Source organism: Poecilia mexicana, unplaced genomic scaffold (assembly GCF_051168715.1).
Source record: "Poecilia mexicana isolate PSO_F unplaced genomic scaffold, ASM5116871v1 scaffold_20, whole genome shotgun sequence".
Classification (NCBI taxonomy): Eukaryota; Metazoa; Chordata; class Actinopteri; order Cyprinodontiformes; family Poeciliidae; genus Poecilia; species Poecilia mexicana.
In genome coordinates this window covers 3,441,075-4,017,790 of record NW_028263389.1, presented here as the reverse complement: position 1 = coordinate 4,017,790, position 576,716 = coordinate 3,441,075, and the positions used below count along the sequence as shown (strand labels likewise).

General features: G+C 39.5%; 6 protein-coding genes, 1 long non-coding RNA gene and 2 other non-coding genes across 16 annotated transcripts in view; 4 read left to right on the top strand and 5 right to left on the bottom strand.

Moving 5' to 3' along the window:
- Positions 1-98,636: 98,636 nt before the first annotated feature.
- On the top strand, positions 98,637-101,897 carry fzd8a (frizzled class receptor 8a). Its single transcript, XM_014976011.2, has one exon. It carries the CDS (start codon positions 99,265-99,267, stop codon positions 100,999-101,001), a length of 1,737 nt encoding a protein of 578 aa, XP_014831497.2. The 5' UTR covers positions 98,637-99,264; the 3' UTR covers positions 101,002-101,897.
- A 4,468-nt stretch (positions 101,898-106,365) lies between these two features.
- Positions 106,366-111,928, bottom strand: gjd4 (gap junction protein delta 4). The gene is made up of 2 exons (XM_088001479.1): positions 110,384-111,928; positions 106,366-110,247 (listed from the first exon to the last, which is right to left on the bottom strand). The coding sequence occupies exons 1-2, from the start codon at positions 110,445-110,447 to the stop codon at positions 109,037-109,039; spliced, it is 1,275 nt and encodes a 424-aa protein (XP_087857605.1). The 5' UTR covers positions 110,448-111,928; the 3' UTR covers positions 106,366-109,036.
- Positions 111,929-112,073: 145 nt separating this feature from the next.
- Positions 112,074-140,881, bottom strand: ccny (cyclin Y). 5 transcript variants are annotated; one of them, XM_088001478.1, is made up of 13 exons: positions 139,721-140,116; positions 138,574-138,612; positions 126,326-126,400; positions 124,467-124,487; positions 122,372-122,406; positions 122,264-122,287; positions 121,535-121,635; positions 121,354-121,389; positions 120,765-120,822; positions 120,332-120,451; positions 117,784-117,950; positions 116,194-116,356; positions 112,074-115,728 (listed from the first exon to the last, which is right to left on the bottom strand). In XM_088001478.1, exons 3-13 carry the CDS (start codon positions 126,390-126,392, stop codon positions 115,615-115,617), a joined length of 906 nt encoding a protein of 301 aa, XP_087857604.1. In that variant the 5' UTR covers positions 126,393-126,400; positions 138,574-138,612; positions 139,721-140,116; the 3' UTR covers positions 112,074-115,614. The 5 variants fall into 5 exon arrangements, with proteins under 5 accessions (XP_087857604.1, XP_014864208.1, XP_014864209.1 ...); XM_015008722.2 differs by lacking the exons at positions 138,574-138,612; positions 139,721-140,116 and adding an exon at positions 140,123-140,881; XM_015008723.2 differs by lacking the exons at positions 124,467-124,487; positions 138,574-138,612; positions 139,721-140,116 and adding an exon at positions 140,123-140,880.
- Positions 140,882-143,088: 2,207 nt separating this feature from the next.
- On the bottom strand, positions 143,089-150,854 carry LOC106930896 (uncharacterized). 2 transcript variants are annotated; one of them, XM_015008730.2, is made up of 7 exons: positions 150,785-150,854; positions 150,572-150,650; positions 150,317-150,487; positions 149,961-150,092; positions 148,316-148,405; positions 144,303-144,453; positions 143,089-144,001 (listed from the first exon to the last, which is right to left on the bottom strand). In XM_015008730.2, the coding sequence occupies exons 2-7, from the start codon at positions 150,633-150,635 to the stop codon at positions 143,857-143,859; spliced, it is 753 nt and encodes a 250-aa protein (XP_014864216.2). In that variant the 5' UTR covers positions 150,636-150,650; positions 150,785-150,854; the 3' UTR covers positions 143,089-143,856. The 2 variants fall into 2 exon arrangements, with proteins under 2 accessions (XP_014864216.2, XP_014864215.2); XM_015008729.2 differs by lacking the exon at positions 150,785-150,854 and having other exon boundaries at positions 150,572-150,770.
- Positions 150,855-152,307: 1,453 nt separating this feature from the next.
- cul2 (cullin 2) lies at positions 152,308-164,162 on the top strand. Of its 2 annotated transcripts, XM_015008727.2 has the most exons (22): positions 152,308-152,402; positions 152,470-152,589; positions 153,576-153,714; positions 154,027-154,129; positions 154,229-154,323; positions 156,171-156,276; positions 156,419-156,501; positions 156,792-156,888; positions 157,958-158,068; positions 158,937-159,099; positions 159,208-159,332; positions 159,468-159,575; positions 159,709-159,768; positions 159,867-159,995; positions 160,126-160,212; positions 160,367-160,519; positions 160,616-160,693; positions 160,777-160,843; positions 161,457-161,659; positions 161,777-161,878; positions 161,962-162,078; positions 163,374-164,162. In XM_015008727.2, exons 3-22 carry the CDS (start codon positions 153,596-153,598, stop codon positions 163,503-163,505), a joined length of 2,238 nt encoding a protein of 745 aa, XP_014864213.1. In that variant the 5' UTR covers positions 152,308-152,402; positions 152,470-152,589; positions 153,576-153,595; the 3' UTR covers positions 163,506-164,162. The 2 variants fall into 2 exon arrangements, with proteins under 2 accessions (XP_014864213.1, XP_087857446.1); XM_088001320.1 differs by having other exon boundaries at positions 152,314-152,589.
- Positions 164,163-165,055: 893 nt separating this feature from the next.
- On the top strand, positions 165,056-165,127 carry trnaw-cca (transfer RNA tryptophan (anticodon CCA)). Its single transcript has one exon. It is a non-coding gene; the product is annotated as a tRNA-Trp (tRNA).
- Positions 165,128-171,222: 6,095 nt separating this feature from the next.
- On the top strand, positions 171,223-560,981 carry LOC106931385 (partitioning defective 3 homolog). 2 transcript variants are annotated; one of them, XM_088001334.1, is made up of 24 exons: positions 171,223-171,631; positions 213,913-214,014; positions 283,973-284,147; positions 303,402-303,586; positions 308,406-308,543; positions 331,115-331,221; positions 332,658-332,741; positions 337,785-337,910; positions 342,088-342,315; positions 343,514-343,713; positions 346,850-346,989; positions 347,224-347,352; positions 362,803-362,988; positions 363,293-363,463; positions 375,657-375,795; positions 390,035-390,221; positions 402,901-403,049; positions 413,356-413,586; positions 419,332-419,542; positions 444,436-444,555; positions 457,678-457,980; positions 534,396-534,516; positions 546,954-547,078; positions 555,798-560,981. In XM_088001334.1, exons 1-24 carry the CDS (start codon positions 171,512-171,514, stop codon positions 556,252-556,254), a joined length of 4,134 nt encoding a protein of 1,377 aa, XP_087857460.1. In that variant the 5' UTR covers positions 171,223-171,511; the 3' UTR covers positions 556,255-560,981. The 2 variants fall into 2 exon arrangements, with proteins under 2 accessions (XP_087857460.1, XP_087857461.1); XM_088001335.1 differs by lacking the exon at positions 308,406-308,543.
- On the bottom strand, positions 200,847-200,918 carry trnaw-cca (transfer RNA tryptophan (anticodon CCA)). Its single transcript has one exon. It is a non-coding gene; the product is annotated as a tRNA-Trp (tRNA).
- Positions 560,982-570,975: 9,994 nt separating the features above from the next.
- The window catches only part of LOC148153312 (uncharacterized), a 9,359-nt gene continuing 3,618 nt past the window's right edge, over positions 570,976-576,716 (bottom strand). The window contains exons 2-3 of the long non-coding RNA XR_015761699.1: positions 572,390-572,476; positions 570,976-572,303 (exon numbers count right to left, since the gene is read on the bottom strand). This is a non-coding gene — a long non-coding RNA (uncharacterized LOC148153312). The remainder of the gene's footprint in view (positions 572,304-572,389; positions 572,477-576,716) is intronic.

Genomic DNA, 576,716 nt, shown 5'->3' with positions numbered 1-576,716 from the left:
GTGGAAGGTAGATTGACAGAAAGGTAGATAAGGAAGTTAGGTGGGAAGGTTGGAAGGAAGCTAGGTAGGTAGGTAGGAATGCCTACCTACCAACAATCAACTCACAATAAAAAAATCTATTTACTTCCACTGTACTGTTGTGCATTACTTTGATTTGGTCCACCACATGACATCCCTAATGAAATAATAAGCTTTGTTGTTGTAATGTGACAAAACGTGATGAGGTTTAAAAAAAAAGGTCTTTATACTGCTCCAAAGCATTTAATCCATATCGACATGATAGTTACAGTTTTTGACTGCGGCAGAGGAAAGGAAACCACTATTTCAGCTGCTCACAAATCAAAAGCAGGTCTCCATTGGCTTACCCATTTACACAGGAAATCAATCTATTTGTACTACGTCCAATTTGCTGCTCACTTTACTTGCATGCTTCTATTTTTCTTTTTTTTCTTCTTTTTTTTTATTTATGACAAAAAATGGACACCGGTGTCTTCAGTTTCACTACCAGAGGAAGTCTGCATCCTCTGGACAAAGTGAAAAGCCAGCTCCAGTCCAATTTGCTGCAGGTTTCCCTGAGGAGAAGGAAGCAGTGTTGATTTTGGCACACGCTCCCAGACCCAACCAACAAATCCTGCCTTTTTTTTTTTTCTCCCCCAGACGAGTTGGCTTGGGAACTCACTGGAGAACCGGGAAAGAAGAAGAAAAAGAAGAAGAGGAAGGAGGGAGAGAGAGAGAAAGAGGGGTGAAAAACAGCCCCGGGGCTGGAGGGAAGATATTGTATGCATGTGCACTCAAGCACAAGGTTTGTGGCCAGCTGCTTAAGGATTTTTTTTCTTTTTCTGGGGAGTCAAGATTATCCACAGAGTCAATAGAGTGAGGGAGGAAGATGAGGAGAGAGAGGCTGCTTATGCCAGTGTTACTCAATTCTGCTGCTGGGGGGAACAGAGAGACACTGTCAGCACTGTTTTGTTTTATACTCTTTAGTGCAGGACACACAAACCCTCTTACGCGCAGATCTGTGAGAATTAATTTTGAACTCGGTACACCTTGATAAATCTTTACAACCGGATTGGAGGCCATGAATCTCTTCAGGTCCTGCATGGCACATTCGCTTTTAAGCTCCAAATCCCTCCTACCCGTCACTTTCTTTCTAACGATGACGCCTCTCGGGACGTTATCTTTTAATATTTCTCAGAGTTTCTTTTCCAGCTTTATTTATTTTTTATTATTATTATTTTGATGTATTAAACGTGACTGAGGGGGGGGGAGAAGGCGCAGGCGTTTCCTCGTCTCGGTTTGAAACTGAGCGGTTGCCAAGGTTGCGGCTTCCACATTTTCACAGCCATGCCTGTCAAAGGGCTGAAAGGGGGGCTAAAGCCCTTGGAAAAAAAAATAAATAAAAAAACAAAACACCTTCTGGCCGGCTCCTCCATTCTGCATTCGGTGAAAACCCGCTAAAGGCGACACAAGGAGGAAGAGGGACGGAACCGGGGTCTGCGTTTCACTGATATACCAAACGGTACCGTTGCTGTCGCTCTAGGAATAATTGCGAGGGACAGGCTGTGGATGCCAGAGTGCGGCCCAGCATAATACCTCCGCTTGAGGCTTCCTCTCACAGCCTGGTGCTGAGGCCTCGATGGCGGCGCCATGCAAAGCCAGTTAGCAAAGCCAGTTAACTACCTAAAGCAGGCTGAGGCGGCGGTTCGTTTTCCAAACTTTAACCCGCTTTAGCTCCTGCCTTGTCCGAAAACGATTGAGACATTCCGCACGTCTCGGCTGAAGAGTCCTTTTTTTTTGTTTTTTGTGGCGCCGTGGCGTGGATGGACAGCCCCATTCAGGCAGCCTTTCAAGGGTTTTGTCAAGCAAGGAATTTAGATTGGAGTTCTTACATGACCTTTCGCGAGGGTCACTGGGTGGGATCTGTTGGGAGCTTTTGTTGGCACACCTGGGTGATGGAGGCTGGACAGAGCAACAGGCTCCTCTTTCAAGTTTTTTCTTAGTGGGCCTACAATGGGCAGAAAAAGAAAAGAAATCCTAGACTGAGCAAGAAGGACCGGAGAAAAAGGAAACAATTTCATCAGACATATGTAACGGTTTTGTCAAACAGATACTGGAGGTTAGTACCGCTCCACAAACGCACACAAGAACAAGAACATACTGAAACCTTTTCACACAAAACTAAGTATTTTGGGGGGATCAATGTGATTTAAATTTATTTTATAGGGGCAGTGTAATGTAAAATCAACTTTTTTGAGCTTTATGTCATGTTGCAATGTCATTCCCTCATCAAAAACATACAAGGAGTGTTGCTTTGATTCTTTCATGCATGTTTGAGAAATCCTTCAATCTCCGTGGCAACCACAGCTGTGCAAAACACCTGGGTGGATGTAGCTCCGCCTTGAGGACAAAGCTCCTCCTTGGAGTTGCAGTTTCCAAACTTTGGAGCTTCTGCCTTACAGAGCAGCTCCTTCAGACTAGCCAGAAGCAAGTAGCAAACATTTTACAAGCTACTTCTCAGTGCAACGCTGGTAATAATGTTGTTAAAGGGTTAATAGAGGAGTGATATTGCAATGACTTCCTGAAAGTGGAGTTTCAGAAAGAGTAGGAGTTTCTTAAAGGTGTTAAATTCTATCTATTATTCAACAATTCAACATGCTTGTCCCTAGTGAGGTTGTGAGGGGTGCTGGTGCCTATCTCCAGCAGTCCATGGACAGGTTGCCAGTCCATTACAGGGCAACAATCATGCACACACTCACACCTAAGGAGAATTTAGTGACAATCAACCTCACGGTCATGTTTTTGGACTGTGGGAGGAAGCCAGAGTACCCGGAAGGAACCCACGCATGCACATGTAAACTCGATGCAGAAAGACCCCAGGCCGGGATTCGAACCCAGGACCTTCTTGCTCCAAGGCAACAGGGGTGCCAACTGCACCACTGTGCAGCCCAGGCATTAAATCACAAAATCAAATTTCTTCTAAGTCATATTTGATATAAACAGCATTTTTACAACAACTAAAGTTACTTGTTTGTGCTATAAAATGGATCTATATGCCTGGAAAACACATAATACTGCCCCTTAAAAATCTTCATACAGTTATATTCTGTCATTGTATAAAGAAATATACAAGTCCCATTTGTAGTTGTATGTATGGAATACGGCAACATATGGACAAATGAGAACAATGGAACCACTTGTCCTCTTTGGGTTCATATTTCCTCCTTTTATGGGACAACAAGTCAAAAGAAATACAGCCTACAGATGACTAGCTTGGAATTTTAACAGAGTTTAAGAGTTCTACACATTTTGACTGACCAACACAGGCAGTTCATAAGTCACATGATAAAAGAATAAAAGAAAACTTAAAGAGGGAATCTGAAACTGAAGTATTGATGTCACCACGGTGATATATACTTTAATATTGACATTACTGGTATTTTGGATCAATCTGCCCACCTCTAGTTTGAACATCCTGTTTGATCTAGATCCTTCATGCAGTTCTGAAGATCGAATCTATTAAAATCTCCTGTCATGTTAAAGGTCACCCATTAGCTATTTCAGACAAAATATGCTCTAGAATTTCTTTACCAATAAAGCAAAAAAAAAAAAAAAATAAATAAATAAATGTTTAAACGTATAAAAGCTACAAATTTGCAGTCTACCACATCTAATCTTAGCATTAAGCAGCCACATGTTGAGCAGATGTTACCTGCATAAACAAACACAGCTGAGTTAGAGGCTTCTCGCAACCACTAAGTGTTGCATCCTTACCAGGAAATATGGGAAATCTGAAAATAGGCCCCAAGGCTCCCGGTGTTATTGTAGGGATTGAGGTGGATGATGGCGAAAACCCATCCAGAAGCCACAGGGTGACGGCGTTGGAGCAGACTTTGTTTGGATAAACGCATTCGGAGATTACATGGTTTGCTAGAACACCGCTACTTGTTTTGGCTTCGTCAAACTTTTGGGCGTGTTTTCCTTCAAAACGGTGAAGGCATGGAGAAAGGAGAACCCAAATTAGTTCTGCATGTGATGAAAATCTGAAGAATCGGGTCAATCAAAACCTGTGAGTAACAAGTGACGGTGGATTAAGCTAAGCTACAGTGTAACAACTTCTGAGTGTGGACTTCTGTTTGATTGATTCAAAAAGCATCTACAAACTTCTAATGGCATTAGAGAGTGGAGGACCTTTGGGGAAGTCACCCACATTGCTTCTGTGAGTGCAGAGCTCTTCATAAAGGTAGAGTTCAATGGGTTTAGCTCCAGTGAATACCGTCCAATTCACACCTGGCGTCTGCTTTTCTCCTTTCTGAGCAGAAGCCACATCTAAAAACCTATTTTTTGTTTCTCCTGTCTACCTTTTTAAATGGCATTTGGAGGAATTGATGGCTCATTCTATGATTAATCTATCATATGTAGATGAGTAAGTACCACAGGTTTCTGAGGTAGCTGTACTCAAAACTTTACTTGAGAAATCTCTTGATCAGCATGACTTCATAAATTACAGATCTATAGACATGTTTATGTTATCATTTACATCTGGAATTTTCACGCATGCACACACAACGCCGAAGGGCAAAAAAGAAGATTTTTTACTAGTAGCTTGGCAGCACGGCAAAGCTATCACTGCTTAGCAGCCAAGATAAGCGGTGGTAGCTTAGCCGCACTGCAGCGGTGGAACAATTCCATAAAAATAAAACCAGGAGATGTTGGCATTTAATTTTTTGTAGTGTTCCACAATAAAGAAAAAAATAATGCAGAAAAACAGTTGAACAACTCAAAACAACACATTTTTTTCTCTCTCTCTTCGTGTCGGCTAGCCTACACAGAGACCTGTTGCCACAGCAACTGACAGCTAATGTATCGGGAGCAAATACCAAAAAACATGCTGATGGTTACCACACCAAAAAAACAAAACAGTTACAGTATGTTTTCAGGTTTGATGTTTATTTTGTGATTATAAATAAGTGATTGTCTGAACACAGCGGTGGTAGCTTAGCTAATTTAAACACCTGCTCCACTGATGATCTGACAGAATGTTGTGTGTTTTTTTTAACCGAGTCCAAACGCACATAATTCCACTGCACATCTACATGCTAAGGTTGTCATAGTCAAGCTAGCATAACTGACCTATCCCCTTTACCCTTGCTATTTTTTTTATTAAAACTTTTTCCTGACCTTGTTATCTAGTTGTAATGTTGATTACTAGCAAAGCAGTGCATCCCTTTAACATTCTTACTGTATATCACACATACATTTAAGATTCAACACGTTATGTTGACAACTTGATAACTAAAACCAATGGTAGTTGTTGGCAAGCAGTTTATTTGCCCTCCAGCATGGGGATGGGGGGCAGGGTCTTGCCTGTGTGATGTCACACTGTATTTGTATCTAATCTTCCTGTCTTCCTGTGTAAATTTCTTGAAAAAAATAGTAGCTAATCAAGTGTGTGAGCATCTAAAACGTATTGACCAATTTGAAGAGCTCCAGGTTTAAAAACCTATCATAGCACTGAAACAACACTTGTGAAAGTTATATCAGGACATGTCAAATAAATTACATCTTAAACAAGTTGCTAGGATTTCCTCCTTTCATCTCCAGAATATTACTGAAATTAGACATATCCTACAGTGGAATGGGGCTGAGCAAAGTATTGTCACGTATTAGAATGTCTCAAACTCCAGATCCAAGTCCAATTGAAACTCTGTGGCAAGACTTTAAAAATTGAGAAAAAGTGAAAAAGCTTAAAAGAATTTATATTTTTGCCTCATACTATATGTCTAATTAGCATCTTGTGTGGATCAGGTTGTATTGAACATTATCCAAAAGTATTTTTGTTGATGCTCCTATACAGCACAGCTCCCATTTGACCTATAAGCAACAAACATACATCCCAGAACATGGGCAAAGACTTTCAGCTCGTTTCTTAGCCTTCACTAGAGGCTGTTTTCATTCTTATGGTTGAGTGAGATGATATTAGAGGACTGGTTTTTGGCTTTAAAAATAACTCCTGCGGCCGGTACTTGGAGGCATTTTCCTGTAATTCAGTTGGAAGTCCTTCATTTTGCTGGCTCTGAAGAGCAGAAGGGGAGAAAGTGGGCGAGCGAGGGAGAGAAGAGCCTACTGTTTAGAAAGCAAAGTGTGTGGTCGTGGCATCGTGTCACACCTAACCGGCAGAACCCCGATGAAACCAACAGGAAAAAGCTCCTTATGCTATATTTGGTAAAGCAAAATAACTTCTTTGGAGAAGCTGGGCTGCTGTAAATACTCACAAAATATAGTCCGTGTTTATCTAAATGTTCTTTAACACATTGGCTTCATAGCCTACTGCTTGACCGCATTTTCTGCTTTGCAATTCATGTCATAAAATAAAGATTCTAACTTGTAGAAATGTTTGCTTTTGTAGAGCTAAAAATTAACTTTTACTCCTTCCACCATCTTCACCACCCTCCAGCAATATTTCATCAAAATAATGCGCTCTCTTTGAACAACCTGAGCATATGGTATTTCTGATTAGCAACACTGATCTATTATTTTCTTGTAGATATACAGTGGACCCCTCGTTTTCGCTGGTCTTGGGGACATCAACTATCCATGAATATTACAGACCTCATTCTTAAAACATGTACAAATATGTTGAACACCATATATATCTTAATATGTATATTAATACGCATAGCAGAAGCAGTTTTGGTCCTGCTACAGAAGCTAATGCCTGACTGGCTTCCTTACCTCCGCTCTGACTCAGGGTACCGCAAATGGGAAATAAATGACACTCCCCGATTGGCCACTTATTAATACCTAGCATTTCCGCTTGGTATTTCAGACTGCTACCTATGCTGCATTGTTGTTTTGTTACGCTCTATGAAAAAAATCCAAGCCAACAAGTGGCTTTTCAGTCCCGTCTCACAGGTCACCAGTTCTACTTTCTTTTACATCTTTTTCAGCACCAGGGCACCAACATCACCGGTTTGCCTAATATCTCAGGAAAACTCATCGTTTACCATTTCTGAAAATGTGAGGACGACAGGAAAATTTGAAGACAGCTCGGCACAGTCACTTTCCGTCTGTCAATTATTTTTCCCAACTTTTGGTAAGTCGATAACTGGATTGTGGTCTGCGGATGCGTCAGTTTCCTGCTGCGATACTGAGAAGAGGGTAGAATGGGTGGTCAGGAAAGAGAGAAAGAGGTGGAAAACATAAGAAAACAGCAGCCCTTATGAATTGTATGAGCTCCCATGTAGTTGAATTATAGATTTGCTCTGGTGTTTTTCTGCTGGAGTGATTGACAGAAGGGGTAGTAGGCACATCTTTAGACTGCATGCCCCTGCCATGAAAATAAAACCTCCAACTGCACCACAATAGCTCAACAATACTCTGAATACCTACAGCTGGAATTGAAACATCTTGATTGACCTCGTTTGCTTCATCCAGTAATTATTTAAAAAAATAAAAATAAAAAATCAGGCACTCCTTACTGCACACTGATGCTTAACTGAGATTTATAAAATTCCAACAGTGAAAGCTGCAGTATGTAATTTTTATGAAAAATGTCTTTTTTCAATTCTTGTTAAAACTGCCACTATGTTGTGATACTATAACAAAAGACAAAATCTGAAAAGATAAATCTCCTCCACCTTCACCCTGAGTTAGTATTGCTGTCTGAAGAAATGCACCACTCCCAACCAGAAATAACCAATCAGAGCCAGGAGGAGATTCTTAGTGCTGCCAATCAACCTCATGTACTCGCTGCTAAATGTGCCAATGATGGAAGAAGAACTTACCATTACAGGAAAACTGTTTAATGCTAACTACCCTAGCATTCCCAACAGGCTTTGCTTTCAGGAAGAAGTTGTAGGGTGATTGACAGCACCAAGATCCTCCTCCTGGCTCTGATTGGTTGCTTCTGACCGGGAGCCGTGTATTTCTGCAGTTAGTACTGGGAGCACTGGGACAAGGCATAGGAGCTCGATTTTTTTTTTCACAGATTATCTGTCTCATACTATACTGTCAGAACATAGTGACAGTTTCAACAAATATGTCTTAAAAATCTATTTTTTATAAAAGTTACATACTCCAGCTTTAACATTAAAAATATTAAAAATAAATGGAAATGTTTTTTAAAGATGGAAGAATGCCGTCTGGCAGCACCCAGGAGGTGGTTAGGAGAAAAAGGGCCAGAATAATTTGTTCAATGTGCTCTTAAAACAACCCATCAATGCCCATTAAATCAGTAGGAGACATTCAAACACAGGTACAGTAAAATGATAAGACTGTTATTCATTCAAAATTGTAAAGTACTGATATATTTACCTGTGTTGGTGAGTTATTTGTTGTTTCATTCAAGTATTCAAACTATCTGTGCAAAACACAGATAGTCTGTCTGTTGAGATGACAGTCTGGGGAATATACAGAACGTAAACAAATCTGAAGTAAGACAACATCTGGCCTAGATAACGGTATAAAGATGTTAGACAGCTCCATAGAAATTGTTTATTCAGTTATTCATGCATTGCATATGTGTAACTGAACCTGGGCCTGCGTATGTTAAAGCCTGGATACTGTTTTGTGAATTATGTGTTATTCTTAAAAAAAAAAAAAAAAAAAAAAACTTTTACACTTGACGAAAACCCTCCAGTGCAGTCAAACAGTGTTTTCACTCCAGACTTAAAGGAGGTACTATTACTTTGGTAGATATGCTCTCTACCTCGAAGCAAAATGCATTCATCTCCTAGTTTCTCATCAGCTAATGTTAGCATTTCTCACGGTAACATTGGCTAACCACAGAGTCCTCGGGAAGAAACATGCAAAATGTGAATTAAGCAAACACTAAAACTGTGTGTGTTTAGCAATAAGTAATAAAGCTTTGTGTTGTTGGTGACAAACCGCCATCAGCATAGCGTTTTTTTACAGACTTAGTGTTGAGTTGTAGCAGCCGATTGAAGCTAACCAACAGTTAGGGGAGCACAATCATGACTAATTGTTAATTATGATACATTGACGCTTTATTTACTTTAATAAAGTGTCAAAATTGCGCTCAGTTTTTGACACTTTCCTATTTACAATTTTTCACATGGAGAGGCATTGTGTAATAAACGATTTCTGAACAAATATGTCACTTGTGCCGTGTGTGCTGAAGTTAGAACTCATAACTGTTTTGTCTGAGTTCATCTCTACTTTTGTTGCTGTTGTGCTTTTAAGTCTGACGATTTTGCCCCAGGTTAACTTATGTGTAATTTTTTTTCTCTTTCTACTAAATAATGCCTCTAAACTTTGTTTCTGTCTGTATTCTGAGCATTCCACCTTTGCGTCTGAGACTTCTGGTATAATCTAAAGCACTGCAGGAGTTCTTTTCAGGAAAATGAAAGCACAGGTTATTTTTATCCGTTTATGACAACAGTTTTGACTTGCTGATTACATTTATTTTTGGTATTCTTTCTTTCTTCCTTTCTATGCAGGTATTCTCTGATGATCAACAAGAAAGAGGACAATGAGGAGAATTTCAAGTTGTCTTTGTTTCCTGAAAGTAAAGTAGGATTTCTTTAAGGGTTTAAATGCTGGTTAATACTGTGTTGTTTGCAACAGCATCTTGCTAAAAACGTTAAATATATTTCTGTGTTCCAGAAAACCTTTCCACATAATCAGTCCAAGTCTTACTTAACAGCAACCACAATATCTGTCAAATCATTATTTCAATGAACCAATCGAACTTTCAGTTCTATAGAGTTAGTGTAATCACAACACCAGCTGCATTTCATTAACCAAAAAATTGTACAAATTGAAAGTACAGAAATAAATTCGCTCAACTGAGCGACACTTTCGAAAAACTCACGTTTTTCCATAAAACTGTTTTGCGCTTTTCAGCCGCACCAATGTATTTTGCAAAAGTGCAATGGAAACACTTTTCTCACAACATGATCAACAGTGAGATTTTACTACTGGTGGAAACAACGAAGAAGACGACAGGAAGTGGTAGGAAGATTATGTTTTCGGGTTTTTTTTGGATAATGTGTCGCTGTGTAGGTTCTTTAAATCAGCAGTATGTCAAGAAAATTTGCAGATATCTCTAATGTAAACACAGCTACTGATCAATTGGCCCTGAAACATAAGCTAAAGCTAATGAGGTGTTTGGAAGGGAGTCAAGATACTGATGTTTAAATTTAATTTAAATGTGTCTAAACCTCGTTTAGAGGTCTTAATTAAGGTCCTGTGCACACTAACCTAAACGTTTTAGCTAAATTAGCACCACTGCATTCAAACCTTTATGGAAAACGCGCAATCCACAACAGCTTCCATTTCGCAAACGGAAGCTGTTGTGGATTGTGGATGAATACATTTGGAAGACACTGCACATTGTACTGACCAATCTTTTGTGACTGAACACACAAATTTCCCAAGATTCCAACTCTGTTTTTTACCTCACATTCTTCCTTCAATGAGCCGATACCCAAAACTCCCAGGGCCCAGTGATTGAAAGCTCAGAAGGACCAGGTGTCAAAGTCTTATAAAGAATGTATCAGAGAATACATATCACATGAAGATTACATCTGAACGATGCTGGTCTCTCAGCATTATGCAGAAATACGTTAATTCAACTCTTTAAAGTTATGAGATCGATCAGAGAAACTCAAATTTCTCTTTGGCCAGTGATTGTGTGACACGCATCTGACAGAGAAACAACTTTCCTCCACCATTAAATGGTTTTCATCTCAGGCGATTCGGCGTGTCCACTTTAAATATTCTGAAAAATATCGACGCGTAAAACTTCTCTTCCCTCTCCCAGACGTCTGTAACCTAGGCCCCGAAAATAAGAGGAGAGGGAAGAGTCTGAGACAAACATATTCATAAATCTTCCTCTCTGCATGCCTTCGGCCCCCCTGCTGTTGCTCTACACCAGCCTCTTTGCATGGATGTAAAAATCATTTTCCTCTGCCGCTTTGGCATCTCAGGAAGTGTCTCTTCAAATAATCAACTTATATCAAAAACGAAAAAGAAAATCCCTCTGCACCTAGACGAACTCCCACAGCGCCACCGGCCGCTCCACTCCAGACTCAAGTGGAGGATTGGTGACACGCTACCGACGGGGGGAAGAAAAAAAAAAGTCCATCCGTTCTGGCGAGATAGGGGGAAATCAGAAATAGAATATATTTACCGTTCATCTACTGAGAAAGAAAAAAGGGCAAAGCGCGCAGATGTCCGCTTCAGTTCTGTCTCAAGTTGAAAAACCTATTTCACATACTTTAAATTGTGTTTGCAGAGGTTTGATTTACCCCGAATTTCCATGGTGGACCGGAGGGTGGAGTGAGGAAGGGAGAGGTGGGGGAGTGGATGGGGGGGGATTCAGCTGCACAAATAAATTTGTCATCAGGTCTAAAGCTTTTTTGGCAGGCTATCCTTGAGCCAGCCAAGGTCCTTGAAGTAGGAAAGACTTTTCCTGCTGCTCTCCTCCTCTGCATCCCAGCAGGTCTGAGGATTAAATTCACGCCCTGCCGTCAAAGACTCTGACAGGCCTTAAAGTGGGAGGGTGTGTGTGTGTGGGGGGGGGAGCGGTTCTTCTCCAGCTCCCCTAGATATGGCTCCCAGAGGACGGCGAGATGGGGCCGTTTTCATTGGCAGCGGTGCCCCAGTGAGCTGGCATAATGCAACTCCGGGCTTAGAAGCTACGCTTGCCACTGTTCGCTACGTCTCTCTTTATCTCGTCTTTTCTTCCTCCCTTAGCCGTGTCGTTCATGCGTGTCACCACCCTCGTGCTCATTCTGCCTCGGATTCAAAAGCGCCCGTCTCCTGACATCATCATGTCAGTCCATCTTTGTTGTTCTCTCGCTGCGTTTTGTCTCTTAAAGTGGTTAGCGCTGTGAACAACGTTGTTGACTTTTACTGGGATTCAGGGCAGGAACTTTTCACTCTGGTTCTCAGGACTAAATCCTGGATTCTACTCTGATGAGCAGCTGTAATTATCACATTTTTCTTAGGTAGCTAATTCATGAGAAGAAAAGCATAAGTAGGGACAAGATAAATTGTCTCAGGAGTTATCGCGATAAACGATGCCATTGTAGTTTTGAGACCATTTTCGAGCAACATAATGGTAGTGGCATAACAACGCAAGAACACACTCTCAAAGATCAATGAACTTTAAATTTAAATGAATGTTTAGCCCTGGAAGTGGAATACATTTTAAAGACCCAAAATAAATAAGATGGCCTGTTAAAGAGTAGTCTTTTTGTCCTCCAGCGTTCTGCGCATGCACAAAATGTCCCCATGTCAACAACAACATGCAGCAGGTCAATTCTAAAACAGCGCAGAAAGTCGATGACGTTGTTCACAACTTCTTCTGTTCGCCGATCGGCCCGGTTGAAATTTAACCGGAGGATTTCGTATCGAGGCAACAGCCAGGAATATCAATGAAGCAAATTAAGTTATGCCCAACTAAACTAGGGATAACTTAATTGTTAACATGTTTTGTAGATACATACAAAACATGCAACGCCAGAATTTATTTTTTCACGATGATTGCGTACCGTTTATAGATATAAATATAAAATGCTGATCACATTTCGAAATTACAAACAGTATCCCTTATTTTAGCCGAGAAAAATAAATTAAATCATAAGCTTAACAAAAGTACTTGTTAAGCGTCAGCAGGAACGCTTAAAGTTAGTAGGTGCCTTTCTAAAATAATGGCCAAAGTCTTTTTGTTTTTAATCAGAAGTGATTTTGGCAGAAAAATAAATTCACTTTTGTAAAAAATGTGGGGGGTTTAGGAAGGTGACATATTCCATGAATATGAACTAATGACAGGACTCGATTCTTTATAAACAGTATCCCTTTTAACACAGACGCTTGAATCAAACAGCATGAGTATAAACCAAAAACTAAAAACTAAATTCAAGCTGACATCAGGTTTCTGTCCTCTTCCATGGTTAAGGTGAGCCTGCTCCCCCTTGGCACCAGCGCTCCAATTATCGATAAAAACAGAGATTTCCATTAAGTTCTGTGTGACTCATTGTCCAGCTCTCTCCTTCAGTTGCAGCGCCTGGCCCCAGAGACAAACTTTAGAGTGTTTGTGGGAGGGTTAATGAATTTAAATCAGTGTTTGCTGCAAACACAGCTTCGATATCCATTGCAGTGGCCTTGAGATCGGCAGCCTCAAGGTTAGAGTTAGGTCTTCACTGAGACAAAGCTTTTGATTAAGAAGGCAAACATCAGACACTTCAAGAATAGACCTAGGAACTAACTAAACAGAAATGTGGACACAGCAAAAAGGCCATAGTTAGCATAACTAAGGACTAACAGAGTCAGATATGCTAGCATCATCCAAACACTCAGATATTTAGAGATGCACCAATAGTTTGGTCAGTTTTCATTTTGCACAGCAGATGGCCTTCATGTTTCTGCTCTTCACATAGTAGCTGCATTTCTCTTACAAAAACTTTGTCGATATTCTACTGACGCCATTAAAAATAAAAACGCAATTCCGCATTTGTTTTAAAACAAAAAAAACTCTTATTTTAAATCGCTGTGTTTCCGTAAGTAAACTTATTTTCATAATTCCAATTTGTGCAACTTTATGGTCAACAGAAACACAGCTAGTGTGTGGTGTTTCTGTTTATTTCATCAAGAACTCCATAGTAAACAATATTACATGTTAAAAACAAATCAACTATTTTGTACGTAGGTTTTCTAGCCACAGGCTAATTTGCAAACCCAGTCATTGGTGGAACTTTATTTAAAAGACACTAAAACTAAATTTAGTAAGATTGTCTGTTGTCCACCTCTGTCACAGATTTTAAATGTTCATGTCTAATATTTTATTCTTGTACCTGACCTGTCACTTGGTCAAAAGCCGGATGTTGCCACAGGCGCAAACCACAAAGACGACGACAACAGGAAGTGGTAGGAGTTTGTTTTTTCATGACTTATTGCAAACAAACTTATTCATATGCGATTTAATTAATGGAAAAACTAATTACAAAATTGTGTTTGTTTGACATTATCGGAATATAGACAAAGTTTTACGCACATTTGTAACAGAAACACAGCTAAAGTAGCATAGCTAGCGCTAGATTTCAGCCGGTTAGCCCCTGATAGCTGAAAACTCTCAACCAAACCCCTCTAGTTGGCTGAAACCAAGATTAACCAGTCCCAGAGTTTGCTGATTTCCATTTCACAGCTGCAGGTGGAGTATGACATTTGAGAAAGAGTGCTGGCAAAGAAGAGTCAATAACGCATAAGAAGAGCCAAATGTGACAAATCATATTTGCACACAAGCTGCTTCTTTTGGACCAACATTTAAATAGTTTCTATTACTCCCATGTACCTCTGTGCCTACTAGACAAATACTTGTCATGCATGGGTCTACCCGCTCTCACGGCTCCCGTTTGCCGAAATAAATAGTATTTTCTGGGGAATAAGCCAACTCATCCGGGGATTCAGGTTTGAGAGGGAACGGCAATTTGTGGCGATCATGCAACACTAATTTATAATGACACCCCTGGAAACGTCGCCTCGTTTGATTTGCAATGCTAACGCGCCTCTGGACAGCGCTAACGCGTCTCGGCGGCGGAGTGCACAGGGGGGCCTAATTGCGCAGAGGTGGCCAGTAGCGACATGAGAGCCTGTAATTGGGGGACACGCTCGGTGTGTGTGAAGAGCCATTTGCATATCACTTCCACTGTCTCTGTGAAGCGGTAGAACGTTATTAACTGGAACGCTCGCGGTGTTCATGGTCGGCCCATTCTGAATTTATTTACTCTCCCTTCAATTTGTGAGACTTTTGGTCTAAATCTATACAGCTCCATCTCTGTGAACCAGATTGGATCAAAATGTGGCGCTTTGCTCATGATTTTGTTCTTTCAGAAATTAGTCAAAGCAGAGAAATGTAGTCAGGTAAATATTAGATGAGTCTGGCAATGTTTAAAGTCGTAGAGTGACGTTTTAGGGCCTTTGTAGGTAGAAAAAAGGGGAGCAAATTCCCACCAAAAACCCTTTTGAGGTTAATCTTACAAATTATTTAGAAAGAAAACTTCTAGAAAAATTCTGGGTTTGAAAAGCTAATTTTCAACTTTAGGAACTCAAAAGATTTTCTAGAACATTTTGAGATTCAGCTAAAAATTTATGAGTCTTTTTTCTGCAATTTTTGTACTTTTGGGTGCCAAAATTTACCTGTTTTTTCTAGAAAATTTCTGAACTCATCTCAAAATTTCAGATGCTCTCACTAATTTTTCACTTTTGAAGCTCAGAAATGTTCTTATTTTCCTACGACATTTCTGAAATTATTCTCAACCTTTTTGAGTGTTTTGGCAGGAATGTACTCCATCTTCTTTCCTAGTGACTCTAATACGCCGTCGTAAGATCTAAGAAATGCAGCCGGAAGGCCTTGGAAAAATGCTGAACTCAAACAGAATGACTTTATTCTTGATTTTGTGAAAATCCCCCTTCACAGGTAACCCATGAAGTGAGACTCCGGGTGTTTAGAAAACATTAAGTTGTTAAGAACCAAATAGAAGGAGAACGAATTCAACCAGATTGTTATGCGATAATTTAGAAGGACAAAAAATGGGTGTGAGTGAGTGTGACTTTAGCGGCTCCACAGGAGCCAAAAAGGAGCAGCCTCATTACTCAGCTTTTTAAAAAACCAGAAGACTAAACTTTCTCCACTTGGCTGGAGCGGTTCCCTTTTAGATCTTCTGGGGCTTGTTAGGTGAAACAATACACCTAGCAGCGGTAGAGTTGTCCAAAGCCTCCTCCCCTCCGAACAATGAGCCTGTTGTGCTTTCGCTCAATGGTGAGGAGCGGTCCTAGGAGACGGCGAAGGCAGCTGTGGTGGGATCCTGGGACAAGGGCTACGACTCAAGGAAGGCGGAGTGGTGCATTGGTTTTTTTTTTTTCCTTTTTTATTGGAGAGCAGTGTGAGGTTACAGAGTGTAGCGGGGACTTGTGTGTTGTGGGAACTCCTGATTCCCCCTCCCGCTCCGTCCACCCCTCCTCCCCTCCAATCTTTTCTTGACTCCAGAAAAGGCCGAGGCGACAGGGCTGGCATTTGCAATGCAGATTGTGTTTGGGAGAAAGGAAAACAGGAGCCAGGAATCAATGGTCCGGTATCAATCCGCTGACTGCTAATGTCCTTCACAATCTGATTTTTGACCCAGACAAACCCCCATTGTTGTCCTCTGGACCCCACCTATCTCCCTGCACTCCACTTGGCTGCCAAGCAATGCCACGTTAAGTGAGGAAAATCCACAACTCTGTGTTCCCCCTTAAGAGAGACGCTCTGAGTTGTCATTTAGAAATGTGTTTAGCTGGTTCGGGGCCGTGGCACAATGGGTCAAGCCCCCCCCCCCCGAAAAACAAAGGAGCGGAGGAAGGGCAGGACGGATGAGCGGGGGGAAACCAGCCAGTGTTTAAACACAGGACTCACCCCTTGTGGTCATTGTCATAATATCCCAATTTGTGTCACAAGTCTGGTTAAAGTGATACGGTGAATCAAAAAGAGAAAAAGAGAACGTCAGGTTACAGCGGCCAGCTGCAAGGAAGAGAACGACGACAGAAATTCCTGCTCATTACACCTGAGCAATACACAAGGAAACAAACAAATAAAGACTAAACAGGAACTTTACCAACACAACACGTAAGCTAACTAAAAGAAATGTATACTTTTTTATTGATAGTACTGAAAAACTCCATATGTCTCACTAGCTCCGTTTCCATTACCAATGTGCTCATGCCTTCGTCTGTATTCTAATACCAAAAAACACAATTTTGCAATTGCAGTGTTTCCACTAAAATTACACGTGAAAAGCTTCTTCATGAGACAAGTCATTAAAATCATGTCAGCGCCGAATGTAAAACAGTTACATGAGATATATTCAAAATTTATCCATGGCACTAGCACTTATCATGCATCAGTCATCTGAGGAAACGTTAGCATCTTAGTCAGGTGGAGCGACAAACCGCTTATACTTGGGAGTGGCTACGTATGCAGCATTTTGGAGAAAGTGTAGTCAGAGATTTTACAGAAGAGTTATAGACTCAACACAATGCAATGACACAAAACCTTTTATGATCAGTGCAATGCGAGGAGAGCCAGCTGCACGTTGTCCAAAAAAGAAACTACAAACCACGAAGAAGACAATGTCCTGTCTTCTTCTTCGTGGGTTTTGCATGTACTCGCATACCGACTGTTGATCAATTGGCTAGCTTGATGCTAGGAAAGTCCTTCCATTGCTGTTCTGCAAAATACATCTATTTCAATACAATGAGATTTTTTGAAATTGTCATGTTTCCAACAAGCAAATTTATTTTTGTAATTTCAATTTGCGCAATTTTAAGGTTAACAGAAATGCAGCTACTGTGCTTACAAAGAAGGTTTTATCCTTCTGTAAAATTGCTTCCCATAGATGGTAATGGAGAGCATCTTAACCGTGTGTTTTGCACACCTCTCTCTAACCCATCATCCAAAGTATTAAAAATGTTCAACCTGTGTTCATCTTAGTTGTTTTACAATGAAAAAAATCTTAACTGCAAAGGACATTTAACCCTCAGGGGGTATAAATAAATTTAAATCTTAACATTTTGGGCAAAACCTTTATGCGGAATAGTTTTTGAAAGATTAAAGCCTCTTTTAGCGGATAATAAAAACTAAAAAAAATTTAAAGGCACGTGGAGCCTTTGTTTACAGAGCGAGCCGAGGTCAAGTGGCAGCTGGACCCACCGGTGGGTCCGTCGGGTTCTAGGGGTTAACCATGATGTTTTTCTTTTTTTTTTTTCATAAATGTACCTCTCCGGCCATTCACACGGAAAAAATGCATACAATTAGCAAACCTGCAAGTCTTACTGAAAACATCGCAGTTATTTCTAGCCATTAGTGATGTGGTTTGAAGCAGCAAACCGCTTCCAAGCCCTTGACCTCTGGGGTTTTCAGGGGCAGGAGCGCAGAGCAGAATACGAGCGAGGGAGCAAATTGGCCGAGATGCTATTCCTGAAGCCAAAAGTTCAGCATGTGCAGGGGGCGGCTGGCCTCGGACTTTTCATTAGGCGGCAAGATTGAGATGGAGGGTCGTCCGGTGGCACCTCAGCTCTCATTTGGGGGTTTGGGGCTGAACGTCTGGGAAGAAGAAAAAAAAAAAAAAAAAGGTCCATATGTGGATGGCGTGACCTCTCAACTCGCTCAGGGACCGACCGAAGGCCTCCAATCATAACATCGCCTCGAGGTAATGAGAGAACCGGGAGCATTTTGCTGTTGTGCTCTGGTTTTTGCTGTCCGCTGACCGTATGGGTGACATTTTACTCACTGAAAACGGCTGCATGGTTTCAGGCAAACACTCATTTTTATTCCTTCTGTGTTCACAGGTAGGAAGAAGAATAATAAAGAAAAAGGAAAGGAGTTGTTTGTACGCTCCCCTCTCTCTAACCCGCAGCACATATGCATGATTTCCAATCAGGCTGCACCTGAATAAAAATGCTTTTTACGCTGGATTAGCCTCCACTCAGTGGTATTATTTGACAGCGTGTCAGTTTTTTCCTGTCCGTGAGAAGGCTGTTCAGTCCTGCTGTTTATTTATGAGCAGCTTGCGGCACGGTGTTTTTAATCATTTATGAAACTACGACGGACCGCAAAAGAAGTCAACACAATGCCGGATCGTCGTCCCAGCCAAAAGCAGTGGGAGAAAAAAAAAAAGATATATATATATATATATATATATATATATATATATATATATATATATATATATATATATATATATATATTCTTGGAGAAGAGAAATAAAATGCAAACATTTGTGTGTGGGGGGAGTTGAGAGAAGATGTACAAGGGGTTTACATGCAGATCTGATTGGTCGGGTTTTACTTTTATAATAGAGTGTTAGAGCCACTGTAGATAGGGAAAACAAAAAATGTCGGAAATTTGAGGGGGGGAAAAAATCAAGAAAATTTCAAACTAAAAAAATCCCAAAAGTCAAACATTTTCAACTTTTGAAACTCAGAAGTTTTCATGTCTTGTTCTAGAAAATTACTGAGATTTATCTAAAATCGTTTGAGTTTTTTCAAGAAAATATTTGACTTTTTTTGGCAGAAAATTTACTCTACAATCGCCCTAATACTCCGCCTTTACTTCCTGAACTTACTTTATCTAACATTTTCAGTCACTGATAACTACATCAAATAATAACCTTTGCGTAACTAAGATGAGATTCTCAATCAGTTTTCAATCCCAAAGTTGTAAAGTTCACATAGAAATTGCTACGTTTACTGCTCAGCCTAAAGCGGTCAGATTTTCAAAGGAAACAAGGAATCGCTTGATTAACAGGAAATGATATGCTCTCTTTTTTTCTTTGTAAACTCATTTTCTTAACCTCCGGTGTCTGGGACAATCGTCTTAAAAAAATACAGGAAAAGGAACATTTAGCAGGTCACACACACAGACGCATGTGTGTTTTAACATTTTTCATAGCGTGTGTCCCAGTTTTCAAAATATACTATGTTGTGAGGACCATTGCTCCTTATGAGGCCACAGCTGATGTGGGTGTGTTTAGTGTTAAGGTATGAACTGAGTTTAAGTTAGTATTAGAGTTAAACATGTACTGGTTATGGTTAGGTTTAGGCTGTAGAAATGACTGAAAACTGACGGGAAGTCGATGCAAAGTCCTTGTGAATATAGAAACGTGTGTGTGTGTGTGTGTGTGTGTGTGTGTGTGTGTGTGTGTGTGTGTGTGTGTGTGTGTGTGTGTGTGTGTGTGTGTGTGTGTGTGTGTGTGTGTGCGGGTGTGTCAGCACAGCTCTCCAGAGTCAATTTAAGCAGTGTGAGATCATAAACCCAGTCAATTAGTCCCTATAAAGACACCGGCTCACACTTCATAAATCATCTCAGGGTTTGGGCTGAGGTATAATTAAAGGGACTCAAACTGGTCCAGGCTGCTTATGCAGGCTTAAAACAGCATGGAGAAGCATTTAAGGATAATCCAGGTCTGGATAAGAGTAGACCGAAGTTTGCTTCCAGACGGTCTTTCCTATTCTAAAATAAAAGTTAACTTTTTTTTTTAGATTTAACTTTCAAATAAGTATATAAAAAAGGTAATGAACATTGATAAACTAACTCCACCATGTTGGAGTAATGTTTGGACGCTCTTGAAAAAGACATGAAATATTTTGAATATTGTTTTAATGACATGAGATCTAATGCCAAGAGATAATGTTAACCTCCACAGAAATATTTGAACATTGCTGTCATTTTACCCACTAACGAGTAAATTGGGGTCGATGGTTGTAAAAATGGAGTGTTCCATCGTTCTTTTACAGAAGGAGCGACTCTCAGACCACGCACATGGAAATGCTTTCAGTGAGAAAACCCACAACTCTTTTGGAAAACATCCCAGACAAACTGCATGTTGAATTTGCAGTTGATCTTTGTCTCATGTTAAAAACTGTTTGATAATTTGAAACATTTAACATTGAAATGAGTTCTGTGTCCTCTCTGGCACTACCTAGCTTGCTTCCTTTCTAGCTTTCTACCTAGCTTCCCTCCCTCTTAGCATACTTCCTATCTAGGCTCCTTCCTCCTTAGCTTATTTTCTTACTTCCTCTCTTCCTAATTTCCTTCCTATCTAGGGCCCTTCCTTCCTAGATTATTTCCCTTGCTTCCTTTCTACCTAGCCTCCTTCCTTTATTATTTTCATCTTTTCTAGATTCCATCACTCCTACAGACTCTCCTTTCTTGCTTGTTTCCTTCCTTCTCTGCTTCCTTCCTATATAGCTTAGTTCCTCCCTACCTATCGACTTTCCTTCCTTTCTTCCTATCTACATTCCCATCTATCTTCCTTCCGGCACAAACATAATAATGTGCTCCAAATCTGAACATAACCAAAAAGAAGCAGTTGTAAAGAAGTTGAAATATATCCTTTAAACTTCATAGTCATCTTGATAATAGTTTACGTTCCTTGATTTTTGTTGAGTACTCGTAATAATACATCGGCTCTTAATACTTAAATTTGCACTCTCATAAGTACACACTTGAGTATGCGTGTGAACATGCACAAATATGTGCTGTTCTGCTCTGGGCTCTGCTTCAGCATGACTTGGTCATGAACGAAACACTTCGGCCTCGTTTCTCCTCCAGATGACAGGACTTGACAGATGTTGAGGCACAGCTGCATTACTAAAGTGCCTCCGAATTGTTTGGAAATGTCTTTGCTGTCGCCATGCCAGCATCCAGTTAAAAAGCCTAAGGAAAACTTCCCGCATACAGAAGACGGGACATCTGTGTTACTGAAGGGCAATACACAAGACACCCGCAGCTCTTGGAGTAGACACTTGGTCTAAGCAGTAGCCAGTCCAAAAGGTTAGCCAATTTGCCTTACAGCGAATGGAGCCAAGCGACTCGTCCTGTATTGTCATCCAAACGCTGGCTATTCACCGAATCCCGATTCTCTCTTTAAATGAAGTTGGAGCTTCAATTAGCAGGTTCATGAATGGCTGACAGAAACAAATGTGAAACAGTATATTACTGTACATTAAAGGCCCTTTTAAGACCGTCGATGCCCAGCTATGTCACCGAAACAAAAGCGTGATGAACTGGAATATATAGCAGCCATTTACATCTCAACAGTTTCCCAAAATGAGCGTGCACAGCAGCATGAAAACATCAGTTCAGAGTAAACGCCTTGATCTTTCTGAGACAATATGCACCCAACAGGAGGAAAAGATGGATTGAGGAGCACAGGGTCACCACCGTTTGTGTGACAGTTCTCCGTGTTTACAGAGAAGGGATCTATTTTTTTTTCTTTTTTACGATGCCATCTGCACCAAAGGCAAGAAAGCCCCATATTGTGTGTACATGCAAAGCTTGCGTGAATAATTACTGTGTTAAGGGGTAAATGACAATGCCATGTGAACTTCCCACACTGTTTTTTTTTTTTTTTTTTTTAGTTTGGGTTTTCGCACCAACCAAAACAAGAATGCACTGGGCATTTTGTAGTTGAGACAAAACACTGAACTCAATCACAAACTTCAATCTGTTTTGTTCTTAGCTTTTTGGGTCTCCTAAAAAGTGCTACATAAATGTAATACATTATTATTGTATTACTATTATTCTTTTATCTGGTTGACCATATCAACATCAACTAGTACATATTTATAAAAAAAAAATATGATGAAACTGATGTATAGTTTTCCAATTTTTTTCAGACAAATGTCAAAAGACTGTAGAGACTAGTTAGAACCAAACCCAAACATTAGCACTCAACATTAGCATCTGCAGATGCTAAACTCTCCTAAAGATATCATATTTAGGATGTTAGCATCTCCATCTTTAGACGTTAGCATCTAAATCTTTAGATGTCAACATCTAAAGATTTTAGATGCCAATATTGGGTTTAGCTAATTTTAGGTTTAGCATCTTCAGAAGCTGCATTAAAGTAGAGTCTTTTACGCTACTTTTTAAATTAGAAACAGGATATGCTAATTTTGGGTTTCTTCTTAGCAAACTAGTTCAAGGTCAGTTGAATTGGACAGAGAGCAACTGTGGACTTCAGTCCACAATGCTACCCACATTATGACACAGCCAGTTTTATCTGTCACTGTGTAGATGGTATGCATAGAATGATTGGTTTTGGTTTCTTCTATCCAAGTTCTTTCTTCTACATGTTTGTGGTGTCTCCTACATAGCTTTTAATAACTAGGAAACCCATAGCAAGATTTTAGGGAGTGAATGGCTTTATGATTCACTGTATGTACCATTTTGAGCAACCCAACCAACTGCTTTTATGCATTAGGCCTAAAAATAAGGTATCAGTTTTGAATTATTTTAGTCAAGAGATGGAGCCTAGAGAGTTCGAAACTTATGATCATGCACATGCTATATTCGTACATAAGGTGCAAATGTGCTTTTTGGCAAATACAAATATATAATTGGCTGCATCCATATTCTTAGAGAGGTTATCAGTTCAGAACGTGCGACAGTCTCTAGATGTGAACGCCAACATATTCTTTTTTTCTTTAGATCTTCATTTGGTAGCATTTAAGCATTAAATACAACAAACTGGAAATAAAAAAAAATAACCTTGAGAGACGGCATTCTCTACTGACTGAAATCTTACCACTGCATCTCTTCCCTGTCCCAAATTTTGCTGCCGCACACTTTTCATCTGCTTGCAAACTCATGCATTCCCATTGTGCCTGCGCCGCATCCTGCTCACCTCACAATAACTGTCATCCCTGCTGCTTAATCACATCAATTTGTGTTGCCGTGGCTGCACAGTGGTGGTGGTTGTTGTTGTTTTGCTGTTTGTGGGCATGCCCAGAGGAGGAGTTCTCTTGAGCGGTTTACGAAGAGGGTTCCTCCTTTTTCTTTTTTTTTTTCTTTTTTTTTTTCCAAAGACTCGATGCAGGCAGCTCATTAGCCACCTTTCTCCTCATCCTCCCCAAACAGCCTGGTTTGCATAGTGAGGCAAATGGAAAGCGAAGGTGTTCTAGGCAGAAAAAAACGGAGCCCGGAACTCCCACTTACCTCCTGATTGGCATTTTTCTGTCAGAGCCTTTTTCGTGTAGGTAGAGGCATAAACATCCACTAACCATACCCCTCCCAAAACATTCCTGTCTGTCTACAACACTTAGGCTGAGGATTCACCTAAAAGGCTCTTGCCTTTACTTTGCAGACAGTGTTTTGCAGGCTGTGTTAAAGTCATTAAAGTATCTACATAAAGCAAGGCTGCAAAAGAAAATACGATTAGATACCTGTTTGCATTTCAATGATGCAGGAAGACGTGCTGCTTCAGATGAATGGTGTTTCAACATCAGCTTCTTTAGTTTCTGATAGAGAGGGAAACTCAATTTGATCACCAGCTGAAAAAAGGCTGCCATAAAAAAATTTCTGGACATGTCCAAACATTCAGAAGTGTGTTTAGGACACAATATGACGTCATATGGGTTACTGCTACAGAGTATTGGCAGATGCTAATCAAACATTCTACCAATATAACGGTGAAGCAGAGGTGATGTGTCTGAACCAATGTAAGAGTCAAAGATTCATCCCCAGGTGGTCAGTTAAGTGTGAAAAAAAAAAAACTGTAAAATGAGACAGCAGCTGCGTTTCCATTACAAATGTACGCAAGACTTTGTCGATATTCCATTAATCTTCAAGAATAATACATTTTCAATTGCAGTGTTTCCAATTAAAATCATACGTGAAGAAGTTTGTTCATTTGATAAGTCATTGAAAAACATGCTGCGACATCACCCGCCAAATATTTCCCGTTGTCGTCTTCGTGATTTGCATCAACACTAACATCTGTTTTTTGATCATGTAACTCGTGTGATGCAAAAAAAGTGTTTTCACTGCAGTTTATTACTAAAACAAGAAGTTTTAGTGCTACAATGAGCTGGTTTTTCAGCCGTTTCAAAATTGGTGCACACAAAACCAGAGTTTTTTTTTTTTTTTTTTTTTTAACTGTAGTGTTTCCATGAAGCATATTTATTTGACTAAATTTGATGCTTTCCTTCTTGTCTTTAATACAGTAATAATTCAAATGTAACCTGTCTTTCTGGAAACAGTGAATATTTAATGGTAAATGTATGATACGTTCAGTACTATTCTTTGTAAATTTTTCACTATATCCGTAGGGAGATGGTATACGTTTGGCAGTACAAGTTGAGAAAATACATTTATTATGTAACCTTCTATATTCTGTGAATGTCTGTGAGGTAATATGTCACAATTATTTCCAAAGCACAGATTAATATTCAGTGTGAAGCTGCAATGTGTCTTTTGTGAAGCATCTGACCTCCAGAAGCGTATTTTTGAGTTGCTTGGAGACCGTTTCGACAAGTGCTGATGTTGGGTGGGCGGCAGAGGCTTAGCAAATTAGCAGTAGTCTCCATTAGAGGTAGTCTCCGTCATTATAGGTAGAATAAGTTCACTGCGGCTTTCTGACATAAGAGGAAATGAGCTGACATGGTCTCCAGGGCCTCCCTCAGCTCTCGGTTGGAAAACGATGGAGGTGATGGAATTTCAGGTCTGGAAAAAGCCATAACTCTGGAGCTGCTGTGAACGTATGCACCTCTTAAAGGCTTGGCAGCGCTTACAAAAGTAAACACGATCAGTTTAACTACTTTGTCAAATTTTCCTGAGGCTGTCCGAGACTTCTTAATGCCCTGCGTAAATTACAGTCTGTATTTAAAAGGGCTTTTCCCCCCAGACCCTTCCAGAGAGTAATAGCGAGTCTGTTAATCATTTCTATTTGTGTAAGCACAATTTAACACCACTGGATTTATTAGCATGCATCATTTGGATTTAGAAGACTTTTTAAAAGAATTGCTTTCCAATCTGTCCTTTATGTGAACCTTAAAGTCACATTTTAAGCAACACAAGTGAAAGGAAAGTGAAAGCTGGAAAAATCTAACAAAATCTGTCTTAAAGGGGTAGCATCATGTAAAATCTACATTTTTGAGCTTTACATCATCCCATAATGTTATTCCCTTATCAGAAACATGCCTGTTTCTGTTGCCTTGATTCTTTTATGCATGTTTGACAAATCCTTTAATCTCCCATGGCAACCATTCAGCTGTGCAAAACTCCTTGGTGGACCTAGCTCGTTATATAAGCTACTTCTCTGGTAAAAACGTTAAAAGGTTAATAGAGGAGCCATATTATGATGACTTCCTGAAGGTTGAGTTTCAGAAAGTGTAGGAATTTCTTAAATAGACACACGCCCAATTTTAAGGCGCTAAATTAAGAGGTTAAATTTCTTTTGAGTCATATTAGATATATGCAACAATTTTATAACTGAAGGTAACACAGCTACTTGATTGTACTATAAAATGTCACTATGTGCCCTGGAAATTATATAATACTGCCCCTTTAATTCTCATAATTCTTGCAGATTATTGATGTTGTGTTGCTGCAACACCTCCAGGCAACCCCAGAAACATCTTTTAATCGGCTCTGGGTGCATGTAAACAGTCATTAAGACAGTGGGGAGCCCTATTCATGCCTTTCAGCTGCTTGATAGATGCAGGACGCTTTGCCAATGTCTACACAAGCTGTTCTCCAACATAACGGCATCAACACTTTTACAGGAAAAAAAAAAAAGGAGAAAAACTTACTGTGCACCTTTTTCGACTGATGCATACACACAGCACAACAAACATCTACTGAGGATGCGTACGAGGCGAGGGGATCCACTCAGGCTGAAGATAATGTCTTTTTTTTTCTCTCTTCTTCTCTGGAGTTTCTATGGCAGATGTGCTCGCGCTGTAAAAGTGAAAGGGATGCATTGGGGGCTTGTTAATTAGCAGAGTGTTTTTGAAAGGCCTTGCGTCCCGTCTTGGCTGGCAGGTTGGCAGCACCTGATTAGTGGGGAATAGCGAAGCGCTGGAACGACACTCTAGTTCCCCAAAATAAAGACAAGAAAAACTCTCCATCTTTCTCTCTCAGGCACACACACACACACACACACACACACATATTCAGAGAGCCCATATGCTGACCTCGTTTTTTTTTCCCCCTCCCGTCTTCACCTGACAAATTGCATTCTTCGTGTAAAAAGCACATACCCTGCAGAGGGAATCCGTGTGTCTAAAGCTGCCTTTTGAACTGGAAAATGCTGAGGAGATCATTAGACGAGTCACATTGTTTTCTGACATGAAACATACTCAGTTTAAAACGGAGTCAATTACGACGCTTTGCTGAACTCTTCGTACCACTTGAACCTTTCCATATTCCGTCACTTTCCAAGCCCAAACATTATGCGATTTTATGTGACGAGCCGACAGAAAGAAGCGCTTCGCTACAGGGCAAAAAGGACGTTATTCATTTTCTTTGTTTACAAGTGAAATTGGAAAGGGTTTGATTTGATTCCTCCTGATTTATTACTTCCTGAAAGCACTTTTTGCTGCAGCTGTTTTAGAGAATACACAGACAGAATAGAGATGCAGACTGTAAACAATGATAAACGTCTAGGAGGTTTTCTTCCAGGACAGCACTGAATTTAACTTGATCCATCTTCCATAACTAGTCCCTGTAGATGCTGAAGGAAAGCTTCTCCACAACATAACGATGATGCTCCCATGTTCTATTGTTAGAAATGTGGTTTTAGAGTAATGTGCATTGTCATTTTTCCATGTATGAGAGTGTTTCCCACACCCAATAGTCTGGTAGACTCTGACCAAAATTGTTGCATTTGTTACATTTTTAGCTGGCACTGTTCACTTTCACACTGTACTGTGTCAAGCAAACCGAACTGATTGAAAAACCTGTTCCAGCTCTCGCCTGTGGAGGCGCTGCACCAAGTAACAATGAAGGAAACGACACAAAAACCTCTTAAGATAGTAATGAATGAAGTGGTGTCAGATTTTAGTGGTTGCAGGATTTCTCTTTGGTCTTTGGATAATGTGCCAAACAAACGCAGCTCAACAACGGGAACAATTTTTCTTGCTAGCGCTAGATAAGCACGTTCGTTTCAATTGTATTTACCCAGAATGCCCTGCGCTTTAGTCCTCTTCCTGCTTTTTTTTTTGGTTCACTTGGCGTTCACATGCATTTGAACCGCACCAGAGTCCAGTTTGACCCACTTATAATCCTTGATCTCGAGTTTGCTTTATTGATCCATATCAAGAGTTCGATCGCATGTTCACACCTCAGGCAAATGTATTGGACTTTCTAATGAATTTGTTGTTTTACTTGAGTTCTACGAAATATATGTAATTTCCTTCATGGAAAAGTTTTTAAAATTTTTTATCAGTCATTTTTTCACAACCCAAACAGGGGTGTGTGCTGTGTCGAGGCCCACTGTATGTTCAGCAAGTTACAGACCAGTGCAGATAAAAATAAGTATTTGGTCACTGTGATCATTACTGGCACTTTTCCACACCCCGTCCTACATATGTATTATTCTTAAATCACTGCTTTAGCATATGTCAGTGAAACAGACATATGCATGTCACCAGACAGCCAAAATGCCAGGTTGTATAAATGATGCTCGCGGAGCCGGGTGAACCCTTCAATCTCTGAATGACAGCGTTTCTCTAGGATAAAGGATAAAATTATAGCTTTGGGGGAAAGATGCACATTACCGTCTTGGTGGATGCTGGATGCACTTGGAGAGGGAAGTCGTGAATAAGTTTAGGCTGCCTTGCACACATACACGCACACCTCCCAAAAACCACAACAACGCATCCTGCAGTCCTGTGTAGTAAAACCGGCTCCATCTATCAGGAGCTATGTCTGAAAAAGAAAACTGCGGAAAGCTTTTGCACCGTCATGTTCTAAATTAATAAATAATCCAAGGTGTTGGCAGTTTGCATTGTGATAAGCAGTTTGTGTTGCTAGTGCAGACTATATGACCTCCCAGAGGAGTATGTGATTCAGACTATTTGTGTTTTTAGGACTTTTTATCCCCCTTGTTGCCCTCAATGTCAAGACCACCATGGAAAGTCTCTCCTCGGGGGAAATATCACCAATCAGTGCCTCGTTTCTTTAGGTCAGGCAAAACTACAGAAACCTAAAACGTTGTGGACTTTCTGTGTCTGGTTCTCATTATGTGTTAAAACTAAGGCAGTTAATCGATTAGCAAAAATGAATTAATCGCAAATATGTTAAAATATTAATAGCAATTGATTGCGGTTAATGAGTTTTCAAAGTAAGCTTATAATAAAGACTTATTCCATCTTCAATTAAATCACAAAAAATGACAAGTGGGACTTTTTACTCATTCACAAATTTAGCCTAAAAAATGCTGAATAAAACTTAACTAAGGCACATTATTATAAAATTTTTGGTTTAGAACATTCACTATTTTAAAAAAAAAGTATCAATTAGTGTGAGCTGTAGTTTTGAACCTTTCAGAATATTTGTTTTGCTTTGCAACCAGGTCAATCAGTTTATTTGTATTGCACATTTCAGCAGCAAGGCGGTTCAAGGTGCTTTACATAATAAAAAAAAAAAAAAAAAGATCTGTGCTTTCTCCCTGAATCACATCCTGCATCCTCAACAATATTTACAGGTCCACATTTTTTTTAGCAATAGCCTCCAATATTTTGCTGGTAAGTGATGAATTGCTTTGGTAGTGATTAAATTCTCCTAGTTTGACTGAGTGAAGGGGGCTCTTTTCAAATTAACTGTTGCCTTAATTTATTTTATTGCGTCAAATAAAAAAAACGCATTAATTTCAACAGCCCCTAGCTAAGACATCTGTTCAGAGACTTTATATGAAACAAGCTGTATGACAATTCTGTGTTAGCTTCAAAACGAGCTAGTCCATGCTCAATTTTTAACAAATGAATGTTGGAGGCTCCACACATGGAACAGGCCAGGAATGGTTGGTTAGTCAATAAACTGTGTGAATGAAAATATGCAGGGATTTCAAAGGCTCATATTAGTTTCTGATGATATATCTAGCTTGTTGGATTGTTTGGAGGAGTTGCTGACAAAGCTGTTTAATCTTTGTCAGGCAAACAGAAAAAGTAAAGATCATGCAGGGGAAACAAATCAAATTTGCCTGGATTCAGCAACTTGTCTTGTGAACGATATATTCCCAAAAGAACATGTGAGAAAAAGATCTTTCACAAGAAAACACCTCAGAAAGCCAGGTGTGTAAAACACAAGAGCAAGATTCAAGCAATTAGCAGTGGAACATGATGTGCAGCACTGATTTAGTGGAAGCTGTGTAGTTGATCTGGAATAGTTTTATTAAGCCACAAACGCTTAAAAACTTATGATGAAGCCACAGTTCGGTGGAGAACACATCAAAACTGAATATTCTTTTTTCTTTAGTTTTCTTTTTTAAACAGTCTGGTTTTGGAATTCCTTCACATGTACTGAAATTCCAGCCGCCACGATTCCACTGACCACATAATTGTGCAAATTGGAATAACAAAAATAAATGTGCTTTATGGAAAAACAAAAATTAAAAAGGTTTCGCGAAATACACCAATTTTGATGTGGCTGAAACCTCATTGTTCCACAAAAACCTTTTTAGAGAAAAACTGCTATGGAAACATTTTTCGTGTGTGATTTTAATTGTGTTGCTTAATGGAAATTTTGCAATTGTGAAATTGTGATTTTTCAACATTAGCTGAATTTACATAACATAGACTATTGTCCCTAATTCAACCAAGGTGGTTTATAAATATTGTAAATGCCTGTTGATGTATATTCTACACATACCAAGTATGTTATTGGAACCATTTTTCTGCCATCTCATGGTTAGAGTTTTGCCCAATTATATCAAATTTGGCTAAATGCTATACTACATACTGAATCTATTCAACAGCAAGTAAACAAATAGTCTGATTTTTGTAAAGTCTTAAATTAATTCAGGCAGTAATAAGTTAACATTTTTAGCACACTTTGAAGGTAATTGGGAACAGAATGACTACAAAGTGAGACATATGTATAAAAAAAAAAACAAAACAAAAAAAAACATACAAATTAGACTGCTCCATTATCTTTCTTTAAAATATATTTGCCACTTTTAAATGTATACGCCAAAAGCTTCAAGTCGCCATGCTGAAAAGTGTTAAAAAATCTGATTTTCCTCATGCATGGTAGAAAGCCACAGCAGAAAATCTCTACTTAGTAAAACCTGCATGTTAGGTTTGACTCTGCCCTACAGCAGGAGGAGACGTCTCACCTGCTTACTCAGGTGGCTGCTTGAGCAAAATAATATCCCAGCTTTCTCACTGAGTTTAATGCATTTTTTATCAACGTTAAGAGGAATGTCTTCTAATTTGCTCTGCTGTGGGGAGACAATTATTTCTAACACCTTAAAACAAAAAGTAGTTTTTTTTTTTTTTACAACTAATCAGGTCTTTCAGTGTGATTTATAAGAGCAAATATTAAAATATAAAGTTGTGGGTAGGTTTGAGCTGATCACAGGTGTTTGGTTTTTAACAGGGAGTGCTTTTAAGGAGTGTTAAGTAGGAAAGGAAACCAGCAACAATTCACACCTGGCAATAAATCCACCATGAGCAATCAGGTTACAGTTACCAGCTTTACACATTAATAAACACATGGGCATATCGGAGTAGGGTTTCAGCTGAGCCACAAAGAGTTATGATACAATTTCTCCAACATCTCAGACACGGTCAGTCACTTGAACTTCGTTATTATTTAGACATTAAGAAGCAATCTTGAAGATGTTTTTCAGGAAAAAAAAACACCTTTTAAAGTTTAGATCAACTGTTGAGTCTTTCCTCATGCAAAGCCCTTTTTTTTTAGTTTTGATATTATTCCTAAATCACAATATTCCATGTGAGCCTTGACGAAGTTGATTTTGGAAAAAAGAAACAGCTGCATTTCCACTACAAATGTTCACAAATAACTGCCAACTTTTTGTGAACCGTGCGATGCGGTGAGCTTCACATTGTCTGACAAAAACCATGTCCTGTTGTCTTCGTCGTTTTTGCCAGTAGCAACATCCTGCTGTTGATCATGTGACCCACCTGGTTTGAAAAAAGTGTTTCTGTTGCAGTTTTGCAAAATACACCTATATCAATAGGGCTGAAAAACCACCTCATCCTAGCGCAATAAAAGTTTTACCGAAACTTTTGAGACTGTGTGTTTCCATTAATCAAATTTATTTTTGAAATTTCAATTTGCGCAATTCTATGATTGATGGAAACAATCAACAGCTACTGAAACATCAGCTGTGAATACTTAGCTTTACGCTCAACCATCTTTATTGTTGCAAAGCTTTTCCAGTAGCTATACACCTTATCTGTTGATAAGGAAGCACAATACATGCAATAGTAACACCTTTTCAGTTAATGATATAGATTGGAAGCATCTTGGGACGAAGGGGGAAAGGGAACGAAGCAGCCAGGCCAGATGGGGGAATCTATATCTGGAGTGGCACAGGTTACTAGAACCTCCCTTTGCCGGTCACCGGTTCAAGAACTGGACATCTGTCACAGTCTCTTGACGGCAGAGCCGACCGCTGTCAGAGCTGCAATGAAATATGTATGAAACAAGAATGTAAAGCAGCAGTACACCTGCTTGCTAATAAATGTTTCGATCCAGCAGCGCCAAATGTGGAATACATTTACTCAACATTATGTTTTCATGCCGTCAATCTGATGCATTCTGGATCCTCGACGCAGTCGTACGGCATCAGAACGAGGCAAAGATTAAATTGTGTTGAAGATTCAAGGTGGTCCAACAAGCCTCCGGCAACATGCCCTCCTCACAAGCATGAACACAAAACTGTAGCTTTCTGAGCAACCACCAGCACTTATTGGGGAAAAAAACCCAAAAAACAACAGACACCATATTTGCGGTACAAAGGTAGTGGACCGCTAAGCTTTTCTTCCTAATTACCTTACAAAAAGCGGGTGCCTCGCATGGTGAGCCAGAGCTAAGTGACCTGAACAGGAGTAAGCAGTTAGCAGCCAAGGGCAAAGCCAGCTAATGTAAACCAAATCCTGTACCTGGGGAGCGCAGGCTATTCAGGCTAATCCGCAAGCCTGGAGGCTGCCGCTTTAATAGGGACACTGTGGAGCTCGTCATTGTCCTCTCCACTCAGGAAGCCCGAATGCAACACGCTGGCCACACCGAGCCGCAAAACGCCCATTCACCCGCCGCTTCCTAATTATCTGTTACACGAACTGGTCACAGCTTAAAACGAGAAAAAAAATTTTAAAAAAGAAAAATATTGCACACTTTTGTCTGCCAAACTTTTGTCACTTTTCGGTTTGCCAAAAGTTGACGATGCGTTACTTTAAAAAATAAAAAAAGGCAACAAAACTCGTAACCCACAAACGGAAACAAAGTGCGTCTCAGGTGCGGGCTTGTAGAACAGCGGCAGATCTTCGAATCGAGGTAAAGTGCAGAGAGCGAAGCGAAAGGAAATATAAATAGACTGAAGGGAATGCTGCTGGTGCTGCTGCTGGATGTGTAGTGGATGTATTATCAAACGTGCCTTTCTCCGCAGGCCTGTCATTTGGCGCCAGCCACAAAGAGAAGCGCCAGGAACTGTCAACAGCAACCTTTTACATATCAACCCGCTGATGCATCTCATTGGTCTCAGTGTGTTTTACCAGATGTATTTTTGTTAAAATTTCACATCCCTTTTTTCTATTATATGTTTGCCTGTAAGCTAGTCCTCTACACATACAGTGCCTTGCAGAAATACTTATTCCTCTTGAACTTTGTCACCTAATCCGAAACTGCAATATTGCACAAACTGAAAAGGACACCAAGTTTTAATAATGTTTTTAACATGTTAAATTGCGGAGTTTGAATGCATTCAATCCAGTCTAATTGGACACTCCTGGCTAAAATCTACCACAAAAAGTTTGTAGTTTTTTCCCCCCCAATTTTACTTTGGGAAAATAATTCAAGCTCAGTCAGATTGGATGGCAAGGCAAGGCAAGGCAATTTTATTTATATAGCACCTTTCAGTCAAAGACAATTCAAAGTGCTTTTACAGAGAAACAATACCAATCAGACAAGAAACACAAAAAAAAAAAAAATAATAAAATTCAAGAATAGGCAACTTCAAATAGAAATGTTTTTAACCTTGTTTTAAATAAACTCAAAGTTGGGGCAGACTTGCAGTGAGCCGGAAGCTTATTCCAGAGGGCTGGAGCATAAAAACTAAAAGCTGCTTCCCCGTATTTTGTTCTAACTCTCGGAATGACTAATAGGTTTGACTCAGTTGATCTTAAAGGTCTGGGAGGTATGTAGGGCTGGAGAAGATCCGTAATATAATCTGGGGTTTTGTTGTGTAGAGTTTTATACACCAATAAAGAGATTTTAAATTCTATTCTTTTAGCAACTGGGAGCCAGTGCAACGATCTCAGAACTGGACTGATGGAAAGTAGAGGTCCAAATCCATAATATTGATAATATCAATGCCAAGTCATTATTAGATTGAACCTAGTGTAGTAAAATCATTAATTTAATTTAAGATTCCCTTTTAAAATTTTACTTTGTTTTGTGGTTGTAGTTTTTTTTTTTTTTTTGCTTCAATTTTCTCTTTTTTGCTTTAATTTTTTTGTTTATTTGGGGGATTGGGAGCACAAATTAGTATTTTGTTCTATTATTTCTGTTTTTATTTCTGTTTATCAAAGTGCCTTTTGAACACCACAAATGCCTGTTGATGTATATTCTGCACATACCGAGCATTGTACTTCACTTTGTTTCCATCTAGTGCAGTGTTTCTGAATTCCGGTCCTCAGGCCCCCCTGCCCTGCATGTTTTAGGTGTTTCCCTTCTGCTACACACCTGGATTGAATCTCTGGGTGATTAACGGGCTTCTGCGGTACTTGATAGGCATGCAATCATCTGAATCAGCTGTTTTGGAATAGAGGCACATCTAAAACATGCAGAGCATGAGGACTGGAATTGAGAAGCACTGATCTAGTGTTTGGAGTTTTACCCAAAGGTACCTGATTTTCCTAAATGCCATACTATATACCAAAATTCATGTATGATGTAGGGGCCGTATTCAAAATTATAATTTCTTCTAAGGTTTTAACAAAACAATTCAAAGGAAAACACAAAAAAACTACCTAAATGTCAGAAGTTAGACACATCAAAATTAAATAATAAAAAGTATCAGTATCGATATTGATGATACAGATACTGCAATAGAAATACAATGAACATTTGTGGCTCAATCGTGAGAGCTACACCTTCAGCTTCACCTCACTTTTTAAATTTACACATACACTTTTATTCATATATACACTATAAATAACTACTTATTTATTTGTTTTCTTAATCTGGGACCTGATGCCGAATTTCATACCACAAACAAACCTGGTATGACAATAAAAAATTCTTGACTTCTGAAGTCCTTCAAACTGTTTGAACATTTGTATCTGTCCTGTATGTGTTTACGAATGTGTCCGTTTGTACGTTTCTGCATGAGGACAGCAGAGAAGTGTGTTACACACACATTTACCCCTGCTGCCATGGGAGCCCGGAGTACGCCAGGGGCTGCTGAGGTTACACGGCAGGGGAGAGAGCTTGTGAAGAGCTGCCTGAGTAAAAGCCGCTGATTATCCGTGCCAATAATTCACACCTCCTTGACCTTGGTGCTCAATCTATACACCCCAGTATCGGACCCAAGTGGCACAGTGGAGGCAAGCTTGCCTCTTTACAGGCCAATACAACGCTAATGTTTTTGGTTCGTTTTCCTCTTCACATTTCTGCCCTCGTCCTACATCTGGCTGTCACTTTTGGCCCAGATATCATTCCATAACACTTGGAAAAAGAAATGGCAGTTTGAAAATCTTTTTTCTGCTCATTTGCAATTAACACATTGACAGTACTTAGTCTTTGATGTAGTTTTTCTGGACTTGTTATGAAGTCCACTAAAAACACTTGTCTTTCAAATTAGTGTTCCCTGTAGATAATAACTGTCTTCAGAACTAATGTCAGCATATATTAAGAACAGTTGTTCTGTGGAGACAACAAACATGTAGAACAAGGCTCTATGTTAGATGAAAACAAAGTTTTACATTTTGCCATTCGTGCAGAATGCTGTGTGTGACAGAAAACTAACACTTGCACATCACCTAGAAAACACCATGCTTATTGTAAAGAACAGGAATGGGCTTACACAAAGTAGCACATTGTTTTTTGAGAGGGAGGAAAATGATGCACAACTATCAAAATATTCCACAAATATGAGTTTGGAAGATTCACATGTTTTTATTTAAGCTCAACTTTAAAACACGGTGGTTGCAGTTGATGAGAAAATGAATGGATGTCAAAAAAATTTAAATAAAAAAAGACTTGAGATTTGAGCCGAGGTCTGCCATTCAGCAGGATCAATGGCCACAAACACGTTTCCTAAAACAAAAAGGTTTTAGGAAACACATGTGCCACCTGTTCATACAGAAACTGCATTTTAGGGAAACAAAGTGGGTTTTTTTTTTAACAGGTTCCAAAGTGAAAATTTCTACTTCCTGAAAATGCAACTTTTAACCTGACTCCAAACTCATCATACATGAACAACAACAATGGTAGATTGCATGCTAGAATCCAACCTGATGCGGAGCAGAAGCTCAACTTTGTCGTCAATCTACGCAAAAAACTTCATCGCGTTTGTTTTTTGGCATTTTTGTTTTCTTGTTAGATTTACCATGATCCGCATGTGGAGACGCAAATGTTCCATACTGTGTGTTTAGCCTTACTTCCAGGTCTGGGACAGTACAGTTAATATTTTGTGTTTCTTTTTGGATAAAAGCATTTATGAAAACTGTGCTATGTGGACAAGTGCCTTAGACTTCCTGAATATAAATGCATGTCACAGTCATTTTGAAAACAACGTATGATTTTCCTTCCACTTCAAAAAAGCAAACTCTTGTCCACATAAAAAAAGCTAGGGCTCGGTTCGGTGGAAGTTAACTCTGGTGTGGTTCGAATGCATATGAGAACGCCAAGCGAACCGGAAACCGCACCAAAACCAAGACGCGGACTACAGCGCAGGGCATTCTGGGTAAATACAACCAAAACAAATGCACAAGTCTGGCGTTAGGAGAAATGCTTTGTGGTCTTTTACCAACACCAAAAAAAATCCCACAACCTCTAAAATCTGATGCCACTCCATTTTCGTTTACATTTTGTGACACAGAAAGTTGTGCTCAGTGTCTTCTTCAGAGGTTTTCATGTCATTTCCATCAATGGTTCTTGACGAAATGCCACCACAGGTGAGGGGGAGAACAGCTTTTTCAAAGGATTTCGTTCATTTGACACAGTAAAGTGTGAAGGTGAACCACAGCAGATGAAAATGTAGTAAACGTTATAATTTTTGGTCCCCGATCGAACAGAGTCTACCTGCCAATCAGGTGTGACAATATCCTTAATCTGCTGCAAACAATGCTAAAAGGAAAGCTTCCCAGGATCTATGTAAACTCTACATTACACTCAAATGAATCTCCTAACATTTGCTCTGTCACGGCCCGGTGAGTCTCTGTTATAACTGCGCAAACAGAGTGTGTGTTAGCTAACTTTTAGCGGGGCACGGCTCCCCCTGTCTGAACAGTTAGCTTCTGTTGTTAGCGCTCATCATCATCACAGGAATGTCAGCCTTTGATAGCTCCTTCTCGGTGGTGGCGTCACAGGGTACGGTCTCCTTACAGTTTAATTATCGGGGACTTTTTTTTGAGTTGCTACTCTGCTACTTTGATTCCCCCCCTCTCGTTTTGCTGTAATTATTTAATTATTATTTTCTATGAGTATGGAAATGCTTCCTGCTGCACAGTTTTTAACATTTATTCCCAAAATCTGAGGGAGGCCGCATTGAAGTCGCCGTCGATGTGGTGACACGGCGCTCTACGGCCGGATGGAAGAGACCGGCGGGACCAGTGGGCGGGTCCTTGGGGGCCCTCTGCGGGGTGATAAGAATGCATTCTGTAGGCTTAATTGAAAGTAGAGGCGTCATGTTCCACACAGACAGCCGCATGTAATTATTCCAGTCTGCCAGGCTTCACTTTGCCTGTCAGCTACCTGCCTGGGCTGCATGCTGCTGCCGCTTGAGGGTGCATAGAGAGAGAGAGAGAAAGCAAGGGGGGAGATGAGGAGGTGAGATAGAGGAATGGAGACGGGAAGAGTTTTTTTTTTTGTGTGTGTGTTCATGTGCGCTCGGCCGGGATGGGGAGTTTCACTGGAGGGGTGCATAAAAAGCAGTGATCTTCCAATTTGTCTCTGCTGCTCGTCCTTTTTTTCTCTCTCTCTCCTTCTCTATCTTTAACTCTCTTTCTACCTACTTTTCTCTGGTGCCAGCACCCCTCCAGTCAATCTCCTCTCCTCCTCCCCTCTCTGTCTCTCTCTCTGTTACTGTCTCCATATCTCCTTTCTTCAGGAAGAGACACAGGAGGAGGAGGAAGAAGAAGAAGAAGAAGAAAAAACCCATACAGAAACAGAGGCATAGAAAGGAAGAGCGAGCGACAGTAAATGTAGGCCCTCTGCAGATAGCCAATGCTGCTAAACATAGCCTGCCTGGTTCAACATCAGCTTTCACTTTGGGGAACCTCAGAGTATTTTGTTCCTCCATGTGGCAATTAGGATGTCAAATCAAAACTTTGGGAAGGCAAACAGCAGAGCGAGCCTCCTCGCTGCTATTTCCAGACACAGCAGTCTCTGCCTCCAACCTCTCTCCCTTCACAGCCGTCCTGATCTCCCAACGATTATACAAACTCTGGAGCTGCTCAGAGAGTATATATATATATATATATATATATATATATATATATATATATATATATTCCCACATAGACGCATATTGATAGTCTTATGGAAATTATCACATATTCCGTGACAATGCCGAGTTCTGTGACCCGGCGATCGGAGGAGCCATAAATCAGGGGGGATTGAGCAGAGGCCTGACCCATGACCCGCTCCGACACTAGGCTCCGTCCTTACCGTCAGTCAAGCTTTTATCTCTGCTCGACCTTTAGGCCTCACCCCAACAACGGGGCATGACCGAAGCCCACATCCCCAATCACATGGCTTTTTTTTTTTTTTTTTGGGCCCGCACTTTACATCGTGACACCGACGTTTGGCCCTACCCTGCCGCAGGACACATCACTCCTGTCCAGATTTGGTTTTGCTTTTCTTGCAATGTAGAGCCTAATTATGTCAGGTATACTCACAGACTCCAGCAGGATCATTTTCATGAAGGTCTAACTGCCTTCTTTCCGTTTGTCTACCTCAAACAACAGTCTGGCCTTAATTCCAGCTGACTCGTTCCATTAAAAGGGGAATGTTATGTAAAACTGACATGACATCATATAATGTTATTCCCTCATCAAAAACATACTTGGAGTGTTGCCTTTCCTGCATGTTTGAGAAATCCTTTAATGTCCCGTGGCAACCATTCAGCTGTGCAAAACGCCTGCGTCGACCTAGCCCCGCCTTCGAGGACAAAGCTCCACCTCCTCAGAGCTGCAGTTTCTAAGCTTCCTAGCTTCCGTCTCTCAGAGCAGCCCTCCCCAGCAACACCCTCGCTCATTTAGTCCCTTTAGACTAGCCAGCCAGCAGCAGTTAGCAAACACCTGGTGGAACTGCTGAGCTCATACAAGCTACTTCTCAGTGCAACTCTGGTAAAAACGTTGTTAGGGTTAATAGATAAGCCATGTCATAACTTACTGAAATCGGAGTTTCAGAAAGAACAGGAGTTAAACTATGAAGTCAATTTTTAAGCCATATTTAATATATATAGCATTTTTGTAACAACTGAAGGCAACAGTCACTTGATTATGCTGTAATTACAGACTGTGCCTGGAAAATATGTAATACTGTCCCTTTAAGGAAAATGATTCACATTTTATTCCCCCTTGGCATTTTATTTGTTGTCTGCCTGACATATATGCCTTCATATTGCACATAAAGTATCATGCCAACATTACTCCACATACATTTCTCACTCCAAAGCAAAAACTTTATATTCATCGGAACTGCATGTGATAAATCCGACTTTCATACACAGCACAGACAACCTGTAGATAAACGGCCTCAAATTTCTGACCAATCACACAACAAACCACACAGAGCTGTCTGCGAAATAGTTTGAGTCAGGCCTGGTATTGAGAAGGGGAGGATAACGCCTATCTATGAATTAAATTACCATTTTTGTCACACAACTAAGTAAAAAGCTGGCTTTGATGCATCAGATGAAGTATTGAAGCGATTTTTACAATTATTCTTCAAAAGAATGCATCTTAATGTGTCTCAGTGGCCCAATTGGTCTAGTCGTAGATCTAAATCAGACTTTCTGTAAAAGTTTCAATATTGCTGTTCACAGATACACCAGAAATGACTTTAGCCATTTTCAAAAGATTAAGGTAGGAAAACAAATGTATACGTAGATGTGGAAAGATGTTGACCCAAATTCCTGTTAGTGTAATTGTAACACAAGTTGGTCGTAAAAAAATTTGTGACTCAGAGTTGATGAATCCAATAGACATCACTAAAGACAAAGGAAAATGGGGCATTTCCCTTCCACACAAGTCTGTCTATCATATACCATCCTCATGAAATATGCTGAAATCTGGGGATTATGCAGTGATAAAACGTGACAGTACTCCACCGCTACGGATACTTTCCAAGAACCTGGATTTCACGACCAGATTTTGAGCCTCTAAGGTTTATCTAAACACTCCAGGTATTGTTTGTTCTGCTCAGTGTAAGCGTTGACGTCTCCCTAGTTTACAGGAACTTTCAAAGGCAAAACCACATGAAAGCAATGTCTGCTTTATTGCAATAATTGTTTTCTCTCCTTTACTTTCCACGACCACAAACACAGTAAATTATCATGACTCGCACCCCATTCAGACAAATTTAAAGACAGACAAGCAAATAGTGTAAATTGCTACTAAAATTAGAAAGGTCTTTGTGAATCAGTTGCCCAAAGCTCAATCTGCAAGGCTCCAAACATGTCTTCAGCATGTGTTTTTGTGTGTATGTGAGAGTGATTGCTCAAGTCAGTGTGAGTAAGTTTACTTTACACCACATAAAATCAAGTTTTGTAACAGACTTGCTAAATGGGAAGTGGGCCATGCTGCTTGTGTCCTGAGGAGGCTGACCAACGACTGGAGACACTCAGGAATTCAGGCTGTGACTTTGGACTCGCTTTGGGTCACTGCTTACAAAGCACCACCCTCTATCCTCCACCCTCCACCAAAACCCCCTAATTTACCCTCCTTTTGTCCTTGTCCTTAGGTCCCCTTCAGGATCAAAAATATTGCATCAACACCCTTGTTAAATGCAGTGTTTTAGAACACTAACGACCCTCTGATCATTCTTTTAAAATGTTGAGGCAACCAGATGAACATTGTTAATAATTTGCCTCTATTTTTAAAACCTCAGCTATGCAACTCCTCATACTTATTTTTGTAGGGTGGGCATTGCAAAAAAAATAAAAATTAAACATGCTTCAACAACTGCTGGTATGTTGTACCAGCAGGTGGCGATACTTTTGACATTTGCATCAAAACTCAAACGAATACAGCCTGAGCATGGCTAAAGCTGTGCTAGGCCCCAAATTATGTTGAACTTTAAGGAAACTAAGATTTAAACGTTTTTAAGTGACTTTTTCTTTTTGAGTAACAGAGTAACATGTGCTCTGTTACTCACATTACAGCGCACATGCCAGATCTTCCCACTTTGATAGAAAAATATCGCCATTAGGGTTTTAACCCTTTATCTAGCTCTTAAGACAAGTCCATGCCTGATTTGGGTTCACAAGGCGAGAGATGATTTCTGTCAAAAAAGAAGAAAGAATGATTGCCATTTTTTTTTGTTTTTGCAGTCTTACATGAACCGACTGTTTAGACAGTCTCATTATTCTCACAGTACAAATCATTCATCTGTCACTAACAGTTTTTCCCCACACCGAAAACCTGAAATGCTGTCAGATATTTAAGTACTTACTGACCTACCTAAAAAAATTTAAACAAAAGCCGCTGATGCCTCTTTAATGCTTTTATAAGCAAAAGTTCCTACCCATCAACATAGCAGAAAAACTCAAAATCGACTTAATTTCTTCCTTCAAAATTAAAGTCTCATACATTCATGCAACAGATTAACAAAAACGCACATCGTTGCAGCAGAATAATTTACAATGACTTCATGAAATGAAGCTACATGTTTGTCAGTGTATTGATGATTTCAACAATGGCACTTGACAAAATGTTATGAAGCTGAATGAAAACAGTAGACTGTTTTCATTCAGCTGTTGATTATATGATGCATTTTTGATGTTTTTTCCATGTTTTCATGATGTAAAGCACTTTGAACTGTCATGTTGCTGAAATGTGATTGACTGATTGATTGCTAGACAGACGACTTAATATTGTGAGATCTTTTGATACGAGATCTACTTACACCCCTAATAGGTTGTATTTGTTGATACTGTGAAGCATAAGGCTTTTTTTTTTAATTACCCCTGACGGCATCTTTTATTAAAGCAACTCTTTCAAAACTATGTCAAATTTTCCTGACAGGTAAATGAAAACACAGCTTGTCGAGGCGTTTTTTTGGCTGCGAGATGATTTTTGCTTTTCTCCCTCATGACTTGAGCGAGAATTGAATTACGAACCGTCTTAGCAGGTAGACAGATGGTTCATCTATTATCCAGTTATTCCCCCCCTCTACTCCCACCCCAAATATTTCTTAAAGTGTCTCTTATTTCCCATGCAGTTTCCCCATCATACTCTATTCACTTTACGACCATATTCGGCGTGTCCTCTCACTCACCCGCTATAAAGTATTTGCTACAACAGGAAACAGAAAAAAAAAACATAACAACCGACAGCTGTTGATACATTCCTGACTCTGCTTGGTTATAAGATTGCAAACCAGTCCTATTCCGGACATTATTCCAGGGTGATACCATCAGTAGAGTACTAAATTATGATTTTTTTTAGTACGATGATTAAGCAAGTTCAGACAGAACTGATGAATCTATATGAAACGACGTATTTTATCCATCCTCAAAGACATGATGACAACAGCTGTAGCTCTGCCATTGCAAACTTCAAGTAAGCAGACACTGTACTCTTACAGTGTTTAAAGGTAATAAATGAACTGAATTGATCCTGTATTTTTCTACACTAGTTGGCTGCTGCACTCTATAGATGTTGCTTTCAGTTTCACCAACATAATTTCTGATTGTCTTAGTTCATACGATTTCAAAGCCTTTCCTTGACATGTGGACTTGGAGGTCAGAGGACAAAAAAAAAAAAAAAAAAAAAAAGTGGCATACGAAAGGCTCCAGGTCATTTTGTGCATTCCCCTACTCCTATTTCACACCCAGACATTCCCATTTTGCCTCATGATACTTCTTCTTACCTATGAACAAACTATTTTATACCTACAAACTTAACCATCACATTTTTGATTTATTTTTTTTTACATTTCTTTGTATTCAACTACTGTCATAACCCATGAAGCTCAATAGTTATGTTGCATATCAATGTCTTCTATTTACAGTGGAGAGGTTAGGGACCACAGCTGCCTGTGAATAGCTAAGATCTGTTATCAACTTTCAAGATAACAGTTATGAGCTGCTAAAATATTTTATCAATCATATCAAAGCAGTTTTTATCTGTATACTGTCAAATCACATCATTGTGAAAGCATGTTCAACATTGTTTTATTTCAAGGAGTACTCAATGAATGCAGTGACTGCTATTTATTATTTTAAGTCTGTTAACAGGTATTTTTTTTATTGATGCATTCTGCTTCAAATGGCCCTTTGAGGACATTTGTGATCTTGATATAGATTAATCGATTTAGCTGACGTTTAAGAGGTCAAAAGATGCACCACAACTTGCCACTGCTAATTAGCATTCCACTTTGGATGACACATTGGTATTTGGAGATTTTGTACATCAAGTTTATATGTCAAATTCTGCAAAATTAGTCCACATTTTCCACACCATAGCTTCAGTAACTAAAGCTCTAAAAAGTAAAAGTTTAGTAAGCTGAAACCCCTTAGGTAGCCAGCTCTGTTAGCTGTTAGCTTAGTTAGCCAACGTGCAGTCTGGGATTCTGTGAGCATGTCGACTGTTGGCATGCCAATTATTACCACTAATAAAGAGGGCTATTACCAGGGCTGCACAGTGGCACAGTAGGTAGCACTGTTGCCTTACAGGAAGAAGGTTCTGGGTTCAATTCCCAGCCCAGGTTCCCTATGCATGCATGGGTTCTCTCTGGCAGCCATGTTCTCTAAATTCTCTCTAAATCCTCCTAAGGTGTGTGTGTGTGTGTGTGTATGCATGCATGGTTGTTAGTCTGTCTCTGTGACAGACTGGCAACCTGTTCAGGGTGTACCCTGCCTGCTGGAAATAGGCACTAGCACCTATCCTAACCCCATTAGGGACAAAGGTGTAAAGAAAATAGTCTCTGGTTTTCACTCTATGGCTTTCTAATAGGTCGACTTTCCCTCTCTCTCTTTTTTTTTTTTTTAAATAAGAGTAACTAATGTGAGAGGTCTTGGAATGTACGTTAATGTCAAACTTTCAAAAATGGAAGGTTATCAAAACTTTTCTAGTTTTTTTTTATGCAGAGGCAGCAATGATTTCATATTGCTTTCTTATGAAACTGAGAACAAGTGTAAGCAAAGCTCCAGAATGAACTGCCAGCCTCCAGGAAACATCAGGGCACACCTGGCTTTAATAAGCCCGATGAAGCAGCAGGCACACCTGCGTTCAGGATCATCAAACAAGTGGAAAGAAAAACTCTAAAACCGCAATAGAAGAAAACATTCTTTACATTTACATTTCCTTCCTGACAGAACAATCAAAAATAATTCATTCAGAGATTGTTGGTTGGCTCTCAATGCAAAGCTTTTAAATTTGCCTTTGCTTCTTTGTAACTATAGGTTGTATTCCCGTTTCTCTCTTTAGGCCAGGGCTGTATAGCCTCTGGATTAAAGTTGACGTTGCAGGATATTTACAGCCTTCGAGCAGCCTCCTCTCAGTCTGACGGCAAGCTCCAGTGAAAAGCCTTCACGCAGCTGGAATCTCAGGGGCCCCAGCCTTCAGAGCCCCTCAGCATTAACCACGCCAGTTTACAGTTATATCTCTGGGATTTTCTCCCTCTTTTTTCCTGTGTTCCATATATATATATATATATATATATATATATATATATAATTTTTTTTTTTTTTTCCTTTTTCATTTCAGCAGCAAGAAAAACAGCTTATTTACTGTAGGGATCACTGGAGACAGATTAAATTTTATTGGTTGCATTGTTTAGGCTTGTACACAATCATTTGACCAGAAAATACATCGATACTGATTATGCTCTCTATCAATTAGATGCTGCCTGTAGACTTGATTGTTGTTTAAATTGACTCGTTTGATGTGCACTGCCTTGCAGAAGCAGTGAGGTTTGTTGTACTTTATTAGGATTGATGGTGGGTAAAAATAAGTCTTGGACAATCACAATTTTTCATAGTAAACATATTCCTAAAGGGGCTACTGATGTAAATTTTTCACCAAGTGTTGGTAATAAACCCAAGTAATCCACACATAGAAAGAAACTAAAACAAGTTCAGAAGTAGAAAAATGTGAAATGACAGGGACACGCGCAGAAAGAGAGATGGAAATCCAAGACACCAGCTGGAATCTATCAGTAGCTTCGTTTCCATTAACCATATAATAGTCCAATATGACATTTCGAAAATAACTTCACTTAATGGAAATGCAGAACTTCGATGGACTGGCAACCTGTCAAGGGTGATCCCGCCTCTCGCACATTGACCACTGGAGATAGGCACATGGACGGACGGACGGGCGGTTGGAAATGCTGCAATTTTTTGTTTTTGACAAAAAGTTTTGGTGCTTGGATGAGGTGGGGGTTTCTTTGGCCGTTTCAAAATTGGTTTATTGCGTAAAACTGTGACAAAAACACTTTTTTCACATCACATGATTCACCTGATCAACAACTGGATGTTGCCACTGGGGAAAACCAAAGAAACAGACAGCAAGTAGTTGGAGGATCTTGGCGTGGCATGTTTTTTACTGTCTTAACACATGAACAAACGTATTCACGTGTGATTTTAATTATGTTTTTTTACGGAAAAACAGTAATTACAAAGTTGTGTTTTCTCATCCTTAGCAGAACATCAACAAAGTTTTGTGCACATTAGTAATGGAATCACAGCTAGTAATCAGAAAGCCGACCTCCGCCTCATCAGTGCAGCTTCACATTAGCTGGTTCAGTCCAAACTGAAGGCTATAAAAAGTTGTCATTACCAAGGTGTCACACGAGTAACATCTCATGATGGTAAATATGTTCACTATTAAAAAAATTGATATACCCCTACATTATTTTACCCACTCTATGGTACCAATACCATCTTGAACTTCTGAAGGTATTTGGTTGCTTTGCAGTGTATTTAGCAACATTGTACATCGTGTTCAGTGTAAGACGGTAAGATGAATTTTTTAGATATACTGCAATTCTGAAGTTGCTTGACCAAATCTCCAGACCCATTTTAGGAGTAACTGCTTCCACATCAATAAAATGGAAACAGTCAGGCTCTGAAGTTGTTTCACAGGGAATTTTGAAGCTGGGCTTAAAGGGACAAAAGTCACTTATTTCCATGGCAAATCTGGGCCAATTTCTGCCAAGACTGACTCCATCCCTTAGGCTCAATAAAGGAAGGCTGGTAAAATCTGATTTACATCACAGCCGCCCGGGCTTCCGCAAAGCAGCAGCGACCCTCATATCCCATAGCGGGTGCTCCGGCGAACCGCTGTACATCGCACGGTGGCCGAAGTTGTGCGGGAGCAGGAACAACTGAGGAGGGAGGAGCAAATCCAAAGGGGCCTGTGGCAAAATAGGAGTGTAGAAAAGAAAGAAGGGGGGAAGAAAAAAAGTGAGGGAGCGAGGGGGAAGGAGAGGTCAGGAGGGCAACGTGGGGCACTCCCAATCAACACTGTGTAAACAGGCCTCCTCCTGGAGTGGACAGGTTGCAGCGAGGGGGAGTCCTCCACGGGCCACTGAGGCTGTCAGCAAAGTAGATAACTGATGGCAGGAATGTGGCATTTGTTCTTAAAAACAGGGAGAGAGGGAAGAAGAAAGAGAGGGAGGGAGGAGAGGAGGAGTTCAACTAGTGGCAGAAAGCGGGGGCTGCCAATTAACATCCACTTGATGCATTCATACAGCCGGGCCTCTGGCTCCTTAAGCCCTGCAGCTGCATTTGTGCTGGCAGGCTGTGTCCCGGTTTCCCTGGCCCTGCACACTCACCCACACACACAAACTCACACACACATCCCTTCAGCAACACAACGGCCCCAGCTCCCAACACTTTTCCATACAGACATTGTTAGACAGTTCAGTCATGGCTTTGAAAACACTTAGTCAAAGGGAAGAACTTATTAATTTGTTAAGATGTTTTGTCCTTCAGAATGTACAAGCCAATGAACTTTACAAATGAGCATGCAAGATGGCAGTGGACATGCCACCAGGGAAGAACACTTAGGGTGTTTTCACACCTGATAGTCCGGTAGACTCCATCCGACCGGGGATGAGAACGGTAACATTTAGTACATTTTCAACTGGTGCATTTCGCTTTCACTGTACTGTGTCAAATGAACAAAAGCCTTTAAAAAACCCATTCGTTCTTTCTCACCTAGAACTACAGAAGGAAATGACACAAAAATCTCAGAAGAAGATGCAAACGTAACTTCCTTCTTTGGAAAATGTCAACAGAAATGGAGTGTTTTAGCAGTTGTACGATTTCCCTTTTGTCTTTGGTAAAAGTCCACAAACCACTTCTCCCTCTAGCGCTAGACTCTCACGTTTGTTTTGGTTGCATTTACCCAGAATGCCCTGAACTATAGTTCACTTCCTGCAATTGGAGTGGTCTCCGGTTCGCTTGCATACACAGATTAATTTAAACTGCACCAGAGTTCACTTCACCCGAACTGGAACCTCGATTCTCGGCCCGCATCAGAGTTCAATTCCCCAAGCAAACCAGACCTTCCAGACGAACAAATACACGTTCGATTAAAGCAGACTAAACAGGACTGGTGTGATGCACCATTAAGCTTCCTGTTTAAACCTCAGCATGCCTGATCCTCCAGTCTATTACAGTGTGCTAAATGCCAGCTCCATTTCTACTTAGACATGCTCCATTTGCATAAAGATTGTGCCCAGGAAGACTGACACCAATTTAAGATTTAAGCCACGCTGATGGGATTAATGTGATTCACGAATCAAAGTCCTGTCTCCAGCCTCTGCATGTGTTCCGTCTGCCCAGAGAGCTGCATTCATCTCTTTCTGATCCTACAACAGTTATTAGCTTGTCCTCCCATCAGGAGCATACATAATGAAAATCAGAGCATGCTGACCCTGGGCTTGTGCTCTAAAAAGAGAAGTGGGCTTTCCCTCAGTCTGCAAATGGAGCCGCGATCCCTCGGGTTGACCCTCCCCTACCACCACCCGTCGTGATGGCCTTTGAGGCCAAGTGAGGTGTAAACAAATCTAATATACACTGCATTGTGCCGCACCCCAAGGGTCCTGGTGAAGTTACTCTGGAGGTACAAATCACTCCGGGTCACGGCTTGCTTACTTTTTCTTGCTCCGGTTCCCCAAAGGACTTCAGTCACCCGCAATGTGAATGCTACCCAGCCATCCTGCGCTACCATCGCATAGGTTTATTTACATTTGTGTGAAACAGATTGATTGAATGGGCCCCTTTTGGGGATGGAAGCTACACACAAGCCTGCTTAGTGTTCACAGAAGAGACCACCATGTAGAGAAGGAAAGACTCGTACCTTCAGTTTCCTAAAACTGTGTTATTTTAGAACTCACAACTTGTAAGACATGGGCTCAAACTCCAACTAGCCTAAGATTTTGTGAAAATTTCAGAGGCGTTGAGGAGATTTAGAATTTTGTGTGGGCTACTAATCCACTTTCATAAATAGTGCAATGACAGAGGGCATAAAAAATCTTAAGTGTAGAATATTCTAGTCCAGGTTTAATAAACCATATACTATGATTATACTAAAACAGTCTTGAAGAAGCTAAATATCTAAAATACCTCCATTTTCACAATTAGAAGAAAAAGTTCAGCTTAGAATTAGTTTCGAGTTGTCTAATGGTGCTTTCACACCGAATGCTTTGAAAAATCAGTTTGTTCACTTCCACCAAACTGAGACCTAGGTTTTAAGAGGGCCCAAAGTTTGTTTTTTGATCCACATCAAAGTTCAATTCCACATTAGTTGTGTTACTGACGGGGCCCAAAGTTTGTCAAGAAAACAGTCTCGACAACATTACACCACTAGCAGAAGCTGAAACTGTTGCTACAAGGATGCAGAGTGCTACAAGGACTCTGCATCAATGGCAGAGTTGTTTATGTCCAGCTCTCAAGATCTGGTGTGCTGTCTGCTTTAAACATTTTCCTGCTTAAACAAACTTGAATTGAATGAATGGTTCATTGCCAGGCCTGTGTAGAACTTGAATCAAGCGTATCACTTGTGTTAAAGTAGTGACAGGTCTAAACATACTGGACACCGGCTCTTGGGAACTGGAGTTGAACACCTGATTAATGGTTTTGTGTCGTTTACGCACAATTCTGACTCCAAAACCTGAATGTAGCAGACTCGTCAGGCCATGTAACCTTTTCCCAAAGCGTTATTGTCCAAATTTGGTAAACTAGTAAAAAAAATTTAGTCTCAGCTCAAAATATTTCAAATCCCCAAATAATCTTAACCATATCTAAATGCCAAAGTGCGTTGAGTTGATTCCACGATTGGGTGTTTTGGTTTTCATGTTACTAATCACCAAGTGTCTGGTGATTGCATGTAATAGCTTGAACTTACATCACAGGAGAAAATCACACACTGACAGCAACCAGGTAGCGCTGCGAGACATACTTTTACACTGACAACACATTGTGCTGTTTTAATATGAGCCGCTGTTACGCCCGTAGCATGCAAGGATTTCAAACAGCAGCTACTCTGGCGAAGGGATTGTGTTTCAGGTTAATTGCTCAAGAAACATAATCTAGCTCACTGAAAATATTGTTTTTCTGCTAAGCCATGTTTGATTAGAAAAAGGAAGCGCTGACCCGGGAGGACATCATTAACAGCTCATAGCCTCTGTTTACTGAGCGAACAGAGAGAAACTTTTAAAGAGATGTCACTGATCAATCCATCGTTTGGCTGTTTGGCATGTTTCCCGCTGTGACATTTTAATATTAAACAGACATCCACAGATCTGCATTCCTTATTAAGTAATTTTTATAAATTGCCTCTGATTCTTGGTAGTTTCCAGACATTGCTGCACTGTTTATTTTAAGCCTATGCAGTAACTGTGCACAATGTTGTGTAAACAGGACTGTGCAATGAGTGTCGTGGGTCAGCAGGGCAGAGGACAACCATCCATTTCCTGGAAAAACTCTCCCCCTGTTGAACCTCGCAGACTGTTATCAGGTCACCTCAGGTTCAGCCTCAAGGCGCAGCCCGCCGCCTGTCTGCACGTTTCCTACAAAATACCAGAACAGCAAAAAGAATGTGATGGAGGGAATACAAATCACACCACTGGATGGCTTGAAGTAAACTGGTCACCTATCGGCCAAAGATGTGAAGATATAATCCAGTGCATTTGAATTCTGCCAACCTGAAACTATATTTTCTTTTAACCATTTTTGGAGGGAATTGTTTGCATTTCTAGAAATTTTTGCAATTTCTCTTATAAAAAGTCTAAATGACCGAGTCTCTTAAGACCACGGGCAGGTTAAAAGCATTGCTAAGTATTGATTCCTTGTAGTATTTAAGAGTGGACTTTGACTGGACCATTCTAAGTGCATCGCTGCAGCTCCTCCAAAGTAACTCATGGGCCTCCTGTCCGTTTCTCTGCATAAAGCTTCCCCAGTTAGGACAGATACGTTTCAAATGGTTTGGGTTGTGGCAAACTCTTTATGTTTCAACTGATTGATGGAACTGAATGCCTTGAGATGTCCACAGTTTGGGATTTGATCGTATAACCCAACTCTGTTTTTAACTACAGGACGACACATTTTGAAGTTTGGTATAATTAACATATATTAATTATCAACTTAGAGTATGTAAAAGGTTGATTTTCAAAAATTCTTTGAATTTGTAAGAACGTTTGCTTTTACCACTTGGTTCAGTAAACTATCAGTAGGAGACAAAAACTGAATGAAACATTTATTGGTATCAGCTACAATTACTAAATGATCTAAAACAAACATATTTAAAGAAAGTAAATACACAAAAGGCAGAAAATGTTCTCCTCTCCCCTCATCAGCCAGTTCATGGTAAGTTTGAGCTCCTGGAAAGAGATTCAGACAGCCTACAGCAAAGACCAAAAGATGGAAAAGCTCCGTCACTACTCAAGCCATTATTCAGCTAAATTTAAAATGTGACTGTATGCGATTGCTGTGTCATTTTAATTATCTTCCTTTGAGTTTTCTTTACTGGTTTGGATACTGTTGTGGACCGACTGTGTGTTTGTGCGAGTGTGTTTTTTTTTTACGTGGCTACAGGAGAAATTCTCCTACTGGATGCATAATACCATGACAATGATTGTTGCTGTAATGTAAATGTGTGGGTTCAGCTGTGCAGGGATTCTTGTATTGATGGAAGGAACCAGAATGGCAGTTTCAGCATCATTGGATGTCAACAAAAGCTTCTTTATGCCCTGTTATGTCACTGAGAAGAAGCGTCCTAGCTTGCACTCGGAACCTGTTAGGGAACGCACAGTTCAGTGGAGCAGCAGTGTGTGCATGTACGTGTGTGTGTGTGTGTATAGTGTTTGAACAAGTGAAAATAATTTTTACGGGCAAACGAGTCAATTCATAGGAATTTGTTTGGTGTAGCTGAAAAATGGTCGTTACTGCAGATGCACTTCACTCATTTTGAATCCTCTATAACTTGATCTGACAGGTCTGTTAGGGCTCAGATGGTTAAGCTAATGCAAGCAGCAATGCAGCCCAACTAGTCAGAAAGTTAGCAGACACGGTCTGCTCACTGGCACCTGCTAATGTTTGCGTGAACGACGGCTTGATTCTTGTGTGTTTATCATGAGCCAGGTAAAACAAAAAGAAAATGTTTTCTGAAGTGTTAGCAGCGGTGCCACGTCAAGGCAGTCATAGTTCTATTTAATGCAGACACCAAACGCAACAGCGTTGTGCCCGCACAGCTTCCATCAAACTAGCATAGCTCCCAGGCCTACAGCTAAGCTAAGCTTAAGCAAAAAGTGAAGATTTTCCAGGATCCCACTCACATGAACAGTCGGTTAAACTTGTCTTACAAAGCTCGGATCAGTCAAATCAGAAGATGTACGTCCCACTTGACAACCATTTAAGGTCATCAAGTGGAACCATAGTTTGACTGTGTGGTTATCTGACAAGGATTAAGATCTCAACATGACGTTTTCAGTTCATCTAAAAGTGCTGAATAGAGCCAAAGAGGTAGAGACAGTGGAGATGTGACATCTGTGACCTCAAAACGCAGAAGAAACCAAGCTAGCAAAAGCAGGAAGTATGTCTGGGTTTATATTCACAAGAATTTATCTGCTTTTAGACTTTAAGACTGAGAATGGGAGGCAGACAAGGGCCGTGTAATTATCTCGGAAGAGGTTTCCCAGACCTGACTCGACTATGGTGAGATAGGTACGTCTAGCGGGCACATCCTGAGGCTAGCTAGCTGGTGTAATTACAGTGCTATCTTACACCATCAGGTATTTAAGTAAAACAGTTTTGTCTGCGTCCGTACAAAAACCACATTAGGGTTTTTTTTTTCTCTCCTGCTCTTCCCAATTCACAAACCTCAAAACAGCAGCTCCCATGTGCACAAAACCTACTGAGAGGTTCCTCCAAATGTGAAAAGCCATTTTTGCGCTCACTTGTGGTAAATTGTCTCTAAAGCTGTAAAACCTTTGGAAGATCAGCGCTGTAAAACGCATGGGTTTATGGGTAAATGAAAGAGCCAGAGTCGTATTTCCATTCTGAGGTTTTAGTATAATGAAAATTCAACTTTTACAACAAACAGACGAACCAGACGTCTAGAAAACACCTTCCTTAAGCTGTTAAAGTGCCCAACTACAATTCTTATCACATATAATTGATTTATGTTATATCTTAGGTTGATTTATTCAATCTATTTTTTGATCCAAGTAAAGCAATGCTGTCTTTTGGTTGCATTAGTTTAATAAACATTTTTATTGAGCGGAAGATTCCATGTTTATGGGAAATGGAAGAACTGTGCAGCCTGTTCCGAATGGGGAAAAAAAAAAAAAAAAACATCTGACAGTCTGGCAGACCTGATTGGATTGCAATATTTGTTACATTTTCAACTGGTGTGGTTCGCTTTCACGCTGCACTGTGTTCAACAATACAAATCATTTGAAAAACCTGTTCCCCTCCTGACCTGTGGTGGCGCTCCACCAAGGACCACTGAATGAAATAGCACAAAAACCAGCAAAGACGACACAAGCACAACTTCCTTCTTCACAAAATATAAACCAAAATGGAGTGTTGACTGATTTTAGACGTTTTTTGCAAAAGACTAGAAGCCATTTCTCCCGCTAGCGGTAGACACAAGCGTTTGTTTTAGTTGTAATTACCCAGAATGCCTGCTTTCAGAGCCGTCTCTGGCTTTTCTGGTCCAATCAAGAGTTTGATTGCACATTCACACCTCCCCAAACAAACTGGACCTTCTAGGCAAACATACCAGAGCTCGATTAAAGTAGACTAAACAGGACTGGTGTGAATCCACCCAAAAAACACTTCTATGCAGACATTGAACTAAACCACAGGAAAACTGCTACAAATCCGCTTTTATTAAGATTTATATAAACAACTCTTCTCAGTTCTACATAATCTTTGACTAGAGCCTCGGGTTGCAAATGGACAAAGCATGAAACACTTGGATCATTTGCCACACTTTGTACCCGTACAGGTGAAGTTGATAGAGCAACACGTGGGCCTTTAACTGTTGTTCAAAGTTGCATGTTTTAACGAGAAAAGTCTGAACCCCAGCTCAGACAAGAGCATTCCACATCAACAGATTTAGCTTTGTTCATCATCTATCAAGGAATGTCAGCCGTTGGATCTGCGAAATGCCATTTGCTGAATGCTGTCAGACTTCCCAAACCAATTAAACTGAACTGACAGGACACACACACACACACTCATGCACGCGCACACACAGAATGGGATTATTTTCATGCAATGCAGTCATTGGAACATTCACAAACTGTGTGTGTGTGTGTGTCAGCTTGGTCAAGAAGCCATGGATATTAATAGTAGCAGGAGGCTTAAATAGGGAGAAGATGGCTGAGATGAATATATAAACCGTCTTTTGTTTGTTTTGTCTTTTTTTTTTTTTAATAAAGCACTGCAGCAAAGCCTTCTCTCATGGCAGCCTGATGAAATCCGAGTAAATTTAAAAGCGCCGCATGAATAAGTTACATGTCAGACGTTTAGCACAAAGCTTGTTTGCAGCCTGTAGATGAGCGAATCAAATGTTCCTACCGGGCACATGCATTTTAAATGACACGTCGGCGCTCATTAGTTTTTCATACCGTTTACAGACCCGCTGGAGTGTGGAAAAGCTCTCCAAATTAAGCTCGCTTTCTGTATTTTTTTTTTTTTTTCTGGACGCAAATATTGTAGGCCAATCTATAAAGTATGCTGTTGGATGTCCGTATACTCCCAGGGCCGTGAGGAGGATTTATTTATTTTTTTTATTTTTTTTTTTTTTCCCAGGAGCGCAACTTTCGAGGGTGAGATGTTTATTGGAAATTCAATGAAACAGACCATCGCTAATGGAGTCTCCAACACATTACGAATTAAGCAGATACCATTCAGAAAGGGGCTGGAATCCAAAAAAGTTTGAATTTTTGTTTTTGTATTCATTCCCCCCCCCCCCGACATGCAGGAAATGTGAAACAAAACATCATGAAATCAGAACAGAGTACATTTTTGATCACTTTGATAAAACTGAAAATATTTCTGCCTTCACAGTTTTGTTCTTGTCACATTTCCAACGCGTGTCAAAAGTTCCCTCTACAAAAAAAAAAAAAAAAAAACACCAGCCTCTCTACCTTCAGCTTCTGGATTTTGGCAGTGGTCAGCTTTGTGTGTGCGTTTTTTTTTTCTTCTCTCTGCACACTTCTATCTGCAGCAGCTAATAAGACTATTTCAGCCTCTACACCTGCAATGACGGCTGAGATGCTCTCCTCAATAATGCATTAGACAGGCAGGCGAAGACCCTTGGGCCCACCACCACCAATACTAGCAGCAGCAGCAGCCTCTTTTTCTTCCATCCCCTCTCTGCCCCCCTGCACACACTGTACAGTCGAATACAGTTGAAGATGCAGCCTGACTCAAAGGTGAATGAGGCCTATTGATTTGTGGACACAGAGCTCCACTTCTCATCTTCCCCTGGCCTGCCTGCAAAATGGATTGGGGTGAGGATGATGTCGAAGGTGGTTGGTTGGAGGAATACGCGCACGCACACACACAACCAGAGGGAGATGGAGAGAGTTAGAGAGAAGGTGTGTGTGGGGGGTGAGGTGGGTATGGCGTTTGGTGAACACAACTGGGGAATTGGGAGTTTTTTTTGTTGCTCTTGTCAGCTGTGCTGCCACTGCTGCAGAGAGAGGTTGGGGTTAGCATTAGTCGTGTTTCCATTACAAATTTGCAAAAAACTTTTGATATTCCGCTAACGTTGGGAAAAGAAATGCAGCAATTGCAAAATTCCTGCGTTCTTCTGTTAAACGATAAACGCATCTGAAATCACACGTGAAGAAGTCCATTCATGCGATAAGTCATTAATCGATCTTAATGGGTTTTCATCTGGTTACACAAAGATATAATAAGATAAACTTTATGCATTTCATTTGGATTTAAAGTGACAGACCAACAAATTACAAAGAAGTTCTTCCAGAATTATGATGAAAACAAACACAAAGAAAATGAATTTATCCTATTTTTATGTGTATACATGTTGTATATTTGTATCTTTTTCATATTTATATGTAAATGTTTTATTTTTTTTGCACCTTTGTGAAAGGAATTTTCTAGCCTGTGAACTTGTTTACTGGCGATGGTAATGAAATTATTCTAAGTTAAATGTTCAAGACTTTACTTCTTACTGACTTTTTGTTTCAAAAGGTCAAAGCATTTTTGAACCTAAACGTGTTTTATTTCGCTGGACTGAGTGTAAAAACGTATCTTCAGACTGTAAATGTCTCAAACTTTTGGTCTTTCATATCAAATCCCCAAAAAATACACAACAATTTTTGGCTCCAAAAATTGGAGAAAACTTTCCTCCTACCCCCCTTTTTTTTTTTCCCCCCCATTTTCCATAAGTAAAAATACCAAAGCGGATGTAGTAAATGGGCAAAAGACCAATGACATGACGTCAGGCCTGTGCCTGAAGGTAAATTTGCACAAGTTCGCAGGAATAAAGATAAACAGTCGGGCGGCTGAAGTTAACCAGAGCAGAGCCGAGATAAAGACCATTGTTTCCCTGTCTGTCTCCGTCCACTGGAGGCTCCCCAAGTGGACGCCGCCATTGATAACGACATAATGCTTTCCCTCCCCGCCGCAACAATGGCTCCCTCAGCCCAGATGGCAAATTAGTACCAATTGTTCAGAAACAATGCAGACGGCTGATGACAGACGCTCGGAGTGTGCGGCGGAGACAGCAGTCCGGATGTCGCTTCCTTCATGTTTACGAGTTCGTCAACGGAGAAGGGTGACTCGTTACCGGGTGGAGTTGAGGAAAAGACGGCCTTTAGAACACAAACTGCACCACTTTCTCTGCAACGGAAGGATCTGAGGAAATGAAATGGATGCTAATGTCTAACAGAAGTTTCCAAATACTTCCTTCTCCCGTGCAAGCTGAAAAGCGAAAGTGTACGTGTTTGGGTTGGTCAGTTGTTAACAATGGCACAGAGCGAGATGAGGTAGCAGTGCCCTGGATTATATTTAGAAAAAGAGGGAGAAGAAGAAGAAGAAAAAGAAGAAGAAGAAGAAGAGAAAGAAAAAACACTACCAGAGTTCTGCTGGGGAAAAAAAAAAAAAACATAAAATGAAGAAGCCGCAGCTTCTGTTCAAACAAGCGGGACTTATTTTAGATTGGCTGGTGAGCGGATCCAGGACACACACACACACACACATACACACACTTCCACAGCCAACAGCTGCAGCCTCCACCAGAACCACAATCTATTACCATTAGGCAATAAATCAAACAACAAGAGGCGGCCGCCAAGAATAACAGCCGTAAAATAGAGTAAGATCACCCTATTAAAACGCAGCTCGCTTTCGCAGTATGCAATTAGTTTTTATTTTATATGGCGCGCTGCTCAGGCACAAGAAACCAGAGAGGAAATATTTAAAACGTAAAAAGAGGAAATACGACTGCCGACGTTGGTTATTGCTTCCTAGCTTCATCTTATAACCACGCATTATGGGACAGAGGTTATGTTTCCTACAAGAGAGTACTGAGAGGGAAATAAAATTTAATTATTTCAATTTATCTCCTCTTTCACTGAGCTGATATCACATACGACGCATTACCAGAAAAACAACTCAGGCCAAAATGTGATATTCATGTTACATAAATTTATTGCACAATGCAAGGAGTTTACTTCTGTTCATTTTAAAGAGCTAATCCAAAGTCTAAATCCAGTTTATCAAGAAACCAGAATGTTTGCATAAGACCGGTGACTTAACAGTTCAGTCAAACATGTTGATGCTCTGCAGACGGTGGCACAAGGATCAATTAAATGTTTGGAGTTTTCATGAGGAATAAAGTCTCAAGAGCGAACACATACAGACGTATGGTGAACATGCGATATAACTGTTCTGCTAAGCCACTCCTGAAACAAAGATCAAAAGCGTCTTACCTTTTATATGGGAGTAAAGTTTACACTCCATTTAAAGTTGCGTGAAGTCCGGTGTGAAGTTTCCACAGTCGGTGATGATGATGTCTGCAAATAACAGCGATGGATGACAAATCTGTTTCTCCTGGCCCATTTGAAGTTCACTTTTGCTTCAAAATTCAATGCGACTATTATTGTGTTCAAGTTGTGCTACAAGGAGTTAGCTTATTACCAAAGCTTTCATGTTTTAGCACCTCGATGCTAAACATCAGGAACAAACAAACGGCGACAGGTACAGACGTTCCCATTACTAATGTCAGAATCAATGATGTTCATTTCTAAAGAAGTATTGTTTCCATGAATGATCAGATGTCCCTGAAACATGTGAAAGCTGAATGGATGTAATAGCAACCTGATGGCTGAATAACCTAGATTGAAAATTAAAAACAGTAAATATCTTTGTTGTTGAGCTCATATGCCAATTTTTTTCCATTATTTAGCAACAAAATTGTTTTTAGAATTGGGAATGTTGCTTATTTTGTTATGTGGTTTTCAGTGAAAACTAATTACAGACCCTGCGAGTAGCTTGATTAAAAAATTTTATTTGAGTCCGACCACCAGTAAAATCTCAGTGACTGAGGACTTGGGCACAATCACTGTGACTGCAAAAACACAAAGTTTTACACAATATTTTTGGCCTGGTTTCTATTGCAAATATTTTAGTACACCTGAAATAAAACAAAACTAACTCAAGTAACTTTTCAGCAAGATATAGGAGCTTGTTTTAAGTTAACAATTCATTAATATTGACGAAAACGTACTGGTTCCATTGGCAGATGTTTTTACTTATGGGGAAAAATGTCTTGCCATCCTCTTGATTTCTACAGAATTTATGAGACACTCTCTACAGCCTGGAGGCGATGATGCTTGATTGAAAACCCTTTTTTCCCCTTGACCTGGTCTTGGACTCGGTCTGGGCCACACTGTATGTCAATGTACGTCACACGAAATGGTCCGGCGAAGCAACAAAACGCCATAAATCAAAACACCTGTTACTAGCAAACCAGCACTTTCAAAGTCTCTCAGCTTCTTTGAACGTGCCCACCTTCTTTTAGCCTCCTTTTTATGGCAGTGATTTACAGCCGGCACAAAACTTGATAAATAGTCAGCAAGCGGGGTAGAGAGACAGAAAGAGCCCTGTCTGGATCAACGGCAGGAGAATCTAACCTCCGGGGGGAGGAGGAGAGAGAAGGGCGGACGGAGGCGACATGTTGAAGCACGTCAGCTTAAAAGCAGGTGTAAGGAGCCCCTCAGCACATCCTGGCATCCACTTCCTGCCATTTGTTCTCCGTCTCGGAGATTAAAAAAAAAAACTCTGAAACCACAGTCTGTTGGATCTGTATACGTTTTTCCTTATTTTGGTCACATTTGACTGCAATTACTGTTTGAATTTGTCCTGATTCGACCTGTGAAGGTTTCCCTTCTGTTTTCAGGATTTCAGCTGTTGAGAGGAACAAACATTGCCACCTGAGGCTCCCACACACACCAGATTTGTCATTATTTGGAAAACTCCCTCAGTAATTAAGTCATTTTGTACATTTTTGCTCTTCAGGAGTGAAATTGTGTATACAGATGGGTATACTGGACTATGCAAGTCTGAGTTAATTCTGTGTTTACTCTCAATGTATCACTCGTAATGTTTTTTTGGATCAAACTGAGGAAGCTTCAACACGTCACTACCATAAATGTGTCACTGTGTTTGTTTTAGCTGAGCCACATTCAAATTTCTGCTCCAATCAAACGACAACAATCACTTCATGGACAACAGTAGCTGTGTTTTTATTAACCATATAATTGCGTAACTTGACATTTCAAAAATAAATTTGCTTGATGGAAACATGTCAATTTGGAAAAAATCTAATTTTTCTATAAGTTAGGATGATGTGGTCTTTCAGCTGCATCAAAATTTGGTTTATTTCACAAAACTGGAATGGAAACACTTTTTTGGCATCACACTTGTCACGTCAATAACCAGATGTTGCTACTGGCACAAACCACAAAGACGAAAACACCAGGAAGTGGTAGGAGGAGGATGGCACGTGTTCTTTTAACGACTTATCGCATGAACAAGCTTGTTCACATGTGATTTATATTGCGTTTCTTATTTAAACAGAAACACCGTAGTTCAGATATTATGTTTTTTGTACATTAGCAGAATACTGAAAGTTTTGAGCACATTTGTAATGAAAACGCACCTGCTAAGCCACTCTTTACTTATATCTGAGTTAATTCAACAGCTTCCCCCTTCATCTTCCTCTTCCTCCTAAAACACAGATTAATTTCAGCTTAGCAGAAGGTTACAGATTAAGAACTACCACCAGCATTACGTGCGTGTGCATGTGTGAATGCCCGTCTTCGTTTCCTACACCGGCTGCCAAATCCACTTCCTTAAACATGTCAGACATAATCCTGCTCCAGCCGGAGGGGCAGAGGCTGGATGGAGTAGACCAATAAAACGTATCTGTCCAGGTGTGATCGTCTTCACTGCTGTATGAAAGGGACGTTTAGAAAAATGCTAAATTACCCGCTTTAGCTGGCACTTTGAGAGACCACAGCTATTTTTTTTTAAAGCAAACAGCCACAGTGGCTGTGGATAGTGGATGTGGGTTTGAGGTGCTCCTGTCTACTGCCAGAGGTTGACTTGACTTTAAGTGGAAAACCACAGATGTCAACAAAGCTTTTACTGGAGTCTGACATTGAGCTTCTTTTTCCCTCTTTGGTGCTTAAAGCGTACCTAACTCTCAAATCAACTTTTCTTTTCCTCCCTGGTAAACTAAACTAAACCTGCTAAATATGATATTTGGGGCAAACCTTTGACATTTTCGTGTAAAGTTTGTTTTGTTTTGTGTCGTTTTTGCCTCAAACTGTCTCGGTGCTGGGATCCTTCGGTCGAGCAGTGCTTAGGGAGTTGAGGTTTCCTATTGGTTGCAGCAATAAAACTTGTTACAGCTACATCATAGCCCGACGTTCAAGTATAAAAACATCTCACTCAGACACACCGCCCCGCCCGGTGGTGAGTCAGGAGTTGGAATAGTAAGCATCAATAGAGTTTTTCAGGTTAGCATTTTATTACCGATTAGCATAGCGTTTTATTTTAGCATTTAGAACATTTAGTCATCAAATTACATTGTTGACAGATTTTGTGATGCTTGTTAAATTTATAGATCAGATCTAACAGCTAAAGGTCAGTATGTTACATTTAGCTTTAGCGTTGTAGTTGGTTCTAGTACAGGAGGTTTAGCTGCTTAATCGTGTGTATTGTGTCTTTTAACAGCAGGGGTAGGCTGCCCTCAGTCAGAGCAGAGTTTCTAGTAGAGCTGCTTAATTTGAATCCTATGGAAGTAAATAGGTGCCATCAGGATTTGAATTAAAAATGCCTCTGAAATTTGAATGTTGTATATTTGTACTTACTTTTTCACTGTATTCAGAATATATTTAAACACTGAAAAAGTACAAATATTAAAACTTAATATATATAAATTTAAAAATATTCTGAATATATCAAACTATATTCAGAATATATTTTAACACTGAAAAAGTAAGTGCAAATATACAACATTCAAATTTCAGAGGTATTTTTAATTCAAATCCCGATGGCACATATCTACTTCCATAGAATCCTAATCACTGCAATATTATTGAGTGTAGAATATCAATATTACAAAAGACTGCTAGGATGCAACATTTGACTGGCTGTCATATTCCAAGTGGTGTGCATTCACACTGTATGCTGCTGCTATTTGCCAGCCTGAATGGATTCCCAGTAGCTGCATTTCCACTGATCATAATAGCACAATTTGACAAATGGAAAATAATTTTGCTTAATCAAAATACAACAATTTTATTTTTAGAAAAAGGTTTTTGCTCTAGAATGCGTTTCTTTTTTTTTCTTTTTTGATGCATCAAAAAAGTGTTCAATGATATCCATATAAATACAGACTGTGGGAGAACCACAGCGCTGGTCCTGTTGGACCTCAGTGCAGCTTTTGACACTGTTGTTCATGAAATTTTACTGAATCGACTGGAGAGTTGGGTTGGACTCTCCGGTCCAGTGCTCCACTGGTTTGAATCTTGCATAAAAAACAGGGATTTCTTTGTTTCAATCGGAAACTTCTCATCAGAGAGGTCAAAGGTCACATGTGGGGTACCCCAAGGTTCAATCCTAGGACCCCTTCTTTTCAATATTTATATGCTCCCACTGGCTCAGGTTATAGCAGGAAATAGGATCAGCTACCATAACTACGCGGATGATACACAGCTCTACATCACGATGTCACCAGGTGACTCTGAACCCATCCAGTTACTGAACAGATGCTTAGCACAGATCAATGTGTGGATGTGCCAAAACTTTCTCCAGCTTAGAAATAAAACTGAATTTATTATCTTTGGACCTAAAGAGGAGCGAACTAGAATCAGTGCACAGCATCAGTTATTACAACTAAAACCTAGTCATCAGGCCAGAAACCTAGGAGTAGTGATGGACTCTGACCTGAATCTTCAGAGCCACATTAAGACAGTCACAAAGTCGGCCTTCTATCACCTGAAGAACATCTCCAGGATTAGAGGACTAATGTCTCGGCACGTTCTAGAGAAACTCATCCATGCGTTTATCTTTAGCCGCATTGATTACTGCAACAGCGTCTTCACAGGTCTGAATAATAAATCAATCAAACAGCTGCAGCTGATCCAGAACGCTGCTGCTCGCGTTCTCACTAAAACCAGGAAGCTAGAGCACATAACACCAGTTTTAAAGTCCCTACACTGGCTCCCGGTAGCTCAGAGAATAGAGTTTAAAATACTGTCATTAGTATATAAATCACTGAACGGTTTAGCACCACAATACCTTAAAGATCTGTTATTGCTGTACTAACCATCTAGACCCCTCAGATCTTCGGGTTCTGGTCTGCTCTGCATCCCCAGAACCAAACGAGGAGAAGCAGCATTCAGTTTCTATGCCCCACAAATTTGGAATAAACTTCCAGAAAACTGTAAAACAGTTGAAACACTGGGCGCCTTTAAATCTCAACTTAAATCCCACCTGTTTAGAGTTGCTTATGGCTAAATTAGGATTAGAATATATTTTTAATGTTTTTATCTGATGTTTTTTTTTTTTTTTTTTTAATCTATTTAGGCGACGGGGCCTGGATAATACTCATGTTATAATGCACAAAAATCCGTGTGATGGGTGGATGGAGCCTGGTGCTGCAAGGTTGGAGACCTTGTCCTGTTAGGCGACGGGGCCTGGATAATACCCGTGTTAAATGGACGGCGGAGTCCAGCGACGACAGCCGCTTAAATTCTGTAACAATTCCAAAATCTCTCTCTTTTTCTTACCGTTTATTCAATGTCACATGCCGTTTTTATTTTGTTTTTAATTATGTAAAGCACCTTGAAATGCCTTGATGGTGAAATGTGCTATACAAATAAAATTTGATTGATTGAATTTGAAAACTGGTTTATTTCACAAAGCTGCAATGGAAACTCTTTTTTCCACATCAACAACTGGATGTTGCCACTGACGACAACCACAAAGAGAACCACAAGTAAGTGTGATTGTAAGATCACAGCAGCATGTTATTTAATGACTTATTGCGTGAACAAATGTAATTACGTGTGATTGCCTTTAAGCACGTTTCTTATTTAATGGAAATACCGCAATTGAGAAATTGTGTTTTTTCAACAAAGTTTTGCCACATTCGTAATGGAAACTGTTACGGTATTGTCTGCAATGCCGCCATGGTCCTTCAAATTACCTTAGAAACTATCTGGGCATGTGTTTTCAGCAAAGTAGTCAGAAATTAAGAAATGCTGGCATGCCATCAATAATCTGTGATATTAAAATGCTGATTTAGTGCAATTTTTTGTTTCTGTTTAAATAATAATCCTCAACGTATTAACCTAATTTCTCCCCAAACCATAATGATAAAAAGGACAGATTTGAATTTTGGTTTGTACTTTTAACACAAGAACAAAAAAGGTTCATCGGTCATGAATCTACACTTATTTAAATTCCGTCAAAGCAGCAACACGTACCATAACTTTCGGGGTGTGTCGCTGTGCATCTAGAAATTTACATTGGGCGTTTTCATTTTCACTATTCACTGTTTGTGCATTTAACATGCATCTCTTGCTCTCTCACAGAGGTAAAAGGGAATAGATGAGCCACTCTCTGTAAACAACACAGAGGAAACGATGAAAGGAGGACGTGACAGGCTGGCAGGAATAGACAGAAGATACTGTCTTTAAAATAAAGAAGTCAGCCTCTCCATTCCATCTGTCACTGACTCCAACCTGCCATCTCCTCCATCTCAGGTTGTCTTCTTGGCATCCCGTGCCGTGCTCAGGCTGAATCAAAACTAAAACAGCGAACGCAGTAATTCAGAGCCTTCTCTGTTTTGTTTTGGGGTTTTTTTTGGGGGGGGGGGTTTGCAAAGGCAGCACATGGGTAATTCGGAGGCAGTTTCGAAAAAATAAATGAGAAAGTGTTGAGAAACACGACTGGATGTTTAAACTGTGCCTCCGGTTTTACATTATGCACACCTGAATCAAATAAATAGCTCGTTACCGAGGCTTCTGCAGAGCTGAGTGACTGAATGCTGATGAATTCCTGGGAATAACTGGCCAAGGTTTTATTACAAATATGTGGAGAACTTCGTAGACATTTCGCTAATGTTGGAAAAAACACAATTTTGCAATTGAGGTGTTTCTATTAATTAAAATCACATGTAAATGAGTTTGTTCATGAGTTGTTGAACATTATTATGCTCCCATCACTTACCACCATCTTCTTTATCATTTCCACCAGTAGCAACATCTGGCTCTTCATCACGTGATTTGTGTGAAGCGAATAAATTGTTTCCATTGCAGTTTTACGAAATACGCAAATATCGATTGAAAAACATAAACATTTTTCAAAACCCACGAATTTCCATTAAGCAAATCTATTTTTGTGATTCCAATTTCACATTTATACGGTCAATGGAAACATAGCTACTGTCAGGGCCAATGAGGACACAAATAAAGGAAAGAGGAAGGCAGGTATAGTTCTTGATTTAAAAATAAAACAATAAAATGTAGCTTTTTTTTTTCTTTTTTTTTTACAAAACTTACATGCTGCATCTTTAAGTTTTAAAACTACCATTTACAAGCTGCAATTGGCACGTACCTAAATAGATGGCCCCAATACGTGATCTGATACCCTCAAGAATCAACCAGCTAATATCAGCTTGTTGTTTCAGTGTCACTTCAATAAAGGTCCAAAAAGCAAAAATTAATAATGTTCTACGTAAAAAACATATTTAGCTACTACTAAGTCCACCAGATGTTGACATATTTCTGCTTATGTCAATATATCCCAATCAAAAAGGCAATGAATTAATGTGCCACAGTAATATGAAAATCATAAGATGTTTTTTTTTCTCACAAAGTGAGGTACTTTCGCATACCTTTGGGATCTGCAACATAGCTCTATGTAAAAAAAATGAATGGTATGAATCTTCATATCATTGGGTAAAAAAATAAAATAAAACTGAAACATAGATGTTTTCCCTGCATGCTCACATAAGACAGAGAAAAGACCTGTGGCCACGTTGCCTTTGTTTTACAGTCCCAGAGTTTTTTTAGGATTTTTGCAGTTCTCCCATGCAGCTGTATTCCAGGCATTAAACGCATTCTGAAGCATATCACCCCGCTATGTAACTCAATCTTTCACAGAGGTTCAAAAACAAACCTTACCTCCTCCAAGTAAGGCTGGAAGTAGCATCTGTCAATATAGTGGAACTGAAGGGCTTGGTTATACAGCTGGCTGGCCGGGAGCCACGTCTCCAAAAGACATCAGAGGGCGAGCAGTGAAAGGAGAAGACGAAAAGTAAGAATTTGGTTGTTTTGCTTTGGCCAGGCCCTTCCTTGGTCATGCTAGGCAGCAGCTGTAAGCGTAGCAGTCAAAACAAATCGAGATGCCAAGGTGCTTTTCCACACACGCCTCGGTCCACGAACCTGCGGACAATGGAACCTGCGGACCTGCATTTGTGTCCTGTAAATTGTCTTTCGTAGCTCTCGTCTCTACGAAACCTCACCAACTTCACATGTTATGAAATAATCCTCCGGTGAGCAGTCACAATCGTTAAAAAAAAAGAAAAAGAAAAAAAAAATTGGACTGAGCAGAAGGTTCTGGTATGGAAAGCGAGTCTTTTAAACGTCTATTAAAGGTATAAAAATCACGAGGTAATTCGAGATAGTCTCATGTTTTTTCTGATATTACCTACATATAGTGCTTTGCCAAATATTTTGTGTATATTTTTGGATTTTAAGTGAAAGGTCAAAAGTAGTTTTACAAATGAAAGTCTAAAATTCAGCCCCCAGGACTCTGACGGAACTAAAAGAAGGTCCACTTACCTTCAGGAACAAACATTTTAAAGGTCACAGTGCACAGCAGAAAGGGGGAGAAGTTTAAAGCTTTGCTAGCTTATGCCACAAAGTCAAAAACGTTTGTTAAGAAGTTTTTCTTTGACATTTTGTCTTTTTTTTAGTTCATGAGAATGGAAATGTATTGATGAAATGTTTACCGTTTGGGTGTGTTTTCTGCGGCAGCCATCTTGGGTCCTTGCTAAAACCCAGCTCCTTTATAGGAAGTGAGGCGATAAGAGCTGGAGTTTGATTGGTTGAAGCTTAAAGGGTTTAAAAGAACAAAATGACTTGGAAATTGGACTGATATTTTATTATTCATAAATACTTGTTAATGTTTACATTATGTATGTGAAAGTCAACCTTGTTTGTTTTATTTCCCCCTTTCTTGAAGGCTGTGGTGATTAACCAAATTAAATTGAGAAGGTGGGCTTTGACTTGTATGCATGCAGGTGGACTGGTGGAAGGGCCGCCATTTTGGAAACTGCTGTTATTCCAGAGCACTAATAAAACCAGCTTTGTTTGCTGCTCAGTCAAATCTGGCTGATGACTTGAAAACTTGAAAATTATTGTTTACAACTGCTCTCCATTCAAAACGTCTGAGCTTGAGCAAATTTGCATGAATATGCAATTATAATGGAGACATACCCCAAAAAGCTAGCAGCTGTATTTGTAGTAGAGATTGCTCCAAAAATATCAATATCAATACTAAGTTGATATTCATATTAGTTTGATACACACTTTCTAAATTTGTATTTGTTGTAAAATAAATAAATAAAAAAGTTATCCATTGCATTGTTGTATCACATAAAATGTAAATAATTACTTTTTCAAGACCAGGTGAACGGGTCTGTAGCTGCATTTCCACTGACCATAAAATTACAATTACGAAAATAAATTTGCTTAATGTGAACACGACAATTTCAGGAAAAATTTTAGATAAAAAATGGATGAGGTCTTTTTTCAGCATTATGGAAATAGATGTATTTGGCAAAACTGCAATGGAAACACTTTTCACATCACACAAGTCACTTTATCAACGGCCGGATGTTTACTACTGGCAAAAATGTCAAAGAAGACGACAGGCAGTGGTAGGAGGGATGACGGTTAGTTTTTACAGCAATGAAAAAGGTCAGAAAAAGTTATTTGTCATTCAAACATGTTGAATCTATCGCTCTATTGTAAAATCTCAGACTGCAATTTCTCCAAAACGCTGCTTACGTAGTCGGTCCTAAATTGGCGGGGCTTCTCACTCCAAAACCTGAATAAGACGCCGACGTCTAAACTCATAAAGATGGATGATGAGCGCTAGCGCCATGGCTGAGTTATGAATATATATTATGTAACTGTTTACTTCTGTCGCTGCCATGACTTTTAATGACTTTTAACAAGCTTATTTGCGTGTGGTTTCAATTTAATTTCTTATTTAACGGAAACACAGCAATTGCAACATTGTATTTTTTTCGACATTAAAAGGAAATACTCAAATATTTGTGCACATTTGTAATGGAAACACAACTTATGTGTTTGCCATCTCCTCGCCCAGTGGGCCAAACTCCTCAGGCTGCAGAAAAATCAACCCCACGATTAAAACAAAACACCACACGGACCCGCAGTTCCACTCAGGAACCTACACCTAAGCTTTTCCACTCTCCCTCCTCGCCCCACAGCAGTCCCCCTTTTTTTTACTCCCTCTTCCCTCCCTCTTTCCTGATCCCGTTCCCACCTCCTTTCTTCTTCTTCTTCTTCTTTTTTTTCACATGCTTTTACAGTGAGGTATACGCTGAAAGCTCTCTTTGTTGCCACGGTCTGTGGCGTTTGAATGGTACCAAACAAGCGCCCAAGTGCACCGAGCCCCCAAGACGGCCGCTGAATAGAATTCTTCCCCTGACTTCTCCCTGGCCGAGTGACAATGACTGGGACCACTCCTTTCTAGTCGAGCCCCGCACTAATGGCTAAGACAATATTTGCAGGAATGAGGAGGATTTAATTTGCATTCAGGCTGTCTCCCGACTCCTTTTCAGCAGGACTCGGGCCTTCTTAGTTCAACTGCGCCGCGGCTTCTGAAAGTCCCGCATTCTGCCGATTTCGCTTTGATTTCTGTTTTTCCTCTCTGTCCCTCTGTTTCTTTCACCCCGCAACCCTGTCTTCTTTTTTTCTCTCTCTTTTTTTTTAATCTTTCAAACACCATTTGCTGCCCAGCGCTTTGGTTCTCTAATTCAGACTCGCTCGGAAGGGGAACAGGTGTGGCTAGAAAGGCGGATGACGTGGTTTGTCGTACGTTGTATTGCGGATACCGTCCCAAACCGCTCTAATCCTCCTGCCCGCTCGGTTGCGCTAATTGAACCGGTTTCTGCATTATCCTCAGGTGAAACACGGCCTTATCAACGTCCTCAAGATCTTAAAGGGTCCACATGAAACGGCGAATCATTGTAACCGCTTCCGGGATTAAATATTGAAGCTTTTTTTTTTTCTTTATCATAAACTGATATTAAAGCTATTGTTGCAGATTCAAATTTAGCTCCAGGCTGCAGAAATAATTCCTCGACCAGCCCCTGATTAAATAAAGTAATTAGTAGAGTTGTTTTAAAACTGCGGCGCTTTTAGATTACAAAAGAAAAATACAAGAGGCGAACGCGGGCCTTAATGCTGACTGACAGCAGAGCAGGCGGTGAGATGTCGTGAAAAACACTGAACTGTTTTTTTAATTTTTTTTCCTGCAGGCTTTTTGAAGTCCTTTAGAGCTGCTTCAGCACACACATTACGCTACGCACACAGTGCTAATTATCACGGCAATGTTTTTTTTTCTTTTTTACTCATTTGATGCAGAAAATTAAAATACTCCTGAGGGATGTTTCCATAGAAATCTGCCTCCCCACTCCCTTCCTTCACAAAATGCTTGTTGCATCAATTGCTGCTGAATAACTGACTGTTTTTCTTTTCATATTATTACTATTTTCTTGGCTGTCTAGAGGCTCGGCGCGGCGGGACGACAAAAAGGACTGAAGAGTGCAACGTCAGCTGGGATATTACACCAAGGGAACCTGGAATGCCGCCATAAGCCGTCCGTCCGCACAGACGGATCATTTGCATACTTAAGGACGGCAGTGAAATCTATATTTGTGTTGCTGAGCTCTGGAGCAAGTGATCTGAAAACAAACAGAAAAAAATTGTCATTTCAGGGTCCCATGCTTTTCCTATTTTTATTGGAATTTATCGCAGATATTTCTACAGCAAAAATAAAAAAAACAGAAACAGGAAGGAAGGAAGGAATGAAGGAAGGAAGGAAGGAAGGAACAACAGAAAAGGGGGGGGCAACATTTAGACAGTAGGAAAGGAAATAAATTCTGAATATGCTAATATTTTTCTAAGCTCTTATTGGCTTTTCCCTGTTTATCAAGGCCAGAGCCATTACTTGAACATTACATAATTAATTATGTTAAAGTCGCAGTATTATATATATATATATATATATATATATATATATATATATATATATATATATATATATATATATATATAAACTTTTTTTGAGATTTGCATAATGTTATAAATTATTCCCTGGAGTGTTGCCTTGATTCTGTTGTGCATGTTTGAGAAATCCACCTTGGAGCTGCAGTTTCCAAGCTACCAAGCGTCTCCTCCCCTGTTACTCCCTCACTCAGCTCCTTCAGACTAGCCAGAAGCAATTAGCAAACACCTGATGGAACTGTCCATCTGCTGAGCTCATTATAGGAGCTACTTCTCAGTACAATTCTGGTAAAAATGTTGCTAATGGGTTAAAGGATGTGTGATGTGGATGTGTGATGTGATGACTTCCTGAAGGCGGCGTTTCAGAAAGAGCTGCGTTTCTTAAAGAGATAGACGCCCAATTTCAAGGTGTTAAATTAGGAAGCAAAATTTCTTTTTAGTCATACGTGATATATGCAGCATTTTTATAACAACTGAAGTTAGCATAGTTACTTTATTATCCTATAAAATGCTACGATGTGCCTGGAAAAACATAATACTGTCCCATTAACACCCAGTTGAAACATACCCTCATACCTACATAGTGTGTCTGATTATCTTCATTTCAAACAGTTACGTGGATTGTAACGCATTAAAAATTTGAATGCAGTTACTGTTAAAATTACAGTTAAAACTACATTGTTGTGTTTTTGTTGTTGTTGTTTTTTTTTTTTACAGAGAGGTTCTGAGCCGGAACCTTTGTATGTTGTGTTTCTGGTACACCCGTTAACCTCACGCACATGAGATATATGGAAACAATAGCACCAGATGACAAAGCTCCCTCTCTTAGCCCACTGGGAGTTCATTTCTGCCTCAACAAACGATATGAAGGGACGCTGGAAAAGGTTATTGTTTGGTTCAAGTTGAGAAAAAAGGAGTTTGCCCATCAGCAAAGCTATTCAAGGCTAAAATACCATCTCAATGCTAAACATGAGACAGACTTCCCCAAACGCCAATGTCAGCGTCCACAGTCCACATTTCTAAAGAAGATTTTTTTTTTTTCAAAGGAGTTGCATTTCACCAGCAATTTGCTCCACTCTGATGGTTGAATAACCGAAGTAACAGATTAAAAACAATAAATATCTTTGTCGTTGTGCTCATATGTACATTTATTCAATAATTTACCAGCAATAGGAGTTTTTGTTTTGAAAATGTTTATTTAATGTTTTCAATTAAAATGCAAACAAGACCCTGCAATTAACTCGATTAAAAATGTTAATCAAGTCCTACCACTACTTTTAATGTAGGCAATGTAAATAAAGTGAGAGTTGGTTATTAATTGTTGGATGTTCTCCTGCATCTATTGTTTCCCTTGAACTCTGGAGTTTGTTCACATTGGCTATTCTCTTTCCTCCCCTGGTTTTGACAAAACAAAAAAGCATTACTAATTTTGCTTTAAATATGGGGACTTTTGCATTGACTTCCATTCAGTTTTCATTCCTTTCTACAGCCCAACGTTGACCTTTAAACCGAAACCTAACCATTACCAGTAGACCCCTAACCCTAAACTTAACCTATGCTCAATTCATATCTTAGTCCTTAACTCTAACCCCTAGCACAAAAACTGCACTTTTTCTAATAGGGTCTGGGATTTTGGGCCCCATAAGGAACGGTGGATCCTCACAATGTAGTATTTTGTTGAAAAAATGGCCCTTACTAGGCGTGAAGCGCTAAAGCACACACACACACACACACACACACACACACACACACACACACACACACACACAGCCTTCAGAAAGGCAAGTTTCTTTGACAATAATTTGTCCTCTAAGATTGTGAGACTGACATTGTTCCCACCTTTTAACTTAGAGGCAGCAAAACGCTCTTGTTTTAAAGACATCGCTCTGCTGGAGAAGTAGATGTAGCCTCTGTCAAGAGGTTTGTGCCTCTGGGAACGTGAGATGGTAAACAGACGTTTGACAGAACTCTCAAACGCACACGCACACATACACACACACGTCTATAAAGCAGTTTCTGTTTGCATATTCTCTTTGAGATGTCTGTGCGGGGCCCAACGAGGGGAGCGTTTGTGCAGCTTTGCCTGGAATGTGTGTTTTAGTCATAAATATTCAGCTGACAAATGAATAATCATAATAGCGGTAGATATGTAATTTAGGATGGGATTCTGACTGACCCCATGGATGACCCTTTCAAAATAATGGCTCATACAGCTGAATAATTTAACATCACATGCAGGCTGTGGACATAATAAAATTTCTTGACATTTACGGCAACTTAGTATTATTTCACATATGCTTAAGTGCTGTGTGATCATTTCTAGTGAACACATGATACGGTGTCTTGAAAAAGCATTCATAGCCCTGGATTTATTTTTGAATTTTTTGACATTTATACCAGGAATCCCAATGAGGTTTTCATGTGACTGGCCAATACAGAGAAGTGCAAAGTATAAGTTGCTCTTCCTTGGTGAAGGACATGACTTGGTTGTCTTTAAATAGGGCTAAAGTGTCTCCACTTTGAGATAATTGAGAGAGGAAATATCCATAAAATGCTTAAAGATGGGTGCATTGTTTTATAACTTAACTCTGTGTTGTACTTAGTCTTCATGGTGCTGTTTATTTCAGTAATGTTTTCCAGTGGTGGCCACATTTTCGCTAATGCGCTGAAAATGGAGCTAATTTTTCCTTTAGTTCTTTTGCTAACTCAGACCATGTTTAGCACATTTAGCTTCCCCTGAATTTATTTGGCTGTTTAGTCAACTTTCAGCTGAATAAAGTTTGACATCTCTGTGTTGAAGCTTTTTCGACTGTTAAGAATTTGTCAAGTAATTAGTTATTTGTATTTTTATGCTCTTATTTTGAAGTGGGCAAAAACTGCTAAAGCAGCAGTTCCTTTTCCTCTCCTCACGTTGTCCACCTGTTTTTTTTGTTTTGTTTTTTGTTTTTTTTGCCATGGCGAAATGTCAACAAAGCAAACATGACAACTTAAACTTAATATATGTACTTGGATAAACTTAATTTCATTACTTGTGACAAACCAACTCATTTTTTTCACCTGTTTTCTTTGTGTGTGTGTGTGTGTGTGTGTGTGTGTGTGTGTGTGTGGGTGTGTGTGTGTGTGTGTGTGTGTGTGTGTGTGTGTGTGTGTGTGTGTGTGTGTGTGTGTGTGTACATTGACAACGTGTTGGTCTATTAAATAAAAAAGCATATTAAACACAGCAATGTTTGTATCTAAAAGGTGAAAAAGTGTTTAAAAAAAATAAGTTTAAGGTGTGTTCATGCCCTGCGATCGGATTTCCCTCAGCAGCTGTCCTCGTCGTTCCCAAAACTCCCTGCAAATAAATTCTCATCGTCCGAGCGAAGAACGAAAACACGAGATTCACGATGACGGGTGCACTCGGAAACTCGTGCGCAGCGGAGAAAATAACAACTCCACCTCTTTTCTAACCCTTCCCACCTTCTGGATAGTAGAGAGAGAGAGAGAGAGAGAGAGCTGCTGTCAAATCCAATCTAGATGTCGAAACGTTGAAGCCTCCACATTTACACCTTCAACATTTACCTTCATAAAATCATAAAAAAGAAATGATGTACAGCTTGCAACAAAAAAAACCCCAAAACAACAGAAGGTCAAATTGGAGCCACTGACTTGTTATGAGAGAGGGTGACGGGTGTTGATTGAATGCGAGTTGGAGCGGAGAGGCCGCCTCAGACGGGCGGAGCGTCCACGCCAGGTCTCAGACTGAGGGGGACCGAGCTCCGAGCACTATTTTTCCGCCTGCGGTCATATTGACTCCAGCCAGGCTGTCAGCTGTGATATGACCGCAGGCTATGCGCGCACCCAGGCTGCCTCGCTGGTTGCTCTGTGAATCAGACGTGAAGGTGGTGGTGGGAGAGGAGGGCGGGAATGGATGCTCAGAGAAATAAAAATAAATAAATAAAAACCCTGTGAGTGTGTTTAGTTTCCACAGGGCAAATACCCGCGCTCCCATCTAGCAAATTAACGAGATGAAGTCAAGACGATAACGATTCTGACAGCCTGTCTGTCCGCCGGAACGCGGGCGGGGGCCGCTCGCGCCGACGCGGCAGGAATTCCGATGAGCCGCGGCCGAGGGCTAGCTGGTGTTTCCAGAAGCCGGTTTAATGAAGCTAAACAGTTCAAATCTGCATTCCTGTCCCGCTAGTCAAGACAAGCCTGTGTTACTGGGCACTTCTCTTTTTTTTTTTTTTTTAGTTCAATATTCCTGTACATCATAATGAGGTTTTAGGAAGAAAATAACTCGGAAGCAGAGATTTGCTGAACATTTCTTGCTGGACAAGAGTTCCACTCGAACTCCTGTCTCTGGATTTAGTCCATAGGGGCTTGCCGTAGGTGAAAAAGTTGTGTCCTTTTTCACACAGTGTAAGAGTCATAGACATAATATAAGGATAGACGCCTCATGGACCGCTCTCGCCTATTGTCGCTGACGAGATTTAGGGCGGCCATCTTGGAGCGGTACTCCGCTCCACTCAGCCTTATGTGTTTAGCAGGCACAATGATGTATCAGCGCATTTAATCGATCATAACACACTTTTTTGTTTCTGTAAACCATATTGAAACATCTATCAAAGCAACATTTATAAACAATTGTATTTTTAAGTATGTTTTTAATACATAGTTCATTATATTTAAATATGCTTAGTGGCTATAACAATAGAATAGGAATGGAATATTCTGATATCGATGTATGAAGAGCATATTACAAAGCACACAGCCGTTCATAATTTATTTAATACATTTAGTAATATCAATACATATTTATATAACTATACAAACACTAATAAATAAAGATTAATAATGGCACAAATAAATAATGATTAATACTGAATTATATATATATATATAAAAAATAAAAAAAATATATATATATTATATAATATATATAATATATATATATAATTATATATATATATATATATATATATATATATATATATATATATATATATATATATATATATATATATATGTTTATATGTATATAATATGTTTTTCAGCCGACGAGTCCAAAATCCGATGTGAGATTCATCCGTGCTGCAGTGAATCCGTCTCTCTTTATAGATTTCTCCCTCTTCTTCCTCACACCGTGTCTTTAGGAAACTTTCAAAACAAAAACGGAAGATTTAGGATGTATCTTACTTTTGACAGAGTGAAAGAATATAAATAATAGTCTTTACCACCTGTGTAAACTTTGCCGGTGAATGTTATAACACATAATATAAGTTTTATAATATGTGTTATATTGTTTCATTTCTAATATAGGCCCTTGTGTCAGATAATCTAAGCCAATGTTAGAGAATAATTATTTTTTTTTAGATTTACGGAATCTCAGTTAGCCTTCATAGCGGGGCTGAACCCGTATTACACCAAGCACTGTAGCTAATATTAGCTGGTATCTCGCCGGTGGACATAAATACAGTAAAGTAATATTCTAATCACAATATATACACAATAATATGTCCATCTTACTTGTGAAATGTTGTCTGTGGAGCCCTCACGTCAATAATCCATCGACCAGAACAACAATATCCCTCAGTGCTGAGGCATCTTCTGCTGTTTTGATTGAGCAAAGTAGGAGGGTATACCGCTCCAAGATGGCCGCCGTATTTCCTGCGCCGGAGCGGTCCATGAGGCGTCTATGCTTATATTATGTCTATGGTAAGAGTACTGAAAGATAAGCATTATATTAGAGAATGTTCCACACAAGGTTATGTTAGAGTAGTAGGAATCTGATGTTTGTAGACATCCACCATCCAGTATGGAAAATAGCAAAAAGAAATTTGACTTTCAACTCAAAATTCTGATTTCTTTTCTCACAATTTTGACTTTTTACTCAGAATTTTGATTTTCAACTAAAAAAATTCAGAATTCTGATTCTAGTGTCCCAATTCTGCCTGGAAACTCAAAATTCCAACTTTTTTCTCAGAATTCCTGCTAATCTCAGAACTCTATCTTTTCCCTCAAAATTCCGACTTTAAACCTAGAATTCTGACTTTGATCTCAGAAGATTAAAGTCAGGATTCTAAGGAAAAAAGTCTGAAAGTCCAAAAGTTTCTTCAACTTCCATACATATTGATTATAACTTGACAAATACATTTTTGAAGCTCTCTTTTTTTTTCCTGCACAGCTTGTACGTTCACGTCTTCAAGCTCAACTTATTTGTCAGGATAAGAATCCATCACACTCAGCGAGACACACACGTATCCCTGTTAAAATGAGAAATGCACAGCAAGATATTTGACATCGCAAAACGGCGCATTGGGGCATTTCAAAGAGAACCTGTGATCGCTTGCATCACGTTCCAAAAGCCGGGCGTGGGCCAATCAGATACGGGAAGAGCTCCACTCGTTAGCCTGTTGATCTCCCAGGCTCACTGTGTGTACATACTGGATGGTCCCCAAAGAGGAAACATTATCAGGCTCCGGTGGGGCCTCTGCCTGAGAGCCAAGTTCATTTGCTCTTGTTCCTCATATGCATTTGGCTCCAGCATGCTGGGGGGGGGGGGGATCTTTGATGTCTCGCCTGAATATCAAAGCAGGAGAGAAATCTGCCACGTCTCCCAACAGTGATCATAATAGTTTATTACGTATTTTGTCAAAAGAACAGAGCCAAACAAACAAACAAAAAAAGCCATGAGAGAAGAGCCATACCATGCTGATTTTGTCCGTCTAAACTCATGGCGGAAAAATGACTTTGCTCTTGATTTAATCCTTGTTATACCTACATTTAATATGGATTTAACTGTTAGAAGAGAAACAAACATTTAACATGTCAACAGGCCAAGTAAAAAGGCAGTTCGTAACCAAGTGGTGGTTCCCCGGACGTGTAGCTGCATCTTCTCCTTCAAGCTGTCAGAAATAGCTTAAAGATGTGTAAGGTTCGAACAGTAGCAGTAAAATCGCAAACAGCTGCCACATAACTCTGTCCTGTCCAACAGCAACAAATCACGGCAGATTTATGTCTTCTCAGTTCACGTAAAGCACGTCAGACAGGAGCTGATTTCCACCCATCGGGTTGTGTCATGGTTTTTCTCCTTGTGCTCTGCTTATGTTACGCTTATTTATACTCAGAGGTGGGTAGTAACCACTTACACTTACTCAGTTACACTCACTTGAGTATTTTTTTGGATAAGAATTAAGTTTTAGGAGGTTGTACTTTTTTTTACTTTTGCTGAAATACTTTATGAAAACTATAGTTACTCTTCAATGGAGATTTCTGGATACTTTATCCACTGTGAATAACTTCACTAAATGAAGAAGAAACAAAATGCATCAGGTACAGACACAAATACAGGTAAAGTTAAAGTAAATCTTCCTGTTTGTGCTCGAGCTTTTGTTATTCTGATGTTATTTTCTAACTGCTGAGTCATTTGATACTGGAAGTAATATAGTACTAACATGACATATATTTGCATTACATATGATTTATTATTACTATTATTATTTTTAGAAAGACTTGGCAAAGTGTTTCTTCTGTTGGAATCTTATTTTGTAACCATGTTATTATTATTTTTCATTTTAGTCTTCACTATGCCAGAATTTGGATAGAAATTTACATGTTTGACAAGTGATGGCATTTTTAAATATAAAATCGGATGATTTTACTCAAGTCGTCTTTTTATGCTGTTGTCACACCTGATAGTCCAGTGAGCTGGGTTTGACTGGGGACAAAAATTGTAACATTTGTTACATTTTCAGATAGTGTAGTTCTCTCAGTGATGCAGTTGCCATATTCACGGGAGGAGGAGGAAGGAGTGCGAGGACGCAGTGGTGGCCGGAGTCAGCGCAGGTTACCACTAAAGGCTTTTCTATCAGCCCCCAATTAGATCTAATTGGATTGCTCGTCACCCTATAAATTAGCTCGCCTAATAAGGCTTCCTGCTTACAGACAACTGCATGCAAAAATAATGAATAAATACCGTGTTTGAGGTGTGACGCTCTGTTGTTTCACACTTGGAGAAGCTCGACAGCAATAGCAATTAAGCGGCGGCGCGGGCATCAAAGTCCACAGCAGAGAATGAGAAGAGAGAGAGAGAGGGAAAAGAGGAGGGAATCATGGAAGCAAACAGACACGACTACAGGTAAGGGAATGCGATGTTTGTTGCGTATTTAACAAAGAACATTGGTGTAAAAGTAACACAATCTATTTAGTTTTTTTAGTAGCTGTTTTGTGTAGATGGAGTTTTGCATTAAAACAGGAAATGGCTGAGAATTCAAACAACCAAATGAACATGTGGTAGAGTTAGAAACTGTTATTCTCTGCTGATGTGGATATAAGAGCCTGGTTGGATGAAGCCTGATATTTGAGTTATTGGCAGCCCGTTATAGAGATTCCTTATGCTACTGAAACTGGGGTAAGAATCATCCAAAGCCTTAGTAGAAACTGGAAGGAAAGTGGGGAACCTTCATCTCTGGGAAAGAAATGTGAAAGCAAGAGTTTCTCCATGTCCACAAAGTGACGGGAACTCAAAGGTTTGGATCCACTGCCAAAGATTGGATTTTGGGCCAAAGGAGGAAGGTCATGTGGTCTGATGAGTCCAGATTCACCATTTTGTTCCAGAATGACGAGCTTGACAGAATAAGAAGAAAGAAAGTTGAAGTGATGCTCCCGTCATGTACCGGAGAATTTGAGGAAAGGTTCGTCTTTCTTTGTTCCCATACAATCTTGGTGAAAAATTAATGCAACTCTGGTTGGATATCAGAATGATGCAACACTGAATGCGGCTCGAAATCAAAGCTAAGGGTAGTGCAACAAAATATTACATTACATGCAGTGCCAGTTGAAAGTTTAAATTTTATCATTGGGGTAATTTATCTTCTTTGGGGCCTGAGGTGGAATGATATTAGAACCTACAGATCTAAATTGTAAAGAGTAGGATTAAGTTCAAAAGTTTGAAATAATTGTCTGTCTGTGGTAATCCAAATCCGGTTCTTATTTTTATCCAAACATTGAACGGTTGGGGTTGAGGTGATGACCAAAAGAAACCAACATCTGAAGGTTTCTTGAGCATGTTCAAGAAACCTTCAGATGTTGTAGAAAGGCTGTATAAATATCAAATTTGACTTAAAAGAATTTTGACTTCGTAATTTAATGCCTTGAAATTGGACCTCTGTTTCTTTAAGAAACTCCTGCTCTTTCTGAAACTCCACCTTCAGGAAGTTATCACAACATGGCTCCTCTATTAGCTCTTTAACAATGTTTTACTAGCATTGCACTGAGAAGTAGCTTGTATAATGAGCTCAGCAGGTGCACAGCTCCACCAGGTGTTTGCTCATTTCTGCTGGCTAGTCTGAAGGAGCTGAGTGGGGGAGTTGTGTGGGACAGCTGCTCACAGAAGCATAAGCTTGGAAGCAGCTTTGCAAAATGACTGGGTGGACATGCCACCGTCTTTGAGGACGAAGCTCCACCTCAGAGCTGCAGTTTCCAAGCGACTCCTCCACTCAGCTCCTTCAGACTAGCTGATTAGCAATTAGCAAACACCTGGTGGAACTTTGTTTCTGCTGAGCTCATTATAGGAGCTACTTCTCAGTGCAACACTGGTAAAAACATCGTTAAAGGCTTAATAGAGGAGCCATGTTGTGATGACTTCCTGAAGGCGGAGTTTCAGAAAGAGCAGGAGTTTCTTAAAGAGACAGAGGCCCAATTTCAAGGGTAACATAGTTACTTGATTGTGCTATAAAATGATTCTATATGGCTGGAAAACACATAACACTGCCCCCTTTAAACTAAATCATGCATCTCCATTGATTTGTGGTTTATTTTCTGTGTAGCTGATGAACCAGAACATGTCCGGCTGACACTCATTCCTTCCTTGTTAGGTTTTTGGTTTTACACACATTCGTTATTTTGGCGCACAGAAGTTAAATACCTCAAGTAGACGCAATGAGGTACCCAACCCAGTTGCCGCCTCGCCGTTGACTCTGCGACAAGCAGCAGACGACCCGAACCGGGGGCGGGGTGGAATAGGTGGCTAGGCTCCCACCTCCTACCCCCCGAAGATACAGAGCAGGATAAAAACCTGGACTGGAGAATTGATTGAACTCCCAGCTCCCTCTCAAGAAAATTCTGCGCCGCAGAAATTCAGAGAAAGAGAAACTAGTCACGCATTTAACAGCTATTGTCCACGGACACGGGAGCTTTTAATGCCCCCCGGAGCCCTCCGAGGACGTGCCGAGCAAGTAGCGCCTTTTAAATCAAATCAAATCTCCGCGCACCGTGGCAGCAAAAGCCTTGGCCTTCAATACAGAGGAAGACTGTCTTATCCTCGTAATTACATTGGGATACAGAGATTGCGTTGCCCCAAGGGCTAAAAGTCTCCCATCACCAGAACTTCTCGGCAGCTCTGCGTCGAGATGGATGTGGCTCGCGAGGCGGCCGCAGTCATGCTGCGTTTGATCCCCGTAAAGTAGGAGAGAAGGAGAAGGGGGAAAAAAAGAATCAAGCTCAGGCATGAAATACTGAATTCCTCTAAGCTTTCATCCCTTTTGAGATGGATGAACATGTGTACATAGCGCTGCTTACGAAGACACTTGCCACGACTTAATGAAAAGACCGATGTAAAAATACTGGAGCAGGACGGGGATTTCTGGCTTCGATAGATTCTGACTTGATAGTTCTGTCTGCTTATAAAAAATTTTCTACTTTTATTTTGAAAAATAAAATGGCCAAATAATTTTTGAGTCAAGATCCTAAGGAGGTATGCACTTTTTTATGCTTTTCAGCTAAAAATATATATATATTTTTACTTTTTGTTGTTATTTTACTGCAAACTCAACACAACTGACCTGTACTGCATCCAGACTCAGGTTCTTATTTGCTGAGTTATCCTCAGAGAGATCTATCTGTTCACAGTGCGTTGAAACCATTTGCAATAGGTCATGGACGCAGGGTCATGGACGCAGGGTCAAATGGGGCACACTGGGAACTGTCCCATTAAGTGTCATTTGCCAAAACAAACAACACTAGGGGGAGATCCAGGGTAATATATGGCTTAACCACTCTGCATTTTGTACTTTTTACGTCTCTTTGCGTCTCAATTACAGTCCTTTTCTCAGTTGGTGTTATGGTTATAAGTGAAATTTGTATAAACTGCTCAGATGTTTTTAAGATCAGACTTGTTTAGAGTTGGTAAAAGTTCACATAAATGTAATACACACTGCTATCAGGAGGTTTCCCTCGTTTTTCCATTCGACGCATGTTCCCACATGTGTGCCACTGATTGTTGCAGGTGTAGATATCTGTGTCTGTGCGTGTCTGTAAATGTTCAGGTTTGTCCCGAATATTGAAAGAGATTTGAAGATTTCAGAACTAATGAGGGGGGAAAAAACACCAATTCATCAGGTTTAAGATCTTTACCGTAGCTAAGCACTGACATTTTGAGTTCCCTTTACAGGGAATGTACAGTAGCTCATTGTGAGCCTACAAGACAGAGAGCTGATGAAACCTGATTTCACTCCTAGAGCAGAAAAAAAGTATCTCAAAGAGTGTCAATAGAAATTACATCTGGCTTTAACTAGACTAATCAAACACACAACTATGATCTAAATCATCCAGGTTAATCTCTGGTCGGACCAGATTTCAGATAAGCTGACTTCTGAGGGTAGTTGCTTAAACTCGATTTTATTTTGGGGTAATAAAACAAATTGCACAGATATCCAGCCCACATAAGCACTAGTTTGTGTTTGTCTGTTATGTATCGTCCCAACAAATTTTGTAAAGTCCCTGTGTCTGTCGAATAGAGCAAAAGAATCCCCTTTCTCGCTTCAATTTATTTGTAAAGGTCACCATTTTCAGCTTGACCGTTGAGATAATAAAAGTGAAAAATACTCCAGTGTAGGTTTGACATCTCTTTAGGTGTCATTGTAAACGGAACTGGCTTTTTTTTTTGCTATTCAGCCAGAGTTAATGTTCGCCAAGGTGTGGAGGCCACAGGTTATGGGAACCCACTCTGTGGTCAAACCCTGGAACGCCGGACAAACAAGAGGACGCCGGAAACAAATGAAACCCGACCCCGGCCCATTTATAGTCTGTAGGGCCTGGAGAGACAACGCCACAAGCATGGGGACACACAATACACTCTCACTCTGTTGTCTTTCCCTTTTCACTTCAAAAGTTCAAATTACCTCCACTTCCTACGTGAACCCTCCGCAAAGCGTCGCTGCTCCGGAATGATATAACCCAAACAACCGTTGCGTCCTTTTTGTGTATCTTTTAGCTTCCTGAAGAGAATCCGTTCTATACTTCCCCCCCTTCGGTCATGCCTCACTTTCCCCAAAATAAACACCCAAAGGCAGAGGAGTCAAAACGCTGCAGAGCTGAAGAGCATTTAATATTTCGCTCTTTTATGCAAAAACTACATCTTCTGTCAGTTCGGCGGCTCTGCCTGCTCCGGATCCCCTGCCTCGTTGTCAGATTAGGGAGCGAGTCGTTCATGAATATACAGCTGGTTACCCGCAATTTCTAACATTAGTCCCCGTTTGGCTTAGAGCCAGTACAGTAAGGGCAAGTAGAGTAAATACAGACAGGCCTTGCAGATGCTAATGCACTTAGCGCTAGCGGTAAACAAAATGAGATTAGCGGGGAGGGAAGGCAAACTCTGAATTTGATTTACTCAGGCTTAGCGTAAACAGCTTGTCAGACTTTTGCTCGGCTGCTGTGAAAAGGCGGCAGAGTGTGTGTTGGGCTAACAGGCGCTGTAAGTGTTTCTTGATATTCATGAAATTACCAAGGCGACTGTTACAGCAGCTGGAAGTTGGTGTGAAGGGGGAACGCTTTTTTTTCTTTTTGTTTTCCGAAATTTATTTTCTTTTTCCATCTGTTGTCGTCTTAAAGGAATGGTTTAGAATTTTTAAAAAGGGTTCTGTTAAAATGTTAAAAGTGATTAATACCATACATGCAGGCTAAAACTCCCTGGGTGTCTTCATTTAGCATAAATCCAGATTAGCTGCTGGTACCACACAGGAACAGAATTTAGAATTAGACTTTCTAGGGGCCCAAAATTGTATTTTATTTCCTCTTTTTTTAAATTAAATCAAAGTTTTTTTTTAACTTGTTATTTTATATGTTTCCTAAAAACACTTATAATTCTGTAAAAATTCAAAATCTTACCAAATAATTTTGGTCTAGTTTCTGGTGAAAACATCTTAGTACACTTGAAATAAGACAAAAATTGCTTATAAGTACATTTTCAGTAAGATATAAGAGCTTGTTTTAAATAAATTTCTTAATATTGACTAAAAGGTCCTAGTTCCATTGGTAGATACTTTCACTTATAGCAAGACATTTTTCCATAAGTGAAATAATCTGCCAATGGAAGAAGTAGTTTTTCATCAAAATTAATGATTTGTTAACTTAAAAAAGTTACTATATCTTGCTGAAAAGTTACCTATAAGTTAGATTTGCCTTATTTCAAGTGTATTAAGACATTTGGACTAGAAAATAGAGACAAATACTTGATAGGATTTTGTGTTTTTGCAGTGATGAAGATGATTGTTCAGTAAAGGACGTTTTAGGAAAGGAAGAACAGATTGGTTTAGGTGACCCGGGTGCCTGGCTAGGAACCAGGATAAGCAGAAGATAATGGATGGGTGGAAGAACATCACAGATACCCATAAGCATCCTCTTCAAGAGACGGTAGTACAGCAACAGAGTGTTTTCAGTCAGACAGCTAAGCAACTATTTGAAAATTGTAATTTGTTGCAAAAACAATGGGAATTTTTAGATTTCTTTAAATTTTTCATTTGTAGACATATTGAAAAATATCACACTTTTAGAAAGACCAAAAACTAAATCAGACTGGAGAAAAAAACGATCATTATGTGTACCAGGCCTAAAAGTCTTGAAAATACGAAAGGCTAATGGCTAATGGCTAACTATAACTTAAAGCAGACTTTTACCATGATAAAACTCCACAATAAAAAAAATTAAATTTCATCAACCTTGAGACAATCCACAGATTTTCAGTATTAACATAGAACATGATCATTATTTACACATAATAAAATGAAGGTTGGAGGTGGCGCTCCACCAGTAATCGTCTCTCATGAAACATGGAATAGCACTTGGATTTTTGCTCAATAAAAGTTTAAAATTAAGTAAAATTGTGTTCACTTAAACTGTTGTAACAATATAGATTTTTTTTTTTACTCCAGCCACCATTCTGTTACATTAAGCACTTTCTTAGCATGTGTTTCACAGAGGAAGATTTTTGACGGTGCGCAGTCCCCAACTTCTACTTCCTGTAAACAATCATTTAATACTTTGCAAATAATCTCCCAGTGCCAATGTGATCACGGCCTAAAGGTCCATTTAACATTATTTGTATTCTCGCCTTTGACATTTTGAGATTGGAATGCTTCATCCCATTTGAAATCCCAAACTGTTACTTTAAGACGTGTTGAATTAAACACAGTTTGTTTTGGTAAGAGTTCCCTCTGAATTCAGTAAAACTAAAACATGCGAGTTTGGTTGATAGAGGAAGCAGAGGAGGAAGACACACTCATGTGTCCGTGTGACTCTGGAACATTCTACAGGAAAATCTGGAGATAACCCATAAGGAATGGAGGACGCCATTCCTTATGGGAATAAAACAGGCAGGCAAATTAGAAGGAGCCGACTTGCTGGTCTTGTTAAGTGATAAACAGGATTTTCTTAGAATTTGTTTTATTGCATCTTATATTCACTCTATAGCCATTATTTTGGTTGTTGGTGGTTCTGATGACCACACCGGTCATATTATTTTAATCTCCAACGATAAAGTGTCCAACGTCTTTCTATGAAAAGACCGGCTAATTGCGTGTCAATAATTCAGCGCTTAATTTTAATGACCAGGCGAGTTCATTTATCCGCCGTCTGGGTTGCCCGGCTGCCTCACGATGTGATTAAACAGGGTTAGAAGATAAAACTTGCGCACAGGGTAGGGGGTCTGGGGGAAGGGATAGGGAGATAAATACTGTTGGGATTTTCTTTACTCTTCCTTCCTTCACCTTTCCCAGATGGCAGGAAGGTCTTGCAAGACTCCTGAATCGACAGTCAGGAACGTTTGGGACCGTCATGGTGGAGAGGGACAAGATGGAGAAGGAACAGCAGGAGAGCCGGGGGTGGGGGGGGACAGTCTCGGGATGCACTTGATGTCCGTGTGAGAAGCAGGTTGGGATATTCTCATTAAAAAGGTGTTTCTGCTGAAGTTTGCACACAAAAAAGTGTCCAGTAGAGGGTCTGACTTGGTCCGGGTAGGGGAAACAGAGATGTAAATTTGACCCTGTAGGCAGAAATTCACTTTCGATTCTGCATTAATCCAGGAAAAGATGCAGTCTGTTAATGAAAAAGAAAAAAAAGCAGTAGGTGTCGTTGCAAATCGAACAGCAGAAGTCTTAGAAGTGGAAGATCTCCCTTAAGGTCTCGGTTGGAGGGAGATGAAGGCATCGCCGACCACTCCTCACAAAAGAAGCACTTCCTCCGGGCCTAATGGCCTCTGAGCTGCAGCTTTTGTCCCCTGATTAGCCACCCCATTCAGGGCTCAGCCCCCTAATTGCATAGCCTGTTTAGCTATCCGGCATTACAGTGAGAATTAATGAGACACAATTATTGCACCCAGGGAAAAAAAAAAAAGAAAAAAAATGGAATCTCTGGTCCTGGTGACCGCTCTGATCGGCGGAGAGAGTAAAACCTCCTTAAGCCTCCTGTCAAAAAAAAAAAAAAAGAAAGGAAAAAGTGGAACACAACTCCCCAACCCCCCACTTCTTCTCAGGAGAGAGAGAGAGAGAAAAAATACATGTATTTATTCGAAGCTAGCTCATAATTAGGCCCTAGAGTGAATGAATGAGCAGGAGAGGATGTAGGAGAAGGAGAAGGAGAGCAGAGAGCAGTGTGGGGGTGGCGGAGAAAGCAGCATTCAATAGCAAAAAGGCTGACTGATACAAAAGGCAGAAGAATGACGGGCACAAGAGTGAGACCTGCTCAGAGGAACGAGGAGGAGGAGGGAGACGGAAAGGATGGACGAGGGAGGCAGGGGGGAGGAGAACGTGAGCGAGTTTGGCTGCGGATAAGATTTCCTCATTGGGGAGAGCAGAACGAACTGATGTGAAGCAAAACAGATGAAACACGGAGTTCCTTTAGATCGAGACTAAAACCCCACCTGCTTAGAGCTGCTTTAGAACCATAATAAATGGAACTTTGACCAACATGTTTGATACGTGTCGATGATTCTGATGATGGCACTCGACAAAGTGCAATGTTTGTTACTGTGTCATGTTTTTATGACTTGGTATTTTTGTGTTTTTATGATGTAAATCACTTTGAACTGGACTGTTGCTGAAGTGTTCTCTACAAATAAACTCGATTGATTGATTGATTGATTGATTGATTGATTGATTCTAAGGGTTAACAGGGACCAGAGTGAAGTTGCCTCTCAACCCAACCTCTCCTTCATATCTAATAAAATTGGTGTCAGATGTTTGTACAGTGGCGCAGTTGGTAGAGCTGTTGCCTTGTAGCAAGAAGGTTCTGGGTTCGATTCCCAGCCCGGGGTCTTTCTGCATGGAGTTTACATGTTCTCCCTGTGCATGGTGGGTTCTCTCCAGGTACTCCGGCTTCCTCCCACAGTCCAAAAACATGACTGTTAGCTGCAGGTTAGTTGGTTCTGTCTCTGTGTTGCCCTGCGACAGACTGGTGACCTGTCCAGGGTGTACCCCGTCTCTTGCCTGAAACGTTTGCTGGAGATAGGCACCAGCAACCCTCCAGTCCCCACTAGGGGCAAGGGTGTTAGAAAGTGGGTGGATGGATATTTGTACAGCAAACATTTCTGTCTGTGCCACTACGATTTCAAGAAATATTAATAAATGAAAGGTCAACCAGCCCCCACACTCAAACACTGAGCATGCTCAGTACCTGTGACGTTACTGCGTCCTCTGCTGCACATGCGGGACTCTTCTAGGTTGTTTGCAGTTCACATGGAAGATCACAAAGCAGTCGCATAAATTTGGAAATGTGAGCAACCAAACAAATAAAATATCAGCTTTCACAAAAAAAGGGAACTGAGCTTTGAGGCCTGCAGTGGGATAGTCACTTATTACTCTACAGGTGCTGATTGTCCGTTATGCCACAATTCACAATTGGTTGTCACAATTGGACATGTTTATTTGAGGTAATATTTGTTTATTGGGGCGACTGATTTATTTTTAATTCAAATAATCTTGCAACTATGACCAAAGCAAGAAATTAGCCCACAAAGAACCAGAAACCAATTGGACCAATTGGACTTTTTACATCTCAAAACCAGCTCCGACTTAGCAAAAGAACAGTTCTGAAAAACATCAGAGTGATTTAAGTAAGCGTTACTTTATGAAGCTTCAGGTTGTCATGACATTAGCATAGGCTGATGATGATTTGCACAGGAAGTGAAGATAGGAGGTGGTGTGCCATCAGTGATCTTTCTGTGAGAAACCCATACTAAGAAGAATCCAGTAAAGCATTTTTAGTCAGCAGGCTGTAGCAAAAAAAAAAAAAAAAAGCAATTTTATTCAATATGACATTGCCTTTTTTTTTTTTTAATCAGACATTTGTTTGCACATCCCATTGCGGGTATGTGTTTTATACCGGAAGATTATTTGTAACGGACCAACTCCTGCCTTCGTTTCCTGTGAATAACTGAATTCTGTATAAATTAAAAGTTGTTTTTTTTATTTAGTGCCAGTAAGACATTAACTGCGCAACAGAGGCTCATTTAAACAATCTCTCACTATCATTTTAGCTAGCAGGTTGTCTTAAAAAAAAAAAAAAAAAAAAAAAAAAACTCACATGGCCCACAAGTGCTTGTTAGGGCAACAAGTGTGGGGAAAGCTCTCTTACGAGGTTTTTAAGTTCCGAATTTGCCCGAGATTAGCCTGAGTAAAGAGGATTACTGCTTTTTGCCTGGAATATTTTCAACACTAGCACAGAAATTTCTGGAATGTTCAGAGGGGTTTTTAGTGCGTCGTGTTTACCCACCTGTCAGTCTGTTTTTCCTTTTCTTTCACAGAACCAAAACACACACAAACACACACACAAGCACACACACCTCATCCTGCCCCGATCACTGACTCCAGTGTCGTTGACTGTTCAAACTCTAGTACATTAGCCACAGTGTTATCTGCGCAGGGAGCTTTGGCCAGCTCAGACCGCTTTACCTGAATGGCCTTTGTTTCTCTTATGACCCCCCCCCCCCCCCCAACCACCGCCTCCCCCTGCACCCCCAGCCCCTTTAGAGCAGGTCACAGCCTGAAGCGATTCCACCCTGGATCAGGCCCTCCTCAGGTTTCCACCCCTGCTCTCGGAAAAATGGGTGGGGGCGAAGAAGAAAAAGGAGGGAGGAGGAGAGGCGCAGCGAGATGTGAAACGGGAGGTCAGGGGCTCAGGTGAACTTAGCATGTAGGCTGTCAATCAGACGTGATACGGCGTAGCTCAGGGGAAGCTTGACCTTCTATTTCGCTGCCCTCTCTCCTCATCCCGTAATGCTTTAGGCACAGCCATGTCTTTCATAGCATATTAATATATACTCTGCGTAATCCAGAGTTCTGCTTCTTTGCTTTTTTTTTCCTTTTTATTGTTGGGTTTGTGTATCAGAATATTTTATTGTGGTTCTGTGTATCAGTTATCTCTGAGAAAATTACCAATCAATCTTGTGGCTACAAAACTTATTAGTGGCATTTTCATTGGCCTCAAAATTGCACAAATTGGAATTACAAAAATACATTTGCTTAATGGAAACACAGGAATTTTGAAAAAAAAAAAACATGATTTTTGAAAAATCATGTTTTCATTATTATTGCAAGTTCCTCACTGTTCCGATGCGGTCACTGGACGTACAACAAAGCTCCCTGAATGAGAGTCTAGGTCCTGTTGTCTGTTTGAATTATTTCAGTAGCGTTGTGATTTCAGTTGATCCGATCAGCATTTGCAGTAGAGGCAATAAGGTTAGAGGTGGAGGAGAGTGCCAGGAGTGAGCTTTAATCTATTGCTTTTGTTGCACATTGCACAGTTAGATTGGCTGTGCAAGCATTAGGTCCAACAGAGGGAGCATATTAACCGTGACATTTTCAATTTCTGTATGTAACAGTTGATCAGTTAAGGTAATAGAAGTGTAGTGGGCATAGAAGATTTGTACTTCAAAGTTGAAGAGACAAAAATCTTTACCACAGTCTGTGGTGTGAAAGCGCTTCCTGTTTTCTGGCATCATGGCTGAGAAACTAGTTTCCCAGAGCTACATAGCTCTACGTTGATTAGAGGTAATCATTGACCAAGTTGTCCCTAAACAAGGGGCTTTACAATTTTAAGTTCAAGTAAGAATGAAAAAACTTGGAATAAACTAATCAAGTTGTCTAAAGGGCAACATGAATCAACAGGACAAGACATGCCTTGAAAATTCTTTCCATTCCCCCACTTTTTAAAACTGTTCCAGTGGTGTCTGGTCAGCAACCATTGCTGCAAGACATGATATTCAAAAATCTGTTTTGAACGTGTTCTCATTTTGAACCACTGGCACCTCTGATAAATGGCTGGAGTGAAGCAATCTCCTCTCTTTGAAGCTGTAGCGTAGATGTAATAGTTGGGGGCTAGCATCATGCTAGCAGCTGGAGTAACTTTCTAGTGTACAGTTTAGAGAGTTGTGCCGCTACGTCTCCCCGGGATATTTGCTGTGACTGTAGGCATACAAGGTGGCGTCATTGTAGGACAGTGCCAGCTTTGTACAATGTGGTGAGGACACAAGGCGCGAGAAAAATAGCCGGGAGGAAGTACAAAGAGTGCTGCATGATTACGGTTGCCTTCACAATGATCCCAACATCTGCTGGGGCATGCAAGCTCCTATGATGCATACATAGTTTCTCTCTGGGTATTCTGATTTACTCCAAAACATCCAAATTAGGTTAATCAGAGGCTTTCATTTGTTCCTAATGTGTGAGTGTTTGCATATCAAGATGTAGCCTCGAAAGACGAAGGTTTAGAAAGTTACCTTATATATTGGTGATACATGGTCAAAAACTCAAATGGTGTAATAAAACAAAAATTAGGGACAGTATAACATTTATAGTGTTTTGCGTCGATTGATGAAACCTCTAGTATCTGGGACACTGTGTGAACTGTGTGAACTCCTGTAATTATCTATGGCATGTTGTTCATCATCAATTCAAATGGATTAACCAAGTGGAAGCGCAGTGCCTCAGAGTGCTAATGCGGAATGGTGGGTTGAAACTTGTTGAAGAACTTCACAGAGACTAGGAACGACTAGAGATCTTGGAGCAGATAAGGTCATCAGTGGTCTACCATTACGCTTTAGATATTTAGACAAACACCATCACCACCGCACACATGCAAACAACACACTCACACCCATTCCTGACTCACCGTATTCTGGTGTTGCTTTTCATCATGTGCTTCCTGCCAGGAACAGATTCTCTAATAAAAAAAATCTAATTGACGGTTTTCTCATGTAAAACCGACGTGAAGTCTAGATTATTACTGTAAATACAGAGCGCATTTACATAAATAAACACTTCTTAATTAGACCGCTAATGAGCAGTATGGAGTGCTCAGGGTACCTCGCGAGGGCCATCGCTCGGCTTCTGATGTGCTCCCTGAGAGCAACTGGGAGGTTTGATCGGAGCCCGCCAAGAGCGAGTCACGTTCTCCGCAAGGTCGTTTTGTGTTTTACACATCTGCTGCCTCGCCGCTTCTTCCGTCTCTCACCTTCTGGATACGGTTCCCCACTTCACTACCTTGTCGTTTTCTGCCTCTCGCTCCCTGCTTCCTTCTGTCTGGCGGTCAACCCTGCCCCAGCCATCTGTCTCGCAGCACGCCACACATGGAGACGGAGGTAGACGGGGGACGTGGAAGGAGAGTTAAAGACAAACATAAAGCGAGAGGCAAATATGGAGAAGATGCTGACAGTCTTCATCCTGGTGAGTCTTTTTTCTGAGAAAGCTGAGAAATTGTGACAGTTTTCCTACCTAAAAAAAGTTTTCCATTTCTTTTTGCTAGCTTACTAATGGTAGTTGTAATCTCTTGCTTTCGCCCATTTTGTGTGAGGTGTGGTAAGGAAACTCCTTTATATAGGCCATTTATATGGAGTATGGCTTGGTCTGAAACCGGATTGCACCTTAATGCATTAATTTATATTATAAATTACATAAATTTGAACTCATTAAAATTTTTTACACAATCTTTTGTTGTTGTTTTACGAGCACGTCTATTGCAGGTTTATAAGTGCTTTCAAGCTGAATGTGTAGAACTTTGCACCAATCTGATGGTTGAATAACCTAAAGAACAAATTAAAAACAATAAATATTTTTGTTGTTGAGCCTATATGTCTATTTAGTCAATAATTTAGCAGCAAAAAGGTTTTTTGAATTGAAAATGTTGTTTATTTTGTCGTATAGTTTTTGACTAAAATGCGATAAACTAAGTAACTCGATTAAAGCTTTTAATCAAGTTCACTAAACATATCAGATCTTACACAAAACATGGATCAAATCATTCTGCAAGAAACTCATATTGTGAGCTTATACTGAGATCGAATAGGTGGGCTATTTGCTACTAACGAGTCTTGCGGAGGCCAGTTGACTGGACTTTATAGATTTTTATTTGTAACAGATTGCGAAAACTAAGTATTATCTTCTTTCTGCTTTACAATCTTGGACAACTCAGTGGTGATCTATCACGTATCAAAATATGACAAACTCAAAACAACCTTTGCAAACCACTCCATCTTTTAAAATAGAGAGATTTATAGACATCTATTAAATCTTTGAGGTGGGGGTGGTAGAGTTGAAGTGAAACATTATTTGGTTCCTCATACATCCCTGTACATATAAAAACTTGTATCTTGTTGCCTACTGACTATTGTTTAGTCAGTAAGACTACCTAAAAAAAGGGTTTCTATTTCTTTTTGCTAGCATGCTAATGATAGTTGCAATTTCTTGGTTTCACCCATCTTGTGAGACACCTTGGTAAGGAGACTCCTTTGTATAGGCCATCAAAGGATGACCTATAATCCTTTGATCACCAGGATTATAGGCAGTCCTATATCCTTTGGACCTAAGTCTTTGGACCAAAGACTTTGGTCTTTGGCTCTGACCAAAGTCTTCTCTTTGGTCAAAGCAAAAAGGAAGACTTTCATACCCTTCAATATTAGACCCATTTTTACTTGCCATGTTCCAAATCATGTTTATAGATGCACCAAAAACCATTACTTTGTGCTGCTAAAGTAAACAAGTGTGTGTACGCGTCCTGAGCAGAATAACTCTCTGTGGGCCTGCTTTCCTCTCTGGATGAAGAGAACAAGTTGCTCGATGTCGAACAGGAGGGAAGGTAAATCTAACTGTCAAATATCTGGAGACACGGCGGCCGAGCACAGGGTCGGCCAGATTCCTGTCGCATCAGATGTCTGAAGAGCAGCAAACAATCACAAAGCAACTCATGCACACACACTAGCAACTTGGCTCAGGGAAACAGGGAGTTCCTGCCAACAACAGTCTGCTTCTTGGCTGCAGGAGAGTCAGCCAGGACCCCTCCATGAAGATAATGTGATTTTTGTTTTTAATTGGTTAAGCCATAAGTATACCTACCTTATTGGATTTTACAGGCTTCCACAGATGTTTAAGAACTAAACATTAGTTTTAAATTACAGATTTTCCAAGAGATTGCTTGCCATTTTTGTGCATTTAAAGTCGACTCGAGCAAGTCGTTTACATAAAACTTAGTGCTGTTCAGGGGCCCAATCTCCCCGCCAAGTTTCTATAAAGGCAGACGCCAATACCAGTCGGGCCGAAAATACTTCAAAATGAATACGTGAACAGTCTACTGAAAGTAGGCCGTTTAAAGTGTTTGAAAATATGCCGTGTCTTTCTCGCCAAGCACCGAACAGATTGATTAGCAGCGACTAACAAACAAACTTTTTGACGTACGTTTGAGATCATTTTCGGTGTACTTTGGTGTGTTCTTATGACGCTTTGGATTATGGGGATAGAGAGAGCTTTTCTCAACATTGGTCAGCAGCTAAGGAGATACAGCGCCCTACTAAATATTCCCTCATTCCAATCTTAAGCTAACGTCTTTTATTTCATTCTTTCGCAAATAAAAGTCTGAATTCACCCTCCCTGACAAAATAAAAGTTTCACTGCAAATAGAGCTCCGAGTCGTATACGGTGGCTTGTAAAAGTATTTATACCCCTAGAACTTTTCCATATCTTATCACATGGCAACCACCAACTTAAATATATGTTAGAGATGTGCCGATCAGGTTTTTTCCTGCCGATACTGATACCGATCACCCATGAGGGCCGATCACCGATGCCGATCACCGATACCGATCACATAATTTTTTTTTATTTTTATCATAAACACTTATGTGGAAAAAGGAACCATGAAGTCACCTTAATTTAGACAAAAACATGTTTTAATAACTTTTTCCAAGAAGAAAACTAAACAAAACAGGCATTGTGCAAATTGTACTGCTATTGATAATACTATCTTTAACAGACTGATAACATATGAAGGCTCTGAAGAGGCTAAATAATGCAAAGAGCCAAAATAAAACCTCTCAACATTGCCAAAAGATTCAAGTATAAAACTTAACATTCAAAGGCAAAAACAGTTTCCATTACAATAAACAATCCAGAGTTACTGAATGAAAACTTCCTGATAGCATGGCGGCTAGCTGATTACTGCTAGCTCTGAGTGGCTGTTTCTGACTGAGCGGAGTAATTATGCGGAACAGGGAGGAGATTGATTATTTTTTTTAGAGATTATCTGTCTCATGTTAGGACAGCGAAAGTTTTAATACGTATGTAAAATTTATTTTTTAAGTTAGATGCTGCAGCTTTAAACAGAGATTAGGTGTGAGAGTCACTACCAGGTGGAGCAGAAGCGAAGCTCCGTCTAAATTACTACCTGTAGCGTAGCAGCGGTTCAACACGAGAGCAGAACCAGCGTTTTACATCGCAGCTCGAAGACTTAAATAATTTTCCAGGTTATTTGTTTAGCTTTCTGACCGTCATGCTAATCCGGGTGAGTGTTTGTAGCTGTGCTCTGCTTTACCTGCTATCTGATCCTCCGTATGTCTTTTTTGCTGCAGTGAGCCTCGATGTAGCCAAACTCCTCAAGTATGGCATTGTTTTTATTCCATATTAGATTCTTTGTGTTGATGCATTTTGACCTGCTTCAATTTTCCGCCGCAACACAAACTTCCCCATTCACTCAGTGCGTTATAGTTACACATCGATTAGGATTTGTTGCTGCGCGTTTGCGCAGAGAGAAGGAAAGAGGAGACCAGCTGCACAGGCAGGCTGCAAAATGAGAAGCAGGTGATCGGTATCGGCAACAAGAGCCAATGATCGCCGATCACCGATCATGCACTTTTTCACGAAAATCGGCCGATTATGATCGGTGACCGATCGATCGGCACACCTCTAATGTCATTGGAATTTTACGTGAAAGACCAACACAAAGTGGTATACAGTTGCGAAGTAGAGGGAAAATTATACGATTCAAAACTTTTTTCACAAATAATGACTGACCTTTTCAAGCCACCGTATTCTTATTATCTTGACTTTAATCTTGTACGACTTTATTCTCGTATTATTTTGACTTTCTTTTCGCACAACTTTGTACTCATAATATTTCAAATATATTCTCATAGTACTACAACATTTCTTTTGTAATATTTGGTTGGGGCTGGCTACATTCTCATAATACTAGACTTTCCCTTAGGAATTTTATTTCTAGTGTCATAGCATGCCCCTACTGCTCTGTCGCATAAACTCAGATTGTGTTTTTTTCTGTTACTTTTCATTCCCTTCTACTTCTTTTGTTACCTTTTTCGCTCTGAGTTCATACCTCTCACTCCACACTCACAGAGATGGATGTTGGCTGTGAGGAAGGATTTACTGGGGCCCCCTGTCCTCCCAGCAGTAGGCTGATTGGGAGGGCTGGCTTTGTTTGTTAAGGTAATAGGGCCTAGGTGAGCTAATTCACAGGCTACATGATGTACGCTCTGTCACCTTGGGAGTAACCCCCGTGTAAAAGGGAGATGACGGCAGGGGCCTGGGACTCAACGTGGGGGAGGGGACGGTTGTCTGTCCAAAATCCCCTCAGCCTTGTTCGGTCTCCTCCAGCTCCACCTGAAAGTGATTACCAGGCCAGCCATGAGCAAACAAGCCCCATATGGACGGGCTGTGGTTGGAGCCGAGGCTGGAGCCCCGGGAGAACCTCCTCCGCCGCTTTTTGGAGAGGAGACGCCTGTGCAAACACAGCTAATGAAGTCTTAACAAGCAGCCCCGGGTTAGCGTGAGCCCACTAAATGCCATCGAGGCTCTTGGAATTGTGTCCAGCAGATTGGCCAAATCTCCTCCAAGCTTTCTTTTACAAGATAAAGTTGCATTAGCATATCTCTGTCTCTGCGATCTTTGAGGTGAGTCCAGGATCCTGGCAAGCGGTCGCACTTGTGCGCTTCCTTTCTTCAGCGCTGCCACTTGATTCTGTAAAAGGGCTTTAAATTGAACACATTAACTTGGGATCTTGACATGATGGTGGATTTTATTCATTGGTCACAGACGGATTCTTTAAGACCTCAACCTTGGGGAGGGATGTTCTCACAGCAGTGCGGGAGATGAGTGCCTGTCCTCTGAGTAAATGATTGAACAGACCCAACAGTCTCTCTCCCACACTCTGACCGGCACCTTACCCTCCCAACTCCCTTCACTTTGAGTCCCGAGTTTCACACACATCTGGAAAAATATCCATCCTGTGCACAAACACTTACTTGCATACCTCCATGGCCCTGGCATCTCCAGTTCTTGTTTCCTAATCAAAAGCAAACACCGATTAGCAGAGCTCCTTCCTTGTTATCTCATGCTGGCAAGCCACTTAATCAATTTGTGTTCTCCTGGGAAAACACAAAAAAGCTGCCTCACATGATAAAGATAACTAAACTTTAACTAGCAAACTATCAACTCCACGCCGTAATGCAAGATTACACCATCTGCTTTTTATCGACCTTTTAGCATAATTAAATTTATTAGGGAATAGAATTATAGTTCTCAAACTGTGCCATAAGTACTACCAGAGATACTCGGGCTGGCTTTTGTGTGACATTATGGTGTCAGCAATGTTAATACTGGGTAAACTTTAAACTGCAAGCTAACCTGTGAGCTAATAAACTTAAGCATTAAAAATATTAATTATTCCAGAACACTGATATTTGTTTCAATCAAAAGCTATTCTTACAAGAAGTGCAGTGGAGACTATTTTTTAAAAAAAATTAACAGCAGAAACTGAAGCAGACGTCAGAGAACCCAGAACAAAGCCAATCTCACATTTACAAAATAGCGTCCTGATGATCCTCAAAACTTTGGGAAAATATATTTTTTGGACTGACAAGTTAAAAGTGGAACTACCAGTAGCCAGATATAGTATTGAGATGCCTTGTTGCTTCATGACTTGAAAAACTTAATGGATAAAACTACACATTTTGATCCAGCATAGGTTAGCTAGTGTATGTGCTCAGATACAAGGCTAGCTACTACTAGCATACAAGCTAATAATGTATTTTGTACATTCTGACACTTTAGCAACACATCAATCACAGAAACTGTTACTACTACAACCACTAATTTCATCAAGATACAAACCAGCTGAATTTCACAATGGCTTATTGCAACTACTGCCACGTTTTTAATGCGTGTCAGCCATATTGGAACTTGTTGCTGGTTTATGGAGAACCCTCTAACTTTATCGTGGGGAATCCTGACTTCAGAGAGATTTTTATCAGTTTTTTTTGTTTGTTTTTTTACTTCGCAAATACCAACTTTTAAATACAAATTAAAGCATTCCTGTGAAACCACACCCTTCAACCATATAAACAAATTGTATGAATAAGAACTGCTTTTACATTGTTGTGTTTTTAGTTTTTAAGAAGAAAGGATGCTGCTGTTGTCACAGTGATATGAGGAAGTGATAGCATTCACCACTTGCAATGAAATGTTTGAGAACTTCTGGTTAAAGCATGCTTTAAAATATGTGTTATGTATTTACCTTTATTTTCTTATTTAACTTAACAGACGGCATTTTGTAAATATTCTTTTAAATTATAAAAACTACACAATGATCGAATAATATTTACACATCTGTTGAGCCTACTGGCGAGGGGAAAACTATCTAATATCAGATTAAATTATCCCATGAAGTAAATGTAAATCATGTTTCAATCACATTCTAGGCTAAACTTTTGGATAACAACTAGAAATAATTATTTCTAATCTTAAGAGTCAATTGTTTTTTCAAGACTTTTAACACTTGCTGAACTTAAGTTTCTAGATAATGTGATGCTGCTTTCTCATCCTCATATCTGATATATACTTCCATGTCCATAGCTGATGAAGGGATAGTATTATTTGTATGTGTCTTTGTCTGAAATGTGCTGAACTGCGACTACAAGGATGTGCCAACTAAAAATAATCTGACTTGTGAATGCCTCTGGAGAAGATATGTGAAATAAAGTCTTAACATAAACTCTAATTTTATTACAGCAATATATGCAAAATGAGGAAAAGTTCAGCAATTACTTTCAGCAGAATGTTGAGAGAGTTATTTTTGTTTTGGTGAGGGGTCACAAGTTCTCATATTTTACTCACACCTTCAGGCTGAAGCAGAAGTCAGAACCAAAATAAATACAAAACGGATAGCGATAGCTTTAAGATAATAATAATAATATACAGCTGAATTAGATTATATATGAAAAATGATGTATTTTATGATTAATTTATAAAAAAAAATAAACAGAATATGTCTTTGCTGAAGTACAGGTTTGTTTACAGATGGAAATGCATAGGTGTAAAATAGAATAATAGATTGAAAAAGGGAAAGTTAGCTTCACAGATGTTTGTTTTTAGCTTCCTTACCATTCTGCTCATTGTGAGGCGGTAAGATAACTCTGGGTTCTTATCCAGGTTTGGGTCCAGTGGCTAAAAGTATCACTGTGCTGTAAGTAAAAGCATTCTACCATTGTTGAAACGACTCAAAAAAAAAAAAAAAAAAAAAAAAAAAAAAGGCGCACATGCAGAGAATAAAGAACGTAACCAGCTGTGTCTAGATTTATGATGCAGTTATTTCAGACATCGTAGAAGAGAGTTCAAGAGTCGGAATAGAGCTGCGGAGCTTCTGGAGGAAGTCATTTGATTTATTGTTTTAAAGCAAAAGTTGGTCGGATGAAGAGATGGAACCGAGTAGGGAGGGGAGGGCGAGGCATTCACTACAGTGGGATTACTGTCACTTCACAGCCGAGATCCTTGTCAGGCTCTGCCAGCGTGCTCGCGCTGTTATCAGGGCTCTGCCGCTGTGTCCGCGCGCACTGCCGCTTGGTCTTTGCCTCGCGCAATTACGCCTCCCGCGGAGCTCCATGCAAGCGTTAAACGAAACATTAGCACCTCATTTAAAATCTTAAAAACAGCGTTTCACGGGGACAGACAGCTCCCTGGGCAGGCTTATCATGCGCAAATTAGCCAATTTACCAAACCGGCGGTCTCTTTCTCTCTAGCACTCACACATAGTAACGGTCCTCAGTACGGAAGCCTGAGGACCGTTGACTGAGATATAACTGAGATATAAATATATCAATTGAGTTTTAATTACGCAACAGCTACATCGTGGGTTTACAACTATGAAATAGCCACGGAATAGTTAATTGTAAACAAGACTTATTAATGGACTTATTATAGAATGGCCTTGCTCTCAGCACTCTTCCATAATTAATTAAAGGGGGAGTATTATGTAAAACGTTTTGAGCTTTACGTCATGTTATAATGTTACTCCATCATCAATAACATAAGTCAAGTGTTGCCTAGATTTTTTCATGCATGCTGGAGAAATCCTTTAATCTCCCGTGACTCCCCCCACTCAGTTCCTTCAGACTAGTGGCAACAGCAATTAGCAAACACCTGACGGAACTGAATATCCGCTGGGCTTATCATATGAACAACTTCTGAGTGCTAACTCAAATTTCTTTATCATTTTTGATAGATACAGCATTTTTATAATATCTGAACAGTTACTTAATTATGCTATAAAATTACACAATATCACCCCTTTAATAAGAAAGTATTTTATAATTCTAGCTATATATATATATATATATATATATATATATATATATATATATATATATATATATATATATATATATATATATATATATATATATATATATATATAGCTATATATTTTTCATCACTATACAGGAAATGAAAATAAATAACTGTGACTGATGTGTTTAGAAAACGCGTATTTAACCACAGAGAATATGTCCTTCTTAGCAGATGTATGGGACTAGAGCAGAAATTGTGCATCATTACGGCTTGTGTATGTAAACAGTGAGTGACTGGAGAGGGAAGCTCCGCCTCTGCCGCTCTGTGATTCGCCGAGCCGCGCAGGGGGCGTGTCCAGCCAGGCTCCCGTATAAATGAGCGACGCTCCGTCGTGGAGCTCATGATTTGTATGGAAGCGCCGCGCGACGTTGTGGCGGGGGGAGCAGACTGAATGCAGTCATCGTGTTTCTGGACGGAAAGAAAAGGAGGCCGCCACGTTTCTGTTTTACGTCGCCCGGACAGCCGCGCGCCCTGGTTGCTGTGTTTTTATTTTTCTCTCCCCTCTCTCTTTTTTCTTTTTTTTTTCTTTTTGTCTTTTTTTGGAGGACTGACTGGATACTGACAGCAGCTGCTGTGGAGCTGAAATCTCATCTCAGCCATCTTTGACTACCCCCCCACCCCTCTCTCCCTCCTCCTCCTCCTGCTGCTGCTCCTCCTCGGCTCAAAGTAAACACGGCTTGCACGTCGCGTGCAACTCCATGCAGGATCCCGAGGCAGGCGAGATGGGCTCGGCGCGCGACATCTGACCCGATCTGCTCGCATCCGAGCCGCACAGGGGAGGGGACGCGACTCGCCGGAGTCATGGACCTGCTCGGGATCTACCTGCTCCTCTGCCTCGCTCTCCTTCCCCGATCCAGCGGCACCGCGGCCAAGGAGATCACCTGCCAGGAAATAGTCGTGCCCCTGTGCAAGGGGATCGGCTACAACTACACCTACATGCCCAATCAGTTCAACCACGACACGCAGGACGAGGCCGGTCTGGAGGTGCACCAGTTCTGGCCTCTGGTGGAGATCCAGTGCTCGCCGGACCTGAAGTTCTTCCTCTGCAGCATGTACACCCCGATCTGCCTGGAGGACTACAAAAAGCCCCTTCCGCCGTGCCGGAGCGTGTGCGAGAGAGCCCGGGCCGGCTGCGCGCCGCTCATGAGGCAGTACGGCTTCCCCTGGCCGGACAGGATGAAGTGCGACCTGCTGCCGGTGCAGGGGAACCCGGACACCTTGTGCATGGACTACAACCGGACGGACTCCACCACGGTCTCCCCCGTGCTGTCGAAGCCCACCAACCACCCGGGGAAAGGGTCTAGCCCGGCTAAAAGCAAGCCCGGCAGACTCGGAAAGTACAAGCCGCCCAACGCTCCGTGCGAGCCGGGCTGCAAGTGTCTGGAGCCCATGGTGCCGGTGAACACCGACCGCCACCCGCTGTACAACCGAGTCAAAACCGGCCAAATCACCAACTGCGCCATGCCGTGCCACAACTCGTACTTTACGCACGACGAGCGGGCGTTCACCGCCTTCTGGATCGGACTCTGGTCAGTGTTGTGCTTCGTGTCGACTTTCGCCACCGTGGCCACGTTCCTCATCGACATGGAGCGCTTCAAGTACCCGGAGAGGCCGATCATCTTCCTGTCCGCCTGTTACATGTTCGTATCGGTGGGCTACATCGTCCGGCTGATCGCGGGGCACGAGAAGGTGGCGTGCAACCGGGAGTTCGAGCTGGAGCACATCCACTACCAGACCACCGGCCCCGCGCTCTGCACCGTCGTCTTCCTGCTCATCTACTTCTTCGGCATGGCCAGCTCCATCTGGTGGGTCATCCTGTCCCTCACCTGGTTCCTCGCAGCCGGGATGAAGTGGGGCAACGAGGCGATTGCCGGCTACTCCCAGTACTTCCACCTGGCCGCCTGGCTCATCCCCAGCATGAAGTCCATCGCGGTGCTGGCGCTCAGCTCCGTGGACGGAGACTCCGTGGCCGGGATCTGCTACGTCGGGAACCAGAACTTGGACAACCTGCGCGGCTTCGTCCTGGCGCCTTTGGTGATTTATTTATTCATCGGGACCATGTTCCTCCTAGCCGGATTCGTGTCGCTGTTCCGGATCCGCAGCGTCATCAAGCAAGGCGGCACCAAGACCGACAAGCTGGAGAAGCTGATGATCCGGATCGGGATCTTCACGGTGCTCTACACGGTGCCGGCGACTGTGATCGTCGCCTGCTACTTTTACGAGCAGCACAACCGGCAGAGCTGGGAGATTACGCACAACTGCTCCAACTGCCTGCTGGAGCGGGACCGCCGCAGTCCGGACTACGCGGTGTTCATGCTCAAGTACTTCATGTGCCTTCTGGTGGGCATCACGTCCGGCGTGTGGATCTGGTCCGGGAAGACCGTGGACTCTTGGAGGACTTTCTGCACCCGCTGCTGCTGGGGCAGCAAGGGCACGGGGGGCTCCATGTACAGCGACGTTAGCACGGGACTGACGTGGAGGTCGGGCACGGCCAGCTCCGTATCCTGCCCCAAGCAGATGCCGCTGTCCCAGGTCTGAATGTGGGAAGGGGGTGGGAGGGATGTTGGGGTGTTAAAGCGGCTTAGAGGACTACTAATTGTTTGGGAGATAACCCATCACATGGTGTTCTGAAACAATTTGCATTGTAATGAACTGCTGCTGAGCTGTACCTGGCATTCACACCAAGCTAATTCCCTTCTGTTTATATGTATTAGACAGGGCCGGTCCAAGGTTATGTGAGGCCCAAGGTAGAATTTCATTTCGAGGGTGAGAATAGAGGGGCTCCATCACATTTATCACAACTATTATGCACTTGAGTGAGTTGGAGCAACTCGGGGTAAAGTTTAAAGTTTCAATCCCAAACTTTAAAGAAAAGTTGACATATGGACGAAAAGTCACAGAAAGGACAAAGTTGCAGAAATTAATTAAAATATGATACTCGTTAAATTATTAAAGTGTTTGCAAGCTGGTTCTGTGTATTGTCAAGTGCTCTTTGGGGGAGGGGAGGAGGTCCTAGTTTGCATATACCTTGGGTCGGCTCTGGTAGAGGTACAGACTGAGAAAACAGGGCATTACTTATTGAGTGTAAGCAATTTTTTTACAACGATTTTATCTACTTTCTGGCAGATAAAAATGCAGAATTCAATCACAGAGGGAAAGAGAGAGAGAGAGAGGAAAAAGGAGGGGAGGGGGGTAAATTAAAGCCTTAATCGTGCCCAAGTATTTTTTTTCTTTTTTTTTTTTACGGGTCCTTCATTTTGTAATTTCAAATGTATTTATATAAAGCTAATGTAAAATACAACTGTGTATATTTGTGTATAAAGGAAACCTTTATAAGATATTGTAAATGTGTACAAAGTGTAGAGATGCCTCTTTTTTTCTGACAAAGCAAATATGACTTTTATTTTGACAATAAAACATTGGATAAATGTCAAGCTTGCGCTGTCTTTCCCACCGTACTTAAGCGAATTCCTGAAGTTTTTGAAGTTTTGAGCAATAAACATGGAGTTTTGTTTACCTAAAATTGAATGTAAAGAAGCAAATTACAACATTCATCTATTTGTTTTGAACGCCTTAACTGGTGGTGTAGTCATGGATCCATTGACTTACATGCAAAAGTTTTAAGAGTGACAGTTAAGGGGTCGAACTCTGATTCTTGGTTTGCTTCCTAAAGATACTACAGCTTTTTTGTAAAACGTCTTAAATCCCAAAGTTATCGGTACCCCTCCCCCCCCACTAACCCAGGACTTTTAGGACCTCTCTGCATCCCGTGCTGCTTTGCAGAAAAGGGAAGCCCTTTCTAACCATCAGAGACCGGTAATTAGAGGCAGGGGTTGAGTTGGAGCATCTCCATAATTGTTAAAAGTCCTCTTCACATGCTTGCTGAAGCCTGCTTTCTTAATTTAGTAAAGGAGGGAGGGAGTTGTGTGAATGGTGGTGGGTGGCAGGGGGTGAGGGGGGGGATATAAATGCATGGAACGGACCCTTTTCATCTGCAGAAACTTTGATCTTTCTTTTCTTTAACAGCCTGGAATAAAGGTGGTGAGCATTAGAAGTGTCTGTCTGATGTAGCCCAAGGTTCCCCCTAAACGTCCCCATTTGGACGCTTTGATGGACGTCTTACAATTGAGAGCGTTTTTTTTTTTTTGAAACCCCTTCTTCTTTTTCCAGAGAGGGGAGGTATTTGTGGGAGCTGAAACCTGCCAGAGCCCCTGCTTCTTGTGTTGTTTTCCTTGCAGCGTCTCAATTGAAACATCTCTCTCGGCTCAAGCTGTGTCAGTGAGTGCAGGGGCCTTGACATGAATGATGCTGAAATAGCAAAGAAAGCCCCACAGGTGGTCTGTTCACATGATCTCACATCTTTAAGGACCCTTAATCAAGGCTCTTTTTTTTTTGCTACAAATGTATCTGGTTTGGTCCCAATTAACCCAATGTGCTGGCATGGGATGATACACTGTAACCCTGTGGAGCATTGCCTTTGATTTGCCGCTCGGTGGTCACAGGAGAGGGTTTTTTTTGTAGTTTGGGACTTCGCTTTGACTCGGTTCCTTGACACTCGCATGGTAAATTCAACTTCCATTGGGTTCAGCACAGATGTGCATCTGTTTGCAGCATAAATCAGCCGTGTAAACCTGTAAGAAAGGACATCAGGCAAGAAATACTTCTTCTCTAGTGCACAAAAGGGCTAGCAAAGAGAGTTTTGCACAAAAGACTAACAGGTTGGAGTAATTTTACTCATCATTTGTGGATTTCTTTAAAAACTTGTGGTTCTGACTCAAAGAAATTGGATCCTGTGGCTTGTTTTTTTTTTTTTTTCTAATTTTCCTTTCAACTCCAAGTGTAACAACTCTGGCACAAATGTGTGTCTCCATCTAGTGGTGAAACCAGTACAGCACAGTCTGGTTTCACCACTAGATGAAACTCTCCAGAAAGTCCAACTCTAACTTGACACTTAACTGAACTGAACTTTTGCATTCGGAGTTAAAATTAAGATAATCGAAATTAATCAAAGTGACTAAGTCATGCAACTGTAAATATCTAATAAACATTTCCTTAAATAAGTTAAGGTGTTCCAAATGCTTTCCAAATTAACTTATTGGAACTCTTGGTTAAAAAAATAAAATAAAATAAAAAAAAAAATCTCTTAAGAAAAAAATATTGATTCAGGAAAACAACCTCAAACTGAAAAATCTGGAAAATCCAATCTTTAATTTGAGTAAAGTCTACATTCTTGCACAGAATGTAGACAATGTTTATAGCTCCATACCAAATACCATAATTTTGTGTCTGTTTCCTAAATAAACAAAGTGTAAAAACATATAATTTGAGGTGAAATCGAAATAAAATCTTATTTGAGGTAGAGTGGAGAAACTGCAATACAAAAATAAATAAAAACTTAAAGTATCAATCCGATTCTGATACTGACTTCTTTATCGGTATTTTTGGATCGATCCTCCCACCTTGTGATGCTGCCACCATGCTGTAGTGTATTTTGACTTCCTTCAAGCTGAGTTCCTTCTTCCCTCTGAGGCTCCACTGAGATGAAACTATGCACAGGTGGATTTTGTTTTAAAAATTTCAGATCACTTAGAAGTTTGAAAAGTATTTATTACTGTCCATCAATTACACCATTATACAACACTCTGTTGGGGTACATATCAGTAAAATATATTAACGTTTATGGTTGTCATGTGAGTAGTTTCCATGGCGTGGATATTTTTTTGCAAATTTGTGTTAATATGAGTAAGTGGAAGTGAAATATTCGTTGTACTTTTGTATACAAAGAACATGGAACCCATTTAGTTCAGTGTCGGGCTTTTTAAACTCTTACTCCATAAATTTTATTGTTCCCTTTTTAACATTAGAGACACCAGATGTTGGTGAATAAAATGGCCGTCGTTTGTTTTTTTTTTTTTGTTTTTTTTTTAAAGTTCCATCAAGACGAAACGTTATAGTTTCAGTGCGACGTGTCGCGAGTCATCCGAGTTAATCTGGAAACCGGTTTTAATCGGTTTCTAGATTAAAACCGATCCAAACAGAATCAGTTGTTTCTTTGATCTTTTGATTTGAAGACAGATTGCCACTGATGTTGTGCAGAAAGAACATAAAGTGTGATTAATTCTGCGTATAGGTCACGGTGTTTTATATATATAAAATGGGATCATTTTAGGAGTGAGCGCTGATTAAATAAGTGGCCCGCTCTCTGTGGTTTAGTAACACTGCACCCCCGCTGCCTCATCCAGCTCAAGAACCCGCTCCTCCACCGCATCCACCCCAAACCCAGCAGGAGTGGAACACAGTGTCCCTTTAGTTTCCCCTCTGACTGACTGACGCGGACATAAAAGCGGGGGGTGGGTTGACTGCTTTCATCCGAAGCGCCGGCTGTTTTCCCAGATTCGGCCCGGTGCGGGCGTGCTGAGCGAACCTCCAACCCAACAAAACAGTCCCGCTCGCGCGCTGCGCGCCGTGATGGATATGATGTCACAGGGGTGGTAACGGATGAATATTGAGCAGAACAATCTAACGTGATGAATGATCGGTCATGTAGTTTTTTTAACACTACATTTAACCGTTTTTGTTTCAGTCTTTAGAGCCAAGTAACCTGGCTGTTCTCCTCCCAGCCTCTTATAAAAGGACTTTGATGTGTCAAATTGGTGGACTGTCCCATTAATGTTGCAAATAGTACTGAAAGTTACATATTAGAGAGAAGCAGTTTCTATTGCCATCACTATCTAGTGTTATTATGGCAACGAAGGCCATCAGAAAGACACAGAGTGGCCTTTGCAGTCCACAAGATTACATTATCAGTGTATGAATGTGTATGAAGTCAGACAACTATGGCCGTAAAGCGTAAAACACTGACGGGTCAGTGTGACTAGAAAAGCTCCATGTGAATTCTGTGTATTTATTAGTGCATTCATAAATATAGGGGGTGCTAAATGTAAAATTTAAATGCAAAAGATTCAGCAGAAAGTTTTTTGATATTTAGATTTACATTTAGATCCAACATATAGATATATTTAGGGTTTAGATTGAATTTTTAGATTTAGATTTGAGGATTCAGATAGACATTTAACATTTAAATAGAAAGTTAACATTTAGATTTACATATTTCAATAGCAATTTTATATTTACAATTAACATTTAGGTATAGCATTTATAGATTTAACATTTAGTCACATAAATATATTTAGCATTTAGAGATAGATTTAACAGATTTGATGTCTAAAATTTAGATGTAATATTTAGATTTGCTCATATTTTGTTAAATGTAAATATGATAATATACAACTGTTTTTATTTAAGCATTTCCATTTTAAATATCAAAGTGAGCTAAATGAGAGAAAAGTAAACTAAGCTTTTTTTTATAATCTGATAATATTTTTTGCATTCAAATTTTACTCTTGGCGCCCCACACCCCATACTAAAAGTGTTTTGTTTTTACTAGGTTACATTGTATGTAACTAAATGTGGATGTACTGACAGATCCTGACACACGAGGGAGCCATTAACCTGTTATAGAACATAAACATGGACATGGATGTCATATTAATTTGCTTATTATTAATGATTTACTTAAATTGTCCCTACTCTACGCAATGATTAAATGAAAATAAATGAAATAAATTTACAGTTGAAACAGAAAACAGCCTTCAATACCATTAGCATATCAGAGGGACACAGAGATAGCTACTCATACGAATGGGCTTTGTGCAGCACTAATTAAGGTCCCACCAGCAACAACAGTTGGAAATTTAGTCACTGTATGAAGAGATTTTCATCCTGTATTTCAGAAAATTATCCTCGCTTTCCGTGTCAAAAACAAAACAAACATAAAACCAGAAAGCAAAATTAAAAACCCCAAAACATAAGCTTTAAAAGAAGAGGAAAGCTTTCATAAAACACAGTAGAACACAACAGAAGATTTTATTGGATGCAAATATGAAAAAAGATCCATCTAATCATCACTTTTTAAACACTAGCAACATTTTAAGCCCTTTTACTGACTGCTTTAGTTTGGCAGATATTAGGGGAGAAAAAAAGTTGCTTTTAAAACATTTATTAACCCGAGTTACAGCATATGATTAAACGAATGAAAAACACGTCATGTCTTAATGTTGTCATCCTCACAGTACCAGTCTGCTGTTATCATTCTGTGTCACCAGGGGGCAGCAGAATTTCAAAACACCGGTGTTGGAGAAGCAGCGAACACAAAACTTGATTGGAAAATAACACCTACAAGACGTATGCTTCGTGGAGGGAAAAAATCGCATCTGTCTCAAGTGTTTGTATGGCTCAGAACCATACAAACGTAATGAAAGCTGTGGCTGTTTCACACAAAATTATAAGAGAAGAAACAAAAAATTATTCAAAATCTGGGATTTATTGTGTTTGAGATTAAACTGCATGCGTCAAAGAAGGATTTATATCTCTTAATCTAAAAAAAAAATCCTACATTCCCACCACTCATTTTTATGTATTGTGTGGTGATTTTATAGAAAAATAAACCAACAGAAAGTAGTAGGTTGGAAAATTTTCTTCAAATAAGAGTTCAGGAAGTATTTGTATTCTTTGTGACACTAAAAAGTAAAACGTAGTTCAACCAGTGGCCTTCAGAAGTCACATAATTAGAAAACAGTCCATCTGCATGTAATGTCATCTCAGAGGTTTGTTGGAGAACACCAGTGAACAGAAGCATAGCAGTCAATGATAGAGTTCTGCTGAAGCTTAAAGCAGAGTTCGGTCCCGAGTACCTAAAATATCCTAAAGTTCAAATAATGTTCAGTTCATTATCTGAAGAAAAATGGAAGTAGCAGTGCATTAGTACGGTATAACACAGCTAGTGCACTACTCTTCCTGATCTGAAGTGTTGTTGAAGAAAAAAATAATCTGAAATCTGCAAAGCTCATTAGACACTACGAAGCTGTTAGAGATTATACATTGAGCCAAGACTGATTAATACGTCTCTTGAGATTTTTTTTAAGTCTAAAACAATTTCAAAACTTTGCATCCTTGTTTTTCTTCCACTTCCTAATTAAGTAGTACTTTGTTTTAATGTCCAACATAAAATCCAAATGTATAATACTAAAGGTTGTGATTGTAACGTGTCAAAATCTAGAAAGTTTAAGATGTTTTGTGAATATTTTTGCAACCTATTGTACATTAAGAGTAGCATATACACTGGCACAGTATCACAAAAATCTATGTTTATAAAACCTCAAATTGTTTTAGATTTTTTTTTTTTTGGTACAAGAATTTTAGCACTTAAGAATTTCATCAGAGAATTTAATTTAGATTAAAAGCCAGCCCAACTGAACAATGAAAGCATACACCAAAGACACTTTGGTGGAAGAATAAAAAAACTGTTCATCATTCATGCTTTTGTCTTTGGTTAAAAAAAAAAAAGGAAAAGCCATTTCACAGTCAGTGTTCAGCTCTCTTTACGAATCCAACATATGAGTCAGGAAGCTTTTGTTGTCCTCTTCAAAAAGACCACAAGACGAAGAAGGAGATCAAGAGCTATCTCTTTACACAAAGATAAGCCCCTCAGCTCTACAGCAACTCAGTCATATCAATGATTCATTTCAGTCATTTTGTGTAAACCGTTTAAAGTGGTTTCACTGGCTGTGTAAACACAGCGACACATCATCCTGTCCTTAACGGGGGAGTGTCACATTAATTTCGGGTTCGATCAAGGTGAAACTAAAGCCATAGCCGAAGCAGAGTGCAGAGATCCTGCGGGGGCAACAGCTAACACTCCTCTATTTCCAGTGTGGAAGTGTGCTGAGGTTTGTGCTCCTCTTGATCCCCTGGAGGCCCTGAAATAGAGTGACAAGCTGTCGCCGTAAATACTGGGCCCCTGCGGGGGAGCATAATTACTTAGTGATCCTATGTCAGCCTTTAGGGGCCTTCGTAGTGTCCTTCACTTTGCAGGAGGAATCTCTTTCCATCTATGGGCCGGGTGATGGCATTGCCTCTCGTTTTAGTTGAACCATCTGACCTGGTCCACTGGACTTTGACCTCACTGATCCATGCTCAAAAGCAGGGCTATCTATGTTGGGAATCATATGAAGGGATTTGAGAAGGGGCGGCGAACAGAGTCCAGGTCAAGACTTGGCTTTGTTGTGGACAGTGTTGGGGGGAAAATCCGTATGGAAACAAACAGGTGGGCTGCATTCTTTTAGGGTTTTGGGTTTGCTCAAGGTCGTCTTATTAGCCAGCGTCCAATCAGCTAGAAAGGGAAAAATCTGATTTTTCCCAATCAGTAAACACACCATGCATAACAACTACCAGGTTATACAAATACTGAAAATCTTTTATAGTTGCTATAGAGTGAAAAAGACTCAGTTATTTAGTAATTTTGTACTTCTGCAGTGGTTCACAACTGACTTGTTTGAAGTGCAGAAAGCAGCAGCCCATTCTGATTGGTGCATCTCTAATTATGATGTGTTGTGTCTCATGTTTATGTCTCCATTTCAGATTCTCAAACTAAACAGCAGCCTGGGTTTAAAGGAAAAAAAGAGGTAGACACATCACTGTAGTAAGGGGAACTACAGCGATGTGTGCCTAAAGCTCATACCCACTCTGATCTTTTCTCCTGACCACCTTCAACACTTTGAGGCTCAACACCATTTCCAAGTTCAAACAGCGAATACTGACCCACTCTCCGGGTACAGACTGAAGTTGTCATGGAAACATCCTTGACTGGTGCTACCGATTCCCCAGAGGGTCGTTTGAGGTCCAACCTGGGTGGAGGTGGGGGTTTAAGTCTGCTGTGTTTGCTGACTCTAATGGGTCTTGGCGTCCCTATGGTCTCCTGGGGGCAGAGGGCGACCTCGCTGCCATTCCTCTCCAGAACCTCCTCTTGGGAGATCAAGATGCCATTGTGATCACTGATGCAGCATGGAGGCTCTGAAGAGAAGGGGTGTGAGCAGTGTCCCAGGGTGGACGCCTTCGGACTTGAATGAAATTTCTCACCACTCCCGTGCCTCTTACTGAAACTTTCTGTTTTCTCGAGTTGGGCCTCTGTATCTTGTTGAGTAGTGGATGTGCTAGGATCTCTGCAAGTGGATGCCACACCAGCAGAGCGGAAGCAGCGCTCCTCTTCAAATATTTTCTCAACCATCATCTTCCTCTTGGTGTTGTGCTTCAGCGATCGCTTGACGGCCCAAATGAAATCCAGAAAATTGAGGAAAAGGGACAGAGCAGCCACAGCGAGCATCAAGTTCAGCATCACCGTCTTCTCGGTGGGCCTGGAGATGTAGCAGTCCACCTGGGTGGTGCATGGAGTGTGCTGGCACAGGAATCTCCTGGGGATGTAGAACCCGAACATGTAATAGTGAGCGGCCCCAAAGCCGGCTTCCAACAGCGTCCGGAACAGCAGATGGAGGATGTAGGCCCCCGTGAAGCACCGCAGCCCCCCTCTCTGCTCAACCACCACTGGCACCTTATTCACACACATTTTGTTGAACTGTTCCTTGTGGTCCTTGAACAGTTGAAAAGCTTTGGCATGTCCAGTTGAGTTCAGAGCCAAGGAGAGAGCGTTGGACACCTTGTGGATAACGTAGATGATGAAGATGACGTGAGGCAGACACAAGGTGACGAGCTGCACCAGCCAGAAACGGAAGAGGGAGACGGGCGAGAAAAGATCATAGCAGACGTTTGCACAACCGGGTTGGATGGTGTTACAGACAAATCTCTCCTGTTCATCCTGGTACAGAGGGTATCCAGCAAAGAGGAGGATCAGGACCCGGAGGAAGATCATTACAATGAGCCACAACTTTCCTGTGAAAAAAAATAAATCAAACACTAATATGAGAAGAAACACAACCTTTGAAAATGGTTGCTTTGATATTGCTTTATTTTAGCCTAAAACATCCAGATTGTTTAAGCGATATAAAGACAAGAGAAATTGACTTACCCATCAAAGTGATGCTGTGACTGATAGAGATAAAGAGGACCTCAGAGACACTTGATTCTACCATGGTTACTGGGCGTAAAGCTCTAAAAGCTCTCTCAAAATAAAGTTGGAAAAAGTCCTGCAGGTGACACTTCACTCTACATCTTTCAACTCATCCATCTTCCACCTCTACCATTCCTGCCAAAGGTCAGCTGGAGCGTGTGCTCAGTCCTTAAGGTTGAAATCCTTCCTGACCGACTCCAACAAACCAACAGTTTGACAGACCAAATGAAGTGCTCCGTCTTACTTCTTCATCTGCCCTTTGCAGCCAAACCGCCTGTCGCCAGAAAACAGAAGACAGGAGCACGCTCTATTGTCGGTCTATTCTTAACACATTTGCAGAAGCATGTTGCCGTCCTGGCATCGCAGAGATATTTTTGTGCTGTTGGCTCATTCTTACATCAAGCCTCTTGGCTTACTCGCTCCAAACTGGACTGGTCCTGAGTTTTTGGGGGTAATGACAAGCATGCTCACATCGACTCCTTCATAATCCTGGAGGAACTTGCTGTAACATAGATCAGCCACAGAACATACAGGTACGCAGACTTTGGAATCTTGCTCATGAAATAAAACCCGGTTTTAAATTGTTGTTTCCCCTTATGTGACCCTAGTTTATCGGGGAAGAAGGATTACAGCTGCTTCTTGCAGGTTGCATGGGAAATAAAAGTGTAATTAATCATTAATCAGATGGGAGACAGAAGCTTATTTTAGGACCACTGTTTACTTTACTAAAGACAGAATCAGAAACAATAGAGATCTCACAATTTAAAACTCAATGGTGGGAGAATTTGAGTTTTCCTAAAACTGACAAACTTACGTAAATGTTATTTTATGAAATACTTTATTGAAAAAGCATATGAATGCCAAATCAGACAAAGTGGGTGAGAATTCAAGCATTTCTCGTTGGTTGGATCCCCCACCCTCCATTTCCTTTATGCTCTTTTGCAGTTCATATTTTATATTAACTTTAACTTAAACAAGAGGACATCTGTATTTTTGTATGCAAACAACATTTAAACTCAGAAATTCACACTGAAATATCTCTATATATTACAATACACTGATGAAATCAGCTAACCATAGTGGAAATATTTAATTAAGGGAAGCACAGACTTCCATTTTTAGAGTCTCTCATAAGGCAGAGACGTCTCGCCAGAAGTTAACTACACTTTTATTGTGTGTGTATGTTGCTACAGTTATGAGACACATCTCACAGGCTTTAATTATTAAAGCTCTGTGGATTATTCCACTCGCAGTCGTGAGTCAGGATTAGCGCAGTTTATTTAAATTCAATTCGACTAACATTTTCACTCAGTTTGCATAGCGGCAGTCTGGGACTTTTCAAACTATGACTGACATGAAACAATGTGAGATTAATGATGTCTTGGTCGGATTTCATCATTTTGAAACGCATTCCACTGATCTGTTCCTTCAGATCAATCAAAGCTCCACTCCAGCAAGAGGAGCTCCAAAGTTATTTACATAAAGTTGGGTTGTGCACAAGAACGACATCGATGATAAATAGGTCAGGAGAAAGAAAAAAATAAAAAATAACACGTGATTGTTTTGCAGGAACCTATTTGTCTTTAGGTGGTGTTAAATTTAAATTAAGCAACAACAAAAAAAAGTACAGATAAAGTCAGACAGGATGTACTGCAAGAGTTGATTTGTTTTAATTCTTGCTGTATTTTCTTCCTAAACATTGCTTCAGAGGAGGAATGGAGACATAGAAATCACAGTTGAGAACACACAGAAAAAAAAAAAACAACTATTTGGCAAATTGAGAACAAGAACAAAAGCAAATTAGACTCACTGGGATACACAAAACAAAACTACAGAATACAACTCACTGAAAATGTCCATTGATGAGACGGGGGAAAAAAAGAAGAAAAAGTTCAGATACAGTAGTGGACAGTTAGAATGGGAATTATGATCGAAACTGAGCATCTCAAACACAAAAACATTTGAAATAGAAAGGAATGAAAGTAAAGAAATAAGTAACTATGCAGAGGTAGAGCTCAGTGCTGCGACACTCATCTAGCAACAAACCATTGAAGCGCCACAACCCCTCTGGTCTTCACTGTCAGAGTAGTACGTTTTCCACCTTAAAACTCAACAAAGCTGGCCACACGGCAACAACGCTCAGTTCTTGGCGTTTAAAACACCGGGGCCTCAACGTATGTACACACATATATGAAATAAATACAATATACAATCTTTGAGGACAGTTTGAGCAACTCTACTAACATCACTTTCCTACAAACACTTATATTTGGAAGTCATTCAAAGCCTCACCGCAAACCCTTTCAAAGAGCAGACTCCTCATTAACTAATGTGTAAGTGGACTGAGTTAGAGCAACATACTGGAAAACATCTTCCTTCATTTCTCCTCGACTTTGGTTCGGTACTTTCCCTTCTCGCTCATGGAGGTCAGACGTGAACGGCTGACTGGTTCCTTAGCGGTTTGACAAACGGTGCAACGGAAAACAACGCGGTGGAGGCCGTCAATGAAATGCACATAACGTGGAAAGTACAATACAAGTTGAAAATGAAACTTCTTCAGACCTTTGTCTTTTTGAAAAAGGCAATAGAAACTGACTGCTCAATATTTAACTTTTTTTTTTTTAGGCTACGTTATTTCATTAGTAATATCTCGAAGGAATGCGAGTCCAGTTGATCATAAGGCAAACAAGCACTGGTGTAAAGAAAAGAGAAGAAAAGGTTTCTCCCACAAGTTCACCAATATTGTCGAACAATTACAAGTGTTCAGTCTGTAGCATCTTTTTTTCTTTTTCTCTGTTTGTTCTCTACTAGAAGAAGAGAAGTGTGGAAAAATACTGCTTTTATCCAGAAAATATAAATGCTTTGGAATCCGGAAACTGACAAAAACAAGTAGAAGCTTATTACAAGATGGACTAGAATTGTTGGGTCAAAACAAAACTTTCTGTATTAAAATTTCTTAGTTAAGGTGTGACCGAAATGTTTAGATCAGTAACATTGTTTATTGAAAAGATAAGCCAAAGATTTCTGATCCAACTACCTAATGTAGCTAGCTGAGAAGGTGATAGCTTCTTAGCTAACAGTACAAGCTTTAGAAATGTCAAATTAAAATATGATGTATACAGGACATTCAGGGAAGCAAACTATGATATTAGTTAACAGAGAAGACAAATAACACCATTTACGTCAATTAACACTATTAGAACAAGAGGGAGCCTGAATACTGAATGAAAAAGAAAGGAAACAAATGTTAGCTACATAGCTAATGCTAACCATTTCTAGATAAAACTTGTACTGAAGTTAATTACTATACGACGCCATATAATTCTAATTTTTATGTTGTGTGCAACAAGCAACTATTAAATAACTATTGTACTCTATATTAGATAACATAGAAAACAGGAAATAAATTAGCTAGCTAACAACAACTGAAAGCAAAGGCGGGAAAATGAATGGATGGCAATAAAAATAAATGGAGAAATACCAACTTTACATTACTCAATATTTGGTCATGTATAGCTTTAACCATTGTTGACCTTTACGCTACTAAATTTATTTTTTGTCAGTTTCAGGGCTCAGTACAAAGAAAAAATGAAAAGTTGCATTTGGCAGTGTGGTTCAAGAAGTCTTTTGGAAAAAGTGTAAAAGTTTGGTGAATATTTAGTGAGATCAACACACCATTTACAAAAAGTAACACATTCAAAGGTGACCGATTTCTATTATGCAAATGTTAACGAGATAGACAAAAAAAAATAAAAAATAAAAATCTTGAGTGGTGTGTCCCATTTTAATTTTAATACTTCACTTTTTTTCTTTACTTGATTTGTCACAGGAGCACAAAATCATACATATAATATTCACTGCCTCCCTCCTCCATAAAAACTGATATAAATATTTCTAACATCACTCTGCTGCCTTTTTTCCCTGTTTTTACAATATACCTTTCAGTGAGTCTAAAGGTCTTTCACAATTTCACAATTTATTTACACTGTACAAAGAAAAGTCTGAAAGTCTTTTTTTTTAATATACAATCTCTCATTTTCTGAGCAGTGTTTTAATCAGCGCTGAATGTTTTTTCTTTTATTATTCTTGGTCTTCATTAGACCAACAAAACCCCTGAAGAATCATATTTAAGTGGCTTTGAAATGTAAATTCCATATTGTGCCATTTCTTTTTAAGATGGAAGAGCCATACAAAACGGTGAAGCAGAAAAATTGAATTTGTTCACGTCCTGATAGAGAGAGAGGGGAAGAGGTGTTAATTACAGGCACCACAGGTCAGGACAATGGCAGTGGACACAACATAAGCTCTACAGTATGTCTCGCATTCGTCTTCAAGGTAATCTTCTCCAGAGAGGGTATGCTTTTTATCGTACGCCATCCAAAACACAGAGATGGACTGGATATTGCTTTATTGGATAGAGCTTGGTGAGTCTCTGCACATGGAGGTTGAATTAGCATTCCCTGACGAAAGATTCTTAAGGTAAAATCTGATCTAAATAGGTGTGTGATGAATTCTCTGGATAAATTTAGCCAAATGACCGCAGTTTCAATAAATACTCGGCGGGTTAGTTTGATGATATGTAGTCTACTGAAATGTATCACCTCTGCTCTCACCCAGGCAATGGAATGTACAATCGTTTTCTGAGCGTTTGATGGGAATGCAAAAAATAAGAAATCACAAACATTGTGAGGAAATGTGTCGGTATGAGGCGTAAAATAATGCTCCAGTAACAAATTCGATTAAACCAGAGGTTTCAAAGTAAAGAAATCCAATCAGCCTCCATTAATCAGACGTACAAACCAGTTGAGCTTCAAAGAAAACAAACACTTTTGCCACTTTTTTTTTTCTTTCTCTTGTGTCTTCCTATTGAAGTGCTTTCCAACTTCCCAGTCTCTCAATTTATCTCCATTAACCTCCTTTTCTCTTGCAACTTAGCTCTTCATTTCACATCTTTCAGCTCAGTTTGATTCAGGCAACCAGTGGGACCTTTTATGTACAACAGCCAGGAAAAGGGCAATCTCACTTGTCAAAGTGCCAGTCTGAATGGAAGTTTGTGTGTTGTGTGGGCGTAAATGTTCCAGACAGACCCACAGGCCTGCAGTCGGAGGAACCGCTCGCCTCCCTGCTTTTCAGGCAACAATATGGCAAAGGTCTATTTATTCCTCTGATCCTCTGAAGGTGGCCAGGTGTTAGGAAATGATAGCCGGACACCACCGCACCACCATCAGGTTGTCCGCACTCACCGATCGCTTCTTGGCCAGTTTCCTCACGTCCTTGTACTTATCGCACAACCGTGCGATGGCCTGCAAGACGAAACAAGAAACGCAGAGAGTACTTGAACTGCTTCCCAGAATACTCGCATATCGAAATCTATCGAGGAATTGGATGACAATCGGACCATTTTCGGTTTGATCGTCCTACATCTTTTTTCCCCAAAACAGTGAATAAAACCTCAAGTGTACCGAACAACACTCTTTGGTGATGATCTAAACTTGGCTTTTATTTTGTTTAGTGCAGCAAACTTGCTATATAATCTCCTTTTTAAATTTTCCACCTCCTTCTGTAATAGCACATGTTGGATTTGGGAATGCATAGAAGCTGAGTTTTACAATTACTAATGATAACCAACAAAAAATGTCTTTTAATATATTTATAAAAGAAGAAGAAGAAGATCTTTATTAGACCCTTAGGGGGAAATTGACATTTCAGTACAACAAAAGAACAAAAACCAGACACACATAAGACCTGGGTAGACGGGCGGTCCTCACCTCTAGTTTCTGGGCCTTGTCCCTGCTGAGCGGTTCCAAGGGGAAGCTGAGGTTGTTGGCCTCAGCCAGGGAGCGCAGGTCGAAGTAATACTTGGCGTAAACGCTGGACGGTACGTTGATGTTAAACTGCAGCAGCTCCAGGAACTGACGCTCCAGCTCGTTCCTTTAGAAGACAAAGGGAACGAAAAGTGTCTAGTGAGGAACGCTTTCTAGTTGGACCAAATTAAAATAACCATTATGTTGACTTCTGTCCACAAAGAACTCCAAAGACGGCAGGAGTCCGACTGAAGTGGAAACTGATAACTTTGATAATACGCCAAACAAGCTTTTTCAAATATCGAACAGGAATGCTTTACAAGTCAGCGCTCTGAGTGTTGTGTGTGAGGAGGAGAATTAATCCCAACTCCAGATTATGTTTTTGTCATGCATACTTGCTCCTCGACAGCTCTGCGATCCCTTCTGCGCTGCGATGACAGCAGCTTTCATCTGTTTCTCCTCGGTCGTGACCGACTCTTTTCTGCTCTGTGGCTTCCATCCACCTCTCCTTCCCAGTCTTTGTTCCTCACCCACGCACATTTCGATGCACGCAGCTAAAATTAGACGCCATTGTTGCCAAACTCTGCCTAATAATGCTGCTTCGTTTTCTTCTCTCTCGTTTATTTTTGGATTTGCCCGCTCAACGTTCTCCATAACTTCCCAGCAGCGAGCAGGTGGAAAGGGAGATTCAGCGGTTACAGAGGAGGAATTCTGCAGCATAGAACTGGTCTGATTCTGAGTCACAGTCTGGTAAATCCCACCCACCCCCCGATCTTAGAGTGCGACAGGAGCAAACACTCAGCTGTATTGTCTGGAGTCAGCTCCAGACAGGTGGACTGTGGTCACTTCAGCCCGAAGACGAGAATAGATCTCCGCCGGCTCAGCAGAATGTGCAGAGGTCAGAGGTTAATGCAGGGGTAGAATGTCTACATATCATCATTTGCACCCTCAGGATAATCCTGCCAAGATTCCATAGGGTTAAAAAACCATGTGGGATATGAAGGATACGAGGTTTCATGGCTAATTTGAACTTAAGTAATGTCTATAAAAAAAACTGATGTTATATTTAATTTCTCCTCAGAGCCCCTTATTTTGATGAGTATGTAGTTTTCATACTTGCAACGAACTGTAACTGAAGAGGAAGGAAAGCAATTCATTGTTTTTCAATTTTTTTAAACCAAATTAAAAAAATCAGAGTTATGAACATCTCATGGAGCAATGTTGAAATGATCATCTGAAAAATGTAGCCAACCAGAAGTTTGTTAGCCAAACATTGAAGAAATGGGTGTTTAAATGTAAAAACTGCCCTTAACGTAAACTATAAGGAATACTAGAGAAAAAACACTTTTTGGACAATATTTTGTCAAATAGCGCAATTTGAGGGCATTTCACACAATTATGCGTTACTTTTAATCAACAGTATACCTATGGTTTGATCTCTGCTTTTATCGCCTCTTTCTCACAGATGTTCTGTTCAAAAGGTGACCTGCTGCTGAGCTCAGACAGAAACATGAGGAAAATCTGATGATTTTCTCTGTCTTTTCAAAGACTTACATGTCCTCTACTGTGATATCCTTGAGAATTTGGCAGTAGTCAACATTCCACACCGCCTGGTCGTCCCAAACTTTGGAAGCTAAGAGGATCGCTCCCAGCACGATGCGCTTCCAATTGGCAGGGCAGATGTCAATCTCAGCGTAGGTTAAGAGCCTTTCCAAATAAACCTGAAACAGAGAAAGTTTTCCATTTTTAAGATCAGACAAGTTAAAAGTCATCTTCCCTCATATGAATTACATCATTTTAACAGCTTCTGTGCTGCTTCAGAGTTTTCCAGGCCCCTAGTGACTCTTCTTCCTCAAAGATCCAGCCTGGAGCTTCCTCATAAAATATCCATGCCAATCAAAGCGCTGCATCTCTATGTTCCCTTCCAACTTCACTAGGTTTCCACACTTCCCACAGTCTACACAGCTCCCCACACGGGCCCCAGGTTAAAAGGATTACCACCGGCGCCGATTCAATGGATCACCTGATCATTTTGTTAGAATTAAAGACATTGGTGAGTTGAAATTTAAACACACATCAAAGCTGGACTCCTTTGCTAAAGGAGAAATAACATGTTTATTAAGAGGAGCTGACTGATATAGTATCAATTATTCATATCAGTTTGTTTTCGCATTAATAATTTGCAATTTTAAAATAAAATTCGGAATATTCCAATCTTTCTTAACATTGTTAATGTAGACTCAGACTGAAACAAAAAATGATTTTTCAAAGGGGCAGTATTATGTACTTTCCAGGCATTTAATGCCATTTTGTAACTATGTTATCTACAGTTGTTATAAAAATGCTACACATATCAAACATGACTTAAAATAAATATGACTTCATAATTTACTGTCTTGAAATTGGGCCTCTGCTTCTTTAAGAAACTCCTTCTCTTTTGGAAAAATTGCCTTCAGAAAGTCATCACAACAGCACCCCCCCATTGATCCTTTAATAAAGTTTTTACTAGGGTTTCACTGATAACTGGTTCATATAATGAGCTCAGCAGATGCGCAGTTCCACCAGGTGTTTGCTAATTGCTGCTGGCTAGTCTGAAGGAGCTGAATGGGGGAGTCGCAGGCAGGGTTGATCTGTGAGGAAGAAGGTTGGAAGATTGGAAGCTGCAGCTCTAAGGAGGAGCTATGTCTTGAAGGTGGAGCTAGGTCCAACCAGGCATTTTGCACAGCTGAGTGGTTGCCACGGGAGATGAAAGGATTTCTCAAACATGCATGACAGAATCAAAGCAACACTCCAGGTTGTCATTCCTTATGACAATAATTGCCATAAGGAATAGTATCATTTTGCAGTCATGTTTGAACAGCTCAGGTGGCTAATTAGATGAATCCTGCCGGTGGGGGCTTTGTGCGTGCAGGCGGTGTCAGCCCGGTCCTGCTGTAGGTCAGACCCGGCAGCAAGCGGGAAGCCCATTGAAGGAAGCCCCCACCCACCAATGAAACGAGAGCCAAACCCCATGCTGACTTACTCACAATACAAACAAATGAATAAGCACAAATGGTTAAACGCTGTGGTTGGCAGGAGATTTTATGATGCTACACAATGATGTTTTATCCTAACATCTGCTGGAATCGCTCAGATTACTGTGGATTGGTCTCAGTATCACTCGAATAAATACGTTTTTTTTTCTCTCTCTGCTTAAGAAAACCCAGCAATAGATATAAACTAGTTGAATGCATCAGCTAAAACAGAATTTGCAGAAAACATAGTGATATAAACACTTGAATTTTGTCACTTTTTTTGTTGTACTGTTGGAAGACACTGCAGGGGAATATTATCTGTACATGATCCACATTTGCTTTGCACAGACCTGCTGGTTGCTCTTGTTTTCTGCTTTTCCCATCTTTTAATGAAGCCTCTAATCTCCTTCCCAGTGAAGCAACAACTACAAAGCAAAGACAGAATCCACAGCTTCTATCTGTATTTCCCTAAGGTTTAAGTCAGCTGAACTAACTTTATTACCACCAGCCAACTGCTCTGTCAGTTACTGGTAGTCTTCCAGATTTTACATGGAGGAAGCAGAGCATATGTAGTTTTAAGCCATGTGTCAGCATTAAAGATTTTTTTATGAATAGCCATGCAGAATAAAACATATACAGTGTAATAATTACAGTCATTCTTAAAAACAAATCCATTAAGCATATGTCAAAAAGGAAAGCAGATTAAACAAGGTCAGACAGACAGCTGTACAAACCTCTGAAAATGTCCTTTCTTTTACTTTTGTCTATTCAAAATAAATAAATAAATCCATGATGTGTTGGATTTACATTCAGATGTGAAAGAGTTTCCAAATTTGTTGTCTAAATATCCAGCAGGAAAGTTTCCTAAAGTTAGAGGAAGGTCCAGTCTAGAAATTAAATTTGGTTACCACTCATAAGCGCAAGTAGCAATACTAAACTGTTTACTTCTGATTCTAAGTACAGCTTCACGAACCCAGAAGTGGACTGGTTATTTTGGAGAAGTCAAAACAGCAGAGAATCAGAAAGCAGCAACAACCCCTCCTAGTGTCTGCGCACATTTTAGCACCCTCAAGTATTTTGGAACCTACCAAAGTGACAATAGCACACTCGGCAGTGAGCTGCGCGGCGCTGAACAGCGTCCGGACGAAGCGATAGATCTGCTTCTGCTCAGGGTCGTATTTGTCATAATCAGCAGGGACCTCAGACTTCTGGGAATGGAGAAAGAAAAAAGAAAAAATCAGACAAGTAATATAAAAAAACAACCTATTTCCACCTCATCAGGTTTTTTAGAGTAGAAAATAGAATAGAGAATGCATTTGGCAAAGTATCAGAGTACATTTTGAGAGTAAATCATTGCAAATGCGCTCAGATGGGAACAGATGAGAACGATCCAGCTGGATTCCTCAGATTTTCCCCCATGTTGTACTCATTGGTATTCATTTGCTGTTTGTTCTGCTGATGAATGCTGACATCGCTACGGTTTGCCCCTAATGGGAGTTTTGTCTGCAGCTGAGGCCATACCGAGAGAGGATGCAGCTTCTCGTCAAAAATGTCTAACAACATTCGTCCGTCGATGTCTCTGGAAGGAGAAAGAGAAGGAAAAACATCAAGGTAGAAAAAAAATATAGAATGTAAAACCTGAGATGAATAGCAATCTGCCTCTTCAATAAGCCCCTTTATTGGCATTTATATGTTTTTCATTCTCATATGATGAACTGAAACACTGGACTGAATCCAGAGAAATTTGTTTTTCTATCAGATTTGCATTTATAAATGCTTCAAGCAGGATTGACGAAATTTGATAAATTGTAAAAAAGATTCTGCATCACTCTCAGTTGTGTGTATTATTGCTTCTAATTAATAAAAGAACACTGGTCCATCAAAGAAACATTGATGGCAGAATTACTAAACGTAGAAATGTGAGACTTTTAGCTGGTTCCATTCACTACCATTATTTTTTTCCCCACAGTTTCCAAGTAAAATACAAGAAGAAATGATGATATACACCCTATAATATGTGTTTTTGTTGGCTTTTTTTTTTTTTTTTTTTTTTTTTTACAGGACTGCAACATTCAGTGGAAAATTTAAAAAGGTAGAATATTTTCCACACCTGTTTTTTATGTGGTAGTAGATCGCCAGGGCTACACTGCAAAAAACAAACCAACCAAAAAAAGGCAGATTAAAAATAATCTCCGCTATAAAGAAGCAGAAAAAGATAAAATTCGGAATATTTCTGTAAATAATTAATGAACTAAAGTGAGGAGGAATCCTGAGATAGTGAGGCGAGTTACCATTTGATGGTGTATTTGAGGTTGGGCTGACTGACTGTGCTGTCGTCCAGAAATATGGTGGAACAGGAGCTGTACTTTCGTCTCAGTGGACCTGGATGATGCTGCAGCACACAATCATACAAAACGCACATACATACACACACACGCAAACACATATATGTGGATTGATCAATGTCTTTAAAGGTATACTTGGGAACATTTAATGGCTTTATAACAGAGAAGGAAAGAAGTGCAGCTTGAGTGCTTTACATGGCTGCATGCATGATTTAGATTCATGATGTAGTCCCTCTTAGAGAAGAATAACAGTGTAATTTCAAGTTGCTCGAATCATTTTTTTTTTTTGTTTATATGTTTACAATATTATATTGCAGATTTACCTACTTGGATTACTGGGTGACTGTGCACACATATCGAAAATATTAAATGTATACGGTGAGGTAGAGAGGAACTGCACCACACACAAAAAACTTTTTTCTTTTTTTTTACAAGAAAACATATATACATGTATATGTATATATATACATATACATGTATATATATACATGTATATATATACATGTATATATATACATATATATATGTATATATATACACATATATTTTGTGTATAGAAAATATACACAAAAACAACAAAAAAAGGATTTTAAACAGTGTGATTACAGGCATATAGGATCTGTGAAATTGACAAATACAAGACATCGGGGTGACTCTGGATGGACATTACTTTACCTTGTTTTCCGAAATGTGTGTGAACTTGCAAAGCATACAAGATATTTGAATTACAAAACGGTTCTTTTTTAGTTAAACAGTAAAACAAATGCATGTTATTCCACTTACATGGTTGATGTAAAGGCTCTTCCGCTTTTCTCGAACTGGAAGGAAAGATGAGAGAACAGCGTCAGCGCAGTACCTCACCCCAACAGACAGGGAGCAGCATCTCTCTAAAGTTCTCTTGTACAGATTTTTACCACAACATTTGAAGAATGGCTTGTTATTCTATTGAATATTTTAAAAAGCAATAGTAAATTGCATTTTAATAAGACAACATAACAAAGCTTGTGCATGGTTTTTACTGTGGTATTAAAATCCAAATCAAGTTAGATTTGATTTGGATTAGAAATAAAAATAAATCTGGTTATTTGTGTTGCCAATTTAATGGATATTTCTATTTGTTAGTTTTATAGATGTCCATTTTGGGTTGTTTTTTGTGGTGTGTAGCATGTTCTACACACAGCTAACTCCAGTGACTCAATTCCTGTATGTTTATCTACAGTGTTTGACTGGAGGTTGATGTGCTTCATGGCAACATTAGGCTTTCTGTAATATTAATCTGATACGACTGCACCAAAGTATCATAATATGTCAAACAGGAAATTGTGGAAAACGCCAGTCTTTAAATTGAGAAAAACTGGAAACTGTGGCAAATCTTGTCATGACCAGCATGTTGGCGCGATTGTGAAGAAAGTAGAAAAAAATTGGATCGGACAGTGACTCATTTTTTGTTTTGTTTTGTTTTAATTTTATTGTTTGAGTTACTTGTTCTCCTTTTCTGAGGAGGGGCATTGAAATCGAAGCAAATCCTAAAGTGAACAGAAGATTCACACTTAGTCACAACTTTAGTTTCCATGTTTTGAATAACAAACCAGCACTTAATTGGCTGAGAAAGACTGAGAAACAACCTGATTTAGAGCAACCCCTGACACATATCGGCACAGGTCTGCCATGATTTGAGATTATAAGTATAAGTTTTACATCCCTGGCACTTTAAAGGTTGTGGTGGGAAAAAAAAGAGTAAAATCAGAACTAAAAATGTAAGTTTCTGTAAAAAGGAATATTTCAGCAACTACAAGTGCAGAGTGTTAAGAGGTGTTTGCTTCTACAAACTCTTGAACCGCCACTACACATTTACAGAGAGATGACCAAGTCAGAATTAGTCTGCATAACAGTAAATGATCGACTGTATTTTAACCTATTCCACAAATCTGGAGCAAACTTCCAGAAAACTGCAAAAATGCTGAAACATCAAGGCTAAAAACCAGTCTGTATAGAGTTGTATTTGATTAGTAGTAACTGGAACATTGATCAACATATTTAGTGTACATAATGATTTTGATGACATATGACAACATGCAATGTTTATTCCTTGTTCATCATTGTTTATTGGATGGTGTGATGTAAAGCACTTTGAACTGCCTCGTTGGTGGAATGTGCTACACAAACTTGAATTGACAATTATTTTCTTCTGGTTAAACCACCAGATTAAACAATCATTTGAGAGCCTATTGTTGCCATGACGTTTGTGGAGAAGTGTAAAGTTGTAGACAGAAATGTACTCTAAATATATTACGTACAAGGAGGAAAATGACTGCTAGCAAAAGCAAACGGGAGCAGTTGGGAGGGAAAGTAGGAGTAGCAGAATTACACACATGAAACAAAGTACTGAGGTACCTCACATTTCTTATCCCGGTTTTCTTCTGTATCTTACCTCCAATACACCGATGCTCTCACAGTAATGCACATTTTCCACTGACAAGTCTGGAGTACAACTGGTTTATGCAGCAAGCAACAATTTTATTTTTATGAAAGAAAATTAAAACATGCATAACACATTACATTACGTTGATTTTGGAGGTTTTGACGCTCTAACTACAGTTGTACTAATGGACCAACATGTGCAGTGGAAGAAATGTACACACGAAATGACAGAAGTAGCTCAGCTTGAAACACAAAAAACTACCTTCACATTCACGGCATGATGACGCATAAAACGTAGACAACACTGGCCAATAAAACTAAACAAAACAAAACATGAAGGCGGTACAGCTTTAGATACCAGGAAGGAGCCGTTCTCTTCAGAGTTAAGCCCAAACAGACAGTAAAGCAGGGCGGTGTTTACCAGCCCTGTTGGGACCGGACACACAGACATGCTTACCTCGCTTGTTGGGCAGCAAAACTGAAAAACAAAAGTCCAAGTTGGCTTCATGCTTTTCGTCATGACAGATGTTCAAAAGAAAATGCACAATGAAGTAACAAATGGTGAGTCTGCAAACATCAAGGATGTGGTTTTGGTGAGGTTTTAGAAAAAGTTGTATTTAATTATTCAATAAGTCCAGATTGGGTAAGCCTTTCATTCTACTGAAGTTATAAAGTGCTGAGAACAAAGGCCAGCAGATCTTCCCACAAGAGCGTAATCATGGCCAACAGAGGAGTGAGGAGTTCCAGCACATTATCCCTGATCAATACACCATGCTCCAGGCAACAGGCTGCAAAGTTCAACTGGCTTTTCTCCAGGATTAAAGATATTAAACAGCATTAGAATACTTTTCACTAAAGTAAAGAGGCTGTGTCTGAATTGGAAGAAAATCTGAAAATAGCAACACAGTATGAGACAACAACAGTGTCTTTCGACAGTAAGGGTCCTTAGCTACAGTTCTTGACAGTCAGTATTTGGTAGTACTAAAATGCTTGGATGGATTCTTGCTCCAACCCACCTGAGTTAAATAGATCAATTGCCTCTGTGGCATGTCATCAAGTTGTGTACAGGCCCGATAGTGACTCGTCCTTTTGATTCAAGGTGTATTGGAACAGGAATGCATCTAAGGCATCTAAAGCTTTTTACACTTTTAGCAACCATTGTCAAGTCTCACCAGATTGAGACATGACAATGGCTCTAGCCGAGTTGGGTGGGTCTCCTGGGCAGTGTGATCCTCACTATGGGGGGGACCATCAGTGCGCGGACTTGTGGTTGATGCTCCAATGACGTCATTTTGATTGTGAAAAATTGACACTGGTCGGCCAGTTTTCCCGAAATCTCTCTGTATATTTGTTTGATGAGGTTTGCCTTGACAAGTTGACGCTGTATGTGGTCTTCCGCCATAATCAATAAAAAGGTTTGGACCTCAAGGTTTGACAATGGAATTATTACTTTGAAGCTCGCCATCTCGCAAACTACTACAATTTTGTCATAGATTGAAAATGGTATTTGATTTGTTGTTGCAGACGTAAATCCGCAGACGATCATTGAACACAGTCTGCTGCCAATCAAATCGCTTGGCCGCAATATCCAACAAGATCCGGATTGTACCACCCCCAAGGTGGTTCCAAAAACCTGGTAAGGGTTCACTGGGGAAGAACCGGTTAAAGCCACGGTCAACAGTGAGGAGTTAAGCACCTCTGCTCTAAAGGCTAAAACTCATGCAAGACCATCACAGATGGTAAAATATGTAGTTAACACGGCTAACTTGATAGCATATTGGCTTTCCACTAAAACCATAATCTCTGGATGCATTCCACTAAAACCTCCCCTTCAGTTCCGAGTTTCTCTCCAAAGACTTTGGAAATCCAAAAGAATGACCAGAACAAACTTTCATCTTCTCTTTGTAAGAGTATCAGCACTGATGAAATAAATAAACAGTACTTCAAAAATGTATGAAACTGAAATGTTCAAAGTCTGTTCTTAGGAAATTTACTTAGAGGCACATATGCATTTTGCAATGGTCCACATTTCAAAATATTTTCTCCTTTTGTGATTTATGCGTGTTTAAAGATGGTTGTATATGAAATTTTACAGAAAAATCAGTTTCCTTACATCAGATTTCCTTACATCAGGTTTGGACCAGGTTAGCATGCTATGCTAACCTGGTCCAAACACATTGCTGTATTTAGCACAAAAACACAAATACTTATTTGTAGATGAAAATGTTACGCAATTCCTAGTCAGCTCAAGGAGTAGAGACATTTTGGACGCAACATTCAGAGAAATGAGAAGTCCCAGTATGGGTCACAACTTACCATCGGTTTGTGACTTGCTAAGAAAGATGGTGCTGGCTCGAGGATGATCTGAAGGATTATATTCCATGGGCAGATCTGTAATTACAAAAAAGGAAAACTTAAGTTTCAAAATCCCAATCCCACTTGGAATACGATGGACAAACACAATGAAACACAAAAATAGATACTAACATATTTTTCCGGTAATTGTAAGATTATATTTTTGTTAATTTATTTGAAGTCAAATGTATTTAACTTGGACAAACAAAACGTGCTGCGTTCAAATTCAAGTCTGAAATTGGCTCTAGGGGTGAAGTGTCTACGTTGTAATGAAGCGAACTAAACGAAAAGGTAATCTGTCAGCTGACAGTGTGCTGCATCAGTGCTGTGCTGTGTAAACAGCGGTTTGGAAATCGATGAACTCAGCAAACACAGCAGAGTATTATAGATCTGGATTAGATCAGCATGTGCTGATCACACCGGAGCCGGCAGAATGAAAACAAAGCCTTCAGTGGGGAGATTTTATGAACTGCAGTACTGTTGTGTTGAGATAAACAGTAAAATGTCTGCACAGGTAACTACTCAACCTTTTAGCTCTACTTTTTCGTAACAGTCAGCCAGGTACAGTTATTCTGCAATGAAAGACAATTAAAGCAACATTGACGAGACAATCACCAGGGCACAGTGCTTTAGTGCTCACTGCCAAGAAAATGTAGCCATGACATTTTTTACAACCTTTAATCAATTTCATTAGAATTGCAAACACACACCACCACAAGGCAGAACCTAATTGGCTGAATCTAATTAATGGATGTAATTATAGTGCAATTTGGAAACTGCAGAAGACTTGAGGGGAAAGGGGTTTCTTCACCCAGAAGGATAACATCCCCAAATATACAATAAATAAATAACAATAAACAGGCTTAGATTGCTGCTTCAAATACTTTGAGACTCACTTCAGTATGCTTGTCAGTGAAAGATAAAAATACAGACTGCATCAATAATGGTTATTTTAATACTTCTCATATTGTTTTCTTTCTCTTCTTATAATAGTATAATTGTGTTTCTTTTTTTTTTCGTGTACTTACATTTTTGAAAAGAATCTATGGAACCTGCAATTGGTTCCATCTAAAATAACTTTTAGACCAGTCTAGCTAATTTACTGTATTTTCTCCTTTTTTATTTACATTTTTCTTGTTGCAAATGTTGCTGGCACTTTATAATTATTGTACATATATGGTATTTTTGTGTGACTGGACATGGACTGGATGGCTGTAAGTAAGTTGTGATTTATGAGACTAGTAAAGTTTTCCTGAGTACAGTCCCTGATGTTCAACGGTCAGTTTCTGTTTCCGTCACTGAATATAACAGTATCAAGTTTTGTGTCCTACATTTTACCCTGATTAAAACCCACAGGAACAAGCATGTTGGAAAGGGTCATTTTATTTAGAAGAAACAGGCAAAGTTGGTTATTGAAACTCTACACTGTAAAAATTCATCTGGGTGTGGTGAGTTAATATCCCGAATAGCACAACACCAGACATTTGTTCAGATTCTCTAAAGATCATTAGAAAATATAACATGACCTACTTACTTCCAAGTCATAAAACACCAGTAGTGTCAATAACGACATTCTGACCCTAGACCACATATGTCAGAGTCAAGGCCCGCGGGCCACATCCGGCCCGCGAGAAGGTTTTTTGCGGCCCCTGGGATGATCTTGATTTATTATTAGAACCGGCCCGCAGACCGCAGCAAGCCGGCACCCCGTCTGAAAAAAAATATCTTCCTTATTTGAACTGTAAGTAGTTCTTTAAATGTTCTGTGAGATGATGTACTTACCCATGTATCCATAACAACCGGAACTTTCAATATCCACCAAGTTATTGCCGAAATATACCGTCTATTAAACGAGTGCCCCCCGGATTAATTACATTCTCTGCAGCTGCAGCTGCGAAGTTACCGTATTAACCCGATACTTGCTGGAAAGTGCAACGTCTCCCCTTTCAGAAACCGTTGGAATTTTTCCACTTAGCGCTACGTGTGGCGGAATTACGGTACTGCAAATTTAGATGTGTCGCCGGCGACACATCTAAATTTGCAGTACCGTAATTCGCCGGCGACACATCTAAATGCCTTGACTCTGACATATGTGGATTAATAGATTTTTGCACTTTATTTTATTGTATTTCAATCCAATTATATTTTAAAAATATTTCAGTTGTGTCTGTTGAAAATTAAAGATTACTGACACAGCCATAAGAAAATATTGCTTTATTTATCTGATCATATTGGAATATATTTGTTAGGTTTTCAGTAGGTTCAATTAGGTTAACTAGACTATATGCGTCATTTAAAAAAATTTCAATGAACATTCGATCAGTCCGGCCCTCGGCTTGTAGCTAAATTTTTTATTTGGCCCTCCGTCCATTTGACTTTGACACCCCTGCCCTAGACGGTTTTACAGCTAAATTGAAAGCAGCTTCAGACTATGACTCTGTGTGTTATGTCAGTAAGACAGGAAGGGTAAGACAGGGCTAACGCCTCTATACATCATAGAGAAAGAGAATATGAAACAGATAACTAAGAAAGGCTGACAAGCAGAAAAGTAAGAAATTAAAAGACCAGAATGTGGATATAATAAAAAAACAATGAAAAAAGGTTATCTACAGGTTCTAGCAATTCCAAAATAAGACTTTTTAAGGCCTTTTTAATGCAATCCTGAATGAAATTTAAGATTGTGCTTCTCAGTCTCACTTAAGGCTCTCCGTAGTGCCACACTTAAACATTGTTTTACACTTAGCTTCGTATGGGCTGGCAGTAAGCCAGTGGTGAAATCGTCCAGCCAACTACTGAAAAATTTGCACTTACTCGCAAAAAAGCTGGCAAGTTAGCTAGCAAGGATATTTTTAGCAAAAAGCCCATGGGTAAAAAAAAAACAAAACTACATATACGAGATGTCACAACTAAATGCAAGACCTGTGACTAACATATTTAAGGCCATTTGCATTTTTTTAAATTAATTTAGGGCATTTAAAGGCCTTAATTTTAGATAAATTAATGTAAGAGGTTCCATGGATGCACGCACACCCTAATAAACCAGAGGAGAGCAGAATTCTTGAGATGGGGCAAATGTAAGAGATGGGTCTCGCATTTACATCAACCTTTAAACACTCTGTGATGCCAATTATAGAGCATACGTATCATCAGTGCATTGCAGGTAACACACAAGCCATTGCCATTGTCTCCTTACTCTTTTGAACTTCAGTGTTTTTGAGCTGAAGAGCCACTTAAAGAGCCTCAAAGGGCACTGATACATGCACAGGGACACACGCTGCTGTGATGTTGGCGGAATAAACCCTCCATGCTGAATAAAGACAGGTGTGTAGGAAGACATTAAGAGGACTGAAGGTGGGTTATGGATGCTGCTTTCAGAGTTAGTGACCTCGATAGTGTTGGCAAGAGCTTTCCTTCTCTGCAGCCAGGATTTATAACATTTCCTCCGACTTCCAGACAGCATCGCATACACACAGGAAGATGACAACATCCACAGACAGAAGGTGTGTCCCTGTCCGCAGCTGCTACTGGTAACCCCCCTTTATTTATTTCTAGCCTCTCCAAAAACTCCAGCCCATTTCTCCAACCTGGGGAGAAGAAAGAGCTCAACATCCTCTGTTTCAGGAAGTGATGAGGAAATGGAACAAGAGGTGGTGATTACATAGTGTGAGGGAGGCAAACCGAACAAAGAGTGGAGGGAACAGGTCGGTGTGTGTATTGGTGGGAGGAACTTCTACATTTACCCATTTTCACAGTTACTAAATCCTTTCACTCTTTATAAACTTCAGCATCTCAACCATTTAAAAAAAACGCACAAGTGTAGTTATTAGACTGAGAAAGTCTATCCAATAGGCAAGAAAAGGTCCAGTTCTACACAATTTATATGAATAACAATTAAAATCAAATACTGCCTCCAAGGACTAATTTGTGATGGCTACATTCCACATACTGATGATGCAGTTTCGATTGTGATTTTATATATTATGCAGCTCTAATTTGGACTTAGCATCACAAATAAGCAGTTAGCAAGGTTAGCAACAGTAGCTGTGTGTCCATTACAAATATGTGCAAAACACTACGTATATAATCTTACATATGCATATATATAAATGGCATTGTTGGAAAATTATAGCACCTAGATTCAAAACTTTCAAATAACAAACCAAACTCATATTTTGTATTCCTGAACAACTTGGTAACGCTCGGTTCTTCCCACAATGTTTTTGCTTATATTTGCACCTGCCTTACTGGGGAATGACAGATTAGTTCAAGACTTCTCAACAGTACTTTTATAACATTTACACCAGATGTGTTGCGTTGTTCCCGGCACCCTGCCAACAGAGATCCTTCTGAAGGAGACTTCAGTTTCCAACATGATCCTTGAAAGGACACGCACTGCTGGTTTCTGGTTGACCTGTATGAGTTGGAGGGTCCAAATGGTGCAGTGTGGCAGTGTGCAGCTGGCAGCAGCATGCTTTCAATGCCAGGAAACCCAATAATAAAGTATCGGAGATGTTACTGGTACTTTGGGAATTGCTGTGATTAATGCATCGCATGGCTGAATTGTGAGTATCGTATTCACTCCAGACTCTTGTGATTGCTTTCAATCCCACTTTCAGTTTCTGAGAACATTTGTCATGCAATTAATTGATTAATTGCTTATTGCAACAGGCTTAAGACAAGGATCCACAAAGAACTAATTATGAATCTATTTCATAATCAAAAAAGCCTGGAAGCTGAAAACTAGTAAGATGAGAAACACAACAGATGTTCAACAGTGATGAGAAGATGGGGAGGAAAAGATTCACTTATTCTACACCAAACAGAGCGAGATCCACCCTTCCTCTTTCTCCTCTATCCCAGCCCTCACATCTTCTTGCTCACTGTAGCTAGGCAACGCTGGCTTGAAACAACTCAGATGGTAGAGGCGGACCCATCAAAGGCAAAGGCACACAGCTGAGCTTGCCGTCTTCTCTTCTCTTGCTTAATCTCTCTCTGCCTAGAACACCTGTTTGAACACTGCATTGTGCTTTTAGCAGCTGGCTCTTGCTCTGTTTTCCAACAAAGACGTAGCAGTGGGTGGCAGTACCAAATCGACTGTTGAAACATTTTCAAATGAACCACACAAGTAGCACATGCTTCTTGTTGTGTCCAGATCTTAATCACTTCAGTGTCGCTCAAAAGTTTGGGCTCGAATAAAAAGTAATGCAGCTGAAAACAAACACTTTCTACTGCAGTTTAAAGCTGGTTTGTTTCATTGTATTTCTGTATTTTTCTTGACTAAATTTGTCTAAGACCTTAGTTGAGTTAAGGTCATTTTAAAAATTTGCGTGGCAACTACATTTTCAAAGAAATTATACAGATGCACATTATGTAGATTATGAGACGCGGAGTAAAGTCTGGAAATACAAATATTTGCAGCTTTCTTTTGGCATACACTTAATCCAATTCCAGACTTCTTTGCGGTAGCTTAGCAGTAGCATAGCATCCTCTCTAGTGACACCTAAAATGTGTAATGTCAATGCTCATTGCTAGATATGTTCCAGAAAAGGTGATGAAAATATATGATATATTATTGTTACCAAAAACAAGGTATAAGGATTCTCTTTTGTGGCAAAAGTGGTAGAAACTGATCCGATTTCATCTTCCCAATCTGGCACAAAACTTTGCACTGCAACACTACAAACACACACAAAGGCAGTGGCTTTTACCTTTGCCCCTCTCATGCCATGGTTTGACAATGTTTTGCCAGTGAGGCAACAAGGCAATCAATAGTATAATGATTAATGTTAAAGAACAGAATAGGGTTGTAGCTGAATACATTTGCCTGGACAAAGTTATTGCTCACACCTCCTTTCCAAAATGTTTAAGCAACTCAATCCAAGTAGGAAATTATTACGTTGCTTACAATTTTTCATGACAAATTCCTCATACAAAATTTGATTTACTGTTGCCACAAAAAATGAATGATTTTTAAACCCCTGTAAAACTCTCTGCATTGTTGGGAATGCAGCTTTACTATTTTCTCCAATGAGAGAAGGTCAAATAAGAGCATCAATAAGTTTGAAAATATTATTGAATGCAGTTAATGTGTGCAATTTAGTGATACAAATCACACTTCAAATGACTGGTGTCCTAAAAAAGCATATTGATAAAATGGTATGTTTTTCCAAGAGCAGTATTTGTGTGTATGGTTGCAATGACACACAGTCACAGCCATAAAGTTACCTGAAAAAGTAGCAAGAAGTAGTTCTTTTCATCACTTTTGTCGCTATCAAAGTACTATCACAAAATAGCGCGATGAAACTTTAAGTTCTTATCTTCCATCCCTAAATTCAAGCTATATATGTAGCTTCCATCAAGCATGCTTTAACACTCCCACTTTTATTATTATTATTATTTACAATAAATAATCCAACATATTTAGAATCCAGACAGAAATTATATCAATCACAAAATGTACTTTTATTTTAAAGGTACTGGATTAATACCAACTAGCCTTCATCACACACTGTTCAATTTCCATACAGGGCAGCAAAATGGAGCTCATAATAACAGATCTATGTGTAATCATTAAGAGGTGTTGAACTTGTGAAAGCTGGTCAAGCGTAATGTATTTTCCCTGACCACACTCAGTTGTCCTCCCTTAGCTCTTCTTTTATACAAAATCCATATGACAGCGTAACGTTTCAAGAGTGTTAAAATTGTGAGGGAGCGAGGAACGACATTGGTGTCAAGCCCTGTCAGGCTGTTGACTGTTTTCTGTGTTTAGTGGCTAAACACAGAAAACAGTCATGACTACATGACTCTTCCCAAACAACAAGGCTTTATTTACTACTCTAACCTCAGAAAGATGTGTGGTGTTGTCTACGCAATCCAATTGGTATCTTAAGGTAGTCATACTCCTTTAAGGCGTTTCAAAGCCTGCATTTATGAGGCTTAGAAATATTCTGACAGTGTTGAAAAATGAAAATCAAACACCCGTTGTTAGCCGAGCTTAATTTGATAGTGTGACCACTCTGTTTTTAGGATGACATTGAAGTCACAATGCATAATTTCGAGGTGAGAACTGTAATTTTACTCTTACAAGTTCTGCAAAAGGTCTTATTTTGCAGAACTGCATAAGACCACACACCATGTTGAATACATTCTGTGCCACATTTAGATGTCACTGTCCCTTTTGCAGCCTTTCCCATTATATCTTTGTAAATCTGCAGAAATGTAGGCCTCCCACTTCCAACTATGCCCACACACTACATGAATTTCCACTGCGACTCTTTTTCCAAGCGTACGTGTAGCTGAAAGCACCACTTCAGCGAGGTGGGGTGGGGGGCTATGGATGCACTATATGATTGAAGCAGAACTCCAATTTTGCCAATAGAGTCTCTTGAGAATTTCTTAAGAAAGATGTTCTTGATCTAGTGTAACAGATGAACACCTAATAAATGAAGTCTCAGAACATTTTAAGGGGGAGAGGATGGGGAGGGCTATAATTTAAAGACACATGTAATCCCAGAGGAGGCTCAGTGCAGACTTCCGACAAACACATTAATGTCTGTTTGAACAAGGTTGGCCTTTCAAACCCATAACAGCTTTGCTGCTTTTATAAATGTTAGCATCTCCCTCTAATCACACAGCAACATAACATAGTATTAATCTCAACACAAGATAGAATGAAACTGTCACAATTAATACTACATGCAGCAGTTAATTTGCACTTAAAGAAAAAAAATGGTCCCTTTCAAATAATTTATTTCTTGAGGAAAATATCCAAGCAGTGACAGAGTATTAATTATATGCATAGATTCAATGAGGAAGTGTAAACAGATGGCACATAGTCAAATTTGCTGCCCTACATTTCAGTGTTTGTCTGGAAATCCCTTTGATGCATCACACTCAACCAGGAACAGCAGTGATTTATATGAAGGACTAGTCTGGATTTTAGTACATTTCTGTTAATGTACAAAACAAATAATCATCAACCTGACTGTGATTCTTTATTTGTTTTGGCTAGAAATGAAACAAGACATAGACCGGTGAATGGAATCAAATCATTGTAAGCTTGACCGGGCACTGAATGGTGACCGACTGGTCAGAAAGTCAATAAACCAATATTTTTCCCCAAACTGTAGCTGCATTTCCATTACAAATGTGTGCAAAACTTTGTCAATATTCTGCCAATGTGACCCCCCCCCACACACACACACACAGCTTTGCAATTGCAGTGTTTCCATTAAATAGGAAATGCAATTAAAATCACACGTGAATAAGTTTGTTTACATGATAAGTCGTAAAAGAACATGATGCACCATCATCCTCCAACTACTTCCCGTAGTCTTCTTCTCCGTGGTTTGTGCCAGAGGCAACATTCAGTAGTTGATCATGTGACTGCAAAAAAAAAGTGCTTACATTGCAGTTTTGCAAAATAAGCCAATCTTCATACAGCCAAAAAAATAAATAACACCTTGTTTTTGCACCAAAAATTTTTTTAATGAAAAGATGGAAGTTTTTTTTTTTTTGTTGTTGGTTTTTTTTTTTTTTTTTTTTCAAAATTGGAATGTTTCCATTAAGATAATTTATTTTGATTTTTAAAGATTTGGCAGCCGTTTTTTGATTTTGTTCAGACATTGCCGTCCCGTATGGTGCCCAACTAAATTTTTGCTTTTGCCTGACCTTTTTTATTTACATTATCATATTATTTATCAAATTATTTATTTTGTCATTAATACCCATTGATGTACCTTTTTCTTAAATCCTTCCCCCCCCTTTTTTTTTTTTTCCCCCCTTTCTTTCACTATTAAGACCTAGATTTATATCATTGTACTTTGCACACAAGACTAATGTATTTTTTATTTCTTCTTCTAACATATCTACTTTCTGTTTTTTCTTGTTTTCTTTTCTTAGTCCTCTGGATTTTATTTGGGAAGGCTTATCCATGTGTTCTGTACGACTTTTGTTCGGTTCTGTTATAGAAAAAAAGTATTCATATCTTGTTCATATACTTTTGCACATTTTGTATTTTGTTGTTAAAACCTAATAAAAAAAATAAAATAAAAAAAAGATAATTTATTTTGGAAATATCAAATTGGACAATTATATAGCCAATGGAAACACAGCTATTGTTCAGTGAAAAGTAAGCACTACCAAGTCACTCTGTCTTGATTGTGTGGAAGCTATTACTATGTAAAGATGACTTTAACCATTTTTAGTTTTAAAGGACAAAGGAAGTAAAGCAAGTTTGGTCTGTTTTAAAGCTAAAAAAGGGTTACAACAGAAATAGAAGGCAATTTTAAAGGAAAGTGTTTTTTCTACAAAGACACTTTTGTTCTTTGTTCTTTTGTTCGGGTTGCAAGACAGCGAGAGAGAACAAGACTTCAGTAGATTAAAGGAAAGCTAAAATGACAGTAGCAACTTTCGGTCGTTGTCAAGGAACATGCTGAATTTGGAAATGTTGGCAGCCTTGTAGACATTTCAGTATTAGTAGACATATAATATACACACCAAAATCACAGATAAATGAGTCACAGAGTTATCAGTTTTAGGTGATATGGATGTACACAATACACAATATAACATATCACTTATATTTTGATATGTTTTTCAGCCATATTGTCTAGCCCTATGTGGTTATTAATTATATTTAGTGAAGATAGAAAAAAATAATTTCTTAAGTTCTGGTTGGTGTTTCTATGCTATGGAGTGCTTGGCAAAACAGGAAATCACAATGCATAAAGTTTAACTTAACACATTTTTTGTTAAAGCTCAGTTACTGTAAAGTGCACATTTTGTCTTAATGTCACTCTGGTAAATATTAGATCTGGGTTAACTCGTCTGGAATACAGTTAGGAAACTCCCCAGACTCATTAACTACACATGAATAATCCATGTACAGATTATAATTAGCCTGCAAGTGGGACTCATCAATGTGTGTGTGTGTGTGTGTGTGTGTGTGTGTGTGTGTGTGTGTGTGTGTGTGTGTGTGTGTGTGTGTGTGTGTGTGTGTGTGTGTGTGTTCCAGAAATAGCTAACTTCACTACTGATGAGACTGAGCTCGGAGCCATCTCTTATTTACAGATGTCACTTTTAAATAAAACTCAAAGAAATCGCTGCCATTTTATCAAACTCTTTTAAATTTGACTCATTAAAAATACACTTGAAAAAGTATTTGATTTGATTAGAGGTAAAGTAGCCCATGTGTTGATTTAGAGGGTTTAGAAATTAAAAGGCCGTTAATGTATGCCTTATGTGCTGATTTTACATGTCTTTAGGTAAAATAATATTATACTAAACCAATCTGTTGAATAAAATCTACCTTATAGTACAATTTTCTTCAGGTACTGCAGAATCTTTCAGATCAAACAGTTTCAGACTAGAGGACATCTTGATTGTGAAATCTCGTTATTGCCTCCACAAACAAAAGAGGAGCAGCAGAGGTCTTTTATGAACAATTTTCTCTCACTAGTAGTCAATTACTCAGCATCTGAATTACAACCAGAAGACCTGCCCTCAGGCCCAACATACGAGTGCTAACAGACATGTCTTTATCTCAGTGAAGGCTGTGATAAAAACACCACAACGGTGAAACCACTGGGAAAAACCAGAAGCACAAGCAGTCAATCAGATCTGGTTATTTAACTGAAAACTGTTCAAAGACAAGCTATTACAAATGTGCACAAAACTTTATTGATATCCCACTTATGTGGAAAAAACACAATTTCACAACTACAGTGTTTCCATTAAAGAAGAAACACAAATAAAATCACAGACGACTAAGTTTGTTTGCGCGATAAGTGGTTAAATGTCATGTGGCGCCAATATCCTACTACTACTTCCTGTAGTCTTCTTTGTCTTTTACGCCATTAGTAACATTCGGTTGTAGATCAAGTGATTCGTGTGATGTGAAAAAAGTGTTTACATTACAAAATACACTAATTTTAAAACTGAAGAGAAGCCATCGCTGTGATTTACATTAAGTGGGATGGAGAAAGAAGCACAACGTAGCAAAATAAACTTTAATTTTGAACAGAACACTCAACATTGGAACTGGATGATATTTTAAATAGCCAAAATAACAACAACTCAAAACAACAAACAAAAACCAAACACAAGCGAAACCATAAATAAAACGAATCATGATGTCTCTGTAAACAAAATTGCCCTTCATCAGAAAGGAAATGATCAAGCTCATTTCAATTTATCATACAATTAATTGACTAATTGCTTATTGCAACAGGCTTACTTTAGAGATGTGATTTCTTTTATTTAAAAAAGGATATAGTAGAAGTTAACGTTTTCCTATTTTTACAACCAGCGGAGCCCATTTGTTCAGAATTATTGGAGGGAAAATAAATAAGTGAGAGAAAAGGATTTGTTTTAACCTTTGATAATTAGAACCTTTATGTAAAAGAACTGAACCCACGTCAGCATCCTATTTTTTTCCAGACATTTCCCTTATATAAAATGTAAAGCAAACTGACTCATTCAATGATTATTTACCAAGACGCTAATGACGACATGCTTCAGGACTTCAACCACGCCTCATTATTAACTTAAGGGAGCTTGCACTGGAGAAAGGAAACTTAGACAAACATTGTTCCACAGAGCATAAAGCTTCTCTCTCTTATCTCCTTATGTGAGGAAATGTCAGCTTATTGTCTATCAGCTTCAAATTAACAAGAATATTCTGCTCCAACAGGGAGAATTAAAGCCAGTTCCTACTGTTAAAAAAAAAAAAAAAAAACGGAAGCAATTTCCTTTACTGTGGTGACATGCTGGGAAAACTTCCTTTTCTTCATTTACTCCCACTTCCTCAAATTTCCAAGCTAATCACTGTGGTTATACTCTGGTGGCCCCAAAAAAAGAAAGAAAAAGAAAGAAACCCTCTATCTGGGTGGTCTGATGGAGATTTATAAAGTTGTTCGATTTGCTACCATAGCAAAGCCTCAATCTTTCACTTTTGCTGAATCAACATCCACCCAGGATCAATGCTGTCAAATCCCAAACAGTATAAAGTGATAGAAAACTATTGCATCATCTAACATTTTCTTTCTTTTTTTTTCTTTATTTTAGAAAAAAATCCAATGTTAATATCAATCATGTGATACTTATAATAAACTCTCATCTATGACGTCTGGAAACATGAAAAACTAAGAACTGGTTGAGAATATTAACATTTTTCCCCCACTGTTGGTGTAAGAAATGTAGAGAATTACCTTATACTTTGTTTTTAGAGCTGCAGTTGTAGCAGGACTCTGGATGTATGTGACAATAGATTTACAGACAAAAGAAAAAATAATAATTGTGAAATAGGTTTTATCATCATTTTTGTCATCATTGCAATACAAAAACACAAACTTCCAGAAAACTGCAAAACTGCCAAATTCAACCTAAAATCCTACATTTAGAGCTGATAACTGCAACACCGATGAACATGTTTGATGTATATTTGCTTCACGATTTTGATTATGGCTTTTGAATAAATTTAATGGGATAATTTTACTATTAAGCTCCCAAAATGACAGCTCAATCCTCTTAATTTAAGTTTGAACAGAATCAGTTTTTATGTTAAAGAGAAAAGTCAACCTAGCAGTGCCTTTAAAAGCAGCCATAATAATAAAAATAGCCTTACGGAAATGCTTTTCAGTCAAAATATCAGATTTGTTCTGCTTTCTAAAATTAAAGACATTAAAATGTGGCAATGAATGTGGCTGCTTTGAAGGAATTTATTCATAGCAGAGCAAAGAATAAAACGGATATTACGAAAACGCTGTGCAATGACAATCGATTGGCTGATTGTTGAATGATGTCATGATCCAAGTATATTTTAAAACTTCACTTATGCCACAAAATGCTAAACACCTATAAGCCAAAGAAAAACCAAAAATTGATCTGATATGTGGTCAGATACTGAATTGATTCTGGCCTTGGATATTTATTTATTTCAATTTTAGAATGCATTTAGAAGTTTTAAAAATAATTTAAGTAGAGAGTTTTTTTTTATTTTGCTTCGAGCCACAATATCGTTTCTGTTTTTGTGAAAATCTAACAAACAAGACTTGAGTTGAATAAAACGACTACTATTACAAATTGTATTAAAGCAGAACATGTGTCAATTAAAAAAGTCTGCAGAATGGCAATCCTGATAAGGTTTTTAGAAAAAGAGCATGTTATGTTAGAACGCTGAAAAAGTATAAATGTCAGCTTGGGGCCATAAAATAGAAGAATTCCAGCTTTCAGAGAGCTCTAATTGTCTTAATTTGATTTGATAGTTTCTAAAATAAAAATAAAAATACATTTTTCTCCAGAAGGTTTTCTGGGAATCTGTTTTCATATGACTGTAAGTATATTGAAGTCTCTCACCTCTCTGTTCATTATTATCACATGTATTCCCACTGGAACAGTAACTCACACTAACACCTTAATAAGCTGCTACAGGCTCCTGCATCCCGGATCCACTCCCACAAAGATGGAGGCTGAGAAAAACTCGAGATAAAAGTAAAACCAACAGAAATGTAAAATGTGTCAAAAAAAAAAAACCCTGCAGAAATGTGCGTATTGATTTGATGAGTGGGTGTGTCTTTGCACAGCTGTGGCAAGCTAAGCTCTCATATTAATACTCCAGCAGAAGTCTGCAGAGATGCTATAGGTAAACCACTACATCCACTGTAACGGTATTTAAATACTCTAAAAATGAATTTTCATTTAGCAATATACTCAAAAACTCAGTGAACTTCACTTCAGACCTGTCAGTCTGCGTCTTACCGTCAATATTTTCTCTGTCGCTGATGTGCTGGAGATTGCAGCCCGTGTCCTCACGACTCAGCTCCGGCTCCGGTCGGTAGGGCTCCAGCCTAGAGTGGTTGCTCCTCCGGTGTTTGGGGCTCGACGACACGCAGCAGGAGGTTGTATTCCCCATTTTGTACGCGGGCCCCGGTGACAGTCTTCGCCGCCCCAACTGCTTTATTTACCGTCCTGTCGGTGTTGCTGGAGAAGGGGGGGAGAAACGGGGCGGTAACGCTATGAGCTGCTCCCCCGGTATCCGCTAGCGCTACACGCCCTTCTCCGGTGTTCCAATGGCGTCCCGAAGGTTGAGCGGAGCCATTAAAACTGATGAGAAACGCGAAGCTCGGGTCGGTAAATCAGAAGAGGAGCCCAGCGTCCTCCTCCGAACCTTCAAGCGGGCACAGGCAGCGCCTCTAAGAGCTTCGGCTTCCCCTCGACTCCCTAGCCTCGTATTTCTTGACAGGACTCACAACTATCGTTACAAAGGCATTTTCGTGTCCCGAAACTTTTTATCGACATAAATAAAGGTTACAACGCCGTTCCTAAACAATTCGAAAATAAATTTCAGCGTTGACTGCTACATTGTTGCCACTGTACAGTAGATTGCTGTTGCAGCTACATCCGCTGCTCTGCTGCATTCATGTACTTCGCATAAAGTAGGATTTTTTTTAAAAGCGCTATTATTTATTTTCTTCTGAACAAGTTCGATGTAGCTAGCACCTGAAAAATAAAGTAGCAAGTGAATAAAATCACTAGTTTTATGTTTAAAAACACCAAATGCAGTTAGTCCTAGTTATGATAAACATAGTTAAAACTATGCTTAAAAACAAGTAGCTTTCTTACGGTTTACCTTACATTTTAAAATTGGTAAATAAAAAAACACACTGGATAAGACAATGAATAGATTTTATTTGCTAACCACCTTGCTTTTATATTTCCCAAAACATAATGATGTCGTATGTCGAAGAACGAATGGAAATTACAACATTTATGTCGGTACTTGAACACATCCACATTGTGGCCGTGATAGAAACGTTTCCGGTTCAAGTGGGTGGTTACAACTGAGTAATAAATAGACTACAGTGATCGTCCCCTGGGTTTTACAGTTGGATTAGTGCAGATGTGCTTCTGAAGACGGTCTATTTTCACAGTGATCCTTTTTTTAATGTTTACAGGCAATGTAATAAATACTATTGTAATAATAAGTGACCTATACCGGTGTTGCTGGGGATGGACGCAGCAACTCCAATATTTTTCCTTGGAATACGTTGTTTAATCTCTCTGTAGGATTTTGTGTTAGACAAATATGACAAAAAAGTTTTATTCTCCAAAATGTTCTTTTATACACAAAATTTTATGATGCATACAGTGGCGGCCTCGGTATTATATGGGCCCCTGGGTGAGAGTATTGGATTTAAAGTCTCTTTAACAGTTTGCAGATTTAAATAAATTGACAGTTGGGTACACAATAACCTAAACGGTTTTCTGTTTTGTCAATTTCTCCCCTCCTCCCCCCTAAAAATTAAAATAATATCCTTGTTTTTCTTAATTTGTATCATTTTATCTTTTTTTTATGAACTATGGAAATAAATACAAAGAAAGTGCTCAAATCTCTCATTTAATTTAAGAGTTTGTCTTACACACTATTTCCATTGGTTGTAGTTGTGAATCCAGTTTGAATTAGGAGACTCCATGAAATAAATGTATCTATTTGCTAAAAAGTGAAAACCATTTTATACAGATTTATTGCACACAGTGTGATAATCACGCGGTAGCTGCATTCAATTACGATGGTATGGCACATCCTACTGGTAATCCAAGTACATTGCACTTTTTGATATGGGGTGAGTTTTGTGTTTGAGTGATGCTTTTTATGACTGAATGTTTTACAGTTCAGTCAGTAAAACGTTGTGTGTGTGTGTGTGTGTGTGTGTGTGTGTGTGTGTGTGTGTGTGTGTGTGTGTGTGTGTGTGTGTGTGTGTGTGTGTTAATTGACTTACCATTTTAACATATTTTATCGATGTTGCCATGTTTGACAATGTGTGATTGGATCCAGGAAATAACCTAAAAATCAAACGTACGTCTTACTCCAGCTCGGTGAGTTTTCCAGTGTGGTTTTGTTTCAATCAGTTGTGTTTCAGATCTCCAGCAGTACAAAATTAATCAAAGTCATAATCTGTGTTTATTCTGTCAGTAAGTCTTCCATAATTACAATCTATGCTCCCTACACGTTGCTCACGGCAAAATTCCACACTTGTCCACACTTGGGTGTTTAGATTAATATGGTTTCCATGGGAGACAGTAAATCTTGTTTTCTAGGTAGGAGCATGCTGTTCTCTTCAAATATCCTATCTCACTGCGTACTGCATATCAAAAAACTAGAATGTTGTTGTTTTTTTATGCTGGAAAATGTGACAAAACATGTGATAGTGGTAGAAACATTGAAGGACAAAATAAATGAGTAGTCACACAAGGTTGAATATGAAGATGGTAAAAGCTCTCTTATGCACTTGTTGAGGTATGAGTCAGTATAAAAGCCTCAAAGTTTAATAATCTTGGGTAAAATAAAAATACATCAGTTTTATAGTAAAGAAAAAAAATTATAACGGAGGATGATAGCATTTATAAAATAAAGCTATCATCTTTCTTTTTAATGCTTTGTTCCTGAAGGTTCTGTTTTGGGAACTACTCTGGAACATGTGAAGAATCACATGGGATTAATAAAGCATTTTTTAACTGAATTAATTTATGATATACCACTTCCTCCGCATTAAATAAAACTCCTTAAATTTTCAAATTTTTATCAACATGTTTAAATCTCCTCTTAAAATCTTACTCTCTCAACTTTTCCAAATGTAAACCTAAAAACTGAAGAACACATACAATAAATTGCATCCGCACTGGCATGGTATCGAGATGAAATAACTATTTGGGCAAAGTCGGTGTAAAAGTCTAAGATCTTTTAATATGGTGAAACTAAACCCATCAAACAGTGTTTGCAGAGAATAAAAATACATAACAAAATAAATAAAACACAAAATCCGGCAGGCAAAATTGGTTTAAACAGTATTGTTAATATGAACCTCCTTTCCTCACTCACCAAACAAATGAGAAGATTTTATTAACAAAATATACATCTAACATAAAACTGTTGAGGGAAAAAAAAAAAAAAAAAAACCTGCCCAAAAATAAATAAGCAATGATATTTGTCTTGAGTCTGGTTTTCAGCTAAAATATGAAATATCCTGCAACTATAATTCAAGATTTTTTTTTAGAGTGGAATAATAGTAAATTTATTTTCTTGAAATACATTCTCAAGTTTTTTTCTTCTCACAACATCAGCTGGCGATACAAAACAATGCCTGCCGAGCTAATCACGCGGAATACACAATGCGACACAAATAAAATGAGATAGTGGCATGAATAAAGGCAGTGACTTCTATTTTCGCTCAACTTCACCCATTTGTGACCAGTAAACACCGGCGTGCGCTTACAAACCTTCCCTCCTAATGCTCGCTCTTGTTTGTCCTCTGCTGGTGTTGGATAATTACGACCCTTGAAATCCTGACATCATTGTGTGAACACAGAAAATTAACGACGAGGAGTGCTTTGTGTCAGCGCGTTTTGTTATTCCAGACTCCATTCAAAAACACGCCACTGAAACAGACAAAAGTCCACAGGATCCCAAGATGCCCATCTCCTCTGCGACGCAGTCACTCCACTTTGTGTCCGTAGATGTCTTTCAGGGCTCTGAGCTCCTCTATGAGAGTCTTGTTTTGCTGCTCCAGCACGGCCACACGGTTTTCAAGGCACGAGACGTACTCCTTCTTCTTTCGCCGGCACTCTCGCGCAGCTTCCCTGGAAGTGACAGCGGCAACGATTAGAGGCCTGGACATATTTGGCTCCTCTCCCCGGATTAAACGGAGGGCGTATTGGAGCCATAAATAATGAAAGCTTCTTTGTAATGTTTAGGTCATGACTGCCACGATGACACTAAAGTAGAACTGCACTTTGGTTGGATGGATGATTGAAACGATGCAAAGAAGATAGCATTTTGTGGCTGGAAAACCACAACAGTCATTCTTTCCTTCAAACATATGTCACAGAAAAGCTAACAGATTAATTACCTAACAAGAGAGAATGACTGGTCCCCCTCTACCTGTTTTTCATTAGGCGGAGCTCCCTCTTCTGCAAGGAGTCCTCTAAAGGCTTCTGAGGGCTGTAACTCCCAAACCCGGATTCTGTCTTCAACAGCTTAGAAGTGGGGTTGCGCAGCTGGGAGTTGGTAAAGTCGCCACCAGCAACAGAGCCTGGGAAGAGGCAGAATAAATACAGTACGTCAAACTACAAGATTGATCTACAGGGGGTACAGGATATTGGTTGCTCTGTAACTAACAAGTTAAAAATAATGGGACATAAGATAGTGTGTTATAGACTAAAAGACAAGTGAAATGATTGCAAATCTGTAAAAAATAAAAATAAAAAAATCCCCAAAAACAGCTTTTGTGTTTGTGCAGCAAATAAAATTATACCAACCATTTATCAATGTCTGAAAAGAATGAGTGTTTCCAATAACAGATGTTTGCTGTGTATGGGTTTCAACTGCGCCACTTTTCATGTCAACGCCGTCGATCGTCACCAGCTGCGCTTCCATTGCAAATGTGCACAAATCTCTGTCTGTATTCTGTTAATGTCGAAAAAACTGAATTTCGCAATTGTGGTGTTTCCATTAAATAAGAAATTAAATCAAAATTTCTTTGAATAAGCTTGTACATGCCACAAGTCATTAAAACTTAAGGCAGTGACAGATGTAGACAGTTACATGAGATATATTCATAATTCAGCCATGGCATGGAGGAGAATTCAGCCTGGGAGCAGCTACATATTTTTTGTCAGCGATTCTACACGTTCGAATGAAGCACAACTTCTTATGAACTGTGTGCTGGTGGAGCCAGCTGCACATTTCCCTTAAAAAATAAATACAATTAATCATCCTTCCACTTCCTGTTGTCTTCATGTCTTTCATCAGTAGTGACATCCGGCTGTTGATCATGTGACTCCTGTGATACAAAAACAGTGTTTCCACTGCAGTTTTGCGAAACACATCCATTTCGATATGGCCGAAAAACCACATCATCCTAGCGCAAAAACTTTTGATCAAAAATATTTGTTTGTTTTTTTTGTTGTTGTTTTAAATTGGCGTGTTTCCATTTCCATAAGGTTGTGCAAATGGAAATCACGGAAATAAATTTAAATTTGCAACAGCCAATTTCTTATGAAATTAAATTCCTCCTACTCAACTGCACAGTAAAGACACCCACGTCTCCTCTGACCGCTGATGTATGAAAAGGGAAAATATGTTTCCATTTTTAAAACGAAGAAATTATTAATAAAATAAATAAAATTGTGAAACCTGAAATGTCAAGCTTCATGCCAATTTGTGTCATTTAAATCAACAATATTTAAAGGTAACAGATAATGTAAGTCACAGTGAAGTTTAAACTGGCCTTATATGAACAAAATTAAGGCAGAACGCTTACAAAATTCAACCAATCAGAACCCACCACAAAGCCCCACCCCTCACACGATTCAGGGAAATAGCAACAAGTTGCACCAGAGAACAACCCCGTTTCCTGTAAAAGGTTCCTGAAAACAAATGGAAACTTTAGTCTTTTTTGTGATAATTTTCCACACTTTACATGGGATAATTATTATTATTTTAATTTTCAAACTGTTTTGGTTCAAAAAGTCTGATTCCAATTTTTCCTTTCATCTAGAACAACCAGCTTCAAACCAGCTTCAGTCACTTAGTTAATCCATTTAGTTTGGATTAACTGACTGAACCTTTTCCAAGCAAATCAAATGCATAAGTGCATTTTCAACAAATCAAAGATAACAAAGGCAGTAATATAGAAAATGAAACAAGTGAAAAGACATTGCTTATCTATCGTTCTGTCAACAGAACTCTCCCCTCATGTCGTAACACTCTGCTGACTAATTCAGTCATATGTGGCGCTTGCAAAAAATGAGCCGCATCTAATCACAGTGAGTCCTGCGACTGACGTCAGGGTACATCTTATTTGCTGTTTCACATTTACAAGTTGCTGCTGGGGGGTCTGTTCCAGGAAAAGCAGTGACGTCAGCCACTGCTGCTATGCAAGTGAGCGAGTAAGTGAGTGAGTGAGTGGGTGAGTGGATAGCACACAGCACTGAAGCATTTCACAGATGATGACCGAGAGAAACGCAGAGTGAAGAACACAGAGAAAACACAGAGCTTTTCCAAAGTGTTTATCAAAGTAAGCTTGTTGGATTTTAGCATGTTATACATCCCAATAAAATATTTTATATTACTTTTTTCAAGCGAGTAATCTAAATGTTATTTGATGAAGTCAACAAGACTACAGGTGCTGGTCATAAAATTAGAATATTGTGATAAAGTTCATTATTTTCCATAATGTCATGATAAAAATTAAATTGTCATATATTTTAGATTCATTGCACACCAACTGAAATATTTCAGGTCTTTTATTGTTTTAATTTTGATGATTTTGGCAAACAGCTCATGAAAACCCAAAATCCCTGTCTCAAAAAATTAGAATATTATGAAAAGGTTCTCTGAACGAGCAATAAAAATAATCATCTGAATCAACAAAGTAACTCTAAACACCTGAAAAAGATTCCTGAGGCCTTTAAAAACTCCCAGCCTGGTTCGTTACTCAAAACCGCAATCATGGGTCAGATTGCTGACCTGACTGCTGTCCTGAAGGCCATCACTGACATCCTCAAGCAAGAGGGTGAGAAACGGAAAGAAATTTCTGAACGAATCGGCTGTTTGCAGAGTGTTATATCAAGGCAGCTCAGTGGGAAGTCAGTAGGAAGGAAAAAGTGTGGCAGAAAACGCTACACAACGAGAAGAGGTGACCGGACCCTGAGGAAGATTGTGGACAAGGGCCGATTCCAGACCTTGTGGGAAGCAGTGGACTGAGTCTGGAGTAGAAACATCCAGAGCCACTGTGCACAGGCGTGTGCAGGAAATGGGCTACAGGTGCCGCATTCCCCAGGTCAAAGGTCAAGCCACTTTTGAACCAGAAACAGCGGCAGAAGCGCCTGACCTGGGCTACAGAGAAGCAGCACTTTGGACCACTGTTGTTCAGTGGTCCAAAGTACTTTTTTCGGATGAAAGCAAACTTTGCATGTCATTCGGAAATCAAAGTGCCAGACTCTGGAGGAAGACTGGGGAGAAGGAAATGCCAAAATGCCAGAAGTCCAGTGTCAAGTACCCACAGTCAGTGATGGTCTGGGTGCCACGTCAGCTGCTGGTGTTGGTCCACTGGGTTTTATCAAGGGCAGGATCAATGCAGCAGCTATCAGAAAATTTTGGAGCACTTCATGCTTCCATCTGCTGAAAAGTTTTATGGAGATGAAAATTTAATTTGGTCTGGAATCGGCCCTTCTCCACAATCTTCCTCAGGGTCCGGTCACCTCTTCTCGTTGTGTAGCGTTTTCTGCCACACTTTTTCCTTCCTACTGACTTCCCACTGAGCTGCCTTGATATAACACTCTGCAAACAGCCGATTTGTTCAGAAATTTCTTTCTGTTTCTCACCCTCTTGCTTGAGGATGTCAGTGATGGCCTTCTGGACAGCAGTCAGGTCAGCAGTCTGACCCATGATTGCGGTTTTGAGTAACGAACCAGGCTGGGAGTTTTTAAAGGCCTCAGGAATCTTTTTCAGGTGTTTAGAGTTACTTTGTTGATTCAGATGATTATTTTTATTGCTCGTTCAGAGAACCTTTTCATAATATTCTAATTTTTTGAGACAGGGATTTTGGGTTTTCATGAGCTGTTTGCCAAAATCATCAAAATTAAAACAATAAAAGACCTGAAATATTTCAGTTGGTGTGCAATGAATCTAAAATATATGACAATTTAATTTTTATCATGACATTATGGAAAATAATGAACTTTATCACAATATTCTAATTTTATGACCAGCACCTGTACATTTCTCAAGGAAAATCACATTTAAAAAAAGAAGAAGAAAGAAAACAAATCAATTTTTCCGTTCCAAAGCTCTCCACCTCATTCCAAATCCAACTAGTTTAAGTTAAACATATGGCTATTCAAAAATTCATAAAATAATATTTCATCTTAGTTACAATGTAAAACATATACCTGCTTCTGTCTCATCTCCAGTTACAGCCATGCTGTATCCAATCCCACGTTCCCAAGAAGAGACTGTCTTCTTCAAAGTCTTCTCCAGCACTGAAATGTCACCACAAGCAACAGTGAGACTATATATGCAGTTTACAATTAGAGGCATTGACATCACTATGACATCACTGACTTCTTGATGTCAACAGTATGGTTTGTTCTCCTCTCCTCCCCAGCTGCCCGAAGCAGCGCTATGAGTCAGGGACTCTGCTGTTTGTGTTTCCTCAGCTTGGGCTTATGAATTGATCCTGGTCTTTGAATGCAGGCTGTGATTATTAAGAATCACTTTTTAGCTTAGCGCTTCCAATCATAAGTGAGGCAAAAAACTAATTTTTTTTCATCTATAAATAAAAACAGCGCTCTGCCCATCAGGTTTTTTTTTTTAGTGTGCTCATAAATAAATCAAACTACTAATAGGTTTTAGAGTAAATAGTGGCGCTTATAATACCAGAACCTTTTCTTTATGGTTAATACCAAAGGAAAATGCTCCCTCTACAGGTAGTGCAGAGGTACAGACAGAGCAATGTGTGATAGAGGAAATTGCTCATTTACCTCGAAGTCAGAGTATCTGGAAGTTTCAGCAACTCCAAAATAGACCAAAAAAAAAAAGAAAAAAGAAAGGAGGATCCACCAGGGTTGGGGGAAGTTTTGTTCTGCTTCTTGGATTCAGAGCAGAACCAAAGAGCATAGCAAGAAGAAGGAAATTCAAACCATCTCTACTATCGATAACAATGGGCATATTCCCGACTCCAACATCTCTGTGCCCAACTTTCCAACTATATGGCTAGAAAAAGAGAGGATTTATAGAGGAGCGGCAAAAGCAAATGAGATAGAATAGCAGAGCTTGGAAACAACTGATGGTGTAACCAAGACTTGGATATTGAGCTGTTAGCTTTCACAACAGTGACGAGACTGTGATACAGTAACAGTCTTCAGTCAGAGGCTTCTTTCTATTTGTTGTAAGACTGACTGCTACCTAAGATCCCTCCTGCCTACCGCATCACCATCCCCAATGACTCCCTGAAAATGCTTGGATGATTTGAGTTACTAAGAATTGGTCTTCATTGGGTATTTCAGCAGATTAATAATTCCCCCCAAAAATCTTCTAATAAGCACATAAGCTCTTCACCAGATCAGACCCAGGAATAATCTAGGGAGCCAATCTAGAGATCGCTTTCTCCTCACCCAAAACTTAATAAATGTTATCGGACAATGCTATCTGCTGCCCTTTTGGTAAATGGTAGTTGACTAGCATCGGTATTGATGCCAGTGAATCTCCAAATTAATTTATCAACTTTGGATACTTTTTCACACTTTATTCATCTTTACCGGAGAAGGTGCCAAAAATCCCATATATATATGAATGTGACGGTTTCCATTTGGTTCCAGCTCATGTCTTTTTATGTAACCTGAGAAATGTGTGGTGACATTTAGGAAGGTGATGTGGGAAAATCCTATTTTCACATCTACAGAGGCAACTGTGAGCATCTATTCATCAATAACTGAAAGGAAAAAGTCACTATCGCCTTGCAGAGAGAGGAGGAATGGAAAAGGGGAAGGAAGAATGGAAGGGAAGAAGGAAGGAATGAATGAAAGAAGGAGTTACCTTGTGCCATAACAAAACTGTTTGGTCCATGCAGTGAATCCATGTCCTCTGCTGATGGCTGCTCTTTGGTTCTGCTTACAGGAACAGATGCCAGGGTTAGCGTACTGTCTTGCTTTACCTGGGCAGGAACGCCTTGACAATAACAAAACAAAACAAATAAATGCTTTAAAGACAGGACAGTTGTATTTCTCAGCTGAGATTGTTGCAACCGGTTTCATCTCGTGGTGATTAAGTTTGAAATTTATAAAATATTACACAGTTGTTGCAAGACACAGCTTCGACACAACGCCCCTTGCGTGGATCTTAGATATTTTGGATCATTCTATGGAGTAGTCTAGATGAAGACGAGATGTTACCTGATAGTGAGTACATCCAACGCTGCTGCATACAGTTGTACATCTCCTCATAAAGCGGAAACGCAGTGGCAGGTGGAGGCTGCGGCATCTGGACGCAGCCCATGGAAGAGGACGGCAGGTTTGGCATTGTGTTAAGAACGTAACCGACAGGAGGTGCCTGAAAAAGCCCAGCTGGGACAAGCAGAATGGGTAAAGGCTGACATATAACATCATAATATAATAACTGTTCGTGATCATGTTTTCAGACATACTTACTGTGCTGGTTTTCCATAGTTCGCTGGAAAACCTGATCGTTTCCCTCTGACTTAATTTGGTACATTGTGACTGAGTAAGCCTGCAAGGGAAACCCAGTGGGACAGAATGTTAAACAGTTTGTCTTTGGTTCTGCATCTTTATGCAGGATATCTTTTTAAATCTCTACAACACACAGCTATTAATGTCTACATTGCTGGAGTCAAAAGGGCGTACCTCACAATGGAAAGATGTCCAAATTGTGCCTAATTAAACATATTCCCTCCCTGGAGGGAAAATGTTTAATTGGTGTTATATGGTATTGTTGGCGTTATATGGTATCAGGTGTGAATGGGGAGCAGGTGAGTTGAGTTATTTTGGTTTTACAGTTACATAAGCTGTAAACTGATTTGATGCGTTGCATCAAAGTGTCATATCTTCAGTGCTGTATTATGAAAATAAATATTTACAAAAGTCTGAATGGTGTGATCACTTTTGTGTTTGATGTCTATCAATCTAATAACCCATGACTAATGAAATGCTTGCTCACATAGCTATTTGTTTAATCAATGGCAAATGTTTGCCACGTGCTTTTGGATTGTTACCAAGTAATTTCTTGGTGATGAATTTACAATTGAACACTTCTGCTATTTAAAATTAAGGCAATTTATCGGAAAGAGGAACCTGTCTTATATTAAACTGCACGTTTAAGAGAAGTATGGTTATTACAACAAAAGGCTCATTTGGGGATAAAAATGTCTTAAGTTCTGGTGGCTTTGGTAAGATGGGGTGTCCAAAGTCGGTCCTCGAGGGCCGGCACCCTGCATGTTTTAGTTCTCTCCCTAGTGGTAGTAACAATTTCTTCAGCAAGTCAGTGTTCTCCTTAGGCCTTCTAACGAGCTATCATTTGATGCAGGTGTGTAAAACCAGGGAGAGAACTAAAACATGCAGGGTGCCGGCCCTCGAGGACCGACTTTGGACACCCCTGAGAGCGTTCAGGGGAAACCTAGCTATGAAAATATGATGCACTTCAGGAAAATTCACAAGTATGGTCAGGATAGCACAAAGCTAACTGATGTTGCAACTAGCATTACTGCCTGGGGCGCTAAGTTTTGCAAACACCAGCAAGCTAAAGTTTAAAGTTACACTGTAAAGTTAATAGTAAAGAGCTAATGTACTAACGTTGCCTAACATTGCTTACTTTTAATAACAACAGTAAATGGCATGACTCACGATAAAGACTGCTTAATTTCGCCGGAGCGTGGCCTCAGTTGAAGTTAAATTTTTTTTTAATCAGTCTGTTTTCGCAAAATTTAATTGGTGCTTTATTCTGTTGCCAAGTAACTGTTTGACCGTTTTCTTGTTTTGGTTTTGTTCGTTCCATATTCAAAGCCCATGAGCAAGAAACATACAGTTAACGACATGTTGTCTATTTGTACTGAAAAACAACAACAATAATAACAATGACTATAATAATAATGATAATAATAATAATAATAATAATAATAATAATAATAATAATAGGAAGAAGAAGAAGAAGATACACGAACATAATTGATATAATTGATAATAGAATATTAAAAGGAAAAGTAATTTTTATTTTATAAATTACTCATTATTATTATTATTATTATTATTATTATTATTATTATTATTATTATTTTACTTTTTTTTTCTTCTTTTTTCTATTATGCTGAAAATAAAAGTTTTATGAAACGCGTCCAAAGAGGTTCCCGTAGTTTTGGGCGATACCATTTAAAACGAGGGTGTTTTTGTTATTTGGGACTGACTCGGTCAGTCTATTTCTCATTAGTATAAGCAACTGAAAAACTGTTCCTAAGTCTAAGTCTAATTTGTAAGCAAACTCGCACGTTGAAAATCATAAAATAGCATTTTAAATATATTTACTTGTTTCTTTACAGCGTATTCCCAACTAGTCGAAATGGTTTGAACCTGGAGGTACTAGGGAAGACTTGTAAAGCGAAATCAAGTCCGTGACAGCGGAGAAAGCTGACTTTTATAAAAGTAACTACTGTACAGAGGTTGGTACCACTTTCACGACTTTTCTTGATCTGAGCGTGCTGTTCTGTGTGACTGTAGCGACATGTTTTGCTGAGCTGTCAGAGTGACTGTGCTGAAACTACTAAGATGACAATTTGCTAGTGATAGCCAAGCTACCGTTAGCTAGCTACTAGCCGGCTAGTAGCTAGCTGTTCCCTAGAAATTGAATGGCACGGAGCAGGAAGAAGAAGTAGCATGTTAGCGAGAAGCTAGTTAGCCTTTTAGCTCGCCAGCCTATTTTGGGATTGTCATTCCGCTAGCCAGCAACCTTTACTTAGCTACGTTTATAGTGATGGTGAGAAGGGTGTTTATCAAGCGACAGTAATGTGTATTTTTCCGAGACGAGTAATTGTGTCCAATTAGTAGCTAGAACCAAAAGCTGTCATGACGCTGCAGTGTTATTTTTGTCTTTAAATGAACTGTTATAGCAACACGGGGCCTCCGTTTTGGTACACGATGTAATGAGTTTTCTGGGACACACCTGAGTGTTCATTGTGTTCTTGGGGGGCGTTGTTGCTGTGGTAATGTTGGGTACTTCACGGTGATGAATGTTTAGATGCATTCGGTAACCCGGACCTTCGATAATGACGATTTGAACAGAGGTTGCAAGGCAAACTTGGATCTTCTTACACTGATTTAGTTTCAGTATTAGTTTTGTTTTGTGTAGTTTTCAATAACGTAGTATTTTTTTTTAGCCCTATTCTCAGTCTTAAACGTGCATTTGGTTTCCTATTACCATGCATTTAATGTCAATTATACTGTCATAATCGACTTTCTTTTCCTTGACACTATGTTTTAACACATCATTCTAACTTGCCAGTCTTAGGCATTGTCATAGGACTTATAATGGTCCTCTAAATTAAAAGATCAATTGCAAGGTCAAAGGTTAGATAATCTTTTTTATTCCCACCACCCCAAATGCATTTTCATCTAGTTTTATTTTGCTATAATTTTATTTTTTTTTTAGGGTGAAATAGAAGCTGTACCATGTCTTTGAAGCCGCGGGTGGTGGATTTTGACGAGACATGGAACAAGCTACTAACTACAATCAAGGCTGTTGTGATGCTCGACTACGTGGAAAGAGCCACGTGGAATGATAGATTCTCGTATCCTTTATATCGCAGTGTTTCATAATGCAACTTGAAGGTTAATAAAGAGGCTGAATATGAATTTAATTGGCTGAATTTTATTCACATATAGTTTGAAAAGCTTCAGCAATTGTTCTAAATCAGACAAATTTAATCATGTGACGCATTTGCGTTGGACGTTTTTGCATAAATACGGCAGTCAAGGTCATCTCACGCTGACCATTGCCTGCTTGGTAGCAAAACTATATAACATAATTGTCGTAAATAATCACAGTCAGGATTGTTACTTGTGCAATTAACGACGTGTTCATCCTGAACTCCCAACTCCAGTGATATTTATGCCTTGTGCGTTGCATACCCAGAGCCTTTGGGTGAAAGATTATACACAGAAACCAAGGTTTTCCTCGAGAACCATGTCAGGCAGTTGTACAAGGTAAGAACTCGCCGAACCCTCCGCTGCTGACCTGTTCATCTCCTGTTGAACACCTTCTGTACTCATTTGTGTGTGTGTTTTTCTTTTTTTCTTTTTTAGAAAGTCCTGGAATCAGAGGAAAAGGTTTTAGTTATGTACCACAGGTACTGGGAAGAGTACAGCAAAGGAGCTGACTACATGGACTGCTTGTACAGGTGAGATGCTGCTGTTTACGGAACTTTTAACGTTCCAGTTTATTTTTAAAGGAAAATGTGTGATGTTGCATTGTCTTTAGAGATTCGCTAATCAGAAAATTGTTGCTAGAAAACATTTTAGCTTCTATTTGGCCAAATTTAAGGATTAGGTTTGTTTTCCCAGTTAAAAAAAAAAGCGCTGGATGTTTGTGGGATTTAAAAATGAAAGTGAAACAAACTTGACCTGTAAAAAGAAAGATATGAATTATCTACCTGACAACAGTTTACTTTTCATTGAAAGTCATCTCGGAAAAACAAACCATCCTTCTGTATCAGCTAACATTTGCCACAGAGCCAATTTTTTTTATAATTTTTTGAGCTGCACTCGGGGACCACACAAAATGATTCCCAAGTCCAAAAGTGGCTCCTGAGGCCGCACTTTGGTCACCCCTACTCTAGAGGATGAAGCTCTTCACTCCAACTCTCTGAGATTTCCTAAAAGTTTGCCAATATTTCCAAATCCAGCAATTTTAACCACTTTACTGATATTGAAAGCGAGACTTTGAGCTATTTCCTATAAGTAACAAGTTCCACATTGAAGGTGACTGTTGTTACTGCAACCTCCAAACGTGATGTGTTCATTTACTGGAAAAAGACCCAGAGTGTTTTGAGTTCTCCACTCCTGTTAGTGTCACCTTTTCATCATAAACAGAGTCAGCTTATCACTTTGTTGTCCTTAATCATTTATCAACTTAATTTAGTCTTTTCACATGTTTATGGAGGGTTTTTGTTTTTTACCAGCACAGATTATCGTCTCAGCTGCCTAAATGCAGAGGGTGTCTCTTCTCTCTTTTCACAAGCAACAGTAATCCTCCCATTATGGTTTTTATTTATTAGTTGTTTTTTTTTATTGCTTTGAAAACGACCTGCGCCAGACGCCAGCAGACACATTAAGCGTCTCGATTCGAGTCGGTGTTTCTTTTTAAAGAACTTTCAGGTCTATTTTTATTTGTGTTTCTTCACAAGAGTGACTGTGCATCTAAATGCCTGTTATTTATAGTGTTACCTCATAACACTATAAGTGGCTCTCTGTGTGGGGGGATCAGTTTGTATTTTAGAAAAAAAATAATTTTTGTGTGCTATTTTTTTTTTTGACATCATACTATATCACAGATAGCACATCTGTGAAAAGATGCAACTTAAAGTGGCCATGTTCAGCCAATGGGGATCAGCTTGGTGGCTGGGTAAATTTGAAAATCAGATTAAATATGATTACCGTGTGCAGTTTAGAATTAATAACCACACATTTCAAGTAAGAGACACCCATTTCATATGGGAATGTTTTTCAAGACTATTTGTGTTTGTGCAGCCATGAATGCTGTGCTATGGAGTTACAGCCATACATTTGCCTAAAAAAAAATAAGATTTTTTTAAATCATAATCTTTATCGGTATTACAAATGTACAACAAAATATCACAATAAAAGTCCGGTTAACAACAGTCACTCCACTTTTGCCAACTTAACTTTGTCGTATTTTAACGACTTTTCAGACAAAAATAAAAAATCGGAATTGGCAACATCGATGATCGGTTAGAAAACCGCACCCCTACTTAGAAACTTAATGCTTGTCCATGTCAAACAGCAGAATTTAACCTTAACCTTTCACACCTTGTTATACCTTGAAACAAGTAACACAAACACCCTGCTGGTCTCTGAGTTTACCGGAATCCGTTGGAAAGCAGCTACCAAAACAAGACTGTTATTTCTGGTTTTCACTGGGGGAAGAAAAACCAAACTAAAACATGCTGTCACTGATTAAATTAGTCGACTAATTTCATCATTTTACGCCTGTCCCCATGCTGTCCAGGTATCTGAACACACAGTTTATCAAGAAGAACAAGCTAACAGAAGCAGACCTGCAGTACGGCTATGGGGGAGTGGACATGAATGAGCCGCTGATGGAGATCGGAGAGGTACTCACCCATTCTTCCACATGTAGCTTATTGTTTTTTGGTCTCTTTTGTGTCTCCCACTTGATTGAGATCACATGAAATTATTTGTTATTTCTGTTGTGAGACAATAATACAGTGACAAAATGCTGTCTTGTTATTGCAGCTGGCTCTAGATATGTGGAAGAAGCTGATGATTGAACCCCTGCAGGCCGTCCTCATCCGGATGTTGTTGAATGAAATAAAAAAGTGAGCTATCAAAAAAAATATATATACATTTTTAACTTTGGTTCTCAAACGTATTGATGTGATTATAGTAGATTCTGTATAGAACTTTTAGTTTACGTTAAAAGCAATGAGTTTTGAGTGCCTTTCAGCAACTGTTGTGCCAAAAAAAAAAAAAAAAAAAAATACAATCCATAAAAACATGTCTGCTCTTGTTTGCAACACTTTCGCATGAGTTGTATAAACAAAGCTTTCTTCGCCCCTGTCTGGAAACGCACGTCATGATCAGGTCTTCAACTTGTGCTGTCTTGCAGTGATCGCTGCGGTGAAAACCCCAACCAGAAGGTAATCCACGGGGTCATCAACTCTTTTGTTCATGTTGAACAGTACAAGAAGAAGTTTCCGCTAAAGGTGAGCCGACAAGCAAACAACCCGTTCTCCCAGTCTGCACTGTATTCAAGCTTTTTTTTTTTTTTTTTGTAGTTGTTTTTTTTTCTTTTTATGTATATGGTGCCATTAAAAGACACAAGGGTCAAAATCCAGTGCTAAAAATGCGAGGTCTGCTAAATTGCTTGCACAGCGACAGAAATGAGCACTGAACACGCCAAAATGTTATTGCTAGGTTTGTGCTGTGAACATGGGATTCACAACAGATGTTGGTAACAATCCAAGAAATGCATATGTAAATCAGAACTGGAACTATTCCATAAAATACATCCAGATTTAAGCTTCCAGTTTCATTCCTGTACTTGAGATAATTATTTTTGCTAAAACATTCGTCCTTGTTTTATCTCCAGTTTCCTTATCTCGTCATCCTTTTGTTAATTATTTGAAGTTTCCTGGTATCATATCTGGAAAGATGGAATCAAGTCATGCTGCCCCTTCCCTTCCCCCTCTCAAAAAATGTACTCTTGTGTTGTCTTAATTTATTCACCGAACATGGTGTTTAGTTGTGGTCCCACCTTGACCAGAAGAGATTTTTATTTTATTTTTTCTCAGTATTTCATTTACCATATTTTCTAGACAATAAGTCGCACTGGAATATAAGTTGCATAAGTCAAAAAATGTGTCATGAACACATTTTTTTGTTCATGAAAAAATGAGTTAAAAAAAAGGGTAAAAACACATGAGTTGCTCTTGAGTTTAAGTCACTGGGCCAAATTATGAAAAAAATCTATATACAGGTCATTATGTGGATCGCTTGTTTCCATGGAACCTGAAATATTCCCCATGTACTGCACTTTATCATACATATTCTCAATTGTTGGACAGATTTACTTTATTGCTGTTTATGTGTAAATTACTGACAGCAGAAGTAAATTTCATGTCAGTCATTCAAAGTCTATTTACTGAGGAAAGACATTCACATATATTTTTGACTATACTTGTTTCCCCCACTGTACGATTCTGTTAATGTCAACAAAAGAATATGTTTCTCAGTTGTATTTTTGTATTTTTTTTTTTTATTTCTGTGTTGCAGTTTTATCAAGAAATCTTTGAAGGGCCTTTTCTGATAAAAACAGGAGAGTATTACAAACAGGAAGCCTCCAATCTTCTCCAGGAATCCAACTGCTCACAGTATATGGAGAAGGTAAGTCGCTGGAGAGAGAGAACGCGAGGCGACTTTCAGCGGTCGAGTCTGAGTTCACATAGTTTCTTAATGTTCAACCAGGCTGTTTATAATCTTGAGTATTAGCTCAAACATTAAGCCACTAAAAGTGATATCATGGATCTGATATTGTGTTGACCTCTGGCTTTGATTCTGTTCCCTTGATCCTCAGTCCTATTTCTTACCAAGGTGATCCTTTTATAGTGGATGACAGTAGGACCGCAACTAACGAGTATTGTAGTAATCAATCACTCTGATGATTAATCGGCTAGGAAAAGCTCGCACATTCTACAAATATTCATTTAATCAGCTTTTTTATAGAATATTAAAAATACATTAAAAGAATGAGCAGCACAGGAAATAAACATTTTATTGACTAAAATGCAACAACATAGCATTCCTTTCCTGAATTTTAACCGCGTGAAGCTTAAATGATGTCACTTGGGGAGTTTTAGGTAAAACATATACATACAAAGGTGTATTTATCTTGAATGCAAAATGTGTATATATCTTGTACAGTTTTGGCTTAATTACTGCTCTGGATATGTTGCTCTTTCAGCAATTGGGCCTTTTCTTTTTTTAGTCTGTATGCTCCAGTCAACATTTAATTAATTACTAAATTAGTTGACAATTACTTCAACAGTCGATTAATCACAATTAATACGATTAATCATTTCAATCTTCCTGTCCAGTCAGTCAGTGTGGAGTAAAACCAACATTCCTGTCTGGACAAGCTCAGTGTTGTTGATTCATCTAAAACAACTTCCTGCTATGAGATGAAAAACTCTTCTTTCCCTATAAAGTGATGGGAAAACTTTTTGCATGTCTCTGCGTCGCTCTCGTCTCGCAGGTCCTGGGCCGATTGAAAGACGAAGAAGTCCGATGTCGGAAGTACCTGCACCCCAGCTCCTACGCCAAAGTCATTCATGAATGCCAGCAGAGGATGGTGGCCGATCACCTGCAGTTCCTACACGGGGAGTGCCAGAACATCATCCGGCAAGAGAAGAGAGACGGTCAGTACGCTTTATGCTTTCTTTCTTTTTTTTCTTTGATGTCCTGACGCCGTTCGCACGCCGCAACCTCAGCTAACAGCGACCTGCGAAATGGTTTGTTCTGTTCAGACATGGCCAACACGTACACCCTGTTGCGGGCCGTGTCAAACGGGTTGCCTCACATGATCCAGGAGCTGCAGGTCCACATCCACAACGAGGGCATCAGAGGCACCAGTAATCTCTCTCAGGAAAATGTTAGTACCTCGCCACACGTTATGGGTTTTGGGGGGTTTTTTCACCGGATTTTCAAAATGCCTTGCCAAAATTTGTTGTGTGTTTTTGATTTTTAGCCTTTTAATGGGAACTATTTCTGCTCCATCTCCCTTTAGATGCCGACCCTTTTTGTGGAGTCCGTGCTTGAGGTTCACAGTAAATTTGTTCAGCTCATTAACACAGTCCTCAACGGAGATCAACACTTCATGAGCGCGCTTGATAAGGTACAACCACAAATAGCTGTTGCCTCATTGCAGAGTGGTCTTTCAGCAGGTTGTTTTTTTGTTTTTTTTTGCCTTGATTATAATTGCCTTTCTACCAATTTAATCTATCTCGCCGTCTCTTTCCCTCTTGTAGGCTTTGACGTCTGTGGTGAACTTTAGGGAGCCGAAGTCCATCTGCAAAGCCCCAGAACTTGTGAGTACACACATACACATACACTTGAATTCTCATGTCGAGTTGTACGCGCAGAGCCTTGACCGAGTCACCCCCTTCCTGCTGCTATCTCTGTCCAGCTGGCAAAATACTGCGACAATCTGCTGAAGAAATCTGCAAAGGGGATGACGGAAAACGAGGTGGAGGACAAGCTGACCAGTTTCATCACAGTGTTCAAGTACATAGACGACAAAGACATCTTTCAAAAGGTACAGGAAGCTTTTTCTGCTACAGTATACCCAACTGTGACTCAGTTTGAAGCTTTAAATGGATCCAAAAAGTTAACTCATCACATCTGGGCTTGTTTTTTTTGTTGTTTTTGTTTGTTTGTTTTTTCAGTTTTATGCCAGAATGTTAGCAAAGCGGTTAATACACGGTTTATCATTGTCAATGGATTCAGAAGAAGCTATGATCAACAAACTAAAGGTAAATAAACATATTTCTTGAGTGTTTAAACAAGCTTTTTCATAATTTTTTTTCTTCAGCAGTAGACTCTTGTGTAATGTCATTAGAGGTCATTGTAATTATGTGGATTACCTTATTATAATGACCTATGACCTCATTCCTGTCCATTTTGCAGCAAGCTTGTGGCTACGAGTTCACCAGCAAACTTCACAGAATGTACACAGACATGAGCGTGAGCGCCGACCTCAACAACAAGTTCAACAATTTTATCAAGACGCAGGAGACGGTGGTGGACCTGGGGATCAGTTTCCAGATCTACGTATTACAGGTCTGCTATGAGGAAGCCAGAAACGGGCGGTTGAAAAGATGCCAGAAATATTAGTTTTTCTGACACTTTTGGCATATCGTCCACTTTTTTTTGCAGGCCGGTGCTTGGCCTCTCACACACGTCCCCTCGTCGACATTCGCCATCCCTCAAGAACTAGAGAAGAGCGTTCAGATGGTGAGTGGAGCTGCTGAGATTTGTACTGGTAGAGGAAGAAGCGCCTTCTGATCATCTCTGTCCGTTTTCACCCTGTTTTGCAGTTTGAATTGTTCTATAATCAGCACTTCAGTGGGAGGAAGTTGACTTGGCTGCACTATCTCTGCACAGGTAACAGAAAACGATGGCAGATTTAGTAAAACAATTCAGCATGTTCTGGTTAAACTTAAAGGAAAAAACATAATGTTATTCAAACCTTTTAAAAGCTCTTGTTGCGGAGTGTCCATACATCTTTAAATTAAGGCCTTAAATTCATTTTTAAAAAGTAAGCTAGACTTTGACATGTCAATCACAGGTTTTAAACTTTGCCTTGCTGGATTATTTAATCTCATATATTCAATGTATTTTTTTTGGAGGCGGGGGGGCTAAGTTTTGTTAGGCAAAAGTTTTAATCGCACTCAAGACAAGTGAAGCTACTTCTAACTTTGCTAACATACCTTTTGCATGCTAGCTAGCTTTTTTGCATTTATGATGGGCAATTGCAAATTTCTCACCAGTCGGCTAGATGAAGTTTGCACATTTCTGTGGCGATACAGGTCTTGCATATCATTCATAACAGTCTCTAAAAATCTTAAATTTAAATTGATTAGACCTACAGAAACTCTTTGTAGCTATAGCCGAACACTTCTCAACAATCTTGTGCAAACGTCACTGGACTCTATTTAAAAGTAATGAGATGAGAGTTTCTGAACTTTGGCGTTATGCTTGTTACCCCTTCTTGCAGGCGAAGTCAAAATGAACTACTTGTCCAAACCCTACGTTGCCATGGTAACCACATACCAGATGGCTGTGCTTCTGGCCTTCAACAACAGCCAGACAGTAACATACAAGGAGCTGCAGGACGGCACCCAGATGAACGAGAAGGAGCTGCAGAAGACCATCAAGTCCCTGATGGACGTCAAGATGCTAAACCACGACTTGCAGAAGGTCTGACGCGAAACGATGTTTGGCTAAAGTTGCCTTTTACCCTGAGATGGGCGGTGAGGTACACTCAGGTTTTGGTTTCAGACAGTGTAAGTTGTGTACGTTTTCCCCTGTGCGCAGGAGGAGATTGAAACAGAGTCGACGTTTTCACTAAATATGAGTTTCACCAGTAAACGGACAAAGTTCAAGATTACGACGTCGATGCAGAAAGACACGCCGCAGGTAAGCCTACTGCCGGATGCCAGCCTGGTGAGAAACAGTCCAAGTGATAACCAACTGAACCGCCGCGTGTCTGTAACGTTCAGGAGATGGAGCAGACGAGGAGCGCCGTCGACGAGGACCGCAAAATGTATTTACAAGCTGCTATAGTGAGGATCATGAAGGCGCGGAAGGTCCTCCGACACAACGCCCTCATCCAGGAGGTGAGTGGGTGGATAGGGTCAAGACCTTTTCAATTTGAACTGTCAGGATTTATGAACATTAGCAAGGCTAAAGGTTAAACGTATGTGCCACAAAACAAAGCGATCAGGAGCGATCTGGAATTGTTCGCTCATTGTTGCAATAGCTCTATTACACTAGTTCTGAATTGTTCTTTTCATTTGATCTTTGTAGCTCTTTTGATTGAGGCGTTGCATGTTTGGTTTTGGATGCAGTGTCGCTGGAAGGATTTTTTTTCTCTTCTTTTTTTTCAAATACTTGTTATGATGTGCGACTCCAGTCAGTCAGAGGCCTCTTCAGATTCATTGTGAGATTGACTACTACTGGAGATCCTTCCTGCCTGCAGCATCATCATCCGCAATGATTGTTTTGACGATATTTGAGTGATATGATGCAACATTTAATTATTATTTGGAATAACTTAAGTATTTTTGAGTTGAATTAAATTTAGTTCTAATATATTAAAAGCATACTTGCCTAACTAAGTATAATTGATGAGTTGTCTCAACCAGATTCCTTAAAACAGTAAAAGTAAAATGTGAATAAACATACATTTTAATAAATTTAAACATGGCATCTATCTGTATGTAATTAAATTTTGTTATAAGTTAGGGCTTCAACAAATAATTATTTCAGTAATAAATTATTCTGGCGATTAATCGCATAAAATAAATTGGCAAATTCTACACATTTTTCATTTAACCTCTTAAACCTTTTTTGTACAATGTTAAAGATACTTGTAAAAGATGCATATAAATAAATAAATCCTTTTTAAACTAAGAAAAACATTTTCTTGCCTAAAATGCAATAGCTTAGCATTTCTTTAGCGAATTTAAACCAGGTGAAGTTAAAAGTGGTTCAGATTGAACAGTTTTGGATAAAACATATTTATAGTCAAATGTGTTTTTATCATAAATGCAAAATGTATTCTACACTTTTGACTTAATCACTGCTTTGGGTATTTTGTTCTTTCAGCAATTGACTTCTTTTTTCTTTTGTTTTTTTTGGAGTTTGTATACACCCAGTCAACGATTAGTCGATTACTAGATTAGTAATCAATTTGCAGTGATTAATCTGATACATCATCTCATTCTTAGTACAAATCCAGCTGTTCTCTGAAGGTCTTGGAGGTTTGTTAGAGAATATTATGGAACAAAGAGCAACCCGAAGATCAACGAACACATAGAGAACAGTGACAGTCTAAAAATCACCCAATGCCTTGTGTATTTTTATTTATTTATTTTTAATTTAATTCAATTTTTTTTTTAAACCTGTTCAGGTAATCAATCAGTCCAAAGCCAGGTTCAACCCCAGTATCAGCATGATCAAGAAGTGCATCGAGGTGCTCATCGACAAACAGTACATCGAGCGGAGTCAGACGTCGGCCGACGAGTACAGCTATGTCGCGTAGGCCCTGGGAGTCGACGACGAAGGGAGCATCTCCAAACAGAGACTCACCTATGAGACAGGTTTCAAATTATGAACAAAAACCACAGCAACAGACTCATTCATCTAATTTAGAATTTTGAACTGCAGGCTGTCTGCGACGATCAAAAGCAGGACTTTGTGCCTCCATCTACAAAAAAAAAAGGAAAAAAAAAAAAAAGACTTGATGACATCATGTCAGCGCCAGACAGCCGGCTCACACCACCACTCTGATAGGCCCCTTTCCTGCCCTCGCCCATTCGAACCTTTCCCACTTTCTGGTTTTTAAACTGTTTACAGCATCACCAGTGCCACGCACCTGTGCGTCCAACGTCAAAAAGAACATGCCTCTCTAGCTGTTGGAAAAGAAAGATCAGACAAGCCTATTTGTTGAAAGAGTACAGAGGAGGGGGACAAAAAGACATATTGATGGCGACATATTAAACATGCTTTCTTTTCTCACGTTTGCAGTTGTGTGTTTTTTTTCTTTCTTTGTTAAATGTACTGAACTTAGGAAAAAAATATTGTAATAAAACTGGTATACTGACTATTGTTATCTTTCACATGTAAAGAGAAATGAGTGACAAACATGACAGCTGCTTGTCAAATAAATAAATAAAAACACTGAAAGCTTTTATGTAAATACCTGTGATATGTCCATTAGAGAATTCTCACAGAATGTGGTTGACGAGTCTATGCTGCTGTGCTAAAATTAAATTCTTGCGTAGTTTTTGTGAGAATGTAGTTGAGTTTTTCATCTTTTTGCTATTGGCTGGTGTGTATCTGATTTACTTTACCTTAATAACGAGCCTCTTTCCGTTTTTATTCGGAGTAATAAAAGGCTCTATCTAGTATACTGCCACCTACTGGACAGCTACTGTAGGTTTAATATCCTCCCAGTTCATCCTTACTCCCTTATAATTAAAAAAAAAACACAAACTCGAAGTACGGCTGTAATTAAAGTTTTTAAATAATGATTTTATGTTGTAAAGTATTTACTGTAATAAGTGAGAGCTTTTTACCTTATATTTGAAAAAATGTCGCCATGATGGATTCACAGCACTATTTGTATCAATGTTAAAATAATTTCAACAAAATTATTTAAATTTTAAAATTATAGAAAAAACTGTTTTCATTCATGTTTGTCATTCATATATTAAGTCAGAAATCATATCAACTTAAGTGGATTTTAAATACTGTAACAAGTACATTAATATAAGCAATTTTTACGCACTTGTCCGCGTTTAATTGTAATTAGCGTGCATTTATTTTTCGTCTCGCGCAGAGTGCGCGTGAGCGTGCGAAAGAAGAAAAGCTTTAAGAGGCAGCTGTCCTTGGTGCTGACGTAAGCTTAAAAAAAATAAAATATCAAGTTCCCTGTTCAGGACTGATTTTCTTCGGAAATTGTTCGTCTTTGAAGGAGATATCATGGCTAAATCTCACGGTAAATATCTTATTTATATTTTTTAAAAATGGACATCAAAATGACCTCTACTCTGGTTGTATGATCCTCTTTCAGGCGGATAGGCGGTTAGTGGCCTCGTGGCGCAACGGTAGCGCGTCTGACTCCAGATCAGAAGGTTGCGTGTTCAAATCACGTCGGGGTCATCCCTTTTCTCCTCTCGAAACAGACCACATTGAAATCCATACGTATACGCTTAATATTAATGGAAGATGCCGTTATAAAATATTCATAGTCAGATGCTACACCGAATGACTCACTTGGATACTTGTTTTTCCATCCACATGCTCCTCTGGTTAATAATTAGCAGCAACCAGGCCCTGTAGAGGACATACTAATCAACTGGAAGAAGGTGGAATGAGACCCAAATCTGTGGTTGTATCATAGCGAAACGTGAACTACTCCTTCAACACACTGTAAATATCTGTTTATTTCAGAACAAGTATGTGGAACGGCATCTGGTTGCCTTTGTTAACCCATAAAACCTGAGGACCGAAACAGTAACATCAACTCTCAACATTCACATGAGCCCCAAAAACCACAAACAAGGCAGTTAAGGATTTTTTTTTTCGAAAACTGTACTGAATCCTTAAAAGAAGACCAGGCAGAAGGAAACTTGACTCTAAATGTCAAGTCTAAATGCTTCTCCTGTTGATAATTACAATTTGTAAATAAGAGCAAACCTAAGCTATTAACATTAAAATGTTGTCAAAGCTGCAAACAGTTTCAGGGGTAGAAGATAAACAAGATAAGACATGTCACAATTAAAAGCAACGACCAAAATTACTTGTTTTTGGGCTTGACGTGCTCCCGCCTCATTAAACGTTGAATGTTTTGGTGTCTTACTCACGATTGTAGATTAACATTGCCTTGAGCTAATGATTTTTTTTTTCATACAGTTGAACTCCTGTAGCAGCAGCTCGTAGTGGAGCTTTGCAACCTGCTGTGCGAGCCTCAGCGTGTGTCAGGCCCTTCATTAAAGCAATGTCAGACATTGCCGAGTGTGTGGGAATTTTTTTTTTTAGAACTTCGATCCTTCAGGTTTTAAATCGTATAATCAAGCGAGGCACCTAGCCAACGTAACATTCCCTCTGAATGTTCTTGTACAGATTCAGCTGCTTTGTTCTGATGTTCTGATGAGCAACTGTATCAAGATGGGCGGGGGGAAAAAAAACACTTAAGCAGTTGTCTTTTGGTTCGTATTTAATTAATTTCAGACTTATTCAACGAAAGCGTTAATGTCAATTAATGCAGTATGGAGTGGATACATTGTTTTTAGAGCAATGAGGACTGTATAAAAGTACACGTCAGTTTGTAGTTTCATGTTTGCAATTAAAATCTTGAAACATGTATATAATTTTTTGATCTATCACATAAAATTCATAAAGAAAATACAATGAATTTTGTTGTTGTAACTTGAGAAAATATGAACGGGTCCATGTGGTATGCATGCCTTCACGAGGTACTGCGGTTTCTCCTAAACTCAGAGACGTATTGCCAAAGAGAGTTGCTGTCAAGTCACATTTATTTGTGTAGCACCTTTCAGCAATGAGACAGTTTTATGATCTTCTACATCGTAAAAATATCATAGGTTCACTAATTCTGAAACAAACAATGAAACATTACATTTTGTCAGATGCCATCATTAAAATGATCAAGCAAATACAGGTGCTGGTCATAAAATTAGAATATTGTGATAAAGTTCATTATTTTCCATAATGTCATGATAAAAATTAAATTGTCATATATTTTAGATTCATTGCACACCAACTGAAATATTTCAGGTCTTTTATTGTTTTAATTTTGATGATTTTGGCAAACAGCTCTTGAAAACCCAAAATCCCTGTCTCAAAAAATTAGAATATTATGAAAAGGTTCTCTGAACGAGCAATAAAAATAATCATCTGAATCAACAAAGTAACTCTAAACACCTGAAAAAGATTCCTGAGGTCTTTAAAAACTCCCAGCCTGGTTCGTTACTCAAAACCGCAATCATGGGTCAGACTGCTGACCTGACTGCTGTCCAGAAGGCCATCACTGACATCCTCAAGCAAGAGGGTGAGAAACAGAAAGAAATTTCTGAACGAATCGGCTGTTTGCAGAGTGTTATATCAAGGCACCTCAGTGGGAAGTCAGTAGGAAGGAAAAAGTGTGGCAGAAAACGCTACACAATGAGAAGAGGTGACCGGACCCTGAGGAAGATTGTGGAGAAGGGCCAATTCCAGACCTTGGGGGAAGCAGTGGACTGAGTCTGGAGTAGAAACATCCAGAGCCACTGTGCACAGGCGTGTGCAGGAAATGGGCTACAGGTGCCGCATTCCCCAGGTCAAAGGTCAAGCCACTTTTGAACCAGAAACAGCGGCAGAAGCGCCTGACCTGGCTACAGAGAAGCAGCACTTTGGACCACTGTTGTTCAGTGGTCCAAAGTACTTTTTTCGGATGAAAGCAAACTTTGCATGTTATTTGGAAATCAAAGTGCCAGACTCTGGAGGAAGACTGGGGAGAAGGAAATGCCAAAATGCCAGAAGTCCAGTGTCAAGTACCCACAGTCAGTGATGGTCTGGGTGCCATGTCAGCTGCTGGTGTTGGTCCACTGGGTTTTATCAAGGGCAGGATCAATGCAGCAGCTATCAGAAGATTTTGGAGCACTTCATGCTTCCATCTGCTGAAAAGTTTTATGGAGATGAAAATTTAATTTGGTCTGGAATCGGCCCTTCTCCACAATCTTCCTCAGGGTCCGGTCACCTCTTCTCGTTGTGTAGCGTTTTCTGCCACACTTTTTCCTTCCTACTGACTTCCCACTGAGGTGCCTTGATATAACACTCTGCAAACAGCCGATTCGTTCAGAAATTTCTTTCCGTTTCTCACCCTCTTGCTTGAGGATGTCAGTGATGGCCTTCTGGACAGCAGTCAGGTCAGCAGTCTGACCCATGATTGCGGTTTTGAGTAATGAACCAGGCTGGGAGTTTTTAAAGGCCTCAGGAATCTTTTTCAGGTGTTTAGAGTTACTTTGTTGATTCAGATGATTATTTTTATTGCTCGTTCAGAGAACCTTTTCATAATATTCTAATTTTTTGAGACAGGGATTTTGGGTTTTCATGAGCTGTTTGCCAAAATCATCAAAATTAAAACAATAAAAGACCTGAAATATTTCAGTTGGTGTGCAATGAATCTAAAATATATGACAATTTAATTTTTATCATGACATTATGGAAAATAATGAACTTTATCACAATATTCTAATTTTATGACCAGCACCTGTACACATGAGGTGTTCCACTTAACACTTATCAATGGCAGACCCTAACAGATGGGGTTTTAGCCTCGATTTGAATGAACTCAGTCTTTTGGCTGTTTTGCAGTTTTCTGGAAGTTTGCTCCAAATTTGTGATGCTTCACAAGATTCCAGCTTGCTCCTCCGTAAATACCATAAAGTATGCCTTGAATCCGCCAACAACATGTAAGTTCTTGCATCATCTGAAGTCCAGGAGCAACCAAACTTTTGTTGCTCTTTGGTATTTTCTTGTCAGATCACATTTATTTTTGTGTGTACATGTTTAAGTTTGCTCATAGAAAATTACCTTCCATCAAAAGAACCCACAAGGACTTCTTAACAGCTTCTTAAATACTTTGGTAGAAAGCTGTACTTGAGTCCGCAGGGTAACTTCAAGGAACTATTGGTTTTTTCCAAGTGAGTCAATGTCAAAGCGACCTTTGTAAGTAGTGACACCTCATAGAGTGATGTATAGTACATTAGGACGTACTATGAACGCCCATTCTTCAGACCGTGTTCCAGCACACAGGGTAAACATCTCCATGACAGTCAGAACATACACAGAGACAGGCATTCGGTGTTTACGTCGTCTCCTTTGTAATGCCAGTCTGCTTTCCATGCGGGGCATGTCTGGAAATGTATAAACGAAGAAGGTGCGCTTCCCTCACTTCAGTAACCAACGGGGGGGGGGGGGGGGGGGAGGGAATGTAAGTGGGAAAACATAAATAGAAACATACTTTCAGGATAATGAATGCTCACATTTGTTTTGACTTTTTATCACAAAAACCAGAGCAGGGCTCTATAACAACCAATCTTCAATTCCCTGTCAAAGATTTTTTTTTCATAGTTTTAGTTATTCCCAAAGGTAGACTTCTTCATTTGGAGGGCCTAAGGCAAAACGCCGGCATTGTTTCAGTCCTTACTTCTCTAAAAACAAGAAAAACAGCAATCTGTGCCATTACAGAAACTGTAAAATTATAATAAGTGATATTAACTCTCTACTGATGGTTAAAAAAAAAAAAACGTGCACATACAGTATATAGGTGTTGTTTTCCTATTGAGTATTTTGCTCCCAGTCACCACTAGGTGGAGTTAGTTACATAAAAGTGAAAGCAGGTGTGTTGGTATACGTCATCGTCAAGATCTAGGAAGAAATAACCTGTGGAAACAGTTCAGCTCTGCTTCTCATGCATTTCCTGTCAAATTTAAAAGTGTCACAGAACTCATAGCATTTGCAAACGAGCATACCATAAAACATCTTCCTCCAGAGTCAGATGTATCAGTATAGGTACAGTTGAGGCAGAATTTGTTAGCTTGTACCTCTGCAGGGTGAACCCTGGCCACTACAAACAGAAGAAATAAGGAAGTCACAGAGCATGGTCTAAAGTTATTATTGCAATAAACAAAGACATCTGACACCAGGCAAACACTTGGTGCTAGTTTAGAAACTTTGGCCCACGTGACACCCTGATGGCTTGTGCTAACACTACACGGTTTTGGACCTGCCTTGTCCATACTGAGCCGACGTTCATGTTCATTCATTTGGACTACATTGGATCATAAAGAGTCAGAGCTGCAGGGAGCGAGGGAAGCTCCACAGAAAGGTTTCAGCTTTTCTCTGTAAATTGGGTCATACGTTTTATCTATCCTTTGGCATAGTCCTTATCCAGCTATGCAGGTCAATAATTCATACACAGTATAATTCCTCCCATTAGTAAGTGCTCTGATCTGACATTACAACTGCAGATAAGACACCCAAAATCTTTCTTGTTTGTTAAAATTGCTATTTATCCAGCAGGTTGAGTGGGGATTATTATGTAGGCTTTTTGCATGTATTTGATATGGAAATGGCTTCACATTAGCAAACATATTCTCATGTTTTGGCTTTTTTTTAAATGGGGATCAAAGTGAAAATAAAATGTTCTAATATTTTACATCCTCCCCTCAAATCAGATTTGCAGTTCCTTGCAAAAGCATCATACCCCTTTGTCCTTTTACATTTTTCCACTTTACAACAACTAGCTAGTTAAATGTTTACATGGTGCATAGTAATGTATATTAAGGTATATTTGGTGTGTGAACTATTAAAATAGGCAGCTGTAAACATTTTTTGTGACAGACTCATGTATTTGTGGATCTGAGCTGTTCGAAGGTGCCTTTGAAATACCCCTGAAAATACTAAGGATTCAATGTACATCAATACACTTTGATCTAAACTATTCCATTGTTGCTTAGTCCACATGTTCAGGCTTCTTGTCTTGTGAAAAAAATGTCAAACCACTATATTTCCTCTATAATACTGCATATTTTGGTATTAATTCAATATCAAATAAATACAGGGGCCGGATTGCCAATGTTTTTATTATTTAAGTGGATGTATCATCAAACTTTTGTCCTCAAGGTGTACAAAATACTTTATAATAACATATTAATACGATCAACAGAAACTGGAAAAAACCCAAAGTATCAATCTTACCACGCTAATATTGATCCTATACTGACTTAGTATCAATATTATCGTTATTTTGGATCGATCTGACTGCCTCTATTTCATCTCACCTAACCAGAATCCCTGCACTTACATTTTTATTTAGCCGTCTTTACATGTCTTGAACTGAACTGAACTCAGTTTGACTTATATTTGAAACCCAAGTCAGGTTGAAAGAAAAAAAAAAGTGTAGTCCTTGAAAAGATGAATTGTACTGCGTCAGATGTTTGCAAGAAATAAGACTCCAAAGTGCATTACAGTTATAATACCAAACATTTTTGACAAAAGAAAAAAGTTTGGTATGTAACACTTTCAATCATTAAAAACAACAGACTCCAAGCTAAAAGTAGAAGTGTAAAAGTGGGATTTCATAGACGGATGGCTCTGCCTGGCCTCAGAGCGCTCTTGAAGTACATTCTTCGTGCCTGCTCGAACATGTGGCTCTCACGTAGTGTCAGTTGTCAGCTGTGCACTCGGAGTCGGGAAAGGCTTTTTAGTTGGGAACTTTCAAGCAAGTGAAGTGAGTCAGTTAGCGCGGCACGAGGGAGGACGCCACCCAGCCCCGCCGCTGGGATCCTGCGCGTGGAGCTTCTGCCCGCTTCTCCTCTGAGGACTCGGCAGCACAGCGAAGAGCGATTTTTCTCTCGGGGGATTTTACTTGTTTCACCTTCACCCATTTCCACTCGCTTGCACACACACACGGGATGGTTGTTGTCGTCGTTCGGACGCGGCTTTTTCCTCTTTGGGATTAACAGCAGCGGGGGAGACATGAAAGTGACGGTGTGTTTCGGGAGGACGCGCGTGGTCGTTCCGTGTGGAGATGGGAACGTTAAAGTGCAAAACCTTATCGAACAAGCAGCCATGAGGTATAAAAAGGCCATTGCAAAGGTAGGTCTCCCCCGCCTTTTTCTCATTTCTCTCTCTCTTACACGCACACTCTCTCTCTCCTCCGTGGAAGTGATTTTGTAACGTCTGCTTTGCGAGTTCCTGGAGCGGTGCACTGGATTCACACCGGGGAGCCTCAACATGGCGCTTTCTTTTTTCTTTTTCCCTCGGGAACGAGTTGAGACCCCCAGGGGTCCCTCCTGGAGAACTTCCCCTTCCAACCCAAATTTTTTTTGACAAAACTAGCAATGACAGCTAAATGACTCTAAAATAATACTCAAACTTCTCCGACACGTGAATGTCTGATTTAAACTTTTAGTTTTTTCCCATGAGAAAGTTGAAGCAACAAAGTAAGAAATTATGCAATAAATTCAGAGTGAGCAGGATTTCCAACTGGGTGGGGGGAAGACCCGCGCTGTGTGACTGCGGGTATTTGTGTGTAATTACACAAGGAGGGTTGCTCAGGGAGATCAGGTGAATTAGGCAATAACTAATTTCCATATCGTCTGCTCAGGAGCATCCAGGATCTGCATGCTGCATAATCCACTCTGACATTCTCTCTTTGGGCCCTGGGTTTACACGGTTTAGAAAAAAAAAAGTTCAATGTGATCAAGTTTAATGTGATAGCTTTGTTGTTTTCTTGTGGCTTCGCTCTAAACCCCAGTAAAAGACAAATAAAAGAATTCCTGCTTGGTACTGTTACCATGGTGTGTGACAGCACTTTGCCAATTGGTTCTATTATCATTGGAGTCACGTCAGAGGGGGGTCTACCTCTCTCAAATTTCTAATTAGACATGTTTGAGATTCTTCTGGCATGATTACTTTGGCTTGGTTTAAGCAAAACTGTAGAACATGGCCTGATTTCCTTTATTTAAAACCATTGCCAAACAACTCGTAGTTGCCCAATTAGTCTTTTTCTGTAGGTTTGATCAAAAATCTTAGTAGGTTAGTGTCTGTAGAACTCAACAGGTAGGCCAAATTCCAAAACCTTCTCTGGCATCTATTTATTTATTTATTTATTATTACTATTTGCTGAAGGTGAGATGGCTCTTTGCCCAAGTTGTGACTCTGTTAGGGGAAGGCACAAGAGATCAAAAAGAAATCGTCATCAGTTGTGGGTACGGAAAAGACTGAGTTGTCCTGAGAGACAGGACTGCAGCTTTTCTCATGATGTTTGTACCTGGACAGACCTTAATTGAAGTTTTCAGACGCCTGACTGAATTTGATCAGTGTATAGTTACATTCACACATTAGGTCTTGACATTTACAATTTTTTGCTGAAATCCAATTTTTTTTGCGTGGACATTCATACTATTAACTATGGTAAATGCGATAACATTAAAACTTCTCCATGAACGGTTTTACGACCCAAAGTGACCCGCATGCGCAGAAAAAGGACGCTGACACAACACAGCAGCGTAATGTCTACGATAGTAATAACAGATGTCTCACGTCAATGACGAAAAGTCAGATTAAACAAGTCATGACTATTCAGTCTGCAGACGCTTTCAAAGCTATTGGATATGTATCTAAATTAGAAATGACACAAACCATTTTTCTTTTTTTTGTTGGTGAAAAGATTAAAATCTGGCTGTTGCCATGAAAAACTTTGATAAGTAATATTCCAATTTTTCCAACATGTTTCTTCATGCTGGAAGTAATATTAATGTTTTGGAGCCCTGACTTATGTCTGGTCTGTGGAGGGAGCTAAAGATTGGGGTTATAGTCAAAAGAAGGGGCACCAGAACTGTTGCTGGTCTCCTGAGAAAGCCCGTCAGCTTTACAGTGAAACAACTATTAATCTGATCAGCGTTATTGGTCATCCTGAGGAGCATTTCCTCCCTAGATCTACACCGGTAACCATGCAGACGTCTCCCTCCTCTTCTTACCAGAGCTTCATGGCTTTCCTCACCTCAGCAGAATGCAGGCGACTCATCCATTGATCCATGCAGCCATGTATTTGAAAAGATCCGGTGTAGTTTCCCCTTGGAAAATGCTTGGCTTTGCTTGTGTAAGACAAGGCCTTTCATACCACACAAAATATGTAATCTCTCCGAGTTTCATAGGTTTACAGCTGCTGACGTCTTGCTCGTCATCTATAGAATTGCAGTGGGTTTCTTTCGATGCAGTCTCTTCTGACATCTTGTGATGGGAAAGTATTGCTCAGTGTTTTCTATGGTTTGACACAATAAGCTGAGACCTTAGAGAAAGTGAAAAAAAAATGTCTTTCCCGGAGTGTAGGGTCTCAGATTTCAAACCCCTCTCTGAAGAGATGCTTCTGGAAAACGTGACGGACTGTAAAAAGACTTCACATTCAATAGCAGTACACATTTTTGTCTCAGATGTCTGATGTGTACTCCGTTTGAATCCACTTACAATGCCTTGCAGAAGATTTCGCACCCGTCAAACTTTTTTTTTTAATTTTTTTGCACTTGATTGCTGTCCAATCACAGACTTCAATGTATTTTATTGGGATATCCTATGACAGATAGACTATAACAGTAATGTAAATAACAGTAAGGAAAATGATCCCTTGTCTTCAAATATCCTTAAAAATAAGATATGCATTTACATTCAGCTTCCTTTGCACTGCCACTAAATGCACCAGTTCAGTGCATCAATCCAATTTAAACTTAGCCACAAACCACGTAGGAGGACATTGCAAACATGTGCAAGAAAGATACTCTGGTCAGATGAGAACACTGTTGAAGTCTTGCATGCAAAACTCCAGATGTAGTGGGAAAATACCACTACACATCAGTCTAAAAACACAATTTCCATGGTGAAACATGGAAGTACTCTAGATCATGCTCTGTGGATGCTTATTTTTGAAAGAGAAGACAATGGGAAGACAGATAGAGGTAAATACAGGGCAGTTTTTGGAGGAAACCTGTTGGATGCTGCCAAAGACTTAATGCCTAGTTCACACAGGAAGATTTTAAAAACCAATATTTATTCAGATCTTTCCATTCCAGAAATCTTAAGAATGGCTGGGATGGCTCTAAAGATAATTTTAAGCGATATTCCTGCATTGTGTGGAAAGACGTGGTGACCACTCCAATCTAAAATTGGGGATATTCAACACGTTGAATTGTCATGGCCCAATATTGGAGGGTGACTGGCATCCCCCAAGGATATTCAACAACGCAGCCTGTTGAATGTGACGTGTAACCAATCAAAAAACGAGGTGACGGAAACACGAAGAGGAATTAATAATACACAGAGGATGAAACAGACTACCGTGACACAACCGAAAGTCCTGTTGGACATTGGAGACATCTTTGAATTGTTTCCTTGGTTAAACATAGTCCACAAACTATCACCAATGCTGCTTCTTCTTCTTCTTCTCATTCTATATTTGTTGCTTAGATTGAATATCAGTCATAATAGGCTTACCATCCACTTTGTATTTGATTGCAGCAGCTGAGCTCAGTCATTGTACATCCTGTGCTGATGCTTCCCCAGGGACTCTTGATGCTTTTGTCACAACCTCTGTGGGGAGCAAAAAAGAGGCATCGGTCGCCCTTTCAAGCGCTATTACCTTCAGCTCCAATCTGGTGTACAATCTGCACAATCAAGGAAGATTAGAGCTGCTCAGTCTCTTATGTTGCTTTCTGCTCTCAGAGCTTTTGTCTATACTGCTTTTCTCCTCAAAAAGCAGAAGCAATAAGAAGATGTGATTGGCAGCTACAGATCGCAACTCGTCATCTTGAAACTAGAGTCCCCTAATGGACGCTGTGCGGTAAATAACAAAAGAGTATGCAGATGTTCACTCACCCCATCCATGGTTTGTGGTCCGACACTGAGCTTCTAATTCTTCGAAAAGCTGCATTTCAGGGTGGTTATTCATCCTCTGCTTTTCCCACAGTTGCTGAGGCTAAATGTACGATAAAGCCTTAAAGCACATAATTGGCCTTTTTTACTCCCCCCAGATTCCCTAAATACAGACTTGATGACATGTCACAACACAGCCAGACTGTTAGGATATACAAATGGAGAATTTTCTTATTGGAACAAGATTATAAATCAAGACTGTAAGTTGCCTATTTCCATACTAGTGTTTCATTTAAGCAGCTACATTATCTGCATGTGAAGAACATGTGTCCTTTGAGCCAGAAATTTAAGGGAAGCTTCATCCTTTAAGCCAGTGATTTGTTATAGATCATAAAGATGCACATCACATCATCCGTCATGCAATAAGAAGTTTATAGATTAGAGGGGTGCATCAATAAATCGACCTGGATTTGGAAGATTGGAGATTGGTGATTGGCCAATACTTATAAGTGAAACCACCAATCTTAACTACATCTGCAAAGGTCTGAAAATCAATCAGTTTCCCCTTTTGGCTCTGCCATAGGAGGGGATTGACAGACAGGTTGGTTTACCAGGTTCACAATAGTCACGTCACTGTTGCCAATTTAGCAACTCCTTCAGAATATTTAGTGACTTTTCAGACAAAAAAAATGATATTGGTAAAAATTTGAATCTCTATATATCTAGTTTTTTAAAGATCGGTCAATTGAGTCTTTCACACCATTCAGCAATTTTGCATGAAAAAGGTGTTTTTCATGCAACCAAATGGTTCTGAAAACATTTGGTTGCACTGGATTTTACTTAGCAGTATCATATTAAAATGCTCATCACACTTTCCAGAATTTTCTATGCAAATTGAAAACCACTCTGTGCTAATCCGTCAGGTTTGAGAAGCGTGCACGCTTTTGCAAGGCACTCCAGCTTCGAGTCCACACATTTTCCCATGTTTCGGTTTGGAATACTGTGTTGTTGTTCTCATGGCAGTCCTGAGCAACACTTTGAGCTCCAGGGGTGTTGCAACAGCACCCAGCAAGTTTGTCTGTGTATTTAAAGTGACATTGCACACAAGTTAGAAATTACTTGGAGTTAAGCCAGAAGAATGAACCAATCAGAGCCAAAAACTTTCTCTGCAGGAAGAGTATTTATTTGTTTCCTTTGAGAAGATAGCAACCTCTGTGTGCCGTAAGTGTGAAGCTAGTGGTTAAATTTTCATTTAGCTAAATGAACAACATTATTTTCCACATCTAGCTAAACATACCTCTTTTGTTTTTGTCTGTCTCTTTTGTGTGAAGCTTGTTATGGGGTATTTTTTAATTTAGCTAAATGCACATCACTATTTTCCAAGTCTATTTAAACACACCTCTGTTGTCTCTTTTGTTGAGTAGCTAGGTTAGATTTCCCCTCCAACTACTCCAAACAAACAAACATATTGAAAGAAACACTTCTGGGATTTGGTTTTACTGCAGACAAGACGGAGTCTAAAGTTCAGTTTTTAATCCTGAAATCCTCAGGTATAGACCTGTCATGGACCCATCCTGGTGATCCTGTGCAGAAAAGGCCACCAGTTAGAATGTGAGAAGTGCCTTAAAAGAGTTGTCAGTCCTCATTAGCTCACTTCACTTAGATGTTATGTAACAGACTGTAGCTGCAGCATGAATGGGGGAAACAATTCAGGTGGAGGATAGGGATTTTACATGTTGGAGAAAGCTATATTGGATAAAGACTAGTGATAAGTGCTAGCTAGTAAATGCAACGACCAAGCTAAAGTAAAATTTCTAACCTCAAAGGAAGCCAAATGACTAGAAGAAGAGGCTGCATGAACATCGTCACCCTCTGTAGATCACAGCATTACACTTCTCGTTTCGTACTCATTTTGTTTCAGGGAGCAGTCCAGTACCAATCCCCACGTAGAACATCACTCCTGCTGCTCCACAAGTCATGGGTTTCAGTTAGCCCAGCCATCCAGAAGAGATTTAAAGCGCCTCAAATATGCAAAGCCCTACTTCACTATTACTGAAGATCTAAGTGAACGATTGAGCTGATCACATCCATTTTGAACTAAACATGCTTTTGAAAAACTGGCTGTTGGTGCTATAATCAAAGATACCGTGCAGCGAATGTAAACACTGAGAAAGGGAATCACTCTGGTGACAGCCTGCAATTATGAGGAGGCTTGTAAATTGCTTGTTTGGTCATGTTTGTAGTTAGAAACTCTGGTGACTTGAAATTCATCAGTTAGATCAATTTTTTAAACTAATTTGTATGCAAGTCTGGTAATGCTACAGTCAGAAAAAAAATGAACTCAGATCTGTCCTGACATACAATTTTCCATGTTATTACATTCCTGATGGAGAACTGAAAGCTGAAATATGGACAATCACAAACGTCATTCATTTTGTTGGGGATTATGTAACAAGCCACACAAAGTAACACGTTATTGTCAAGGGAAAGGAAAATGAAACAAAATCTTTTACAAATAGAAATCTGAAAAGTGTGGTGTGCTTTTTTATTCTGAATGATATTTTTTTTACACATTCTTCTTTTCAAAACAGCTCAAACTCCAATTGGATCGAGAGCATCAATTTTCAAGCTTTGCCCAAATTTCTCAATCAGATTGGATATTGATATTGACCCAAATTTTCATATCGGTGCATCCGTACTCACAAGCTTTCATGTCCCTGCTTTTGGAAAAGCGGGCTCATAACATCACAATACCACCACCAGAGCTACTAAGCTGTTTCACCATGCTGAAACCCACAGGGAAGACTGATTAAACAACAGTCTGGCAAACGTTCCCTGCTGATGTGAATGGCATCGCAGACTTTGACTTCAGTCTCCGTGAACCTTGTGTAATCCAAACTCTTCCCCACCCAGGTGCAAGGATTTCAGGCGCAAACACAGGTGTTGATGTACACATTTGTATGCCGATTGTAGGAGGGTCTGCAAAGAGCACAGGGAGCAAAATTGGGAAAACGACTGAGCAGAAAAAGTAGGCAAAGTACCACAGTGGTGACTGCTAGAGTCTGGGTATGCCATGGGCATGCCAAGGATTGGTTTTCCTGCTATGCCCTGTCTAACCAGCGGTGAGAATGTTCAGGGTCAGGATCTGTTTTGCATGGTGGTGTAGTTTCTCAGATTCTTGGGTTTCTGTTTGGTTTTTGCTGTTTGCTTTCAGTGCCCTTGGAGCTGAATAGCAAAACATCATTTTCATGCCAAACTATTTCAACTTGAGGTTACAATACATGTTGACTGTAAATTCTTACGTTTTGCATACTAAACGTATCTTGTCATCTGTTCCTTAGGGATTGTCTGGTGGAGGTAATGCGGCGTTCTTTTAAGGTTTTCAAAGTGCCGCTCAGGAATCCCAGACCTGAAATCTGTGGACAACTAAATCTGCCTTTCATACCAACAGAAGTCTCATTTCTTTTCCATATCTTAACTTATTGGCTAATTCTAAGAAAACACAATTAAAACAGAAATATAGAACAAAATGCACTGCATGAAATCTCACGTATCTTTAATGGTATGTTTAAGTTGGGAAAGGACTTAATAGACAAAGAATGGAAGTTTTGAACTTCCTGTTTATTTAAGATAGTAAAATACTCCAGTATGTACCAGTTCAACTTTTTTTTGTCAAGAGGAAAAAGTTTCTGAATCATGTTACGTCAGGCAAAGTCTTATTGGTATGAAGATATTTGACCTACCACTTTCATCTTCACCAAGCATAAGTTGCATTTTTTTTAGACACGTGGAATGAAAATGAAGCTGACGAACGTGTTATTAGTTGTGGTTTGCAAAATTTACATCAGTTTCTCTGTGGTATTTACTCTGTGTATTCCAAGCTTTGTTTATTTTTTATCTGACCAGATCTTTGTCTGTTTCCATCCTCTGAATACCAAAAGTGAAAAGTGCACAGAGAGCATATAATATTATCTGAGAACCAGTTATATCAGTTTGCCTGAAGACTGGAATGTTTTTTACATGTTTTTACATGCTGTGTGGCATACGTTTTGACAGATTTGAAAACTGTGATAGGAAACACACAACTCAGTTTTGACCCCCCGTTAATTTTTTCAAATGACCAAGAAAAATAGGAATTGCCACCTCTGTTTTATTTTTTTGTATATATATGACATGCTGGTACCAATTTTTTCCAAGTTTTTCTTTAAGTACTACAGTTAGCAGCACTGTAGTACTTGCCGCCTTCCTGTTAATTATTCATACGAGCAGAGATGACATCATCTTGTGTATAAGACAGGAATATCTTGAAACTGAGAATTTGCTAATTTAAAACAAAATCAAAACAACTTCAGTGAGCTGACATCTTAAACTGTCTTTAGCATTGCTAACATGCTAGCGATTAGCACCACTAGCATTATTAGCATTAGTAGGCCCTAGGAAGTTCAAACCCTTATACAAGACTGAAATTTGTGAAATGCTCCAAACATTTCCAGTATTATATTGTAAGGAGATGTTAGAACCCCAAGAATAAGCTTGCTATTTGGCATTTAGTGTCTTATTTCATGTTTTTCTCACCTCATTTAAAATTTTTCACTAATAATTCTCCTTTCCTAGCTTTCAAACTATCAGTGAGAGATTTAAAAAGGAGCAATCAAACCAAATCAAGTGGCTTAACAACGACTGGATACTTGGATAAGTTCGGGTAACATGGGGGGGGGTAGGAAGGGTTAGGTTTTTGAAGCTGGTCAGGACCATTTAAGATACAAATCTCCATATGAAGAGAACGGAGGGAAGACTGGCCTCTGCAGGTGTTAAAGTCTTTTATATTAACTTTTAGCACCAGATTTTTCTTTGCTAAAACAACATCATCCTCTCCTCTCGTGCCTTTCTGCCACAGCTTTTCCAAACGCTTATATCAAGGACAAAGGTGATGATGTAATGTTGGCTCACTGCCGTCTTTCCCAGACCTTTTACCGTGGCTCTAATCCCGCCTCGTATTGTGACTAAGAAATAAGTAGTTGCAAACATATGAGGCAATTCATTTCAATTGATTAAATGTGTTAGCTGTTGCTGCACTGTCAAGAGTTGTGTTTGCAAAAGAAGCAGTGGAGCATGGTTCCAGAACAAAGGAGCTAAACACGGCAGTAAAAGGTGTTGGGCGAACGTTTCTTTTTACCCAGAATTCAATTTCTCAAACGGAAAAAAAAAAATAGAAATAACAAAACACGCTCAGGCCTCTGGACAGAAAGAGCCCTTGGGGAAAGAGGTAAATTGTCTAATTTAATGTGTGTTTCTTCTTTGCTGATGGAGCAAGCACAAAGAACAGAGAGGTAAAATAATAAAATAATTGTTCTACTTTTTTAGACCTCATAATTTTACAATGTCATCAGTTGAGGTCTCTCCACCCTCTGTTTAAAGAAGACATGCCTCAAAGTGGGTTGAAAAGTAATGGATGTAGATTAAAGGCTATCGTACAGCAGAAGACTTGTTTCTTTCATTTGATTTAAGATAATTGAGCTAATGCTGGTGTATGTTTTGTTCTGTAGACAAATACTTTCCTCTAAGCATGATTACAGTGTTCTGCAAAAGCTTCTCTGGTTTGTCATGTTATGAGTACAAACTTCAATGAATTTCATCCAGATTTTATGCAGTCAACCAACACAACATCCAAATATTTTCTCTTCAGAAAATGGAGTAACTTGCACACAGGTGGCTTCTGAGAGCAACTTATGAAACATGGAGGTAGTAGTAGCATCATGCAGTGGAGTTGTTTTTTTACTAGGGGCAGGGAGAGGGGTCAGAGGTGATGGTCAGATTGATGGAGCTAAAGATAGGACATTCCCAGCAGAGACCTTGTTAGGGGCTGCAAAAGTTTTGAGACTGGAGTGTGGGTGCCTCTTTCAGTAATGGCCCTAAACATGTAGACTTAAACATCATTGTTGAACTACAGCATAATGGATAAGTAGAATCCCCAATATGCAGCCTACAACAAAACCAAGACAGCTATTTCAATCTATATCTTTTTGGCCCTACAGTGACACATATGACTTCTAATCATAAATCTTGGACAAATCATTAATTAAGATTATTCTGAATTATAACCTTTTTCCATGTTCATCAGATCCACACATATCTCACCGTGCAATTATTTGACTGTATTAAAAGAAATGGAGGTACAAAACAATAAAAATTAAAAAAAAATTAACCAAAAGGTAAGGGTCTGTTTTGATTGTTTGAGTTCAATGAGGAGCAAATATTAGGCAGGAATTATGTTGTAAGGTAACCAAACTATAGGAACAACAGAAGAAGAAGAAAATATTTTTGAAAAGGTGCATAGAAATAAATTATAGCCTCTAAATATTGGTTCAAAACAGTCAAAGTAAAACCAGACATGGAGCCGCAGCTACTTCCTATCTCGTCTTAACATAACAAAATCTAAAGAATCAGGGCTACTTGACAACAATCTTGATCACATCTTATTTTTCATTTGTAGAGTCTTTCAAAGGAATTGGATTTTTCTTTGGTGGACAAAAACAATCTGAGGCAGGTCTGCTTTGGAGCACATGGTTGGGACAGCTGGCCAGTTTGCCTCTGGATGCAACAGAGCAGCTTGGATTACAGCACACTCAGGGGTAGAATGACTGCCTTTCCTCATCACATCATTAGAAGACTGCTTTATCATCAAAGAGAATATATGGTTATTGGTTCTAAAGTAAGAATCAATAAAAGTTCAGGTCAATGACTCCAGCCCTAAAGCATTTGACTAGAAGACACTATACCTTGAAACGATCAGCTTGCCTTTCTGATCTGTATGCTCGTCTGTTCATAAAATCCTGTGAGAATAGACTTTAATGCCCTGCACTCTAATACTCTGTCAATCCACCAATACCTCCCCAACTACTTTTTGTTGTTATTATTTCAATATACAGGTGCTGGTCATAAAATTAGAATATTGTGATAAAGTTCATTATTTTCCATAATGTCATGATAAAAATTAAATTGTCATATATTTTAGATTCATTGCACACCAACTGAAATATTTCAGGTCTTTTATTGTTTTAATTTTGATGATTTTGGCAAACAGCTCTTGAAAACCCAAAATCCCTGTCTCAAAAAATTAGAATATTATGAAAAGGTTCTCTGAACGAGCAATAAAAATAATCATCTGAATCAACAAAGTAACTCTAAACACCTGAAAAAGATTCCTGAGGTCTTTAAAAACTCCCAGCCTGGTTCATTACTCAAAACCGCAATCATGGGTCAGACTGCTGACCTGACTGCTGTCCAGAAGGCCATCACTGACATCCTCAAGCAAGAGGGTGAGAAACAGAAAGAAATTTCTGAACGAATCGGCTGTTTGCAGAGTGTTATATCAAGGCACCTCAGTGGGAAGTCAGTAGGAAGGAAAAAGTGTGGCAGAAAACGCTACACAATGAGAAGAGGTGACCGGACCCTGAGGAAGATTGTGGAGAAGGGCCAATTCCAGACCTTGGGGGAAGCAGTGGACTGAGTCTGGAGTAGAAACATCCAGAGCCACTGTGCACAGGCGTGTGCAGGAAATGGGCTACAGGTGCCGCATTCCCCAGGTCAAAGGTCAAGCCACTTTTGAACCAGAAACAGCGGCAGAAGCGCCTGACCTGGCTACAGAGAAGCAGCACTTTGGACCACTGTTGTTCAGTGGTCCAAAGTACTTTTTTCGGATGAAAGCAAACTTTGCATGTTATTTGGAAATCAAAGTGCCAGACTCTGGAGGAAGACTGGGGAGAAGGAAATGCCAAAATGCCAGAAGTCCAGTGTCAAGTACCCACAGTCAGTGATGGTCTGGGTGCCATGTCAGCTGCTGGTGTTGGTCCACTGGGTTTTATCAAGGGCAGGATCAATGCAGCAGCTATCAGAAGATTTTGGAGCACTTCATGCTTCCATCTGCTGAAAAGTTTTATGGAGATGAAAATTTAATTTGGTCTGGAATCGGCCCTTCTCCACAATCTTCCTCAGGGTCCGGTCACCTCTTCTCGTTGTGTAGCGTTTTCTGCCACACTTTTTCCTTCCTACTGACTTCCCACTGAGGTGCCTTGATATAACACTCTGCAAACAGCCGATTCGTTCAGAAATTTCTTTCCGTTTCTCACCCTCTTGCTTGAGGATGTCAGTGATGGCCTTCTGGACAGCAGTCAGGTCAGCAATCTGACCCATGATTGCGGTTTTGAGTAATGAACCAGGCTGGGAGTTTTTAAAGGCCTCAGGAATCTTTTTCAGGTGTTTAGAGTTACTTTGTTGATTCAGATGATTATTTTTATTGCTCGTTCAGAGAACCTTTTCATAATATTCTAATTTTTTGAGACAGGGATTTTGGGTTTTCATGAGCTGTTTGCCAAAATCATCAAAATTAAAACAATAAAAGACCTGAAATATTTCAGTTGGTGTGCAATGAATCTAAAATATATGACAATTTAATTTTTATCATGACATTATGGAAAATAATGAACTTTATCACAATATTCTAATTTTATGACCAGCACCTGTACACTTGTGCTTCCATCCTTATTTACCGGACACACACCCATTTGTCATGACAGAGTAGTCAATGGAGAATAATAGGTGTTTTAGGAAAGCTTAGCATTAAGACTGTTTCATGTAATTCCTTCAACCAAACTGGTTGTTTGGTAGGTAGAGTGTAGAAGTCAGGGGAATCCCCGTCACTGTAACCAACACAACATATCGTATTAGTAGTAGACTCTCCTTTTTTGTGTTTTTTTTTGTTTTTTGGTTGCCACTTTAGAAGTTTCAACGTAATGTGGTTTTCAGAATAATAAGAAATACAAATAATTATTTCTGAACTCCAAAAACACCATACAGTGGTCCTCTTGTGGCCATATCTGAAACATTAAAACCAGGCTCACTCAAAGCATGTATCCATTGTCAGCACAGACTTGTTCTTACATGGTTGCTAGTGCTTATCTCTGCGGCTCATTGGGTGAGAGCTGGGGTACACCCTGAACAGGTTGCCATCACAGGGCAACATAGAGAGACACACCTAGGACAATTTAGATTTACCAATCATCTTAACAAGAAGCCGGTATACTCATAGAGAATGCATTCATGCGTAGGTTGATCAAAGTGTGGAACAAGCCAACAAAAGCTTAGCTTTTTGTTGAGTAGTTGGTATAAAGACTAGGTCTTATGTCCCAGACAATAAAGGCCAGCATGATATTAGATGGATCTCATGCAGGAAGGGCTGGTATTAAGCTTCATTCTGCTGTTGTGAAGGAGAAAAACTCTTCAGCTTCCAAGTGCATTCTTCAAAGCAGCTTTCACACCTCCCATTGTTTATGCTTAACACGTTTTAACAAGAAGGTTTCTTAACTTCAAACACAAATTACTTTGCAGTTTAGTAATGGTGGAGCACAATTTTAAAGTCAGCAACTGTTTCTACTTATTGACATGAAGTTTGACATGCATACAAAAAGCTAGCAAACTGTTAACAGCTATCATGTGGAGTACTTCTTTCACCTGCCTGTATGTTTTTAATGATGATAATGTTACTCGGTCCAGTATTAAGTTCTTTGTTTTTATTAAACATAATCTAATACTAGAAGTGCTACAGATATATAACAATGTCATCTGAGGTAGTGGTTCTTGACACAAAGTCAAAGGTCTAGTACTGCATCTTGGGTCTTCTCATACCAGACTAGAGAGAGGGAATAAATAATACATAGTATTTCACTCTGTGAAACCTGTTTTCTTTTCATCCTCCAAAACACACCCATGCATGTCGTTTGTTCATATTAGCATGCATCAGTAAATTTAATTACTCAGTTAAAATTAGAATTAAGTCTATTATAACACAAAGCTACCATGTAAACTATCATTTTTTCAGTTTAAAATCAACAGCATACTCTTTTCACACAACCTCAGTTACAGTAAATGGAATTCAGCATACCAGTTGTTTCCTCTGACCATATAATTGTGCAATTTCACATTTCTAAAATAAATTTGTTTAATGGAAACAGGGCAATTTTGAAAAAAACTCTTGTTTTTCGATAAAATGTTTTGCCGATGGGATGAGGTGTTTTCTTTCGGCTATTTCGAAAGTTTTCAAGTGCCCAAATGCAAAATATGCCTATCTGTTATTACCCGGCAAACTAGTTAAGGTTTCCGTTCAGGAGGAGATGACACAGTTAGTCGTTTGCAGTTTTAAAATCGTGTTTATTTTAGTAGCATTGATGGGTAAAAGTCCTACAAGTTTTATTAGGACTTTTGTGTCTTTTTCAATAAGAAACATTTCCAAGCAGGAATACTTGTCCTCGCCTTCTTCCCCACAGTGCAAAGCAGCAGATGGAAGAGGGCCAAGGCTGATTACTCTATGCTCCACACAGCTGAAAACCAAATATAGATAACCAGAAAGAATCTATTTTATAAATCGGACCGTTAAAAACTCAAGAAAACCCTCTGCCAGTAATTAACAGCAATGCTTTTGGTATGGCATACATGATGGAGGTTCCAGCTCAGATTCCATTTTATTTTAGTAAATATTCCTTGTTTTTCTCATCTCACATCTCTGTGAGATGGCAATCTGTGTCTCAAACTATTTAAATTGGAGCAAGTTGTAGCATGGGCCAACTATGTGGTTTGCAGTGTTTCGACACGCAGACCATGCCAGGCTTTCTTGGGAGTGATCCACTGTTTTGTTAACAGCGTGCATCAGTTTCAATGCGCTTTGTTAGCGCCGCGGAAGCTCACAGGGTTTGTCAAAACATTAACAACCAGCCTGTATTTAAACAGGGGACACCTAATGCATTTCCTCTGAAGCCATTTTTGTTCCTGATAATGTAAGACGTTCACCTCTGTCACATTGTGAGCCTTGTCTGGTTTATAGTGACACAGCTGGGATGCATGCGCTGCTTTATCATTGCCTAATACATACTGAAACGGTTCCAAAAACATAAAAAAAAAAGTTTTAAAACCTCATAACTATCCAAAAAGCTTGCCAGCAGAGATAACACTCCAGGAGGCTTTTTTATTTAAACTGTTTCCAGTTAGACTTTTATGGCCTAAGAAGCACAGGTGGAGCTAATCACTGGGGGTCCTGTTGGTCTGTTCAGTTCAGTTCAGTTATCTCTGTAACATAAGAGAGTAAAGTAAGTACCTTCTTATTTTTCTTCTTTGATTTAACTGGTGGTTGCTAAAGTAAGTATTGACATCTTGGTTATTTTAAGAACACACCTGGACAGGATACAGCCCTAATCAGTATCATTAATCAGACCTAGTTGCTTGGAAAGTGCTAGCTTTGTAGTACCTAATTTGCTTCCAGCACATTCACTTTTACTTGTGCTTCTTCTGTCTGACAAAAATGTAAGTCCTGTCTCTCCTCTTAACTTACTTTTACCTCCAGAAAATATGTAGCTCTTGTTGAATTTTTCCACTAGCTTGAATGCTAGCTTTTTCACAGCACAACTAAAGATGCTAGGTGCTACTAAGAGCTCGCAGCTATGTTTATCTTTCAAAAATGTAGTCTTGTCCTGTTTAATATCACAATTTAACAACATGAAAGTCATTATTTAACAGTTTTACTCCATTTTATTACAGTCTTCTAAGTTTTAGTTATTTTGACTGAAAATGTATTAAATAAGGCCTGGGCTTAAGCAATTAATGTCTTGCGAAGTAAGTCTTACTTCTAAAATTGCAATCTTTACTCGCAATGGTATGTGAAGAAGAAAGGCAGTCCTCTTACAAACAGATTCCTAAAATATTTGAGTATCTATTTGGAAACTTTTGACTGGGCTGATTGAAATTTGAAGGATTTCTCATGAATATTCAAATTTATCAAAGTGTTTTGCTGTTTTTCCTCTTTTTTTGTTGTCTTTTGATCCTAATCATTTATTGTTCAATATTTATTGCTTAAAGCACCGCTCAGTCATCAGTTGCTAAAGAAAGCTCTTATAAAGCAATCTAACCTGTTAACCTATATTTTCATTTTGCATATTTTGCAGATGTTCAGTCTAATAGGCTAAGCCCTATCCTTACTCTAATTCACAAAAGCGTTTGCAACATAAAAGTAAGACTAGTTTCTCCTCAGCTGGACATCTGATTTTTTAGCTTTATTGACTGGAAAAAGCGCTAGAAGTGCCAATGTCAAACGCTGTTGTAACACAGACATTTGTCGCTGATTTGGATTCTACTGCTCTGAGCTCATCCTAGTTCACTAAGATGTACTTTCATCCCTAAGCTGGGTGTTGCACATATCTTAATTTTAGCATAGACCTTGTGGTTTTGCAGATGAACTTTAAATTCAGCCCATCTGGTTTTAATGGCTGCCGTACAGCTTTCGCGTGGAGAATTTCACTGATGAATATGTAAAGTTGTGGATTTATCTGCGCAGCATAATTTCCTGCCCAGACATTTTTCTGGTCACCGAACATGCTGTGGGATGATAAGTCTTTGCTTGGATCATAAATCGAGGTCATTTGGTGCAGGCGAAGGAAGTGGAACTCTGTAGAAGTAAAATTAGGATCAGTGTGTCGTTCATGTTCACCTGTTTTGTTTTTTCATATACGTTTAGGAAAAAATACACACTGATTCAGACTTTTTATAGCTGCATTTTAAAGCATGTTGCCTGAAACTAAAAGATGACTTGGCAACAGAATCTTAAAATATATGAAAAAGATGTAGTCATATGTGGCTCAAGTCAAATGTATTTATAGCAAATTTAAACAATAAAGTAATTCAAAGTGCTTTACACCATAAAAACACAACACCGTAGCCAATTATGGAACAGCAATAAACATTACACTTTGTCAAATGCCATCATATTAATCTAGGTCAGCTTTTAGGCTTGATTTAAAGAAACTCAGTGTTTTGACAGTTTTCTGGAAGCTTTTTCCAGATTTCTGGTGCGTATAAACTAAATGCTACTTCTCTATGTTTGATTCTGGGGATGCAGAGCAGGCCAGAAACAGAAAACCTGAATGGTATGGAAGGTTAATAGAACAGCATGTCTTTTGTATTTTGATGCTAAATTGTTCAGTGGTTTCTAACCTAACAAGTACTTTAAAGTGTAGTTTGTGAGCTAGAGGGAGCCAGTGTATGAATTTTAAAACTAAGATAATGTGCTCTATTTTCCTAATTTTTGTAAAAGTATCAATACGACTAAAGATAAACGCACAGAAGAGTTTCTCTAGATCTTGTTGGGACATTAGTCCTTTAATCCCGGAAATGTTCTGCAGGTGATAGAAGACCACCTTTGTCACTGTCTTTATGTGAATCTCAAGGTTCAGGTTTGACTCCACCACTAAACCCAGAATTCAGGCTTGATCACTAGTTTCTAGCTCTAATGACTGAAGCTGTGTGCCGACTCTAGATCATTTCTCCTTAGATCTATAGATGATAACTTCAGTTTTGTTTCTGTTCCTACTGGAAAATGTTGTGGCACATCCACACATTGGCGGATGTGTGGTGGATTTGGCTGATTTAAGGGTTTGATGGGAAACGATGGCTTTTCTGTATCTTTTGCAGTGAAAAGTGTTGGCCGAACCTGATGACAGATCGGGTTCTGCTCATCTGTTTCCTTGGACAGAGGATCCTGAATGGCCAGAGACATGGCAACATTCTCACAGCCTATCATTAAGGATGGGTTACGCCCGAGGGAAGGATAAAACCTGTAGTATCTGTTTCCTGAAAACATATTTCCCAAAACCCGAGCTAAGAAAATCTGACCAGAAATGATGTCTGCTAAGTTTCTGTTTTGGATAAAATGAATAAAAACATTTTTTTAAAAATCAACTAACAGACATACTATATTGAATAATATTTTCACTTGAGAGTGGTGTTCCAGTTGAATGATAAAACAGTAAAAGAATGTGTACTATAATTAAAACATGCTGCAAAATGAGGAACCATTTTTGACATTTTGGTAACTCTTTAAACTTGTAATGTACCATAGAAGGACATAATTTAGCTTTTATTTTGATGGGTGCAAAGTCTGTACAAAAATCTGTAAATAGATGCCTGTAAACTGCATATAATCTCACTTTAACTTCTGTAAAAAAAAATCACCAATCAGATTTAGATGGGCGATTTTGTCTGGCTTTTATAAAGCTGACCTTTGTACACCAGTTTTAGCAGTGACAGCTAAAACTAGGGCAGCACACTTATTTGAAATACGTGCAACTTCAGTATGTGATTAGTCACAATTTTTCTCGTTTTTCTCTTTTTGTGTTATCAAGATGTTTGCAGCATTTTCCATGGATTTAAACAAAGATCCATGACACCAAGGTCAGTGAGAGTTCAACAAACTGTCCAAAGAAACTGTCAGGCAGAGCATTAAGGCATGTCACTTGAGATATAAGAAATTACCTAAAAAATCTGACAAAATTTCCAAATTCCCAATTCTGTTATGTCTGTGACATAACAGAGAGCTCAAAAATAATAAAACAATATATTTGTTGTACTCCTTTCAGCCTTTCTGTTATCTGCTGAAAGTCTCATTCTCTCGCTCCGAATAAGTGAACCGCATACAAGTCTCAAAAGTATTTTGTTTGCTTTTACTTCATTTTAACCGTCAACCCCTCATCTCCAAATCTTGGAAATTACAAACATGGAGTGAGTCTTATTTAGAGAAGTAACTTCCACACCCACAGGAGTATTGTTGTAGTAACTGTTAAAAAAGTGATTTTTGGGTTTCTAAGTTTAGAACTGGCCATGCTGAAAAACTTTGGCTTTACTATATGTTGTTGCAGTCACTATTTAGCAGTGTTTATAGTGTTTGACTGGCGCTCTGCTGACTCAAGGCCTTTTAGATTATATGCTGTTTTTTTTCTGGCATAGAACCTAAAATGTAAGCCTTAGGTCAGTATCATCCACTTTTGGAGTAGGTCAGTAAGACACAACACTCATTGCATCACTGATTCAGTGTCCCTTTGTTTGTGTTTGGGGAGAGCTGAGTTTTTTTTTTTTTTTTTTCTCATATGTGTGCTGTCAGGTTTTAGGTGAAAGACCTGGTTTGGCCGGTTTGTTCCCTACCACGTCTGTCAACCGAATAGCTTCCCCTGTAATACTACTGTTTGTGATGACTAAGTAACGCTTAAAACTACCTCCCATTTTCCCAAGAAACACTTAAAACTCATCTCTTCAACTCCCCAAAAATGTACAAGTCTTCCCCAGAGTGCTACTAGATTAATAAGTCTAGAGTTTGTTTTAGCAATGCTGAGTCACTGGTGATGAAACCCACTGAAGTTCCTGATTGAAATTGTACGTTTTAGTCAGTCAGTGAATTGAAATGAAGACACGACACACAGATTAATAGATGTACCTCGTAGATTACTGTCATCTCTGCAGTCTGCTAAAGAGTATAGAGAAACACTCCCCAGCTCTGTCAATGAGGTGGATTTAGATTCTGTTCTGGAGGGCAATCACTAGGAAAAGCTCTGCTCTCTGATCTAAACACACACTAGTGCTTTGAAGTCTCATCTTTTCAGCCTAGTATTTACAAAAGGTCTGCTATTCCTTATCTCTACAAATGAACCTTAAAGCCTCTGCTGCCGTTTCCACTCCACCGTACCCCTGATATTGCCACCACCAACCACAGATGCACCACAGATAGTTAGCACAGAACAATGCCATTCTCTCTGTCCAGGGCCACTCCTTTCTCACCAAGTCTACAACCGTGGTGGTCCTTTGGAGCACCGATGTCCTCTTCCATCATTCCCTGCTTTTATTGTGCGCAGCCAGAGCAAAGGCAGTGGATGGAGGAGGAGTTACGGCCGTTGGACAATGGGATAGCAGTGGGCAGTTAAATGGAGACAATGTGGCCCGCAATAGGGCTGGCACAAGAAGTGAGCGATGTGCCAAAAGATTGATGCTTTTTGGGTGGAACACAACATCTGAATCGTTGGATTTATTACATGTATGAAGAGCAGCTGTTAAATCTTGTCTCGCGTTCTCGATATAATTTATGTCCCGGCTTCGAGTGGATCATGAATATGAAGTTTTCCATCTGAGCTGAGCAGAGAAGTCTTGTGTTGTCTTCAGCGCCACACTTCAGGTCAAGCAGGGACGTTCAAATTGGTCACGTTTTGGTTTTATGTTGGTGTGTTCTTCGGTTGTGACGCTAACTGACAAACGAATGAAGTGGGCTTTTATTGTATTGTTTATCATATACAATACATTTAACGTGTGCAGTTTAGATAACACGTCTTTATGGGACTGGGGTTCTGAAAGAAGAACGTTACTAATGGGAATGTTTCTAAATAGCATTATTTTTGTTTGTGGGGCTATAATTGCTGTGAAATACTTTCAGTCATACAGTTAAGAAGTAGTAGTTATTGTTAAGAAGTAGTAGTTATTGTCACTTATAGTTATCACAATAGTACTGCAAAGTGACGTGATGAAACTAAACTATCGCCACCCCTATCACTGATATCTCTTGTGCTGCTTCATATTAAATGCAAGTTGTTTTTTCAGCTTTTTCTCATGCCGTTTGGTCACAATCAATGAGAAGGAAAGTATTAAAGTCACTTTGTATTACAGTCTTGTTTAAAACTTCTGCAGGTCCTGAAATTATTCATAGTATGTGTGAGCTTTTTCTTTCTCCCTTCTATGTCCCTAATTCACTTGTCTGCAGCTACTGGGCTCATTAGATAAAAACCTTGCAGCAGGAGCCTCTGGTGATTTCTCTCAGCATCCTATGTTCTCATTTAACTACTTCTTTTTACTGTTCTGATTTTAACCCAGAAAAAAAACTTTGTTTCACGTCTTTTAATTTCTAATAATTTCTTTTCCTGCATTTCCCAACTGACAGATTGTTAAACCGTTGCTCGTAATGGGGGACCTTGAAGTATTGCTGTTGTACTGAAAAGTGCAAAAAAAAGTTCCAGCTGCTAACAAGGGATTCTATGCATATTTTCTTTTTGTCTGTATGTGAGAGAAATTGTGCACCAGAGCAGGGATTGAAGTGAACTGATGCGACCCTTTACTCCAGAGGGTTCAGAGAGGGAGGGGAGGGACATCTGATCCTCACCACAAAGGATCAGTGAAGAACAGAGCAAACATGGTAGTACCGGGGGAGTTACGCACTGACAAAAAGGTGCAATTGTTGACATTCTAAGTGCAGTTTCTTTAAAAATTTAATAAACCTGGAATTTGTTAAGCTTTTGTCACTTTGCAGCAACAAATGTCATTTTTTTATTACACACAAACACAAATCAATGAATTACTATGAAGAGGAAGAAAAAGTAGTCATTGTTTTAAAACATTTGGTGTGCATTTGTATATACTACCTTTGATTTGATAATCCTAAAGAATAAGTAGTGTATCAGAGGTTTTTATTTGATTAAGCTTAATCAAAAAACATATTTTTTTATTAAAAGAAACTAATCAGAAACATAATGGTTGCTATATTTCGTCCAATCCAATATGCTGAACTAACCATTGTATTTTTTAAACATGGCGTGAAATCAGACTGATGAAACTTTTGAAGCGTTTTTACCCTATAATTATTTTTTTCATTAAGAAAACATATTTATTTACAAATACAAAGGAACAGAACACAATATGAAAAACTATGCGCTTCTACTAAGCTGCTCCTCCACGTTGTAACCACTATTCTTATAGACTCTAGGGGGCAGTGTAGAGCGACTTGGCAAGCGTAACATGTTTTAGAAGTAGTAAAAAAAACAACAACAAAAAACAACAAACCCTGTTTGTAGCAACACCTGTCATTTTGGGGCGAATCATTACGAGGTCTTTCTTTGTGCACCTCCGCTGGAAGCAGCTCCTGCTTGTCCGCCATGTTTTTCCTCACGGAACTGTCCGCATAGTTGAAAAAAAATAAAATAAATACAATAAAATTCAGAGATGCGCAGCGCGGAGAATTTGGTAAGCACGGACGCCGTGCGGATGGATGTTGCTGCTTTACGCAGAACAGATTAATGGACTCCAGCTGCGGGTAAGTTCTGCAGTAGCAGTGACTCTTGAAATGGGAAGAAAGAGTTTGGTAGAGAGAAGCATTTTTGGTACGCAGGGGCCAGTCACTCAGTGATTTGCTATAACTACAAATAACAGGCATATTTTGTGTCATACACCACCAATGTGTATACATTTGGAAAACATTTTTGGTAGATGTATACTGACTGAATTGTAGATTAAATAGCAGTTATTGGCTACTCTTGTCGGAGTTGACAGCGCAGACAGATGTTTGATGTTATCGCACGTGAAGAGCTCAGCTGCACAACTCCCTGACCGTCTCACAAACATTTCACACAGGGCTTTGCATTTCTGTGGCTTATGTTTTGCTTTCTTTGTTAGCTTTCTTTATTTCATTGTGTTTTTTTGCCAGACTTGTTTGTGACTGAACTTGCATTCCTCCATTGAGAATCTGTAGACTTGCCCTGGTGCATATTTTGAAGTAAGAAAGCATTAACATGACTGGGTTAACCGCACTGCTGTTTACAGAAAACAAATGGGACTGATGCTTTTACAGTCCTGCACCAATAGGACGGAGCTTACAGCTATATTGAGGTTGTGACAAATTTGTGGATAACAATAAAACAAGCAAACATTTGGTTGATAAAGACAATTTTGTTTGCACACGTGCGTCAGTTAGTTTGACAGGACTTCCACATCTGTGAATGATTTTTTTTTTTACCAACCGTGCGTGATCTTGTGTTCTGTGGTTTCGGTCCCCGTTGCTTCTTTTTAATTTGGTCTTTAGCACGTACACGCCTTAGGAGTATTCAGCATGCTTCTCTTTTTAGCAGGTGTTTAGAAGAGAAAGGCAAAAACAAATTCTCCAGAGATGAATAATGTAAACTGAAATGACACTCTTAAGACTTGGACTGCAGTTTTATAATCAACAATGCCTTTTTCTCCATACCTACCTTCTCAGTCATGGTGTAAATCACCATCAGTTCACAGATGGTGTAAAGTATATAGGCAAGACTCATTATGAGATTTGTACTGTAAATTTGAGAAAAAATACATTTTACATTATGGTGTTGAGATACAAAATGAAAAATACAAACTATATCATAATGTGATTGGTTCTATTTAAAACAAAAAAGATTGACGATCCCTAATATTGCTAAAATATTAGGGATCCCCACTAGGGACAAAGGTGTTAGAAAGTGGATGGATGGAAAATTATTAGCAAACTACCGGATAACTTTGTGGCCTGCAGATGTGGTGCTCTGTCCCACTGACATGTGAGACCTTTTGAGAAGTGAGTTGAGTTCAGCTATACTTCATTCTCAGCAGATCTCTGTTCTGCATATGTTTTTGTTGGACCTCTTATCTTTGCAGACACAGTAATACAATGTTGTGTCTCAGTCAATATGCAGTTAAAGTGAAAAGCAAGGTTTTAGTGTCATGGATTATTGTTTCACATCCAACTTAAAAAATACATTTTAATATTTCCAGTTATATTTGAAGTGGCAGGATATCCTTTGGTTTGATTACTTGACTATGATGTTCTAAAATACCCAGTGGAGTGAACAGTGAACCGTTGCTTTTCCATGAGATTTTTGTGTAATTTCCAAACTGACTCGATGGGACTGATTGTAGCTTATTGTAATTAATTTCTCTTTGTATTAGATTATGTTCAGAATATTTTATTCCAGCCTAAATCCAGATAATGGTTATTAATTATTTATAAGGCACAGTGGTGATTTCAAACTATGTGTGTAAGACCACATTGTCTTTAAAACAGGGTTTTGTTGTAACAAAATAATTGAAATTTTAACAATTTCAACTGTATTTAGCATCTGATTTTAGTGATTGGCACAATTATGGTTAGCATTACTAAAGATGCTGTCACACTGTTCCCTAGCTTGTGATATGGTGCTTTTAAAAATATGTTTGTGTGGAATATGAAGTTTTCCTGATAAAATATGCGTTTCACTTATGACATGTTTTAGGGAAAAAACTATGTTGTGTTCCTGTGGTTGTCACAGTGTTCTGCTGCACGATGGCCGGGTGTATATTTGATGCATTTGACTAAGCCCAATGTTGGACTCATCTGAACAGTCAACCTAAACAAGTTGGCAATTGAGAAACTTAGCTGAGATTTTAAAGGCTACTCTTCACTTTCCTCTTGCTACTGTTCTAGAAAGACCAGATTTGTGGAGAGCACAAATAATAATAATCAGTCATGTCAACCGCTTCTCCCAGATGGGGTGTGGGTCTCTCCTTGCGTTGTTGCCAGTTTCTTGATCTCCAAGTGGACCCCATTTACAAATTAGGCAACTTCCGAAGACATTCAGTTCCACAGGATGTCTTTTAGGATTATCACTCTAAAGTTGGGTAGAGGGGGAGGACTGCATACCACAGTGTTTTGAGCTATAATGTTTAGAAAAAGCAAGAGGACCGTTTATTCTTGTACGCTTGCAGGAAGACCAATGGTAAGAACAAAAGGAGTCGTCTTTGAAGTTTAATCAGATGGCCACAGGCAAATCGTAGCTGAACGTTTACTCTTTAATCGTTTTAATGATGATTAGGTGTAATTATAATGCTACTTAATGAGAGCCTCCTGTGATAATGTCTGTCTTAATTTGTCAGTGAAACCTTCATCACAGCAGTGCATCCAGTACAGGCAGAGCCATAAAGCAGCTTAAAGCAGCTTTAGTGGCTTGTGTGAACCCACACACTCACACTCCGACCTGCTCCTAGTATGTAGACCAGATGCTCTGCTTTCCTCGTTGGACTTAATATAAAGTGGGGGTTAGGAGGGGTACGCAGCTGTAGACTTACAGTCTCAAGGTTTAGGGACAGCAAATCCACTACTCCAGCAGATCAAAGAGTTGGAAGGATGACTACAGGGTTTATTCCTGCATATGATTCATGATCAGTCAAAAAAAAGAAAAATCAGATGTTGTATGACTTAAGAATGACTATATATTTTTGCTTACAGCATAGAAGATCATTTTTATTACCATTTCCTTCAGTTTTTTTTTTTTTGAGAGAGAAATTTGAGACATCAAAACATTGACAGATTGACAGCTGTTGAACTTTTCTGGGTTAGAAATGAAATTATTTTCAAACAGGTTTTGAAATTCCTCCATTTTAGTCAGAAATGTTTCTTATAAATGAACAACAGATGAGGCTCGTTTGTTAGATTAAAAGTAACTTTTGAATCAATCAATTTTATTTATATAGCACATTTTAGCAACAAGGCAAAAGTACAAAGCCATAAAATACACCATGCAGTACACCAGCTTTTGAGTAATAACCTTTTGCCAGGTACTAAACATGTTTTTCATTAAGCTCACGTTTTTTTTTCTTCTTAAAGATGTTTTCGTTAGCTGTAAGGCGAAAATCATCTCCTTACAGATTATTTTCTCCTTGCAGATATTAATCAGGCCTTAATTTCTGATGAACAGAAATTAAGGCCTAAAAGCATCCATTATTAATGTAATGGTTATCCTTGTCTTATGAAATCCAAATAAAATACAGCTGGTAGCTATAAAACATAGAAATATTCAAGGTGTATCCCTTTGGTAGCGAACTGCTTGGGTGGAGCAGAGTAATTCAATCTGGAAAGACTCAGACGAAGAAAAAGGAACAATTAAAAGATTTAATGACAGCAATGAATAACAGTTCTTTGGCGCTCGGGCCCCGGCAGCTGATCTGAGCCGAGATTTGATGTGAACTCGATGAACATCCCGATAACCGATTAGGGATGCTCTCCCCCGGGGCCCGACACTGGTGGTGGAGGTCTGGAAAGAGTGCCATCCTGGAGCCAAAGGATGAGGGTGGAGAAGGGGAGGTGGTGGGTTGAACGCAGCTGGGAAGCGGCCGATGACTTGGGTGTGGATCCTTTTATGCTGAACTTGATTGATGATTGGACACGTCAGGTGAGGTCCAGCGCTGAGGTCGGAGATGAGCATGACGCCGATGGACGAACGGAGGGGATGGAGTCTTCCAGTTTGAATTTTCGCTATTAGCTCCATTAGTAAAGTAGTGTAAATAGTAAAGCTTTAAAATTAGTTTTTTTAATTTTTTTTTAAATATAAGTAGTACCAAAACATTAAGGGCATTAAATGTGACTCTTTTCGTACTTTTCATTCTCTACGATGACACACTCCAGTGGATAATTGCGTACAGTAGGCCTCTGGCGGGTGGAGAGCCGTAAGCGCGTGTGCAGCAGCGTCTCAAATTTCTCTGTTTTGAGCTTGGCAGGCTGCAGCTGTATTGCATGGGCAGCACATAAATTATACACAAACCCTGGAAGAGACTTCGCCTTAGAAAAAAAAAACAAAACAAAACAAAAAAAAACATTGTATGGCTTCCCTCACAAGACAGCTGCAATCTTCTTACACATAAACTGTAATCACACAGTTTAAGCCTAGCATTTTTCGCTTGGACAAAATGTTATTCCCTGAAGCAACGTTGAGTCTATTTTAGCTGGATAAATCACACTAAAGTCTACTGAAAAGTACATTTTCTCTGCTTAACAGTTTGTGGAAGTTCAACTCTGACTGAGTCATGGTATTGTGAACAGCAAAATATTGGTATAAGGCTGAGTAAATTTGCACCTTTTTGACTGATCTGAGGTCAAAAGCTGCGTTTCCTTTACAAATGTGGAGAAACGATTGTCGGTATTCTGTTAATGTAAAAAAACCCAAAAAACTATTTTGCAGTTGCGGTGCTTCCATTAAATAAGAAACACAATTAAAATCACACATGAATAAGTATGTTCATGCAATATCTCATTAAAAACATGCATCCTCCTACCACTTCCTGTCATCATCTTTGTCTTTTCTAACTTTTTAGATGATACTAAAGTATCTTCTATTGTGTGTATTAATGCATGTCAAGATGCATATGGTGCTATTAAGATAGCAAATTATTTGCATTTCATATGGGATCTCAAGTATTTGTGGATTTTAACTATGAAGTTGAAGGTTTTTGACTTTTGAAACGTGGACTTTTTTTTTCTATGAAATCTCTGAGATTATTCTCAAAATGTGACTTTTTTTTCTGTTGTTGGGTGAAAATTTGCTCCTTATTTCTGTCTAAAGTGGCCCTAATTCACCGATGTACATTTCTAATGTTTGAGAGTAAATAAAGACTGAGAACATGCAAGATATCCTATAGTAGACAGAAGTTGAAAGCTTAAAGAAATACAAAATTCAGCCTTCCTGTTATCTGCTGAAAGTGTTGTTCTCTCTCACAAGACTTTAAGCAGATAAGTCTTGAGAAAATGGCTAACTTAAAAACTCTTTTTCCTAAGTAGCAACTTTCACTAACTAGAGAAAGGTGGGATAAAAACTTTCCAACCTGTCTGGTTACTGGTTCGGCCTGATCAAGATAAAAATCAGTTGATTTTGAACAGTAGTCGGTTTCGGAGTGCAACTATATTTTGTTTATTTCACATGAATAATTTTGTTACTTCCCCACAGTTAAAAAAACATAAGGAACTTAAAGAGCACAAATCACTGTGCTCTGTATTGCACAGTATGTGCAATCTGAATGTGAGCCAAAGACATTTTGCTGGTAACATGCTGCTTTTGCTTTAACAAATTCTGCTGAAGCTATGAATATTTTGGAAATGATAAGGAGCTTGTGGAGTTTGTGCATTTGTGTGTGTGTGTGAATGTGTGTTGTCGCCAGTTGTGACAGTGGTGTTTATGACACACAAGGGAGAACATTCACTCCATAAATTGCTGCAATTATTGAGCTGTAGAGTCAAAACTCTGAGTGGGAGGTTGAAGTTGAGAAACATCAGTGATTCATGGTATTGTTAGCATTTCTAAAGGTCAGATGTCACAGGCTAATGGTTGGGTCCATTAGCCTGTGTTCAGACAGTTAAAAGTTGGGAGTTAGTAGAAATATCTCCAAAGAACTTGTTGCTCAACCTGTTTGCTGGTTATTACAGATACTTTACACTAGAACTGGAGCATAAATTACCAGATCATTTCATCCCTGCACCCTATGTCTTAATCTTAGCCAGAGGTTTTTGTGTGTTCTTGCTGTGCGGATCAGGATTTCTTAGTTGGGTTTCTGATGCATGCAGAGGTCAGAGTAGGTTTCATCTGTCAACCTCACATTTTTGTGTGACACAAGTGAAAACTTCACCCACAAATATTGTGACAAACAGTTGTAAAGTCTAGGTCGGTGCACAGTATGTATTAAATTTGGTTGTATAAAAGGTTTTTACTAGCAGTAAAGAAGCTAAACAGTGTTTTTATTTATTTTTAATCTTTCTCGGTGCATATTGTCTTTCATAAGTCTTCCTTCCTCTTAAACCTTTTCACATTTTGTCCAGTTTACAATAACAAACTTTATTGTATAAACTGTACTAATACATGTGATACACCAAAAATACATTAACATAAATTATTTACAAGTGGGAGGAAAATATACAGCTTTTCACATTTATTTTACAAGTAAAAATCTGAAAAGTGTAGTGGGCATTAGAATTAACTTTGCACATACAGAATATTCTTTTTTATACAGAAAAACGTAGAGCGTTTGTAAACGCCAATTTCAATATGCTAGCATGATTCTGACACAACATCCTCTTCCTCTGGGAAGACGTGTTCAGTGACATGTTTTTCTGCCTCATATATCATTCTGTGTTTTGTTCATGTCCATGTGCCAAGTTTTTCCAAGCCTTGTGTGAAAGAAATGCCAAAATATTAACAGTGAATCAAAAGTTTAAATGGTAAAGAATGTTTGAATGCTGCCAAGTCGGGCAAGTAAATGTAAGTTGGATTAAGGATTCTAGCTTACATTTGTGAGATTTTTGCAAGTTTTGTGATGTCTGCAAAATTTTTAAAAGTTTCCCTGTCGTCATTTCCCCCTACAGTCCAGGTGATGTTTGAACATTCACAGTGGCTGTAGTTCCCTTGTGGTGGAAGCAGAGTGTACCAGTGATGTGCTGGAAACAAGCTGTAGGGGAAATGTGCCCCGTATCGACGGGGAAACTGTATTTACTAAAGTAGTTTTTAATAAATTTAACCAAAACTGCCGAGTCAGAAGGATTTGTGTTGAATGTTTCCCTGTTCTCCAAGATCTCTCTTCAGATTTCCCTCACTTAGTTGAAAACCGTATCTTCTGTCAAGCACTAATTTAATGTAGGGGCTGTAACCAACAATTATTTTAGTAATCGATTATTCTGACAATCAGAAATGATTATTAGATCAGTATTTATTTAAATTTTAAAAAGCACCAAGTCATTGTGACGTCCCTTTTGTAAGCTGCTTGCATTTTCATCATATTTCATTCCCCTTCTCAGTTTACAGAAGAGAACGCGATAAAGTCATCTTTGGATGATAACATTCACGATCACAATTACTGTCTACTCGTGCTCTGTGAAAGCATGCTGTTCAACCAGTTCCATCTTTACAGGATTTTCTTTAAATGCATACTAAATCCACGCTGCCTCCATCACTTTCTAATCGGGTTTGCTGTTGAATTCATTCAGGATGGTTTCTGCGAGCGTGAAAAGCTTTGACCCCGACGTGATTTGAACACGCAACCTTCTGATCTGGAGTCAGACGCGCTACCGTTGCGCCACGAGGTCCTGTTGCCAACTCAGACGTGGGCAGTGATATTAGCCCGGTGGGAATAGCGACACTTGCTGTAATAGCGCCGGATAGCAACACACTTGCACACGCGCTCAGCCTTTGTCATTTTCCCACTCTTCTCCTTATGCCGTGGTCCCTCGAGGGCAGCAGCAGGCTTTGTACCGTTTTCTTTTTGACAGGAACAGACAACCCCACTCTGCTACAAAGACATAAAGACGCCAAGACCTTCTGCTTGTCTTGATGTGACACAACAACAACCTCTCTGTTTCCCTTCACCTCTGACACTAGATCATCGAGGCAGATACATGAACAGACAAAGGAGGCAGTCTTCTTGGGGGGAATGAAGGAGTAATTAAAAAAAAGTGACTAAGAAGGTCACTGGCAGGGGAACAAAATGACTGCTTTCCAGTTCTCATACACATATTGTTGCACCTTCCTTATCTGCTCCCATCTGCTCTGTTTATGCAAAATCCCTTTCACTTGCAGGTGTGTTCAGTTTCATAGTAGGGATTATGCTATGGTCTTCTACTGTTCATATTAGGTAGTTATTGTCATAATGATGTCTTACTTTAGTGGTTTAAGTATATAGTATGATGCTATCGCCATATCTGTCATTAGTCTAGTTGTGTTAAGAGATGCACCGATTCGATTTTAATATCTCTATTGGTCCTGATATTGGATAAAAGTTCTATATCAGGTGTTGGTGACAATGTGCCTGATCCATAAGGGCAGATCTATTCAGTATAGCTCAATAAGGGCAGAACTATTCAGTATAATTCTATGCTTTGTGCTCTGAGCGATGCCATGTGTTGTTTATTTTACATTATATTTAGAATTCTTAATTGCACTTTCTTTTTTACATGTCTGACTAAGCTTGTGAAGCTATTGGTTTAATATTTAAGTGTGCTGTGCTGGTGCAGAGTTATCAAATAAATGTGCAAATCTGTACATTTCTGTTAAAAAAAAAAAAATAGAATCAACTTTAGGCCCATGGTTGCTTCCTGTGCTGAACTGGGAGAAGAGGTCACACTTCAGAGTGCTGGTAGTTGTTACACTGGTTTTTGTACAGGTTTTCTGTAAGCCATGCTGTTTGCAGTATATTGTTCTCATGTGTCATTGTTCTCACACACATTCCGGACACCACTTATTCTGTTCCAGACGTGATAATTGTTCTTATTATCTTTTTAATCTCAGTTTTTTCCCCCCCACAATATCCTTTGGATAAAATTCTTTAACACTGTCACACTTGATTAAGGTTACAGTGAAACATAATTCTGTGTTATTGTTGACTACTGTGATGATGATACCAGTTGCAATAAACAGCCTCAAAATGATATCTCTTAGTATTTCAGTCACTAAAATCTATAGACACTTTGCATGTTGTTGTTTACATCTGGAAATTTTGTGTATTTTGGCCAAGAGGACGATTCTTTTACTTGTCAGCCACAGTTGCGCTGCTGTGGCAGGACAATTTTGATAAAAAAAATTTTTACCTGGAGATTTAGGTATTATTAATTTAGTGCCGTGCACCACATCCAAGGGAAAATAACACAGAAAAACAACTTAAAACCACTCATATTCTTCTTTTTTTTTTCTTCGCTCTTTGTGTCAGCTACCCCAGACACAGCGCATCAGGAACCAACAACAGTGTATCAGGATTCAACATCCAAAACATGCAAACTTTTCCCACACAAAAATATAGAACTTTCACAATCTGTTACATTGTTATGTTTTGAGATTTGATGTTTATTTTGTGATTATTAATAAATGATTACCTAATTTAAACCCCTACTTTACCAATGATCTGTCAGAGTTGGTGTGTGGGGTCGCCTTTTTCTTTTCTTTTTTTTTTTTTTTTTTTAAACTGAACCGAAACATGGTCCAGCAAGGGAGGACCTACTTCCCTCCCTCGCTCTATTTTTTATTTTTATTAAAACTTTTTTTCTGACCTTATCTAGCTGTCGTCATGTTTACAATTAGTAACAAAGCACCACGTCTCTTTTTCTTATATATATATATTATGCATACATTTAAGATGTAGCGCGTTATGTTGACAACTTGACAGCTAAGGTCATGACAGTCATTCAGCTAGCAGTTTTTTCCCCTCCAATAGGGTCACATTGCAACTCGTCTATATTGATTTTGGGCATCAGTAACAGTAAAAATTCATAAATGGATTACCTTTCAAGTGACAAAAAATTGCATCCAAGCTTGCCTTTCAAACAATGACAGACTACACTGCTTTTGAATAGATTTTATAGGTTAAAAAAAATTTACATTTTTTGCCAAAATGGGAGAAAAAGTACGTTGTTTGCTAAAGCAGTTTCTGTCCACATGCAGCCTCAGGAGTGAAAGAGCCAATGCTTGTTTCCAAAACTGCCAGAGCATAGATGGTGTGTTTAAAGAATTATATTTGGGGCATGCCATTAGCAATGCATAAGGAGAGCAGTGACTGACCTGCGAAGCAGGTCAGTCACTGCCTCCATGCATTGCATGGCAGGCACCTATTGTTCTACACCCAATAGAACGCCTGGATATTATTATTATTATAACAACTTCTTCCATTACCGTTAATGCGGCTCGTACCGCTGCGTGCCCACCCACAAAAGTGGTATCAAAACGTGTGTCTCGATCCCGGCATTGGAGCTATTACTTTTATTGGGGATCGGAGTTACGACGGCGACGTAAAAAGCGAAAAACGAGCGAAATTTCCAACTGCCGAAACCTTAGAGTGTAACTGAAACCAACTGCCGCTTTTTAGAGTGAGAAAAAGAGTGGAATTTTGACCCCAAAATAATTTTGAAATCGCTCTCATGGGTGCAAAAATTGCTCTATTGGTATGAAAGTCGGTCATGACATTGATACGAATGCCTGCTCCGGTAAAATGTTTTCAAAATTTCCCTAGGGCTTATGGTTTTCGGTCCAGGTGCTTCAGAGCAAAGTTTTGGGACAGGATAACTGACGCTCCTCTCCAGTGTTTTACATACATTTCTGAAAAATCTCTGAGCTCAGCGCACACCATTTTTCTCTCATCACTGCAATTACTGTGATTGAGCTACAGATATGAATCGCGGTAATAGATGAGATGAGAAATAGCCCTCTCATATGCTTCAAACGGTTTTTGGATCGGACTTACGGAACCCGAACGGGAAGCAGTCGTTCGGACTGCTTTTTCCATTAAAACTGACTGGGTGTCTCATAAAGATAGATAAGTCTGACACACACAGGGCACTTTCATCACTATAGCAACAGAATGCAGAGAGGGAGAACTGCTGGGGTTTGGACTACAAAGACTCTGTAGTTCTAAATATGGCGGAACACTTTAATGCAGAGGGCAGAGCAGAAGGTCAGAACTACAACATGGCGGAACACTCAATTATTACAGAGGAGGCCTGAGCTGGCAGTTAGAACTACTTCCTGTTTTGGGCATTATACAGGTGGATTAACCAAACCACTGTTACACATTGGATTAGTGTGGTTATGAAAATTAAGTTTACTGAAAGTTTCAAAATAAAACTCTGAAAATTGCACTGACAAAAGTGCATCGCCGTAGGCGATGCAAAAATGAAAATCTTTTTTTTATGTTTTTTTTCTCAGGATAGTGAACTGCCTTGCGCAGCAAGGCAGTTCATTAACATTAGCATTTCATGGTTGTCTTAAAGATTGAAATCCTTCCCCAGCTTTCTGTCTCACACACACAGCAGTTGGCTGAGGGCCAATCGCTAGAGCAACAGAATCCAGAGAAAGGCTGCTGGTTTGGACTACAAACCAGCAGCCATAACTGCCATAACTGTAGTTCTATCTATGGCCAAGACTCAGTTAAAATAGAGGCCTGACCAGCATGTCAGAACTACAACATGGCGGAACACTCAATTATTACAGAGGAGGAGTTGGCTGGTATTATAAACAACTTGTGCTTTGAGCATTATATAACTGATTTAACCTGATCACTATTACACATGAAATTAGTGTGGCAATTTCAAATGAAGCTTATTGAAATTTTTCAAAATAAAAGCCTTGACAATTTTTACATCATGTAATTGCTCTTTTTACATACATTTCTGCAAAAAGTTCTGAGCTCAGCGCACACCATTTTTCTCTCATCACTGCAATTACTGTGAATGAGCTACAGATATGAATCGCGGTACTAAATGAGACGACAAATAGCCCTCTCATACGCTTCAAACGGTTTTCGAATACGTATCACGGTTCCCGAATGGAAAGGAGTTGTTCGAACAGCTTTTTGGAGTGAAACTGGCTGGCTCAAACAGATAGAATTGTTTCTCCCCCTGTCTGGAGAAACACAGGGGGAGGCTTGATCACTATAGCAACAGAACACAGACAAAAGCCAAACTGCTCCTTAGGACTACAAAAACACCATCTTTGTAGTTCTAAACACGATGGAACACTTTACTACAGAGGCCTGAGCAGAAGGTCGGAAGGTCAACATGGTGGAACCCTCAATCATTACAAAGGAGGGCTGAGCTGGCAGTTAAGAAGTACATAATGGTGGAACTCTGACTTATTACAGAAAGAAGGTGAGCAGAATGTTATAACTACAGACAGGGCAGAATGTTCTGGGCATTATATATAAACTGGTTTAACCCAACCACTGTTAGATATTGGATTAGTGTGGCCATTTAAAATGAAGCTTACTGAAAATTTCAAAATAAAAGCCTGAATATTCCTCTTGGGCCTTTATTATGTTTTTCTCTCAGGTTAGTGCAGAGACAACTACAGATTTAAATCGTGTTTCCATCGGAGACAAGAAATTGCCCTCTTATATGCTTCAAAAAGTTTTCGGATTGCTCTTATGGATGCTGAACAGTAAGCCGCTTTGATCAGAAAAACTAACTGCTTCAAACAGTTAGAATTCTCTCTCCCTGTGTGTCTCACTAACATGATAGTTGAGCTGCTCTTTAGAACTACAATGACTGAAGGTCAGAACTACAACATGGCGGAACTTTCAGATACCACAGATTAGGGCTGAACTGGCATTTAGAACTACTTGCTGTTTTGGGCATTATATAGTTGGATTAACCCAACCACTGTTACACATTTTATTGCTGTGGTCAATTAAAATGAAGCTTAATGAAAATTTCAAAATAAAAGCCTTGATATTTTTCACATCAGCTTTGGGCTTTATGTGAAATGTTTAAACAAACTACTTTTACACATTGAATTGGTGTGGTGGTTAAAATGAAGCCTACTGAAAGTTTCAAAATAAAAGTCTGCATATTCCTCTCATGCTAGTGCAACGCCGTAGGCGTTGCAATAATATTAAGCTTTTTTCGCATTTTTTTTCCTCAGGATAGTGAACTGCCTTGCGCAGCAAGGCAGTTCATTAACATTAGCACAAGTTTAGCATTTTACTGCCCCCACTAGTGCACTGCCTTGCGCAGCAAGGCAGTGCATTAGCATTAGCATTAGCCTTTTCCCTAAAGGTAGCTATTAGATAATTTTCTTACTTATTAGCGATGTTCAGTATACTGAATGGAGTAAATCAATGACAGAAAACATGCTAGTGATGCCACACATCCTACATGAATATTAGTCTTCATGCTAATATTAGCATTTTGGCTTATGCATTAATTTCAACATACTGAATGGTACAGGTACAGTTTAGTCAACATGTTTCTGACTCACCACAGGTTATTGACTACATTGCAGCTTTCTTTAGCATTAATGCTAATTTTTTGCATCAGAAGGCTTGATTAAAAAGCGACGGGCACACTTTGGCATGCCCCTCAAAATTTCTGCGGAATTTTCTAGTATTATTTATTATTCTTCCGTCACCGTTAATGCGGCTCGTACCGCTGCGTGCCCACCCACAAAAGTGGTATCAAAACGTGCGGCTCGGTGCCGAGATGTGAGCTATTATTTTTATTGGGGATCGGAGTTACGATGGCGACGTAAAAAGCGAAAAACGAGCAAAATTTCCAACTGCCAATCTTCGATGAATCTTAGAGTGTAACTGACACCAACTGCCGCTTTTTTAGAGTGAGAAAAAGAGTGGATTTTTGACCCCAAAATAATTTTGAAATCGCTCTCATGGGTGCAAAAATTGGTCTATCGGTATGAAAGTCGGTCATGACATTGATACGAATGCCTGCTCCGGTAAAATGTCTTCAAAATTTCTCTAGGGCTGACGGTTTTCTGTCAAGGTGCTTCAGAGCAAAATCAAGTGACAGGGTACCTTCAGGCACTCCACCATTCATTTTCAGACTTTTCTGAAAAATTTCTGAGCTCAGCGCACACCATTTTTCTCTCATCACTGCAATTACTGTGATTGAGCTACAGATATGAATCGCGGTAATAGATGAGATGAGAAATAGCCCTCTCATATGCTTCAAACGGTTTTTGGATCGGACTTACGGAACCCAAACGGGAAGCAGTCGTTCGGACTGCTTTTTCCATTAAAACTGACTGGGTGTCTCATAAAGATAGATAAGTCTGACACACACAGGGCACTTTCATCACTATAGCAACAGAATGCAGAGAGGGAGAACTGCTGGGGTTTGGACTACAAAGACTCTGTAGTTCTAAATATGGCGGAACACTTTAATACAGAGGGCAGAGCAGAAGGTCAGAACTACAACATGGCGGAACACTCAATTATTACAGAGGAGGCCTCAGCTGGCAGTTAGAACTACTTCCTGTTTTGGGCATTATACAGGTGGATTAACCAAACCACTGTTACACATTGGATTAGTGTGGTTATGGAAATTAAGTTTACTGAAAGTTTCAAAATAAAACTCTGCAATGTCCACTCACGACGAATATTAAGCTTTTTTATGTTTTTTTGTCTCAAGATAGTGAACTGCCTTGCGCAGCAAGGCAGTTCATTAACATTAGCATTAATGTTAATTGAAGTCCTTCCCCAGCTTTCTGTCTCACACACACAGCAGTTGGCTGAGGGCCAATCGCTATAGCAACAGAATCCAGAGAAAGGCTGCTGGTTTGGACTACAAACCAGCAGCCATAACTGCCATAACTGTAGTTCTATCTATGGCCAAGACTCAGTTAAAACAGAGGCCTGGGCAGCATGTCAGAACTACAACATGGCGGAACACTCAGTTATTACAGAGGAGGAGTTGGCTGGTATTATAAACTACTTGTGCTTTGAGCATTATATAACTCATTTATCCTGATCACTATTACACATGAAATTAGTGTGGCAATTTCAAATGAAGCTTTATTGAAGCTTATTGAAAATTTTCAAAGTATAAGTCTTGACAATTTTTACATCATGTAATTGCTCTTTTTACATACATTTCTGAAAAAGCTCTGAGCTCAGCGCACACCATTTTTCTCTCATCACTGCAATTACTGTGAATGAGCTACAGATATGAATCGCGGTACTAAATGAGACGACAAATAGCCCTCTCATATGCTTCAAACGGTTTTCGAATACGTATCACGGTTCCCGAATGGAAAGGAGTTGTTCGGACAGCTTTTTGGAGTGAAACTGGCTGGCTCAAACAGATAGAATTGTTTCTCCCCCTGTCTGGAGAAACACAGGGGGAGGCTTGGTCACTATAGCAACAGAACACAGACAAAAGCCAAACTGCTCCTTAGGACTACAAAAACGCCATCTTTGTAGTTCTAAACACGATGGAACACTTTACTACAGAGGCCTGAGCAGAAGGTCGGAAGGTCAACATGGTGGAACCCTCAATCATTACAAAGGAGGGCTGAGCTGGCAGTTAAGAAGTACATAATGGTGGAACTCTGACTTATTACAGAAAGAAGGTGAGCAGAATGTTATAACTACAGACAGGGCAGAATGTTCTGGGTATTATATATAAACTGTTTAACCCAACCACTGTTAGACATGGGATTAGTGTGGCCATTTAAAATGAAGCTTACTGAAAATTTCAAAATAAAAGCCTGAATATTCCTCTCAGGCCTTTATTATGTTTTTCTCTCAGGTTAGTGCAGAGAGAACTACAGATTTAAATCGTGGTTCCATCGGAGACAAGAAATTGCCCTCTGATATGCTTCAAAAAGTTTTCGGATTGCTCTTATGGATGCTGAACAGTAAGCCGCTTTGATCAGAAAAACTAACTGCTTCAAAGAGTTGCTGCACTCCTCTCATGCTAGTGCAACGCCGTAGGCGTTGCAATAATATTAAGCTTTTTTCGCAGTTTTTTTCCTCAGGATAGTGAACTGCCTTGCGCAGCAAGGCAGTTCATTAACATTAGCACAAGATTGTGCACAACATTAGCACAAAATTTAGCATTTTACTGCCCCCACTAGTGCACTGCCTTGCGCAGCAAGGCAGTGCACATCCTAACATCCTACATGAATATTAGTCTTCACGCTAATATTAGCATTTTGGCTTATGCATTAATTTCAACATACTGAATGGTACAGGTGCAGTTTAGTCAACATGTTTCTGACTCACCACAGGTTATTGACTACATTGAAGCTTTCTTTAGCATTAATGCTAATTTTTTGCATCAGAACGCTTGATTAAAAACCGACGGGCACACTTTGGCATGCCCCTTAAAATTTCTGCGGAATTTTCTAGTTCATGATTACAGTTCTATTGTTATCTGATAATGGAGCAGTTCCCATCCAACTAACACCCCACGGGTCAGAGAGATCCTCTGTTGCCACACCGACCCGTAAAAGAGAGTGGTGTTCTCTCTGTGCAGACTTCCAGTGATGTCAAATGGAACTTGACGTTACACTGCAATAAATCACACTCTGAGGAAAACATAAGTGCATGTGTAAAGAGTCCTGATGTCAGTCCTGATGTCTCCACTCCACTCTGTAAAATAATGGACTGTTTTTGGGGTTTTTTTTCCTGCAGAGATGTGGTAACAGTTTGAGGTTAACTCTTATGTTTGCTAAGACTTTATCAGCTCAGTGCTGTCCTCCCTGTACCAGCTGTTACTATGTGCTGCAGTCATAGAAATGGCTGCATCATAAAGCTCCCTTTGTTAAAATGATCATCTCCCTCTTTTCAGTTTCTCTTCTTTACATTTGTACTGGTTTCCAGTTCACCATTTGCTTAGACCCTGTCAGATGGAAGACTGTATGCAAAAACAAAACTGTATGATTAAGTACACTTCAACACTTCTCTCTTACAAACATGACTGTAGGAGGCATTAGTTGTCATAATTTAAGTCAGTGATTATTTATTTTGGGAAGTAACCAATACGGATATTATTGTTTATAATTTTTCCAACTGTAAATGTCCTAATGCACATTTTTTAAGCTTGCCAACATGTTTTGTGTAAAGTGTCTTGAAAAAGTGTTCATGACCCTTGAACTTTTCCCGTCTTTCCCTCGATGTACAAACTACCATAGAGCTATGAAGTTGAACAGAATAATCTGAAAAATGTGGCATCACATTCATCCGTCTTTGCTCTGATTGCCTTAAGTAAAATCCAGGGTGACCACAAAAAGATTCTCACAATCATAGTGGACAAAAATTACACATGTAGAAGAAGCTCCTTTGACAAGTTGAGTAGAAAATTAAAGGGACAGCTTTGGTGTTAAATAATGTTTTAAGGTTATTCCCTCATCAAAAACATGTCTGGAGTGTTGTCTTGATTTTATTTATTTTTTTCATGCATATTTGAGAAATCCTGTAATCTCCCGTTCATCCATTCAGCTGTGCAAAACACCTGGGTGAACCTAGCTCCGCCTTCAAGGATAAAGCTCCTCCTCGGAGATGCAGTTTCCAAGCTTCCGATCCTCCACCTCATAGATTAGCTCCTTCAGACTAGCCAGAAGCAATTAGCAGACACTGTGCATCTGCTGAGCTCATTATATGAGCTCCTTCTCAGTGCAACACTGGTAAAACAATTGAAGTTAAAATAGTTACTTGTTTGTGTCCCCCCCCCTCCACCCTTTTTTTTTAACATTTACAGTGCAACTTCCTCCTTTTCTCTTGAAAATCACCCATAACTTGACATTATAACATCACAGAATGTGAAGTTCAGAGGGTAATTTCGCAAGTTACTGTATTTGCGTGTCATCACCACGTGCGTGTGAGCCAAAAGGATGACAATATAAAACACAACCACAATACATTAGAGAGCTGTTTTCCGTTTGCATGAAGCAAAGCACTGCAGATAAAATGTTCCAAGATATGTCTTCACAAGTCCAACCTAAATAGAGCATATGAAAGCTGTTTTCCCCCCCTCCCCCTTCGATCCATCCCAAGTGTAATGCTGAGATTAATTTGTGTGGTTGAGCTTCCCCCAGAATATTTGTTCCTTGTAATCCATCTGTGGAACATGTTTGGATCAAGATTTTACCAAGCAGACATAGACTTAGTCAGCATTTGAACACATCTTTTTTGAATACCGAGGGTCACTTTGTGGCTTGTAATAACTTCCAGAGAGGTTGGATTTCAGCTGTTTTTGTCTCTCCTGGGTTTTGGTCAACTTTTATCAGGCTGCATCGCAGAAGTAGTTTATTGAATTTTGTCTTCCTGATTGGACTCCTTCAAAGCACAAAGTATATTTCATTACGTTTAAATCTGGAACATAGAGAATATTTTCTTTCAACTGGAGAGTAAGATGTGTGTTATGTGTACTCTGTATGGTAACTTTTAGCTTGTCTTCCCTTTTGATTTAGATCAAATCTGCCAGATTCTTTTTTTTGTCTTCTAGAATTAACTTCAGTTGTTTTTTTTTTCTTCTTCTCTCTTTTAATGATCTCAAAAGGAAAAAAAAGATACCACACGATTGTTTCCCTCTCAATTTGGACCATTATCCCTGGTGAACCACAATTCAGTACAACACGAAGGCATTTAACCAAAATGCCTTCAAATTATGGAGACAGTTTAGTTTGGATGAGAGAGAAGTAGTGAAAATGAAGGATCCCAAAAAAAGAGATGAAAGACGTGCCTGTTTCCAAATTTACTTTAGAAAGAAGGGCAGTCACTGAACTTACTATTTTCTCTGTTATGTTGTGTCTTCGGGGCTAGAATAAGTAGAAGTAGTTGGTATCCTATAGGTTTTTGGCAAAATCCCATTTTTCTTTAGGAAAAAATGCAGAATGGCATTAAAATGTTTTTTCTTCCCAAGACTTCATGCTTGATCACTTATTAAATAAACTCAACAGAGACGATATGACACTGTGTGAGAGAGGAGCCTTTGTGAAACGAGATTTTACTAATATTTCATCAAAAGACAAATTGATGACTGAGTTGACAATTTAAGCTAGCTTTAGCCTCCTATATTAGCCTGACTCTGAGATTCCAAACGGCTGCCGACATTTCCATGGACATCTTTTATGGAACTATCAGCATGTTCCATAAAAGTTGGGAGAGAGTCTGTAAACTCTGAAGAAGAAAAAAACAAAGCAACTTTGCTGTAATACTCACCAAATCTCAGCAATCTATCATAACTGTTATTGATGTCAGTGTTTAAATTTCCCCCACTTATAAGGAGCTACAATACTCCACTATAAAGGAACTGCTTTATTTTTGTTTTTCAACCGATAAGGTCATATATTATGTGACAGATCGTACAAGACGTTTTTCTTGAAAACGTTAAATATGTTTTCTTTCATTCTGTGAGAGACAATGACTCATCCTTGCTCCTTCCTAATTTATCACATAGATAATAGATTGGACTGAATATCAGTTGAGTGGTGAATTGAATTGTTTTAAATCCTCATCAGTTCTTCGTGTGTTTTTAATACGTCGTCACTTTCCTAAAATAATGGCCCAAGTCATTTTTTGTCAAGGGATTATTTCGTGCCATTATTTTAGGAAGGTGACAATATTGGATCATTATCAGTGTTTCAAAATGCATATCAGCCACAAATCAGAGGTGGCTAACACTAGACCACAGATTACATTCCAACAGAACCAGTCTTCTACTTTGCATAATTGTTAAATTTAGATGTAAAAGTTTGACATTGTAACTAGGGGTGCATTGATTTCCTTAATTTTAGGAGATTGGACGATAGTTGCATGAGAAACCGGTCTTATCCAGTGATCTTATCTACCTTTGCAAATGCCTGAAAATCAGCTACTGTCCCCTGTTGCTTTGTTGTAAGAGAAGTTTGACTGATGGAACCGCTCACCAGGTCACAGCTGCACCTGCGCTAACAGTAGTGAGCCCCACTGTTGCCAACTTAGACAAAAAGAATCGGCCAAAAAGACCAAAAAATTACAGGAAATTGCAATTGGTGCACTCCTAATTTTAATAAGAACTTTTTATCTGTAATTCTGTGGCATACATGATTAGCCATCAACCAACCTGAAAATTGTACATTTTAAATGAATGTTTCAGCTTTTAGCTGCAGCTGAATATGTTTTGAGGGTTAGTTCAATAGACAATTTATCATATAACATGTCTTAATGAATAAAATGAGAATGAGAGCATGATGGAGCCTTTTTAAAGTTTATAATTGACCTGTTTACATTATAAATGGTTATGCCTTTAGTGAGTTTGAATGTATCGTAAGAAAAGCACTTTGGAAATGAAATCTGGATAAACAACTCTGCAAATTGCCATAAAGAGTAAAGCTGGGCTATGAACGTAGACTGACTTTATCAGGTATCACTGAAGTTTCAGCTCAGCGTTATTCATGCCTGAACCATTTCCATACAGCAGATACAAAACAGGAAATGACAGCTACTTTTACTTCAGCATAGAAGAATGAAGACTTATTTATTTTTATTCATTCAAATATATAAATAAGAACGGCCCTTAATCACATAACATAGATTGCCCCAAATAGAAAGGTCTAGACTACTTGTTTAGGGAATGACCACACTCCACAGTTTCAATCCCTAACCATGTCACATCCTATATGTGCGCCAGCGAACCGGATCATAATATAAACCCCATGATGATCAGACCAGCTGATTCCTAAGAAGACACAAGCTGGTAATTCACTTGGCCGCGCAGTGTTTTGTGGCTTAACTCGCATAACGCAGCAAATCCTGTGTCTATATGGTTCAAATGAAGCAAATCTCATTACAGAGCTTATGAACTATCTTTTTTTTTTCCCCAGGACCCCAGCTACTGGGTTCAGGTCCACAGACTGGAGCATGGCGATGGAGGCATTTTGGACCTTGATGACATGCTGTGTGACGTGGTAGATGACAAGGATAGGGTAAGTCCAGTTATATTTTACTATGCAAATAAGTATGTATTTGCATTGCATCACTGATATTTCATTTCTTTTTAAACTTCAATCAGCTTCTGTCTCTTTTCTAATTTGTCAGTCACATTTCCTTCAAATCATATTAGAACTTGCCACACAAACTGAAAGGCTTGCTTTACTAAGGCTGCAGTGTCATGTGTTCTTGATCTAGTCCCCATTAAACAGCACAGAACTTCTGAACACAAATCATTTCCTTGATTTAATTATTTCAACCTGTTTTGAGCTTCCCACTAGTGGAAGGTTTAATGACGCCGTGTTACTTTAAGGCCCTAATTTGCTTTGTTTGTGTGATTTCATTTGCCAGTATGTGGTAGAAACATGGTGTCAGGATCATGATCACAGTACTCACTCTTTCACTGCCCTGTCTGGGCCGTTACCCACAATGCCACTGGATTCTTCCCATGGGAGCAGTGGTGACTACACCTTAGTCACCGTTAGCTTTAATGTTGGGCCAGTTGGTGAGCTATTCCCAAATTTGAAGTTATTGATGGGTAACTTGCAAACCTGACTTTATTTGTTTAGATAAAATGCTGTTTAATTTGGTCATCATGTCTATTAGTTTTTTAAAGCTTTAAAGGGGGTTAGTACATTAGTACAATGTAAAATTGACTTTGATCTCTTGTGGCAACCATTCAGATGGGTGGACCTAGCACCACCTTCACCTCACTCAGCTCCTTCAGACTAGCCAGCAGCAATTAGCCAGCACCTTGTGGAACTCCGCTTCTGTTGAGCTCATTATATGAGCTACTTCTCAGAGTAACGCTGGTAAAAACGTTGTTGGAGTTAATAGGAGTCATGTCATGATGACTTCCTGAAAGCGGAGTTTCAGAAAGAGCAGGAGTTTTTAAAGAAACAGAGGCACAATTTCAAGGCATTAAATCAGAAAGTAAACATTCTTTTCATATTTTATATTGCATTTCTAACAACTGAAGGTAGCATAGTAGCCTAACTATGCTATAAAATGTCGCTATGTTCATGGAAGTCACACACTGCCCCTTTTAAAACTTAAAGGGACAAAACAGAACTACTGTGATTTACTCTGTTCAACCTTCCTGTTATTTTATGTTGGTGTGGTGGCAGTGCCTATAGTACATTCACTAAACAGAAAATCAACCAACTCTAGTCACCAGCTAATTTCTTTGTACATATCTACCTATACCTTTGAAGTGTTATTATTATTCGTTCATATATTTTTGCACTTAAGTAGTGCAAAAATATATGCACTACTTACTTAAGTGCATAGTAGTAAGACACTACTTACTTAAGTGTCTTAAAGGCAGGATTGCAACATTTAGCCTAAATTAATCAACATAGTGCCATTGGATAAAATATTTGCAAGATCTGAAATTTAAACATTCATATTCTTTTTAATTGAACAGTTAATCCATGTGACTAACTTTACAAATGCTCTTAGGTCTAAAGGAGCATTTTTTCCCCGCTGAGCCAGACAAAAACCCATTTATGCATAAGTTCCTACTCACCTGATAATAACCGGTAGCTGCCATGGTTACACATTAGATTGGATCAAGGAGGATAGCAGCTGTTTTGCACCTGTTGCCACATACACACCTTTCTCCCGTTTTCCTTCTAATCTCAGCAGCTTTCTCTGTCTCCTTTGGCCTGTCATCTGTAACCATCGGAAACCAGATGACTGATTATGAAAAGAGAAGAGATTTAGAATAAATTTGGTAATTTTATTAAAAAGAAGAAAAATAGTATAAAAATCATGGACTCATGGATACTTCTTTTTTTTTTATTTCATCAGTTTACTCTTATGCTGTATGCACTCCCTCTAGTGGCCGTGTAAGCTCATTACACTCTCCATTTTCTCAGATTTTCTAAGAAAATAGATAAATGTTTCTCTCTTTTTTTTCTTATTTTGTTCTATGCATTCCCTAAATACTTGGCTGCACAAGCCTTTCTTTAAAAGTAAATAGTGACAACTGATATGAAAGACTTCCTGTAGTGACATGTTGGTAGTTGTAGTATAACAGAGTGCAGAGTTCAGCTGGGGCAGATCTGGGTCAGCCAGCTTTGTTCAGGTAGGGTACATATATGTGTGTGTGTGTGTGTGTGTGTGTGTGCACGCACACCTGTGTGGGGAGTTTATCTCTCTCTGTGGGTGTTTGCTTCTTTGTGTGTGTACAGTTGTAGAAGTAAAGCCAGTCTGTCCAGTTATTTCCATTCGCCACTACCTCCTTTCCTGTTTTTTTGCTGTCGAAACTCTTGACAAGCAAGAACAAAGTCAAGCTGTTAAGTTTCTGTAACGAACAACAGCCGTCCTCCTGTTCATGCAAGTATCACTGCTTCAGGCTACTTGTCATGTGGGGTAATATATGTAACATATGTATGTGGAGTCAGAAAAAGATTGCTGATTTTATCTAGAGTAAGTAAGCAGTAGTTTACACTGAAGAATTGTTCCCATTTTTAAAATCTGTGTGCTGGATCTGTGCAGCCAAGTGGGATAAATTTAACACTGAATAAAAGTCTTGCTATTTAAAAGCCGAGTTGCACTTTTTAAATTTAATTAAAATTTAATTTAGAAGGATATGACTTCAGTGTTGCTTTAGTATAAATGATGATAAGCAAGACATCATTTTAAGTTTAGTTTAAATCCTTTTTGTTGCTGCATGATGTATTTCACTAACAAATGTACTCTGACATTGGAAACACATCTGTATCTTAACCACAGAATTTTACAAAATGCAAAGTTTTTAAAATCTCTACTTGGAGGGCGAGGGGGGATTTTGTTCTGATGTCATCAACCTGTGTCTCTTCTGGTTGATGACATCAACAAACACAGGAAATCTATCAGTAAACGCTTTAGTGAATTTTTGTGAATGAGTGAATATATTCGAGTAACTTGTTTGAGTTCCAATGATCCTCATCCCATAATGGACGTGTCAGGAAAATTGCTGTTCATCTTCAGATCTTTAAAAGTTAACACTTTGTTTTGTGTTTGAATTTTTCCGCCTGGATGATTCTTGAACAGAATAAATATCTTTATTATCGTGCCACCATAAATAGTTGTGGCACATTTTGAAGTCTTCCTGTTGTAGTTCATCTGAACAACCTTTTTCTCCCCTACAGCTAACAGATGGGATGATTTTTCCCCCTCCTTGCATTCATAATTCCTCTAGTATTTAGTGAGATTATGGCAGTGGTACATGCCGTACTGCATGGCGGGGTTAACTGGTAGGCCTGGGTTTGTTTTAAATCTGCCTGGCAATTATTTTTGATGGAAGTAGTTATACAGCAGCTTTTATAAAAGCTTGGCATAAAATGATCACTAAGGATCTTTGATAGTAAAAACTGGCAATTTCAGGCTGCCCTTGTAGTTTTCACAAAACACTCCCATGTGTTTTATTGCTGCCAAGCACATAAAAAAAAATCCACAAAGTGTTCTCATATATGGCTCCAAGGTGCACAATGCAAGTAAACACCTCTGAAGGACAGAAAAAACACAAAGACTTACCCAAAAGAACTAGATGATGTCACAACAACACATTAAGGCCATTGTATATATAAAAAAAAGAGTAGCATCAAATTTCTGTCAAATTTTCTTTAGATTAATTTCAGAAACTTTCAGAAGACTCAAATTTTTTTTCTAGAAACTTTGAAACTAATCTAAAAATTTGCTGAGTTTGCAAATTTTAAACTTTTCAAACTGAAAAATGTGCTTTTGGGTTTTTTTTTTTTGGGTGGAGATTTACTCCTCTTTTTTCTATTTACATTGGCCTTAATATGCCATTACCTCATTACTTGACTTGCAAAGCAAATAGTAAAACCAATGATGGTGTGTTGTTCCACAGGAGGCAGCCATAAGCTTTTGTAGATTTTCCAGGAAATTACGCTACGAAGTAGCTTCATCGTTAACACCAATTCATTTCCGCATTTTAGTAAAACGTGCAGGGTGACACTTTTTAATTTGGTGTGAAGTGAGTGTAAAACAACGACATCGGTGTTGTTTGTGCTGTGATTAGTTCAGGAATATTCATCTGAACTGGTGATGTGTGTGTGGGTGTCGATGTGTGTTGCTTGGCTCAGGTTCAGGAGTTCTACTATGAGACGTGATTCATATGCGCTTGCTGAGCTGCTGCAAGCTGCAACCTGTCGGTTTCTGCTTCACAGATTGTCACACCGATGATCTAACTTCCATTTCACATGACCAATAAATTAGGACTGTTTTGCCACAGTTGGGTAGGTTTTGGGTTTTTGTTACACACCTGACCTCGCTACAGTTTCCAAGGTTTGTTCCAGTGGTTCTAAAGCTGTCAAAATAACAAAATGTCAGGTATTAGCTTAGATTTCCAATGTTGAAATTCACTGTTTGTTTATTTACTAAGCAACCTCCTTCTGCTTTGACAAGAAGAGATAAGACGTTAAATCTCATCTTTCCACTGAATTTTGGTGCAGATATTTTGGTTATTTCCTTCTCTACTTTTGTGGTCCAGCACTGCCACCAGCTGACTTAAAAAGGTTGAGGCTCATTTTGTTTTGGGTGTGTCTGGATGCATTTTGTTGAATAGTTTCCAGAAAACCATGTTAGTTATCCTCTAGGAAGCCTTGTGTACTATTGATTCTTTTTCAGCTCTAACAAATCCTTTAAAAGTTGCTTGCTGTCATGCTGATTGTGTCAAAAAGTATTGTTAACCTCACTGTATCAGTAAAGACATATAAAACAAAATCTCTCGTTGCATGCTATAAGGCAGTTTGATTTAGCTTTACCTAGACTTTGAACCCCCTTGAAATACTAGCCATACCAATGTAACTTTCGCATTTTGCAATAGACACATGATCAATATCAATAGAAAGTATGTGACTTCAAGAAATTGTGGCTAAAAGAGCAAATGTCACGTCACTAGTGTGGCAATATTAAAAACGAAAAACAAATCGATTATAGAGATCGACTAAATGCCAATACCGTGATATTTTTTTCCTTATAAAAACTCAGAGGTTTGTGGCAGAGATGGGGAACCATGTTAGAATTCATGGGAAAGATGGACAGAGCTCTATAAAGGATAATCCTGCAAGAAAACATGTTGGGTAGGACAGAAGAGGCCAAAAATCAGGCTTGGTATGGAAGGGGTTAATCAGAGAAGCTTTGAGATCCATGATAAACGTGGAGAAGCTGCATAAATCTATAGATCAGTTGGGAGAGTCACTTGACAGACCAACTCTTAGTCCATGGCATAAAAGCCCCTCACACACAGCTTGCTGTTCACGTTTCATAATTTATGAACGGCGGTGATGGCCCACTGTCTGTGAACTTTAGAGTCACAGACATACAAGGTAAATGACCTCTGTGTTCTGTATTTATTGTAACTAATTATTTACTGCGTACCACATACCATGCTCGTTACACCAGTTCATTGCCGCATTACTCAGCTGCAGTAACCGCTCCAATTATTCTACTCCACACTTCAAAACAAACTAAGAATAGATTGCGGAACGCCACAATTAGCACAAGGTGTCAACTCTCTCTCACTGCCTCAGATGCATTTTTGAAAGAACTTCCCTGTGAGAGACAGACTTTCATGAATGATTGCTTTTACTTCGTGTGAATTCTCGTGCCGACTGTAACTGTATTGTCGAAGCTTTAAACATACCAGCAAAATATTGCAGCAATTGATTGCAGACGTCATTTTCATACGTCTGTATGTTTTCAGCTATGACATGACATTTGGAGGCCCAACTCAAAGGGCTGAAAGGATCTGCCAGTGTTTTCACTGAACGGTCATTAATAAGCTGTTTGGTTAGAATCATTTGTTTGACATGTCAAAGATGTCTTAAAGGGCAGTATTATATAAAGTTCACTCTTTTTGAGCTTCCATCATGTTATAATGTTGTTTCCTCATAAAAATATATCTGGAGTGTTGTCTTAGTTCTTCATTCTTAACATTTTAACGCTGGTAAAAATGTTGTTAATAAAGGAGCCATATTATGATAACGTCCTGAAGGCGGAGTTTCGGAAAGAGTGGGAGTTTCTTAAAGGATTTTTTAAGCATTAAATTTCTTTAAAGTCATGTTTAACATATGTAGCATTTTAATTACAACTGAAGTTAACAGCTACTTGATTGTGCTATAAAATGTCACTATGTGCTTGAAGAATGAATAATACCACCCCTTTCAATACTGGTTCATGAATTTTATTTAAAAAGTAAGCACATTGGTAAATCATCTGTGAATAGACTCTTTGACGTTTTGATGGTTGTCATTCTCAAACTTGGTTATTTTGGCTCCATCCAGATGAGGTACACACTGAACAGTCCATCACTGTGTACTCCAGTCCTTAAAATGCATTTTTTCCTCTACAGCATAACTCTGAATCCATTGAAATAAGAAAAAAAACAACAACAAAACAAAACAGCAGTCTAGTATTAAAGATGAAGGAAGACAAGGCACAACTATAAAAATGTAATTCTGGAATAATTCCTAATGATCGCCAAGCAGCTTTGATTCAAACTAATAAAGCATGCAGCAGATGGCAGTGTCACCATTAAATTGTGAGAGGATAGCCTTGAGTAAGACATTTACAATACGGCTCTGTGCAAATAGCACCATAAAAGCGACAAAATGCCTATAATGTGGCCAATTAGGGTAAATGAAAGTAAAATCTAATGGTTGTTGCATGCAAAATGAGAAATAACACCAGCAATCATATTGTTATTGTACTCCTCGGTGCTGTTGATGCTGCAGAGAACAAACTTCTCTTACAATTACTAACAAATCTCTTTTGTATAATCATATGAGAAGGTAGATTGCATGCTGCATCGCAGAGAATGTCATCAAGGAACAGAAAATATATAATACTTGCAAAAATACATACCCTAGATATACTAATGCTTCATTAGGAAAACACTTTTCAGGGCAATCCTCAAGAGAAACTTTAGATCTTTAGATATTCACATTTAATTTGAGCTTGCTTTTTAAAAAAAAAAAAAAAAAAAAAAAAAGCAACACCTCTCTAATGCTTTAGTTTGCCTTGGAATGCGACTGTCTGGATGTAGCTAATAGCAGGTGCACTGGTAGATGTGTACCTGCAGAAAGATGTTGCAGTTACTCATTGGAACCACAAGGAGGCAGCATAACCTAAGTGACAGTCACTTCTAAACATTTCCCTGCATGTATTAGTATATTCATGCTATTTGCTTCATATTAACAGACAGATTTCTAAGGTAACACAGGCACTCAATGATATATAAACCAAAAAGAAAAAAAGGAAAAAAAATGGAACCTGATTGATCTGTTAAGGTCTAACTGCTTTCTTCATTGGTCCTGTTTTCTTTGTCTTTGTAATGTCACATTGCTGGCCCCTGTGGTTGGGCTCTTTGGACAACTGGCATTTTCTTGGCCTCCGAAGTTGGCATTGCCATGGAAACTGCGGTCGGGTGCCAAGTGGGCACCTGTGCTGGGTCGAGATCAAGCAGTGAGTGAAATTAGCCAAGGCTAAAGCAGGGTCCCACAGCTGCCCCCTGGCACCACAACACTGCCAAGGGAAATCAAAGACTAATTATCGTGTGTGTGTGTATGAGGGAAAGAGAGAGTGAGAGAGTCTGATTGGCTGGTTCCTGTTATCGCTTTTTAAACTGTATGACGCGTTCAGTTCACACCTAAGTATGTGGCTTTTACACAGGGGAACAAAATGTGTTTGGTCAGAATTTTTCTTGTCAGGGTTAGCAAAGAGTTGCGGCGGGACATGTTTGCCTTGTAGACAAGAACAGAGTGATATATGTGCCAGGCTGTGTGGCCTATGTAGACACTTGGAAATCTGATTCTTAAGAACAGAAGACACAAAAGATACTCACAGGAAGGCTGTTTTGAAAACAACAAAAAACGAGGTACAAAGTTTTGCTTTTTACATCAAATCGGCCTCCATGCTTCTTGTTTAATTACAATTAAAGTGAGCTGAATGCCCAATCAGTAGATCATAGAATTGGGCACTTTGAGTCATGTCATTAAATAATTAAGTTTTATGTTTTTCCAACATACATAATTCCATTTATTTTGATTGTTACAATGATTTTAATAGAACTGTGATAGATTTAGTTTGTTCAGAGTGTAAAATAGTGTAAGAAGTCATAATCATAAAAAAAACGTTTTATATCTAAAAATGTTAGTTTGAGTTACACTATTATTGGTATTTCTATCAGACATGTTAAGTAATTAGTTATTGTGGCAGCAAGTCATATGTATGTTTAAAAAACTGTTGAATTAATGAGGGTTTGCACCAGTGGTGCTGCCCTCTGGTGGTTCAAACTAAACATGCTACTCATGCCTTTCAGTTGTCTTAGCAATTGGTTTTAAGGATAATACATACAATACATAATGTATGTATATATATATATATATATATATATATATATATATATATATATATATATATATATATATATATGTGTGTTATGATTCATTCAGAGATTTTTAATGCCAATTTCTCTGACTCTGATCAGAAAAAACACTAAACAGACACATTTTCTAAGAGTGCTTCTTAGTACTTTTGCTTTGGAAGGTAATAGTTTTGATGAATCCATTCTATAAAGAAGTGAAATAATAAAATAATCCTCAAAACCAACAGAAACGTTTTTAAAAAGACAAGCGCCACACATACAGGAAAGTACTGGAAACATGTTTGGAGACATAACTATTTTAATAATATATTGCTTAACGTTTTTCACTCTTAAAAATATAAGTAAATCTCATTCTTGCATTTTCAAGCAACTCCCATCTATTTATCAATTGATGGAAGCTGAGAACCTGTGTATCCACAGCAGTGTTACCTAACTAATTATGTAGTTATTTTAGAGAGATGCTCAGGGTGGCAAAAGGAATTGGGCTTCTCCTCCTGCATCAGCTCAGTACCCATATAAAACAAAGGAATAGATTTATTTGCTAATAAAAATGTAAGCCTTGAACAACATGCATGATTACAAATGTGGGTAGAATTCTTGGCTGGCACTGATGAGGTTTTTATTTATCCCCTCGTTTGTTTTTCTGTTCCTTTTTTTAAAGTGTATTTTTTATATTAGTCAACTCCTTTGTTTCGGTTCGCAGCTGTTTTAGGTTTGCCAATGTTCAGTTAAGTTGTAAATAGAGAGCTTGTTCAAAAACACTAATAAAAAGAGAGAAACAGACAAAAAACACCATGTATGTTTAGTTCTCTGTTTAGTGAAATCAGGGTTTTTGAAGGCAATTTGCTTTTCTTGGTTTTCTTTGAGGTAACAAAAATCAGGGAAGTACATTTTTAGCAGTAAAAACAAATTGAAAACCATGCATCACATTCTTTCCAATCAAAATTATGCACATGTTGATCTATCACATAAAGTCCTCATGAAAGAAATTGCCTGTCATTGTAATCCGACATGTAAAAATTAAGAATAAAGCACAGGCGAACCATTTATTTTCCACGGAGGACCACATTGCTTGAATATAGCATATTTATTTGAGTGATCTTTGTGTAACGTGGAGATAAGGTGCTGATTATGTGGAACAAAGTTCAGCTGCTGGTTTCAAATTGAAAGCATAAGCAAGGCAGCGTGTTTACATATACAGTTTCAGTAGATTTAGACACACTGAGCCACTAGTATGGATAACATGAGACGAGTCTTGTTGACAAAACCATAGCTTCAGCTGCAGAGCATATGCAGTATGACATACTCCTTCTTGGGCCCCGGGTAACAATGTTATGACTCCATATTGCAGAGCAGCAGGCAGCTCCTCCGTCCTCTGCTTGGTTTTTTTCCTGTAAAACTGCTGAAACGAGGTCATGTCACCAAGCCTGTCTAACAGCTTGGAGGAAATCCACCAAGTCACGTAGGTGTCTTTGATTTCTCCTTCATGACAGCTCCCCCCAGCCCCACAGGGAGAGTTTTCTGCACACATGCCAAATAGCTCCTGACATGGCATCAGCCTGCCACAATCTCTACTGAAAATACCAAGACGATTCACCAAAAAACCATGGGTAGGCAGCGCCACAGGAACATACGTATTTAAAACACAACTTTGTAGTCAAAAGCCATCGCTCCCCCATGCTCACACTGTCAAAGAGAAAACCCATTACAGACGACGGTGTTCATGCACGTGTCATGCAGGAAGATGTTGGTTCTGGTTGACAGCTGTCATGGCTGCTTTGGTTCCAGCGTCTGGATACGTTGCCAAACAAGCCTATTATCTGCGGCGGTGGAGCCCTGTGTAGGGGCTCGGCAATGCCTCGGGGGGCTGATTTGGGTCAGCTGCTACGAGACGGGCCCTAAACGGAGGTGACAGATACAGGCCCCCTTCTGGGATCCAGCCAGCCTTCCAGAGACCCCTGCAGGGGGTATATTTAAGAGCAGTAATATAACAAAGGAGTCGTTTTCTTCGTCATGTGGTGAGTGCTGTACCCGCAGGACTGACACTAAGCAGGGGAAGAGGTACTGACCTGGTTTCCACTTTAAAAAAGGATGGGTTGCATTTTTGTTGTTTCTGCTACAGTGCCTTGCAAAAATTTGTAGAACCCTTGAACTTGGTCACGCTACAAGCACGAGTGACTGAACAGCAATTTTGAAAGAATTACCAAATTTTCTTCAAAGGATTTACATAGGAATATTGATTGGACCAGGTTAACTTGTGAACATGGTTTGATATAAACATTTGATATAAACATTGCAGCACTCTCTTTTACTTAGGTGTATCTGTCTCATTACCTCTGACCAGCTTCTATTTCCTGCTGCATTGAATCATCCCAACAGCACTGTGATGTTACCACTATGTTTCACAACTGGAATACTGTGTGCAGTATTGGTTTTCCACCATGCATAAAATCTTGCATATACAGTGGTCACCCAGCCAGTTGCGGTTCAGTATTCAAGAATTCACCTACGCATGGATTAATTTTGTGTAATGTGACTCCAAATTATAGGTAGAAAATTTTCCTGTTTGAAGGATTTTGCGTAGGTCATGTCTAAAATACTGGAAAGAAAGCTTGTGAACTAAAATACCTCGTCACAATGCTACTTCACACATTATTGACTGGTATTTTCAATTGATTGATTGTATCCCCTTAGAGCAGACAAAAGGAAGATTGTGTCTATTATAGTATACTTATTGTTTGAACTATTAAAATACATCTTTCGGAGCGTCTATAGAGGGGTTCTTGGGTATTCACAGATATTAGATGATGGTCTCCAACCCCCACAATTACCAGTAAGTATCTGACAAGAGCACCTTCTTTCCCATGTTTGCTATGTCCCCTACGTGGCTCATTGCAAACTGAACTATACTTTTTGGCTTTCTTTCATCAGCGACTTACTTTTTGCCACTCTTCCATGAATACTATATATTTGGAGTCATAGGTAATGGTTGTAGATGTCCACAGGTACTACAAAACCTACCATGGACTTCTTGCCTTCTACTGTTATTGTCTACTTTATTTGAGGTGGACAGCCAATTATGCCATTTATTTTTTATTTTTGTTCTTTGTTCTTCATCACTAATGTTCTCCAAAGAACCTCTGAAGTCTTCACAGAAGAGCTGAGTTTATCCTGAGATTGAATTAGCACAGGTACACTAAGTTCACCGATCCTCTGATTCGTATAGTATGTATTGTATTTATCATTTTCCTTCAACTTTTCTGTAGTGTACTGTTTCTTGTTTTGTTACGTAAAATCACAGTGAAATTCTTAGAGATTTGTGTTTATAATGTGAAAAAGTTCAATGAATAGTTTTAGACAGACTATCATCTGGTGAACCTTCTCGCCTCACGGGGAAACGATGTATTCTTCAGTTGTCTTTAAAATGATTGCCTACTTAGAAGTTACTTATCCAAAGTCAGAAAGAGACTGCAATCTCAAATAGGAGATTTCAATCAACTCTCAGATGTGTCCTCTTTTGAATATAAACCTACTTCCCTCTCACATATCTCCCTCTCAACTCCTTGTTAAACTAAGCAAAGTGTCTTCTCTGCATGACAAGTATCCCTCTGTAGCTTTTGTCTCAAGGGTCTCCACATTGTGAGTGGCTGTTCTCAATACTTGAATACTTCCCTCAGAACCGTATATAATTACCCTCGCACATCCAAAGTCACTCCAAGGTTGCTTCTTAAAATTGGCTCTTGCATAGACATCGGACAGCAAAGCTCTTTTAGACTGGCTTAATTTATAGCTGGCTATATGAGATATGCCAGGCTAGTTGGGATGTTCAGCGGTGGCAGGGTTTAAATTTTGTACTAATTAGAATAGCTGTGGAAATGGTTGAGGGCCGAATAGAAGATGGATTTTAGTAAGTAACTCTTTATAATTACTTCTGAAGAAACAGCGTGCGTCTTGCATACCTCGTCATGAAAATAACAATTGAATGCAGACAAACTGATGCTAATGAGGACAAAAAGAAATATTTAAAAGGGGCAAAAAAGCATTAGATGAAGAGTGGCATCAAAATGTAGGAAGGTAGAAAAGATTAGAAGTGAGGAGAAGTGGTAAGCATACATTGCCACAAGCTAAGGAGAGTCTGTCATGCAGCTGGCACTGCACCAAGCTGTAGTTGACTCTGGCACAGAGAGGGAGTGTGGCAGCGCCAGGACCAGGAAGCTAAGCCTGCTTAGGAGAGCTTTAGACAGGCATATTGTAGCAGACAGCTGAACACCCTCCAACATGATGCCCGTGAGCTCCCATTTCCTCTCCCCTCATGAGAGAAGGCTAAACACCTCTTCAGCCTCTCTGAACACTGAACCTTGCTTCCTTCCACAACATCCTGTCAAGGTTGTTTGTCAATGAAAGTTTAGTTTTAAGCTTTTGGATTGTTTTGTTTTTACATTTGGAGAACTGCTGTTTGTTTTTATCACGACTGGAAAGAGTGTAGTTTATATTGATGCATCCATTGATTTTAACAGATTAAAAGTTTTAATACAATTAGATATTTTTTGAGTTTTTTTTACATATAGAATTTCAACAGGAACTTTTGCATTTGTGTGTTTCTGGTACACCCGTAAATCAGACGCACAACCAACATCTACAAACAACTGCGATGGACAACCAAGCTGCTCCTATTAGTCCACTTGTGGCTCATTTCTTTTTCATAAAGTGATCTGCTGTGACTCTGGAAAATACTCTTATTGTGTTCAAGCTGTATAAACAGAAGTTAGCATATTATCGACGCTATTCCTGCCTAAAATACCAGCCTGATGTAAAAGATCAGCAAGAAACAATCAGCACCAAGCACAGATGGCCCCAATGCTAATGTCAGCATCCACAGTCCATATTTCTAAAAGCTGTTTCTAAAGCAGTTCCATGAATGATCAGGGGTTCCTGAAACACTTGAAAGTTGAATGAGTATAATATCACTTTGCACAATCTAATGGAGGAATAACTAAAATAATAGAATATCTTTATTGTTGAGCTCATGTTTCAATTTAGTCAAAGGATTTTGAATTTAGAAAGTTGCTTATTTTGTCAGTATATGGTTTTCAAATGAAGTTGTGATTAGCCTAAAAAGTTTAATCCAGTCCCACCGCTATCTAAAAGATAATGAAATATAAAACTACATACTTTTAGATAAATCTGAGGAATATGCCGCAGGCAAAGTTGCAGTTTCTGAACTCTAGTTTTTAAGGTTTCAGATATTGATAATGTCTTGCACTAGCACAGCTAGCCTTTCTAACTGTAAACATCTGTCTTTTTGTGTACACCCAATCACATAGATATCCTTACTCAAATTTTGAGACTTTCAGAAGCACATCAATATTTCTAAATCTAGCATGTTGTATAACAGGTGGAGGTTAAAGTTTAAAGGGAAAAACCAGAGCAAATTTAATCTTGTATCTGTTAAAAGTCCTGCTCTCTCTCACTTTCTTGCAGCACAAAAGAACAGCAGACATAACTTCAAAACAGTTTCCTAATGGTTCCCTCCAACTATGTATTGTGTTGTTGTTAGCTTCATCTTACAGCTCTTACAGATTCATTGGTCAGAAAAAAAATCTTACTCTCGACTGTCCGACTGGGTAGCCACCTGTCGGAGTAGTTCAATCTAAAAATCATTCAGTTCCATCCACCATCCAGTTTCTTTATGCATCTCTGATTATGGGTTATTCTAAGTTGATAGGTCACTATTGGTAAACATACAAAGAGAAATTTCAACATCAAAACAGATTTTTTCTGCAACACTTCTTACATTCCCTCCACTGAATCTCAAAACTCTCGTGCCCTCATTGTCTTCCTTCTTCTGTCTGCCTGAACTAGAAGTCATGAATACTAAAAGCTGCATGCATTCATTATGGGGAGTATCTGAAGGTCAGTGGGCCAATTTGTGAGAAAGTGTCTCTGTGTCTTTGTCTGCCGCCATGCTTTTTTTTGTCCAGAGGGAATTATTTAGGAATTACTGTCTTAAGACCTCTTCACCACCATGCCGTCCTTCTTCTGGAGCATTTTTAAAAAAGCTCATTCATCACACATAGTGTGTGTGTTTGTGTGTACTGTATGTGTGGAGCTGGTACTTTATGGGGAGTCTTAAGTCTCTTCATTGATGCCTTATGTCTCCTCTATAACAGATGTACCACAGCCTAAGGCTTTGGAGTTGCAGCTTGTTATCTGAGTGAGCGTGTGTGTGTGCAGGAACGCTTCATGCTATTCCCATTTAGATGTCAGCAGGGAGTTCACCTATAAAAGATCAAATAATAGGTAGTCATTTATCTCTAAAGACGCTCCTCCGTCCGCACAGACACAACTGCACACACATGATGATGTACTATTTTATTGCTCCATTGTTCCGGAGCTACCGTTCTGTAGTCGTGCATTAATGTAAATGTGTACCTTTGCACTTTTGTTATTGCCTCCTGTTAGTAATGTCTGCTTTTCTTCTTTAAAGGCCATTAGACTGTAAAAGCTCTGATTCACTTGCCGACACTGTGTGTGGCCTCACCTTCTGATGACACCCCCAAAGGACACAGAAATGGCCCTCTCCGCTGCCTCCAGGAAACTCTCTATTATTTTAAGTGACTACAGAGTCGACATGCTATGGAGCGTACATCGTTTGTGTAGCCCATTTGCCTCCTGTTTGTCTAAAACGATCTGCATCTTCATGGATGTTCTTTTATGACAGCTGGGATTATTAGAGGTGAAGGCTGAAGAAAGGCTGGTCGATGGGAATGCCTGAAAAGACGTATTTTGATTATGACCTGGATCAATTCTTTTGATGTACCGCACAGTGAGCAGCTTGAGCGTCCTGCTCTGATTTGTGGGAGCACAAACACCAGCGGCATAGCTCAGTCTTTTAGGCACTTTACAGAGAAAAATATTCACCCTAGGGACACCGACAATGAAACGACTTATGATTGTCGATTATTGCTTTCATAGATTAAAATTGGTTTGAATCAATTAATGTCCGCTTAGACCTTCTGTCAGTGTTGTAGTTTGTCCACCATCCAGCAGAGGGCACTGCTGGTCATCCATAAACAAAGCCGGTTGATACAGAATAGAAAGAAGAAAGATGGCGTAGATATCCCAGAACAGAAAACAGTCGAAATGGAGTCTATTGCAGCTGACACAAATGTTAAAATGTAATTGTTTTTTTTAAATTCAGTTTTTTAGTGCTTAATATATTTAGTGAAGGGTTTTTTATTACAAATATACAAATGTACCAAAATTACCAATGAGAAAAAGAACAGAATAATCAAATACCTACTCCATAATCATAAGCAAACCTAGTATGTTCAAGTACTGTACAAAGAGCGCAAAACAATATATACTGCTTACGATACCAGATCAACCAGCATAACTGGAAACCATCTATTCCTGAACCTCCATTGAGAGGTGGTTTAATTAAAATTTAGCCCTTCAGTTATTGAAAGACTGTCGACACGTTTGATACATGACCAAAGTCAGTTTTTTAACAAAATGTCTGCTTATCAATTAGTCAATAAGTTCAATCAGCTTAAGATTAACTCCTTAATGAATAACTTGCATCCCTTATTGGCGCCCCTTCTGCCACCAGCAGACACATCAGGGAGAACATTGTGAAAAAGTTTAAACCTGAGTTATGAAAATTCAAGATTTTGGTCACCGTGACAACTGCTAAATGTTTGAAAGTTAGATGGTAAAGAGTGGTGGTGGTGTTTTTTTTCACATGAAACATGTCAGAAATGTATTTATTTTCTCCACGTTTCTTATCAAAAGGGGCAACTTAGATATTTCAGATGTGTGCATGTTTTTGGATAAATGTAAAATGGCTGCTTATTAAGCTGAGCACTAGGTTTGACTCATCCTTACCAGCTTGACCTCTCCATCAAACTGTGATGTGATGTTGGCTCTCTATCACCTAAGAGTGACTTTGCAGACTTCTTCTGGTGATCAGGCCTTTGGCAAGAAATGGAAGCTTCCAAGGAAATCAAAGATAACAAGATAAGATTTTTTTTCTTTTCTTTTCTTTTTTTTTTCTTTTCTTCTCTTTTCTATAGCTTACAAATCTAACCAAACACTATTTATGCCACAGATTTTGGTCTGCTTCTGTTTCCTTTATCTTTAAACTCTGCATTTCAGTGCCACTGTGTGGGCAGAGCTCATGGATAAAAAGCACAGATATGGAAACATTACTTTTATTACAAGTCCAATGATAATGAGTGTTGCTGCCAGTGACAACCGGATGCTAATTATTCACGACAGAGGAAAAAAAGCAGAAGTGACAGATGTGTTGCTTACTCGTTTTCAGATATGCCCCTTGGATCTCAGCGTAACACCCCCTCTCCCTGCCTCATTCCCTGGAACTAACTCTTTGATTTACTATTCTTTCATTTTTAAACTGCAGGGTTGTGGTAATTGATTAGAGTTTTCAGCAACAAGTAGTAGAATTGTTGTTTGTGTGGCGTGTTTGGTTCTATTCGTATGTTAAATCAATTACATACTAATAAATGAAAAGTACAATCTTTTGTGTGCGCAGAGACTTTGATAGAGCATACATCAATAGTTGTATTCTGTTCTGTTTCTCATTGAAACATACATTATTACAAACTGAATAAGGTTTTACCACTGTACGTTTAAAGATAAACGAACAAAATAAGAAGCACTTATGGTTTTGATTTGGCTCCTCTTTTCTCTTTTTTCATCACAAGTTATAAAAATGTCTGTATAGATGTATTTTTTTTCACACCCCCTTACCTCACAAACAACTCCCCTTGTGGCTTGGCCTTTGTCTGTGTGTGCGCCGTCACTCTGCCATGTTCCAATTAGCCGCCGCGTTAGCCGAGGTGTGGCACCTGTGACCACAGAAGGTGCTGTGGGAGTTCCCCTTCTCCCCTCTTAACACAACATTAAGAGAACTGATCCCTTCTTTTGTTTGACAAAGACCTCACTATCAGGGGCAGATCTAGAAAAAATATTTATGGGGTGGCAAGAGGGGGGCAGGGATTTTTTTAGGGGTGGCAGTATATATATATATATATATAAAAAAATTCCCTTCTCACCCTCCGCGGGTGGTCTCTTTCATCCTCTGAGCTCGGGTCCTCTACCAGAGCCCTGGGAGCTTGAGGGTTCTGCGCAGTATCTTGGCTGTGCCTAGAACTGCACATTTCTGGACTGAGATGTCTGATGTTGTTCCTGGGATCTGTTTGAGCCACTGCTCCAGTTTGGGGGTGACTGCCCCGAGGGCCCCAATGACCACAGGCACCACTGTGGTCTTCACCTTCCAGGCCTTCTCCAGTTCCTCTCTGAGGCCCTGGTATTTCTCCAGTTTCTCGTGCTCCTTTTTCCTGATGTTGTGGTCACTTGGTATTGCTACATCCACCACAACGGCTTTCCTCTGTTCTTTATCCACCACCACAATGTCCGGTTGGTTCGCCATTACCATCTTGTCTGTCTGGATCTGGAAGTCCCACAGGATCTTAGCTCGGTCATTCTCCACCACCTTTGGGGGTGTTCCCCACTTTGACCTCGGGGCTTCCAGTCCATATTCTGAACAGATGTTCCTGTACACTATGCCCGCCACTTGGTTATGTCGTTCCATGTACGCTTTCCCTGCCAGCATCTTGCACCCTGCTGTTATGTGCTGGACTGTCTCAGAGGCCTCCTTGCACAACCTACACCTTGGGTCTTGTCTGGTGTGGTAGATCTGAGCCTCTATTGCTCTGGTGTTTAGGGCCTGTTCCTGGGCGGCCAGGATGAGGGCCTCTGTGCTGTCCTTGAGTCCAGCTTTCTCCAGCCATTGGTAGGATTTCCTGATATCAGCCACTTCAGTTATTTGTCGGTGGTACATCCCATGTAGGGGCTTGTCTTCCCATGATGGTTCCTCCAGCACCTCGTCCTCTGTTCCCCATTGTCTGAGACATTCGCTGAGCACATCGTCCATTGAGGCTTTGTCCTTGATGTATTTATGGATCTTGGATGTTTCTTCCTGGACAGTGGCTCTCACACTCACTAGTGTATATATATATATATATATATATATATATATATATATATATATATATATATATATATACACACACACACAAAATACTGTTTTTAACTTGCATTGTTTCAAAATGAGCTTCATGTAGCACCGATGCTTAAATACAATTTCTTACTGTAGTATAGTTAATTATTTTTACGTTTTTCATACTCCTGCTAATTGATATACATTACTGGACTGGACAGAGCCTATTGGTCGTTATGTGATTCAGTGTGTCCAGCAAACCATTTTATCCCAATACAGGACAAGGAGAAATCTGTCACGAAAATATTAGTAGCGCCATCATTTGTTATTAGATATATCTATTAAATACGACTTAAAATAAAGATTAGAAAACTGATGTTTGATCAATTCTCCATGATACAAATCTATAAACAGTTTACTTTCTGTTAGTTCTGTCAAGATGCAAGAAGGGGAGAATTTCTATTTATATTGGTCAATCGTTTTATTTTAAATATGCTGTAGGAGCCGTAGTTTGACGACTGTTATAAATATCACCACGGTTTGCGAACACAGGGGATTAGCTCAGTTTTTGTCACGTTTTTAGGAATTGCAGCAGCTGCAGTGCGCCACAATAAAGGTACAATAAAGCTGATAAACAGGTGAAAAACCAAACTAAACAGAACCACTTCTGATTGTTTTCCAAGCCAAACATCCAATAAAAGTTCCACCAAGCCACTACTAAGGCACTGGGGTCATGTTTCTCGACACAGGCAAAAGAAGGTTCAATTTCCAAACTTATTGATTGTTCTTGGCGATTTATTTTCCTTTTTCACCAAACAGAGTTCAAACTTTCATTTGTTCTCATGCTACCACTCTTGCTCTGGTAAAAACCATCGGCCCCAAACCCAAATGCCTGCTGGTCCTTCACCAGGCCCCTGCACTTATAGAAAGTGGACTGACCCACATTACTTCCTGTCTAAATTTAGAAAATAAATAAGAAAAATAATAAAACAAAAAATAAATAAAATCAACAATTATCAACCTACAAATAAACTCTGTAAATAATAAAAAAAATAGAAATTTAAGAATAAAGTAACAAAATTCAAATGGATAAAGAAATAGCTCCAACAACTTCTATTCCGCCTTTTCTCGCTCTGTATGTCAGCATTACACACGGACCCGTTGCCATGGCAACCGACAACAGCTCAACGAGCAGATAGAGCAGAGATTACCGATCAGGGGAATCAACACCAAAAAGCAAACATTTCCCACACAAAAAAGTAGCAAAAACACTAAAACAGAACATCCAGTCTGTTACATTATGTTGTCAGGCATAATGACAACATTATGTTGTCATTATGCCTGACAACATATTGTGATTATTAACAAGTTTTTGTCTGATCACCGCGGTGGTTGATTAGCTGATTTAAACACCTGTTCTACTGATGACTTGGTGGGCGGGTTGACCAGTTTTAGTGCTAACAGAACCAAAACACACCGAACTGCACAGCACATGTTAATGTTATCAAAGTCAATACCAGGCCAGCAACAGTTAGGCTAGTATAACTGACCCACTGCTCACTTGTTCAATCTTTTCTTTAAATTAAAACGTTTTCCTCACCTGTGAAATCTGAAGCCCTTATTACCATTATCTATGGTTTAATTAACTGCTAAACATTGCGTCCGTTGTTCTGATTCTTTGCGCGATTGGAGTAGTTTCCTGACCACCGATATTCCTGACTCAATGGACAGCAACTGCGCATGTGTGACTTACGATAAATCACGTAATGTCCAGTCCAGTAAAATTTATCCATCAATGCTGCTGCCTCGCGCTCTGTCCTTCTCTCGCACTTCCCGCTACTTAGCAGTGGGTGTCAGGTTACATTGTGTTGCATTCAGTGTTGTCGGAAAAAAAAGAGTTTTATGTGCTTAATGTCCGATTTGCCATAACTATTTATTGAATTCATTGTCGCTAGCTGGGGTGGCAACAGGGGTGGCAAGGCTCTCGTTTGGGGTGGCAACTGCCACCCCATGCCACTCCAGTAGATCCGCCCCTGCTCACTATGACACGCCGCTCCAGAGCCAACCATAATATTTTGTCCTGTGGCGGAGAAAATGAGTTCTACTGCAGGCGGGGAGGCAACGTCTCACCCGTTACTTGGGAGGTGGAATAAATCACGGACTCGAAGCTAAAACACTTAATGTCGCAGTTTGATTTGATATAAGAAGGGTGCTTATATCGGGCAAGTTGTATTTGCTGTTCAAGGCTCGGATAGAGCCTGCTTATTATTCTCACCTGCAGAGATTTTTGCAACATATGTCTGTGTTCACGTACCAAAAGAATGATTGCGGAAGATTGCGGAAAGATTTTTAAAGTATAATTGTATTCACTATAATAATGCCTCCCTTACCTTAAATAAAATCCATTGCACGAAACTCCCTTTGTAATCACCTAATTTGTAAAAAGCATCAAATCTAAGTCTTATGTTCTGTGAAGGCCTCTGATTTGTTAGACAACAGTGTCAAAAAGGCCAATAAATACAGCAGAGAAAACTTAAGTTATAGATTAATATCTCAAACTTAGAGGAAGTAAGCTAAAGGTGGGCGATATGGACTTTTATCATGACATTTTGCTGTAGTATTGTGATATGGATAAAAGTGAAAATAAGAACCATTTAGCACGTCTTTTTTTAGGTAACTGTATGGCTGTGACCGGAAGGGCCACAAACACAAATACTCCTTTTGAAAAACATCGAAGGTTATTTGAAATAACCTCCTTCAGGATGCCACCTCATTGAAGGAGTGTAATTTATATCATACACTTCATTTTAATCATATTTTTAAATGTACTGGTATTTATTGATGGGGGGAACAGTGGAGAAAATGGTAAAAATAACATTTTAGTCCGTTTTTTTCCCTCCTCTACTTTGTGTTAATCTATCACATGAAATCCCAGTAAATTTCATTTTAGTTTGTAGTTGTAATATGATGACACGAAAAACCCAGGGGGCATGAAGGTTTTTGAAAGACGCAGACATCCGACCCTGTCCACTGAGCGCGTTCTGCTCCCTAATTGTGATGCTGATTGCGGCCTTGTCTGCAGAGCGTCCTCGACTTCCAGCGGGCGGTTTGGCAGGGACCGGCGTCCTTCCAGATCTTCCTCTCAACACAATCGACTGTTGTGCCACTCTTCATTAGACACTGGCGAGAAACTTCTTCCCACTTTCAGAAAAGCTGCTTATTATTCTCCCCACTTTGTCGCCCGCCTACATAGTTTGCACTTTGCAGGCAGCATGTTTTCATAGGATCAAGAATGCCAATCACCGTGGATACGTTTCAACATGTTGCTTTTATGTTTTGTCATTATTTTTCTGTCACATTTGAAGTAGGAAATGATGGAACAGGTAGAGCGAGAGAGAGAGAGAGAGAGAGAGAGGAGCGTGAGGGGGTTATTTTATTGTAGCGTACGAAGATGTTATTTGATATGAATACCAAAGATTTCAGTCTGTGTGAGCAGGTGATGCTGCCTGTGGCGTTCAGCACACACTGACAGGTGGTCCCTGTGGTGTGTACGCTTGACTTTCCATAAGTTTGGCTGTGTTTAAACTTGCGAACGTGCACCGCTCTTTGTCTGTGCTTTCGCTTTGCTTGGGTTATGCATTATACAGTGTGTTTATTTGTTTCTGCAGATGAATCCACCGCATCAGACTGTGACAACACGTCTGTTGTTTAACACGCGTAACGTCTCGTCCATTTAAATGAGGTTGATCTCATTGGGGGGATCTGCTGTTTTAACGCTGAGTAGAGCAGAACAACCTTGGCTTGTATTTCAAAAGCTGCTGGCTTAAAGAGAGAAAATAAGATGAAATATTAAAAGGTGCAGAACTTGGAGTCCCTAAAATATATATTTTTAAATGATGTGGCTTTTGTTAGGGTGGAATGTTTCTTTGTTTAATTATTGCAAGTAAAAAATTTAACTCCGGAAAGAAAAATGTGAAAACTGAAGCTATGTTTACAGCAGACCACTGCCTGGAAACTGCTGGTATGTTTATGTTGATTATGAAAAAATACACCAGTATGGTTCCGCGTCTTGGATGCCAAGACACCTCGAGTCAGCTGTACTTGTCATGCCAGGCCACTAGATGGCACTGTCATCGACCGTGCATGTGGTTTTGACCCTTAGTTTCGACCATTAGCTTACACCTCACTGTAAGCAATGATCCGTTTTGAACGAAGTGTTGATGTAACACATCTATTCCTTGTCAGAAATTGTGCTAAACAGAACAGGTTAAGTAGCACAACACAGCACACTGCTATCAGCCATTGTAATTTTTGTTATCTGCCTTGCATGCGTGGAATAAACATTACAGATGTAGGTTCTGTACAAGCGCACTTTCACACCTGCCAAGCAATAAGCACTAAAAATGTGTAAAGGTAAGTTTGAATTAGTTTACTTTAAATGTTTTTCACTGCACTACTGAACAATCGACTTAATATATCCATAAAGGGTTTGTATACATATCATATATCTAAAAACTTACCAGTACATATTTAATGCACTCTAAAATGGGTACATCTTTAACTTTTTCACATGTCTTCATGTTTCAACAACTATTTGAAGGCAACAGGTTGAACTGAATACAGATTTTAGTTCATAAAAATTAAACCATATGTCATTTCCTTCCACTTCATCAATTTTATGATGCTTTCTCCTCATCCATCATATAAAATCCCAATAAAACCCGTCAATGTTTGTGTTTGTGTGGTGACAAAATGTAGAATCTATCAGAAATAAAGTGAGCTGTCAAAAACCTGATAAAGTCTCAATATCTTGTCAATAAGCTCATTGGCTGAACTCCACAAAAAGCTAATTTCTCTGAAAGTACAACTGGGAATTCTTGATCTATACCAAACATTCCTCGTTCCACACAAACTGTGTCAATGACTGCATACATAAGAAGTAGCATAAGAGCCTCTCCAGGGTGTCAGAGTGATCCACTGGCTGAAATGGGAGCCTCTTGGATTGTTATGTCTTGAGGCGTTCTTCTGCTTGCAATTTGCTCCAAGTGCAGCAGGGGGCACTGTGGTGCCACTGTTGCCCCTTCCACGCAGCCAAACCGTTAAAGAGGGTCACATTTGTGTATAAGCACCAACTTTTTCTACTTTTTACAAATTGTCACTCCCAGAAAATTAAATTGAAACCATCCGCACAGTTTTCAGATTTTAAATGACATTAATTTGTCCAAATTCACGCTTCGTATCATTCCGAACATCTGTCATTTCAGGTGTGACTATTTTGAGCGTATTACCTCTGCATTTATTGTTAGAAACGTGGCTTGATTGTGGTGCTCGGTGTGTGGAGGTTTGCAGGCATAACAAGCATGTGCCGTTCCTCTGCACATATCAGTAACATCAGATTACCGTCATGTTAAAGCACGCCCTCCTCATTCGAGAAGTGATGGGAAAAGCAACAGTGCAAGTCATGTGAGCTGCTTATTGCCAAATAGTTCATCAGGGGTAATCCAGAAAAATTTAACTGAATTTATAACCGATATATAATGTCTCAACCTCTAAGGAGAGCTGGTGTCAAAGAGAGAGAAGAAAAGAAAATTGTGAAGTGTCGAAGTTTCCAGGTGTGTGGTCACATCAGCCGTCACAGATCACTTAACAGGCTTGAGATCGACACCAGCCTTCCTCTCTCCCGCTGTCACCTTGATGTAGAGAAAGTGGGAAGACTTTCTTTCTTCTGAGGCAGATGGGGAGGGGGGGATGCCCCATTTATTATCCACTGTCCCCCTCCTCCTCCTCCTCTTCCTCTTCCTCTTCCTCAGACAGTTGCCTTACACCAAGCGTGAAATGGCTCCAAATGGTTTCCTTTGTCTATTGGCAGTTCTGCTGCCATGCTTTACACTAAACCTGGTGTCTGTTGGCATAGTGGGAGTTATACAGTACCTCATCCACGCTCAGTTGTGTCACTAAAATTAGCAGTATGGGGACACCATACACAGGAGAAGGATGTTTACGTCCACACTACGGTGTTGCTAAAATACACATCACCATTTGAACTTTTTCTTTCATGCTACGACTAGGGATTCACAATATATCTGCACTGACACTGTTACTGGCCACCATTAATCATTTATTTTAAACATTTGTATTGGTCCTACAAACACAGCAGCTTATATTTATTTCCATCTTCTTGCCTTTTGTTTTTGGAGGAGGTGGTTCATGCAACACTAGATGTAATGATGATATAAATGCATAAATTGAAATTAAGAAAATAAGTCAATTAAAAAAAACATATTTTTGACACGGTTTTTGTGCTAGGATGAGGTTATTTTTTTGGTTGTATCAAAATTAGTGTATTTTGCAAAACTGCAATGGAAACACTTTTCTCGCATCATACGAGTGACGTGATCAACATCCGGATGTAAAGATGAAGAAGACGATGACAACAGGAAAAGGTTGGAGGTCATTATGGCTTTTAATGACTTATTGCATGAACAAGCTTGTTTTTATTGAATAGAATGTTTAATGGAAACACCACAATTACAATTTTTTTAATTTAGCAGAACATCAACAAGGTTTTGTGCACATTTGTAATGGAAACGCAGCTACTAACAGTGATGCATCGCTGGTTTGTGAGTAGTTTAACTGAGGCAGTGTTGATTGGTTGGTGAAGTGTATATATAATGTATATTATATCATATCTAATTTGTCTTCCAGCATGACAACGAGCCAAAAAAAACAAACAAACAAACAAACCCACAACCAAAGCTATGAAAGCACAGATGAGATAACATTTGTGTACTAAAATAGCCTAGTCAAAGTCCAGACATAATTCGAACTGAGAATGTGCAACAAGACTTTAACTTAAAAAGCTATGTTTACTGTTTTGTAATTTTGAAACGATTTGGTTAAAAGTTGTATCTACAAAGTTCTGAGTAAGGAAAGCTGAAAACGAACGCATATTACATTTTTCTGATTTGACTTATTTAAATAACTTAAATCTATGAATTATTTTTCATCCACTCCTAGTTAATGAGTGGATGAAAAGAAAAAGAGTCCTTTTGCATTGAAAATTAATTCCGTCATTGGTAATCAATGCTCCATCAAATAAAAACATGTCCCTATGAGATAAAAACCAAATAAATATTAATCAATCAAAAAGTATTTATTTCTTAATGGTGTTTTCATTTATTTTATAAAGCTGCTTTACGTATTTCATGAACTTTTATTTTTTATCTTTTTATTTCAGACTTTCTATTTCACGTTCTCATTTTCAGATGCTGTGATTATGTGTACCATAAAGTTTCCCATTTTCATCTAGGAAGCCCTTTTTTTGGTGCCCTCCTAAGGTCCTGCATGACTGATTAAAGTGGCCTGAACGGAGCACCCTTGGTTTCTTAGTAAATCACTTTCATCAGTCACACAGACGCTTTGTACATTAGTCCTGCTGCTCATCCCTTCTACTGTAAAACCGTCTCTCCTTCCTTCTGCACGGAAATCTCCACTCAGCATACTTTAGCAAACTTCCCCACAACTGCTTTAAAGCCCTAAGCCCTCAGCCTCCCGACTCCCACCATACACATCTTTGAAGCATCACTCATTGGCAGTACTGCGCAGCTCTAAAAGCTTATGCACTGAAAGCCTAATGGCCCCAGCGCTGGTTAACTTTCAGGCTAATACCCCGGTTGATGAACTCCGGCAGTCATCACCACTGTGTCTCATCCCTGCTTAAACCTGCATTGTGCTGGTGAGGTTTAGAGATGAGAAGTGAGAGGATTGTCAATAGATAGCGTGAGAGGGAGGAAAGCTGAGTGGGAGGGTAGGTTCTTAGGCGAAACCTGTGAAGAGGGGTAGAAGTTGGATCCGAAAACTCTGGAATAATGAACTTTGCAGAATCTGACGAGTGAAAACGGTTGTGAGCAGACTTGAGGCGTTTTGAGTGGTGGATTACCTACGGGGTTATGCACAGTCACATAACCCTGACTGACAGGGATTCCTGCTGCACCTTAGCATGAGTCAGGCACCCCTGACTGGGACTCAATGGCATTACTATGTAGAACATAAGAAGAACATCTTTATGTTGACATAAGACTGTTTCTTTAAAGCTGTTGAGATTAAAGTACTCCAGTGGATCCGACCTGACACAAATTCCTGCACAAAATATCAAACGTGACTGCTGTTCATCCAAAAAGACAACTTTGGTCTCATTTTCTTGCTGATGACCACTTCAGCAGGAAAGTGGCCTGCTGAAGGACACTTTCCTGGCCTTCAGCTAGGTAAGTAAGAGAAACTCAGGTGAGAGTTTCTCTTACCTGAGAAACTCTCAGGTAAGAGTTTCTATGTCTCTTACCTGAGACTGTAGAAACTAATAAAGGATTGGATTATATAAATTATGTTTACATATTTGGACTCTTGTGACAGATGCTAAACATCAGAACATGTTGTTTTATGGCTCGCTGCTTAAGTATAACATCCTTCTGGCTGTAATAACTATATTTAATCAGAAGAAAACAGGAAAAACATTTTTCAGCTCAAATTGACCCAGTACATTCAGTCTCATCTTAGCCAGGACAGCAATACAAGAGTCTTAGTTCTGTAAATGAAGGACAAAAGCAGCAGTAGGATGATTTAGTGCTGCATGAGTGAAAGAAGCTTGGTAATTACATTTATAGGTAGCAGCACAACATACCAAAGAGTTATTGAAAAGATGATTCTCTTAAAGAGGATGAATCTTCCTGTGTGATAAATGTCTAAAGTACCAAGCCAACATATATCCAGAGAGTGATGTCTTAGTTGGATTGTTTTTTACCCCTCAGGCATTTTAACATATAAATGCTTGCAGTTGTGGAAAAAACGACAAAACGAATATAGATGTTTAAGACAATGTCAAGTTTTACTACATAGCACGTTTAAGAACATCAGTTGACTAAAGTGCTTCACTTTGATCATAAAACAAAATAGTAGTTTTTGATTGTTGAAATTGAGATATTGCTTCAATTTGGCAAGAAGTTGCAGTGGATCTGTTTGTCTAAGGTGGCTGTCTAGGAGAGCACCCAGTTTCTTTTCTGCAGTTTGACTACTACAAGTAGTTAAAAAAAAAACTCATAGTTTTATTTTTTATTTTTTAACTACTTGCAGTAGTTAAAAAAACTTTTTTTAAAAAAAAAAACTACTATAAGTAGTAAAAAAAAAACAAGTTGACTAAGAAGACTAAGTTGACCTTAGTCTTCTTTTATTCATGGTTAGAAAGTTTTATCGTCACCCAAGTTTTAATTTCAAAGTTTTAATTTCAGCCAGACTGTTTAATAGGGGTGTCAGTGCATTAGTGTTTCTGGATGCAATCGGCAAACCAATGAAAACGTTCATTGTCTCTCCTAAAAACGTTTTCATTGGTTTGCCGACCCCTAGAATCTATTCTAGGGGCCGAGAAATGGTATCGGGGGAACCCCAAGACGGAGAGAGACTGCTGAAGAGGAATAAGCCTCTAAATTGACAAACGCTTGTGCATGTGATGTATGACTTGCACCTGGAGAGAGCTGCACCTTTAACACTGACAATATGTTCCAACCAGATTAACACGATGTTGTCTGTGGTGACAAAAGTTGCTGATAAATCTAAAAGCACCAAATCAGCAGGATTTCCTGGGTCTGCTGAAGAATGCCATTAAAAACTCTTGGTCAGTCACTGATTAGATCAGATTAAACTGAAAATCTTCTGGCACCAATCACCAGCTAAGTTACCAGTTTACTGCAACCAAACTAAACGTCACACTAAAACTGATGAAATATGCATGTAAGAATCTCATATTTGTTGCAAGTTTGTTCAGGAAAGTTGGGCTTAAGAAACATTTGGCCAAAGCTTCATCATTAGTTGACTCATACATTATATGTGAGGAGTTTTGTTGCCACTCCAAATCATGTTTTTTTCCCCTCTTGCATTTATCTCAACACTTCCTCGTTGTGTTGTAACACAGCTTCACCTTCCTCTGAAATGTCTCTCTGTGTATCTCATAAAGATTCTAGTTTAGTACGGTCTAGATACCCACATAGAGTTGATAAGTTATTGTCCGTGTTTTAGCTTGGGTGAGTGGGGAATATTCTACACATCACCTCTCTGCCCACACAGCCACTGATATGTAGATGATTGTGCAATAAATGACTGTAAATTGTCCTGAGATTGCCATTTTTTCCCCCATCAGGATGAGCAGGTCCCTCAGCCTCCGTGTAATGTGAGTGTGTTATATGGTTGTTTGTGTGAGGGTGTGAGATGTATTCACATTGAAACATTTGATACTTAGATTTTTGTCTGTTTCTTCACATTTTCAGAAGGGTTTCCTGCCAGCATTCGGTTACTTTTCTGCATAGCTAATATGTTTTTCCTCCTCCTCATGTGTGTCTGAGCACAAATGAGCAAAAGCTTGTTTACCAGACTGCTTTATGTGCTTGTCACCTTGCATATCTCCCCTGCCTTCTCCATTCTCCTACATTAGCTCATGGTACAGATAAAGAGCCGAGATAGCACACCCTATCGAATCAAACAAGCTGAGGAGTGGGCTTGGAGGGCAAACTCCATCCTTCCTTCCACTCCTCTCCCTCATTCTGCCTTCCATCCATCCCCATGTTAAACCAATTAACAGTAATTACTAGGCCACCCCAGGCACAGCTTCTTTCTGCTAGCCTGGCTATTTTGTACTCATCACCACACCAACACAAAGGGAGGCTCTGAGATGCTTCAAGAAGAAGGTCATTACTGTTTATTAGGGAGGGAAGGTTGATTTCCCTTGATGTTCCCAGATGATGAGGCCTGGTGAAGTTTTGATGGCGTGTTCATACAGCTGACTTTGCATATCAGCCCAGATTTTTGTTACTGGTGTGTTAGTATCATCTACATATTCTGTCGTTTAGTTGCAGTTCATTACATTGTTACGTTCATGTTTTGATAAGATTGTTATGGCATTAAAACAAACCAACTGCACACTCAAAGCTCAATATGTAGAAATGTGCTATTCCAAAAACTGTCATGCTCAAATGAAAAGAAATTGCTTTTGAAAATTCAAATCACACCTGATACCATCCAGGCTCAAATCTGCCATGACCAAAAAATACCAAAAAATAAGCTCTTGCTCCAAAATGGACGTCTTTAAGCTTTTCTTCAACACAACAAACCAACTGCTAGAACCTATCAGGTGGTTTGTTTTAGCAGCTACATGTCTCTAGCAGCTAGATGTTTGAAACATGGACAGAATTGGTTGTTGTATTATCCTGAACACACATGAAAACGGGTTTTACAATAGACAAGGCAGGTGAACATTTGGTTTCTCAAACCAAAGTTTATAGTTTAAGTAGGTGGATTTGTTTTCACTACCAGCATTTGGAAATGAACCTTTCATGAGGCAAAGTCACCATTAGAAAACTATTTCCAGGTTAAGACAACCGACGTACAACCCTCAAAGCTAATCAGATTCCAACAGTTCGATATGACCGATCATGATCAGTAATTATTGAAACTAGAAAACTCCAGTTCCCCTAGAGTTTATTTTAATCAAATTATTTGTACCCCTTTTATTTAGTTTTCAAATACGCACATGCTTCCACAGACAGATCCACGATTATTAAGAGAAGACCTGGGCTGTACTCTGGTTGGTATTAGATGTGAGCACGAGGTCACAGTCCTCTCTATTACCTAGTGACACTTCCTGTGATGAAGTGGGTTAATGTGCACAAACCCAGTTGACACTTGACTCGTGATTATGATTATTCACACACACTCATACACGCACACATATGTCTGCACAGCTTCACCCACATGTCCTCCTGTTTCACAGGGACCATGATCTCATCATATGAGAAATCCCCCAATGCCATGTGGGGTGGACACCTAGTTCCTGAATAATTTAAGCAGTTATATATTGGGAGTCTTGATATTAGTGGATGATGCCACCCCTTGCAATTATGTCAGCTTCAATAATAGATGAGAGGTGGGAGTGTTGGTGCCCATTCAATAGTTCTGGGAATAGGGCTGGCATGGTAACATTATCTGACTAATAACTGATGAGAAAATAACTTTTTACCTTAATTTTGTGAAGACATGTTAGGACTTGGTGTGTCTGAGGGTAGACGTCAGATGGTAATTGCTTTTCTTATCTGCTGACTTGAGAACAAAAATAATCATTGCACTTTTCACTCTTTACATTTTACATTGTTACAAGCACAAATTCAGTGTATTCCATTAGGGATTTATACAACAGAAAAAAAACAAAACATATTTGTTCAACAAATAGGAGTTCATGAGCCTCCTGGTTGCTACTCTGATTGGTCCAGTTGGTCCACCAAATGTTTTTTTTGCAAAGGAAATTGGTTGGACTTTATTTTATTGAGAGGTATTAGAAGTGAGGGGTATTGAAAGCAAACACACCCCACATTTTCTGTTTTTATATTTTATTTTTTTGAAAGACATATATTGTTTTTTTTTTTTTAATTATGTTCTGCTTTGTGTTGGCCTGTTGCATAAAATCCTCTTTTTTGTAGCTTGACGAAATGTGAAAAGGTTCCAGGGGATATGAATACTTTATAAGTTACTGTGTAATACTCACCTACCTGACTTGTCTTTGCATCATGTTTTTTGTGTTGGTGCTCAGTGAAGCATATATAACCTGGTCAAGAAAATCCATCTGCTATTTAGTTGGGGAGTCTTTTTTTATTGCCTCTCCTTTCTGTTTTTAACACACAGTCACCTACACAAACACACACACACACACACACACACACACACACACACACACACACACACACACACACACACACACACACACACACACATATACACCCTTGTATTTCAATCAATCTGAGGACTTTGAATTGACTTCCATTTATTTTAGTTACTCCATTTATACCTAACCCTCACACTTACCCTAACCCCTAGTCTATTCCTAACCAAAACTTCATTCACACCATACTTCTAAATCTAGAAGAGCTTAGTACAAATCAGAAAAAAGGCAGGACCACAAAAATGTCCTCACTTTTCAGCATGAACACGCACACACATGCAGACAGTCAGTTGCTCAGGGTTCAGCTTGCATCTCCCAGCTGCAGGTGGCTCAGAGGTCTTATGGCTTCAGGGCTGTAGGGGAGGCACTGACCTGTAAAAACCTCCAGCTCCATAATGTTCACTCCAGTCCATGGCTAATTTAATAAAGGCCATTCAGACAGACTGTAACCAACATCTGTCTGTGTTCACGCATCACCTCTCGGAGTCACAGGGGCCACAATTCACGCTCGGTTACCGCTTCATTTAAGTTTTGAGCAAACTGCCATTTAGTGCTCCACAGTACTTTGGTTTTTAGTGGTTAACTGTGGCTAAATGCTATAATATCATCTTTTACTGTGTGTTGTGACTATTGAGAAATTTCCACACTGTGAGGGCCTTTAATGATGTGTCAGTGTTTAATGTTATAGTTTTAAAGTGGAGAAGAAACTGTAAGAACATGAAACGATACGTTGGAAATGCTTAACTGCTGAGGCAGTTCGCAAGTTTTCTGCGATGCCAGGTGGAAGGAGCAATATGGCAGTCATTTATTTTGAGTAAAAAAATAGGTTAAAGTTGACAGGAAATTTGAAAATATGACAGTTATTGGAAGACATTATTAAAAATAGTTTAACACCAACTATAAAGTCTTAAAAAAGGCAAACAAAAAAATTACAGTTAGAATAAATATTAATTTTCCCACTTTAATTGTTTTACCCTAATTAAAGTGTCCAAATTTTTTGACCCTTTATCCGTGCCCCGTCACTTTATCTGCTGAGGTTGTTGCTGTGTGGGCCGGTAAATACAGGAAGTGGTTACAGAGTTCTGGTGAATAAATAGACCCCAGACCTCATTCTCCCTGTGTTCAGACTGACCGGACTATGTTGCTGTTGGGCTTCCCGTAATGCCTTGGGGGAAACCCTGTGAGGTAAGTCCTAACTTCTTTGAGCACAATCAGAAAATAAATCCCAGATTTGGGTCAAATTCAACACATTTTGCCATTTTTCTTAGTATGAGATGATATACTCAAAACAAGTATTCAACAGGTAATGTTTCTGCCATGAGATGGAAGCTGATGCTCATCTTCATTCATCCTACTTTTCTTCTGCCATCTGTGGGTGACAGAGAAGAGGTCTTTGTCTGAAAATACATGGGGTGCCGGGTGGAGAAGATGTAGAGGATGGGAAAAGGGGGGAGGTGAAAGGGGTAATAGGAAGGATATCAAGTTTCTTTCCTCCCCCTTTACTCCTCATGCTGTCTCCTTGTTTCCTGCTTATCAGTCCTCTGCACTTCCAAATTAAATTTGTCCACAGATGGGGTGAATAGTGTGGTGGTGGGTGGGGTGGGCTATATGGAGGCCCCTGAAGAGCTGAGCTGGTCGTGATGATGACAAGCCAGATGCAATCAGGGATTGGTCCCGGTCCATGTATGAGTCTGCGTGTGTGTGTGTGTGTGTGTGTGTGTGTGTGTGTGTGTGTGTGTCTAAGAGGAAGGTGAAAGGAGCACCCTTCCACAGAGATAAACATAGTGTAGCATCAGTGGGGCCCTCGGGGCAGAGCAAGTGCCCACTTCCTGTCTGCTCTTTGTCCACTCACAGAGGATTGATTTATCTCTCCTCCACAAGCTGACACATCAAGAGGAAGATGTTGCGCTGTATTTTACCGGCTCAGTTCGAGCTGCAGCTTCTGTCAGAGAGCAGATGGACAGCAAATGAAAGCAAAAGCATCTCGAGTGAATGCACTCAAGTCGCAACTGTCGAGCTCTGAAACAAAGGCAAGAGTTCAGAAACACGTTGCGTAAGATATCTTCTGTTACTCTGTTCTCATCCGTATTTAGACGAAACAAAAGTACTTTGCTGGTATTGCTGTATTGTACACTACTGAGGTATGTCTTCTTTTGACACAGCCAGTCATAATATAATTTAGGAATGGGGGCTACATAAGTATTTTTGTGTGTAATAAATAAATAAATAAATAAATAAAAACTAAAAATAAAAATAAACACAAATTGTATTTTGTGTGTATTTGCTAGTAATTGCTAGTTTTGCACATAATGTAGTAAAAAATTAAAACAAAAAAAAAATACTACTTGTCCTGTGTTACAATGTGATCAGAAAACCTGAGCGCAAGTATTGCAAGTTCATCATTGTTTGCTAGCTTTCTTGGTTTACTCGGATTCCTTTGTAAAAAAGGTCAGCTCCCCGTGGGATCCACTGTGAAAAATAACCCCAATATTTGGATTCTGCTTCTGACAGCTACAAGTGCCGTGTCCAATTTCTGTTGTCGTAGACAGGATACAAACAAACCCAAAGCTTTTGTTAGACGTGAAGCCTTCAGCATAAAGGTTACTCCTAATTGAGGAAGCATTCAGCCTTCTGTTGAGATAAGAAGCAATATAGGCGGCTTGGAGACGTGTTCCGCATTGGGACAGAGCGTTATAATAGGCGTCTGGTATGCCAACGCACAACCTTCCACCCACTCAAACCTAAAATTGCGAATACAAAAAACAAAAAGCAAAAAAAAAAGCAGCTAAACAGAGACGGCGTGACGCAGACACACGCTAGCAGTTTGGAACGGACACACATGGGTCCCTGGATGGCCTGTATTGGTCCTTGGTGATGAATGGGACAAGAGGCTTGAGAGAGAGCGAGGCCTGGGTTGGCTGCATGACAGAGCCATTGATTCTGCCTCTGTCACTCACACACACATGTGCACACGCGCATTGTCTGTGCACTCAGTGACAATGCTCCTTTTCAGACCTCTTAATCCGCCTGACATTGACTAATTGAATTCATTAACTGTCTAGCTGCAGGCCTTTCTTTGTGTTGCTAGTTATTTACAGGTCCATTTAAAAAGTAACAATCCAGGAGGAAATGTCAGGTTATAGCTGGAATGACATTACGTGAAAGCACCGGCTGTGAGGGCTTATTCCTCTGTGTGTGCATGTGTGTGTGTGTGTGTGTGTGTGAGTGTGCGTGTGTTCATCATTAAGTGTCACACTTTGAATACATGTGTACTGTTTAACATCCATGAATGATTTAGCGCACAGCCTAGAGAAAGTGGAGGAAAGCCCACAGTTCCTCCAAACAACTTTGTTTTATGACTAGATAATGACAAAGAAATAAATCATAACCTACTTAACAGTTTGAGCGTGCGCGTGTTTAAGTGTGCACGCATGTCACGCAGGGTTAACCAGCCTATAGGTGGAGGGGTCTTTAGGGAGGGCTTTAATTCCAAGCCAAATAAAATCTTACATCAAGTGTGGTTTCAAAAGTTATCCCCGAGGCCCACTTAGGAAAATATCACTGCCCCATATTCCAGATCCAGGGAGTTTTCAACTCTGGGAAACTGCCTTCACTTCACATCCTTAGGTTATTATCTAAACTGTTTGGACATGTAATGAAATATGCTGTTCATACATTCTCGTTATTTTGCCAAGATTTATTGAATTATCTTCAGAGTGGGAAAATTTCAGAAGGTGCAGCTCATTTGTTTTACTATGTTTACTAAGTTTTTTTTTTTCTTTAAGACAAGTAATTTAGAGTCTTTGGCACTTTTTCAATTTTTTAGCTTGCTACAAACACCACTTTTATTAATAAAGAAAAAAAAAGTTTTGTCTAAGTATTGTCTTGCATGTCCATACATTTTTCCATCCCCAAGCCATCATAGTTTGTTCGGGGTGATTTTAAAAGTTTAATTTATCTGAGCTGTGGAGCTCTACAGCTCCTCCAGAGTCAAAAAGGTTCTTCATGATGGTGTTCAGTAATGCTCTCCAACAAACTACCTTCAATGAAACCCTTGAATTAACCCAGTTCACATTACGCACAGGTGACATCTATGTACTATCCAGGCAACTTTGGAAGACATTTGGGTGTTTCAGATTAAAAAGGCTGAATACATGAGCACTACATTTTCATTTTCAACAAAAATGTAACACTACATATCCTGAAGTGAACAATTAAATTTGTGGCTGAGATGTGACAAATGGGGGGAAGAAAGATCAAGGGTAATGATACATTTGCAAGGCAACATATGTTTGATAATGAAATTCAATTTAACCCAGGGTTTAGGAAACTATTGCATTCCAAATCTGGAGAAGTTCTTATATTTGCTTCTCTCTTTGAGCACTATCTCTTCTCCAACAATAGTTAAAATCACAAGTTTGTCAGACAGTTAAAGCTATTTGTATGGTCATTTCTTTAAGTTTCAAGCCAGTATACGCAAACAGTCCAAAAGTGCCAAACCAAATGGGATCTCATCTAGGATGGGATCAAAAAAGAGGATGACGTTTTGTAGAAGAAACTGGAAACGTCCATGAATTCAAAGTATTGATTCATCATCCAGAGATCTGTTACCCCCTTCCAATAGGACTTCAAAAACAGAGTAGCTGCACAACAAAAGTGAAAGACTACAGAGTAGTTTTTCAAAGACCATACAACATATGAAGCCCAATTAACTATAGGACAGTGAGCCTGGCTTAGGACTACAAAGCCTTTTGTTCTGGAAACCATGTGCATACAAAGTATTTCAGAGGTTAGAAGTTGCAACTGAATAATCTGCCTGTCTGAATGAAACCGTTCAGACGACTGACAATTTCAGGTAGAAATACAGTGAAAGTAAAAATAATCATGGTTAAGACACAAGACCTTTGTGACAGACAGAAATTGAAGGTGTTCAGAGATGGATGGAGACATTAGTTCCTTAATGAGAAACATCTGCAAGGTGATGTGAGCCCGTCTAGCTGTTATACCTTATAGTAAATGACATCAAGTTAACTTTCCTTTGAAGATAATAGAAAGCATGTAGAATTATTAGGAACGTAATCATACTTTCAGCTCATGAGACAAGACCGAACATGATGCTGGGTTCACAGCAACGAGACTTGAGGAAATTAAGTTTCACAAACTTAATCAGTGCTTTAGTAGCCAAGTGTTGGTGCCAATCTCAAACATAGTGTCAAGTGTAGCATGCATTTTCATATCCAGGAATCTCTATAATAGTTTTGTCAATGTTAGATCTTGTTATAACCCATTCTTTACTAGATTTCCACTGTGTCCGTATTACTGTTGATGCTTTTAAAGTATAGAAAATTACCGTAAGAACTGCTTGGATTTGAAAATTTTACCTCTAGAGCAGCGGAAACTGCTGTTCTTAAATGATATTCCTGCACAGATCTTCATGCATTTAGAAGTGAAATTAAGTCTGCCACTCTTTGGTTTCAATAGAACTGAATCAATAAATCAAAACTTTAATCTTCCTGGAGATCAAAAGAAAGAAAACAATATAAAGAAACTCAAAAATCCAAAAGAAACCGAGGGAAAAATGGATCATCAATAAATTATCCAACTTTTTGTGATAATGTGATCATTTAAAATCATGCTTCCAAAGTAAGACATTTGTAGTTGTCAGAATTAAGAGAACTACACAGTTCTCTTAATTGTTCTCTAGGACACATCTCTCTTGATGGGTCCACTTCTTCTGATTGTTGATTTCAGGAGGAACAGGATCAAATCAAACCCCATTTCCATCATGGGAGAAGAAGTGGAGGTGGTTGAAGAATATAAAGAGTTCAGTGTCCATCTGGACAACAGACTGGACTGAGACGCAACAGTGAAGCGCCAGTGGACAGCTCCACATCTCTCTTCACCCGAGTGTCCAAGACATACGGCCGCAGATTCGACAAAACCATGACAGTCAATCATCAAACTGCGGCCTAGGGTGTCCTGGTGCCAAGTGCACATATACCCTTATATGCCTGAACGTGGTGTTTGTTATGGAAAATCTGTGACAAGCACAGAAGTCCAACAACAGAACACCACTCGAGTTCAGATCGGGGCGGCAGTTCCTCCCAACCACGCCCCTCCAGGTCTCACTGTCATTGCCCACGTGAGCGTTGAAGCCCCCCAGGCACAACAAGAGAGTCCCCAGGAGGGCCACTCTCCAGTACCCCCTCCAAGGACTCTAAGAAGGGTGGGTAATCTGAACTGTCGTCCAGCCCGTAAGCACAGTCAGAACCCACAGGTGTAAACCTACAATCCCAAAGAAATGGTGCTGCCGCTCCATATTTGATGGGTTGTAAACGACCCACTCGAACACATTTGTTCTGTACGGTGCAGAAACGTAAACAATAGACAGAACGCAATGTCTTCCAGCTTTTTCTGTGTAACTGAGAGCCTGACACCAACAGCAGCACAACCTCAGCAGCCCACATTGCTGATAGCCAGGAAGGAGATAAATGAGTCCATTTCTATGCTTTCCTGTAAACTGGTTATGAGTCTGTTGGTTTTTAACTTTTCTTGTATTTTAACTATTAAATCAACTGGTAAACACATGTTTAAATCTGTTTTTAAAAGAATAGTAGCTTCTCTCTTATGTCTCCATCAGATGAGCAGCATTAGCAGCTTTTGGTGACATTATTATTAATAATAATTAGATTGTTTTTGAATACGATGCAGGATTTAAAATGAACTGATGAAGATGGTCTATGTGTCTAGTCTGGCCTGGGAGAGATGTCTGTGGTTCCCTTCTGGACCTGTTACCCCATCAACCTGATGTGGAAGATTAGCTGGGCAAATGACTTTCCATGCAATTCAGCTTGATTCTCATCTCCCTTCAGAGCTCTGTCTGAGATTTCTACCATTGGCCTCGGTTTCTCTGGTAGCATTTCAATCGGGCCAGTTAGCGAACAGAAGGAGAAGTTGTGAACGATGATATCGATTTTCTGGGCTCCTTTAGGGTTATAACAGTTAATTGAACCGGACTGCAGTGAAAATCAAGAGATTAGCAAGTTAAACTTAACTGCAAATGCAATGAATTGGTTCTAAATATTAAGGATACAATTTGATCCTGTAGCTAGTAGAACTTTATTTTAGCAAGGACATAATATTGACACTTTCTTGTTGCGACACTATTTTTAGGTACAGTAGCGTTGTCACTCCGCTGGTCTGTGGTTGCTTTTCCATAAATCTTACCAGCTTTTAAACAACACTGCCTACTGCTGACAAACACTCACGCACACATACTTGCACACAACCCGACATCACTATCCAGCTCTTATGCAAGTCACCACATCACAGGTAAACAGTCCTGCCTCCCTCAGTAATAAATTGCTGGCTGGCGGAGAAGAGCTCATATAGATATCCATTAGACCTCCCCAATTGTCTTACTGCCAGCTTTGGATGGCGTCTCGATGAGTTTAATTGAGCCCTGAGTGGCATTCATCAGAGTCTATTGTCATTCTTCTTTTTTTGCCTTTCTCACTGGAGGTAATTGACTGCAGAATAATGCTACCCGATCAGTCCATCTATGGGGCGACAAGCCGTAGATTGATTAGGTCTAAGGCGGCGCGGCGAGCCGCACAGTGACTGTGATATTGTTATTCTCCAATATGAAACCGCTCTAATGGAGCTGGACAGAGACTGATGATCAGAGGGGATGGGATGGAATAAGAAAAGCACTGAAACATTACCACAGCTCATTTATGTAAGAGGCACATTTTGCAGAGCGAAAAGGTTGAGTCGTTCAGTGTTTCCTCTCTTTATATTTATGGAGAAAGAAAGCAATATTTAGGGTTATTTTACTGACACTGGTTAAATGTCTTATTCTTGGTGCACTACGAATGGCACCTTTTGAAAAGTGCTCAACCTAAATGCATACTGAAGGTCATAAAAGTATAATTTCTTCTAGTGTGTCTCCTTTTGTAGAAGTCAGGAAGCTGTGGTTTAATTTAGTGCCTTGAAAAATTATTGATAAATTTAAAACTTAGTATTCTGTCATGTGAAAACTACAGTTCCCTGTATTTTATTGGAATGCCTTGTGAAAGACCCAATGAAGTTCGGTACATTATTATATTGGTTTCCATTGTAAAATTGGCCCATCCAACCAACCCACGCACCGTTCCTGGACCCCCTTCAGTTGTAGGTCCATAGGACAATGAAGACAAAGCAGTACATGTCACTGCTTGCTATAAGCATAAGACAAACCATGTCACATTTGTTGTTGGACTTGTATGATTCCTTTCACTAACTACTTTTCATCAATCATAAAATCACATCTGGAAAATTAAGTATGGATTCTCTCAGCAAGAAGAGAACCTGCTCAGGTTCTCTTATTTTGTTGAAGTTGAAGGTTTCACCCATTTTTTTTATTTTTTATTTTTGGTTTGTTTATTTTAAATTGGTGTATGAAACTGTTATTCCAAAAAAGTGTGTTCACCTTTTTCAAGGTGAAGATCAAGGCTTCTGGATTATGATGTCCTTGATATATATGGTGGTTATGAAAAAAGAGGGGAACAGAAGCAAAGGAAAACTACAAATAACAGTGAGTTTTTTTGTTTTTTTTTCTGACGAAAGTGACAGTGACAGTGGGCTTATTGCCCAGTCAAACACACAGTCACTGCCCCACACAGCCTGACCCAGTAATGTGGAGGCCAATGAAATGTGCTCATTGGGAGCAGGGGACATGGCCGTCGGTTCGGTAACTGAGCGAAACGGTCTCATTCTGCTGCTGTCATACGCAGAAAGCAGCAGACTTCAATCACAACCACGTCGGGGTCCTCTGAGGTTTGGTGGCGGCAGCTTTGACACTGAAGATAAGGATTTATGCTGCTCCATTGTGATATCCAAATGGATGTGACATGCAATTTCACCTGGAGTGAGCACAAACTGCGGTTTCATAGAGTTATACTTTCCTTGTTTTGCTTCAGGTGTGCAACAGGGAGGGAATGTTTGAGACTTAAATTGACAGAGATAGAAAGTGACCTGCGTCCAACCTCCTTTCTTGCGAAGGGTATCCGTAATGGTTTGATCCTCTGTTTCCCCATCCTGTAATCAAACTGTGGTGTAAAAAGACTTTGAGGAAAGCAGCTGGGGACCTAAAATGAGCTCATCTTTCTGTGGAAAGTTGTATTTTTTAGCGATGTTGCCTAGAAATGGCTCAGATAGCAGAGCATTTTAACACAACTCTTCACTGAGTTTTTGCACAACTGCAGGCCCCTGAATTTGGATATACTTTTTCAATTCCTGGTTTTAAAAAAAAGGTAATCAGGAGGACTTAATTTGGCCTTGTCTGGAGTGGTTCAGTCAGCCTTAGAACAGATACTAAATAATACAGATCAAACCTGGTCTTGCAGTGCACCGGAACCTCTCATTTATCATATTCCTTACATGCTTTTCATGTCATGGATTATAGGGATTTGATGAGCAACCAGGGCTTTATAAAATGCCCCTCTCCATGAAGTCTTGTGACTGCACAAGCAAGATACCAGCAGCACAATGTTAAAAGGATTAATAAGCAGTTCAGTGTGAAGAATTCTGCATGAACTTATTTTGGCATCCCGGCATCCTTCCTATCATTGGCATGTTTGTAAAGAGTGAATGAAACTTTATTTTCTTGGCCGAATTGAAAAGCAGAAGAAAGTAAATACCACATCAATGGTGTGTCTGCTCTCGCTGCTCCTTCCTCCTCCTATCATCAAACCGAATGTCCTTGGGGGGTGGGTTTGGAGAGTTGAGGCAAACCCTGTTTTCTGAAACCTTATCTGCTCTGCAGACTGCCCCCCCTTTGCAAAAGCCCCACAAAGACTCCAAGAAACACAGAAATTAACATAATTTCCAATTTTCCATGCACATTTTTGCCATTCTTTAATATATTCCTTTGACGTATCGAGCAGTATTTCTCTACTGCCGAGCCGAAATCCAAAGCACACCTTGAGAAATACGCCGTTCTCTTAGGACTGCACGTTGCTTTGAATATCGGGTTCAAAGACAGGTGTTAATGGCTTCAGAGAATGAATTCAGCTAGGAACAAAACACTCCGCAGTCTTTTACGGAAAACTGTTGTGACAAGCAAAAAACGGCTCAAATTAATCCCTGTTTGTTGTTTCTTCTGAAAAAAATAAATTATTAATAATCACAGTTGATATTACTTGTGTTACAAAGTTTAGTCCTTTTCTTTTACATCTCCTTTTTATATGATAAACTCTTCCTAAGCTTTTCGATATGTACTGCAGACGACACCAATTAGCATTAAAATGCCATTTAGCATTAAAAAGCTAATTGGTGTTGTCGGGATGATCTTTCTTGTGAAAGTGATCGTCTCATGAAGTCAAGATCATTTTGTCTTGTGGAGTTAATTTTATATACACAAAGTTAAAGTGTTGTCCTTTACTTTTAACACCCTTGAATTCATGTTTGTGACTTATTTTGAAGTAAAACAGGAAATACCTGTGGAGAGGTTGTGTTCAGATCTTTGCTCCATGAGTGCACATTATTTTGTTGGATTTGCTTGTGTGAGAAAACAAGGTTTTACTACTTTCTTAAAGAAAAGGCAAATTAGTTGATGGAAATTAACATTTAAGCACTCTTTGGGATGTTTTCTTTTCAATTAGCTTGATTAGCATGACTAGCTTTATAAAAACACCCTTTTCCACTGAAGAACTAACTCAAACTTCCAAAACGCTTTGACATATTATATGACAGACAGAAGTTAATAGCTCAAAAGAATAAAATAGAGCAACTTTGACGTTCTCTGTTTGCCCTCTGCTAATGTTTTGCTCTCTCTCACCCTCTCGCAGCTTGAATGAAGGCAAATGTCTCGCAGTTCCTTAGAAAATGTTGTTGACTTTTGAGTAGCTTCTTATATCTTTGTGCTTTCTATGTGTAAGCACATCATTGTCTCTGAAAATAGCTAACTTTGAGCCTTTACTCAACAACTTGCTTTCGCTATGTTATGTTTCCTGATTCCAGCCAATAACTTGTTGCATCTCTACTTTCAATGCCAGAGTGATTGAGAAGATAGGAATACTTTGTTAGCACTGTGAAACATGCAGACTCCATGGCTTGTGATTTGCTGCTAATTACTTGGAGGTCTAATAATAAACCGCTAATTGGTATTTTTAATGAGACTTGGTTGGATTTCATCATCTGTCTAAAATCAAAATTACTCAGACTGGTCCAACTTGAGATATAAAATTCTACACTCAGAAGAATCTTTAAAACACAGTTTGATATTTTCAAAACATTGATGGCATTTGAGTGTAGAAAGATGAAGCCTGTCCATTGTGTTTTTGGCATACGTCCACCTTAGCTTTAGAAAAGCAACATGCCCTGTAATTTTTGAACATATCAAACCTACATTGGCATGTCCAATACTGATTACAGATTTTTTTGTCATTTTTGAAATGTTTTTTTTCCATTTGTGGGGAAAAGGGGGATTTTTTTCCTTTATTCCCCCCCATTTTTCCCAAACACATTGCCTAAGTCAAGTGTATCGTCTTGTCCTCTGAGCTGGATGATTTGTTACACCCCTACATAGCATGTTTTACTTCACCTCGCTGAACACGGATTTTGGTTTTTGAATTATTCATTTTAATCCTTTCTCATTTTTTTTCCACCCGCTACCTTGACTGTTTTTTTTTCAGTTTTGTTTTCCTCTCACCTTTCTTCTGACTCAGTCCCTGGTATCCTGGAACTCATCTGTATTCCTTGTTCCATCACAGTGCAGTTTTTTTTTTTTTTTTTTAGTACCCTGGTCCTATCCTCTTGCTCTTCTTTCCTAATAAGTGATGCTGCGTTGCCTAGATACTTGTCTTCTCCTCTCCATATGAGGGAGGCTGGCTTTGGGAAAGATGGGATGGAGAAGGAGAGGGGGAGGATACAGAGAGACGGTTGAGCGAGACAGGCCAACAACAATCACCAAAGGGCTATGAACCCACTGAAGGAAGACGGGTAGTTTAAAAAAAACAAGAACTGTGAAGAAACGGAAAACAGAGAGGGGTTGCTGTCAGTCAGTCTCCATCTCAGTCTGTTTCTTTTTTTTTTTTTATCATATGTATAAGAAGTTCTGACCTAAAATAACAGCTGAACTTGTGTGTATGTTTGTCTTTTGCCTGATTCATTTAAAAAAGAATGACACTAGTATTGATGGATAACCATATCTTTAATCACTACACACTCTTTCTTTCCCCGTCGATCCTCACATTCTGGTCTTTGCACTCATGCTCACCCCCCTGCTGCTCATTCTCCCCCCACTCCCTGTTTTTTTTTTTTTTTTGACCAATGCCAGTCTCCGTTTCCAAGACAACCACTCCATCATCCTCTCATGGCTTAGCTGCCAATAGTATTACTGATGATTTGCGTGTGTGTGATAAGTATTACTGTGCCCTGCTGTGCTCCTCTCCTCCTCCTGTTTGGTAAGACTTTGAAGGTTTAGAGCCGGTCAAGATTGAAAATTGATTTCTGATGCATTATGTCGAGACGTAATCCATACACAGAGGCTGCTGAGGAGTTTTTCTGGTAAACTCATTAAAAGTTTCAGGACTGATAACTATAATAAGAGCCTCCTCATACCATTCTTGTTTAACTTTTAGTATAAGGAAAAGGTCAATATACCTATGATTGTTTTATCCTGCACTTTCACTGAGTGTGTCTGCGACTGTGAGTTTATAATTTTTTTCTTTTTTATTGAATCTCTGTTTATTCAACACCAGAATTTTACATTATTGGTGAAAGGTGTACTTACACATATTATTAATGTGATTATCATATTAATTTAGGCATTTAATGATGCTTTTGAAAATTTTTACGTGCATGCAATGACTAATTCATTTACTGTGGGGGTTTCCTGATCCATTTGAAAACACCAACAAGCTTCAGGGTTTCTGGCTGGAAATTTGATGCGTTTTCTTTTTAGAAACAACAGAGTTTATTTAAACTGGTGGGTTTACTACAGTTCAGCTGGCCTTTATGGATAGTCCATACATTTACAATATGGCTTTGTAAAAACTTGATGTTGACCTGATTTTTGCAATACAAATCTCTTTGGGGTGTTTGGTTTGTGATTTTTCCATTGGAAAACCAAATGTGCCCAGTTATAAACCGAACTGTAAACTTCAGATAAAAGGAAATTGGTGAGAATCTTCAAAAAGACGACCTTAAGATTTCCACATTCTCTGTCCAGAGGAAAGGAAAGTTTCACATCTATGTGGATTAGGGAAAAAAAAGCCAGACACTTTTAGCTTAATGTGAACATGTTCTATAGAGAGATCAAACATGGTGGTGATAACATCATCTGTTTTGTGTCCAGTGGTAGGAGGCGGTGAAAACTTAAATGCAACAGGTTGTTCCAAGAAGACAACAAGCCTATCACACACCAAACTGGGTTTGTAATGGATAAATATGGTTATCATTGAGCTTCTAATTCTCTACTGATAGTGAATTAGCTTGTTGATGGCTAATTGTGATTCTTTTGACTGTGAGGCTCACAGGAAATTCAATCTACCATTGATTCTGGTCTCTAAGGTCATTCAAGTTGTTTGTTGAATTATTGCACAGTTCCAGAAAAGATGTAATCCAGTTTGTATCCTCAAGGGCCACAGACATACTTATACTCTAGAAGTTGTTTGATTTGCTGGTTAATTATTTCTTGAAAAGGAGTTTTAGGGATATTTTTTTCTATGCATAATCTTCCTATCCTTCCTAATTTCTTCAGCTTGTTTTCATTTTAACAGTGAAATGCCATGTCTTCACTCCCACCCAGCCTTATTTTGTCTGAAGTTTTTATTTGTAGCTCTTTCTGTCCTTCCTTCCTCCTTCAAACAACCGAAGACCACCATGTTTCTTTGTGTATTTGATATAAGGAGGAGGGGGATCGGCAGCAGACAGTGCTAATAGGCCTGCTTGGCCTAATGTTGGTCTCCACAGTCACTGCTTCCATATTATTCTGCTGCCACATGTCCAAAGGGAGCACTGTAAGATTTCAGCATAAGTGAAGAGAAGACAGGAGGAGCAAGTGAACGAAAAGGAAGAAAGGATGCCTTTACAACAGATATTAAGCGTTTTTTTGTAGAAAACAACTCGGATGAAAGGGTTATTTGGTTTATCTTAAGTACATAGATCCTTGTAAAAATTGAGACTTTACCGATTGGCATCTTATCAGACAGGACAAAAAAAAAAAAAACAATATTCATTAAGGCCAAAATGAATTAGGAAAAGTAGTTTTTAAAAACATTGAAATCGAGACCTTTCTCAAATTTCTTGTTGGGGAAAAGTGTTTTATACTTTGTTCATTAAAGCCAAAGCCTGTTGACCACATAATTGCGGAAACTAAACGATTTTTTGGCTGTGTCAACATTTTTGCATCACACAAGTTGTATGATCAACAACCTGATGTTACTACTGGTGGAAATGACACAGAAAATGACAGTATGACTTATTACTTGAGCAAACATATTCACATGATTTGTATTGTTTATTTGATGGAAACAACACAATTATGAAATCATGTTTTGTTTTTATTTTTACTTTTAGTGGAATATAGACTGAATTCTCTGCACGTTTGTAATAGAACCGCAGCAACTAAAGCATTCACAGTTTGATCAACAGCTAAAATGGACTTGGTGAAAACATGATTCATTAATATGCAATGCTGCAATATACATAAATATACATACTTGAATGATGTTCCAAAAAATGTTTTTTTCTTAAGTTTATACCTACATATCATGGTTTTGTAATTGTGTTTCCTAAAGCTTACTAGCAGCTTTAGGAAACATTTTTATTTCCAGATTTACTGATTTCTATGGGTGAATTCACTGTAGTGACAATGTCAAACCTAAGAAATTTGGTTTGACATTGAGTTGATTTATCATAAAACAATAGAGCTTGTGTTTTATATGTGCCAGCTAATCTAAAAAATATTCTCCATTCAGGTGTCATAAAGAAATGCAGTCCCAGACTCTTTTCTCTCTCTCTCTCTCTCTCTCTCTCTTTCTCTCTCTCTCTCTCTCTCTCCCTTCAAGTAACCTCTGTCCCCTCCTCCCATGAATGCCCCTCTCCCTCCACCACCTCTCAATATTACATCTCTAATACTTCCTTTCCAAGTGCAAATATTTGAGTCTTCCGTCAAATCCCTAATCACACCGATCAATCTCCTGGATATTACCGTTCGTTTGAAGGCTTTTGGATATATCTAATGATTTAGCTTTTTTTTCCCCCCCGTCTCCCTCACAGATGTATTAGGTTAGAGCTTTTTCAGGCACTTTGTAAAAAGAAAAGAAAAGAAAGAAAAGTATATTCATCATTTCTCACTTGTTTTATAAAGTTGTTGCAACAAAATTGCCATCTTACAGCATTTTTCTCGTGCAAACCCTCCCCCCTCCCAAAATCCCCCCCCCAGCCCGACATGATTGTAGTACATTCACTTAGTGCCTCGTGTTGACCTTTTGAGACATAAATACAATTAAAATGCAAAGAACACAAATGAACTTGTGGCTGGGGAAAAAAAAAAGTGCACAAAAATAACAAGGCTGCGTGTTTTGAGGGTGGAAAACAAGAAACTGTCTGGAGCCTGCATATTATCAGGCTAATTAGGCAGAGCAGGGCATTCCGAATGCATAGCTAATGAGCACCTTCTCCATCTCTGTCGGGATCACCCAGCACATCTAATGGTCACATAAATTCTCATTTATAGGTCATAATCTGTCATTTATGTAGACGAACCGCCCCAATTAGAGACTGGGGTCCTTCAGACTGATGCCTCTCTTGGGGATTCGCAGCTCTGGTTTCCCTTCCACTCACAAAAGCCTGTTAGAGACAAACCTCGACCCGGAGCGTCATAATTGACCCTGGTAAGACCAGGAATAACCTGGCTCATAAAAGGTGCAGGTACGAGCAAATGGTTCCAGGTGCTTATGGTGAGGTGCTTATGTGTGTCTGTTTTTCTGTCCGTTTGTGGTAAGGAAAAAAAAAAAAACAGCAGAGTGGCAGGAAGCTAACATGAAAGCTTTGACGAAGTGAGTGAGGGGATGAATAGCAGGAACTTTGCTGGCCTTTGCTATTCCGCTGCTGCCATTTTGGTTGACAATTACCATTGTATCATCATTTGCCAAAAGTATTCATATAAAGCATGTGGACAGAATTAGAATTGTAAATAGATCATAAACCTGGACTCCATTCTGCTCCACTCTAATTAGAAGAAAAAATGTAAATTGCCAATGAGCGGGGACATTTAACTCTGTCCCACTGGAACCAGTTAAAGGCCAAACAGAAACTTTTCCATGACCCATGGCTGTGATATGTGAATTTGTCCCCAAATGTAGGGGAAAAAAAAAAAAAACCATAAACCAACTACTGAGGGACTGTGCTGGGTAAGTTTTAATTTGCAAATCTTGTAAATGTACTTAGTAAACAGCACATTTAAAAGATGTTTCCCATTGTTCCCACATTTCTACACTGTATTAATCACATGCAGTATAATTTCAGGCTTAGGATATTAACCTGATTCTTAACACTTTTTGGCCTCCCTAATCATTGTTCAGAAAGGACCTATTAGTCTTAAAGTCTTAAAGTCTTATTTTTCTTGTATTTCATTAGGTGGAATGTAGAAACTATAGTGTGATGAAACTAAAATGCTTAGAAACATTTAGTGCATTTTAGGAAGTTACAGTATCATCAAAATGTAATTTCATTCATTAATTGGCTTAAAGTGAAATTCACAGATTCATTACACAAAGATCTTTTTTTTAAAAAGCCTTGAAATATAATTTTAATGATCAGTGCTTATAGTTAACAAATGGCCATACAAATTAAATGGACAACACTTATTATACCTGTATAGTGAGCTCTGTTTACCTACAAATTTTTTATGTCTAGTCAGTCTTCCCATCCAGATTCCAAAATAAGCTACAAAGAAAGCTCTAGTTTATCAGTTTTTGACTTTTTTTGTCTGGGCCACCAAACTGGTTTCCCATAGAAAAAATCTAGTTCCAGTACGTAACTGTTTCTAGAGCTCACTTGGCAACAATTCTTTGTGTTCTTTCTTACCAGGTGCTAGACTTGGTCCCAAAAAAACCAGAGGACTGAACAATAAATGAACAAGATGGAACTCTGATTGGACATTCAAGTGGTGTTTAAAGTAGATCCATTGTTGTACAGTTAAGAACCAGCACAAGCCCCGGTTAAGAAATGGAACTTTTTGGGAGGCAAAAGCCCTACCTGTCTGGTACGAGTCTGTCTGTCACTACATTAAGTTTACCTAATTTCTTGCGGAAATTCAGCTTAAAAAACTTGCATGAACGGTGAGTAATAATGTCATTTCAGCTGAAGTTGAGCTTGCTCTAATATAACCAGGAAAAACTAATGGGTGAACATTGAACAGCCCACACTTTGATGACCTGGAGATGAACCTGTGTTGTTAGCCCCTGTTGACCCATTCCACATACGGTCCTCACTGCTGCTGCTGCTTTTCCAGAAAGTCAATTCTGATCCTTTTATCTCCAGCTGTCCCAGGAGACCCCTCCCCTGTTCTCTACAGTCTCATCAGGGTCACATTTTGTCTTTCTGTAACTTATTTTTCTTCGATGGCTGTCAGGGAAAGAGCTCAGAAACCTCAGAGGGCTGCCTTTCAGAAAAGAAAACCAACAATGACGTCTTACCCCTGTCATCCCTGTCAAATGGTCAGTGCACATGGTTGGCCTCAGAAAGGAAGGCCGTTTGGTAGCTCAGCTCTAGGTAGATTGCAGTGGAAAAAGTAGGCCAATCATTTTATATCCTACTTTGTTTTTCAGTCAGATAATAGATTGCGCCATAGAGTGCAGTAATAACTAATGTACAGAGAAAGGGAGGATTCATTTTCCTGCACAGCCAATATTGTGTTTCTTCAGGTATTACTTACAGAAAGGAAGCTGAGCAAGTGGGATACATTCCGAGCTCAAGTTGTGGGCAAATGCTGGAACCCAAAACATATCTGAAGCAGAAAGCCAATACAGTTCAGTTACAATGTGGGTGTTTTTGGATTTTCTGTATGTAAAGCACCCTCTTGAGAGGTACTAATTTTTTTCTACGGGGAAGACGAGACAGTGGTGTTTTGGTTAAACTCTAGATTTGTGGGAAAAAATCTGAACAGGTAATTTGATTTCGTTCTAGGACTGAAGCAAAACATTCTTATACTTGTTTAAATAAAATTAAATCTCAAGTGACTGATCGCAACAACTGAACTTTCTAGACTGAAAGGTCAGGTTATGAATGGTTACACAACTAAATAATACTAGTACAGCATATGTATAATATTAGATATGCTGTAATATGTAATATTATCAGATCTTCACTCAAAAATCAGTTGGAAGTGTACTAAAAAATGGCTTTTTCTTTGGACAAAACCAATAGTAACAGCCAATAGCAAACAAATATTTTCTTCAGTTTGGGTATTAGTAGGCTGCAGAGGAGTGTAAATAAAAAAAAAAAATACTGTATTCTTTGTGAGCAATTGTTTTATGTCCCTGATATGAACATGTTTTAGAGTTTAGAGCTTGAAAGTTACATGTATTCTTGTCTGAGGCTCTTATTTTGATGTCATACATGAAGAAGTTCTTAAGTTGCTTCCCAGCTAACAACATCAAGTCATCAGACTGACTGAAAACACTTTTGAGTTTTAAGTAGAAAAAAGAACAGTGACAGAAAAGATGGTTTAAGAGTACCGCATTTTATAAAGTATTTATTGCAAATGTAGCTAAAGCTGTACATCTTCTAGATTACGAACGTCACTATTTCCCTGTGTTTTAATGGAGCCTGGAAAACATTTCGGTATCTTGGTTTTAAAATCTAGGAAGTCTGTTGTGTGAGGATATAAGAAAGCTTTCATTGTTTTCTTTGTTTTGTTTTTTTGTCACTAGAAATGTGTTGGCTTAGGACGACAAACATGAAAACTGCAATGTATCAGCAAGTCAAACCTGAACTGGATTATTGCATTTCTATTATCACATTTCTACTTGCTCTCATGAGTCCCACTTCTTTAACTGGAGACAGTTAAATGCTAACATTAGCTGGCTGAAATGGTATTTTCTTTCTCCTTGTTTGCCTCTATAAATCTGGTGGTGGAGATATTTAGGGTGACTTGAACACATAATGTTTGCTGATGGGTTCCACCTCTGACTTCAGCTTTAAAGGACAGTACTTCTCCTATGCAGAGTGATAATTATCAACAATTATGTCAGAGCTTCTTGCAATGTGTGTATTTTTTTTATATAAGTTACTATGACTTTTAGCATCTTAACTTGTTGATGCAGCATTACCAACACTATGCTCTTTATTGTGATTGTTGGCTAAGAATGATTATGCAAAGATTCTTAATTGGCCTAATGAATAGGTGAACAGGTACATCTAAAGCCAAACTCAACATTTGTATAGCTTTTACCAGTGTGTCTATCTGTTTACTTAGCAGAAACAAAAGTCTTATTGAGGTTTGGATGTGGGCCTGTCTTTGCTATTATATTCCTATTGACATTCATTTCTCTGTTGATATTTCAGTCTCCAATGATTACTGGTTGTCTCTGAATAATGCATATTAAGTAATGAGCTGGCCAAATGGATCAGTGGACAGACAGTTAGGCCTTGTATAAAGCAATCAATTATTCGATCAATAGACCTTATTAGTCCATCATATAGTTAAGCTGTGTATGGGCCTCCTGATGGAGTGAATAATTCACAGGACACAGAGGGGAAATGGGAAGGCTGGCTCTGTTCAAGGCTGTCTCATGTCTGCCATTATATTATCGGATAAAATGAGAATTTAGAGACTTTACCTGTCCATGCATCTCCATTAAATATAAAAATGTTTGTGACAAAGTAGTGACTAAGACTATCTTTTATCAAAGTTAATATCTGAAGAAGAGTCATTAATCTTGCTTGTAGGACTTTTTTTTTCTTTTTTACATTGAAAGATTTTTTGGCAGTTAATATAAAGCAAACCTTACTTATTATATTTCCAGTTTGAGTACTACAATTTTGTATGCCATTATTGTTGCAATAACTAAGACTAAATCTTAAGCTTAAATGTGTAAAATATTTTGTCCATCTCTCTTTTGTGCTTAAAGAATGGCACTAATGAACGTTAGTACTTTAGACGTGTGCGATGTGACCATTGTCCAATTGTGTTGAAAATTACCCCAAATTGGGGACTGTTTTATCATTATGCTAAAGAATGGAATTCGTTTGAGGTAAAAAAAAAAAAAAACCTTTGCTGCACATGTGAAACTTCACGTAGCTTTCAAAGTGTTTTACTTGGAGTCTTGCTGCGAGTTTTGTAAGATTTCCAAAACACGTTTTCAGATCTTGGTCGGCGGTCGAGATTCCGACATACGGTGGTTTGTGCTTGGTCTGGTGTTAATAGGCACCGTTACATAGACCTAACGCAAACTTGCTCAAGGGGGCAGCGTAAGGGATCTGGAGCACAGCCCAAACAAGTGGCGCCAGTCACTCATGGCGATAATCTGGTTGAGGCGGAGCCTTTGAAGATCACAGTGCTGTTCTGTAACTTCCCCTCAACCCCCCATGGGAGTCTTTAAAAATCATATAAACCCATATCAAGCCAAACTTCATTCAAAAACCATTTGTATTTTGCGCATTTTTCCACACAATATTTTCCTCGTGCATAAATCTGAATCTGACTTGATTAATCAACATGATACCAACTTACAATCATGAAGTCCTTTGGGAATACTATCTCCGTCCCCATTAGCTTGTGCATGAACACAATTCACTATTCCCTGTTTGGTATTCTAAATCCCCTTCCTGTTTTAAGTGTTCATGTTTCCTGTTGCTAATTGCATCCAGCTTTCTGGAATCAGACCTTAATGGCTGTGTAGGTGTTAATTGGTTTGAAGGACTGCTAACAGGAGCCAAAGCAGAGAGAGGTGAATTAGGACAGAGCATGGTGCACATAAAGTAGCACAGTGTGGCCTGAACCCTGTTATGCCTTGGATAGAGGTATTCTGGCTAATGTCACTTTTGGCCGAGGTCAGTAATGAAGCGACACATGATACAAACTCATATTTATTTTCTCAGTTTCAAGACAAAGTATTTTGTTCATTAAAGTTAAATTTACCCCCAGTTTCAGTGGGACAAGGCAGTAGGGTTTTTTCATAATTCATGAAGGGAAGTACCCCAAGCTGCAGAGATAAAGTTGAGATACTCAGAGGCAGCAGTGCAGAGTTAAAATACAGGAGATAAATTTAGGAAAAGGGAAATAAGAGAGAGAAAGTTTAGACAGACAAGAGTAGAAAGTGCGAGTTGACATTCTAAGGTGGTGGACAGGAGTAGAGAACAGAGCCTCTCATCTTTACCTCTGACAGTGTCTGACAGCATGATCCATCACCTGATTTGCATTCTTGCCACCCTGCGTGTCGGCACAGAGCTCTGCCATCTTGTGAAGAGCTGATCTTTATTTTACTTCGACATCAGATTCCCTTCATCTCCCCCCTCATCCCACAGCTGAGAACCTCTTTTGCGTTTTGCTAAGTCTTTGTGTTGCGGGTGAGCCAGAACAGTTGGATCTTTCTCTTTATGCACCAGGTTGTTTCATAGTTGTGTTGTGTTCTTGGAGGATTTTTCCCTTTAGGCTGCTACTCTCACAACTGTTTGATAAGTTTCAAACTCAGGGCCAAGTCTTGACAGATTGTGCCTACAATGACCTTTCTGATGATATATCGGTGACAGGTGTAACTTCTTGTAATTGTTAGGTACTTTAAACTTGTCTTCCCACGGGCATTATATGCAAATTGTGAGAGATCTGTTTAAATTAAAAGGCACTGAAAAGTTTTGATACCCATTAAGTCAGATTAGAACTTGCCTCAACTCCAGAGGCACACAAGTACGCGTACATAGGGCACAAGACATTGTCTAGACGTGCCATTGCGGTGAAAACATGGATTGTTGTTTTCTATCGAGGACACAGACTTTGCTTTAAACAGCCACAAACGGGTGCTGTGGTTTCTTGCATGAACATGTCATCAACCCTGCCAATTAAGAGTTGATTAGGCGGTGGGGAATTCCTGAGAGGTAACAACTCTGTGCTTCACCCTGCTTACCAGCCTCAACCCACACCGCTCAGCAAGCATACAACCTTTCTGAGTGAAGGCAATGTCATTATTTTGAAGCAAGCCGCTGAGTACTTAACTTTAAAAGGATTAGTTTAGATTTTTTTTTTAGAGAGAGAGAGCTCCTGTGATGTTATTATTAGTAATAGCTTCTTTATCTGTAATATAAAGATGCACCATCACCGTTAACTTGTTGGAACCAAAGTAAATCCTCAGAGGTGTTGGACTCTAACACTGTATCACTCCGTCTTATCAGGTGATTTGCCAAATCTGTTGTAAGTCTAGCGCAATAATTTTCAAACAGCTGTGAGACGTGGGAAGCACAAGAACATATCATATCCAGTGCTGCTACAAAACTGAAGCAAAATCCTTAGATTTACTCTGTTCTTGCCGGAGCTAGAGTGGACTTTGTTGGGATTCATGCAGAAAGTCAAGTTGCAGTCATATGGTTATCTTGTCATTAGAGGTGAAACGGTACCTAAAACTCACAAGATGAGACAAGATACAACATTAAGTTCACAAAATTGAGATGGGAGAAGATGGCAGTCTCCCTGTTAATATTACTCTGGGTATTGTGATGTAGCTCATCATAATTCTAGGCATCCATTGTTATAGTGATGCTTTCTGCCACCTGAACAACTTACAGTGCTTACTACTGGAAACTCAAAATGCTGCCACACTAATGATTTAAGCATATTTGGAGCATCTTCTATTTAAACTTCATCAGGCGAAGACATTCATACTGTAACTGGCTGGAGCTCGTGAGATAGCAGTCACTTCAGCGAGAAGCATTGTGATGTTTTGATATCAAGAAACCTGAGGATATTAAGGGGAATTTGTAGAATATTATGTTCTATCATTTCTTGCGGTATGTCTCTTGTTCGAAGTGCTGCAATTGTATTGATTTTAAAGGTGTGCAATTCTGTGTTGTGTCAGGATGGAATATGTTAGTTTTGCTTTATTCCTTTTTTTAATTTTGAAAAATCATATTATTACATGAGGGATTAGCATCAATGGGGAAGAAGCAGCAGTTGAAGCTGACATTCATGAAACACTTAAAGTTGCTGCTGCTAATGCCTTTTTCTCTGAAAATAGTTATCTCGGTCACCAGTTGATCATAAAGCTTCGCCTCAATAACAATCTTTCATACATCATAAGAGATTATTCTTTTTCTTTATTTCTTTCAAAAACTAAAAAGAAAACAACCTTCGACATGGTGCATTGAGCCAAAAGTTGTCTTAGTGTCCTGGTGCAAGAAGAGCTACTGCAAATGTCCAGGCAGCCATCCCAGAACAGTAGTTATGAAGTGTAGCTGTGTTTTCAAAAAAAAACAAAAAAACAATTTCATGTTTCTTATGTTTAAAGACACAAATCAAACAATCACAAACAAGTCTTTTCAGTCACTTTTAAATTAAACTCTGACTAAATCCAATACCCTACTTTTCCAGCACCTTTTGTATACCCTCTTCCAGCTTTTTTCCTCAGATTTCTTGCATCTCCATATTTTTAGTCAACCTTTGGGACTCTAGATTAACCCCCCTCCCACACTCCTCTAGCTTCAAAGCCCTGAACTTGCCCAGTTCAGGTCTGTGTTCTGTTCAGCTCCACACAGCTTCTCAAGGTTAGGCCAAGGAGAAGCTGCTGAAACCCAGCTCTTACCATCTGTTTCATTTGGAAGCTGACCCACATCTGACCATGCAGCTACAGCAGGTACAGACAATGCCAGACCTGACTGACTCCAGGCAGAATGATTCAAATCACACAGTCTTACATGTGTTTTCAGAATACCAGGGCTTAAGTAAGTGTGAGAACCGCAGAATCAGACTTTTTTTTTTTGACAAGGTCTGTTATTTGTTGTTTTTTTGCTGAAGATGGCTTGGGAACAACTCCACACTCTAGCACAACATAACCCTAAACAATTCTAAGTGTCTCCAAGTATTTCTTTCCACATCTGACAGCCGAGGAGCTTTTCTTGTCTTGCATAAATATTATTCTGGCCTCAGAGGAAGCTCAAGCCATGGGAACCCCCTGGCCTCTATTTATCACTGCCCTCTGTCTCCAAGGTTGCCAAGTCAAACTAACCAGTCCTTTCACCTCTAACAAACTAACTAACCCATGAACTGTGAAGTCCCAATTCATCACCGCCTCGATAAGGGCTATCTTTAATTACACCGTGCTCCGCTCATGTGGATCTTTATCTCTTTTAACTCTCCTAACGGACTCCCATCCATCTATCTATCCGTCCATTCCCAGCCATCCCTCCCAGCTCAGGCTATAGCATGTCACTGTCCCAATGCTCGGGACTCAGTAAGTCGATCCAACAGGAAATCAATAGCAGGGCCTAATGCTGAATAATTGAGGTTACGGGAGTTCAGCAGCACTCCCTAGACAAACACCCCCACCCCGTCGTGTAATCTCCTATTATGCACAGGGCAGGGCGTGCTATGTAGTCATTTCCAACATTGAGCATACAAATGCATTTATTACTGACCATCCTGGCACTATTTTTCCTTGCTGTCCTGTCGCAAATTTACAATTTCACACAAAGATGAGGTGTTTTCATTCTCTGTTTCTCATACCAACATATGAAATTTGTGGTATGGAGTTGTTGTTTTTTAATTAGGACAGCTAATGTCATTTGTCATTCCTCTTTGCTTTGGAGAACTAAGCTGCAGAGTAAGGGGAAGAGTGCAGCTACTTTCAAGGTTTTTGGAGTGCTCCGTGCACTAGAGGGCACAAGCTGTCTTGAAAAGATGCCGACCTTCTGCTGGAAGGAACAAAGCAGCTGAGCCGAGTGTTGGACTCCACTCAGAAACTGCCTGCAAGTCATAACAGAGGAGCTTGGAAAGAAACAAACAAATAAATCAATATTAAACTGTACTTCTGCATTACTTTTATTTACTTGATATGCTTTTTTTTTTTTTCTTTTGTCAGGAGCTGGAAATTTGGATTCTTTTATTAGATGGTTGTGCATTGAAAAATAGTTTGTTTCCATTTGGGTTGTTGTTGCTTTCATTAGAATTGTTATTAAAAAGTAAAAAAAAAAAAAGCATTTCCATTAGGCATGGGTTGTTGTGAGTTGGAGTATGATGATACTCCTGATGTGTCACATCACTGTTATTGTCAGGTCGTTATCATAAATAGGAACTCCATTTTAATAGCTTATCTGGCTTAATAAGGTTGAATTAATTAAAACGTTAAACTATGCATAGCATGACCTAACTGCTATAAAAACTTAGAATGAAAAGTTATTTCTTCTCTTGAATAATTAATCCTGTATATTAATCACTGCAGTTATAAAAATGTCATTCATAATATTAGTATTTTGTTATTTCTAATTGTCAAACATGGTGAGTAACTACCTGAGTGAAGTTGCTTCCCCTCCACTTTCTTCAAATTGATCAGATTTTGTGCTGGTTTGTGCAGGAAAAAAGTTTTGTTTGTGCCGCTATCATTTTAAAGGTATTAAGAAATGTTTCCTGAGGTCAGTCCACATTTACAAAGTCGAGCACATTTGGTGTCAATCAACTGTTCTACGTATATTTTAGACGCAGAAACATGGCACAGTTGATTGACACTAGGTCTGTTGGATTATTTTAAATGTGGACTGGTTGACCTTTGATGACCTCTTGATATATTTATTAACATCTTTAAAATGACATCGGCAGAACCAACTTTTTTGCTGCACGGATGTAACACAAACATTTGACACCAATTTTGTGTAATTTGAGGAAGGCGGTAGGAGGACTTCACTCAAGTTCACTTAACTCTGTTGTGAACACACACACTTCTTCATGTTTGAAACCTATACTTACCACACATGTTCTGTAGCTCTTCAAGCATCTTTTTTTTTTTTTTTTGCAAAATCCAAAATGCTGATTGAAAATAACTCAGCCGCTGCCAGAAAAAAAGGTGTGGAGGACTGTGAAGGGATGCAGTTGGCTACAGCCACAGAAACGGCATGCAGAGCAAGAAGCAGCAGGAAGTCATTGAATGTCTCAGCAGTTTGTGTCCTTGTTATCCTGCACTGACTGGGATACTCTTCAGGTTGTCCTTTTTTATATTTTGCAAGCACTACTGTAGTTTGCTCTTAAATATCAAAATATGGTGCAATAAACACTTAATGTTGAGCAGACAACAGAGAAATGTCCTAAATGAGACAGTTTTTGCTAACCATAAGTCATGAACACAGAATCAAAGAGGGGGTAGGCGATATGAACTTAAAGTTTTATCGCGATACTTTGTGGTATTGCGATAACAATAAAAGTGATAAGAACTACTGCTTTTTCAGGTAACTGCATGTCTGTGTGTCACAGCACACTGCTCTTGAAAACCATACTGATTTGTAACACCAGTCACATGAAGAAGTCTGATCTGTATCACTAAACTGCATACAGTAACTGCATTTAATTATATTTTCTAACATTATTGATACTCTGGAACAAACGGTGGAGAAAGTAGTAAAATCCTAACAATACGGACAGCTTTGTCCGTATTTATTACCGTTATTGTAACAACGGTAAATCAAAATTCTTAAGATAACAAATTTATAAATATTTTATAAATGATAAACGATGTGAGAAATGCCCACCAAATAAGATCATGGAACTAATACCACATCCTTTTTAAATTATGCAATCATTATTAAACTCAATGAATTTAAAATGCTTTCAGACCCACAAATACACCAGTGCCGGTGTTCTGTTTTCTTTTTTTTTCCTGATTGGCTGTTCTTGTTTTTCTGTGGTTGCACACTTCTCTCTCACAAAGCAAGAGCTGTGTGTTCCCTGTTCAGAAACCGAGCCAATTCTTTGTTGTCCTCCGCCGTGATTTGGTGTGTTTGGGGGAGCGTGTCGCTTCTCACATCACATGTTTGCCTCCCTACGAATGCACACATAAGAGGTGGCATCCTCTCGCCGCGCTTCACCTTCCTCCTATTCATTTCCTCTCACCTCCAGGCTACGGCCACTCAGGCCTGCAGATGGCAGATAATGACAGTGCTGTCCCCACCGGCTTGTTGTGCATGTGTATGTGTTGTGGGTGTTGGCGCTGTCACTGTTAAGTTAAGTGCCAGCAGCAGGGCATTTAGCTCCACTTGGCTCTCTTGTGGCTTGCCGACTGGGTCATGGGTTGGAGTGTTGCCGGGCTGGCTGACCACGTTTCCTGGCTTACTGATCACTGGGACTGTTTACTACTCAGTGTTGTTTGTAGTGGGTGGGGGTGGGGGGGGGAGGGGGAGAGAGAGACCAGCTTTTTTGGCTGACCAATTCAAGTAACCGTGTGACTTCATAAATCAAAGTTATGCCATATGTATATCATATTGATTGTTCATTTATTCATTTTTCTAGTTCGATATTTGACAAACCTACAATTTGACTGGCTGTTTTTCCTGAAAATATGTAGGAATCCATCGTCCATTGGCATCCATGTGACAGTCCAACACAAAAGTAGTGCACAGGTAAAAAGTGGATTAAAGGGGGTTCTGAATGTTTTGCAAATGCATATCGGAAAAGTGTTGCATCTATTCATATTCAGCCTTTCTTAGACAACATGTTTCTTGGATGCCATATCTCTCAACCAACTTTGCACATTTCTCAACTGACATACTTGGTTGTCTTTTAAAAATAGCTCAGTTTCAATCAGATTGCATATAATTTATTTCTGAACTTTAACTAGACCATTTTAGCATATGAATATGCTTTGAACTAAACCAAAAATTGTAGCAGTGACCAGGATCTTATAATTAGCTCAATCCGTTTCAGAGCTTTCCTGTCCAAGCTAAGGAGAAGCATCTCCATAGCATGATGCACTGTTTCACAATGGGAAAATGTATCCAAAGTAATTAACTTTGTTGACATGTGACTAGAACCAATTTGCCAGGGGTTAGTTGACCACTGAGTCTTCTACATGGCTTGTGCTAGTGGACAAATACGACTTCTCTTGGGTTTTCTTTCAAAAATGGTTTGCTTCACCTCACTTTTCTATAATAGCCAGATTGTTCTAGTGAACAAACAAACTTTGTCTATTCAACAGATTCTTCCACTTGACCCGTGGATCTCTGCCAGTTTTAGTTGCCAAACTGGCACCAAGCTAAAACTGTTTGTGTTGGTATAGTTGCAAAAGAGCTGCATTATGTCAAACAAAAGTCATGATTTTAATGCCAGTTTGTGCACATCATAGGTTGGACACATTATTTAGTAAGCTAATGTATTTTAAATGGCAGGCATTCACACTGCATATCAACGATTGAAAGGACTCAAACTGCCCTAAACGTCCACATCCGATGTAAAGCTGTAGTGGCTAATATGCTAAAGCTCGTGGTGTAATGTTAATGAAATAAAAATGTCATGAAATCTGGATTAATCATAGTATATACGGTTTTAGAGTGCTTCAGTCGTTGTGTATTCCCCTCAGCTTTTGTATGTTTCCAGTAGAAAAACAAATGCTGCTGTCCACCAGCATCTTTTGCAGCACTTTATGAAATGTTTATGGGCCCAGCTTGTATGTCAGAGAAAAAGATGCCACACACATCGACTGTTTTATTATTGCAGTTTTTTTTTTCTTGTTTTTTTTTTTGTGATAATCCCATAAGATACAGAAAACCCAGAAATTGATTTCTTCAAGAACTCTTCTGAAACTTTTATTTTGGTAAAAAATGAAAACCCAGTGACCCATTCTTGACTTTTTCTTCAAGACTTCATTGAAGAATCCCTAAATCCTGCTGTACATTTTCAGCATATTAGTTTTAAGATACCAACACTATTATTATTTATATTCTTTCAATCTAATTTTACTTTTTATGCAATATGATAACATAAAATATAAATTATTTCTAATAGACCTCCAAAAATAACTACAAACCTTGTCAGATGCAGTCAGTTTCTTGTTATGCTTGCGTTTTTGAGTTCTGCTTTCCATTGGAACACATCGACCCATTTTATTTACCACATAAAGCCGTCAAGATGAGTGCTTAACTCTTAGTGTTTGGATTTGTTGAAGTTTATCACTGAAGGTTAGCTGAATGTGCCGCTCAGGACAACAAAGCCTCAGACGTTACTGTGAAAAAGATGCAGTCAAGGTAGGGGTTTGCTTTCAGCAGCCATGCACATTGAAGTGTTAATTCTGAACTCTATTTAGTTCAAATGCAAAGTGCTTCCTTGTGCATATTAAGTAGTTTTAGGCACATAAACAGCCTCTGTTGTTGGTCCGTGGCTTGGGGCGATGAGGCAGTGCACCCAGGGCCGTCCCAGGCGACAGCATGAAAGCCAGAGGGCAGATATGAAAACCGTAATTTGCCAACAGTTACTTTGTGAAACCGGGTTGACAGGTTGACAGTAAGCTGTGTGTAAAGGTCCTTGGGAAGTATGTTATTGTGAAGAAAACATTAAAATCCTCATTAATGCATTTTTTTTATTACTATTACAAAGATGTGTACTTCACCATTTTGATTGAGCTAAACTGAAATATTGCTATCTGTCGAAACAAAAAGGATGTCGGTCAACATTTGTCCAGTGTTACATATGACAAAGGCTCTGTTGTGGAGATGGGAACTCTGAGAGTCAAGTAGATCCATTTGCTGTAGGTCTGCTGCTCACTAGACTCTGAGACAGACAATCAATCCACCTATTTTTGCAGCGTCACAACGGAGATGGATGACACTGATAAAAAGAGTGGGGGAAAACTTTTATGTCTCAATAATTGGACCTAGTTTTGCTGCAGGTATTAAACACCTGATTTCCAACACACCTTGACTGCAGAGGATGTAAAGGCTTTTCAAGGATACTCTCTTCCCTTTGAGTCTGCCCAATCCTCTGTCTGCTGTTTATTCTGTCTGCTTTATCCCACAAGGGACACCAAAACATGTTTGAAGTTCTTCGTTTTTTTTTTTTTTTGTTTTTTTTCTTGAAGGACAAATCCTTTTTAAAGATTTTTCTGGAATATTTTTCACTTCTCCAACCCTCTTTTGGGTATAAAGAGAAGAATACTAATTCACTCTGTTTTACTGACTGGCCTTTACTTTCCGTGTTGATGGGATGTGTAGGGAAAAATCTGATGATACCAGTCCTATTCATTATCCTTGTTGTCAGAACATTCACTTCATCTCCAGTCACTGGGCCACAGCAGGCCTCTGTAATGGAGTTAACATCACTGCTGCTACACATTCATCCCTTCATAGGTGAGATTTTCTTGCCCACAACCTGGAGAAATTAAGGATGTGGGGAGCAAACAAAAATATCTGTATTCTGTTTATCACAGAAACATGCTTGAAACTGAGTGCAGGCTTCCTGAATTAGCAGACATTAGCATGCGGTGGCATGCTAATGTTAGCTTCCTCAAAGGAGTTGACATGGGATTCCCTCCCTGTTTGGGAACAGGACCTCATTGATTTATTGCACTTTATTTGTGGGACATATGGAATAAAAACAGTACTGACCCTTGTACAATTTTATGTACAAGTTTCTCTATGGTAATATTGTAGGTTATTTTTACTGTCTTTTTTTGAACACTTAACACTGGTGAGCTCAATTACAATAGCACATCTCTGTTAATTAACATTATAGATGAACTTTTATAAAGACTGCTCTTCAAGAGATAACCTTTTTATGATTCTTGATCTAGAAAACACATTTTCTACTCATTGCAGAGTTACTAAAAGGCTGATATGTACTTAAATGTTCAACACTGAAATGGATAACTTTCCACAGAATCAAAGAGATTAAGTAGCTCGTATTGAATTTTGACATGTATGTTCGTTTATGAGAGAGAATGTATAATAATATAAGTTTTGTACTCAAATGCTTGTCTGAAATACCTTTATTAATGAGGCTCATGAGGCTGTGTCAAATGTTTTGGCGAAACATAATCAGCATTATTTCATGTGTCTGCTCAGTGTTAATAACCTTTAAGCAATCAGTGGCTATTAAGCCCATCAAGGTCGTAAAATGATTACAATATCTCTTTCCGTCTGTCTACAGAGATTCACTTTAATTGCTTTTAATGTCATCACTTTTTCTGCTCTTACTTGATAACCTTGGCTTCTTTCTTGCTTTTCAGTCAGCAATGATCTTGGAAAAATTGAAGAAAAAAAAAAGTATATTTTTTTTAACATTTTATTTCCCAGGGCTGAACGAAATTGAATTGCACATATGAGCATAGGTTATAAGGTATTAATATACATGGAAGAATGTGTCGGGGGCGTAGTAGGAACTTTCTCCTCTGTCAGCACTGCGTAGGTAGCGCTCTTACACCAGCCTCTAATATGTGTGAATTCATTACCCGCGCCCAGGAGGGAAACTTCAAAGGTGGACGGGAACTTAGCCTTGTGGATTTGAAAGGGATGACTCTGTAATCTGGTTAAACTTTGCTTGCTCTGTGTATTTTTTCACTGCGATCCACGTTGTCAGTGTTCCCACCATGTGTTCGTCGTTTTTCTTTTTTTTTTCCTGTGGTGAACCGTCTTTACCAAAGTGAAATATATATGTGTGTTTTATTTTAGCTCATATTAAGCAGAACAAACTAATTGTCTGCTTAGTATTATTGCAGATATTTAAGCTTTCATCTCGCTTTTCCCTTTGGTTCCCGGTGCCCTGCTCCACTGCTGATGCACACCTTCACAGTAAGAAAACGGGAGGATGTATTGTACGTGTCACAGCATTTTTTTTTTTTTTTGCCACGTTACATTGAATTTCAAAGTTGTGTCATCATTTCCACTCTCGCCTTTTTTTTTTTCTTTGCAAAAGCCAGCCTTTGGGGGCAGTCTTCCCTTGCATCAACCCCATGTGACAGCACCTGCAATATGCATACGTTTCTAAAGCCGGGCACAGTTTGATGGTTATCTGGAATGCAAGTGATGGGCCAAGAGTGCTGGAGACTCTTTCTCTGAATATTTGATGCTCTTGATGAGCAGGAAAATACATAACTAAGCACTTTGTTGGATTGCTTGACTCATGGTGTGTTAGAAATAATGGACAGGAGGAAGAATAAAATATTAAAAACTGTAATAGCTTCAGAGTGAGGGGAGAAAGGGCTGTTCACACCAATCTTGGTTTAAGGTCGATTCCATGGTTGATTCTTTAAAAAGAAGCCAATTCTTTTCTTCTACAAACAAAGTATTATCTAAGACCGACCTCTACTGGTGTGGAAAACTGAGAAATGGTCCAAAACCTCCACAATGTCTCGGGAACGTCGGAGGGAGTGATGAATAGACAGATGGATGGAAAAACTAGCAGTTTGTAGATGATATATGGTGATTCACGGCCATTACTCAATAAGTTTGAAGTCCTTGGATTCTCTGGAGTACGTGACTTCACTGTTCCACCTGTACTGTACCTATAATAACTTTGTGGCACCGGTGCCCTTGCAGTAAAATGATGATAAATGGCAGCGAGAGGGGAGATGAAGCACTGTCCGTCTCTGGGAGTGTCAAGGTATGTGTGTTTACTTTTCTCACTGTACAGTTCTTGGCTAAATATTTCATACCCTTAGGAATATAACTTCATTTCACAAAAGAAAAATGTAGTGCTAATAACTGTCAAGTGACAGGAAAAGGCTACAGCGGTTTAGGAATCTTAACTCTCATGTATTTTCCAGGAACATAATGTCATTTTATATCACAATCAAATAACTACGTATTCTTCAGTTGTTAGAAAAATGCTGTATATCTAAAAAAAAACAATCTAACTTTGCATCATAACGTATCTGTCTCTTTAAGAAGTCCTTTTTGACACTCCCCATCCAGCACATCATCACAATAACGCTCCTCCGTTATTTACAACCGTCCTTTAGGGTGTTGGACTGAGAAATAGCTCATACAATGAGATCAGTAGACGCACACTTCTACCAGATTTTTTGCTAATTGCTGCTGCTGCTAGTCTGGAGGAACCGTGCGGGGTAGGACTGCTCTGTTTGGATGGAAGCTCAACTGGAGACTGAAGCTCTACGCTGGAGCTTTGGATAAATAGGTGCCACTTTCTATGAGCAAACTTTAAGGCACCCCTGAATGGTTGCCACGGGAGATTCAGGATTCCTTAAACACTCGTGAAAAGTGAAAACAACACTCCAGGTATGTTTTCGATGAGGACATAAAATATCATAATATGATAAAAAATAGATTTTTGGATAATGTTCCTCTTTTAAATGTTGAATTGGAGAAATGAAGCATTCATTTTTATTCAGCTCTCACATCACAATACTTAAAAAAAAATTTGGTGCCATCACTGCTTTACTTTGACTAAGCCACTCTGATAGAGCAGCTCCATTCAGGCATTCATTTGCTATTTAAAATTCCACCACATACAATACATATTAAAGCTTGCCATACTAAAGTAACTAATTGTGTAAATGTTCCCAGCGTATGAATATGTTTGCAAGGCGACACTTTTTTCTTGCCTTTGTTGGCGCTGCTGGTGCATACAGCTGCTAATAGCCTCTGTTGTCTTGCTCCTTTCCCGTGCCACTTGGTGAGTGTTTTGGACAGGCGTTTTGCAGCGACGCCAATCCCAATCGCCCATGCATCCACGCAGATCACAGGTTCTGGTGGGGGGGTGGGGGAAGAGAGCGGACGCAGAGAGGAGATCTTAAAAGTGGTTGTCAGAACTGCTTCTCATTTCCCCCCTCAGCTACCTCCTCTCCATTTCTTCTCCTTCTTCACCTTACTGCCAAAAGCCGGAAGGTGATCAAAGGAGGCCAACATGAAAGGCATCCCTGAATTTCTGCGTTTTTTTTTTTAATACTGTCTGCCAGCTCACTCCATTTAATGATATGGAAATACCGAACACAGCTTGTACCTACGCAACTGAAAAACGCTTGGCCTCAGTTGACTTTCTCTTTTCTTGCGCTTCCTCCTCAATCCCCCGCTTCGTTTCACCCGTTCAACATCATCTCTATCCATTCCCCCGCTCATGCCTCTCCCCCAACAGCCCCTCGGGCTTCCAGGTAGATAGCGCTTGATTGGCAGCTGCTGTGACAGTCAGTGGAACAGGCTGAAAGTGGATGAGTGTCAGCCTTGCTACAGGGGCTTAAAGCAGCATCTGTGTTGTCGCTCTCTCCTAGAGGGAAAGAGAGAGAGAGAGAGAGAGGTCCATGAAATAAGACTGCCAGCTCCGTGCTTTTCCATGGTTCTCTCAACTGAAGCAGGTGGGAGCTAAATAGGTTTTTGAAACCGGTCTGGAGTTTATCCCGACCCTCGAAAATGGAAACTTCTTTTCCCCTAAATCTTTCTCTCTGCCTTTTCATATCTCTGGTTTTGATTGGTGTGTTTCATTGTAGTCTCAACGTTATTTAGAGTCTCCCTCAGCCTCGGCTGTCACGCCACTCGACAATTAGCCGTCGCATCTCCTGGCCTAGAAAGTTTTCTCTCGCGTCAAAAACTTCTGAGTTCATCTCCAGCATCCTTTGTACAGTAGCTTAAAGGAGACGGTGAGTGAATAAAAGAGAGAGGGGGAAAAAAAAATCAAAAATCAAAAATAGAAATCAAAAAGAAGTGTGAACTTGTCTCTGTTCTGAAGTGGTTGCGATCAATTCCCAGGAGGAGGCGAGTGCTCTGTGATGGATTTCACTGCTTTAGCAGTTCGAGTTCTGTCTCACCGAAAGCAAAAATTGCGTCAGTTCTCCCTCCGGCCACGTGCGCCCTGCTCTTCCTTACACAGACAGAGGTCAAAATGCCGCGAGAAAAAGCTCTGAGACATGCAAGAGAGACGTGTGAAAACCTGGTGTCTGATAAAATCTACCTGCTGTTCCAAAGACACTTCACAGTCTTCCATGTAAGCTTTGTTAAATAAAAGTTGAAGCCTTCTCCAACTAAAACACAAAATTTTTGAAAAGTAGATAAACCTAGTAATTTCTTTGTAAATTGTCTAACCCTGCCACACATTGCTTCATTGCATTATAGGAGCATGTGCTGCATGCGGTAAATGATGCTCTAGTGTCTTCTTCCTATTGATACTGATACTTTAGCATACACAGTCAGCTAAGACAGACTGCAACCATTTGTTTGACGTGTTGAAGATTAATTGCCATGTGTCGTAACTCTGCCCCATGTACCACATGCAGTTAAAACCAGACGTTTAAAAACATCACAAAAAAAAATTATCTTGTTTGATGACCAAAATTATCTCTGTTCGCTAAATGCCACAATAGTGAGCGAATATGTCAGATGTTTTATTAATATCTTCAAAATCAAGCTGCATGTGTGCCATTGCTCTGGTATTTACATAAATTCTAAGAAAGGTTTTGCAGCAATGAACCAATATTAACATTCTTTTGCCAAACTATGCAGACTCTCTATCTGCACCGGTGAAGGGTCACTTACTTTGGTTTGCTTCAAAGCTTTGACTCACTCCAAGTTGTTTTCAAACATAATGGATCTTGTGATTACTTGGCCAAGCATTTTTAAACATACCCATATTGAGAATAACTAGCTTTGTCTTCATCCCTCAGTAACAACTTCCACACCAAAGAGAGTTTTATTCAAGGACAAAACAGCTGTTATGTGTGGATCTTAGGGCTGAAACGATTCCTCGAATGATTCGAGTACCTCGATTACTAAAATTCCTCGAGGAAAATTTACCTGCCTCGAAGCTTCGTTAATTTATGTTTTATTAGTTAGCGCACCGTGTTCCGGCCGGGACTTCATTTGCGTTGCGCGGAGCTCTCACTTCCGCCTCTGAGTTGTTGACAAAAGCTAAGTCTCAGCGGCATAAAGTCCAATCTTCAAGATTGGCCCGTGGGGATTTTATTAATTGATGATAATGCCCGACTTTTTATCGTTTTTGGGGAACCAATAAGCATCCTTAAAATGACTGGGGGAATGCCTGGAGTACGGCAGCATTTCTCCTCCGGGGCTGCTGGTTGAAAGCGAACGGCGGGAAGAGCGCTGAGGTGAGCGGATAGACTGAACAGGGCGGGCGGCTGAGTAGCTGATGCTTACCGTGTAAATGTAGCTTTACCGACGAACCGCACAATAAATTTCATATCCCGGTCTGAAGAAACGGGTGGCGGAGCGCATCGTACATGGCTGGTAGATGAGTTTCTGAGTGTGACCAGTGAAGGTGTCGTAAGTATCCCGTATTGCTTCCCCCCGTGTTCGTCCCCCGGTCTAACGGTTCGTCAGTCCGCTGGTCTATTTCCTCCCCTCCACCCCATCTTACGTTCGTTCATTCGCCCTCTCCTCCCACTCCAGGCGGCATTTCCCGTATTTTCAAACCCAAAGCGTGACAGGTTAGGTAGCAAGGTGAGTTTAATTAATCTATTAAACTCACTGAAGATGAATACATAAACTAAAAGCTGGATTGTAGACATTTTTTATAAGCATATTTGTGAGCCTGCTTCTTTGTTATTAAATTCAATATAATTTCAGATTTTTCTGTAACTTTTCTTCTGGTTAACTTAGAAAGTGAGCTATTTTTGTTACAGGTTAGTTTTCTAAACTACAAAAAAGCAACTGTTAGGGATGCTCAAATATGAAAAATTGGACTGATATTGATATCTGATAGTAACACCGGTATTATGCCAGATTTACCAATATTTCATTTTATAATTTTTTTTATCCGATTACTCGATTAATCGTAAGAATAATCGATAGATTACTCGATTACTAAAATATTCGTTTACAACAGCCCTAGTGGATCTATTCACATTTTGCATCCTTGCGTCCTGGTTCATAGCAGAATAAACGGCTCATTACTGGACGTCATAAATCCTGAATTCAGTGCAGGGGTAGACTAATTTGATTATGAAACAGAGCGCTTCGTAGTGGGCAAGACAAGCTGACTTAATTAATGAGACTTTAAAAGTATTTAAAAATGAATAGGCGTTCCCCCAGACAGCAACAACAGTATTAAGCACTTCCCTAAATGGGCAGCTGGCAGGCACATGGCTTGTCGAGTCGTTAAATGCTCCCAGTAACACATGAATGGGAGGCCTGATTATTTCATTGCTAATGATCCATTGGGCTGCACACATCACACTCGGCCAGTGTAAACGCCAAAAAGTCTTTTTGTCTTTTAGGCCCTCTTCTTTTCATCTCTATAAAAATATTTAGCGCATTAAGCCTTCTTCTTGGAAGAACTCACCCAAGACGCACACACACACACACACACGCACACACGCACACACACACACACACACACACACGCACACACATGCACACAGTCACACGAACACATGTTCGCTTTTTACGCTTTAATCTCTCGTTTAAGTTTGTTTGCAGTCAAACCAAAAGCAAACCGTCTTTTACGCCTTCACTCGTGAATTCGCATATTTACCAATAAGCACGCCTGAGCTATGATGCCTCCTCTTATGTTGGTAGTAGCAGATCGCTTTCCTTTCTGATTGCCTCTCTGGTGTGCTGAGCACATTCGTGATAAACCCTTACAATCTGAGGAATGTAATTTTAACATCAGGATGGAACGTGATTAGGGTGAAATGAAAGCTTTCGGTGATAAAGAGGATTCTCGGAGACGGCACCGGCACGCGGCAAAACATCTTAAGGGAAGGAAAAGAAGAGAGGGGGAAAAAAAAAACACCCAGGCTGCTTTAATTGTACAAAGCCAGCGTGAGAGGCGCTGCTGTGAATTACAGCCGCTGTAAACCACAGAGGCATACACGCAGAGCGGCGTGAATTCATATGCAGACACACACAAACACACGAACACGCTTAAGTGTAATACTCTTCTTGTGGATATGAACCAAATCAAACAGAGGAGCAGACACATTTCAGCTTGTTTGTATGCAGATTTTCCTGTGTTGGGGAGATGAAAAATAGCAAATACATGGGAAAACTGTTATTATATATATATATATATATATATATATATATATTTTTTTTTTTATTTTTTTTTTTTATTTTTTATTTTTTTGCTTTCAGATCAACCTAATGTGATATTTGCAGGTAGCAGAAAAATATTAAAAATAACTCATTTCAAGTCTTTAATATATGCATTGTTGTTTTGTCTTGCATGCTGGCACATCTTTCTGCTGCTGTTTGGTTGCTTAGTCTGGATAGAGATGGAGGTTAATCCTCTTTTGAGAGGTTCAGCAGAGGATGCAGCTGAAAATGAAAAAGCCACTTGGCACTGCCGTGTCCTCCCTGCTACCAAAGGTTGTGCAGTATTGCATTCCTTCTGTCTTTGGAATTATTTCAGCGAGGGTCGAAATCCACGAGACTTTCAGAAAGAATTTAAATCATTTGGGTACCTTCCACTGGCTGGCATTTTTTCTTCTTCTGCTGAGTTATGTTACACATTTTCCTCTCGTTATTCGGCCATTTTGGCTCCGATAATGAGTGGTGGTGATCTGATCATGCGATGCTTTGGGGAGTTTTCTCCATCTGGCCTGGGAAACGTGGCAACGAATCACTTTTTGTTAGAACGGAGTAGCAGCTTGCCCTGGGAGCCAAACCTGGCAACCGGGAGCAACCCACGCCCTTACAGAAACACACATGTTTCTGAGATGAGCCAGGTCGCTAAATTCCCCCAAAAGAACAAATTATTTGTAATAAAATTCCACAACGACACGTTACTTTGGAGTGAAATGATGCCACTTGGAGCGATTTTTGGCTGTAGCGAATGCAGAGCGTCTGGCACTCCAGTTAATGCGCCATTGTGCGGATAAAAAGATACAGTATGTGAAAGCATTTGTTTCATTGTCTCCTCAGCTGGTTGCAGTGTACGAAGAGCAGGATCCACACAATGGAGGGGACGGAACCAGCGCCAGCTCCACGGGAACGCACAGCCCTGAGCCGTTTGCCAGCGAGATGAATTCGGCGTCAGCATTCCAGCCCTACCAAGCTGCAAGCGAGATCGAGGTCACAACATCTGCTCTGCGATCAAGTAAGTCCAACGCGGGCCTGGAAATACGCTTAGCTTGGAGGGTGAGAAAATGCGTGACACCGGGGCCACAGGAATGAGACGATTTTCTAGCAGTATTTTTTTCTGATGAGCTTTTCACCGATTTGCAAAATGTGGTTGGAGTAGAATATTCCAGTTCAGGTGTGAATCTCCCATGTGTCAACATGTTTTACGGTTGTCTAATTCTAAGATGGACCTGGTGCCAAAAGGTGATGGATATTTTCCGTTTATGTGTTTTTTCAAGTAGAAAGGTTTCCTAAAGCTCAAATTGTGTTTTGTAAATAATCTCTGTTCTCTCCAGAAATGTTCAATTCAAGTTTGATCAATACAAGTGTGTCCAATTTGGACTGGAGATGATCAAACATAGTTGTGAAACAATAAATAACTGTGGTATATTCCTTAAGCTTAGCTCTGATAGGAATCTATAAATAAGATGCTAATTTTAATATTGTTAGCTTAAACCTAAGCTAAAGCTAACAGAGTCGCATCATTCTCAGAGTTTGTTTTTAACTCTATCAACTTTAAAGTCTTCTACAGAGTTCCCAAAATGATCCTTCAAGGTTTTTGTAGACCACTTCTGTCGGCTAGCTTATCTAGGTCTTTATTAATCATTTCTGTCACACACACAACAAAAAAAACTCAAGAACTACTACCTTTCCCACTTCAAAATAAGAATCCTGTAGATACAAGCCATATCCAGAAGTCATCGTAGCTTAGACTTACTTCACACAACATAAAGTGATGCTAACAACTAATTTATTGCTGTCTCTTACTTTAATATCAAGAGATCTTGTTGCATCTCTAAAAATAATTTCTTACAAGATAAACTAATCTTACACTTCTGGAATAATGCAGTAACTAAGGGCATAAAAAGCATAAGTGTGTTCAAACTGACAAGACAAATAATAGTTAACTTCTAACATTCAAGGCCAATTTCAGTCTAGTGCTAAACTTCACCATATTTGGTTTGTTATGTAGGATGCCGTTCATGTATACAAAGCAAGTTTCAAAACCTTTAGAATTCTTCAAACTTTATCCTAAAAATCACGAATTGTTCTAGTTGCTACATAACAGAAAAATCTAATACCGAGTACCCAGCAGTCACACTAAATATGTCAACATATTTTCAGGTATCAGTTTTATTTGTATGCAATGACAGTACTAGCTGTTCTAACATCCTTATTTCCAAAGTCTTCTCAAGGCCATAGCAAACTCAGTTTCTTTCTTTTTTTTGCAGTAAGGCTTGTACAAATATAAACTTTATAGAAGAGTGATGCAAAAATGTTAATTTGATCCGATTTAGAAGATTAACATTTACAAAATTAACAGAACAGATTGTACTTTAACTTTAAACCATGTGTTAATACCAAAAATTTTTCTTTTTAGTCATCCTTTTGGTTTGTGAAAGCATTAATTCCAGCCCTACAGTAGGAGACAAGATGTAGGGATTTATATACAATATGGAACCATAGGCACACGTCTCATAGTGTCAAACACAGTAAGAACCCAGATTCGGGAAGCAGCTCGAAGTCGGGAGGAAATATGTTTTGAGGGAGAAACCAAGGCACCGCACAGCAGGAAAGAAACCTAATGTAAACCACAAAACATGAAGCAACATGACAAGACTCGGAGCACAAACAACGACAACGGCGTAGGTGAAGGGTGATGATGAGAAATATGCACTAAGCAAAGAAAACAGAAGTATAATCCCACAAGCGATGATACAGGTAGTAGCAATCAATCACCACGGCCCTGCTGAGCCCCGGGCAGAAAAAAAGCAAAACAGAGAAACTGTTCTGGTGAAATAACTTTTTATTTAACAAATGCAAATAAAACACAAAAAGTTTATAGAAGGACAAAAGGATTACCTGAACCAATTGACTACTACAGACACAATGTCTTGGTAGATTGTCTCTTGTTCTTTGGAAACAATAAGTGGAATTTACAATCCAAGTTTCCGAGGCATCCTGCAACTTTTAGATCAGTCTGTGCTCAAAAAGCTATAATGGACACTGTGTTATGGCATTTTTTTTTATTTCTATAAAATACTTTTATTACAATAAAACAGGAAATGTGGTTTATGTTGCATGAAATATATTGCTATATTTTGTGTATACACAATACATCTGTTTAGTCCCTCTGCTAAACAATGTAATCATGCCCAGAAGTTTTAAGATTGAAATTTTTTTTTTTTTGGCAAACTTTAGTTTGTACAATGTTCAAATAAACACATTTAATTTGACATTCAAAGAAAATAAGTGTTATGAAGAAAAAACACACACACACACACACACACACACACACACACGTTTGTGTTGCTATCTTTGTGGGGACTTTCCATTGACTTCCATTTATTTCTACAGCCTAAACCTTACCTTTACCCTTTTCCTAACCCTAACCATCACATACCTAACCCTAACCCTAACCAAAACTCAATTCATACCTTAGCCCTAACTCTGACCCCTGACCCAAAAACAGGGTTTCCCCTTGTGGGGACCAGGCTCCGGTCCCCACAAGGAGCAATTGGTCCCCACAACGTAGTATATGTCAGGAAAATCGTCCCCACAAGGTATTACAAACAAACGCACACACACACACACACACACACACACACACACACACACACACACACACACACACACACACACACACACACACACACACACACACAGACACTTGCCATTTGCTTTAGCTCAGCCACAAAAACTGCTGGCATCAGTTCTGCGATCTTATCGTTACCTCGAGGGAACGCGTTAATGACGACAGGAAAACTGATCTCACTCTGTTGTTCTGATTGAATTAGAAGAACAGAATGGTTGCCTTAAAGCGGCGCGGTGCTTAAAATCATCCTTCATTGTCAGCCAGGGTTACCTTCAGGAAAACACACACCGTCGCCGTCACGTTGCATCAGACGAGCTTTACAGGCAAATAATAAGTTTTTGTCCGGGTCAACTATTTATTGAGTCATCATCATGAGTTTACAAGTTTGAAGGACACGGATGTAATGATTGACGAACTAGAAGATATCATTTTATTTCCCATATTATTAGAAAAAAAGAACGGATGATGTCAGTGGACATTTGCCCGCTCTATCGGACCAGAAGGGGGAAGTTCAGTGTTTTGGTCCAACTGTATGTACTTCCTCATAGTCGTGGACAGTTGCTCCCTAAAACTATCTGTCTTGCTCTCTGGCTGGAAATCCAGCTTCTGGAAGTTGAGTAGTTGGAGGAGTAGTTTTCCGCATAAACAAACACATCTACGAGACTCAGACAAATCACACAACATGTACAGTAGGGGAGAAAAATTTGCCATTGGGGTTGTGGCATGAAGGGGTGGGCAACATGAGAACACAATGATGCAATTATTGTCATCCAAATACGACAATGAAAATCGACTTTGGTACGTTGACCATTCAGAGGCCTTAAACGAAACGATCCGCCACCATTGCAGTGCTTGGTCAGGAATGGCAGACTTTTGGATGGATGCTTGGTATCAAAAAGGGCAACAATGAAGTCATTTCTCTCCAAGAAAAACATTTCTCTGTATCCGACATCTTTCCCAGTGATCTGCAGCCCAGACTGGAAGGAAGTTATTTTCTTTGAAGTCTCCTCCCAACTTTCAGATTATCTGAAAGAATTTCTGTCCAGACAAGAAAAGCTAACAACGAAATACCCTGCGGCAAACCATTTGAGGGTTTGGCTCTTGTTTAAGCGTCTGGGCTCACAAATCACTTTCCTATCAGTAAAGAATTGGATCTCAATCTTTTCAGAGTGTTTGGTGATGGAAGAGCTTTGTATTCCTGCACATTGGAGTTCCATGTCACAAGGTAGAAGTGATAACTGTGGTTTGAAAATATTAGATCCAGTATATAATCCAGTCACGAAATGTCGTCAATCCTTCAGGCGAGTGAACAAAAATAAATGTGAAGTGACATTACTGATAAAGCAAGAACAGGCCACTATCTATCAGGAATTGGCATGGAAATTGATATCTAGTATGTCAGAGAAAGTTCAACACTGGACCTTTTTTCTTTTCATGGCTATTTTGAAAAAACTTGATGCATTTCTTAAGACAGGCTTTACAAATGTGTTCAACATTTTTTTATTGAACTATTGAATAAATTCTGGCAAAAAAAGATGGTTGAACATTTCCTAGTGGATGATACATATTGGAAACGTTTAAAAAAAATTAATTCTGCACAAACTTTTGAGAGGCACTTAATGCAAATTTCAAATCCATGATGTCAGCTAATAGCTAGCTTATGTTCAACATCAGATCCCGATATTATTGGATTTGTTGAAATTAGGAAATAAAATTACAATCAGACTAATTTACAAACACACAGAGATTCATGAAAGTGGATTAAAAGAATGAAATAATTAAAATATCTTGATTAGCTTTTGTGTATCTATCTATAGGAAATCACATGCATTATTAGTCATTTCCATTAAATCAGTGTCAGAAGGGCTTGAAACAATATTATCGTTTATCACAATAATTTTTTAGACAATTAATCGCTCAGCAAAATTTATCGTGACAGGCCTAACGCCTTCTATTCTTAACGGTCGTGTTTTTCATTTTTTTCTGTCACACGTTTCTGTCGACAAGTAAACACAAGGCAGAAATAGAACATGCTAGCAACTTTGTGCTGCTTATTTGAGGCTGAAGTTACTTAGCAACTAAAAGTTAGTTACTAAGTGATGGAGGTTATTCCTTTCTAAAGTTACCTGTGAGCAAAGTTTCACATTCTGAAAGAAGATGAAACTAATACAGACGTGTTGAAAAATGTCCAGATTTTCTGCAATTATCCCAATTTTTTTTTTTTTACTCTTGCAGCTGGAGGTGTATTTCCCACAACATGTTTAATTTTTGTGCATTTGTCACATCAAACTCCGGGAATGCAGATGTTTGCAGATCACACAAACATTTAACCATTTAAAACCATTAAACCATTTAAACACACATGCGTATGTCAGGTCGAGCCTAAAAGGCTTTCCCAGTGCTTGCCTCATCATTTTGGCCTCAGTTGTTGAAAGTCTTTGACGACAGAGTTGCTGAAACGCCACTGAAAGTACTGCCTGTGCAGGAAGGTTGGTACCTCAAAGAGAAAGGCCTTCATCTAATCAATTGGGCTTAGTGATCTGTCACTGTGGAGACCGCCTGCCACCAGCCAAGGCCACATTAAAGTCACTGCAGAAGAGGCGACGGACGCAGTGAGAAAAACTGAGAGTACATCTCAGAGCACAGTGAATTAGTCCAATTTTAATATATACTGCCTCACCAAAGTAACCAAGCCAAGACAGGTAATCTATAACACATGTATTTTTTTGCAGATATTAGCTGTAAGACACTGTTGGGAAGTCCATTTGTCCTCTCTCTCTCTTCTCCCCCTCTCTCTGCCTCTCTCTCTCTTTTGCAACATTTCTCTGTATTCCAGAAAGATCTTATCAATCTTTCACTTTAGTTGAAATTACTGAGCTTATAACAGTGGCATTTTTGCATCAGCTGATTAGTCTGATGGTTCATTTAACTCATTCTTTACTGTATCGGTGTTTGACCCCAACATTTGCATTTTTCAACACATTGATGACATTTATTTTACACATAAATTTAAATGCAACAACATGACATGCTGTATATAGTTTTAAGCATAGTAAGAAAAACATTTTGGTTTTTGAAGTTCAATTCTGTAGTAAGTATTTTTATTCAAATAAAAAAATACACCTAAGTCTTTGAACTAGATATTCAAGTGTTACAAAAGAATGATTTCTAATCTCTTATTTTAGTAAAGGTGTAATCTGCTGATAATTTTTTATTTCTCTTGTGATGTAAGATATAAAGAAAGCATTTAAAGTATATTTTTTCTTGCATTCCTCTATTTTGGGAGCAGAAGCAAACTGTTATCTAAGTGTGCAGAAAATACATTAATACTTGGTTTAGCATGTTGTGTTGGCTGGCTAGCACTATTTCCTTGAGTATTCTGTGGAGAAGTTTGTTCATTAACTTGAAAATGGCTCATATTGCGTCCTCTTCGCTCAGCAACAACATCCACCCTGAAGACTGTTAGTAATTAGTGCCTTAATATAATCTACATTCAGAAATGTTTGCTTTATTTTTTGGAGGTCTGAAGTATAAGTTTGTTTCATTACCAGTCTCCAAAGCTTTTTTTCCCCCCTTTCCCAGTGATAATCTAGCTATGTTATAACTTCATAACAATTAAAATCGTCTAAAAAGGCTCAGCAGAAAGCCTGTTGAGATAGCTAGCTTAAAATTAGCTACCTGAAAGCTCCAGTCATCTCCTGATCCTACTTACAGTTGCAAGGCTAGAGGAAAACATGGCGTCCATGGTCGATGTTGGTGTGAAACAGCTGAGGAGTGGCTGTTCGTTATTAGCCAAGCTTTCATTAATGGGGTCTTGATATAATTCAAAGCAGATTATAGCTAATGGCTGCAATTGGCTAGATGGTGTTGGCAGTGCGAGCGTCGGTCTCCACTTGGCATTGATGGGAATGCGCTACTACTGCGAATCCTTTTGTTGCTCCTGCCAGAACCCTAATAAAACCACAGCTAAGCGGCGGAATCATGTGAATGTGTGTCTGAGTGGAGTGTGTGACTGTGTTTGACTGCTTTATTGCTTACTGGGCGCGCTCTGCAAGTCATTTGACTGAGGAAAAAGTAAGCAACAACAAATCAACTTTTGGCATGCTACATAAACTCCACTGCGACCGATTGTAACCCGGGGACAAAGATCATGAGAAAAAGAGACGGGGCTGGTCTGAACTGAACGGTGTCGTTTCAGCATTAAGCTGAAGAATATCTAAAAATGGAAGAGTCTGTGAAAGGGCGCATTAAGAAATCTGTTTCAGAGAGCTACCCACTTTTTTTTCCCCCAACCTCCCAAATATGTTTTTACTTTATGAAAGTAACACCTCCAAAAAGAGCTGAATATGGAAAATAACTGAGAATACAGCAAAAATATGTTGATTAGTGGCAATTTTTCCTTCAATATCACCATGGGGTTTCTTTTTTTTTTTCTTTCTTTTTTTTAAATACTTAAAAAAAACTCAGATGTGATAGTTCTTCACATTTGCAATTTATTGTTTTGACTGCCAGAAAATCCCCCCGAAAGCCTAAGAGGAGATTTCTAGAAATAAAATATTTCCACATCTAAGTTAATGTAACATTGAGTTGTTTTCTCCTTTTCTGCCTTAAGGAACACATTTGAGAAATGTCCTTTTCTAAAAAAAAAGAAATGTGTTAATTTTTATTTTATGAGCTCTATTAATTTGTACTTTTAAAAACAACAAAATTTGACCAGGATTTCACAATTTAAATAGACATAAAAATGAACAAATAAAATCAGACAAAAATGCAATAAAATTAGTAAAGTACCCATTCAATTGATTAAACACTAAAAACTGTTAAGCGTCTAATATTCCAGATTAAATTGTTGCAAATTAGATTTTATACCAGCATTTATCTGTTTGTCAAGTTTCGCTGTGCCTCAAATTTTTCAACAGAAAGACTGTGATTTGATTATGAACTATTTATCACCGGATAATCCAGCAGAAGCAAAACATTTTCCAAGCTGATGTTTGCTAAGCTTCAAGAAACTGAACTTCATTCACATCTTGAGTTCATTCTAACAGCTCATTACAGTGTGAGCAGATTTAGTGAACTTTAATGTTTTGCCTGCACAATGAATAGTGTTTTACTTCCTACAAATGCCCCATCTGGGGCAGTGTAAACAAGATAAACAGCAATGGGGTGAATGTGCACATTTGGGGAATGAGAGCTTTTCGTAAGAAGGGTATGACAAATATCATCCATATATGTTTTGGTTTTAAGAACGGACGAGTCAAGTTCTGCTCGATTTGCTGCCTCCGTAGCAGAAAAGTGAAGTTTTCAGGTTAGCAATGTAGCTGGTTCCAGTTTGCGCTTCGAACCATCTGTTCAGCCTCAGTCACAGTAAATCCATCACTGTCCTTTTATCGCTTTCTGTTTCACGTTAGCTGGATTCAGATATAATGTGCACCAATGCTCTGTGGAAATCCCAAAAAGCTCCCCTTGTAACATCTTTCTTCAGATATGATTACGTTCAGAGAGACCCTGATTTCGCTTGCAGTCACGGGTCGGATTAAAGTAAAACTTTTGTTTTCTACTCGTCACTCAGAAGGGCTTTCTTTGGAGGCTTTTTGAGTATCGTAGTCGATTTAATTTGACAACGTACCACTATTACCCCGCGGACATAATGTGCTCTAGCCATGAGATGATTTGGCGACAACGTGTGTGATGGAAGAAATGATGAACAGTTTTAAAATGTCCAGATGTAAAGATTATAGAAGGTTTGGGTTCCTTGTAATAACTTAAATTATTTATTTGAGAAGAGAAAATGGCAAAAACAAAATGTGAAAATAGAACCGAACCTCGTGGCAAATTGTAGTGAATTAAATTTTTAGTTTTAACTTTTTGCCAACCAAAATCATACATTTGAATCCAGATACTGGAGTTTCACATCATTATTCATACATGCAAACAGATCTTAAAGATCCTTTTGTACACTGTATGTATTTATATACACCACTCCTGTTCAGAAACAACCAATCAGAGCTAGGAGGAGGGTCTTAGTGCTGTCACCATGCTCGCCAACACGCTGCTCAATGTGCCAATAGTGTAGAAACAATTTACAGTTATATGAAAACTATTTATCTTCTCTTATTGGTGGACGTGATAACTAGCTTGCACATTCATATCAGGCTCCAGTGTGGGGAAGAAGCCATAACCCAGAAAAGAGCAAGAAGGAGGGTGTGAGCAGCACTTACACAAGCATGATTAACATCGGTCCTCCTGTTTCTGAGTGGGAGCGGTGTATTTCTGCTGCTAGCAGTAGCAGAAAAACATGAAACATTTTGTTTATAAAAATGACACAGTGCAGCTTTAAAGCAGAGCAGTAACATCCATCCTTTTTACCGTGGCATCAGGTTTGTACTTTGTTCATTTCCATTAGGACAGATCTTCTTTCATTTATAACCGTGTCCATACGCCTCACATTCCGACACGGAGCCGGTCCAGAAAAAGAAGAAAATCACCCCGGAGCTCTGGGTTGGCTTTAATAATTCCATCGAGCTTTCTGCCCACTTCCTAAAGCCTTCCGGGCCAGGTTGTCCTTGTCACATGGAATTCGGTCAGGAAGCGCAGATCAAACCTCTGACCAGCTGAACTGAAGGGTCTCACTCAAGAGAGCAGCTTTGGCAACCGATGCGGTGGAGCGTTTGACTGCGGAGCAACACGCTACAGCTCCAGCATGGCTGCTTTTCTTCTTCAGGCTGGGTCAAAAGATCATTTGTAACTTAACTGGGTTCAGGTTGGCCAGTTATATCTTTCTGAAAGGAAAAAAAAAAGTCCAGACTGTGTTTCTGAACCTTAGAAATAGATCATCACTGTGTTCCTACCAGCCATGCTTAAACTACAGGAAATTAGATTAAATATGTTTACATTTTTTGGAAAACAGAGTTATTTCCTTTTAGGATCAAAGAATCTTTCACTGCAGTGTTTAACAGAGTTTTCTGTCTGACCTACTGTATTAAAGTATGATGATCGCTTATCCCCTGGTTATGTAGCCCAGAAGATTTAAAAAAACTACAAAAAAAAAAAAAAGAAAAAGTCTTAATCGCTTCTAGTGGTAAGACTGCTGTGTTGCAACCGCTGTTTCCTTCTGACTGCAGTAAACGTCGTAAACCTAACGTATGCTGGCACGAACAGAACACCCACTGCATGTTTAAAGTCCAATAAAGCCTCAGTAAAATCAAACCTGATCGTTTATGATGTAAAAGTGATTTATGAATGTTTATTTGCCTGACCTAACTTCTCTTAAACTCTAATCACACTCAGAGCTTTATTTTTTTTAAACTGTAACCTACACATAAGTCGGCCAGTCTGGTTTTACCCAGAATGCAATTTTTTTTTAAGTGCCAGCATACAGAGGAACAGGCTGGGATATATCGCTTTTGTGCATGATGTTTCTATTTTACAGCCCCCTGGTTTGGATTTCTGTGAAAATCTCATGTACTTTAATCACGCTGTGACTGATCTCGGTCATTTGTATCTAAAACAGCCTCTACATGTCAGGAATAACATCTGTTTCTAGGTGTCTTGGTTTGGCGTTTTCGAAAACTGTCATAATAAAGCTTCTTCAGCTGTAGGCTTGTGAGTCCCTTTTTAGAATGATTTGTTCTGCATTTTTGGAAAAAAAAAAGTGCTTGATTTAAAAATCTCAATGATATTTCTCTTTCAGCTGCCCATCCAATCAGATATCAAATCTACATGAGCTCCACATTTGTGTCCTGGCTCTTGTGTTTCTTTTATAACCCACAAACCAAATAACATTTAGTAAGCACCAGAAGGATTCAGATTGAAAACTTTGAGTGTTTTGTGAATTCGTTCTGCGGATCTGGCGATAAACTGCTCCACGTCTGTAAGGCGAACAAAAATAACCTGCGTGGTTTAGATGTTTCATAACTGCTGGGAACTCGATTGTATTTATTTGCTCGTCAAACTCCAGATTTTCCTCATACTGCGACTGTGACAATTAGATCAATGACGTCTTAGGCGTATTTGGCCAAAAGTAACTGTTGATGGCAGTTGGCCCTAAAGAAGTGGGGAATCTGGTAATGGTCTCAGCAGTACACTGGGACAAAAAACTTTCCTAATTTTCCCTTTATGCTGTTTATTCCAAGTCATTTTTAGAAAACAGGCATTTTTACTCCCTCGTTAAGTCCTTCAAAATGAAGTTTTCTCATTGTGAATACGTTTATGTGCCATTTTTGGAAGCCTAACACTTGTTAAACATAAAATAAGACCTCTACTGTCTCATTAAAATAAAAACCAGAGCTTTATCAGTGTGTGTGTAAGTGAAAACTACTCTGTGTAGTCGAAAAAACAATTAAAATATTCTGATTTACTGTTTAACCATGAATCGCTGACAGCAACACAAGCTAACATTTTCCAAGAAAATGTATTTTTCATTTATTTCATACATAATTTTTTTTTTTATTTGTATCGTTGAAACAACAACAACAACAAAAAAAAAGCTTGCTTTTCTAGATTGAAGTCAACCAAGAATTTACCAAAGTTTACGTTTGGTACCCAAATACACACAAGAATCTGATTTTTAGGATACTGTTTCATCACCATATTGTATTTTATGGTATTTCAGTTTTATTATTGATTTTATTATGAGAGCAGTCTCTATATATCTTTGACAAATTTATGTAAAATAACATAATATTTGTTATTGAGAAAGTCAAAATGACAAACTTATGACTTTTGTGGAGCTACCCTTCCAAGGAGACAAGTTCAGATTTGAAATCACAGCAGAACGTGTTTTTGGAACAGATAATACTCAAAACATTCAGCTGAGTTCACGTCTCAGGACGCCTATCTAGAGAGAAGCTGATGCTTTTTTTTTTTTTTTTTTAGCTGTTTTCGATCCCAGGATTAATTCCTACATTTAAAAGGACAGTGAGTTTGATGTTTGTGTGCAGTTGTGGTTCTCCAGGCTGGTAGAGCTGCTTCTTCTTCTGCATTTCCTAACCACAAACCAGGCTGAGTGGGACTTACTGCCTCTTTACAGCGTGCACTGCTAGACTCATCATAATGGAGGAACATACAGAGCACCATTAAAAAAACAACAACAAAAAAAACAGTAGATTCTCTTACTGTAGTTCTGTTTTTGCCTGAGGGTTATTGACTTTCTTGACAAGAAACTTTGAAGGTTTTGAAGTGAATCAGTTCCAGATACCAAGTTTTGGAATGTTTTTTTTTTATTTTATTTTGTAGCTTTAGTTCATCTGATCAGAACACACAAACAGGAAAATGAGTTTTAAAATCTGAAAACTCCTGTGGTTCAGATATTTAGCAATAAAAACCTAACCTGAATGCTTTTGCTGCTGCTGTTCTTATTTGGGCAAAAGCAACACACATCGTCACACATGCAGACATTGACCTAAATCAGTCAGGTCTGACTTCTGGGTGTGAACTCTTTGCCTCCTTCTTTTCCTGGGATCCATGTTGTCTATGGGAAACAGTCACTCTCTCCCACACACACACACACACACATGCGCACACACACACACACACACACACACACACACACACACACACACACACACACACACACACACACACACACGCACACACACTTCAGTGTTATTGTTGCTGAAGTATTTGAGTGTCTCCTGGAGATCCTGTCTCAGAGGGCACGAGGAAGGCTGACATCTTTTCCTCTCTCTTTCCAGTAGATTGTCTGTATTGTCTTTCTGTCAAGAGAGAACACTCTTTCTTTCTCTCTGTGTGTTTCTTATTGAGAATGAAAGCTGAATAGTGAATTCTGAAGTCGTGTGGGAACAAAGCTGCTTCCTACTTCATTCCTGCTTCAGTCCTCACAAACCAGAGTTCCTCCAAGGCGGTTTTATTACTGAACCAGGGAGTGAGGCTAAAAGCTGGTTCTTAGCTGATTCTGTAGAAAGGCTGGCGGGAACCTTTTGGTTTTCCACAGGCAGAAAGCAACCTAGATGACATATTGTTACGTCACTGAAGCTGTCGCTTCCTGTAAATGTTGGTTCCACCGTCTGTAGAGAATTGTAGTTAAGGGAGACAGATTTTTCTCTTTGGACCTTGCAGACACAGAAAAGAAACGTTGGCGTACTCTACTGAAAATACCACGAGTTTCACCCAACCAGATACGTTTTCATCCATTGCCATAAGAATTTTGAGCAAACTTTTCAAATGTGGCAAAATGGGGGAAAAAAAGTTAATTATACCTTTCCATCTACTGGTTTTGGAGCAAATCAATCAAAGTGTTATTTTGTCAGATGTTGAAGCAGCGCAAGGCCTTTGTAAACAGGAAGTACAGGTTGCAAACTAGACCACACGTCTTAGAGAAATGGAGAGAGTCATTGCCTCCAAGTTGGAGGTTTGGACTTAAAACCTCCAAATAAAATAAATAAAACCACAAGGGTATGGGGTGGCACTTATAGCATGGCGGCCCTCCAGCCTTGTAATCCCCTGGGGGAAACCTTGGGTGCAAATGCAACAGCTCTTTTTATTATTCTTTACAGGGCTTTTTCTTTTTTTCTCAATAATACAGTGCTATCTAATATATTCACTTAATTTCGTTTTTAATTTCACATGTGCACGCACAAATATATCAGAGGCTCTGAGGATGTTCAGTGTGCAGCTCAAGGACACTCTGGCACACTGAATGGGGAAGGGAATTAAACTGCCAGAGTTTCAGCCTGACAGAAAACCACTGTGCAGCTGGGCTAATACCACCCCCAAGACAGAATGGTGATGGTTTGATATGATTTCAGTTCGCATATATTGTTTTTCTTAAAAGATCTGCTCCTAAGTTATATCTTTGATCAAATGTCTTTATGGAAGACGTATCAGTTGATGCTGTGTTGCAGTTCTGTGTTTGTAATAAATACTTATAGCCTGCAGGGTTACATCTGGGGAATTGCTTAATATAGACTCTATTTTAAAGGCATGTAACCTTGAGGACCAAAAGTATTTTTGTGGTACAAAGAATGAAACTAAGTAGTTTTAGCTGCTGTTTTGCCTAAAAGCATTTTCCATCTATTTGATTTAGATTAAATCTCAGTCTCATGGCAAAGGTCAGCAGTTCATATTTATTCAGAGTTGGTTTTGTGGTTTCATTTTCTGATGTTTCATCAGATTATACACTGCTGCAATTCTAGAGAAGTAGAACTTTTTTGTTGTTGTTGTTGTTGTTGCCATTTTCAGATTATTAGATGACCAGTTATCCTTTTTAGATTTCCTCATATTTCATCTCTATCTCTCTAACACTTGAGGTTCCCACCACCCCCATTACGCCAATGTTCTCATCCAAAAATGAAATTCTTTGTCCCGTTGTGGATGATTCAGGTCAGTGTGTATGCTGTGGAAATCCCCATGCGCACAGAGGACATCAATATGTAGTCAGTGGTTAAAGAGAGAGCTAAAATTGCTCAGTACCATAATTTATTCAGACACTGAATTTGTCCATGCTTGAGAGGTTCAAAGATGCCTGGGAAAAAAAAAATGCTTTTAGAGATTTCATGAAGCCATGGCCACTTGGCATTCATATTTAAATCAGGCTGATGTGAAAGCAAAAGCCCAAAAATACACAAGGGCTTCAGGGCCACAAGAAAATAAAATATCCACATATAGTCTTTATGTCTGCTTGGTCAGTGGTGCCTTAATGCTTAGCATGAGCAAACTTTTTGAGTAAGTTTGGACCTGACTGCATTAATTACCTAACCCGTGGTTTCTCTGTTTGTAAAAGTCCTGAAAATTATGGAATAGAAAATGTAAAAAATGTTTTCTTTTCCATCATGTTGCCTAAAACTCGCATCCCAAATATTAAAATAAGGTTTCTGATGTTATTAGGGTGTTTTCACCTCTGATAGTCCGGTAGACTCGGTTCGATTGAGGAACAGAATTTTCAGCCGGTGTGGTTCTCTTCAACACTGATCCAAACTATTGAAAAACCCATTTGCCTCCTTGCCTGTGATGGTGCTGCAACAAGAACTACTGAAGGGAACAACATGAAAACCTCTGAAGAAGACATGAGCACAATTTCCGTCTTTACAAGATAACAAAAATGGAGTGACGTCAGATTTTAGCGGTTGTAGGATTTTTCCTCTCGTCTTTGACAAAAGACCACTAGCCATTTTTCCTGCTAGCCATAGACTCGAGTGCTTGTTTTGGTTGTACTTACCCAGAATGTCCTGCGCTACAGTTCGCTTCCTGCTTTTGGAGCGCTTTCCACTCTACTTGCACTTCCATAAATGCATTCGAACTGCACCAGAGTTCAATCTAACTGAACCGAGAGCTAGGTTTTTAGTCCTTCACACCTCCACAAACAAACCAGACTTTGTAGGCAAGCAAACTAAAATTCAATTAAAACAGACTAAACAGGGTTGGTGTGAATGAATCCTAAGTCACCATAAGATTGCTGGGGTTTCTATTGTGCTATTTCATGGTGATTTTAGCTGTGAAATAATTAGCAAGTCAGTTATTTGGTATTTATATGCAGCCTTCTGCTTTATGATTGTTGTTATATATATATATATATATATATATATATATATATATATATATATATATATATATATATATATATATATATATATATATATGGCAGTGCTTTTATCCCATGGTGATTCCTATGAGGTAATTTCTCCTCTGTGTGAAAGTTAAATAAAGGACAAAGCAATGCGAGGTAATAGTCCCCGGAGAATCCGACCTCTCTTTGCTAAATTTTAGTTTGTGTACATGTCCATGACCCTGTGGCCCCACCATAATCCCTCACTACAGGGGCTGGATTAGGGCCTCATTTTATTAGCCATCCACCCCAACTGTCTCATTCCGTCTTCAGTCTGGATCGATCGCCGGCCTGCTCTGAAGTGGCGGTGCTGGATATTAAACGTGGGACCAGCCAAACCCTTTGGACTGCACGGATAATCCCATCACAAATTAAAAAGAGGAAAATTGGTTTGATAAAATGGGAGAGAAGTCTTCATGTGGTGACCTCCTTTACAGTCAACACATGGAAAAAAACAACAATACATTCCTTTATTTATCATGGGTAAAAAGCTGCTATAGAACTGTGCCACGATTTTATTAAAGAGGAGGATTTCATAAATGGAAATTCTGTCAACGTTTATGCAGCACATAACTCTATGTGTAAGGTTCTCCAGAGATTTTTGGAAGATATTCTTATAGCCATAAATAACAAAAACAAATAACTAAATATTAGAGACTTTGTGTTTTTGAACAGAAAAGTCTTGTAAATGTACAACAAATGGAACTCTTTAGATTTTAAGGTAATTCATGTCTATGTCATGGAACACCATGTGAAATGCCACTAATAAAAGTAATCTAAGAAACAAAAGATCACAAGCATCATCATATTTAGAGTATTATTTGCACACAATAAGCCTCCTTGCCTTTAGAGGCAGTAACATTAAATAAAGTAAGATTTACATTGTTAAATTAAATAATTGTAAAAAGCTTCTAGTACCTGAGCTTTGATGTGTTCTGGGAAATACATTGTTTTTCATCTATAGCAAGACAATAGCCTTTTGTAAGAACACAAATTAGGCGTGGCATAATGACCACGTCCCTGTTTGGCTGCCAAAACAGCAAACTGACCCACTGAGGAACGGACTCCGTCAGACTCCTGAAAGTCAATGGTATCTGCCACCAAGATGTTGGTACCATATTCTTTAAATAATGTAAGTTGTGGCCTTCATAGATTGGACTCATTTGTCCAGCAGATCCCAACAGTCTCAAATTAGATGCCATATTGACTCCTCAGTCATCTTGTTGAGTTCCTCACACCAATCCTGACCAATTTTTGTCTTTATGACAGGGTAGATATTCTTCCTAAAAGAGCCCACAGCGGTTAGGAAATACTGTCTCCCTGTCGGGATGTACATGATCTGTAGCAATGCTTTAAAGGCGTGATGTCTAAAAGTAACATCCACTCAGATGGCAAGATACAGAGCATCATACTGGCTTGAGCATCTTGCCTCCTTCCCACAGTGCATCTTGATGCCATGTGTTCCTCAGATAACCACCCTGGAACGCAAACAAAAAAAGAAAAGTGATGTCACTGATCAGGCCACTTTTTTTGTCATCACTCTGTGGTTCAGCTGTGCTTTTATCTGATAGGCCCATGCTGATCCCAGTCTATCAGCTGGTCTGCAGCTGTGCGGCTTCACTCTGCACTTTTACACCTAGCTATCAGAATCAGGTTCTTTGGCGAAATGACGCAAGCTAGTTCCTTTGTTGGAGCTTTCCCACATGCATCGATGACAATGTCGTAGTTTCCCCATTGTTCCTTGCTTGGACTGTTGTTGATAATACTAACCATTCCCGACTAAGAACACCCCATAAAAAATGCAATATTAGAGATGTGATGGAACCTGCTCAAATTTGTGCGCTGCTCATTTCCCCCTGCTTTTAACACATCAACATTGTTTCAGCGCTTGTATTCACTAAGCATCCCTGCTGAGAGTCCTGGTCTTAACACGAACCAGTCATTACTGGAAAGGGAAAAGGTTTGTTTCCTGTTATTAGATCTACAACCTAAACTGTAAAGTAAGCTCACAGTGACTTGCCTGCTGGCTGACTTCTTTTGAGTTTTCTTCATCTGATTTCTGAAGATATTTAGAGACCCCTGTGGTCACCATATAAAATAAATGAAACACATTCGCAACCAAGAAAAACACTCGTTAAAACCCGCCGTTTGGATTCGCGTGGCACGGTTTTACACAGAGAAATACTTTGATAATGACAGAGATTAGACATTTGTGGGAAGCCCTCTGCCAGCTACCTGCCTTGACATGCAAGTTAATAAAGTATTGCTTTCTTAAAGACACACAAAAAAAGAAAGAGCGAGAGAAAGAGAAAATCTCTCTGGAAACGACAGTCATCTGGTTGCTAAGAAGTCCAGATGTTTCCAGATGCCATAAAAATGTGCCTTCAACATAACTATGATGAATTACAAACTTTATGAAAAGTAATTTAAGTACACAAAAGGTTTATTTTGAAATAGTTAAAGAAAACCACAGAAAAACAAGGAATGACATTAGAATAAACTATGGAAAATGCCTAATTGTTTTAAAGTTAGAAACCCTAACAACAAAGAGTTGGAGCTGCTGACTCAGAGTTCAATGATATGAATAAAGAACTGATAAATTACAATAAAATAAACAATAAAACAGATGTTTACCAGAAGTACATCATCAAGGATAACTTGACAGATGTGCTGCAAAGATGACTGAGTTGTGAAATGAAAAATTACAAATTGAAGATGGGACATAAACAGTAGCAACAAACACTCTTCAAAATAACATCAGCTTCAGAAACCATTCCAAGGCACGAAACGGCTGCTACACACTACTGGATAACACACTACTACATAGAACATTGTAAACAACATTTACATTAAATAAGGAGCAAACAAAATTGCACCCTATTTACAAACCACATACTTTCATTTTCTTGTTAAATAAGTATTTTAATAGCACAGCTTGTGGATACTGTTATGGTCCTCCATGAGTTTTTGTACAGTATATCTAATGTGAAACCTGAAACACTTCCATTTCCATTGTTCAGGCACATTGAAGCAAATGTTGGTAATCTATAGGAAGTGATGCAGCTGTAAACAGTTTCCTGTCTGCAACTTTCTTTACATTATTAATGTACGAGACCTTCTTGTAGTCTGTTGATTCGCCTCCTGTTTGCTGAGAAATTATGACCTTGAAGTTGAAGATCAGTGTTTTTTGAAAGTTTTAATTGGACTGTGGCTTGTTGGAGAACATTAGGGAGCAAACAGCATCACGAAGACCAAGGAAAGGATGACACAACTGCACATCAAGCAAGCCATGAATAATAAGCAGCAAAGACATCAATTATGATTGTACAGATGCCGCAGAGATGTACAGCTAAGGAGGGAAAACCCTTTGACGGGATAACCATAACCAATCTGGGCTTCAAAGCAGAGTGACAAACAGACAACCACTGCTGAAAGAACGCCGGAATAAACAGTTTAAAAATTGTCGCAAATCATTTAAGAGACGCAGCAAAAATATGAAAGAGTAATCATGCTGAGGGAATACTTTTCTTATGCAGGGACGGAGACATTGGTCACTGTTGAAGGAAGAGATAGATGGAGCTAAATTTATTATTTTACCTCCAATTTGCACAATTTTATGGTCAATGAGAACATAGCTAGGGTCTGCAAAAGCACTTGAGGCCAAAGAGAAGCTTCACCTTCCAGCAGTACAGTCAAAGTCCAGACCACAATCCGACTGAGATTCTGAGACAACACTAGAAAATGTGTGGTTCCCATCCAGTCTGACTGAGTTTAGGCTTTTCACAAAGAATGGGCAAACGTTTTTTCTCTACATGTCCAAAGATGGTGAAGGTTTACCCTAGAAGACTTTGCAGCTGGAATATCAGTGCAAGGTGATTTAATGGTATTTACTTTTGAGCATAAAAGATTATCTTTAAAAAAAGTGTTGTAAATATAATGAAATGAATAAATATAATGATGCTGCATTTGAAAATTTAAAGCAAGAGTGTACGTACATAATATTAGCTACTCCTTCTGATTTTAGTCGTGTCATATTTTGATTACTTGTCCCTATGCCTTCCTCGCTCCAGGCATGTCGCTGAATGTCCGTCGAGGCAGCGATCCCTCGTTGGCTGACCTGCCTCCAGGTGAGGCTCTGGTCAGTCAAGACGAACCGTCAAGAAAGAACCCGACTCGGTGGTCCACAACTGCTGGTTTCCAGATGTACAACAACAAGCCAAACCCTCGGGGCGCCTCAAGTACCCTGGAACAACAGGTAACAATGTTGTGTTTAGCATTGACTGCTAATCCGAGACGAACACGAACGGCATCAAACGTAGCTCCGTATTAAGACGTATGCTTTGTATCTGTGCTTTATAATAGACACCTGTTGGTTCACATTGATTCAGCTTTATATCTTTCCACTACCTTATTAACTGAAGATCACCAAATGTTCTGAAGTTGTTTCAATTAGACATGTGTGATGCTAGTTAAGTTCACAGAACTCTCCCGTCTCCCCACAGTCTCCCTCATTTCCATCCTTTTCTCTTCTGCCGCCCTAAATCAAAAGAATAACTGTTAGAAACCGAAACACTGCCAGCAGTAGCAGACAGTCCTTATCTGAGACCAGCTTCTTCTGATGGCACCTCTTTTATCCATAAAAAGGCAGGAGTTGTTCAACACATTACCTTTTTTTTTTCTTAACGTTCACCTTTTTACTGCTTTTTAAAACTGATAATAAACGTAAGGTGAGAAAAAAAAAAGCACAGATATCGCCTCTGTGTGGGATCCAAAGCTAATTAACATCTTAAAATGGTTTTCTCTCCAAGGTCCTGGCAGACCTTTTACCTCTGATGGAGAATGAGATATTTTAGCAATCAAAAAGGAAATAAATGAGAACTTGGGAATTGAGAAAAAGCTACTTCATAAGTGATCGGCGTGTCTTGAAGCAGGGTCTAATCCTATTCAAAGACATTTTCATTGTCAAAGATATCACTGTTGCTATCAGAAAGTGGTTTAATATCTGGGATGACATGGGTATTAGGTCTTTCATTCACACTGTCAGAGCAGTTGTTACAGCAAGGAGCTTGTATGCAGAGTGAAAATCAAAAGCAAGAGGTTCCTTACATGCTCTTTGTCTAACGTATCTTTAAAGGTAACACTTCTGTGAAGAGTTCTTACATGAATGCTGCTCTAGACAAGCCCCTCAATCTGGACCCAACATATAATGCAACTAGGGTAACAATAACGAGATGGGAAGATATCGTCTAGTCTCAATCGAAGGCAAAACAACAAAAAGTTTAATACACTTCTGACTGCATAGTTCCGGTTTAACCATTTCCAAATCCATATTGTGGATTTGGAAATGGGAATGCTTAAATGTTGTTCAAATGTGAACCAACACTGATACCCTTCTGCTATGTGGCCAAAATAGTTGCCATCAAAATGTTGAGTTTCTTAGTGTTATTAGTGTCATGGTCAGTAACCATATTATTAGCGCCTGCTGTCCACTGGGAAAGCTATATGTAGATCATAGCCACATTTAGCTTTCTGGGGATATTTTATGCAACTTCCTGGCATGAAGCAAATGAAAAATACCCCATAAAAGATCAGTTAAACCTGAAACATTCCCTGGAAGAAGTTTTAAACAATCCAAATTCTGTGGTTAACTTTGGCTATAACATGCGCCCCAGCTCCGTTTGGACACAGTTGTAAACACATTAAAATTACAGGAAACACTTAAAATGTTCATCCTAAGATATAATTACTGCCCAGGTGGGGGAACAGTGAGCAACCGGCTTGCAGTGTCATGTCGAGAGTCTTTAGCTGCTGGGCTAGCAGTTTGGTTTCCTGGTCAGCTAGCCTGGGGGCTTTAGCCATGGCAAACAGCCTGGAGGCGTCACATCTTCAGTTGCGGTCCTGGGACGTCTGCAGCGTTTGATCAGGGGTTTGTTTACCATTGGAGACTAGCAGTGGAAAAAAAGTCCAGAATCTCCTTTCAGCTCTGTTTCTATAGACAAACAGTTATGCGTGACTAGCATAACTCAACTTTGGGAAGGTGGTGCTTTTCATCTCTGGTTTGAGCAACATTGTCTCCTTTCGGTATTCTGTGTACAGTTTCCTGTACTGAACATAGTTTTACTATTTTCCATTTGTCCCATAAATCTGACAGAGTGTACAGACAGAAAAAAAACATCCATGTATCCAGACCGGAAAATGCTTCTCACTCTTTTTTTTTCCCCCATCCCTCTCTTCTTCTCATCCTCAACACATAAAGACCCAGGTGGCTCGATTTAAAATTTCAAAGTGAAAAACTTTGGGGTGGCTGAAGGTTCTGTAGTACAGCAGGTACATTATATACAGAGAGCCCTCAAAGCAGCTCCAGTCAGAGAAAAACATGTCAGACACAGAGATAAAATCAAGACCAAGGAAAAATGTAGAGCCAGAGACAAAATCAAGAGTAGTAATAGTAAATCTGCATTTACTATAAAGATAGATTTAAATATAATCATCTCTTTTTTTTATCATACATCAAATGTTATGTGTATAGCCTACAGTATCATTGCTGTGCTAAAAGGATTTTTTTTTGTCAGTCAGCATATGCTAAATACTTTGTATAAAGGTTTCAAAAATAACCTCCATTAGTGATTCTCGGTGCCAAAACACATTTGGATTCATGCCTCACACAAAAAAAATAAAAAATAAAAACAACAGTGTTTGAGTTGTTTGGAATAATTTCTTTTTCACAAAATGCCAAATGGTCACATCCCACATCCAGTTGAGTTAAGTTTATTGAATCAAACGGACGTTCTCAGTCAACAGCTGGATGTGTAAAGTCATCACATCCCAGTGACCTCACCACACTTTACAATGATTCTTCGCAGTGAACACACCAGAATAAGCGTGTATTGTGCGTCTGCTGCCCTTTTTTCCCTTTACGTTGTAAAAGTTTGTGGACAGGAGTCAGTTGTTCCTCTGCGACTAAAGACCATGATGGTTATTAAGGCCGTCTCCCTATCAGCCTCCACATGTTCAGTTGAGTTTTATGGTCCTGTCTGCATCGCTTCCTCAGGCTCCTTCACGGCACATTGAGCTGTGCTGAAAACACATGTTTTTATCAAAGCACGGAAGGGTCAGGAGTCTGATTTCTTTATTTACAATTGTTAGCTGTCATTTAGTGACGTGCTAAGCATAACTCACCCTCTTTGCGCCTCCTCATCTTTCACACTTCCTCCCTTCTCATGTTTTACGATGACATTTGTGCGCAGTTTGTTTGATTTTGTTATACGCCTTTGTTTTTGCTACGTGTTCCTTACATGGTGCACATAGCTAAACCTCTTGATCCACAATTTGTCAAACTTTTAATAATCAAATCTTAAATTAATGTCTTTTATACCAACTCAGTCCACTTTGGGTTTTGATATTTAATTGCTTTTTTTTCTTCTGCCCGCTGATAGTTTTATCTACAACCTTCAGTTGTTGAGATTTCAAATTCGACGCTTGCATGTCTGGAATATAAAAATATTCTGAAGATGTAATTCTTTTCAGGTCTGCTGATGTCTGCCGATGTTTGATGTTACCTTGGCAGGAGATATTTAAAAAATGGTTCTTTCTTTCGTGTAATGGAGGGGGTTAGATTTGGCACTCCTATTAAAAAGTCCCTAAAGCCATGAGTAAAGGTCAAGGGAAAAGAGGACAGATCTGAATGGGACTTGAATGAACAATCTGGACTATTTGAGACACAGTATAAAAAAACAACAAGAAAACTCTTAGCATCTTCCAACACCTGGTGTTTTTTCTCAACTGTTTGATCTGCGGCTGGTTTCAGTCTTATGGTTTTTGTAAAGCTCGCAGGTATTAGACTTACTTTTATGAATTAAGTGTTTCTGAATTGGTTTGATGCAATATTCTAATGTCAAATGTTTTCTTTAACCATAAGCAGAAAATCATCGTAATTAACAGAAACAAAGGCTTGAAAACATCAGTGTGTGTAGTTAATCTATATAATAGTTACTGAAATAAATGTTTCAGTTATATTGCATTTTACTGAATTAAACGGTATAATCAGCAGCACTCAAAACCTTTTATAGTAGGAAGTTAATCATAATGGTGACGTCACACTGTGTGAGGACATTTTCGCTGTAAAACTTTACTTTAGTACAAGACAAAATCATATTGATGATGACAGTTATAGCCATCACTTGCATCTTTTGGTAGCAGTTACCATGATTAGCATGTTACCTGTAAGCAACAATAAACTGCGTTCCATTGAGATTCTTGTCTCAACTCTGAGATTGTCTGAAATGCTGCCCACACCAGAAACAACCAGCGTGATCTATATGTACAGTGAACCCCAGCTGTTTGTGGTACTGATTAGCTGTACCCTCAAAAAGTGAAAGTAATCAATCAAATTTTATTTGTACAGCACATTTTAGCAACCAGGCAGTTTAAATACATCATCCAGTCACCAATTATGAAACCAGTAACGAACATCACATATTGGCAAATAAGGAAGACTGTAAATATTAGCTTCTGCTCTCATGCTAAGACTGTTTCCACTGTGCGTCGTAATGCATATTAAGGTATATAAAGGGGAACGAACTATTCAAAATAGGCAGTTCTAAATGTTTTTGGGGGGGTATCAAGTATTCATGGATTTGAGCTACTCGCAAAAACACAAAAACTTTGTCATATTACTGTCAGCCTTTCTTGACATCTGAAGAAGGATACGTTTTGTCCTGTAGCTGAAAACTCCCTTTGAAAACAGAAAAAGTTGAGGATGAAATTACCCAATCTGCAAAAGTCGGAGAATGTGAAAGAGAAAAACATCCAGTGATTGCTGTAGCAGCGTCTCCTCTGACTTTATTTTAAATGTACAGTTTTTGGTGTATTTTTTATTTTATTTTTATTTTTTATTTTTTGGGCTATAGATGTCAAAGTTAGATCAAGAAATTTATACCAGCCCCATTATTAGATTGTTGGGGCCTAACTTTTATTGTTTTACCAGCAAATCCTTTTTCATTGAAAGTTCCCTCTGTATCACAGTGATGGAGTGAAGCACATCAATAACTCTACGTTTTCTTATTGTCTGGCAGGGCAGGGGATCCCAAGCCTATCGGAGTCTTCCTCGTGACGCGAGTGGCTGGACTGCTCAGTTTCACAGAGACATGCTTCGTTCTTCCCTTAGCGCCAACCATCCTATGGTTGACCAATGGCTTGACCAGCAGGAACAGGTGTGATGCTAATACCAGCAGCAAAAGCATACAATCCAGTATTCAAATATAAACACTAGCAAATAAGTCAAAGTAATATTGCAAAATGAAATCTAGACTAAATGTTTCTCCTCCATGTTAAAACTCATTATTTGAGTCCGTTTACGCAGTGGCTGATTACTATAAATTATTAGAGCAAGTGATGTTTCAAGGCTCAGGGGTACAACAGAAAGACCTCGAACAAATACCAACTGATATAAAGTTGATTAATTTTTCAAAGAAAAAAAACTTGAACTACAAAGCATAGATCTGAACCGGGTTGTTGTCGGTCGGGTAAGGTACGAGGCGCTGCCGGGTAATTAACGCTGAAACAGCTGAATGACCTTCAAGGGTTGCCAGTTGCTGCCAAAATCAAGTTTTAAATTCAAGTCACTAATTCTTGGCTATGAAGTGACTTTTGGGTCTGCAATCAGCTAATTAAACTCAGTCATGCACCATTTTGACCTCTGCAGTCCTGTGAAGAACTTCAAGCTTTTATTTTGCTCCTTTTATGTTTCTCAGAAAAACAATAACTCTGACAGCGGAAAATGCTTTGACGCTACATTTTTACATCTGATCCGCTGACGGGAAAGGAAAAACTGCATTCTTATCTGTGAAACACAAGAGTTACTCTGACTACTGATAAATCCAGAGGACATTTCACAAAATCGCGAATGTATTAATTAGTTTTCAATGTCAAAAATATGTCAAGTATTGCACATTGCAACTGTTTTGGTCAAGAAAAGCAATAATTTTGTCCTTGTCTGGTCATCAATTCTGAAATGGACAAAAAGGTAAATCCACATAATCCGTGATTGGGATGAAATTGCTGGCCTGCTTCATATCTGAAGGTTTCCTGTAGGATTGTAAACGTGCCATCAGTTCTCTGACCTTTGCCCTCATGTCTTTTTATAATTGGGGTCTCCTGTCCAATTTGCTGCCTGAGCTACATATGGGGTTGTTGTGGCTTTAGCTATGCAATAGGAGGGATATAGACACACACACCACAGACACACAGCAGCCAGACCCGCCGTACCATTTGCAGAAAAAGATGCATGTGCTTTCTGAATGCAGCATATGGCTTTGGTGTTATATTTGTTTCTTTTTTCATGTCTTTAAGTTCATAAATCCAGTTATTGTTTTTGCATTTCAGACTGTGAGAAATATTAATAACCCTGTACGCCTCTCTGTTCTCATACTTTAAGCATTATCTGGCAAAAAAAAAAAAAAAACTATACATAAAAAATGAAAACAAATGTAATCTGAAGGGGCTGTATTAGGTTAAATGTGACGTTTTGACCTCTACATCATGTTATAACTTCATTCCCTCATCAAAAACGTACCTGGAATGTTGCCTTAATTCTTTCATGCTTGTTTGAAAAATCCTTGAATCTTCCGGGGCAACCACTCGGTGGACTCCCCCACTCAGCTCCTTCAGACTAGCCAGTAGTAATTAGCAAACATCAGGTGGAACTGCAAATTTACTGAGATAATTACACAAGCTACTTTTCAGTGTAACGCGGGCAAAAACATTGTTAAAGGGTTAATAGATGAGCCATATTGTGATGATTTCTTGAAGGTGAAGTGTCAGAAAGAGTCAGAGTTTCTTAAAGAGACAGAGGCCCAATTTCAAAGTCAAATTTCTTTTGAGTCATATTTGATATACACAAGAAATGGACTGTGCTATAAAATGGCACTCTGTGGCTGGGAAACACATGATACCACCCCTTTAACTGTATAGTTTTCATATTTGTGTGCCTAATGTCAGTCTAAATTTCAACAGGCTCATGAAACGAGAAGCAAAACTCTGATATTTTGACAGTGAGTGACTGTTACAGTTGTGAGATCTAGTCGCAAAGTCAGCTCACTGACCAACTTGAAACAGCCAGTGACTGACAGACTTCCCACTTCTGTTCCATGTGGCGATACATTTCATGGAGTAAACTGTGTAAAGTGTTAGCAATCGCAGGCTGGTCTCCTCCCTTCGCACGTCCTCGCTCTGTTGACGCGTTATGATGGAGTCAGCCCATGACTGGTCCCTCTACTCCTCAATCTGTCAAAGGAGAGAAAATATGCTTCCTTTAAAAGTTATTAAAAGTGACAGAGCCTCTCAGCAGGGAGCGCTGCAATGACCTTGGGAAGTGTTAAAGTGCTGAGCTTGATGAGAAGAAGATTTCCCCCCAGTTCGTGTGTCAGGCTCTTACTCTTCATTATTGGCTACCTGCTCTGACTTCTTGTATAGAAAGATTAAGAAAAGTCAAGGAAAGGATGTGGGAAGATGAGTGATTGTAGAATCAGTTGAAGAACTAAAGACAGTCAAAGTGAAAAATGTTGATTGATATATGAAATGCAAACCAGAAAAGATTTATTTTTTCCTGTGGCATTTCAGTATTGTTACCTTTGTGTTTAAGAGACTGAGCTATGGTGACGATGGAAAATGAGTTAAAGCTAAAGATTATGTATACAGACTTTCTTTTTTGTTTTGTTTTTTTACAAAATAAATGCGTCCCACTGATCGGATTTGCTGTTTGAAGGCAAGGAAACCGCAAAATAAAATTTCTACATTTTAGAGTAGAATTTTCTAAACTCAGACCTCAATATTTCGATGTCCCCCCTGCTCCCCCAGTCCATGAACACACTAAATCCAACACCACGTGAAAGGACTCAAAATAAGTGATTTTCAGTTCCAGTGAGGTGCTTAAAGTGAAGGCACGGGAAGTACAAAAGGTGTACAAAGCTGTTTAGAAGGAAACTATTTTCTTCAGAGGCATGTAATGTGTTTATTCAGGTTGTCACTTTTAACAGGGTACAAACATATTTCAGAAAAGTTGATCTATTTCTCTCTCTCTGGGGTTTCAATTTCTGTCCCTTAAGGAGCCTGCTGGATTCAAAAATGTCTGCAGTCAGCCTCAATAAGAGTGTACTTTCATTAGTAGATGCACACCAAGATCTCTGCTCAAGTTATGATTTTTAACTACACTGACTATGACAAATGCTACTGTCAGAATTTAATGTCAGTTTTAAAATGTCCACTAAGGACTTATTTTTTTTGCTTTACAAATTCCTCTCTGTCACATGAAATCTCTCAACAGTATGGCTGTAAATACAAGGGTGAATGCTGTTAATGATAATAGTTGCGAGGAAAATGCAGTTCAAACTTTGACAAAGATCAGAAAGTGTCTACAAAACTGATTGGTATATCTTTAGATTAGCTTTTTTCATATTTCGTCTATAAACTGGATAAGATTAACACCTCTTCTTTGTTACCATGGTAAACGATAAGCAGCTGCCAGAAGTTACTCACTTAATTATAATCATTTATAAAGTCATTTTTTCCCAGCAAAAAGTCTTTTGTGAAACTGTACAGAAAAAGTGCTGAAACAGGTTCAGTGAACAAAGAAAACTAACTACTCAAACAAGGACTAGGCTCACTACTCCTACTACTCATTTAAAAAAAAAAAATTGGAAATAGTTGTCAGGCCCTGAATAATAAAAAAAAAAGATTGTATGAACTACAATGGTATTAATTTCCATACAAACTTTAAAAAAACATGCAATTTTTCCCCCTTAAATTTAAAAACAAACTAATCCAAGATTAAGGTCTTGGCTTAAAACACCTCGACAAATATGTACTTATAAATATTGGAGATTATTATTTCAGAGTAAAGGTTATACCAGCTGAGTTATGTAAATATTTAATGAATAACAGCAGGAATGCCACAGCTTGAGTGCAGGCTTCCACACGGTGGCTAATTCTTTTTTTTTTTGCTGGCTGTTTGTAATCCGACAGCTGCGTGACTCAGATGAGTCACTAAACACAAATCTGCTCATTAGAGGTGAAAGTGGATATTTGTAAGTGGCGTCTATTTCCACTCGCTGCAGCTAAGTCGTGATGGCTGCCTTCTCTCGGCGCGCGTGACGAGTTTGATATTTTGCCTCCTTTGTCTGTCTGACTGGCGCACGGCACAGCGGCATGAGATTGTGAGATAAATATACACTCCATGGGTTAATTAAAAAGAACTGCGATCTGTGCTACAGAACTGGCAGAGATAATGAGTCTACACACGCACAAACACTGATACGCATTCGTATATATCAAGGTTTTAAGGGGAGGGGAAAAAAAAAAAACAACACCCCAATTAGCAGGTCTTTGTTTGTGGTGGATTATGTGTCTCTTCTGGTTTTTCATTATGCTTCACAACTAAAAATAGCAGGAAAAATGAGGGGAAAAAAACTGAAAACAAAGAGAGAGTGTTAAACTTATTTTGGTTTTTCCAGTGAAACAATTGGCACCGAATATGTTTATCTACAGGTGGGCTTTTGTGCCATGTTCCAACAGCTACTGTTCTTCTGTTTTCTTTACTCTTTTTACGAAGTTGTTCTAGGTCATCTCTTTTTAATCAAATCTTGTAGTTGCGTAGCTATTGTCTGGAAAACAACTCATCTGTGGGTAGGCCTGTCACAATAAACAATAAATCAATTAATCGCATGATAAATTAAAAGAAACTCAATCATTTTCATTCGCTTGATTCGTTTTTCTGTTTTTCTTCCTCTCTTTTTACCAAAAACTGAATGTTATTTGTCGTTTCTGTTTTCTTTATTTGTTTTGGATATTTCAGTTTTGGATATTTCAGTATTTAAATGTTCATTAGTATTTAAAGCTAATTGATCATTGAGAATGTGTTCTTGAACTTTTACACCACTATTACTGTTATATGACTTGAAAATGGTCTGAAAACTACAATGTTATCGTGTATCGCAATAAGGTCTGGCACAATTTATCATCCATCAAAATTTGTTATCGTGTAAACTAGGCATTTGTGACTGAAAAGATTTAGTAAAAAATACTAAAAATGACCTTAAGAAAGTTCCTAGATTCAAGGATAAACTTTAGTTAGTTGACGGTAACATCTTCGCTAAAGATTTTAAAAATTAGCTTCTCATGGCGCAGTTTTAGGTCCCTGTGTCTTTGTCCAGAGCTCATTCCTGTATCTGTTGGTGTTTCTACTCTAGCGGGTATAGTAGCTTTCTTTCAGTTTTCATTTTTAAACTTTTAGTTATAAAAGCTGAAGGTAAGGAAGATCTTTTGTTATTTAATCAGAGCACGTTTTACTTTACAAATTAAGGAAAGCGTTTTCCGGCTGTATTGTTTAATGTTCTTGACTATGATGGCGTTTCACTGCTTTCTGTGAACTTTCCTGTTTAGATTCTGTCAATCACTCTCTTTTGACTTCTATAACAAAACTGAGAATGGATGTTTATGTGCTTTTTAAAATTTCTAAACCGAAGAAGACAAAAATATATTTGCAAAGCTTGCTGGGTAAACTACCCTCTAACCTGAGAACTTTATCAACACCTTATAACATTTAATTTTGCAGCTTTTTGTGTAATAATCTTCAGAAAACTTTGTATTCTGGGAGCACTTCTAAAGGCTTCTTTCATTGAATAGTGCCACTGGTACTCTTAAGCTTGTCCCTTGAACATGTGTCACATTAACTTCGTCTTCTTTTATGTATTTCAATGTTAATATCAAACTTTTAGCCTGAAGTGTGCAAAAGTTTCACTTCTTTGTCAGATCTCACTTGAAAAAGATGTTAATCCTTGCAGAAACATTAAAGGAATAACAAAAATAAACAATGTTACAAGAAAGTGTTTGATTTCGGGGCTTTACTTTAAATCCCAGATCATGTTTCATTTCTTCTTTTTTTAGTATTTTGTCCTCTTTCTTGTGTAGAAGCACACACTAAACACAAGGCCATCCAGCCTGTGGTTAAATCTGGCAATTGTCTTTTGCTTAGCTAGCCAATCAATAAATTCATTTCAGTGTCAGATGGTGCCTTCGGAGATTTCATAAACTCCACCTCCGAAATCCCTCTTCACCCTAGTGCACACACACACACACACACACACACACACACACACACACACACACACACACACACACACACACACACACACACACACACACACACACACACACACACACACACACACACATCTCCTGCCAAATGTGGCGTGGAGCAGAGCATGCTTTATCAGCCCATATACACCAAGGCCTTATGAGTTATTTTTCATATAAACAGCTGACGCTAATGCTGGTCTATTATCCCACTGATGAATGTTAATGGGCCTTCCCGCTCAACATATACACACACTCCCTCACGCACCCACCTTCTGATCTGGTTGAGTGGCTCTCCGCTGTGTTGTTTTGCGGCCTTGATGAGGAACCGGAGGCCATTATCATGAGCCGCACCACTGTCTGGACTGACACCAGCTGTCCGTCAGCGGGGTCTAAACCAATCAACGGCTAATGCACACAAATCAGAGGGAACATGTTTGAGTTGTGTTTGTGAAGCTTATCCTTTTAGTGGCTTCTGAGAAGGTGGGAAAAAGTTTCAAAATAAGACGCTTTGTTTTTCATTATAGACTTTTCAGATCAAGTTTGGTTTAATTTTACATTTGCAACTCGTCAAGTAACTTTTCTAATTTAATGCGGCTGCTGTATGTTTTCTGTATGTTACAACATATTCTGGTGGGACTTCATGTGAGGGACCGACCCAAAGTGGTGCGTAATTATAAAGTGGAAATAAATCAAATCAATCAATTAAATGCAAAACATTAAAAGCAAAGTGAAAATTAAAAACCAAACTTTTTGTCCACATTTGTCATGATGGAGACTGACCTTTAACTGCAGCCTCTCCTTTTTTTACTACAAGTAAATTTCAAGTGGTGGGGTCATGTCTCGATGGGTTTGCAGTCGTTCCATATTCTCTCTTCTTTTTTTTTCAGTGCTATTAAAGCAGATGTGGCTGATTGCAACTGATGCCATCCTTGGAAATAGTCTTTTTCCTTCAACCTTCCTATTGTGCACAGTTTTTTTTATTTTTTTTGGATCATCTGTCACATAAAGTTCAGAAAAACTCCAATAAAGTTTAAGTTTGTTAGACGACAGAAGGTGAAAAAGTTTCAGCGGGTATCAAATCTTCCAAAATGCACTTTGCTTGTTAGGTTATAGCTTCTCAAAATTGTTTCAAGTGATAATTCTCACAAAAAATAAATAAATAAATAAAAGACACATGAAATCAAAACCATCCAGAGAGACCAAAAATAAAAGTTGCATAACAGTGTCAAAACATGTTGGAGATCAAAGATGTGATTACACATCTTTGATCAAGCCTCGGTCTGTCGGAGAGCATCCCTCGCTTTGTGGTATAATGAGACGTCTCATCTGACGGGTTTTACAGAGAACCCACAGCGATAAGCAGCCTGGCTTAAACACCGAGACAAGAGCCCCAAAACAACTAATATATCAGTTGATATATTATAAATATTTTGTCAATATTTTCAATAATTGAGCCAGTTTCTGCATCCTTTCTGTAAGGTTCAACCACGCAGAAGAGCTGAAATCAGTTTCGTCAGTCAGATGAATGATACTTATTGTTTCTCAGTGATAACAATGAAAAATAGTCACAATTTCTGCCTCCTGAATATCTGTTTTAATTAATCTTTAATGTCAAACACCCAAATAAAATACTGATGTTAAAGTGATGGGATTTTAAATAAAAAATAAAAAAACAGCCTGAAAGACCTTTTAGCATGAGGATGTAAGTATTTAATGTGTAATTGCTGTTGTTTGTGAGTGAACTCAGTCTTTTCACCACTCTTGTTTTTTTGGCAAAGCCCACACAGTCTGTAGGCCCTGAGGCGAGCTGCAGGCGGTGTCAGGGCGGCTGAGCATGGAGACACGAGTTAGGAGTATTTGTTCCCCCATAAGAAAAGAGGTGCACACCTGCAAGTCTGTTTGTCTGTCACAGCCCCTCTATGCTGCTACCTGGTGGAGAAAGTATGCAACTCTACCTTCATGACTCCATTCAGTCACTGCATGCAAGACTGTGGGCAGCAAAATCCTTAAGTAGCTGTTAAAATGTAGAACAGTGCAGTCAGATGACCTTCTTAGTCCTTAAAAAAAAGACTATCATGCCTAATGACAATCATACGGAAGATTGAGTTTTGTGCAGTACGCTAATGTTTTCATTATCAAATTCTTGGATTGTAAACATGTTGAAGCGACATTTCTCTTTCATCTAGCAGTTAACTCCTGTTTGACTTACATCCTTACTGACTTTAAACAGAAAAAAACTATTTGCTCCCTTACTGATTTCTTTAGTATTTTGTTTGATTCCTAAGATGATCAGACTGATTTTGATGTTAAAAATAACCTGAGTAAATGTGAAACACACTTTATATATGTCATTTATTGAGGAAAAGGCAACTTTGTTTTTCTTCTAAAGCCAACTAGGCAAGCCAAGTTTATTTGGTAAAAGATAATGGTAATACCATCATACCATCAAATTGTGGAAATAGGGTTGATAGCAAGGCGTTGTCAAGGTCTTACAAATGTCGCTATTTTCTTGAGTATTTAATGTTAGCATCATTTGTAGCATCTGTCCATCAATAATACTGGCCTTGAAGTATGTTTAGTTCAGGTTGCCATTGAGCATTAAAGGGGCAGTATTATATAAAGTCGACTTTTTAAGTTTTTCATCATGTTATAATGTTATTCCCTCATCAAAATTATGCCTGGAGAGTTGTTTTGATTCTTTCATGCATGTTTGAGAAATCCTTTAATCTCCATGACAACCATTCAGCTGTGCAAAATGCCTGGGTGGACCTACTGCCTCCTTTGAGATGCTTCTGAGCTCCCGTAGCTCCTTCAGACTAGCCAGCAACAATTAGCAGACACCTGGTGGAACTGCACATCTGCTGAGCTCATTATACGAGCTACATCTCAGTGCAATGCTGGGAAAAAACAAATAAACAAAAAGGGTTAATAGAGGAGTGATGTTGTGATAACTTTCTAAAGGCAGAGTTTCAGAACGAGCAGGAATTTTTAAAGAAACAGAGACCCAGTTTCAAAATGTTAAATTACAAAGCCACATTTAAATCATATTTGACGTGAACAGCATTTTATAAAAACTGAAGGTACTTTAATGTGCCATAAAATGCCACGATATACCTGGAAAATACATAATACAGCGTCTTTAAATATGAATTTAAATTTCTGTTTTTCTGTCGTGCCATCCCATCACAGTGCTGTTGGCGCTACTCTTATGTGCCTACATAAGAGGTATTCTTGGCATTCTGAAGAATACCAAGTCTTCAATTATTTTAACAACCTCTCTCAAAGCTCCACTAATAACTATGTAGAATGCAACGTTTCTGAACTTTCCGACCTTCCAGCTCGAGATATCGACATTACTCTATTGTTCTATCCGTCTAACCTTTGTCTACATCAGCGACATCATTTGCATCATCTGGGTGACTACACCTCTCTCCAGCGCTGGCTCTGAACATGTTAATTCCTGACTCTTGTTTAGAGTTCATGCGTTTGCCATCTCCGTTTTGCTCTGTGGAGTGAGAAATCACTTTCTCAATGAGAATAATTGAACACGGGCAGGGGGGAGCCAGCTCATTACCCACAAATCACAGGGTGCAGGGGCACCTTAGTTGAAGACAATAATGACTTCTGGGAATAGAACGAGGCCGCCAGCCTGGAGCCGAACCGGCGTGGGCAGCATTGAACAAAGATGGGAAAGGAAGCTGCATGCTCATCCTCAAGATGAACTGACATGATGAGCTTCTTTTAGTTCTTTGAGAGTGACAGGTTTCAATCCATTTACCGACCCCAAAGTCTGACTTACTCAGATAGAAATCTACATGTAGTCTATGCGTAAATCTTTATGTACGCAATGTATGTTCACTTGTTAAATGATGAAAATACACCTTCTTTAATACTAGAAAGTGATGAAGAGGGCGGCATTCTGTGATTGATGATGTCCAATTTGTCACATGACAGACATGTGGAGCCAGCACTGTGCCGAGAGCCAAATGAGTCCACTCTAACATAATGAGTTCCATTGTCACAACAGACTTTTCTCACTGTTTTATTGGCCCCATTTGCAAGCCAAGACTTTTAAGTTGCAGAGCGAACATAATAAGGCCCTGGCCAACAATAAACATCCACTTTCTAGGGCGCATAGAAACAGAAGAGTAGTCCACCCGTCCATCTCTGCCAAATGGTTATTTTGTAGTAGTGAGAGTTTTATAGAAACCTGGGGGGAAAATACATTTTTATTTCAGAGCTATTGAGGGGAATACCAAGTAGGGATGTACGATATTGGATTTTTGGTTGATATCCAATATGCTGATATACTGAAACTCATTTGGTTGATAACCGATACCAATATCGAAACTATATGACCTTCTCTACTGTGGATTAAAATACTTCATTATCTTTTTCGATTTAGCCTCCCAGAAAAGCAAATGCTAAAAAGGAGGCTGAAAACGATGTAACACTTTCAACTTACATTATGTTTAATGTCAAATTTATTCATGATATTTGCTCCCTGTAAGACAATGACAACGCTCAGTGCAAATTTGATATTGTGCTGTGCTGCAGGCATCATTGTTACTGGTTTGTCATATAAAATCAGCGCCTTTTATATTGGTGACTTATTCTGACTGAATGGCTGATGTCTGATATTAAATATTGCGGCTAATATTGGCTGGCACTGATATCGTGCATCGCTAATACCAAGCTGTTAGAATCTTTGTGCTTGCTGTTTATTTTGTGTCCTCCTGCTTTCCTGACTTTAAGTCTGTAGTGTTGCAGATCAATTACCTGCATTGTAAGCATTGTTTTTTTTATTTTTTTTATTCTATAGTCAATTTATTCATGATTTATATTAGCCGTCAGATTAACTTGTACACTCTGGTTTTATTTTCTCTTTAATTATGTAAAGGATGAACCAATTTAATTTAACTTGGTTATACTGTTTGATTAAATAATGAGAGAGAGATGATTCACTTTGGTGACCCACTGAAGGAAAAAGCCTAGAGAGTAGGAGAAGAAGTTATGTTTTTTGCTACACCTCACTTTATGATTGTGTCAGTAGTTTTTACACACAGGTCAGAGAAAATAGATGCTGCATCAATTTACAGTCATGATAAAAGAAAGAAACCACACCTTCTGTCAATTATGTGCTTCTACACTTCAAAAACACAAAATATTACTAAGTAATTTTGGTCTAATTTCAAGTGCAATATGTTGTTTTATAACAAAAGTGAGAAACGACCAAGTAAAACTGGACAACGTAAAAAATCTGACTTTTATTATGGCTACATAGTATGTGTCATTTTGAAGAGGACAACTGCAAGAAGTGTACTGTAAATTTTATGTCATCTTAACCTCATTCATACACTTCTATTTGGAAGGACACGGATACTAGTGGCTCCATAAATGTTTGGAACCACAAAAAAAATTGTTGTTTTTCCAAGATTGGGAAGCAAAGCAAGACAATTTCTGGTATGACATGGGTTTTCTCCTGCTGAGCAGTTTACCATAGGAATTGTCTCTTCTTCAGGCTGGAAGCACACAGGCTGTTGAAGTGCGTTGTCGAACAGTTTCCCTGCTGGGCTTCATCACAGCGATATGTGCCGTTTCTTCATGCATTCCTGATTTCAGCTACAAACATGTTTACATTATTTTCCATTTGTGAAAAAGCAGAGCTCCCAGTCATTCAGCGCTGTACCTGGTAATGTTTTATGTATGTTGCCCTTGAGGACTGAGAATCCAGATAATGCTGGCATCTGATTGGCTGAAATCTGAACTTGTAAGGAAATCTGAACAGTGAGGAAAATAAGTATGAAACTGGGCAGTGTTTTTGTTTTTTCTTTAGGAAACATACAGGGCTATTGACATTCATTCAAAACTACATATCTGGAAGAACCCAAATAACACATGCATACAATGAAATAGAAGCAAATAAGTCTAGACTAGTATACATATAAAGAAAATCTGGGAAATCTGGAAAATGGCTTATAAATTAAGAACACAGCTGAAATTGGTCAGTATTTGGAAGCAATAACAATCACTGTGAGAATCAGTTAATACATCCTGGTTTAATTCTATTTGATTGCCTATTAAACGGTTTCTCATTGCACAAGAAGCATCTCATAATGGGTAAAAGCATTATGAGGAACATAATGAGTAACATACTAATTGCAACAATTACACATGTACTTTTTTCCATTGGGGTTTACAAGTGGATAGAACTTTCCAGCCTGAAACACCAATGACCACTCAGAGAGTAGAAGCACCTGGAATTTGCGCAAACAATACAGGTTTTCTTTGACAACAACATAAAATTCACTCAGCCATGATGGCCCAAACACATTCAGTTTTGGACGAGTCAATTAATTATTAGAACAATATCATCTTGAACTGATGTCTTTGAATGTTAAAGCACACAGTATGTTTTGAGGAGAAACAACAATTCACTTCCCTCGAAAAACATCGTACCAGCATTGACACTTGGCAGTAGAGTTGTCTTTTTGTCTGGGATCCTGGTAGACCTCACACAACTGAAGAGAGGAGGAATAGAGAAATGTATGCGGACTTTCTTGATGAGAATCTACACATGAAATAAGGGTGGACCTTTTTTTCACCAAGACTAATAAAGAATGATAGAAAATAAAGTTACTTGAATCCAGAGACTTAAGATCAGATTTCACAGAAGAGGCTTTCAGAAACTCTTAAGTTTTGAAGACATTTTGCACGGGATGTGGTTCAAAATGCTTGTCACTAGACAGGAGACGCTTTAAGGTTTTCAAACTCAGAAATTACTTTCCAACAATGTTATACGTAACCCAACATATCGCCCATACCCCCATAACTTCTGTCAGTACATCCCTTCAATATGTACTTTATTTTCTCTAATATTAGAAAACAATTGTGTCCTTTAACCAACTTGATACAGAATGAGAATTCTGGTTTGACGTCTGGCCAGCAAACATGTGAAGGCTTACACCGTTTTAATATTGAAATGATGAAGTTGGTTATGATTACCCCACATCCCCCTCACCATCTTCTCCCTTACAGTCTCCTCATTATCCTCCCTGCGCTTCCAATCTTGATTAAAATCAAGATAATCCATTGGCGTAATGGACAGTGAAAGCCCATCTGAGTTGCCAGAGATATTATTGGACATAATTGTTTTAATGCACAGCCATTGAAACATTATAGCACACCAAAAATTGGATGCAAGCAGTCATCTAATCACCAATTGTGCTCGGCAAAAAACTTTCTATTTAATTTTTGAGCCAGTCGACATCTTGTCTCGTCTTACTGTCTTTGCGTTCAGGGCTGTTTGTACATATTGTTTTTAGTGTACCAACCTCCCCTAGACCCACTTCAGATCTGTTTTCCGTCTGTATCCTCCTTTCTTTCCATTTTCCTTTTGTACTGAAGCAGCTGCTGCCACCACCGGTCCTCAGCTCTCCTCCCTGTTGGGCCTGTAAAATTACCGTGACCCTACCGGTGCCTTTTGGGATCTCTCTTCATTACTGGCCCTCGCAAGACCCCCCACCCACCCCACCTCTTATTTCGACACAGCCGTCTTCACTTAGGCTTGGTACGGAAGAAGGATCCAGCCGAATGGCTTTCTGTCTCCCCCTTTATCCAAGAAATTTGGTGTCCAATTAAAATGAAATGGAAAGCCCTCCCCAACCCCTTTCACAAAGCCTCACACCACACTACTCCCATGATGCTCCAGATGAGCCACCTATTCAGGACCCTCTAAAAACAAGGCAGCAAACAATGGCCGTTGTGTAGAGCATTTACCTTCTAATAACAATCTAGTGTGTACTAAGCCTTTTGTTTGCTTAAACTCGTCCTAATGTCTGTTCATTTTAGGCATATTTCAGCTTTTAAGTCACTATATATAAACATCCACCATAAAATGGGTGCGTCTCCCATCATCTTTCCATTATTGCCCGCTGGACCATTTGCGATGAAGTAACTGTCGAGCAAAGTGGTTTAAATAGAAATTTGGCAAAGTAAGAAATGTAGTTTGTTGGTAGCGTCCGTGCAACTCAATAAACCAGCACGATCCCGACTCACCTAATTGCGAGAGCGGGCACTAAAAAAATAATTAAAAAGGAGAAATTGTATTTGATTACAATTGGATTCAGATCCACGGGGGCGCTCTCATTTAAATTCAGGCAACTGCTATTATTTCAACAGGGGTAACGTTCAGTGACTGACCTTCACAGTTTGAAAGATGGATTAAATGTTCGGCGCAATGGAAAGCAGACTGTCCGCCCACTTAATAAGCTCAAAATGATGATTAATCTGCGAAAAGCACCACAGAGCTCCTTTTTAATGCATGGTTAAAGACCCTGGATTCAGCTGGGACCGTCGTCTCGGCGGGGCCGCGCACTCATCCTTCAGGATTGGCTGTTCACAATTACCTCCCATCAACAAAGACAGAAGACAAAAAAAACGATAAAAAAATAACAGAGTCCCTCTGTCTCAGAAACACAAAACCAAGTGCTACCCTCAGTAAGAACCCCCTCCTAAAGTACGCTTTTGTGTTTAAGTATTTTGTTTCTGTACATAAGCAATATTTAGACATCTCGGATCTTAAAATGTTGTCTGGATAGTCACTGCTGATGATAACTTAATTTGCTGTCATCTCTCCCCGGTTTGAACCTCCGGCTCTCTAGCCTATGAGCAGTCTGCTCCTGTTTCTGCTGTTATTGATGAGGCTTGAAGAAGAAAGGTCTTGAGCATTTCTGTCCACTTTGTGCCTTGCTTATTGACCTGGTGATTGATTTAGGGCCTCATAATTAGCTAGCCTAATTTAATTAAAGTGCAATTTCACATTACAGTAGGCAAAGGGAAATGCAGCTGTGTCACTGATAGATCAGCTTGTGCTTGCTATAAAACAGGCATGTGTGTTCAACGTCCCAGGGTTTCCACACACACACACAGAAAAGTAAAATCATAGACGTAAGAAGAGATATACTACAATGTATCCATCTTACATTAATCCCTACACATCTCACTGCTCAATGCTGATGTGGACAAATCCAACCTCGCTTCTCTGATCTAATTTTCTTAACAGCATTAACTGTGTGTCCCCATAACCCACTTCAAGTACATTTCTGTCAGAGTGCAACATCTATGAGTCCATGGCCGTTCCTTTTTAAAGCGAAACGAAAACTGAAAGGTTGAAAGTTCTGGTTTTCTGTTGACTTTAACTGGGAAATTTTATGGGTAGTTAGAAATACTTAAGTTTTAGTCCTCCTTCTGACTTCATTTTACACATTGATAATGAGAGTTGCTAATTTTAAAGAAGAACTTGTAAGCGTTTTAAGCTGCCATCATGTGAAAGAAAATGCTTGTTGTAAAATTTTCCAGTTACAATAAAGAAAATTAACTCTGAATGTTGGGGGGGACAAAAACACTGGACTGATGTGTGACATAAGCATTCTGTATTTAAACAAAGAGTGAATGAATATGGGTACAATGTGGCTCAGTTCGTTGCAATTAAATTCTCCAACCGGTCAGAAAACGCTACTTTAGTTTCATTGTTCAGTTTCCCTAAAGATAAAAAGATTTAGATAAGTAAGCTCAGAATTGAAAATTACTATCCAGATCCAGGCTTACAATAAAGGCAAATGGAGGTGAAGATATCACCACAGACAATGAAACAGAAAGAGTGGCTTACCTCAGGCGAGAACGCCCTGGTATCATATAGATAGCTACATATGTGCTGCACATAACTACCAGAATAGTTATGTTCTGGTAACATAACTATTCTGTTATGTTACCACATAACACATATATGTGGTAACATATATGTGTATATGTTACCACAATACACATATTGTGTAATTTATACACATATTGTATAAATTACAAAATATGTGTGAAAATAATATATTGTTTTCATTATCAACTTCTTGGATTGTAAACATGTTGAAGCGACATTTCTCTTTCATCTAGCAGTTAACTCCTGTTTGACTTACATCCTTACTGACTTTAAACAGAAAAAAACTATTTGCTCCTTTACTGATTTCTGTAGTATTCCTTTCCAGTTCCCATCTCAGTTGCTATGCATGTCGTCTTGTCAGCCATGACGCTCCTGATCATCTGAATCCAAATCTGAAGAGGTTTCACTTGATTCTGGACATCCAGCTGTTGGTTCAGGTTGCAGATTATTTACGCCCATAAAGTGTTGGGGTATTTCTTCATACACAACAAAAGCAGCTTATTACATTTGCACTAACAAACAACCAGTTTTAGTGGCTGACTGAGGCATAATGTCATCATGAAAGAAGGACTTTAAGTGAATGGTAACTCCACCCTACAAAATCACACCACTTTGGCATTTATTCACAACAATGGTAAAAACAGGATCTTTAAGTTTTAGGTTTAATAAATGGGTCACTGTAATGTGTTTTACTAAATGATTTTCAGGCAAAACCAATATTTTCAGATTTGATTTCAGTTCTCTTAAATCTTTGTTCAGTAACAACCTCCGCACTGAAGACTGCTGGGGTTTGGGATGAGTAAAACTGAAAATCATCCATGTCTGGTTATGACTGATGACCACCTATTGGTCATGCTGGATAAGTCCTTAGGAATTGAAAAGTAAAAGACTGTATTTAAAAGGAATCAGCAGGATGTTAATGAGCCTGCTGTATCTTTTTCCCTTCAAAACCTGTAACAGTTTAAAACGTAGGCACCTTTAGATGGTGCTGTTTTTATTTCCCAAAAGATCTGCAGCTTCCATTACAAAAGAGGGTCTATGGTGGTATTAGACAAATTAAAATGTTTTAAACGTTGAACAATATGAATTACCATTGCTGAAAACCCCACGTTTTATTACAAAGTCTTATCACTGGCTTTGCCTGTCATTCTTAAGATGCTAAGTCTGATATGAAAGTACACCAAAGCCATTTTGGCCTCTCTGCTGACAAGTTATTAATTGCATTTTAGAGATTGTGCGGTTAGGGTGAAGGTCATTATGACCCTCTCATCTTCCTCTAAGCAGTTTAACTCTCTACCCAGCCTTCAATAATGCACATCTATTGCCTACATAAATGTAAATAAAATGTCTCGCGACCGTATTTATGGTGATGTATTGGTTGTCTTAATGGGGATGGAGTCCAGTGAACTGGGGTCCAGTAAAGGGGGTAAATGACCCCTTGACATGTTAAAGCTGAGCTGTTGGGTCCAACCGACATGTCAAATTTTATCAGCGAAGATAATTTGGGCCCAATTTGGCATGGGGAAAAAAGAAAAATGCATCTGTGGCCTGAAACAATTCAGAGTAGATGGTTGCACGTATTCTGGCTTACATAGGTGGCTTGTGAAAACTCCATTAGGAATCAAATTAAGGTAGGAAAGCTTTTTGTCCAACACCATAAAGCTTCTTTTAAGAGCCAAGTAAAAACAGTAAGCTTCTGGCTCCGGTTAAGATGGAAAAGCATTGGTAAATGTCTGAAGGTCAAATGAACATTAATGGTACTATTAGGAGTTATTACCGCTGGTTTGTCTTTGTATAGAAATGCCATTGTGCAATGCAGCAGCGCAGTGAACTTCAGTTGGGTCCTGCAGGTTGTTCAGCGTTCAGCTAAACTGCATTTAGCGAAAGTAATTGGGGCACAATTAAGGCTCCTCAGTCTTTCTTTTTTTAGTGACAGGAAGAACCTCAGCGTCCACTTTTTCTTGGACTCGGCCTCACTGCAAACAAAATCTTTCTACTACATGTTGCCAACAACATGTAAAAAAAAAAAACAAAAAAAAAAAAACTGTTACCTTTGGCCGGTTGAATGTTGCCATAAGGGGCGTACGTTCTTTTCCGTAATTAGCGTTCTGTAGTTCAAGCAGTTCAGACGTCTGCTTTCATAAATGTGGGACTGTTTACTTTTGCGGGACAAATAACATTCTGGACTTACTCAAAAAGTAAATAATAAAAAAAGAGACTTATTTTCCATGTTGAGATATTATTAGATGTTCAGCTCAGGTAGAAATTGCTGTGGAAACAAAGCACTCGTTGTTGTTGTGTATGGGAGGAAATGTCTGTTCCACATATAAAGCTGTCACAAGGATGTGGGCCCCAGATCGGAGCCCAACAACACTATTCAGTCTGACCTTTGAACCTGTCCTTGTTAGCCTCAGACGTCAAAGATGGGCTCAGGAGAAACCCTCCTCCCCCCTCCACCTATTTCTCCCCACAGCTACATGTTGTACCTGCCTATGTGTGTGCATGCGCGCGCGCACACACACGGACACACGGACACACACACACACACACACGCACGCACACACACACACACACACACACACGTTTATGGTTACAGTAGGACTTTAAGGGGGTAGTTGGTGATGGGGAATGACAGCTCCTCAACACTCTGCCTTTACCTTATCCTTTAAAAGCTGTGTGCGTGTGTGTGTGTGCGTGGCTGTGCGTGTGTGTAGAGTATCTCCCCAGTCTCCCAACCAAACAGCTGCTACCTCTCTCTGTTCCTTTTAGTTCCCTCAACAGTCTCCAACCTGCCGGTTTATTTGAAGGTAACAAGGTTCTGCACTTAGCAGCTGCCTCTCCTTTATATGGCTACAGTTTCTTTTTTTTTCTGTTGTTTCTAATATTGCATGTAAAAAAAAAAAAAAAAAAAAATCTGAAAACCAAGTGTTAGTGTCAACATTGTTCATGGTTGATTTAATTCTTTTTCTCTTTTTTTGGCTTCCTTCCTGATATAGGCTACATGCGAGCATACATTTCTGTACAAGTATCTGATGCTTCTTGCACGACCTTCTATTCATTCCTGATGTACAGACACTGAAGAGTAGCATCATGTACAAATGTAAAGGGAGAAATGTGTTATAGGGAGTATGAGGTGCAACCAGTTAAAACTACTGTCACAAGTTGCATTTCCATTAACTATAGAATTGAGCTAATTGAAATTACAAAAATAAATTTGCTTCATGGAAACACGGCAATTGTGAAAACCCTTGCTGTTTTCACTTGGATGAGGTGATTTTTCAGCCGTATCGAAATAGATGTATTTTGTAAAACTGCAATAGAAACACTTTTTCTACATCGCACAAGTCAAGTGATCAACAGCCAGAAGTTACTACTGGCGAAAACAGCAAAGACAATGACAGGAAGTGGTAGTAGGGTAAAGTTTTATCTATTTTTTGTGGACAATGTGTAGCTGGCTCCACTAGACCTCGCAGCATCACGTAGTTCCTAAATGTTGTCATTCAAACATGTTGAATCCATATTTCTTTTGTAAAATCGTCGGCTACAATTTCCCCAAAACACCGCACACGTAGCCGCTCCTACGCATAACTTATTCATGTGTTGCTCCAACACCTGGATAAGACACAGATGTCTCCTTTGATGGCTGATAGATGATGAGCGCTAGCACCATGGCCATGAACATAAATCATGTAACCATTTACATCCATCGTTGCCAATATTTTTAATGACTTATTGCACCAACAAGCTCATTTACATGTGAGCACCGTTTCTTACTTAATGTTAACACCTCAAAAATTGTGTGTGTGTGGGGGGGGGGGGGGGGATTTGACATCAGCAGAATAACAACAAAAAGTTAAGGACATTTGTAACAGAAATGCAACTACAGTTTCCCATGCTCCCATGTTTACTGGTGTTATGGTTTAAAAAAATCATCTATAAACTATACTTTAGTATCAGTAGAAATTAAGAAGATCTTATGAAGCTTTGTGCCCTGTGATGTATTTGAAGCACCTGCCCTGATTCAGCATAATGTGCGAATATTGATGATGTTGTGGAATTCACTGTGTTCTGTGGCATCATGACCAGGGACATTACTTTTTTTCTTAAAGTCACCATCCCATTTTATTTACTTATTTATTTGTTTGTTTGTTTGTTTGTTTATTTTTTCATATTATAACACCAACTCCACCTGGTGAAGAAATGTCAGTTCTCTTTTCGTAGCAGGTTGGACTATTCCATGTTGTTTTCTGGCCTCTAAACAGAACCTTTGTTTTCACAGAGATCTGATGTTAGAAGATTCATTAAGCCGTGCATCATATCTTGTACGTCAGTTTGTCATCACTTCTTTTTGTGTGTCTTTCAAAATGACAGTGGCACCCACAGGTAAATGAATTAACCTTGTAATATGCCTTAGTGAAGTTCTTAATATTATTTGGAAGGATCTGTTTCTGGTTCTGCTGGAGTCTCCTTCCACCTTCCGGGATCTGAATCTTCGCCGCCATAAGAGTAGGAGAGAGAGAGAAAGAGGAAAAAATTGGAGGAGGGATGGACGCAGCAAGAGGGCAAGCTAGGGAAAGAGCAGCAGGAGAGTTGAAAAGCCTTGTTGCATCCCCACTTCACTGGTTACCAAAGGATCAACAGGGTGCTAAAAGCACTCAGGGGAGGAGGAAGTGGATGGGTTTTAGAGACGGGGGGATGGAAGAGGGGATTCAGAGTGATGAGGAGATGAAGAAAGAGAGCATAAAGTGAGAATAAATTGGGAGGGAGATGTGTGTTTAGCTTGTGTCTTTCCTCTACTGTCACTCAGGGCTGAACTTTGCCACTGACTCAAGGACAGTCGGTAAGGGGGGGCTGGCTCCAGATATAAATTGCCTGTCACTCCCCTGATCACAAATAATATGGCTTCTGCAGTATTTTTTTAGAGCCACAGTGTGAGGAGTTCTGCAGCTATTTTAAAGAGCATGAATGTTGTTCCATTTATTACGATTTATATTCAACATAAGTTGGGTTTACTAAAAACTAGTTAAGTGATTTGTGTGTTTGTTAGTTGTAGTTCACTTCCAAATTTTTGCCAAAATCCTTTTTTTTTTCTTTTTTTTTTGTAGTTCATTAATTAAACACAACCACATTCAGACTTCTCTGTGGACAATTTACAACTTCAAAGATATAAAAAGTTTCATGTGGGTCTTCAAAATATCAGAAATGGGTCAGATTTGCCGATTGTGTATATGACATGCGAACACAAGGTGGGAATAACTATTGAGTGGAATTGTAATAACCATCTAACCCCAACCCGACTGTTTGTCATTGCACATTTCTAGTTGTTGTTTTTTGTTTCTTTCTTGCATTTGTGCAGAACAAAACACCAGCATAAACACTTGCAACGTGTTCTTGTAAACTAGCAGCTAAAATTGATGCAACACGTTGCAATGAAGTAATTACATGTGCCCTGCAAATCAGCTTGGCTTTATCCGCCCTGAAACGGCAACTATTTACCTTGTTTTTATCTAATTCTGTATTTTCTTTGGTTGTTTTTTTTTCCACAATCAGTTTTCACACTCTCAATGTATTCTCTGCTCTTTTACCTCTTTTTCTTTTTTACTTTATGCACTATTCATGCTGCATTTATTCTTTTGTAGGAGGCTTTTCTACTTTGAGTCTCTCTCCTCCCATATTTATGTATCAATTACTAAAGGTGGTATAAGAAGTTTACTTTGAGGAAGAAAAAAAAAATCTATCCTTTCGCCTGGGGGCAGGGGGTATTTTCATAAATAAAAAAAAAAAGCTTTGTGGATAACGGGCCCTTTGAGACACCCGCAACCTTAGCTGACATGTAATTAAAAGCAGGGGTCACTGGCTGACTGACTCATTTTCATATCGGATGGTTAGAGAAAGGAGGTAGACGGGACCGGCAGGACGAGGTCTTTTAAGGTGTGCGGCTGATGAAATTTTCATGCCCTCTCCCTTTCTTCTCACCAGCAGACTGTAATAAATAAATGGAAGACAGAGTCTCACTGTGGCACCTATGAGTGTCTGCTAAGATATCCTCGTCAATGAAAAGGTTTGAATGTATTTCCATAAAGAACCCAGAAAGGCGCCGGACCTATTTGGATCTGCTTGACATTTCAGTAAAAGAGAGGTTTTGGGGGGGGGGGAAGCGAAAGGTGAAGGGTGAGGGTGGGCAAATAGCAGTGGCTAACAAAGCGTCTCCCCCCACCCCACGGAGACAACGTACTCCCTGGATGCTGCTCACACACACTCAACTATCTGCAGTCCCTAACCCAGCTGGAGGCAGAAAGTGGAATGAAAAGGAAGAAAATGTGCTGCACGGTGAGCTTGTTAGCTGTTGATGAGAGATTCAGCAGCTGATTAGTGGAAACGAACTCTGTTATTTGATGCGTCTTCCGGTTCTGTGGGGTGGAAGACGACGCAACTCACACGACCGCGTGTGAGTGCAAGGCTCAATTGGTAGCATCTCCATAAAGAGAGCTTAAATGAAGATTTTTATCCCTCATTAGGGGAACATGAAGCTGTCGTTTTGTCCTAGTGCCTAGTTAAGTCCTCAGTTGTCTGGCCTGCCTGGAAAAGCCACTGCCTGCCTAATGGCCCTGAAGGACGAGGAGTTACTGGAACGGCGAGCTCGAGAGAAACGGTCAACAACACTTTCCTTTGGCTCTAGACCTCAATCGAATCACTTCAAAGACTGGTATCGGTGCCACTCAGCTGGAACTGATCAAACCTGAGCGGTTCTGGTCTGTACTACTGCAGTCAATGGTGGCATTTATAACTGGTTATACTGGAGCCTCCAATATGCCCTGAACTCAAACTGATTAAGCATGTAGGCACTAATTTTCTAGAGACATGGCAGGCATTAGACGTTAAAGGCATGGTAGTGACGTATTTTTAAATATTTTTTTCCCTCTCTCTTTTCTTTAGGAGGAGGAAGAAGCAGAGCAAAGAAAATACGAAAGGAGGATTGAGCGAATCGAGCCTGTAGGGAGGGCCGACTCTTCACTGGACCGTTCACCTGTGTTAAGTCTTGAGTGAGTGGCCCTACTGACAAACTTAGAACGTGGCTGGCTCACCAGCTTACAGTTTTAGTAACATGAGCCTCCTATTTTCCAAGCTTCACAGATATGTGGACATGATATGTGGTAAACTGTTGAAAATGAACCTATACCCCTTAGTTTTTTCACATTTTGCTACATTGCAGCCACACATTCATATATCCTAGTAAAGGATTTAGTAATAGACTAACACAAAGTGTGTAATTTTGCAGTCGAAGGAACATAATGCATATTTTTCTGGCTTTTTAACATCACTGATCACTGTTCAATCTACCTTCCAAAATGAGTAAAGTATGGCACAACTACATACTTACGAAAACAAGGCCGTCCGCCTAAACTGAGAAGCAGCATATACGTTCATAGTAACTCTGGATGAGTTTCAGATATCCAACGATGGGAAAATCTATCAACAGGACAGCTATTTATTTTGCAATAACTAAATAAATAGCTATTTATTTATGGCAAGAGTGGCAAAAGAAAGCAACTGCTGAAAAATGCTATAACTCATTTGGTGTTGATTGGATGATGGATGGAAATAGGACAATCCTGGGGAAACAAACTGTAGAAGCTGATAAGGCTTCCAGAGTAACCCTAACAATAAAGCCAGAGCTGTGATAGAGTGGTTTACATCAAAGCATCTTTAGTTTTTAGAATGGCCTAGTCAAAGTACAGACATGAATGAAAATGGGTATAATTTTAAATTTCTAGATGTGCAAAGCTGATTGAGACATAATCAAAAGACTTACAGCTGCAATTACAGTAAGTGACACTACCACAACATCTTGACTCTAAGTCTAAATACTAACTTTTCAGGTATATTAGGACTCTGCAGTTTGTGCTTGTGGTGTGACTAAATGTGAAAAAATAATGAAAGGGTTACAAAGCTTTTCACAACTTCTTTATTTGGTGCGAGGTGAAAGAGCGCACCATTTAATTTCAAACACCTTGGCATCAAATGCCAAGGTGTTCTTTCATGAGACGCATCCTACCGATCTGCATTGATGGTGGCTCATGTTCATTTGTCTTCACGTCTTTATCTGCTCAAATTAACCTTCTCCTCCAACCCGTCCTCCCTTCCCTTACATGTTTTCAATTAATCCGCTCTCTCTTAGCAGTCTGATCTTAATCACTTAATTGGAGTCTCCATTTGGATCTCTAATTGACCCCGAGGTCCACTTGTCAGACTTTGTAATGGATGACTTTGTATAGGCAACACAATACAGGTCCGACCAACAAAGCAGAGCAATTTTCCATCCTCGTCCCTGCCATCAAGCTTTTGTCATGTTGGACTGTATTTCCCTTTTACACAACCTGTTTTTTTTTTTGTTGCTTTTCCTTGTCACCCTTGTTATTTTTATTCATGCATGTCTCCTCCCCCCTGTTTGTTCTTGTCATCCGTCAACGTCCTCCAGAAGCATGCTCAAGCCGGTCGAAGTGTCCAATGAAGGAGGGCCCCTGGGGATCCACGTAGTTTCTTTCAGTTCACATGACGTTAGGTAAAAAAAAATATATATACATTTTAATGTTTTTTTTTTCATTCATTAATTCATTCATTGCCTGTTTTTTTTCATCTGTTTTCATTGAATTCCTTTGTCAATGTGTCCTTTGTATGTTAATTCAAGGATAAGTCTGTGAAAACAGCATGTTCATGGTAATGCTATTGGAATCAGAATCAGGTTTAATTGTAGTGTCACATTGACAGAAGATTTATTTTGGTAATTATTGCAGAAGTGATATATAGTTGCATAAATATATAAACATTTACATGTATGCAGACATACGTACATAGTATGAGCAGATTGACACAGCAGGTTTACAATTATTTTAGAACTTGGAAATTCACTGCTTCTAATGACAACAAGTGTGTCTCTGTCATACTTTTGTATGTCACCTCTCTTTTTGCCAAAAGATAACTTGCAAATAAAAAAAAAAAAAATCACTTTTGGCCAAATATTACTTAGGCCTTTATTTTTAGGAAGGTACTGAGATGAAGTTTGATCTTCAGTAAAAACTCTTTTAGAAATGTTGAAACATTTATTACAATGGAAATTATGCTATTGGTAATCAGATATTTCAGCAATGACATAACAACACCATTAAATAATCTCATGCTACATTATGCAGACTTTCTGTCTGCACTGACAAAGATTTACTCACCTCGCATTCCGATTGCTTGAAACTGAGAGTAAGACATAATCAAAAGAGTCCTAACTGAGAAACTGAGAGTAATGTAAAGTAATGTTTCAATTCCGTCCTAATTTATTTAGCTATTAATTATCGCAGAGCAAATGAACAAGACAACCAAAACAATAAATACAATTAATTATAAAATCTCAGTAAACAAAATTGTCTTTCAAAAAAGGGATAATTGAGACAAATACTGAAGACCACTTTTGGTAAGAAAATAGAATAATGATAAATCTCTCAAATAAAAAATTAAAAAAAAGAACTCGTTTTTAGTTATCACATGATTAATTGATTTATTGTTTAGTTCGACAAGCCTAAGAACATGACTAGATGAAAAATAAAGTGCAAGCAGGTTTATTTCCATCACTGCATCTTTCTGAAGTTGTCGAAAGTCGTACTTTATACCCCTGTTTCCTGTCACAACTGCATCAAAAGTGATTCCGGCCATTTTCTTTTACCTAACTTTTAACTGATGAGTGTTGCTTATAGAAAGAGCGGGGGAGAAAAGGAATGAATTTCAGTTTATGGTTTTTCCTTAAAAAAAAAAAAAATCTAAAGGACACAAGAAAGTGTCCAGATGTAATCAAACTAAAAGCCTGTGTAAAACACAGACCCCTGCTGAATGCCAACAGACTGGCCCACCTCCAAGGTGAATGTGGCCACTCAGCACTGGGGAAGAAGGACGAGGGGCAAAGACAGGGCATGGGGAAGAACTGGGAGGACATCTGAAGAGGTGGGGCGGGGGACATTGGCTGTCATTGAGCACTGGAGACAGTAATCTTGTTGCTGTTTATTAGTGTCAGAAAGCTATATTTAGCTCTGACTTCTTGCTAACTCACCCTGCAGCTCTGACACTTGGAGTTTCTCTCGGCCAGAAAGGGTGGATAACCTGCGTTTAAAAATAGAAGCGTTCAAAATCGTGAGCAATATTGCTTGAATAAAGTCCATATCCACCTTGACAGACTAATTATCCCTCAAAGCTCCCCTTGTATTCCAGTAAAGTCATTGTATTGGTCTCCTTTCCATCAGCTTTAGCTTGATACTAATAGCCACCACAGACTTCAATTAATTTCAGCCATAATAAGACTTTCGTCTAGCCAGTGGGTTGATGCTAATGGACTGGCCCAGTTCTTTCCTGTTTGCTGTATGCTAGGACAGGAGGCATTAAGCTCAGTGGGCTGTCATTAGTGTCTAGACCAGGGCCAGAGGGGTCAGACAGCAAGCGGGGAAAACAAAAAGAACGAAAAAAAAAACAGACAGGCAACAAACAAGGAACTGTGGGCACTCCAGCGTCGGCTGTCCACATTCTGCTCCACTGCACCGACATAAAACGAGATCCGGGGTGGTGGGTGGGGGGGCAGACAGCTGCAGGAGAGAGCTTAGAGACTCTGTCACTCCAGCTGACAGTATCTCTCTTACACACACACACACACACACACACACACACACACACACACACACACGCACATCCATATGCACTGATCCTCACCTGAAAATGAACTTACATCCAATCACTTTGTGAGAAATATGGACCTGTGGAGTTGTTTTCCCCACAAGCCGTCTGTCTTTCCCTATGCAAGCCGTCAGACATTCACACACATAAATCGTCTCTTTACACAAACCCGCACGCCTCTTCCAGACAAATTTTGTGCCTAATGAACTTCTAATTCCATGACCAGTTTCAATTGTAAACAAATAGAGGACATAATTGCCGTGCAGAAATGATCTTGATTGGAGTATTATTTGATTAACGGCAGTTGATGAGAGCAGGTGGCCTCCTTCAGATTACTGCCGATCCGCGAGACGATGTAAATCGTGAGTTGCTGTTGTTGTTAGACACAGATTCATATTGTCTTGGAAGTGGGGCCTAGCAGTAGTAAGATGTACACACATCAATGGAGATTAGTAAGAGACACAGACGCACATAGGGAAACTTGGCCTTCTAGCACAGACGCTTGATGCAGATTGAGACATTTTAAGGTGAGATTTTCAGTGGAAACAGCTCAAGCTTCTAAGACTTTGTTCAAATTTACTGTGGAAGTTTCTGAAAATCACTGATGAGATTATAAAAAAACCACAGAGATGTGAAGGAATCGCTACAATGTACATTCTGTGTTACACAGTCAACACAATAGCAGTGCTTACATGAAATCATCTTCCATAAATCTCTACAAGATGCTGCTTTATCCCCGCTGTCGCCTGCTGCAGCTTTGAATACCGATCGCCGATCGACTTAAAACTCCCTGTTAGCAGATCAACAGTCATCTTGAGTGCGTCCACGCTGTAATTTTTCTACAGGGCAACTCTTTTTCTTTCCAAGCCAACAGCCTGGAAATAAAGCAAAGTCATCTCTGTCTCAACGGTTCCCGCAATTACTCCGAGCGCAGCAGCCTTAAGATGAGGCGGCATCTTAAGGCTAAGGGGGGGGGGAGAGGCACAGGCCATTGGTTGATCCTCGTTTCAATTTATGGCTGAACTGCTTACCCCCCGCTGATCGGCTGAGACGAGTCTGTGGCGTGAGCGTGGATGTCCACGTTATGCAGTCAATTACTGTAATGTTCTGAAAGTAGTCCTGTTTGACTCAAATGCTAAAGAGCTCTTTAAATCTACACTTGACGTCCGCCATGAACCGGGCTCGGAACTGAAACAATGCCGAATCGTCCGAAGGTTCACAGCAGCGTTAGTTGATTACTTTTTTTTTTTTTTTTTAGATGAATGCGTCATTGTTTTTCACCTGGTATTTTATCAATCTTCGGTTTAATCGAAAGACATCCTTAGAACAAAACAAAGATAAAAGAACCTCAGGCCTTCCAGTCAATTTCACGTTAGCTGGAGTTATCAGTAGAGCCCAAAGGTGCAGACAGATGTATTTATTCCAAGAGCAATAAAAGGAGGAAGTATTTGAAGGTAAAGGTCTCTCTTTTTTTTTTTTTTTTTTTTTTGAAGGGATTGCTGGGATGGCGCTGCAGTAAAACTCTCTGGGTATTTAGTTCACTTCCAGCTTCTTGCCTTTAAGCTCCAGGGAAGGAAGCTGTAGCATTTCCCTCAAAGCCAAAGATGATCTCCTAGTTTGTGGTTTGGATTATTTCAGACAAACCTGCCCGTCACTCTCCCAGACCTGCACACACATAAAGAATGTGCAAAGGAAAAGACAGACAGGAGCTGAGAATCAAGTTCCAGCTGCAGCGTCTTTCCAGATGTCGATAAAATTTTATTCCAGCCTAAAATATGAAATGTATAATTTTTCTGTCAATAAGTAGGGCTAAAAGTATCCTTGTTAGTCTATTTGCATATTCAGAACCCTTACTTTTTTCATTTTGTCCCATTACAACAAATATTACCTTTTTTTAGAGGTTATGTGATTTACTGACACAAAGTGCATAGTTGAGAAGAGGAACAGAAATTCAATATTTTTTTTTTAACTTATATAAAGCATTTCCTGCATTTTGTATTCTGATCTCTTTACTCTGATCACCCAAAATAAAGTGCTAAACTTTTCAGCCTGCATGCTAACTGCTCTGTATGATGTGTGAAGTGAACACAGCATCAAACCGAACATGTTTCTCCACTGTAAAACATGATGGTGGCAGAGTCACACTTTCAAACTGAAGGAAAAAAGAGTAGATGGAAAAATGGAGGTGAGCTGAAAACAGAACAATCATGGCAGAAAACCTGTTTGATGCTGCAGGAGACGTGACACAGAGGTAAAACTTGACCTTCCAGCAAAACAACAAACATACACATCCAACCAGAGATCAAATTGGGCAAATGTTTGATTATTAAGCACATAGCTTAAGCATAGAGTGTAAGATATGTGTTAAAAATGATCACCTTCAGAAAATAGTCTTGTTTTTGCCTTAACAACAACAAAGAGGTGGGGTGAAAACAGGATGAAGAATTCAATGTCTGAATCTATCATGGTACAGACGTAACCTAAAACACCTGAAGCCGTTTTCACAGCTGATCGTTGTGCTACAAAATGCTGATTCAGCTTCACTCACTCCAAAAACCTGCACTCAAAAAATCTCAATAAAATACGTCAAAGTTCCTTAGAAAAAATTCAGTCAGGCATTAAAGATAAGTTTCATAATTATAATAATAATTCACAAACACAAAATCCTGCATTACTTTCTGCTATTAAGACATACATTTGTCTTAAAATGTTGAAAATCTCCATTACATACCTTTAACTAATTAATGTTTTGACTTGTGTGTGCTATTACCCTGACATTTTGATTCAGCTGCAAAATCTGTTGACTTGCATTTTATAATCTCTGTAGTTTTTTTTCCCCCCCCTCTTAATATTTAAAAGATGTCCATTAGGTACTAATCTGTAATATGCTCATTTGCAGGACTCAGGGCTTGCTGGTGAAGCGTTTGGAGCCCGGAGGAAAAGCTGAGCACGAGCGTCTCTTCCAGGAAAACGACTGCATCGTCAGGATTAATCAGGGAGACATTCGCAACCTGCGCTTCGAACAGTAAGCTGCTGATAGCGATGGGCGTAGCACGCATTTAGTGCAGCAGCACACAAGACGAATGCTCACTGGCTTTAATTGGCGCTCGCGACCTCTTAGTTCCGAACACTCCCCCCCTCCCCTGTTTTATCAGCGCTGTTGTGCCTTCAGATGTTTAAACACACACCTTCATTATTATCATTTGTAGCTGGTGAGTGAACCGCATCGCTGTCGAGCGGCAGAATGCAAAGCCTGTGGTACAGCTGGAGATATTGCCGACTTGTTGGACCCGCTGTAATGGCTCTCGTTGACCTGCGGTGCCTCGGCTCTGCTTTGGCCTCTGATCTAACACCGCCCGCGTTCTCCTCTGGATCCATTTCCAGCGATTCATTGCTGCCCTTCATTTCCTAAAGTGGGAGGAAGATATAAGTCTGGCACTCCTCCACTTCCATTTACCCAAAGCCACCTTCGCTCTCACTCACGAGGCTGAATGTGTGGACTCACATACTTAAACTTGTGCTGACACACGGATTCAATGACACCAAGGAGCTCGGCGTCCTTGGGGTTCCCTTCTTCTCTATTTCTTCTCAGAAACCAGAGGAACTGATTTTTGTCTAATGAAGGCTAAGGTGTAGGAGATTTTAGAATTTTTAATTGTACAGAAAGAGAATATTCATAACAACTGGAACGCTACCAAGATTATAGACCAAGACTATCTGAAGTCACCTTTATGGAAGAGTGGTACGAAGAACGGCCTTACTGAAAGGAAGCCTTAAAAACTCTCCATTAAAGTTTTCCATGTGGAATAAGGTGAAGAAAACTGAAGTTGCTGTCAACAAAATAATACACTGTGTTACCAAGAGAAACGGATAAACTGCTTAGAGTTGATGGGGAGCTAAATACAGGAGGATCTTAGAAAGAACGTACAACTAGTAGCAATGAACTTTTGTGGAGCACTGACTGCGACTTCTATAGAGCTGTTTGTTAGGATACATGGTCAGACCAGGGGCCGGTGGTCTGTGATGTGCTACAGTGACACAGACTTCTTCCAGAAGTTCAGAATTATAATGTTAAGCCATTGTTTACGTCCAGATTTACCACATCTGGCTTTTTACGTCAACGACAATAAAAGTCAGACAAACTACAACATGATTGTTCAGACTCCAGAAAACTGAGATTTAGCTCTACATATGGAAATGACACAAGTCTGATTTTATTTTATGTTTTTTGGATGAAAACATCAGAATTGAGCCGTTCAGACTATTGTGAAAAAGTCGCAAATGGGGAAAAAAATTGCATTTTGGTCGCATTTGCCTACTTTTTGAACACATCCTTAGTTAATATACAAACTTAAATTCCATCTAGAACTCTTTGGAGGATTTGAAAATTGGTGTTTTCACAATTTGACTGAACACAAACAATGTGGCAGATTGTGCTACTAAGCAGTTCAAAGTTGGTAGTGACATAACCCAACAGACATTCAGCTGTAATTGCAGTGAAAGGTGGTTCTACAAAATGTTCAGTGCTATTGTTAGTCCTTCCAGACTTGCTCTACTGTGAAAGAGGCTTAAATAAACCAAATCCACAAGACACTCATGTTACTCAGGGTCCCATCCAATCACCGACATGCCCTTGTTTTGGGTGATTCTGCATGAAAACGAGATAATGGAGCTAAACTTCCCTGCCCTGCTCCGTCTGCCCCTCCCCACTCTGTCATGATTGCGTGCCACAGAGAGTGACAATTTAAAGTGATAGTCTAATCTTCTTGGATTGTTTTGCATGGGTAAATATTTTGAGGAGCTTAATCTAACTGAATGTAATGATGCATTGATGGGGGTAATTTATTATTCAATCAGGCTCGCGCAGAGGTTGATTGCTAGAGCGTCGGTAGCGTATATGAGCGTGTGGGAACATTTGGATATAAACACATGCATTACTCGCACACGCAGGCACACACCTACTTATCCAGCCATCAGCACTCAGTGTGAGTTTGTGACTGATTTTTGTAAATTACCATAAGAATAAAGACGTGAGAGAGTCCAAATCCTGCAGAAGAGGCTTTGGTGCTGCATTCAGGCGTTTGCCTTTGTGACATTGCATGAATAAAGAACTCAAAGCATTTTTAAGCACTTGTAATTACGGCAGGTTAGGTATGGTGTTGCTGAGATTATGGGAGGTCTAAATATCTGCATTCAGTCATCAAATTATGCTTCTGGCCCTCTGTGCCAATGCCTGGCTCTTTCCTAAGCTGCCTTGCTCAACATTTTTGTGTTTTATGATGCTGTAACCTGAAACGTCTATTTATTTAAAATGGTAAACAGATTGTTAAATAGAGCTTTTCTAGACACATCAACCACTGAAAATGTTTTTATAGTAAGGGTCATAATTTTCACAAACTCATACACAAATCATCAAGCTATGTGTCTTGCCCAAGGGAACATCTGTCTGTGACATAACAAAACCTGGAATTGAACCAATAACTTTCCCAATCCAAGCCAACTACGTTTTAAAAAAAGTACAATCAAATCCAATGAACCTTACTCAGTTATTCTGATAACCATCCATCCATCCACAGACATTTAAGGATTTTACAAACACAAAATAACCCATCATTCAGTCTCTGAATCAAAGGATTTTATGTGATATACACACACAAAAGTTTTGAACATGAAATCGAATGAAAAATGATACATTCCCATTTTTTTTACACATAAAAATCGGAAGTGCGCCGTACATAAAAGTTTTGCTGCATGATTTCCCACTAATTATTGCTATTGCTGAGATCATTGTCAAGTAATATATATTGATAATGACGTAGTAATGCCCTTTCAAAAGCAACACATTTTAATTTTGTAGAGAACACTTGACTCTGGAAGTGGAATATATTTTAAATATCCAAAACAAAACACGACCAAAACCAAAAATAAATAGGATTATTTGTCAGAGTTGAAATTAAACATTAACTTTTGTTCTTTGCTTGCTTTGTCTCTTACAAGGCTATTGCCAAACTTTAAAAGTGAGGTTTTTGCTTTATTTCAAAAGTCTTCCTTCTTCCCACTCTTCCATAAAGGGCTGTGAATAAACAGGGTGACAATTTATCCTTAAAAAGTCTTAATTTCATATATCTAAAATGAATGCCTTAAAAATTTATTTTTAAAAATGTGAGTTGACCTCAAATGCGTTAATCATAGGGCTGAATGTTTGTCGTGGCATTTAGTCTGTCTGGTTGCTGATATACTTTTGCTAGCTAGCAAACTAACTAGCTGTTTTATTTTGCATCTATCATGGCTAAGTGCAAATTTATCACCAGTTGATTGGACGATGTTCATTTTTACTACTGACTCACTTTCGTTACCAACTCATACAATGCATGCTGTGCAAGAAATGTTTAAGTTAGACACAATGTAGAAAACCATATTCAGTGTGAGCTGCACAAAACCACCACCAAGAGCCACAAACGCCCCCAGAATTTTCATAATTTATGCTAATCTTGATTGTAATACAGCAGGATCTCCCAACCATCCGCGACATCTATTTTTTTTGTCTTAAATTTCTGTCAAGGTGGCATTAAAAAGGTCTTAAAAATTCTTAAATTTGACTTGCTGAAACTTGCAGACACCCTGCACCAGGAATTGACTGATAAACCTGACAAGACGGTTACCTCTGTGTGTAAAACTGAGATTCCGTCTGAAGTCATTTGACTTACTTATCTCACTGATCATGCTTTGTGACCACCTGTGTGCTTTTATTGTTATATTTTGTTTGCAAAGAACAATTTGTGCTTGCTTACTCGGTGGTTTTATTTTCTGCACATCCTCCGCCGTGCACAATTCATCTTCTCTGCTCTCTGGTTTGTTGAGCCAAAGCATGTCCTCTCAATTCAGAGACTCACGCAGATTATAAAGTGGGACTCTCATTCGAGTGAACTTTGAACAGAGGGAATTCTGGGTAATCATTCATCACTGATGCACTCTTCACCCAGCATGTGCTGATGCTGGTTATTACAGATAATGTAATGTCTGTCTTCTACCGCTATATAAAGTTCCCCCCGTGATTAGCTGTGCTACTCTCAACTCTCTGCATCACTCTACAACATGCAACACACTGCAGCTTTCTCTATATATCTCTATATATCAGCAAAGCCCAACAGTACCTCTTATCATGTTAAAGTTAATGTATTTCTGTCTTCCTCTTCTTCCAGAGCTCAGAACATTTTCAGGCAGGCGATGCGTTGCCCGGTCATTCTTTTCCATGTGGTTCCTGCCTCCATGAAGAGACAGTATGAAATACTATCGGTCCAGAACGAGCTCAGCTCACCCCAGTCAACCAGGGTCCGCTTCAGCCAAGACTCCCAGCACCCAGGGGACCGGTCGAGTCTGGACTCAGGGACGCCGTCCAGATCTGGGCAACAAGCGGCCGTCAACCAGGAGTGAGTCTTACACTCTGCCTTAACACATGAGTGTGACATCCAGAATGGAATTAAATACAAAACTCTAATAAAAAATGCTCAATACACTCTCTGTAGATCTAATTGCGATGAATCATTACAGATTTCATTGCAACAGTTATCGACTCTCCAATGATGTCTTAATACAAAATCCATCAAAGTTAAAATGTGCTATGTTAAAACAGAAAAGTCCTGTTTTCAACCCGAGACATCTTGTTGAAAGGCTAGTTCAGGGTTAAATGTACTTAACCCCTTTTCCCAGCAGCTGTTTACTCTCTCAACGTTTTCGTTTTAATGTAAATCCAGGTCCAGTCTGTCCCGGAGGCTGACGCTAATGGCTCCGATCTCAAAAATGCCTCTGTACTTTAGACAAACTGTGTTTAATGAATCATATAACCATCATAACATTTTCATTTTATGGTCATTTGACGGTCATTTTCTGAGAAGACGATGATTATCCACATGAGAAACATGGTGGAACCGAAACACGCGTAGTGTTTCTGTTTGGAGTTACTGTCTGATATAAAAGTAAAATGTTGTACAAAGCAAGAACTTTATAGCAGGTTAAGTGAACACTGTTAAATACTTTACTTTTAGGTACTTTGATCAGAAGCACTTTAAATGTTGAGTCCTCTGGGTCTGCTTTATACAGGAAAATCAATGGTGTCCTACTTTATTGCACACAAAATAATTGTTTTCAGTATAGGCTGTAGAGACGAGAGCTTCAGAAATGATCATGAAGATGCTGGTTTTCGTTTCTGAACATTTAATAAGTGAAGCACAGAAAAAAGTAGCAGCTGAACAGACACTGCAGAGGACCAATCAGAGAAACAAACAGAAAAATAAAAGAAGGAAACTCCTGAGACAACTACAGTTTAAAGCAAAACCTCACAGTTCAATTTCCTGTTTTGAATAAAACTCTTAGTGCAACTGACTGATATTCCCAAGCCATTCATGTAATCTGTATGAACTAATTATTCATTTATTTCATATTAAATCTGGTTCTAAGTCTAAATATTTTACAACATAAGCTTTACGCAATGGACACATTTCAACCGCAACCAGATGAGAAATGTGAACATTAGCCTCGTCACCTTGGTTTTCCACATCTTTGTTGAAAAGTTTTCCTTTCCTTTGATCAATAATTCACTAGAAATTGTTTAATGGTTTTCACCTGCAGTCACCAAGGTCCTCTGGCAGGAAGCACCCCAGAACCAAGTCGGCGGTTTGCCACCTTACCCCATGCTGTACCTCACCCCATAATCTCCAGGACCCCCTCAGCGCCTTCCCCCTCCCTGCAGCGCAGAATAAGCACGACTCCGTCCAACAGCTCCTACCTAAAGAAAAAAGGACGCAGCTTCAACATCCAGCTGAAGAAAGGTAAGATCTGACTGAATGACTGGATAGAAGTGTGTTTGTTTTTAGTTCAATACCTGCAAATTATTACATTGCACACCTGCAGACTACACACCAGTCCGTAATAGTTAGCTATTACGGATAACTAATGGTTAACTCTTAGGTATCCGAGGTTGATCAATTCGGTTTGATCAGCCTTGTGTTAAAGCGAACCGGTGTTGAGGTGACATACCCTTGCCGCCTCTCCTCCTCTGTAAGTTGGCTGTAATGAGCAGATGTTTAGCTGAAAGCTGGAAGAGTCTGGAGTGCAGTGAGCTTCAGGGAATTGTACAGCAGTGGGGGCAACAGTGGCAGATAAATGGGGCAAACTCAAGGGAAATGAAGTTGCAAGCTGCTCTAATATGTTTGGCAAGGATTTCTGACAACTGGCAGCCCAGTTCATTGGCAGACTCTCTATTTGTTACAACATTATAAACTTTCTCTGCCTTTTTTACCCACAAAAATAAGTGTGATTTAAGCATGAGTGGGGCGCAGTGGCGAAACAGCACTGGTCTGTCTATCTTTAGCAACTCTATAAATCCAAAGCCTAAATTATAGTTTATTTATTCAGGACTTCACTGAATGGAACTGCCTCCACTGTAAACTCACAGCCACGTCCAAAAGCGTAACTAAAAACAAATTCTAGCCAACATGTTATTGTATCAGAAAAATTGTAGAAACATGCCCAGAAATCATTTTGACATCTCCATTTAATTACCATCAGACATTCTTTCTGCTAATGCGCTTTCAGACGGGGGCCGTGGTAGTTTTGTTGTTGACTCGATGTAATTGTTGTGATTCAGCCTAAGTGGCTCCGAGTTCCAAGTGGCAGGAGCAGATCTTGAATGGCACATTAACAAGAGTGCCCTAATCAAATACTTCTGTTGAAAACAACATACGCAGCCCATTAAGTCGTTGTCATGTCCCCCAGCCTCTCCTCCTGTTTGCTGTTTAATTGGCTTATTGGAGCCAGGATTTCTAACTAATCTAGAAAGGGATACAATTACTTTTATCCTGGTCTTCCGTTACCCAAAAATAAAGACGCCAGTGGTTAATTACTGAAGGCCTGTTAGTGATGTGTTCTCCTAATTGCCTGATTGGTCCATTAATGACAGTATCTACTGACGGAGAGAGGAGTTTGATTTTGTTCATTAGGCTGCGTCTTGGACTGGCAGGAAGTAGGAACGTGAAGGATTAGAGTAAAGAAATCACAACAAAGAATTTCATGTTGAAGTTTGAAAAGAAGAAAGAAGTTTCCACACACTCACTGTCAGCAAGAATGTCAGCCTTTTTACTATATTTTTTTTTTTCAATTTGACCCTTTTTAGAAAATAGTTTAAGGCAGGATTGAGATGCAGGTTTAAGCTAACAAGTAAGAGAGTAGACCAGGGCTGCAGCTCAAGTGTTTAAATTTAAAGTAAAAACACACAGACATCCTTTGTTCAACCCGCTTTGCACGGTGACACCAGCGTTCTGGCTGTTTCTTGTTTATGACAATCTGTCTACTATATAATCATTCCACTGTAAAGATATGTGTATAATATCTCCAGCAATGGAATGAAATATTTGAAACCACGTCACCTTTTTGTTCCAAAATACCAAAAGCTGCACTTATTTGCTTTACTTTTAAGCGCTGAAAAATGTCCCTAATGAGACAAACTTCTCACAGTAACTATGTGACCTTGCATTAAAAGTTGAGCAGTCATGAAGACAAACTGCATATTTAATGCTCGGCATAAATAATGACAGCTATTTCGGTCCGCTCAGTTATCACGAGGCGCTGATGGAGAGATCAGAGAGCGTCATTATCCTGAACAGCTCAACTTTCCCACTCCAAAAGCAATCTCTTTACCCTTCTGCAAGTTTGTTTGCGTGAAGGAGTCGGGAGGAAAGTTGCCGTCCTCGTTTGTTCCTCCTGGTGTTCCTTGTTCATCACCTCATCACTGTCAGCAGGCTGACAGACAGATCGACAGACTGCCGGAGAGACACATGAGGGGAGGGGGAAAGTAGGTCATGATGAACTATCAGAGGTGCTGACAGCTCTGTGAAATGAGCAGCTAGTTTGACATGAATACTAATCACTGCTGTTTGAAAAGCCTCGACTGAACCAACATAACGCAACTTGCCAACCAGACTGCCAGAAATACACAGCAAGGTTGATCTTTAGGGACTTCTAACCGTCTCTCTGATCACACTGACTGATTGAAATTGAGACTGAATTGAGACCAGAGAGAGGTTTTATGTTCTTTGTCTGCCCTTTTTGCCAGACTAAATGTGAATGTACGTTTAACAAATTTTAAAGGCTAGCCTGTAAACCTAAAAAAACGGGCTTTTCATGGATCACACATTACTGTAAAAATAAAATATTCAGATCACCTATTAAACTTTTACCAGACTGAGAAGGCTTGAGTAAATTTAATCAGTACTTAATCATTTTTTTTTATTTTCTTACCAAGGCAACAAAAGATTCCAACAAACCTGAAGAAGAACTTTCCATTCTTATTATACTATGGATTGAAAGTGATTTATTCGATTCAATTGCTATAAGTTATACAGAGTCAAATCATAACACATGTTGAGGCACTCTACAAAAAAACAACAAAAAAAAATCCATTCAGTCATACCAATAGATTTCAAGTCGAGTTACATACATTTCAAATTGATTCTACAATGTATCAAGTTTAGCTAATTATCTTAATCAGTTGAAAGTTTTCTATCTAAGGAAACCTAGCAGATTGCAATCGTCATTGACTTGCTTTATTAATTTCTCTGGGACGAACACTGAGTGACAGTGGACAATTGCTTGCATTATATCGTTGGCTGTGGAGCAATCCCTTGTACTGAACATGCATGTGGCAACAGTGGAGAGAAAAATCTTCCCTTTAACATAAAGAAACCTCCAGAAGGACCTATGAACAACCATCTGCCATGACCAACTTAAGGTTTGAGAAGCCACAGCATACACACAATATAGTAAACAAAAGCACTGGAGTACTTCCCATTAAGTCATATTGACCAATACTTATATTAGTGCCGACATATAGTGTGTCCCTAAAACATATTGTCCAGTTTTCATGTTTTTCATTACGTTTCTGTGTTATTTTTTTCTCTATCTGACCAGGTCCAGAGGGTCTCGGATTCAGTATCACCTCCAGAGACGTCCCTATTGGAGGAAGCGCTCCCATTTACATAAAAAACATTCTCCCTCGAGGTGCTGCCATCCAAGATGGACGACTGAAAGCTGGAGATCGGCTGTTGGAGGTAAAGCCGGGCTTTCAACCAATCTCCAATCTTTTTGTAGAGTTCATGGAGTGTTAAAACACGTTCTCCGTGATTTAGCGTCTATACTCCAGCTTTCTTTACGACATCATCAGTTGGAACAATATTCAGATTTTCAGCTAGACTAAATCATCTGAGTAACACCACGGTTCAGGTTCCTACTGTGTTTGTAAGGCCTGGGTTGTGTTAGTGACTGTAGAACATGTTGTTGTGCAGGTTAGTGGAGTGGACCTGAATGGAAAGAGCCAGGAGGAAGTGGTAGCCCTGCTTCGAGCCACGCCCATGGACGGGATGGTGAACCTGTTGGTGCTTCGTCAGGAGGACACACTTCTGCCACGAGAAGTGGTCAGTAACGTTCTGGACTCTACTTACCAGATTTTAATTACAAATTTTATGAAGCATATCTCTGCTGATTCGTTTTAAATGGATTTAAAACCTCAAATTTGCATCCCATGTTCTGTCTGGACTTATATAACTTTGGCTCTTACTGATGCTCTCTGATATAAGTTTTTTTTTCTTACGTTTTATGGTTGAAGTCTTTGTATAATTCTTTTAGTGTAATCAAGTGAAACAGCTCTTCTTTCACTTTGCTACAATAACTTATGAAGTGCAGGCTGCCTTGAAGTTGCTTTTTACTGCATTTTCTTTTTTTTTCTATTCACAGATTTTTCTCTTTAGAGATTTTCAGAAGTATTGTGGACGCCTAGTTTCACTCATTTTTAGGATCTTTTAACAGTCCTCATTTCTGCTTCCAAATTGCATACTCATTGAAATAACAGATTATTTCAGTCCAAAATGCAGACAAATAGAATAGGTACTTTTTGCGGTTTTGATGAGAAATGGAAAGTTCCTGATCTATAAAGACCCAGACATTATTAAAAAAAAGTAAAAAGTACACCTGCATTCAGTCTTACGCATTACGACATAATAAACATAATTTGGTCTTTACCAACTTCAATTGATTTTAAACCTAAACTCAAACTTACAACAACACACAACATTCAACTCTATTTGTTATTTATCAAACTGTGTTGGGACCTTTAAATGTCACACAAACCTTGAACACAATTAATAGGAGTGTTTTTTAAGAATAGTGAACCAAACTGTGTCCACAACATTCATACTGGAGATTATTTCTGAAGGTTACTGGTGCTAAAAGGTATCAAATCATGAGGTGCTCTTTGTTATCACATCAAAATTTTGCCTTTTTATAAAGAATGACGTTGGAGAATCTGCTGTGTTTTGTACATTTAAAGTCGCAGTACATACAAAGATCCTCCTCCTTTTCTGACAGAGCAAGAAGACAGATCATCTGTCTCGTACTATGCCATGACGTAGGGACAGTTCTAACAAAAGTGGAAAATAAAGGTTTTATAAAAGCTACATGCTCCTGCTTTATGGTAGACACAGAAAAAGTTCTGGATGTTTTTCTCTCTTTTTATGTGTTATGTAAAATAATAATACTAAAAGAGTCTGTGGCATCTTTTTCCTGAGAGTAAACTCAGAACACAATAGAGTCTAGAAGCTGATGGTAAAAGACAGACTTTAGTCTGCACTAAAAATACAGCTCTGATTACATTCACATACATTAAGCAAACACACAGTCGCAGACAAACTCACAGACTTGTGCTCAGACACCAGCCCCTGCACACAGGGTGACTTTGGCTGTCGTGAAACAGATGGCAGGGCTGCTGCCCTCGTCCAGCCTGCTCTCAGTGTCTCTGACAGCAGGTGTGGGCTTCACAGCGCCTCAGCAGACCAGGAAGCCCTTTATGCCAACCTCACTTCTTCCCATAAACCTCAGCCTGGCACCCAGGCTCTTAACCCTGCCAAAGAAGCTGTTAAAACTGTACATTGCTGAACACTCGAGGCATATTTTACTAAAGAAATGCAGGCCCAGTCTATACATTTCACACTTTTGTTTTATGAAGAAAGATCCATATTGTCTCATTCGTATTCAATATGCTACTAATGTTAAATTCTCTGTCTTTTAGCAGTTCCTAATGGCATCTTCTCTGCTGCTTTCCAAAACACATATTACTTTAATTTTATATGGACCAAACTAATTCATGCAGTGGTTGACAGTACCTGACAAATGCTGCAGGGGTGACTAAAATGCCGTGGCAACTGTGGCTTCAAATCATTAGTAATGTAGTAGAAATTGTTGGCTGGATTTTGTTCACTTATCAGAAAATGTTTTTATCGTTAATATTTTGACCAGCATGACAGTAAGTATGAATTTTTAGTGGCTCATTTTCTGTTGAAATTAAGTTTTGTTTTTTTTTTTACTCATGTAATATTTGTTTTGACTTAGAGCCGTCATATCTTTTTCAGTACCAATATCACAGAATTTCTTCTTTTTTTCTTTCTGGTAAAAGAAAAAAAAAGAAAAAAAATGTTATAAGGAGGTTGATGTTTTGACTGTGACAGTAATTACTAATAAAGCATGATAGAAAAGCATAGCGGGTAATTACCTCCTGTCCCAGAAATTGCGGATAGATGAATGTGTGTTTGCATGTGTATGTTCTACACATCGGTTGCTCAGATCCACATGAATGTAAGCACACAGACGAACATTTAGTAGCTGTCATTCATCCAATTGCCTCAGTGACAAGCTGATGATGTTTTGAATTGCTGTTTGAATGATATACACACTCACACACACGCCCACACACACAGTATGTCTTTCTGTCTTCACAGGGACTTTCTATTGACTTCCATACATTTTCTACTCATTTCCACAGCTTAACCATAAAACTAACCATTACCAGTACATGCTTAATATCATTTTGGACATGTTTATGTATGAGGATGTACAGGTGTTATCCAAGTGTGCCGTTTGAATTGAGTTTAATGTACTAAACTCAATTCAGATTAACCCCTAACCCAAAAGCAGCACTTCTATTTATGGGACCCTTGGAGCAGGGGGTCCTCACAACGTGGTGTTTGTTGGAACGATGTGCCTTACAATATATCAAATACAAGACTATGCACACACACACGCATGCACTCAAACACCATTGCGAGTATATTCCTAAACCCAAACTTAACCAAAACTTAATTCACACCATACCTGTAGACCTAACCAAACACAGAAGGCATTCCGCCGCATTAAGGCCAGGCTTTGGTCGCCATATCCGTATTTAGAAAGTTAGTGAATATGCTAGAGAAGGTCTTACATAGATTAGCTAAATGAGCACACACGCACAGACGGATGCGTTGACAGCAGTAAAAAGCAGGCCTTTCTGTGTGGTTGACATTTTCCCACTGATGTTTGATGTTGGTGTCATAAATCCCACACATCCCCTTTTGTTTGGCTGTTCCATTACACGTTCACTACACCGTCTCCCTAAGGAATTAATTTATTCTCCCAGCATGTTTGCATCGCATCCTTAATTAACACGGTCAGAGTGTGTTTTGACATGCTTTTGGAGGCAACAGCAACAGCTCTCAATAGCTTTCAATAAACATGTACTTTCAGGGAAGAGAAAAGGTTAAATGGTAATTGAGCAAAATAGGGCATTGCCCTTTGTGGTTTCTATGGTCTGTCACTTTCCCCTCTGCAGTCCAAGGATATCAACAAATATTTTCATACAGATAAATTACAATCTATACGATAATATTAGCAAGCTTTAACCTTTACTCAGCGTTGATCTCATCAACTTCTTCAAAATCGAATCCATCAACCATAAGGTTGAATAGAATCCAAATGAGTTTATTAACTTATACCCCCACCACACTATTGCATAAATTCCTTACATTTAAATGATAAATATGTAGTAAGATATGCAGCTTGAAAGAAGCAACCAGAAGCAGACGGTAAAAGACATCGGCTTTTTGGGTCAGGCTAAAAATTATGTGGCATTAATTCGACAGGTTACACTTAAAAGCACCATTGCTACAGATCAATGCATTCAATGCAAAAATAATATTACTATTCTAACGCTAAGCTATTTTGACTCTCTGTCACTAAGATTTTGTTAGGTGTGCATGTTGAATAATTGAAGTGGCTCCAACGGCAAAGACGACTGTCCTACCTTTTGTCTAATTCAGCTAATTATTATTTGACCTCTTGCAGGTGTTCTTGCACTGAGCCTTAAGTTGTAGGTTTACCCCTTGTGTTTTTCAGGCAGTCTAAGCAACAAACACATATATTCAAGCTATCTTTTGACACCTTCAAGTTTGGTCATTAATTTATCTAGACATAACTGTTATAAAGCTTATATTATAACAAATAAATAAACAAATGTTAGGATCCTCTGATGTCAGACTCCCACAAACAGTTAAACTTTCATATGCAGCATCACACTGTGAAAATCTAACACAGATCCATAACACTAAACTGTACCATGGCATATCCAATAGATGTTTTATGCTGCTGGCATTAATCTCCCAGCTTGCAACAATTGTCCTTTTTGCTATATTCATTGTTTGCTCCATATTGTGGAGATTAATCTTCCAGCTTTGTAACAACAAGTCAGAAGCCAGGTTTTACCGAGCAAAAGCAGATATTAAAAATGACAAGAATTGCTCCTTCCTCCACCTGTTTACTAGTTAAAAGCCTCCACATTTATTCTCCACTCTCACTGTGTGCCAGACACACCCAAAACAAAAGCAGAACGTATGTATGTATGTATTAGTCATCAGAAATAAAAATGATGAGTTTGGAAAATTTGGGGCAAATCTGCAACATCTATTCCGGTGAGCAAATACTGAACCCAGCATGGGGTGCAAATTATCCTTAAAATAGCAGTTGTTGGTGCTGCATCAGCAACAACTCCTGTGGCCCCAGCTTCTTATTTCGCTTCCCAGACTCGCACAGAAGTTTATATCCAATCATATCATGAGCATATTTTAAACATGCTAATGCGCTCCGTGTAAAAATCGTACGCGGCAATCTGGTGCCGATTAAGTACACATGCTTTGGGTGGTGTAATAAGATTGTCCGTAACTGCCCTTACATCGCTCCATGGCCCTACATGAGCAGCATATTTCATTTCCAATAGGCCTGGAGAAGATATGGTCTCATGTAGCCTCAGCTGGAACACTGATGGCCGCATAAGAGCAATTAAGCACTGCATTAAAATTCCCTCTTTATGATCATATCACACTTGTCTCTGATCCATTAGTAGCTGTGTCTGCCACGCAATGAGAATCTTAATTGCACAATTAATTGCGGCCTCTGATTGATGTGACAGTTAAATTTATATCACGTGTGAATGCTGAGGACAGGGTAGACAAACGCATGACAGTATTGGTGACAATTATCAAAGAGTAATGGGCTGTTTCATAAATACCAGGCCCAGCGGCCTGGTTTAATATCTCCCATGTATGTTTTTTTTTTTTTTTTTTTTAACTCCTGGACTGTAGCTGAATCTGTAGCTGAGTCACGGAGGCAGGGTTATTTTATTAAAATACTTTTTTGGGAAGAGAATACAGGTGTTTTAAGTACCTTAAGTATAAAAAAATGTAGGTATAAAATAACTTCATGTTTTGCCATTTTAAAACCAACATCTAGTTTTATCAGAACAAGAATCCAGAGAAATCCCTACTAATTTATAAATTATGGATTGAAAATGTGTTATACAGATAAATTTACCTTGCCTTAAAACTGGATACGTTCAGTTTTGCACATTTGCTCAACTTACTTCTCCCACTATATATTTTTAATAGCATAAGTGAATTTATATAGCACTACTCTATTCAGACCAACCACTCAAAGTGCTTCACCAAGAGAAGCACTTCATCATTCAGTCACACTTATAAATACGCCAATCGGAAGATTGGTTAGGTAACCTGGTCGACATGTGAAAATAGGGAAATGTGAATTGGACCCACAAATTCACAATTGCAAGACAGCTGCTCTACCGGCTGCGAGAATTATCTTTGGTTTTATTATTAAAGTGGAAATTGTGAGAAATGGTACAGCCATCTAACACAATGCCTGTTAAGCTTACAGTTCTTCATTTTGCTTAGTCGTCCTTCCAAACTAGGTCGCATGAATCCAGCAATAGATTGTGTTTCATTTTTGTCCATTTCAGTGAAAAAGGCTAAATGTTTCTTACTAATATTCATGAAGTTGCAGCAAAACAACTTTTAGATGCCATCAATGAACTTAGCCCTTGATCAAAATTCAGTATGATTTTCCGTGGAATCCACTCTACTCAATCAGTTCTCTTTAAATTCTCCAATGCCTTTTTACACAGGGATGCAGCAGAGGCCATAATCATAACGACCCTGGATTTAAATACATTTGACTCCACTGATATTATTCTCACACCACATATATATTTCTGGTTAATCTATGGTTCTTATTCATCACTCAGAAGTGGGGTTTTCTTGCAAACTTAACTTTAAATCATATTTAGTTACTCATAAGTATACCAAGTTACCAAAGGTTTTGATATCTGCTGGGGTTTCTTATAAATTGTTTTCTTTTTTAACTTTCCTTATGCCATTTTTTCATTATTAGACTTTTTATCAGTTTTTAATGGGAACTTGAAATGAAGATTTGTCTTTTTAGGCAAGCATCTGGTCAGCATTACTTGTTAACTGGTATTTTATTATTTCTATTTTGTTTATCATGATATATTTTGGCAGTGGCAGAGCAGGCTCTCAACATGCGGAGGTTAAAGTCACTAATGCATCTGTTCCAGGTAGATTCCCAACTCCATACCATTTACTGCTTGTCTTTCCCTTATCTCTCTACCCGTCTTACTGTCAAGCTACTAATAAAAATGCAAATATTATATCCAATTTATCTGTGAAGCATCTTGTGATATTCACGCAGACAATTTGTAAAATGTGTTAGCTTACTTACACGGCCAGATTCGTTGTGGTTTTGACTTTGTCGTTCACGATTTCCTCGCTTTGAAGTTAGAAATGAAGATTAGATGTTCAGTTGTTCTCCATGCAGCAGAATGAAGAATGGATTTACACTATCTGTTCTCTCATCATTTTCTTCTTTCATAAACATATGTTCTTTTTCTCGGTTCACATCTGTTCCTGCCTGAAAAGTGTTGGAGTGGGTAATGATAAAGGCTACGGCTTACATCTCTGAAGCAAAGATAAACGGCCTGCCTTTCTGAACCTGCACACCATCGGCAGCCATGCCAAAAAAGACATCTTCCAAGTTAATATAATTAGATGTCTCTTAGAGTAATGCTTCCTTGCAAGGATGATGTAATGTGTTGCAATTTTCCTAAATAATGTGCGAATGACAGAGTTTTCCCTTCCAAGTCTTTTAAACAGTTTATTTATGTTACTGCAGGTGGCTCCGGCAGAGATATTACCGCGGGAGAAATGATCAAACATCTCAAGGCGATGAGTCAGTTCTTGGTGTAAAAAAGATTCTGCAACATTTTTTGATGGTATTTGCAATGTAAGGTGTGATGAAGCTTAAAAACTGACGTGCAGTTGAATATATTTGTGAGTAATAAGCATATTGCTTTATCTCGTCACACCACTGAAATGCTTCTCTGTAAATTAGCTTGTAACTTATAGTTTTTGCTCAGGTGAGGCTACATTCCAGCATGTTGACCCACAATCATCAAATCAATATGTCCAACTGTGCAAGCTTCTGTACAACATTGTGCTTACTGTAGTGACTTCAAAGACTCTAACTAGGGATGCACTTTTTACACTTCTGAAAACGATACCAATGTCTGAGGTTTGGCATCGACTGATACCCATACGTTCCAGAAGAAAATGCTGAATTCATTGAAAATGTTTTGTTTTTATTTTTTGTACTGAATAACAAATGTATTTGACAACTCTAGTTCGGCAGACTTAAATACACCAATACCTTCACAAGCTTGGTCAAACACATAAAAACAACACCATTTTAATTTGTTTAGTCAGTGCAGTTAGGAGTATTGCAGTTAATGTTAAAATAAATAATAAAGTAACTGAAACTGACTACAATAATAGGTTGACTACCTTGGTTAAACATGTAAAAATAAACTACTCTCTTTCAAAATGGTTCAGAAAGTGCAATTAGGAATTCAAAATATAATTATAAAATAAATAATAAAGCATGATTCACTTAGTGATTAAAACATATAAGACTAAATAGATCTGCTCTTCTAGATTGGGAGCATTGTCTCTGATACCCGATGTTGAATTTTTTTCAATATTCAGATATTAATATCGGACTCTAACCAGAAATGTACTTTTGGAAGAATATTTAGTTTAGATTCAGTAGGTAAAGGATCCAGCATGCTAGTTTAGTTCAAAAACAGAATCACCTTATTTTTATCTTACTCTGATTTCAGTATCACTATTCTCTTTTCTTCCCTTTACCTAGAGATTTCCATCTCTCCCTTTTTTTTTTTTTTTTTTTGCTTTCTGGATAATTTTCCGCTCATATCACAGCCTAAAAGAACCTGATCAAACTTTTCCTTTTACTGCCCGTCTGAGAACTGCATAGCTGCCTGATCAAACGGGAAAAGTTTCGAAACATCCTCTGTCATAATTAAAGCCGGGGCTGCCAAGCGTGGTCGAAGACAATGCCAGCCCGGTTAACAATTTCTGAACGAGTCTCACCGATGCCACCTGTTTTCGTTTAGCACTTTTCCAGCAGCTGTTCCCATAATTACACTCGCTGTCAGCGCGGTGCAGAGTATGGGATGGTGCAGTGCAGCGCTGCGCATTGCCGATAAACAAGGTAGTTAAAGGCCACTTATGGCGGCAAAGTTACTCTCCCGGAGGGGATTCGGCATCTGCTTTCAGATCACGTTATGGGCTGTTGTGTGTCTTTGCACTTGGACTTATCAAAACTCTTTTTAGTCTCTAATAACGTTGAATGAGAGGTGTATGTTTCGCGATGTGTAATCTCCTCTTTGAAATGCTTTTTTGAACAGTTTCCTTGCACACTAAAAAGTCGCTACTTTATAAATCTTGCTCCATCTAATGTAAATGTCTTTTTAGTGTATAAATACACTTCTTGATTTGGTGTGGCCAGTTAATTTTCCCAAAGGGGCCACATGATTAACAGAAAATATAGTTGCTAATAAACTCTATGTATGACTTTTATTGGCTGCCGGTGGTAATATCTGTTTCATCTGAAAAATAAAATAATGTGGCAACTGAAACTTTGAAGCAGTTAAGGTAATTATCTTCTAAAAACACTGAGTTCCTTTAAATCTGGACTGAAAACTCATCTGTTTAGAGTTGCTGTTGAACCATAATAAATGAAACATTGACCAACATATTTGATGTGTATGACTTTGGCAAAGCCACTCATCAAAATGTATTGCTTGTTGAACTGCTGACGGTATGGCATTTTCTTTATAACTTCATGAATGTTGGACTGTTGTCATGGAGTGTCAATAGTGACGCTTTTTATGCAAAGTTTTAAATTTTAATGGATTTTCGATGCAAGTTTTAGTACAACTTTGCATTAGAAGTTTCATTACGTACTAAATAACACTTCATGACAGTCATATACATTCATGAAGACTCCTTCATGTTCAGGTGTTATGTTTATGACAGTGTCATCTCAGTCTCATTCACACCCTTTCATATAAAGTCTTACCATGTCCTGTTTATTAGTAATTCAAATTCTCCTATAATCAGCTTTTCACTCCACACCCTCAGATTCTGTGAATTTTTTTTTCTTGGTTTAGAGTTACTTGATATTCGCCTCTATTGTCAGGAAATGTTGCAGGGGAGAATCACAGCCAAAGAAATTTGTGTTACAATACCTAGCACGGGTGCACCTCTTTTATAATTACACCCATGGCTGATTTCTTTTATCCACTTTTAGATTAATTTCCAATGACCTTTATGTCACTAAATTGGGCCAAGTATGGAAAGAAGCTTCCAGCGGTGTTAATTGTTTTAGGCATTGATGTGCGCAGAACTCCAATTTTTTTTGTGTGTGAATAGACTTAATTGCAGTTCATTTGCTCTGTCTTTTTCTCTCTCTGTCTTGGTTTTCCTTGTGTGTGTGTTTTTTTTTTCTTGCTGTGTTTTTATTTTTGACAGACACATGGGCATATCTCTTTTCAGCAGAGAATAGGTTAGACACTGTATAAACACCACAGAAACGGCTGACAGGCAGTCAGGGCCTTGTTAGAACAATCGTCTAACTCTTTCCTGTCTGTGCCCACCCTCACTCCCCCTGCCAACATCTCTGTGGAAATGTTTCCTTTATTTTCCTCCCCTGCCGATAATGACTGGGTGTTAGCCCATCACACTGTTAATTAATAAAGGCCCTAATTGAGTAATGGACGATGACTGTAGCTGAGTGAAGAGGAGGAATAAAAGCAAGTGGAGGCAAAGGGTTGTCCTTTGTGATTGTCTAGCCTACTAGTTAGACAGACCGTTGAGCTCAGGAAATAATGATATTACAGCTACTCTGCATTCTAATTATCCTGTACTGTTGTGAATACATGGCTGCTTATTTATAAAGTTTAAACTATTAATCTCCATTTCTCTAATCTGTGATAGAGTACAGTATTTAAACTAGCCTTGAAAATTTTTTGTATAACGCATTTTAATAACAAAGCAGTTCAAAGTGCTTTATACTTTGTCAAACACTTTGACATTATTTTTGTCAAATGTCATCGTCAAAATGATCAATACACATCCAATAAGTTGATCAATGTTCAACTCTAAACAGTTTGGTTTTGAACCTTGACTTAAAAGCACTCAGTGTTTTGGCTGTTTTGACAGTTTTCTGGAAGTTTGTTCTAGATTTGCGGTCCATAGAAGCTGAATGCTGCTTCTTCATGAAAGAAGAACCAGAAAACCTTGTGGTGCTAAGCCATTAGATGACTTGTAAGATGATTAGATGATTTTGATTTGTAAACTAACAGAAGTCTGTTCTCTGAGCTATGAGGGGGGCAGTGTAAATATTTGAGAACTGGGGCGATGTGCTCCATCTTCTTGGTTTTAGTGAAAATGCGGGCATCAGCTTTCTGGATCAGCTGCACCTGTCTGTGAGAACACTTTTACATTAATCAATGCAACTAAAGATAAACACACAGGCGAGTTTCTCTAGATCTTGTTGGGATATTAGTCCTTTAATCTGGGAAATGTTCTTCAGGTGATAGAAGACCAACTTTGTAATTGTCTTTATGTGGCTCTGAGGGTTCAGGTCTGAGTCCATTACTACACCCAGATTTTAGGTCCTGATCTCTAAGGATCTCTGAGGTGATTCAAATCCAGCATACCCACTTGCTTCTACAAGTCAGCTAACTCATAAATATAGCCCACCTTTGTGTGTTTTAAGTGTGTCCTAACTTTAGATCCAAAGATTATAATTTTACTTTTGTTTAATGTTTGAATAAATTTAGATAAACATGCACTCAATATATTAATTCTAATAAAATATTAGTTGTGATAAATCCGACTGTTCCTCCCTGAGCTGATGCCCCTTTTCCATCTTCCAGTCACTTTCTCCATTGTCACTTCCTTTATGCTTTCTATCCCAGGTTCATAAAAGTGCTGAGGTTTGAACAATGAACAAAATCGGTCTCTCTCTTTTTGTTTTTTTCTCCTCCGTGAGGGTGGTTAGGTTCAACTCTTCCTCAGTTGAATCGGAGCAATAACAGCTGTCAGGCGGCTTGACAAACTCATTTCTGGCGAGCGGCTCTTGTTCCTGTCTGACGAAAATGTTACAGTGCTGTCTCATTCTTTGCCTCGGCCTTCCTTTCCCGTAACACATCACTGAGTGGGTGGTTATTCTGTCATCATTTTGGAAGCAAGCGTTAGCGCATAGCACAAAGGCTCACATCGTGTCTGTCCAGTCGTTTTTCCAGCTGGAGCTTTCTGGTTGTCTTTAACTGGTTTGCTAAAACCCTGCACAAAGATGTAGCATCTGTTCACCGTTTGTTCATTTTCATTTGAAGATCTTAATCACTATTTAAACATGTTTCTCTTTTAAATAATGCACACGCCAGAATTTAAATTCTTTTTACATTCATTATACTTGCAAACGCCTGCTGAACAGTTGGTGAGTTGGTATAATAGCGTAGATTTGTATTCAATTCTTTTTACTGAGGTGATTCAAATCCAGCATACCCACTTGGTTCTACAAGTCAGCTAACTCATAAATATAGCCCACCTTTGTGTGATTTAATCTTGGCATTAATCCAGCTTCTATCAGGGTTTTTCAAGAACATTAGTGAACAACTACATGCTAAAGACCAAGGAAAACACCAGACAGATCATGGATAAAGTTGTGTCTCTGGTAGTCAAGAGGGTTTTATCTCTTCCATTGTTCCTCCAAAGCCAAACGATTGACACATGGTCGTCTGTTTGCAGAACATTCTTATTCGCACACTTCGCAGACCACCCGGGTGGCACCTATTTCACTTCACCATCCATCACACCCTGCCTGCTGAGGTTCCCACTCCTCCCTGCATCCTCCATGTTACTTTTACACTAACAGTCACAGACAGAGCGCCACGCCTTTCTGCAGACACCCACCTTTGTGGACAGTGACTTTGCAATTTTCATCCAGGAGTTTTTAGCCATTTGGCAGTCTTTTTAATGTTTTGGTGAAGAATCATACAAATGTATGAAATTCACTGCGTCTTATAAATGCTCCTCGAATCTAATCCTGCTGCCTTAGGAGACAAAAACCGGGTAGTGGAAGTGAACTAGTTTAAGAGTAATGTCAACATTGCTGCCCAAAAACACATCCACACAATCACACAACACATCAGTCTGCACCCTGTCCAAAATAATTTGACCTTTTGTTGAGAAAGGGAGGTGGATGTACCCCTGCGAACAAAATTAACACATTTGTCACGTGACTGTCAAGAAAAGCCAATTTTGAAACTTTTGATGACGTATGGGAGCGCTTTCAGAGACCACAACAGCCTGCAAGTAGCTACAATTCACAAGTACCTGAAATGCCACTTAACGCTTATAACTGCATATATTAATCGTTCAAACACCAAACATACCCTAATCTGCATTAATACACACAGTGGAAACCGTGTCAGCACTGCTACAGGAGCTAATATCTGCAGTCTTCCTCATTTCTGCTCATTTACAGTGCCAAGTAAACAAAATGGCGCTCCTGGATTGGCTGCTTTGTAAATGCTAGCCAATAGCATGTCATGTAGCATTGTGGCTAGGAATTCAGCTAGGCCTTCAGCTAGACAAGCCGCAAATAGGCAGGAGTCAACTACAGGACTAATACAGGATTTGGTTATAAAAGAATATCCCTAACTGTAATCTTCTAATGGAGTTACAGTTTAATCTACCATATGTATGCAGAATCTCACATATATGCGTACCAAGACATGGCCGTTTACCTAAACTGACAAGCCTTGCAAGAAGATTAATTGTAGAAAAAAACTAAAACTCCCATGGTAACTCTGAAGGACCTACTGGGTTTCACAGCTCAGTTGGAAGAATTGGCTGACAAGACAACTGTTGTTGTTGTCCGTATGCAGGAGTGGGAAGGGATGAAAAGCAAGTCAGAAAGACTGCAGCCTCTAGAAGGTTTGGGGTAAAAGTTTTCCAAAAACTTACCCCAAAAGACTTGCAGCTGTAAGTCCAGTTTGTTTTCAGTATAAAGTGTTGTAAAGGAGCTCAATCTAGCATTTTTCAGGTTTTCATTTGTAAAGCCGAGTATTTTAGTTTTGCAGTTATACAGTTGACCTGTCACTTAAAATCCCCAAAAATACATTGAAGTTTCTGGTTTTAATGAGAGAAAATTTGAAGACATTCAAGGACTCAGAACCTTTTTTCTAGGTACTGTATGTAGTTGATACATATTAGCGAATATACATTCAAAAGAACAGATGGCATGTCAGTAGTTTTAGATTCTTCCTCTTCTCTCCAGCTCAGAAAAGCCAAGGAAATTTAAACAATATCCGTGCATTACATTTGCTCCTGGCGCAGAGAAGGAATTCTCTTAAAGTGTCTGTTTTTCTGGCCCCTATCCGCCTCATTCAGCAGTTGAAGGGAAAGAAAAGGGTCATTTCCTGCCAAGACCTGGGGATTTTTTTTTTTTTTTTTTTGTATTAGAACCACAGGTGTTGAAATCCAGCGCGATTAAATGGATTCCAGCATTGATGAAGGAGTCCGGTCTCAAACAAAAACCCCCTTTTGGCAAGTTGTACGGACAGGTGTAGAGCAATTTTAAAAGCAAGAAAGAGAGAACAGAGAGAAGAATGGAGGGCAGACAGAAGGGGCACCACATGGGGAATAGGGGCCCAGTCAGATGGTGTTGAAAAGAGCCTCCACCTGAATGCACCGCTGCATCCTAATAAATCGTCGGCGTACCAAAAACTCACAAAAAGACACACACACCTTATATTCTGTCTTTCCTTTCTCTCTGCTGCTTCTTTCTAATCCACACGGCAACCATTTATCTGTTTTTCTTGATGTTTGGGGTTAATGAAGTTGTTCATAGGAATATTTTCCGGTTTTTGCTTTGACTGCTAGCTAAAATCGGGAAATGACAGCCTCTCACTGCTGCATTCAAACTCCTCTGTTGAGTTTACTAGTATGAGATGATCATCTTCCTTCATCTAAATACAAACACTTTTTTTAGTGACTGAAAAGGAAACATTAATTTTGGCCAATGTTTTATTTGGGTTATTGAATCCTGGTATTTCTGAGCACAGGGAGAGCAGAGACCTTGGCTGAATCATGTCAGAGCTGTCTTCTTCTTTGAAATGTTATGGAAGTAAAATTCAAAGAAGTACATTCTCCTTTCATGAGCACAGTGCTATTCAAAAAAATAAAAAGAGCTGTGAAACAAAATTTTGTTTCAGCTCATTTTCTGTGCTGACACCTCTGACAGGGTGTGAACCACTGATCATGAATTATTTGAAAAGATTCTGGAGACGGCAGAAGGTTTTCAGTAGACGGAAACGTGCTTGAAAAGAAGCTGCCACTTGTTTAATGCTGACTACTGTCTTCTTTTCTTTTTAGTCTTTTTTAGACATTGATATACATTATCGCAAAAGCGCATGATCTATCTTACTTCAACTGTTTTCCATTAGGTTGTGCTGTATTCTATAATTATCTTTAATAATATTACCTTTTTACAGCCCAGACAAACTGTTTTGTGCAAAGTGCTGCATTATGGTGAACTTATACCTCTCAGTTCACCAGATGTGTAGGATAAAATGGTGACTCAAGTTTGGTTCTTTGTCATTTTTGTGACTGCTCTGATTGACAATAAAACTCCCGTATAAGGGATGAGATTAAACATCCCTTACAGTTAAGAAAATCTGTTATTTTTTTCTTAATCTTTTTTTAGATGAATAAAAAGGAAAACAATAATGATGCTTATTTTGAGAGACAGTGTAGTTAATACAGTCTGGTTTGTTTACCATTTGGGTCATTTTCACTCTTTTGAGTGTCACCTGTATTTCTGATCAGTTTTCCGGTCCTTTCCATATCTGCTCCCAGGTTCACTGTTTTCTCTTTTGTTTCTTAATGCAACAGTGGACCTCAACATCATTTTGTCAACTTAGGCAAGTAAGTAATGTAATCAAATTCCAGGTTTATTGTATTGTGTTGTACTTTTTGATCACTACAAACAGATTTGCTGTCTCTAGTGACTTTGCACTTGCTAGTTACTCAAAATAAAAGACCACTTGTCAAGACTGCTGAAATTACTATGAAATGTTTTTCTCCTTGGCCTGGTGACAAAACACTCAAGCCATTATAGGAGTTTGTGACTTTTGGTTGGGGATTTCTAACCAAAAAAATACATCAGTCTGCACTTTGATTAAGGTGCAAAATTCTTACTAAACATGGACTGACATAAAGCAGATCCCAATCTTATTATATCTTTTGTTTGTTCAATGTCCACCTCAGAAACAGGACGATGACACGGTGCTAACCCCGGACGGAACACGAGAGTTTCTGACGTTTGAGGTCCCTCTGAATGACTCGGGCTCCGCTGGCCTGGGGGTCAGCGTTAAGGGGAACCGCTCTAAGGAGAACCATGCTGATCTGGGCATCTTTGTGAAATCCATAATTCATGGAGGTGCTGCTAGCAAGGCAAGTAGCAACTTCTTCCTTGTACTTATCCCCTAACCATTATGTTGATGGACATCATTGATTTTACATGTTGTCTTTATTGTAACCATGGCGCACATCATACAAACAAATCCTGCTGCGGTATTTTTTTCTACGGTGTTACTTGATGTTGAGTTTGATCAAGACGAGTAGTATTTTTGATAAAGTTGTAAGTTAGATAGAAATGTTTGCGGGCAATAAAGATCAGGTGGGATTTTCTAAGTGGAAACACAGTGAATCTGATGAAGATTCACAAATGGTTGCTGAATGCTGGGTTCGTGTGCAGGACGGACGTCTTCGAGTCAATGACCAACTCATTGCAGTCAATGGGGAGTCGCTGCTTGGGATGACCAATCAGGATGCCATGGAGGCGCTTCGGAAGTCCATGTCAGTAGAGGGCAACAAACGTGGGATGATTCAGCTCATCGTGGCCCGGCGGTTGATTAAGGACGGCGAGGTAAGCAAACAGAAAGTCAAGAGTCATCGCTAATCTCTGTCAAAATAATTTCTGAGTTAGTTCATGCATCAGTTTGTCATCCCTACAAGTCCAGATATGTTGGGTGTTCAGTGAAGTATGTTGATTTTCACCTGAGTTAGCTTGGAGATGTGACTAAGCACAAAATTTGTCCATGTCCTGATTAACGAACATGTTATCCTAAGTGCTACTGAGTTTTGCTGCTAATAACACTCATCAGAGTGGAAGTCGTTACTGCAGGACAGAAACCTACTTTGTTGTTTTTAAGATGACGAGAGATGAGATGCAGATTAAAAAGCAAATAGGGGACTGCTACATTTAAATTCCACTGAATTAGAAACTTTTCTTTTCTTCAATTCTCAATTCTGCAGTAATCTGCAGAATTGAGAATTGAAGAAAAAAAAGTTCTGCAAGTAGAACTTTTGTTATGAGGCAACAGCACAGCAAATTACATTTGTTTCAATTCACAAACGTCCTCTGTGACATTTAACAGTCAAACCAATGTGTTTTGTATCTTTTAATAAATAACAAAAAAATAAGTTCATTCAGAAATCATTTTTTTGTGACGCACTGCTTGATTGTGGAGCAGAATTGTGGAGTGCAGGTGTGAATGCATACACACGCACATGCACATTGAGTCACCCTGCAGCCAGTGGTTGTAGATCAGATTTGATTAGAGTTGCTGTGACTCTAATTGGAGCCCGTGTCCTGTGGCTATGTGTCAGTTTGGAGTACCACGCTGTGCCCCTCCCTGCTAATTCTCATCCTTCAAGCGCTGTCTCTCTCTCTTCTTACACACTTGCCACACGCCATGCACTTGTTTTTCCTCTTTGTTTCAAAGCTAATTCTGACCCCCATCTTGTGATTCTCCACTGACTACAGCTGAATTCATTAGAAACTGGCCACCATGTTTGACAGTTAATTTTTTTATTTATTTATTTTTTTTTATCTGTGGAGTATTTTGTTTTCCATCTCTCGCTCTCCTTCCTTCCACCTTCAGACACAGAGCAGAGGACATGTGTCCCTCCTGGGGAGCTCAGTGGTAAGGTTCAGAGTCCTATCGCTCCAGTCCAGTCAGTCTCCTGTCGACTTTAATCCCTGACCAGACTCTGTAGAGAGGCTGACACCGAGCACACATTTACGCCTAAATCTTCAGGAAAAAAAAAAGAAGACAAAATCAAATCATTCTTCCTGGGGGAAGATGAAGAGCCACACATTTTTTTTTTTACAGATTTCTTTTCTTTGATCCACAGCATGAGGTTTTGACTACTCTTTACAAAGATTTTGCTAATTGAAACACTAATTGCCATGAAACAACAGGTTGACGTGTTATGCAAGTTCACATCAACTATGAAAGAAGTAGGTGTGATGATGTCCAGTATTATATTCCACCCATTTATGTCCCTCCATCCATTCATGATTTGGTCTGTCACAATAACACAGTTTGCTAGACGATAAATTGTCCCAGAAGTTGTTGCGATAAATGATAATGTTGTTGTTTTGAGACAATTTTCAAGTAATATAGCAACGGCATAATGATACACCTTCTCAAAGATCAATAAACTTTAAATTCTAATAAACATTTAACACTGGAACTGGAAGACATTTTAAATAACCAAAATAAATAAATAAAACAACAAAAACGACAAATAAAAGACTTAAGTCTCCGTAAACAAAATGGAGCTGACTAAAGACATGCAAATGGAAATAACAGACCTTGTGTTAACTTATCATGTGATTTATTGATTTATTGATGTATTGCTTATTGTGACCTTCTTAATCTCTTTTAGATTAATCTGGGGTCAGGTCATCATCTTAAATCACCCACAACACTGAGGCTGCCTTGACTTTGATTATGCATTTAAACGCAGAATCCCCAACATGTAGAGAGGCTAGCAATGATAAAAACCTTTATCATAACTAGGCTCAGATTAAAAACTGCTGCAAGAAAAGCAAGGTTATCTCAACAGAGATTCTTACCTCGCTTCTTTGCTTAGCTGCACTGGTGAGGTGGATATGTGGGGTTTTGGGGGGGTTTGTGAGGGGGCAGACCAGTTTGCTTCTGTCACCCAGCGGAATGGGAGGGAGGACTGAAAGCTACCAGAAATGACCACCATGAAATGAATCAGATCCATCACTGTCTGCAGGGGAAAGAAGCCAAGCAACACAGCCTAATGAATCGAAGATGGGGGGAGGGGGCAGAGTGGGAATGGGTTTGACGGTGGGGCTTGGGCGACCACCATATACAACCATATAAAAAAGAAAAAAAAAACGTTTTAAGATCATTTTGACCTTTGTAGATCGCATAATCTTTAGTAGGTCAAAGTTAATGTAAGTTAAAGTAAAAGTTTAAGTTTTATATTAGTTAAATGCATGGTTGAACACTTCACCCACATGACTTTTTCAGTTGCAGTCTTCTGGTAGAATTTGATCCTCTTTTACATACGATTATAGCTGCACAAACCTTACTGGAAATGTGAAACAAGCAATTTGGATACAGTTCTTGCTTTGGTTTTATATGAACTAGATCGTCCTTAAGAATGTCCTGTGATGGACTGGTGACCTCTACAGGGTCTGTCACCCATGATGGCTGGAGACAGGCACAGCTCCACCCAACCCTGCTTTAGAGTTGTACCCCATACTTTTATAGGACCATCCACAGAGTCCAATCAGATCAGAATCAGAATTCCTTTATTATTGCTGTACAGAAGTACAACAAATTTCCATTCAGTACAGCCCGTCCCAAGAAAAGACAGACAGCATAAGACATGGGAAGGCAAGTGCCTGAGGCTGCAGCCGTCTTGGGAGGCGCCATCCTTGAGGGACAGACGTGGTTGGATATAAACCTTCACCAAATTCACAAAACACATGAGAACAGAACAATTAAACTGGCATTATCTCCTCAAGCAACTCTGCAAGGTTGCAAAGATGGTGCACCGTTCTACATGCAGGATAAAAGTCACACTAGTCCTTCATACAAGGTTTTACAATTGGTCAGAGATGTATGACTGGTATGCTCTCCATACTCCTTTCTTGAATATTTGATTGTCATGCTAGTGTCCAATGGTTCCTGTAGTGTATGACCAGTGTTTTTGGTGTTGGGGGTGGGGGAACCACTGGTCACATTTGGTTAGTGTGGTGGCCAGAGTTTGACGACAGAAATCTTTTATGTTCTCAGCTTGTTTGAAGAACTGCTGTTCTGCCCCAGATTGTCTTGTGATATGATTGGTCACTGTCAATTAGTTTCAAAGCATTATAATTGTATCTCTGCTTCTGGAGCTGTGTAATCTCTACATTCATTTCTTAGTTCTATTAATACATCGTCATGGGTTTCAACTATTACATTTTTCGACAAGTCATTTTAATCCCATTATTTTTGGAGCCACATTCTCTTAGTCTTGGGGTTTAAGTCCAGAGTCTTGTGACTAAATTCTGATCTGTTATTATAAATTATTTGTCTCTTGTCTACAACTTAAAAATGCTAAAAATGTGTTGGTAACAATTCAGATATTACCTGGAATGTCTTTTATCCACATGCCACCATTTGAAAGTTTATCTACAAGGATGTTCTGTGGAATTATGGGTATTTTTTGCCACCTATTATGATTATGAACCAGTCTTCTTACGCAACAATAAAAATGAAACCTCCCCCTTTTTTGTCCTGATGATGCGCTCCAGTTCAGTGGTTGGTGTGTGTTTCTTTGTGTTGCAACATATGTGACAGTTCACAATATTACTGAGCTATTCATCAGATAAACATCTAAAAGGAGACAATCAGATGAGCGCGTCTGACACCATTTTATTTCTGCATTCCTTTCACATCTCTTGATGCACATGCTTGCCTCTGTAATTAGAGATTATAAAAATTATGCTAATCTGTGGGAGTTTTTCTTTTTTCTTTATTGAAGCACACATTAGCTCGCGTCATGCTGCCTACGTTGTCTGAGCCAGGACTCCATGTGAAATGGCCTGAAGACATGATCGTATAGAGCCCATTTTCCCTTGGCTTTTTGAAAGATTTTCCAGTCAAACAAACTCAATTATGTAAATACGGGGAACAAAACTGTGCAAAAACAAAAACGTCCCGGCACAGAGCCTGTCCTTTTAGACCTTTTTTTTTATTTATTTCTTTTTTAGAAAGTTCCGTGTGTGTCCTCTGTTCCTGAACAAATGAACCATTAGTGTTGCCACTGCTTACTGCAGTGACTGTGCATTGATGTACTCTACATGACAGCTAATCAACATTAGAGCTTTAAACTGAAGAGATATGACAGGCTTATAAAAATATGATGCATGATTTGACATGGTATCATGTGGAGAATGGTGGCTGTTTACACAGATTTTACACAGATCCTTTTATGGTGGGGTTTTTTTATGTGGAAGCCATTTTTAGTGTTTATTGAAAGGTTAAATGTAGTGTCGTTTTTTCTTATTTACTTTTCCCACCAGCTTTGTGACCTTGGCTCGGGGTACAAACAAATCATTTCTTCAGCAGCCTCAGACTACATTTTGAAATAAGACAAAACTAGCTTACAAATGACTTTTCGGCAAGAAATCGGAGCTTGTTTTAAGTTAATAATTCCTTAATATTGATTTTAAAAAATTACAAGTTTTACTGGCAAATTATTTCACGTGTGATATGTGAAAAATGTTTTGTTATAAGGGAGAGAATCTACTGGTGGAGCTAGCAGTTTTTTATTAATATTAAGAAATGACTTAAAACAAGCTGAAAAGTTACTTGTAAGTCAGTTTTGTCTTATTTCAAAATATATTTAAGAAACTGGACCAAAAATACTTACCAAGACTTTGTTTTTGCATTGTTAATTTGTAATATCAATGGAAAAGTTAATAGTTGTTGCTACTGTGATAAGAATGCTGCTTAGGGTTAGTCTCCCATTAGACACCAGTACCAGACAGAGATGCTAGCTGTTATTTCCAGGGTTTTGCCCCTTAACAGTAAATACCAGGGGTCCCCAAGCTACGGCCCGTGGGCCGGATCCGGCCTGCCATGTCATTTGGTCCGGCCCCCTGAACAATGCCGGATCCGGCCCGCCTGCTCATACCAGAGAGCATTCAGTGTTTTTTTTCATATATTGTATTTTCCTGTTTATATGTGGATTTTTCTTCAACCACCAGGCGGCTTGAGCAGATGTGAAACTAACTTTCCCTCAATGGAATATATACTAGTCAGTCCCAGTCACCGTTTCACTCACGGTTTTTTCCATTTGCATTCTGGGTAAAAATCTATCTAAAAGCGCGAATGTGTCGTCCCCCCCCCCGCTCGACAGTTTCAAAGACAGAACAGCCCTCCTCCTCCTCCTCCTCCTCCTCAAACCCCCCCGTCGACAAGAATTTTCTAAGGTTTTTTTTCTCCAAAAACTAAGACCGGCCCCCGACCAGAGAAAGGAACAGCTATGTGGCCCTCGCAGGAAAAAGTTTGGGGACCCCTGGTAAATACTATCAAAACCAGCATAAACCAGGATGGAGATCTGAGCTGCTGCTAAAACATGCAACTTGCAGTTGAATGTAGAGTCGGCTTAACAAGCCTGGCGGCAGAACAACACAATGGACAGCCCTGAGCATCACTCTAGAACTCCATGGTTACAGCATCCATTACAATGTTTTTATTATTATTTTATTTTAATTTACACATGGTGATTTGGCACCTTGTACAGGAAACCAGCAAAAAAAAAAAAAAAAAAATTCAAGTTTCTACATATATTACTGTTAGTCTTCTAATGAGCTGTACAATCTGAATCTATGTGAAGGTAGAGACCAAAGGAGGAAAAACAATTGGAGTAAACGAAAACAGTAGCATCAGCACTTTGTTCTCTGTGTTACATTTTACATTGTGGCAGCAGAAAGAATCAAAAGTTAACTCTGACTTTAGAAGAACTCATGGTGGATGCAAAGAGCAACACGGTGATCTCATTGGCTGCTCAGCTGGCGATCCATTCCAACGGCATTGTTGCTGGTCAGCCTGAGAGGGTTTTATGCAAAGAGACAAGGGGGGAAGGAAGTGGCTGGCTCGAACAAAAGACGCTAACTCGGATGAGAGAGGGGCTGATCGATAGAGCCTTGAGAGAGCTATCAATCAGAGTCCCGCTCTAGTAGATTATGCTTTTATTAGTATTGAGCTGACCACTGCTGAGAGAGACCTTAAAACACTGAGATGCTTCCCACAACAGAGGCAGGAGAAAGCAGAGGGAAATTTGTGCTCACCCCTCCTGCCTCCCGCCTCCCAACTTAATGCGGACTGATTGAAGTGTCGTTGGATCATGACATGTGCAGCTCTGCTGTTTTCACAGCGAACGCCAACGACTCATGTGGGGGGGATAAAACGAGGACGCGGAGCGCAGCACTCTGGGAAATGCAGTTCGCGACAGTGCGCCGAGTAAATTGAGAGAAGTAGATCACACAGCGGCAGAAATGCAATTCCGGTGCTGCTGGCCCTCATTCCCGACCGGCTCTCTAAGGACTAACTCATTTAGGAGCGGCAGGGGAAACTCAATAGCACCAATTGAGAGAATAATATATTGAATCTAGCGGGTTGAGTGGGCAGCTTGAAGCACGGTGGAGGACTGTGGAGTTGGAGTGTCTAGTTCTATGCTCGAGAATCGTTGCGGTGCTCAGAAACACACACATAAATATTGGAAAACATACGTAGGCAGAAACCACACAAACCTTTTTATCCATATGCATCATGACATGGTTGCTTAAAAGTTACGCCATGCCCTCCACACTTACTGCCACCCCTTTCTAAAGATGCCATCTTCTTAAAATCGTATTTAAAAAATAAAAATCAAGCATTTTACATAATTACATTACTGGAGTAAAAAAAAAGAAATCAGCATAAACAATAAGCATCAGTTTGTCTAAAGTTTATGTGACTCTTATACTTTAAACAAAAAAAAAAATCATCACTGATGAGGAACTTTTAATTGGTAATCCACAACTTCCTGTTTCCCTGGGGCATAAATATAATGCAGCACACACTGGCATCACCACTCCTTGACGTATGATAGACAAGATAACATGCCATCAGTGTAAGGTGTGTTGGTAAAAGCAAATATGTTAATAAATTAAACTAAATTGGGAGAGTTAGTTGATGTCGCCAACCTAGCTTAGCTTAGCTGCTCAACAATGAGAGGTTTTGAATGGCTAAAGCCTTTCCTCTGCCTACATGCCCATTCTTTGATTTTTAAGATGTTATTAAACGTTTATTTAATTGTGAATTGACAGTAAAGTGGATAATGAGAGACGGGGGAAGACAAGTCTTGCATGGAACTCCAGAAAAGACCGTAAAATCTCACTTTTGGAAGCGCTGGCATTAGGCGAGGCTCTGCCTGGATGTGTTTGGCTAATGAAAGCCCCGACATCGAGCTGGAAGAGGAGAGGCGAGTTGTGCCCTGGGTAGAATGCAGCAGCTTAGAGAATGTAATTACAGCATTATGGCAGAGATAGACTGGATTAGGGTTACGGCAACCGACTGAGACCAGGATAGAGGGTTCGGAAATGACCGCGGATGAGACATTATCAGCAGTGCTTGAAAGCTTAAGGCCGAACCTTTTAACACACTGCCTCTTCTTCCTCGCTGATTACTCAAGGTCAGGTAGACGCTGACACAGGAACCCCCCCCCCCCCACCAAACAACACATATATATGATGCTGCATTTACCACAAATAACTTCTCAGTGCAGTAAAATGTCCACAAGATATTTATACTCTTTCACTCCGATGAATAAAAATACTTGGATAACGAGACATTTTGGAGTCTTTGTGAGTCACAGTGCTCCGTCCTTGCCCTCAATCAGCAGGGTAATCCACAGAAAATGACTAGATTAAGATGGTTTAAATGCATAAGGTGAAGCTGTGGTGAGAATAGATTAAAATATCACTTGAAAACAAGTCTAATTGTGGACCAAAGCTCCTTAATCAAGTTATTTTGTTGGGCTGAATTGAAAACACTTTGATACTACCAAGCAGGGTGTTGTTTTTTTTTTTATATTGATTCCACTCATTTCTATTAGATTTCAAGTTTTTGGGGTGCTCCACTGTGGTGGTTTGCACCTAAAATACTCTTAACATGTCTTTATTTCAAGAACCAACTGCTTCAGCTAAACCAGCAAGTTGCTTGAAAAGATAATTCCTTGAGAAACACCAAGCTGACAGTTGGAATTTTGGTGGCAGCAGAATTATTTTTTATCTTTTTTTTTTTTTTTTACGGAAAAGTCACAGCTCATCATGCACACTGTCTCTTGTCTGCAAACATTCAAATCAGTCAACAGGATGAGCAAAACCCGAAGCTTTAGCATGCACAAAACACACTTAATTAACCCTGAATAAACAGAGATTAAATTGCGGCGGTATTTGATCGGCCTTACACAAATTCCAGCATTTGTTTGTCCTGTGAGGCAAAAACACGTTTGAAAATCAACTTGCAAAGCTCAGACAGTCAATGTTGCGCAAAAGCATTCATGAACCTCGAACTTCTCCATATTGTAAGAGTTTGTGGGGTTGGAACGGCGTCAGTTGATATAATTGTGTGTGTGTGTGTGTGCGTGTGTGTGTGTGTGTGTGTGTGCGTGCGTGCGTGTGTGTGTGTGTGTGTGTACATGTATGTACTGGTGCTAGCATTTATCAAAAGAAATTAAACACAATTTTTATTTGAAAAAGTAAAACATGAAAATAAAAATTAGTACAAAAATGTAAATGTAATGTCTTTTGTTAGAAAAAAAATCTATACATTTTATTTATTTTGATTAAATGCATGTAGCAAGATCTAGATGAACTAAGTAAAAGTTACCAAATTTTTTTCAAAAATATTTAGCTTTCTGCTTCGTATAATTTACTAGATATAAACAAGTGAGGAATACTTGAATTCATGGTATTTCAATTTACTTAAAAATGTTAATGCAAATTGACTTAAGGATTTTTAAAAAAAGTAAATCTTACTTGTTAGTGTTTTCATTGTACGTATAGCTTACAGTCTGCAATGATTTTTGAAATGTCAGACCAATAAGTATCACATATTTGTAAAAAACAAAAAAAAGAATAATTACTGTCTTTTAAACTGTTTACAAATGAAAGTCTCCTAGGGTACTTCTCTTACAGCTTTGCAGATTTAGACCAAATGTACCTGAACGTCTTAAACTGCGCATCCGCCAACATGGAAGTGCAAAGTTTAAAAAAAAAAAAAGTATAATTTTTAAACCTTTTACACTTTTCTATGAATGGCAAGTATTACCAAAGAAGTGTTCTTTTTTTCTTGACCATTCTCTCTTTCCCAGACGAGGTTTTCTTCATTTCTGGGGTTTTCTTCCTCCTCTTCTTCTCTGCGGTTCCGGATTCAAGAGTCCAACTTGTGCAGTCAGTCAGGTCCCGATGTTATTGAACTATCATCAAAAATGGAAAGAGTATTGAATTAATAGGACTGTATATAATATAGTATAAACATCAGCTCGTTTTTAAATAAATATGTGTAAAGTTCAGTATTGATTTCCCACCATGCAAAGCATTGTGCATGTTGGCTAAAAAATTCATTTGTCATTTTTGGCAGATTTTTTTGTTAGGGTAGTACAGTAAAGGGAGTACAATTAATGTACACTACATATTTTTCTTCACAGAAAGTCATGTATCTTTTTCTGCTTTTTAGTTGTAACACTCTAAAATGTGAAAAGGTTAAAATATAAACACTAATGCACTTTATCTGTTTTCTGAGATGTACGCTAAATGTCAAATGAGGGTTTTGGTTTATAATTTCCGACTTAAACAAGTAAACACCCAAACCCCGACATCTCTCCTCCACACGGTCAAAGTTCAGTGCATATTAAAAAACTGCAGACAGCAGTCGAGCAAAAGTGAGAACGTAAGTTAAGTAAGTCTTCATTTCAGCAATCTGAACCTTGCTGAGTCTAATTTTTCCTGGGAGATGGTTTTCATTAAAAGGCTGGCTGCAGCCATGACTCTGATTGTAATTGTGTTGACCCAGCCGTGCACAGGCACCGCTCCGCTCCCGTCTCGCTCTTATCAACATGCTGTTCTGATCAGATTTTGTGCTTTCAACCACATTAAACCTCTTATTTATATTAAACAGCCAATAAGTACCCCTGACCCCATAGCCCGGCATATTGCGCGCACATCGAGACCGCTTGGCAGCACCCTCGCTGCTCCGGGGCCTCGGCTCCAAAACCCGCACGGGTCCTTCTTCTTTGTTTACTCGAAGGTCTAATTTTCCTCCATTTTATTCTCCTCTCTCCTCCAGAATGTCGGCTCTTTAACTCTTCTTTGTGACGAAGCTAACAGAGTGTTGTCCCTATGCAGTACTAGTCAGGATGTTATGGATTCAAGCTTATGGTACAGAAGTGCGATAAACTAACAGGTTATAAGGAATGAAAGGTGTTTTCATTGGGTTTAATTGGGGATTAGATTTGCAACATTCGTCACATTTTTAGCTGGTCTACGTCAATCAAACCAAACCTTTTGGTGTCACCCCTCCCCTCGCCTGTGGTGGCGCTGCACCAAGAACTCCTGAAGGAAGTGACATAAAAACTTCAGAAGAAAACATCAGCACAACTTTCTTCTTCAAAAAGATGTAAACAAAAATGGAGTAGTGTCAGATTTCATCCAATGTAGGATTTCTCTTATGTCTTAGGTAAAAGACAATGCGCCGTTGTCCTGCCAGCACCTGACTCGCAAGTTTGCTTTGGTTGTATTTACCCAGAGTTCCCTGTGCTATAGTGCACTGCCAGCTTTTGGATCTGTCTCTGGTCCTCTTGACATTCAAACTCCATCAGAGTTCACTTCAGCTGAACTGAGATTTAGGTTTTTCGGCAGAACATTATTCATTGCTTCTCTTCACAGCTTGATTACAAAACAAAACAAATTTTCTAGCCAAACAAACTAGAGTTTGATAAAAACGGAAACAAACTATAAAGGACTGGTGTGAATGCACCCTTGAAACCACATTTGCAACTCCATGAGATTTGTCCTGAAATCAAATGGCTGATAAACTATTATCAGTCAAAGCTCAGCATTTGCTCAACAACAGCGGTGTCCAAACCAGACATGTCCCCATACAAGGAGTGGCTCATGGAATAAGTGTGCGGCAGGCTCAGAGACCAGCAGTGCAGAACATCGACCACATGGCAAATGTCACTGGTCCCTTTACTCAAGCTCATTGTTAGCGACAGCTGTCTGTTGGCCTGTGGGAAATCCATGGAGCTTTATCCAGCTTGGACTCCCTGCTGGACCTGTTTCACACTGCTGATCCGGAAAATACTGAGCTAAACTGAGATGGATACTCAGGCCTCGGTTCCGTCGTCCCTGAATATTGATGACACAACTTAAGAACCATGTGACATTTGAGGTTTTCTTTCTCTTTGTGTGAATATAGTCCATCCTTGTACACTTTGCTTATTATGTTGTTCGGTTAAAACTCTGTCTAGCATGTTTTACAGGTTGACTTTTCACTTTTCATTTTTGTTATGACAAATTATAGCTTAGCAAAAACACTCTTGGGACAAAGCTACACTGAGAAAGATAAGATGGCCTGTTTCTGTTTGAACACAAACATCTCTTAGCAGAGAAATATCATTATAAATTAATTTACACACAATGCTTTGCAAGTGTCCACACACTGTGACAACCATCACAGTGTGGTGCATAATTTTTTAGTGGGAGGACGGGAATACAGATGTTTTTTTGTTTGTTTTTTTTTTACAAATGCAAATCAGAAAACCACGGCAAGCAATTCAGCAGCTGTAATTGTACTGAGATGAAATGGCGACATATATGGAATCCAAGGGGAAGTTGTTTTAATACATTTTATTCAGTGGGTTCAGAGTAAAATGGGCTGGTGTCTGGTTTGGACATCACTGTTGTTGCATGCCACACTTTTCAGATTTTTATAGTATACCATTTATCAATTTTTTTACACTTACGAATTATGTTCTGTTTTCTGAAAAATTAAAAATCTAATAAAATGCATTAAAACTTGTGGTGGGAACATGAAAAAGTTTGACATGGTTAAAGGGCTGTGCATTTCTTTTTCCTAGTTTGCCTATTTTTTTAATATAAGTTGGATAAATGTTTCGGTGTTGCAAGACACCTGCTAACTCCAGTTATTAGCTATGAGATTTTAGAGTAACATACGCTGTTGTCTGTCCCTCGATAGGACAGTTCAGGAATGTCGGAGCTTCCTGTGAATGTACCTTTGGACGACGATGAAGATCAACTCTCCCAGTCACTCTATGAAACGATCGACTTCCCGGACAACATGCCTGCATCACGCACTAACATACTCGCACGCAACGGTGAGTTTTGATCTGTTGTTAAACATAGTCATCCTCATATGTGCAGTGCCTATAAGAAGTTGTCACCCCCCTTGGAGATTCTAGCATTTTAATCGACTTTACAAATCAACCATGATTAACAAAATGGGACCCAAAAAAAAAAAAAACCCTTTAACATCAAAGTGAAATCTGATTTCTGCAAAATAATGGCAAGTAAATAAAAATATGTAACATAAAATAAGTGATTGCTTAAATATTCACCCTCTTCAAGTCAGTATTCAGCAGCTTCAGCACTGGACTCCAGTGATCTGCATTCCACTCATTGTGAGACTTCTAGTACCAATTGGACTGGACCTGTGTTGAATTAGGTCAGTCATTTTAAAGAGGCAGTATTATATATTTTCCAGGCACTTAGGGCAATTTTAAAGTATAATCAAGTAACAGTTACCTTCTGTTGTTATAAAAATGGCACATATATCAAATATGACTTAAAAGAAATCTGACTTCATAATTTAACATCTTGAAATTGGGTCGCTATCTCTTTAAAAACTCCCGCTCTTTCCTAAGCTCCTCCTCTAGGTAGTCATCACAACATGGTTCCTCTATTAAACGTTTAATGTTTTTACCAGCATAAAAAGGTTTTACCAGAAGTAGCTCGTATAATGAGCTCAGCAGATAGACAGTTCCACCAGGTGTTTGCTAATTGTTGCTGGATAGTCTGAAGGAGCTGAATGGGGGAGTCAGAAGCCTGGAAACTGCAGCCCTGAGAAGGAGGTGTGTCTCTAAGGCGGGGCTAGATCCTCCCAGGTGTTTTGCATAGCTGAATGGTTGCCAGGGGAGATTAAAGGATTTCTCAAACATGCATAAAATAATGAAAGCAACACTCTAGGTATGTTTTTGATGAAGGAATAACATTCTAACATCATGTAAAGCTCAAAAAGGTCAATTTTACCTAATACTCTCCCTTTAAAGGTGGTGAACATCCATGCAAACACTTATTTTGTGTTAAATATTTTGATTTATCACTTTTTTCTTTATGGGTATTAGTTTTCACTTCGACATTTTTAGTCATTCTTTTGTGGCAAAAAAGTCTAAATTGTAGCCTATGGAAACCACTGAGTACTTTTCTTTTTAGATCAATAGAATATGTACTTGAGCAGCTAACCTCATGAACTCGTTGCCTGACATTAATAACTGCGCTCATAAAATACACATTCCACCTCCTTCCTTCCGGGTCTCGAGCGACATCATCCTCAAAGCCCAATCTCTCCTCTTCACATTCCACAAAGCACAATTTCGCTGTTCAACCACCCCCACTCCGTCCCCCACCCTCCAGGGATTAACGTCAGCCCCAATCCCCCCTACTTTCACTCCACTCCACTGGTTTCATTTGGGTCAATTCCAATTCTGGCCCGAATTAAATCAGCAGGCCAAGATCTTGGCTTCTTAGGTAGATTAGAATTGGCAATTCAATCCTCAAGCAGTCACCGCTGTCATCTCAACGTTGACAGAACCGTTCACATATCCACGTTCAGGGTCTGAAGGTGATTGCATCAGCGCGAGGGACGACAGAGCGTGGCAAGAGGCTATCCCCTCCTCCCTTCTCGGGAAATCAGGAGGTTCTTGAGAAACTGCTAAACAGGGTTGGTTCTCTTTTCAGATTTTAAGTCGAATATTTGCTTTAGAGAAATTTGAGTGAATTTGTAGCCGGTTTTTTTATGTAGTGTTGCCCTTCTGCCCTTCGCCCGCCCACTCTCCTGTTTCGTTTCCATCCACTCTCTTCCAACTCCCCCGAGAGCGATGCCACTCTGCCACTGATCATGGAAGATCAGACACTGAGTCAGAGGCATCCGACGGTTAATTAAGACTCCAGATCAATAAGGTTTGCTCCTGACACTTTACCTCCATCTGAGCCTCTCTCTCTTTCTCTCTCTCTCTCTCGGTTTCTCTGTCTCTCTCTCTCCATCTTTCCTCTCCTTTCTTTGTTCTGTTACTAAAATTATCCAAGTTTTTTTTTTTTTCTGGTTTTACACAGCTACGTTTATTTACTCCACTGGCTTTTCAAAATGATGTTCTGATCAACTGTAACTGTGGGTTGCTATTAAAAAAAAAGTGTTGTTTTTTTTTCATGCCCTTATTGAAACTTCAAGGGCATCTGCCTCCGCCTGCAGAGTAGATGTCAAACGAGGCAAGTGGAAAAGTTTTGGGGATGTGGGTGGAGCGGCTGCCAATGCGGTAAGCTATCACAGCTGAAGCTCGGCGCTCTCAGATCTCCGACGCGTCTGTCTCGTCTCGCTGCAAGAAAATGTCGGGATATTTTCCCTCCACGTCTTCAGTCTGCCTCCCGAGTTATTCCGTTATTAACCTGCGTCGAGGTTCTTTGACAGGTCTTCATCTTTTAAACTGACACACTTCTCCTGTGTGTAGCAAAGGTTGGGTTTCTATTTCTAGATCCGACACACGGGTGATATTCAGCAGCTGAAATCTAATTGGTGGATTGTCCAGTTTTTATCCGGCTGATTGGTTGGAAGTTCCTTGACTTTATTTTTGGAGTAATTTGAGATGCCATTTATTTTGCAATTCATGTGTTGTTCAGATATATACTGCTTCTAGAGCTTTGGCAACCAACGCTTCTTAACAATGTTCTGCACTATGTTATAAGTGTACAGAATTTTGAACTTTGTTGAACTAAAAATTAATGAAGTGGCGTTTTGACTCTGAAGGCCAAATATTCCTCTTTGGCTTTTGATCTTGTGATAGAAGAAATCAGTATCATATTTGGTTCAGTTTTCAGTGTTGCAAAAATCACAGCAGAGGGTTGGTTATCCTCGTGAATTTTTTTGTCGTACAACAAATAGCAATCATTTTTTTTGTACTAGTCACATTTGAATTAACTGTTTTTAGGTTTTTAATAGATGTATTTAAATAATAGAGTATGGTGTTTGAGACTAGAAATATTTTGAGAAATTGACTTTTGATCACAATTGGTCAAATTTCAAACACATCTCATGTAAGTGCCAATGGTTTTGAAAATGTCAAGTTATTAGAAGGGAATTCTGCTTGTAGCATCCAGTTAGATGTGTAAATGCTGTTTTTTCCTTGAGGTATTGAATATATCTGCATATATCTACTGCATATATCCCCAAGCATGCACCCTTTGAGAGATTTCTTTCATTTGAATCGTGAAGTCTTGTAAGGCATACTTTCAAATTTGCGCATTGAAAACTCTTGGCTTGGTTTGGGGCATCTATAAAGCATCTGCATACACCTCAGAAAGTGTGTAGTTGTCTGTGTATATATCAACATCTAGTACTCCTTTAATTCTGACAAAATTCCTGGCACAACTGGAAAAACCAATGCTGTGTGATGCTGAAATGTTTTCATACCTGATAGTCCAGCAGACTCAGTTTGATTGGGGATCAAAATTGCGATGTTACATTTTCAGCTGGTGTGTTTTGGTTTCACACTGCCCTGTGGAACGATCCAAACTATTGAAAAACCTGTTCACCCAGTCGCCTGTGGAGGCACTGCAGCAAGAACTACTGAAGGAAACAACATGAAAGCCTCTGAAGAAGACATGAGAAATCAGTATTGTATTTCCTTCTCCATAAATGTAAACAAAAATGGAGTAGCATCAGATTTTAGCAGTTAAAGGATTTCTCTTTTGTTTTTGGTTAAAGACCACGAGTCATTTCTCAAACTATCACTAGAGTTTGTTTTGGTTGTATTTACCCAGGATGCCCTGCGCTGCAGTTTGCTTCATTTGACTTTGAACTGTGACAGAGTTCACTTTAGCCAAACCGGTTCCTAGGTTTTTAGGTGGAGCAGAGTTCACTTTTTGGTCCATATCAGAGTTCGATTACATATTCTCACCTTCCCAAACAAACTGGATTTTCAATTCAAATAAATTAGATCTCGATTAAAGAGGACTAAACAGAGCTGGTCTGGATGCACCTTTAGTCTCTTCTGATCTACATTATCTCATTCTGCATTTGTTGTAATTGAAGTTTTGCTGAGCTTCAAAATGTTGCTTTTTCTTTGTTGAAACAATGACTATTTTCCATAAAGAAAGGACAGGAGTAGTCTCATCAACCCAGAGCCAGAAATCTGACCGTCTCTTTTGTCCATTTTAACATTTTGAAGCATCATTGGTGTATTTTCCTTTCTTCTCTAATAAATGACATATTTTCTTGTATCAAGGTTAGTTGTTCTGTTCTTCTGACATTCGCCAAAGTGTCATATTCATTCAGAGAGTGCCTTGAGGGATAGGCAGAATATCTTACTAAGTCGACCTTGGTCTTGATTTGTCCATCATGCTGATTGGTTGGTTGGGTCCTTTCTTTAGTATGTTCATCTTTGAGGCTTTTTATGCCAGGCATAATCAGTATATTCTCTGATTTCTAAATATCATTGTAGTTTTTGAGTCAAAGGGCGTAAATACCAAAGCTCAAGCTATTTTCCTCTACCATTTCTTCTAACATGTTATGTTGGTTCATTACATAAAATACACCTTCTGATGTTTGTATTTAAATTAAATACATACATTGTGCCATAATGTGGACCTGCCAACTGAATTTTATTTCAAATCGTGGTTCTGTGCAATGTGCGAATATCTCAAATTGGCTCCTCGCTTTGACACGAGATGTTTGATGGTAAATGTCTGCGGGCTTTGACAGCGAGTAGCCGGCTCCCCTCGGTCTTTTTCTGGGTGTTATTTCAGACGGACTCAGACATATTGCCTGGTGCGTGAGACGTGACAGTTGTGGTTAGAGGACAGATGTTGAGACGGGCTCAGCGAGGTCAGGAAACACACAGCCGCCGGGGCTTGACTGACAGCTTGATGTGGAGTGTATCTAAACCCGCTAAATTACTGAATCATGAAGGTTAGACGTCGGAGTTTGAGTTGTGGCGCCGTGCACACCTTGCACGCGTTGCCCAGATGCAGCTGCAGACAAATACACAACCTCTGCTTGCTTTAGTCATGAGAACATTTAGTGCTTTCAGAACTTAGTGGATTTTTTTTTTTTTTTTTGGTTTTCAGGAAGACCAAAGAGAGAGGAGTCCCCTAATCAAATCAGGTGTTTTTTTTTCCTCTTTCGCTCGACTCCATTATGCTTCTGCTTCCATAAATGAACCGAGACTCAGAGCTAAATGAAATGGAAAGGTTTTGATGCTGAAAAATTAAGACCTGGCTTTAATCGTGAGTTATCGGAGTTGGCGGCAAATCAATACATGTGAACTTGTTCCTGCCCAGCCGTGAGTAGTCTCTGTCCTGTAAAGTCAGCTAAAAAACGCAGCGCTCTGCTGTGAATGTTCCAACATTTCACATACAGTGTTTGATTTTCTTTCTGTCTTTCTTTTTTTTTTGGAGAACAGTTCTTTCTTTGTAATTGTGCAACTGGGTTAAATATGGGAATCGTGATTACCATGGCGACACTATAGATATTGATTAAGTGGCATTTGCTTTTAAGCTGGTACAGTGGCGTCGTATTGACTGTAATAATAATTTTTCTTGAACTGTGGGAGTTGCCTCTTACGGTCTGGTGTTCCAAGTTACTGACAGCTTTAGCTTCACATGTGCTTGGATTACGCATTTGTACACCATGTGCAGTAGTTTATTATACAATATTCCATTTTGTTTTAATCGCTCTTGATGCCTTCTCCTCCAATATGACCTCTGATGGCGAATTGAAGAAGAATATGTCAATAAAGTTCATTTTCCCCTCAAAAGGGGAAATTACATCGAGATTTAGGGTAAAAAAAAAAAAAAAACATTTCCAGGGAAAGGATATGTTAAACATACGATTTTTACTCCAAGGTCATTTGGATCACACACGGCTTCACTTGGGTTGTCTGTAATAGAAAAGCGTCGCTAGGTGTGGGTTTCACATGCTGGGGTGAAAATTGGGACTTGTGGGCTGAAGCGGATCCCAAGCAGATTTCACACCAAGTATCGGTGCCTTACTAACACGTAGATTTGGACCAGAGTTTCGGAACCACAGTGCTGGACTTGTCTGACTGTGAAAAAAAAAAAGAAAATGTTTGTTGTAATGTGTACTGTAGAGCTTAAGGTGCAAAACCCTGCAGTCAGTGTAGCCAAAAAAAAAAAAACGTAAGAAAGTCAGAAATATTGTAAACTTTTTACTTCATAAAAGTACATTTTTTTCCTATTTTTTCTGCTGTGAGCAATGATTATAATAATAATCATTGATTTTAATCGACACACCATGGATTTATGGTGATTTCTTTATGACAACCAAAATGATGTTTTTATTCTCTAAAAAGGCCACACGAAAGGCCATGTTTTCAAGAAATTACTAACTTTTGTATTGAGGGAATAGTCTCTCATACGCATATACCAAAAATGATGCATTTCACACCTGGGTGATAACATGATTACGGAGCAGCATCTTCATGCCTGGTTTGTACAGTTAGCTTTTTGACTTCAACTCTTAGCCTCCCAACTTTTAGCTTCCACATTTCCAGATCTCGCCCATTTTATGACACACACAAGCTGAAAACTCAAAAGGATAAAACAGCAACTTGGAGCTAAAAATTCAGTTTTCCTGTTATTTTTTTGGGCCTCACTTTCTCTCTTTTTCTCTGTTGCAGCCTAAGAGAATAGTGAGCTGTTGGAGGGAAAACAATGTACAATTTCCCTTCAATCCACTCTTATACATCTGCGCTTCTCATGACATGATTTTAATACCTCACTGATGCTGACATTAACTGTACACACAACGAGCTCCACAGTGAGGAACGCTGCTGTGAGGACATTGTGGTAATGCTTCTATATGGTGCATTTTCTGATGGTGTGCTACAAGGATTAGTGTTGGGACCATTCCATTTTATCTTATATATTAGTGAGTTATCAGATTGTTGGCCATCAAATGTAACCTGACCGATGTAGGAGACAAAAAACCTTGACAAGCAAGCCTCACTGGAATGAATATTCTAATTTTAATAAGCATGACTGTACATTTCCATCAACATCTATTCCTTTTCATGCCAATGTACAGATAACTCAGACGTTTAACTTGTTCCAGTTGCTCTCCAGGAGAGATTGCTCTGACCCTTCTGTCCTCTTCTATCAGGATTTATGGCTTTTTTTTTTTCTTTTTTTTTAACAATGTGTGTGCTACTGTGTGAGGAAGCATGACCTTTCTTAACTTTGTGTCCAGAATATCTAAGGGTGATCCCCCCTGGTCCCATGAAGAAATGTGACAGTCATGAAAATGACAGTATCCTAGACTTTTACCGTTTTCAAAGCTTTACTGGGACAATCTGTCATGATTACCTGAACATTCTGTCCAAAGGGGTTTGGTTAAATAAGATGCGGTGAGTCATTTTAGAAGGTGGAGCGATAAAATCTTCACATTTTCACGGTGAAGCGATTCATAATAAAACCTGTGCTCACTTTTTCCAAGCTTGCCGTAAGTAATCACTAATTAACTCCATGCATCTTAAATATGTCTTTCTTGCAGAAGTAAGCCTTTGTCATCGAAACCCATTTTACTAAATGTCCAGATCAATTGTGCTGATGTGGGAATGGGTCCTGTAACATGGTGGAAACCTGCCGGAAAAATGGCCCAGACGTTGCCCCCGGTGTGCATAAAGACATTGGTTTTCACCGGTGTGTACTTAAAGTGATTACCTGCTGCAGTCCATGTATGGGTTTTAAAGCCACGGCAGCAGGGATCAACTAATGATCTCTCCTCCAGTCAAATCAATAGGCCAAAGTGTCAGAGAGGGAAGGAGGACGCGAGAGAACACAGAGGAGAAATCATAAAGGAGAAGGGAGATTGTGTGGGGCTATTAGTGTATCCTCTCACCTTGCCGTTCAGTGTTCGAAGGGGCAAAGCCTGGTCAGCAGACAGACAGACAGAGAGAGAGGAGTCAGGCGCTGGTCTGTGGGGATGAATGCAGCCAGGTGGCACTGTAGGTCTAAGAGCTCATCAGTCTGTGGATGAGGGAGGAAGAACATCACCGCTTCAGTAGTATAAGATCCTGTGTAAGGGGTGCACTTACACAGGATCTTGGAAGCAGCTTATCTTCTATTCCCCAAATTTCAACAATTAAGATGACATTTTTTCACATTTTGTCAACCACAAACGTGAATGTCTTTCAGTGGGTGTTCATTTAAAGGGGCAGTATTATGTAAAATTGACTTTTTTGAGCTTGACATCATCTTATAATATGGTTCCCTCATCAAAAGCAAACCTGGAGTGTTAACTTAATTCTTTCATGCATGTTTGAGAAATCCTTTAATCTCCGTGGCAACCATTCAGATGTGCAAAACACCTGGGTGGACCGGGCGCCGTCTTTGAGACGAAGCTTCTCCTCCGAGATGCAGTTTCCAAGTCTCCGAACCTCCGCCCTCAGAGCAGCCCTCCCCCACTCAGCTCCTTCAGACTAGCCAGCAGCAATTAGCAAACACCTGTTGGAACTGTGCATCTGCTGAGCTCATAGTACAAGCTCCTTCTCAGTGAATTGCTGATAAGAACATTGTTAAAGGGTTAATAGCGGAGCAATGCTGTGATGAAAGAGCCTGGGTTTTTTAAAAAGACAGAGGCCCAACTTCAAGGGGTTTAATTACAAAGTCGAAATTATTTTAAGTCATATTTGATATATTTATATAGACAGCTTTTTTTATAGCAACTGAAGTTAACATGGATACTTGACTGTGCTACAAAATGGCACTTAGTGCCAGGAGAATACATTATACTGCCCTTTTAAAAGCCAACACAAACTAGGGTACAGTTGTAAAGTCAATGGAAGACATTCATTAACTGGTTTTAATTTTTATTACAAATCAAAATCTGAACAGTGAGCCATGTATTTGCATTTAGCCCCTAATACCACAGACCGAAAACTGAAAAACACCACAGTCTATACCAACTGGAGTTTAGCTCTGCCTTGTTTTACATCCAGCAGTTTTGTGACATTCTCAGAAAGAGAACATTAGTATAAACAGCATGAAATAATAAAACACCTATGATCTGATTGTCCACTTCATCATTACAAATGCTGGTTTGCGATAAAGTTCAAAGGGTGCGAATATTTTTAAGGTTAGAACATAAAAAGTAAAACCTACTGTATCTCTGATTATTAGATCGTTTATTGATTTTTTTTAACTAGTTTTCTCTGAGGCACAATCCCAATGAAATTCTGTGTTCCAACACTGTAATTAATGAACGCCATAATCGAATTGACTTTAATGTGTTTCAGCTGTTAACCGTAATTCTGTTAAGCTCTAACATTTCGGCTTACTTATTACATTACTGCTACTTGGCACACGGCGACCAACAACTTCTGCTCCGTGTTTTTTTTAGCCGGTCGCTAACTGGAATAAGGCGGCCGGTGGTGTTTATCTGCCTCAGGACGAGGTGGCTCATAAGTGGTGAGACCATCAGGTCGCAGCGACACGGTCATGTTACCGGGGAAATCGCCTGCCAAACACAGCCTTCTGTGCAGAAACACTGAATAACCCCCTTTGTGAGAGGACCAGTTTTCTGTGGACAATTTATCATAATTGGTAATATTTATTCCCATGTGAACTCATTTTAAAATTGCGCTGATTATTCCCAATAGCTTCATAATATTCATGTTTTTCCTCTCTGTTTTTTCCACAAACAAAAAAGAAAAAAAAACTGCATAAAAGGTTCTTGTGTATTTTCATTTCTTTTTTTTTTTTATCAGGATTGTTGAGGTCATAAAAAGCTAAATAACAGCATTTTTCTGATTTTTCAGCCAATATAAGAGTTCTGGGGTCGGGTAGAAAACAATAATTGCATTCACAGCGCTCAGGTTTTTGAGGTTAGTTTTGCTCTGGTGCTTTTAGATAAGGAACAGCTTTGAATGAAAAAAAAAAAAAAAAAAAAACTAAAACAACCCCACAATAATCACGAGAGTCAGCTTTTATGAAGTTTATGAACAGCTGGTACAACATTCCATGCACATTAAATAAATCAGTCCTCTATTAAGTCATTATACCAATAAGAAAAGTTAGAAAAGAACATTTTCCCTTAACAAACAGCTGCAAATGTACATCTGGATGACTGATGGATGCGAAAACCTCTAGATCGGATCTGCCGTTCTCACCGCTGAGGCTGTGAGCAGCTGGTAAAAGTCAGCGGTGGTAAAACTACCTACTCGGTGGCTTGATTTGAACCGCAGTGCTGCTTCCTGTTCAGCCCAGGTTTTTATGAACTCAGGAGCCTGTCCCCACAGATCTTCGTGCCGTTTGGATTGTTCGACCTTTGCGCGCCTTGCTTCGTTTCCCCCGGTTACACAGTCACGGTGGCATCAAGTGCAACGAGGATAAGGAGCATCGGTTTTGCGGGTTGGCTGCTTTGGCTCATTATGCCGACAACTGCAGAACACAAAGTGCTCCGGTTTCTCTAATTATTTTCACCTTTCCGAGCATCACCGCCGGCCCGGCTGTGGCTTTCCAATAGCCGCTTAACACGTGTGTGCGTGTGTGCAAAAGTGAACGGGTTTAACAATGCTTCATCTGCACTTCGGCGTCTTGTGTCAAGTGTTCCTGGCTGGGAATTTTTATGAAGCTCCCAGCTTCCAATTAAAGCTGTCCTTTGCCAAGAGCCAGGCCGTCATGAAAGAATACGAGGCGATTATTTGTACTGTATTGTCCTGAAGAGGACATTGTGTGAACACAAGCGAATGCTACATTCTTGGGTGTGTAAGTGACAAAACAAAAAAATACAACCTTTTGTATGACGGCACAAACTGCTGCTTTACTCCAGGTTGGAGCCATGACATTTTCAGTGCAATAATGAGACACCTAAACTTAGCAACGAGGGACGTACTGACCAAATTATTTTTTTTGTCCCTCTTACATATCTGAATTATTTAAGAGGAGGCATTCGCCCTTTCTTTCTTATTTTAGTTCAGTACCATGCAGCTAAATTTGTCAGCAGCTTCTTGAAGTGGCCCTGTTACAGCCGCTGGATAAATGAGTTATAAGTGCATTTAATTTTCCTTTGGGGTTAGTTATTTAATATTTGAAATGTAACTGAATTGAACACGCTTAAATATTTGATGCTTTAACTTGTAGTGAATTAATGCAATCAATAACCTGCGGTATATGTTAGCGTTACGATTGTTTTCCATTTCATTTTCTTACGTTGCAGAGAAAGTCATCTCGGTTTTTCTTTAGATATTTTATTTCAACAGGAGTTCCCGCAGGACAGCCATGTTTCCTAACATAATCTGACTCAACATCCAGTTGGATCTAAAATTCATTTAATTTAATTTCATTTTGTTGTTGTCTGATAGGAAATGAGACGGGTATCTCGAAAGATAACTCAATGTGAAATGAGTACAGATAAAAACTGTACATTTTTCCTGTCATCATTAAATAGTAAAAGTTATTTACTTTACACCTTTATAACATTGCAACAATCCAACCCTTTTTGATTTCAAATTCATTAAAATTATTAAACCCTTATTAGAATTCAAGTTGGCTGTATAAATGTTCTGGGTGACTCCAGAACATTTATGTTCCATCCAGTCAGAATAAACATGTTAATAAAGATATTATTTTAAACATAAATCTGCCAGAGGTATTCATAATTTTGGATTCAGTCGTATTGCTTCACTCTTCAAAAATTCTGCCTTTTGCTCCTCTTGTTAATGCACTAGGATGTTTGCTCTCTGTTTTGAGCAAGGCTGGAACTTCAGTTCATTCATTTTGATGAATGAGATGAAAAAATTGTAACTGAAGTATTTACATTTCCAGTCAAATTAAGTGACTGTAAAGAGTGACGCAGAGAGAAGCTGAAGATTTCTAAATATGGAACTAAGTGACAAAAGTTCCATTCTATAAAACAGAGACATTTCACTTTTCCCCCAATATATCTGCATGACTTACAGTACGGACTGTAGAGCTCCTGGCTTAATGATTATTAGAGATTTTGTTGCATGTAACTCCAGTTGGACCTGTGTGGTTGGATGAACCACACAAGTTGTCAAGTTACCATACGTGTCATTCGCTGCACTTCATGAAGCAAACAGAAAAATATTGTAGTAAATTTTTGTGTTTAATACTTGGCTACTTCTTCCAGAACTGATTCTCACATTAGTAGAGGAACTGCGGACTTTAGTAACATCTCTGATAATTAGCAATCAATTATCAACAGATTCCCAACCACAGTTTTAACTTTTCGTTGGCACAGCATAAGTGAGAAATTTAGCCTTGTCGTAGCGACTCTGAATTAATGATATCACTTCTTTTTTCACTTACAATGATGCAATAAATGTAACTTCTGTCTTCTGTTTTCCATGTTTACCCAAGACTCTGGGTAAATAACAGTCTTGAGTGTCTACGTCAAAGTCTTTTTCTTTGTCGTAGACCATGCATCTAAGATACATTGATCATCAGAGCCCTCATATCTATGACAAATGACTAATTACTCCACGTTTTATACTTTTTTTTCACATATGGTATGCGTGATGTTTGTTTTCCGTCCATGGTTTTCTCCTCCTCTTTGTTTTGCTTGAGCGAATCCTTATACTCAGCTATACATTTCACTGCTGCACTGATTGCTGTTCAGACTTTCCTCCGCCATGTTCATTCATCATGTGCATGTCTTGCCCCCACCCCCGTCAAATTAAGAACTCTCTCGTTGGAATCACGCCAGGGTAAATATTGTTGTCTGCTGTTAGTGATTAAGCACAATTGTTCCTAAGCTATTAGATTTGGGAAAATGACTCCGTTTCATAATGAAAACATAAGCAAAGGCCACAGGAAGTTCTGAAAAGCCTTCCCTTTAATGGCGAGCAGGTGATCTGGTAATGGGTCTTGACTTTGGGCTGATGTGTGTGTCATAGCCTGAGTGAATCGTCCGACCGAGCGTTGTAATTCCACTTCTCATGCAGCCGAGCGGCTCCTCCGCTGCCCTTGGTGCCGAGTGCCAGAACATTCCCTGTTGACTTTGATTCCTGAGGAGCAGCAAAGGAGCAATTGTGGATGTCCTCAGCAGGGAGGGTCGGGAGGGACAGAATACAGATCAGGGAGGCTCTCCTCGGCGTTCGTCCTTGAAAATGGCTGAAGCTACTTGTGTCAAAAAAGTTTAGTCTGTAGGAATAGTAGACTTGATTCTGGATGGCAGGTCTTTTAAGCTCCTCTTATAACTCATAATGTCCTTTTTGTGGTTGTCAGTTGCTGGCTGCTATTTGGCAGGTGTACTTGAATACAGTCAGAATGTGTTTGTCTTTGTATCGGTCAGCTCATTAACAGGGTTATGAGACAGAGACGGATGAAAAACAACCCAGAACGTTTGTATTCCTCAGATACCCAAGAGAGTAATTTGTTGCCAGTTCCCAGTCTTTGTCGTTGGGAAAACTTTGACCTGTCAGGATCAATTTGAGCTAATTCTGATTTGATTTGAAGAACTAAAATGACTACATGAAAACGGCAGTCTTTTTTTTTTTGTCTAGTTTTTCTGCTGTAAGTAGTCATTAATAATTTATAGAGGTGACATCATGTCGCTGTGGTACAATGGAAAAGAAAGTCATTTCAGAAGTATGCATCTGAAATTAGCCTTGTTAGCACAGGTAGCATTGCAAAGAAAATGTTCTTCATGTATATTTCAATGGAATGAAAAAACTTCATTTTTTATAAAGAATTAATCTGGCTCTAGTGGCTAAGTCTTTACAGCAGCAACACCAAGAAGAGTTTTTGCTTGCATGTCATTTGTGTGTTGTTGTTTCAGTATGGTGTGTTTAGTGGTCAGAAAAAGAAAAAAAAAACTGAATTGTTTAGCTTCCGACCCGTTTCTCTGTGTGTCTTTGCTTTTCTTGAGAATCAAAATTGTTTTCTGATAAACAATCTGCCTTTTTTTTAGAAACATGTTCCAGTTTCCTGTGTGCTTTGGATTGCCAGCGTTCCCCTGATTAGCACTCGTTTTAACCTTTTTTACGCCAGCGTCCTTGAAACGGTCTTATAGGAAATGTTCATTGTGCAGTCACACAGTGTTGCTGTCCTTGTCTGAAGTTATCTGTTGGCTGGATGCTTTATCTTAGCAATTTGTGAAGCAAGATATTATTATGTTTATCACACAGCGTCTTTGAAGGAAGCGGAGTCTGAAGTTGCTTCAGTATGATCACATATTTGTCAGATATTGTGCTATCAGGCCTCCCTGACTGTATGGAATTGAATATTGATGGAGTTTTAAAAGTTTGAAAGTCATACTTTTGAAGAAACTTATGTAAATGCCTCCCGCTTCTGTTTCTTTTGCAGGCGTCTACCAGCTCTCTCCAACTGTGAACATGCCACAAGACGACACGGTGATGATTGAGGACGACAGGCCGCCCCTGCTTCCTGGCCACCTGTCTGACCAGTCGTCCTCCAGTTCCCACGACGACATGGGCTTTGTGGGAGAAAACCCGGTTGCCTGGATACGTGAGGTGCCCAGTCATAATGAATGGTAGGTTGCGAGTTGTTCTTTAGAACTGGTTAAATTTTTCATGTATCGTTGAACTCTAGGTAACCCTTGGTGGAGAGAAGCAGGATGCTGGTTGTTTTAAAATTTTTAACTAAAAAAAATAGTTGCTGTGAAGTATTGCCTATTCATATCTCTGAACCTTATTATATTTTGCCAAATGTTAAACAAAGTATGGTGGTAGGGGGCGCTGTGGTGGCGCAGGTTCGATTCCTATCCTGGTGACCTTTGCTGCATGTCTTCCTCCTTCTCTCATTACCTTCTTTCCTGTCAATTCACTATCAAATAAAGGCCACTAGAGCCAATAAAAAATAAAATAAATTATGGTAGACCATGATGCTAAGGACAACCCAATTAAACAAGATAACCATTTCACTACATGAGTGGTGTCCAAACTTTTTGCCCTGATTGTTAAAACTGGCAAATTTAAATTACTGGCCAGTCATAAAACTCATTCAATAAAAAAATAAATAAATAAATAAAGGGAACATTTCACTTTAATTTTGTGTGTGGCTCCAAATCCAGGCCTCCATTGGTTAATAAATTTGATTTCCATTGATGATTTTTGTGTGATTTTGTTGTCAGCACATTCAACTTTGTACAGAACAAAGTATTCAATGAGAATATTTCATTCATTCAGATCTAGGATGTGTTATTTGAGTGTTCCCTTTATTTTTTGAGCAGTATGTGTATATATATGTATATATATATATTTATTTATTTTTTATTTTATTTTTTACTTGCTCAACAAAAAACAAACTTTTTAATGACACATTAAAAGGACTTTTGACTTACTAAGAGGAAAAATGTCAACATATTTTTTGCGTTATCAATTGTTGGCAAAAACTTACTATTCCAGACATGTGATCAGGGTCCCAACAGAATGACTCTATGGGCCACACATGGCCCCAGGGCCACACTTTGGACACCCCTGCATGATGCACCCCTGTACGATGTTGCACATGCAATATAAAGTTGAAAACTATACTACTGTGTATACTATGGCATTACCTTTTATACTGAGTAGCTAATAAATAGAGTGCATGTGAGTTGTTAGCCAGTAGAGATGATCTGTCACATAAAATCTAAACTAAATAATTTTAAGTTAGTCGTTGTAACATGTCAAAATGTGAACGATGTCGCACTGGACGACAAGGCTCAGTGTAATTTATGGTCTGAATTGGAGCAGGTCAGCCACTCGACTCCATAGCAACCAAAGGAGAGAGATACAGGATTGTGATTTTATGTTGCATGAAGGTTATATCTGAGCACAAATGTCTACGCGGCTTTTAGTATAAACTTGTGTAACAGTGTCTTGGTGTGTGTGCTGTGTTAAATAATTGATTAGCAGTAGAAGTCAAACTGTGAGTAAAAAGACTCTCTGGGGCTCAAAGTTCCTCCACCTCCTCAACTCCAACCACCCATGGGATTTTAGTGCCCGACTCGGCATGCAGACCACTGGCCCGGCTGCAGCACCTCGTAATAAAATGAAGCCAAGGCTCATCAACCTTGTCAGAACACGAAGTCTCTGTTGGGAATGGACCGCTTAAGCTGAGGAACCCTTTTTGCACCAGGCTTGTTTAAAAAGAAAAAAAAAAAAAGGCAGACATTTTAGCAGTTCAGCAGCGCTAAGGTAGCACAGGCATTCACCTTAATGCTTTAATATATTTTTTGTTGTTTTTTTTAAAGCTGTGTACCTGTTTTTTTTTTTTTTTTGCGTGACAATCTTAGACTTTACACCAGAGATAGACTTGCTGAGTCAAATTTTTTTTTCCACAATTCAAAGTTTTCCTCTCCCTAAAGTCTCCCCCATCTCTCCCTCTCTTCCTCTGACTCATTTATTATGGATGAGTGGATTTGCTCAGCATGCCTGCTGTTCATGATGTCAGAGGTTTGTCATAGCGGATTAGGTCTACAGCATATGTCTGAAATGCACTCAGACTTCCTCACGCCCCGGCTACACACACACACACTCAGACCTGTGCTGCCCACACACAACCACGGTGTGTTGACGCGCACAGGACTGGAGTTTTACCACATAACGGCGCCTGGGGTTATTCTGAATAATTCATGTTTGGAAGTCACAGACACACATCAGGCACACATTGGCTTTTACTCACCAGCTAACAGCTGGCTACAAACAGTAAGAGTGCATCGTCTTTCTGACTTACTTATACCGTTTCTCATTTTCCTTCCAACATCCCATTGAAAAAAAAAAACAAAAAAAAAACATCCAGGGGGGAGAGAAAGGGGGGCTGTGGGTCACTCAGACTCCAGTGTACTGGAACTGTTGCTTTTTAATTAAGCTCTTGCTATAGTTGAAGTCAAGGGTCTGTGTAGATTGAATATGTATTGTGCAGAGCTGGGAGAGTCTCACCTTTGCCCTCTATTATTATCCAGCCTTCTGTCCTCACGGGAGAACCTGGTCAAGGCCACAGCTATGAACATGCTGTGCATACGCAAGAGTGGCTGGACGGCTTGTTAAATCAACGTGTTTTTAGACTCTCCCTCTTGTCCTCCTTACTGTCCCTACAATTGGACAAATTAGTGTTTTCCATTTCCTACCTCTAATTCCTTTTGTTCCACCAGATTCCAGATACAATGCCTTGGAAAACGTATAAACACCCAGCGAGGTTCAGACAACCACAAACCTAAACGTATTTAATTGGGATTTCATGGTAGACCAACTCTGAGCAGTGTCTGATTGTAAAGGCGAGGAAGAATGATGCATGATTTCAGAGTCTATTACAAATAAAAAAAACTAGAAAAGCATGGTGTACATTTGTATTCACTCACCTTTATCTCTAAAAAATATACAGTTCCGGTACAGTAGAGTGCTGTAAATACTTAAGAACCTCTATAAAAACATTAAAGCTGCCTACTTTAATAGTTAAAACATCAAATATACCTTAATGTTATGTTTTGGTCTCTTCTCCAGACTTCTCTTTGGTTCATCCTCATCATCAGTTCTTAGCCTATGACACAACCTCTGTGACGGGACGGACCTTGTGAAGAGACTTACAGAAAACAACCTATATTTTCTCAGTGTCCTTCGCTAATCCCATGTAGCCTATCCCATAAAGCGCTGCTGAATGAGTCGGTTTTATAGGAAACGAATAAAGTTAGAATGCAAATTTTTATCAGTCCTTTTCATGTAATAAATGTTAGGAGCCGTGTGTTTCTCTTCAAACTAGCTTTAAAAGTCAAAGAGTCTCGATGCTTTAGCCTAAAAGTTGGTTGCAGAGGAGTTTGTGAAGCTGACAGAGAGCAGGATGGTGATGGAATCCAGCATGTGCTGTCTCCTGGGTTTCAGTGGATAAATAAAGGCTTTAAATTATTACTTTGCATATCAGCACTAAAGGTTGCTCAACACCGGGTCCCGACCCTCCACATTAATTTCCTCGGCTGCGTCTCCCTCCTGCTCCTCATCCTCCTCATCCTCCTCCAGGAGCTTTAATGGAAACCCAAACAGGAAGAACCATGTCGAAGTGATATTAAGCAAGACACATACAACACACCGGTAGATATAGTGTCCAAGTAATGGGAATAAACAAAGAGATAGAAGGATTTGCTAATTGGAGCTGGACGACATTTCATATTTATGGCAGATTTAGTCGAGTAAAGCAGGAAGAAAAGAGGAATGCTTCTTCTCTCCACCTGGTTTTTGTCTCAGGAGTTGATGGAGTGCAGTTGTGCTTTCATAAGGGCGTGTGTGTTTTCCCCCTGCGCTCAGCCCCGTGCTGTCTAAATATCCTAAATCCTAAACCAAGATCTAGGAAAAACATTTGAGTCGAGGATACTCAGAGGGTCAGTCCCGTCAGGTGTGCAGCGAACTGCACTAAATCCACGGCCTGAAGTGTTATTTTTGGCGTCTCGGCTCCATCGCACGTTCACGTTTAAACGTTTTCCTTTCACAAAAGTGGCTGCATTATATGTGATCTTTACTGAAACGCTACCTACTTTGTCTTTAAGGTATAATAAAAGAGTGACTTTTCAGCTTTTCTGTGATAGTATTTGTGTGAGTGTGTGCTTAGGAGACGTTTTAGAGACAAAAGGAGCGCTGCAGCATCTTGGCTTTGATTGAGGGAGGAATGAAAGCGTTCTCTCTTCACAGAAATTCAAACTCTCTCTTTCGTCTGTGAACTCACGGTGATCTTTGTTCTTTTCTTAAGCTGATCCCAGTTTTGATGCTGAACAAATCAAACTTTGTGCCTGCAGCAGAGTTCTGATAAATCATTAACTTTTAAAGACTGTATTATACTCCAGAACTCAAGGACTTATATTTGTGTTTTTAGTTATTATTTTTGTGCCACACATAGTTTTGGAGGTGTAAAAGGTCATCATGATTTTAATATAACGCTCTTAAAATAGGTTTCCCCGACTGTGTAGAGTTATTGTTTTAACTGTTTCTCTTATTTTTATGTATTAAATTGTATGAATGCTTGTATTTTGTTTATTTTTACAGGACTGGAAATTTGCAGTTTGCTAAGCTTGGTATATTTACAACACTGTTCCTTCACTAAAACACACTGTTCTGTTTAAAAACAAAAAGAGACATATTCAGAGTGAAAGGACAAAAATGTTAGTTTGTAACACAAATTAACATTTTAATTGCTCAAGCTGCAGTTTTCATCACCTTCGAATTTTTCCCCTTTTGCCATTTTAAAACTACAGACTTCAGTGTAGTCTCAAGATTTTGGTTGATATGTTATTACAAAGTAGTAACTTTGTAATAAGTTGCAAAGTTACTTATTACAAAGTTACTTCAAATAATTATGAAGTGGAATAAACAGAATACATGGTTTTTTTATGACTAAAACCTGATTAGTGTGGCATGGATTTGAAATTTTCTCTCCAAATCAATGCTTTGTTGAATATTTAGGAGCAGTCATAGTCATCTAGAGGTTTTCACCCGCAAAAAGAAATATTTCACCATTATGCTTTCTAAAAGAACATTTTGTATGTGGAGTATCCATTCTTGTCATTTTCACATCTTACTACAGATTCTTGATAATAATAATATTAATAATAATAATAAATAATGAGAAACCTCTAACACTGCAGGGATTTTTGCTGTAGTCTGTAGTGCAAATAACAAGACAAGGCTAACTTACAAATATAATTTCAGCAAGGCATTGGAGGTTGTAAATGCATCATTATAGAAGAAATCTGCCAGTGGAACTATAACTTTTCACTAAATATTCCATGAATTACTGACTTAAAAAAAAAGCTCCCATGTCTTGTTGAAATGTTAGTTGAAAGTTACTTTTGTCTTATTTCAAGTGTGCTAAGATATTTTCACAAAAAAAGAGACCAGAAATGCACTGTAAGATTTTGACAGGCTTTCACTGTGCAGGCAGTGAAAGCCTGTCTTGTTTCATTATTTGTGTGTACTGACTTATATCGATTGGCAAATATATTCAGGCTTTGGACCTTACTGAAACCCAAATATAAGCAAATCGTCTAAAAAAAAAAATGGCAAGAGATTATGATAAAATCCTTAGAAAAATAATATGAAACAATAGAAAACAAGCGGGAGCTCTGCAGCAGCGGTTAGTGCGGTCTGGACCTTCCTCCTGGACGTGGCTGACGCGGGTGTCAGCTCCTATTAAGTTAAGAGAGCGGCGAATCGGACAACCAGAGAGACGGTGTGAGAGAGAGGAGAGTGAACTAGACTGTGTCCTCCTCGGTCTCTGTGAGATGTCACAGGTGGAGACATCATTTCGCAGGCAGCCCTGACACAGGCTGTCAACCAGCCAGAATGGAAAAGGATTCCAGTCAAACATACAGGCAGACATTTTTTTTTTCTCTCACACCCACAAACACACAGACGCGCGCAGTCTCGCGAGTGTTTAGATACACATTGGCTGGTAAACAATTTCACAAATTAACATATAAAGTGGAAAAAAGGTCCACACAGACCCGAGCAAACAAACTTTGCAGGCAGACTGCCTACTTGGGTTGACTCCCTAATAGTCTCTATAATCAGCAGGGTAACTAAGATCCCCCAGTGCTCCATTAAGCTCATCCTTTTCTCATCAAGTTATCAACATAATGACATAGAAATGCAAAAAGGCCCGTAGTGCGCACACACACACACACACACACACACACGCACACACACACACACACACACACACACACACACACACACACACAGACAATTTGACTAATCTGAAAAGTTCATGTAGGTTGGGCGTGACTATATTTGTCAGGTAACACACATCCATTTTTTTTTTATTCCAGAAATGCCACAAGTGCCCTGTAGCTGTGTGCATACTGAGTACGTTTCACTGGGACGCCACTGCTAAAAACATGTCATGAATGTTCTCATTCCTTCAGTCCCCCTCCTTGTGTTTATCTCCAGCTCGCTGCACAATGCTCGGGGTGTGGCAGCGACATGTGGCACACTGTGCCTCTTTGATTGTGCTGCAGCTGAATCTCAATATTTGTGATAATGCAACCTGTTTCGCTAAGGATTTTAGTGGCAAGTGATTTCTGGCAACGCTGGTTTCTCTTCAGGAACTGCAGCATAAGAAGAAGTGAAATTAGATTTGCAGCATTTCTGACATTCAAAACAAAAGAAAAGAGATATGATTAGGAGAATCTAGTGTTAGTTAATAGTTGTTTTTTTTACAGCTGTTAGCAAAGCTAGCATTACAAAAACAGTTGATTTGGTGTGTGTCCTCTGCAAATCTTTGACAGAGGTTGGAATCTTAATAGGATAGAGCAACTTTGCTGTACTCAGTCTATCCTTTCTGTTGTCAACTTAAGTCTTCTTCTTGCTTGGATGACATGCAGACATCTCTAATCCCCATTTAATGTCATCTGTGCTCCTTCATACGTTCAGGGTAGCAAAGAGGTCTGGGTTTCTGCTTATGCTCGTCTCCAGGAGTCATTGGAGGGGGTCTTTAGTCCTTTTCGGGCCACAAAAGTTGTTTCCATTACAAATGTGTACAGAACTTTGTCAATATTCCCTCTAATGTTGAAAAAACACAATTTCACAATTGTGGCAATTCTGTTAAATAAGATGAGCAATTAAAATCATACATGAATGAGTTTGTTTACACAATAAGTCATTACAAAAACATCATCCTCCTACCACTTCCTGTCACCATCTTTTTTTTGTGATTTGCTCCAGTGTTTTTTTGAGTTTGGCGTTTTTCCATTCAGCAAATTTATTTTCAATATGTCAAATTGCACAATTGTATAATCCATGGAAACACCAAACAAAACAAATGCATGCATTTAAGCACCCACAGAAATCTAAGGATGATTTAGAAAGACCCATTAACATAATATATATGTTTTGAGCCAGAGTACCAGGAGAAAATCCACTTATCCACCCAGAAAAACTAAAAACACATCTACAAAGTATTCATAGAAAAGTCGTCTTCCTTTAGTAGTGACTTGTACATGAAAGAATGTTGTCGTCAGCAAAACTTGGTAAGGTTGTGGTATGTAGCATTCGCTGCTAAGAACAACTATTATTTTTCACTATTATTTGTCACCGGTCGGTCCGACTTCAGCGCTAGTCAGTTTTAAAACGGTCTGAAATAGGTCACCGTTTTCTGAAGGTGAATGAAAAGTGTTTTTTCTGGTTGTCCTCTGGTGCACGTCTGTAGCAACTTCACATGTAATGCCTTATGCACTGAGGGCAGCCCAGCGATCAGCAGCTCAGCCATCCAGTCAGCTGAATCAGAGCACTCAAACCTCTGGAGAACATTTCTCTGGTTTCTCTTCTATCCTGGTCTTGACGCATGTAAATATTTTTTAGGACTTTTACTTTTTATTCACAATAAGATGGGTTTTCTATGCATGTTTTTTAAAAATCAAGTTGTTATTTCGCACATAAGCTAATTATAGATAAAGTGACTATAGGGTGATTGTCAGCGCAGAGAGCTTTTAGCAGGCGCCACTTTGCGACAAGGCCAGTGTGCAGTTTGACACATTTTCGTTTCCTGCGAGGAAGGCAGAGATGGGAACGCTAATGCAAAATGCAAGTTGAAGTTGTGGTTTTGCCTATGAGCAATACTCAGCTCTGGTTAATTTTAGATGATGGGAGAAATTTAAATGGAGAGGAAACCATCTGCTCAGAATTGGCAAAAAAAAAAATGCTTTTAAAATCTGCTTATGGAAGGAGAAATTGGGAAAATGTATGATCTATCTAGATTTGGAAGACTATTAAAAATGGGATAGAGGCGTGTGGGGAATCAACCATCCAAAGACACTGTCAGTACTTGAATGATCTATCTGATTCATGTGAGAATTAGCTATATGGTCAAGGTCCTGTTGTTTTTTTTTTGTAGTTTTTTTTCTCCAATAGATTTTTTTTTTACTTTCAGGCTATAATGGGACGCATGTTTCAGGGTTGTGGCAAACATATTCCAAGTCTACTTAAGTATTTAATCTATTTACAAAAAGGCGCCTCTATAGGGAAATATATAGTCTGCAGTTAATTGCTGTACTGCATCTGCAAATGTTTGACTGCTTAAGGGTCAGAGACATGTTCTAAAAATAAACCAAGTAGAGTGTAGAATGTGTTGGAGTCAAGCGCTTTACTTACAGTATGTAGAAAATATTACTTTTACAATTTACTGTACTATTTAAAAAGGGGTATTATGTATTTTCCAGTCATAGAGCCATTTGATAGCACAACCAAATAACTATGTTACCTTCAGTTGTTATTAAAAAAAAACTGTACAGATCAAAAACATGTTAAAGAAATTTGATTTTGTATCATACCCATATCTGGCAACTTGAAATTTACCTCTGTCTCTTTAAGAACCTTTTACCTCTTTGGACACGCCCCCTTCAGCTGGCTCTCCATTGATGCTGTTTCCAACTGCTCTGAGGAATGTTGTAGTTTGCATGATGAGTTCTACCAGGTGTTTGCTAATTGTTGCTGCCGCTAGTCTGGTGGAACCATGGACTGAAGCTCCATGTTGAGCTTTTGGGTAAATTGCTGACATATTATATGAGCAGCTGTTTAGTCACTCCTGAATGGTTGCCAGGGGAGATTCAAGGATTCCTGAAACACGCACGAAAGAGTGGAAGCAACACTCCAGGTATGTGTTTGATGAGGGAAAGAGATCATTAAGATATCAAGCTAAAAAAAAGTCAATTTTTGCATAATTCCTCCCACCCACGAAAGATTTATGCATCTTCTGATCAAAGCTGTTTAACGGAATTGGCACCACAATGCCAAAAACAATCAGTGGGAGCCGAGACAGCTGGTGGTTCTGATAATACAATTGCCTTTTTTCTCATCAGGTTGTTGTAGGCTCTCACGCTGTGCATTTAGTCATTCCTCTGTGTGTTTCATATTCAATCAAAAGCGGTGCTAAAACAGTTGCCAGCTTAAATTTGATTCCCCACTAAGCGAATTGACACCACTGCAGAGCTGTCTCGCTGAACTTCACTCCTACTGCCCACATATTTCTCACCAGTTTCACCCAGACACGCTGGATGCTGACCATTTGTCTGCATAATTACTCCCCCAAATGGTCGCACATTCATCAAGTCTCTGTAGATGAGCAACAGTGCGTCTGCGGGCCTCTTATTTTGTCCTCGTCCTTTGCGTGTGTTCAATTGTTCCGGTAAAACAACAGGAGTAAGAGTGAATTAATCCTAAATGCGGGGTGAAAATGTGTCCCTTTCTAGCCGGCGCTGTCTCAGTCATGCTCTGACAAATGACATTTGTGGAAGTAGGAAAATAGAGGGCAAGCTGATTTTGTGAGCCCCCGGAATGATGACAGGAGAAAAAAGCGAAAGATGATGAATAAATGAATAATACATCTGTGCTGTCATCCCCCTCTCCCCGCTCCGCCTCACTCTCTTCCTGTGTCATCTGGAGTTGGCCCTGCGAGGCAGCCTGATCTTAGTTAGAATTGTCAGGTATGGTGGATGGCGAAGTGACAAGTTGACACCAGTCCCTCTGTTACACACAAGGCAGGTATTTTGTTAAATAGGGTTGACATCCTTAAAAAGAATGATTTAAATGCAAACAAGTGCCATCAGTTCTGAAGTGGAAAAAGCTCAGAACAAAGGCTGGTCTAAGGGGATTTGCTTCAAAAACACATTTGTAATCATTTACACCATCACAAGACATTTTAGACTTACCGTATTTTACAAACTATAAGTAGCATTTCTTTTTCATTTTTGCTGGCCCTGTGACTCAATCATATTGTGGCTTATATCTTTTTTCCCTTCCCTTGAGTGATGCATTACATGTTAATTTGTATTGATTGACGTGACCGTCTGCAGCTGCGAGGAAAAGCCGATCACGGGCTTGAAAGCTGCAAGACCAGAACAGGAGGAACAAGTCCTCAGATAGATGATTGAAGAATGTATGATGTCTATGCTGTCAGGTCTTCTTGGTATTGCTGCTTCATGCAACGCAACAACCTCTCCATCACCCTGTGTTTATACTTCATGCGTCTCCGCTCCGCTGTGCACTTCGCTAGCAGAGCGGAGTTGTTCCTGACCACCCTGACTTGGAGAACAGACATTCACCTGTAACAGAGATAGCAAAGACAGTTAAAAGAGTATGGGTGAAAGTACAAGGATGGGATATTAGGTTCACTATACGTGAACATATAGGAAGTTCGAGGAAATGCACACCACAAAGCCAGTGTTGTAATAATTAAAGGTCCTATTCTACGTATGGTTTAAAGCCATACGTACATGCTTGACCAGTAATATTTGGTCAAATGTCTGGCAAAAACCTGACTATTTTTCATCCCTGAGTATGGTTGCAAAAGTAGCCATTGTAACTGTGGCTCAGATGGAAAGAGTAGTCATCTCACCGTCCGAAAGCTGTAGGTTTAATTCCAGCTTCCTCATGTTGATATGCCCCCAGGCAAGGCGACTTAACCATAAGTTGCCATTGGGCGAATGTAGCTCAAATGTAAAATACATTAAGTGATTGGTAAAGAAGGACTGTACAAATTAAATCCATTCAGCCATAATTCTTGCTGAATTTTTCTTGGCAAATTCATAAAGTCCATTTAAATATTTTTTTTTTTTTTTCTGGCACACCCTTGGTTCTATAAAAGTAGATCCTATCCTCCATAGAATTGAGGTTATAGGAACATTCCAGACTCCTAATGATAGCCTGCTTATATACTGTATTATATTCCAAAACCAGCTTTGATATGTTTGGCAACATTTTCCTGTTGGGCTCGCCAACTGTGTTTTATGACTTATGTCTAAGTTCCAACCATCTGACTTCAACTGTCACCTTCAGATGAAAGGAAATTGGTGGAGATGTTTTAAAAAAAATAAAAATCCAGGAACCACTGAGGCTAGAGCTGATTAGGATCCAAAAGGCGCTGAAACAGTTATGTTGGAAATCAGCATAGGTTGAGAGGGTGCTGACCTAAACAGAAACACCTTTCCCCAAAACCGGCACCTTGTAAATTTTGCAACTTCCCACATGGACCGACTCATGCCTCCTTTTCAGAAGCCTGTGGAATAAAGACGAACTGCAGTTGGATGGTTGAAACTTCGTCACAACTGATGCCTCTAACAGGATAATGATCCCACGACACACATCATAACACATCATAAGTTGGCAAACATTAAGCTGTAGAATTACCCCGAACTCAACCCTGTGGATAAAACTTTGGCCTGTGCCAGGAAACTAACAGATTTAAATGAGCTTTTCATATTCTGATAATGAGTAGTGGTACAATATCCAGTTGGAATTTAAACCCACTTCAAAATAAGTATGGTTTTTCTGCAAAGTGGCCACAATAGTGGGGGTTTTATGTGTATATTTAGGAAAATATGTGTAATATTGACCCTGTTTTCAATTTAAGCATTTGGGAAATTCAAACATTACACCCAAGTTTTCTTTTCCAGAATAATTGAAAGTATATGCTTTATAATTATACCTCCCTCATGTCCTACTAGCTGAAATGTGTAATTGACTGAATGAATGTATGTAAACCTCTGGCAGGTTCTGCATATTATCTCTGATAGAATCGAAAGCACAGCGATAGTCATCTAATGCATATACACCATTCGTTATCAATTATTTTGTCTCTGAGTGAATGGCAGCATCATTTCTTTATGCAGAAAGTACAGTTCTCCTTCCCTCACTACCTCCCTTTTTTAAACTCCCTTCTGATTTTATTTTAATTAAGATCCAGACGGAGATATTGAAGGTCTTAAAGGGAGTTCTCTGAAGCGGGTTGGGTTCTGTCACGCTCCAGACATACACGTTTAGAGGGTGGGTTGGGGTGGATGGATGGGAATTGAGTGGCCCTGACCCTGGAGCTCTCTCACCTCACTGGGGTAGCACACGGCCTCCTCTTCTCTAATTATTCCAAACCTAGGCAGAGGTGGAGGTGTCCTTCATTAAAAAGAGTCATTAAAATGAAAGATTAAACAGTGTGTATACATATATATGCAAGTGTGAGCATCGAATGTCGATATTCATTATCTGATGGTGACTGGGCTGAGGTTTGTGGATGTGTAAATATTAATAGGTCAGTTTTATTCCTCGGTCGTATCGCAGGAGAGGCCCCAGTCACGGCTGCGAAACGTGATGTACATGATGAACATTTAAAGATGTTTATCCTGCAATCAAGTAAACTGCGTTAACATCATGTTTAATCTGCCTCTCTGTTTCTTCCCTTTTTGTCCCGATGGGCCACAGCTCTCTGAGTCCGGACGCAGAACCCGATGCTTCCTTCCAGAGGGAGGGCTTCGCCCGCCAGAGTATGTCAGAGAAGCGCATCAAGCAGTACGAGAGCCCGGCTCATCTGGACATCATCAAGAACCGCAAGTCCAAAAGCATGGATCTTGGTAAGTTTTAAGGCGCCGCCCAACATCGCTTACAGCTTTACTTGACTGATGCAACACATTTTACCTTTACTTTCTCAGTGGGCTTTAATAGTTTTACTTCTAATAGAATAAAACAGTAATGTAAAGTATTGTCCCGCATTAGATTCTCACTTATATGAAAAACCAAAAATATGATGTTCAGTGAGGGCAAAATTACAACACAAGATAAAACAATACTGTATAGTTATAAAAAAAAGCATACAGTTACAAAGAAATATGCGTTAATTATATATATATAAATATATATATATATATATATATATATATATAAATATATATATATATATATATATATATATATATATATATATATATATATATATATATATATATATATATATATATATATATATATATATATCAGGCCTTCCTCTGAGGCAGATTATATCGATGGGTTGGTCCAAATGGTTTTCCACTTGGACCTGCTTCCTTCAAGGACGTCTCCAGATGGCACTCACTGAGAGCGTCTGTAATCAGAACTGTGACTATAATAATAATAACAATAATAATAATGGAGGAAGTTGGGTTGTGGTCTGAGAGAGGAATTCAAATGATTGATTTGATGTTTTTAATATTAAGTGCTTTGGAGTTCACAGACTTGATAGAGCAGCATCAGTAGGCCATTTTCCTTAAAAAAAATACACAGACTATTTCTAAATAATGGAAGAAATGCCAATAGGAGTGAGCAATATGGACTTAAAGTTTTATCGCAATATTTTGCGTTGCTATTATGATAACAATAACAGTGAAAAAAATAGTAAAGCCAATAATCCCGATGATACGAATAGTCTTGGGGTTTGGATGTTTTCATTGATGCTTGAGTTTCTTGGGAGCCGTGATGGTTATAACATTTTAACAGCATCATGAAGGAAGTATATGTGATAACGCTCCTTTGTGCACCTAGGATTCAACAAATGAAATGACTCCATAAAAACAAAACAGTCAGCTTTGCAAGACAGCTGTTGTTTCTTCTGGCTTTCTCTTTAAACCTTAATCATGTTGAGTAGTTAAATATCTCGTCTCTATTCTTGTTGCAACTGCTTCCAGATCAAAGAGTGTTGATGGTAGCTTAGCCTGGTAGCTAATATGTATCTGACATTCACCAAAGGTATAGGAGGTATTTTTAATCTTCCAACAAGGCGATCTTGTTAACCTAAGAATCTGACATTTTTAGCTGCCATGATTTATTCATCTTCATGTTTTCTAAGTCATAATTCTTTATTTAGAGCCCTCTACTCGGAAATTGACACACTGGAGCCTCCTTAAGAGACAAGCTTTTATTGAGAGCAATCTTTGCTTAAAACAAAGGATTTATGTCAAACTGTTTGCTGTTTCATGCGTTTAGAATTTATTTAAATCTTAACGTAATGTTAGGTGAACTTTCACTAAGAAGACGGTAATTGCACAGAACTTTCCCTGTGGATTCTCTCGGATCCGTGTGTAATTACATCAGTCAGCAGTCTGCAGGTTTCTCCATCAAGTTCAGGGACCGGGTTTCCAACATAAAGCTGCTTAGGAAGATGTTAATAAGAGGTCACTGGGTTGGTTTCACTCGGAGCATTAAATTGGTTTCCATTATGCGCTTTGTGTGTTGAAAATGTAATTGACTGTCGCTCCTGAGAACAGGAAGAGAGCAGAAAGGACAGGATGCTGAGATAACTCACCGTAATGACGCTGTTTGTCTTCAGAGCAAATGCATATTTTATCAACACATTTAATCAAAAAAAAGATCCATAATTGTACCAAACTGGAGCCGCCATTTATTCGTCAATTTGATTAGCTGAAGCTGGCGGGGTGTCTTTCTTCTGAAACTGGGTCATCTGCTCACACTGTGGTTCCTGTCTCATCTTATAACCAATCTTATTGATCTACAGTTGTTGAATTATTATTATACGGGTGTGTCAGTAGAAGAAACTCTAAGCAGCGCTCCTCTGTTCTCTGTCGTGTTTTGACAGCTGCTTTGCTATTCATTTAAAATGTATAAGAAAACTTATTTTTTCTTGAAAAGGTTTTAGGTCCTTTGCAAGAGTATTCTTACCGCTTGAAGTATTTTACTGCAAATGTGACGAAGTAGCAAATAATTGTATTTTAATACGTATTTGTATTAACACCAGGAAGTCTTTAGCGTCCAACACGCATAACATCTGGTTTATTTGTGTTTTTATTCGGTGAAGGTGCTTCACGTTCTTAATTTATTGTTGGCGTCCCTTGTCAGGCTTGCATAGCTTGAGGCTTTCGCTCTATCTCTCAAACTCAGACTTCAGTTTACCATAACCTGCTTTTAAATTCTGATGAGACTAAAAAGAACAGTGTGTTGCAGTCACATTTTGAATTTCTGAAATGTTTTATTGCACTTGAATAAGTATCAACTTTTACCTTATTAAAAGTCCTCTGTTTAGAAGTTTAGAGTTGCTTTGGAACCATAACTATTGGATCACTGACCAAAACATCTGATGTGTAGCGATGATTTCTCAGTTGATGACTGAGATTCAAATATTGTAAAGGTCAGTTTTGACATCATAAGTTTAAAGGAGACACCACATTTACAAAGTTTAGCTGGTAAAAGTAAAACTAGGTGAAAGGTTTTTCTGATGCTTTATTGTAATAAAAAGGTGATTCTGAAAGTTTTTGTTGGAGTGGTGGTGATTGAAATTGCCTGGCACACCTTTCATATCTTTATGTAAAAAAACAAACAAAAAAAAACAATTAAAACTATATATTTCCTTCATTTTACTTCATTTGCTGTTAAACTATCACATACAACCATAATAAAAAAAACCCTGCTCTACCTCACTGTAGCTTAGCTAAAATTGAAAAAGTTCAATGCATATTAATACTTTTGGGAGCTACTGTAGATCTTTTAGATTTTTCTCTGATTTTGTTCAGATTCTCTGCAAGTCCTATGGTTTAAAGCACTCCTCATATATTCAGTCCACAACTTTCAATTTTTTCCCCATTTTGTTTCCCCCTCCCTTCACTTTCACCACTTTTGAAGTCTCCATACTCAATTCAGCATACAGATCACATGACTTTGAGGCCTGCCTTTATAGAAATATATTAAACTTGTCAGACTCCCCGCTGCTTTATATCTGTCAAGATTAAGCGAAGAAGGGGAGAAAGAAAGTAAGAAAGAAAGAAAGACGTATGATGGGCCATCTTCCAGTATTAATACATTATCTCATCGCAGGCACTTGTAAGCCTCATGATGGACAGGTTTTTACATCGGGTGTAAGATATTTTCTATTTGGATAATTGAATCCATCCTTCACATTCTGACTCGGCCTTCTTTTGCTTTGCTTGTGCTTGGTAACGTGGCATCAAGTGCACTAACTAATAAGGCGGTGGGTTGTTAAGCACAGACCGATGAGATTAACTGCAACACAGGGATCACTGGGAGCGAGCAGCGAACGCTTGTTACACTGTCATCATTATTTCAGACAATCGTTCCGGTGGGTCTGTAGGTCAAGAAGTGAATGGTGAAAAACAGGCTTATTCTGTTTTTTCATAACCAGATCAGAAATAGCTATTTATTAGATGTGGGATCGTGGCCCCTTTACACTCTCACAGCAAAGAGTGTTGATGTAATTGCTGCATAGTCAAATGAGTTTTTCTTTTCTTTTCATATTGCTGAGAGGGACTTTTGTGGTATTGAGTACGGAACCGGCAACTGATGCCAGCGCTATTGTGCTCATTCTGGGTGCAAATTAAAGAAAACACTTAATGCTCATCGAAGTATGGAAGGCCAAAGAGAGCCAGGCAGTGGAGAGGCTTTTTCAGCAAGTAGATATTCTTAGCCGGTTGGCCTCTTCAGCTCTTGCAATTGATCCCTTATAATCAGACTCTTTATACTTCAGAATTTAACATATTACATTAACACAGACGGCCCGAGAGTTTTTAACACATGGATATTTGGAATTAAAAGTTGGGTTTAATGGTGGAGTTCATCTCACCTACAAAAAAAATCTTTGCTCTGTCCATCTGTCTGTATAACCTTCTGTCCAATTCTCTCTAGTGCATTCTGGAGATCCCTAGACCCTCCTGGGCCAGAAAGTATATATTATACCTTCTTCTTTAACCTTTGTTTAACCAGGATAAAACTCCTTGAGATCAAAGATCTCTTTTACAAGAGTGTCATGACAACAGTAAAACAGTTGGTTACAAAAAACACAATCCACCTTCAGAGATTTCACAAGACTTCTGCCAACAAGACCTGCCTTGAAAAAAATCCACACCAATTACCCAAATTATCTCAACTCAGTCCTCTCGATGCAGAGGAGAAGGGGATCTACTTTGACACCATGATTGATGAAACTCTTAAGCCTATGCCTAAGGTAAAACCCATCCACCCTGCAGCGGAAGCTTATTGTACTTGTTTGCATCAGCGATCTTGCTCTTTCAATCATGAGCTATATCTCACAGTGATGGGTGAAGGTTGATACAAGGATTTCTAAATCAAGATTTTTGCTTTTGGGTTCAACTCTTACTTCAGTTCTACAAGGACCAGATACAGTAGCCCTTAAAAGCACTTCTGCTTCTCCATACTCCAATAGTACCTATAAAAAGCCTTGAGAGACACAGTCAGTAGCCTTCACAAAACATATGTGGACCAGACAAGCAAACCCTCATGACCTTATTAAGGTAAAGGTCTAGTCTACCGTATTGTCTAACTCTCTGATTCCAAGGTCAGATAAATGGTGTTGAGCCTCCTTTTCAATGCCATACAGTAAACTTTCTCAGAGGGGGAAACGAGTGTTATCCCTTAATAGTTGGTACACACTCTCCAGTTCCCTCTTGAGTCCAAAATTAGGACTACTACCTCTGTTTGCATCTCCAAATATGATGTCCCAGCCCTTATATCCCTGTCACACAATGTGGGCATTCCTTTCTTGCCTCGCTCTCAATTTCAATCTGAATCATTCACATCTTGATCACTAGATTAGTCAGGTTGCCATGGATTGTTTTTCATCTAACGTGCCACGTCTGTAGAATTGTTGGTAGGCTCAAATTACCTTATTTTTGATGCCAGTTGGAAGCAAAAATAAATGTTCAGCCTTCATTCCAGTTAGGCTGAGTAGTAAATATCTGACCTTCGGGGCATACTCTGTGCATTTGAACTTCCTTCCTTGATAGTTGGCCAGTCATTCAGAAACTAACCTTTTCTGATGCAGTATAGCACTAAATTCCACACTCTTGATTCCAATACACATGTCCTGTGACACACATATTTCACAGACGTGACAAGCTACTGAAGCATACAGTGCAAATGTTTCTGCCTCCTTAATTCTGCATAAGTTCAGGTAGTAATGGTAAATGCTGTGTGGCTTGTACAAGCCTGCAGAGGACATCCTCCATCAGGTTAATGATCCACCACTAGGATAGACCTAATAGCATATCTGACCCAAAGATACCTTATTTCCATCAGGATACAAGTGCATGGCCTTTATACTACCACCTTAGAAGCTATTTTTACCCTAATTACCCTTTTAACGCCCAGCGTAAAGCGCTAACTCTCTGAATAAATTATGTGTAATGGAGAACCTGTCTGTACACAGATCTGTGAATGCAAGGATCTGTGGTGAATAATGGTTGGTAAGCATAGTTTCAGCCACTCTAATCATACCACGGGCTTCTGTCACTGTAATAACTGCTTCTTATTTATTCATAGAGTTTGCCACATCTCCTTGATAGCCCTTAATAGCAATAGGTTGTCTCCGATTAGCTGTCCTTGGCCTTAATCACGGTAAAGAGCTCACCGCGTTGGCCAGTTTTGTTTGCAGCCGTGATGAGTTTCAAGGTGTACTTCCTCTCAGTTTAATTTGATTGTCTTCTTTTCTTATTCTGATCATTTTAATTTCTCCCCCAGACGTGTTGGGAGTGGCAAAACCCGTGTCTGTATGCAAATGGGAGAATTTGTATTTTCTTCCCTCTGAATACGAAGGCGATGAGCAGCGGAGCACTGGGGCTCCCGTTGTGTGATAGGAATCACATAATAGACCAGTATACAGAGAGCTGTCCGTCAAAGTCTCCCAGGAGAGCCGGGGCCCCCAAAACAAAGGCAGGTTGGAGGCATTTGGGTCTGTGTGCAAACTCTCTCTTTCTCTCTCTTTCTCTCTCTCTCTCTCTCTCTCTCTCTCTCTCCTTTTGCTTCGCTCACCCATTCTCTTTGGGTCTTTGCTCCCCTCAGTCATCCAGAGCGTTGACTAGAAACAATGATGAGTAGGATTGTAGGGCAGAATACCAAGCAGAAGGATAATTCCCTGTACAAGTACAGCAGATGTCATTTGGGTTTCTTTGAACAGGTACTGAATGAACTCTGTGGAATTCACAATTGCCATCCTTTTAAAAAAAATATATGGTTTTAACATTTCAAGGTAATTTGTGTTTGAACCATTAAGCTGTGACGTTTTGTATGGCTGTGGTTTTGCTTTTTTCTTTTCTTTTTTTTTATTAAATTGAAAGTTTTTCTCTCTTGTCCTTCATACAATGACATTACACAGTCTGCGAGTTAGAGAGAATTAATTTTTCTCTGTTAGTGCTGTAAATCTGTTTATTCTCTGTTGGCATTCATATTTGCCATAACAGCAATCAAATAAAAACTACGTCCTTCCAAAAGAAAAAAAAAGAAAACCCTGACTTTTAGGATGAAGCATCAGTAATCCTGATCTACTGAGCATTTTGTCAATAAAGGTGCATCTAGGACAGTTCCTAACCAAAACAGATGCAGTAGTACAGTGTTGTGCTTTGCTATATGAAGTGTCACTTCTGGCTTCGATTGCATGGTCTAATTAGCATTGACCAAAAGGGGGGAAAGGTTGTGTTAATGATGTACGGTATTACGATGTTTACTCCTGTGACTGACAGCTGACCTTTGAGCCTATTAGATTTGTTTGCCACTTAAATCCATACCTGCCTGGCACTCAGGACAGTGAAGCACTCAGTGAGGACCTGTGTGTTAGTTGCTAACAAAGCAGTGAAGGACTCTGCCTTGTGTGCAAGGATTTGCCAAGATAGTTTAGAATTTAAGTATAAAATATAACAAGATGATTATAGCTTCACAAAATACGTGAGCTTGAAGTTTTCCACATTTTTTATCAATCAAACCTACAACCCAAAAATGTCTGTGTATTTTTTGACCGATAACCAACACAAGTTCAGAGGTAATTGTGAAAGGGGAAGATTTTTTTTTTTTTTCCAAATACCTCAAATTCAGTGCAACCAACTCCTTTCGGTAGTCATCTAATTAGTAAATATAACCATCTTTTGTTTAGTTTAGTCTCAGTTTATCCAGGGTTTGTTAGGGAAGATTAAACAGCATCCTGAGGGGAACTCAACAGACAGATCAAGGGAGAAAGTTGAGTTTTAAGTAGGATGAAGTTATGAAATGGGTTTTAACTAGGCTACATTACTCAGTTACTTTTACTCAAGTACTTTTTTGGGGTAAGAAAAAAATACTTTTATGGGTAGCTTTACTTCGTCGTACTTTTGCATCCCTACAAACCAATGCCTTGACATCACTAGCTTAACTTATTAATTTAGTCTTTAAAGCTGCAGTATGTAACTTTAATAAAAAAAATATTTTATTACATATTTGCAGAAACTGTCGCTATGTTGTCACAGTTTGGTATAAAACAGATAATCTCTGAAGAAAACCACGTTTCTGTGCCTCCTCCTTAGAAACAACCAATCACATCCAGGAGGCAGGTGTTAGGGATGTGACACCCCACTTGCTCTCTATTATGCTGCAGCTAGCATAGCATGTTTTCAATGCTAGGCCAGTTAGCATGGCCACCCATGACCGCAGATGAACAGTTTTCCTGTAATGGAAAGTTGTTTTTCTGTCATTGGCACATTTACCAGTGACTACATGAGATTGACTGACAGCGCTAAGACCCTCCTCCTGGCTCTGATTGGTTGTTTTTGTTCGGGAGCGGTGCATTTCTTCAGACTGCAATGCTAGGTCAGGGAGAAGGTGGAGGAGATCAATCTTTTCTCTTCACACATTGTCTCATAACATACATACATACATACATACATACATACATACATACATACATACAGTTTTAACAAATATGCAAAAAGCATATTATTTCTATAAATTGGATACAGCAAATTTAACAAAGAAGTTGTTGTGAAATCTGCTCAGTCCAAATCAGCTAACCTTTAATTTCCACAAGCACCACTGAAAGCAGGAGTCAAACATAATGTTTAGAGCAGCATATATCAACACCATATGGTCATATTAAAACCATCCAGTGAAGAAGAATGAGCCAAAGTCTTTGACTGTGCAAACCTGGCAGTGACATACCCCGCAAATTCTTTCAGCTGGAATTGCGGTTTTTTATGTTTAGAGGGCGGCTTTCCTGAGCAACAAATAGTTTTCTTTCATTTAGGGTGTTTGTTTTGTTTGCCAAGAGGTCCATGTGATCACCGGCAGTGGTCGAACACGCCTCATTTAGGCTGCTTTAAACGTGACATGGATCCTGTTCATATCAGTTAAATGTTACTGCTCCTTTGGGGTCCCTAAAATTGTTTGCATGTGTGTGACAGAAACTAAATCACGTAGTGCTATTTGCTGCCGAAAACCCAAAAACCTTCATAATCTAAAGGGAATTTTAACGGCACACTTTCTTTATGAATACATTTTCTCAGCATATGCCATGTTCTCTGAATCAATAAGTCTAACAAGTGTTACTGTTATTATTGAAAGTTTTTTTGTTTTTTTTAAGTTTTACTTGTGCATGCTATTTGGACAGTAACCTGCTGCAGCCTGAGTCAAATAGGAGAAGAAGGGACTGAAAATCAAAAACAGATCTACTTGTTTACCAGTCGCTGGATAAGGAGAGAACTCGGGGTAGCTGATGGATGCTCCCTGACAAAATGAAATACCAATACCCAAGTGTAGCTCCGCTTACATAACCTAAACACACCTCTCGAAAGTATTGGTGAAAAAAAATAAATAATTACAGCTGTCTGGAACACGGCTCGGCGGTACAAGAGGCAGAATGCTTTCTGTCGTATCGTGTTAACAATTTACAGTTCATGTTAACCGTTTATTTGCGTTGCCATGCAAACTTTAGTAGTCACATAAATACATGGTAAAAAAGTGATCCCTTTCAAACAAACACGAGTGCCCATAGCATCCCTAAAGCCTTGCTCAGACATTGCTACGGTTTATGTAAATTATTGTAATATTCTGTGAAATTGCACATTTTGTGGTAGTTTGACGCGAAAAGCTAGATAGTCAACATGAGGCTAGAGATCTACGTCCTCCACTGGTTTGTTGTCGTCGTAGCTGACAGCCATGTCTGACATTTTCAGAAGTAAAAACTCTTACATCCGTGAGATTCCCATGAAGTCTATTATGTATCTCTAAGAAACTAAGTTAAATAAAATGCAGATGTTGGGTCTATTTAAACATTTGTAAAATTATTACAGTATATGGAATCAAAGGAAGTTGACTGTACTGCTGCGGTACAGTAAATACTTTCTCTTAAAGTTTGGGGTGGGGTTGAATCAGCAACAAAGATACAAAGTAAAGTGCAATTTTTTTTAACAGTAAATAGTCTTTGGGAAGAAATATTAATATGATTTTTATACCCTTCCCCCCAAACTTCCTAAATCCTCCAAAGATGACATAGTTTAATTGAACCAGTAAAAGTAAATACACTGTAATACACATTAAGACAAGCCAAGAAATGCAAATACTAGATGTAACTTGAAGTCATTATATGTTTAAATCATGCATAGAATCATACACAATTTAGTCATTTCAGTAGTGCTACAATCGATCATTGACTCAATTCTCAAGTGAAACACATTGCAATCACACAGACTGATTCTTTTCACGCCTTCATTTCTGCTATGATGAGTTTTCGCTTACAGCCGATGAAGACGTGACACTTAAGATTAGAATATTACATTATCTAAAAAGAGTTGAATTAAAAGTTATTTTTAAAGATGCTTTTAATCTATAAAGCAAGTCTCATCAGAATCCATATACTGATTTATTGACTATGATTTAATATTATTATAAGGATTTATTAATTTATTTGTTGAGTTATGACACTCGTAGCCCTCAATATTAAGGCATTTTGATAGATATACTTTCACCTTATATTTTTTCAATGACGTAGACTATTTGTTGAAAATATGAAGGATTTATTTAAATGACCCAGTTCCATAATTTACACATACTAACTCCTGCTTGCGTGATATTAAAAGCCAAAAATCTCACGGCCTTTGCCACCCTGCTCACTCTTTTTTGCAGGTTTTGAAGAGCGACAAATCGGCTCTTCCCTGGGTCTAAAAAAGTCCAGCTCAATGGAGAGTCTCCAGAAAGATGCCGCCAACGTCATGGCGGGCGACGAGCTCAACGTCCAGAGGATTCATTCACGCATCATCAGGGGGCGAGGCTGCAACGAGAGCTTCCGGGCGGCAATTGACAAGTCATATGTGAAGACTGGTCTCATACCAAGGGAAGAAAACAGCGTGGAGACATGTGAGTATTTATATATTTACGCTTAGCAATTCTATTTTTGTTCTAGTTTCTACTGCAAATATCTTATCACACTTGAAATAAGACGAAACTAACTTACAAGTAACTTTTCAGCAAGATATCGAATCTTGTTTTAAGTAACTAATTTCTTAATTTTTATGAATAAGTACTTGTTCCATTGGCTGACAATTTCACTAATAACATGGGGAAAATGTTTTGTTTCAAGTAGTAAGATATTTGTACTTGAAGCTAAGCCATAGCTATCTAGTAAGACTTTGTGTTTTTGCAGTGTGCTGAACTTGGTAATGTTCCGATATGTTTCCTGAAATAACCTTTTATTTTCCTAAACATGTTTTTTTGTGGTACAAAAGTCTCTATATCTGCAAGTTCCTCCAAAATGAAAATAATCAAATAGTCACCACACAGCCAGCCTGACCATCACCTTCCTATGCAAATTCAATCGATTCTCATCTCCCTTCTCCCATTGACTTGGATTTTCTTAACGATTGTGTCGATTTTCTGCACTGTTTTAGTTGTAGTCTGCCTGTAGTTTTAGCAATGGTAGCAGAGGAAGTAAAGAAAAACGTTAAGTCTGTGCTGGTCACGCTGCCAGATATTGAATTAGCATTAACAACCGGCTCGCTTGGATCAGCACATCTCTCTATGCAGTGGAGGATGGGTGTTTACAACGCGGGCAACTTCCAGTAAGATTCATAGCGTTAAACTGGCGCATTACATGCATCATGTTAGTGATTGGATAAAATTTAAACTGTTCTTCCTTGAAACAATGTCAATAGTCCAGACCCTGTGTACAAAGCATTGATTGATTGATTGATTGATTGATTGATTGATTGATTGATTGATTGATTGATTGATTGATTGACCTTCTCCACATTAACCATAGCACCTGCCTGAATTGGTGGTTGGTAGCACATAACTACTTGAAACACTACCAGATTTTATCATTTGTTTTATAAATAATTTATAAATTGTTTGTTCCACTTGTTTTCTTGCGTTTTCAGAAATAGGCCAGCACAAACGCCATTTATGGTGAAAACCAAGTATTGTGCATAACCTTTAACACATAACCTCCACAGTGACACATGGTGGATTGAGCAAAGCCTCTTTTAAAGGGAGTTTGTTGAACATTTTTATTTTTATTTTGGGGTGTTAGACTGAAGAAGTTAAACATGTATGTCAACACTTTTCAGGCTTTTTGTTGGAAAATCACATCAACAAATCCCCAAACATCTGCATTATGTTGGTCTGCCTCATAAAATCCCATTAGAACACAGTGAAGTGTGTGATAAAACACTAAAAAGTTCAAGGGGTGTGAATATTTCTGCACGTGACTGTAGTTGTCAGGCGATGACAGCACACAGAGAGACAGCCGTGTTACAGTTTCCGACAGGTAATAACACTGCAACACCACAAGAGTAATCACTCGATATAAATTTCCTTTCACCATTAAAGGATTCCATTAAAAGAGCTGGGGGACATTTGAAAAAGAAGGAATTATTTGCCTGAAACGCTTTGTTCTCATAAGCTCTGTCGGCAAGCCACTAAATACAGTCTTATCTCTGCAAAGAAAAATGGGGAAAGCAACCGATTTCCCCTGCTGCAGTATATTGCATTCTCCCCATGATATTCAAATAACTCTGTTTTTCAATTTAGATAAAAGCAGCCAGCCTGCGCTCGTCACTGAGGTTAATAGTCAGAGTTGACAGATAAGCCGCTGCCTTCCACATGCTCCCAGACTTTTATTTACATAAAATAAGAACGGAGGGATGGGTGTGAGGTGTGGGGGGGAGGCGGGAGGAGGGCAACATCACGTAAAGAAAATGTGTCCCCACAAGATATTCTGCTGGACAAAAACAACAACAAACAAAATGCACTTCCTCTTGTGCCGCTTTTGTGTTGGACTGTTTTGAAGGAGTAAGACAGAGAAAGTAAAAACATCTCTCATGTCTTGTATGTGTTGGGTGGGGGGGGGAGAAAAATGACTTGCAATTTTCTTTGTCTTTCATAACCTTCACTGACAGGCCGTCTTAAAGGTCTATGATTATTAAGGAAGAAAGGTTTAATGGTTGATTTCAGGGAAGTGACAAAATGTTTCAGGCGATTGTCGCCTGCCGCAAATTATCTTTGAGTTTCCTGACACTTTCATCAAGGCTTCTGCTATCATTTGAGAATGTCGAGCCTTTTTCTTCTTTTTGAGACCCATCAAATCAGTCTACCCGGCCTCACCTTTCGATGTCTGACGGTAAAGGCTTTTTTCTGCTTTTTAAAAAGATATAGCTCTTTTTTTCCCCTCTCTCATTTAATGTCATGTTTAATAGTGAATGACAAACATGTTTGTATATTGAATTCAAATCAGCTTGAACATGAACAAAAACCTGCAGAAGCAGGCAAACCCAGAGATGCGCATTCATCTGCTGCCCTCTGGGAAGTTCTGGATTAAAATATTTAGAATGTTATCTGCAGCTCAGCATCATTAAGCAGTGGTAGGAACATTAGCACTACCGCTAATCAGCTAGAGCTCACAGCTGCTACTCAGCGCCATTGTTCTTAAGTGGATGATAAGCAGGCGGCAGACAGAGGGATCAAGCAGATCCCTATCCAGAAACCGCGTACAAATGTGGGCAGGTGCCCAGGTTGATCTCAGGTAATCACATCAGCCCTGTTCAGTCTGCTTAAATCCAACTCCCCGGTTCGTTTGGGGAGGTGCGAATGCGCAGTTGAACTCTGGCGCGGATCAAAAAAACAAAATCTGGGCCTCAAACTGAATTCCAACCGGAGATCGCTCCAAAAAGAGGAAGCAGACTACAGCGCAAGGCATTCTGGGTAATGTTGGGAATAAAGGATTCTGTGTGTTCCTCTATCTGTTTCATCTACTTGCATGCTGCTATCTACACACATCCACACACATACGCGCACGCTCTGGAACGCCCTCTTTAGGACCTCGTTTACATAGAGGCCAACTAAAGGAATCAGAAACTGTTGTTATGTGTCAGTTTTGATGTGTTTTCCCATAAGAAAAACATGACAATGGATCAGCGCTGCACTTTAGTCTTAATAAATGGAATTCATGAATCCAACTCACTGACTCTTCTTGAACCTCAGACATCATGAACCCAGCTGGAGGAAGGATCATCTCCAACAGTAAACACAACCAAAACAAACTACCGTATCTAATGCTAGTATGAGAAATGACTCATGGTCCTTATGAGGTATTAAAAAGCCTACTGCTAGTGAGCGGTAGCTTGTAGCTAGTTAGCTAGCTAGCTAGTTTTTTTGTATCTATCGTGGGAAAGTGGAAATTTATTGGCAGTTTGCTGGATGACTTGTGTCTTTGCCACTGACTAACTTCCTTTGCCAACTCACACAATGCTAAATGCATTCTGGGCAGAACAGTTGGGCACTGCTGCTAAATAAAATATGTGATTTTCTTTAATATAGTTGAACACCACACGCTCAACCAATATCAGATCAACACTCTTTCTCATAATCAAGTAGGCCATAACGTGATCATAGCATTGCAGTTTTGTATTACAAGACATTTTTTTATTATCGTATTAGGCAATTGTTATTGAACCCGTCAGGGGGGAAAAAAAACACACACAGGAAGTAGCTCATCCTGTTTCTATTAAAACTAATCATCCCTTTTTGAATCAAATTGTTGAAACGACCTGAGTTTTCCGTGACATTGTAATGTGGTGCGGAGGCACCTGTGCAAACAGAGGCGAGAGGCTGTGTGCAGAGCACAGCTGCATAATCGAGCAGATTTAAGACTCTAATCTCCTTTGTGTTCTCGCCGTTCGGTGCTCTGTGTTCACATTCCGTTTCGGTGATTTCCTTTGAGGTGGCAGCTGAAACAAAAGGCTGATAGCTGCACAGATCACAAGAAGAAAGCCAAACCCGATCATCCTTCAAATCTGATTCCAGCATACTCTCCCCTTCCTTAGGCTGCTAAATATCTTTGTCTCGCCTCCCTCTTCTTTCCACAAGATAAGCACTTTTCTCTCGCTCTTTCTCTCTATATATATATCAGAAGCAGAAGTTGAACAATGACATGCATGACTGTAATACATTGTAATCTAAGGGACATCTACTTCATACCTCAGAGCGCAGACAGGAGCCGTGCCAAGCTCGGTGCACGTCGTATTTGCAATTATGATCCCCAGAAGCCTTCTTCAAGATTATTTAAATGCATAATTAGTGACGGATTAATTACATTTTCTACATTGATTCTGATTAGATGTGATGAAAACTTTGGGTTTAATCAACCTTGCAGCACCTAAGGAGTTCGGTTTGAGTTTGATGTCGGGTTTAAAATTAGTTCAGACGTAATTAAAAATCAGATTCGCATGACTATCATTACTGCTTATGCTTGCGTGAAGGCAAATCTTTTTTTTTTATGTGTAAAATGCAGCAGAAGAGTTTTTTTCCTTTTCTTTCTGTGATCCATGTGAAATACACACAACTGAAATAACTTGAGGGTCTGAGCTAAGTGAAAATCAGTTCCAGTGCACACTACTCTCAGTGGGTGTGCAATGTAAATATATTCTGCTCTAATGAGGCGAATGAATTCAGTGTGTTTTGTTCAGAGCTGCTATACCTTTTGGGAAACAGTTTTTTTTTGTTGTTTTTTTTTCATGGCTCCTCTGATGTTGCTAAAAGAAAGAAGTTATGCACTGCAACTGATAAAAGAAAACTGGCGCTGTCTGCTGATTTCAAATACAGCTTCATTGATCTGCAGGGAGTCAGCTGAAAGTTAAAGTTCATTTAGTTGCGCTTTATGTTCTAAGCTGCCTTGGCTTCTGTAAAAGTTCCTCACAATGTGGAAGTGCTGTGATAAAATATTTCCTCCTTAAGGATTCTTCTTTTGCTCTTTGTGCCTTAAATGTTGCAGATCAACAAACATTACGAGACAGAAATAGGAGTTAGTATGAACTGCTTTTTTTTTTTTAATTCATGTATAAAGCGAAAATCCATCCAAACCAGCTTGGCTCTATGTGAAAAAGTAATCCTCTAATGACTTGGTCACTCCAATTTGCCACAATGTCTGGAATAACAATGAGTAGAGGGATTTTGGCCCGTTCTTCTGGAGAATTATTTTAACTGGAGTGTTTTCAAGAATGCTCCATACCATGTCACAAGGTTTTCCATTGGATTTAGGTCCAGACTTTAACTAGGCCACTCCAAGTCCCTTCTGTTAGATGTGGGCTTGATGGTACACTAGGGATAACTTTCTCACTTTTTCGGTGGTCTCTTTGGTCAGTTGGCATTTTGACGTTGGGAGTCTCCCATGGATGCTGATTTCACCCAGTCTCTTTCTTATGATTATGTCACAGACTCTGACCTTTACGGGAGGTTTGCGGTACTGTAGATTTTGTTCCCTGTTTGTTTGTAAGCTCTAGAGCAGTTGGGTACGGTTAGGCTTAAATAGGTTCTAGAATTTTTTTCACGTCAAGGTATGATGTAGTCCTTTAGGATGTCTTTCTGCTTGCTTCATGTTGTCAGACATGTTGTTCTCTTTAAGCAATATCTTCATTCTGGCAGTTACGAGGCCTTGGTGTGGCTGGTGAAATTGAACTCAAGTTTCCAGAAATATACTTTCCTAGAGTTAAATCAAAGGAGGACCATTACTTTTTGTGATGATCCTGACCCATTGAATTGTGACGGCACAGCTAATCTGTTCCATAACTGTATATTTAACACTCCATCTGACCTTTTCTGTCCTTCCAGTGGATGAAGACACAGAGGACAGCTACCGGTCAGGCCTCGAGTCGATGTCCACAAGCGGCGACCTCAGCCTAGGCGGCGGGCTGGTTGACGACAAACAGAAAGACGGTGCCCTGGGGGGGCCGAAGGAAACCAAGAGCGTGGACAAGGAGAAAGACAAGGACAAGAACAAACCAAAGAAGGGTGTGCTGAGGGGCCTGGGTGAGATGTTCAGGTAAGAACACCAGAGGGCCGAAGCTATGCTCCCACACAACACCGACACCCTGACACGCATCGTTCGCGTTGCCCTGAGCACCAATCGCTGTTTGTTTAATTCCACTCAACACGTTCAGCAGTGGATCATACAGACTGAATACATTCTCTGGATGTTGCCAGCGCTAATCAGGGACCCTTTTCCTTGAACCCTGTGAGATGCTGGAGAGATGGAGCGACGGGGGCGGGGTGTTGGTATCGACCTCAAGGGCCTTTGGCACTTTAGAGCCAGATTATTTTTAATAAGGGCAATATGTTTTATTCATAATCCCACGTGCACAGGCCTTCTATCCACATCGCTCAGCATTGGTTAACCAGCAGACATTGTTCAGAGCCTGTGCGAGCGCTAATGGGGAGGGGCCCGAACGTCGCTTGGGGAATTAAAGACCTTTGGAGATGTTAAAAATCGACTTTGAATCTGTTGCCTCTTCCTGACTCGAACAGCTTCTGTTTCAACATGGAGCTGCAGGATTCCAGCAAAAGCACATAATTTAATTCTTCTCTCTGAATCTTTTTGCTACTGTTATCCAACCACAGAGGATTCTTTATATGCAGGAAATCCAATAGCAGGGATTTATTCCGAATTAAACCCAAAGTGACTCTCCTGGTTTCCACTATTGTCTTTCCCTTGTGAACTCTTGGAAATATCAGGCCAAATTAAATGACACATCTACATTGTGATCTAGTCTTTGCAATCATAAACATCAATGTGTGTTTTTCCAATTTTGAGAAGGTTTTTTAAAAACCTCATCATTGTCAGTCTGAGTTGTTTTTTAAATTGCCATGTTTCTGTCAAGTTAATTTATTTTTGTAATTCCAATTTGTGCAACTATATGGTCAGTGGATGCCACACTTCTCATATTTGTATTGTTTAAGGTTTTTTTAATCTGCCTAACATTTCCTACCCATTAAATTGCAATATGAAAAAATTTAATTAAAAAAAAGAAGATACTCTCACAAGGCACCGTACTTCAGAAGTTCTGTGATCATTGTCATTGTATTCTTGAAGTCTTTATATATAAGCCCCCCTCATGTTTAGATACAAGCGAGATTAGAGCATTTAAATGATGCACATTAAAAACATTTGCTTTCAATCACAGACCGACTATCGACGCAGAAGCATTCCCAGACTTGCACTCGAATAAAACTCACATCCTGCAGGTATCAATTCAGCATTCCAGTTGCATGACAAACTTCCGATGGAGTTCCATTAATATTTCGGTTCTCTGCACATTTTAATACGGCATAAATTAATGGCGAAGGCGCTCCCCACCGCTATCGCGCCGTAAGTTGTTTTCATGTGGATTACCTTAATAGGATTAGTTAGCATATCACTGGGAAAAGCACAGAACTCCAAACAAAAGACGACAAGCGTGTTTCCAGGTCACAACTGACAAACGCGCGAGGGTGGGGGCTTGTTTGTTTTGAATGATTTCAGTTTTGAACATTTCATGTTTTGTTTTTTTTTTTTACTTTTTATGGTTGCTCAGTTGTCATTTCAAGGTTTGGCAACAATATACAAGTGACACACCAGGCAAAAGCACAAACACGCAGAGATGTTTCTTCTTTTTTTTTCAGGAACTGCAGAACATTTGAATAGAGGTAGCAATTTGAGCCAGAGGTCTGACACTTTGACATGCAATCAGTGCTGTGGGCAAAGCTTAAATCTTTCTGAGTAGCTATGTGCTGCTGGTGATTTTCCCTGTGCATGTGGGCCCGGTACATGCCCTCCTTGGCCTCATCATCGTTCTTCATTATCTTTGAGTGCCACAGTCACTTAAGAGTTGGCATGCTGCGGGCTGCTGTGACACTCCCTCTGCTCTGTGCGTTTAACGGCAGACCCCGCACTTCCTGAATACAAAGAGGGAGACCTGCGAACCTACGACGGCGTGTCAAGGCCACTGTGTAAAAGATGTGGATATTTCTGGGCGTGAAAAGTTAAAAAATTTGCTTTAAAAATCTAGGAAATTTTGAGATTAATCCCAGAAAATTTTCTAGAAAAATCTTAGAAATGTCTGGGTTTGAAAACTAAAAAAAAAAATAAAAAAATTAAAAAATGTAAATTTTAATTTTAATTTTCTCAAATTTTTAACAAAGTATTTTTAACTTGAAAGTCATGAATTTGCTTGGAAGAAATCTGAAATGTTTAAAATTGATCTCAGAAATTTTCTATAAAAAATAACTAAATAAATTCTAGAAAAAAATTGGAAATTTCTGAGTTTGATAAGTTGAACATTTTTTACTTTTGGAAATTTTCTGAATGTCAATTTTTGACTTGAGTTTGAGTTTTCATACTTTGAGTCATATTTCTTACTTTTGGAAAATTTCTGAGATCAATCAGTTGAGTTTTTCAAAAACATTTCTGAGATTAATTCCCAAAATGTGAGTTTTTTTAATGTCTTTTTTTGTGTTTCCTCCTATCTTCAATGACACCGATACGCTGCCGTAGTGAACCAGCCTGACTGAGCCTCAAAGTTTTGGCGTCGTCTCCCAACAACTTCTACTTCATGTCAATTTTCAGCTTAAATCCTATAAAACTCCTCACGCCATCTTAATGTCTTCTCTTCGTTTTTCTCCCTTTCCTCCTGACAGTTTTAAAAACTTAACAGTGGCAAAGAACTGAGGTGAAAATAAACGCGTCTCGCCGGGTGCAACAACAAAACACTAAGTGCTGTGAAATGCCTGGCGGTCAGGAGGGAGGATAGAGAATCAAAGTGTCATATCTGTCTGTTGTGTGTCTCGCTTTTAGCAATTCCGCCGAAAGTTTTGTTTGATTTCGGGGAGGAGAAAGTTTCGCTGCTCATGACAAAGGCTTCGGCTGACAGGGGAAGGAAAACGCTCCTTGAAGGCTCGCGCTTCGCGGGCGGAATTCATAGCGGTGATTTTCACATTCGGGTGTCTCAGCGTTGCATCAAAACATCAAAAAGACATCCTGATTAGGTTAATCCTTTGTGCTGCTTGTCTGCGTGGTTTTCATCAGCACAAATTGGACAGCCCGCCGCGTCTCCCAGATGCATGCCTTCCACACGTTCTGCCTCTCAGGATCTTCAAGGAGTTTTGCAGCACGCTGCAGTTTGAGCTCATTTGCATGCAGGCCTTTTTGGACGGCCTGATGAACGTGTTGTGCACGTCCGCCTAATGGACAGGCTGATTGGGAGTGCATTAACGTTGGTGCCACGAGAAAAGGAGGGCCGCCTAATACATAGGAGTTCAGGGGAAGAAGAGGTGGAACGCAAAAAAAAAAAAGAAAGAGTTGAGTGCAAGAATGTATAAAGTTGTGTTGTACAGAAAGATAGAATGACTAAAGCTGAAAGTCATGCTGGGTCTTTCTGGATTCTTTTCTCTTCTCAATACATTACATGTAATCAAAAAGTCATTTGGCTCAAAAAGTGAAACATGTACGCCATAGTGTTTTACTAAACACAGAGTGAGGTGTTTTACTTTCTGCCTTTTGTCACATTTAACTCTGCAAACTTCTCAGAGCTTATAATCTGAAACCAGACCGAGGTATGTAGAACATAGTTAGCCACGTTCAGTCAGTGTGAACATCCACTTTCTAATTTAAGTTCATGTCTGGACTTTAAAGCTGCACTATGTAACTTTTACTAAAAAAAAAAAAAAAAGAAGAAGAAGAAGACATATTTGTTAAAACTGTCACCATGTGGTGAAAGTACATTGAGACACTGGAGAAAGTTGAGCTCTTCTGCCTTCTCCACGTGTTCCTACTGCACAAATATCCCACTCTGTCAGAAACAACCAATCAGAGGCATGAGGAGAGTCTTAGCACTGTCAATCACGCTTGTGTACAAGCTAAACAATTTTCCTGCAGCGGAGAGTTGTTTTTCACCGTTGTACATGTACACAAAGTTAATTGACAGCGCTAAGGCCCTCCTCCTGGCTCTGATTGGTTGTTTTTGACCAGGAGCAGTGCATTTCTTCAGTAGCTCAGGGAGGAGGTGGAGGAGATGGATCTTTTCACAGATTATCTGTCTCATAAACATGATCAACTTTTGTGACTCGAATGAAAAACGTCCCCCAGAGCATGATGCCGCCACCACCATGTTTCACTGTAAAATGCCTCAGAATGATGCCAGTTTGCCAGCGCACTGCTAGTTTCTATTTTCTCTAATTAATCTGTCAACTTTTCACATGACAGCTGTTTGACTGAACATCTGCTCTTGAAATTAATGAAACAAGTGGACTGAAATGACCTCTGAAGTCGAGTGAAGGTTATCAGAATAAATGGAGTTCTGTTTTTGCTTTAAGTTTAACACTTCTTTTATGTTTCTTTCATTTTTTCCCCCAAGCAGTATGGACATGTTTGCACTCTAAGCAACCCAGTAGACTTCTCTATAATCTTATGAATGGGCTGGACTCTGCATGTTTGCGTGCAGCAGATAAAATCAGCCCTGGGCAGCGATGCATCAGTGTTATTCTAAGGATGCCCGTTACATGCATGTTGTCACAGTGTACATGTCTGCATTCATTAGGCTACAGGGGCCACATGGGGACACATTATCCCCCCTAACCACTATGCTTTATTATTTATGTCCTTTCTAGTGGATAACACGTGATCGTTACCTTCCAGTCCGATCAGGATTGTTTCCATGTCCGCAGCTCAGCCCAGGGCCGCGTTGGCATGCTATCGCACAATGTTGCCTGTAGAACTCCCTTCAACGGGACTAATGAGGTGTTGTTTATCTGCTCTGCGACTGACTGACCTCTTCCATCAGAGCCCCAAACTCCATCACTTGGTGTGAAAGTGTGTCACGTCTACGAACATGCACCAAATAAAGGAGGCAAATGGGCGTGCGGATCATCCACGCTGCAAAAACGCAAAACCTAACCCAATATTTTTTGGTACAGTTTCTAATAAATACCTTGGTGTGCTGGAAAAAAGACAAAACTAACTTACAAGTAACTTTTCAGCAGCATACGAGCTGGTTTTAAGGCAATAATTCCTTGTTCTTGTTTCAATGGCGGATTATTTCACTAAAACGTGGGAAAAATTCATTGTTGTAAGTGAAATAATTTACATGTAATTTCAGCCAAGCTACAAAGCCAACGCTCCACTGCAAAAGCATAACAAGTATTTGTTCAGACTAGTTTCTAGTGCAATATTGAAATAAAATACAAGTAGCTGTTCAACAAGATGTGAGCCTATTGTAAGGCAACAATTCCTTAATATTGTTGAGAAAGTACTAGTTCCTCTGGAAGACTATTTCACTAATAACATGGTGAAAATGTCTTGAAATAATCTGCCAGTGGAACTAGAACTTTTTTTAATGATATTCAAGAATCATTGACTTAAAACAAGCTCCTATATCTTGCTGAAAAGTTACTTGTACATTTTTATTTCCAGTTCACAAACATATTTGCACTAGAAACTAGACTGGAAAAAAATCTTTTTATGTTTTTGCTGTGCAGCGTTAGCTTTGCAGCTTGGGTGAAATCATATATGCATGTACATAATTCACATCCTATATGTGTGATACTTATATATATTTATGAAGATTAAACTTGTATGCATTAATATGCATTCAAACATTTTGTCTTTAACTTTTTTTCTTCTTTTTTTCACTTTGATACATCAGAACAGCAGTAGGGAGACAAGAAGGTGAAGCCAGGGAAAATGCAAAGAAGAGCAGGGAAGGGAAATGGTTTCCACAGAGAGGAGGTGGAGGTGGGGGGCTGGAGGGAGAAAGGGAGCGTGTGCACTGGAGTGAACTGGGGCACCGGGGGAGAATGGAAACCAAGGATGAAAAGCAAAGGGAGACGGGGAAGGAGAGAGGGATGAGAGAAGAGGGGAGCCTTTTTTTTTACAGTCAAGCCATCACGCCACTGTCTGCCTGCCTGCAGGAAGGTTTGGGGGATCTGTGGAGGTGTTTGTACATCTTAATGCAGGATGTTGGGCGAGCGAGCTGCGAGGCGCATGTAGATCCGCGTGTCTGCTCGCGTGTAGTGCCCGTCTGCGTGTGTGGAAATGAAAAAGATTGCTTTAATAGGCTCTGGCATCAACTTCCACCCTTTCTCCCCTGTGTATTCTCACCCACACAGACACACAAACGCACACAGTTTTTTTTTTTTTTTTTTTTCTTGATTTTTACTACCCTCCCCACCAATCTGATAAGTGGCATGCCTCATGCGGAGCCATCAGCCGACGCTGGAGCTTAGTGTGACAGTCGCAACCCCCTCTCCCCCCACCCCCTCTGTGTCAGCCCCCCTCCTCCCTCACCAATGCGCAGCCCCACTCAAGGCTGCGCAGGGGGACACGGGAGGACCGGGGCGTCGCGGTGAAAGCTGGAGAGGAAGGATGCTCTCTATCCTTCAGCCCCTATTATTCTTATGCGGTGAAGGAGCACGCCTGAAGTGCTGGGAACTGGACCAGAGCAGGACTAAAGCGTGTGTGTGTGTGTGTGTGTGTGTTTTTTCTGTGCATGCACTAGTACTGCCTGGAATATGGATAACATATTACAAAAAAGCGTGACCAGCTCGTCTGTGTATATCACTGCAAAAACACAAAATCTCACCAAGGATTTCTGGTCTAGTTTCTAGTGCGGATATCTTCGTACACTTTAAATAAGGCAAAACTACCTTAAAGTAACTTATCAACAAGATATAGGAGCTTGTTAAAAGTAAATTTTTCCTTAATTTTGATTAAAAAAGTAAAAGTATTTATACTTATAATGAGACATTTTTCACACACAATCTTACCATCTATTTTTCAGTCTAATTTGTAGTGCAAGATACGAGCCTCTTCCAAGTCCATAATTCTTGAATGTTGACTAAAATGTGCTGGTTCTGTTGTATATTTCATTTACAACAAAACCTTTTCCATATTTTATAAGTAAAATAATCTGCCAGTGAAGCTAGTACCTTTTAAAAATTAATATTAAGGAATTATTGATATAAAATAAGCTCCTATATCTTGTTGAAAGGTTATGTTTAAGTTAGTCTCATCTCATTTCAAGTCCACTGAGATATTTGCACTAGAAAATAGACCAAAAAAACCATAAGTAAGATTTTGTGCTTTTGCAGTGCAGCAAGTTCCTCCACGACTCTTCTCTGCTCATGTTGTTAAAAACCAATGATGAATACGCTTGGTTCATCATTACTACACTGCAGTGACACATGTGTTGGTTTCCTGCACACACACACACACACACACACACACACACACACACACACACACACACACACACACACACACACACACACTCTCTCTCGGTTTAACACACAAGCCTCTCCGCTTCCCTACGACACGCGCTCGCATATTGTAATATTGTGCCACATTTGATTTGAAGACAGCAATTAGACGCCTCCACATGAGAGCCCTGACATCTGCTGAACGTAATCTGAGAGAAAATGATAATTGTTCTGCTTCTTTTTTTATTTTATTTTTTTTCCCGCCTCACTTATCACAATGTCTGGGCTGAGGTATTAAAGGCAAGCGTGAGGCGCAGCGTCAAGCTGCAGCCTCTGCGTAGCAAGGAGTGTCATGTGGAGTTATCTGAACAATGGAGTAATTATATAAGAAGTCATAAAAAAACCCACATTTTTAATGTGGATGGTGAAGTGAGCGTAAACAGTAACTTGTATTTGGATAACATTAAGTAAAGTAAACTGAGGGAAATTAGTTTTGTTTTGAATATTTCTTGAACTTTTTCACTTTTTGTCTCAGTTTCAGTGTAGACTTTTAAAGTTCGAACAAAACAAAGTAGTGAACTTAATGTTTGGTCAATTTTTCAAATAAACATTTAAGAAATGTGACATGCACTTGTGTTCACTCCCAACTTATTCAAACACCAATAAAACAAAATTTAGTCCAATGAAATGGCTTCAGAAGCTAACACAGTGGAACACTGCAAAAACATAAACTCTTAACAAGTATTTCACTTAGAACATGAGGAAAAAACTTTTTATAAGTGAAATAATCTGCCAGGGAAACCAGTATTTTATTTTAAATTAATATTGAGGATTTTTATTTATTTATTTTTACTTAAAACAAGCTCATTTATCTTGCTGAAAAGTTATTTTTAATTTAGTTTTGTTTTATTTCAAGTGTACTAAGAAATGTAAACTAGAAACTAGATTTTGGGTTTTTTGCAGTGAAGGTCTATGCCACACCTTAAAACATTTCTTGTCCGCTGCTGGACTGACCAGGCTGGACAAGAAAAGTATTAACTAGTGAAGCAGCCATAATGTCCACGGCTCGTCTGTAGGAGCTACGGAGAACAAATCTCAGGTTGGAGAATCAGTTGTCACGTTACTAAAACTGTTTCCTTGTATGTTCTTTAGTATTGACATCTTTTGAAATAAATTCCTCAATTTCACAAGAACGTTTGTACGCTTACTTGAGATTGTTTATTGTTCTTTTGAAGAAGACTTGATGGTCTTTTTTTTAAAGATTTTTTCTGGCTCTAGTGGGCTTTATTTGATAGTTAATTGACAGGAAAGTGGGTAATGAGAGAGGGGGAAGACATGCAGCAAAGGTCGTCAAGGCCGAGAATCGAACCTGCGACAGCTGCGTCGAGGACTAAGGCCTCCATATGTGGGATGTGCATCTTGCCCAATAAATACCAAAACATTCCTGAAAACCTCTATCCATTTTTCTAATATGAGTGACCATGCTAGTTTGAAACTACAGCATCTTAGAAAAGTATGTTTTCCTGGTTGATTCGCTGCAAACCAAAAGATGGAAACGCCCCTAATATGCTTTTTTTTGGGTGTGTGTGACATTTCAAAAGTTCAGTCAAAATTCACGTGACGATTGGCACATAGCTAGTGTTTATCTAAATACTCTACAAATCTAACCTTTACAGAAGAGAGGCAAGAAAAAAAGCTACTGTAGAACCATAAGCTGGTCAGAGGACCTGAATACAGGGCAATCCAGGAAGAACACCTGGTAGAGGGTGTGAACGACCCCAGACTGAGGCGTAGTTTCACCTTCCAGCGGAGCAATGTCACCAAGCGTTCAGTCAGAGCAGCAGTGGAAGAGCCTGGATAAAGGCATGCAGTAAGTATCAATGTGATTAAATGGGTCCTCAATGAAAACAAACGCCACATTTTTCCAATTCTTTATTAGTAAGAACTGAATTTTTGGTGTTCCCAAAGAGTGGCACACCACATTCACGAATGCCATGTAAGTTATAAAGTGGCCAAGAATGCGGCATGGGGGGGAACCCAATTAATAAAAATACATGCCCCCAGTGAGGAGATTAGCGACTCAAAAACAAGCCAGTTAAGTAACTAAACTCCAGAGTACAGCATATTAAAGTAAACACAAACGCCTTTGTCTGGTGTTAAATAATTGAATGTAACCATCAGATTGTTGGGGGGTTCAGGACGGGGAGGTGACGGCTAAGCGATTTAGACATGGGGTGAATCAAAGTGATGGGATTAAAAGGAGAGGTTGGATGGGAGGGGAGGAGGGTTTGATTTAACCCACTGTAGAAAAATGAGAGACAGTTCTGTCCGGTTGGGACTTCTCTGCTTTTGGCCACTCAGTGCAAATATGATTGGGCAGCACTGGGCCTCCGTCAGACGGCTCTGGAGTAATTAGGTTTGGAATGCTGCATGCAGTGCTCCGAGATAGACCTAGAAGCACGGAGAGTAGGGGTGTGTGTGTGTGTGTGAGAGAACAGAGGTGGTACTGCGCGATGGAGTTAATTGAATCTGAAATCTTGTTGGCCTGAAATGAGATCCGCCGATGTCTCTCACACTGTGTCTCATGCAGAGGGGCTGCAAACATGACTGAATTCATAAAGTGCCTTATTAAAGAGCTGAAATTAAGTGTAGCAGTGCAACTCTTTCATAGTCTACCAGGCCCATAACTGCTAATGATCCAACCCCAACGGAATGTCAACTCAAAGACAATCTCTTTCTTGTTTCGCTCCTCCCTTTGTTGTTCCGTTCCACTTGAGCTTCTATCGCCTCTCCTTTCCATCGCCACGATTTTACACGGAGTGCATCCAGTGTTTCTTGACTTTCTCCTAATCTATTTGATATTTTCTTTTTTTATAGGCGAGGAGACACTTTGATCTTATTTCCCACTTTGGGCTGGAATCTCTTTGATCAATGTGAGGAAGGCTGCTCAACCTGAAATCTCTCTCCGAGGATAGGCAGGCCGATCCAAAGTTATGAGAAAACATTTTAAAAAAGCTGTACGCTGATCTGAGAAAGGAACGGTTACGTTTTGTTTCTGTAAAACAGTGTGAGTAAACCATTAATATTCCCTGTAATAAAGCATAGTAAGCGTCTTCGAAGAGAAAAAAAAAAAGCCCAATAAGCTGAATTAGAGATGCATAGCATGTTTGATATTGCAGAGACAAAGGTGAGAAATGCACAGGAGGGAATCTATTTATTTTCTCCTATGCGCTATGCAAATGAAGTGGGCCGCCTGCTACAGTGGAAGTCATTACTAGTCCGCTCACCAATCTCCTTGGCTCAGAATGTAATGAAACAGAGGCCTTTGGCTGAAATGACCTTTCCCATTGGTGGAGTTCCCTCATGTGCATAGACGCTAACATACATGGTAGATAGTTTGCGGGAGAGACAATCACTGGCAAGGCAAGGAGGAAGAACAAAAGCTCCGAAAATTGCTTTTGAATTGCAAAGATAATATCAATCAACGTTGAATTACATTTCTGATTTCCATCAAAGGCAACCAATTAAAGGCAGGAACCGGATTCCTCTTGCTCTGTCACCGCCTCAACATGTGTTCGGCATGTTAAGAGAAAATGTCTGCATTCTTGTTCCCCCCTCCTCAACAGTCTTCAAAGAGTATGTCGGGGAATGTGAGATTCCTTTTCTTTTTCTTTTTTTTTTTGTTGGATCAGAATTTCATTCCTTCCTGTGTTTGTCATGAAGGAATCTTAATTGGTGCCTGGCTTCCATACCATACAGTAACTCACGAGTCTGCGCCCGGTAAAGGTTGTAAGTTTGGGGAGAGAGGGTTTGAATGAATGGCTGAGATGGATAACATGGTCTGGAGCAGCAGATTATTATCAAGGCATGTTCAGACCATTAGTGAATAGGTCGTTGGAGGCTTCGCGCCTCTGTTGTGACTGATGGTCATTTCCTCGCAAAATGACTGATGTCCTCGAATTTTTTACATTTTGTCAAGGCACACTCATAAACAATGTGAACACACTGGAAGGTCAAAAAAATCTTGACAAAGTTCAAAACATGGTTATGTTAAAAAACAACAACAATCCCGAGTTGTTTCATCTACCTACAGGGAAAATTGGAAATGGCCTGTATAGCAGTCTTCTAGTCCAGAAGCTCTTCACACTACATTCAATCAAGTACCTTGCCACCATCAGTGGCAAAATACTTTGGTACTTTTCCAAAGTACTTTTCGATGCTTTTGGCACCGATGGTGGCAAGGTACATCATTGTAGCCACAGGTTCTCTGGAACAGTCTAACAGAAGCTCGACTGTCGCCACCAAGAGGTTAGGTGGGTGAAGCGTCTTGCCCGAGAACACTACAACGAACATCCTAGAGTAGATTATTTTTCAAAAATGTCATGTTTGAAGTTTTATTTTGCTTGACTGACAGCAAAAATGCCTCTTTGGACTGCAAAAGTTACAGAAACCTTGAACTGGACCTACAGTAGAAGAGCTGCAGATTAAGTATTATCAAGTGTTGGAATAGCCAAGTCAAAGAATTTGTGGCAAAACTTGACAGTTGTGGTTCAAAGACTCTAGATTTGAGCTGAAGCTCTTTTGGCTCTCTAATGTCCTCTGCTGATCTCTCTACCAGATCAGCAAACCCACCCAAAAGACTCCCAGCTGTAATTGCAGCTAAACGTGACTCAACAAAATATTGACTCAGGGGACGCTGAATACTATCTAACACATACAATCCCAGTAACATACACAGGTTTGTGCTTTTTATATCAGTAAATGTGAAAAAAGGTTCAAGGGGTAAAGATTCTCTAGCAAGGCACTGCCAGCTTGCTACCCCAATGGGATATGAGCAGCTTAGAGGCATAGAGAAGAGTATTGTGCTGCATGTTTTAATATTTATTTGTGGAATGATTTTGCAATCAGCAGATATACTTTTCGGATTTAGCCATTTCTTTCCAGTACTTGCTCTTGTCATTTTGAAATTCTGAGTGCAGCTTGTTTAGCTCTTCTCAAAGGTGTTTTAACCTGTTCGTCTCAGGTTGTCATTCACAATGACAGGGGTGTCAAACTCCAGTCCTCAAGGGCCGCTGTCCTGCAGTGTTTAGATGTGCCACAGGTAAAAAACAGTGGAATGAAATGGCTTAATTACCTCCTCCCTGTGTAGATCGGTTCTCCTGAGCCTTGCTAATGACCTAATTATTCTTTTCAGGTGTGGTGCAGCAGAGGCACATCTAAAAGTTGCAGGACAGAGGCCCTTGAGGACTGGAGTTTGACACCCCTGTCACTAGAGGACCCAAATTTGGGTCCTCTAGTGACAGACAGGTTAAGATGACTAATTCAGATTTAGGAGGACTGTCCCGAGTTATTTATCTAACCCTTCATCCTCTGGACTCCTGCTTTTGCTCATCCTCACTTTGTGCACCATCACAGTCACTCCACCTCCCTTCTTTTCTTTCCATATATCCTGACACAACCGCCCATCCCCTCCTTTTTCACCGCTGCCCTGGAGATTCATCACGGCATTGACAGAAAGACCTCTCCCGTCTTCCTCGGAATGCTTGGAGGGATGTATGTCACGGCTCGGCAGTTCTGCTGTCTCCGATCTCCAACGGTCTCACATGCGATGCTTGGGCCGATGCTCGTTCATGCCTGTATTTCAGTCTGACTGTTATGAGATGAGCTGACTGGCCTTCCCCCCATTTCCCACCATCTCTCCTTTAGGTTGAAAGTCAGGCATTTGAGCGGCACAAAGCACATTTGTCTCTAGACTCGTCAGCATTAAACTTAGTTTGCAAACAAGAATCAACAAAAGAGAACTATCTTGGAAAATTATGTTAATCAACTTGTTGTTTTCATAAAAAAAGGTATTTTGTTTGATGCGAAAGCAAATCTAGTTGAATTTCCAAATCTTTCACATAAAATTCTCCACCTCTGAAACTGCATTTCCAATAACCCACAACGTTGTGCAAGTTGAAATTACGTAAATAAATTTGCTTAATGGAAACTCGCCAATTTTGGAAAAACCAATGCTTGTTGATAAAAGTTTTTGTGCTAGGATGAGGTGGTTTTTGGCCATAATAAAACAGATATATTATGCAAAACTACAATGGAAGTTTGACATTAGCAGAATATAGAAAAATATTTTTCTCATATATGCAATGAAAATGTGGCTTGAGACATCTTGCAAAGAAACTTCACTAACTGGCAGACTTGCTTTTCCATCATCTACCACTGACGTCTGTCACCTCAGAGCTGAATGCTTGTGGACGAGGCATGTGGCAGAAGTCTAGCTGAGGACACAGACTGCAGTAGTGATCAAAATGGCCCATTAGGAATGCAGTGTGCTGTTCTCTATCTAGGTCACAGCCTGAGCCACCTACTCCAGGTCTTCCCCAGAGACCTCACCATGCTGCCCATCTCCACCCTATCTCCACCCCATCCCAGCACCCTGTGTGGAAGTGCATGATTGGGGCATTAGCTTACCACCGGGGCGTGTGTCTATCAGGGAATACGAGCTTGTGTGACTTTCTGTTTCCTGGACAGGCTGTGCCTAACAAGGATACTTGATAGCTGTTCATGTTTCACTGTTTATCTGACTCTAATTTGACAGAAGCAAAGGATGACTGAAATAGTAATTCACATAGAGTACCTAGCAAGAGTTTTAGTAGTCCTTGACTGGCTAAAAGTCACAAACAGATGTGGGGTAAGATGATACAAGGATTTTTTATGTTTCTACTTGTAAAATAAAATAAAAAATATGTGAAAAAAAACCCACTTCCCTACTCAAACAAGATCTTTTTAGAACCGCCTTATGCTGATTTACATCTGCAAGCAAAATAGCTCAATCAGACTCATTGAGGAATGTCTGTGAACAGCAATTTTACCACATATTCTCCATTAAACCAGACATTTTTTAACATGTTTTCATACAGGATAGCCTACAGGATGCTATATCTATATCCGTCCTTTTTACCTTGTCTACTTTACCCTCTTTGCTGACAAAAAGTTTTCTGTCATAAAGGTAAAACTTATGGCGTGAGCAACATACAGTTTTTCTGTCGACAGATTCTCCCACTTGAGCTGTAGATCTTTGTCGTTGCTTCTTTCCCAGCCTGTATGTTTAGATGAAAGGCCCTGTCTCAATCTGTAGGAATATTTTTACAAGTCACACACAGGTGAACTCTCTTTTCTAGTTGGGTGACTTCTGGAGCAGTTTTATTTAGAAGTAGAAGTTAATTGTGACTGAATGCACACCACTTTTTCACATTTTTATTTCTAAGTATCCTCTGTATGCTCCTGCATGTGAAACAATCCCTGGTAAACAGAGCATTTGTTTTTCGTCCTCTGCTATACCTCAAGGATTTCAAAATTGTCGACATCCAAGTCTTTGTGGAGAGGAATCCACCTCTGGAAAGTTCTACTTCCTCGATACAAACTGTCTAACCTTTGATGGGTATTTAACTCATGACATATTGTTTTCCTTCCGCTACTCAACTATTCACTACTTTCTGTTGGTGCATCCCAATGTAACGCAGTTAAGTTTGTGCTTGTAATGCGACAAATTAAATAGAAATTCAAGGGGTGTGAATACTTTTTTGAGCCACTGTCTTAATAAATCACACACAAAGCTCACCTTGATACCTAGGGTGTTAACAGAGAGCCTGAAGGTTTCGCAGTAGATTGCCCTTCAGAATCTCTTCCTCACTGTACTCATATACTTCAACTAATGGATTTATGAATGCATTCCGACTGTTTATTTGTGTAGTAATGAGAGGCTTTAATCAGGGTTGCCAGGGACTTGAAACATTCCTCTGAGTCTCTACAAAAACAGCCCTCCCCTCATCGCGCACGTCCACACACACATACACACACACACACAATGCAGTGATTTATGAGAAACATTACAGGCAATCATGTCGGGCTGGGCCGTGTCCTAAGCATTGTTCAGCCTGTTTGAAATATGGAAGAGCCACGGTGCCCCCCCTTGATACACAGATTCATAAAGATACAAGCTAGTGCAAAAAAAACACAGATATATGTTTGGCTTTAGTTTTCTTTAAGTATGAATAATTATAAGAGGACGAATGCGGTACTCTGTAGCTCCCAAATGCTCAAACGTATGTATTAGTAAGAAACTTTAGACAGACCTCTGCTGCAAACACACTAATAGACTCGCACTTCTTCAGCTCAACAGTCTCTTTGATAGTGATAGTTGTTAGTTTAAAGGCAGAGAACATCCTCAGCTATTCGCTCTGATATCATTTCAGTGCCTCAGATGTTACTGCGGTTCTGTTTATCTCCTTTCTGTCTGGTCTCTGTGGCTAGAAAAAAAAAAATTGAAAAAAAAACATCGTCTCAGTAAGAGCGGATTAACTGGGATGCACAAATTTGTTTTCAAAATGTCCTCCTTGGCATATGTTTTCACAAAAATGACTAAAGAAAGAAACATATTGGACGCCCGTCACCATGGGCCGGGGTGCCACACAATAAAAAAACCCCACGGCTCCATGTGACGGAGCATTCTCCACACGTATTTTGGTTCAGACCATTTCGTCTTTATCTCATTTTTCCTTTCGGGGGTGTTGGATGCGGGGATAAGAAATGCTTATGAAGCTCTGCTTGTCTTTGGCTGCCAACGTCTGCCGACGACCCGACCACCACTGGAACGTAGCTGTTGATCAGGCCATTGGACACGCTCGCAAGCATGAAATCAAAAAGCGGACAACTCAGAAAGATTACTTCTAAAAGAGGAGCTCGAAGATAGAAGGAAAGCACACAGAAACGGAGGGGAACAGAAATGGCACGAAGCGCTGCTAGACACAGCAGAGAAAAATTTCAAGGCAACAAACAATTTCGGAACAGTGCGCTGCAACCACCAGATCCATTCACCTGGCAGAAAATCTTCATTTCTATGTAAACAGGTTGGTAGCAGCAGGGATATTTGTGTAGAAATAGAGCATTTAAATACCATAATTTGACTTGACACACAATGCGCATCTTAGAGTAGTTTCTTTTTCAATATACTTTCAACGGTGAGAGACCGCATGCGATGTTTCTAAAACTGAGCAACATCCAGCATTACGGTTTCGTTCCTGCTCGTCTGGGAAACCTAAGAGGCATAGAAGTTTGTGGCGAGAATCGTTTTCCCTCCGATTCGCCCGTGTCGTCGCCCCCTTACTGGGACTCAGTCTGATGTCATGAATAAATGCATGTCATGCCGCCACGGTGAATAACACGCCGCTTTCCCACCCAGGACGAACCATTCTCAACCTCATCTTCCTTTCCCTCCTTTGTTTTTACTCCACTGCTGAAAGACTTTAGAAGGACTTCACCCCCCAGAGCCGAAGCCAATCATAGAGTCCGGCCCACCACTTCTCTAGAAAGGATTTGGTTGAGTTTGCTCACACCCTTGGCCAAAACACGGGGCTGTCACGGTTGAAATCCCTAAAGTGCCAGACAGTGAATTCTTGTCTAGTCAAATGAGTGATTTCTTTCTTCTAAAAGGTCATTTTTTGTTATGCCAGCCACTGTAACTCATGCATTGAAGGATACATCTAGGCTTGAAGTTGATTTTCTTGTGATGTGTCAAATGCAAGTCTCTTGTGAGAAAGAAGTCTGGCAAAGCAGAAAAAGCTCACACTAACCCTACACCCTTTGGATAATCAATTCCTCGGGGAAGAAGACAATGGACTGCAGACTGGCACATTAAGGCAACCTTCTGTTCTTCCTTGACGTTACCCTGCCAGGAAAGCGAATACTTGCATAATGTTCAGGCCAAAGTAAAGATGTGCTTTTTCTTTCTTTTACTTCTTGTCTCTATTTGAGTAATTTTTATTCACTGCAGTTGCTTCAACACACAGCGAGTCAAAAGGTCAGACAAATCAATTCATTTTCCTAATAGGTTGTGGTGTAGATCTGTATTCAGATTCCTACGGTATGACAACCTTAAATGCAAATATTATGCATTTTACAGTATTAACACAGTTTTAACTCGAATGAAAAGCGTAATGTAGAGACAACTCTACAGACCGCTGGAGATAAACTCCAGTCACTCTGGTTATACTACCACTCTTTTTGGCATCTTGTAATACAATCTTTAAACTTTAGGAATGGTTTATTTTAGAAATTGAAATCCCCTTTCAACAATTAGGTTCAAGGTTTTACTGGTCGCAAATCGGATTTGCAAGAATCTGTAATCTGGGTAGAACAATTTAGTTCTGTTTTAACTGGCCCATATGGTGCTGATTTTAAGTCTGACGTTATGGTGATTTACTCAAACTTGGTTTTAAAGGACCTTTGTTCTGTGTAAAATTATCCAGTTCAGTTTTAAGATTATTTTTTTATAGAAAACTTACAATCCACTGGATTGATGGTGAGCTATGGGGGTAGAATTCAACTATTAAAATAGAAAAATACAGCAGTAATCAATTAATTTTAATTGATTACAAATGTAATCAATTAATTACAGCAGTAACCTATTATCCTGTACCTAGGATAATAGGTAAAGGAATGTGGGAGTACTGTGATGTGAGCAGGTCGATATTGAGGCATATATTGCACATATGGTTTAAGAGCTTATGCATCTGATGTAGATTTAAAGCAAAACTGAGCATTACTCTCTCAATTCTTACTGCTTGGTCTGTCATCATAATTGTGACCAGAGCTGAACATTAAATCAAAGGATTTTAAATCATAAAGTGGAGCTGGTCAAATGTAGGCCAGACTATTTCAAAAATGATGAAATTGATCTTTAGGATAGCTGGGTATGAAATTCCTAGAGATGTTATAGCATACACTGTGTTCTACAGAGGATCCAAAATGCTCCCAGATAAGCATTTAAGTGTCATTGGTTGGTGTTGTGGCGCTTACAACTCACCATGGAAACAACTAAATAAGCACTTATGCTTTATACTTTCACAAATAGGAGACTTAAACATTGTTGAGCCAAAATTACTCACCATCAACATCTCATAAGCTGCCTTTCGATTAAAATTGCTCAAATTGGAGATCTGAAAATAAATTTGTATAATGGAAAAATGGCAATTTAGAAAAAAACAACCTTTTTTAGGATTAGGTGGTTTTTTGGCTGTATCAAAATTTGGGAATTTTTCACATCACGAATCATACGATCAATAATTGGATGTTGCTGCTGGCAGAAACGTCAAAGAAAACATCAGGAAGTAAGAGGATGAGGGTGTGGCATGTTTTTTTTAATAACTTAACACATGATTTTAGTCGCATTTATTATTTATTGAAAACATGTTAATTGCAAAATGGTGTTTTTTTCGACACTAGCAGAATGTCAACAAAGTTTTATTCACATTTGTAATGGAAATATAGCTATAGTAGCATCTTAAAGCCATAAGCTAACAGCAATTGAATTAGATCTTATTACAACTCATTTAAAACTGACATTGTATTGACAATCTGCTGCCTAACAGCAAAGCTGTTTAGAAGTATCGCTCTCTTTTTTTCCCCTCACCAACATTTTATTACATTGGACAGAAATGTAAGAAGTTATAAGTCTTTAGTTGTGTTTCTGTGTGCCTGTCTTAACTTTGTGATGTGTTCCAGCCTTCCATTAGCATACAGATAGCATCTCTTTGTTTTTCTCTTTGAGAAAATACAGTTTTAATGGGTCTTTACAGCAGATGAAATCTGAAGGTGGGCGCGTAGTTATTTATTTTCCTCTTGAGTGCCACCAGCACACTTTCAGGGGACGGGTGCTCAAACACCACATCAGACCTCCGCGGGGGGGCTTTGCCATGGGAGATATAGATTAAGTTTCAGGTTGGCCGAGCAGAAACCGTAATGATTCTCACTGTCTGCCCTTGAAATTACCTTCTCATCGCATACTCGGATTGATACACACAGTCGTTTTTTTTCCCCTCCTTTCTAACTCACCTGTTTTTCAATCGCAAATTTGAATAATGGCAAATGCTTTAACACTCAGAGTGAGTGCATCATTTCAGGTTAAACCCCCAATGGTCTTTTATATCCTTTCACACTCTGTCAAAGCATTTAGGCAGCAGAAACGGGACGCAGTTTCTGCTTTTGTTTCTCCCTAAACTCGGCGAGTAACTTCTGAACTAGCCTCAAAAATTCCCCACAGAAGATGTCAAAACAGATTAGCTTCTCTTAAATCCTCTCCCCAGATTAAATGATTGTACAAATCAAACTGGCTTTGAGGCTTTGCATAATTTATTTTTTTTCTCTCCCTCTTTAGAAATTCTGTCTTTGACTTTTTACTTCTCTGTTGTGTTTGAGCCTTGACAGACTATTAGTCCATAAATCAATGGAGATGATGTATGAGGCACCCGGTGCTGGGGGGGTATAAACCTTTCTGTTTTCTATGATATATGACCATGTATCGTGTTGGATAAATTACAGTTTCACTAACTCCCTTTCATGTATGAGCAGAGTGTAGCATTCAGTTCATCAGTAACATGCCACGTGTTGATTACCATTTAAAAACATTTTATTGGAAAACAAACAAAAAAAAACATAATTGATGTAATACTCAGGAACTTAAGATTGAGTATCTTGAATTGAATACGTTTGATCATAATTTGTCTTGTACAATGTGTTCAACATATACAGCGTCACAGACGAGTTTACAAATGTACTCATGAATCTTATGTTGATTTTGGGCCATTAATATTCAGAAGTGTTTGGAGTTTTTTTGTTTTTCATATGAAATGATCATACAATAACATCAATTATTAGTACAAAAGAGAATTGGGAATATGGCTTTTTATGAACCCACAGATTTTCAAAAAGATCCATACTGGCTCACATATAGATAAGATAGATAACAGATAATAATACTTTATTATTTCCTGAGGGATGGGGTTATTTTGAAAGCTTTTTAATGCTGGCTTGCTTTTTCTGTTCCAAACCCGGCCAAGCATCGCGGCAGCAGCATTAAGTTCATATTCAAAAATACTTTATTGATCCCAAAGACAAAGACAGAGCACCTGCTCCAGACTGTAACCAGCAGCTAGGGGAATGAAACCTGGACATATGTTGGCGATGTTCGTAAATACACACCAAAACTGGGTTTGGAACCATTTAAAACAGCTAACATGAAGCTTGTGGAACGACCTGGACCTCATTGGTTTGTCTATACCAAATTATTTTTGTAATCAATAGATTTAATGTTTGTGCTTTTTTTTGTTCTGCTCTGTGTTGAAGTAGTATATAAGGCCCTGTGAATTCCATTTAATTTTTTCTCCCAAATTCCACTTACATTTTTCTGAATTGCATTTTTTTTCTGAATTGCATTTCACCATACTTATTAACCCTTATTATGGTGCAAATGACAGTTTTATTATTGATTTTTGCTGACCAAAGCATAATAAAAAAATTGAATGTTTGGGTTTGTTTGAAGAACCCAAACATTCTTAGTTTTCATGCTAAAAGCCATAAAATCGTGTTTTTAGCTTGAAAGAAAATCTGCCTTTTAGAATTGAAAAATACTTATATAGGTTCCGCATTTTAATGTGGATTCTATTTTGTTTATTAAATTCCATGATTCATCTGCATTTTCCGCAGCTCAGAAATCATAGGATCATAGGATCCTAAGTATACCAGTTATGACTGGAATAGAAACATCTGAAGCATTATTATTGTTGGCAATAGCTACAGTTTCTGTATTGACACCGTTTTAAATCTTTATGCATCCAGATGAAGGAATAATAAATGTTTCATAATCTGTAGGCAATATTTTGGATGTTCATGGTTCATACTGACAAAACTCAGACTACCAAAGTTAAAAGGCTCACCTTGTTGTCAGTGAAGCAGCAGATTTCCTAAATTGCCTTTTTTCCCTCTTTCCTGGTCTCATGCTTTGATCTGTTCCTCTTTCAGGACACAATAGATGTGGGAATAGCCTTTCAAATGGAGCTGCTGCATGCCCAAGGTCTTGCTCAGCTTAATCCGTCAACATGTTTCGCAATAAAGACATCTCTCACTTTATTAACGTCGATCCAGACGAAAAAAGGAAGGAAAAGTTGATTTAAAGTTTCTGCGCCCGTAAGGTTTCATCGTGCTTTCAGAGGAAGAATGGCAATTCTAAAAGAAAAGATAAAAGCAAAATTTCACCAGAACGTTAATAAGCTTCATTCAAGCAAGGTATTTGTCATCTTCTGTAAGCAGACATATTCAATAAATTACAGTATTTTTGATATTTTGTCAGTTTATCACCAAGTGACGCACATTATCCACATTACCACACACAGACAGATTTTCCACTTACAGTTAATGACAAAAAAATGACATTTAAAATGAGAATATTACAAAAGACCAATAAAAAACACATTTTAAAATGTATCCTTAATGACCACTTTGTTTAATACCTGGTTAGAGGTTGCCAATTAAAAAAAATATATATTTTTATTCTGACAAAATATTCTCATCTGAACACATATTCTAATTTACTGAACGTGGCTGTGTTAGTAAGAGATTATTGTTTATGAAATAATCTGATGACATCTGAACGGACGATCTGTACCACAGGTGGCAACACGTTGCTTTCGCAAAGAAAGCGGCAAATGAGAAAACATTGGAATTCCAAATAGGTTTCTTCCAAACCCGTTTGCAAGTTCCATGTTGTTTTAATGTAAAGTAGGACTAAAAAAAAAAAAGAAAAGAAAAACATTCATTAGGGAAGCAGCCTCCCTTTCCATGAATATATCTGCTTCCATCGAATCTTGTCTGATGTAATTTTTCAGCTTTCAGAGAAAGTTTGCAAACTGTCAAGAAAAGCTTTGCTGCGAAGAAGGTAAAAATAAACCTGGAACTAACCACCGCAGGGACTGGAGACTGCAGAGCTTAGTGCTTTCACAGTCTTAAAATTGAGCGGGACTACTCAAAAAAAAAAAAAAAAAAAAAAAAAAAACCATGTGAAACATCATAATCAATGTCTGTACATAAAGCGCATAGAGGCACATTGTGGAACAAAAACGCTCAATAAAACCCAGATCTTTGTCAGTGATTATATTTATTGGATTTCTTGCCACTTGTGGCCACCTGCTCTCATGCCTGCACCCTTTCCTGCTACTGATTTGTCCTTAAAGTTCTGAATTACTTTTATGAAATGACCTCATTTCGACAGTCTGTGGGTTTCTCTGGCTGTGATGCTGCTTCCCCAACAAACAGCTAGCAGCAACAAACCCTGTTTTACTTTTAATTGAGATGCTGCCAGTGAGATTCACAGTCTCTGCCAAAGATTATCTCAAAACTTCCTTCTGATCAGGTAGACTGTGTGAAGCTAGCACAACTGAGAAGACAAACTGTAGTCAGTAGTGCATTTTCTATCAGATTTAAGTGGAAGTACTTATGAACATTATACAAATGGAACTTTATCATGATGTGGTGATTCACAGACTCGAAAAGTGGATGGCATTGTCTAGCACTCTGCTAATTTAGCTTAACCCTGTCATTTCTTGATTAAAAATCTGAGTGAACAAAGATTACATTTGGGGTTCCTCAAGGCTCCCTTTTTGAGCCACTTTGACTCAATATCTGTACGATCCTCGTACCTCAGATTACGGATCACAATATCGGTTTGCATACGTATGCTGATGACACACACAATTATATTTATGTAATGAGACCACATAATGTTTCTGCATTTATTCTGCATTTTCTCCAGAATAATTTTAAGAAGTCAAACTTAAATAATTGATAGTTTTTGGTCTCAATTATGTGAGGTTAGAGGTCAGCACCTAACTGGCAGAGATCTAGGTCAAAACAGGATGCACAAAAGCGGAACCTGGTTTTATTTAGTATGATGGTTTCTTGACTGATCTCTGCAGGAAGTCTACATACAGCCACATCTTATCTATAAAGCTTCTGCAACAACACTGAGACAATGGATCATATCATATCAGTTTTTTTTTGCTTGCTGTTTTTGCTGTGAAAAATTTGTTTTAAAAGGTTGCAATGATTCTACAAGGTACAGAACGACAAAGGACCTAAATACGTCCGAGTCACTCTGCAGGTTTGACCCTCTTAGATCCCTACAGGTCATCAGAGGGCAGGACACATTTAGTTTCAACCCTCCTCAGCTCTCAAACTAATTCGCTGAAAACCTGAGACGTGTGGAGACTGTTGGGTCCTTTTCAAATTTAACACACTGAAGCATTACCGTTTTTTGCCCGTCTACACAGCTATCCCATAAACATCGAAGATGACTGTATCGGGTTATTTCCATTGGAGTGTTTGGTTAATTATATAACCACGTCACATTGTCCTACATTTCACTTAACAGCGAGTGGACTTACAGCTTATGTGTTGTGTATTTTTAGACTCATTCCTAGGCTAAAAATAAAAAAAAACAAGGTATTTAGTGGTGAAATAAAGCTGCTTAGTGAGTGCAGTGAACATTTAAATAATTCAGAATGGACTGGAGATGTGGTGAGATGAGACCCAGTTTGCATTAATTTGAGCAACCATGTTTGGACCAAGAGACATTTCACCAATAAATGCCATTTGGGTGAAACGTTACAGTAATTTGTCTGTTTTACAGGAGGAGTTTACCATCGAGGTCATGTAACATAAACTTCTTCCTTTACCCAGAAGTCTAAAGATGAGTGCTGGATGGATATTTAACTTTGATAATACAAAACATAGCAATGCAACAAACAAGTCCAGTAACCTCATTGAGTGGCCTAGCCAGCATAGACCTCAGTCTTATACTCAGTGTGTGGACTGAGCTGACACTTTGAGTTTGCAAGTAGAAGTACAACTTAAACGTTTCAGAGTTTTTGTAAACAGAAGTAGGTGAAAATCTCTCCTGATATGCGTGAGAGCCTGGCGACCAGCCAGCATGTCAAGTTTTGCTAACACGCCTCACCGTGACGTGTATATCATGACCACAGATCCACCGGAGCTGAACAATTTTCTACCACGGGAATCATTAAAACCACTCACTTTGCCTTCTCCTCCGTTTTCTATCAACCTATCACAAGTTCTTCTCATTAAAACGTAAAAAGTTTGCAGCCAGTTTCTTTCCCCTACAGTTTGCCAGGATGCAAATATTTTGTTCTTCCTGCTTGAGTCTAAATCACGAGTTGTCACAGCTCCCATCACTCGGTGAAGCTCAGGAAGAAAAAAAAAATAGCTTATCTTTTCTGTTGAAAAGCTGACTTTGACCGTTTGTACTATTTATGCTTAAGTTTCTACTGATAACACACACTCTTTTTTTTTACTAAATGGAGTGCAGAAAGAAAGGAAAAATCACTGTTTTGTTATCTTTATGCGACTTGATGCATTCTGATTCTCTTTATATTGAATAGGCACATTATTATTTCAGTATTGAATTGGTGCCCTCCGAGATTGTCTTCACAATACAAACACAGCCTGCACACCCTGACAGTTTGACACTTTAATTTTCAACAAAATGTTTTACCAAAACTTCCCTGATAAAGTGAAATAGATTGCCCTCATAAATATATTTATACTGTGTTGGAAAACACTGCATGCTTCCTCCTCCGTCCTTCAGGTTGGTGATACAGAGTGCGATCTGCAAAACAGAGCCACTACAGTGACAGTTTCTTTTCTGAGTCTGTCTGTCTGATGAATAAGACGAACACCTCTCAGCCTGACTAGTTAGCTAGCCTTAACTAACTAGTCTAAAGTTTCTACAGTTACACTTAATGTGTGTTCACTGTGATTCCTTGGCCCATAAATCCGATTCTGAGTCTTCTTTTCTTTTTCTAGGTTTGGAAAGGGCAAGAAGGACGAGGACAAGGTGGACAGAAAGAGCTCAAGAAGATCGAAAGCTGAAGATAAGCAAGGATATGAAGATGAAACCATCCAAATGAAGCAAGAACAGGAAAGGTAAGCGCAGATTCTGAACTAGCTAATGGCCGCCCCCCCAAAAAATGATGCTGGAAGAGTTTACTCAAACAAATAGAAGTTCAAGAGAAACATCAGGTTTTTAAGAAAATGGCCGCACATCGATTAATCGTTTGTTGATCGATAAAATTAATGAACTTGTATTGATCCCTGTCAGGGATCATGGATCAGTTTCAGTATCTGAAAATACTGAAAGAAGAAGTCATATTGTCATATGCAGAAGAGGAAAACGCCCTGACAATCCCAAACACACCGTCTTGTTTCCAGATGTATAAGATTGACATTTTGGAGTGGGCATGCCAGTCTAATAGAAATCTTTTGGGTTTACTGGAAAAAAAAAAAAAACACTGTTTCTGCATCACAAACCAAGAAACTCAGAGGAATTCTGGAGGAATGTGGGTTGGAATACCTGTTCACAAGAACCAGGAGTTGACTCCATGAAAAACAGATGTGGAGCAGTTCTCAGAAACGGCTGCTTATAAAACTGAACATTAGTGAGTCACACGAAAAGCTAAATATTCAAACATTCTCACGTTTGTACAGAAATGATTCAAACTTGCGATGGTATTCCTGTTTTTTTCCAGCACTCTGAATTTTCTCTTTTCTTTGTTTTTATGACTGAATAACAAAAGTAAATTTTTCTATCTGTTTCAGTGTTTCAGATTAAATTGCTGTTATTTAAAACACAGTCCTACATTCCTAAGCTGGAAAGGCGTGGACAGTTTGCCAATATTCAAGACGTGTCTTTCCATTTCAGCAGCACATTGAATGAATCGGTTGTGGAGTGGAGTGGCCCATGCCTATCTCAGCTCTTAGTGTCAGTCCTTTGAATTCAGTCTTATTGTTTGGTGATTAACGATTAACAAGCATCATCAAAGGTTGTTGGTCTCCAAAGAACACACTGTTTCTCTTGATCCCATCCTTGCGGTTTTGTGTCTTCTGATGGTATTGTGGACGTGTCGGGATGTGACCCCGCTCCTCACCAACATGTAACTCTCTCCAGTGAGGAAGACGCCATCGGCGGCGGGACCAATGAAAAGGCAGCTTGCCGCCTCCGTTGTTCTCCACCAGCCAAATGAACTCAGTAATCAAACTGCCGTTGGTAATGACGGCTAATTGAATAGAAACAATGGAGCTTGATAGCGCGCCCTCTTACAGTGATGGGAGAAAAAGGACGGATGGTTGTTGAGAACGTAATGCACAGACACACACCCACTCACACACACATGCAGAGGGAGAGAGAGCCTGAACTGTCACAAAGCCCGTCTTCCCTGCTGAATGGAACATCTGGAGGTTTTACTCAAATAACTGCACCACGTCGCTTCGTGGTATTGAACTGTGATTTGCAGTGAAGGTCCGATCCATTCAGACCGCGAACCTCTCTGGCTGTGGGCCTGGCCTGTTCCTTTCAGTGAGCTTTGGAAACCAGCAGGCCTGTTTTTTCCCCATCCAGACCCATCTCCTTTTGAACGGCTCCCAAACAGCAAGAATCGATACAAAAACACAGTGGGCATGAGATAATGTTCGGTGCCATTGAACCATTTTTTTAAATATATATATATATTTTTTTTTTTACATTAACCTCAAACCCTTATTGGGATTAAATGTGACGGAACAGCACAAAGCAGCTCATGATTGTGAAGTGGGAGGAAAATGACGGTTTTTACAGCTAAAGTCTGCATTTATTTTCACCTCTCTGTGCTCCGATGCTCATGTATCGCATCCACTCCTTTAGAAGTAACCTATCTAGTAAATGCAGTCCTCCCCTTCTTAAAATGTAAATTCACAGTACAAACCTACCAGGGCAGTGCTGTCCACTTAAACTGAAAGGCCTAATGGAATAAACATAAATCATAAAAGAAGCCAGGAGGCTCATAGCAACGCCGAGGTAGCAGCAGCGATTCACTACAAAATCTGCTGAGGAAACATCCTCAGTCGAGCACATTTAATGGAAACGAAGGACTAGAAAGCCGTTGTTGGAAAAAAAAAATTATAACAGCTTTTATTTATAATTTGCTTCAAGTCATCTAGGGATCATGACGAAGATGTGGAAGAAAGTTCTCTATCCAGACAAGGAGATAAAAAAAGTTCTTGGCTTACTGCTACATTTAGTAGAAAGCAGTCACTACACTTTGTCCTGAACACACCATCCCCACTATGAAGCATGGTGGTGGCTGCATATAGAATTAATTTTATTCAGCAGGATTTGGGCAAAGCTGATGGAGCTAAACACAAGGCATCCTGGAAGATTTGCTAAAGCAGGGCTGTCCAACGTGAGGCATGTGGGCAAAATGCGTCACGAAGAATACTTTGCTGCATCATGGGATTTTTTATCAATAATGGTAAAATGTGGGCCTCCAGTAAAATTGCTTGATTTAGGTTTTCCCTGATGAGAATGTTAAATAAATACTCCTAAAATTTAAATAAAAGGAGACTTTGGTTGAATTTGACAACAAATAAAACGAAATAAATCAAGTCACAAGGAGACCTTAGTACATCCAATAAACATAGCTATGTGTAGCTGTTTTCAATGGGATGATGAGGTAACAATAATTCTAGTAGATTATACACCCAAAATGAATTTTTAGACAAAGAAAATGCACAAAGGACTCCTTTTGCAATTGTTGAACAGATCTGAATGTAAAAATGGAATCAAAATGTGTAAAAAAAAAAACAACTTAAAGATATATATATAATTTTGCTGAACTTTTTGGCTAAAAGTTATGAACCTGCTGTGTAAAAGTTACTAGACTGTGGCAAATGTTCACCTTCAGCAGGACAACGACAACAAACATTCAGCCAGAGCGACAATGAAGTGCTTCAGATGAACACTCATCTGTGTGGTAAAAGTCTGGACCGGCACTAGAGGATAAGAGGCAAACCTTGGAGGTTTGTGTTCACACGCACCCCAACTAATCTGACCTTTAAACTATTTTGTTAAGAAAAATGTCCAACAATTTCAGTTTCTAGATGTACAAAACTGGTATGAAAACACTCAAACATTATCCATGTTAAGTTAGTAAAACCAAATATTAACTCAGAGGTACTAAATTCAAATGTGTTTCTTCTATTTATCCTCTACTTTAAGTTGGTTTATCCCATAAAATTCCAATAATGTACACTGGTGCTTGTTTCTGTGATGTGACAAAATGTTCAAAAGTAATGAATCCTTTTCAAAGCATTGAATAAACACTGTACCGGTTATATTCTTCATTCTTTTATCACTTCTGTCACACATTACTGCTGATTTGTCTTGAACAGATTCTCACTCTGTCCTGCTTTATGCCTGTTCTGCATCTCTGAGCTCTTCCCAAGTTTCTTCTGCAAAGACTGACCCTCTGCTAATGGAAAGGAAATCCTATGGGAAATTGTGGTTTTTAATAATAGACCAATGTACCATAAAGCCGACGTTCAAAGCATTAAGGTTCGGCACCGTGACGGCTCAGACGTCCATTACCGCTTGCGTTCTTTAGTGACATCGCTATTTGGTTCTTCTGCTGTGATAAATTTCTCAGTCATAGTTGTCCACAAAAGTCATATGAGCTGATTGAGTTTTCTTTTTTTTTTTTTTTTCCTGAAATGGAGACCGGACATTTCTGAGTGCCTTTAGGAAATGATTGAGCTCATCAATTCAGGCTTATGACGACGCTGCGTCGGAGCACTACCCACAGCTGTGAACCCAAAGTGTCTGCTCAGCCGACATTAGTGATCATTAATCCGAGCAGACAGTTCTGACAAGTGCTTTAAGTGATTAAAAATAGCAGTCAGTGAAGAGGTGAAGCAGATTACTTTATAAAAGGTTTGCTATAATAAGGAAGCGATGATCTTATATTTAAAACTTTGACCCTTCTATGATTCTTGTAATTGATGGTTTGGCCTGCGAGGCTCACAGACACAATCCATTTATTTTAGGTTAGGTGAGATCCAAATTAATATCCTTTCAGTGTCTTCTGAGCTCTAAGTGATGGAGATGAGAGTACATAAAACGTTGACATCGCTGCTGGAGCTAAGCTGTGTTGCATCACTGCCAAAATAAGTGGTTCCCTGCAGAATTTTAGTCAAATTTGGCAGTTTTTTACAAAGCTGCTGTGCTTCGTTATTTCATGTCTCATTAAAAAGCATCCTAACCTGCACCAGGACGGATAGAGCACTACACTGTACAAACAACTCAATTTAGGTTGGTAGGACAGGGGTAGGTTGATTAAGCACAATAGGGGCAGGTTGTAATGTCTAACATTTAGGCTAATAAAGAGTAAAAGTTGATTATCCAACAATCCATTTTTGCTCAGTCTTTATAGGGTTATGTGAGTGTTGGTGCCAGTACCCATCAGTCGTTGGTCACAAGGGCATAACCCTCAGACACATTTAAACAGCCAAAACAAACCCAAACAGAGAATGTGTTTATGCTGTGGGAGGAAGCCGGAGTACCCAGAGAGAAACCACACAAATACAGCAAGAACCTGTTGTTCTTGTTCAGCATCAAGCCAAAATGGCAACATCTTTTATGTTTGCAGCTGGTGCGGTTCGTGTCCACACGGCACTGTGGTAAACTGTGTTTACACCGTCGCCTGTGGTGGCGCTGCACCAAGAACTACCAAAAAGAAACAAGAGACGACACAGAGCGCAACTTCCTTCTTCACGAAATGTTAACAGAAATTGAGTGAGAATTTAGCAACTGTAAAAATTTTCTCTGGTCTTTTGGCCACTTTTGTCAAAAGATCACAAGCTATTTCTCCTGCTAATGCAAGACGTGTTTGTTTTGGTTGTATTTACCCAGAATGCCTTTCGCTATAGTTCATTTCCTGCTTTTGGGATGGTCTCTGGCATGCTTTCGGTAAATACAACCAAAACAAATTGTGGAGTACTTATACAGCAACCCAGAACAGGAACATTTAGTTTATATACTTCCCAGAACAGGAATTAAAACAGACCTGGAATCCAGAGAAACTCCTGTTAGTTTATCTAGAGAGGCTACTCATTACCTTGGATCAACATCTAGCATTAAACATTTTAATATCAGAGCAAGACCAGGAGAAAATCCTGTTAGATTACAAATCTAGAACAAACTTAGAAAGTACCATCTACCATCTACTTTATAGAATCAAACATGGAGAACCAACATTTAGTTTTATCAGGTCAAGGATGCAGATAAACCCCTACTAGTTTATAAATTATGGACTGCTTATTCTTATTCTTATTAAACATGGAGAACCAATACATTGTTCTGTACTTTTACCTTTTTGTATTTCTTTTGGTTGGTTGCTTTGTTTGTATTTCTTTCTAATTCATGTAAAGCACTTTGAATTGCCCTGTTGTTGAAAATGTGCTATATAAATAAAATGACCTTACCTTCGTATTTGAACTGCACCAGAGTTCACTTCAACCGCACCGAGACCTAGGTTTTTTAGGTGGACCAGAGTTTTATCAGACATTCACACCTCCCCAAACAAGCTAGACTTGCTACGCAAACAAACTGGAGTTTGATTAAAGCAGACTAAAACATGGCTGGTGTGAACCCTTTGGGGTGTAGTTTGTCTCTGCAGAGCAAGCCAGTTTTCTGGTTCTCTTTAGTCTGCGGAGGGCACCCATAACACTTTTATCTGACTGGCTCATGTTGGGAGGCCAATGGATTCAACAAGTTCCATGATTGCATCCGTAGCGACAGCCTGACTTATTCATCCAGTAACATCAGGGTGAAGAGAAAGGATGAAAGACACACAGGCGGCGCAGCGTTGGCCGGGCTTCTATCAGTCTCTGGCTTATCTCTGCACATTCCAGTCCTGAAATTTAATTTTTCTGTCCAAAGTGATTGGACAAAAAAAAAAAAAGAAAAAGAAAAAAGAAAGAAATGTGACATTGTTCCGTCTCCATTTTCTGCCTGAGCTGAGCACCATTTTCTCTTTCTCTGAAGCGGCTGATTATGATGTCCATTCTCTGTTATCTGCTTGGCTCTGCTTGGCTTCTAATCAGCGGCCAGCAGTCCTCTGCCACTCCTTTTGTTACCCCTGCCTGGACTACAGCAGAACTCATCATTGTTTTTCTTTTTCTTTTTTTTTTTTTATTCCAAGAAAGAGACTTCCTCTTGTTTCTTAATAGACTTCAAACTGACTCCAGGCAAACACAACCTGACCCCTTTTTCTGAACTAGTCAGCACAATTTGCTTTTAAGAAAAAAGGACAACAAAACAAAACAAACCTCGATTAGGGATGAGAATTTGCTTTTCTAATTACCAAAAGAATGAAAAAAGCAATCTGCCTCGGGGAACTCTTTTTTTTTTCACTCTTTTTGCGACCAGTGATACTGTTCCACTTTGTCAAACTATCTCATTATTTTTCGAACGTGGCGTCTGCATCTCATTTGCAGAGCGAGTTCAGAGAAAGGTCTAACCGGCTGATTGAGAAGAGTGACGAGATTTGTAATTATATTGATACCTACAGGAAGTTAATATGATTATTAACACCAGAAAACAGAACAATTATCTCCGTGATTGCGTTACGAACCCGGTTTCGACGCCGAGATGGGCCGCTCGAGGTTTGTGATTCTGCACAGGCGGCTGCGTGCGGAGCCATTTGCCATCCTTTGATGAGATTCAGATTCTTTCTGCCCTCCACCTGCACTTCGGAATACCGCGAGCATGTTATGATGAAGGCATACTGCAAATAAAAATCTATTTCACAAATGTCAATTTAAGAGTACGAGAGCAAATACATTCTGTTTCATCTGCCGAAACAATCCACGCCGGAGAGGCATGCCTTCAAACTGCTAAGTATGCTGACTTGAGAATGAATAAGAAATAAAGGCGACATTCCCTTTTCACTCTTGTCGCTTAGCATGGATGAAACACTGACAGAAATATGGCGATGGAGCTCGCTGGCTTCGCTACGTCAAAACATGGCTTCTGTTTGCTCAGAATTGGCATTTAATTAAGGCAGAGAGACCTTAAAAAAAGATTTAAGGTCTGTTTCTGCAGCACAGTGCCAGTAAGAAGGTTTCATAAACAGGCATTAATAGGCAATACAGAGGTATTATGTAAGCTTGACTTTATTGAACTTTACGTCAAATTATAATGTTATTTCCTCATCAAAAACATAGCCTTGATTCTTTTGTGAATGTTTGAGAAATCTTTTAATTTCCATGGCAACCATTCAGCTGTGTAAATCACCTGGGTGGACCTAGCTCCACCTTCTACATGCAACGCTTCCTCAGAGCTGCATTTCCAAGCTTCCGAGTTTCAGCCTCATAAAGAAGCCCTCCCTCATGACTCCCCCGATCAGCTCCTTCAGACTAGCCAGCAGCAATTAGCAAACACCTGGTGGAACTGGGCTTCAGCTGAGCTCATTGTAGGAGCTACTTCCTAGTGCAACACTGGTAAAATGTTGCTAAACAGTTAATAGAGGACAGATGTTATAATGGCTTCCCTAAAGTGGAGTTTCAGAAAGAGCAGGAGTTTCTTAAAGCATTAGAGGCCCAATTTCAAACCGTGAAATCAGAGTCAAATTACTTATGAGTCATATTTCATACATACAGCATTTTTTTTAACAACTGAAGTTAACATAGTTACATGATTGTGCTCTAAAATGGCACTATGTGCCTGGAAAATACACGATGCCCCTTTAATATAATTTTTGTGGCTTTTAATCAGATATTTTAAACAAAAAACAATGAATTTTAAGTCAAATACATTAAGTGCTCAAGTTTGGATTTTCTTTTGTGGGTTTTCTATCATCCAGACATGGTCAGATGTACTATGGTCTCCCATTAATATTTAGGTATGTATTTATTGGAGAGTATATATTCTTGATGCTTTTTGTTGGCACCCGCATTACTCTTACTGTCTATTGACTAACCTTAAATTCAGAAACTATAGTTTTAATAAGTTGGTTAGTTTCTTGTCATGGACACGGCTTTTAATCGTAGTCCAGGAGTTTTAAGTCCAGTTGAGGTCAAGGCTTTAGAGTAACTTTATGTTTAATGTCTTTCCTACATGGTGAGTGTTTGGGGTCTATTTCTTGCTTAATTTAACATCCCGTTAACTCTAAGCTTAAGCAATATGACCCCAAGTTCAGCTCCTTTAATCAAGTCCAGCTTGTGTGAGAAATTTTCATTTATCAAATTTGTTGAAGTTGTTTTTTGCCTGGCCATGCTCAAATGCATCTTGAAAGGATAAAATGAGCAAGACATTTCTTTCCTTTGTGAGTGCGTGTCGACGTTTCACCAACACTCTGATAGCTTGACATGGTCCTTCACACTAGTCACGTTCTAAATGACTTTTTTAGTTGATATGGATATGTTGGAAAAAGAGAAGCAGGGTGTCATCTACATGTCACAATCTTCTTGAAGAAATGTTTAGTCAGTAAATTAGAGGCTGAACTTGTACTGCCCTGGTTGCCTTAGCATTAGACTGTCTAGACGGTCTATTTACCAAGAGGAAATGTCATTCCAATACAAAGTCATGAAAGCTTAAAACTTAATGCAATTTTTCCTCTTGTTCAAAGTTCAAACACTTGAAATGCTGGAGCTGAACTAGAAACTTACTCTCTTTTTTTTTATCAATTTGATTAAATAACCCAAAGCAAGCCTGCAGTTGGATACTTTACTGTCCCATTATGTCCCTTGCAGGGTTAGTTTTGAAACTACATTGCTTTCTTTGCTAAATGTGGGCTGTGGTTAGATGAGGAGAAAGAAGACAGGCAGGTAATTGGGATTGTACAGTAATAATGTGTTTGGTGTGGGCCAGACTTTCCTGGGTGTTAACATACTGGGCCATTAATTGGCTAATGGAGTATATGTGGTGGAGAACAGGGGTGGTCTCTGAGGAGAAAGTGGGGGGAGGAGAGGAGTTGGCGGTGAAGCTGTTACAGGTTGCTGAAGTAAAACGCTGTTAGCAGGCGTGTTGAGGTTTGAGGCTAATGAGCGGAAAAGTGGCCCATGCATTCTGGCACTCTTGTTCTGCTTCTAGAACAACTTTATTGTTTGATGTCTTTTTTTTTTTTTTTTTCACAAAAGCATTTTGGTAAGTATTTGGTAATACGGTAGCGTAGAACAAGATTGCAATGTTTGCGTTTCAAAAAGTACAACTTGGTTGTCAATTCTACAAAAAAAAAAATTTGCACAAAAACTGCATAATTTTAATTATAAATAAATATCAGTCTTAAAACATAGTGCTGCATACAGCCCTATGTTCTAATATTATATCCATTACATGTCCATTTAAATCAGGCTATCACACATTTTTTTTAGGACATGTTGAAATATTTGCTGCCACAGTTTGAAGACACCATTTAAGCGATATAACCTACACTTGTAGCATTTTTTGAGTGCTACACAAATGCCACAATACTGACCCAATTATAACATTATATAATCTTGTGCTACACTATTCAGACACCCTACACCAATGAATACTCCTTTACCTCAGCATGTTAAATGCTTGAAGTGGTTGCAACAGAACAGCAGTCTGATCTACTCTCTCAATAATTCGGTAAGTGATTGTTTGAGCACATGGTGGCGCTCACAGACACTACAGACAGTAGTGTCTGTGAACGCCATTATTTGTGGCAAGTTTAGTTTCAGAATAGCTGTGCATGCCCACTTTACCGCCAATACCAGGAGAGGACGTGGCTATCGGTGTTAGGAAGTGGTGTAAAAATTATATTTTTTTTTCTTAGTAATAAATAATTTGACTATTAATTACCTAATAACTTTGGAGCACTCAGAGATGGTTAATTTATTATTGAATATAAAATACATATCAAACAAATGTTCTAAATGAAATGGTGACATCATGGCAAAAGTAATGTGTGTACATGTACTATTCAGAAGTAGTACATAGTAGACACACATCTGAGTTTAAGTTCATACTTTTGTCCATGTCCTTTTCAAATAGTTATGTAATTATGCATAATGATTTGAATATGAATAGATTTGAACTAAACTAAACTGAACTTGACAGCATTTGATTTTTCTAAAAGAAAAATCCTGCTTTGCCTTCACATTTCAAGCTCTAGCAATTCTTCTGCATTGCTAGATATGAAACGTTGTGACAGCAGTTGTCAATACATTTCATTTTTACCAAGTCAATTTGTAGTATCTTATTTAAAAACAAACTTGGCACAAACACCTTTCTACCTGCTGAACAGTGATGTCTGAGGTATGCCACTCAGTCACCCAGTTATGCTCTTTTATTACTCTCCCTTATACCAGTGAAATATTTCCCTTCAAACATGCAGGGCAAAATACTGAATGTTTAAACGATTTAACACAAACTGGATCCAAATAAAACAATGACATTTGACGGCCACATGACTTACAGTTTTGCTAGTTTTGCCAAGCCTGTTTATTGACTTTTTTCATGTCAGACTCCAGCCTGGAAAGGACATTTCATCTCTAGCTTAAAGCCATTACTCCAACCCTAAGGTCACCAAGACTGTTTTTCATGGATCTGATTAGTCCATAAAACACCAGAGGCTCTTTAAATCCCAGAAGAGTGACGTGAACCTGCAGTAACATCATTCCCGACAGAGACCTGACATCATTGTGCAGGTGGAAAACCTTCTGCAAAGTCTGGATTTTTATCCAAACTTTATCCAAGGTCTTGTGCTTTTTTTCACAAATAAAGAAAAGCAAAATTAAAGCACCCCAGTTTTAACTATCTAAATTGATCATTTGTTATACTACACCACCTTCTCAAATATTCAAAAGAAAAAACAGAACGGCTCAGCTCATCGCTAAAGATGACAGCACATCTCGGAGCGTTGCATCAGCCTTCCAAATCTCATTCTCCAGATAATACCAAGAAAATAGGATTCCGGGCGGTTAGGAGTAAACACGGCCGCCTATGGACAGGATGTGGGAATTGGGTTAATCTGGCACTGAAAAATGGTGATTGTTTGAAATGTGATTACTGTTATTAAAACACACAGACCTGGGAGAGCCAGTCCTGCAGGGGGAATTGTGCTGTGCTCCAAACCTGCCAATCATCTTCGAAGAGCAGCAAGGGGGGGAGGTCAGAGGTCACCTGTGACCTGAGGTAACGGGGAAGTTTTAGCAGTAGGAGGCTGCCTGTGCGTGCATGACTGCGTTCCCCATTGTAGTGCATCCAACATCTGGAACCAGTGAACGGTTTGGTGGCTGCTGTTGCCGGGGTCACCACAGTGGAAGTTTAGATGCCCCCCCCGTCGCCCCCTTTCCGCTGTCCTCGACGCTCCTCGCTCTGTATCTCTCTCTCCCCTCCACTGTCCTCTCCGTCTCCTCCCGCGGTGCCAGATCTGCTTGCACACATGCAGCGTGAGTCTTGTTAGCTGCAGACAGATGGGCGTTCGCATGGAACCGTTCTGGGCGACGGGAAAGGTCTGTGAAAGGCTGTGTTGTGTGGCAGGGTTCCCATGGGTGGAACAACATGGAAGGGGGCATGAAGAGAAGAAAACGAGATTTCCTTCCCACCTTCTCTTATTTGCAATTCCAAGGAACTGATCACCACTAGGCCTCGCTTTGCTTACTTGTATGAACGCGCATTGCAAAAACACAAAATCGCACCAAGTATTTTTGGTCTAGTTGTAGTGCAAATAACTTAGTACGCTAAAAATAAAACAAAACTAAATTCCAAGTAACTTTTCAGCTTGTTTTAGGTCAATAATTCCCTAATACTGATTTAAAAAGTATTTATTCCATTGGCAGATTATTTCACTTTTTCACATAAATTAAGGAATTATTGACTTAAAATAAGCTCCTATATCTTGCTGAAAAGTTAGTTTTGTCTTATTTCAAGTGTACTAAGAAACTAGACCAGAAATACTTGGTAAGATTCTGTGTTTTTGCAGTGTTTACATTTTGAGACTGACACTTCTTTTCCCATACTTTATTGTAAAAGAGTCAGTGTTGTGGCACAGAAGCTTTGGGGTGCAGGTGCTCAAGTGTTAATAAAGGGGCACCTTGTACTCCACATACAACTGCCATCTGCTTTAGTGGTGTGAGATTTATTACATCCCATCATGTACATTTTAAATCAAGGGCCAATTGTAGGCTGATGCAGATGTTTAGTGATGTTCAACAGAACAGAATCAATCAGTCACGTTTATTTGCATAACACATTTCAGCAACAGTGTACTTCAAAACCCTTTACATCATAAAAACACCAAAATAAAAAACCATAAAAACAACAAACAGTCTCTATCAGCCCTGTCACGATAACAATTTTTGCTGGACGATTAATTGTCTAAAAAATTATTGCGATAAACAATAATATTGTTTCAAGCACTTTTGACACTGATTTAATGGAAATGACTAGTAATGCATGCGATTTCCTGCCATAGATAGATGCACTTTATTTTCAAAAGAACACATAACACTGGCACTGATCAACTAAATAAACAAAACAACCAAAAACAAAAATAAAATGTTACAAGCGCCATCATCAGAATCATCAATACATGTTCAATGTGATGCTCAATGTTTCATTTATTATGCAGCTTCAAAAGCAACTCTAAGCAGGTGGGTCTTGAGCCTTGATTTCAGGGAACTCAGTGTTTCGGCTGTTTTGAAGTTTTCTGGAAGTTTGTTCTAGATTTTTGGTGCATAGAAGCTGAATGTGTCTGTTTTTGCCTGGCAATATTCCAAAAAATGTGAGGCAGTGGTAATATAGGTTGTTACATCCAGAAATGCTACCTTAGACCACACACTATAGACTGTAAATTAAAAAAAAAAAAAAAAAAAAAGGGGGCAGGTGCTCTAGCACCTCCTAGTGTCTGTCTGTCCCTAAAACTCAGTCAGATTGGATGGAAACTATCTGTTAATAAGAATTTTTAAGCCATATTAAAGATTCCCTATTTAATTTAGGTGCAGAGTGTCTCAGCTATTTCAACCAACAAATATTTCCCATCATATAGCACTGACTGTAGACAAAATGACTCATTTTGGTATACTATAGCTTTGGGTATTGGAGTAAATGAGACAAATGTAAATGTAGGCTATACTTTTCCGCTTTTTGGGGGGGGGATCTTCTTCAGGTTTTGTGCTTTATCAGAAGTAAATTGAAACATCCGTGATATGCGTGTCATTTTTCATACATTGTGTGTCTAACGCTTATCCTGATGACGTTCGTTCCAGAATCCAGGCCAAGACACGGGAAATTCGGGAGCGGCAGGCGAAGGAGAGGGAATACGCCGAGATCCAAGATGTCGTCAGCCGCACCTTCAGCTCGGATGAGGAGCACACCTACGCCGGCATCGGGTCTCTGGGCTCGTCTCAGGACAGCGGCAGCATCGACCCCTACGGCCACCACTACCACCTCCCTCAGAGCCCGCAGAGTCCTCGATCCCCCGTCAACCCACAGCGTAACGGACCGCCTCTGGAGGCGCTGTACGCCCAGGTCAACAAGCACCGCAATGGACGACCCGCGGCTCCCGACAGGTAAGGAACCCAATTCAGATCCCGCCGGTCATCCGAATGAGACCGACCAGCCTTGCTCCTCCGTAGCTTACTGATTTGCATCAGTCTGGGAGATTTACATCTCATCTATTATGCATAGACAGTGGTGTGAGTTAATTTGTTCACTTTTACTTGGCAAAGACGAGACACGGTTCACAGATCAACGCTGAATTTCACACAGCGTTTTATCACATGCTTTATCTACAGGGCATTCCCCAGAGCAGGCTGGTAAAATCCAGAAACAAAGTAAAAAGAACATCAGAATCCTATCAGTAATTCTTCATGTGGCGGAATATATTATCTAGCGTCGTCTCACTTTTTTTCTTTTTTTTTTTTCATTTTGCCGGGATCACAGGTAATCTCCTTGGAGTCTCGTAGCACAGACACGTCTTTACTTTGAGCGCATGTGCAGCCGACGGCTTCACCACGTCAATAAAATAATAAATCTACAGTTTATAAGGTTGCAACACCATAAAGTTGCTTTTCTGTTCCAATAGCAAATTACCCAATATTTTAAACTACCCGCTGCCAGTCGGCAGCCACTAAGAGCTCGTTACACAGTTTGTAGGCTCAGAGGCTTCAGATCTCTGTTTTGCCTTCGCGCTGGAGGTAATCCAATCTGTTTGGAAGGCGCAAGAGAGATGAGTGTAATGTCGGGGAAAACTTTCTGCAACAGATGCTGTAGGGCTGCTTCAGGCAAATCGGTAAGTTGTGAAGTTGTCGGGTCATGTCAGGAAAGTTTTCCCAGAACATTCTTTCTTGTAATTTAGTTTATTTTTTCCATTTTTACTTGAGGAAAACGAATTACCCTCGACCTTATAACATTCATTAGGTTAACTTCTTAAAGCCTGATGCCCTTTTCTCTTTCTGAGTTGACGTAAGATGCTTTTATTGATACTACTGGTCTTTCCAACTTTTGGAAGATTGAATAATACCCACCTCCTGAGACTGACATGTGTCTCTGACAGTGCAGTGACCTTTACCTGCTGGGCGGTGGTTGGAATAATCTGTTACTCTGTGTGTGTGTGAGACCAGGAAAGAGTACTTCAGGATAAGTTGCTGGATGTTTTTAAGAGGATTCGATGAGGAAGGATCTTCATCCTGTAACTCTGATGGGACAGTAAATATAGAATAACAAGGCCTTGTGTTCCTCCTGGAAGCCAGATCAATCCACATGGGGACTTACCTGGTATTTCACCAAAAGCCAAAGATCCACATCCGCTATCTTCTCTGTACCAACTTTCAAACAACTGATTACGAATACGTAAATAAAATACAATGATTGTCTTGATCTGAGCTTGTATTTCCAGTTCCTTTTCCTTTTCACCAAAAAGGTTTTCATTAAAGAATCCGTTTTCTTTTATGTTTTACAAACAAAACATCAGAGAAGTACAACTTTCCACATCTCTCTTTATGTTCTTTTGTAGCATCTTGCTTCATATGTTACATCTTTATTCTTTTTTTTCATGTCTTGCAAGAACAATAAAACTATAACCTTACAGCTTCATATAGATGATAATGTGTCTGCAACAATAGCTACAAAGTTCAACGTATTTTATTAGGATTTTATGTGATAGACTTATAGAAAGTAGCATATAATTGTGAAGAGGAAGGACATTGATGGTTTGGAAAATTATATGAAGAGCTTTTTAATTTAATTTGAATCTGACATTTGTGCCCATCTTTGGCAACACTTGCCCATCTACCTACTGACAAAAAGGGGGGTGAATATTTTAGCAACAAATGCATTTCTCATTTTACCTGTTTTGAAAGCACCTTAAATATGCAGATCTATCAGCTATTTGCAGGTTTATTTCCATATTAAAACTTAGCGTTTCATGTTAATTATATGCAGAAGCTTCTGTTTAGTTTCGGTTGTGAGCTTTGAGTATTGATTGCTGTATGTGGAGCTTATTTGCAGGAACGGGATTAACTTTTCTGAACGTAGCAATTTGATTTCAAATATGCACAACGTGTACGACACTTGGGTTTTCGTTTTGCACCCCCTCTCGCTTTGCATATCTTATGTATGCCAGCCCAGCTGTGTGCCTGCCTGCAGTATTTGTCTGAAATACAATAATATCCACTGCTTCTTGGTTCCCTCTGTTTTTCCATTTACTGTTTTGAAAAAGGAGCCAGAAGCACATTCAGATTTAAAAGTCCCATCACTTGCCTATCATAACCAACATAAACAGCAATTTGCATTTCTAAATTGATCTTAATGGAACTGTCAAGTTTAAAGCTCCCATAAAACAGAATTTGCAATTATTTCCGACCTTTCCAACACTCACGACAACAAACATGAGTTAAGACTCATTCATATTTTTGTTGCATACACTTTATTGCTTTTTTTGAATCTGCAGCAATAACATAATTTGTGCAGGTGAAGATGTTTTACTCAACAGACCTCAGTGTTTCTTGAGAATAGGGACAAAACAGGTTCTATGGATAAAGCACAAAATTTGAATAAAATATACACAAAATACATTTTTTTTCAAATATCTGACTAAATTAACATGGGCCATGTGAGCACAACAATGTATATTTTCCTGGTATTTGCTGAATATTTTTTTATTTTAAACATTGTATTCGGTGGATGATGCCTGTAAAATCCCTTGTCCAGGAACAGAAATCAATACATTATAATAGTTTAAAATAATTAAAGAAATACTAAAATTATATATTATGACAATTAAGTATAAGTAGTCATATAAATAATTATAAAAGTATCAAAAAATTGAATTCAAAATCATTTTTATATATTTTCCAACTCCATTGAAATTTGTCTCTAGTTTTTGTCAACACCATCAGACATGAAAAGAATGTAAAAAAAAAATCAGGCATTATTGGGGGTCACCAGAACTTCTGAGGACCCCATGACCAATTCCTTTCTCTTCCTTTGCTAAGAGGGCTAGTTAGCTCTGGTTAGCATATGTTATTTAGTTTTTTCTTCTGTTTTATTCCTAAGTTGCTTGTCACAACCATGATGTCTCAAAACCATAACTGACAATTTACAAAACTCTGATGAAATTTTGTGAAATAAAAGCTTAATTTTGGTAAACTGTAAAGATTTCATGGACCTGATGAGCTACAATATGGCCTCCTTCAGAATAATATCATATAAATTGAGGTAGTTTGGCATTTCGTCAACTCCATCAAAGTTTTTGTGACTTTTTCAGTGAAATTGTTGTCAAATTTCACTTAAATGTGCAATTAATTCATTTTAATGTATTTTACATGAATTGCATTACTTCACATGTACCAAGTTTTTCATTTTACTCACTAGTTTGTCACCACCTTCAGTTCAGGGTCAACTCCGTCATGCACTGTCAACTCCATCAGATGGACTTTTCGTTATTTTTTGTTTTAAATAATATTTTTTGTTTCTTGAGAAGCATGTGTCTGTAAAATGAGTAAAAACATCACCAATAGGATATTTTAAAAATAATTTTATATTTATTTTTGTCAGATGGTGACGACAAAGTTCTGGGTCAGGTCGATTAAAAATGTAATTTAAAAAAAAATAAATGTTGTGACTGGGAGCCTGTACCTTAGCATCTTTACATTTCCAAAACATTATTTGTCATATTTGCATACATAAGGTTGAGAAATAATAAAAAAAATAAAATGGGAAAATTAAAACCTATTTTGTCCCTATTCTCAAGAATCACTGACCTGTAACATTAGATGGAAATAATTATATCCCAACTAATTTAATTTAACTGTATTTACTGGTGTCTAATTGCAGTTCGACTCCATGTTAACAGAGCTAATTTAAACTGTTTTAACAGACCTTAAGGTAACCAATTCAACTTATTTATTATTCACAACTTTTTTCTTATATGTGCTAGAACTCTATTTTGATATATTCTTGTTTAATTTCCTAAAATTTCAGAGAGTGAAGCCAGGATGACGGGCACAACTTGCTACTTTGGCATATTAAATAATATATTACAAGGTATTTGTTTTGACAGTAGATGCCCTCACAACTGCAGTGGCCTCTCATGTCTGAGAAAGGATATGATTATTATTACTTCCATGAACTTTTTTTGTATATCTGATGAAAATAGGCCTAACACTTGCGGTTGGAATTGAACTGCTGGGAAGACTGAAGCTAGCTCAAAGGGACTACATGGAATGTGGTGCGCTCAGAGACAAAGTTGTTAGCTTAGCAATTTTAAGAGCTAACTTCTCCCAATACTAATTGTTCCCATTAAATACCAACTGATATTTTTATGAAGTGTACACGTGTAGAATGGCTACCTAAAGTTTTGGGCCAACTTCGCAGCATTGTATGATATTGAAACTGGACATGCTAGCAATGCTAGCAGCTAGTGTTCCACCAGCTAAATGACGAAGGGGTGGCCAACTGGTAAACCTAAGTCTGGATGCTGTGAATATTTCAGTCAAAACATGTAGTTAAGACTACTGCCACCTATGAGCAAACACAAGTAGTTGCCATGGAAACTGAACTGGTTTTCCTATGCAAGTTGTGCTTCAATACAAAACCTAAGTATGGTTTAATCACTTGGATGTGACGGATGAATCATCTTCATTAGTAGGTTCAGTAGGACTGTAGATTTTCTAGAAATATAAAATGGAAATGAATTACATTTAAATTGTTGTTAATAACATTTGCTACGTTTAAGCAAACCTGAAACTTTCACACACCGATCAGACGTAATATTGTGACCACTGGCAACTGAAGTGAGTAACATGGATTGTCTTGTCATTAATTGCATCTGTCAGTGGGGAGGTTATATTTGGCAGCAAGTGAACATTTTGATTTAAGTGAGTTTGACTGTTGTCAGATTTTTATTTGCTTGAAAGCCTTGTCAGAGCATCTCCCGATACTGCAGACTCGGTGGTGTGTTCAGTCTCTGCAGTTATAAGCATCTATGAAAAGCAGAAGGCAGTTCCCTCCATTAATGCTTGATTGGTGTATATTTTCAAGGTTAAAACAGTTTGAGTCCCATGTAAGGTAATTAGCACCACGCCATTTCAGATTTTTAGTCACAAGTCTGACTCTATCAGGTAGATTGGTAATCTGTTAGATAAGGTAAATTTCACATTTCTGCAAGTGCCCTAACACTTTTGTTTGGAATCTTCAACTCATTTATGCCCCAGGTGTTTGTACATGCATGTGCATTCACTTAATGCCTTAATAAAAGCATTCAGCCATGACTCTGCAATGCTTGGTAAGCTGCTCTGTTGTTTATCCACTAAATTTCACAGAGAGAGAGAGGCTGCAGCTGGATAAATAACCTCCGTAGGCAACCCCCCTCTAATAGACCTTTGGTAATGGAGCCCTAATGGGAAGGTCACTGTGACTGTAAAGCCAGAGTGAGTCAGACCTGAGCCAATAAACCACCAGGAGATACGAGGACCCCTGCTTGGTGTGGGCGTTCAGAGATACTGCCCACTCTGCCATATCGAGTTTTACAGTTCCTCTGTGGGATCACGCTACAACAAGAGCTCATTTGACAATTTATTGCTGTGTTATTAGAACTGGCAGCTCTGGTGGTGTTTTGACAGTGCTGTCAGAATCAGTAAAACTGAGGGGCACCGGTGGAAACCGAGGATGTGTTTGTGCTCGCTGTTGTCAAGACCTTATATATAAAACCTTAAGGTAAATATTGCGTTTCTCCTCAATGTCTGAAGCATCGATTCTGCTCTGTTTATCATGAAGTTTACATGAAAGCGAGCCAGGCCTGTATGTCTGAGCACACTGTTTTCTTTTTAGATTGGTTTGTTTTATCTTATGAAAAATAAAAAAGAGGCAGACCTCTAAAAATGGAATGACCTCATTTCTCGACAGGCATCTGACAAGTCAACCCCTCCATCTGCCCAGGGACTGTGCGGATTGGGTGACTGGAGTCGGTGCTGCCTTTTAGAACGACGTCGTGACAGGTTGCAAGGCTCAATGGGATTTGGGGGAAGCAAGCGTGAAACAAAGCATCACCTTTTGAAACTCGAGTTTGATTGACTGCTGCCCCCATTACCCAGCAGAGTTTCCAACACACCTTAGCGCGCGGGCAAGAAAGAGTCAGAGAGATGCGCAGGAAAGGGGGTCGGGGTGAGCGAAAAGATATGACGCTTATGGATCTCAGCTTTTCAAAGTCTCCAAAGTCACAGGCAACTCAGCAGTTTTGAAATGTCTGTTGAGGAGGCAGAAATAAAAACCCTAAAGATCTTCTAAAAGGAACAAACAGTGCTGTGCTTTCTTTTTCCCTTTGCTACCTCATGTTAGCCTCAAAGTTTAGGTAACAACCGTCCTTTTTGCATTCTCCTGAATTGGATTATCATGAGTATTTGATGAAAGCTATTTACTTCTAAGTAAAGTTTATTGGTACAATGGAACCATTAACCTTCATGGCTACAGGCTTTAAGGATGCTGATCTGGGAATCATCAATCTGGTGAGGCACACCCCAGATGAGAGGTAGTACTCTGTAGTTTCTTGCAGAAGTAGTCAGACCCTTTCAACATTTTGATATGTTGTCATGTTACAACCACAAACTACACTGAGATGGACTGGCGAAGTGTCCAGGGTGCACCCCCACTTCTCGCCCAATGACTACCAGACATAAGTACCAGCTCCCCAGCGAACCTGCAAAGGCAAGCATTTATAGACCAATGAATGGATGGACATTACCACAGACATCAGATGTGTTGCTAAGTTAAAATAAACTTTTATCCATTGTAAAATTTCAGCCAGAAGTTGGCCTGCCTCAAATCCCCAGACAGTTGGGGCAAATTGTGGATGAGAGCAAATCTAACTCACATTCTACTCCAGTGGAGACACATATTCCTTTGGTTCTGTTATGTGCTCTTTTGTTTGAAAGGACAATTGTATGACAGCATTAAAGTAATAAATTATAACAATAGCATTTCTGCCTCGGTCAGATAATCACGGAACCAATCTAGAGTAATCACTTTTTTATTGTTTACTCTCTTATTTCGTGTCTGTAATTAACTCTGCAATCAACAATCAGTTTGATTTTTATAGTCTCTTTTAATTGAGAGGCAATCAAAGAGAGATTAACAACACTTTTGTCTGCAACATCTGTAGCTTTGATTAAATCCTTGCCTCTCAATAATTCATTGGTATACAAATGAATCTTCTACAAGCCTTGCATCTGCATTAAGGCTTTAATAACAGCTCCTAAGTCTCTAATAACCTTTACTTGCCGTCCCCCAAGGGAGTCACACTGATATTTCTAACATCAAGGAACAATTTGCTCTAATGAAACACATACATAAGTGGTTACTAATACTGACTTACATTCTCATTGGTGTTTTGCTTTGTCCACAATTTTTTTATTCCATTTTAATCCAAATGGGATAAATATTATACATCCTTAATTTCAAGAGTTGCTATCAGTAATTAGTAGCAGAAGATGCACGTTTAATGCTCAAGTACTAAAATAACGACTGGAGCTCAGACCTAAGAAGCTTTTAGTTTTGGACAAACTAGATGGCACACATATGATGTGTGGACTGATAATTTCAGTCACTAGAAATCTGACACTTGTCTTAGTTTTGGAGAAAAAGACCTGAGATTTCAGCTACGGTTAGGCTTGCATCTCAAAGATTTGAGTCCTAACCTGGACTTAGATTTATTTATTTTTCATATAGAGGAGAATGCAAATCCATCATCATGAATACATCATGTAAATCTTTAAAGTTTTAAAGTTAATGCCACAAAAAAGTGAATGTTTTTCTTAAAAATGGATGTTAAGCAAATGGGGATTGTCACACCGGAAAGAGCGCTGGTACTTCCCTGTCAGAGAGTTTTGATTTTGCATATTGTGAAGATGAGTTGATGATCTCTCTTTCACCTTGTAAGAAAAAGATGGAAGCAAGTACATGTAGTACAACACACTGTGCATACCCTGATATTTCCCCTTTTTTCCATATTTGCTGAAGGCCCAAGACATCAAACACATATCAAACTCATCACAGCAACTCCACACCGAAAGCAACGCAGATCTAAAAGGCAGAGCAAGTGAATTATTTTTCTGGTGTGTGTGCTTGTGTTTGAACCCCTCCCCACCTCAGAAAGGACCCTTGGGATAGATGTGATGAGATGAAGTGCGCAGAAGGCAATTTATCCTCCGTTTGTATCATTACGTTCATTTAGGATGGCAAACAGCCTGAAAGCAAAATAAAGAAGAAAAATAAAACATGGGATAGAGAACATGAGAGGGATATCGAAACAGTTTGGTTTCAACTCCGCACAAAGTGGATCTGATTAAGAATCTGTGTACTATATTTTAGCAACGCCCTTCAAGGCCTCAAGGACATGCAGGCAGCACCTAATGAACTAGAACAAGATCAAAGAAAAAAGAGGGAGTGTTATTTAATGCTGCTGTACCCCGACAAGCCAAACATGAGGTGGAGGCGAAGGAGTGCGAACACGGCCAAGGGGCTGTTACGGCCCCGTTTGTTGATCAGCACTGGAGGTCCTTCCATTCCCAGCACTCAGTAGCAGCAAAACAGCCAGTTAATCCCCTCTCAACTCTCCTGAAGGCGGCCGATGCCCGACACCATAACCACGCCGCGCCGTGTCTACAACGCAAACTTACAGCAACAGACAAGCGCTCGGTGGAACTCACAAGGTTTTCCTCTCCAGATTTAAACCCGATGTGATGATTTGTTTTGAAAATGTCACAGCAACTAATTGGGGTGCACACACAGAGAACATGCTGTTGGCAAATGTGGGATATACTTCAACGGAATTCAATCACGGAGAAATCAATTTTGATTAAATAACACACACACACACACACACACACACACGCTGGTGGGTGCCTGTCGTGTTGGTATGAAGCTGTTGCGTAAGAAAGTCTGCTTTTCACATGACAGATAACCTAATTTCACAAACTAACAGCAGCTCTTCTGCACAAATATAGAATTACTGCTTTCAACACTGTTACTCAGTGCTGTCAAATAGGCTTTTATAGCCGCAAATCTGGTGTGGCTGAGACACAGAGCTGGTAGGTTGGTGACTTCTGACTTTAAGGTTTGGGTTTGATCTGTGAGTCATTTCACCAAGCAGAAAAGCATAGCAGCACATCATCATCCCCTCTGGATTTTATTGATCTCTTGGGTCAGGCATAAATGCACATATTCTAGTGACATCAGCCTATGAGGAAAGTGATCTGATGTTTATAGTCAGTCAAAAGAGGCCATGATGCCTCTGATTACTGGAAAGCAAAACGTAGTGCTGCTGTTAAGCTTGGTTAATTTTTTTATGCATTTATATTTCGCAAGTAATCAGAAACACATGACTTTTGCTGCATTTATACTCTGTGACTCGTACCCGGTGTTGCCATATTCTGCTAGACTGTAGGGGGCAGGGTAGGCTGCCTAGGGCAAGCATGCAATGCAAAACGCTTGGAACAAAACAGTAGCAACACAGCTACACCTGTGAGTGTGGTGGTAGTATTGTTGTCTTCCTTAAGAATTTCAGAGACGCGTGGTGTGGAAAACGGGTTGTTTATGGACGTAGTGCAGAGGGGCGTGGTTGCTGAAATGATGTAGTTTGACCTGGTGGACATGTCAAACATGAACCATTTCCTATGAAGTGTTACTTTCCTCGATTGCTACGTTTACAGCTTGTGGGCATTTTAATAATGAGAAAGACGCAAAACACATTACAAATACCCCTCACCGTGGCCTATGAACATTTGCTCACAATCCATGAAGTAGGATTGTGGAGCGTAGAAAATCAACTTAAGCTAAATTATTTATTTAAACTGAGTTCCTAAAACAACAATGCAAAGTTTCAGAATCAATCAGCTAAGCTACAATTGGTTGCAGCAGTGCTGGAGGAAGCAGCTAAACAGCTTTTGACTCTAGCTGAAAACTCTACAAGACCACAGTAAGATACTCAAGGTTATCATATCGTGACAATCTCCTTCATTGCTGTTGCTTAGTGAAAAGTGGCAGCTCTCTAATGAAGAAGTTCAATCTCTTTGAGAGTAATTCAACTCCAACCATCAGCAGTGTGTAGGTGTAGTAGTACCTTACTAAAGATGCCACTATAAGTACATTGAAAGGAGTCTTTCCTCTTCATCAGATGACTGAATATGCCCTAACACTATTTTCTAAGTGGTCACTCAGGTTCAGTTGTTTCAAGCAGTCCGTTCATGCTAAGTGAAAGCCAGCAGTGTGTACAGGGCATGTAATTAAATTTACCTTACCCCATCTAAGCCATCACGCCCCACACACTCGACACAGAACTGCATTAGTTCTCTCTATTTTAAGAGCAGTATCCATATTTCTTTGTCAGACTGAGCCGTTGTCGTTCCAATCCTCCTGCCTCGAACAAGCTTCCGGAGACAAATCGGATCTCGGCAAAAGTCTTTGTAATTACGGGGAACTGAATAGGTGACTATGTAGTAAATCCTCAAGACCAGCGACAGGCATATTTCATCTTTCTTAAACCGTATTCAGAGTTTGACTCTTAAAGAGCCTTTCAAAAAAAAATAAAATAAATTAAATAAAAAGCCAAATCAACATTTTCAATTCTTGTCTTTTAAAAATTTTCCCTATTTTTGCATTTCCTGGTCTATGATATTAAATATAAATCAGAATATCTTGCTAATATCGTGTTGCCTAGTTACTCTTTAGACTTATAAATTATTATTTTCTCAGCTGTTTTCTCTGTCAGAGTAAAGCTAAATCATAATGGGATTATTCTAAAGGCTTCCTTGTATATGTCTGAAACCAGTACAGCGTCTGCTAATGTCCAGACTCAACTTTAGGGACCCCTGCTGAAAAATGATCCAAGTGCTTTGTTAGGTCACCTGAACCAGACTTTGGTACCTAATAAAATCCAGTGGAAGCCACCAGACATTTCTAATGGCATCAGCATGCTTGTAAAAATGCTCTTAGTCCCTTGTGACGGCGTAATGGTAGCACGTGGCCTTGTTGGTCCACTGTAATGGCCTCATGATGTCATCATGGATCACAGCGGAGCCAAAGTTCTCAAAACCTGGCTTGTTTTCAAAGAAAGGCAAGATTATTTAAGGGAATGACATTAGTATCTCTCGGTTTTCACTGCATCCTCTCTGATTGGTGGGGCTTTTTTTGTTTTTTGTGCCAGTAGAAATAACTGGATAAGTTTATAACAAAAAGCACTTTAACAGGATCAGGCTTATTGAATTGGTTTACTGATGTGGAGTAAAATGCCATGTTAGTCTGTAAGTTTCAGGCCCAGCTATTTTTTCTCTGTCACCCTTAGGCTTGGACATACCCAAATCAACGGATTTACTTGCTTAATGTTTCCAATGGGGTCATTTTTACAGATTTTCCTATTGGGTTGGTTTGTAGGTCATGGTTTGTACTTTGGTGTACGTCGTTTTATTCATACCATGAATCACCTCAAACGTTTGTTGTACGACACCAAAGTCAAGTTCTCTTTGAACCGGCTTATATCTTGAAAAGACAACCACTTGAGCAACATTCTGTCCCATTGAACCTCCAAAAGCAGCATTAGCTGCATTTCCATTTCAAGTGTTCACAAAACTTTGTCAATATTCCCCAAATCTATGGTCAACAGAAACACAGACACTCTTGGTTGAAACTGAACACCACACATAACATCTCCTGCCTTTCTTGGTGGCTCAGTTCAACCACCCATAATACTTTGGTCCTCACGTAATTTGAAAACATCCTGTTAAATTTGCTTGGTGTGTATCTAGGATTTATTACCATGCCGTACTGGTTTCATAGATGACTGATCACGCGTTCTATAAGAGTGTTTGATAGTGCTCGGACTGATAACAGAGCTATTACACAGTGTCTGCTGCAGATAAAAATAATTGAGTGAATACAGTATGGTTAAATCTCCAGAATCACTGTGATCTTCTAAAAGAAAATGTCGTAAAATCGGGGCATTTCGGGTTCTCGTGTTCACAGGAAGGTGAAACTACGCTGAGTTTCAGACCATAAATAATTGTTTAAAAACAAAGAAACTGTTGTTTTACTGCATTCCCCCAGACTACTGACCACTGTAAAAATGTCTTCCATAACAGCTGCTTATGTCTGTCACTGTGAGGTTTTTAAAAGCTTACTACCTGCCAAGAAACACTCTTTAGCCATTGAAAAGGCATAGAAAAAAGACAATGTTGCATTCCATCTAAAAGGTTGAAAATAGGTTAAAAAGATTGAGGAAAAAGATATATTTATGAACATTTTACTTGCAGTATGTTTAAATGCGGTTGAAAAGGGGGTTAGGATTTTTTGTAAACCAGGTTTATCAAAGGTCTTTAAGCTGGATTTGGATGCTTTATATCTTTCTCCTTAGTTAGGATGGTTAGAAAACAATTCAAACAGCTTAAAATATGTGCTTAGATCTGAAAACTTGAGTCATGCACATCATACTTTTAAAACTATGATGTTTGACACGCTTGAACACTTCATCAGTCATTTTTTTGGGGGGGGTCATTAGGTGTTTCAGGTCTCTCATAGTTTCAGGCACTCTTAGTCCAAGTGACCCCAGTGGGGGTCGATGGGGCCACAGCTTGTTGCTCGAGGTATCACTGCCCTTCCTCAGGTTCTACTCTTTTGATCCACATCCATCTCAACCGGACTTCTGCTGCCTCAGTGACCAGCTTGATGGCTTTCTGCTTACCTGCCGCTCTAATGCCCTGCATGCTATAAACCCTCAACAGTGATTGGTCTGCAAATCCTCTGGTATCCGGTCTCAGTGTGTCTTACACCTCGCTCGACATATCTTGCTGTTGTCCCTTTTCTTGTTTCCTCCGTTGCAGCAGGAACCCACGACTGGTTTTGACTTCTAAGAACTAGTAGAATACGTCTGCTAAATGTCCTACATCACAAATTTAATCAGTTTAGTTTTTCTTGTGTTTAACAAAAAAATGGCAAAAATCAGAAAAAAGGGGCAGCATTTGGTCTTGACCTTTATTGAAAACAATGGGATTTTTTTTTTTTCCAAAAGTACAAGAAGTACTTTTTTTATTCTGTCAGTCAAAAGGAATCGCCAGGTTAGTCTTGAGACAATTTCATTTCTGTAGTTTAAGTGCCGCCTGATTTATCAAAGAGTTTCTGGGCTTTACGAGAAGAAGGAGAAAGAAAACTTTTCCATAAATCATGTCTGTTCTTGAGTGCCTCATGACATTTACAAAACGGGAGAAAAATATGTTTTTAGATCATTGCAATTATCATCAATACCTCTGAGCGTTATCTATAATTTTCCAGCCCTCAAAAAGTTACTTGGGCTTTAAGGAAGAGCTTAAACACTGTAAAATGACAGCAGCAGTTCCAACATCATCCAATCAAGAGACGGCTTTCTAAGTGATTTAAAAGTGAAGCTCTTTTATCTTTTAAAAATAACATCTCTTGTCTGGAACAAGGCGAAGACTTTATAAACGTGGGCATGAGATGGTGTGGGGGGGAAAGTGGCGAAGGACAAAAAGGGAACGCGAAACATTAGCTGCAACATGGAGACGTGAAATGGTTTTCATGTTGTTTCCTTCCCCTTCATTTCATCCGCTCTCCATTATGGGATCGGCTCTGCTTCATTAATGTTCCCTTCTCTCATCCTCACATCTTATTCTTAATCTCTTTCTCCCCTCGCTCCTGTTGCGCGCTCTTATTCCTCATCACCCCTATTTTTTCCTCTCCCCTCCCCCCCACCCCACCTCTTTTACCTCTCATTATCACTCTTTCTTCCCCCTCATTTTCCACCGATGCCCGGGATGGAGAACAAGCCTCAGCTATCCAGAGGGAGAGAGAATGGAGCGTGTTCGCTGAAGCTCTGATTCATCGGAACAAAGAGAGGCATGGGGGAGCGAGAGAGAGGGAGACGCTGGAGTGTACTCTTGAATGGCTTTGGACTGTAAACCCCCACAGCTTCCTCCTCCTTTGGCTGTATTTTTCCTAATAGCCTCTTGGGCTATTTCTGGGTCTCTTTTTTTTTAAATGGGAGGTGGGAGAGAGTGAATACAGTGAAGAGAGGGTGGAGAGGAGCATTAGTGCGAGTGTGTATGGAGGGTGAGGGTTTTGGGGGGGGCATTTGGCCCTGCTGAGGCAGTGAATAAGCACTCTGACTCACAGCGGGATCAGTGGTGGTGGCAGCAGGGCTTGGTGTATGTGTGCAGGGACACGCTGTTGCCACTGGAGACACAGGAAGACATGCACTAACACACGCACACACACAGACACGCACACACATACGTAGAAATTCACATGCCGAATGTTGAACCTCTAAAGCTGATTAGTCAAACTTGTGATTTCCAATTTCAAACCCGCAACACAAATCCCATACTTAATATTCATGCAGAACGCGGTTAGGGCTCCTCTCCACCCCTCGCAGCTGAAAGGCTCGGGGTTAGGTGGTGTGTGAGTTGGGTGTTGGGGTGTTGCCTTTTAATCAGCTTAGTTAAAAGAAGAAATATGATGGAGGGAAAAAGAAAGGAGTAGGATGGAAGGGAAAAAGGAAAAGGAGATCTCGTGGGTTGCCCTACACTGGAAACACACATGCACATATACACTTGAAGGTATGCAAACATAGATTGAAGACACTTTCTTTGTGTTCATTATAGCAAGATGAAGCTCCTTTGATTACCCCACCTGTGTTTTATTGTCTTGTTTTATTGGGTCTGATCACCCAGAGGTCAGTAATACAACCTGACAAAGCTTCTTCCTTTCCTGTCATTTATCGTGTTTGGATGTCTCGGACAATACTCTTTATACATCATCACTACGGCATAGCTGACAGACGCCATTTCTATTTTAGCGGCGGGCTTACCGGAGTCAATGTTGAGTCCACCATCTGTAGCTTCTAACCTTGCGATGGAGACCTCATGCCGTGTCGCCATCTCTACTCTGCACGGTCAAACAAGAAGGGTTCAAAGTACAGAGAGAATGACTGAGGATGAGAGAAACAATGCTACAGAGATGAAGAAATGAGGATTATTTCACCCTGATTCCAATCCATAGCATTAGCTCAACAGAGGCGACTGTGGCTCTGAGGGTAGAGTAGACCGGAAGGTTATAGGTTTGGTTTCAGCTTCCTCCTGTCACACGTCAATGTGCCCCTGGGCAAGGCACTTAACTCTAAGTTGCCTACAGATCTGCACATCAGTGTATGACTGCACATCAGTGTATGACTGAGTAACTGTGACTGAGTGGTCAAAATGATTGGAAAAGCACTCTATAATTTATTTACCATCAATTGTCACCCTCAAAATACATATATGTAAGACAAAGGGTCAATGAGGACACCTGTGTCACCGTGACAGTTAAAAGGTTAACAAATAGGCATCAGACACAGACTCAGTCCAAAACTTGCATGAACATGACTTTGTAATCATCCATAGTTTCTGTAGATCAGCCCCAATATTGACTCTTTGCAACTCATGTCACCTTCTTATGTTGAGGCAACATGATGGATGTCGGAAGAGAAGAGTATTGAGCAGAGTGACTACGATTGTATTTCTAAGTTGTTTGGAAGTAGCACACCTAGTTGGGATCATAAACAGTGGTATTACCAAAAGTAGCTTAGAAACTGACCTATAGCCCGATGGTATTGGTCGGTTAGGGTTGTTGATTTGATGAAATTGCAGGCTTTGTCTGAATGTACATCACATGTATTTCCCCTTACAGGAGAGCAGACCTAAGAGTGTACAAAAGTCTACATGCTTGCCAGTTTTTTAGTACATGTTAGGCTATATGATAATGGGGCATTTTCTCCATTGTTACTAATGATTAGATGTGTACCTTTCATTGCACCTTACTAAGCTAAATATGAACTACTTACCTTGTAAAAAGTGTTTGCTGCAGGAGATGAATTATAGCGCAGAGCATTCTGGGTAAGTACAACCAAAACAAACTTGAGAGTTTAGCATTAGCAGGAGAAATGGCTCATGGTCTTTTACCAAATACAAAAGAAAAATGCTACAACAACTTAAATCTCCTATAACCATTTTGAAGAAGAAGGAGATTGCACTTAAGTTTTATTCACTGGTTTTTGTGGCTTTTTTTTTTCAGTGTTTGTTGGTGCAGCACAACCATTGCCATGGCGGGAAACCAATAGTTTTGTTTGCATCAGTATTCATGTGTTTCTGAAAACTAAAAAAAAAAAACAGAACAAAATACATCCATTCTGCCTGTGAGACATCCCTAAAATATCAGATTAGGGCAAATTTTTTAACAAATAGCAGATAGTTATTCAAAACATAATCGAAAATGGTCAGGTAACAAAAGAAAGCAAGGCGACAGCTGCAGGGAGAGGCAGAGCAGCAGAGAGACAAAGATTAACCTGAGCCAATAGAATACAATGACACAAAGCGGACCTGCGCCTCCCAGAGAGCGAGAGCAGTTGCACTGAAGAGCGTCTCCCCCAAACCTCCTCACCCCTCCCTCTCTCCAGCCTCACTCCTTCAGGTCGAGGCCCTAGCTGCATCCTCCATCCCATCATTCACAGAGCACAGCAGAGCGATGGGAGGTGTTCCCAGTCATCACCTCGCTCCATAACTCAGCTGCTAGCTCTCTCTCTCTCTCTCTCTCTCTCTCTCTCTCTCTCTCTCTGTCTCTCGCCCATCTCCTGAGACAGAGACGCGGCTTAAACACCGTCTCCATCCACCTCTCATCGCTCCCATCGGTCTGTCTTTTAAAACAACCATTAGAGATATGTGACGCAGCAGCCTGCTACACTCTCTCTAAGTCTTCACATATCCAGCAGGCTCAGCCACCTGTGGGAAGAAGGATGGTGGGATGGTGGGGGGGGCTGTTCCTCTGGGAGACTTTAGGAAAAATATGGCGGCGTCAGAGTCCGCAGAGAGGATAATTCACCTGCTCGGCTCCCCGCCGTGACGCGATTATCATCCGTATAAAGCAGAGCTGTGTCATTTACCGCTTACATCTTGTTTCGCCTTTGCTCGCGTCTCTGAAGGTAGTCGCCAAAACGATGACTTCTGAGGACGGTTGATGCTTCTGGGAGAAATGGTTTGTTCTCTGCTTTTAGTTCATGTTGTTTTTTTGCTGCTTTTTTCTTTATCTATACCTCAGAAAAATAATAATAATAAACACACTGGCTTATTTCCAGCAGATAGATGTAAATTAGGTGGGTGTGAGCCTGCGGCGTGCTGACAGGGTGAAAACACAGCAGAGGAGCTTTCATGTGTCAGCTCTGCGTTCTCCAGCTAGCCGATTCTTCCTTCAAACTGTTTGTGCGGTAACATCTGAGACCGATAAAAAGCATATTTAAATACAAATTAACTGCTGTTTAGTGTTTTTTGTTTTGAAGTTCAGACTGTCTGCCAACTTGACTAAGAAAATTATATTTCATTTACCGCTGGTTTGCTCCAGATAGATCCCCGCTGTTATTTATTTCATTTTGATCTCATCAATTTTGGTTTGATCACCTTTTTTTCCATAATGGTGGCAAACTGGGACAAAGTTATCACGCATTGTCGCATTAATTAACGTTTAAGTCAACCCAAAACAATTTGGACACATTTGTTTTTGCACTATTTTAAAAATACATGTTTAAAGAAACTTGAGTGCTCTATGTGTATATAAACTGAACACGCCAGGGAGTTCTCCTTTCAGGTTTGGGAGTTTGTTTTATAGCGGCGATGACTGCATCTTTCAGGCTTGTGAAATAAATCAACCGACAGTCACGGTTTCCATATTCACTAGAGTTATATATGTCATCCGGTTTAAAGGAGGAATAAATAATATCCTTCCCCTATCTCTGCTCACCTGTCTGAAGTCTGAACCCAACACTCTATTGAGATACTGGGAAACTACAGGCTGCGATTGGGATTTATGAGGAATTCTTGGCAAGAAACTCAATTTGGAGGGAAAAGAAGACTTAAACCTCCGGTGTTAGTTTAGGCATCCTGATGGGCTTTGGTTTGACCGGTAGTATCATTTCAGCTATGGAATGCATGTAAATCTGAGACAGATTTACAAATATCATGACAGAGATCTTTCTTGCCATTGTATTTTTTGCTGTACCACATCAGCTTGAGTGTAACATTGACTTTAACATTCTTGTTTTGATGTTTGTTCTTTTTATTAAGAACTAGAATTTGTAAAACCACCGGAGCACATCCGTATACCACTCCTTATTACATACAGCTACCTTGAAATGAAGACTTCTGATGATTCTTGTTTGAAAAAGTAGCTAATGCTAGGGGTTGGCATTTATCACATCATTTATCATTTGTTGTGATAAAGCTTTGATTTATCATTGGCACGATAAATTTCTATTAAGGATGTTTAAAATCCCGTGAAACTGTCCCTATTGTCAGGATTTATAGTTTTACTGTTTTCTCCACTGTTTGTTCAATGAAAGCATCAATAAATACCAATAAATGTGAAAATGCAGTTATCGTGTGCAGTTTAGTGATTAAAATGACATTTCTTTATGTTGCTGGTGTCTTAAAGAATTATCTTTCAAATGGGAATGTTTTTCAAGCGCAGTATTTGTGTTTGTGGGGCTATAATTGCTGCGACACAGTCAAAGCCATATAGTTACCTAAGAAAAGATGTAATAAATAATACTTATTGCCACTTTTACTATTATGTGGTTCTCCATAACTAACTATTGATTGTGAAGATGATTTATTGTGCACATGAGACAATAAATTTGTCAGACAGGAACTTAAACTAGCTTAGTTCTGTTTTGTACTTATGCGTTGAAGCAGTTCTAACATAATATTGTGGTCAAAAGCAGCACTGATACTGTATCTAGCAAAACTAGAACCTACACAAATTCATTATCAGGAACCAAGAGAATATCATTTGTAACTTTTACAAGTTCTGTTTAAGTGCTAAGAAGAACTCTGAAACCTGACTGAGACTCTTTAAACATCTCATTACTGTTTAGATGGTCACATATTTGATTAGCCCATATTTTATCAGGGATTTTAGATAAGATAGGAAGGTTAGATATAGGTTTTTTATTTAGTGACACTAAAGAAAAATTCCTTGGCATTGATTATTTTACCAATATCAAAGAGTCCACACACATAGATGGACTCTGTTGCTATTTAGGTAAAATCTAAAGGTGATCAGTTGCACTGGATTTTACTTCAGGGTGTCAGACTAAAGGGGCTGAGCACAAATGCAATGTGGTTGCAATGTGACAAATTTCAAAAGGTACAAATATGTTTGCGAGGCGCTTTCTGCGCCGAGTGTAAAGGACAGTTATGAATCAGACAGCAGCAGTGCGTAGCTAGCTGGTGATACATAGAAATCCTGAAGCGCATAAGCAGCAACACTGCTATGCACACATGACCACACACGTACGCATGAGGGCCCACACCAATATTAAATGCCCCCCAACCCCCATCTGGTAAACACTTTCACTCTGCAGACCATTTTGACGTTTGAACTCGCAGTTCTAATTTAGTTTAGCATTAAATTACCCACAATTACCTTTTCAGCGCTGCTCTAGTGCTCCCCTCCCCCCACTCCCTCTCTTCATCATCGACAGCCCCTTGTCACCTCATCCTCTCTGCCCTCTCACTCCATCTCACTTTCCCTTTTCTTCCTTTGTCTGACTCACTTTCCACTTTAAAGAACACACTCTTGCGCGCACACACACACACACATGCAGGGCAGCTTAGGCGCCCTTAGGAATAGCTGTCAATCACCCATCAGGCACCCAGGTCAATTTGCTAGGCTGCCAAATGTGTTGTATCAGTGTGCTCCCCGGTGTCAAGAGCCCTCATTATAGGCCAAAGGCTAAACCAAGGAAGTGAATGAGGCTTTCCTCTTCATTATTTTCGGTCCCCCATGACCCCCTAACATTCTTGTACCCCCCCACTACCTGGTCATAACAACACTACAACCTTTAACAACCAGTCTGGTTTAACCCTGTTTACCTGCAGGCCATTGCCCCCCTGCTCCCTCATGTGAATCCACTCATACTGCTAGCTTCTTCTCTTTTTTTATTATCCGTTTCTTACTTTGCTACATTTCTTCTGTTTCCTGTTCACGTGCCCTAAGGAGTTTTGGGGGGAATAGAAGAGCGTTTGACAAGCGGCCTTAGAGGAGTCTTCTTTATTTTTTCTCCGTCCCTTCTGCTTGATGCTGATGGTGTTTAATTGTGTGTGAGAGAGACACCTGTTGATTTTCAGCTGTTAAAATAATATCACCTAGGCAACATTAGATGCAGGGAGAAAACAGCTGGTGGATTTGACTCATGCCTGATCAGAAACTGAAAGCAGGGTACTTCAGTGCAGTCACGCTAAGGATAATATATTTCTCGTATCAATATTTAAAAATTAAATTAGAGCCAAGAAAACAAACATGCAAAGTCATTTTCTCTATATACATGCCGACTAAGTCACTTTGAAATCTAACTTTAAAGGTTCACTTACTCTCCAACCTCTGTTGCTAACCATGTTAGGCACATTAAAAGTACAAATTACAAGTAAAAGGTGCCAAAGAAGCCTTATAATTTCAACTCAATGCTCTTTGCAGAGTCGTATAACACTGACTGTTTTCTAAAATACAAGGTTCAATTTAGGATTGAACCATGCATTCTTTATAGTCTTCTTTATAATTGCAATAAGGATTTTGATTTAAAGATTACACAAACCGTCAATCAGAACTTGTCCCTCTTAAATTTTGACTTGGACACAACTGGTGTCTGTTTTTAAATGGTCTTGTTGGAAAAGAAATGCATTCCGGCATCCATTAGCTTCGACTTAATCCAGGGTCGGGTCGCGGAGGCAGCAGCCTAAGCAGACAGGTCCAGACTTTCCTCTCGCTTGGGATTACCTGTTCCTCTGGGATAATTCCAAGCTCTTCCAAGGCCAGTCCAAGAAACATAGTCCCTCCAGCGTGTTGCGGATCTTCCTACGGGTCTCCTGCTGACGGGACATGCCTGAAATGCCTCGCTGGGAATGTGTCCAGGAGGCATCCTCACCAGATGCCTGAGTCACCTCAACTAGCTCCTCTTGATGATGTGCAGGTGCAGGGGTTCTACTCTGAGTCCCTCTCAGATTACAGTTGATTGGAGAAGCCAACGTCTTTCTATGAACTAAATGACGCAATTTTTGTGACACTTCTACGTCAATGAGAGGCGAATTTGGCACTTCGGATGAAGTGTGGAGGATCCTCAAGAGAGATCTCAGACAACCACTTGGATTTGCCGTCTCATTATTTTGGTCAGTACCCAGAGTTCGTAGCCATCGATGAGGGTAGGAAAGTGGATCAACTGGTAGAGTCAGAGTTCTGTCTTTTGGGCTCAGCTCTCTCTTCATCACAAGAAATCGGTACAGTTGTCTCATCAAAGCGGAAGCCGCGCCAACCCACCTGTCGATCCACTTTTCCCACCTTGGCAAACAAGATCCTGAGACTTTGGAGACTTTAGGAGAATTATCTGTGGTAAGCAGAAATCACTAGAAAAGTTCAAGGACTTTTTTTTATTGATATAGTCTGAATTGCACTTGGCTAATTTTATGACCACCAGGTGAGGGCCTCAGTAAGTTAGAGGTAAAATAAAATCGCCAATCCATTTGCAGCTGGTCAGCTTCTTGTGCATGAGACCCTACTGGGTAAAAATTCATATAAATGAAACATCAACTGCTGCAAGTTCTGCTGTACAAGTAACAGTCTGGGAAAGGAGATGAAATATTCAATGTTCTAACCTGGGTTTGTTTTCTCCCCCCCATCACTATCGGTGGGATCAGTAAATCCACCCCGCAGCATGTGGAGCACCTTGTTGTTGGCAAGATAGCATGACGGTGGAATCACATCGGCAGCAGAAATATTGTTCTCCTCATTATTAATTCACAAATCAATTAACTGCCGTTGGAGCATCTGTCTGAGGAATCGCCTGTAATTACGCCGTAAGGTGCGACAGAGCCCCTCCTCCGTTATCTGTCTTCATACCCGCCTGCGTATTGGTCAGGCAGGCCGATGTGAGCTTAGATGGCTCTCCTGCACATTAGCCTAATGCAGTTAAACTAATTATTGATCCCAGTCTTGACTCTGTGCAATTCGCAGCTCAGATAGAGCTCTGAGAGACATAGAAGGCCCTGATTTGTGGGGAGATTAGGAGAAAGGAGTAAAAGCTTTTGCTGAAGGACAACAGTAACTTCAAAGCTTTGTTTATTTTTCTTCTTCTTTTTTTTTTTTAACTTCGGCGGGCTGTTAGGATGGCAGAGTTTTATATAATGCGGGACATACATGTATAGAGAAGAGTAAACAAGGTTATCTGGAGACCTTGATGGCTTTACCTCACCCACACAAAGGCCCTACTGTTTGTTTGCTCATCTTATCAGAAGGCAAATGAATCACAAACAGCATCTGTGCGCGTATTAAATATCGACCTTGGTCTGGACTCGGTAACAACCTGTGGCTACCGTTGCTCTTGGTAAATGCCATTTTAATTCTAAATGCAGCTAAAGTTACACTTGCACAAGTTTACTGCACCGTAAGACTTGCAGTATACAACAAAATACTAGGCACTCTAAACAATGATTTAAGCATCTAGTTATGCAGTTTTAAAAGTTTTTATTGTTGCATGTTTTATATAAAATAACAAACCTTGCATACCTCAGTGTTGTTAATTATGTTAGCTTAGATACAACATTAGCTTCATGGTTTACCATTTTAAAGTTCTACTTCACTTTATTACTATGTAATGAGCTAACGATTTCCTAAAACAAATTGATATGTTCACCATGATCTTAGAATATTTTACTTATTTTCACATATTGGCCATATTAATTTGGCAAAATATTTTGAATTTCTTTTATTAATTTAATTTTCTGCTTCCATTATCACGAAAGCTAAAATAAAATATAAACAAGTGGAAAATAAAAGAGTTTAATTTTAAATAACTAAACAGTAGCTTAAGCAGCTTGAAAAATAATCATGTAAATTTTTAAATACATAAAGCTTGTGCAAGCAAAAGTACAACTCAATGTAATTTTTTTCATTTCAATTGCATTTCAGATTCAGATGTGACAGTGATTTTTACTCAAATCTTGTAAGATTTTAAAGAGATCCCCTACAACCGACAAATGATGCAACAAAGAATGAAAAATTATCCTATTTCACTTATTTTTCTACACATTTTGTTTTCATTGATTTTACTTTTCTTGTTTTTCTTTGGTTTTATTGAATTAATTCCATTTTAACGTTTTAACATTAATCCCTGTGAAACTGAATTAAAACAAACATTCGTATACTTGTTTTTGGCACTATGACAACCAAGAGGTAACTGTGCATGCATAGCAGCGGCCTTGTGTGCGTGTGTGTGTGCCTGTGTGTGCGTGCGTGTGTGTGTGTGAGAGAATGTCAAGTAGCTTAAGCCAAAGCTCATTGGTCTTAGCCTCCTCCTCTGTTCCCGCCAGTGTTGAGCTAACCAGCACTGCATGTAAAGCCTGCCCCTCACGGATAAGCCTCATTCAGTCCGACACATGGTGCTTGACCACGATGGGAAGAGAACAAAACAGGAAGTGTGGTGGGAGAGAGTCAAAGAGTAGAGAGCATTCTTCAAGCAGTTAGGAGGCATGCTAATCCTCACCCCCCTGCCAGGTGCTGAGAGAGGAGATAACTTGGGAGACAATGGCAATGAGCAGGCCTCTCCATATGGTCCTAAGTGTGTATATGTGTGTGTGCAATTGTGTGCGAAAGCTGTTAAGCAGCCATGGGGTGGCCAGGCCGAGTGACTGACAGGATGGATGTAGGGATGTGGAGGGAGGAGGGGGGCGAGAGGGACTGGCATTGAGAGGACTAACAGGAGTCAGCCAGAGGGAGGGTGAGGCCTTTGTCTTTATTTTTACAGGCCTAAACAGGGATTAGTGGCTCGCTGACACTTTCTGTCATTCGCCGCATGGCGACGGCTGCTCCGAGAGGCCTCAGCTCAGTGAGAGTGACTGAGGAGAAAGTGGCCCACCATGGCTCAAAGCCACGCTGACTGATTTGCATCAAAGAGCTTCACTGGACTGAGCCTGTCAGCTGCTCTCAGAGAGTACCACCCGGTTTATGTTTGTATCAATATAAGGTAAAACAGAAGTTTGTCATATGTTTGGACTTTATTGCTTTAATTCTGATTAATTGATTACATACATTTTAACGCAAACAGCAGCGTTAAAATTCATTTCTTCAAAAAAAAAAAAAAAAAAAAACAATCCAAAAGACGATTGTTGTGCTAAAACAGGGTTTGCCCTCAGAAAACCTGCTAAGCCCAACAGTAACCCTGGTGGACAGGTCTGCCCACCAGTGCCCCACTGTGTTTTTGTATTAAAAATGTGAAAAGTTCTAGAAATTCAGAGGTGCATGAGCAGGCATCATAATTTGACATAATAGCTAGTGAGAACAACGGGCAGGTGCAGAAATGGCGCAAATTCAGTACATCAGCTATAAACCTCGCCTAATAACATCTCAATGCCAAACATGTTGCAGGAGCGCAGACCTGCCCAACGCTAACATCAACGTCCTCAGTACACGTTTCTAAAGAAGTATTTTTTCATAAATGATTAGAGCTTCCTGAAACACATGAAAGCTGTTTAGGCATAATAACAATTTGCACCAATCTGATGGCTGAATAACTTAAATAACAGATAAAAACCAACAAATATTTTCTTATTGAGCTCATGTTCATTTATCCAATAGTTTAGCAGAAAAAATAGTTTTTGAATTGAAAGCATTGCTTATTTTGTAAATAAATTGTTTTTAAAATTAAATTTTGATTATTTACGCACTCTTTAGTTTAACACACATCACAGACACCATTTACTTGTTTTTGTTTTTCTTTGTTGGTAACATGTAAAGGGAAGATCTTGCATTTTGAATTATGTCTCAACAGGTAAGATCATGTTTTTTATGTATACATATACATACATACACACATAACACTGCTAATTCTATTAGTGTCTTGATTGTGTGGTTGAGCTATTCTGTTCATGTAATATTTCAAACAATAAGGCATTTAATACGTTGATAGATGCGTCTCCTCTTTGTTTCCTCTTAATAGGCTTCAAGGTTGATAAGATCCACTAATTTCCCATTATCGGATCAGATTGTTGCAATGTTATTAGAGTTCCCTGTGATGGCTGATGAATACATAATTTCACTAACAGTCAGCTGAAATTGTCTTTGGAAGTGTTTAAAACCAATGCTACAATGGCCTGTGAAATTAAAAGTTACAAAGACGTTAGAATCTGAGGTTTTCTTCCAGTTAAAATTGTCTTAGGAAATGCTATATGCTAGCGACAGCTAACAAAAGTTTTCAGTTACTTGCATCAAAGTTATTTCTAGAAATTTTAGGCTTACGATGTACTTTGTAAGAACTTTCATGATTTGACTTACTTGGTCTGGTGAGACTTCAGCTCACATTAGATGAATTATCCTTTACTGTGAGCCGCATGGAGACGATTTTAGGTGTCTGTTAAGCTTTTGCCGTTTAAGCTGGATCCAATGTCTTGGGAGAACAGAATCGAGCATTTTTGAAACTGGGTTTGAAACTGTGGATGCATTTTAAAATGTTGGCCTCATGTTTCCATGTGGCTTTATAAGGTGCATCTGTTTTTAAAAAGAGAAGCAATGTTGTGATGACTTCCTGAAGGTGGAGTTTCGGAAAGAGCAGGAGTTTTTAAAGAGACAGAGGCCCAATTTCAAGGCATTAACATTTCTTTTGAGTCATACGATACATATAAAATTTTTATAACAACTTGAGTTAACATAGATACTAGATTGCGCTGTAAAATGGCACTATATGGCTGTAACAGTTTCCTGCTGTGTTCACCTTTTAATAAAGTACTAAAGAAAAGCTCCAAAAGGACCTTCTCGCCATGCCTCTGTAAGTACCCACAAAAACAGAAAAGAAAAAAGAAACAGACTGGCATAATTGTGACTCTGTAGGGGCCTGTCACTTTTTATTCATTTGTAAAACCCTGATGAAGGCGGTGAGCAGCGAGTTTCTCCTGGTACCTATACGCCCACACGCAGGCTCTCACATAAGCTGGCTCCCATTGTGAATTCTGTTTCTTCCTTCCACTCTGTGAAAACTTCTCATCTCTGTGCAGAACTCAGTGCTCTACCTTTATAAAAGTAAAAAAAAAAAAGTCTTCCAGGTAGAGACCACAGAGAATAGTGTCTCTGTGTTTTTTGTTTTGCTTTCCATATTCTTACCTGAATTCCCTTCAAACGTGTCAGATTACAGGGAAGTCTTTTCTTTTTTTTTGCGCTAACCTAGATTTCTCTGTGATGTTTTCCTTTAGCAAACTAATCTTTTTCCTCTTACCTGGAAACACAGCGGCAAGTTGAAGAACTTTTACAAAGTGTTGGGTGGAGGGGGCTCTGCATGCATGAACAAAAAAAAAAGAAAGATGGGAGGGAAGAAAAGACGCAGTAAACTGAGACGGTAAGATTGCAGCAAGAAGAGTGTTGTTTATTATACGCTCCCCCCTCTGTGCGAGAGGGGAGGCGATACGGCGATAAAATGCCACACTGGGCCAGATAGGACATGACACAAACTTGGCTGCCACTTGACAGCCTTTCCACTTTTCACCCACACGTCAGATGAATGTTTTTCTTTCTTTCTTTTCTTGTTGTTCTTCAGTTTTTTTTAGCGTCAGACTTAAACAAGCAGAGATTTGCTACAGTTTCCGCACAGACTTTTCACAATCCAAAGTCCTGCTGATAAGATCAAGAATGTAAGACTCCCTGATAGTTTCCCACAGCCCCCTTTGCTTTTCTTCACGCGTTGACAGATGTTTTATTCCACTCTTGAAAAAGTCCCCTCCTCACCCCACACTCCTAAACTTTTCCGATTTCTTTTGTTACAACCAGAAACTTTGATGCATTTGATAGATAAACACAAAGTTGTTCATATCTGTGTGAAAAGAATATATATTTTAGGGATTTTCTCTTTTTTTTTTGTCTGATAACCAATTGTGCTCAGTCCAAACTTTGTAGATTACCCATTTACTGCAGTTAAGATGGAAGTATTCAAAGGTATTCTCTGCCATTTTTGCACTTTAGAAGACTGAAATTACATTTTTGGGGGGGGAAATTTCTCAACCTCTGTCAGGTTGGATGGTGAATTTCTGTAAAAATCCATTGTTTTTTTTTGTATCTAAATTTTCAAATCTACATATTTCCTAGGCAATTTATTATTATTTTTTTTTTTTTTAGCTCTGAGTTATTTATTTTTCTACTTTTACATCATATTATAACGTTATTCCTTCATCAAAAACAAATCTGGGTTGTTGATTACATTTTTCATGAATATTTGAGGAATCTTTGAATCTTTTGTGTCAGACATTTTGGGTTCCCTAAACGCTTCCTCACACAAATCGCCGCCTATTTTCACTAAACTCCCCTAGACTAGCGGCAGCAGCAATTAGCCGTTAGCAAACACTTGATGGAAAGCTGCGTGTTTGCTGACTTCCTTCAGGAAGTCAAATTGCTTTGACTTCCTGAAGGCGGAGTGTCAGAAAGAGCAGGAGCTTCTTAAAGAGACGGAGACCCAATTTCAAGGTGTCAAATTACAAAGTCTAATTCCTTTTTACTCATTTTTGATATACATATATAGAGCAATTTTATAACAACAGACAGTTACATAGTTACTTGATTGTGCTGCAAAATGGCAGTAAATGCCTGGAAAAATACGTAATACTGCCACTTTAAATCTCGATTTCTAATGGAATATCTAAATTATTTTACCTCAGGCTGCAGATTTGTGGGAAACACAAAATCCAAATAACATACTTTGAAATATTAAACTGTAATGTGACAAAATGGGAAATGTTAAGACACTGAAGATGCTGTATGCAAAACCAACGCCATTTCAGGGGTTTATTTGGTAAACATGTCCGCAGTGCAACAAACCACATGTCTTTTAGAAAATTCCTTTTAATATGTTTGTTTAACTCGGAGCCTCAAAAGCTGCCTCTGTGCCTGACTTTATGAGACATCTGACCATGCCTGACATGTGAAACCTCCCACTGTATCAGAACAGAGGATGCAATATTGCTACGGTCAAAGCTGGCTTTGTTGGGGCCGCATCAGAACGGAGTCTGAATGGAGACCGTCAGACGAGGGAGTCCAGAGGTTTCGGTGGTCATGGAAGTCCTCAGGACACGATGGAGATAAGCTAACAAACACCGCCTTGTCCCTGTGGGAAGAGCAGCTTACAGCATGGAAAGAAGCTCGAGGCGCCCTATGATGTGTGCTAGTTTGTTTTTGCAAAACTAGCTCACAAGTAAGCGGCAGAGCAAATTAGCTGTTGACAAGCTACTGCTTTGAAGAACTAGCTGCAGCTTGTTGATGCTGAAATATAAGGAGGGAAATGAAAAATACTGGAGACGCACCAATCCAATATTCATATCTGTATTACTCCAAATACTGAAAAAAATATTGATGATTAACCTCTTGCATTTCAACATTTCTCCCTCTCTCTGCGTTCCGCGTCAAGGTGTTTAAGAATATCTGCAGGATATAAAGGTTTACATGTTTGTCAACCTATTGTTTTCATTTGTAGCAATGTACCCTATCCATAAGGGCAGATCTTTTCTATCTAATTCTATGCTTTGTGCTCTGTGTAATGTCATGTCATTTTACATTATGTTTAGATTTCTGCACTTTCTAAACAATTTGAAGAAGCTTTGATCCAGTTTATTTTTATTTTTACATGTTTGTCAACCTATTGTTTTCATTTGTTTCAGTTTCTTTATTATTTTTTTCCATTGGCTGTTCTACCGCTGACTGTGCTGACAGAACAATTTAAAGTTGTGTTATTTTTACGTTTGACCGAGCTAAGCTAGCTTGGGAAGCTATTGGTGTATTTAAATGTGCTGTACTGGTGCAGAGGTATCAAATAAATGTATAGTTCAGCACATCTATGTCTGCCTTAAAAAGAAAAAAATTAAGTCAGTTCAGCAGTGTTTTTCTGTATCGGATTGGTATTGGCCGATACTAAACCTCAGATATCGGTATTGGAAGTGAAAAAAGTGGATCGGTGCGCCTCTTAAAAATACTGTTGCAATCACTTAAAAAATTATCTGCAATGGTTCCTCATTTTATAAAATTGTTCCTTATTAACAAAAAACACTGTTGCTTCTATGTTTGGATTAATTGCCATGTTTGCTCTTCCTCGTACTATTTTTCTGGTACAATTTTATTTATATTTTCTGTTTAGGATCTTTTTTGTTGTTGTTTTTTATTTTTTTATTTAACAGAGTCTGCTTTCTATTCCGAGGAGATGCCATTCATAAATATTGATGATTAACCTCTTGCATTTCAACATTTCTCCCTCTCTCTGCGTTCCGCGTCAAGGTGTTTAAGAATATCTTCAGGATATAAATCCCGACCCCGGTTGGGTATGCGACAGATAGCAGGGATGTTCCCTCTGCATTCTCTCCGTTGCTCGTACAAAGTGTTTTTCTTTTCTTTCTTTTCCCCCAGCTCGCGGTTCCTCTAGCCTGGCACTTCTCCTCAGTTGTTTTGATCTTAGGTGACAAGTGAGGGCTTTTTGCAGACGGGTGAAGAAGCAGGCGGCGTGGCGCGCCGAAAAAGGGGCTTTGATAGTTGAAATTAATGAGGCTGGATATGTTTGGCTCTGCTCATTATGCCTACACATAGATCCCGAGCCCTGGGGGCCCCCGGAGTTCTGCTTCTCGTCGGCGGGCCGTGATCTTTCCGTCTCCTGATTTAGAGCCTCCTCTACTCTTTCTCTTTTCCCTGTTTGCAACTTTTTTCTTTCCCCCCGTCTTTGTTCGTTTTTTTTTTTCCTCCTCCCCACCCACGCGTCGCCGCAACTCTCTAACATCCCGTTTTGTGTGTGCGAGAAGCTAAAAGATAAAATAATCAGCATGGTGAGAACTGTAAGTGTGTGGTGTCAGGCTCACTAGATGCTTCAAAGCCACCTTAACATTCCACTTGAGGCCTGACTGCATGTGGCTGGAGGAAGGTAAAGGGGCGGAGCGGCTCTAAACTTTTCCTCTCCCTCCGTCAAAAGAAGCTATCGGCGGCTTCGGAAATGTTCGTTTTGTTCGCCTTTGAGGATATGAGTGTGTGTTTGTGTTCCAATTAGAGGTAAGACTACCTCTTAATTGATGCACACAAGATCCAATCCTCCAGCTCCCTGCCAGAGAGCAAAAAAATCTGCTGGCCGACATTGACTGACTTCAGTTTTAGTTGTCAAGTTGTCAGCATAACAAGTTAAATCTTAGATGTATGCATAATAATTATAAAAGAAAAATGGATGCAGTGTTTTGCTTCTAATTGTCAACACTACAACAACTAGATAATAAGCTCAGGACAAAAACAAGGGAGAGGGAAGTAGGACAGTTATGCTAGCTTGACTTTGATAACCTTAATATGTAGATATGCTGTGGAATTCGGTGTGTTTCTGTTCAGTTAAAAAAAGGGCCCACTCACTACTTTCTGACAGATCATCAGTAGAGCAGATGCTTAAATTAGCTAACCCACCAATGCTGTGTTCAATCACTTAATAATTATTAATAATCACAAAATAAATATAAAACTTGATGGACAGAATGTCCTGTTCTTTCTGTTAAAATGTTTGCTTGTTTTTTTTGGTGTTTTGATACATTCTGTCAGCAATTCTGATACATTAGTGTAGCTGTTTTCAGCCAATTTCCATGGCAACAGGTTTGTGTGCAGCACAGCTAACGCAGAGAATGAGAAAAAGGAATAAAACCAATAGTTTTCAGTTCTTCAATGGTTTTTCTGGGTTATTAATAAATATATCTTCAGGTTTCATTTTGTTCATGGAATTGTTCTGACGCAACAATTAAAATAATCCTTTGCCCTGTATCACTGTGCACGTGTTATATCTCCGTTTAAAACAATAACATGCTACATATCTACATGCAATATTTAATTCCTTCCACATTGAAACTTTACGGAAGCAGCCGCCGTGCGCGCACATTTAGGTTGCTGATAGGTGGTTTGCGCGTGTCGAGGGGTTGATGGGCTTGAGGTTTGGTCCGGAGATAAGGGGAACATCTGTTAGCCTGTCTTTATCTCTGGCACAGCTCCTGGCAAACCAAAGTAAGAAACCCCATCTAATCAGAGCAGACAGAGAGTCAGAGAGGAGGTTAGCATGGCTGCCAGCCCTGTCCTGCCTCAGACCTGGTGCCAGGACACACACACAAACAGACGCATACACACGCAGAGAGACGCCATGTTCAGACAAAACAGATTTTATTTGTTGCCACCTTTTCACTTTGGCTCATTTTAGCTGTCTGTTTCACCAAATGGTAGCTTCTTGTCTTTATGTTGTTCTCCATTAAGTGGCATCTGGTCACTTCTCAACATTTAATATTACATTTTACAGTGTCTATCCGCCCAGCTACTGTTAGGTTCTGTGTTTTCTGTGCAGTTATTTTTGAGGTTTTCTGTGTTTAGTCCTGTTCCTGTCTTCACTGTTGATTGTTTCCCAGGTGTGTCTCATTCCCTGATCACCCTCCCTGCGTATTTAAGTCCACCTGTTGTCTTTGTCTCTTGTCGGGTCCTTGTCTAATAGTTCGCCTGCCGGCACAGTTGAACTGTTAAATCCTGTGTCGGCATTAGCTCGTTGCGTCAGTCTTTGTTGAATTCAGTTGCTACCGGTGCTGAGCCTCTGTGTTTCTGCTCTGCCATGCTGCCATCATCATCTTCATCTGGGTCTCCTGCGTTCATTCTCACCACCACCGACCAAACCGCCTGACAGCTACCACTGATCAAATTTCTACTTTTGTATTTAGCCTGCTCACTTGATCCAGATCAACCAGTGCGGTCCATCTGTTTCTAATTTGTTCTCAGTAAAAATGTTCTGCAAAAACCTCCCAAAGTTTGTTAGCAGACGTTGGTGAGCAAATAGCCCCAGTTCAGCTTATTTATGTAGTGCCAAATCTGAAAACATTGTCAAAAGGAACTGGACAAAAAAAAAGTAAATTCTATCCAATCATCCAAAGTTGAAAGATGGTATTGAAGCTGTAGAAAACTGTGGACTTAATCCAAAAGCTTAAAGTCCCTCCCTGTTGCTCAGAAGGCTAGAAATAGGCAGTTTTTCTGTAACATTAGCTAATTTCTCCACTGTTAAGGAAGCTGCAACACATTGGCCATCTTAAACTTGAATGACAGTACCTACTGTGTATGGGAAGGGTGTGAGGAGCGCAGACACGAGGGTGATTGACTGCAATAAGACCCTCCTCCTGCCTTAGATTGGTTGTATCTGGCTGGGAGCGGCAGTGGGACTGCAGAGAGGAAACAAAGGAACTAAATTTTTTTTTCCCACAGATCTTTTTGATACTGTTATACAGTCATGACATAGTGACAGTTTTAGCAAATGTGCAAAACATATTAACTAAAAAAAATAAAAGTAACCCACTGAATCTTTAACTTAGAGATCCTCTGATGAGGTGGGAAAATTTGTCGACAAGACAACTTTTAGTTCCCCCTCACAGAGCACCCCTTAGCCACAAATTCTCCAATTAGCTCCTTCAAACTAGCCAGCATCAATTAGCAAACACCTGCTGGAACTGCGCATCTGCTGAGCTCATTATGCGAGCTGCTTCTCAGTGCAACGCTGGTAAAAATGTTAGTGTTCATAAAGTATTGCTGTTGTGATGACTTCCTGAAGGGGGAGTTTCAGAAAGAGCAGGAGTTTCTTAAAGAGACAGAGGCCCAATGTCAGGGCGTTAAATTACGAAGTCAAATTTCTTTTAAGTCATATTTGATATATGTACAGCATTTCTATAACAACTGAAGGTAACATAGGTACTTAATTGTGCTATAAAATTTCCTGGAAAACACATAATACTGCCCCTTTAACCTGACCGCCTGTGGAAAAATTTCAGGGTAATGACTGCTCCTATGAGTCGCCTCAAATAATATTTTTCTTTGCTAAGAAAAATGCAACTTTAGTTTCTTTTTCATCTTGCAGAAGTCAGGATTGTGTCAGACACGGCCAACTTTCCAAAGTCAAACACAATAACACGGCTGTTGACACGAATTGGCTGATATTGACTGCCAGGTGGTCTCCCTGTGAATCCACATCGATTTATGTTATTCCCATCTTCTAGATTATTTTAGTTGGAGGCGTTTTTGTGTGTGTTTGTGTGACCGTCCGTGCGCCTGCGTGTGTGTTTGTGGGTTTCGGGTAACCAGCAGTGACACGGACCTGCTGCGCCGTATGGATTTGATCGCTGGGAGGTCTAATAAATGTGGGTGGGACTTGTCACCATGCGCCTCCTTGCATCCCGCTGGCGATCATGAGAGTCGACAGGTGTGTGCAGCTACGGCGGCTCCCTGGGGAACGGCGTGCAGCAGGAGCCTGCAGGCACACACACGCGCACACACTCCAGGTTCTGGTCAAAAGAGCATTATTTTACGCCCTTCTCCACAGCTGAGCCAGTACAGCAACATGCTTTTGAAGCAAAAAGCAGCAGGAGGTTTGAATAGTACCTTTGGTTGATTTGGAAAAAAAGCCATGATAAGCAAAACAATTATAAGATATTCATATCACTTAAACTTTCTTACATTCTGCCACTTTGCAGTCACAAACTTTAATGTGTTTCATTGGTAGAGCGACACAAAGGAGTGAATAATTATGAGGTGAAATTGAACTGTGGCGTATATTTGTATTCAGAACTTAAGCTGCTGGTTACTTTGAAACGGTTAGATTAGCTGAGACAGACGTTTCTGCTCCTGTGGCAGTAAAACAAGAGCTGCTTTTTAGTCATAATCAATTGAACTTTGACCAACATATTTGATGTGCGTTGATGATTCTGATGATGGTTCTCGAGAAAATGTAATGTTTGTTACTGGCTTCTCAGTTTGTGCCTGTATGTTTTTATTTTTAGGTTTTTTTATGATGTAAAACTGCCTTGTCGCTGAAATGTGCTAAATAATTTTATTTACTGATTGGTTGATTTGATTAAAGCTCAGGTGGACAGTGAACAACAGTCAGAAGTCTAGTCTTTACTAAAATTTTAATTTTGGTCTGGACTTTGACTGGGCCGCTGACCCCAGCCATCCCTTTCTTCCAGAATCGCTCTGCATTTTTGTTCCTTGCACATTTTATCTGTCCTCATCAGTTTCCTTGTGCCTGCCAAAGTAAAAGCATTCATGCAACGAGATGCTGCTGTAGCCATGCGTCGCCACGGGAACCATGTGCTTCAAACATATTGTTTTGTATGTAGGCCAAAGCGTCAGCTTATGCTCTCATCTGACCACATCACAACGTCTCACAAATGGTTTGTGGCAAAATTTAATCAGTACATCTCCTTAATTTTTTATTTTTTTTAGTTATCTCTAAAGCTTTATAGCTATATAACTTTTTGCTATGATGCCTGGTTTATCTGTTAGGATAGTTAACCAAGTTTTAGGGTCGTAGGTTTTTGTGATCATCAAAGCCAAAATTATTGTTTAAAAGTCGTAAATCTGCTTTAAAATTCTCAACAACTTTATCCCAGACCTGTTATTTTTCTCAGTCTTCATGATGCCGTTGTTCTTTAACAAACCCCCAGAAGTCTTTTGCAGAATATACTGACATTAAACGATTGAACTCATGGATAACTTAATGTGGTAATCAGGAGACTTTTAAAGATAGTCGAGTCCACTGGTACAATAACCATATGCCAAACTTTTCAGGGTTTTTTATATGCAGCACATTTTTCTTTCTGCACTATTGTTTATTTTGCTTGAAGAAATAAACAACATTGCAGGTGAGAAACATAGTAAAAGTTGAGTTTCTGTTTTTCTTCAATGATGAATAACCTAACAAGTTTTGTGTTCTGTGTTGATGGAGAGTTTTCTTTCCTTTCTCTCTTTGTTACTTTTCTTTCTCCTTTTCTTACCTTTTTCTCTTTCTTCCTGTCCTTTCTTTCTCTTTTTCTTCCTTTCTCTGTTACTCCCTTTTTCTTTTCTGTACCACTTTGCTGTCCCACATAAAATGTCAGTAAAATAAATTGAAGTCTGTGCTTGTAATGGAACAAACTGTGCAATAGTTCAAAGTGAACTTACGCTTTATAGATAGACGTTGCGGTTTTTCATTTTATGCAATATTGTTCTTTTGATAAGAGCCTCTGTAAATGCAAAGCTATAACATACACTCCGCCAGAAGTGCTGTTTTATCTTCGATTCGGCCTTACGTTTTTTTTTTAATGTTGTTTTTCTTTTTTATTATTCCTAATAAGCATAAAAGTCCTGGCAACACGAGATAGCATCTTTCATTTGTGTTGACTGCGAGTCAAAGATTATTAATTTTCCCATCTGTAATGAAAATAGATTGGAGCTGGAGGGGCCTTGCATTTGTGGGGGAATTAATTTGCTTGTGTTGGAGAGGTTAGCCAAGTTTTATACTGTGTTTTGCTCTGGAATCACATCTATATCTTCACAGAGGAGTGCATGCTCTGTGGTTTTGGCGTGGTTTTATGGACTGTACTGTGGAGTGGATGAGAAAACGTTTCATTTGCTTCCAGCCTCGACTGTAACTGTACTGACTGGTGCTCCTTATGTTTGGATTACGACGTCCGTTTTAATTCTATTTTGGATGCCAGAAAACAAATAAAACATTTTATTCCGCTTGTGTGTTTTGTTAGCTAACACACGGATGGAGATTTCCAACCATGGGCCACTGAGTCATTTTCTCACTTCCCCAAAAAGTCAAAAGTCACACACCAACCTTTTCATATAATGACTTAATTAAAGCAATTTTCTTTTTTTTTTCTTTTCTTTTTTTTGATTCCCACCATGCCAGCTCTCACGCTGGGTGACCTTTGACTCGTCTCCCCTCCACGCCCGCCTCCTCCGGTATGCTGAGTTTTAACATGTGTCACTTCTCCTGCAGCGCGTTCCCATGGCCCGCTTGGATAAACGCCCATCTGAAGCCCGGCTTGTCTGGAGAAATTATGGCTTCACATGTCATCTCGGAGAAAAGCCAGAAGCCTGTTTGTTTACTCACGTGTCATTCAAAGTGTGGCTTTAAAAGACAGACACTTTACCCCGTTTTTTTTTTTTTCTCTTTTTTTTACAAACACTCGGGGATTAGAGAGATTTAGAACAGGAGCGCTTTTTTAGTGACTTAAGGGGAAACGAAGTGTGAGGAGAGGCTGCGGCAGAGACGGCGGGTAAATGAGAAGCTAAACAGGCCTCCTTTTTTCCCTCATACTTTGTTTCTTCTCTCCTTGTCTTACTAAAATATGCACTACATGGGTAAGAAAGGTGCAAAATTAAAGTGCATTTTGTTGAAGATCCGTCACATCTATGAAATATTTCACTATGTTTTGCTGAGTGAATGTTTATTGGTATGATGGGTGTCTCTGGCTGTGACATCACCACCTCTTTTTTTAAGGATCAAGAAACAACAGCACTAATTTGTGGACTTTAACAGTGAAAGACGTCTCGGACATCCTCCAGACTTACTGGTGCACCATGGTAGTTTGTTTTGTCTTCTGTGTATTTTGAATTCCCCTTTCCTGTTTCCGTCACCTTACTTTCTGACTGGTTTTATGTCAAGTTCAACAGGCTGTGTTGACGTTTGTCCTCGGAGGACGCCACACGTACTGCGATAATGGGCCAAGTCAATCCAACATGTTGAATATCCCTGATTTTATATCCCTCTTAAAATAATCTTTAGACAAATTCTGATAATCAGGGTGTACTTAAGATTGCTGGAAGAGGGAAATCTGGACAAAAATCCACATAAAAATCTTGCCATGTGAAGGAGGCATTAGGCCACATATTTTCCTGTGCCATTTAAACACAATGTAATAATCAATTTGGGTGTAAGGACCTCCTATTTTCTTGAGGATGGAGATATTTCCTTCCTCAGTGCAGTACTTGGTTTCAAGTGGCCATCATCAAAGTGACCCAGGAGGTAGATTGCACCTTGTTTTATAAACTCCTTAAGTTTGTATGCACCTTTTTTTTTTCTTAGGATTGCCATTTTTTCAATTACATTTACCATGTTTTTCTACCTCTTCTGTCAGCTTACTTTTTTTTACATCACTTGTACTTTTGCACCACTTTAGCTTTTCTGTTTTTCCAAAGTGTGCTGGTGAACCAACTGGCGTTCAGATGAGCACAGGGAGGGGTCTTGCTCCTCAAATCCGCCACTTCTTGGCAGGGTGCTGCGCATAATGGCAGGAAGCATACAACACAACACACCTTAAGCCCCGAGGGAGGTTACCTCCTCCTCAGCACCAGCCTATGTAGCTTATGGCTTGGAGTGCAGCAGCAGGGGGCTTGGCCTTTGCTCAGCTGGAGATTTCTCCTTCCTTCCTTCTGGCACTCATCAGACCATCATTTTTTTTCACATTGGATTGAAAACTAGTCCAACACACTGTTAGATATGTTAGATATATGTGTGTGCGTGTGTGTGTAACAAAGCAAATTTAAATTTAAAATATGAAATCAATATAGATAGCTTTTTTTTTTTTCACAGTGGAAAAGAGGATTCCCTTTTCTGAGATTAGCGATTTCCTTGAGATCATTTCTTGACAGCAAAGCAGCAAAGGCAAGTTGTCTAAGACATTTATCTGACAGTTTGGCCAGTAATGTCTGCACACTAGCTTGTAAGCACTCTCCATTGTTACCAACCTGTACTGGTTCATTTCTGCTTTTAGCCTTAGCTGAAAATACAGTGTGTCAGGGTGTAGTTATACCTCTTTGTTGACTTAACTGATGGATTTCAACATTCAGCGGTGCTGAGTTGTTATAGAAATGCTACATATTTCAAATATGACTGAAAAGAAAATTGACTTTGTAATTTAACGCCTTGAAATTGGGCCTCTGCTTTTTCTGAAACTCCGTCTCAGGAAGTCATCACAACATGGCTCCTCTCTTAACCCTTTAACAAGGTTTTTACCAGCATTTCACTGAGAAGTAGCTCCTATAGTCCTCAGCAGATGTGCATTTCCACCCGGTGTTTGCTGACTGTTGCTGACTAGTCTGAAGGAGCTGAATGGAGGCATCGTGGAGAAGCTCAGAAACTTGGAAACTACATTTCCAAGGAGGAGCTTAGTCCTTGAAGGCAGGGCTAGGTCCACCCAGACATTTTTGCACAGCTGATTGGTTGCTACGGGAGATTAAAGGATTTCTCAGTGTTATCTTCCTGCAGAAACCTCATTAGGCCCAGCCTGCTTTCAGCATTTCTTACTGGAACCACTCATAACATAACATACAGTATCTCTGCCTTCCAGTCATACATACTGGCATGTGGATGAACTGATCTCACAACGGAAAAAACAAAAAACAAAACCAAGGTCACCCGTCATGTACAGCTATATATTCTGTCTTGTTGCTTTCACATTGTTTTTACCTCACTGCACAGAATTCACACCTCTCTTCTTCTTTCCCCCCTTCCCCCATTGAAACAGGTTTCAACTTGGTTGCACTCACACGAAGATGACAATGTACATTTAAAGCAAAACACCCCATCTACACGCCTGGAACATCAACCTCACTGTCCAGAGTGGCTTCATAGCCTGTGATTTTATCTTTTTTTGTTGTTGTTGTTGCTTCTTACTGCAATAGCATCCTTTCCTATCCCCTGCTGCCCAGTGGTACAATAACAGGCTTTGGGCTCTTCCACAAAACCCACAGGACCGCTCTTGAATCATTGCTACAATTTGAGCTATCAAATCATAATGGCTGGACGAGATTGGCTCTCTTTTCTTGGCGCTGCAGTGTGTGTGTGTGGGTGAGTGTGTACATGGCAGGTAGCTAAGCAGGTTTACGGTCTCTGCGCCTGTAGGCTTTGTTTAACGCTGTTAGATAGCTCACAATTTCCTCCTTCTTTTTTCCCAGCTGAGGGTAATGTACTTATTCTTCATTGTTATACAGGTTTTTTTTTTTTCCTTTTCCCCATCTAGAAGTGCTTTTTTTGTTATTTATTGAAAAGTGGGAGCAGCTCAATTGTTGCCTGTCGGTTCATGTATGAATGTCCCCGACACAGCCTGCATGATGTTTTCTTGTTCTACATAGCCACACTGTGATTGTGCTATCAACTTTTCCCAGTGGTTACCGTGACAGCCTCACCGGCGGCGGGTTAGCGTGTGGCGCACGCGGCGCCCTCTGAAGGCTAATGGGGGTGGGTCTCCCGGAGACATATCTTAACTGCTGACAATAAAAGCGCGGCTGGTGTTCGTTCAAAAAAAAAATGCTAAATCTATTTCGTGTGATTTCGCACAGCGCGGGCCGTCGATGGGCGTCTTTGCCGTTTTTCTGTCACGACATCATAACCTTGCTCCGCTGCCGGCTCCACGTTAAATCATTTGTATGCTTGCGATTCATACTTTGGCATCATTAGGACCTTTCCCTTTGATTTAAAATCACACTGCTCATGACAAGCTATCAGTGGCACAGCAAAAGACACACAAAGGAGAAAAGGGCAAAAAGCAATGGATGATTGCCCTCGGTCCACTGGCTCTGTTATTACACAGCTCTGGCTGTGCCACTGTGTGAGCGGTGAGATCTATTTTTTTCTCCGTCTGTGAATGGAATGTAATTTACCATCAGCTTTGTAAAGGCAAGCCTTGGTCATGGCTAAGAGGGCTCTCTCTTCTGCCCGGGCTAATGATCAGCTTTGACAGAGGAATGGCCACCGTGCTTTTCACCACAATCCTTATTCCTCTCACATTGATCACCCCCCCTCTCTCACCCTCACTCCTGCCTATTTTCACAGAGTAATGGATGGCATTGTCCCTCCCTCACCACTGTTAGCACAAATAATTACGAATCAATATGCACTCAAGGCACACATCAGAATATAATTTTGCCACATGATTTATTCCCCACCAAGTCCCTCCTTCACTCGGGGGGGCGGGGGGGTTGGGGGATTAGGGGGGGTCGATGTTGGGACTGTTCTGCAACCAATGCTCCGGTGTCATGTGATGGCAACCAGAGCAATCGGGGATGAGCTTGCAGTTTTAAGTTAGATTGGAGATGCAGCTGTAGGTACTGTTGTGGTGTTTCCATTAGATTTGCAGGTCTGCTTACAGATTATTTTGTGCTGGATGTAACTTATACAAAAATATGTTTTATCCATATTTACTAAAACTGTCACCATGTTGTGACAGCATGGCATGAGACAGATAATCCTCCACCTCCTCCCAGTGCAGTCTGCACAGGGAGGAGGTGGAATTTATTGAGAAATTAACAATTTCTCAATAAACTCCAGATTTTTTTTTATTTAATGCATTTAGCACTGATTAATGATGATTGATCAAAATGCCAGTTTTATCATGGAATTCTGCCTTACTGAAAAATGAGTTTGAGACCATATCAGGTTTGAGCAATAATCTTGTCAAAAGTAAGTATCTTCTTTTTTATTCTGCTTGTCTAATTTCAGGTTGGTTCAAAAGCTTTTTGAGATTTTACAAATACAATTAGTGTTGATATCTCAAATTGTATTTTGGAGCATCTCTTTGGGTACAATATTGGAGTTCAGCTTCAATAAACTTGCCTTTCATCTTAACTAACGAGCTGTGAAGCGGATGCTAACTTTAGCTTTGCTAGCAGATAAGAGTTAGCAAGTTGAGATATAAACCTTGTACTAAAAACAGTTTAAAAGAGCTGGTGGTTTGTTCAATGCTTTTGCTACTGAGTATTGTCGTCACACAAGAGGCTGACTCTGCTGCTAAAACAGTCTTAGCCATGTGGGGTGTTGAGCGTAAAGCTGTCACCTTCATAACTAGGGCCCAAAATAGCAGCTTAGATTTGCTTTACCAGTGGGAGTTTGCATGCTGATAGTAGCTGCACTTTGAGACTTTGACAATAAATATTATGGCAGTTTAAAATGTTGCGATGTTGTTCAACTCCTAATTTTCACTACTTCTTATACAGGTGCTGGTCATAAAATTAGAATATTGTGATAAAGTTCATTATTTTCCATAATGTCATGATAAAAATTAAATTGTCATATATTTTAGATTCATTGCACACCAACTGAAATATTTCAGGTCTTTTATTGTTTTAATTTTGATGATTTTGGCAAACAGCTCATGAAAACCCAAAATCCCTGTCTCAAAAAATTAGAATATTATGAAAAGGTTCTCTGAACGAGCAATAAAAATAATCATCTGAATCAACAAAGTAACTCTAAACACCTGAAAAAGATTCCTGAGGCCTTTAAAAACTCCCAGCCTGGTTCATTACTCAAAACCGCAATCATGGGTCAGATTGCTGACCGTCTGACTGCTGTCCAGAAGGCCATCACTGACATCCTCAAGCAAGAGGGTGAGAAACGGAAAGAAATTTCTGAACGAATCGGCTGTTTGCAGAGTGTTATATCAAGGCACCTCAGTGGGAAGTCAGTAGGAAGGAAAAAGTGTGGCAGAAAACGCTGCACAACGAGAAGAGGTGACCGGACCCTGAGGAAGATTGTGGAGAAGGGCCGATTCCAGACCAAATTAAATTTTCATCTCCATAAAACTTTTCAGCAGATGGAAGCATGAAGTGCTCCAAAATCTTCTGATAGCTGCTGCATTGATCCTGCCCTTGATAAAACCCAGTGGACCAACACCAGCAGCTGACATGGCACCCAGACCATCACTGACTGTGGGTACTTGACACTGGACTTCTGGCATTTTGGCATTTCCTTCTCCCCAGTCTTCCTCCAGAGTCTGGCACTTTGATTTCCAAATGACATGCAAAGTTTGCTTTCATCCGAAAAAAGTACTTTGGACCACTGAACAACAGTGGTCCAAAGTGCTGCTTCTCTGTAGCCCAGGTCAGGCGCTTCTGCCGCTGTTTCTGGTTCAAAAGTGGCTTGACCTTTGACCTGGGGAATGCGGCACCTGTAGCCCATTTCCTGCACACGCCTGTGCACAGTGGCTCTGGATGTTTCTACTCCAGACTCAGTCCGCTGCTTCCCCCAAGGTCTGGAATCGGCCCTTCTCCACAATCTTCCTCAGGGTCCGGTCACCTCTTCTCGTTGTGCAGCGTTTTCTGCCACACTTTTTCCTTCCTACTGACTTCCCACTGAGGTGCCTTGATATAACACTCTGCAAACAGCCGATTCGTTCAGAAATTTCTTTCTGTTTCTCACCCTCTTGCTTGAGGATGTCAGTGATGGCCTTCTGGACAGCAGTCAGGTCAGCAGTCTGACCCATGATTGCGGTTTTGAGTAACGAACCAGGCTGGGAGTTTTTAAAGGCCTCAGGAATCTTTTTCAGGTGTTTAGAGTTACTTTGTTGATTCAGATGATTATTTTTATTGCTCGTTCAGAGAACCTTTTCATAATATTCTAATTTTTTGAGACAGGGATTTTGGGTTTTCAAGAGCTGTTTGCCAAAATCATCAAAATTAAAACAATAAAAGACCTGAAATATTTCAGTTGGTGTGCAATGAATCTAAAATATATGATAATTTAATTTTTATCATGACATTATGGAAAATAATGAACTTTATCACAATATTCTAATTTTATGACCAGCACCTGTATCTGATGTTCTCCCATGAATGTATTTAAATTTTTGTGACTGCTGAAGGTCAACTTTTGATTGTACTAGTTCTATACCACCGTTTTATTCTGTAACTTACAAAAATTATAGTGAAGCCATTGATATATGTAACATATTATTGGACATGTGTCAAACTTGAGGCCTGGGGACCAAAAGCTTTTTATGTGATCTTCTACACTCTTGGACACATAAAGAGAACCTTCAAGATGTGCTCTTAAGTGTGTACTAAATCAAAGCAGTTATTATCTGTATACTACCACATTACAAAGTGCTCATCTTATACAGAGACCAAATTATTGATATTTTAACAGCTGGTTAATAGGTAATATTATCAATATATTCTATCACCTTTATTTTGAGGTCATCCATTATTGCGATGTGGCCCAAAATGAAAATAAGTTGACAGTCCTGCATTAGTGGCACGTGTAAAATTTGCAATTTTTTTTATTATTTTGCAATTGAAATGGAAAATGTGGTATATGGCATTTCCCTATTTTTCTACAAAACGAACATCAGAATTTAGTCTGTCACAATATGTTTACTTCAATTTAAATAAGATGTTCAAAACAGTGGGATACACCAATAATACTTCAAATGATGAAGCTAGTTTAAAAATAAAAATTTGTTTCAGTCATGTAATTTAGACATGGAAAATAATGAAATGAGAAACCAAAATTTACCTAAATATTCAAGAACAAAACCATACATTTTAAACAGCAATAAAAATAAATGCAAAATCAAAATAATCGTACAATAAAATAAACTTGACAACATGATGTATTATTTCCATTTAACTTGAAGACTTTTTTTGATGAAAAGAAAAAAGGATTTTCAGTTTCTTCAGTTCTCTGTAGAATTTGCATGAACTCTGTTTCAACTGAACACATCGCTTTAAGGCAGAACTGAGCCGCTCCAAGCCCACATAGCAACTCCACTGTCATCTCCTATAGATAGAGTGGGTACTGTCTGCTCAAAGCCCACTGGGGCCTTTGTCAAAGATACAAAGCCTCTCTAAGAGCAGCAGTGTGTTGCGCTCCAGCAGAAACTGGAGCAGCCAGTTGGCAGAGGTCGAGTCAGGACAGGGATGTTCTCCCTGTGTCAGACCAACACAGAGCCACAAAACTGTTCACATCCAAATATAAAATCATTTTTCTTTTTTTTTTTAACACGTTTCCGTCTGGTGAGAGCGTTTGCGGCGATGCCTGTTGCAGAAGGATTACGGTCTTTGATTCTCAGCAGATGAAATAAAAACCAAATATGGCACCAGCAGCTCCTGACAGATGGAGGTCAGACACTCACAGAAGTAATTCCCTGTTATGGATTTAAGAATGAACATCCACCATGCACTCGCACGCCACACTCTCTCATGCGCACGCTTTAAATCCACACGTTTGTGATGTTAGCAAATATGAACGCAGTGGCTCATCAGTGAAGGCGGATGAGTGTCTTTGGGATTCTCTTTGATGGCTCCGCACCCCCTGCTGAGACACCAAGTCGCTTCTCTCTGTCTCACATGCTTCTCTTCACACCCACAGATACAAGATCTGGAATCATTACAGACGTTCTGATGGGATAGTGTGGCTATTAGAACGCAGATTGGCCACTCTTATAGTTTCTTTGGTGATCTAAAGACCGAGTGGGTCAGCAATTCATTTATTCACTTATAGATGTGGTCAAAATGCCACAGGCCTCAAATGTTAAAGCTATAAAGATAATGCATAATTATGAGGTGAGAGGAAAAATGGTCATTTGTGTAACCACCATTCAGCACAATTCCAGCAGCAAGTTTTTACCAGCTAAGCATATCTAGAGAGTGAAAATCTTACCAATTTTTTTCTCCACCTATGTCAGATTGCCAGGACAGTATTTTTTGAACATCCATTTCCAAGTCTTGAATCAAATTATCACTTGGATTTAGGCCTGGACATTAAGTATCTTTTGATCTAAATCATCCTATTGTATCTCTGATCGTACTTTAAGGGTTAGTTTGTAATTAGCTAAATCCTTAACTTAACTATTCCCTGTTCCTACATTGGAAAAGTACCCCCACATCATCATACAGCCACCATCATGTTACGCTATAGGGATTGTAGATTCAGAGGGATTTAGACTTGGGGTGTATTCACATCAGCCCTGTTTAGTCCACTTTAATCAAACTTTAGTTTGCTTACTAGAAAGTCCGGTTCGTTTGGGGAGGTGTGAATGAGCAATCAAACTCTGATGAAGACCAAAAAAGCAAACTTTGGTCTGCCTAAAAATCTAGGTCTCAGTCGGGTTTGGGTGAACTCCGGTGAGGTTTGAATACATATGTGAACGCTAAATGGACCAAAGGCCAATCCAAAAGCAGGATGCGGACTATAGTCAAGGGCATTCTGGGTAAATACAACCAAAAAAAGGTGTGAGTCTCTCACTAAAGGTAGAAACAGCTTGTAGTCTTTTGCCAAAGACAAAAAAGAAATCCTACAAGCGCTAAAGTCTAATGCAGCTACATTTTTGTTTACAGCGTCCTCCTCAGAGGTTCACATGTAAACAGTTTTTTCAAAGGTTTTGGATCATTTGACAAAGTGCAGTGTCAAAAAGAATCGCACCAGCTGAAAACGTAGCAATTGCTGCAACTTTGGTCCCTGATCAAACCGAGTCTACCGGACTATCAGGTGTGGAAACACCCCAGGTTTCATTTCACTAATTAATACATGGTTTTGAAATCTTTTACTGATAACAATCTTAAAAGCATTGAATCCAGCTGCCTTCTAAAGTCACCTTGCAGTCGTGCTTTTCCAGTGCGTGCTGGTGTGTTTCTGTGTTTCCTCCCCTTAGGGCTGACGTTGAGCCACAGTTCTCCCCAGTCCTCCCGACCTTGCCTCTTCTTCATTACTGAGTGACCCCTTTCAGAGTTGGCCTTAATTAAAAGTGGGCTGCATCTGTTTCAGTTCTTCGCCTGCCAACACAAGACAATCCAATTCATCGCTCCTTATTTTCAGCCATTACCTGAACAGCGCTGAGCTAATGAACATGGCTGAGCAGCAGGGAGCTTTTTCACTTATCTGTTCCTTTTAATTTCAGACGTTTTATTCGCTGCCTTGGAATAAGTTTCCGCGGCGCTTTGGCTGTGTACCTTGACAAAGGGGGCAGATTTAAATAACTGAAAGCGCCTCGGCTTAGGCCTAATTCCTCCCCTCAATCTAATCAACCCTACTGTTCCCTTCTTTGCTTCTTAACATTTTCTATGTGATTGGGTGAAGCAAGGCCAGATAGAGGCATTTAAATATAAGTGCTGGTAGGTTAATCTCCTCAAATCCACTCTCCATTGCTTTCATTACTCCACCAAAGTGTGTGCATGTGTGTGTTTTCTGGATCACTCCTTTTATATTACAAATCGGATGGTGATTTTTCACTATATGAAAGACAGCAAATTGTTCCACTTTCCGTAAGAAAGAAACCCCCCGGGTTGTAAGAGAAAATCTGATGTGGACTTACCTTTTTCTGTACCAACAATCTCTGGTTGGTCAGAGTCAATAAAAAACATCACGTTTCTTTTGTATTCAGCTGCAGTAAGCCCTCCTAAATACTTCTGCAAACGTGACATTTATTTCATTACGTACCTATGAACCGAGATATTGCTACAATCCTGGGAAGACGGAGCTAGACTACATCTCCTGCCACTGATAAGACCTGCTATCTCTTCCCTTTTATTCATTGGTCTTTTGGCCCTGAAGCAAAACAAAGCAGAGAAATGAAACTTTCATGAGTGATTTGAGCATCAAAAGCTCTTGTGACATTCTGTAAAGATGGAAATCTTTGGGGAGGAATCTGCAGCATCCTATATAGCCTTAGCATTTCACCATAGAGACTCGATGAGATGGAGTGGACAGCCTTATTGTTATGTGTCGTTCCCATTTGTCTTGCTGTTATCATGTGATGGCTTCAGTCAGAAAGCTGGCGGACAACAGACATGCTGAAATGTGACATCACACACGCAAGGTCCTGCAAAAAACTCCTCATCGACGTTGACTATCACTGGTTTAAGCTATCAAGTTGTCAACATAACCTGCTATATATATATATATATATATATATATATATATATATATATATATATATATATATATATATATATATATATATATATATATATATATGTGCTGCAGAATTCTGCACGTTTGAGTTCAGTTTAGGAAAGGCGACCCACACACCAGATCATCATTAGAGCAGGTGTCTACGTTAGCTAATCAACCAACATTGAGTTCAGACAGTCAATTAATAATCATCACTAAACAGACATCAAACCTGAAATCATAAAACTGCGATGGACTGACTGCTCTGAACTGCGATGGACTGACTGCTCTGTTCGTTGTGTGTTTGCATGTTTTCTGTGTTGAATCCAGATGCACTAGTGGAGCTGTTATCAGTCAAATGCTACAGCAACGGATCTGTGTGCCAACACACGGAACATCTCCTGGTTCCATTTTGGGAAGAGAATTGATCCGGCAGTGTAGCTATGGATGGCAAGTGAAAGATTTATCTTTTTGCCCTCTGGCATTGTGCGCACATGCAAAATTTCCAGATGTAAATAATAACATGCAACATCTTATAGGGCAGCACTGCAGACGGTTGGTTCCAACTACAAGAGAGAGTTGAATTCAGCTACATTCGCAATTACTGTGGAAATGGGATACTGCTTCCTCTTTCAACCTCCAGCAGAGATTGTGTCATAGTGCTCTGCACACATGATTTTTGCACTTATTCACAGTAATGGCTTCATCTTTCCCGCTTCCTTACCCTTCTGTCGGTGCAGCACCATCCCTGATTTCACAAAAGGGCATACGTTTCCGTTCAAAGACATCTTTCTCTCACGGAGCCTCTTCCGCATTCCGCGAGTGTATTCGCGGTGAAAGGAACAAAATCCACAGAGGTTTTCTCCTCTTCACGCCCGAGCTTTGAAGTTGTGCATTTGCTGTCATCCCTCTCCATCCCTGGCTCTGCGTGTCCAACAGGCGTTCCTGCACTTGGACGGCTTCGACATCTGTGGAGCATTCCCGTTTCGGATTCCGACGCACCGGGCCGCAGCTTGCATCAGGAACTGATTAAACGGAGGTGGAGGGGTGAAAGTTTCAGGTTTTTAAGAGGCTGGTGTGAACTTTATTAAAGTGGTGTGTCTTTACGGCACTTTCAGGACTTCCCTTTGATCTGGGTTTATTTATAGAGTTCAGGTTGTAGCAAAGGCTGCGGATCTCAGTGGAGCCTTTATGAAATGCTTCACCTGTTTCAGCAGAAATGAAAAGAATGCAAGGGCTGAATATGAAAATGATGTATTTAGATTATAGCAGGCCCACATGCCGGTATGCGCCATGGAGAAAATCCTAAATAAATGCAGACATCTCTTACTTGCAGGTGCATAGGCAGCGGTAGCAGTAGTGCTGTTATTCTTGCAGGTCAGCATTCCAATCCATTGACTTTAAAATTTTGCAAGTTGGAATTACGATTTGCACTAGAATGAGGTGGGGCTGTTTTCAGCCATGTCGAAATTGGTTTATTTTGCAAAACTGCAATCTAAACACTTTTTCTGATCACGAGTTGTGATCAACAGCGGGTTTTTACCTCCGGGTTTTTTTTTTTGTTGTTTTTTTTTCTGATTTTGTCAATGTCACACTGGAAAATATAAATACGTTTATATGTCCAGGATGGTGGACAGTAGAGCGAAGCACATGAAACGTTTTATGTTACAGATCCATTCAATAAATTTGGCCATTTATTTCAGGAATTTTTTCACTACGCAAAACACATTATGTGGGTTAATTACACAGAAATTGACGTTTGAAAACCTTCATTGCTTTTAAATGTGATGATTTTCCGCTTACAACTACCGAAAACATGACATTAAAAAATAGAACATTACACCAAACCATCAAAAAGAGACCAATTAAAAAACAGAAATGTGGGCTTAATCAAAAGTATGTTTGATCTGCATAGAGGTTGTTATTTTCAAGAGGTACTTTTAATCTGACAAACACATTATCTGAATCCTAATATGTTGAATATATAAGACTGTATATTCAAACACATAGCGTGTACTGCATCTTCTAGCTTGAATGATGATGAGGTAAAAAGCCAGATGACCCAGGTTAAGACAAAGGATGAGTGCAGATTCAGAAATGAAACTTTAATTGATATGAAAATCCATAACAAATTCTAATCTTAAGTTTTCTGTTTCTACTGGACTTGTAGGCTGGCTGAATATAAATCTGTTTTGAGTTTAGTTTAGTGTATTCAGAACCCCTTCCTGACCACGACCTTTCGCCCTGCACAAGGTTTTCATCTGTTTTCTGTTTTCTATTATTATTTTTTATTTTTATTTTGTCTGCCTAAAATATTTTTATATTCCTAGTTTTGGGTATCTCCTTTTATCTGTTTTAAAAGGCTGTAAAGCTTTCAGGGGTCGCCGTTTATCGTTTATAGTAAACTTTATTTAGCACAAGTCATTTTCACGGGTGAAAAACAGAAATGCTCTTCATAATGTGCAGACAATTAGGTCCAGACCTTTTCCACAGTTGCTGTTGCCACTTTCTCTTCATTGTGGAGGACTTACTCCTGGACATGTCTTACATCCGGTAATGCAGTGCTAATGGTGAGGATAGTTACGCATCTGTCTGTGAGAACACAAGAGGCGTCTCAAGGCAGAAAGTACGCTGTGTAAAACTCCAGAAGGAGCAAAGCAGGGAAATTTTGTTTGCATGTAAACAATTAACATTTTGCTAAACCAGATCTGAGTCAAAAACAGTCCAATCCATGTATGAGTTATGAAGGTGACCCAGCCATTGTCCAACATTAAGGCTACCAATGAGTGGGTTGAAATAAAAAACAAAAGTTAAACAATTAATATTTCGGTTAAAAGGTATTTATTTTTAGATCAATTCCGCAATAAAAATGATTGGACTAGAAAAACCAAATAAAGGAACCTTACAATACTTGATGGCACTTTTATTGACAATTTGGACAGTAAAATGAAGATGCATTTTCATTTTAACACAACTCAAGGTTGAATTTCCAAAATTAAATGAAAAACAATTCAAAATTTTTACATTTAGCTGCGTTTCCATGGATCATAAAATTGGATAAATTGGAATTACGAAAATAAATTTCTTTTATTTTCCTTCATTTGCAGGAAATTTGCAGTTTCACGTTCTTCGATGAAAAGTGTTGGCGCTGGTGGTTTTTTGGCTGTGACAGATTTAGGGTATTTTGCAAAACTGCAACAGAAGCGCTTTTTTTCGCATCCCACAATTCACATGATCAACAACAGAATGTTACTGTAGTGGAAACACAGCTGCTGGTGACATTTAATGTAGAACTACATATATCTTTCTAGCCTGCCTTTCCCTACATTTATTTGGTTAAACTGAGGAATGTGTAGCACAGCTTCCACCAGCTCACAACTACTTTTCAAAAGCTTAATGAAACCTTAAGAAGACGCCATTTGACCTCTAGTGTGAACCACAGTAATTAACACAACCCACATTGTTACGCAGCATCATATTACCATTTCACCTTTTTTTTTTTTTCTTTTTTTTTTTACATAATTCCGTTGAGGACATTCTACGAAGACTGATCAGGTTCAGTTCAAAATGGTGACTTGTGAAGAATGACCAGATGCCTTCTGGTCGCTTCTGTAATGCACCAATCAACCTCTTTCCCAAAGACATAAACCCAAACCCAGAGTTCAAGAAGTTATTTTATGTTTTTACCAATTAAATTCTTTCATGAATGACCAAAACACCATCCAACATCCATGAGCAAATATATCATTTTACACCTTTTAGTCTTACAGCACTTTGATAAACAGTTGAGCCCACAAAAAGGATTGCTACCCATGTACTTGTCAGTAGGACAATATTGACTCATCAAGGGGATTGATATGTTGAAAGGAAACAGACAAGATAATATACAGTGCTGAGGGCAGCTGGAGACCAATCTTTGAGTGGTCCTCTTTGTCTGCCATCTCCCCCAGCACTTGAGAACCTCCACCGCCACCCCTTCCTCTTCCTCCTCGTCCCTTAATTCCCCGTCGGTGCACAAAGAGGGGACAGCGCTGGCCTGAGTCATTTGGATAATAATTATTTCTCCATTTAGTGCCAGCTGGGTGCCTGAAAAGGTCAGGGAACAGCACGAGGACCGGCCGATCTGAGTGTTGGTGCCGGCTTCCGTACGGCAGCGGACAATAGAGAGAGAGCCTTGGCCCCGGATTTAAATGGCATGGCAACGGGACAGCTCCCTCACCGAAGCAGCACCGCCCACGGTGGCCTCCTGAATTGCCACACAGGCTGTTGGCCGGATGGTTGGTGGAGGCAAATGTGAAGATTGATGAAGAAGAGAGCCACGTGAAGGGTGTACTGGAAGAAAGTTGTTCGTTTGTAAGAAGAAATGACAACAGGTATATGTGGATCCACTGCAAAAACACAAAATCTTAAGTTTCTAGTGCAAATATCTTGCACCAATCAAGATGGTGCATCATCTGGCAAAGTTATGCCAACGTTTGTTTTGCCATATTTGAGATATGGCAAGACTACCTTAACAGTAACTTGGATGCAAGATATAGGAGCTTGTTTTAAGTCAATAATAATAATAATAATAATAATAAAATAATAATAATAATAACATATTAGTTCCACTGGCTGATTTTTTTCACATATGAGAAAAATGTCATTACAATTGAAATAATCTACCAATAAACTAGTACTTTTTAATCAACATTCAAGAATCATTGGCTTAAAACAAGGTCCTTTATCTTGCTGAAAAGATACTTAGTAGTTTTGTCTTTTTTTTCTCCAAGTTTACTTAGAAACTAGACAAATACTTGATGACATTTTTGTGTTTGAACTAGCAAAAGAGAATATCTGTAGCAAACAAACACAACTACATGAACACAAGCATTAGAGCAAATTTTAAGCCATTACATGGAGTAAACTTTGTTACAGTTTTCTGATTCAGGGTAAACATTTTGGTTTTGCCTGAACAGAAGCGCTGAAACGCATTTGATAGAAAGTCTGTCTCTTGACTTGCTGCCTTTGTTGCATTAGCTTGCAGAGGCTTAATGGAATCATGTGAACACTGAGAGGTTAAAAAGTCTCTCTTCTTGCTGCTCTCCATTCAAACCTCCCTTTATCCTTAACTTTTTTAGGTTACCATAGCGCCAAAGTCCCTGCAGCTACCCAGCTTAAGCTGCATGAATGAGATTTTTTTTTCTTATATGTAGCGGTGCTTTTAATCTCTGACAGCTTTATTTCATTCCCTCTCTTTGAAGGGTTTCCATTGGGCAGTCTGTGCTGAAAAGAGAATGTGCTGTGAGAATGTGTATGAATTTACAAAAGAACAACAACAAAAAAGGTTTATTGAAATCCAATGTCACACAAAGCCCTCTGCTGGTATTTCTTTACATATTTGTAAGACATATACAGTTTGTTGGCATGTCAGAGCGAAATTTTAATGGTATGATAAGCTTAAGTAAAAATACCATGGTCTTGCTTTATTACAGTATTTACAATTTTTCTTTTAGCAAAATTATGATCTGCAGATATTACGTGTTTTTGTTTGTTCAATCAATCAAGCTTATTTGTAACAAGGCAGTTCAAAGTGCTTAACATCATAAAAACAACATACAGTCAACAATCAATCAATAAGTTTACTTATCTCGCACATTTCAGCAACAAAGCAGTTCAAGATGCTTTACATCATAAAAACATAAAATACAAAGTCATAGAACACACAGTCAACAATTGAATGAATTGAGAATTATGTTTGGTATTTTCTAATTTGCTTATTTCCATTCATTGTTGATTTTTTCCTCATTGTTTGTGTTTCAAGATTGTATCTTTAGATTAGTGCTCGTTTGTTAGTTATTAGCTTTTCCCCTTTTTCATTGTCTGCTTTATTTATCTCTTCTCTTCCACCTGCCTGCCATCTTGCTTCCCTTCCCAGCTGTTTATCATTTCCTCATTCGCCTCTACCTGCTGCCTTCCTCACTCTTTTGGTCCCTTTTGTCATTTCCACCTCCCCCCTCTCCAATAAAAGCTCATTTTTCTCCTTCGCTGTACTTTTGCCTTTCATTTATTTTTCTCCATGTCTTCCTCTGTTCCTCATTGTTTCTTTTTTTCCATCACTAGATATTCTTTCACCATCAACATCCCCGATCCCTCATTGCAGTTTGGTCCGATTAAATCGTAACCCACCGACAAAAAATGTGCAACATGAATTTAGCTGGTTGGTGGTGGGGATCGATGCTTAGGTTTCTACACAAGCCATGTCCGCGGCAACTCAAAGTATTTTGTTGAAAGCTAAGAAAAAGTAGGTAAACAAAAGTGAACACAGTTTTATTTTTGCATCTCATCAAAATGATTTTAAGCAGTGGGATCAGTATAAAGAAAATGTTTTAGCTTCTTTTAATCCACAGCCCTGTAAAACCTTAGAGTTTATTGGTGCTAGCGACCAAGGGCCTTGTTGCAGTTCAAAAGATGAGGCCATCACCATCGCCGTTACTTTAATGACAGGCTGTTAATCCACTTCAGGGCTGAAGTCATGCTACACCTTTGTGTCCAAATTACAAGCCCTCAACTGTTCTCTTTTTCATATGCTTTCTTTTACGGAACGAGCCTTAATTTTATTAAAAGGGATTTTGGCAGTGTTCTAAAAGATTCATTGCTTTATCATAAAGGGACTTTGTTTTTGGTGCAACCTGTTAATCAGAGTGGCACTACAGAGGACGCAGGCCAACAAAACCTTCTCCAGGCACCATTAGTATTTATTTTTTTTATGTACTAACCGTTCCAGGTCGTAGCCCCGTCTCAAACGGGGAGAGAGAGGACAGGCCTGGGAGGACGTGGACGAGCTCTGTTGAGCAAAAGAAGAGTTGGTGTGTCTGATACAGTCACGCTGCTCCAAGGGCCATTTCAGTAACCGTCCCATTGATCTGCAGCGAAATGGATGAGATGGGGCTGTAATGGCGTGGCCCCTTCTTTCAACGTCGGCCGTCTATCTCAGACTGTGTAAGACGTGATCAATGGGCTGAAATAAGGCTGGAATCAGGTAGTTCATCTTTAGGGAGCAAACAGTTGGATGTGATCTGAGTGTGGAGTCTGAAACGCCTTCAACAGACTCCACTGAGAGCAGCAATCTTAACATTTTGTAATATCACTTTTGTTCAGACGGGGTTGTAATAAACAAGCTGGCGAAAACTGAATTAGAAGATATTTAAAACAAAAAAAGTATCTAATTATTGATATCTGTTGATATGTAATCCTTATATCATGATACGATTCAACCGTATCATTCAGCTCTAGTACATGGATGTGCGGATTAAGAATAGAAAACTACCATGACACCATGATCCACATTATTACTTTCATACATTATAGTGTAGAACAGTTTGAAGTTGAAGCTACAAACATGCAGTATCTAGTTAGCGTGGTGAAACTGATATAAACTTAATGTATTTGACATCACACTACATGTCCTTGGATGTAAGTTAATTTTACTGTCAGATGACGTTTTGCCAGAAGAGGAAAGGTCTACAGTTCCTATTTATTCCAGGAAATGAATCTAATGGAGGAATAACCTTCTCAAACCATTAGCGAGTTTCTGTGAAGCTGTCGTGAGTAGAATACCTGGAGAGGTGCAGAGTATTGGACCTAGTGGAGCAATAACCAATTTATACTGCAGAAGTTTGGAAAATCACACCCACAGGGATATGTTCTAACAGCTATGAGCCAATATGAACTCATTCTTGTGTAAACTTGCTGTCACAGTGGAGTCACCTGGTTTCCATGGCTAAACAGCCAAAAGAAATATGAAGGTAAGCATAGCAAACGTATCAGAAAACCCCAGCTGGGTCTCATAACCCTAATTCAGTTGAGCTAAATATAATCCATCCCAAGTATAAAGAATTTGTCTCTCCATCGCCTGTATAAGAGGCCATGGCTTAAATATGAATATTTATCCTACATAACTGTTTATAAGATTTTTATCGACTTATTACGTGAACGAGCTTATTCTTGTCCGATTTTCATTTCCTTTTTTATGTAACGAAAACAACGCAATTGTGAAACTGTGTTTTTTGACGTTAGAATATTGAAAATGTTTTGTGCCCATTTGTAAAGGAAACTGGTGAAAAATGCGCTGCCATACATTAATCAAGCTGGTTATAATTTTACCATATGAAGACACTTATCTACAACGTACAGCACAATGGTAATCAACTATGGCAAATGAAAAAATGCCATAGGATCGCTTTGCCATAGTACAATACTCCATCCTGACACAGTAGAACCTCATGAACTTCACACCCTTCGTCCTGATAAACATGGACTACACACATCAGACTACACACATCAGAAGCAACACACTTGTGTTCCACAAAAATATGCCTCCTTTTTCCACATTTAGACCAACATGAAACATGCCAGTAAACATGGCAAGATAAAAAATAATAATAATAATAAAAAAATGTGACAGCATCTCAAGAATGATAACCTGATAACCTTTTAGCTTTGATTGCTCTTAAAAATGAAATTATTGTTGTTGTTATAATCAGTTTGGTGGGGTTGGGGGTTGGGCTCTGTTTTTAGCAGTGCAGCCACGCCCTGCTTTGAGATCTGTATTCTGTGAACCCCAGCCAATTGGCAGGCCTCATTTACTACCAGCTGCGTTTGCACATTAAAGTTGCTGCCTTCTCGTTTACACTTCAGTCTATTTTTTTCTCCCCTATCATTAATTTTTACAAGATCTTGCAGTATGGTTCAAGTTGAGCTTTGGCATAATTTACTGGTCTTCGGGATTCATTAAAGCTGTTTTTAGGAACACTTTGGTGTTCATCAAACTATGTCGAGAGCTTAGATGGTTTCAGTTTCCAAGAACCGCTTTACAATGTTCGGGGACGCAGTAGCCTAACCTTTAGTTGATTTTCCTGTTGACACAGTCATCCCACCAGAAATGTGAAAAGCTTCCTTTCTCCCCCTGCAGAATATCACCTTGCCAAACGCTTTGCTTTATAATGGAGCTGGGGAGAGGAGGCTAAATGATGATGATGGACTGCTTCCTATCAGTGCCCGACAGTCTATCCATTGCTTAAGAATGACTTTTAAAAACATAAAATAGAGACTGATACCTTTTTTTACTGTCATATCATCCATGTGTTTGAAGTTCTGACAGTGAGGGGATAAGTGAGATAGAGAAGTTTTTATTTTTTTCACCCAACTTCTCACTTGCTCTCTTTATTTATTTATTTATTTATTTATTTATTTTTGTCAAATCCACAGAGCTCCAAATCAATTTTCCATGCATCTACAGTTATCCCTAAGCTTGTCAAGATACACCGACAGGCAAAGCTGTCACGTTTCAAACGGACACATCGTCACAACCTCTTCCAAGTTTTTTTTTTTTTTTCGTATAAATCTCCTCCTTCACACATTCTCTCCTAAAAGGAGCCACCTAATAACACCCATCCTCACACTCAGGGACCATAAGAGAGCCAATAGATTCGTTTATTATCACTTCTTTATTATCCTCGAAGCCGCTAACTACTCCGTATTATGGAGCATATTGCTGTTAGGATTTTAATTTTAATGGCTCCGCTCTCAGAAAGGTGCCTTCGGTCTTTAGCGATTTACAGGAACACATAAAAAGAGCAAAGATGTAAAATAAGCCAATTTCCTTTTGATAGCCCATTTTCATGCAGTTATCATTCTATGGTGTATAAATTATGTCGACAATTATACCTCCATGTTGATATTTTACACACTCAAGCTTCACATGTAATGGTAATTATTACAGTAAATAATTTATTTTCAGTCCACATTGGGACTGGTTTCATAGAAAATGCACCTATCTGAATTTTTTGCTTTTTTGGGGGGTAAAACCTTGACCAGATTATATCACTTTCAACTCATTTTGATTTAGATCTATAAGAACAGAAAATAAAAATTTTTTGTTCTTATAACAACAGTAACAACCACTTACAACAGTTAAGTTGTAAGCGGTTGTTGGTCATATCAGGAGAAGTGTCTGTGGCAACATCAATATTTGTAATATCTCGACCACAAAGAACAGCTTGAATGGAAATACTTGTTTGGGTCTTATATTTCAAGTACCATGCCTTAAGGTTCTGCATGCAACTGAAGTATTTGGTGTGTTGGACAAACATTCACTGCTCTCTATGTGGATATGTATCTTAAGCAGGTGAGATGCTGAACTTCAAAAACAGAGATGGTATTATATCAGGATTAATCGTAATTAATATCGTCTTTGATTCCACAACAGTGTCAGAACTATGTGTTTTCCCTGATATCCTACAGCCAAAGTTTCAACCTGGCCAAGAAATAACTTCCTTCATTTCCGTGCTTTCTCCGCCTTCATTTGTAAACGACTTTCTAATATTGTAAATGAAAAAAAAAAACCCACTTCACTAGCAGAGAATTGTTTCTACAGCCTGGTAGTGCATAGCTGTGCTGGAATCACTCGTTGAAAATGGACCCAAACCTGAAGACTGTCCGATCCCGGTCACCAGCCGACTCCCTGGGTCATCTCTAATTTCTGTAACATCCTGATCTCCTTTTCCACGATGCTGTGTGTCTGTGTGTGTGTGTGTGTGTGTGTGTGTTCTGTCATAGCTCGAGGACGTGTGTGTTAACTCAGTAGGCTGTCCATTACTGAAGGCTTCTATTGTTCTCGGCTTTATTGAAAACTCTCCAAACGCAGGCCTGTAATTAAAGGGCTCACTTCCACTTAATACTTTTGTTCCCGTGCCCTCTTGCCCTACATACAAGACTGTGCAGTGCAGCCGGTGAAGGATAATGAGTGTGTGCAGGGGTGTGTGTGTACTCGGATAAGTGTGTGTTTGCAGGCAGATGCGAGTGACGGCATCTTAATTTAGCTCTGACTCACCACTGCATTCATTCACACATCAGCTAGTAGTAGCGGATGCCATCTGTGGTCGAACCCGTGACCGCCTGGACCCCTTCATCAACACAAAGGCCTAATCCCCCTGTGGCTTGTCTGGGCCTTGGAGAAAACCAACAGCTTCCTCCCTGACATCCATTCCTAAAACCACCTGAAGGTGACAGTGTTTTGTCACCATGGTTTCATAGCTGCTTTTAGCTAAAAAATCAGTAGTAGACATTCCTTGGGCAAAGACTTTATTCTTTCTGGCATTACAAGGAACATTTGGTGTTTGTCTGAGTGCTCTGCTGTGTCTTTTGTGTAAATGTCCCCACCCACCGCTCCTTTTGGGGTTTTAGTTTTTAAATGCTCAGGGTGGCCAAAGTGAGCGATGTCTTATTAGATAAAAATAGAAGACCCCACAAGAGAGTTTATTAGAATTACTTTGCCTCTTTTTTTTCTTTTTTTTTTTTTTGTCTCTACGGCCAGTTCTCATGAAGATACTTTTTCTTCTTCTGTTTGCTTAAATTGCAAGCAGGAGTACCTCACAAGAGGAGCAAAATGAGATAGATTTCCTTTATTTAGAACACAGACTTTCGTTGTGTACAAGCCGTCTCATCCCCCCATCCCCCTCCCCCGCCCGTTCCTCCTCACCGCTCTGTTTACTCTGACTCAGAAGCAGTTAGGCTTTGTCTGAGGATTAGAGGAGATTACACCATGATCCAGTTTATGATAGCAGCTCATTTTTGGGGAAGTCCAGAAGTCACCCTGCTAGGAAAGACAAACTGAGGCAGACAAAACACCCAACTGATGTGGATGAATTGTTAACCGCGTGGCTCAGTGACCGACTGTTTCCCTTATCAACCAGCTGTTGGCAGGTATCAGATCTCTGTCAATACTCACTGACACAAGTCTGGATGTTATGGCTGGAAAACGTATCGGGATATAATCATTTCATATTAGTTATTAATGAAAATTATTGATTAGTCTTTTGTTTTAAATATCTGACACACTGCTGAACTGGTGGTGTGATCTTTCCTGTTTATCCACAGTTTCAACTTCACGTCATGTTTGTTTACTTTTAATCAGTTATGAGGCACGGTGGCGAAACCTGAAACTGCTGCTGCGCAAGTTACTCAACAGGTTGTTGCTGGGTAACCAAAGAGTAATTTTGACATCACCAACCTAGCTTAGCTGGCTGTGAGATGTTCAGGCTAAAGCCTTTCCTCTGCCTACATCCCCAGGATGATGTGTGATGTTGTATCCACAGTTTTTATTCTACACCCATTTTTAATCTTTAAGCAGTTATTAAGCACTGTTGTTGCTAGGTAACCAAAATATGAATGAGTTAGTTGATGTCACCAACCTAGGGAGAGGTTGACCAGATAAATCCTTACATCCCCCAAAATGCCGCGTGATTTTGTATCAGTCAAATGATCGAATATTCTATCAGATGTATTATCTATTGATGTTCATCACGTGTCTACTGCTGCACAGGGTTATCGGTTCACTGAGACCCACACAAACTTTAGTCTAATCTGCTTCATATCCATTTACCCGAAACATTAACAGGACAGGACTGCTGCATCCACTGAAACTTGCTTTAGATGTGTTCCTGTCCCAGCACAGGGAGGACGGATTCATTAGGTAGTGTGTGCACCTGGAATGTTGCCATGACGTCTGACTTATGGGCTAAAAGCTTGTCACAGTTGACCTCGCTGCCCTCTTTTATATGGAGCATGAAGACTTATGGTCCACTAAATCTCTGAAGAGGACAAAAAACACTTAGAGATCCACTTTGTCCTGCCTGAGAAGACGAGTCTTTGGAGCTTTCTCACATTTTACCAGAGCCCGACTATAAGATCTACTCTTGTCTTTTTACTTTGACAGGTATCTTTCAAAAAACAGGGCTAAGTTAATTAATGTATACCTCATTAAACTAAATAATTATACTTGAACAATTCCATGCCCGATGGCCTTTTCCATGCCTCTGATTATTGACTGCTGCTGGTCCTGATTAGCATGTCGGTCACAGGGGGAATGATGGCCCGCAGTCATGGTGATAATTGAAAAAATATTCACAGCCAATGAGATTAAGTGTGTTTTCGTGGTTATAATGATCATGCTAACGCACTCTGGGTGGGGGGGGGCAACCAGCTGTCAGATGGACTTTTTTGATTGATTGATGTCTGAGCCGAGGTGATGGATGCACAGTCCCATTAAATCCAGTGACAGGCAGGCTGAGGCACTTCTGGGCTTTAGCAGTTTAAGGCAACGTAATGTCTACATTAAGAAAAAAAAAGCCACCATGGCCATGGATCATGATGGTGTCAGCTCCATATTATGTCTGGCTGGGTTGATAATAATGTCACGAATGTTTGGGGTCATAAGTCGAGGGGCTATTAACATATGCAAAACCCCTCTCAGGTTGACTGGAGAGGAAGGAAGAAGTTTTACAAACCTACATACTCGATCAACTAATCTTATTCTAACTTTTACAAATGTGGTTAAAAAAACAGGATTGGTGAGATTGAGGAAATTAACAAATACGGTACATTGCAGCTCCTAAAGTTTAAGTCAGTTTTGTTTGAGGTTGACTCTTACCAGCTTCAATTATTCCCCCAGTTTACTAAAGTAAATTAGACTCTATTTTATGAACTTTAATACGTTTACACTGTTATTTCTGAAAATCTGTGAATTTGACAACAATCTTACTATGCCTTATATAGATAACATGGGTAGTTCAAAAACAATTATTTCAAAAAGTTACAAAACAAAACAAAACAAAACAACAACAAAAAAAAAAAAAAACATTGGAGGAAAACATTGGAACACACCAAGGGTGCATTCACATCAGCTCTGTTTAGTCCACTTTAAATGTTTTCTTGGGGAGGTGTGAATGTGCAATCGAACTGCCTAAAAGCCCAGGTCTCTGTTCGGTTGTAGTGAACTCTGATGTGGTTCAGATGCATTTGTGACCCGTATTAAGTTTATTAAATGTAAAGTACTTCACTTTTGAATTTCTAAGATGCTATAAATCAATCATATGATTAACAATTTGGTTTTGGTGGAAAACATTGCGTGATACAGCACAATAAAAAGCATTTGGAAGGAAATCCACACACACAAACACACACACATATATATATATATATATATATATATATATATATATATATATATATATATATATATATATACTTTTTTTAAGCACAGTAGAGGTGGTGTGTTCTCAAACTCAATCAGAAATCATGACAAATGGAGCTGATTTCCATATTGATCAGAACAATCCGGACTATTCTGTTCCATAAATGGGTTGCTCTAATTTGACCTTTCATTTGCGTTCTGAAGCCTGCCCTCCCCCTCCCTTGACCCTCCACCGTTTTCCTCCATATTCTTCATTTCGTCCTCCATTTGTCAGTATCTGCCAGCCTCTTGACCTTCACATCGATTATTACACAATATTGATAGTCCCAATTGAAAGAACTCTGCCAGACATGTTTCTTTTCTTTCTGCGTCTCTCTGGTCATTACTGAATGTCATGACCTCTGACCTGCTCTGTTTTTTTGTTGTTTACCCTTCTTTCTGGAAACTGTCCAAAGAAATGGAAATGCCAGTTGAGAGCACCAAAAGAATCTCAACCTCTTTGCGTTTCCACATAACTTCAACATGAAACTATCCGAATGGGGGGTGGGAGAATAAAAAGAAGAAAAAAATTCATTCAAATCCATCTTTTTAATCCTGCTTTATTACACCCACCATCAATATTTTTATTGTTTAAAGTGGCTCCGGCTCTTGTCGGCTCTGGGTGATGGACATCCCACCGCGTCTCTCTCGTTAATTATGCATAGAAGGACTAGTGGCGGCGCACGGTGGGGTGGGGTGGATGGGAGGGCTGTTCAGGAGAAGACTTGTTGGGATGCGAACGGGGCAATGAGGGAAGCAACGTGGGGCTGATGTGAATTATTTACGGCCGGCTCGTGGTTCACATGCTGAGCGTCAGGGCTCTGACATTTGGAAAAGGGAGCGATCGTCTGTATTCGGCGCAGCGTGACGTCGCGCCGAAGTAAATGAGATTCTTTACAGGTGTAAGCCTCCTAGAACGAACCTGAGAAACCCGAGTGGCCTAATAAAAGGCAGGATTTCTGCTCTGCTTGTTAGTCATTAAAAAAGGATTAAAACTGCCTGTACACGCTGGCAAAAAAAAGAAGAAGAAAATGAAGAAGAAATATAAAAAAAAAGCCACAGTATGAAAGCAAACCTAAGAAGGCAAGTCTGTTGCGATACATTTTAGAAATCTTATCTAATATACAACCAATCGACTTTTGCTTCTCGAGCCTGTTTAAATTCTGATGTTAGCTTTTCATTACAGGTAGTCTGTCAGAGTGTGTCGCTTTGGTAATGTACCAGAAAAGCAAACAAGTACTAGAGGTTTGGGCGCATGTGAATATCTGTATATGTTGAGTAGATCAATCTGCTCCTTCGTATTCTGACAGGTTCCCATATATTTGCATTAAACAACCACCGAGCTCGTACGCCGTATAAAAACCTTTGGCTTCGTTCACCTGGAGTAGCTCAAAAACCACAGAAGACATTTTTTCCGGTTATGTCCAGAGTCTGCTCCGTTAGCCGTACATTTAATTGAAGGTAATTTCTTATAAATAACATTCAATTTCCTTTTCCATTCTTTTTCCAGCAGCACAGAATGCCAAAAAACATTAACTTTGTGGTTCTTTTTTTACATTTGCCGTGCTGACGTGTGGTGTATTTTACTTGAAAAACCCATCTTTTTGCGGTGGTCAGAGAAGAGCAATGGGGGCAGCTGATAGATGCTTCAGTTTGAGAGGGTGTTGTTAAAGTAAACGGGAGGCAGGGGAGCTGATTGGCCTCAGGTTGAAAGCCAACGCACGAGTTTGAACTGGAACTTCAGGGTTAGAAAATAGGCCACTTTCACTTTCCCATTGTATATAGGCTTAGTGCCTTGCAATGTTCAAATCAATCCGATTAAATACAGAAGCTACAATTAACTTGATAGAAAATCTGAATCAAAATAAAATGCTTAGAGGTTGTCGGTTTCAGGGTTGTGAACATGTTTTCAATTTTCCGCGTAGGTGGTAGTGTTGGTTTCATTCAGTGACTGAAGCCGAATGCTTTAGCTTCTCAGGTTTTAACGTGGCAATCAATAGAAAACCTGCAGAGGTACCTTATCACGGCATAACACCTGCTTTAGGTATCTGCCATTTGATTTGAGAAAACTGCGTGCCGACTGTTTTAGGTTGCACAAAGCAGCGTAGTTAATAACCAGCTTCATTTATAATGTTGTTGTCAGGGATTTTATTGACAGATAACTGATATCTCATAAAAGCTGTCTTTAAAACCCAATGGGCTCATAAAAGCTGTTTAGCTGGATACCTTAGCGTAAAGCTTCAACACCTTTTCTTTGGATTTCATGGAAAGCGTACTTCAGCTAATTTCAGCAGTCGGGTTGACTCACATGTTCGGTTTTGTTTCATTTTTTGTTATTAGGATCAGAAGCAAAATTCATGACTTGAAGGTTTTTACGACAGGTACTTACAAGTTTCACACATGTAATCATCTTAGACGATCGTCTCACACTGCTGCGTCTTTGTGCGAAGAGGCCCTGCCCTTAACGGAATGCAGGTGTTAAAGTGCGTCTCTCCCTCTTCAAACTTTGTCTCTTTTTGAATCAGTTTATTGCCATCAGTGGCCCATGCTTCACAGTTCTTCATCTTTACACCGAGTGCTGAGAATGAATCATTGAGATTTTCAGAACCATCAGGACGAACTCTGTTTGTAGAGGTTTTCTGTTCCCATGCAGTGAACATGACGCTGACTTTTCTTTGATGTTTTTCTTTTCTATTTTAAATCTGTTTAACAGGATGGAAATAAAGCACTTGATGTGGCGTTTAAACTGTGTTAGGGTGAATTAGATTTAGCCAAACCTATAAAAGTTAGATAATGAACTTCATCTACCTCCTGTGCTTAGTAAAACGTCTTCAAATTTACATTTCAAGTAACTTTGGAACATCTTTCTTTTTTTCCAAGTTTATAGCCCTCAGTACTTGTAGATTTAGCTGTTTTAAGTGCATAATTGTAATTTAATTTACTTTGTAAATGTAAGTGAGCAGTGGTTTTTTCCTTTAAGATTAATGCAAGCCACACTGCGCAATGGACTAATAATAACACTGGTTATGACTTCATGAATGCATGCAGTCTGTCTGAAGAGAAGAAGTGCTGACTCGTGGCAGACTGCGAGATGAGTCATGCAAACGCCACATTAACGTAGCAGACTTTTATTAGCTGGAAAACGACTGGCTTGTTTTGCAGAACGTGTTAATATGCTGGCTGGTTTTCTGCTCACTTAAGAACACTGTTCTCTCTCTCTCTCCCTTTTTTTTAGGCCCGAGCAGCGAAGCGCTGGCGAAGGCCTATTGTAATCACAGGATTTCTTCTTCTTTTTTTTATTTTTCCGCCACTTCATGCGGCTGTTTGGGGCCTTTATTTTATTTCATTTTCAAAAACTCACAAAACTTCACCCAAAATTGTCCCCCGAGGAAAATTTTCGGATTCAGGTGGAATCACAAGCAGACGTGGCCAAAATGCTCTACATTTTGCTCTACCATGGTCTAAACCCAACAGGAAGTCGGCCATTTTGGATCAAAGCCATCATCATGTCCATTTTATTGACGTTGTATCTGAGCAAACTTGTCCTATGTCAAACCATGTTGGTGTGGCCAAGCTCCAAATCTGGCCATTCGCCATGAAACATCAAGATGGAATAACTTCCCCATAGAAGCTCCCAGTTGCATCAAACGTCATTGGTATCATCACAGAGCAGAGCTCATCACATTCAAATGGTGAATTTGTGATATCACTTTAGCCCCGGCTCCTTCCAACAGCAAGTCACCTGTTGGAAGGAACTATTAGAGCAGTTAGAGCAGTCTTTCTTTGTGTTGGAAGAAAGACTGCTCTAAATCATACATACCTCATCTTATTTACAGTAAACTTGTTAGGATTGAGATTTGCTAGCCTCTAAAGAACCCAATATCTTTAAATTGCATTTCTGTTCTACTGGGGTTATGTGTCGTCAGGGAGCGCCGAGGAAGACATCGGTGTGTATCGCCTTGCGGACAGGTGCAGGAACTGCACGAGAGCGTCGGCGGTGGTGAGAGTGTGGCGGTGCTGGAACTCCCGCGGTTGCCAATAGGCCTTCGGTTCACTTTGCTGCGAGGGCCTCCAACGCTGCTTGAGGCTTTAATCTTTATTTTTTTCCGGTCATAAGTTACTCATTAGCTCCATTTACTAAGTATTTCTTAAAGTGAGGTCTTAAATTATTAAATCTAGTACTAGTGCAAAATTATGAGTCACTTCCATTGGTTTCTTTTTGTTTTTCTTCAAATTTATTTTAATCAGAAATAGCCAATGGAAAATAAAACAATGTAACTGAAACTACATTATCTACAGATCATACAGGAGGCTTCTGAAGTCTTATAGGAAAGGTTTGATAGGCATGGATTTATGGCTCCAATATGAGATTTCAATGAGCTTGATTCATTTGTGTCTGTGGTATTTAAACAATCTAGAAAGACTGCCTGAAAGGAAAATTAAAATAATAAAAAAATGGAAATGAAATAAATCATTATAAAATATAGATATCTTATGCTGAATTTACTTGTTGGTGACCAAAGTTGTGTGCAATTTTGTTCTCTGTAGCTAATAACTTACCTTTAAGCAGTTACGAGGCACGGTTGCGGCAATAACTTGACAGGTTGTTGCTAGGTAACCAAGAGTGAGAGAGTGAGTTGCTAGGTAACCAAAGAGTGATCTTGACCCTTTGCACGTGACGTCACACTACTCAGAACTCTACCCACTCTCCCATGACACGTCAAAAACCGTAAACATGATTATGGTCCCACTACTACAATTTAGCTGACCTTAATATTTCCTGTGTTTTATTTTGGTCATTATTGTTTCACACAGATGTGTGTGTGTGACAGGCGTGTGTATTGGACATTTATAGAAATACGCAACAAATCGTATCGGTTCACACAACATTTAACAGCCAAATATGATTACATATTTTACGGAACGAGTGGCAACCCCATGCCCTCATGCTAACATTAGCCTTGTATCTAAAATACAAGGCATTTTACATAATTTCATATAGCTATGTTTATCATACTGAATGGATTAAGTCACTGTAAATTCTAACATGCTGGTGACATCACACGTTACCAACAGCATTTATGCTAACCTTAGCACTTTGGATCATTTTAATTTATAGAGTAATGTTAGTGTATAAATTAAAATTATATACTAACTGTTAGCATACTAACAGTTAATATGCTAACTGTTAGCATACTGAATGACACATGTGATGTCACCAGTATGTTTACTTACATTGACTTAATCAATTCAGTATGGTAAATATTCTAATAAATATGAAATTATGTAAAATGCTTATTTTAGGTATGAGGCACTACTAGCCTTATACCTAAAATAAGTATTTTGGCTATCATTAGCCAAAATATCATTAGGCAGCCCATGGAGGGGAACTAACTACTAAAGGAACAATTTTAAAACCAACTAACTACTAACAAACATTTTTAAAACCAACTAACTACTAAATAAGCAAGTTTAAAATTATCTAAGTACTAAAACAATTTTAAAAAGACCTACAGTGGATATAAAAAGTATACACACCAAATATAAAATAAAAAAACTTACAATAACCTGGTTGCATAAATATGCACACCCTTAAACTAATACTTTGTTGCAGCACCCTTGGCTTTTATTACAGAACTCAGTCTTTTTGGGTAGGAGCCTATCAGCGTGGTACATCTTGATGTGGGAATATTTGCCCACTCTTCTTTGCAAAACTGCTCCAAATCCGATAGTTTGTGAGGGTATCTACTGTGCACAGCCCTCTTCAGATCACCCAACAGATGTTTGATGGGATTCAGGTCTGGACTCCAGCCTTAATCTTATTCCGGCGAAGCCATTCTTTTGTTGATTTAGATGTGTGCTTTGGGTCATTGTCAAGCTGACTAACTACTAAGACTAACTACTAAGAGTATACGTTGGAATTGACTCGTTCCACCACATATTTGAAAATTAGATTGTTTAAATTGTCAGTGTGTTCTGTTCGGACATCTCCGCCAACCTTGTTGACCTTGGCGAAGGCTTCAGGCACCTTGTTGCCAACAATTCCTTTTATGGCTTCAGTGGTGCGACTGTCCTTTGGAAGACTAACTTGATCGTTAGCTGTAAAGAGCTCCAAGATGTCTTCCAAAATCCTGACCAGAATGCAGGTGGTGGTGCGAGCGGGGTCTCCAGTTGCCAAACGTGTCCACTCCATCCAGGTTAAGTTCAAGAAAAGTGGGTGAAGTATAAACCTCAGGATGTAGACTGTGACAATCTGAGTCATTCCTCTTGCCATAATCGCTGTAGACTTTACTGATTTGAGGAAAAGCTTCAAGTTTTCTGCTGTAACGCGAGATGAACAGGAACTGATCCAGGCTCTGCGACAAAGGACTGCAAAGTGAGGGTTTGAGAAGAAGAAAGTCCAAATAAAGACCCTAATGTATATGACGTCCGTTCATCAAACCCGTCGAATTCTATGATCTCACATAATAAGTCACGTTTCCTAGACTTATGTAAAAACTGTGTCCGGATTCAGGGTCTGCATACGGGTCCTTCGAAGACCGCGAATATCGACGACCGGAAGAGAGAAGCTGTTAAATACAGTTCTAGCCTTTAGCTAGCAAAAACAACCAATGCGCTTCTTTAAAGCTAGTCAAAAAAACAGACATGTGGTAGCTTAATATTGCTTTTATTCAGTTTATTTCACTTTAAAAATGCTCACAGGACGCTGTACGGTCGGCTGCAGAAACGGATAAGGATGAAAACCAAACTTGTAATTTTATTGCGTAACCTTTAACGAGGAACGGTGTGGCGGCAAAGGATGGCAGCTGTCAATCATAACGACTGGCAGCCCTCGGTGTAAGGATTTGCAGTGAACAGTTTTTTTTTATCAAGTAAGAAGACTAACGTTCATATACTTTATAAGTAAGTATGATTAGAAACGTATTGGTTTATGGAAAAAGTATAGGTCTAACCATTGGTAGCCATAGAGATAATGCCGCACCGTCATGTAGCCTAGCATGTATGGAAAAAACTGGTTAGCATCGCGTCTTTTGTAAGTTTTTACTGCTTCTCCGGTTTAAGGGAAAACTGTTTATGACATAGTGATATAAATCATGTGGTGTGAATTCAGACAAAGTCGGTAATTTGATCAACACATCAAGAGGGAGGATGTACGGGTCGGTTTCTAAGCTGGCTGTTTCCAAACTTGGTAAATACCGCTGTCTATGAGCCCCAAATAGGTGTTACGTTCAAAGACAAATTAGCTCGACCCGAACAAGTAGAACCTAGAACCCGACGGACCCACCGGTGGGTCCAGCTGCCACGTGACCTCGGCTCGCTCTTTAAACAAAGGCTCCACGTGCCTTTAAATTTTTTTTTATTTTTTATTATCCGCTAAAAGAGGCTTTAATCTTTCAAAAACTATTCCGCATAAAGGTTTTGCCCAAAATGTTAAGTTTAAATTTATTTATACCCCCTGAGGGGGTAAGAGGTTAATAAACTGGTAAAACAACTTTGGAAAACAATTTCAGTCGCTCTGTTCAATACTCCGTTCCTCACTTCCGACGTCCATCATGGCGCCTCGATTGATGTAGTGACGTAGTTGCAAAAGTAGCTAGTTGATTTCACCAACTTTGCTTAGCTGACCATGAAAGGTAAAGTTTTTCCTGTGCCTACATCCCCCAGAATGCTGTGTGGTTCTGGATCAGAGCTAAGAAAATATATTATTCTATCTGATGTATTATCTATTGATATTAATCATGTGTCTATAACAATATATATTGTTTTTGGTTTATTGTCCAGCTCTGACTGATAGCCTGCATTTTAAAAATGAACAAGTGTCAACTGGGGCTGGCCTAAATTGTCTCTAGCTGACAGGAAGTTGTACATGTGAGTGGTAGTTCAGAGCTGTGTGTAGGTATGAGTGTGAATGAATAATTTATACAAACAGCAGTGTTACTCTTTCTCACTTCCTTCTGTTTCCATTTTAATGAAGAAAATTCCTCATAGAGGATAATTCTACTACCTGCATGTTGGACAGGAAGCCAACGCAGGGTAAAAGCTGTAGATTTGAACCAGGATGTCGACAGAACAGCAAGTGCTTGCTTTATCTTCTCAGAAAGTGTGATGGTAAAGCATTGTGCTTGTAGATCAGCTGCAAGTGTTACGTAAAGCTGCGTTAATTATGTAGAGAGACTCAAATGCATGTCTTAAGTGATTCCTCTGTTGACATGCTGTAAGTGTTTACTCTGTCATCTCATTTCTGCATAGCCAACAGATTGGACTTTTGAATTGCAGGAAACTCCTCGAGAGTCAGAATCGCCTTTTTGCTTTCTTATGACATCATGATATTATCACCAGGGGAAACGGCATAGGAAGTGGTGTGGGAAGTTGAAAAGGCAAGGTGAAATGTGTCAAAATAAGGGGTGGCTCCCTTCCTGTGCCAGGGCCTCCTCTCATGCTTAAAAACCTGGATGATCTTCTTTTTGGGATTAACCAGCAGAAGTCTTTCTTGAACCTCCTGCATGCTGTCTATTTTTTTATTTTTAGTTATTTCCGTGCACCGTTGTGATTATGATATAGGCTGGAGCTTTATTTACGGTACACAGACATGACTGATGTAGAGACGGAAGTTGGCTGCCATCAACACATCTAAAACTTTTGTTTTCCCCACAACACTGCAAGTGATTCTTAGCAAATTTCCTGTCAGTTTCCAGTCAGTTCCAGAATGTTCTCATTTAGTTATTTTTTCTAACCGGGTACATTCACCGCTTCACACATTACTATCCAGATCAGCTGGTTACATAGTGCTTACTGTCTTAGTCATTGACATGTTGCTTAACCCCGTCAAAGCACTTCAGACATTCTCACATCCACAAATCACTTGACAGTGCCCTCTTTTCAGTTCTCTTTTCTAAATGCCATTGTAGTCTGGCACTCCTAGGATGCAACTGTTGCAGTCATTGAAGAGATCAATGTTAGCCCAACCTTGTCTTGACCATGACGTTTGGGGCCCTCCAACCTTTTTCAACACACCTGAGTCATACAATCAGTGGGACTCTGGAACACGTAACTGCATACTGAGGAGGTGATTCAGCTATTTGTTTCAGATATGTTGAACCAGGGACACATCTGAAAGTTGGTAGACACCAGCCCTCAAGGTCTAGAGTTGAAGTCCCCTAATCTAAAGCTTTAAACATCTCAACTCAACTACAGCCTCTCTAAGTGGTAAGCAGACTGTCAGGGAGAGTTTAAACAACCTCAGTGGTAATGGTTTTGGTTTCATGTGGATCGACTCCACCACCTCCTCCTGAGTATTGGTGTGCGGCCCTCTCTTGGCGGGTCCGTGGTGGAACCATGTTCTTTCCATTTGATGAAAATAGATTTGACGGTGCTCTGGGGGATCATCAGAGATTTAGATTTTTTTGTTTTATATCCCAACCTTGATTTTTTTATTTTTTTTATTTTTTTTTACTTCTGAGCAGCTTTGTCCCTAACTTGTTTGGAGAGCTCTTGGATATTCATGGTGGTATTTGGTTAGAGGTGGCGTTGCAGCCTCTGGGGCCTTTCAGAAACGGTGTGACACAGGTGGGTTTCATTTTCCTAAGCATATTTTTTTCTTATTTAATTTCATCAACTTAGAATACTTTGTGCAGATGCATCATATACAATTTAGATTTAGAAACATTTAAATACAACTTGCAATGTAGCAAAACACACAAAAAATGCCAAGAGGGGTGAATACTTTCACAAGGTACCGTTCAAGGTCGTAGATGACGCTAAAGAAATGCCTGTTTTCTTCATAATCATCAGCTCCATTTCCCTAGATGACATTTTTCTGTGCTCCACTTTGGGGCAGGCTTATTTTTACATCTTTCTCCGTCGGGAATTGGCAGATGAATTGCACACTAGAGCACTGCCATGCCGGACTGCCCGCTGGAAGGAGCAACTCCACAGACGTCGCTTCTGTCCCTTCCTAATCAGAGCTCCAACCCCCCAGTCACGCCACCACTGTGGCCTCGGTAGGCGTCCCAGATGATGGCCTCTTAAGACCCCCGAGGTCCTCCGTATGTGCTGCTTTGCAGTCTGACTGAAACCATGGATACCCGTTCACACAGCTCAACCTCAGCGAGGGCTGCAATCTCAAAGTGCGGGAGGTTCAGCTGGAGAGGCGCCACTGATGGTGCACCAGTCACAGGAACACACGGGTGAAGTCAGAGCCTGACAAATCCAGGGTATTATCAGGCCCTTTGTCAGGCCTGCAGCTGTCACTTACCAGGCTAGTGGGAGAGCATGAGGGGGACAGAGGGGGATTCATAAACTATCTCTTTAACCACAAGGGACGGTGGAGGCATTTAAGGATAAAACGAATGGAAATAAAATAAGGAAGATCTGTTTTTCTGAAGAAATTAGCTGGAAAATAGCAACAATACTAAGGCTTGCTAAAATGTAGTAAACACCTTGAGGGGTATCACTAACATGTTGACTAACATTGACTTGCTTCATTCAACATTAGTGTTTAATCTTAAATAAGCTAAAATGCTGAAGTTAGCTTAAATGCTGTCAGTAGAATATGAACTTACATTGACCTATTCATTCAGTAAGCTAAACATGGCTAAAATGCTTATTTTAGCTCTAAGGCTAATATCAGCATGAGCCCTATCAATAGCATGTAGAGGACTAGCATCTTGACACTACCTGTAGGATGTGGGTTGTCACTAGCATGTTAACTAACACTTACATGCTCCATTAAGTTGGCAGGCATTAGTGTATAAGTTAAAATTAGCTAAAATACTAAAGTTAGCATAAATGCTGTTAGTAGAATGTGGTATCACAAGCGTTTACATTGACTTGCTACTTTCACTATGCTAAACATAGCTAATATATTTAAAACATTCTAACGTTAGCATAAGGCTTATCACTAGCATGTTGACACAGCCACTAGGATGTTGGATATCACCAGCATGTTGACTAACATCGACATGCTACATTTGGTATGTAAAGCTTAGTTTCTATATAAAAATTAGCTAAAGTGCTAATGTTAGCAAACCTCAAAGGATCGTTGAGTCATTTAAGGATAAAAGATGTTGAAATAAAATGAGGAAAGTACCATAATAGAGGAACAAGGCATGAAAAGAGATTCTTTTTTTTTTTTTTTTTTTGAAGATGAGAATGAAAGTATAAGGAACGAGGAAGGAAATGCCAGAAGGGGGTATATATGCTTGAAACACTTTCATTTGATTGCTTCCCAAAATCATGGTGATTGGCTGAAGATGGTTTACCCCCCCCGCCCCCCCAAAAAAAACCTAAAAAATGTTTTATCTCAGTCCTTCTTCCCTACATATATGACCAGGGGTAAAATAGATCTAATCTCCTTCTATCATCGCAGTTGGTCCGTTTCCCCCCCCACCGTCCCCAAAAAAAGCCTCATCTTTCCGTCTTTGAAATAAATGAAAGTCCACAGGGTGATGGAATAAAGATGAGCCGAGGCTTTGACTTGATGCAAGATTGCCACAGGGCCCAGACTTAAGAAGCCTGCACCCTCATCTGCTGCGGAGAGATACTGGGGCCACGGCAAGGAACCAGATAATCTGATAGAATTTCAATCAACATCGATCAGATAAGAAAATAGCAGAATGTCGGACTTTAAAGTTGCGACGGCGCTCCAGCAGCTTCAGCTTTTTGTTTAGTTTATTTGAAAATGAACACCCAGCGACAACTTGCCGAACTCCTGTCAATCTCCGGAGGAAACTTTAGCCTCGGTAATTCCGACGCACCGCTCCAGCTGGCTTGGAGCGCCCTCTGACCTCCAGGTATTCTCATATGATATGTGTTATGCTCAGAGTGACGGGATTACTCCTTTATTAGCCGGTGGCAGCGTTTACGGGACATGTAGAGACTCGGAGCGCCTTTGATCCGCCAACAGAAGCAAACAGGCGGACTGCAGCATAGTTTGCATCTCTCGGCTTAAGCCTTCTGGTGTGGGAGACATCTGCAAAAATCCTCTTGGATCAAAGGATGACTATTACACTGACAGGCCTCTGCACATCCCCAGCTGCAGCTTTAGAGCGCTCATGACCCCTGTCAGCAGGCCACCAGGTTTAAAAAAAACACAGGTGGGAGCGGGGGTCACGCATTCGGACACATGCAAACACACACCCGCCATTGTTCCGTCTGCTGTGAAAACCGGAGCACTTATCGCTTGTTACTGCCGAAGCCCGCAGCTTTTTGGACTTCTTCTACTTCAGCTGTTGCATTCAAAGTGGCAGGTGTAGAGAATCACTGGAAATGTTGTTTTTATTCATAAGCCGCAGAAGTCTTATTTGTTCTGACCCTGCCCGCCTGTAAATTCACAAGTTCGCCTCTTTCAATAAGCTCTCAGACACGCTCTAAAGGCAGCAATGGTGTGGATGTTCTGTGTACTTGTACCAGACTGGAAATGAATTGCCCTTTCCCCGTCTGCGTCTTTGGCGCTTTTTAAGTGAACCGATACTCTTGAACTGTTTCACAATTTGTTGTGTTACGGCCGCACAGTTTGGCATACGGTTGTGTTATTGAGATTTTATGTGGTAGAGCAATTCAGTATTGCATAACTGAAATGGAAGAAATATAACACGTTTATTGAACCATTCTGTAAAATGGAGCACCTGTTTGTGTCAGGACCTATCAGGTCTATATTTTTAGAACAACCTTTCAATGCAGAAGCAGATTCAACTCTAGAGGCTTATCTCCGTCCTTAGTTTCAGGTTATTTTCAGCTATTTATAGCATTAATCTTCCAATAACACATAAATATCAAGTGAAATTTTCAAATTTCCTGTCAACTTTAAACATTTTTTTAAATCAAAAACATGGCAGGCTGCTGAAGCACCCAACCATCGGGCTTAGCATGTTTTCTGGGTAAAACCCTGCACAAGCATCTAAATTGTCACTCTTATGATCATGACAGGCATTCTGTATGCAGCCTCTCTGTGCACATATTACCAGAGAACTTTTTCCTCTTACATGGGTAAGAGCAAACTAATGAGGATTGCTCATTTATGTTCCCTAATACCCAACTAATGCTGCAGTGACACATTCTGCCAGTCTGTGAGGTTGTCTCCTGATCTGAGTTGCCGGTTTCCTGTGCCAGTCTCCGCTTGTCTCACTTCTACTTTAGGCTCATTACAGACGCTGATGCATTCGGAGGTAAATTTAGCAGAGAGACCTTGATGCATCGGTAACAGTCACGACCGACTAATTAACCGCTGAATTGCTCGGGCTTGAGGAGTTACAGTGAAGTCAACTGAAACCATCTTTTGAGTCTACAGAGCTGTGCCAGACGCTTGCTGTTTGTCAAAGCAGGCCGACTTCGTCCCTAATTGGGGTCCTTGCTTAATTCTGAGATGTAGCTTACTCCATATTGCCTTTATGAAGTGTGGAAGTCTTTCCAGGAAACCAGTGTCTGGACACAGCTGTGTGGGGCGGAGGACCGAGAACAGGAGTCACTGTATAGCAGTTTGATAATCCCCAGACTTCCTTTGTACTGTCATGGTAGTTTTACCCTTCATTAAATCTGACCCGGGGAATAGGCCTGTACTCAACGCAGTTTCCATTTGCAGCACAAGTTACTGAAACACAAGGGTTCTAATTCTTTAATTTGCTCCAGGACTTGCTTTCACTCATCTGTTCACATTCTTCAACCCACCACATCATCCATCATACACTGGACTAGACCCCTGTTTATTCATAGAGACAGGTTGATTGTAAGAATGGAAGAAGAACGTCAGTAGAGATGTTTACGGCATAAAGTACCTGGCTCTCATAGCCGATACACGTTTGAGATGCTGATTGTAACAAAAACCTTCCCTTAAGGGTCAAACAGAAAAATCTATGAAACTGTTTGCTTGCAGTGAGTCTGGCCTTCTCTTTGACCAACAGCAGGGATTAAGCTAATTGCATGCAGTGGACTTCACAGATCTGTGTTTGGAGTTTTCCCACCTCCTCCTGTCTTGTTAAGCCTCTCATTTAACAAGCTGGGATGGTAGCAGAACGTCCGCTGTCTAAGCAGAAATAAAAGAGAGATTTAATAGGTACCTTGCAAACACATTCATACCCACTTTTCAGATTTCTATTCGCATAAAGCTGGTATTTTTGCTAGCTTTTGCAAAAAGCTAGCAAAAGACCATCACACCACCTTGTGATGGTCTGTTACGTGAAATTGTAACTGTGATGTGAAAAATTATAAGGGATATGAAGACTTTCAAAACTGGAAAAAAAATAGTGTTAAAGTAGACTTTCAATCATTGGTGAGAAGCTAATGCTAAAGGTCAAACTTCAGTTCAAATTATATCAAAGTAAGAGCGACCAGCATAGAAAGGGAAAGAAAGAGAGAACATTTTCTGGAATGGCTTTCTAATTTTAATTAATCACATTTTTTATTATGGCCTTTGCTATTTAATCCACCTCAAATAAATAGAGAGGGAACATTGATTTAGCAATGAACAGCAACAAAAAGCCTCTACCATCAGCCCACACCATAAAAGCATAAGCTACCTCACACCCCAGCGAGCCACCTAATTGCCCTCGTCCGCATAAAAAGGGCCTAATGCACTCCCCACACGTATAAACTCATAGGAATCAAATGGAGTATAACTAATACAATTGATTGTGATCAGGCAGTATGAATAACACAATAACCGAGTTTCCCCCAAGTGCTGCTAAGAAGGAAGCGCCGAGATCCATGCATCATTTAGGAGCCGCTATTTATTGTGCTTTTAATGAAGCCTGATTGGCAGCGTGTCCTGGTGCCCATTATCATCAGAGGGATGTGCTCATTCTAATCTGCAATTATCGGCATAATTGCGCTCGGAATCCTCGGAGTCTAAATAAGCAATCACTTCACCGGTGCTCGCGGCGCCACCTGTGCGATCGGCTCCGGGTAGACGCGGCCATGACGCTGCCAGTCCCATCTATCGATGCACCGTTTTAAAGCTCGTCGTCATCGCCATTTATTCTTCATTTAATGTTTTTTTTGTTTTTTTTATGTTACATCCATCTTGGCTTACTTTGTGTTTTTTTGTATTTTTTTTCCCTCCCACGTGCTTTTGTTTAACCTTTCGTGTTCCCCCCTCCGCCGTGAACATCCCTCGTACTTTTATCTCTTCGTCCTTGCCTGACCCGCGCCGCTCATTCCAGTCCATCACCACCCCTCCTGTCTCCTCCTCCCTCCCCACCCAGCGCAAATTCCTAACCTTTGGTCACTTTCATCCTCGTGGTATGCATAAACTCGGGCTTATTATCAAGCCGGTTGTTTCATCATAATTATGTGTTTTGTCATGTGCTGCCTCTGTAGCTGATGATAAAAGGAGAGCCTGATTAAGCTGAGGGAGCACTATTGATTCCTATTGACAGGCCCCTCAAAGGCCTTTAATGAAGGAGATGTAAATGAGGGTTTTCCACGCTGTTTAATGACTATGTGCTATAAAAGGCCGACATTCTTCAGCATTCTGAATAGAGACGTACATCATTCGGCTGTGTTGCATTCTCGGTTATGAGGGTTTTTTCTTTTTTTTTGGCAGCAATGGCTAGAAATAGAGGGAAGGTCAGAAGAAAGAGACAAAAAGGGAAAAAAAAGAAGCACTTGAGAAATGTCAGTCCAGATATGCGAGCGCAAATCACGACTGTCAGATCAAGGGATCCCTGAAAGCGCTTTCCGAGGGGCGTCGGTGTGGTCAAGTGAATTATTTAAATGTGATGGCGTGGGGTTGGGGAGTGGAGGGGGGGAAAAAAAAGCACCTGGATCAACATGCTAGTTAGAGGTAACACCTGGAACGTTAGCGAGGTTCTCGGTGAAGAATGGCAGCCGCCGCGTCTTGGTTTTAACATCTTCCTGACCTCTCTCGGCAGCAGTCAGATGGCGCCCAGCAACCATGACCGGATACAGAGGCTGAGGAACGAGTTCCAGCAGGCCAGGCACGTGGAGGAGCCAGAGGAACACCAGAGCTCCTACAGCTTCGACCAGTCCTGGGTGAGTGTCATAAAGATGCTGCATCAGCCACTGATTCATCTATTTTTATCCCTACATCACTTTTCTTTTCATCTCTGCCAAATAAGCTCTGACTTGTCTGTTGTATTTTTTTTAACATTTTGTTGTTGTTTTTCTTTCATACATTTATGCTCTAGTGAGGATTTTTAATGAAATAAATCCACAGACTCCCATTAAGAAGTCATAAATTCTTGAATGGTAAAAATAAATCTCCTCATAAAAGCAGAAGGCACAGAACAGAAAGTTTGATTATTATCCCAACAGTCGTCCGTCTGAAAATAACAAATATCTATGTCAAACCGTGGAATTCTACATAAAGAAGTGCACACTTGTGAGGACTTTTTTTCTTTTTTTTTTTACCAAATATCAACCTAAGCTGACTGGAGTAGCAGGTTTTAAAGAAGCTTCTATTGGTTCCAGAGATGTTTTCTTCATCAGGCCCAGAGAAGCAGGAGAAAGAAAAGAAAAGATGAATGGAGCTAAATATTAAGGGATGTGTGGACTGTTACAAAGTGCTGACTCAGGCTGAATGCCACACTTTTCAGATTTTACTTTTGAAAGAAATTTGCAAAGTCATGCGTTGTTTTCCCTCCACTTGACTACCATGGTGTGACGCAACCTGGATAAGATACATAAAAGTCAGTGAAGACATATTACTGAAGAAAAGCAGTTTAACTCTGCAGGACTTAATGCTAAAAGGAAACTGACGGCACCGAGCCACCGCGTTCCATTTAATTTTCATTAAACATGATTAGAGGGATTTTTACATTTTCTCATTTAAACTTTGAGAGCACTTTTCTTTAAGCTGATCTCCACTTCCACGATTGATCTGGGACAACAATGGGATTTCCTCTTCATAATTGGAAAAAGGTAATTAAGTTAATTGTGTTGTTAATTCATTCCCGCTTGAATCGCGTCCCACCCTGCTGTGCATCAGAAGTTGAGCTTTGACTGGAGTTCAGCTTAAATGGTGTGTTGCATCTCAACCGGCGGCCCGATATTTTTTGGCGATAATCTCACTTCGTGACGTTTTTGGTCTCTGCTCTGGTATTCACTGGCTGAAGTTTTATTAAATACTTTGAGAGACAGACAGAATTGTCGGAAACTGCATATCCAGCATATTTTTCTGTTTAAAATGTCCTTGTGGAATCCATAACTCACTGCGCACGTCAACAATGTTCCCAGGGCTTTTAGGAAGAGAAACCAGCCTGTTGGGTCGGTCACCGTGTCCAACAGCGGCTGCTCCTGCATCATATCGAATGTAGACCCTACAAAAGTCAGAAAGTTACAGATTAATAGCTAGAAAGCCTTAGGCACCGATTTAAAAATTTGAGAAAGAATTTTGCAAAAAGCATCAGTTCCTTCAATTTAGATGAATTGTTAGTGGCTCCTTCAATGACTTTGTTGAAAACTATAACTTCTCAACGTTTGCTTTTAATGTCTAATATTCCGCTGATTGCTCGTGGTTAGTATTGTTGTTTTTAACCTTTATTACTGAACTGTGTAAAAGCGCTTTATAGATCAAATGGATTATTATTATTATTATTATTATTATTATTATTGCTAACATTTCTCCATTGAATAAAAGTTTCCATATTTATAGATTGTGTCTTTAATAGTCATTTTAGCTGAAGTTTAAACCAGAACTTTACATACACTACATAAAAAGAAACATATGCACTTTTCTCATAGTGCCTGACGTGAAATCAGAATAAACTTTTCCCGTTTGACATCAGTTACCAACATTTTTTCGTTGTCTAACTGCCAGAATAATGAAGATCATTTTAAAGGCAGTTTTTATTGCTTTCTTCAAAGTCAAAAGTTTAAATAACACTTTTTAAACAATTTGAGACGTTTGATGTCATGTCTTTGGAAGCTTCTCTTAGGCTTAACAGGTGTGTTTTTGTTTTTGTTTTCCTCGTCCTTATTGCAAAAAAAACAAAAAACTAGTTGAGAAACCATTGAACCTAGTGGAGCCGTCATCTAAACGGCGGGTCAGAATGTCAGACCTTGAAAGTCAAATTAACCGGCACACCATTTTCTGGGGAACTATCCGTGTCATTTTGTCAGTTTAATTGCTTTGGTATGACCTTCGTGTCCTGCTGTGTTCTTTTCCTTTTTTGCAGTTGTCCAAATCACTTTAGGTAAGACTGCAGCAATCTGCAGACTTCCCAAAAAGTTCCTGTGTGGATAAAGGTGGCCTTTGTTTGCTCTGGGTTTGCGTCAGTGTTTGTCCAGCTGATGGGCGAAGAATCACTGAGCAGACATCTATCTCTGTTTTCCTAATTTCTCTCTCTCCTCCCATTCACTGCGAGATGTTAAGTGTTTGTTCAGCACTAAGCAGACTAAGTCATTCTCTTTCAGCATCTGAGCTCCTAATTGCTTGTGACTGTTGACATTGCTGGGCATAACAGTGCCGTTCCTCTAGCAGCAAGCTACTGGGCTGTCCCAGGAGGATCCATATTATTAGACATCGTCTTATTCCATTTGTGTAAACAAGTAATCACAAAGGAAGCACCTGTAATCAGATCCACTGGTGAAATAATGGATAGAATCTAGAGAGGTTCAGCAGGGTTCCCTCCACAAAATTAGCTAAGCCCCTTGGTAGTGGAGCTAGGGCAGTCCAACAGTGTTTTTGTCTTTAAAAACAATGTAAAAGAACTGACTGGACATTTTGGAAATAACACAACAAAGAAAATACAGCAGTGGACTACATAAAACTGCTCTTTCTGTAGGCTGTATATGGATTATCAAATGCCAGAATAATGAGAGGGATAATGGCATCTTTTAATCTTTAGCCATCTTTAGCTTTTCTGCTAAAGATCGCTGATGTCTTATCCAAAAATAGCAGGTAGAGTGAGTCGACTGTCGTCCCAAACTTTATTGTTAAACTGGTTGTGATTAGGACAGGAGCAGAATGGCAGGTTCATGTGATTACAGTGATTTTCAAAAGATGAGCAGTCATCCGGTTGGGTCTGCCTTCATAGTGTTACCGATTGGGCAAAGTGCCCTTAAATCTAGTGGTTGATCACTTATAAGATGATGATAAAATATACAGGAATGCCACTGCATGGTTTTGACACCAACACGTTTTTTTTTTTTTTTACGCAATCAGATGTTATATACTCCACCATGTGTTAAGATTCTCAACGCAATTGCACTGGAAAAAAACCAGTGCATTTCACTACTTATGGTTTAGGACATTAATATACACCTCATTATTGATTCCTGCAGCTTGCCGTAAGGAATTGATATTTGACGTATACGTTGATGCAGTATTCTCCAAAATGAAAAATACAGGCTAAGCTGCTCTTCAGGCAGATCATTTTGAGTGAAAGGTGGTAGTCTGTGCCACTTTAAGCTTTTTCCTATCACTGTTATTGGTGTATTAAAAAATAATTTAAAATAAATGGGGGGAAAAGCCAAGTAGAGGAGGCAAGTGAAGCCTGGTGGGCTGCCAGGTTGATAATATAATGGAGGAAGCCCTGGAACTTACTTCGACTATCCACCAGCAGGAACGGTCATGGACGGAAGTGATCTATGAAAACTGTGGGGGAAAAATGAAAACAGGAGCAGCCAAAGTTATCCTACTATTTTGAAAAATATTTTAGGACCCTCACACAAAAATGTAACCTTGTGGTTTTGTTCTGTTCAGAGCAATTAGCAATCCACTTTGAGCTGAAACTGATACGGTCGTGTCGTACAGCGGACCTGGCTCCGTGTCATTCTCCAACGTTGCCCGCGTCGATGAAAGGGAAACCGTAATGACCTCCACTTTTGTAAATCCAAACGTTTACCGAATGCAACTTAAAAAAAACACAAAAACATGAGATGCTCCAACAGGGCGGTCAAATGCCTTCCACATCAAAGACTCGACGAGCTGCTCTTTGATGAACGCCATCCCTCACTACCCCAGGTTACATCATAATGGCTTCCACGCCGATCTGAGTAGAAGCAGCTGCTGCCTCCTTTCACTGTTTATATTCTGTTTTTCTTGTAAAAGCAAACTGCACCAACTTGGATTACAGATGGGACGTGTTAGCTGGCACCACTGGTAAAGATGTGCAAAAAGCTGATTTTTTTTTTCTTTTTTTTTTTTTCCAGTTTCAATTTCAGTAGTGTAAGAACTTAAAATAGATTTTCACTGGTGGCCCCGTTATTGGCACCCTTGCCAATTCCCTTACAATAAATGTAACTAGAGTTTTTTGAATTTCTGTCTTTTAAGTTAATTAGAGCTTCTATGAATGTCTGTTTTATAATACACAACATTGTTCACCTTAGATATAAATATGACATGACCAGTTTCTCATAAGAACAGGACAATACCCTGGATGAGGACTCCTGGCCTTCTTGTCACTTTGTCAAATAAGCAGAATGGTAAAAGAGGTTTAGAAAAATCCCAAATTGTTATAAAAACGGGCCAATTCAGGTCAACAAGACTACATGACAGAATGTTTTTGCAGTTGATACTGAGCTGCTTTACTCCCTATAGACTAAAGTAAAGCAAGAACATGGCAAAAAGCACCTTAACCCATTGTTAAGTACAGGGTGCAGTGTTTGGGCATGTGACATCACGTTACAACATGTCTATAGAAACATTAAAGCAGAGCCGAGGACAGAAGCTAGAAATATGCATGATTTAAAGAGATTGTGCAGCATCTGTTTGTTCCACCGTTGGAGAACATCAGGTGCTAATGTATTGACAAAATAATGTCGTTCAAAGTCATAATCACTTGCATTTGCAAAGCTTGATCTATTTTGTCCGAAAAGCTGAAATCCTGATGAGGTGTGGTTACCAGGGGAAGGAAATTCATGGATCCGTCTGAAGAATTGGGGGGGCAAGCTGACCGTTCATTTGACCCCGGCCTCTCTCCCTGGGGGAGTGGGCCACTGGGCTCAGGTGTGGCTGCTGTGAACAGCTGTAATGGCTGTGCTCAGGTCACCACTCGAACCTTTGCTCCAACCTTAATGGAATAACGTCCGAGACACAAGAAGCCCTGTCGATCATGATTTCCCTGCCTCCCTCCCTCGCTCTCCGCTCGCTGCTCTCTGAGAGGATTTCCAGATGTTTATCATGAAGCTGCGCATATTTTTAATAGAGCTGCCTTTTTGTTTTTTTTTTCTTTTGTGTTTTTTTCTTCTTCTTTGCAGAGTGTTTCCTCTCTGCTATTAAAATCGATATGCGTTGTTTGGCGGGCGCGCCACTGATGAGGATGACCACACAGTGGAGTGTGAGCGCCATGCTGGTGCCTCGGATCAAACAGACCAGCAGCAGCTTATAAATGTCCTATTTATGGGAATTCTTTTGGATTTTATGACATTATTTATCTCATGCTACCAGGGTACATGTGTCCACAAGTATTTATTGTGTTTATGTAAACTTTAGTTGCCCTCGTTATAGTACTTCGTGTTGATGGGAGGGACTGGATTGCGTACAGCTGCCTCCCTGCTCTGTGATCACATGCAGAATAAGCTACTTTTAGCCACAGTCACTTGACTTTCTTGAGGCTAGATGTTGGAGCCTGCGCCGAGGCTCAATGTGACTCTCTGGTTCTGAGGATACACACAATACAAGGAGTGTGTTGTGGGTGGCTGTGTGGAAAATCCATGGAGGATTCAGTTTAGAACCGGAGGTGGGGTTTCCTTTTCTGTGTTTAAAGGTGACCTATTACCCTTCCTTGAAGAGGTTAGGACAGGTCTCCATAAAACTTGTTCATTAGATCTTTTTTTCCATATAATCATTTTTAGATAATTAGATTTCAGTTTGCTCAGTTCTGCCTATTTTGACCTTTTTTAGGGCTTCTTGTCACTTTAAATCCAAATAATCTGTTGCTGGCCACACCCTCCAAAGTCAACATTTACACTCCCATGTGAAAACGGCAGCAAATAAGATGCACTATTATACAACCGTAGATTTTTGAAAAGCATAAGTGAAGTCTTCTGTACAACCAACAAGAATGCAGCAAGTGCTTTCTGAACGCTAAGCCAACAACAAACTTTTCCAGCAGCCGTTGTAAAGTGCATACAGCGGGAAAACCGTCTGACCTAACGTGCTGAAGTTAAGCCTGGGTTACTTGTTAAAATTGTGACTTAACAATAGGATAGTTTTTGAAATAACTCATTTCCCCGTTACCAAAAAACCTTAACTTACTGCCTAAGAATTGCTGAGTGGTTATTCTTATGTGCTTGTATTGTTTTTAGACCCAAATGGAAGTACAAAAACTTTCAAAATGTGAATTTTGCATTAAAATGTAAAAAATTGGAAGGCAATTTTAGGTTTGACCGATGCAGAAAAGTGTCTCGCAAAAGTATTGTTGCACTTGAACTCTTTGAATTTTGTGACATTTCAACCACAATCATGTGATAAACCAACATAAAGCAGAGGACATGCATAAAGTTTTGTATGTTAGTTATAAGGTTTAGTGTTGGTCTAACCACAGCGCCCTCTCCCATATGTTTGGTGGGTACTCTCTAAAACTTGTGGCAAACTACAAAGATGACCACAACTCATAGGATGTTTCCTTACCTGATAGTCCAGTAGACTCGGTTTGATTGGGGATCAAAACTACAACATTGGTTACATTTTCAATTGGTGTAGTTTGCTTTCAAACATCCCTCTGTCAAAAAAATTAAACCCTTTGAAAAACCTGTTAATGGAACAAAAAGCACAATTTCTAACACGTTGACAAGAAAACTCAATCCAATAAATTACTACTGGTACTTTGAGCCGTTATGGAAGATCCAAAGAGCAACTTGCAACTCCAAAGCCCCAGCTTAGACGGACGCCACGTTGTCGTATGTTTGCAGATGTGCCCCACTGTTTCCATGTTTGATTGATGGATTAAACTGTGCTCTGTGGGATGTTTAAATCTCGGTTTATTGTTTCCCACCATGCTTTCACCACAACTTCATTATGACGGATGAGTACTTTTGCGAGGCACTGCAGTTGGGAATAACTGCAAGCAACTGAAGCTAAAATATGTGCAGCACCTGAAAGATAATCATAGTGATTTAGCTTGTTCGTTAGTGTGCAAATGATTTTTTTTTTTTTTACAATTATGTCAGTATTGTCACGTGAGTGTGCTGCTGCCAAATCACGGATTAACCCTTGTGCGTGCAAGGACTGAGGCAAACGTAGAGGACTGTGGAAAATGATACAAGTTTTACGTGTGTTGGGTCAGTTGGACCCTGTTTCTAGACACAAGGGTTCAACAATCACCTTCACTCCTCAGCATGGTGTGCGCGCGAATGTAGGCAGAACTATGTCTCAGCGGTTTTACAGATAAGACGGAGGCCAGCGTTGCAATTTGAATTATAGAAATGCCTTTCAGCTCTATTGATTCTATAAATCTGCCCGCAGTCATAAAAAAAAGCCCCAATATTTTGTTGTTCTTTTCAAGTTTGAACGTGATAGGGGGAAAACCAGACGAGTTTCCCATTCTCTCTGGTTTCTTGGGCAAGGAGGCCGGGAAACAGCAGACCACACTGCTTGCACTCAGATGGATTTGCCGCCCGAAGCTACACACCCCGCCAACCACAAATGGACTGGGCTTCCTTATAATAAATTGGCGGAATTGGGTTGGCCTGCTGACTTTAAGAGGGGATCATGATCCAAGTGGGCTTTTGTCAGGATGTGGCGGTTTACTACCATTCTCTCACTTTCTTCTCGTTCTGTATGCCCATTAGCAGCGTCAATGTTTTCCATATGTCTGTTTGTGTTTGGCCCGGCTACTCCCTTAAAGCGGTTACATCTGTGGGCGGCCTCCAAACATAGCAAGATAGGGGCGGCAAAGATAGCAAATCCTTAATGGTAGCACTGATCCAAAACAGGAAGTGACTTTCATATTGAAAAAGGTTTTTCGTCAATCGAAAGTGGATCCACACCTCAGCTATTCGGCCTTTTAAAGTTTAACTCCCATCCAGGTGCTTCCACTTGTCTGGGACTTTTGATGGCTCCAAATAATTTCCATAATTACGTCCCCCTGGCTTTTATGTTTAAACAGGTGGGGGAAGTTTTAATCATTATTATTTTTTGCTTCTCTCTCTGCAAACACGCTCTATAACAGCAGCAGAGGAAACAAGGAGAGATAAAAGCGTGCCGTATTGACATCATTTTTCACGTTATTGGATAAAAACAAACACGGACATCTCTTTGATTCGATTTCAACAAATGTCATATTTCATATGGCATTATATTCCAGGCCTAACATGGAATAATCTGATTCTCCTTCCCTGGATAATCCCATTACACTGACTGATTTTCTCTCCTGGCTATTTCTCATGCATTCCTCTCAGCTTGGCGTCATCCACCTCAAACCCGTCAGAATGAATCCGAGGCATCAAGGCACCTCCAGGTCCCATCAAGAGGAGTGCGTGACTAATTATTTTCTCACCATTTGGCTTCAGTGAAATAATTCCTCTAGTGTTTTCTTCCCCTCTCTCACGTTTCATCTGATATTTGTTTATGTGCTCTACACTCTTTTGGAACCGGAGGGAAAGTGTTGTTATAAACTCAAACATACGAGTCCAATTCCATCCACCCACGTGGAATACTATTATGTTTTTAAGGACTTGGCGAGCTTGAGAAAGGAGTTGCTATTGACGTGGAGTGAAAAGTAATTGTGACTGTTATTGCAGCTGTCCAAGTGAAATGGAAAGCAGCCATTTCAAGAACAGAAGATGTTTCCAGGAAGACTTTTTTTTTTTTATTCAGGACTTCTATTCTGCCAGTGGACTTTTATCCCATCAATCCATTCGATAATGCGCCATCATCAGTCTACTAGCAACGGCACAGAACATATAGGAGTTTGAAAAGTATGAGTACCTCTACAAGTTCACATTTTATCACCTTACATTAAAGTTCTTCCTACTTTAATGTAAGAAAAACTGGTGCAATGACAGACATTTTAAAATGGGAAAAATTTCCTTCACATTTCTTGCATCCCCTATTTGGCAAAACCTTAATAGGAAGTTCAAGTGGATTTCTTTGACCAATGACTTTCTTCTTCTTGCCACTTTTCTGTAAGGACCAGATTTGTGCTTTTCGTTACCAAAGGCCCAGGCATCGGTTCTCATTATCACAGTTGTGTGACAACAGTCACGTCCTTTTGCTCTCAGCCTCTTTTTGTCCGCCGCTTCTTGTTACGCCCCTTCAGGCGAAATTTAGCCCTACTCTACATTTGAAACTGTTGTGTGATTGGTCAGGTCCGATTTCCTGGGGGTGTTTTTATATGCAGAAAACAGACCCAACTATTCAACTTCTAGAATTCAGTTTTACAGCCAGAGAGCAAAATGGATAGTTTTGGGGAGCGATTACCCAAAGCCGTGATGAAGTATGTACTGTTGGACCAAAACACTGAACTCCCCCTGCTTGATTCTTTTCCACGAATGTCCCACTAATGCATTTTGTTCCTTTTTCTTGGCTTCCAAAAACATGAAAACTTAGAAATCTAAGCAGTTCAAGCCCAACCGACCTAGTTTACCCTTTACCTCAACCCTCTCTGCACACTCTGATCCCAACACTGGGTAGCTTAGCATTAGGACCAAGTTGGAAGTTTTCAGGACAGTGCTTGCTTCTTAAAGGCATTTAGATTAATGAGTGATATTCACCAAGCAACTGTGTCGTACCTTACACCGCAATTGCAAATGTGTTTTTTTTTTGTTTTTTTGTTGTTGTTTTTACATTAGAAGAATATAGATGAAAAAACTGTGTACTTTTGTGATGGAAACGCAGCTACAGTGTTTAAAATGCTGTTGTGAACCACACATGACTTGCACTGCAGTGGGAGGCTTTTCACTTGAGCTCGGCTCGGTGTGTGAAAAGTGCGAGCAAAAACACACACACAAAAAAAAAAAAAAAACAGTTAGCTTAGCTCAATCAATATTCTCTCATCTGAGCTGTGAATTTCTGCAGCTCCTCTATAGTTACCGTTATAGTTTCAGCCACTTCACTGGTTAATAATGACCTTATTACCTAGATCTGCCTTGAACCTTTCCTGGGTCTCCCTTGGTTGTTTGTTGTCTGATTTTGTTCTTTAAAAAAAACTCTGAGATCTTTACGGATCATCTGGATTTATCATGAGATCACCTGAAACGTGAAAAAAAAAGAAAAAGAAAAACACTAAGTGAGCTGTGAAACACAAAATCCAGTAAAAAGAGAAGAGAACAGCTGATGTTTCCTATAGAGAAGCACCTGGCATTGCCACACTTTACCGTCCAAACCTCATGAAAACTGACACCCGGTAAAGCCATGTCCGCAACACTTTCTCTGCTTGTTTCTCTTAATTGGCTTGTCTTGTTCTTTCATCAGCCAGCTCGTTAGCGGCGCGCTGGTGGTGAGGGAGACGATATCTCCATGTCAACCCTTCAAGATAATCAGACAACAAAGACAACACTGTGGGAATATGGAGACTTAGGCCAACAGGTTTATAGGGTGGGAAGCATGAGGATGTCACTGTCAATCATTTTCTAATTAAAGATTTTGAGCCTAGGAAAACATGCTTCTTCTTTCATCATCTCTTTAAAAACACGCTCTCGGCCAATGAATTCTTTAAAAAAAAAGTTTATTTTCAAGATTCTCTAAAGTCCAAGGATAACATCTGACTCCTCCATGTTTTTGTCCTACGAATCAAATGTGAAGTAGTTTGATTAAAGCTGGACATAAATCCCACACTTGCCTCACTCGCCCGGATCCGTGCCCAGGTACAGCTAATTCCTCATCACATGCACTCACTCACTCTCCTGTCAGGGACTTTGAAGTGCTTTAAATGATTTTCTGTGGGGTTCGTTTCTCTCTGAGCAACATTTCTCATCATGACTTTCCGTAACCACAGTAACTCTTGGCTATTTTTACTCTTGAAGCTGGTCCACGCTTCATTTTGACGGCGTTGGGGGAAACGCTTTCAACTAGTTTTCTTGCTCCTCGGGAGTTTATGTTCCCCGTGGCAACCGAGCGCATTACAGAAGCCATGGGGAGCACTTGAGGTCAAACTATGCAAACTTAAAACCTTTCAAGGCTGGCTAACTTTTAAACACTTACTCTACAGTCCATGCAATCCTCCACCAACTAATGGCCCACAATGCAACACTTTGCACATTGTAGTATTAGATCTAATATTTGGCTTTAGTCAGAAAACATCTTGTTAAAGTAATATGTCCAGCATTTTTATATTCACATTTAGCTTTCCTCACAAAAAAAAGTCATCTTTGAGAACCTCAACAAAAAGTTCCCAAAGTCTGCAAAGCAACTACTGATTGGCATCAGCATACAAAAAAGGGATTCTCACATATATGGTACAACTCAGCAAAAATAAAAAAAAATATTTTATTCAGACAAAAACATGCCTTTTTTTAATAAAAAGCTTTAATTTTACTTTTAGGTGTGAAATTACACCCTCTATGTAGATTTTTTCAGGGATTATTTTCAGATTTATTTCTGACTTACCATTACTAAAACATAATTTCAATAAAGAAATATGACAAACAAAACTTTTCCACACGTCTTTCAATAAGCAAGTATAAACAAAAATAAGCATTAGTAATAATAATAAAATATCTCATTTTAATGCAAACGTTGATTTCGTCCCCAAGCATTATCCAGTTTTTGTTAAATCAATTTTGATTGCCATTTTTGCCAAGTCATTAAATAAAAAAAAATAAAAAAAACAATGCAGACACACTGACACAAGTCTAAATAACCATAAAGTTAATATAGCAGTAAAATGTATATTGGTATTGATTAACAATATCTCAGTAGTAAACGTGTCATAACTACATGAAAATTTAACAACACAAACAATAAAATGCTGTCTGCTTCATTGCCAGTATTATTACCTTTTCAATATTTTCTAAATGACTTGCAGCTCTAAATGGACCTAGTACAATATAAATGGGTCATTTTTGGGACGCATGTCAAAAACATGGAGAAATCACAGCAGAGATGATTCAGGAGGCACAAAGTCAACCTACTTCAATGGTCATTTCAGTTCCTAAACCTGTTTAAACACATGACCTGAGCTGAAGAAAGGGAAGAACTAGAGCTCTTGGCTTCTTTCCCCCACACTGAATGTCTGTACTCAAAGAAAAGGTTTGAATTTCAATGTTTTCAGAAGGAGGTTATGCTGTGTTAATAACATCTTAACCAATAAATAAGTAAAGACCTTTTTTTTGTTTTTTAGCACCACAGCCATCACAGTAACTGTTCCCTGCTGGCAGGTGAACGCTCAGGAGGCCTCACGCTGTTAGACCACATTCTGCCCTGAGGGGAATGTGTCCCACAGAGGAAACATGAGTGTGACATTAGTATCATTAGCTGTGTAAAATTGTTTATGTTTGTCTTTACAGGGGCTTTTTTTGTTGTTTTTTGTGTGAGGCGTGTCTCATAGTGACGGGTTTCTTGTCTCCTGTTTCGGGTGTGACAGGTGAGCAACGGGGCCGAGACGCAGAGCGGACGCCATTCTGCCACAGCCGAGACTCAGAAGCAGCAGCAGCAAGAAGACGGAGACGGCTTCCAACAGGCACCAAGGCAGTACAACTCTCTGCCACGGTGAGACATCAGCCTTCTTCCCTCCCCTCATCTGTCTGTCTGCGCCTCATCCTCCCTGTGACTTATCACGTCCTCCCTGCCCTTTCTCAAACCCTTCATTTGACTTTTTCCATTTCTATCAATTTCTTTTTCCTCTCATGTTTTTTCCCTGTTCTCTCAATCGTTCATTTATTGCTTTAGATATCCTCAAAGTCACTCCTCCACAAAGCTACTTTTAACTCGTCCTGCAGACATTTTTAATGAATCTTACAAACGCTGTTTAGATGATTATTTTAATAAAAATGATTGCTTTGGATGGCAGTCATGACCGCTCATCAGCCTGATTAAGTCGGTGCTGACTGAGAGGATCAGTCACAAACATCAGCGCCGTATCAGAGAATTGTTCGTCCAGACTTTTCCGTTTCTCCTCTGGTACGGCTCGAGTTCAGAGCTTCGGGGGGCCGTTCTTCATCTCCCCAATCTTGTCCATCTCCATCCTTTTGGCGCTCCAACCAAAATGTACCATATCTTACATCTGGAGGCCGAGCATATCAACATTTGCATTTGCATCCATATCTCTGTAAAGTGTCGTTCCCGTTCCTCTGAAGCTTCTTAATCTCCCTTCAGCCTGTGCTGAAAACCTCCACATTTGAATATTAAAGAGGAACGCCACCAAAGGCCCTCATTCGATGAGCGGACTGATTTCTAAGAAAATTAATCTCAACAATAAGATAAAATTATCATTAAAAATGTTCATGTTAAAAACAAACTGATGTGAACTTTTTTCTCACTTGAAATGTAGCGGGTTGTACAATGCTAAGGCCTAGCTAGCATAGGATGCTTGACAAGTTACACAGAGCACTTAAAGTACAAAAAGTCCACAGGTTGCTGGATTCTGTCTTTCTGTTTTGGTTACCTTATTCTCCTGAGTTTCTTCTTTTTTTTTAATGCAAACCACTTTCTCTCCACTACCGCTGACCAGTCGCTGCCCGATCGATGAAAACATGTTCCTGTGTCTGACTATGGATTTGCAGTCCACATGGACACATAATCAATATGATCTGTATAAGCCTGACTGATCTATGCGTTCCTTTCAAAGGTGTTATCTGCTGGCATCTCATGTGATGTGACAGTTGCCCGGAGGCATCCGCACAGTGAGCTGTGTTTCTCCTGGGAAAGTTCAGCTTGACCGGCCGGAGCTTCCTTTGATATGCCTTCCTCTCACAGTCTCATAGAGGGAAAAAAGTTGATGAGTTCAGACTTGACACTTGACCCAGATTTAGACTTTTCAGAACTTGGGGTTCAATTATCCAGGGCCAGCTACTGGTACCAAGGAGAAGTAAGGTTTCAAAAGATAAGGGTTTCGGAACTGTTAATATTCTCTGTCGTATCGATTCTACGGTTCAAATTGTTTTTTAATGAGATGCTAGAGATTTCTTCAGCTGTATAGAGACAGAGCAACGCAGTGTTGCCTTTCCCCCTCAAGTTGCTGTGCATTTCTGGTCAGTTGACTGACAGAAGGCTACTATACTTTGAGTGCCATTTATCTCTCTTATTAAGAAAACAATGGTTTAAAACTACAGTTAGCAAGCTAATCTGTTAGCAGCTGACTGAAAGCTAGCTACCTTTCTAAAGAGCATTCCATCTCGTGCAAAGGGTCTGTAGCGTTTGCTTGGCCAACAGCTGGATCACTACACCAAGTTTTCAACCATTGTTTTAAAAAGAATGGAGATTTCCAACAGTTTTATACATAGAGCTGACGTCAACGCTACCAACACATCCTGTTGCCCCAAACCACTGGTTTTATTTTTCAAAACTCAAAATTGTGGTGAAAACTGCTGCATCCATTGGTGATTTATGAGTGGATGAAGGGAGCTCAAAGGCCATTTGTCTTTATAGTGTTACAATGGACATGTTTTGTAAAAGGTGGCGTGCAAATAACAGATGTACAAAATAGTATATTGTCCACAGGCAGCAATTAGAACTGATTAAATGTAGCAAGTGGGCTTTTTTTTCTATAAGTTTGCTTAAGTTTATTTCTCAGAATTAAATGCATATACATTTTTAAATTGCTATAATATGCTGAGATGCCAGAGCAACAGCTGGGATAATTGCTAGTAATTAACAATGCATTTTTCTTTGCTTTTTTTGTGGAAAAATGCAGCGAAACTAAATTTAAGGTTATCATATTGTGATAATCTCAAAAAAGTCTCTATCACAATATTTGCCTTTATTAGGCAAATAGTGACATTTCAGAAAAAAGGGGAAAAAATTGAACGATTCAAAGAGCTTTGAGAAGAAGCCATGGTGGCTGGTTATCAGATGACAGCCAGGCTTAACTCTCCTTGTGGGATGTGAGGATTGGAAGAGCACTAATGAAGGCTTGTTGTTGGAGCAGGATTAGTGGCGACAGGCAGCGGAGGGCGAGACGGGCCTGGAGAGGAACAAGTGTTTTAGTAGGAGCGGGGAACCACTGATTAGCCCGAAAGAGAAACTTACACACACAAATTCACACACAGGCGCGCAGGTTGTTGTTGTTGAGATAAGGTTCTCAACTCAGGGGGTCAGTGGGTTCCTAATGCAGGCTGAGAGAGTCTGGGAAACGTTGGATTCTGATTTAGAATGAGAGTCAGGAATTTATATAGACTTTGACTTGAATATTATATTGATCTTGTGACTTTTATTAGCGACCATTAGCGGTTTATCATTTCAACGACTGGACAAGCAGGAATTTTTAAACATACTTTTAAAATCAAGGATTGATTTTGAGTTGAGTTCATTCATCTATCTATCTATCAGTTGATCATTTGGTAATTCATTTATCATCCATTCATCATTCATTCTGTAATCCATCCATCCATCCATCCATCCATCCAGCATTTGCAGATATTTATGTTTAGATCTTATCGTTTCTAGAACTGTCTCCAGTAAATCCACAGAGGACTGAACGTCTACCTGACCATGTTCCATCTCTGCTGGTTTCAGTGATGGATCTTTAGCTGTAACTTGTCCAGGATCCCTGAGCTTCAGTAGCTGGCGGTTCTTTCCTGTGGCTTCCTCCACCAGAACAATATTATTTTTCCAATTCCAAGTTTAAAAAACATTTTCTGTGTCCATTACAGGAATGACTGCTCCATTGTGCGTTGGATGCATTTAAGGGCTTTTCTGTAATCAGTTTAAGTCTGTAATGTGTGTGTGTGGAGGTAATCTTTCTCCTACTTCTGATTTTTCCCAGCTGCTTTAAAGAAACACACAGCGGCCACAAATTTTTTTCTGCAAGCCAACTTCCTGCCTTTGTTTGTTATTTTCCGTCATTCTGAATCCATCCTACTTCTTGCTAACATGTTTTTTTCCCCTCCCGTTCTCTCCTTTTGTAACTGGAACTAATCTACTCTGTGACATATTCTGGCGCAGAGGTAGAGGTGATAAGAGAACTAGATCTTCGGACACATCGATCCCGGTTACATTCCTGCGTGGAACAAACAATGGCCGCCCCGCTCTCCTCCCGTTTTTTGCCGCGGAAACGAAACCTTCTAAATCCATTCTCTTCTGTCACAGAAAAGCCTAAAAGGTCATCCGGGAACTGCAGACCGCAGCCTGGTGCAACAGGCATCCTGAGTTTAAAGCGAGCTAACTCCCTCATGAGCGCCGTTGGCTGCTCCGCGAGCCAAGACAGAGTGTAAATGCATGGCGGCTTGCCCAGACAGCGAAACCCAGATACAGAGCATGTGGTGGGGCTCTCTCTGCAGTCTGTCCCTGCATCTGTCCTTGCATCAATTACACTCTTTCATCCTCATGTACACAGTGTAAAAAAAAAATAAAAATAAAAAAAAAGTCTGTGTATTTTAGTCGCATTGTAGGACACATAAAAACATATGTATCTGGCCCCACATGCGTGAATTAGCTTTGTGTTTGTGTTGATTTAGTGCTAATTCTGTATGGGCTTACAGATGGTTTACAGTAGTAAATAGCTTAATAGTGGTTAGATAAAGCATAAACACCGGATTAAACATCTTTATCATCAGTCTATTGCATATCTCAGGATGCTACCCTAAATAAATGACACTGTAGCATTGGCTTCATGTGGATCTGATAGGGAGGTTAGCTCATTTCAGCCAAAGCATTTTGCTTTTTTGTACAGTGAAATGGGAATGCTTGGACTTTCTGTAAGTATAGCCTAAATGTTTTTGTAATGATCCCATAAAAACATACAGCACTTAAAGCAATTGTAGATGAAAAGAGATCAAGTTTATGAAAATAAAGGACATTTCTGAGCATAATGAGCAAAATAAAACAAATCAGAAGCTTTGAGATTGTCAGAAAATTTATAGAATAAACTTGGAAATTTTCTGAGTTCAAAGTTGAAAATGTTTGACTCTACAAGCTCAGAAAACATCCTAGATTTTTATTTTTTTTAGAACATTTCTGAGATTAATCTCAAAACGTCTGAGTTTCTTTCTTGCAGATGTATTTGACTTTTGGAGCTCAGAAAATGTTTGTGTTTTTTCCAGAAAATTTCTAAAGTTAATCTCAAAATGTCCTTGTTTTTTTGGCAGAAATGTACTACATTTTCTTTTCTATTTACAATGGCCTTAGTACAACAACGTAAACACATGACCTTTACATGCTTTGGAATGCAGATGCTTTGTCTCCGCTCATGAAGATTTGATCATCTTTAAATTCTGAATTCTTGGCAGACCAGCAAACTTTTCCAGTTATTTCAGAAAATGATTTGACCATTTAGAACTTGTTCATGTTGCTATCAACTTCATAACATTTCATTGCTGAGTCATGCTTCCAGCAGCTGCATTGCTGCCTTTTATTTAATCCTAGAGTTACTGGAATTCAAGCATCCACCATTTGGCTATTTAGCCTTTCTTGTTTTTTTTATTATTTTAGGAGAAAAAAAACAGCGATTTTCCTGGTAGTTAGCGTGTGAATATATTACTATATAGTTATATTTTTGAATGACCACAAGCCCACTGGCTGGAGCTTATCTCTGATGCCCATGAGTGCTGCTGCTAAGAATAAAACTGAGTGCTTTTGCCCTTGATGTGCAGTATTGAAAGAAGCTTTACAGTTTTTGTTTATTTCTGCCAAACACAGAGGATATTTGATGAGTTTCTTCTTTTTCAGACTTCACAGTTTCAGTTTGAACAGAGGGTCTGCGTTTGAGCTGAAAAATCCTAAACCGTTTGTGTCTGGAATGAGACTCCCGGGGCCAATAAGAGACAGTTTTGCCCTAAAAGCATTTTGAGACGCCATTCTCACAAACTTTTCTTTTTACCACACAACAGGTCACTGAGTTGTGTAGAGGGTTTTCTCTTAGCACTCTCCATCTAAAAACTCGTCGCTGGTCTCCCATCATGCGTTCGGCTTCACTGTAAAAAAAAAATTGAGAGTTATATAAGTTGTTTTCATGTTCATTTTAGGAATAGCATTATTGTTAAGTTGAAATATTTTTTTACAGTGAATCACTGACTCCAGCACCAGGTTTAGTCATAAAAATCACCAACGACGACGCCATCTAACCATGAAAGAAAACAAATGTTTTACCCATAATTTTACAGTGGAATTTGGGCATTTTAACCGTAAAATAAATTTTAAAAAATTAAACAATTTTTTAGTGTTTTAAATAGAGGTGTGCCGATCGATCGGTCACCGATCATAATCGGGCCGATTTTCGTGAAAAAGTGCATGATCGGTGATCGGCGATCATTGTCTCTTTTACCGATACCGATCACCTGCTTCTCATTTCGCAGCCTGCCTGTGCAGCTGGTCTCCTCTTTCCTTCACACTGCGCAAACGCGCAACAACAAATCCTAAGCGATGTGGAACTATAACGCACTGAGTGAATGGGGAAGTTTGCGTGTTGCGGCGGAAAATTGAAGGATGTCAAAATTCATAAACACAACGAAGCTAATACAACATAAAAACAATGCTATACTTGACGGAGTTTGGCTACATCGAGGCTCACTGCAGTAAAAAAGACATACGGAGGATCAGATAGCAGGTAAAGCAGCGCACAGCTACAAACACTCACCTGGATTAGCATGACGGTCAGAAAGCTAAACAAATAACCTGGAAAATTATTTAAGTCTTCGAGCTGCGATGTAAAACGCTGGTTCTGATCTCGCTGTTGAACCGCTGCTACGCCACAGGTAGTAATATTTCACAGACGGAGCGCCGCTTCTGCTCCACCTGGTAGTGACTCTCACACCGAACCTCTGCTTAAAGCTGCAGCATCTAACTTGAAAAAATACATTTTACCTACATATTAAAACTTTCGCTGTCCTAACATGAGACAGATAATCTCTAAAAAAAATAATCGATCTCCCCCCTGTTCTGCATAATTACTCCGCTCAGTCAGAAACAGCCAATCAGAGCTAGCAGTAATCAGCTAGCCGCCATGCTATCAGGAAGTTTTCATTCAGTAACTCTGGATTGTTTATTGTAATGGATCCTGTTTTTGCCTTTGAATGTTAAGTTTTATACTTGAACTGTTTGGCAATGTTGAGAGGTTTTATTTTGGCTCTTTGCTTTATTTAGCCTCTTCAGAGCCTTCATATGTTATCAGTCTGTTAAAGATAGTATTATCAATAGCAGTACAATTTGCACAAAGCCTGTTTTGTTTAGTTTTCTTCTTGGAAAAAGTTATTAAAAACAAGTGTTAAATTAAGGTGAATTCATGGTTCCTTTTTCCACATAATGTAACCGGTAGTGTTTATGATAAAAAATAAATAAATAATAATTATGTGATCGGTATCGGTGATCGGTATCGGTGTATCGGCCCTCATGGGTGATCGGTATCGGTATCGGCAGGAAAAAACCTGATCGGCACATCCCTAGTTTTAAATGATCCTGATATAGGATTTAACCCTTTTCCATCCAAGGCTTTCCACAGCTATTTCTGTTAAGAACAGCAGGTTTGTTACAGAGAGCTGTTCCCGTCTGGTTTTCTTCTTTTCCCCGAGTCGGGGCTTGTCGTCCGTGCGTCTCCTGCCGTCCTGTCAGCCTCGAGGCCGGCTGACCGGCTGGAGATGAGTAGAAGGCAGAGAACGCTGCGAGGCCCGCTATTACTCTGTCTGTTCTATAAGTGCACCCATCTGCATCTCCAAAAGGAAGTTAAATGGATAAAAGCAGACATTTCTTCTTTCTCTGTGAGGTTTTAGCTTTTGTGTTTGTTTACTACGTGGAACTAATCGTCCCGTGGGCATTTTCAGGCTTCTGGCATTTGTTTCCTGTCCGTTGCGTGTCTCACTGATTATGCCGCTGGATGCAGGGTAATCAAGCAGCAATGCTTAAACAGATTCCTCTTTTCTTCCCTCATGTTGTTCCAAGTATTTTAAGGGAAAGGAAGGTAATGGCACGTCCTTCTTTTGTTCTCACTGTTGGTACAAAAAATAAAAATCAATGCAAATTTTTTTTTTTGGTTCCTTTATATTTGGTTCGTACACTTTATGTCAGGACTTTATGATATTAGGAAAGCATAGCTGTGACGATATAAGGAAACATTTAAACATTTCATCCAAATTCTGGGGAAAAATAAGAAATGTATTACTTCTATTTGAACAAAGCTTTATTTGAAAAGTTGTTTCTCGTCGACATTTGCCATTTGACTTTGTTGGAGTTTCTTTGACTCATTACCTGAGACTTAATGCATTGCACTTAACTGATCAGCTGTAATTTTTTGCAGTCCAAGCACTTTTTCTATAATTATTCTAATTATTCTAAACTAGCAGGTTTCCATGTGATAAACTCTTAAACTGTCTGGTGTTAAAAGTCTGGGATGTGTTTTCTAAGCAACCCTCACCTGTATGTTGGGTTTGTTGATACTTTTTTATTTTTATTTTTTTTACTTAATGTTTGCTAACAAACTTTTCAGGTCCTTACAGAACAGCTGAAAATAAATGATGCACATATGGACTCAGTTCACTGATTTAAGACTTCCAAAGTAGGAATGTACAAAATATCGGCACCAATATCGGTATTGGCCCATATGAGTAATTTTTTAAACATATTGGTATCAGGATGCTCTTGAGAAATATACCCATTTGTAATGTATTATTTTAGAACACCAGTCTGGTGTCCTAAAAAGTCACCAGGTGACTGGTGTCATTATACTGCCCTTAGTAACTACGGTAACACTTTATTTGAAGGGGTGTGCATAAGACTGACATGACACTGTCATAAACATAAAGAAGTCTTTATGAATGTTTCTGACTGTTGTAATGATGTGTCATTCGGTAAATAATGACACTTTTAATGCAAAGTTGCTCTAAAAGTTGCATTAAAAGTCCATTAAAAGTGGCAACTTTGCATTAAATTATCATAATTTACAAAATCATGCAAAGTTGGCACTTTTAATGGACTTTCAATGCAACTTTTAGAGCAACTTTGCATTAAAAGTGTCATTATTTACTGAATGACACATCATTACAACAGTCATAAACATTCATAAAGACTTCTTTATGTTCATGACAGATGTTATGTCAGTGTCATGTCAGTCTTATGCACACCCCTTCAAATAAAGTGTTACCGTAACTACATTTAATTGAAATTTTAAATTTATTGATGCTTTCATTGAACAGACAGTGGAGAAAATAATTTAACTAACAATGCGGATAATTTCAAATGTCATTATTTGGAATTTATTGTGACAACGATGAATGATAAAAGATCACTTTTACAAGTAACCCTCCTGCTTGTCTTTTTTTTTTTTTTTTTTTCCTTTCTTCAGGCAACCTCGTAAGAACCCCAGCATGGCGTCCCAGGATTCCTGGGAGAGGTCCTACCCACAGTCCGAGGGACTCCAGGTGCCCAAAGAGAACCCCCGGCTCTCCATGGGCCCGGGCCCTCGCAACGGCTTCATGGGGAAACCCAGCCTGAACGCCCGGGTCCTGCTGGAGACCCAGGAGCTGCTGAGGCAGGAGCAAAGGCGGAGAGAACAGGAGGCCAACAAAACCCGAGCAGCTCCCACACAGGAAGGCCCTAACGGCAGTGGCAGCGGTAGCGGCGTCTACCACCACAACCAGGCCTCACCCCCAGGCCAAGCCCAGGGCCACACCCCAGACCACACCCACACCTCACAAAGGTCCAAAGGCCCCTACAGGCAGGACGTTCCTCCGTCACCCACACAGCTGGCCAAACTGGGCCACCGTCAGGGCTCAGAGAAGGGACGGTTTTTATATTCCTGAGGGTAGGAGGGAACGGGAAGAGATCTGAACAAGCATTTATACAGCACGAACACAAAGTAGCCAATGAGTCTGGTTTTATATACTTTGGTAAAAAAAAAATGTATTGATTGGTTATAAATTTGTAATATTTTAAAGACAGATTTTTTTTATAATATAAAATTTATAGTTTTTTTTTTAGCTGTAACAAAAGAAATTCAGAGAGGTTTTTAACTGTTTCCTATGTTTGTATAAAGTGCCTTTCTTCTCTTTGTCATCCATCCATTCATCAGCAGCTTGTAGATGTTTTGGACCATCTGCACTGCAAAAACACCAAGTCTTATCAAGTTTCTTTTTTTTTTTGTATATTTTCTAGGCAATACAAAACTAACTTAGAAGTAACTTTTCAGCTACATATAGGAACTTGTTTTAGGTCAATAACTCTTGAAAGGCAACTTATAAAAATTATTGGTATAAGTGAAATAATCTGCCTGTCATTGTAATAAGTTTTTCTGGGCGATAAATTGTCCCAGGAGTTATCGCGATAAACAATAATATTGCTGTTTTGATACCATTTTCTCAAAGATCAATGAACTTTACATTTTAATGAACTTTTAACACTGGAACTGGAATATGTTTTAAATATCCAAAATAATAATAATAATAATAATAAAAACAGAAACAACAAATAAAGTGAGCAAAATTGTCCTTCAAAAGTCAGTTAGTTGAAACCAAAGCAGCAAACTGAAGACATTTGTGATCCAGGTTTTGGTAGAAAAAGAGAAAAGATAAAAATGATAAATCATGCAGATGCAAATTATCAAGTTTGTTTTAATTCACAATGTGACTCTGACTTTGTTGCTTTATTGTGACAAAGTCACAATAAAGCAAAATAAACTTTAAAATAAACTTTTTCAAGTTTTTGCACTTGAAAAAGTGCAAAAACTTGCACTTTTTCATCAATAAAGCTCCTACTTGTCTGTAGTGTTCAAACGTTTTGCTCTGGGAGACAAAAGTGGCTAATTTTAACTACTCATAATTCATTTCATTAATATTAAATATAAAAAATGTTTATTGTGTTTTTTTTTTCAAATCCATTCAGATCAAAAACACAAATGAAGAATTTTGGTGCCTTTTTCAAAGCAAAAACGACAATTTCCAAATTTTGGGGGTCATCAGTTGTTTTCTAATTTATCGGCCAAAGTTTTACCGTTTTTGACTCATGGTCGAAGGCAGCCGATCAGACTCATTTCAAGGGCCACAAATGGCCCCCAGGCCACACTTTGGACACTTTTTTCCTGCATCCTGATGAAAAGTTACTCGTAACCCAGTTTTGTCTTCAAGTGTATTAAGATATTTGCTCTTAAACGGACCAAAAATACTTCAGAAGTGATGCCGCCATGGATCTCTGTTGGTTTAATCAGGTTTATTGTTGCTCTTCATGCCTGTTTGTGTGATTAGTGCAGGCAGGAACCGACATGCAGACACACAGAGGACTGGAGGTTAAAGGAGCTTGGGCCAACTGTGAAGTCAAAGCTTGGATTTCGGGCACACACACACGCACACACACACCCGTACACACACACCTCCCCTCCCCCTCCTATATTCACTATGATAATCCTGCGTTCTCTCTTCCTCTCGGCTGGCTGCTTTATCTCGGCGTTCCCTCCTCACGCTGTCGCCCTCATCCCTCCGCTCCCTCAGTTGAAGAAGAAAACAGCTTTAGATCTCCTTTTATTCTCGCTCTGCTCCACTCACCCAGGGACAACCGGCAGAACAAAACGGGGTCAGCGCCGGGTTATTAATTAATGCGCCAAGTCAAAAATGAATGCGGCTCTTTGTGTGTGTTTGCTGTCATGTGCGGAGGCAGGTGGGCGGGCGGGGCAGTGGGGGCCGGGGGGGTGATGACGCCGCCTCTGGCTTCACCTAGTAGTGACTCGGTTGTAACCAGAGCTGTTTCTCAATGAATATTATTTCATTGCCATGGGAGACCGGCACGTCGGCGGTGCAGTTGGTACCTGTCTGTACAATGGAGCTGATTTTTGTTTTCCCTCTTGATTGTAGACATTTATAAGAACCCACTCAGGAGCCCTTTCTTTGTTCAGTCAATAATTAGCGGCGCGTTATGTTTCCGTGCTCAGCTTACAGGGAGAGGTTTGGCAGAGTGAGGCCTTTTAATGATAAGGAAATTAAAGGTGAGGATTTTTGGGAGAACCAGTAGAGTAACGTCAGGGTTTCCCCCCAGACAGGCCTGCTGAGCCCGGCGGTAGGGACAGCAGGACGCTCCAACAGCTGCCTAATGTGTTTTTGAGTTCAAAAATGCGAAAAGTTGCAAAAATTCGTAGGTGAACGAGCAGGCATCAGAACTTGGAAATCAGAGTGTGAGGCCAACGGGAAGTTTGATTTTTCCTTACTTTTGTATTATGAGATGATCCAGTTTCAATAAATGATCCGTTTATCTTCCGGCATTAGCATACACTTAGCAGAGGTGCTAACAACTCTGTATGAGCCTCCGTATTCCTGGTTTATACGTCCTAAACCCATAATACATAAGATTACACAAGTCCAGTGCCAAAATAAAGTACTGCAGGACTCCCTTTGTAAATAATATACCATGATATGGTTCATATAAAGTTCAAACCCAGCAAAGTCCTTAAAGGAAAGCTGATTGGAACTGATCTGAATCTCAGCTGGAGACCAACTTCAACTAAATCAGATGTTTGTCATTTTATGTACAAACATAAAAGGAATCAGCTGCTTGCTGCCTAAGTTCACGAAAACGTCACTGGCTTTTGAAAACATACATGTCATTCATCATGTGACAGTATGTTAAACTGGTGTCCCTGCAGAAAGAACATTCGGCCCAGTTCTATAGGTCCATGTGGGATACATTACTAGACCTGTCTTACTTCCAGAGTTTTTCTCTTATAGATTTAAATGTCACATTCACATCCTAAGTTTAGAAGGATTAGAAGGTTGTCGGTTTACAGTTTGTAGCATGATAGCCAAATTCTTTTTTTTTTTCCCAATGAATCCTAATCAGCATCCAAGTCATTCATGTTTGACTCCTGATCAGTTCAGGACAATCTAGTATTGGTTTTGGTCACATGTGATCAGAGCACATTCTTCCACATGCTTGCTGTGTCTCATGCAGGCTAACAGCAGCTAATAGCTGTTCTGTCTGTAGATTTCTTCACCTGAGCTGTGGATCTCTGCAGCCCCTCCAGAGTTATCACGGGTATCTTGGCTGTTCTAGCCTGGCCTGTCATTGGCTGCGTTTCAGTTGACCATGAAATTATGCGAATTGGAATTCCGAAAATAAATTTGCCTAATTTATTTTCACGACAATTTCGATTAAAAATAATTTTCGCTAAAAACTATTTGCGCTACTATCAGATGGTTTTTCAGTTTTAAAATTGGTGTTTTTTGTAAAACTGCAATGGAAATACACAAGTTCCTATGCAGCATCAATGGCATTATTTATGGGCTCAGGCCCATAAATAATGTAGCTCCACCACAGGTCTCATATCATGACAGAATTAATCAAAAGTTGAGTTGTTCATATTGAATACGTTGCTTTTCTGTAAAACCTACTACTACAGTTTCCCCAAAATGCTCCATACTTGGGGGTTGTCCCATCAGACTGTCAGTTCCCGAAACCACACAAAAGAAACGCCTCAACCACGCCAGACCACACACAGGGTGAAAAGCTCGGGGTCCAAATGATCCTGGCTCTTAAGACCGTGGGAGTGTTAAAAGAAACAGTTTTATCTTGCTTGGTTCAAAGAGGTGCAGTAGTTATGATCCTACCCTGCTTTCCACGACTCACTACACATCCTACTGTTTGACTTCCTTTACCAGAACATGAATAAGAAGCTTGATGTTCCTCACAGCTGAATAAAAAGGCATCTTTTGAAGCATGCTAGCATATATTAAATTTAAAAAAAAAAGCAACCAGCAGTAGCTCTTCTTTGCCTTCCCAGCGTGGTTCTGTGTAGGTGGCCATGTGTTTCTGTAAACACCGCCAGTGACTGGACTTGTCGGCCGCCGTACGGACGGCTCGGCCGCCAAGTGGGAGGGAGTGGACATGGGAGGCCTGACCCCTCAGGGTGACTCAGCGGATGCAGTAATCACCAGCGCTCCTCCGAATCGCCGGCACGAACGGGGAGGTTAGCGGCGAGGCGCTTTTTCAGCCGCTTTCATCTGCGCGTCTGTTCAGCGTCTTTCCGGGTTCAGATCTGCTGCTCTGCTCGGCTGAAAGTTCTGCCAGCTTTCTGAGTGTGTCTGTGCGCATGTGTGTGTGTCGGATGGCTCTGCTCCTACTCAGCAGCTTTATTAACTGATGTTCTGTATGTTTTATCATAAACTGGAGGGACGCCTGCAATAATGATTTTTTCTTCATTATATCCAAATTTGATAATGTTTTATATATTGTTTGTGTTGTGTAATTAATGTTTGAATGCTGGACTTTTTCCCATAAAGCTATTGTTTCGGGGGATTTTTTTCTTCTTTTTTTAAGACAAAATGAGAAATATATTATTGTTTCATTGTGTTTTTATGACCATCCTTCATTGTGTTTTATTATCCACAGTATGGTACTATGCTGGTGAAAAATGACTAACGTAAGCACTGTGCAATTTCCTTTTTTTTTTACAATGATGTATTAAGAAATGTCTCTGCTGTTCTCTGTACATACAGTCTACACTTGTCAGTGAATAAATTGAGGGTAGTCTCAGCCTTTGTAACAATAACTTCTCTTGATTGTGTTGCTTTAACATTCACAAATGGCTTCTCTCCCAGAGAAAGATGCATAATTAAAGGCAAACAATGAATATCTTATTTCTTGCTGCCGTTATGCAGCTGCTGCACTGACTCTGCTTATTTTCTCATTATAAATATAACATTAGCTATTCATTTTTTTAGAAGTAAACATATTTAATATTGGAGACTTGTAGCTTGTCCTTTAGAACTTTACTTGACAGACCTTTGAAGAAGCGAGCTAAGGTATTCTGGACTTTATAATGTTTCAACGCCAAACCTTTTCTTTCTTTTTTTTTAAACACTTTATGTTGTTTTTCAAACAACAAACATCCAATCATTTACATTTTCTCAGTTATAGAATATGTTATCATAGATGACAAACATTCAGGGATCAGGCAACATTTTCTATTTGTTGCTACATCAGCAGCTCTAACTCGAAGCTTCAACTGAAAAAAGTACCAAAAAGATCAAATCAGTTTTTGTCCATCTCTTTATCTTCCACTCCTCATAAGTCAGTGGAACAGCTGGCCAGGAGGGTTTTCACTGAGAGCTTGGATTAACTTCCAATAACATCCTGCGATGACTCCAAAGCACATAAAAAAACAAAAGTCAAATTTTATGATGTTCAACTCCAGGGGAAAGGGCAGATTTTTTGTTGTTTTTGGATTGTAGATTTGAAAAAGGTTCCTGCCAAATCTGCCCCCTCCGTCACAGACAGACAGACTTTTGAGAGGATCCATCTGGTCGGCCTGGAAACACTGGGAAAGCTAGACACGCCACCCAGATACTTTCGGATAGAAGGGTAAAAATGAGGTGAAGAGGAAGAGCGGAGGCCAGAAATGAGAAATTTACAGAGATCATGAGAGGGCAGAGAGTGGCTTTAACCCCAGATGCTGCCAGGGATGGGAGCTTAATGGCCCCCTCTGAAATAACTGGGCTCTTACAGAGTCCCTGCTGAGTCACACTCTGGTTCAGTCGACATTACCTTTGATTGAGGGACAAAGGAACAAATGGAGAGAAATGATCTGACATTTGGCTCCGATCTTGATGCTTTTCAGATATTTTAGTTTTCACCTCGCCAGATGCAAAGATGTTTCTAACATCCGTTTCACAAAACTCACCCACCAACACCCAATAAGTTCTCCACCACTGAAGGAACAGTCCGTGTTCATTGCTTCAAAGGGGCAGAATTATGTGAAATTGGGTATTTTGAGTTTTATATCATGTTTTAATGTTATTCCCTCATCGAAAACATAACAGGAGTGTTGCCTTGATTCTTTCTGTTTGAGAAATCCTTTAATCTCCCTTGACAACCATTCAGCTGGGTGGACCTAGCTCCACCTTCGAAGACAAAGCTCCTCCTCTGAGGTGCAGTTTCCAAGCTTCCGCCTCACAGCAGCTCTCCCCAGCTCCTTCAGACTAGTCAGCATCAATTAGCAAACAGCTGCTGGAACTGTGCAACTCCTGAGCTCATTATAGGAGCTACTTCTCAGTGCAACCCTGGTAAAAACATTGCTAAAGGATTAATAGAGAAGCCATGTTGTAATGACTTCCTGAAGGAGAAGTTTCAAAAAGAGCGAGAGTTTCTTAAAGAGACAGAGGTGTTAAATTAAGTCAAATTTCTTTTAGGTCATATTTGATATATGTAGCATTTTTTTACAACTGAAGGTAACAGTTATAAAGCTATAACATTAAACTATATGGCTGAAAACCTAATACTCCGCTGCGGTCGTTGCCTGTTACCTCTTCCAGCTCCAACTGGCGTCCAGAAAAACACGACAACCAAGTTGTTTATTTTTGTCCCGTCTCTGATTCTCTGATTGTATCGACAGAAGCTATCACAGAGGCAATTAAAGCTTGACGCTTGCATTCGAAAACTTAAATTTCATCGGTTTGGTTCACCCAGCTGTCAGCCGTTGATCCGTTCTCACTGAGCTCATGAACCAGGTGCCAGAACAAGATCGGAAATCATGCTTTTTAACTCAAAGCACGTTTTTTTATTGTTGTTTTTGACCAAGGCCAATTAAAAGCAGGATGTGCATGCAAATAAGGATGTGGGAAAAGCTTCTTTTCATGAGCAAGCAAGCTAAAGTTTGATGCGAGTCAACATTCCATCCAGGAAAAACACACGTTGCTTTTGTCTCATGACTTATGAATTTTCAAGCCTTTTTTTTAAGTTTTCTTCTGGATGTTTTATCCTGATATATTTCTGTCTCTGCAGAAAATTGTTTATCCCTGCAATGCTTTTCAAGGTCTCCTCTTCTGTGTCCTCAGCCAGTGTGGGTGGATATCATCCAGTTTTCCACTCTTCATTTGTTAATCTGTCCATCTGTCTGTTTGCTCCTCTGGTCTGTTGTGTCCTGTTTTGATTTAACCTCTTTTGGATTTACAGTTGTTTAGAGCTTACAGTGTCTGATGTTGTGCATCAACCTTAGCTTCATCAGTCATTTCATCTGGCTGCGTCTGACACAGAGATGCACCAACCAGAGATTTACTTTTGTGAATTCCAGTTTTGGATAAAAATAAAAATATATACAGAACACTACCCTAATATTTTTCCTTCACTCCCTTAGTGACACCTGTCCTGTCAGACTGTCAGTTCACAAACACAGACACACAGACACACAAAAGCTTAATTATCTATTTTTTAAAAACTATTTCATTATATTATTTTTATTAACAGCAAAGTCTATGTCATTTTGCTTTAAAAAACTAAGGAAAAACCCCAAGAACTTGGGGGTGGGCATCCTAACTTGTCTTAAGAATTGTTGTTTGTGATTAGCACAATTAGCTAAGTTAGCATTACAAATGGCAAAGTTCAATGTGTGTTCTTAAAAGTCACCAACGTTTTCAAATAGTTTATTGCATTTTCAGAAATTGGTCAGGAAGCAATCGAGCTAAAATGTATCAAATTAGCTTCCCAGTGCCTCAGTGCTTTGCTTGGCAAAGCACTGAGGCTTTGCCAAGCAAAGCCTCAGCTACTATTCTATTGTCAATAGAATAGTAGCTGGGAATTTCAGCTCCCCAAACTTCACTTTCTTTTGCATATTTCCGATATGCTCTGTGAAAAAGTCTGTGTATAGCTAACATGTCAGTTACGTTCAACAGAAACAGGTGAGTCCAAAAACTCCACTGCACTGTTTTTAGCGTGTCAGCCCTTGAACTATTCACCTACATGCTCCAGCGGTGTGTAAGGCCTGCAGAGCGACGGCTGTGACTGGGAGGCTCCAGCTCAGCTGATTTAAGACGCAGTATGAATAAACCTGCTGTTTTCCACTCGGTTCTTGCTCGACGATGCGACACCCACTGCATTCCCTTTAACATCGCCGCTCCAGATGTGACATCACAGACGCTCGTCTGTTAGATTTATGGCGGTAATCTAAATCCATTAAAACACGATGGGTTTTATCCTCGCGTAAAACCAAAAAAAGGGCCGTATGTTACCATACTCTGCGGTATCGGCTTCACACACTTAACACTTTGAAGCCTGAGGGAACAGTAAAGCTGTCGGTGGCCCCCGCTCTGTCCGACCATTACTCAGTCTGAAAGAGCTCTGGTGAGTCTTTAATATCCTCCCTTTTGAATCACCCCCACACACACGCACACACACACATACACACACACACACACCCCATCCCATCGTCATACGTCATAATGAAAACCTTCAGCGATTTCCACTGATCAACAGCAGCCTCTTGTCATCCGGGCTGCTTTTGATTTCATTACTCCGCTTTGTGCGGTTGACCTCTGCAGGTCTGACCAGTGGACCTCTGAGCCGGCGAGAGCGTGAGCGCTGATATAAGAAGCAGATGGGGGTTCAGGTGAAGTGTCTGTAGATAAAAGCTGGTTGACAAGACCTTTTCTTTTTTTCTTGTTTTTGACCCACAGTCACCTGCTCCGGCTTGAAGAACCTCCGTCTCCTTCTGATCCCGCCTCGCCGGGAAGCCGACACTTCTCGTAGGAAGAACTGTCCACGTAAATCTCGACAGATGTACAGGAAGAGCCCGTTGTGGGGGTCGGATATTTAAACTCCCGTACCTGCCGCTTCTTCCCTTACAGCTTTCAGCAACATCTGGCGAGTGTGTGTGTGTGAAAAATGAGGAGTGTATGTTCAGCTGAGTCGCACGTAAAGTAGCTGGCTGAGTTCAGGAGAGATTAGAGTCGTGTTTACTAAAACAAAGTTTGCCTTCTGGTTCCTGCTTTTGGGGAAAAATTACACTGGGAAAGGAGAAACTTGCAACCAAAGCGTTAAAGTTTTAGTGTTTAACGTTTCATTTGTTAAAACTGTCACCAGGTTGAGACTGTATGTATGTAATGAGACAGATAATCTGTGAAAAGCTACTACTGTCGTCTGAATGCACCACTCCCAACCAAAAACAACCAATCAGAGTCAGGAGGCGGTTCTTGGTGCTATCCATCATCCTCATGTACTCGCTGCTAAATATGCCAATGGGGAAGAAACAATTTACCGTAACTGGAAAACAGTTTATCTGCCAAACCAGTGGCTATGCTAACAAACAGCATTCACAACATGCTATGCTAGTTGCAGTGTAGCAGCGGGAGGAGGAGGAAGGATGAAGAGCGCCACATGGAGAAGTGATTGACAGCGCTAAGACCCGCCCCCTGGCTCTGATAGGTTGCTTGTAGTCAGCATTGAGAGAAGGCAGAGGAGCTCAAAGTTTTCACCACAAAATATTTTTTCATCAAAGTTACATACGGCAGCCTATATGTATTAATATAGGCGTTACTGATAGGTATTTTCATTTAGAACTGCATCTTTTGAACATTTATTTATATGACAAGAATATTTGAAAACATTCCAGTTCAATTCATTAGAATCCAACAGTCTTTTTTGTTTTTCTGGGGGACTAAAAGGTGTCAGCAAATTTAGATGCAACACATGACGCCACGGTGATGTAAAATTTTATCATTTTTGTCTTTTATAATGTTGAGGACAGACTTCCTGGTCACTAGTTTATATTACAAAGCTCTTTGGACGGTTATCAAGCACTTCTTTCTGTATTCTTTATCTCAGGAAACGAATGTGTAGATGTCTGACTGGGGACATGCTAATCGCTGGCTGGAAGGTCAAAGCGACCCACCAGCTTATCTGACACAACACTGCTGATCCCAAAGCGCACCATGAAATCAGGGTTTCCTCGGGCCAAAACGGGGGGCAGGCGGGCTGCAGCAGTTCCCCGACAGCTCTTTCTCTTCCTGTCCCAATTCAACCGGAGGCCTCTTCCCACTCTGCCACCCACGGAGCGTCGCACGCCGCCCGGCACACACAACCACAGCCCCGAGGGCGACGGGAGCCGAGGGCTTTCCCCGCAAAAACCAGGAAGAACGATCAAGATGAAGAACATGTAAACACTGGAGCCTCGTAAAAGGTCAGACTAGTACTTTTACGTTCACTCTGGCGGCGTTTGAGGTCTTCAGGGTTTCCCTTTAAGCTACGACGCGACTTTATTACGCAGAAAACTGCTTTCCAATCAGTCTCCCGAGAAAGCCCTCAACGTTTTACATGTGAAGTTTTCGTCAGCGCGGCGCGAGTTAGGCCCGTAAAAACCGAGGGTGCCGTTCGCCTCGATACGCTGTTGCTGTGCAGCGTGTGAACAAGTGAGGCCTGTTGCCTGGTGGGTGGGTGCATGGAAGGTAATATGTCCTGCCACATCCAAAACACACACACACACACACACACACACACACGCACGCACACATTTTGCTTTTCAAGCAGCTCGTCAAAGAGCCGGATTGAAAACAGAAGGTGTTTTGAGAGCTGTTTGATTGGCGACATGTGTCGAAAGAAACCGTCAGGGATGGCAACGGTTTCTCCTCCATCAGAGGGAAGCCTTTGATTCCTCGCAGAGCCTCTTTGAGGCATCTGTCCCGCACGCGGTGTCTTCTAAGACACACAATGCAATTTGCCCCACACTGTTTCATGCGAGCAAAAGAGAGCCGGCAGAAGTTCACTGCGGGGATCCGCCGCTTGGTTTGAGGGCGAGCGAGGAAACAAGAAATAAACCAGACAAACACAGACGTCTCGTGTTTATGTGCGGACATGCTTGACCAGCTTTTGAAATGGTAATGTGCCGTTTGAAGTGTTTCCAGTAAACAAAGTAGCTCTACAAATGCAAATATGTGAGTCGTTTTGATTTTTTTTCTAATCTTTGCACCCAAAATCGAGGTCGTTTCCATTTTTCAACATCAAATAAATGATTTTTCTTCTTTATGTTCCTGTTTCTGTGATAGCGCCGATAATCATAATGTCCGTTTTTTTCTCTTTTTTTTTTGTTTATTTGTTTGATTTTATGCTCTTGTTTTATCCGCCGTTAAATTTAATGAGAATTATGATTCGGTGAAGCGGTTTGTGTCTCGTTGATATCAAAAAGAGTGTGTTCATATTTTATCCATTACAGAATGTGCTCTGCCTTGCAAAAGCTTGCACATTGTTTAATCTTTTCTTAGTTTGTAACGTTAAAATCACAAAGATCAATAAGTTTTACTGGAAATGTGTCCAGATGTATAAAAAATGTGATACCGCATCAACAAAGGAACAGTTTCTTTTTGTTTGTTTTTTTTTTTTACTAAAAAAACCCAAAACCTTTTACCCCCCCCCCACCCCCTTTTTTTTAGCATAATGTTTTACTGGCAACGAAATGTTTTTGATTTTTCTTAAAACGGAGTCCAGAGTGAAAATTCAGCAAGACGTTCACGAAAGACTCTTGTTATGTTTCTCTCCTGCTGACCTCATCCTCCTGGGTTAAGGTTAGAAGGACGGCAATTTCCTGCTCGGCCCACAGCTGTGCCACACCGTTTCCATTTTCAGATGATGGGCTGAACAGACGTCTGTGAGATGTTTAAAGCTCGACATTAGTTTTATAATGTAGCCCAGCTCTGAACTTCTCCACAGCCTCACCCCTGACCTGGCTGCTGTGTTGCTGTTTGTTCACCAACGTTTTCTAACAAACCGCCAGAGAACATCTGGATTTATTCTGAGATTAAATGACCACCAGTCAGACTCAGTTTAGTCTTCAGGCGACACCTGAAGTATCTGGATCAAAGGGAGCCAAACCCAAATACACACAACGCATTTTAGATTTTTATTTGCAAAAAATAAATAAAAATAAAAAGAATTGCATTTCTTTTTCATTTAGCTTAGCTTAGTTTAGGTAAGGTTAGTTTAGGTTAAATTGGATTAGTTTACCTTGGATTAAGTTTGTTTAAATTAGGTTAGATTAAGTTACATTAGTTTGCCTTAGGCTAGTTTAAGTTAGCTTGGCTTAGTTTAGCTTATATTAAGTTAAGTGGTGCTTTTTTGTTCCAGAGGAAATTATGAGGTAGTTTGTTCCTCATATAGATTCATAACCATTCATGAAAATATTAGATTAACAATCTTAAAAACATCATAAAATGCACAAAAAACATCAAAAACACAACGTCACAATTGTGTTAATTTGTTTTGCTCTGTAACATAAAATTCAATCAAATTTGATATTTTCTATATGTTGCTTTGTCGTTTATTTTGACATTTCATTTGTTCACCTTGACATGTGTGTGTTTAATCCACGCCTGCGTCACTCTGCTTCCCTGTCCCGGGTAACAAAAGACGCGGCGCTCCCGCATTGTTCGATATTTATGTATTTATGTATTTATCCCAAACATCCCAGGTTGCACGTTCTGCAGGGGGGAAGAACAGAATGGCTCAAGCAGAGCGACTTTGTTGAAAATCTACATGGGAATAAATCCTATAATCTCTAACCGGTTTGCACACAAGACTGGCTCAGAGCAATTACTCTAACAAAGAAAGCTTTTCACTCCCCCACCCCCCTCATCTTCCTCTTCCTCCTTGTGTTTAACCATCCTCTCTGCCTTGTGTCAAATTAATCCTCTGAACTTTCCTAAAGATCTCCTCCTAGTCCCTTTTTTTATTTTGCTGCGGCGGGCGTAGCCACCCCATCTTCTTAAAGGGGCAGTATTATATAAACTCAACCTTTTTAGCTGTTTGATGTTATTCCATCATCAAAAACAAACATACCTGGAGCGCCTCGAATCTTTCATGCATGTTTTGGAAATCCTTTAATCTCCCATGACAACCATCCAGCTGTGCAAAATACCTCGGCAGACCTAGCCCCGCCTACAAAATGCAGCTCCTCCTCAGAGCTGCAGCTTCCAAGATTCCACCTCACATAGCAGCCCCCCCAACTCGGCTCCTTCAGACTAGCCATCAGCAATTAGCAAACACCTGGTGGAGCTGAGCTCATTATACAAGCTACTTCTCAGTGAAATGCTGGTAAAACGTTGTTAAAAGGTTAATAGAGGAGCCATGTTGTGATGACTTCGTGAAGGTGGAGTTTCAGAAAGAGCAGGAGTTCTCTTTTTGAAACACAATTTCAAGGTGTTAGATTAGGAAGTAAAAGTCATAGTTGATTTAGAAAGTCAAAGAAATATAAAAGAAAATATATAGTACTGCCTCTTTAAGATGTGGAGCCCAAGAGGGGAGATTCTGAATGAAACAGCTGTCAGGAACTCTCTGTGTCTCTGCTCGGTTTCTCCCTCTTTGTTTTACCTGACCAACACACTCCTCCTCTAACCTCCTCCTCCCCCATCCCTCCACTCATCACCCAAGTCCAACAGAAAAGAAAGAAAAAAAGGGAGCCACGTAAACACCTTATCTCCTCTCAGTGGGATCCTCACAGGTGCTGAGTGATGGGAGCACGGGAGGCGAGGAAGAGGAAGAGAGGATTTAACAAGGGGGTAGTGGGGAAGCTGGGGTTCCTTTTTAGACGAGCAGCAGGAGGGGGAGGCGAGGTGGGACGGCAGATTATCTAACGACGGAGGCAAAGACGGGGGGTGTGGGTGGGAGTTGACACCTGTGGGTGGTGGGGGGCTCTCAGGGATGGGGTGACCATCTGTTGCAGTCACAGGCGATGCAGACGGGAGGCACTGGGAGCCTTCAAGCCGGTCCAAAAATGTTAATGGTTTCCTCCCCGATGCATATCATACACATATTTGAGCGTGTTTGAGCGCTCAGCCGCCTGACTGCAAAACACACGCCTCACACACACGCACACACACGCACACGCACACCACCGCTTTCTTTCGTTACCATCACCCGTGAGCCTGTTCGTTGTCTCTCCTTCTCGCCATGCCTGACTTTCATTACTGCATTATTGAGTCTCTGCTTAATTGACCTGGTAGCATAAATGCCCCCAAACCAAACAATCTATACCCTAAATGACTCTAATTGGATTTTTGCTTTGTTTCTGTTTTAAACATTAATCTGAATTTGATTGCAGATGCGGCCAAGCGAGGATGATGAATTGTTTGTTTCACAATGGCTGCCACACAGCAAGGTTACAGAACTTCACTTTTGAAAAAGACCAAGTGGGTCCGATATAACTTTCAGAGGCGTTGTTTAAGGTTATCGACTCCGTAACAACATGTGCAGCAGATCAACAGTGTTGTCGACTTTATGTGGCTATGCGGCGTTGATTCCCACAAGCGAAGAAGGACGGCTTTACTTTTTTCAATATTTGATCAATAATTGCATGTGATCATGTAAACCTAATCAGATGCAAGTCTTCTAATACTTACACAATACTTTCCCCACAAACAGTAGATCAAGTTTATTGAATTAACAGATGACGAGAATCTGACCAATCAGCTTACTCTAAGAAATGCTGTTTGCACATAGGAATGCAGTCATTGGCTGGGATGAGATTCTCATGGTTTGGCAACCTTTGGTAAAAATAAAATTTATCTGCAGTATTTACACAAAATTTTGAAGTAGAAATGAACGTGATCCTCGTGCTTTTCTTTAAAACAGAAAAGCAAAAATATAAAATAAACACCTGCTAAATTCTGAAGCCTTGTTGTATACAGCACTATATATATATATATATATATATATATATATATATATATATATATATATATATATATATATATATATATATATATATATATATATATATATATACATCCATTCTTGTTATTAGTTATTGGCTGGCTACTCAGGCTATCAGCTCTGATGCAGTCAGAGGCTTAGAACTGTAGTTCCACCTTAAAACTTCAGTAACTTAGATTAGGAAATCAGCATGTACAAGTTGATTGACAGCACTAAGACCCTCCTCCTAGCTCTAATTGGTTGTTACTGACTGGTGTATTTCAGGCATGAGGCAGAAGCGACAAATTTAACAAATATATAGAAAAAACATATTTTTAATGAAAGTTATGAACTGCAGCTTTAAGTTATGGTTGTCCTTTGATTTCCATTCCATCACTTTGTCTTTTGAGGTGAGCAAACAATCACATGTGTCTGTCTTATGAATGAGGGCAGATATAGTAGTATTTTTTATCAACCAGCCCACCCACCATATGCAGAAACATGTGGGAGAGGGGCACATGGAGTTACAAACTTAAATTTTTGACTTTTTTAAGTTCCAAAAAAGTGTTTCCACAAAAGTTCACTGTTTAAAGTAGACTATAGAGGTTTAGCACATTGTGTCCCGTATAGTGCAGAATATAGTGAAGGCGGGACAATTTCATTACCCCCCCGGCGCCCCCCCCCCAAAAAAAAAAAAAAAACTACCAAGACACAATAAAAAACACTTTGATTCTTTTGGGATCTTCAGTTTACAAGAGATCATCATATCATTTTTAATATTTCATGATATCGATCTCGTCCACCTCCTCCCTGAGCTACTAAGGCCATCTGAAGAAAAGCACTGAGTCTGACCAAAAACAGCCAATCAGAGCCAGGAGGCGGGTCTTAGTGCTGCCAATCAAACTTTATGTACTCATTACTAAATGTGCTAAATAGTGGAGAAACAACATCCTGTTAAATGACAGCAGCTTTTCCGCATCATCTGTGGTTATGGTAATCTAGCCTTAGCATTCACAACATGTTATGCTAGCGGTGACATAGCAGAAAGCAAAAGGTGGAGCAGGATGAGCACCATCTCATACCATAGAGTCATAATGACATTTCAACAAATGTATTAAAATATACGTTACATACTGCAGTTTTAAATGAATATGAGCAGCATTGAATGGCCTCTGTGATTGCAGCTGTACTTAATGAACACAATGTCCTCACAAACCAATATGTCTTCATAGAACTGTGTCCTCCAGAGCCGGTGTTTTGATACAGGAGCGCATTCAGGGTCCATCACGACGACCTGGGCCTGCTTTCTCCGGGCCGTGACAGGGAATATGCTTAATGGTGACAGTGTTTTGTTTTTCCCCGTCTCCGGGGATAGATAATGGCGGAGAGCTCCCCCTCGGAGGCGAGCGGGCCAGGAGAGGCTCTGTAAACACGAGAGAATGAAGATTAATCACACACTGGAGATGGTGTTCCCACTTTAATAATCAGTATTGATTACTGTCACCTTACATCTGCGGCAACAGCTGCTGCGAGGAGGGGCCCTGTCGCCCTGGGGCCGGTCCACCTCACACTCCCACCATTAAATTGTAGTGTACTCTGTGGAGAATTACAGGTTTAGAAAGCAATGCACACCACTAAATATTCTTTAGTGTCTATCAAACGGAAAAGCTACACCGGCTCACTTCAGATTTATGGCTCCGTGATGGAAACCCAGCGTAACCTCACGAGAGCAAACGTCCCGATACATTATCTGGAGCTTTATTTCTCCTATAATTAATCTATAGTGAAGACAGTAACTGTATAAGGAGACATACATCCATGTAAAGTGTTAAGAGAAAGACAGAAGGAATTGGGACCTGAACTGGAAATGACCCTCTTGAGCTCTGGTTTTGCCTCCATCTGTTCCTGTTCTACACATAAACGATGCTTCCTCCGCAAATGTCAACAGTGAGTCTTTTTTTTAAGAATATTTATCCACATTTTAAACCTGCCAGAAGCTCTGTTTATACGGCACCATAATCAAAGTTTAAGGGGCAGTTTTATGTATTTTCTAGTGCCTATTTATTAATACAGTCAGTTACCTTCAGCTACTAAAGTAGTACTAGCAAATTCTAGCAAGGTGTCTCTAATAAAGTGGCAGGTGAGTGTATATATATTTTCAATATAGATTTTTTTTTTCCTAAATCTTTTGGACACAATTCTTCAACAGCTGACATAGAAACACAAACATGTTGTGTTTTTCTTTCTCTTCTAAAGCAGAATGGGGAACTTTCTAATACTGAACAGGTTTCATAGGGTAATGAAAATTAATTGGTAGATGGAGCTACAGAATCCCCGGTAGGACCTCGTTCCCCTAATTGTTTGACCAATTCTTCATCTTGTAAGTGTCCCCTTCTGACCGTAGTAACCCAGGAAATCAATGTCCTATAACAACATTGATTTGATTATTCAGAAAAGCAACCCTGCGGCATCGGCTATGGGATTTCAGTTTACATGTAGGAAAAACTAGAATGAGTGAAAAGCAGAAGCAATAGTGGTTTTTTTTACCCTTAAACTTTTGATAATGCTGATGGAGCTTTAACATTAAGCGTTGCAGTACTGCTTTAAATATGGCAAACTGAACCTTTTCCTCGCCAATGATAGAAGAACGTTTGCAAATTCGTATTCTCAAAATCAGCCCCTCTCCAAATGAAGACATAGATATATAAAGAAATTAAACTGAAGAAAAGTAATTGATAAAAGGGGAAGGAATGTCTTGCTTACAAAATTAATGCATCAATATATCTGAAATCAAGAAATACGCAAAGAAAACAATGTAAAAGAAACAAAGAAAGCACAAAGCAAATGAGAACCCAGATGAAGGTTGGAAAACAATAATGCTAAAATTATTCAAGAATTTAGGTGACTATAGAAATTTCTGTCCCAATCCAGACCGGTGCATGGACATATAAAACATAGCAGGAGTGAATGGAAGCAGCTGAAAGTCTAACTTTTCCAAGTTTTTAAACATTACATCCATTACATACTCTCTTATGCAACTTAAAATTCTCTAATTCCATGTGTTGTTAGTTTTCTCTCAACATGTTTGTCTTCAACATGCCACTTCAAGCTAAGAGGTGGAAATACTGACATAAAATCTTTGTGAACACTCTTGGATTTTGTGGATTTCATGGACTGAAACCCACAGATGCATACAATCTGTATTTCCAAGGCTTTGTAACAGACATGCAAACTCTTCATGTAAATAACAAGGTTCTGGTGACTGGCAGAGTAAGTTCATGTAATAGCATACATGCAGGCTATGCTTCTGTCTTAGCATGCAGATAACAGCTACTTCAGCTAAATGACTTTTGCTAGTTTGGCAGTAGGTACTGCAGTAAATATCATAGATATTTAAGTATTACACAGACGTGGGTAGAGTGATCCAAAATTGTCAGAGTAATAGTTGTAATGTATTTATACTGTTTATAAGTTAAGAACGAGGCGAGAGCTAGTTCTATGGTCGTGGCTTATTTATTGTCGTCAAAACTCCATAGCAACTGCCTGCCAAAATGGCTGCCAGTTACAAAGTTTAAGTGTGATTAAGTGTGATGTCACATGAGAACTGCATTCTCCTCTCTTCTGTTCTATTCTACTAGCAGATGTTTTATGCTTACAAGGGACACAGTTAACTTGCAAGAACTACTAAAAATAACTACAGATGTAAAAGCAAAAAAAATCACAGTTGTACATTCCCAAGTTACCACGTAAACATTTTACATGTTCGTGTTTGTAGTAGACGTACAAACTAACAGAGCTACTGGATATTTTCAGGGCAGCGCTCTACGTCATGGACCTGTATGTCCATAAAGTAACATAACATGGTGCTGACCTTGACAGAGCTGTCCGTCATGTAGCCGTAGTATGAACTGCGTTCGTCCCTCAGTCCTGAGTTTTTCTCCTACAGAGAAAATCTTGTGAAGTTCCAATTGGCACATCATGGTGCAAATACCTCCAAGTGTTATTTCTGTGCTTTGTATTGGTACGTTTTGAAATTAATCCTCTGCTTTGAAAATGAAAAGAAAACGGTGACCTACAAAAACAATTGAGTTTTTCTTTTTCTTCTGTATTATCAAGTTTTGCCCTTATTTATTATTTTCTCTTACTCCTTCAGGCAGCACACTGCGACGTGGGAACGCTGTCCAGCTCTGCTTTAGACGGGTAAACAAATCAAATATGCATGATCTCTTGTAAACTGAAGAATTTACTGCAGCAACATCCAAACAATATTTTTTCCAGGGTTACAGTGATGATGGTGCAGAGAGCAAATGAATGAAAAAAAAGAAAAGAAAACAGCTTCAGTTATAAGTGAACTTTGACCTGGGCCTGAGGCGCGCTGTCCTGAAGGGGATTTCCATGGACAGGGGTTTTTCTGCTGGTGATGAGAACAGAACAGCAGCAGGGTTTCTTCGAATGAGAACACAGAGCAGCGCGACCCCAGGGTGACCTTTCTCCATCTCCAGAGCCCAGGGCGGGGGGTCCGTGAGGGGGGTTGCTAGATTGAAAACCGATGGGGAGCGCTTGATTGACGTCTCCACTGTGTCGATCTGACCGAGCACAACATGGGAGAAAAGGTTACACACGGGTTGTAGGAATACGATAATAACAAGAATTACTTAACAGACAAGCGACCGCGTTGGAATCAGCAAAAACTGAAACAAGTGAACTTTCCGGATTGCGCCCGAAAGCTTTGGACTCTGCGAGTCGGGAAAGCTGCACTCCGAGTGTTGTACCGAAGCGACCGCACAATCGCGCTGTCGTGTTCAAGCACGAGACCAAAATGCTTGAACAGGGCCCATTACAGCGATTCAAAGAGCTACACCTCCAAGATAATTACGTGGCAAAAACAACAGATCAATGGAAAGGGTTTCTTTCTAAATCGCCTGTAAAGTGGAGTTCGTTCACATAGGTTCTTTGTTTTCACAAAGCATCAACAGGACAGAGAGGCGAGGCCAAGGATGCGATGATTGTTGGTTTTGTGCGAACTGCAGGGATGATGAACTCTTTTCCTGCTTACTGAGTGTGCGTCGTTGTTACACTTGGAGGACGCTGCAGATGCATTTTCAGCTGAGTGCATTAGAGGATGAATGTGCAAAGACCCTAAGATATACCTCCTTCCTGCTGAGCACATGATTACATTATTAAAACTCGCTCTGAATTATTCCCAGTGATTTCCCGTTAGCGCGGGCGGGGGGAGAGAAGTTAAAATAAGAGAAACAAATAACATCAAAATAAAGGCAACTTGCAGCTTCATAACCACGTAGCCTGAGTAATGGCTCTGGAAGCTGGAAAGTGTTCTCTGTGAACATGAAAACCCAGCAAGTCAAGGCTCTAAAATCACGAGGAATGATAAAACGGCTGAAAGTTTAGAAAGGATCTGCACTTTCTGCTTTGTTGTTTTTACCTCTCCCTTGTTTCCTATAAATCTTTTTTTTTCAGGTGGAGGAAAATCAGTGCAAACATCCTTGTAGCTTCTATTGTTTGATACATTTTTAAAGGGGAATAATATGCGTTTTTCAAAACGCATATTATTCCTGTTCAATGGGTTCTCAACGATCACAACAGGTGGAAACATTATCCTAGTCTTTCATAGAACAATCAGTTAACTGTAGTTGTGGAAAAATTGCTGTATATATCACATATAACTGGTATTATAAAACTGAACTTCATCCTCAAATGCGGAGCTAGAATCTCGAAGGCGGAGCTTAGTTGTTGAAGGTTGTGCCTGGTCCACCCATTTGTTTTACACAGCTGAACGGTTGCCATGGGAGATTAAAGGATTTCTCAAACATGCATA

What these genes read in the sequence shown, in the direction of transcription:
- ccny (XM_015008722.2), bottom strand. Translation starts at nt 140,276, where the DNA reads ATGGGGAATACAACCTCCTGCTGCGTGTCGTCGAGCCCCAAACACCGG. An exon ending in AGAGCCTTTACATCAACCAT is followed by an intron (nt 122,288 to 122,371) that starts GTAAGTGGAATA and finishes ATGCTTTGCAAG; the next exon opens with TTCACACACATTTCGGAAAA. An exon ending in ACAAGGCCCAGAAACTAGAG is followed by an intron (nt 115,729 to 116,193) that starts GTGAGGACCGCC and finishes TTCGTCTTGCAG; the next exon opens with GCCATCGCACGGTTGTGCGA.
- fzd8a (XM_014976011.2), top strand. Translation starts at nt 99,265, where the DNA reads ATGGACCTGCTCGGGATCTACCTGCTCCTCTGCCTCGCTCTCCTTCCC.
- LOC106931385 (XM_088001334.1), top strand. Translation starts at nt 171,512, where the DNA reads ATGAAAGTGACGGTGTGTTTCGGGAGGACGCGCGTGGTCGTTCCGTGT. An exon ending in TGGTAGATGACAAGGATAGG is followed by an intron (nt 214,015 to 283,972) that starts GTAAGTCCAGTT and finishes TTGTCTCCTCAG; the next exon opens with CTGGTTGCAGTGTACGAAGA. An exon ending in CGACCCGCGGCTCCCGACAG is followed by an intron (nt 457,981 to 534,395) that starts GTAAGGAACCCA and finishes CTCTCTCGGCAG; the next exon opens with CAGTCAGATGGCGCCCAGCA.
- cul2 (XM_015008727.2), top strand. Translation starts at nt 153,596, where the DNA reads ATGTCTTTGAAGCCGCGGGTGGTGGATTTTGACGAGACATGGAACAAG. An exon ending in TCATGAGCGCGCTTGATAAG is followed by an intron (nt 159,576 to 159,708) that starts GTACAACCACAA and finishes TCCCTCTTGTAG; the next exon opens with GCTTTGACGTCTGTGGTGAA. An exon ending in TAAACCACGACTTGCAGAAG is followed by an intron (nt 161,660 to 161,776) that starts GTCTGACGCGAA and finishes CCCTGTGCGCAG; the next exon opens with GAGGAGATTGAAACAGAGTC.
- gjd4 (XM_088001479.1), bottom strand. Translation starts at nt 110,447, where the DNA reads ATGGTAGAATCAAGTGTCTCTGAGGTCCTCTTTATCTCTATCAGTCAC. An exon ending in TCACAGCATCACTTTGATGG is followed by an intron (nt 110,248 to 110,383) that starts GTAAGTCAATTT and finishes TTTTTTTCACAG; the next exon opens with GAAAGTTGTGGCTCATTGTA.
- LOC106930896 (XM_015008730.2), bottom strand. Translation starts at nt 150,635, where the DNA reads ATGTACCAAATTAAGTCAGAGGGAAACGATCAGGTTTTCCAGCGAACT. An exon ending in AACTATGGAAAACCAGCACA is followed by an intron (nt 150,488 to 150,571) that starts GTAAGTATGTCT and finishes TGCTTGTCCCAG; the next exon opens with CTGGGCTTTTTCAGGCACCT. An exon ending in TGGAGATGAGACAGAAGCAG is followed by an intron (nt 144,454 to 148,315) that starts GTATATGTTTTA and finishes GCCTCTTCCCAG; the next exon opens with GCTCTGTTGCTGGTGGCGAC.